A 490,459-nucleotide genomic window follows, 5' to 3' on the forward strand; every position below is an offset into this window, starting at 1 on the left:
CTGTTGTGTGTATGATAAGCTATAAGGATATACTGTACAACACTCGAAATATATCCACTGTTTTATAGTAAGTATAAATTGAATATAACTTTTCTGTATTGTCAATCAGTCTGTTGTCTTCTTGTAAATTATGTGCTATTTTACATAAACTATACTTCAGTTTAAAAAAAATCTGTGGGTCAGTGGGATGGTGGGACATCTGTGCATTCATCTAGATGCCCACTTCCACCAAGAGATCGGCATAGCCTAGGAAGAGTTTGCATTTTAGAAATATTACTCTGTCCATGTGTGGATGACATACTAGATGGAATCAACTCTAGATTCCCAAAGGCCAATTAAGAGGCAATTGTAGGCTTTTAGGCAAACAATGATGGTGAGCTAGATTAGCATTGGGTCAGCAGGGTTCCACATGAAGGGTATGTGGAATTGAAATTTGAGCTGGGTAAGATGCCTAAAGTTCCAACTCTTTTTGCAGAATGCCACATCTGAAAATCCATTTCAATTATCTGGCGACAGCAAAGAGCCTTCTGCAGACCCTAACCTTCAGATTCTTGAGGAAATTAAGAAGTTCCTCCAGGACTTCAATGACACACAGGAGGTAAGAGCTCCAGCTGGGCCAGGTCCACAGCCCTTTGTATCTCTTTCTGCCCATAATGAGCAGGGCCAAAAGAGGTCCAAGTAGAACCTGGGGATGAATCCTTGTGGCCCATAATGATGATATATGCATGTTTTAATATCCCCGGCATGGTTCTTGTCCAGAACTGAGATTACCCCATGTTAAAGTCCTTGATTTACTCCCTGTAAAATAAGCAATTTTTTAAATCCATAGGTGAGCTCCTTCGATGATGGGAAACCTATGGCAGCACGCCAGATGACCAATGTCACCGACACCCTGAAGACGCCGTTACCTGACTGCCAAGACACAGCCATCAGTGCAAACAAGGTGCCCAGCCCCAACAAGGTCAACCAGATGAAGACTCTTAATGATGACAAGACCCTCTCCACGGGTCAGATTATCTTCAGTGGGCTCCAGACCCTCCATGAAGGCTATGTGACCTTGAGCGGGTACCAGCCCTTTTCCGGAGGTCAGATGACGCCCATCGGCAAGTGCCAGATTCTCAATAGAGGCCAGGTCATCTCCAGTGGGGACCAGACCCAACACGGGGATCAGATGAAGACCGTCAGTGAATGCCAGGCCCTCCCTGTAGGTCAAATGATCTTGAGTGGGGAACAGCCCTTTTCCGGAGGTCAAATGAAGATCATCGGCAAGTGCCAGATTCTCAGCGGATGCCCGGTGATCCTCAGTGGGGACCAGACCTTTTATAGGGGTCAGATGAAGACACTCGGTGATGACCACACTCTCCAGGGAGGCCGTATGATGCCACATGCATCGTCATCATTGCCATACCCGGGATTTCTATGTATTTCAAATCCCCATCTGATCCAACAACAACCACTAGAAAAGCAGAAGCAGGGCCTTAAAATCCAGAGACGTCAGGTGCAGAAGAATCCTGACGTTTCGAAGCCCTACACCTGCACACACCAGGACTGTGGGAAATCATATGCAAAGTCTTCCCATCTGCGAGTCCATGAGCGCCTACACACTGGTGAGTGAGGACTGACGGATGAGGGAGGGGGTGTCGGGAAGACGACTCGAGATGTGAGCCTTGACCAAACGTTGGGACCCCTTGAGGTTGTCGCCACCTCCGTCTCAGTCTGGGACTGAAAACATCCTAGAAGAGGTTGGCAGGTTTGAAAGATGACGTAAAGCAGTCCTACAAACAGACTCTCGTTCTAGAGCAGAGGCAGCATGAGCTGCTGCCTTTTTGGGGTGCTGACTCTGCTGGGATGACGGATGGGGACAAGTAGAGGGATTTGTTGGCCTCGTGGGATGCTGGTGACCCTACGTCTACGGGGACTGGCTCTTCATGGACTCTTGCAGGCCCAACAGATAACCCCCGTCCCTCAACTCTCTGTACCCCACGGACCTTCCTCTTACCCTCCAGGTGTTTTCTCTTCCTCGCCTCCTGCCAGTGTTCTTCTCAGCCTTCCAGCCCATGCTGCCCTCCTTCTCTTCCTTTTCTTCGAACCCCCCCGCCCCCGCCCCGGTCTCTTGGCCTCTGTCTCTCCCTGTCCCTCCTCACATTCTCAAGTCCTTTTTCTTCTCCATTCCCTTCCAACCTCCCTGTCCCACGCTACCCAGAAGCATGACAAGTCTCTCTTTCTTTCTTGGGTCCAGGAGAGAAGCCCTACAAATGCCCTGTGAATGGATGCATGTGGGCCTTCTCCCGTTCGGATGAGCTCAACAGGCACAAGAGGAAGCACACCGGGGAGAGGCCCTACCTGTGTACTCAATGCGACAGGAACTTCGCACGAGCTGATCACTTAAAGCAGCATCAGAGAGTCCACAGATAAATTTCACCTGGGATGACAAACCCATCAGCCTTGGAGGAAATGAATTGAACTGAAAGACGCTCCTTGCTAAATCGTTGTTAGCACTTAGCACTGTGCCAGCACTTAGTAGATGCTTAAAATTAGTTGTAAAGTTTTCAGAGTTTCATGTATTGTTTTCTGAAACATGCAAAGAATACAGGTATGATCTCAAAAGGATCAGAAGCCCTCTTTACTCACTCTCCGCTCGGGAGTGACTTTTCGTCAGTGTGCTGAGAATCCCTGTGGATGGCTGCCTGTGTATTGCCTTCTGTGTGCACGTGTGAAGAAGTTTATATGCACACGGTTACAATGCATGCATAGTTCAGGTGTGTAAAGAATGCAGCATTCCAAATCTGAGCTCATGATGCTTAGGAGGTCCCTTTCTTTGGCGTTAAGGGGAGGGGACGCTTGGTCGCTTCCAGTGTCATGTGGTTGCAGATGAAAGGAAACTCATTTGGATGAACTTCACCTATTAAAATGTTGAAAACCGCCTGTCTTGGCTAGTTCTTCCCTCAGGCAAAGTGTCTGCCTTCCCTCTGCCTTCTCAATATGCTGTCGGGACACGGGGGAGGTGGTGTCGGAGGAGAGGTGGGCAAGTGTGGGCTGCCAGAGGAGGGACACATCCTTACCACGGGGCCCTGGGGCTGCCCCACCATGGCTTCTGCTGATACGTCTGCACCTGCAGTGATCTGGGGTCTGTCTTTCTTTTTGTTTCTTTTTATTTTTTCTTTGTATATGGCCATACCTGAAGCATATGGAGATTCCCAGGTTAGGGGTTGAACTGGAGATGCAGCTGCCAGTCTATACCACGGCCACAGCTACACCGGACCCAAGCAGCATCTTGACCTATGCTGCAGCTTGCAGCAACACTGGATCCTTAACCTACTGATTGAAGCCAAGAATTGAACCTGCATCCTCATGGACACTATATTGGGTTCTTAACCCGCTGAGCCAAAACAGGAACTCCAGGTCTGTTTTTCTTGGCCTGGGCATGGCTGGACACCTGCTCCTGAGGTGCCTAGCCAAAATTCCCTGCTGTCTAGGGCTTCCTCCCACCTCTTGCAGGCTGTGTTGTCTTAGGTCTGGCTTGGACTCCCATCCAAGGGCCAGCTTGTTTAATATCCCTTTGGTAAAAAAGTCTGAATAAAGCCAAGGATGTGATCTGTCCTACTGCTCATTTCCAAGGCACTTTCTGCTCAGAGACTTTTAAAAAAACTGACAAGGAATTCGCACTGTGGCTCAGTGGAAATGAACCCAACTAGTATCCATAAGGATGCAGGTTCGATCTCTGGCCTTACTCAATGGGTTAAGGATCCGGTGTTGCTGTGACCTGTGGTGTAGGTCACAGATGCAGCTTGGATATGGCATGGTGTAGCCTGGCAGATGCAGTAGTAGACCACAAATCCCAGGCCTTCCCTTTGCCATACAACATTCAAACTTCTCCTCTGGGGCAAAGGCAGGTGGGAGCACAGAGACCACCGTCTATACCAATAACATCTCCAGTAATGAGAGCCACAGCAAAGGAGGTTTATAGGGACCTGCGAGGAATTACTGTATCTTGACTTGGGCAAGGGTCTCACTGTGAGAAGCCTCAAACCCGAGCGCAGAGAGCTTTATCTGCCCCCCCACCTCCCCATTCTGGATCCAGAGTTTCACAGACCACAGTCACTTTTTTTCAAATTTTTTTTACTGCAAAAACAGAGATAAAGTTTATCGTTAGCGTCACAGGACAGCATGTGGGAGAGCCCACAGAGGCATGGTCTATTTAAGTCAGAAGCAAAGAAGTAACACACACCCTAAAGAGGAGGCAGCTGCAGGTGTCACCCTGAGCGAGGAGCGCAGAAGAGAGGGACTTAAACCACTTACGTGGCACGGTTCTTCCCGGTCTTTCTTTCCCTTTGGCCAATTATCTTGTTTTATTCCTCACGGGACCTTCCCTGACATGCGCGCTCATGTTTTAGCAAGGATGGATTCCAGGGCAATGGGTGCCAGGATGGTATCAGGACTTCTTATGGCCTGGTGCCCCTCCCTTTTTGACCCCCGGGCGTCTTACTGTGCATGTGTAATTGGGGACATCTCCTTGACCCCAGAAATAACTGGAGGGGCCCACAGTCACTTGTGCACCAGCAGCCAAAGGCCCAAGAAGCACAGTTCTCCCCAGCATCAAATCCTGACTGTGGCACATAAGGTCTCTAGTCCTCGGTGAGACCTTGGCACCACCCCAGTCCTGCTTATTTTCGAATGCCAAGAGATGAGGTCACATTGGCAGTGTTCTTCGATTCATCTTCGGGCTCCCTGGGAGCCCCACCAGGTGTCTCATGGCCCAGCATTTGGTCCTGATTTCCTTGGGCTGTCCGTCTCCCTTGAGACTCCGCCAGCCAGGACTCCAATTCAGAGCACTTTCCGGGAAAGCCTTTGCCCAGGTTGCCCAGGAGAGGGCGCCAGGTCATTACTCTAACACCACGCTCTCGAGGTCAGTCTTGGCTCTTCTGCCAAGGGTCGCTTGCTTTTCCCGCATCTAGAAATTTGCCGCTTAAGACTGGAACTGGTGTTTGTGTTGTGGCCCAGTTGACCTGACCTCACAATGGGGTGGCACGTCCCAGTGACCCATGCCAACTCAAGCAGGATGAACAAACCTGGAAATGTGAGTCTGACTAAGTCTTCCCATCTCATCCCCCAACCCCTCATTGAAGGGGTCTTGGTGGTCCCTGGAACCAAACAGGAACTTGTCACAGGTGGGCCAAACCTGAGGGAAGCAAAGAGCAGCCTTCAGAGGAAGGAGGTCTCGGACCCTTGGGCCTTGCCCCTCCCCCTCCCCCTCTTCCTCCCCAGCCAAAGTGGACGCTGTCCGGGTCCACCAGCAGACTTTCCATCATGAAGCTTAACAAGATGATCTTTGTCACCATGGAGGCAAACTAACCGAGACCCTAGGTCCCTTCGAGCTACTAGGCAAAGCAATCCTGAAGGACCCTGCACTCTTTCACTGAAGCCACGGATCTCAGTAACACGTTGTGTTGCAGGACCTCCGTTGGCACCAGGGACCTGTTTGGAACCAGCAATGGTTACTGATGCAATACAGCAGGCAGTGTATCTGACAGTTGTTGGTCCCATGGCCATGGGACCATGAGCCGTGGCCAGGGAACTGCTTCCCCAGCTTTACCAGAGTCCCTCTGTTAGGTTTCTAAATTGACCTACTTGGAGAGCTCAACCAGGGTGTTGAGGACCAATGGTTCCCCCCCAAACTAGAAAGCTTCCATAAATAACCTATTGGTACTCCCAAAGCTCCTTTGCATGGAATACCCAGGCTTTTTATTCTTTCGGAAAGGCTTTGGGCTCCACTGACCATCCTGCTGGCCGCATCACCTGGTTAAGCAGGTGCCAGGATGGTTAATTAAGACAAATAACCCCTCCAAAAACAAACAAACAAAACAAAACACAGTGGGTTAAGGATACAGCATTGCCGTGAGCTATGGCGTAGGTGGCAGACACGGCTCAGATCCCCTGTTGCTGTGGCTGTGGTGTAGGCCACCAGCTGATCCCTAGCCTGGGAACTTCCATATGATGTGGGTGCAGACCTAAAAAAAAAAAAAAAAAAAAAAAGACAAGGATTCAAATTGGAGGTAAAAGTCAAAACGGTTATTCACTTAGTGGGACTGTGCAAGCAAGAGGTGAAACAGAGATGCTGGCTCCCTAAAGCTCCACTTCCCCCTGATGTGAAAGCTTTTCACACACTGGAGCATTGGGGACGTTACTCTGGCTTATATATAATTTGGCCTAAACTTTATGCGACTAGAACAGCCTGGCTTTTGGCCTGTCAAACATCCGTTGCACACCTGCTTTGACAGTGGAAGAGAAGAAGGCTCATCCAGAAGTAAAAGGACGTCGACTTTGAGGATAAGATCGACGTGTCCCGTCCTGTGACGGCAATGCCAGTTCTCCTTGGAAGAGTCCCTTCCCAGATGCCAAGGTCACAGGGACTCGCTGTGTAGGTGCTAAGCTGTCTCTTTTGAAACCTTGAAAGAAGGTACCCCTGTCACATTTGATGTATGGTCTCTGTTCTGAGGAGATCTAAAATGATGCTGAAAACCAGGCATCTCCAGAGCGCTTTCTTCCTTAGTGGAGACCCCACTTCCACACTAGTTTTCAGTGTGGCTAGCAAAACACCCTCTGCATTTTTTTTTCCTGTGCCCGCAGCATGTAGAAATTCCCTAGCCAGGGATTGAACCTGTGCTGCCGTTGTGACCTTTGCCACAGCTGCTGCAACGCGGGATCCTTAACCAACTGTGCAACACAGGAACTTCCTCGAACGACGTTCTCTTCTATTCCTTATTACAGATGATTTATTGCTGTTTTGGGTTGACAGCCCCTCAGCAAGCACTGGGCAAAGGTCAGGTGTTTGCAGGAATAATCTCACCGCCAGGATCCTCAAATAAACACACTTCCGTCATTTCATAGACTTGGGGAGTCTAGGAGAGGAAGGGCTGAGACTGGAAATGCACTCAGAGTGAAGAAAAATGTCTCACCACGGCCCCTGGTAAAGAGGCCTTGGGATGGAGGTGCAGGCAAGATACACAAATATGCACCAGCGTGTCTGTCCTTGCAACTCCCTTCAGGCAACGGCACTGCTCTGGCTGGGCACCAGGTCTGGGGTGGGGAGGGCTGCTTCCTGCAGGAAGCCAGCCAGGCAAAGCCTTATGGTCCTCCTGAAAAATCACACATAGGATTTAGACTGGAGCTAGACTCCCATCCAGTCTAAGAACTGAAATATTATGGGATTCCCATTGTGACTCAGTGGAAACAAACGTGACTAGTATCTATGAGGACGTGGGTTCGATCCCTGGCTCCACTCAGTGGGTTAAGGATCTGGTGTTGCCATGAGTTATGGGGTGTAGGTCGCAGATGTGGCTTGGATCCTGTGCTGCTTTGGCTATGGAGTAGGCCAGCAGCTACAGCTCCAATTTGACCCCTGGCCTGGGAACTTCCATATGTCTCAGGTATGGCCTTAAAAGCAAAAAAAATAAATAAACAAAAATAAAAAAGAAAGAAAAACAATTTGAGGGAGTTCCCATCATAGCTCAGCAGAAAGGAATCTGACTGGCATCCATGAGGACAAAGGTTCGATTCCTGGCCTCGCTCAGTGGGTTAAGGATCTGGTGATACTGTGAGCTGTGGTGTAGACGCAGACACAGCTCGGATCTGGCATTGCTGTAGCTGTGGTGTAGGCTCTGATTGGACCCCTAGCCTTGGAACCTCCATATGCCGCGGATGCAGCCCTAAGAGACAAAAAAAAAGACAAGAAAAAAAAAAGAAGAAAAAATTGAATAATCTGGATAGTTTTGTATTTACTTGTGTGTTTCCCGCATCTCCCCGTCTGTCTAGCCTTTAGAATTAACTACTACTCTGAATTTTAGGTGTATAGATTCCATTAATTTTCCTCATATAAATTTATCACAAATGAATTGTTAAAAATATATAATTTTTCTTACACTGCATATAATACTACATTCTTCATAGTCTTCTGAACTTGGGGTATTTTCAAATTAAAATACTTCTAAGAATCATTTGTGTTGTTGCTTGGACCAAAAAATAAGAAAGAAAAAAAGTCTTAACAACCCCCAAAGAAAATTTCTATATGTTATCAACACACTGGGATAGGGAGGAAACCAAAGAGATATGACATGGCACTTGGGTCTTAGGTCAAGTGCAACAACCATAAAAAGATAATACAGCCATCTCTCATTATCCATACTTAATCTGGACAGTGGATTTTGAGACCTTAAACTAAAAATGAAAAAGGGTAATCCATTCCCAGCCCGTTAAAAAAATCCCAACCACCTTCCCAAAATTTCACTAAAACGCTCATATAATACTCCACTGGGGATTTCACAGTATGTAAAGCATTAACCACCCAATTCGACATTTGTTTATAATGTAATGAACTCATTAGTAGACATGACAGTGGGCAATAGGCAATGATCCCTTACAACATGGGACACTAATTATGTGGTCTTTTTACACCACAAAAAAAACATGCTCTATTCTGCATCACTCTTTTCAGGGCTGCACCTGCAGCATATAGATGTTCCCAGGCTAGGGGGTCTAATCGGAGCTGTAGCTGCCAGCCTACACCACAGCCACAGCAACACCAGATCCTTAACCCACTGAGTGAGGCCAGGGATGGAACTCACAACCTCATCGTTCCTAGTCAGACTTATTTCCGCTGCGCCGTGAAGGGAACTCCTATTCTGCATCCTTCTGAGTCCAATCAGGAGTCAAAACACTGATCTAAACGGGAATTTTAATACACGGAGGGAATAAACTATGATAAAAGAGTGACAACAAGGCAACACTATTACGGATCCCTGGGGTTAAGAGAGAACAAGCTTAACAGTGAGGACAAGCCTGGAAGATGAAGCCTGTTTCTAGTTGGGGCTCAGATCTCACTGAAAGGGTCTAGCTGTAGAAGGCGAATGGCAGAGAAGTTTGCAGGTTTGCAGCCACTGCAGAAGCCGAGCTGGTCCACAGTCACTGACCAAGCAGGAAGGAACCTCCGGGGTGCAGGCGAGCTGTAGACGGGCCGAGTGCATGAGAGGGAATGGAGGTGCTTGTGTGGGCAGGAGGCATAGAACACACAGTGTCCAGGATGGGAGGGCCGTGGTGTCGGGAGAGTCAGAAGAACCTTGGGAGTTACCAGGGGTACTGGTGTGGGTAGGAGGCCTGCAGGGTGCAGTGTCTGCATGGACGGGGCAGCTGCAAGGTGATCCCTAAGCTGTGCTCTGGGGCTGCGAGGTCAGTGAATAGTGACGTGGAGCTGATCAACGAGGAGACAAATGACTGGAATAAAATTAAAAGCCCACAAATAGACATAAGGACATATGTCTCTCTTCTGGAGAGAGACCCTAGAAGAGAGATGAACTTTAAGAAATGGGGCTGGGGAGCTCCCTTCATGGCTCAGCAGGTTGGGAATCGGACTAATATCCATGAGGATGTGGATTCGATCCTTGGCCTTGCTCAGTGAGTCCCGGACCTGGCTCAGTCAGACACAGCTCGGATCCACTGTGGCTGTAGCTGTGGCTGGCAGCGACAGCTCTGATACGACCCCTAGCCCAGGGACCACCATAGGCCTCAGGGGCAGCCTTAAAAAGCCAAAATAAGTAAATAAAAAGTAAAAAAAAAAGTTTCAAAAGCCTTGTTCCCAGAGAACTGTCATTATTTGAACTGACGGAAGGCCCCTGGAAGGCCCCATTTTCAAGACTGACAGTATGTGGCCTGATGTAGCGCTTGCTTGCATACAAACAGCCTTTTTCCCTGGGGGGCATTTATCAGAATGAACTCAGGCAATGGGTGACCATCACACCTGCTTGGGAGCAGTAGACAATAATTGAAAGCAAATGGGAGGCTAACTAAGAAGGTTAAATGGAAAAGCTGGGAGATAAAAGAGCCACAGGAGATGCTGGAAAGCGCCAAAGTATTACTGGGATTCTGGAAGGTCACGCACCTATACAGGGCTGGGCTCATGCCTGGGTCTCGGGGCATATGCTCAGGAAAGATCTGAGACGGCCCTGGGTTCTTATTTCTGGCTAACCTTGAGGTTTTGTGCAAGCAGGAAGTGAAGGCTGAGATAAGAGTCATCAGCTGCCTGCCTGAACGTTGACGAGGTGCCACCCCAATGTGCACACAGAACCACTTGGCAAAGACTGTGACACTTACCGGTTCCAGGCATCTAAGGAAATATCTGTCCAATCATTAGCTGACCATTAAGGGGGCTAAGCAGAAACTCTGGTGGTCGCACACAACAAAGAGTCCAGTCTTTGCAGAATTCCTTCTGAAAAGTCATTCCGCAGATAATAACAATAACAACAACCAGCCCTGGGGAGAAGGAGAAGCAGATTTCTAGAGCTGCCACATTATCAAGTACAATGTCAGGTTTTCAAAAAAATCACCAATCATGCCAAGAAACAAAAAAGAATGGCCAATACATTAGGAAAGAATAGTTGAGAGAAAATGTCGCTAAAGATGCCCAGATAGCAGACTCGCGGAACAAAGAATTCATATCGGCTATTTTATACATGTCCAAAAACTTTAAAAACTATGAACATGATACCTTAGCGAGTAGAGAATATAATACAGAAACAGTGGGATATCCACATGCAAAAGAATGAAGTCACAGCAAAGAAAAAATTAACTCAAAAAAAAAAAAAAAAAGAAAAAGAAAAAATTAACTCAAAGCAATCAAAGACCTGGATATAAGAGCTAAGTCTAGAAAATTCCTAGAAGAAAACATACAGGTGTGTCTTTTAACCATGAATTAGGCAATGATTTCTTGCATATGACAGCAAAAGCCCAAGCAACCAAATTAAAAATAGAAGGACTGAAATTCATCGAAATTTGAAACTGTTGTACTTCCAAGGATCTCATCAGGAATATGAAAATACACAGAGTGGGAGAAAATATTGCAAATCATATATCTGGTAAGAGTCTAGTATCCAGAACATAAAAACCCTTACAATTCACCAATAAAAAGACAAATGACCCAATTAAAAATTGAAAAAGGAATTTGAATAGACATTTCTCCAGAGAAAGAATACAAATGGCCAATTTGCTATATTTGTAAGAAAAATACAAAAGACATACACAAATGGCCAATAAGCACATGAAAAGATACTCAACTAGGGAAATGAAAATTAAAACCATAGTGAGATATGACTTCACACCCACAAGGGTGACTAAAATTAAAAGATGGAAACTGGCAGAGTTCCCGTCGTGGCACAGCAGAAACGAATCCGACTAGGAACCATGAGGTTGTAGGTTCAATCCCTGGCCTGGCTCAGTGGGTTAAGGATCCAGTGTGGCCGTAAGCTGTGGTGTAGTTCGCAGATGCAGCTTGGATCTGGCGTTGCTGTGGCTGTGGTGTAGGCCGGCGGCTGCAGCTCCAACTAAACCCCTAGCCTGGGAACCTCCATATGCTGCAGGTGCAGCCCTAAAAAGACCAAAAAAAAAAAAAAAAAAACGGGCAAATGTTAATCAAATGGAGAAACTGGAACCCTCACATGTTGCCAGTAGCAACGTAAGATGGTGTGATCACTTTAGAAATAGTTTTGGCAGTTCCTCCAAACGTTACACGAGTTCCCCTATGACTCAGCGGTTTCACACTAAGAACTAAAGGCACGTGCCCCCCACAAAAACCCGTACACAGATGTTCACAGAAGCATGATTTATAATATCAGAAAGTGGAAACACCCCAAGGGTCCATCCACTACCTGATGGATAGACCAAGGGTGGTATCCATCCACTGGAATACTCTTCACCCGTAAGAGGAGTGAAGTCGGAATTCAGGCTACAACACGGACGAACTTGGAAAACGTTTAGCTAAGCCAGTCACATAAGAGAACCTACTGCATCGTATTGGTAACATGAAATGCCAAGGCTAGGCAAATCCAGGGGACGGGAGTAAAGGAGTAACTGCCCAGGGGTAGAGGAATCGGGAGGTGGGAAAGCGACTATTAACAGGTACGGGGTTTCTTTTCAGAGTGATGCAAACGTCTTGGAATTAGTGGCAATGATCACACAACTTCGTGAACATATATATATATATATATATATATATATATATATATATATATTTTTTTTTTTTTTTTTTTTGCTATTTTAGGGCCACACCTATGGCATATGGCAGTTCCCAGGCTAGGGGTCAAATTGGAGCTGTAGCTGCCAGCCTATGCCACCACCACAGCAACATAGGATCCGAGCCGCGTTTGTGACCCACACCACAGCTCATGGCAACACCGGACCCTCAACCCACTGAGCGAGGCCAGGGATCGAACCCGCATCCTCATGGATTCTATTCGGGTTCGTTAACCGCTGAACCATAAAGGGAACTCCCTTCATGAACATATTTTTGAAATTTTGAATATACACTTTAAAAGGATGATTTTCTTATGTGAATTATTGCGATACTCTTTGGGTATAAATGATTAAATGAATAGGGAAGACTAGGCAAATCTCCCACGCAGAGGAATTCCTTCACCTTCGGGGAGGCGGAACGCCATTCCCACTCCTCAGCTGTGGGCTGCCCTCCCTTCCCAAGAGCACAGTGTAAGAGAGGGGATGGGAGAGCAACTTTACAGTCGAGAAGCTTAGCAAACACAGCCTCCCCCAAGCAATCGAGGTTAACGCCAACAGCCTAAGTCACACGAATATATACCCATGCTATGATTTCCTGGAAACAGCACTGTTTTGTTGTTGTTGTTGGCTTTTAGGGCCTTACCCATGGAAGTTCCCAGGCTAGGGGTCGAATGGGAGCTACAGCTGCAGGCCTACACCACAGCCACAGCAACACAGGATCCAAGCCACGTCTGTGACCTACACCACAGCTCACGGCAACGCCGGATCCTGAACCCACTGAGTGAGACCAGGGATCAAACCCGAAACCTCATGTTTCCTAGTCGTATTTGTTTCCACTGCGCCACGACAGGAAATCCTGGAAACGGCACTTTATCCCTGTGGGCATCCTCCTAAAAACACAAAACTCCAGACAAATCATGAGGAAAAGTATCAGACAAATGCACTGAGAGACAGTCTACGGAATATCTGACAGGTATGCCTCAAAACTTAAAGGTTATTTAAAAAAAAAAGTGAGAAATTGTCACAGCCAAGAAGAGCCTAAGAAAACTTGATTATTGGAGTTCCCATGTGGCTCAGTGGGTTAAGGATCTGGCATTCTCACTGCAGTGGCTTGGGTTGCTGCTGTGGCATGGGATGCATCCCTGGCCCAGGAAATTTCATAAGCTGCCAGTGTGGCAAAAGAAAGAAAGAAAGAAATTATGATTACTAAACATAATGTGTTTTCAGGATGAAATCCTGGAACAGAAAGAGGATATTTGGTAAAAACTGAGGAAATCTAAAAAGCATAGCCTTTAGTTAATAAAAATGTATCAATATTGGTTTATTAACTGTAACAAATATACTATTCTGTGTAAGATGTTAATAAGAAAGAAAATTGGGTATCGAGTACATGAGATCTCTCTGTACTATGGTCCCAATTTTCCCAAAACTGCTCTAAAATAAAGCTTACCAAACTGTCCCCCCAAAAGGCAATAAAATAAATCCATAAGATTAAATGTTTATAACGCAATGGAAATACACTCATCTATTAAAAGAAAAACAACTTTCCCAAGATCACAGCATTGGGGAGTTCCTGTTGAACTCCACATGTTAAGAACCTGACATAGTATCCGTGAGGATGCAAGTTCAAGTCCCTGGCCTTGCTCAGTGGGCTAAGGATCCCGCGTTGCTATAGCTGTGGCGTAGGTTGGCAGCTGCAGCTCTATTCGACCCCAGCCTGGGAACCTCATTATGCCGCAGATGCGGCCAGAAAAAGAAAATAAAAATTTTAAAAAAGATAAAGCATTGATCATAGCAAATGAACATGCTCCAGTAAAACTTGATGAAATACGGTATATCCATATGATGGAATGATATGCATCAATTTAAAAAATTCTAGCTCTTCTATATTTGTGGACATCAAAGAGCCTTCGAGGTATACTGATAAGTGAAAGCAGCAAGAGACCCAACCGTGTGAATACCGTGCATATATTAGCGATAGGTGTGGAAGGCTCATGGCAAAAAGCAGCATTGTTTCCAAGGAGAGAAGTTCAAGAGTAGCAGGAGGACTTGTCACTGAGCAATATGGGCTGCCTTTGAATTGTGTACTACGTGGACATGTTATCTACTTGAGATGTTTTTAATGAATCAGGCAAAAGAAAAGGAGGAAGGAAAGGAAAGAGAAAGAATAACTGAAAGTTAGAGGCTTATCTTTTATCTCAACACAAACGTAGGGAAGATTCGCAGCCTGAGGTCTGAGCCACTAAGCAAGAACTGAACAAATGAATGGATGAATCAGTACCTGAAAGCCAGAGGAGAGAGAGACTTATTGAAAAGGGGCTTTCTGGAGTGCCCGTCGTGGCGCAGTGGTTAACAAATCCAACTAGGAACCATGAGGTTGCGGGTTCGATCCCTGCCCTTGCTCAGTGGGTTAACGATCCGGCGTTGCCGTGAGCTGCGGTGTAGGTCGCAGACGTGGCTCGGATCCTGTGTGGCTGTGGTGAAGGCCGGCAGCTGCAGCTCCAATTAGACCCCTAGCCTGGGAACCTCCAAATGCCACGGGTGTGGCTCAAGAAAAGACAAAAAGAAAAGAAAAGGGGCTTTCTTTTCTGCATAATACTATGCAAGAGTGGAATACAAGATGGACCAGTGTTTTCTAAGAGCTTGTGTACATGCATTCCTCCTATCCCTTCCCATCTTGTCTTTTCTGCAACCATCCAAGGCTTCATTCAAGGGCAGATTCCATGCCTCGTTTCTCCAGCCCACAGGATTTTCTTTCTCTCCAGTCTGTGGAGGGTGGCTGAATTCTACACGGGTCCAGACAGAGGAGGGGGTGTTGCCTTCAGGAGGGCATTAGCTGCAGCCCCAGGACCCCTGGTCAGGCAGCCACCTCCCGTGCTTCCCTGACAAAGGCAGCATCATCACACACGCATAGCGAGGGGCATGTTGCCAGCACAGCCCCCCCCCCCCCCCCACACCCCCAGCAGGGACCGTGGCTGGGGCCTGGGAAGGGACCTACGGAGTGAAGTCAGGAGAAACGTCTCCGTTCAACTTCCTCATCCCCAACACCGCTACGCATAATCTGCTTGACGGTGCAGGCCCCTACCTGCTGCCTTCCCCTTACGTAGTTGTCTACTCTTCAGCCCAGAATCTTCTATCCATCCTCCGTACGAGGCAATCAAGATGGGCTTCCCAAACGCAACTGAAATCACCTGTCACTTTCTACCCTTAGCTCAGAGCTCCTGTAGAAGCTACGACCCAGTTGACCTCCTGGCCGCTGTATCCCCAGCACCAAGACCCCTGGACACCCAGTACATTTTGATCAGTGAATGAGAATGAATAAAAGGAGAGTTCTAACACTCGGCAGGATGAATGTCTGAAAGATCTTTGGAAAGCCTTCCCCTTTCTAGGTCTTTTTTCCCCCATCCTTTTCCCAAGCCCCTCCCAAACGACCCCCACTGCACCCTCTGGAACTCCTGCCCAGAATCTAGGGACTCCACTACCTCCTCCGTCTCTGCCAAGAAGTCCCCTCTTCCGCTTTGCCTTCAGATCCTGCTATAGCTCTGCCTTATGGAGATCCCTTGTTCTCCCCATTCCACCTACCTCTAGATCTCTCACCACAATGCTACTTAAAAATCACTCTTCTTCCCCATAATGGGGAAGAATCGTGGTTAAAGGATCTGACATTGTCACATTGTCGCTGCTGTGGCTCAGGTCACTGCTGTGGTGCAGGTTCAATCCTTAGATTCCTCACTTACCCTTCTCCTTGTCACTATTCTCCACTCCCCTCCCTGGTCACTTTCACTCACTCCTAGGATTTGTCACCTGCCTCGAGAACACCCCCTCCACCCAAGGCTTAGCCATAGTCCTCAGCACCAGGCAAGGATGACACCCTGAATTCTCGACATTTCCCAAATCTTCACCTCTAGTCTACCCCAGCTGCCTGCTTCTAGGGCCATATCCTGGATGTCATCATCATTCTTCCTTCAAAAATACCTGTTCAACATCTCAGGCTCCACCGCCATTTCTCTTGCCAGCCTCCCTCCACTACTGCTAATCTACCAGTTATCTGACCTCCTAAGAACCTATGGGTGGCTCTACTGTGTCGGTTCCTCAGCCTCCTCTGGACTTCACATCTCCCTATCCCACCCTGCTTTAGATTCCGGGGTCCCTTGATTCTCCCGCCGTTGTCCTAAATGCCTCTGTTCCTTTGTCCTGCTGTGGCACCCACCTGACAAAACCTCAACCCCTGCTGACTCTAACCACCTCCTTCGCAAATACACAAGCCACTCACGCCACAGGAGAAAGTCCCGAAACAGGACAGACGGATGCTTCAATAAATTGTCACCAAGCTCAGCCCCTGCCAACCTTGCCCTACAACTGCTGTGTTTCCCCAGTCAGCTCACAACCCACTAACGGGTTAACAACCACCCTTTGGAAATGCCTCAAAGAGAAATTTGTCATAAAGGCAAGTGGGACTTTCAGCAGGAATATTCAAAGCAGCCCTGTTTTTAATAACAACAAAAACTGGAAGTGACCCAGTAGGATAGATAAATTGCATATCCAGATAATAGAATACTACACAATGGTGAAAATAAACACACTCCTTCAGCACGCACGTCCCTGATAAATCTCAAAAACGTAAGCAAATGGGAGCAAAAATACACATTCAGATTTCGTTACACTGTGATTCCCCTGGAATGTGTTTTAAAGGTGGTGTGCCAGACGCTGGGTTTGCATTCTCACCTTGAACTCCCAGAGAACCAGACAAAAGACGACGCCGTGGTTTTCAGCAAGGGACCATGGATGGCACAGGTCGTGAGGAAACAGAGACTCAAGTTTGCGAAGCCCAAGGCAGCTGGAATTTGTCAGGCAGAGTGGTTGAGAGGATGGTTTTGCAGAGAGAGTAGAGAGAGAGTGTGTGTGTGTGTGTGTGTGTGTGTGTGTGTGTGTGTGCGCGAGCGCGCGCGCGCGCTTGAGACCCGGACACACGGCTCCCCGTCTTTGAGTGCTGACCATCCTGAGAAGAAATTACTCAAGACTAAGAAAAAGATCACTGAAAAGAAGTAAGCCGGACAATTCCTGCAGCCCACACAGGGCTGGAAACATTTTGTTTCCAATAGCCAGAATGCAAGGACAGAGCACACAGATAAGGCAGAACCCTCGGGATATTTTGCCAAAGGAGGGGGCAAATTAGTCCTGGGTGGGGGAGGCAGCTCTGAGCCTATCCTAAAAAAACCTTAAAGGTAAAGCCTCATCTAAATAAAAATTCCCTAAGGCCGGCGGCTACAGCTCCGATTTGACCCCTAGCCTGGGAACCTCCATAAGTCGAGGGAGCAGCCCAAGAAATGGCAAAAAGACAAAAATAAATAAATTAAATAAATAAATAAAAATTCCCTGGGGTGGGGTGGGGGGAGTAAGCCTCAAAGAAATCCAACTGATTTCAAGTACAATACATGCTGGAAATAAAAACCAAGAAACACCATTGAAAGGAATAAAACAAAATCCAAAATCCAGGAGTTCCCTTTGTGGCTCAGTGATAACGAATCGACTAGAATCCATGAGGAAGGATGAGGTTTGATCCCTGGCCTTGCTCTGTGGGTCAAGAATCCAGCACTGTTGAGGCTGTGGTGTAGGCTGCAAGACGAGGCTTGGATCTGGCGTTACTGGGGCTGTGGCGCAGGCCAGCAGCAGCAGCTCCAATTTGACCCCTAGCCTGGGAACTTCCATATGCACAAGAGTGGCCCAATAAAGCAAAAACAAACAAACAAAACCAAAATCCAGCAACCAACCATGTAAAGTCACAACAGTCTGGCATCCAGTAAAAAAAGTTATCAGCCAAAGAAGCAGAAAAATAAGGAAAATTACCATGAGAAAAATAAGGGCAATTACCAGTCTACTGATAGAGACTCAGAAATAACAAACACAATGGAAATTAGCATCTGAGGACATTAAAATAGCTATTATATCTATGCTTCGTATGTTAAAGAAAGTAAAAACATCATCATGCATGATAAGGAGAGAAATGAAGAGATTCAAAAAGATCCAGATAGAATTTCTAGAAATGAAAAAAAAAAACCAAAAACAACAGTATCTGAAAAACACAATAGTTGGAATTGATAGCAGGTGCAAATCACAGAAGATCTCCAGGTTAGATTGAAGACATCTAAGATGAAGCAGAGGGGAAAAAAAACACTGGAAATATTTGTTGGTGATCTGTGGGACAATATCACGTGGGTAGATTGTGTGTCAGAAGAAGGGGTGGGGAAAAAAATTGACAAAACAATGGCCAAATTTTTCCAAATTTTATTGACTCTAAAACCTCAGATTGAAGCATTTCAATAAACCCCAAATAAAATAAACACAAAATTCAAAGCCACATAAACCCCATCATTACATTGCTTAAGAAGAAGATACATATATGGTAAAAACAAAGAAAATCAAAGGCAAGATTAACCAAAATGCTTGACCGCAGTTACTGCTGCTGAGGACAAGGCATGTGATCAGAGAGGGAAGCTCAGAGTCTTCAAGTGTATTCTTAAATTTTCTCAAGTGACATAAAAGGTAAGTGTTTTTATTATTCTTTAAATTGTACATATACAAAAGATGTTTTGCACACGTTAGGTATCACAATAAAAATAAATTCAATGAATGTGCTCCAATTCTCCTTCTGTGTTACCTATAAAAAAAGGCAGAAACCTGGGCATCATCCTTGACCACTCCCTAACCAACCAAGTCCAGGTACCACCAGGGTTAATTTTCTCTCCTAAATCTACTACTCTCCACCTCCACGCTCACAGCGTGGTTCAAGCCACCTCCCTCTCTCACCTGGAGCCCCGAAAACCCCTCCCTCTCTCTTAAACCAATCAAAGAAACCATTTCTTTTTCTTTCTTCCTTTTTTTTTTCTTCTTTTTTTTTTGGTCTTTATAAGTCTGCACTCACAGCATATGGAGGTTTCCAGGCTAGGGGTCCAATCGGAGCTGTAGCTGCTGGCCTACACCACAGCTCATGGCTCATGGCAACGCTGGATCCTTAACCCGCTGAGCGAGGCCAGGGATGGAACCTGCATCCTCATGGGTGCAAGTCAGATTCGTAAAGAAACCATTTCTGAATACGACTGGTTTTATCTCTCTTGAGCTTGAATTTACTAATCTGGCCCAATTGCTGTCTAAAGCAGAGATAACAGGAGTTCCGGTCATGGCTCAGTGGTTAACGAATCCGACTAGCAACCATGAGGTTGCGGGTTCAATCCCTGGCCTCGCTCAGTGGATTAAGGATCTGTCGTTGCTGTGAGCTGTGGTGTAGGTCACAGATGAGGCTCGAATCTGGCGTGGCTGTGGCTGTGGCTGTGGTGTGGGCTATAGCTCCGACTAGACTCCTAGCCTGGGAACCTCCATATACCACAGGTGGGGCCCTAAAAGGACCAAAAATAAATAAATAAATAAATAAATAAAGCAGAGATAACAATTTACCCAAGGCCACACAGCCAGGCTGGATGAAAATTTTCTAGCCTTACTTGAGAGCCCACAAGGTCTTACCTACCCATTATCCTGCCTTGTGTGGGGCAAGACCATACCGGGAAAGGATTAGCCTTGCCGGCCACAGGATAATCAGCAGACAATAAAAGGAGAGATTGATTTTTTTTCCAATCATCCCCTTACTTTCTTAATCTGCCTAACTCCTAGTTAATCTGTAACCCTGAAGTCAAACTTCACTTCCCAAGGAATGCCTTCCTGACCTGCTGGCCGACCGCGGCGCACTCCAGGTAGCTGTCCTCACAACAGGTTGTACCATCCTAAGTCCCTCCTCCACCAGGTTGAGAGGCCCCGAGGGATGGGGGCCTGTTTTGCCCACCACTGTAGCAAGCATGGCGTGCTCTTGTCACAAAAGGGCACCCTCTGTCGCCAGGTTTTAAATCACATCTACTTCCTTCATTTGGAATTTGGGTGAAGCCACCGGCGTGTCAGGCCCAGGTATGCTGGGGCTACGACACGAAAGAAACAGACCAAGGTGGCCATGCAAGACAGGATTGGGGTGGAGGAGGGAGGGGCAGGCACGGCCAAGGCCAGGGACACCCCCAGATGCCCAGGATAAGTTTCAAGTCCACAGAGCTTTGGCTCTTCTGCTTGGTGATATTGAGCGCTTTCAGCCCCTAGCCCGGAGATGGCCCCTGGGCCACAGGAACCAAACCTGATTCATTTTATTGTGCCATCACCTGGCAGTGCCGGGCACCAGCCTGGATGCTGAGACACCTGTGGTAAGACATCATCTCTAAGGGAAGAGATCTACCTCTGGAAGTGGACAGACCCCAGCTGGGACCCCAGCTCTGCCACTTGAGAACTTTAGGCAAGTTCCTCTCCATTCACTTGCGGGTCAGTAAAACAGATGGCTAACAAGTCCAAAAATGAGATGCTGAACTACGTGGCTGGGTCGGGGTAAGAGAGGAAGTTACAGAGGGATTCATCCTTCTCTGCCCCAGTCCGATTCCCTCCACCCTTGAGTCACCTAGAAAAGAGAGCCCAGAACAAGGACTAAGTACTGGATCTTTTTTATTTGGGTGGTGCAAATCCAGGGCATTGAGAATAAGAGATGCGAGTTGAGGAAAAACAGGAGGTAACACAAGGTGATAGCAGGTTAAACCTCGTTCATGACAAACCTAGAAGAGACCCAGAAGGTGTGTCCACTGGCTACTTGGGAGGTCCTCCCACTGGCCGTACTGTTGGGAGAAATGGTGTCTTGCACCAATTCCGGGAAGGGATGGAAGAAGAGGGAGATTTATCTGCGTGGCTTTCTCCCATCTCCCACTAGTCAAATGTAACCCTACGAGCATCAGCTCCTCCACACTCCTGGGTTGCTGGTAGCTAACCGAGATGCCAGGTCTGTTCTACAGGAAGTATCCACCCACGTCTGGAAATGAGGGGAGAGACACACTCTGGACCTGTGGCTGGGGAGCGCCAGAGAGAATCGGATTGTTTTTCTTTTTGGTTTTTAGGGTCACACCCACAGTATATGGAAGTTCCCAGGCTAGAGGCTGAATCAGAGCTGTAGCTGCCAGCCTACGCCAGAGCCACAGCAACTCGGGATCCAGTTCGAGCTGCGTCTGTGACCTACACCACAGCTCAGGGCACCACTCGACCTCCAACCCATGGAGCGGAGGCCAGGGAGCGAACCCACATCCTCATGGATACTCGTCAGATTCATTTCTGCTGCACCGCAACGGGAACTCAGAGAGAATCTGATTTGGGGCATAAAATGTGTTCAAAACAGTCTTTCTTATTTATCGGAGGAGGGAACTGGGCATAATGACCTTTCCTGGGGTCACATGGCTGGTGAGTGGTAAATTCAGGATTTGAATATAGCCGGGCTCCGGAAAACTGTCAAAGACCAAGATGAGGAACTTGGATTTTATGTAGTAAGCACAGGAGAGTCACTACAGTGTTTCAAGCTGGGAATCACCTAAGATAAAAGCGCTTCTTCGTATTGCTCTGGATCTCAACGTTGCTCCACCTTCCTACGCGGCTACACTTGACAGACGTAGGGAGCCCAGAGACGGGAGGGCCTCCAAGACAGTTTTGGAGGAGCCCCGCTGGGTCCAGAGCTCACAAGGGCTTCCACACTGCCTCGTAATCTTTCTGTCTTCATCTAAGCCTACACCTATGAGAGACAGGCTGGTCAGAGGCAGGCAGCATCTGGGTGGAGCAGCCAACAGGAGGGGAAGACGAGATTGATCTAAAGATGAGGCGCAGGAAGAGGACCGGCCCTACATCCACTGTCTGCCTGCGGGTCTGGGGATCTTGGCATCCGCATGTGAGTCCTCTGGTGTTGCCTGAGATGGTCAGATCTCATGAACTGTCGGCCGCACTGGTCACACTTATGTGGTCGATATCTGGTGTGTATTCGAGTGTGCCTTCCAAGTTCATCGGAACGGAAGAAGGACCAGGTACAGGCTTCCCACGTGCATTTATAGGGTCTCTCACCTGGGGGAGGACAAGCGAGAGAAGGAATTCAGTGGAGGAACAGGCTACCAGATAGGAAGGAAGGAGTCTGACTTTGTGAGCGGAGCAGTTGACGATGAGGAATCAAAAGGGCAAATACAGGAACGCAGGGAGGAGACAGCATCATCAGTAGTCCCCAGCATCTCGGCAGTCATTCTGGACCACGGGGAGGCGAGGCAGTGCGGCCAGCAGAGTTTGATCTCGAGCTTGAAGGATGACGGGCTAAGCGCAAACCATTACAAACCAGGGGTCCCCCACAAAGCTAAAGCCCAGAGCTTCCTCCAGCCACCCTACCCGTCTGACCCCCATTTACCTGTGTGTTTGCGTTGGTGACTCACGAGGTGGGAGCGCTTCGTATAAGCTTTGCCACAGTTCTCATACTCACAGTAGTAAGGCCTTGAAACGGGAGAGCTCCTCCCGGAAGCCCTTTCTTGAGCCCTGGAATTCTGCGCCTCTCTCCGTGGCTCACATAAGTGGTGCTTAGGAAAGTCTTCCTGGGAGACTGGCTGGCTCACAAGAGAGCCCTGGGATTCCAAAGGCAGCAGTGATGGAGACCCAGCGGGGAGCATTCCAAAATCCTGGGGATCTCTAGAGGGCAACATCTGAGCCAAAGAGGGGAGCACTGCCTGAACCTCAGTGGGAGGCATGGTTGGATCCAAAAACATGTTAGGTGTTAAAGCGTCTCCGTTGAAAGGATAAGGCATTGTTGGCATTCCAATGTGGGACATCAATGGGATTCCACTGGGAGGTGAGACCGGCAGCCCACTGGGGGGCATCCTTAGATTCCCACTGAAGGTCACAGCCACACTTGAAATACTGGGCTCTCCTAAGGGCATGGCCTGGGAGCCCTTGAAAACCCCCATTCCTGGCTGGGAAGGAGACATTCCTTGACTGTAAATCATCTGGGAAGCAGTGAACGTCATCTGAGGGCAGTAGCTCACACCATGCTCAGGCGGTGACATACTGAACTGCTGCCCCATTTCACAGGCATTCTGCCTGGGTGCCTGAGCAGAGGCCAAGGACATCCTCTCCAGCTCTGTGCACTGAGGGACATGCCGAATGCCTGATGGGCCAAGGTTCCAAGAGGTGTGCACTCCACCGCTTCCTGGAGATGAAGACATGTCCAAAAAGGACAGTGACTTCTCAGTGTCCTTGGAGAAAGAGAGTCAGGTGAAATTCACCATAGCTCAAATTCCTGTTCCGCAAGCCTCTTCTCCCCATTTCCAGACCTCACCCTAATCCAGGCCTCCGTCATTTCCCTGCCTGAATTAGCCTACCTCCAGGCCTTTTCCCAGCTTGGGCTGTCTAAAATGCAAGTCTGGCTGACAGAAGCATGGTGGAAGCCTAGCTGTGACTCATGCCACCATTCCTGCTTGGCATGGTTTTGCTTTTATTTCATAAAAAGCACAAAGAGCAAATGAATATTCGACAATCCATACCCTCAGCAACAATCTGAGAACACCCTCAAACTTCAGATTATGTTTAAGTGTGAAAGTGAGAGACCATCCCAAACCAGCAGAACAGGTTCAAAAAGCCATAAAGGTAACAAGAATGAATGGAGAGAGTTCAGATAGGTCTTGGCTTTAGCAAAACTTGGAACATTCACAGATATTTACCTACAGAAGAGGCTCTCACCTGAGTGGGAACAGTGTGGGCAGGTCTGAGATCAAGCATTAGAGGAGGCATATCTTCACAAGCACTTTTAAAAAAGATGAGGGAGAGTTCCTGCGGTGGCTCGTCAGAAATGAACCCGATTAGTATCCAAGAGGACGCAGGTTCGATCCCCGGCCTTGCTCAGCAGTGGGTTAAGGATCCAGCATTGCAATGAACTGTGGCGTAGACTGACAGCTGCAGCTCCCATTGGCCCCCTAGCCTGGGAACTTCCATACGCCGCAGGGGCAGCCATAAAAAATAATAATGAGGCATTCCCGTCGTGGCGCAGTGGTTAACGAATCCGACTAGGAACCATGAGGTTGCGGGTTCGGTCCCTGCCCTTGCTCAGTGGGTTAACGATCCGGCGTTGCCGTGAGCTGTGGTGTAGGTCGCAGACGCGGCTCGGATCCCGAGTTGCTGTGGCTCTGGTGTAGGCCGGTGGCTACAGCTCCGATTCGACCCTAGCCTGGGAACCTCCATATGCCGAGGGAGTGGCCTAAAGAAATAGCAAAAAGACAAAAACAAACAAACAAACAAAAAATAATAATGAGATGAAAAAGGTGAGGTATTGTCCTGGAAGTTAAGAATGGTATTCCTCGATGACCGACCAGCATAGGCGTGAAGGGAAAAAAGGAGAGATTGGCAATAGAACCTCTTGAAACAAGACAAGATTCAAGAATCATATATATATATATATATTTTTTTTTTTTTTGTCTTTTTGCCTTTTCTAGGGCCGCTCCCATAGCACATGGCGGTTCCCAGGCTAGGGGTCGAATCGGAGCTATGGCTGCTGGCCTACACCACAGCCACAGCAACGCCAGATCCTTAACTCACTGAGCAAGGCCAGGGATCGAACCCGCAACCTCACGGTTCCTAGTCGGATTCCTTAACCATGATGGGAAGGCCAAGAATCATATTTTTTAAAGTTGTCAGTTGCTGTAGCAGTAGAGAGCTCTGGAACTGAGAAACCGGAAATGTTATCCCACCGTCTCCCACCTACTCCTCCATTGGGAGGGTCCAGAAAAGACCAGTCCATTCAAATACGAAAACCAAAATATGAGGGGGGGGGGGACCAGAATCCTTTAGAAGACACTAAATCATCAAAACAGAAACTGAAGATTGTTACTTCTCAAAAGAAAAAGAAAATTCACCAGAAAAGTGCTGTCACAGATCCAGGAAAAATTTACATTCAAATACAAATTGGAAAAGGAAAAAGAAAAGAAAAGAAAGAAAGCAAAATTTAAAGCAATTGCAGTTTTCACATCAATTATAGACACACCACAGGGAAGAAATTGAGGAATTCAAAGAAGTTATGACCGGACAGTAGGTTATGAGTAATATTAGATGGAAGAGAGGGGGCAATGATAAGGGGAACTGTAGGGGCCTCTGCAGTGCTAACAATGCTTCAAAGGTCATTATTTTCTAATAATCCATTACGCCGTGTACTCATTCACTTTTCTGTTTGAGTGCTATTTTTCGCAATAAAGTACTTTTAAAATAATACTGTTAAGAAATCAAGATTTTCAGCATAAGGGCAATTATAAAAGTCAGAAATAAGTATAATGCTGTATTTAAACAAGAACTATTCTATGCAAACACAAAACCCTCATGCTCAGATTCTGGCCTTCAATTCCAGTCCTAACTAAAAGGAAGAGTCATCCTTGGAGAATTTCCTGACTCCAAGTCTGGAACAAGGAAAGAATAAGTGAGCCTGGTGCATCTTATTGTGCTAGAAAATAAGGGAACTTCCAAAGATTATTAGGATTGTGTCAAAAGGACACAGGAAGTGACACCAGGGAAGATAGTAGGGTAGGAAGCCCCAGGAATCCACAGCCCCACCAAGATAACAATTACACAGGCAGAATTTGCTGGATATAATGACTCTGGAACAATGGAGTCCTTTAAATGCTTGTAACTTCCAAGAGAAGTCTTGGGAAGTAAATTGCAGTTAATTTCCGTCAATTTCAGCCCTTAGGTAGGCGGTGCCTATCCCAAAACACCCCTGGGGGGTTCCATGCCAGGAAGCAGAGCTCAGGGTTCTGGAGCAGCTTGCCTCAGCTGTGGGACCGAACTGGGCAATAAAAACCTTGTGCTACAAATATTGGGGAATCTGTGTTCTGATCACTAATTGCTGCTTGGGGTAATGAGGTGCAAAGAGGTGGGAGGCCATTGTGGGGACTCCCACTACCCTTGTTACCAACCCCTCCTCCCCCAACTGACGGGACTTCCAGGCTATTTAAAAGGATTTGTTTTTTTCACCCTTCATTTTTTCCCCTTTTTTCACCTGTGGGGAACCAGATATTTAAGAACTATTATCTTAAATTATTATATATAATATTATCAAATATTACATATCGTATTCAAAAGCAACCACATATACCAGGAAATTTGGAAAATTTGGAAAATACCCAAGAAAAGATGCAGGCTCAGAAAAGATCTGAGAAAACCTTAAGTTTACATACATTTCAGACTGATCCTGGCACAGAGACAATACACATCAATGAAGAAATCGACAGAACCCTGTAAACCTGCGATAATGGAAAAAACAAAAATCATTATTTAAAAAAAAAACTATAGGGAAAAAAAAACCCAGCAAACTCTGAGGAAGAGGAAGACTCTGATTTCCAGAGTTTGTACATTATACAATTCACAGGTCCGGTTTTCAACAACAAAAAAACACAAGTCATAAAATGACACAGGAAGAAAACAAAACAAAACAAAAATGTCTCTGGGAAAGACCAGATAGTGAACTTACTACACAAAGAAATTAAAACTGTCTTAAAGATGCTCAAAGAGCTACAAGAAGACGTGGAGAGAGTCACATAGATGATGTATGAACACGATGGAAATTTCAATAAAGAGATAGAGAACCCAAGGAGAAATTCTACAAAGAAATTCTGGTGCTGGAGTTCCCATCGTGGCTCAGCAGAAATGAATCTGACTAGTATCCACGAGGACACAGGTTCAATCCCTGGCCTCGCTCAGTGGGTTGGGGATCTCACGTTGCTGTGGTATAGGCTGGCAGCTGTAGCTCTGATTTGACCCCTGGCCTGGGAACCTCCATATGCCAAGAGTGTGGTCCTAAAAAGAAAAAAAAAAGGCAAAAAAAAAAGAATAAGAAATTCTGGTGCTGGAAAATATAACCAAAATGAAAAACTGACTAGCAGGATTCAATAGCAGATTTGAGCAGGCAGAAGAATCAGCTAATCTGAAAACAATAATTGAAATTGTTGAGTTGAGGAAAAGGAAGAAATATTGAAGGACACTGAGCAGAGGGTCTAAGTGGCCTGTGGGACATCAAACAGACCAACATATGCTTGTGGGAGTCCTAGAAGAGAGAAAAGGGATAGAGAGATTGCTTGGGGAAAAAAAAAAATAATGGCTGAAAACATCTCAAATTTGATGAAAGACATGAATACAAACATTTAAGGAGCTCAATGAGCTTCAAATAGGATAAACTCAAAGAGATCCACACTGGAAAAAAAAAAATAGATACTGAGACACATGATATAATCAAACTGTCCAAAGATAGAGACTCTTGGGAATAACAAGGGAGAAGTAACTCATTACATAAAGGATCCCAATAAGATTTTCAGTAGATTTCTCATCAGAAACATTGGATGCCAAAAGGCCTGGGTTGATATATTCAAAATGCTGAAACTGTCTAACCAAGAATCTTTCTTTTTTTTTTTTTCTTTTTTTTTAGGGCCACACCTGCAGCCCATGGAGGTTCCCAGCACAGGGGTCCAATCAGAGCTACAGCTGCCAGCCTACACCACAGCCACAGCCACAGCCACAGCCACAGCCAGGCCAGATTAGCAACACCAGGTCTTCAACCCACTGAGCGAGGCCAGGGATTGAACCCACAATCCCTAGTCATATTCATTTCTGCTGCACCACGGTAGGAACTCCTAACCAAGAATCTTATACCTGGCACACGTGACCTTCAAATACGAAGGAGAAATTAATTTTGTTTACTCACAAATAAACAAAAGCTGGAGGAGTTCATTACCATTAGATCTGAATTGCCCTGCAAGAAGTGGTGATAGAGTCCTGCAGGTTGAAATGAAAGAACACTGGACATTAACTCAAAGCTATATGAAAAAAAAGATTTCTAGCCAGGACAGATACATGGAAACTATAAAAGCTGGTCCTATTGTGCTTGATGTGTAACTCCAAGACTCATGATAGAATAAGAAATGTGTATATCAGTTTTTGCCTCAGTTCCTGATACAGAGCTCCTAAATCCCTTGGAATTTCCTGAACAAGCACATCTTTTGTTCCAATGGGGCAACTCTCAGTGGGCAATGATTAGAACCTTGGAATTTTTGGCCCCATCCCTCATTCTCCAGAAAGGGGGGAGGGGCTAGAAAGTGAGTTAATAAATTGATTATGTCTACATGATAAAGCCTCCATAAAAATCCCCACAGTAGAGTTCAGAGAGCTTCTGGGTTGTTGAACATATGGAGGTGCTAGGAGGGTGGTGTGCCTGGAAAATGGACGCTCTCTGCCCCTTCCTTCCCCATACCTCACACCCTGTGCACTTTATCTGACTGTTCCAGTGTATTCTTTAAAATATCATTTGTAATAAATCAGCAATAGTGAGTAAACTGTTTCCCTGTAGAAAATCCTAAGGATTACATACATTATATCAGTGCTAGCCAAAGCAATACACAGTTTCAATACAAGTCCTATCAAAATTCATCTTTAACAAAAATAGAAAAATCTACTCTAAAATTCAGATGGAATCCCAAATAGCCAAAACAATCTTGAAACAGAAGAACAAACCTGGAAAATTCACACTTCCTGATTCAAAAGTTATGACAAAGCCACAGTAATCAAAACAGGTTAGTGCTGGTGTTAAGGATATAGACCCATTCACCAACAGAAAGGAAGAAAGCCCAGGAATAAACTCTCACACAGATGGAGCAATGATTATCGAAAGATGCCAAGACCATTCAGCAGGGAAAGAACAGTCTTTTCAATAAATGGTGCCGGTGTAATTGGATATCCACAAGCAAAAGAATGAAGTTGGACCCTTAACAGCAAATACAAAAAAAAAATTAACTCAAAATGGATCAAAACCCTACATGTAAGAGCCAAAGTATAAAACTTGGAAGAAAAAATATAGGGGAAAGCGTCACGACATTGGATTTGGTAAAGATTTCTGCAATAGGACACCAAAGGCACAACAACAAGAGAAAAATAGACAAAATCAGACGACACCAAAATTTAAAACTTTTGTGCATCAAGACACTACCAACAGAGTATAAAGGCAACCCACAGAACAGGAAAAAACATTTGCAAATCACAAAGCTGACAAGGGGTTAATATCTAGAATATATACAGAACCCCCCCTAACTTAGCATTAAAACTCAATTCAAAAATGCGGGCAAAGAACTTTTCTCCAAAGACATACAAATAGACAACAAGCACATAAAAAAATGTTGAAAAAAAAAAGGATGCTCAACATCACTAATCACTAGGGGAACAGCAAGTCAAAACCACAATGAAACGCCACTCCACACCCACTAAAATGGTTACAATTAAAAAAAAAAATCATTGGCAAGATATGGAGCTATTAGAACTGATAGGTCTGGTGGGAATGATACAATGGCACAGCTGTTATAGAAACAGCGTGATGCTTGCTTCCTCATTAGGTTAAAAATAGAATGACTGCAGGACCCAGGAAGTCTACTTCTGGGTATACACCTACAAGAATTGAAAGCAGGGACTGGAATGGATATTTGTACACCTGTGTTCAGAGCAGCATTATTCACAAGAGCCAAAATGTGGAAGCAATTCAAGTGCCCATCAACAGCTGAAAAGAGACACAAAATGTGGTCTATACCTCCAAGCACATATCATTCAGCCTTAAAATGGAAGGAAATTCTGACACGTGCTTCAGCATTAGGACATTACATGAAATAAGCCAGTCACACACACAAAATAATAATAATAACGTATGATTCTATGTATGAAGTACTTAAGGAAATCAAATTCAAAAAAAGCAGAATGATGATGGCCAGGGACTGAGTGGAAGGTGGGGGAAGGAAGAATTGGGAAGTTACTGTTTTAATAGTTAAGGGTTTCAATTTGAGAAAATGAGAAAAATTCTGGAGATAGGTGGTGGCAACAATTGCATAATAATGTAAATATGTTTAATGCCACTGAACTGTACACTTAAACATCATTATAATCATATCCTTATATTATACAGACTTTACTGCAATTTAAATGTTTTAAAAAGGGCCTGAAGGGGTTCCCACTGGCCAAATTTGTGAAAATTTGAGAATCCAAAGGAATGATTGTTGATTTGAATAGACTGAATTTATGAAAATTCATGAGCCACAAGTGACAAAGGATCAGCTTTTATCCCAGCTTTGAACATTGTGAATTGAAGTAAAAGCCTTAAGCATTTATTCTGTCCAGTAGGAAACTGTTACTTCAAACTCACGAAATGATCCCAGTTGTTTAAGAAAAATCCTATTTTACAGAGGAATCGAAGCTAATACATGGAGAAAGCATGATGGAAAATCATTACACAACCTCTAAGGAGATTTTCAATCAAGGAAAATTTAATATAAATCAGGAATCCAATTAGCTTTCGGAGCTAACCTCACTTTAGAGGGAATACAAAAAATAGGTAACCTAAATCGTACCAACGCAGTATGAGAAATCCACAAGGAGGAACTTTCTCCAAGAGAGACTTCAGGATGATGAAAGATGGGAAGTCATTCAGGAAAAAAAAAAAAAAAAAAAAAAGCAAACCAAAAAATGAATCTAATTGCAAAGAGACTCAAGAAATGTAATAACCAGGAACAACCAGATACATGTGTGATCTTAAATTGGATTCTGGTTTGGACACATTAGCTGGAAGAGTCATTTTAGGGATAACTAGGGGAATTTGAATAAGAATTACATCTAAAAGGATATTAAGAAATTATCATTAATTCTGATAGCAGTATAATGTTTTGATCCTGGAAGAAAAGAAATCACCCCATCTCTTTTATCAGAACCCCCATCTATTTTATTCACCACTTGCACCAGGTTGGCACCTAACAGGGGCCAGGTAACTGTCTACTGTTGGGGTATTTCTGGGGTACTCAGCCCCCTTTCCCTCCCTTTTACGTTCCTGATGCTTCACAAGCAAACTTCTTTGGAGACGTCTAAATACATGCGTCCCACTATCTCACTTTATTGTCACTCCTCCAAGTTCCGTCTGGCCCGCATCTCTCCATAGATTAAACAGCTCTCATAAAGTCACCTGATGATGCTCTCCGAGTTACTAGGTCCAAACACGCGTCAGACTCTTCCTTGCTTGACCTTTCCTGAGGCTGAGACTACTGGCCATCTTCTGGAAATGGTTCCTTCTCTTGGCCTTGGAACACAAGGACACACTTGCCTGGTTTTCCTCCTTCCCTTCCTCTTTCTCAGTCCTCTCTGTATTATGCTACTCTCTGGGCAATCTTTCTCATGCTAATGGGTCCATTTCTGTTTATAGTCAATTATTCTAAAATCGGTAGCTCCAGGGCAGACCTCTTCGGAATCTTCCAGCTGCCATTTAATGCTCAGTCCTTTTGGATAGCCCAAAGGCACATCATCGGACTTTGCCCCAAAACTCTTGATTGACGTTACCCCCCACACACACCCCCAACTCATCCCCAGGGGAAAAAACTATTAATTCCGTTCCTTTGCATCCTTTGGTCTTACCACTGTGAGAAATGTCACCACTATTCTTACCCAACTGTGTAAGTCAGAAATCTGCTAAGCTGCCCTGAAAGCCTCCTTCACCACCTAGATGCGAGTAATTACCAACCCTTGTGGTGTCTTCCTCCAAGATGTCTCCATGGTTTATTCTGTTTTCTCCAGCTCCACTCTTACCTCTCTAGTTAGGCCACCAATTTTGATTTTCGATTGGATTTTCAAGATAAGGAGCCTAGAGTTCATGCCCCCAGGGCACTCTTTTCAAAACACAAATCTAATTACCCTGTTGATCACGTTTAAACTCATCAATGGCTTCCCCACCACTCTTGGAATAACCATCTCAAGCCTGGGATGACCTCCCGGATGCCCAAGGCCCCCGCCTCCCCTCCCCTCGCCTTGGCCACTCGCCCATCCCTCTCTTAGCCTTGGTCTCAAAGTCCATCTTTCACCGCCTCCGAAGTGGAAGCAATCTGTTTGTGGTCTCAGCATCTGCTAACCCTTCGCCTAACCAGTTCTCTCTGGTCCCAGACCAAATTCTCAGCTGTCTTCTCAACCTCCTAAACCAGATCAAACACCTCTCTACTACTCATTTCTATGGCCCCTGTAATTCTCCTTTACTATAATCTTATGGTAAACTCATCATTGCATTCCTAGAATCTAGCAAAGGCCTGCCCCTCAGTCATTTTTTCCTCCCTGTCTGCTCACCGCTGACTTTCTAACTTTGCCTTCTTTCCTGAGTACTCAAAAGCCTCCATCAAAAGTTACCTGGAACCTCTTCGCCACCCACCCCCACCCAATGCTGATGCTCGGAGAATATTAATTGAATAAAGGATAGGTGATTTCTATTCTCCGTCTCCCCAAATTTCCCTACCCAACGAGTTCCTCGGACTCCTCATCCTCCAGATCTCGGCTTCCCTCCACTCCCTCAGCCCCGAGGCGGGTCCCCAGGGCTCCGACTCCCGGACTCACCTCTGTAAACTGGTGCGGAGCCACAGGCCACTGGCTCAGGCCCTCGGCCCCCTGCTCCATCTCAGCCTGGGATCCGCTGCACATCGGGACTCCGTGAGGGTCCAGATCAGCCAAGCTGAGACCCGCCACGCGTCCCAGGGCCGGTGCTCGGCCGCGACGCCACAATCACGGAATCCCTTGCTCAGCGTCTACTTCTCACCGGGCAAGGGGGCGGAGCCAAGGGCCACACCCACGGACCCACCCAGCAGCCCCTGCCCCACCCCGCAGGGCTCCAGCCCCTCGGTGATCCTGCGCAAACGCAGCAGGGTCACTAACAGGAGAAGTCAGGCTTTCATCACGTCTCACGACTTCCCCACCCCAACCTACCCCATCCACCCTTCAGTCTGAGCATCTCAATTTCTCCCAAGCAAGGGGCGGGGGGGGGACACGAGGATGGGGACACAGAGGTTTCAGACGTTGGCCCTGTCTTGTTGATCTCCCCGTGGAGGGAAAGAAGCTGGAGAGAGCAGCAGGCCTCCGTAGGGCCTCTGCAGACCGGAGAGCTTTTAGCACCACCCCACCAGGTCAGGGTTCTTGCCCTAAGTCGGATCTCCTCCTCCCTAGGCCAGGTACCAATGTCCCTTGTGTGCACAGACCAAAGCCTGGGTGCTCCGGGAAACAAAATCTTTTTTCTGTGCTACTTGCGGAGTGCCCCTACCGTGTGTTGGGCACTCTTTTTTGGAACTAGGGAGACAATGGCAAAGGAGACACCACGAAGTCCTCGCTCTCAAGAAATATTCATCCTCAGTGGGCAGACGAGAAATGAATGTAATAAGGTCAATAGTTCATATCGTTTTAGGTGGTGGTGAGTCCTGTGGGGAAAACAAAACAGGAAAATGTGAGCTGAGAACCAAGGGCCTAGAGGCCCCAGCCGTAGGAAGACGGGTGGACCACGAGGCAAGAAAGAGCTTGTCTGGCAAGAGGGAGGGCCAGTGAGGTGGGTCAAGGAGGAAGCGCGGAATGGCCTGAGGACAGAGATGGCCGAGGTCTCGGAGACGGTGGAAAGCAGCCTGGACCTTATTCTAAGTGTGACGGGAAGCCATGGAGGATTTTAAGCAGGAAATTGATCCGATCTGAAGTTCTTAAAATCATCATTGGGCTCTTTTGAGGCTTATGGACAAGGTGGAAGCAGGAACATCAGTTAGAAAGCTAAAGCAGGCCCCCACGAAAGAGAAGTCAGTGTTTGGTGATGGTGATTAGAGAATATTTTAGAATTAAAAAGGTCAGGAATTCCCTGGTGGCTCAGCGGGTTAAGGATCCAGGATTGTCAGTACTGTGGCTCAAGTCACTGCTGTGGCCTGGGTTTGCTCCCTGGCTCCAGAATTTCCACATACAAAAAAAAAAAAAAAAAAAAAGAAAGAAAGAAAGAAAGAAAAAGAAAAGAAAAAAGAATTCAGAACTCTATATTTTGGAATGGTAAAGGGCTGTGAGGAAAAGAGGAATCAAGATGACCCCTAGTTGCTCAAGGGAGCAACTGAGTGATGACAACTTAATATCTCCAGCTACTAGCAAGGGGTGGGGCTGAGAGCAGACCCTTGAGAAATAGTAGTGATGATTCCGTGATTAACACCTGCGTAGCTATCAGTTCAGCTGCCACCTCTTCCAGGGTCGTCTCTGACTCCTATTGATGCCTCTTCCAGTCACTATATACCTAATGTCTCTTCCAACATGGCACTTAGAAAACATTTTTGGAACAAATCATATTTGCCAGAGTAGATCATTTTATAGTATTTCATTCCCTTATAGGGTAAAATTATTTTCATAAATCAAATTTTGTATTAATTTCATGTAAATTTTGTATCATTCTAGTTTTGAGATTTTGGAATCTGCAATTTAATCTCTCTGATTATTAGCAACCAGCACTTGAGAGGATTAGCTTTGGGATTTACGAATGATCCACTAAGGACACTTTTCACTGAACTAGAACAAAATATTTTAAAGTTTGTATGGAACCACAAAAGACCCAGAATAGCCAAAGCCATCCTGAGAAAGAAAAATGGAGGTGGAGGAATGAGTCGCCCTAACTTAAGACTATACTGCAAAGCTATAGTCATCAAAACTGTATGGTACTGCCACAAAAACAGAAATCTAGTTCCCTGGAACAGAATAGGGAGACCAGAATTAAAGCCACGCACTACAATCAACTAATCTATGAAAAAAGAGGCAAGAATATACAATGGAGAAAAGACAGTCCCTTCAATAAGTGGTGCTGGGAAGGGTTCCCGTCATGGCTTAGTGGAAAAAGATCTGACTGGCATCCATGGGGACTCAGGTTTGATCCCTGGCCTTGCTTAGTGGGTTAAGGATCAGGCATTGCTGTGAGCTGTGGTGTAGGTCACATTTGAGGCTTAGATCTGGCCTTGCTGTGGCTGTGGTATAGGCCAGTGACTACAGCTCTAATTTGACCCCTAGCCTGGGAACCTCCATATGCCATGGGGGCAGCCCTAAAAAGACAAAAAAAAAAAGAAAAAAAAAGTGGTGCTGGGAAAACTGGACAGCTACATGTAAAAGAATGAAATCAGAACACTTCCTAATACCTTACACAAAAATAAACTCAAAACAGATTAAAGAGCTAAATATAAGACTGGATACTATGATCTGCTAATGTCTTTATTTCATCAAACCCCCCAGGGAAAGAGAGAACCACCCCCAGCCTTCAACCTTTTAATTTAGAGCTTAATTTTCTTTTATTTTTATTTTTTATTTATTTATTTTTTTCTCTTTAGGGCCTCATCCACATCGCATGGAAATTTCCATGCTAAGGCTCAGATGTGAGCTATAGCTGCCAGTTTATGCCACAGCCACAGCCACAGCCATGCAGGATCTGAGCTGCATCTGTGACCTACACCACAGCTCACAGCAACGCCGGATCCTTAACCCACTGAGCAAGGCCAGGGATCGAAGCTGTAACCTCATTGCTCCCAGTTGGATTTGTTAACCACTGAGCCACGATAGGAACTCCGAGAGCCTAGTTTTACTGTGGACATCTGGAACACCAGGAACTAGAGGAAAGAGATTACTCTGGGGTCCTGCCTCCTTCCCAAACCTAAAAAAGCCATGATCTGCTGGCTCTCCTAGAGAAACATGCCTGAGGCCTGGGGATGAGTCAGGGCAAACATGTCCCCCTGCATTCCTTATCAACCCCCGCCCCCAGAGCCCAGGTCATCCTTGGCTCTAGTCCTGTCCCTCCACCCCCTCTACCCCACCATCCGAGGTAGCTTTGATTTCTGTATCGCTTACATGCAAAAAAAGCAATGGTACCAAGCACCAGGTTCTGTTAAAGGCACATGCTTCTCTTCTTTCATCATTTAAAGAGAGGATTATCACATCCATTTATGCATGTGGGAACTGATGGCTAAGATTCTGAGAAACACAGTCAGTCCATCCAATCAGGAAAGATGATTCCCCAAGCTACTTAAGGTCTCCAGAATTTGTTTCTATGCTAAAAATATCCTTTCCAGGGTTCCTGTCGTGGCTCAGCAGTTAATGAACCAAACTGGCATCCATGAGGATTCAGGTTTGATCCATGGTCTCACTCAGTGGATTAAGGATCCGGGGTTTCGGTGACCTGTGGTGCAGGTTGCAGATGCGGCTCGGATCCCTCATTGCTGCGGGCTGGGGCATAGGCCGATTAGACCCCTAGCCAGGGAACCTCCATGTGCTGTGGGCGTGGCCCTAAAAAGACAAAAAAGATAAAAAAAAAAAAGAAAGAAAGAAAAAGTCCATCTCACTCATTATTAGAGCATTTCCAGCCTGACTAACTCCTGTCTGTCTTGCACCTCCTATAAGGCGAACTTCCCTGGTATCAGGCTGGGTTAGGTGCTTCCTCTGTGCTCCCACCGCCTTAGGTTACCCACGTCTTGGCACAGGTAACTAATTGCTTTTGGTTTTGATGAGGCGCTTATTATTTGTTTGCTTAAGAATCTTCTTTTTCCGCTTTCTCCCTCCCCACGCCGAGACCCACATACACATAGCCTGTTCTGTGTTTGCCTCTCTCTCCTCTATGCCACTTAGAGTGTGGTCCACGGATGACCCCAAGTTTGCGACCAGATAGGCACAGAAACTGAGAGACACGTTTAGAAATGTTTATAGCAATTTGGCAAGTAATTTTTGTTTCATGAATTTAATAATGAAAGCTTGGGGCTTGTATTTTGTATGTCCTGTTTTTCATTTTGTTTTTCTAGTAATTGATTTTCATGGTGTTTTACAAAAGCATCTATCCTTGACTGATGGGGAAAAATAAAAAAGAAATGGCCCTTCACCAAGACAGTTTGAGAAGCATGGGCTTATTTCTGTTTCCCACAACCCAGAACAGGTTCAGGCATAAAAAGATATTGAGTAAATGCAAAAATGAATACAAAGTGAATACAACTGACAAAAGTGTCTGACCCAAGATAATAGAATAGACACAATTGGTGCTGCATTGGATTGATGCTGGGGAAGAGAAGGGGGGCAAGGGAAGCTCCCAGGTGTTTACCTTGAGTTCTGGGAGGATGTTGATGCCGTTCCCTACGATGTAGGGAACCCCAGAAGAGGAACAGAATCAGGGCATGTTACAGATGATTAATTCATTTTTGTTTTGGTTTGGTTTGGGTTTTGGCCTGGCTTGAGACATGCAGAAGTTCCCGGGCCAGGGATCAGATCAAACCCACACCATAGCAGTGACCTGAGCTGCAGCAGTGGCAATGCTTGCTCCTTAACCCACTGAGCCACCAGGGAACTCTTAAGATGATGAATTCATGTTTGAACAGTTGGGCTTTGAGATTACCTACATCTACCTGCTCCCTAGGGATGTCCAGGAAGCAGTTAAATTTATGAGTGCGAAGCATGGGACGCAAAGTCTAGGCTGGAAGTATAGCTTTCAGAGGTGAACCCTTTAGGATGTTTGAGATCACCAGGGTAGGGTAGTCTTCATATTTTCCCGCTCATCAGCCCCACCATCTGTGAGCTCCCTGCCCAGGAGACCAGGTACTCTAGGGTGATGAGGCTGGTTCCTGCCACAAGTTCCCCTACTTGTCCTCTCCTGGCTGTGTCCTAGTGACATTCACACACAGCAGTGAAATCCCCTCACTCTTTTTGCTGCGTACTTCACCCTGACCCTCATAAAGGCACGCCCACCATCTTCGGTCTTTCTAGGCTACCCACCTACTGGGTTGAGCCAGCTTCCTTAGTGGTCTTCCGTTTAGCCCCCTCTGTGGCATGCCTGACTCCCTCACCTACAGCCTGTGAGTTTGATAAAGCTCTTTCGCTCTCTTACGCCTCTAGGTGGTCTCATTCCATATCCATGCTCATAAATATTCATATCCATGATCATAAAAATAAAGTTTTACATAGCAATTGTTTCTGGAGTTCCCGTCGTGGCTCAGTGGAAACGAGTCTGACTAGCACCCATGAGGATGCAGGTTCGATCCCTGACCTCACTCAGTGGGTTAAGGATCCAGCGTTGCCGTGAGCTGTGGTGTAGGTCACAGACACAGCCTGGATCTCTCGTTGCTGTGGCTGTGGTGCTGTGGCTGTGGTGTAGGTTGCAGATGCAGCTCAGATCCTGTGTTGCTGTGGCTGTGGCATAGGTCAGTGGCTATAGCTCTGATTTGACCCCTAGCCGGGGAACCTTCCTATGCTGTGGGTGTGGCCCTAAAATGACAAAAACAGAAAACAATAAACCACCACCAAAAACAAAACAATTATTTCTTACAATATACTCACTAATCCTATTCTGCTCTTAATCTGCAGGGCATTGTAACGGAGACTGCTGGAACTCCTGGCAGGGTGAGGAAGATAACCAGAGGCAAGTCTGGAAACTAGGAGAGCCCTGGGCAGCATTAGAAAACATTAGAGGGCTGAAGAAGTCAGTAGTGAGCTTGGAAGATTGGCTGGGAGTGAAGATGAAGCAAAACAGAAAGTCAGGGAGTTCCCATCGTGGCGCAGTGGTTAACGGATCTGACTAGGAACCATGGGGTTGCGGGTTCAGTCCCTCCCCTTGCTCAGTGGGTTAAGGATCCGGCGTTGCCGTGAGCTGTGGTGTAGGTTGCAGACGCGGCTCAGATCCCGCGTTGCTGTGGCTCTGGCGTAGGCCAGGGGCTACAGCTCCGATTGGACCCCTAGCCTGGGAACCTCCATATGCCGCGGGAGCGGCCCAAGAAATAGCAAAAAAAAAAAAAAAAAAGACACAAAACAGAAAGTCAGAGCCAGGTTTCAAAGGTTACGGGCTGAGACGTCATCATAAATGACAGACAGCAGCTCTCTCTCTGCCTCCTGACAGTGTAAAGAAGCTAAGGACAGAAATCCCCTGGTGGCCTCGTGGTGAAGGACCGGCATTGTCCCTGCTGTGGCTCAGGTCACTGCTGTGGCGTGGTTTTGACCCCTGGCCCGGGAGCCTCCGCGTGAGGACAAAGGTACTAGGATTATGGTTTGTAATAGTAAAGGAAATTTGGAAATAACCTAAATACCTACCAAAAGGAGAATACATACCTTGGTTGCAGTCACACAATGGAATTCCATCTTCAGTCAGAAGGAATAAATAAGAATGCCATGTGGAGTCCCCTGGGGGCACAATGGATTAAGGATCTGGCATTGTCCCTGCAGCAGCTTGGGTCGTTGCTGTGGCCCAGGTTCGATCCCTGGCCTGTGAACTTTCACATGCTGTAGATGTGGCCAACAAACAAAGAATGCCATGTATCTTCATAAATCTCAGAAGTGCAATCTGATAAATATAACTCAGTATCCTGGGTTGAATCCTAGAACAGGAAAAGGACATCAGTGGAAAAATTGGTGAAATCCGAATAAAGTCAATGGTTAAACTTGTAGTTTTGTACCAATATTTATTTTGTTTTGTTTATGGCCATACCTGCAGCATATGGAAGTTTCTGGGCTAGGGGTCAAATTGGAGCCACAGCTGCTGGCCTATATCACAGCAGTGCAGATTCGGAGCCACATCTGCAACCTACACTGCAGCCTATGGTAACGCCTTAACCCACGGAGTGAGGCCAGGGGTCAAACCCACATCCTCATCGGTGCTAAGTCAGATTCTTAACCTGCTCAGCCACAACAGAAACTCCCAGTATTTGTTTCTTGGTTTTTCGTTTTTGTTGTTTTTTATCTTTTTGGGTTTTTTTTTTTGTTTTTGCTAGGGCTGCACCCATGACACATGGAGGGTCCCAGGCCAGGGTTCTAATCAGAGCTGTAGCCGCTGGCCTACACCTCAGCTGCAGCAATTCAGGATCCGAGCCGCATCTTCCATCTACAGCACAGCTGAGGGCAACGCCGGATCCTTAACCCACTGAGCAAGGCCAGGATGGAACCTGAAACCTCCTGGTTCCTAGTCGGATTCGTTAACCACTGAGCCACGACGGGAACTCCGGTTTCTTGGTTTTGACAAATGTCCCACCGCTATGTGTGACATCGACATTACGAGAAGCTGAGTGAGGGGTACACAGTAACTCTCTGAACTACCTTTGTAACTCTTCTGTAAACCTAAAGTTAGTTCTAAATAGTTTATTTATAAAAATATTACCTCAAAGAAAAAAAGGAGTTCATGCAATATAACATTTATAAATAGTTTGGGGTTTTTTTTTTTTTTTTTTTGGTCATTTGTCCTTTTAGGGCTGCACCTGCGGCATATGGAGGTTCCCAGGCTAGGGGTGGAATCGGAGCTGTAGCTGCTGGCCTACACCACAGCCACAGCAACGCAGGATCCGAGCCGCACCTGTGACTTATAGGACAGCTCACGGCAACGCCGGATCCCTGACCCACTGGGCAAGGCCAGGGATCGAACCCGCAACCTCACAGTTCCTAGTTGGATTCGTTAACCACTGAGCCACGACAGGAACTCCATAACTATAGTGCAGATCTTAATCGCTCAGTAATGTCGTCTCAACCCTCAACCCCAGGTTCACCCTAACTCTGTCAAAGTAGAATTTTTCAAAGCTTAACTCAGAAGGTTGAGAAAACTGATTCAAGGAACATTTAAAGAACAGAAATTTACATAATTACATGAAAAGGCAATGCTTAAATAAGTTTGCCAAATTGAAGGTTTATGGACGAAATGATTGTGTTCCTCAAAATTCCTATCATGACATGCGATGTGAGTTTCCACTGTGGTTCAGTGGGATCAGTGGTGTCTCTGCAGTGCCAGGACCCAAGTTCGATCCCTGGCCTGGCACCGTGGGTTGAAGGATCCAGGTTGCCAGCAGGGCACTCCATATGCCGCAGGGCAGCCAAAACAAGAATTTTAAAACATATTTATTTAAAAAAAAAAAGAACTACGATGATAGGAGGTGGAATGTTGGGGAGATAATTATACAATAAGGCTGGAACCCTCATACATGGTCCCCAGTGCCCTCATGAAAGAGACCCCAGAGAGCTCCGTCACTTTCTTTCCGTCGTGTAAGGATATGAGGAGAAGACAGACGCAGAAGAGGGCGCTTTCCAGAGCCTGACCATGCTGGCATCCCGGTCTTGGACTTTCAGCCTCCAGAACTGCGAAAAATAGATTTCTATTATTTATAAGCCACCCAGTCTGTGGTACTTGGTTATAGCAGCCTGAACCAAGACCAGATGAAACTAGTAGGACAGGGCATGAAACCCGTAATCTTTGGAATTATATTTTCCACTGGAGAGACATCATTGATATCTGTACTAGGCAAAAATCCACAAGTCAACATGCGACTTCAGAGAATCGAGGCCCTAAGTAGTAGTAATAGCATCAAACAAAGGCACATTGCCTGAGAGAAGTAAATAACAAAGCCCATTGGACCATCCTCCCCGCGACACTGAAAGGAGGTGCAGTCAGGAGAGTGACGCCATCACCAGCGCAGAGTAAGAGCGTCCTACCACCTTCCTCCCCGCAGCAGCGACTTAGGCAGCTTGAGAGTGGACAAATTAAATAACACAAGAGGAACCATTTCCCTTCTCCTGAATCGTCCCTCCCCTCAGCAGGCACAGCTCGGTGCCAAGAGACCATGATGGCCCATGATGTCTCCCATGGGGAGAAGCGAGCTTGAGATAAATGCCCAGCATCCCCAGTTGTGCCAAAGACTCCCACGGCTCTGTCACCCCACGCAGAATACTGAGATGTCCGGCACAACAAGAAAGTGGGGGCAGAAGGTAGAGCTCAAAGAGGGCATCAAAGGGACGAAGATCTATTCACTGTGGCACAGACTCCCCCAGGAAGCCTGCCCGTGAGCCACTGGGCATGAGCCGTCTCACCTGCAAACCCCCCCAGCTGACCCACAGTACCGCCGGCACTCCACATGCCTCATCCACACACTCCACCTCGTGGCTGGCTCCCCGTGTGTGCTCCCAGTGGTGTGGAAGGTGCGCCTTTGTAGAGGGTTCGTGGGTACACGGAGAAGGCCAGCCCAACTCTGCAGACCTGGTAGAAAATCACAAACTAGAGCATTCAGTACTGTCACATGGGAAAGCAAAAGGGGGGCTGCCGGCACTTGGTCTAGCTTTGCAGGATCAAGAGAAAACATGCAAAAAGCTGAAGAATTCTGCCACTGGGGCGTTCCTGTTGCGGCTCAGCAGAGACAAATCTGACATGCATGAAGACGCAGGTTCAATCCCTGGCCTTGCTCAGTGGGTTAAGGATCCCATGTTGCTGTGGCTGTGGCGTAGGCCAGCAGATACAGTTCCGATTTGACCCCTAGCCTGGGAACCTCCATGTGCCGTGAGTGTGGCTCTAAAAAGACGGGGGAAAAAAAAAAAAAAGAATTCTGCCACAAGAGAGGACAAGAAGTGTGCGTATGGAGCAGCATACCCTTAGGAAAAGTCTGAGAAAGCCTCAGAAGCCCTAGAAAGAGGAGAGAAAGTATTTCTCTCCCCAAGCCAGTCGGTAAGGAACTAAAGAGGTAATTGCTACTTCAAATGGGAAAGTAGCCATGCAAGTCTTCGAAGTACATGACAAATCAGGAAACAAAATAATTTTTCAGTACCCAACCCCAAAGAAGTGGAGACTGCAATTTGCCCAAAACAAGGAATTCAAAATAACTGTCTTATAGAGGCTCAGTGAGCCACGAGGAAACACAAAGAGACAATTCAATGAAATTGGGAAACAATACATGAACAAAGTGAATTCAACAGAGAGAGAGGAATTTAAAAGCAACAAAAACAAAAAACAGAAATTCTTGGAGCTGAAGACACAATGGGTGAAACGAAAAATGCGGTAGGGAGCATAAACAGCAGACTGCTTCTGCTTAAAGCAGAAGAATCTTGAAGTAGAGGGCAAGTCTTTTGAAATTAATCAATCAGAGGAGAACAAAGAACATTCTCGAACATTGCTACTGAATGAAAAAGTGAAGAAAGTCTGCATGAATTCCATAACACGACCCAGCAAACAATATTTGCATTATGAGAGTTCTAGAAAGAGAAGAGTGAAAAGGGCTGAAAGCTTATTTAAAGAAATAAGGGCTAAAAACTTCCCAAATCTGGGAGGAGATTAGATATCCAAATACATGAAGCTCATAGGTCCCCATACGGATTCAACTCAAAGAAGACTTGACTGAGACATAATATAATAAAACTGTCAAAAAAAACAGACAGGCGTTTCTGTCGTGGCACAGTGGTTAATGAATCCGACTAGGAACCATGAGGTTGCAGGTTCGATCCCTGGCCTTGCTCAGTGGGTTAAGGATCCAGTGTTGCCATGAGCTGTGATGTAGGTTGCAGATGCAGCTCGGATCCTGAGTTGCTGTGCCTGTGGTGTAGGTTGGCGGCTACAGCTCTGATTAGACCCCTAGCCTGGGAACCTCCATGTGCCGTGTGTGTGGTCCTAGAAAAGGCAAAAAGACAAGAACAAACAAACAAACAAAAAACAAAGACGAATTTAAAAGCAGAAAAATGAGAAAATTCATCTCATTCAAAGGAATCCCCATAAGGCTATCAGTGACTTTGTCAGCAGAAACCTTGCAGGCAAGGAGATAGTGGGATGATATATATACAAAGTGCTGCAGGAAAAACTACCCCTCAAGAACACTTCAGCTGGCCAAGTTGTCCTAGAGAAATGAAAGAGAGCTAAGGAATTTCCTAGACAAACAAAAGCTGAGGGAGTTCATCACCACTAGACCTACTTGTTCTAAGGATTAGGAGCTCTTCAAGCTGAAACGAAAGGATGCTAATTAGTTACATGATAAAACTCACTGATAAAGGTAAGTGTACAGTCAAATTCAGAATGCTCTAATACTCTAATATGGTGATGTGTTAACTACTTAACTCTCGTATAAAGGTTAAAGGACAAAAGTACCACATATAACTATGCCTACAATAATTTTTAATACACGACATAAAAATATATCCATTATGACATCAAACCATAAAATATGGGAGGGGCAGTAAGAGAGTAGAGGTTTTGTATGCAATCACAGTTATTGGCTTAAATAAAACTATTATAACTGTATGATGTTTTTTGTAAGCTCCATGGTAACCACGAAGCAAAAACCTATCATAGATACGCAAAAGAGAAAGAGAAAGAAGTCAAAGCATATGCCACTATGGAAGGTCATCAAAGCACAAAAGAAGACATCAGGAGAGGAAGAAAGGAAGAAGGGAAGTATGAAACGGCTAAGAAGCAGTTAACAACATGGCAATAGTAAGTCCTTACCTGTAAATAATTACTTTAAATGTAAATGTATTAAATTCTCCAAGCAAAAGACAGAGAGTGGCTGAATAGATTTAAAAAAAAAAATAACAAGACCCAACCATATGCTGCCTAAAAGAGGCTCACTTCAGCTTTAAGGACACACGTAGGATGAAAGAAAATAATTGAAAAATACATCCCATGGGAATGGAAACCAAAAGAGAGCAAGGTAGCTATAACTTATCAGAAAAATAGACTAAGTCAAAAATTGTTACAAAAGACAAAGAAGGTAATTATATAATGATAAAGGGACCAACTGGTCAAGAGGATATAACAATCATAGGTAAATGCACCGAATAAGAGCATCTAAATGTATTAAGCAAATATAGGATCCTTATTAAGCAAATAAGGATCTGGCATTGCCGTGAGCTATGATGTAGGCCAGCAGCTGCAGCTTGGATTCGACCCCTAGCTTGGGGACTTCCATAGGCTGCAGGTGTGGCCCTAAAAAGCAAAAGAAAAAAAGAAAAGAAAATCAATAAGAAAACATTGGACTTGAACTACACTTTATATCAAAAAGAACTAATGGACATACACAGAACATTCCGTGCAGCAGAACAGAAAACGCATTCTTCTCAAACACGCACACAGAAACTTCTCCAGAATAGATTGTATGTTAGATCACAAAACAGAATTAGCAAAGTCAAATAGACTGAAATCATAACAAGTATCTTCTCCAACCACAATGGTATGAAAATAGAAATAAATAAAAGGAGGAAAACTGGAAATTTCACAAGTATGTGGAAAATAAACAACACCCTTCTGAACAATCAGTAGGTCACCGAGGAGGATACAGAGGGAAAAACTCCTTGACGTTGGTCTAGGTAACATTTTTTTGGATATGACAACAATAGCATAAGCAACAAAAGCAAAAAGAAATAAGTGGATTTTTTTTCAAACTGAAAAGCTTCTGCACAGCAAAAGAAACAATCAACAAGATGAAAAGGCAACCTCTGAAATGGGAGAAAATATTTGCAAACCATCTGTAATTGATAAAGGGTTACTATCTAAAATATATTCAGAACTCATGCAACTCAATAGCAAAAAAATCAAATAATCCAAAAAAAAAAATGGTCAGAGGACCTGAGTAGACATTTTTCTAAAGAAGATATACGAATGGCCAACAGATAGATGAAAAGATGCTCAATATGACTAAACATCACAGAAATGAAAATCAAAACCCCAACGAAATACCACTTCATTCCTGTTAAAATGGCACCTGACGAGAGGCAACAGGTGTCGCTGGGCACTGTTGATGGGAATGTAAGTGGGCGCAGCCAATGGAAAACAGCGTGAAAATTCCTCAAAAATTCAGAATAGAGGAGTTCCTGTTGTGGCCCAATAGTAACAAATGCAACTAGTGGGGGTTCCCGTCGTGGCGCAGTGGTTAACGAATCTGGCTAGGAACCATGAGGCTGCGGGTTCCATCCCTGGCCTCGCTCAGTGGGTTAAGGATCCGGCGTTGCCGTGAGCTGTGGTGTGGGTCGCAGACGTTACTCGGATCCCACATTGCTGTAGCTCTGGCATAGGCCAGTGGTTACAGCTCCGATTGGACCCCTAGCCTGGGAACCTCCATATGTGTCACGGGAGTGGCCCTAGAAAAGGCAAAAAGGCAAAAAGGCAAAAGGCAAAAAAAAAAAAATTCCAACTAGTATCCATGAGGGCGCAGTTTCAATCCCTGCTCTCACTCATTGGGTTAAGAACCCTGCGTTGCCATGAGCTGCAATGCAGGTCACAGACGAGGGTGGGATCCGGTGTTTCTGTGGCTGTGGGAACTGCAGCTCCAATTGGATCCCTAGCCTGGAAACGTCCATATTCTGCAGGTGCGACCCTAAAAAAAAAGAGGACCAAAAAGAAAAAAGAAAAAAAATTAAAAGTAGAATTACCCTATGGTCAGCAGGTCCATTTCTAGGTGTATATCTGAAGGAAATGAAATCAATGTCTTAAAGGGTGTACAGCAGAAATTGGCACTACATTGTAAATCAGTTTTAATTTTTAAAAAGTAAAAAAAGAAATCTTAAAGGGATACCTGCAATCCCATGTTCATTGCACCATTATTCACTATAGCCAAGACATGGAAGCCACATTATGGAAGCTGTGAAAATAAGGAAACCCTTGAAGTTCCTGGCATGGCTCAGCAGAAACAAATCTGACTAGCATCCATGAGGATGTCGGTTCGATCTCCGGCCTCACTCAGTGGGTTAAGGATCTGGCATAGCCATGAGCTGTGGTGTAGGTCGCAGACATGGCTCTGGATCTGGTGTTTCTTAGCTGTGGTATAGGCCAGCAGCTACAGCTATGATTCAGCCCCTAGGTTGGGAACTTCCTTATGCCACGGGTGTGGCCCTAAAAAGACAAATAAATAATTAAAAATAAAAATGAAGGAAATCCTGCCACTTGCAACAAAATGGGTGGAACTAGAGGGTATTTATGCTAAGTGAAAAAAATGAGACAGAGAAAGACGAATACGATATGATCTCGCTTATATGTGAAATCTGAAGAAGCCCAACACGGAGTTCCCCTTGTGGCTCAGCGGCGTAAAAACCTGACTAGTGCCCATGAGGATGTGGGTTCTATCCTTGGCGTCACTCAGTGGGTCAAGGATCTGGTGTGGCTGCAAGCTGCGGTGTAGGTCGAAGATGCAGCTTGGATCCGGCTTTGCTGTGGCCTAGGCTGGCCGCTAAGGCTCTGATTGGAACTTCATGTGCCTCGGGAATGTCTTTCTTGAGGCAAAGACATTCCCCAAAAAAGACAAAAAAAGAATGAAAAGGCTGAACTCTCAGAAATAGAGAGTAGAAGCGTAGTTGCCAAGGGCTAGGGCATGAGGAAAAACGGAAGATCTGGTCAAACGGTACGAAGATTCAGCTATGAGATGAAAAATTCCTGGGGCTTTGATGTGAGGCTCGGTGACTATCTTTGAAAGTTGCTTCGAGTGTGAACCTTACCGGTTTCACAACATGCACACAAACACACAGAAAGGTGATGGTGTGACGTGATGTTAACTAACCTTGTTGTGGGATATTTCATAATATTTCACAATATATAAACGTGCGTCAAGTCATCGTGTTGTACGGACCTTAAACTCACGCAACGTTACATGTCAATTACATCTTAATAAACCCGGGGGGGGGGGGGCGGGGGGGGCAGAGAAAGTAGAAAAAAGGAAATGCTGGTACAGGAGAAATAATGACACAGAAAACAAGCATAGAATAAAGAAAAGCCACAAGCCCAAATGGATGTTTTTAAATGATTAATAAAATTGTAAGCCCTTAGAAAAACCCATCAGGAATATGTTACTTTAGATATGCAATTAAAACTTAGGGAAATGTAGGAGTTCCCGTCGTGGCGCAGTGGAAACGAATCCGACCAGGAACCATGAGATTGCGGGTTCGATCCCTGGCCTTGCTCAGTGGGTTAAGGATCAGGCGTGGCCGTGAGCTGCAGCGTAGGTTGCATACTCGGCTTGGATCTGGTGTCGCTGCGGCTGTGGTATAGGCTGGTGGCTGCAGCTCTGATTAGACCCCTAGCCTGGGAACCTCCATTTGCCGCAGGTGCAGCCCTAAAAAGACCAAAAAAAAAAAAAGATGGAAACTGGCAAATGTTAATCAAATGGAGAAATTGGAACCCTCACACATTGCTACTGGCGACGTAAGATGGTGTGATCACTTTAGGGAAAAAAAAGGCAAAAAGACAAAAAACCTTAAGGAAATGTAAAAGAATTATATAAGCCACCCTAAAGTGACATTTTCTGGATATAAAAATAGAATAATATGACATGTTAGAATTGTATGAATTTTTATATGAAAATTTATATTAAATTATATTATTATTTAAAGAATAATATGATCAGCATATGAAATAAAAGCTTAAGGAAGAACTGGGTTTTTTACCATTATTGTTTTAATGAATAAAATATTAACTCTGAAAAACTGGGAAAAAAAAGTACACACTTATATAAGATGTGAGATGGTGACTGACAGATAATATGGAACACTCTGTACTGGCACTGAAACTCTCCTGAAAATTGAATATTATTTCAAAATAAGTTTTTTCCCAAAAAACTTCAAAAAAAGCATATGTAGTCGTCCATTTGCCTTATTACCAATTTTATGTTATTTTTCTAAATAGTCCTCCATTGTGAATTGTGATCATAAATATTCTCCAAAAATTATTCTTCCTTTCTTTTTTTTTTTTTTGGCTTTTTAGGGCTGCAGCTGTGGCATATGGAAGTTCGAAAGTTAGGGGTCCAATCAGAGCTGTAGCTGCCAGCCTACATCACAGCCACAGCAACGAGGGATGCAAGCCAAGTATGCAAACTACACTGCAGCTCATGGCAAGGCTGGATCCTTAACCCCCTGAGCGAGGCCAGGGATCGAACCTGCGTCCTCATGGATACGAGTTGGGTTCGTAATCTGCTGAGCCACAGTGGGGACTCTCTCCAAAGACTACTCTTGATCATGAAGTAAGTCTGGCCTGATTCATTTACACCAAGCGGCAGTAAGTCATCTTCTAGCCTGGTCAGCAGACCTAGAGGGACATGGTGCTGAGCCTCTGCTAAGGCCAGAGAAGTAATCTTTGTCCAGAGATTTCACGAAGAAGCTAGGATTAAACTTTCAAAGACTTTGATTATTTGCCTTCAGTCCCATGGCTAGGAAACCCCCACAACTGTGTCCTCCATGCTTCCTTACAGTAGCTCTAAAGGCGGTTAAGCATTTCTTCTTAAGATTCCCGCAATCTGCTGAGGTCTGGCTTGCCAGGGAGCACCTTCCTTACTACCAGAAGGGCTGCAAGACTATAGACCTTAGTACAGATAAGATGCCATTTCAGGTTCCGGGGGTGGGAGGGCTTTGTGGGGTTTGATTCCACATATGAAATGAAACCCTTGCTCCTTAACCAGTGTTGTTGGACAGAATGAGATGCGTGAGATGAGCAATCTCAAATAGGATATTTCAGAGATGGGCATGACTGCAGAATAGATTTCTTCCAACTGCCTGCTGCTAAAAAAAGAGGATGGATACTTCTTGAACCCATGCTAACATCGCTTCCATGCAGTGTTTAGGATTAAGAAAAACACGACGGTACATCAGTGTTCACGGCAGCGTCACTGACAACAGCCACAAGACGGAAACAGCACAAGTGCCCATCAGCGGAGGAGTGGAGAAGCAATGCGATGCACCAAACAGTGGACTACTACTCAGCCACGAAAAGGAATGAAGTTCTGATTCCTGCTACGACATGAATGAACTTTAAAAACATTATAAGTAAAAGAAGCCAGGTACAAAAGGACAAGCATGGTAAGATCCCACCTACATAAATTATCTAGAATAGGCAAATTCACATAGACAAAAATTAGACAAGAGGTTACCTGCGGCTGGAACAAGGGTTGATTGGGGGGTTATTGCTTAGTGATTACAGAGTTTTTATTTGTGGTAATGAAAAATTTTGGAAATAATTAGTGCTAATGATTGAACAACACTGTGGATGCAATTAAGGCTACTGAATTGCACACTTTATTGTTTTTATTTATTTTTTGGCCACGAAGTGCAGCCGCTTGATGTGGGATCTCAGGTCCCAGACTAGAGATTGAACCCAGGCCCCAGCAGTGAAAGTGCTGAATCCTAACCACCAGACCACCCGGTACACTTTAAAAAGGTTAAAATGGCAAGTTTTGCATTACATATATTTTAGTGCAATTTTTTTTTTCTGATTAGGGAAACTTTTTAACATTTATTTTTTATTCTGGCAGCATTACTTTATAACATTATATAAGCTTCGTGTGTACAGCATTACACTTCCGCTTCTATCTACACTGCCAGGGGCTCACCACCAAAAATTTAGTTTTCATCCATCGACTCAGAGTTGATCCCCCTTACCCACTTCTCCTTCCCCCATCACTGCCCTCTCTCGCTCTCTCTCCCCCACCACCCCCTGGTAGCTCCTGCTCTGTTCTCTGTATCTACATATTTGCTTTTGCTTGGTTTGCTCATCTATTTTGTTTGTTTGTTTTTTATATTCCACATATGAGCGAAATTGTACAGTATTTTTCTTCCTCCGTCTGACCTATTTCACTGAGCATAACACCCTCAAAGATCCATCCATGTTGTCACAAATGGCAAACAAATTTCATCTTTTTATGGCTAAGTAATATTCCACTGTATACACCGCATCTTTTTTATCCATTCATCTGTTGATGGGCACCTAGATTGTTTCCATATCTTGGCTGTTGTAAATAAAGCTGCAGGGAACATAGGGGTGCCTGCTTCTTTTCAAACTATTGCTTTTGTGTTCTTTTACTTTGCTGCAATTTTAAAAAATTAATACTGCAATATACCAAAACCATTGAATCATGTAGCTTAAATGCGGGAGGAGTTGTATGGTATCAACAAAGCCGTTTTGAAAAAAAAAAAAAAAGATTAAGAAAAATATAGAATTATGTTTTCAATTAAACAGAAGTGTAATTCTGACAGACTTTTTGAGAGCAAGTAATAATTATGTTCTATAATACGTCAGCTTAAATATAGTTTCCAAGATCTTTAGTTAATGTCAAAGTCTAGTATAAATATTAAGTATAATTTTGGATATCTGGGTAATTTCTTTTCTTTTTCTTTCTTTCTTTTTTTTTTTTTTTTGCTTTTTAAGGCTGCACCTGCAGCATATGGGAGTTCCCGGGCTAGGGGTCAAATCACAGCTGCAGCTGCCAGCCACAGCCACAGCCACAGCAACACTGGATCCTTAACCCACTGAGCAAGGCCAGGGATGGAACCCACATCTTCATGGATACTAGTGGGTTTCGTTACCACTGAGCCACAAAGGGAACTCCTGGGTAATTTCTAAGGAAGGCAGGTATAGTCTCTATCTAGCTTTGTTTCTTATTTTTATATGTTATGAAAGGGTTAGGCCTTAATTCAAATTGCCATTTAAGAGCCTGTAAAAGGGATGTGTATGGCAGTGGGAGTTATCACATATGTTCTTATAAATTATTGGTTTGCGTGATACTGTGATTTATGATGAGAAACATACAGCTTTGCACTTGTTTATGGCAAGAGCTCCCCAAACCCTTGGAATTTCCTGAGGGCAGAGAGTAATCACGGTGTCTTTGTTATGCAAATCAGGGGGCTTTTGGAATGCCTTTGATCATCCAAGGAGGGGAGCTGGTCCCCCAGAGGAACCAACCAGGTGATTAGAGGGTTAGAACTTTCTGTCTCAGGGCCCTGATGTCTGGGGACCCGGAGAGGAGCTGGAGATTGAATTGATCGGCAATGGCCAATGAGTCAATCGTGGCCATTGTAATGAAAGAGCTATAAAATCTGAACAGATGGGGTTCAGAGCGCTCCCAGGTCCCACAGAGGATCAGGAGAGTGGAGCACCTGGAGAGGAAATGGCAGCCCCGTGCCCTGACCCCAGCCGTGTCCTACCCGCTCTTCCCTCTGGCTGTCCCTGAGCTCCGTCCTTTGGATGATGAACCAGTGAGCCAGTGAGCAAAACGCTTCTCTGCGTTCTGGGAGCCACTCTAGCAAATTAACCGATCCCAAAGGAGTGGGTGGTGAAAACCCCCAAATCTGCGCCAGTCGGTCAGAAGCATCAGGTAACAACCCCTAGAGAAGGGCAGGGGGGGGTGTAGTTCTGAGCCCTTCTCTGTGGGTTCTGAATCTGTCACGAGGTAGACAGCGTCAGAACAAAATTGCAGGACACCCTGCTGGTGCCTGAGAATCGCTTGTTGTTGTGGGGAAGTCTACACACACACACGCAATTGGGTCCAGGGACCTAGAAGTTCGATAAAATATTTGTTCACCTTAAACAGTTCTCATTGTCCTACCTCCCTGTTCTCCCTCTGAAACAGAACCTGGTTACTTTGGTAAAAGTTAAAATGAAGGTGATTGAGGCTGTACCAGGAACAGCAGCGTCAGAGGAGGACATTGTGTGTTAGGATATTCATAGGGACTCTTCTCTTCATGAGAAAACTAACTTCAAAAATCAAATAAACTGAAAGGTATATTTGTATGACTCTGCACTGGTAAAACATGGGAAAAGACATGATTCTTCTTTTTCTTTTTTCTTTATTTTCTTTTATTTTATTTTTTGGTGTGTCCTTTTAGGGCCGAACCTGTGGCATATGGAAGTTCCCAAGCTAGGGGTCTGATCAGAGCTGCAGCTGCCACCCTACACCACAGCCGCCACAACGCCAGATCTGAGCCAAGTCTGCGACTACATTGCAGCTTGCAGCAATGCCGGACCCCTAACCAGCATCCTCATGGGTCCTATTTGGGTTCTCAACCTGCTGAGCCACAACAGGAATTCGCTCTTTCTTCCTTCCTTTCGTCCTTCCTTTCTCTCTCTCCCTTTCCTTCTTTCTTTTTTCTTTTTCTTTTTCTGACATCATTCTTTCCAAAGCAAAGTTTCAGATCCGTTTGACGTGTCCAAGGATTACTTGCTTTGTCACATGAACTTGGAATTTTTAATAAAATTGCCTCTCAGCTAGTAGTTTCTATGCAAAAGTGGTTTTTGTTTTGTGTAACCCATTTAAAGTATTAGAAGTTCAGCTTCTTTGTTTTCTGGACGTTTGGACAATATTGGATTTATGTAAGCGCTTGTTAGTCTCTATAAGCCAATCAGAACAAGTCTCCTTTAATTTGAGTCTTTTAAATCTAATTTGCTACACCCTTAAGGAGGTAGGAAAATATTCCACTGCTGGAATAATGAGATTTAAGGATTTTCTCACTTATAGGCCTCCACACTGCCTGGAGTTTGCAGCTTCAGTTTTACAATATCAGTCACTAGTCAGAGGAGACACAGAATCACAAAAACTCGCCAATCCAGATCTCAAAGGGCCTTTCTCCTTTCCATTGGGCACAGAGTATTTTAAGGGACGTGGTCACACAAGTAAATAAGAAGACCCAACCAAAAGAACCGACAAACCAGATTGTCTGTCATCTCTCACTCAACAGAGGGAGCTCATCATCCACTTGGCAGAGCTCTCAGCAAAGGGCAAGTCACAAAACCGGATTCCTGACCATCGCTGTCAGCCGTGGGGAAACTCGTCAGCCCACCCCATTCACGTCTGTGTACACAGCCAGCCTGCAACCAGCTACGGAAAAGGAGCACAGACCAAAAGACAAGTTAGACAAATCGCAGACAAACAGACCCAACCCACAACCAGAAACGAAACCAAAGAATCAAAAGGAAAAAGGAAAAAACAGAGTTAGCAAAAACAGCGTTCCCGCGCCCCTTGAGGTTCATTCCAGGAGTCCAGAAAAGACATGACTTAAACAGCCTTGGGGTTCTTCTGGTAATCTTATCAGAAAGTAACCGGATCAACTATAATGCATTTTTTTGGTAATTTCTAAAAAGTGAAAGAAAAAAAGAAAGAAAGAAAGAAAGAAAGAAAGAAAGAACGTTACTAGGCAGAGCTTCCATTACTGAGTTCCCCACTCTAACACAAGGGAAGAACCCTTCAGAAGGTCTCTAAACAAGGCTTTCTTGGTAGGTTGGTCTGTCTTTTGAATCTTCCAAGCTCACTATCATCAGGTAAGGCCAGAAGAACTCACAGGAAGATTTGGGGAAAGGAAGGGACTCTACCCAGCAGGTTACTGGCCCGCTGAACGGTCTGAAACTCGGATGGGATTCAAACGTGGAGCTGTCATTTTTCTCTAACCCCTGCCTTCCCCTTCCAGCGAGGCTGCGTCTCTCCGGCAGGCTCCTCAGCCTTCAGGTCATTCGGTACAAAGAAAACTCTAGTCTCGTATTCGCCCCGCGTCAACCGCACATCAGGTCCCCATTTCTCTTGCTCTCCAGCCCATCTCCCACCTTCTCCATCCTACACTGGATCTTCCCTGCAACCAGATAAGTCCGAGATACTTGTCCATTTCCCGCTTCCTTCAGATTCGTTTGAATAAGAAAGCAGTGCTGGACAAAGGACTGAAGGCAAAGGCAGACCACACATTTTCCCTGCGCTCAATTCCCGTGTCAGAAGCCCGGCCTGTGGGAGAGAGCGGGAGGGAATGGAAAGAGGCTCAGATCAAACTGCACTTGAGATCTGTTACTCCATAAATTGCTGTCTCTTTGGCCTCTCCTGGTCTCTGACCTCGAGTTTCTCTCTTTGTGTCTTCAGCTTTGTGTCTCTCTCAGGCTGCCTTACCTCCCTTCTCCCTCCTACTTCCAATGCTGATCCCTGCTCTGCCCTAGACTCGCCAAGAACGGTGGAGAAGTTCTATCTGAAATCTAACTTGAGGAGTTCCCATCATGGCACAGTGGAAATGAAACTGACTGGGAACCATGAGGTTTCGGGTTCGATCCCTGGCCTCGCTCTGTGGATTAAGGATCCGGCGTTGCCATGAGCTGTGGGTTAGGTCAGAGACAGGGCTGGGATCTGGTGTTGCTGTGGCTGTTTCGTAGGCCGGTGGCTACAGCTCTGATTCTGATTTGACCCCTAGCCTGAGAACATCCATTTGCCACAGGTGCGGCCCTAAAAAGCAAAAAAAAAAAAAGAAAGAAAGAAAAAAGAAATCTAACCTGAGTGATTTCTTTGGAAGCTCCCCAGTTCCTCACTTGGAATCTGGGGAGGAAATTTTGAATGAAGGGACCGTCAACCGTCATAGTCCCCAGCATTCCTCCAGACTCAAACTTCTTGATGACTCTTCCTCAATTTTCAGCTTGGAAGAGTTAGGCTAGAAAGGACGTGTATGAGAAGAGGAATGGGGTGCGTAGGCGACAGGATGGAGAAAGCAGTGAAGACTGAGACTCACCAGGGATGGGGATTGGAACAGGGTAGGGATGAACCCTGGAAGAAGCAGGAGCTGATGATAAAGACAGAAGAAACTGGAGATAAAAATGAAGATGGAGATGAGGATGGAACAGAGACCAGATAGCAGTGGGGGTAGGGATGGTGTAGAAGCTGAGGATAAAAAGAGGAGAGAAGAGGAGATGGGTGGGAATGAAGATGGGAAGATGGACCTGTAGGGATAGGGGATTGCGGATAAGGAGAAGGGTATGGAGATGGGGATAGGAGTGGAGGTGGAAGGGGGGTGGAAATGGGAGTAGCAGGGAATCAGGAAGCGTGTGACAGCAGGTTGGAAATGATGATTCGTATGAAGTCAGGATGGGAGAAGGATGGGGAGTCAGGATGGGTGATTAGCCCCTAATTATTGGGATACTTTATGCTGCTTTGTCCTCAGCTTTGATCCTGACAGACCCTCTGGAATAAACAGGAGAAAGTCCCTTTCAACATCTTTTAGAGTCTTTGAAGGCACGCAAGCAACATCAACATGTTGTCCGAGTTTGTGGTTCTGGGTTACTGGGATATTTGCTGGCTGGCACATGACATCCACGTGCTCCTGGAGTTCCTGGAGACGTCCCACGCAGAGAAATGGTGTGCGTGTGGGAGCGCCTGACCGTGGTAAAAGCCAGAGGCTGGATGTGAAATTTAGACCAGACCTGGATTTTTCTAAGCTGCCCCATCCCGTGGGGCAAGAACGAGATTGACTCAGAGTAATGCCATCTCGCTCACCTGCAGGCACAATGTGTGTGGTGGGACTGAAGAGGAAAAGATTCCAGCGGACCTGATGGAGAACCAAATGATGCAGTCTCACATGCAGCTGATAACGACTCTGCTACAACCTTGACCACGAAAAACGGAAGCCTTGGCCCTTGGAAGAGCTCCCCGGTCATGCTCTTTGTTTCTGGGGAAATACTCACATTTTGCAGGGGGGAAGCTCACCTTGGTGGATTTCCTCATTGATGATGTCCTAGATCAGAACCACTTCTTTGAGCCCAAGAGCCTGGATGGATTTTCAAATCCAAAGGCTTTCATGGGCTGTTTGGAGGCTTTGGAGAAAATAGCAGCCTACATACGGTTGGACAGCTTCCTCTAGATGCCCCACAAAACCAAAATGACCTGGTGAGGCAACAAAAGAGCACACTGAGTAGGAGACAGACTTATACTGCTTGTTTTGTCCCATCCTGTCCCCTGGGGACCTCTCTTCTCTCTTCTCTGCTCTTTTCAATAAATAGCACTTAGTGTACTGAGGGACTTCTCTTGGGAGTAAAGGCCAAAGAAGATTAAGGATACGTGAATTCTATCACTGCAATGTTGGCATCCCCCCAACCCCAATACCTGGATTCAAGGGCTAGAGGTTCTTGCCTCGAGAGTGGGTTCTAGAAATAAAGGTGAGATTGGATAGCTGTCGAGAGCAGGTGTGTTAAATGAGGCTGGAGCCCCTGTAAAGACCTGGTGAAGATATTAAGTAAAATCGCATGGTACTGTGGACTCAGCAGAACCGGAGTTCAGAAACAGACTCTTGTATATGTATAAAGATGATGTTTCCAACTGGTGGACTAACCAGTATGTAGGACTGGGACAGCCACTTAGCAATTAAAAATAATAAGCCCATTCCTCACACCATGCACTGAAATGAATTCATCTGAAGTTTAAGGCCCAATATTAAACACAAAGCTGAAGGAGTATGTATATAAATGTATGAATTTTTGTGATTGTAGGGTAGGAAAAGTTTCTCTAAATGAGACATTTTTAAAACCTGTTTGGAGGAGGGGAGAATTCAGAGGGTGGGAATACATATACACACGACTATATATGCAATAGATGATCAGGAGATCCCTTCGAGGCTCAGTGGAAACGTATCTGACTAGTTTCCATGAGGACACAGTTCGATCCCTGGCCTCACTCCGTGGGTTAAGGATCTGGCGTGCGTAAGCAGTGGTATAGGTCACAGATGCAGCTCGGACCCCCCGTTGCTCTGGCTGTGGCGTAGGCCAGCAGCTATATCTCTGGTTTGACCCCTGGCCTGGGAACCTCCATATGCCTCGGGTGTGGCCCTAAAAAGACAGAAAAATAGAAAACAAAAGTTTTGAAAAAATTTAAATTAAAATAGATGATTAAGGGAACCTACTATGTAGCACAGAGAAATCTACTCAAGGGTTTGTAATACTCTATATGGGAAAAAGAATGGATATATTTATATGTATAACTGACTCACTTTGCTGATACACCTGAAACTAATACAACATGTAAATCAACTCTACGCCAATAAAATTAAATTAAAATAAAATGCCATGACAGGAAAGATTTACAAATTGAGCATTATTTCAAATTCTAAAAAATGCTTCAACAAGGACAACTAAGCAAAATTAACCGGCAGGTGAGATTAAAGACCGGTATAGAGGCTATTAAAGAACTCTTGTGGAGTTCTCTGCGTGGTTCAGCAGGTTAAGAATCTGGTATTGCCATGGCTATGGCTCAGGTGGATGCTTTGGCACAGGTTCAGTCCCTGATCTGGGAATCTCCACATGCCTTGGGTATAACAAAAAAAAGAAAAAAGAAAAGAAAGAATTCTTGTAAATCATTTAGGGCAACTCAGGTTGTTGGGTTTTTTAATTGAATATAGTTCCTTGTGCTATAGAGTAGGTCCATATTGTTTCTCTATTTTATATATAGCAGTGTATATCTGCTGGTCCCCAAATTCCCACTTTATCCCTACCCCCCTTTCTCCTTTGGTAACCACACCTGAGAAGTAGTTCTCTCCTCAGGTACAGATGTGAGTGGTTTTTCCTGGTACGAACTGGGAATTCTCAGAACAAGGTGTATTCTCATGTGTGCGGTCATGGGTGGTAGAGGCTCTAGACTTGCTCTATTTGAACGTGCTCTTCTTATCGAGTTCCAAAATCTCCTAGGAGAATGTCCCCCAGATTCTTATAGCCCGAGGCGGTCTCCCTGCTCTCATTATGGGCAATTATTCCAGCCCTGGATATATTTCTGGAAGGAGATTCTGGCTGGAGACCTTAGAGAACCAATATTTCCAAGGGCCATAGAGGTGTATGAGGAGGGGCCCATGGCTGGCTAGTCCTCTTGGGCAGTGGGTAGGTAGGGGCGTCCTTTGTCCAAATCCATACTTTTCCATCAGCCAGTTCCTCTACTAATAGCATAGTGTCTTTAAATTTTTTATTTTTTATACTTTTTTTTTGGGACAAATCTGCATTTATTAATCCTATTTCCTTTAAGAACAAGTGGCCGCACCTGCAGCACATGGAAGTTCCCGGGCTAGGGGTCGAGCCACAGCCACTGTGGTTATGTTGTGAGCCACACGGCGAGTCCTATTTTTACACATTTGTTAGAGGTGACACTGCATTTACAGTTGTTGCAAAATATTGACTCTATTTCCTGTGCCGTATAATCACCCTATCTTGCACCCAATAGTTTGTAACTTCCACTCCCCCACGCCCAAGTGTTGCCCCTCTCCCCTCCTCGCTAGTAATCACTCTTTTGTTCTCTGTATCTGTGAGTCTGCTGCTTCTTTGTGGGAGGGGTGTTGTTTTTTTTTTGTTTGTTTTCTTTTTAGGGCCACACCTGCTGCACATGGAAGTTCCCAGCCTAGGGGTCCAACTGGAGCTGCAGCTGCTGGCCTACACCACAGCCGCAGCAATTCCAGATCCGAGCCGGCTGTGACCTACACTGCAGCTCAAGGCAATGCCGGACCCCAACCCACTGATCGAAGCAAGGGATCAAACCCACATCCTCATGGATACTAGTCAGGTTCTTAACCGGCTGAGCTACAGCAGAACTCCTGTAGTGTCTTTCATTAGAGTTTCATCATTTTCCATGAAGAGGCCTTGCACATAGATTGGTAGACTTATTCTGAAGACGTCATTTTTTTAACGCTGTGGTGAATTTTTTTTAAATCTCGATTGCGTTTTTACAAAATGCAGACATGAAATTGGTTTTTTAATGTTGATTTTGCGTTTAGCAACCATGCTAAACTGTAATTATTTAACTTTAGATTATTCGAGGTTTTGTAAATTCATATAATCATAAGATCTTCAAATAATGTCCTTCCGATCCTTTATCTTTTGTCTCATAGTTTAAGTTTTTACTTTTCATACTTCATAGGCTATGACCTCAAGGATAACATTGAATAGAAGCAATGACCGCGGGCATTCACGTCTTGTTCCAGTCTCAAAAGGAAGGCTTTGTTGCTTGCTACAGGGTTTTTATAAACAGCTTTTATCAGATGAAGGAAACGTCATTCTATTCTTAGGCGTTTTCCTAAGTAGGTATTGAATGTTATCGAATACTTTTTCTACATCTATTGAAACGGTCATATGCTTTTTCTCTTATAATTTGTGAGTGTGGTGAATCAAATTGATTGATATTTTGAATGCTCGAACTTTAAAGGTGTTCTATGAGTTGGAGTTACACATTTGAAATTCTATCTTGATTACTATTGGAAAAGCTTCCACAAGTTTCAGATTAATTTTTTTTAATGTGTAGGCTAGAGGAAGGACTCTCTTACGCTTTACCGAACCTCCAGCCAATCTTCTTCTACGGTTACCTGAACAAAAGGGCGTAGGTCAATGCTCCACTGCTTTAACTAACAATTAAATCCACTTTAGGTGTTTCCTTTAAAAGGAGGCGGTAAAATTGCAAATCAAAAGAGAAAACTGGAACCGTTTAGGGTTTGGTTGGAAATAGAGCTTATTTCACCGTGATTCAATATGTTTAACACCTATTTGGCAGATTAAATCTCAGCGAGTTAATTCCACTTCCTAATATTTCACCGGAAAATCCAGTTTTTGAGCCTAAAGGGCAATCTTTCCTTTTCTGAATTGGTTAGTAGCACTTTTAATTTTCTAAAAGGATAATTATGAATAATATCTAGCAATAATAGTTTTTCCCCCCCTCTCATTAAAAAAAAATAAATTAAAAAAAACCCTCAAGTGCACATTGTTTCTTTAGCTTAAGTAAACAGACATTTTGAAAGCAGAGATTGCACCATCTGGCTGTTTAGGTGAATTGGCAGATATCCCGACCTCTCCTCTTATCCAGCAACCACACCCAGCAGCTGTTCGAGCGCCACTGAAACAAGCGGTCCCTCTTCAGCTCTTGGGCAACTTTGTGTATTTCAAAAGCTTTGTGTCTGAAGGCAGAGACAAAACGGGGTACCTACATACTGTGGACTATCGTTCAGCCTTCAAAAGAAGGAAAGGGGGCGTGGGGGGATTGAATGAAGGTGGTCAAAGGTACACCCTTCCAATTAGAAGGTCGGTGAGTACTGGCGCTCTGTTGGGGATGATAGCTAACACCGCCGTGTGCCATCGTCCGAGGTGGCTAAGAGCATACACCCTTCAAGTTCTCATCCCAAGGAAACAACATTTTTTTAACTATAGGACGTGGCGGATTTTTGTTTTTGTTTGCCTTTTTTGGAGTTCCCAGGTCAGGGATCAGATCCGAGCCAATGTAAACTACACTGCAGCTGTGGCAACGCCAGATCCTTAACCCACTGGGCCAGGCCAGGGATGGAACCCGCGTCCCAGCGCTCCCACAACACCGCCCGATCCTGTTGAGCCACAGCAGGAACTCAAGGTGGTGGCTGTTAACTGGAGCTCTTGTGGTCGTCATTTCCCAGGATACGGAGGTCGGTGGTTACACGGCACACCTCAAACATATTCAGTGCGCTCTTCCACGGCATCTCAACAAAGCCAAAAACATTGAATGAACTTTTAAGAGGAAGTCTGACATGTGTTAGAACACAGGTGAACCTTGGAGGTGTTATGCTAAGCGCAGTAAACCAGTCACGAAAAGACAAATACGAGGTGTCTAGAGCAGCCAGATTTATAGAGAGAGAAAGTAGAATGGTGGCTGCCAGGGCCTGGGTGGGGAGAGGAAATGGGGAGTGGTGGTTTGACGAGACAGAGTTTCAGTTTCGCAAGATGAAAAAGATCTGGAGATTGGTTATCCGACAGTTGCGAATACACGAGACACAGCTAAACTGTACACTTAAAAATAGTTAAGACGGTAAATTTTATGTTATGCATGTTTTATCATAATTAACAATAAAACAAAATAAAATGCTTGGTATCTATATCTGTATCAACACGTCAGGCTGTTAAACCAAGGCGCTGTTTGGTTTTTGTTTTGTTTTTTCCTTTGTGGCATCATTCGTATTTTTTAAATACGGTGTAACAGCACAGGAAATTCGTTAGTGGCAGGAGTTTCACTACTAAAGATGAGTATCTGAACTCTGCTGAGTGCAAGCTCCAGTGGACTCTTTGGGGCAGTTGGAGCTGAGTTTCTTTAAGAGATGAATCAAGCAGTCAAGACCCATTTTCAAACTCCTTTCCTGCTGGTGTCTACATCTCAGCTACCTCAGCCTAGACAGCGCCTCTAATTATTTGTGGGGTGAAATAATTATGCCCTGGAGTGTCCACTAATTAGTTATTTGATTTTCTACTTTATCATCTCAATGTCCACCCTTACTTCCTTTTCCCTGTCTTCGCTGGTGTCATCTGAGACTCTCAGCACGTGAACGAAAATTTGCCAGCCTTTTTAGACGGCTATTCATACTTGTGCGTACTTCTTTTTGGTTATATTACCCAGAAGAAGCATTACCCACCAGTCACATCTCCACCCAGACCAACAACCACCGGGCAGAGCAGCTGGTGTAGGAGCAGAACTTTCTCTAGTTCTGCAGGAAGAAGCAACACCCGGACCTCAGTGGTTTGGAGCAACAGGGTTTATCCCGTGCTCAGGTTAAATTTGGGCTGCAGTATTCACCTTTTCTTCGTTCTGCAACCCCGACAGGTAGACCAGACCTCGTCTAGGACAATCTGTCCAGGGCACAGAAGCATTAAGGGCAGAACCACACAATGGTTCCTAAATCCTCCACTTAAAAAGGAGGTGGGTCACTTTTGCTCACGTTTTATTGGTTTAAGCAAGTCCTTTAACCATGCCTGATACCCAGAGAGTAGAAGTATCGTTCTCCCATAGGATGGGGCAACAAATCATTGAGACCGAGGATATCCTGCACCAAAGCTGTGTGTAAAACTTTTGCATTTATATTTGTGTGTGAGATTGGCCTATAATTTTCCCTTCCTTGTGTCCTTGTCAGGTTTTGGCATCAAGGTTATGACGGCCTCATCAAATGACATGGACAGGGTCTCCTCTTCATTGGTTCTCTGGAAAGACTTGTCTAAGGTTAGGATCGGGTCTTGCTTGGATGTTGGGTGGCACTCACTGGTGGCAGTCGGTCTGCCATCTTGCCAGAGGGAAGGGGTGTGTGTGGAGGGGAAATAGGTGAAAGGGATTAAGTACAAACCTCCAGTTAGAAAATAAATAAGCCCTGGGGATGTAACACACAGTGCAGGGAGTGTGGTCAATGACATTGCAATAACTTTACCTGGGGACAGGTGGTAACTAAACTTTTTTTTTTTTTTGGTCTTTTTAGGGCTGACCCATGGCATATGGAGGTTCCCAGGCTAGTGGTCTAATGGGAGCTACAGCTGCTGGCCTACACCACAGCTCACGACAACGCCAGATCCTTAACCCACTGAGCAAGGCCGGGGATCGAACCCGAAACCTCATGGTTCCTCGTTGGGTTTGTTGACCACCGAGCCACCATGGGAACTCCGTAACTAAACTTTTCATGCTGACCACGAACTAATGTATGAAAATTTCAAATCCCTATGTCATTCATCTGAGACAAATACAATACTGTATGTCAACTGTATCTCAATTAAAAAAAAGAAGGATGCTGAAAGTGGTAAGTGTTCGGGGAGCCTCCCTCCCTCAGCAGCTCTTTCGCCTCCTGAGACAACGCTCCTGAAAGCGAAGATAATGTGCATTAGAACATAATGTCTGCAAAGCAGACGCGACACATCAGTTCTTCCAGCCCATGTCCCCTTCCAGCAGCGAGAGACGCTCATGACAGCTCTGCAGTTGTGACCAATCTCATGACATCCTCTGATATAACCCTTCCCCCCACGACAGGTCAGTGAGATTTTCAAGACAATTTCCCCGCAGGAAGCCCTGGTTTCAGCAGGAGGTTCCTTCTGCTTTTCAGATACTGTGCACAGAGAATGAACATACAGCCCTTCCTCCCGCTTATTCCTTTACTGCTCATGGATCTGTTACAATTTATATTTATTCCTTGTTCTCCTCAGAGTGATGCATAATAGTAGACCATTGTGGCAAAATAGGGATTGTTCACCTCTGAAGGAGTAAAGTTTTCTAATGGTCCTTATGCTCTGTATAGGCCTTGTTTTCTGCTGTAGCTGTCCCCCCTGAAAAAAGAAAAAAAAAAAAAAAGTTTATTATTCTTCAAAAATCTTGTATTGACTTTCCATTCAAAATGCTGCTCAGTTTATGAAACCAGCAGCATGGGCATTACCCAGGAGCTTGTTAAAAACGCAGAATCCTGGAGGTCCTACTGTGGTGCAGTGGAAGCAAATCCGGCTAGGAACCATGAGGTTGCAGGTTCGATCCCTGACTTTGCTCAGTGGGTGAAGGATCTGGCGTTGCCATGAGCTGTGGTGTAGGTCAAAGACTTGGTTTGCATCCTGCATTGCTTTGGCTGTGGCGTAGGCCGGTGGTTATGGCTCCAATTGGACCCCTAGCCTGGGAACCTCCATATGCCACAGGCACAGCCCTAAAAGACCAAAAAAAAAAAAAAAAAAAAATGCAGAATCCCAGGCCCCTGCCTGGACTTATAGAATTAAAGCGTGTATTTTAGTAAGATCCCCAGAGGTCTGTGGACACACTAGAGTGTAAGTGCTCTAGCTGGTGCCATGGCCATTTGCCTCTGCCAGGTCACACCACTGCTTTTGCCCCCTTTCATCAGTGCATTTCCTTTGGTGATCCTGTCTGCCAAATTCAGGATCTTTCCACCAGAAAACTGCTACTGTGAAAATTTAACATTGTCCTTTGTGTTGTTTTTTTTTTATTTATTTACAAAAGTGCTATTTATTTATTTAGCTTTTTAGGATCGCACCCACAGCATATGGATGTTCCCAGGCTGGCGGTTTAATTGGAGCTGCAGCTGCCAGTCTATACCACAGCAACACAGGATCTGAGCGGAGTCTGCGACCTACACCTCATGGTTCCTAGTCGGATTCGTTTCCCCTGCGCCACGACGGGGACTCCATAAAAGTACCATTTATTTTTAAATCTTTTATTGTGAAATATAATACACACATGAACTTTCATAAAATATAAATATCGAGTACAACTAATTCTTTTTTATAATGGAAATGCATGTTTTGTAGTCTTTCAGCATCCTTCTTTTTTTTAATTGAGATACAGTTGACATACAGTATTGTATTTGTCTCAGATGAATGACATAGGGATTTGAAATTTTCATACATTAGTTCGTGGTCAGCATGAAAAGTTTAGTTACGGAGTTCCCATGGTGGCTCGGTGGTCAACAAACCCAACGAGGAACCATGAGGTTTCGGGTTCGATCCCTGGCCTTGCTCAGTGGGTTAAGGATCCAGCGTTGCCGTGAGCTGTGGTGTAGGCCAGAAGCTGTAGCTCCCATTAGACCACTAGCCTGGGAACCTCCATATGCCATGGGTCAGCCCTAAAAAGACCAAAAAAAAAAAAAAAAGTTTAGTTACCACCTGTCCCCAGGTAAAGTTATTGCAATGTCATTGACCACACTCCCTGCACTGTGTGTTACATCCCCAGGGCTTATTTATTTTCTAACTGGAGGTTTGTACTTAATCCCTTTCACCTATTTCCCCTCCACACACACCCCTTCCCTCTGGCAACCACTCATTTGTTCTTTCTATCTGTGAGTCTACATTCATTTCGTTTTGTTTGCTTTTTACATTCCACGTATAAGTAAGATCCTGTGTAATCTGTCCTTCTCAGTTTGACTTCTTCCACTGATCATAACCCTCTCTAGACCCATCCATGTCATAAATGGCAAAACTTTACTTTTTATGACTAATATTCCATTACGCACGCACACACACACACAATTATGTATATATACACATGGGTGGTGGTTAAATGAATGTTCACAGTAGAATTAGCAATTGTACATCAAAAAGACAACAACCGGGACTTCCCGTTGTGGCGCCGTGGTTAACGAATCCGACTGGGAACCATGAGGTTGCGGGTTCGGTCCCTGCCCTTGCTCAGTGGGTTAACGATCTGGCGTTGCCGTGAGCTGTGGTGTAGGTTGCAGACGCGGCTCGGATCCCGAGTTGCTGTGGCTCTGGCGTAGGCCGATTAGGCCCCTAGCCTGGGAACCTCCATATGCCGCGGGAGCGGCCCAAGAAAAGGCAAAAGGACAAAAAAAAAAAAAAGACAACAACGGTACAGGACATCATCTTTTGACGGGTGTTTGCGTTGCTTCCGTATCTTGGCTGTTGTAAATGATGTTGCGGGAACACCGGTGCACATGTATCTTTTAGAACCCGTGTTTCTGTTTTCTTTGGGTAAAAACACCGCGGAATTTCTGGAACATACGGTCATTCTCTTTTTCATTTTCTCGGGAACCCCCCGGACCGTTTTCCACAGTGCGGCCACCCGTTTACATTCCCACCAACAGCGCCTGAGGGTTGCCTTTTCTCCACATCCTTACCGACCCTTGGTACTTGTCTTTTTGATGTGCAACAGCTAGTTCTACTGTCAACATTCATTTAACTACCACCCGGATCCAAAAACAGAACTTGGCTAGCACCCCAAAGGCAGGCTCTCACCCATACAAAACTAACCTCCAGATCACAAGCCACTTTTTTTTTTTCCTTCGCTTTTTAGGGCTGCACATACGGCATATGGAAGTTCCCAGGCTAGGGATCAAATTGGAGCTGTAGCCGCCGGCCTACACCACAGCCACAGCAGTGCGGGATCCGGGATCCGAGCTGCGTCTGCAACCTACACCGCAGCTCACAGCAATGCAGGATCCTTCGCCCACTGAGCAAGGGCAGGAGTCGAACCCACAACCTCACGGTTCCTAGTCGGATTCACTTCCCCTGTGCCGCAACAGGAACTCCCCGTGATCTCAGTTTTTTTTGCTCACTTATTTCTAAATATTGAAAAAGTATGTATTCTCTCACACATTACTTTTAAATACATTTCACATTTTAGAGCAGCGTTAGGTTCGCAGCACAACTGCACAGAAAGTACAGAGTTCCCATATACCTCTAGACTCGGACGCATGCACAACCTCTCCCACACCCAACATCCCAAACCACGGAGGTAAATTTTTGGCAATAGATCAATCTACGCTGACATCATTATCTCCCAAAGTCCACAGTTTACCTCCGGATTCACTCCTGATGTTGCAGCTCTGGGTTTGGACAATGTGTTCACCATTGCAGTACACAGAATAGTTCCACTCGCCTAAAAACTGTTTTCCACATTTAAGTTGACATCTAAAATTTTCTTTGGGGGAGTTACCATCACGGCTCAGCGGAAAGGAATCTGACTAGTAACCATGCGGATGCAGGTTCAATCCCTGGCCTCGCTCAGTGGGTTAAGGATCCGGTGTAGCCATGAGCTGTGGGGCAGGTCACAGATGCGGCTCGGATTTCGCGTTGCTGTGACGGTGGTGTAAGCTTCGATTGGACCCCTAGCTTGGGAACCTCCATATGCTGTGGGTGCGGCCCTAATAAGATTTTAAAAAATAATAATAAGAGGACAGGGATTTCCCATCCAGCATCGTCACTTCTGTGGCTCTTGTTACAGCTGTGGCACAGGTTTGATCCCTGCCCAGGGAACTTCCACATGCTGCATTGTAGCCAAAAATAATTGAATAAACTAATTAAGCAAAAGGATAGATGAAGATATACCATGCTAACACTACTCAAAAGAAAGTTGGAATAGCTGTATTAATTTCCGACATAGCAGACTTCAAAGCAAGGAAAATTATCAGGCATAAAGAGGGCATTACATAATGATAAAAGGGACAATTTTCCAGGAAGACTTAACAGTCCTTTGTGGGTATGCACCTAACACCAGAACATCAAAAGACGTGAGGCAAAAACCGATAGAACCACAATGTGAAATAAATGAATCCACTCTTATAGTTGGCAACTTCAATACTTCTCTATTAGAAATGGACAGGTCCAGCAGGCAAATCAGTAAGGATAGAGTTGAACTCAACAGCACCATCAATCAACTGCATGTAATTGACATCTATAGACCAGTTCATCCAACAATAGCACAAAACACATTTTTCTCAAGTTCACGTGGAACAAGATAGACCACATTCTGGGCCATAAAACACACCTTAACAAACATAAGAGACTAGAAATCATACCATGTCTGCTCTCAGACAACGAAGCAATTAAACTGGAAATCAATAACAGAAAGATAGCTGGAAATCCCAAAATACTTGGAGGTTAAAGTTGCTATTTTTCCTTTCACTATCAATCAGTACGTTGTGGGGAGGAATCTTTGACACTATATTCATGTCACCCATGGGTTTTAGTATTCCCTAAGGATGCTTGCCTGAGTCAATTATAACTGCTATGGTTGCCAGACAGTAATTTCCTGATTCCGTCACCTTCTGCACTTCCTAGTTGGCATCTACTGTGAAGAAGAGTCTTCCTTTTTCCCTGTTTCTGTGTTTATGTATAACAGTATCGACTCACGGATTTCTATTCTATTCAATGCATTCTAATCCATACTCTTATTTATTTTGATGCTCAGATTGCCCCAGATTTGGCTGTGGGAAACACTTTCATCTTATGCCTGTATCCTTTTGACACGTCACCGTCATTCTTTGGGTCCTTTTAAAATTTCTGCCACAACAAGATTTTCCAGTTTCATGTGTATTTTCAGCCCCCAGCCTTCAAGCACTGGTCTCTTTTAATGTGGATTTAAAAACCCAGATCTGGACTCTAGATGACCTCACTGCTGCTAAGGTGTTACTGTACCTTCTCACTGGACCAAGCTAGGAAATATGTATATACATAAATAACACACACATGTCCAAACCATGACTCCATTTTAACACTTCCAACTTTAGTCCAACTACCCAAGGTTCATGCTGGCCTTTCCTCTTTTTGCATTTGTAGTTTTCTTCTCCATCCGTGAGAAATCTGGCTTAGATATTCGATCCTAGAATACACAGAAAAAGCAATTTCAAAATCTCTACCCCATGTCATTGCAACAAACAAACCAGATCTCCATGTTAAACAAAACTCTGTATTTTTCTTTTTCTTTTTTTTTGTCTTTTTGTCTTTGTTGTTGTTGTTGTTGTTGTTGTTGTTGTTGCTATTTCTTGGGCCGCTCCTGCGGCATATGGAGGTTCCCAGGCTAGGGGTTGAATCGGAGCTGTAGCCACCGGCCTACGCCAGAGCCACAGCAACACAGGATCCGAGCCGCGTCTGCAACCTACACCACAGCTCACGGCAACGCCAGATCGTTAACCCACTGAGCAAGGGCAGGGACCGAACCCGCAACCTCATGGTTCCTAGTCGGATTGGTTAACCACTGTGCCACGACGGGAACTCCTTATTTTTCTTTGATTGGAAAGTGTGAACACAAAATTCTGTGTCCAAAAGCTATGTGAATAAGCTCTTCTTTTTTCTTCTTCAGTGTAGTTTTTTTTTTTTTTTGTCTTTTGGTCTTTTCTAGGGCCGCTCCCGCAGCATATGGAGGTTCCCAGGCTAGGAGTCCAATCGGAGCCATAGCCACCGGCCTACACCACAGCCACGGCAACACCAGATCCCAGCTGCATCTGCGACCTATCCCACAGCTCACGGCAACGCCGGATCCTTAACCCACCGAGCAAGGCCAGGAATTGAACCCTCAACCTCATGGTTCCTAGTCGGATTCGTTAACCACTGAGCCACGACGGGAACTCCTTCGGTGTGGTTGTGTTCTCATTTGGAATACATATAGTTTCATTTGTTTCTTTGTATTCCATTGTAGGCTTCCCCTACATTTTTCTTATAAAATTAAAATACAAATTTCCAACTTAAATCTATCAAATATTTCATTATTGAAAAACCAGTTTTAAATGGTTGGGGGAAATGGCTGGAAAGGAGTAGCCACTTGAAAAACTCATTCAGTGCAGTGACAAAAGTTCTTCAGCCAAACTCATTATTGCTTCAAATAGTGGCATATCTTTATAGATATAGATGATAGATAGAGAAATATTTTAAAAAAATACACATACATGTACACACACTGCCTTAATAGCAATTTTCAATTTTTCATTTTGATTACAAAATCTTCAAAAAAAAAAACCTCGTAGACTTTACCCAATCATGTTTGTTTGCTAGTTTGTCTTTACAAACTGACTTGCTAAATTCTCCCAACATTGTGAGTGCCCTCTGGCCCACTTTACTGTCAGTCCTGGGCGGGCTGTAGTTTTTAAGAATTTTGATACTTTAGCAAAGAATAGTTAGTACAAATGACATAATACAAGGGCTTGCTCATGGCTACTGAGGCAATTGGAAGTTTTTATAACATGATTTTTGTTCTTTTAAAGAATTATGCTTGAACTTCCCATTGTGGCACAGCGGAAACGAATCCAACTAGAGACCATGAGCTTGTGGGTTCAATCCCTGGCCTTGCTCAGTGGGTTAAGGATCCTGCATTGCCATGAGCTGTGGTGTAGGTCACAGATGCAACTCGGATCTGGCATTGCTGTGGCTGTGGTGTAGGCCCATAGCGGTAGCTCCGATTAGACCCCTAGCCTGGGAACCTCCATATGCTTAGAGTGTGGCACCGCCCTAAAAAAAAAAAAAATTATTATTCTTGGCACGCACAGGCTAAAACCATGACTACCTCGATAATCTACTGGAGTTTGTATTAATTTTATCCATATGTGGTATAGCGATACCACTGGATGCTATAGCATTTCACTTAACATTCTGGTTTATCTATCACAGCTAAAATTCAGAAATGATTTGCTCAAATAAATAAAATACATAAAGTAAAGCTATCTTGTCAGATTCTCAAGCCCAAATTTTGAAATAAGAGGAATGTTACTAGGAAAGACACATGCAAAATAAATCAAAGAATTACATATCTTATTGATTTTAAAAATTGCTTGGGAGTTCCCGTCGTGGTGCAGTAGAAGTGAATCCAACTAGGAATCATGAGGTTTTGGGTTCAATCCCCGGCCTTGCTCAGTGGGTTGGGGATCTGACGTTGCCGTGAGCTCTGGTGTAGGTCACAGACATGGCTTGGATCTGGCGTTGCTATGGCTCTGGTGTAGGCCAGCAGGTGTAATTCTGATGAGACCCCTAGCCTGGGAACCTCCGTATGCCACGGGAGCGGCCCAAGAAATGGCAAAAAGACAAAAAAAAAAAAAAGGCAGAAGTTAGGGAGTTCCCTTCATGGCTCAGCGGTTAACGAACCTGACTAGGATCCATGAGGATGCAGGTTCAACCCCTGGCCTCCCTCACCATTTTAATTCTTGTTTTCCAGTTGTTTTTGTAGTTCTTTATTCATTTCTTCTTCTTTTTGTTTTTCCTTTTATGGTTTGATAATTTCCTTTTGTAGCATTCCTGAGTTCCTTTCTTTTCGGTTTTTGTGACTCTTTTGCTTGTTTTTGACTTGTGCTTACCATGGAGTTCAAACAGGCACAGAACTATAGCTCCGTCCTTTAAGCTGACAGTGATTCAAGTTCAAACACATTCTAAAAGATCTGCGTTTCATGCTCCCTTCCCCAAACTTCACAATTTTGATGTCCTGTTTTACATCTTCATGCTTATCATTTTACTGTTTATTGCAGTTATGACCACTTTTCTTTTTACAAAGTTTTGTGTTTTTAAAACTATGTACTGGCTCATTTAACTGATCTTCAATCCTTTTATCGATTTGCCTTTCCTACTGTGATTTTTCCCTTTCGCTATGCTGTACATCTGAAACCGACACAGTATTCTAAGTCAAGTTTACTTCAATTGAACAACAAAAAAGGAGTTCCCGTCGTGGCTCAGTGGTTAAGGAATCCGACTAGGAACCATGAGGTTGCGGGTTCAGTCCCTGCCCTTGCTCAGTGGGTTAAGGATCCGGCGTTGCCGTGAGCTGTGGTGTAGGTTGCAGACGCGGGTCGGATCCCGCATTGCTGTGGCTCTGGTGTAGGCCGGTGGCTACAGCTCTGATTCAACCCCTAGCCTGGGAACCTCCATATGCCGAGGGAGCGGCCCAAGAAATAGCAAAAAGACAAAAAAAAAAAAAAAACCAGCAAAAAAGAACGCCTCCATCAGAACGTCCACTACCGACGCTAACAGACTAATGGTAACTGGATAGGGCTCTCTTTCCACAAACAACTAGAAAACCGGAGAAAATGTATTTTGCGAAAGTTTTCCATCCTTGACACAGGCAGCATAGATGGCAACCCCCAAGAGAAAGAAAACAAACCCAGCACTGTAACTGTTCCAGTTTTTCCCCTTCAAGCAGCGTAAACCCAAGCAAAGCATGATGGTCTTGCTGAGCTGAAAAGAAAAAAAAAATGAAGTAGATGAAATTTATGGAACAAAGTAATGAAGAGGAGGAAACTGCTCAAAAAGAGCTCTAGAGGAACGTGGTGGAACCACTTTTTACTATCAGCCCCTCCCCCACCAAAAGAGACTTTTTCCTAATTGTCTTCATGAAATAGACGTTTCTCCTAAATGCCCCCCATGACATTTTAAAAGCACAGGTATACTGTATAGCTGCCATATACTGTATGTATATCTGAAATTTATACATAAAAAAGAGTGAGATTTTTTCACCACCCTCCAAACCAATTCTTGTCCCTTTGGGGGCAATATTATCCCTGTGATGAATGCACACCCTAGAATAAAGTTGGCTCTAGACCTGCCCTAAAATAGCTTAAAATAAGCCTCAGAACCATGGCGGTGTCCCACAGATCATTTTTCTACTTGCCAGAACAAAACTCCAGCCTCTTTAAGGGAATATAACAAAATCCAGTTACTCAACCACGCAAAAATCACACTAATCAAATTTAGGCATATGAAGAAACAGGAAAATGTGGGCCATAGCCAGGAGAAAAGTCAGTCCATAGAAATAAATCCAGAAATGGCAGCGATGATGGAATTAACACACAAAGACTGTAGAAAGAGTTAGTGTACACACGAAGATGCTCAAGAAAAATATGAAACAATGAGGAAGAAAATCCTTGCTTTGCAATTTATTTCCTTAGCTTTGCCTCTTTGTTTCTAATCAAACTCTATTGGCACGAATGTTAGTTGATCTTTTTGCTTAGAGGCCTTGGAGGTTTTTCATCTTTAAAGCACGATAGTTTTACTAGGATATGCCTTAGAGTTGATCATTCCAAGTCAATTTTCCCTGGTCTATACAGTTTGTAGACTCACACCTTCTTTTCTTCCCCGAAATTTTTCTTAGATTGTAATTTTAAACACTAATTCTTTTCAATTTTTTCATTTACCCTTTTCAGGGGTCCAATTATATGTGCATTGTTTCCTCCTTCCCTGTTTTCCTTTTCATCAACTTTCTCTCTGACCCTTTATATTTCTAAAGAGACCAACCGCCCACCAAACTGGTATAGAGATTACCAGCTCAGTGAAAACATTTGAGCTTCGGCAGATGCAGAGATAAATCTTATCTGAGCTCCCCTTATTTGATTAAAGCAGGGCTATAAGAGAGACAGCTACCACACAACCCCCCTACCGGGAGAACTCCAATCAAAAGAGCACTGACCTTGGGCACAGGACATTCCTAAAAAAATCTTGTGTAAATGAGACTTATTAGAACCTTTCAACCTTTCAAGTCCTTACCCCCTCTCTCATTCCCTTATTAGGCGGGTCTGTAAACCTCCATCCCTAGCTGCTCAGGGAACCAGTCCCTCTACAAGGTGCACATGCAAGCATAGTAACGCTTCCCCTACTTCTTCCGTCTATTGCCAGCTTGTTTGCATGCCCTTGACGAGTCAGGCACAAGTTGATAGAGGGGAAGTTTTTCCTTTCCATCTTCTCTCTTTATTTTCATCCGTGTGCTTTTTCCTGTTTTTCTTCAATGACATTATTACATTTCCATTTGAGCTTATTCTGTCTCGGGCCCCTTATAATTCCGTCTTCACTTCTGAGGTGATTTTGTCTTTTGCTTTTTCCTTTTTATAGCCACGCCCGAGGCATATGGAAATTCCCAGGCTAGGGGTTGAATTGAAGCTGCAGCTGCCCACCTACACCACAGCCACAGCAAGGCAGGATCTGAGCTGCATCTGCGAGCTGCACCACAGATCACGGCCATGTCAGATCCTTAACCCACTGAGCGAGGCTAGGGATCAAACCCATATCCTCATGGACACTATGTCAGGTTTTTAACTCAACGAGCCCCAACGGGAACTCAATTTGGCCTTTTTCTTATTTCCTGTGTTCAATCATTTTCATGTATATCTTTGGAGAGGTATGTGTCCGTTTCTGGTTTTTTTGTTTGTTTGTTTGTCTTTTGTCCTTTTAGGGCCGCACTCGCTGCATATGGAGGTTCCCAGGCTAGGGGTTTAGTCGGAGCTGTTGCTGCTGACCTACGCCAGAGCCACAGCAAGGCCAGATCCAAGCCTCATCTGTGACCTACACCACAGTTCACAGCAATGCAGGATCCTTAACCCACTGAGCCAGGCCAGGGATCGAACCTGCAACCCCATGGTTCCTAGTCGGGTTCATTTCCACTGCACCATGACGGGAACTCCTCCATTTCTGTTTTTAACTTTTATGTTTTGTATTTCAGAGTGATTTTTCATATCCTCAAATGCTTCTTTGAAGACAATTGAGTCTGCTTGGTTTGTGTTACCTTTTTCTTCTGCCTCATGGTTGTTTTTCTTTGGAGGGTGAGGAGGGAAGGGAATGGAAATCAGCGGAGCTATTTTGATGATTCTTTTTTATTTTCTGATAGATACCTTGATCAATTTAATCTAGCTTCACCTCTTCATTTTTCTGGAGGGAGGGTGGTGTAAGATTCTTAGTTCAAGGGTACCCCCTTCTGTCGGAGCACTGAAATACACTGTTTTACATGCAGCAGTTCTCAAACTCTGGTTCAGGGATGCCTGAGGGGTCCTCAAAACCTTCAGCTACAAAATCAAAACTATTTTCATAATAGTACAAATATGTTATTTGCCCCTTTGATTCTCTCACTAGGCAGAGGTTTCTAGAAGCTACATGATGTGGTATTGCAACAGATTGCAACAGATTGAAAGCCGATATACAGATAAGAAAATGAGCTACATTTTCTTAAGCCAGACATTAAGGAGATATTGTAAAATGTAAAATACATCAGAGTTCCCTCTGTGGCTCAGTGGAAACGAAGCCGACTAGGAACCATGAGGATGCAGGTTCGGTCCCTGGCCTTGCTCAGTGGGTTAAGGAGCTGATGTGGCTGTGAGCTGTGGTGTGGGTTGAAGACAAGGCTTGGATCTGGAGTGGCTGTGGCTGTGGCTAGGCCGACAGCCGTAGCTCCAATTCAACCCCCTAGCCCGGGAACCTCCATACGCCCACTGGTACAGCCCTAAAAAAAAAAGGTAAAAAATCCACTATGCTCATGACATTTTTTGTTTTGAAAAATACAGTTGTTTTTCATAAAAATATTAGTTGTGTTAATACGCATCAAGCTTATTATTGTTGTTGCTTTTAAATTAATTTCTAAAAGATTTTTTTCAGCGACATCAATGGTTTAGTGGACAGGGGGAGCTTACACTTTTGAAATAACGTCTCGGAGCAACACCCCACCTTTGAGGCAGACGGCAGGCGAGCCATGGCGAATATCTTCACTCCAAGGGGAAAGGGGAGATTGCCAGTTATTGGGGGGAATTCTAAAATGCTTTCTGGAGTTCCCGTCGTGGCGCAGTGGTTAACGAATCCGACTAGGAACCATGAGGTTGCGGGTTCGGTCCCTGCCCTTGCTCAGTGGGTTAACGATCTGGCGTTGCCGTGAGCTGTGGTGTAGGTTGCAGACGCGGCTCGGATCCTGTGTTGCTGTGGCTCTGGCTACAGCTCCGATTCAACCCCTAGCCTGGGAACCTCCATATGCCACGGGAGCGGCCCAAGAAATAGCAACAACAACAACAAAAAAGACAAAAGACAAAAAAAATGCTTTCTAAAATTCTCAGTGTTAATATCAAATATAGTAAATAGTGGTGGACCTAACCCACAAATGCAAAATGTCCTCAGGATATGCAAATTTTAAGAGCGTAACAAAATCCTGAGACCAAAAAGTTTGAGAACAACCTTGAATGGACGGCTCTGTGTCCGTGTGGTGTGTGTGTGACAGAGACAGAGGCAGAGACAGGCAGAATGAGAGAGATGATATTTTTTCAGTCTGCAAAATTTTTCTTGTTTTGTTTTGTGTTGCATGGCCTGACATTTTTCTCTCTTGATGATTTTCCTTTCCACTAGCTAATCTCCAAAGCGTGCCCCTCCCTTCCTTTTCTGCATCCTGCCCCCCCAGAAGCCATCCTTTTCCGAGCTCACCTCCCTAGTCCTGCAATGCCTTTTTTCATCCCTTCGCTTGGTCAGCGCTCTGATCTACAGGCGTCTTTTTCAGTATGTTTTCCCCTTAATACTCTTTCCATCCATCTTGGACCTCCCGTTAGCTACCTCCTCTTCTCTTCAGCCCTTCTTCCTGGGCTGCCCTTGCTCTCCACAAAGATTTGCAGTGGGACCATGAACGATTTCATCAGGGTAGGGGTTTGGTTTTCTACTTACAGGTAATTTGGAGGTTGGTCCTTCTCTGTCAGTTGGTTATGCTGAGAGTGTAGGGGTTTTTTTTCTTATTTTTTTTCTGTTCTATCTTAGGAGTCAGGAGACTTAGTCTTAAAGGTTCAGAAAATAAATATTTTAAGCTTGTAAGCCGTACTGGCTCTGTCACAACGAAACTGTACCATTGTAGCATGACAATAGCGCATGTCTAAATGAGTGGCTAGAGCTGTGTTCCGGTAAATCTTTACTTCCAAAGACAGCTGCCCATCTCTGAGGACATTGTGTGTCAGCCCCTCTTCTGTACCATTATTTGGAATGTGAAGAGATTCAGATTTAGGGAACCACTACCCACTACTAATTGTGAACACGCGCGTACACCATTCTTGGCAACTTAGATGCTCATATTGATTTGCATGGTTCTTTACATATGTAAAGTAAAATCTGCGGCTCTTTGTGGTTGCCCGCAGAGACCCACTGCCTAGATACCCCTTTAGGCAGAACCTGTTTTCCAGCGGCAGGGTGTGCCCGAAGCAGACGGCCTCCAGCTGTCCGCTATGTCAGGATCTGCCACGTCTGCGGGGGATCCTGGGGCAATCCACATCTGGTGACCGAGAGGGGCCGTGGGATCGAAAGACCCCGAGATTTGGGCCTCACATTGAACACCTGGATGGCGCCATTTAGTCCAGAGCTCCCTGCTGGCTTCGGAGCACCTGCATCAGAGGGCACGTTCTTCCTCTGCCCCATCCTGCTTCCTCGCTTTTCCTTTCACAAGGGTTGATCCCTAGTAAACGTCTTGCACCTCAAATTCCAACTCAACATCTCCTTCCAGAAAACACAATCTGGGACACCCTTGTTGGTTGCATGGGTCGCACACCTCTTCCTCTGTGACTCAGGATTGGTGCTGCTACGTTTTCCCCCAATATAGTCCCACGCGACTTCTATTTACCTTAAGTTATTCTCTCCCCTTTCTTAAAGATTTATCGTCTGGCTGGCTGGCTCTCTCTGCAGTGCCACTCCTGCGATAATGCCTGTTAATTTCCGAACACACAGAGATGGCCCTTCTCGTGCCCTGGCCTCTCGACTCCTTCACTCCACTCTGCCCGTGGTCTTTCCATCTACCTTAGCCATTCACTGCCACGGTCATGCCCTAGCTTTTGCCACTGCAGACAATGGCGACCCCTCTATACACACATCTGGTATAGTAATATATAATACATATATGATATATGTAATATATGTCTGTGTGTGTGCACCCCCACTTTCATATACCCTACTCTCCAGTCAACTCCTGCCTGCACTTCCAGCTCACACCTTCTAATCCGCCTACTCAAGTGATCCTTTGGTCTCATCCTTACCTACAATCCATTAATCCTACCACATTTTCCCTGTCCTAGAGCCCCTCACACACCTCCTTCCTTCCCGTTACAGACGAATTGTGTGTCTCCACAACTCATCCGCTGAGACCCAACCTCCAATGGGACTGTATTTGGAGACAGGTCTTTTAAGGAGATAATTAAGATCAAATGAGGTCGTAAGGCCAGCGTCTTTATAAGAAGAGGAAGAGACATGAGATCTCCCTCTCCCCCCCCCCATCCCTTCCCCACACACCCCACAAACATAAGAAAAGCCACGTGATGACAGAGCAAGAAGGCAACCGCCTACAAGCCAAGAAGGGAGGCTTCACGGGAAACCAGATCTGCCCACACCTTGATCTTGGCCTTCCAGCCTCTGGAACTGTGAGAAAATAAATTGTTGTTTAAGCCCTTACTCTGCGGTATCTTGTTATGGCAGCCTGAGCTGACTAAGATACTTCCTTATCCCATTTAAATGCCATGATCAATCAAAATCAACCACTGCACACACCCTCAACTCCCTTGGCCAGATCTCAATTTGTATTCCCTGTTCAGCAAAACCTAAACCTTGGTGAAATCCAATTCTCCCAGCTACCCCACGTCTGTGCCAACGCTGCCAAACATGGCTAAAGAAAAGCAATTATGTTGACTCGACTACTTTCAATTCATGACCACGTATGTCCAGTGGGCACTTAACTTCCTAGCAATTACTCCACATTTTTCTAGTCCATTAACTCTCTCAGTTAATTATTTCACATCCTTTCCTCCCTCTTCGTACAGGTTCCATTCTCACTCCCTGCCGATGCTCTTGCGTCTTATTTCACTAATAGAGGCCACCCTTGCGTCTTATTTCACTAATAGAGGCCACCGGGAGAGAATTTCCACAGCTATGAAGTCCACCAGTCTACCAGCGCCTCTCCACAGGCCTCTGCCTTCTCTCCTGGGCCATCTGTGCCCTGCCTTTGCCCCTGGATGTTCTCTAACTTGCCGATGGCATGGATAGGCCCTCTCTGGCCCATAACTGCCACCAGCATTCAAAGATGCTCTTTGATCTCCCAACCCCCCAAAACAGAACACAAAAAGGCAAAGACTTCCCCTTTATCTCTGTGCTTCCAGCTACTGGACTGTTTCTCTGCTCCCCCTTAAAGCAAAATCCTTCAAAATAATGGTCCATGCTGACTGTCTCCAGTCTCTCTCCACTATTCTCGCTGAAGCCGCTTTGGTCAGGGTCTCACCCGTGCTGCTCCTCCGCTCACTCAGCTGGCGGCAGCATTTGGCAGTCTGGGTCACTTTATCCTCCTTAACGTCTTTCCTCCACTGAGTTTCCAGAACACCGTAATCTCCTGTGTACCTTTCTATTTCCATGAAATTTGTGCTGGTTTGTCCTCATGTCCCAGACCTCCAATAGCAGGAAACACCAGACCGTTTCTCTTTTCAGGTGGAACTTAGGTGTATAAAATTTACTACTTAGAGTCTTGGAGTGCCCACCCCTCAGCTAGCCACAGGGCTTCCTTTCACTTCCTTCTGGCTTTATTCAAACCTTCCCCTCCCCCAGAGAAGCCTTGCCCTGACCATCCTATCTAAAACTGCAATCCTCCTAGCATAGACACACTGCCATAGATTAAAATAGATAACCAGGAGTTCCCGTTGTGGCTCCACGGTAACGAACTCGACTAGTATCCTCGATGATGCAGGTTCAGTCCCTGGCCTTGCTCAGTGGGTCGGATCCGGTTTTGCCGTGAGCTGTGATATAGGCCACAGATGTGGTTCAGATTCCGAGTTGCTCTGGCTGTGGTGTAGGCTGGCAGGTGCAGCTCTTATGCAACCCCCTAGTCTGGGAACTTCCAGCAGCCCTAAAAAAAAAAAAAAAAAAAAAAAAAGATAACCAACAAAGACCTACTGTATAGCACAGGAACTATACTGTATATTGTGAAATAACCTAGAAGGAAAAAAATCTAAAAAAAAAATAGGTAGATAGGTATGTATAACTGAATCACTTTTAGGAGTTCCCTTGGTGGCATAGTGGGTTAAGGATCCAGTGTTGTCTGTGCAGTGGTGTGGGCTCCGTCTCTGGCCCCAGACCTTCTGCATGCCTCGGGTGCAGCCAAAGAAAAAATGAATGAATGAATCCCTCTGCTGTATATCTGATACTAACACAAATTTAGCTGTAATGAACTACACGTCCATTAAAAAATGAACTCTACTTCTGGAGTTCCCTGGTGGCCTCACGGTTAAGGATTTGGTGCTATTGCTGCTTTGACTCGGTTCACTGCTGTGGCAAGGGCTCCATCCCCAGTCTGGTAACTTCCACATGCCGCAGGTGCAGCCAAGACAAACCAAACCCAAAAACCCATGCTTCAATAAAAAAAATAAAATAAAAAAATAAAACCACAATCCTCTCACCACCTATTACAAAGACCTTCTGTCTGCTTTCCTCGCTTTATTTTCTCATTAGCACTAAGTGCCCCCTGACCTAATGTACATTTACATCTGTACCTTGTTTATTTTCTGTCTTGCTCAGTAGAATGTGAGCTCTGTGCGGGAAGGAATCTTTGTCTTCTTTGGTCACTGCTCTATCCCAGCGTCTAGAATAATGTCTGGTATATAGCAGGTGCTCAATACATATGAATACACAGTAGCACCAACTTCCCGTAATTATGGGTAGCCCATCCTCTACCACAAAGACATTTGTAAATATTGAGATTTTCCTACTCAGGCAGAAAAAAAAATGTAACTCATTTGATTATGAACTTGGTAATTCATGTGTGTATTTAGAATAGAGAGAAATGTAGCCATGAGCAAAGGCGGACACAGGCACTGTTCATCAAAGAGTTCTAAAGAGCTTCACTCCCTGGTGTCGGCAACTTTATCCCCCAACAGTGATCGGGGCCCTCGGGTTTTGAGTGAATTGTAAAGGAAATGTGTAAAGCTTATCGACACTACTACTTCCACTGTTCGCATCACCCATAATTGGTGCAGAATGGGAGAAAGCCAAAAGATTTCAAAAGCAAGTGGCCAAAATATATAGACCAAAAAACGATTAGCTATTTTGCCTGTAATGCTCCAGACGATGAGATCTTTAACCAAGAGAAGGAGTGAGTCGGCTCAGGAAACTTCCTGCGGTCCCTCCAGTGGCCATGCCCGTAAATATTCAAGAGTTAAGTGGCATTTTGCTCCTCGATTACGAAATGTTACTGAAGCGTGTGTCAAAACTTCCCCTTCACACTAGCATGAGCCAAACAACCACCCTGGTAAACCTGAGCAGTAATCTGCAAACTGAAGATTGAGCACATATTCAGATTCATCGGAGGAAAGAGGCATCCTTTGAACTCCCCTGGAGCTCCACAGGCACAGGAGCAGCAAAAACAAAAACAAAACAAAACAAAACAAACACAAAACAAACACCGGCTTCACTTACACCCACGTATCCTGGTCCAGGCTTTCTACCTCAAAAAGATGGGTGCCCCCAGGGGCATGGCAGCTTCTTGTACCTATTTCATGGACTTTTAACTCTAAGAATAACTTGGTGGCTATTTTATTTTAGCTCCTTAGTTGCTCTGTGGGTGCCAAGTGACACGTATCCCATCAAGGAAATGGGCCAGTTACTGGAAGTGGGCCAGTTTGTGAGCAACGTAAGAGGTTGCAACTTTAAAGAGAATAATTTTGTCACTAACCTCTCTTCTGCAAGAAAAAAAGCTTAAGGAGTTCCCGTCGTGGCTCAGTGGTTAACGAATCCATCTTGGAACCATGAGGTTGCGGGTTCGGTCCCTGGCCTCGCTCAGTGGGTTACGGATCTGGCGTTGCCATGAGCTGTGGTGTTAGGTCGCAGACGTGGCTCGGATCCCCCATTGCTGTGTCTGTGGTGTAGGCCGGCGGCTACAGCTCCGATGCGACCCCTAGCCTGGGAACCTTCATATGCCACGGGAGCAGCCCTAGAAAAGGAAAAAAAGACAAAAAAAAAAAAACTTAAGCAAATTGGCTATGTTTCCCCATTGGGCCAAGGAAAAAAAAGCCTGCCTCACTTCTTACCTCAAAAATTTAAAGACACAGTGTGTGTGCTGGTCCCTTCTCCTCCAGCAAAGAGACCAAGGATGAGGTGGGCTCCACCAGTCAGTCTCCAAGCAGGGGTCCCACCGTCCCTTCCAATGCACCAGTTTGGCTGTGGGCCTTCTTCTGAGGTACAGCAAACGTGCCATTCCAAAGTGAAAAGGATCTGCCAGTTTTCAGAGACAAAAGGACAAACCAAAAGTCTGCCCGAAAAATCCAGAATAATTGTTGGGCGTTTGTCTGATTACTGTTGTATAACTTTCGAGGGTCAAAAACCCAGGGATAGGTGCTCCCGCTGTGCAGCAGTGGGATGGGTGGAGTCTTGGGAGTGCTGGGACCCGGGTTCGATCCCCCGCTGCTGATTAAAGATCCATCTTTGTACAGGCTTAGATGGAAACTACGGCTCAGATCGGATCCCTGGCCTGGGAGCTCCACATGCCTCAGGGTGGCCAAAAATGAAAACAAAACAAAACGAACAAACAAAAAAACAGGGATAGGAGTTCCTACTGTGGCTCAGCGGCTAAGAACCTGACTAGTATCCATGAGGATGCAGGTTCAATCCCTGGCCTTGCTCAGTGCGTTAAGGATCCAGTGTTCCCACAAGCTGTGGCAGAGATCACAGGTGCAGCTTGGATCCTGTGTCACTGTGGCTGTGGTGTAGGGTGGCAGTTGCAGCTCCGATTCGCCCCCTAGCCTGGGAACTTCCACATACTGCAGGTGTGGCCCTAAAAAGGAAAAAGAAATCTGGGGATAAAGATATAACTCTTTCCTTAATCTGTTCGCTTCTGTTCATGAAGAAACTTCCCATCTTTGAGCGGTCGCCTCTGTTCTCACGGGACACCCATGATGCAAGTGTTGCTCTCTAGGAAGATTCCTGAAGCCTGGGGATGAAAAAAAAAAAAAAAAAAGTTGTTCTGATTGCTGCTGGAATAAGACCAATAAAACCCTCCAAATGCACCCTGTGCCCAGTGTAATTTCCAATGGAAAATGCCATCATCTTTCCACAAACAGCCAGCACCGTTACAGTGTTTTAATGTTTCATCAAAATGGATTGGACCTTGTGGCCAGGAGCCGATGCCATTAGAACGAGGGTTCTATTAACCCTTATGGTGTTTCCCTGAATTCAGCACATCTCTGTGTCTTAATCTTTAGCTACTCAGCTGCTCAACTGCCCGGTTCGACTATTGGTGATCATTTCTTAGGACTTACTTCATCTCATGGCACACGAGCTCACGCATGGCACCCAAGGCATCGGTCTGGCTTTGTGACTCTGGGGTGGGAACCTGCTCGTGCACTTCCGCCACTCTCCTCCCGGAGGGAAATCACAGGATCTCGGAGAAGGCGAAACAGAAAGTTTTCAGACACTCACCTCCCCAACAAGTGGTGTTACCCGGTCCATTAGGAAAAATTACCTCGCATTTTAGAACTTGTTGGTAATGCTACATATAAGCACACCCTAGAAGATTCTGTGACGAAAAGACGTCTCCTACCAGCGGGATGGCTCCGAGCGAAAAGCCCTCCTGGAGTTCCCGTTGGGGTTCAGTGGGTTAAGAACAGGACTAGTATTCATGAGGCTGCGGGTTTCGCCCCTGGCCTTGCTCAGTGGGCTAAGGATCCGGTGTTGCCGTGAGCTGTGGTGCAGGTAGGTCACAGATGCAGCTCAGGTCTGGCGTGGCTGTGGCTGTGGGGTAGGCCAGCAGCTGTGGCTCCACCTGACCTAGGGTGCAGCCCTAAAAAGCAAAAAAAAAAAGTTGCTACTGGATACAAATACACAAATATACACTTTGCTAGGACTTCAAGACACTAGGGGAAATTTCCAGGGTTTAAGACAGATAAATATTGCTGGAATTAGTGAAATGCCAACATGGAAACTGGGCTCTCACCAGGGTAAATGCCAATACCAGAAACTGAGAGCTCCGGGGGCAAGGAGACATTGTGGGAAATGGGAGGTGAGTCTTGGGCCTATGAGAGACAGGCAATAACAAGAAAAACCTGCTTGTCTCAGAGGCAACTTCAGTGAAAATAATAATAATAATAGCCTCCCCAGAGAAATTTTCACTATGAACTTGCTGCCCTCTCCTGAGCCTGGGGTTCAAATTTGTATAATCTTAATCTTACAGATTGTTTAGCCAAAAATGGGGGGAAAAAGAAAAAAAGGAAATCTGTCACATGAGAAAATAAACTACTCTGAGAGGGACACAAACAAAACAAAATGAAACAAACAAAGACAGATTTAGAGTTTACCATTTAAAAATCAATATGAGGAGTTCCCTTGTGGCATAGTGGGTTAAGGATCTGGTGTTGTTGCTGCAGTGCTTGGGTCGCTGCTGTGGCACTGGTATGATCCCTGGCCTGGGAACTTCCACATGCTGTGGGAATGGCCAAAAAATTAAAAAATAAAAAATAAATTAAAAGCTATTTATTCATCACCGATTAAAGAAAATAGAAGGTCTATAAGATCATCTCATAAAAAGTAGAAAAAAAATTTGATAAAAATTCAACATAATTTTGAAGACAATGAAAATGGCAAAAGGGTATATGCATCACTAGATAGCAAAACTTATTATAATATATGCTATTTAAGACATAGAGGCATTAGTGCAGGCGCAGACGAATGGGAAAATGTAGAAAGATATACATCCAAGAAATAGCTTCAAGCACATGTGGACAGTTGGTAATGACAGAGCTGTCACGGAAGAGCAGTGGGGGCAGATGATCTTTTCAGTAAAGGGTGCCCAGACGATCAGCCAGCTGTTTGGAAAAGGTGAGGTCGGACTCCTGTTTCATACACACGCAAATTCCTTTCCAGGGAAACTAAACCCTTCCTCCATCAGGTCCAGTCCAGGCAAAAGAAGACACACAAGTCATTGGAACCAGGAACCTTTAAAATAAAGGATGACTCATTATGAGACAGGCTGGGACCTTGGACCCGGGACTCTTTGCTACAGTGCTTGCACCTAGACAAACGTCTCCTCTAGCAAAGAAATACAAAGAAATGATAAGGGACTAAAAATAACTTAGTCCCAGTTGGCACCCTTGGGGCAAGTTATGGGCAGCAAGACAGAAAAAGGCTGAAGAATCAACTACCGCTTCTGCCCAGCCAAGAGCAGAAGCAGGGTACTACGTACGTGCCCTGCATACAATACCACTGACGATGTGGGCAAACCACCCAAGCCACCACGCTGGCCCAACACCTGGACCTGCCCCTACCCTCACCCCATATAAGGAACCAGCTCACCCTCCCTCAGGGAGCAAGGGAGCAAGAGGACCTGCAACTTGTTTTCACTTCCCTCTGCTGCAGCAGGGGCCCTGAATAAAGCCTTACCTGGATTTCCTGTCTGGCCTCTAATCAATGTCGATTGATTGATTGTTTGTTCTTTTTTGTCTTTTGTCCTTTTAGGGCCGCTCCCGCAGCATATGGAGGTTCCCACGCTAGGGGTCTAATTGGAGCTGTAGCCGCCAGCCCACACCACAGCCACAGCAATGCCAGATCCGAGCCTCGTCTGCGACCTACACCACAGCTCTTGGCAACGCCTGAGCCTTAACCCACTGAGCGAGGCCAGGGATCGAACCTGCAACCTCATGGTTCCTAGTCGGATTCGTTTCCGCTGGGCAGTGCTGGGAACTCATCTATGTCTATTGATTAAGGAGATCAAGACCCCAGGTCAGCAGGCCTTACAAGGGGATTAACTACTTAGAGGAGCGGAGAACTGTAAGTAATACATGTGTCACAGGTGCAAGGAGCAGCCACCACTTCTATGGCCAAAACAGAGGGCCCAGGACAGGAACTAACTCGGGAGAGAGCCTCTCAGCCTTGGGATGACCTGGTTGGAGAGGGTGTAGGTGGGCTCCCCTGGTTGAGACAAAAGATCCCACAGACGTTCTGGGCAGGAAGCTGCCCACTGAGGTGCTGGTGAAACTTGCTAGGAAACCACCCATCCTAGAGTGCCAGCAAACCTCTCCAGGGAGCCACTTGATGGCATGGAAGCCTCTTGGCAGTCAAGCCGTTGAGAAGGAGAAGCTTCAAACCAGGAAAAGTACCCTCCTCTGGCATGCCCCTCTATCGCCCTCTTATGGCAAGACTTAGCATTGTACCCGTTTATGGGGAGAACAGGTGACATGTCCAGCTTCAGTATTAAAACATGACGAAGGAAGGAGGATTTGGAGCTGAGCAGTAATCAATTGATAACCGAATAAACACGTCAATGTGAATGGCAAAATCATAAAGCTTTTGGAAGGTACTACAAAAGAACAGCTTCAGGGTCTTGGTGTTCCTGCAACATCTACAGCGTCACTCATACAGGAAAAGACCGGGGAGTTCCCTGGTGGGCTAGGTGAGGACCCGCTAGGTTAGGATTCTGCACTTGCAACACTGCAGCCTGGATTTAATGCCTGGTCTGGGAATTTAGATCCAACATCAAGTCGCTGTGTGCGAGGCCAAAAAAAAAGTGGGGGGGAAGATTGATCGTTTGACTAAATTGAAATAAACTTCTTTTCAACAAAAGTTGTCATTAAGATAGTTAAAAAAATGAATCCTCAGAAGGGCAGAAGATGTCTGCAGCATACCTCATCAGTTAAGGACTAGCATCCAGAAAATATAAAGAACTCCACTATGTGGCAGATGTATTTTCTGAAGATAACGTTAATATCTCCCATCCTGTGTGTTTCTATACAACCTGACTTTGTACTTGTCCAGTCGTTAACTGGAACATCTCCTCTGTCAATGAGAAAAACAAAAAAAGACAGACAATCCAATAGGAAATTGAGTAAAAAAAAAATTTAAGCAGGCAATTTATGACTGAGGAAATCCATTGGCCAATAAATGTATGAAAAGTTGATCAACCTCATGAGTAAATCAGGAAATGCAAATTAAACCCACAATGAGATACACCTTATAGAACGACAAAATAAAGTATAACAATCTCATAAGTTATTGAGAAAGTGGAGTAATGAGCCTTTTCTTTGCCTGCACCCTGTCGAAAGCAGAACTTGAGACAAGGATAAGGTGCTAATACTTTATTTGGGATATGCCGGCTGAAGCAATAATGTGAGGGAGGAGAGAAGCAGGGCTAGGAAAGCGAGAAGCCAGTGTCATGCCATTGACTGCTATAAATAACGCTGCTATAAACATCTTTGTTCCTGTGCTCTGGGGCACAGATTTCTGATTACTGCTTTGCAACGAGCTTCAAAGAGACGCAGCAGACACTGGTCATTAAACATGGTCATTCTTCATGTGGGAAGGGTTGCCAGAAGGAGCTACGTCTCAGAAGAGAGAAAGGAAGCTCCTGGCTCCTTCCCTTCTCCTGTTTCCATTAGTCAAGCTTTGCATCACATTGAAGCTACCCATGGGGCCCTCTGGCAGATCTCCGTGGTGTAGATTTCATTCAAATCTGGAAGTGGCCGGGTGACCAGGTGAGGATCAGATACTCAGAAAGAGAAAGAGAAAAGGAGGAGGTTGAGGGACTCTAAGAAGGCACCTGAGGTTGATGTCACAATAAAAGACACCCACACGGGGTTCCCATTGTGGCGCAGTGGAAATGGATCCGACTAGAAGCCACGAGGTTGCGGGTTTGATCCCTGGCGTGGCTCAGTGGGTTAAGGATCCGGCATTGCTGTGAGCTGTGGTGTGGGCTGCAGATGCGGCTCAGCTCTGGTGTTGGTGTGGCTGTGGCTGTGGCGTAGGCCAGCAGCTGGAGCTCCAGTTGGACCCCTAGCTTGGGAACCTCCATATGCCGTGAGTGCAGCCCTGAAAAAAAAGACACCCACATACACTGCTGATGGAATACTGAATTGGCACCAGCACTTCAGAAAAAAAGCTTGGCAGGATCTGGTGAAGCTGAAGATGTAGATAGCCCACAACCTAGCAATCCTGCTCGTAGGTCCATACCTTTTGGAAATCTGTGCACATGGGAGCCAGGTGGCAGGAACAAAAATGTTTGCAGCAGCATTATTTGTAGCGGACAAAAGCTGGCAGTAACCCAAGAGCTCATCAACTGGAAAATGAACACATAAATTGCTGCTTGTTCTCACTGTGTTACACGGCACACACTGAAAGTAAACAAAGTGCAATCACACATTTGAATAAACTCAGGAACCAAATATTAACTGAACAAAGCAAATTGCTAAAATATAACATATATTGTGATACCCTTGACATAGTACTCAAGGATACACAAAATGGAACAATGTATTTTTAAGGCCATGTACATAATCTATAATAAAATTTAGACTCACAAAATTTAGAGTAGTCATCATTCTTGCTGAAGAGGGAGAGAAATGCGATTGGGAAGGATTTTCCAAAAGGCTTCAAAAATACTGGTGAAGCTACTTCCCAAGCTGGATGGTGGGTACGTGTTGGGTTCGTTTACGCCTTACACATCATTATTCTCTATAGTATTATTATTTGTCATATCACTCTTTGGGATGCAAAAGTAATTGGTGTCATAATTTATAAGAAAATAGAAAACAGGAGTTCCCGTCGTGGCACAGTGGTTAACGAATCCGACTAGGAACCATGAGGTTGCGGGTTCGGTCCCTGCCCTTGCTCAGTGGGTTAAGGATCCGTCGTTGCCATGAGCTGTGGTGTAGGTTGCAGACAAGGCTCAGATCCCTCACTGCTGTGGCTCTGGCGTAGGCCGGTGGCTACAGCTCTGGTTGGACCCCTAGCCTGGGAACCTCCATATGGTGCGGGAGCGGCCCAAGAAATAGCTAAAAAGACAAAAAAAAAAAAAAAAGAAAATAGAAAACAGAGTGCCAGTCTGCAGGATTTTGGTTAGTATGTACCCTGAACAAGACAGGATTCCCACAAGTTCCTGCTGTGGTGCAGCAGGTTAAGAATCTGACTGCAGGAGTTCCCGTTGTGGCTCAGTGGTAACAAATCTGACTAGTATCCATGAGGATGCAGGTTCAATCCATGGCCTTGCTCAGTGGGTTAAGGATCTGGCGTTGCCCTTTGATGTAGGCCAAAGATGTGGCTTGGATCTGGCATTGTGTGGCTCTGGCGTAAGCCGGCAGCTACAGCTCCAATTCAACCCCTGGCCTGGGAACTTCCGTATGCTGTGGGTGTAGTCCTGAAAAGACCAAAAAAAAAAAAAAAACCTCAGAGTTGATGGTTAACTTGGCAAAACTCACCCAAACATCGTGTAGAAGTCAAAGCGACTCAGGCTAAGTTTTCTGTACGCCTGGTCTCAAGGATAATATATCCCTAATTTAGAAACACTTACTAGATCCTGATTCAAATAAACATTCTTACAAGTCAAATTTATGTACCGCAATAATGGTAGCAAATTTAACTATGGTTTTTACAAAATCACATGTCCTATGATTTTAGCCCCCTGCAAAAAAAAAAAAAAAAAAAGAGTTTGTACCCTTCCTTGGTAAAGGACACCACTATACAATCCAGAAAAATCAGAAGAAAAAGGTCAAACACCAGATCAAGAATTGAGGCCTATGGCAGCCTATGGAAACAAATCTGGCTAGAATCCATGAGGATGCAGGTTCGAGCCCTGGCTTTGCTCAGTGGGTTGGGAATTCAGCATTGCAGTGAGCTGTGGTGTAGGTCACAGACGTGGCTCGGATCCCTCATGGCTGTGGCTGTGGTGTAGGCCGGCAGCAGTAGCTCTGATTCAACCCCTAGCCTGGGAACTTCCATATGCCAAGAGTGTAGGCCTAAAAAACAAAAAACAAAAAACAAACAAAAAAAGAATTGAGGTCTATGATCTTGGGTTAGCCTCTTGCTAAGCTAATTAATAAAATAAAATTACACAAGGAATCAGAGTCATATAGAGAGTAAAAATATTATTAGTATGTGACAGTAACTATATGTTAAGTATAATAATAATATAATCATAGTAATATACAGGATCATTCATTCATTAGAACATATACACTTTTTTTTTTGTCTTTTTGCCTTTTCTAGGGCCACTCCCGAGGCATATGGAGGTTCCCAGGCTAGGGGTCAAATCAGAGCCATAGCCGCTGGCCTACACCACAGCCACGGCAACGCGGGATCCAAGCCACATCTGCAAATACACCACAGCTCACGGCAACGCCGGATCCTTAACCCACTGAGTGAGGCCAGGGACCGAACCCGCAACCTCATGGTTCCTAGTCGGGTTGGTTAACCACTGAGCCACGCGGGAACTCCAGAACATATGCACATTTTTGTCCAGCCTTTACTGGAAGAGAATTCTCAGTCACAAATTGCTATGGGGGAAAAACTGACACAGAGAAGACAAAAATCTCAAGGGCATGAAAACACTTTATCTATTCAGGTCCTGGGCCGATAATCCCTCTTGAAGATAAAATAAAGAAGGATACAGAGAACTTACAACCTTGTGAGAAACACAAAATCCTTGTTAGCTGACGAGTCAGTCTGGGACAAAGACTGGAGTTCCCGAGTGAGATTCAGTTTGAAATGGTGTGTGTTTTTCTATCACAACTTACAGATGCTGTCCCAGTGCTTCCTCACATTGGAAATTAAGAAGAAAGGACCCTCTGAGAAGGCAGATTGCTTTGTCACAAAGATTGTCTTAATCTCGCAAGCTTGGAACCCCCAGTCCCAGGACCTGTGATAATGGCAACCTTTGTAAAAGACATTTTAGAAAATTTCAGGAAATCATTTATTATATCTAATGCAGGGAAGAGTGCTAGTTCATAAAATATGCTTGTTAATATTCACTTAAGTCAGCCGCATGTATCAGCCATGGCCCCGGCAATTTCAAACCAACACACAGAGCAGTCATTTCTCCTCCAAGGTGATGAGGCGGATGAGGGGTGATGCAGGTGGCAGAAGGGAATGGGGACGCGACGGTGATGGAGATGGGACTGCAGGTTGATGGCAAGAGGATGGAAAGGGCGAGGGGTGGAACCGAGGCCATGTTGGCAGCGGGGGCAGGGGTGACGCTGGCCATGATGGTGCGGTCAGGGGCGGAGACAGGAGGTGCGAGGAGAGCGCTGGGGCCGAAGTTAGACGGGGAATTTACATGGGGGGTGGAGGAGATAAGACACGGCTGAGGATGGATACCCGTAGGATAAGGATGGTGTGGGGAGGGTGGTATGGGATTGGTGGGGATGCCCGCGGAGATGAGACAGAGTGTTTTCCTGGGTGAATGGGGAAGGAGAATGGGTAGAGATGTGGGCTACAGAAGAATGGAATAAAAAAAGAGAGAGACGTGAGAATCGAGTGTGTGGCCATGGGCATGGAGGAAAGGTTCGCTCCTTCCTTCTTCCCCAAATATTTATTGGGCAGCTACTATGTGAGGCCCTGTGCTGGGTGCTGGCAGTACACCCTGCAGTACAGGGTGAATAAGATCAAGAGTCTCACATGCACCCGCATGTTCATTGCAGCACTAGTCACAAGAGCCAAGACATGGAAACAACCCAAATGTCCATTGACAGATGAATGGATTAGGGAGATGTGGTATGTATACACAATGGAATACTACTCAGCCATAAAAAAGAATGACATAATGCCATTTGCAGCAACATGGATGGAACTAGAGACTCTCATCCTGAGTGAAGTAAGTCACAAATACCATATGATATCACTTATATCTGGAATTTAATATACAGCACAAATGAACCTTTCCACAGAAAAGAAAATCATGGACTTGGAGAACAGACTTGTGGTTGCCAAGGGGGAGGGGGAGGGACTGGGAGGGACTGGGAATCTGGGGTAAATAGATGCAGACTATTGCCATTGAGTGGATAAGCAATGAGATCCTGCTGTATAGCACTGGAACTATGCACAGTCACTTAGGATGGAGCCTGATGGAGGATAATGTGAGAAAAAGAATGTATATATGTATGAGTGACTGGGTCACTTTGCTGTACAGTAGAAAATTGACAGAACACTGTAAACCAGCTATAATGAAAAAAATTAAAATCGTTAAAAAAAAAAAGATCGAGTCTCTCCGCATGGAATTTATGTTCTAATGATGAATGCAGATAATACCCATATGTGTCCTGTCACATCATTGTGCGAAGTGCCACACATGAAAGTAAAGCAGGATAAAAGGCTAGGGAGATTTGGGTGGCACCATTCTAGAGGGTGGACAGGAAAGAGCAGACACTGGAACAGAATAAAGGGAGAGAGGAAGCCACACAGAGAGCTCAGAGGCGTGCCTGTCTAAAGCCAACCTCCCAGCTCGGCGAATAGGTCCTTTCCTCTCTCAACCCCTCACGAATTCTGTTCTTCAAATATTTCTTCTCTCTTGTTTCATCAGTCTTTTCCTCTCTACTGGATCAATCCCATAAGTATACAGAAATAATCTGGTGTTATTTATCTCATTTAAAAAAAATAACACTACCAAGACCCTAACTTGCCCTCCAGCTAGCATCCTCTTTACTATACCTTTTTTTTACAGAAAAAAAATCCTTTAAAATTCCCTACTTCTATCAAACTCCAATCCCTTTCTGTCATTTCTCTCTTGGATGTCATCCCACAAGCCTCCGCCTACACCACTTCCGGAACTGCTCTTGTCAACATCATCGATCTTCCTGTTATTAAATCTAGTGGTCAATTCTCCGACCGCAGTTGACTGGGCCTTTGGCAGAGCTGACTGCTTCCTCCTCCAGTGGATCCCTTCTCCACTAGGCTGTCAGGATGCTGCATGTTCCTGTATTTCCTCCTTCCTACTATCTTTCCCTTCTGAGGCTCAGCTCTCCAACCTCTTCATGTCGGAGGCTCTTGGGTCTCCTTTATTTTTTATGACTATACCCTCAGTGCTCTCATCCAGTCTCGTGGCTTTAAATATCACCTTTGCACTGATGATGTACAGCCAGCTCAGATCAGTCCCCTGAATCCAGACTTACGTACCTAACTGGAATTCTAAAAGCCATTTCTGCTAACACATCCCAAACCACCTAAATCCACTATTCTCCCTATCTTCCAAACTCCGTTAGTGAAATTAACCTTCTTCTAGCTATTCAGGCAAAAAAATAAAAACAAACAAGCAAACCTGAGGAGTTATCCTGGACTTCTTCCTTTTTCTCTTCCCTCGTTTCCAAACCCAGTAAGTCCTAGTGAATCTTCCTTCAGAGTTATGTCCAGGATCTCATCAGTTCTCATGCCATCCGTGTCACCACCCTAGTTCAAGCCTCCAGCATCTCTGGCCTGGCTATTTTTGTCTCCGAAAGGAATAGTCAGAGGAAGAGGGCGAGAGGAGAAAAGGCAACCTCCGCAGGAGAGGGGAGAGTGTGATGGGGCAGAGGGGAAGGTCCAGGTAGTTAAATACTGTTGGAGCAGAGAGCAGGTGGACAATAAATAGCAGGGAGAGCTAACGCTCTCCTCGGCACACACACCTGAGGTCTGGAACCAGAAGATGGACAGTTTGAAAGGCCACCTTAGGAAGCTTGGATGAGCTAGGATGAGCTAATGAGGTGTCATCAAAACCTCATCAGTCTGGTTTCAGCGTGGAAAGCACATTGAGGAAACAGAGACGGGGAGATCCGTTCAGAGGCTGCTGCAACAGGGTTAAGCCAAAGACAGTGGCAACCTGGACGAGGATGGTAGCCATAAAATAAAGAGAAATGAGTAAATTTCAGATATTTAGGAGATAGAATCAACAGAACAGACCTGGCAGATTGTAGCGGGGTGGGGGGTGGAGGATGTGGAAGAGAAAGGCTCTGAGCTGGGGGGCTGAATGGACGATGAGGCTACGCCAGTATCTGAGATGGGGGATGCTGGGGAAGGAAGGTTTGTGGGGGACGTGAGAATTCAAGTTCAGACGTGGTGAATTCTGGCGCCACTGTGGGATACACACATCTGCAGGTCGGGAGCCGTGGCAAAGCTGGAGAAAGCTGTTGAGAAGTCATCTGAGTGCTCTAGAAACAGAAACCAGAGAACTGGCGGAGCAACCCCAGGAAAGATGCGTAGAAAGACAGAGGTGATGAAATCCAGCTCTGGACTCCGAGGAACACAGACATTCCAGGGGGAAGAAGAACCGTGAGGACGTCAGGAAGGGAGGGGTTTCCGAAGCAGAGGGGAGACCAGCCAGGAGGGCTGTTGTCACCGAACCCACAGGGGAGCTTTTCAAGGCTAGAGGTGGCTTGGGCTTGAGAGGGTCACAGCCAAGAAGGAAACGCGTCCATCACATTTGTTGACATGAAGGTCACTGGTGCCCTTGGCAGGAGCAGTTGGCACCTCGATGGTGTCTGAAGACATGGGATTGAAATGCAAGAGGTGAGAAAAAGAGAACTAACGCCTTCAAAAGAACAGGGCTGGCGGTGGAGAGGATCAGGGGAATCAGGTTCCAACCCAGTCCAGCACAGTGGGCTAAGGATCCCTTGTCGTGGGTTGTAACCGTGGCTCGGATCTGACCCCTGGCCCAGGAAACTCCATATGCTGCTAGGTGGTCAAAGAAGAAAAGAAAAAAAAAAGGAAGAAGAAAAGGAAAGCTCAAGACTCGTGCAAATGCAAATGACATTTTCAATTTTCAAAATAATGTAAAACTTGCATGTACGCTAAAATTCAAATAAGACCTTTCTCAATTACCCAAAGTACTACGTTAATTTATTGCCACTTTTCACTGAAAATGACTTTCCCTGGTCCTGCTACACTGCTTATTCGTTGTGTGGCCCCTCTCGGGTGGCGCCCGAAGTGTGTCCTTGGTTTGTCCATTGAGTAATCCAGCAGGGGCTGATGGAGACGGGGGACCAGGGAGAACACTGGGTGGGATGTTTGGCCTTTTGGGGTTTTTTTAATGAGGGAGGTTTTTGCAAGTTTACAAGCCGTAGATAGAAACTCATAAACTTAGATGCTAAAAATGCAAGCTGATAAGGACTAATCAATAAAATAAGTGGATGGGGAGTTCCTGTCATGGCTTAGCAGAAGAAAACCCGATTAGTATCCGTGAGGATGCGGTTCGATCCCTGGCTTTGCTCAGTGGGTTAAGGATCTGGCATTGCCCAGAGCTGTGGTGCAGGTCACAGACCAGGCTCGGATCTGGCATTGCTGTGGCTCTGGTGTAGGCTGGCAGCTGTAACTCCAATGAGACCCCTACCCTGGGGACCTCCATATGCCACAGGTATGGTCCTAAAAAGAAAAGAAAAAAGAAAAAATATATATATAATGAGCTCCTAGGAGTTCACTACTCATTCCCCCTGTATCTACATGTCTGAAGAAAAGAAAACTGCAGATTAAAAGCAGAGTGTTATTCGAATCTGACTAGCATCCGTGAGGACGCAGGTTCAATCCCTGGCCTTGCTCAGCGGGTTAAGGATCCGGCGTTGCCGTGAGCTGTGGTATAGGTCGAAGACGTGGCTCGGATCTGGCGTTGCTGGGGCTGTGGTGTAGGCCAGTAGCAATAGCTCCAATTAGATCCCTAGCCTGGGAACCTCCATATGCCTAGAGTGAGGCCCTAAAAAAATAAAATAAAATAAAAGCAGAGTATTATTATTCTCAGGCTGTGTCTAAACCTCATAAACAGAGAGAGTACACCCAAGTGATTTCTTAAAAAAAAAAAAGTCAGGTGACAGCTGCCAGATTTTATGATTGATGATTTCTGGAGCAGCCGAAATGAAAAGCACTCACAACCATTAAGAAGAAGCAGCTTCGTTCTTTCCTTTCTTACAATATACCTATGAAAAGGGGTATTTTGGAGTTCCCGCTGTGGTGCAAAGGGATTGGTGACATCTCTGGAGCACTGGGACTCAGGTTTAATCCCTGGCCCAGCACAGTGGGTTGAGGATCCAGCATTGCCACGGCTGCCATAGGTTGCAAAAAAAATTTTTTTAATTTTAAAAACCCAGTGTGTGTGTGTGGGGGGGGTGCTGGTGGTATTTTGCTGTCACACTGCAACGTCAACTAAATATAGCTGAGGACTTAGGTTGCACCTGGCATAAAGATCTGACCTAGGACATCACTCTTAATAACAGGCAGCTATACGACTTTTTCTGTTTTATTGGCATACAATTTAGATACAGTAATGTGTACAGATCAATTTTAAATACATATACCCCATGTAATCTCCACCGAAATCAACCTTCCAGAAGGCTCTCTCGAGTCTGCTATAAGTTAGTAACAGGCTCATGGGTGACCTCTACACGGCCTTTACCATTGTCGATTTGTTGTGCCAGTTTTTAACGTCATAGAACTGTTAACCATCCAGGATGAACTTGTGCATCTGATTTCTTTCAGTCAAAATTACATGAGGCTCACCCCTGTGGCTATCTTATCCTTACGTTGTTCCTTTTTACTGCTGTATAATATTCCATTGCATGGCCACAGCACAATGTATTTCTCCTTTTCTACTCCTGATGGACATTGAGGTTGTTTCCAGAGTGGGTAATCATGAAGAAAGCTGCTACAAACTCTCATCCATGCCTTCTGGTGGACAGAAGCCTTTATTCCATGGGGTGTATATCCAAGAGTAGAATAGCTGGTCAGGGGTGTATGTTTAGTTTTAGCAAATATTGTGGGAATTTTCCAAAGTGGTTGTGCCAGTTTATGCTCTCACCATCAATGTACGATTGTCCTGGTTTTTCCTCATCCTTGACATGAAGGTAGATGATGTTGAAAGGACTGAAACACAATGCTTTATAAACTCGAGGGATGTATGTGTGTAGAAAATAAGAGATGTCCAACCGCTTGCATATTTGATCTTTAATAAAACAAAACCAATCTCTCTAAATTCTCTCGGAGTTAAAAATATAGTCAATCAAATTGGTGTTTGTTTTATTTTTAAATAAATTTTTGAACAAAAAAAAAAGCTTTTTATTATTTCTTTCGGGAAGAGAAAAAGACGGCCAATACCAAATATTGAAAAGCATATGAAGTTTTTGCAAGAATGGGTACTGGCTGGTTTCTAGTGTGCTGGTGAGTCTTTAACAACTGGCTCTCTGAGAAAGAAATCCTGATTTGTAGAAGGTGCCAGTTTCTGTGGGGTAAATAGTTTCACTGTGGCTGAACTCTCACACATAGCTGGTAGGAGCATAAATCGGTATAACCACTTTATAAAACCATTTGATGGTTATCTACTAAAATTGAAGATAGACACGTGCTGGAAGACAGTGATCTCAATTCTAGGTATGTGCCCCAAAATATACATATTATTTATAATAGTCAAAAACTGAAAAGCTGGAATGGACAAACTGTGTGTTCATGCTATGGAAATGAATGAGCTGCCACCACACATAACAGCATGAATGAAGCTCACAAATACAAAAGCGTGTATACTGCGTAATTCTAACAACACAAGATTCGAAAACGAACAAAACTACTCTGGAGGGTTCAAAGACAGGACAGTGGTTACTTTGGGGAGGACAGAGAAGGCAGTGACTGGGAGGCATCTTTACTGGATGGTTATGGCACAGACTGAGCGTGTCTCCCCAAATTCACATGTCGAAGCCCCAAGTCGAAGCCAGTATGATGATACTATTGTTACCAAGTCCGAGCTCGTACTGCTGACTGCATGACAGGTGTCCCCAAGAACCATCTTACTCGAGGCAGATTCTGGTTTCTTTTATACTAAAAGCTTAGGGGATGTGGCTGGTTGGTCTCTGTGCTGGCCAGACCCAGGCAAGGATGTGATAATCCTTTGTTCTCACAACGGTCCAGGTAGGACCAGGTAGGACCGTAAACCACCTGTAAACCTCCAACAAGACCATGTTATTCTCTGTTCTGCAACTTTTTATCTCTATATGAATGAAAACTGTTATCCTTTAAAGGTAGGTCAAGCCTGGGAGGCAGAACTTTGAGAAAGGGCTATTATGCATATTTCGGGCTATAGGCAACATTCTTCTCCAAGGTGCAGAGCCAGGATGACTAAGCACAAGTAACAGAGCACAGAGGTTAGAGCCAAAGTAATAGATCCAATATGGAGTCAGGTTTACTCTTGTCTGTTATATTATGAAGTGGGACTTGGGGCAGGTAATTCGGTTGAGTGAGGTCATCAGGGTGGAGCCCCCATAATAATGGGATTAGTGTCTGTGAGAAGAAACCAAAAAGCTTAATCTGACCATCTCGCTCTCACACTTCCTCCCTTCCTCCCTCCCCACCACAGGACAAAAAGGGGAGTTTCTGCAAGCCGGGAAGCCAGGAAGAGGGCTTTCACCAAGAACTGAATCTGCCAGCGCCCTGCTCTTGGACTTCCCAGCCTGTAGCAATGTGAGATATTGATGTGTTTGGAGTCTGAACCTCCCAGTGTATAGTATTTTATCATAGCAACCTGAACAGATTAAAACAGTTATGTTTGCACAGATATGTTCAAGTTGTAACGATGCACCAATGAGTGCTTCCAATGGAATTTTATCAGACTAATGTATTCACGGATTATTTGCGCGCCCACAACCAAAAACCATAAAACAAAAAACTTAACATCATTATAAGAATAAGTCAACTTCTTCAGTGTCTCTAATTCAGAGATAAAACGTACTGTGCTCATAAATTAAACAAATTACACCTTGGCCAGTTAAACACAGAAAGACAATTTTTCCAAGAGCAATTTAGGCTCACAATAAAGTGATTCATTTGCATCCTTAAGAGAAGCCGTTCAAGCAAAGAAAATATTTTCTAAATCCCCAGATGCTAATTTTGAACCAACTAACTTTAAATCCAATCGTATCAAAGATGGTTTCTGGCTGGAAATACAAAGAATGTGGTACCTTTCCAGAGGAGAAAAAGTTAAATACACGTTTAAAGACAAAACATTCCCCATTAAGAAGAAACCTCTAACTCATCTGCTCTTATCTGCCCTCCGCCCATCCTGACAAAAATGTTCCTTAATTTCACTGTGGGCACGCTATCTCTTGGGAATCATTGGAATCCGAATATTTCTCAGTTTAACTGACATCTAGGATTACCCCAGGCAGGCATCCAATTCTGCTTGGAAAATTACTGGCTGTGCCTTCTTATTTAAATCACCTTAATCTACATCAAGAGAGGGGAAAAGGTCCTATCTCCACAGCCTTTGCTTTTCTCACATTTTAAATAAAATCCTTGGGTTACTGCCATTCAGCTACTTCTATATCTTGCCTCTCCAACCGTTTCCTGACTTCTGCACGGTGAAGTCAGGAGAAGCCAGACAGCTCTCAAGACATGCACACACACACACACGCACGCACGCACGCACGCACGCACACATGCATGCCTGCACACACAGTGTCTCTTACGAGTTTGCTTTCCACTCTGGAAGCCAACCCACTGGTAAAAATCTTGCCCTGGAGGATTTAGCCTACCGTCATCTGCCACATCCCAAATCTGATCAGGTATAAATTCATAGTGTCCACTAGAGGGAGCTCCAACCCCGCCGCCAACATCAATTTGTTGCAGAAGGGGGGGCTGGGAATTCCCAGGGGAAACAACGTTTTCTAATCAACCCATTCACACGTTTCCATCTGATTATTCCTTATACTCAGCACCAAATAAGGAAATAGGTGACATGAATAAGGCCGAAAGTAGCATCCCTATCCCTGCCCCTATTCTCTCAACGCTGGTCCCAGAGCAAGATACTCTCACAATCCAGGCATTCTTTCCCACAAGATGTAGGTGACTGATGGCAGATGTATTATTAGTGACGTTGATTAGACTGTGCTGGATCCCAGTCAGTCCTCCAGGAAAAGTCAGAACGTTTAGTCCCGTCATCATCTGAGCATAAAGGATTTGTCAACACGGCAGCCCCGTCTCAGGACCCGCTAGGTCCCATTTGGACCTAGTTCTTCCCCAGCTCACCACCACGGCCCCTTCCTCCCTCAATTCCACCCTTTGCTGCAGTGGCAGCTCTTATTTTTTCTCTCCCCAAAGTTGCTGAAATCACAGCTAATCTCTCATTAGCCCACTCAAAGGAATGGATGGCTTAATGCTGTTAGCACAACTGCTTTATCTTAGTTTATTTATTTTTTTAACCTTTTTAAGGCCACACCCACGTGGCATATGGAGGTTCCCAGGCTAGGGATCTAATTGGAGCTATAGCTGCTGGCCTACACCACAGCCACAGCAACGCCAGATCCGAGCTGCATCTGCGACCTACACCACAGCTCACGGCAATGCCAGATCTTTAACCCACCGAGCGACACTAGGGATTGAACCTGCGTCCTCATGGATGCTAGTCAGATTCATTTCTGCTGAGCCACAACGGGAACTCCTGCTTTATCTTAAAAAAATTAAAATGAGCCACTTTCTGCAATGAAAACATTTCCATGACTGAGTCTTGCTAACAAATACAACGTTGCGTCTTATTGCACGTAAAACCTGACATACCTACACATAAACATTCCGAATGGTGGCTGAAGAGAGTGCATGTGTTTAAGCCAGACTGTCTTGGATCAAATCCTGGGCTTGCTATTTACCAGCATGTTACTCAACATTTGTGCTTCTGTTTCCGGAGCTGTTAAAAGGGGGAAGAAAGGGTATATACTCCAAAGGGCTGTCTGTCAAGATTAGAAGAGTTAATCTATTTATACAGTGCCCTGCAAAATGTGGGCAATCATGCAACCTGGGCTAAGCCAATCAGAGCCATTATTTGTGATTTATAAATACCTGTCTCTTTTCCTCTGATATCCCTAAGCACGCATGACTGTAAGACTGGAGCTGCTTTAGGACTATTCACAATAGCCAAGATGTGGAAACAACCTAAATGTCCACTGACAGATGAATAAAGGAGATGTGGTATATACCTGTGGGCAAAGGAATATTACTCAGCCATAAAAAAGAGTGAAGTCATGCCATTTGCAGCAACATGGAGGGACCTCAAGATGATCATTGTAAGCAGTCAGAAAGAGAAAGACAAATACCTGATGATATCACGTGTGTGTGGAACCTAAAATATGACACCAATCAACATATCTAGGAGTTCCCTCTGTCGCGCAACGGGATTGGTGGCATCTCTGCAGCACCAGTATGCAGGTTCCATTCCTGGCCCAGCACGGCGGAATCCGGCATTGCTGCAGCTGTGGTGTAGGTCGCAACTGTGGCTCAGAGCTGATCCCTGGCCTGGGAACTCCGTATGCTGTGAGACGGCCAAAAAACCAAACCAAACAAACAAAAAATCCCACAGCGTATCTACAGAAACAAACTCACAGATACACAGAACAGACTTGTGGTTGCCCTGGGGGTGTGGGCGGAGGGTGGTGGAGGATCGGGAGCTTGGGATTCACAGAGGCAAATCTTTATATAGGAAGGATAAACGACGTGCTCCTACTGTATAGCACAGGAGCTATATTCAATATCCTAAGACAAACCTTAGTGGAACAGAATATAAAAAATAATATGTATGTATATGTATCACTGAATCACTTTGATGTACAGAAGAAATTAACATTGTAAAGCAACTGTACGTCAATAAAAATTAAAAAAAAAAAACAAAAAAAAAACTGGAGCTGCTTTTGGCCATGTGGTTTCCTGAAATGAAAGAAGTCTGTCTGAAGTAGAAGCGGTAGGGAGTTCCCATCATGGCTCAGCGGAAACGAATCTGACTAGTATCCATGAGGACGCAGGTTCGATCCCTGACCTTGCTCGGTGAGTAAAGGATCTGGTGTTGCCATGAACTGTGGTGTAGGTCACAGACACGGCTCGGATCCCGCATTGCTGTGGCTGTGGTGTAGGCTGGCAGCTGCGGCTCAGATGCCACAGGTGCAGCCCTAAAAAGCAAAACAAACAAACAAAAAGAATGAAGCAAAAGTTGTGATGAGAAAGGGAGAGAGCATTTGAGTCCCTGAATCTACACCTACTCTTGTTCTCTCCAGGCAGGAGTCAGCAAATCACCTACTATGTGCTGGGGGTACTTTTCTAAACACTGGCATGTCCGATCAGCAATCTCAAAACCTCAGAAGGCTACAGCCTGGGTACTCCCCGTTAGGAGGGAAGGTGCCCAAGGTCGCAGAGGGCCAGGGCTGGGGTTTCCAGCAGGGCATGGGCTCCTGGTATCAGTGGGCTGCATGTGGGCCTGACAGGTCTTTGCTGCGGGGCTGCCCTGTGCGCGTGGTGTGTGGAGCAGCATCCCCGGCCTCCCCGTGCGACCTGCTAGTAGCACACTTCTCCCCCGTTGTGACAACCAGAAGTGTCTCCAGACATGGCCAAATGTCCTCGGGGGAGGGCAAAACTGCCCCGGGTGAGAGCCACCAGCGCCACACTCCTGCCTCCAAATTCGCGTTGAATCGCTGTCGCCGAGTCACCCAGATCCTGTGTTAGCCACAACTCAACCCCATCTGTTTCACGTACAAAGAACCCCACATCCCTCAAACCTGGGCCACCCACAATGCATTGCCACCGAGGCCTTCTGTTGTCTAAAACCTCGTGTCACCTACCAGTCTGTGTCCCCAAGACTTCCTGTCAGCCACAGTCCCACCACTGAGATCTGTGAGCCCATGACCCAGGGGTGGCCCTGTCCTCTGTCGCCAGCCTCAGTTTCATAGAGCCAGGGCCACAGAGCTCTTCACAGAGAGAAGGCACAGGACACACGTGGAGACAGGGAGATCAAAACAGAGACACAACACAAGGCAGGGAGGGGCAGAGAGACCCACAGAGACGGGGCCGGAGAGAGGCCGGACCCCCACAAGGCCACAGCTGCTTATGCGAAATGGGTCACTGGAGACCCACTGAGGCCCCTCCCCGGCTCTGGATTAGACCTGGGGGTGGCAAGGCTGGATTCTGAGGGTAAGGAGCTTAGACCCAGCGTGACAGCTAATCGCCCACACAAGGCCTCCGTCTAGGTCACCAAGCCCTGAGCAGCCCCCACCGCCACGGTCACTGCCCTACGCCTCCCATCAGGTGCTCCGTCGACAAGCTCTCATCCCTAATACACCACAGCCCAGGGGGGGCCGAGGCAAGAGGCCTTCCTCCTAGCTCTGCCACCAGAATGCCAGGAGGAGACGTTCGCCAACAGTGCCAGTGTGGCTGGGGACCAGGGGCCCCCGGACGGAGAGCTTGAATTTCCCACTCGTGTCAAGAGGGATCTGGCGGCGACAACAGAAACATCCTTCCTGAGCTGAGAGACGGCGGGCGCGGGGGGAGCAGATGGTCCCTGCGCTTCTGGACCCCCCAGTCCACGGGGCCCCTGACGAAGACAAAGATGAGCGGTCAAGCCAATGTTTTGAGGCCGTAAAAGACGTTAAAGCAGCCCCACCCCACCCCCACTCTGGCCTGGTTGCCATGGTGATGCCCCAGTTGCTCCAGAGGCGGCTGCTGGTCCTTGAAGTTCGGGGGGTCGGGGGGTGGACAGTGGGTCCTGAGCTGAAGCGGGTTGAGGTGAGAGGTCAGTGCGGTCTGGGAACATTCCTGAGCGTGGCTGGAGACCAAGAGCCCACGGTCCCTCTCGGCTCCGGCTTCTCTCCGCTCACATTCCATCCCTACCCACTCCCCTTTCCTCCGCCTCTGCTCCCCCCCCTTGTTCCCTGAATCTGAATCCACCTGTATTTCAACACCAAGGGTGGGTTCTGGCGTGAGGGCTGATCAAAGGGCTCCGGTATGTAGGCTCAGGTGAGGCTCAAGCATGTTGCCCCAGGTAAGGGCTCAGAGAGGTGAGGGTGGAAAGAATGGGGGAGAGGGTGAAGGCTCGGCGTAAAGCTTCTAGAAACAATCCAGGCAAGACCTCAGTACCAGGGCTCAGACATGCCCTCAACAGGACATGGGCTTGGGTGGGGTCCCATGGAGCCCCAGGGGCTCAGGTGTGGGTCTGGGCCAGTGTGTCCCTTGGGTGGTAATCTGTTAACCAGGAATGACTGTTAAAGTCCTAAGCGTTAGATGCGTAACTTCTGAATGTGTGAATGAAAAGGACTTTAAGGTCAAGTACATCCCTAGAGGCTTCTCCTAACCTTTCTGAAGTTGAGTTTTCTTACCTACAAAGTGAGTAGCCTAGATTCTGGCCTGCAGACTCATCCTGAGGATGCAATGAGGAAATGAGTATAAAGGTCTTAACCAGAACGTCCTCCACGAATACGAGCTTTTTTATAAAGTGTGCTCGGAAACGGGAGAGGTAGGATGGAGCAGGGGCTCCTGGAGGCAGTAGCTACTGCGGGATTGATTTTTCTTCTCATTAAGGAAGACCAGGAGTTCCCTCTCGATGCAGTGGTTTCAGGATCTGGCATTGCCACTACTGTGCCTCTGGTCCCTGCCGTGGCGTGGGTTCAATCCCTGGCCCAGGAACTTCCGCATGCTATAGGCGCAGCACCCCACCACCACCAAAAAAAAAAAAAAAAGAAAAAAAAAGGAAATCCCAGCTGTGTGGGGAGAAGGTGGCAAAATACACTTTCCATAGAGAGAGAAAATGCCACCCACCACACAGGGAATATTCTGGAAATCTGTGACATATGCATTTTTTTTTTTGTCTATTTACTATTTCTTGGGCCGCTCCCGTGGCATATGGAGGTTCCCAGGCTAGGGGTCTAATCGGAGCTGTAGCCTCTGGCCTATGCCAGAGTCACAGCAACACGGGATCCGAGCCGCGTCTGCGACCTACACCACAGCTCACGGCAACACCGGATCCTTAACCCACTGAGCAAGTGCAGGGACCAAACCCGCAACCTCATGGTTCCCAGTCGGATTTGTTAACCACTGCGCCACGACGGGAACTCCAACATATGCAGTTTGATGGAAGTAGTAAACTAAGCTTATTCTCTGACAGTTCATTAACAACTAGGTTAAGAAAAGACTTTTTTTTTCTTTTTTTCTTTTTTTTTAAGGCCAAACCCACAGCATAAGGAAATTCCCAATCCAAGGATCAAAACCCTCACCAGAGCCACTGCAGTCAGATTCTTAACCCACTGCGCCACAGAAGGAACTTTAAAAAAAAATAAAAAATTAAAAAAAACAAAGGCTTCTTTTAAAAAATTGAGACATAGGAGTTCCCGTTGTGGCCCAGCAGGTTAAGAACCCAACTGGCATCCGTGAGAATGTGGGTTCGATCCCCAGCCTTGCTCAGTGGGTTAAGGGTCCGGTGTTGCTGCAACCTGAAGCATAGGTTGCAGATGTGGCTCAGATCCGGCATTGCCATGGCTGTAGCATAGGCTGGCAACTGCAGCTCTGATTTGACCCCTAGCCTGGGAACTTCTATACCCTACAGGTGCGGCCCTAAAAGAAAAAGAAAAAAAAATTGAGAGACAGAGTACAATATTGCGTAAGTTTAAAGTGAACCATATACTAATTTGATACATTGTATATTTTCAATAAGATCACCTTTGCAGCATTAGCTATACCTCTACCATGTCACATAATTATCATTTCTTCTAGGGTCAAAGAAGATCTAGTTTTGTAGCAAGTTTTTTTGCAATTTTGTCTTTTTTTTTTTAAGTAAAACTGTAATTCAGAGGTTCTCACGCTTTTTGGTTGCAGGACCCTTTACACTTAAAAATAGTTCAAGACCCAAAGAGTTTTGCGTTTTACCTATTAATATTCATTGTATTTCAAGTTGGCACGGAGAGAAATTTAAGGTATAGATTTAATTCAAAATAACAATAATAGGGAGTTCCCATCGTGGCGCAGTGGTTAATGAATCCGACTAGGAACCATGAGGTTGCGGGTTCGATCCCTGCCCTTGCTCAGTGGGTTAACAATCCAGCGTTGCCGTGAGCTGTGGTGTAGGTTACAGATGCGGCTCAGATCCTGCGTTGCTGTGGCTCTGGCATAGGCTGGCGGCTACAGCTCCGATTAGACCCCTAGCCTGGGAACCTCCATATGCCGCGGGAGCGGCCCAAGAAATAGCAAAAAGCCAAAAAGCCCCAAAAAAAAAAACAATAATAGGAGTTCCCTATTATTCCCTGGCTCAGCAGGTTAAGAACCTGATACAGTGTCCGTGAGAATGCAAGTTCAATGAAGGTCGAAGTTGCAGCTGGAATCCCAGGGTCGCTGTGGCTGTGGAGTAGGCCTGCAGCTGCAGCTCCATTCCATGCCTAGCCTGGGAACTTCCATATGCTGCAGGTGCAGCTGTTAAAAAAAAAAAAAGCATAACACCAAAAACTCATCAGGTACAGTTTCCTAAAGTTTAGTGTCAGTGTGGAATCTGAAACTGTATCAGTAAATTTTTGTACTCTGTTACATTAAAATCCAGTGGTCTGACTTGTATTTTGAATGGTTCGTTGATCCATCATGATTCTGTGACATCATACACTGGACATTTGGAAAATACTGGCTCACTGAGTTATCAGATCTTCCAAATGTTGACACATTTCATTATATACGACAACCAACCACCCGAACTATATTCGATTCCTGTGATAAACTGCAATGGAAAAGACTATGAAAAAAGAATATGCATATAAAGAATGTACATGTGTATAACCGAATGTACATGTGTATAACCGAATGTACATGTGTATAACCGAATGTACATGTGTATAACCGAATCACAATGTGTACGGTGGAAATGGTCACATCGTAAATCAACTATACTTCAATAAAATAAAAATTTTAAAAGACAGCAACCAACCAGCCAACAAGACAAAAAACAACAACAACAGACATTTACTGGTGTCATTTACCAATCTCATCAAACTTGGGAAGTTTTCAAACTCACGGTAGCAAATGCAAGTTTTCCAAATTCTAACATTCACTTGAAAGTTCTAATTTTGTCACTGGCAACAAACACGGATAGTTTGTTTTTTTTTTTTTTCTTTCCTGGAAGTGACAGGCTCACTGTTTGCTTTCAAGAAAATATAGGCCAAATACCCAAGTTGGAATAACTTTTGGGGGCATGTGTTCCTTTAAGGGAAAGCAGTGGTTCAGTGAGAAAAGGGACTTTCAGCTCACAACTCAATCGTTTAAGTGCTTTTCGGTGAGATGACCATAAGACTTCAGGATGGATGCAGCAAGTGTGATTTATATACACTCCCCCCTTTGCCCCACAAAATATCAAAAAGACATGCACTCAAAAGTTAATAAAATTAATCATTTAGTTGCTCTACCAAGGACACTTTAAAGCGAAACTGCTCCCCACCCCCTCTGCCTTGTTTTTTGTGCTGTGCATGTATAGCGGCAGAGAAAAACACAGAGACTTCTAGTACAGTTGGAAACCACGCCTTTATTCCTACTTGGATGCCAGCAGTCCTACCCACGGCTGCTCTTGCATCATCAGTACAAACATCAATGAAGCGAGACTGGAAAGTAACAATATAGCAGTGTGATGGTTTTTGCCTGTGGATCCCCTGGAAACGTCTTGGAGAACCCCCACCCCCACCCCCCGTTACACACACCCGCCAAGGGATCTGTGAACAAGCCCAGGAGATGGATAATGGATGCTCCAATTCAAATAGCCATATTCACTTTTCTTTTTAAATGACTTTTTTTTTTTGAGATATCATTTAAAGGTTTGTAAAATCTTCTCACAAATATCCCATGGGAAAAAAAAAAGAAAGAAAGAAAACCAACTCCATTTGTGATACTATTTGCTTTACTTCCTCCAAAAGAAGGGGGTGGAGGGAGGATTAAGAACCAGGGGGCCCATGGGAGCGCATCGGGCATATGCAGAGTCATCCATCATGTGTGTCTTGCCGAGGAGACACAGTCCTGGGACCGCAAAGGCAAGTGGGGCTGGGAACTCAGGGCCCTCGGTCACCTTCCCCCACACGATCTCCCTAGCTGGTCACCCAGCCCCTCTACGACACGGTCACACACACACACACACACACACACACACACACACAGAGCTGGACTTGGCCATGGCTAATCTCACACAGCACAAATGACCAGCCTAACCACGGTTGCATTCACACAATACAATCACACACCCACACCAAAGCCACACAGAAAGGCTCCATAGTCAAACACCCAACCTCATTGTGCTCCAGGCTCATTCACACAATTTTGTATTCACAGTTGAAGAATTTCACTGAGCACACGCCCCATCCCAGCAGCGCTCAAATTATCAGTATGGCACCCAAAACAGCCACTGGGTCGCGACCATGTGGGCAGATTGTTCACCAGGGAAGAACACAGGTTTTGGCCAACCTGGCTTCACGTTCAGGTTCTACCACTCACTGGTTCTGTCTAGAAAATGGGGCTACCTCCTACCTTGGAAACGTGATGTGAAGAAGACATAAAATAACCAGACAAGCGACAGATGCGCCCTGGGGAGAGGGCTGTAACTGCCATGTATGGCTTTTACCACCAGAGGGCACCAGGGCTCCAAGATGTCAGTGGGGGGGTTGCTGGAAGACACCCTACCAGAAAGTCCAGGACTCCTGGGGAGTCTGGAGGCGAGCACAGACTGGGAAGGCGGGGGGATGTCTATGGGGCTGCCCAGACTCTGGAATCCCCAGCAAGGCCCAGGCCAGCTGGGTACCTCCTAGGTAGGATCCGGTCTCACCCGGGAATGGGGAGCAGCTCTTCCTAGGTACCAGGCCCTCCTCTGTGTCGACGTCGCCCTTAGCCCATCCTCCCAGTGGTATCAGGACTGATGGCCTCCACTGACGCTCTTCCTGATGAGGAAGATTGAGGAAACTGAGGTGCGAGTGGACCCGGCTGTTCAGTGGAAGACCTGGGGTAAGAATGCAGAGAGCCCGACTTCGGAACCCCAGGTTCCTAAGCACGACGCCACCCGCTCTCCCAGGGACCCCTCCCGCCCCCTTCCTGGGATTCCGCCAGGACTCTCTGACCCCGGCTGTCTTCCCTGGAGCTCGGCCAGCCCCAGCTGACCCTTTCCCTCTTCCAGCCTGCTCCCTGAGCTAGCCCCTGGTAAGCGGCTTATCAGGCACGTGGGGGAGACTGATAAGGCAGGGCCCCCCAGCATAGGCTTATCCAGCCTCACCATCCTCAGCAGCTGGGAGTCGAGGGGTGCTGCCAGCAGATGGAGCCCCACCCACTCAAGTCGCCATAGACCAGCCACGGGGGCGGGGGGGGGGGTTGTCCCTCCCCATAAGGTCAGGGCTCCCTATGATGTCATCACTTGCAGTCACATCTTGGCTTTGTCCCTTATTCAAGTCTGAAGGGGTTACTCAGACCGGAGTCTTACCCAGGCTCCAGGTCAGCAAGCCGGGTTGGGCTGGACTGGGAAGCGGGGGGTGTCACAGGATCCTCCCCAGGGTGGACGGCTATTTTTGGTGTTGGCTGCTCCACTTATAGCCACTCCTCTGAATCCAAAGAGGCTCTGGGTTCAGCGGGGCAGGGGCAGTGGGAGGCATCTCCAGTCCCTCGACGGCTTCAGCCTCCAGCTCTGAACCGGCCCCCTGCTTCCCACAGGGAGGCCTGATCCTGGGGCAGAGGCCCTTCCATCCCGCCCCTTAGGAAAGCAGGGAGCCGGGAGGGATGATAAGGGTGGCCAGACGGAGACTCAGGCCGGCCCGCTCTGACGGTCAGGCATGTCCACTTGCAGACAGTCTGTGCTCACGGCCTCACGTCGACCCTATCACATGCCCGCAACCCTTCATTCTCAAGGCTAAGCCCTTGGCCACACACTGGCTACAGACAGAGATGGGCTGCCCCACACTGGGGTGTGACATGGTCTCACATTCCACAAAGGAGAGCAGGAATTCCTTTTCTCTCGAGGCTGAGTTCCTCGAAATGGGCTCAATTCCCAGCACAGGGTGGATGCACACTCATACGGGGTGAGTAAGTGGACATTCACTTACATGGGGTCACGTGACTGGGGGGCGGGGCTGGAGGACGGCGGGAGCGTCCATCGAGGAAGTAATCGCCACCACTTCCAGCACCACCCGTCCCAGCTTCCTCGAGGGCCACTCCTCAGATAATGCCTGCCCTGAAGCGACCGGGTCATCAGGGCCACCGCTCCCTCCGCTCCAGCTTCCTTTCCGGTGAAGTGGGACATGGGCCCCCTGTGAGCTGGACGTTAGGGACATCAGGTGGTCAAGTTGTCAGGCCCCCTGGGCACTAGGCCCCCTGGGTGGTAGACACGGGGGCTCTGGGTGCGGAGAACTCTGGATTTCAGGTTCTCGGCAGGGTTGGGGGCTCTGGCAATGGGAATTCTGGACTTTGGGATTTCTAAGATATGTAAGAATTGGAACATTGAAATGCTCTGGAAATCAGGGCTGCACCCCAGGCAGGGCCAAAGTCAGTGTTTCTGAGCTGTATGCCTAATTTTACCTGTAGCTGCTGGGATCCAGCCGGGACCCTGCTCCGATTCCCATAATTGGCTCATGCTGTTCCCGTGGACCAGGGCCAAAGAAAGCACAACAGGATGGCCTGAAGGGCACGTGGTGCCCCAGAGACAGCTCTTGGGTCTGGAACCGATCTATCCCACTCCTTTGCATTGTGACAGGGCGGGGAAGGTGCCAGGCACTGACCACTACAAGTTCAAGGGAGGAAGAATCTGAGAGCAGAGCCCAGCTGCTGAGGCTGGGGCTCCACGCCGTCAGGCCAGGCTGCAACTCAAAGCCACATCCAGCCTCCCCCACCATCTCCGCAGGGCCCCTCAGCACCCCTCCACCAAGGTGCCCAGCGCTGCCAGCTGCCACAGTGCCTTCCAGAAGCGGCGCGAGTCTGGTCTTATCCTAGTCCCACCAGACATACACCTAAGCATGCTCCCCCAGGGCCCAGCAGAGGCCTTGATCTTGCAGGCTGAGGATGACAAGCGAAACCAGTCAGCATTAGGGGATCTGACCCTGGGCCCAGCCCTCCCAGGAAATAGCGCTGCAACTGGAGCTCCTGAGACCCGCCCTGGCCCGCAGTGGGTGGGGCCCAGCCGCCGAGCTGCCCTGCCCTGCCCCAGGAAGAAGCTCACCAGCCAGCGAAGATGTCTCACCCCATCAGTCCTCCTCTCGGTCCTCTGGCCCAATGCCCCTCCTCTCCCCACAGTGGTCCAGGCTGCCGGTGCCCTTCCCACCCCGTGGGCCAGCTGCCCAGGGCCGGGAGCTCACAGCTGGGGATGGAGGCCATCCCAGCTCTGACCTGGGCTAGGCCCAAACCTACCTCCCTTGGGGCCTCCTTCTGGTTGGAAAAAAACAGCTACTTTAGTCCCTGCCTCGTGGAGACGGCTTTTCAAACCAGAACCTTTTCACATAAGCTTCTCCCCGGGACTCAACTCACTGTGTGGCTGCCTGAAGCCCTTTCTAGATCAAGGTGGGTAACATACACACATCTGTAAATCTCTCCAGATGAACGCAAACATGCTTTGTGTTACATCAGCTCCCTAGCACAGCCCACGCGGGCAACATCTCCAACTTGCCCAGACACCCCAGGGAAAATCTCTTTTACCCACTGCATGGGTTAAAGCGTGAGGCTGCCTCCCTGTCCCCAGATTAATCCCCAAACTCTTTCTCCCGAATAGAGGCTCAGGGGACTGAATTCTGAGCACCCCCTCCCCCTCTCTTCTTCCACCCCCACCTCCCCCCGACCCCCAGCCACAGGTCTTGAGAGCCTCTGGGAGACTGGCAGTGAGCATCTGGCAGTCTGTCTGTCTCCCTTCATATGGAGTCCGAAGCGTGAGGGGGGATGCCCCACTGTCCCTGGCCATGGCAGTCCCAGAAGCTTCACTGATCTTCGGTGCCCTCTTCGCAGCCCCCAGCCCACCCCCAGTCTACTGGGGGAAAGTTGGCCATTTGCCATTGTCTCAGCCTCTTCCTCATCCCCATTCCACTACCTGGGGACTCTTTCAACAGCCTCCGTCCCGCCTTCCCCGTGTGGCAGCCCTTTTTGACAAGCCCCAGGGGGAGGGAGGGAAGGAGGGAGAGACCAGCAATTAAATTTACGTCCTATGCGGTAGGGTGGGGCTTGGATCACCCGTGCCGGCCCCCACCCAGAGCCAGGCACGCACACCCATACATACCACTACACAGAGCTGCTGCAGTGCCCACTGTCACTCCTCCACAAACAGGTCCACCTACACAAATCCACCGGGGCAGGGGGCACAGGCTCCACAGCCTGCTCAGGGAGCGGCGAGTGCGCGCACACAAGACACCTGCAACTCGTTCACGGGAGAATAAAAATCACAAACATGCTATACCTGCCAGGTTTGGGAACAAAGTAACAATGAAAATAATCTTGCTGATGAGAATAATGTCTCCAGACCTCCCCAGATCTGATTACACCCCTAATGTGAACAGGTTATAAGTTCTGAGTTGGCAGAGCCCGGGGGGGAAGCCTTGTGCAATGGACGGCGTGTGTAGCCTGAGAACTGCCTTGGCAAGAAGTGTCTGTGCCTGACACCTGTTATATTGCCCAGTGCCTCTGACAGTAAATTAATAACGTGGAATCTCACTCTTCAATTGATCTTGTGGGAGTTTCGCACGTGTGAATCAGCTTCTTAGAGGCTGACTATCCCCAGGGAACAAATAAAACTGGTTTCCTGGCCAGATGACAATGAGGCTAGAATCAGGGTGCAGAGAAGAGACCATCTCTCCAGGTTGGTGCCCTCCCTGAGCAGAGGGCACTCTGCTGGGGGGCAACAGTGGTTCCCTGACAGCCAGTACGAAAGGCCCCTTCTTCTTGAAAGCTGGTGGCTCTTAAGGTAAGCAAATATGGGAGCTCCTTTCCACCAACCGCCAAGTATTGCTGCCCAAAGGCAGCCTGGAGCAATATGTTTTGTGTATTTTACAGGCCAGGAGACTGAGGCTCCGCAAAGCTCCCTCTGCCAAAGTCTCTGCTTTAGCTGGAACTGGAACCCAGGTCTGTCTCCCTGGAGAGGTAAGTGGGGGTCGAGGTTGGTATCTGCAGCCCCTGTAACAATATGGCCAGCATAGAGCTGACCAAACCAATGGTTAGGGGAGGGTCAGTGGAGAAAGGACCCCCAGGCCTCGCGTTCCAAGGAGTAGGACCCAGGCCTTACCCAGCTGTGCCCACAGTCCCTAGCGGCGCTGCTCCAAAGGGAATGGAATTTGCTCTGACTTCTCTCTAGGGGGAACGCAGGCGCAGAAGGCCGGGGGCCTGGCAGGCTAACTCCAGCCTCAGCCCCCCCCCCCCCAAGTGCCCCCGGCCTCCTGGCTTCATTCCAGCCCTACCCGAAGGGGACGACATCTGCTTCCTCCAAGGGCCCCAGCTGGTGGGCAGCGAGGCAAAGGTGGAGAAGGGGGCTCTTTGGCAGTGCGCACTTCCAGGGGTTCGCGGGGATCAATCATCTGAAAGCTAGAGAGACTGCAATTTTATTCTGTGGGAGGAGGAGCCTGAGAAGTCGGACGGGGGTGGGGATGAGATGGGGGCGGAGGGGGATGGCAGAGCGGCCAGGGGTGCAGTTCAGAGAGGGGAGGGACTTGGCTAGGTCTCCCAAGCCTTCTCCACTCTCCAAACTTTCACCAAACTCTTTGCCCCCGCCTCCCCGAAACCAAAACACAACAAGCTCAGGAGGAGCGGCGAGCGGCGCGGCGGGGCGGGCAGACTTGCGGCGGCACTGAGCCTCGGGAGGCTGATGCAACTTTCCCTTTAAGAAAGCCACCTGGGCGCACCGCGGTGCGGACCCGGCACGCCTGGGCCGGGGGCTGCAGCATGGTAAGGGGGCTGAGGGAAGGGGGCGCTGCGGCCCCAGCCTCTGACTGTCCTGCCTTGGGTCTGGATGTTTGGTGGCTCAGCGAGGCTGAGCCCCAGAACCAGCGAGAGAGAGCGTGTGTGTGTGTGTGTGTGTGTGTGTGTGTGTGTGATCGCGCATGCATGCGGGCATCTGTAGGCAAGAGTATGGGTGCACGCACGGGGATGTCTGTCTCGCCAGAGAGGTCGGGGTAGGTGCGCGCGTCTGGGTGTCACCACTGTCACCAAGGAGCTGAAGCGGGAGGGAACGGCGGCGCGGGGCGAGTGGCGGGGGGGGAGGCTCTCGGGTGATGGGGAGCTGCGCGCCGACGCCGGCTCGGTCCCGGGCGGCGGGCGCTGGGATGTGAAGGCAGCGCCGGAACCAGAGCGTCTGTCCAAGGCGCCAGTGGGTCTGCGCGCCGGGGGCCGGCAGGCTGGGTCTGCGCACCGCATGCGGGCTCCTGCTCTCCATCTCCTCGCCCGGCCGGCCGGCCTGGCTGCCTATCTGGCTCCTCAAGCCGGCCTGCCTCCCTATCTGCCCGCCCACTCGCCGGCCGAGTGCGGGTTCCCGCGCGCCCGCAGATCCGAGGAAGCCGCGCCCGGGAGTTCCGGAGCCCTAGAACTGTCTTTGTCCGCGGCTCCCAGCCCCGGCTTTGGGAAAAGGCTGCGGCCGCCTTGTTCTTTGGGGACTGCTACCCGGGGAGAATCCACGCCCTCCCCACCCCAACCTTCATTCCGGGTGCGCGGAGGGCGGGCCCGGGCGGCCGCAGGTGAGGGCAGGGGCCTAGCCGACCCGGGTGCCCACCCCCAGCCGGCGCCCCGCACCCCACAGTTACGGCCGGCGGGAGCTGCCGCCGGGGCCGGGGCCGGGCGGGAGGGGGGTGCTTCCCCCGAGGGCCGGAGCCGGCCTGGGGGCGGGGCAAATGGGCGGGGACCTGGGCACCCCGGTACTTTTCCACGGCGGGGACCAGGGGCGGGGCTCCCGCCCCCACACCAGCTGAGAGGCCCACACGTGGCGGCTGATGTAACGCCCGCCCCCGCCACCTCGCACCCCGATTAAGGCGGACGCGCCTCGCTTCGAGGAATCGGGGCGCTCCAGGCGGTGCTGCAGCTCGGAAAGCGACCTCGCCTCTTCCTGCGGTTCAGGGCCTCCTCCTGGCCGGCCGGCCTCTTCTTAAAGAAGCCGCGCCCCTTTGGGGCCTGCTCTGCAGGCCACGCCCCCTTGGTGCACTCTTAAAGGAGCCGTGTCCCCGGCTCTCGGACAGCTCCCGCACCAAGCCCGGTGTTCCTCTGCTGAAACAAGCCTGATGCTTCGGCCACTAGAAGATAAAAACTGGGGGCGAGGAGTGGAGAAGGAGAGAAGGAACCGGAGAGGTTCAAGACTCCCAAAGTGAGGGAGTGTCAGAAGATTGGTAGGTGAGGGGACTGGTTCTAGGAAGGGACTGATGGGTGACACTGAGCATGCCCAAGTGTTTCTGAGGGCCGCAGAGAAGACGCCCCCTTACTCGGCCTGCACTGCGTCTGCGGCTTCATGCCCAGCTCTGGGGACACAGAAGAATCACACCTGTGTCCTGGATGGTCTCTCCAGCTGGTGGGGAAGGCGGATTTGGACACAAGTTGCCGCGCTGCCACGGCTGCGTCGGGGGAGCATGTTAATGAGATGTACACATCGTGTTTTGGGGGTAACCGGGGCGCATTGTGGAAAGATTAACTGCACTCAGGAGGACGAAGGAGAGCTTCTTGATGATAATGGCACTGGGACAGATTTTGAAGAAGGGTATATATAGGTGGAAATGGGAACAAGGGCGCTCAAGTAAAAGGGAAGCACCTAAGCAGAGGCGAGAAGGCGAGAACCCTCTGGGGAGGCTGGAGAGTCCCATCTGGCCACAGATGGCCACAAGTGTCTGCAGGTAGCAGACCTTGGCTCTAGGCAGAACTAAGGGCCCTCTCCTACTTCCACGGCCCCTCCACTCCCTCCATCTCAGTGAAACTGTGAGGTCCTTGAAGGCAGAGAAAGAACCTGTCACCTTTCCATCCCCAGGGCTTGGCCCAGAGGGCCCCTTAAAACTGTCTGAACTGACAGTCTTGTTTGGAGGAGAAGACTGAGCAGTGCGACTCTAGAGGTGGCCTGGGTCCTAGGACTGCCCTCTCGCCGTCTGCCCTTGGGTCGCTCACAGGCAACTCAGACTCAGCTCACCCAGCCCATTTCCCTCCTCTCCGGACGCCAAACCTACAGCAAGCCCTGCATTCCTGTCTCTGGGTCTGGCACTGGCTTCTTCCTGTTACGCCAAGAGAAACGAGAGCCCCCTTCTCATGCCTCACCCCACCCCCAGGCCGATTCATCACCAAGTCCTACCAAAGTCACCATCTATATTGCTCTCAAATCTGTGCACCTCTCTGCACCCCATCGTCACCTTCCTGAGCCAAGCCCCCTATCCTTGGTCCGGCAGATTCCTAATTGATTTGCTCGCTCCCACGCTCGCCTCCCTCCTGTCCTTTCTCCCCATTCATCTCAGGGTGATGTTTTCAGAATGCACACTCCATCAGTTTCTCCTCCTTGAACTGAGCCCAGCCTCATGGCCTTTCTACCTACTTCATTTGCTTGCATCTCTCTTCCTCTTCTCTTGCTCATTCTTGCCCAATTGAGTCCCTCTGCCTCTTAAACATCACTTCCTCAGGAAAGTCCTCGGTGACTCTTGGTCAAGGCAGGCTCCCCTGGTGTAGACTCTCATAAAGAGGATCTTTCACTTTCACACTCTTTATTGGAGGCTTTAGTTATATCTATTTGAGTCACGAGTTTCACTTGGTCCCCCAGCCTGTAAGCTGCAGGAGGAGAGAAACGGGGGAGTTCTCGGTGCCCGGCACAGGTGTGGCCCAGAGAAACCTGAAATAAATATTTGTGGAGTAAACGAGTTGAATTGGGGCCAGCTGGGAATGCCTGCTGAATAGTTGAAGCCATATCCTGCTGGCTGTGAAGAACTCTTGGAGGGAGTCCGGGCTTCGGGACTTTGGGGAGATCAGCAGACTGGAGGAGAGGAAAGGTGGAGAACTTGTAGAGTCAGAAAGGAAGCAGGAACTTCAGAACATACAAAGGAAGTATGAGTAGCCCCATCTTCCAGACTGAGAAAACTGAGGCTCAGAGAGGTTAAGTAACTTGCGTGAAGTCACATACCCAGGGAGGGGCAGAGCCAGGTCCTGGCCTCCTAGGTCCCAGAGCCCAAGCCCTTCGTCACATGCCAAGCTGACGCTGATCCACTGCTTGTCAGGGGTGGCCCATGTGTGGGTTAGGGGCAGGTGGGTGATGTGGATGCCCCAGCCCTAGAAGAGGGCCTGGCCTGCAGGAGGCATTCAGATGGTACTTTTTGAATGGATGGATGGCCATTTCACAGAAATGGCAGGTGCAGGAGAAGCAGCAAAGCTTTACACCCACCTCATTGTCCTGGAAGCCACCACCAAGCAATCTTTCCCCGACTAAAATCTGTAAGCATCCTGAACACCGGGGCTGAGTCGGCGGTGCTCAGGGTTAACGCCCTGTAGGCTGAGTTCTAGACCGAGTGTCCTCAGTTCACTTGATCAGAGGGCATAATTTCCGACCTGTGAGGTGGCTCTTAATGATGCCACCTACTGTCATCATTGTCATGATTTGCGTGTTGGCCGAAGGGGGACACCTTTAGAGTTGACCGCGTGGCGACGGGGTGGGGAGGTGTGGCGAGCGAGGAGGGCAAGGGGGTGATCGCCCACGGGAGCACGACCCCCGCTTCTCCTGACGGTCCCCAGAAGACCAAAGCCATGTGCAGAGACCTCTTCAGGAGACACTTTCAGAGACAGGAAGGCCAGCCTGGGTGACTAATCAAAAGGAAGTAGTTACTCGTGCCATCCCCGCCTGGCCCTGCCCTGGGGACAAGGCTGTGCGGGACACTTGGTGGCCAGGACAAAGGCCCAAGGTGGCTAAGGGGTGATTTGCATGGGCAAAGACAGGCCTTTCCTCCTCTTTTCTAGCCTTCCATTGACTTCCTGGGCTTGTGGGTGAGCAGTGGCCTCCGAGGAGGCTGCGGGTGGGGCACAGTGGCCCAGACCAGCCTTTGGAGCAGAGTCCACGCCATGGGAGGAGCCCGAGAAGGCCCCCATCCTTCCTGGGACCAGGCCCTATGGATCAGGCCTAGAGTTTTCTTCCTATGAGAGAATTCTTTTTTTTGAGATTTTTATTTTTTTATTATCGTTCATTTACAATGTTCTGTCAATTTGTGCTGTACAGCGAAGTGACCCAGTCGTACTGATGTGCATGCACATTCTTCTCACATTATCCTCCATCATGTTCCATCACAAGTGACTAGATATCGTTCTGTGTGCTGTACCGGAGGATCTTCCAGGAGAGCCATCCTTTGAGGCTCCCTGAAGGTTGATTCCTCTCCTGTGATTCCCCCGCCTTCCATCTGCGGCCATCCAGCATTAACCCGCGAACACCAGCATCCTGTCTTTTTGCTGCCCCCCTCCCACTCCCCAGCCCCTCGTCATCTTTCAGAGACTTCTTAACGAGATCTCAAGCTGACCTGGCCCCTCATTCCAAGGCCTCAGCCTTACCTGTTTGCCCTTCCACTCAATTCCACCAATACTTCCTTCGTGCTGAGCACCGTGCCAGGTGCTATAGGCACAGAGACGCCTTCGAAACACATGCAGCCCTCGGGGAACATTCAACTCCTGGTCGACAGACCGAAGCCAATAGGTCTAATGTGAGTGGATTAGAACATTGTCTAGAAGTCTGCACAAAACACGAACTAGGAAGCAATTTGCTCATTCTGGAGTGCAGGGAGGGGAGTGTCAGGAAAAGCTGCGGAGGAGAAGGGACACTTGAGCAGGGTCCAAAAGGATGTGTGGGATTTTACCTGGTGAACAGGAGGGCAGGTGTTGGGCAGGGGCCAGCCTGAGCGCGGGCAGGGAGGCGTGCCCGCACTTGCTGTGTTTGGTGTGCCCAGAGCTTCTGGTCTAGGTTAGTGACAAAACAACAGCCCCAGCTGCCCTGGAGCCCAAGCGGAGTGGCAACCAGGAAAGGGAAACGCCAGCCTGACTGCTTGGCTGGGGTGAGGCTGGGGAGCATGTACGGATGGATCCAAGCTGACTCCCTTCAGGGGAGAGGTTGAAGCCATTCACACGGACCATGAAGGGATTGGCCCCTGTCCCAGTTCTGTGTTCATTTTTTATCTTTTATAGAATTGGGCATCTGGAGAGTCAAAAATAGACCCTTGCCCATTGGGACAGGAAGCCTGGAGACCGAGGGATCCAGGGAAGGATTGGGGGGAGAGAGAGGTAGGGGCTGGACTGAGGGTGCTTCAGACACAGGAGCAGGACGGGAACTGGCCTGGCAGAGGGGCGGGCCAGGGCGGGAGGGGAGGCAGGGCCTGGCAGCGGGTGGTCTGGGCCCTGCCCTACCTGTCTGGGGGAGCCCTGAGGGCCACACACGCCTGCCCTGTCCTCGCCTCACTCTCTGCTCTCTCTCCCCAGCTCTTGAGGCCTGTGCTCTAAAGGTGCTAAAAGCAGAGCCTGTGAGTGTGGTCTGGGACTCCAGAGCCCCCAGCCCCCCGCCACCATGGTAGGAAAAGGTGCCAAAGGGATGCTGGTGAGTACAGGGCCCAGACTTCGGGGGTGGGGGGAACATGCTCGTCGTCCGCGCTGGGGCCCGCTGCCGCCTGATGGGAGGGCCTAGGAGGCTCCACGGGGCCCCAAGTCTGGCTCTGCCAAGGCTCCTGAGGGCTAGGGCTGTCCCAGGCCCACGCAGGCAGCCCCCACCCAGCAGGTTGGGTGGTGCCACCGCTCCGAACCCGTAGCAGGGCAGACCCTGCCATAGGGCTCGCAAGGCATGTCGGGAGGCAGGAGACACACTCCCCACCGTCATCACAAGATACCCGGGAGAGAAGGCTGCAGGTGGTCCTGCTAGGAGGACAGCCGCTCCCCTCCCCCAGGGGGGGCTGTCCCATGGCTGGTGGCTGACACCCCGGCCCCTCCACCCTGTGCTCTGCCTGTCGTGGGGAGCATCCAGCATATGGCTCATTCAGGGGGTCCTCAGACCCTGGCTGATTTTTCTCTTCTTCCACTTTGAAAGGTAGCAAAGAGCATTGCCCTTTGAATCTGCTCCTGAGGCCTCTCAGAAAACCCCCTTCTTGGCGTTCCCATCGTGGCTCAGCAGTCACGAACCCGAGTAGTATCCATGAGGTTGCAGGTTTGATCCCTGGCCTCGCCCCGTGGGTTAAGGACCTGGCATTGCCGTGAGCTGTGGTGTAGGTCGCAGACACAGCTCGGATCTGGCGTTGCTGTGGCTGTGGCACAGGCCGATAGCTGCAGCTCTGATTCAGCCCCTAGCCTGGAAACTTCCACATGCCCATCTGCCATGGGTGCGGCCATAAAAAGACAAAAAGAAAAGAAGAGAAAAACTCCTTCTCGCCCTTCCCCAAGCAACAGCCCTTCCTTGCCAGCTGCCTCAGAGCCCAGGAGGGGTGGTGAGAAGCGGCTGGCAAGGGCAGGGCCTGGGTGAGGGCTCCAGGGAGGACTGGGGGTGAGGCTGTGGGGTTGAAGTTGACCCAGTGGGGGCTCCAGGACAGGAGAGGCGCCTGGGTGAGGGGAGGATGGCTCACCCATAAACCAGACAGGCCAGCACTGGAATCGGGAGCCAGGAAGCCACCCTCAGGGCAGGGACTGCATTTCTTCTCTGGGGATCTTGCCTTGGGAAGAAGTGAGCCTGGGCAGCTGTCAGAGGAGGAGGCAGTGACTGGGCCTGGCCCCTCCCTCGGCTCCTCCCTTCCCCACTTCCATTCTTCTATTGCTGTTCTCACTTGGTGAAAGATGGATTGGCCGAGCCCTCCCCAAACAATCCCTGTCTCTCACCGAGGCCTTCTGAGATGCAAGAGTCTGTGGTCCTAAGGCATGGTCTGGGGGAGGAAGCTGCCCGCGGTGCTCCAGGACCCTCTCTCCTGCCCTGGTCTGACCTTCTAGCACCCAGCCCCTCAGGCCTGCTCTGGTCTGGCCCCCTCCTGATGAGAACAAGTCTGGGTGAACCAAGCTTCTCAAAGTATTCCTGAGCCACCCTGAACTCTGAGTGCTCAGGTGTGGGCAGAGAGAGGGGTCTCCTGGAGCTGAATGCTTGCTAGGGGGAGAGGCTGTGATGGGCGTCGGAAATGGCCTCGCCCTTCCCGGAAGTGTTGGGATGGCCAAGGGCCCGTTGCCGGAAGTGGGCTATGGCCTTGCCCCTCTCCTGCATGGAGATTCTCTGAGTCCCACGGAACTTAAGAAGTCCTCTGAGTACTTGCTGGCTGCTCTACTTTCTCTGGAGTGACCCTGCAAGGACTGGGGCGGGGGGACAGAAGAGATGTGGGCCCCACGTGGCAGCACAGGGAGCATGAATCACGATGTCCCAGAATCCCTGCTGGAGCTGAGCTTCCCGGACCCGGGGCTCTGCCGGCCAGCAGGCCAGCCTGCCTCTGGAAGGGAATGCTGCCTTGGGACGCCTGTTCCCAGCACCAGGATGTGCCTAAAGATAGCTGGGGTTTGGCTTCCTCTGTGCCCTCTGACCTTTGACTTCTGCCCGCCAATGCTGCGTCCGAGGCTCACAGCATGTCCCCTGGGCACCCCCAGTGGTTGCTCGGGATTCTGTTCCAGCCTCTTTCTCAGTTCTGCCAATGACCTTGGGCTACGCTGTTCTTGGGTCCTAGACCGGAACCAAAGCCGCCTCCATTCGGGGCTAGTCACTAGCATATGCGCCCAGGCAGCTGCCCCTGGCCTTTATCAGGTGCTAGTGGTGCCCTCAAGGCAAATGACTGAGGATGCGCTGTCTCCCGACGCCGTGGTGGGGCAGCGCGGAGGGTACTGGGGGCCATGCGTGTAAGCCACTGGCATTTAGACCATCCCAGGTCTGTGGCTTCTGTTGCTGTTGTGCCCTGGGATGCTGGGAATAGGCAGCTGGCCCCTGCCATGGGTTCCTCACTTCCGTCCCCCTTGGCCTCAGGTTTAGGGGTGAGGGCATGGGTCCCCAGGGGTCTTCGTTGTCCACCCCGTGTCACCATTGGAGCCTCTGCTGGGCTCTTCGTGTGGCAGGTGTCCCGTGGAGGACAGTCCACTTCCCAGCACGTGCCCAGGCCCACATGCCTGCCGCACGTGTCTCTCCCGCACTCCCAGCCCAGATGGTCTCTGCCAGACCAGCTCAGCTGCCTCCCTCACGCCTCAGCAGCTCCTAGGACAGGGTCGTGCAGGAACCCAGCTGGCCAGGGTGCCTCCAAGCTTGGGAGCAGCTGGGATGCTTGGGGGCACCGGAGGTGGAGCACGCGGCGGGGGGGCTCTTTCATGGAGACCTAGTGCCACTATACACATGTCGGGCTGGGCTGCCTGGGGCTCAGCGGAGACAGAGCTGGAGGAGAGGAGCCTAGGACGGGAGAGCCCCACGGGGTCAGCTTCAACCCAAGTCCACAAGCTGGCTGACTCAGTCCCTCCTGTGTGCCCGTTCCCCACTCGCATGGCATCTTGGGCAGAAAGGCCTCAGTGAGCCTCACTGGCCTCGCCCCCCCATCTTTGAGGACTTAGTTGCTTCTGCCACTGGGAAGCCTCGTGATGAATAAGAGCAGAGTCACCCGGGCTAGAGGCCTGAGTGCCAGGGCATCTAAATCATGCTAGGAGGCTTTGAAAACACACGGGCCGCCTGGGACTGCCCCACCCTGACCTGTTCTGTGATGCTTTGACAAGAGGGCTTGGCTGCTTCTTGTTTGCAGCAGCCATCACAGGGCCTGGAGCACAGTGGGTGCTCACCTAGCCCAGGTCCTGGCATGTGGCAGGTGCTCAACTAGTATGGGCTTGACACATTGGGAGCTCATCTAGCACAGGCCTTGGCACACGCTGGGCCCTCCCTTGGTAGAGGGCCTGTCACATTCTGGGAACTCACCTAGCACGAGTCCTGGCATTGGACAAGTGCTCAACTAGTACAGACGTGGCATACATTGGGCATTCACCTACACAGTGCCAGGTCTACAGTGGGTGATCACCCCGCTAGGGTCTGGGCATATATTGGGTCCTTGGCTGGCACAGAACGTGGCATACATGGAGCACCCATCTAGTTCGAGACCTAGAACCCCCAGGGTGCTCTCTTAACACAGAGCCTGGCACACAGTGGCAGCTCTCCCAGCACTGGACCTGGCATATATTAGGTGCTTTGCTAGGATGGGTTTGACACACACTAGGTCCTCTTCAGCTCAGGCACTGGCACACAGTGGGCCCACTCCTTATACGAGGCCTAGCGCAAAGGAGGTGCTCTCCTAGCCAGGACAGCCTGAGTAATGACTTAGTTAATCAGCTCGATGATCCGAGATGATCCTAGCTGAACAGCTACCCCCCTCCCCAGCAAAATGGACAACATTTAGATCCAGGGGAAGAGGCCCAACCCTCCTCAGGCTTCCTCTCTGGACCCAGGACCTGCTCTCCACTCCCCTTGGTCTCATTCCGCTCCTCAGCCTCCCCGGGACCCATCTACCCGGGCCTGAGCCTTCCTCTCCTCTCACACAGCTTCCCTACAGCCCTGCCACCCCCAGCCCTTTTCAGTCCGGGCTCAGCAGGACCTTCCCTCGGAGTCACAGGGCACAACCAACCTCCTAGGCTCCCTGGCCCTCTGGAAGAATGCCCACTCTTATTAAGAAAAGTCAGAGGCGGGCTTGGGGGAGCCGGCCTCCCTGAGTGGGGCTGGAGCAGCTGGATCCCACTAATGAGGCCTCATTACGGCCAGGACCCAGCTGGGCTGCTGCCGCCTCCTGTCCCCCTGGCCAGAGCCAGAGAAAGCTGTCCAGCCAGGGCTGCCTGTTCCGGGCACCCGGCCCAGGCCAGGGCAGCCAAAGCCCGGAGCCCACCCTGGGTGGAAGCGAGCATTTGGGCATCATGGGTGACTGGGCCTTCCTGGAGCCAGTGGGCCAGCCAGGGCCTTGGCCCTCAGTCTGGGCTCTCACAGGAAGTCAGGGGAGCGTGTCTGGAGACCTGCGTGAGTCTGGCCCAGGGAGCGGCTCAGTCAGTGGGGTCTGAGGCCTTTCCTAGCAGACTTGCCTGAGCCAAGGTCAGTCCCCACCCTCTCCCCGCAAATGGACATAATAACACATCTACCTCAAGGAGCTGTTAGGAAGAGTCGATGAATTGAGGTAGATTTATGCACACGAAGAGTTTAGCACCGTGTCTGTTTCAGTGGGCCCTTCCCGTTACTATCTATGGCCGTTATTAACAAGGCTGAGTAGCTTCACTGCTGGGTGGATGTTATTCCCATTTTAGAGATGAAGAAACTAAGACCAGATATGTTAAAGTGACTTGCCTAAGGAGATTCACATAGTGAGAACGACCAGAGCTGGGGTTTGAACCCAAGCCTGTCTGAGTCTAAAGCCTTTTCCCCTTAAAAAAAAAAAAAAAAAAAAAAAAAAAGATCAGGGGTTCCCTTTGTAGCTCAGCAGGTTAAGAACCCGACATAGTGTCTGTGAGGACGCAGGTTCCATCCCTGGCCCCGCTCGTTGGGGTAAGGATCCAGTGTTGGCTGTGAGCTGTGGTGTAGGTTGTGGATGCGGCTTGGATCCTGCATTGCTGTGGCTGTGGTGTAGGCCGGCAGCTGTAGCTCTGATTAGACCCCTAGCCTGGGACCTTCCATATGCTGTGGATGCGGCCCTAAAAAGAGAAAAAAAGTATGCTCATGCTGCCCTGCTCCCATTGGGGTGACCACACGGACCAAACCCCAGGAAGGCTTCCTTTGCATCAGAACTCAGCGTGCTTGCCTCTGACGGATGTTTACCAAGGTCCTACCGCATTCCCTTCTCTCGTGAGGTCACTCCATCCTCTTGGCTGGGTGGGGTCCCCAGCTCCCCGGGGGACTGCTCTAGGGCCCGTCACCCCCCAGCCCACAGCATGCCAAGAAATGCGAGATGCTCTGGTGGTGGCTGGCGGGCCGCGCCTCCTTCCTCCTGCCGCCTCACTGTCTCTGGTGCCCAGTGGCACCCAACCACCCTACCGGGAGCCCACCAAGTGCCAGGCCTCTGTGCTCCGAAGTATCTGGACGCCAGACCCCGAGCTAGGATGGGAGCGAGCCGTGCACGTTCTCTCTCTCTCTCTCTCTCTCCCCTGTGCCTGCTCTGCCTCACCCTGCGTTAGAGAGTGTGTGTATGTGTTTTTTGTTCCAATAACTTGCTGGGAACAAGGGAGAAGCACAACAAACCCCACGCCCCACTCTAGCTGTGGAGCACCCGCACAGGGCTGGCCGGAAAGGGAGGGCCAGGGAGGGGGAGGCAGAGCTTCGGGAGGAGATGAGGTGAAAGTAATTGATGCTGCCCAGCCGGCAGTGGAAGAGGCAGGGGATGCGTCAGTGTCGCCCAGAGCTGGCAGAGGTGTGAATGAGCGGAGGAGACACGCGGCGCTCCGCTCCAAGTGCTCACCCTGGGATGGCCGCGGCACAGGGGCCTGCGGCCCCCTCCTCCCCAGAACAGGTCAGTTACCTTCCAGAAGGTCGAGCCCCCTCTCTGGTGCCAGACAGCCTGGGAGACAGGGCTGGAAGTGGGGAGAGGGGCTGAGTGGTCTGTGCCAGGGAGGGGCAGGCACAGCCAGCCAGAGAGACAGACACCAGCAAAAGTGACCCAGAAAGTTGCCACTGTGCAAAGGAGCAGCAAGAGTTAGCTGTGTGGCGGGGGGCGTGGGGGAGGAGAATGGGGGTGTGAGGGCTCCCCCCAGCCCAAGGACCTGCTGAGAATCTGCTCTGTGTATCAAAGCTGCATTGTCCCAGCTCCCGGGGAGACGGGCCGGAGGTGCCCAGGAATTGTACTGATCAATACAGCGCCATTGTCTGTGCCACGGCAGTTACTCCTATGGGGAGAGTGGGTGAGGGGGCAGGAGGACTTGGTACATGGACTCCGTGGTGAGGGTGGGGGAGGGGGACGGGGCGAGAGTCTCGACGGGGAGGAGAGAGACCCCACGGGATGTGTGCCACTGTCCGGGACAAGTGCCCGGGTGGGGTGGGCACCGGTGTGCCCTCATCCCTGGAGGCTGGGCATGGGCAGGGCTGTCAGGCACAATGGGGCTGATGGCAGGGAGGGAGAGGGAACTAGGGAAGCCACCTTCCTTCCCTGTAGGGATCCTGACTTGACCTTCGGAAGGGAAGAGAGGGAACTTCCCCTGGAAAGGCGCGGGTTGAGTTTGAGAGAAGCATTAGGCAGGGCTGCCCTCCACTCGCAGGACTGCCAGGGTCAGAAACCAAAGCCGCTTCCCAGAATGCCAGCCTGCTGCCAGCCGATGGGGGCAGGGACTGCTCATGGCTGCCATGGTGCGGGCAGGACTGCTGGGCTTCGAGGCAGAGACAGAGCCCACCCGACAGCCCCATCACTGTTCCCGGGGCCTGGAGTGGAGCCTGGCATGTCTGGGTGCATCTTCTGTCTGCCACCCACAGGCTGGGCAGGTCACACTGTGCCAGTCTGAGGCTCTGGGACAAAAGAGCACAGGCCATGTCCCTGCCTCTCTCACCTCCTCAACAAGGGCCTGGTCTCCTGACAGGTGCACCGAGGTGTTTCTCGAGGCAAGAGGCGTCCTGCATATGGCTGGGGCCTGGGCTACATTTTCCCATGGTCCGCTCCTCCAGCTCCGGCCCTTAACTCTGTCCCATGTCCAGATAAGCAAGGCCAGATGAAATACGCAAGGCTCTGCCACTGCAGGGCAGGTGCTGCCTAAGGGCCAGCCTGGCCCCTGGACCGACGGGACTGATGGGAGAGAAACTTGGGATGTGCGAGCCAAGGGGTGTGAGGCGGTTCGCCGGGTCTCCTGAGGCAGCCACCGTTGCCTGTCACGGCTGTTCTGCCTGAATTCCCCACGGGGGCTCAGAGAAAGTTGCCAGTGATCTGGATTTGGCGCGGGGTCAGTCTGGGATGTAGGGTCTTGCCCGCTCTCCTCCACAAAGTTTGTCTTGGATGGGCTTCCTCCCTTGAGCAAACCCCGGGGCTGGCGAGTCCCGAACAAGAAGCCTGCTGGATCCCGCCAGGGCCCGCCCAGCCAGCGCTGCTCCAGGAGGGCTCGGGGTCCACCGAGAGCAGAGCAGAGAGCTCACAATTCACAAAAATACCCAGGGAACCCTCCCTCAGAGGCCGGGAGGCGGGAGCCAGAGCACAGCCGTCGGCCAGGGTAGAAACCGGGGCTGTGTCTGAGTCTGAGCATGAAGAAAGGGGGCCACCCCTGCTGTGGTGGTGGCAGCGGCAGCGGTGGTGGCCTCTGGGAGCAGACTCTGCAGCACCATTTCCTCTTTACGAGGTGCTGTAGTTTCCAGCTTTTTTTAATGATAAGCTTATACTTGTCATTACAATGAGAAAGAAAGGAATAACAACGTTTTAAAAAGTTGTGTCGAAAGCCCATGAGACCTAATGGGAACTACAGGAAAGAGTGAGAAATGGCAAATCCCAGGCAAGGCAGAGCCACAGACGGTTAGGAGAAGGAGCGGAGTTGTCTGTCTGTCCCCGACTTTATAGGTAAGGAGGCCAAATGCTGAGAGAGGAAGTGGTTGCTCAGGCTGCTGGGGGAGCAGGCTCTAGAATGCTAGGGTTCTAACCCCCAGTGCAGGTTCCTCTCCTGCCAAGTTCAAGGTGTAGTGGGAGATCTGGATTCTGCGCTCCGAGCTGAACGGCCAGAATTCCATGAGGTCACCCAGAACCGCGATTGAGCCTGGCACAGGGCTGTGTAAGGGGCTTATGTAAGTGACTGCTCGGGGTGGCTCACCCCGCTCGGCAGGGACGGGGGTGGCAGGTTGTGAACCCAAGACAGGTCAGGTCACCGATCCTTGGGCAGAGGCAGACACTGCTGCCTTGGTGACTGCTTCCAAGGGTAAAGGGTCTGTGCGTCTGTGCATGGTGGGCATCGTGGAGGATGAGCAGCCAGCCCACCCACTCAGCTGTGGAAGAAACGCCCTGTAGCCTGCGTGCTGCCCAGCCTGGGGATGCTCAGGCACAGGGCAGGGCAGTCCCCATCCCACCCGGCCGGTGGTGGGCGCGTCAGAGATGGGGGGGGGCTATCCGGGGAGCCCAGGAGGAGGTGCCAACCCAGAGGGGCAGCAGACCACTGTGGTTCAAGTTATCACCCAGGTGTGAGCACGGGAGGAAGCTTGGGAGTGCAGCGAGGGGCAGACAGTGGGAGATGGGTGATGGGCAGGAGGAGCCTGGGATCCTGGCCAGTCGGTGAGGCTGAGCTGAGTTAGGCAGACGGGCCACCAGTCTGGGTCAAACCCTGAGCCCAAAGAGATTCTTTCGTGGATACCTAAGAGCCAACACCCTCTGCAGGGACAGTTATTATCAGTGACACACCATCCACCCAGCAGATCAAGAAAATGGGAGGTTAAGAATAGGGAAGATGATGCAAAGGAGAAAAAAAGTCATGCGGTATATTGAAAAAGGTTTGCCAGCCTCGCTGCCGGGAAAGGAAGTGGAGGGGAGTCCCCAGAGGAGGGCTGGGGAAGGAAGGAACCTGAGTCCCTAGGACCCCCCCCCCCGAGGGCCCCTTCCCTCCTGTGTGCTTGGAGGAAGGTGGGCTTTCTCCATCCTCCACTGAGCCCTCGGCCCTCAGCAGCCAGAGGCCTGGCTGTGGACCCGGCTCCTGCGGCAGCATCCTAACCGCGGCTCCCACTCGGGGCACCCAGGGCACCGCAGGGCTGGGGAGCCATGGACGGTGCTGCTTCTGCTGAGGGCGCCTCCCACCACGTGTCGGGTGTCATCTCGGCCTCTTCTCCACAGCGGACCCCCCTGTGTTATCACTCACTTCTCCCCACAGCCCAAGCCCCCACTCCCAGGTCCAGGCCCCTGTCCCGAGGCTCCCCCCTCCCCAGCCAGCAGGGCTGAACTGGTTAGCGCCAGGCTCGGAGGTGGGCTGCTCATCAACGGAGCCACCCCTGGCTCCCGAGGGCTCCATCAGGCGGCTGCCTGTGGCACGTGGCTGGGGGCGTCACCCTCCTCGCTGTCCCCTCATGCCAGGGAAGGAGCCCATCTCCGCAGTCCAAGTCTGGTCCCACTGCACCTGCTCGGGGAGGCGGGGGGCCAGGAGAGAGGCCTTGGCCTTCCAGCCTTGGGGACCTCGGTCTCTGCGAGAGGCCTGGCCCTTGCCTTGCCCACGAGGCCATCCTGGACCCTCCGTTGCCTCTTTTACAGCTGTAACGGCCGCGGCGCGACCCCACCCATGTCCTCTGCTGCTGCCACAATCCCCCATTGTGCCCCTGAGTAAACAAGCCTCGGCCGGAATAGAACTGTTATTGTAGGCCGAACATATAGGAGGCCTCTTGGGCTGCGCTTTGTTTGGGAGAAACCACCCCAGCAGGCCTCGCGCCCTCCGAAAAAATGCCCCTCCCCCTGGCACGGGGTTGCGAGGCCTGTCCCGAAAACGGCCCTGGGAGGTGGTGACAGGCGTGGGCAGGATTCTGGAGGGACCTGCCACGCGGCCGAGGTGGCCTTAGCCTCTTCATCAGGGTGGCCCGTGACCTCATCCTGCCCCCACCCTGCCCCCACCCCCACGTCTTGTCCTTCTTCCCTGCACTTGTCACTTGAGAAATTCCCCTTTGTGGTCACGCTGAAGTTGCGTATAAAGACTCTGCATTTGTTTATCTCACTGATGCCTTACTTCCCCAGCAGCCTTCCACCTCTGAGTGGGCAGGGGCGAGTGTTTTTCATTGCCAAATTCCCCGAGCCCGGTGCAGGGCCGGGCACCCAGGAGGTGCTCCTCAAGCTCCGTGGCCGTTGGAATGAAAGTACCCAGGCTCTGCCAGTCAGCTCTGGGTGCTCCTTGATGGGAAAGCCACAGTTCTGGGTACTGTGTCCCCGAACCTCCCAGGAGGGTGCGGGGCTCAGCATCTCCTCTGGGGGCAAGGCTGGATTGGGTGACAGTGCCATAGTGCCCCCGTGGTGGGCAAGCCCAGAGGGGCCCCCCACACGTGGTGCCCACTGGGGGAGCAAGGGGCGCACGGCTGGAGCTCCTGCCGGGCGCCAGGCCCTTCCCAAATGGGCCTTTCCTCCTCTCCGGGTTTGTCCATCAGTGTCAGGGTGTTTATTGGCCAGGGTGCCGTTGTCCTTGAACCTGTCTCTTTCAAGCTGAGGCCCAGCGGCACTGCTGTGCCGTCCCTCAGAGGCCGTGCTGCTCTGTCTCTGATCCTGGGGGTCCTCCAGGGCCACCTGCCCATTTCTGTCAGGAGAACAGCCCACCTCTGGGAGGCGGTCTCTGTCCCTCAAGGACCCTCTGGGCTCCTCTGCTGGTGACCCGTGGGGTCCCTGTCTCCTCGTGAGACCCTGCCGACCCCTCACTGTCTGACTCAAGGTGGCTTGATGTCCGGCTCACCTGGGAGGGGGCGGAAGGGCATGGCATGGGGGAGGGGTGCGCCCCCACTTAGAAAGGGACTTAACTGGGTTCGTTCCGGGTGTCGGCTGGGGTCCTTCGTGGGGCTTCAGGCCGCCCGGTCCAGCCCCACAGCTCCCCCAGGCCAGTCTGGCATCCTTCCCTTAGGGCAGACCCTCTTCTCGGCCCCCCTCTTCTGCAGCCCCCGCCCCCCGCCCCGCTCAGAGACCCTTTTCCGGAGTCACCCCCTCTGTTTCCCCTGGCAGAGTCTGTCCTCCAAGTCTGGCGTGGTGCCTTCAGCTCTGGTCTCCTCCCCCAACTCATGGCCAGCACCCCCCAGCCCAGGTCAGCTTCCCCGGGGGCCCCTCCCCAGGTGTAGGCAGTAGAGATGACTCCCCTGGGCCCTCCCGTCCTGAGTCCCAGAAGGCCCCCCGAAGGTCTGGCTCAGCTCAGCCGCCTCCCCCCTCCCTCACCCTATAGCCCTGCCCAATGTGTGCCCCAGGAGAAAGCCTTCAGCTGGGAGAAGGGTCCGGCATCCCCTCCCCAGCAGCCGCCTGTCGTGGGCAGCGTGCTCAGCCTGGTGATGTGGTGGCGGCGGGTGGAGGGGGCTGTCTGGACACAGGCCCCTTTGTGCCCAGCCCGACTTGGCTGCTTGCTATGAGGCTCAGCTGCTCCCAGATCCTCACCCAGAGGGGAGAGGGGAAGCTTTGCGGGGGGGGCAGGGGGGGTGGAGGGTTCTCAGCTCAAGCTCCCTCTCAGGGTCCCACCTCTCAGCTCTTGGCAGCAGCTCCTCAGGTGGGCTGGTGCCCCTGGCATGGGTGCCGGGGGGCTGGTGAGGGAGGCGCTGCTCGGCACCCTTTGGCAGCCACTCCTCCCCCTTCCCCTCCGCTGCCAGGCCCGCCTGCAGCTCCTGCCAGCAGAGGGGAAGCCCAGGGTGGGGGGTGTGGGCTTGGAGGGTCCGTGGTGTCCCCACTGGGGGAGGCCCAAAGGGACAGGCACCACACGCAAATGCCTTGCTGATGGTAGCTTCTCTCCTGTCCCCCACAGAATGGTGCTGTGCCCAGCGAGGCCACCAAGAGGGACCAGAACCTCAAACGGGGCAACTGGGGCAACCAGATCGAGTTTGTACTGACGAGCGTGGGCTATGCCGTGGGCCTGGGCAATGTCTGGCGCTTCCCATACCTCTGCTATCGCAACGGGGGAGGTACCCAGTGGGCACAGGGCAGGGACCTCCCACGTGGATAGAGCCCAGCCACCAGGCCCCGCCACCCCCTCCCTGGTACAAGACCCCACACCAGGCAGGCTGGCCTCTGGCCCGGATTTCCTGTGCCCCCGTCCCCAGCTTACCTACCCTTTACCTAAGGCACAGACCACCCCTGCCCCTGGCAGCCTGCTCCCTGGAGGTGAGGAGAGGTGGAGAAAAGCACCCCGCCCTCCCCGAGCTCCCCATTTCAGCAGCTCTGCTACATGATTCAGGGACATTCTGGGGTCCCAACCACCAATGTTGTGAAATTGCTTGGTTAAGCCATCAAATCCCACCCAGACATGGCGGCTCTGGGGCGTGGGTTCAGCTCAGAGCAGACGTCCTTGGGCGCCTCTGCCAAGTTCAAAGCCAGGCCATGAGCAGTGGGCTGCAGACCTAGGCTCTGGCTTCATGCGAGGCACACCCTCCTGGGGCTCAGCCAGTCGCAAAGGTTTTGCAGTCAGTTCCGTGCAGGAAGAGGGTGGGATCCCCCGGAGCCACCCCTGAGCCCGCCCTCTCCCTCCCGCCAGGCGCCTTCATGTTCCCCTACTTTATCATGCTCATCTTCTGCGGGATCCCCCTCTTCTTCATGGAGCTCTCCTTCGGCCAGTTTGCAAGTCAGGGGTGCCTGGGGGTCTGGAGGATCAGCCCCATGTTCAAAGGTGAGGCCTGGGTGGGGTGTGCACGCACGCGTGCGCGCACACACACATACACACACGCACCCCGCCTCCAGGGACCGTGCTGACTCACCCATCTGTATAAACACCGCCAGCCCCGGTGGAACCGTGGTGCTGACCCTGAGCCCCACATCAATGGCCAAGGCCATGGACACACGCTGGGATCCCTGTTTGCTTGGCCTCCACCCGTTCCTCTGACCGCGTGCTTATACACAAAGCCCTTGCCCCCCTTCCCCGCCCCGCCCAGGCCTTGACCTGGGCCCCAGGCCCCTCGGGAGGCCCCATGCCGCCTCCCGCCAGGTGTGTGAGGCTGCCCCCCGCCTCTCCTCCCGCAGGTGTGGGCTACGGCATGATGGTGGTGTCCACGTACATCGGCATCTACTACAACGTGGTCATCTGCATCGCCTTCTACTACTTCTTCTCGTCCATGACGCCCGTCCTGCCCTGGGCCTACTGCACCAACCCCTGGAACACGCCTGACTGCGCCGGCGTGCTGGACGCCTCCAACGCCACCAACGGCTCCCGGCCCCCCGGCGCGCCCGGCAACCTCTCCCACGTGCTCAACCACACCCTGCAGAGGACCAGCCCCAGCGAGGAGTACTGGAGGTGAGCCCCCCCCGCCCCCGCCCTCCCCAGCATAGGACCTGGGCTTCTGGGGAGTTCCCCTGGCACCAACCCTCAGCCCTGCCTCTCCCCAGCAGGCCACGGCTACGGCTACAGCCTGGGGAGGGTGCCAGGAACGGAGCAGGGCGGAAGGGCAGGGAGAGGTGCAAGGAGTCGGCGGCCTGGTTCAGGGATGAGGTGGACCCTCCAGAGAGCGATGGAAGCCGGGGCTGTTGAGCTGGGGCGTTGTTACGGAGGAGCAGGCGTGATCAGAGGAGGGCTGCAGCCATCAGGCCAGCGTGCAGAGGAGAGTCAGGGAACAGAGGGGTGGCGTTTTGGTGAGAAGAGCCCCATGAGTGAGGCCCTGGCTCCAGGTCCCCAGCCTGAGGGGAACCTGCTGAGATGAGAGTAACAGGTGGGGGGGTGGACTCCTGGGCTGTGAGGAGCCTAGGACAGAGCACTGGCCTCTTGTTGGAGCTCTTACAAGCATGAAGCTTAGACTTAATGCTGCAGAACAAAAGAGGCCATGCAAGGTTCCTGGCCCCAAGGTTGTCATCGAGCTGTGCTCAGGCAAAGACGGCCTGGAACCCCTGTGCCCCGTGGTGACAGAGAACAGGGTCTCGGGGCTGGCTGAAGGGAAGCTGCTGCTGGAGGTGTCTGGAACGTCTCGTCCCAGCGGGGTGGGTGTGAGGGCACAGCGGGACATCGTGGAGGAAATGCCCCATGTCCTATTGGGGAGCTCATGGGAAGGGGGCTTTGTGGGCTGGTGGGCAGGCCTCATTCATTCATTCCATCAGCATTTGCGGCGTGTGGGGTATGAATGGCCCTGAGCCTGAGGAGTTCACAGTCCCGTGGGGAGATGGGTAGCTAATGATCTTCGGGGCAGGTGCCTCGGTGCAGGTCACGTGCAGGGGTGTGGCGGGGGCGAAACGAGGTGATCAAGAAGGCGTCCCAGAGGAGGGAGGGAGGGCGATGTGGAAGGGGCGGGGAGAGACGTGATCAGGTGGGCTGAGGCCAGGAGGTGGCAAACTGGAGCTGGGGTCAGGGGCAGGTGGGACACCGAGTAATGGGGCAGAAGAGGCCAGAGGCGTCATAAAGTGCCAGCTGCCCCTGCCAGGCTAAGCGCTTAGGCTTCCTCTGCTATATGATGGAGAGCCATATACCCGAGTGGCCAAGGCCCCAGCGACACCTGAAGTCCCAGCAAGTCCATGTCCTCTCAGCCCAGGCCCAGCTCTCAGACCCTGTTCCCTGTGCCAGCCTCTCTGCTGTGCTGTAGATATTCAGAGACGGTTAAGATGTGGTCACCACCCATGGGGGTTGTGGTGGAGACGACAGAGCTGTTGCCTCCCAGTGAGGGGCGGGCAGAAGTACCTCTGGGCAGACTCAGCCCCTCGGTCATTGGGCAGATCGTTTCTTGGGCACCTGGTTGGTACCAGGCACTGGACTCAGCGTGGGGACAGAGCAGGGAGTAAGAAAGCAGACTCTGCCCTCTTGGAGCTCACATCTAATGGGAGAACTAAGCAAATAACTGCCCGGTTAGGTATTACGCTACACTTGAGGCATGGTGCGGACTGGGCCACCTGGTCTAGACTGGGAGCAAACTTTCTGGAAGCTCCCAGAAGCACAAAGCCCCACCAACACCCCTGGAGTTGCTCTAGAAGCTCTCACCCCAGGGGCTTTCTGCCAGGGATTCCCAGCCCAGTGGGGCCATTGCAGGGCAAAGCTCAGGAGATTTTATCCAGGGCAATTAGAGGGGAATTGCCCTCTAAGAAAACTGGCTTTGGGTTGGGAGACCGGCTGAACTCTGCCCCTCAGCGGAGGCTGGAGCCAGGCCTCCCAACAAGCTGCTGTCCCAGGCAGGACTCCTTCCCTGCTGGATGGCTCCCTGCTGCCCCCTCCTGGGAAGCGTGGGGAAATGAGCCTTGAGAGGGCTGCCCGGGCCGACCAACAAGGTGAGGTGAGCAAGCACCTCCATTTCTTGGGCACCTGTTTTTGTGCCAGGCACATGATCTTATATTACCCCTATTTTTCAGATTCGGAGACTGAAGCTCAGGGTTAAGGCACAGGGAGGCAATGCCGCGTCAGGATGTACGCGCCCCACTGTGCCCGCAGCCTGGTGTAAAGTAGGCCAGTGGTGGTACCCTGCAGGCGTTCCGGGCCCACACACTCCGAAGCCCCCTTTGGAAAAAGCTGCGGGATCCCATTTGAGCCGCACACAACCCTGCGAGGCTGCAAGGGAGTGTGTGCAGGTTTTACAAATATTCCCACTTTGCAAGTGAGGAAAGCAAGTCACAGCAAAGATCGATAGAGTTCCCACTGTGGCTCAGTGGGTTAAGGACCCACCCTTGTCTCTGTGAGGGTGCAGGTTTGATCCCTGGCCTCACTCAGCGGGTTAGGGAACTGGCATTGCTGCAAGCTGCAGTGTAAGTCACAGCTGTGGCTCAGATCCAGTGTGGCCCCCACTGTGACATAGGCCTCAGCGGCAGCTCTGATTCAACCCCTGGCCCAGAAACTTCTGTCTAGGGCAGGTGTGGCTGTAAAAAGAAAAGAAAAAGAAAGAAGGAAGGAAAACCTAAAGTAAAAAAAAGCTCCCAGGGTAGCTTTCTGAGCCCATGTCTGCCCTCTCAATCCTGTTTCACAGTCCTCTGTCTGACTCCAGCTAGATGGGCCCTAAGCTCAGGGCCCACCTCTTACCTCCCCAGCAGAACACCTGCTACTCGATGGGACGTGAATCCCAGCACCCATCTCCTGGTATCATCATGGTAGTTCTGGAGCCACACAGACCCCGCTCAAACCCTGCTGCTGCCACTTACCAGCTGTGTGGCCTTGGGAGGTCGCCCAAACGCTCTAAGTCTCAGCTGTTCATCCTTTAAATGGAGGTGGTTACGACATCACCCTTGTAGTCAAGATACAGCATAAATCACTAAGAACAGTGACAGGTGCTCCGTAAGCGCAGTGAGAGCCGCTGCCGTAGATGCAATGACATAGATTAGGGTGTCCTGTCCGCAAGGCGTTCACCTTTGGGGAAATGGAAAAATAATGCAGAATAATTGCAGAGATGTTCCCGGAGAGCCAACGTGTAAATGTGTGGGGCTCCAAAAGCTCTCAGCTCAGTGGTTTGGTCGCAGAAGCTCATGGTTCAAAATCCAAACACCAAATATGATGCCACAAAAGGAAAGGCAGCGAGTTCATGACTAGTTAGTCCCAGACGAGCCGCCTAAACTCTTTAAGCCCGCGTATTGTAATGCTGGACTCTTGCAATCAAAACAAATATGAAGCACTACAAGGTCCATGAATATGATTAGACAACATTTTTACACGTCTTTTGAACAAGAAATAAGACTGCTGCGAATTTACCGTGAATGCGGGTGCTTGAAAGTCAAGTGGCTCTCAGCTGTAGCAGTAGGACTCAGCGGCATCCTGGAAGGCAGAGCCTCCCAACGCGGTGTGCCCCAAATCGTATGCCAACCGGGTGGAGCCTGGGCAGCTCAGAATCCCCAGCCCAGCTACCTTCAGCTTTTCGTGACCTTGTCTCTTTGCCCCTAGGAGCCAAAAATAGTTTTTGTCTGTGTGCGGTGAGAAGGGAAAAAGATTAGAAAGCCAAGCCCTGCGTCAGGGGTCCAGGAGCCTCTCCTCGGGGTCCTCCCAGCTCCTGATGTTCTCTCTCGCTTTATCTTTGGCTCCTCCGTGGGCTCAGAGCCTGGAAATGCTCTAGCCCGGGGCCTGGCCCTGATGCCTGTTGAGGGACTCGAAGCAGTGGCAGGAGTTGAGTAGGAGCGGGATGTGTTGGACCGCGCCCTCTGCAGGTCACCATGTGAAAGGCAGCCTGGGGGACGCCCTGGAGCAGAGGAAACAGCGTGCTTGCAAGTCGAGCCGTCAGACAGGCTGGCCAAGCAAACACCAAAGCCCAGGCCTGGCACCATGGTCCCATGAGGGGTCGGAGAGACAACTCATCACCAGGTATTAAACATGTTATCATGAGGTTCAAGAACTGATTTGAAAAAAAAGGTGAGAATAGCTAAGAATGGTAAAGGACAGTCTGTAAACTCTGCTGAAGGAAGGGAGCCTGTATTTGCCCAAAGTTATCTACGAATTGTCCTGGGTCGGTGTTATGATGCCCATTTGACGGATGAGGAAACTGAGCTTGTCTCCTGCTCATCCCTCCCGCCCTGGACAATTCCAGCAACCAAACTAGCTCCCTCCAAGTTCTTCCCTTTAGACTTCCCCGTCGGCTTTCCACAACATTTATTTGTCCGTTCATTCATTCGACAACTCTTGAGCACTGCTCTGTGCCAGGCACTGGGCAACAGTGAGCAAATCAGGCAGAGACCCTGTGGCACCACGGGATCGGCAGCGTCTTGGCAGCCGCTGCGACTCAGGTTCGATCCCTGGCCTGGGACAGTGGGTTAGGGATGCAGTGTTGCCGCAGCTGTGGCTTAGGTTGTGACTGTAGCTCCGATCTGATTCCTGGCCTGGGAACTCTGAATGCTGTGGGACAGCCCAAAATGACAGCAAACAAACAAATCCTTCCTTCCTAGAGGACAGATGACAAACTAAATAGTAAAATGTACGGGAAGACAGAGGGAGGCGTGTGCTGTGGAGGAAAATTCAGCAAAGAAGGGGAAAGGCATGCCGGGCTGTGGCCGAGGCTGCAGTTTTTTTTTTTGTCTTTTTTTTGTTGTTGTTGTTGTTGTTGTTGCTATTTCTTGGGCCGCTCCCGAGGCATATGGAGGTTCCCAGGCTAGGGGTCGAATCAGAGCTGCAGCCACCGGCCTACGCCAGAGCCACAGCAACTCGGGATCTGAGCCTCGTCTGCAACCTACACCACAGCTCACGGCAACGCCGGATTGTTAACCCACTGAGCGAGGGCAGGGACCGAACCCGCAACCTCATGGTTCCTAGTCGGATTCGTTAACCACTCGGGGCTGCAGTTTTAATCAGGGTAACCAGGGGGTCCTGTTATGGCTCAGCAGGTTAAGAACCCCACATAGTGTCTGTGAGGACGCGGGTTCGATCCCTGGGCTCGTTCAGTGGATGAAGGATCTGTCATTGGCGCAAGCTGCGGGGTAGGTCACAGACACGTCTTGGACCTGGTATTGCTGTGGCTGTGGTATAGGCCTCAGCTGCAGTTCCAATTTGACCCCTAGTCCAGAAACTTCCATATGCCACAGGTGCAGCCCTAGGGGGAAAAAAAAGAGGATAGCCAGAGAAGGCCCCTTTGCCAGAGGACACGTGAGAGAAGACCCGAAGGAAGCGAGGAGGGAGGGAGCCATGTTGACAAGCCAGCTGTGTAACCCGCGGGGCCCAGTGCAAAGTGAAAAGATGGGCCCCCTTGTTCAAATGTATTAAGAATTTCAGAAAGGAGTTCCTGTCGTGGTGCAGTGGTTAATGAATCCGACTAGGAACCATGAGGTTGCGGGTTCCATCCCTGGCCTTGCTCAGTGGGTTAAGGATCCGGCGTTGCCGTAAGCTATGGTGTAGGTCGCAGACGCAGCTCGGATCCTGTGTTGCTGTGGCTCTAGCATAGGCCGGTGGCTACAGCTCCGATTCGACCCCTAGCCTGGGAACCTCCATATGCCATAGGTGCGGCCCTAGAAAAGACAAAAAAAAAAAAAAAAGAATTTCGAGACGGCAATGGCAGGGCATTAAATCAAGCATGAGGCTCTTCTAAGCGTGGGGCCCTGTGTGTCTGCACAGGTCTCACACCCATGTGGACAGGTAGATATTCAGGGAAAGAGTGCTCCAGACAGGGCCTTGGCCCATTCTGTCTCCAGTCAGGAGCCCGGCGCAGCTGGAGTAGTGAGCAAGCGGGTGGTGGGGGGGAACAGGAGGAGAGAAGATTCGAGAGATGGCAGGTAGGCAGGTAGAGGGTTCATGGATCTCAGAGGGCTTTATAGCCACTGCACACATTTTGGTTTTTCCATGGCAAGAGATGGGAGCCCCTGCAAGGTTTTGAGCAGAGGAGAGACCCTGAGAGTGCTCTTATAAACACCTTCTAGGAGTTCCTGTTGTAGCTCAACAGGTTACAAACCTGACTAGCATCCATGAGGATTCAGGTTCGATCCCTGGCCTCGCCCAGTGAGTTAGGGATCTGGCGTTACCACAAGCTGCGGTGTAGCTTGCAGACATGGCTCAGATCTGGTGTGGCTGTATCTGTGGCGTAGGCTGGCAGCTGCAGCTCCAATTTGACCCGTAGCCTGGGAGCCTCCGTAGGCCATGGGTGCAGCCCTAAAATGACCAAAAAAAAAAAAAAGAAAAAACCCCTTCCAGAAGTTTCTCAGGATAAAATGCAAATTTCTCAGCTGTGACATCGCAGCCTCGCAGCTTCGCTTGGTCTGGTCCCTTCCCATCCTCCGCCTCTATTCTCCTCCCCTTCGCCTGCAGTTTTGCAGCTGGGCTTGTCAACAAGGCTCCCTCCCCTTCCTGAGCTACCAACATGCCCAGGTGCTGGGTGTGCTGGTTCCTGACCCCTGTCCTGCTGCCTGCTGTTCCCTCAGCTTGGCATCTGCTTCCACTCCTCTTCACCCACGCCTCTTCCACTCCTCTTCCACTCCACTTCTTGCCCACGCCTCAAACGTTGGCTCAAGCTGCACATCTTCCAGGAAGGCTTCCGGGGTGTTGATCCCCATGGGGTTGAGACATTCTTCCTGGCAGTGCCCGCGATGCCTGATCCAGGTCTATGTGCCCAGCATCTAGCAAAGGCCTGGCGCATAAATGTCCATTGATTGAAATAACACAGCTGGCATGGCAAAGGGCACCAGATAGAGGCCTTCATACGTAGGGGAGGAATTCAGGTTGAAGTCTAGGCCCGTGTGCTCCGGCGGCTCTATCCTTCCTCGGTGCTCCGCTGCCTCCCACTGTGCACTAGAACTGGGGGCCTAGTGCGGGTGAAAAGGTCACAGAGGGCTTCCTGGAGGAGGTGACACCATACAGGGAGCGTCTGGTCTGCAGGAGAGATACGCACCCGCAAGGGCCTGCGCTGGGTCTGAGAAGCCGCAGGGAAACCTCCACCCCCAGGCGCTGAGGAGGCTGGTCCAGGCCCTGGGTGTGGCCTCCAGGCGTCCGCGGCAAGGGGCGGGCTCCCCCGGGGGCAGCTGGGCAGATCCGGGTGGGGGCCTCTCACGCTGCTGGCCCCTCGTGAGGAAGGAGGGCGCTCCAGGCTGGGCCCCGGGCCTTGGGAGTCGTTGCCGGGTGGCGGGGCCGGCCCTCCCTGAGGTGTCCCCTTCCCCAGGCTCTATGTGCTGAAGCTGTCCGATGACATCGGGAACTTCGGGGAGGTGCGACTGCCCCTCCTTGGCTGCCTGGCTGTCTCCTGGGTGGTCGTCTTCCTCTGCCTCATCCGAGGGGTCAAGTCTTCAGGGAAAGTAAGTACCCCTCCCCCAGCAGGGTCTCTGCCCACCCAGAAGGGTCCTGCCTGTCCTCCCTGGGTTTCGGGCTGGGGGGTGTGACGAAAGTCCTGGAAGGGGCAGAGGACCAGAGGGCCAGCGGTGGCTGGGGAAGCAGGTGGGTGGCGGGGGGGGGGGGGGGGGGGGGGGGGGGAGGCGGAGGGGCGGGGCGGGGGGCGGGACCCGTGAGCGGGGGAGCCCAGAGGATCGCAGCGGGGCCCCTCCCGCACTAGGTGGTGTATTTCACGGCCACGTTTCCCTACGTGGTGCTGACCATCCTGTTCGTCCGCGGGGTGACCCTGGAAGGAGCCTTCACGGGCATCATGTACTACCTGACCCCACAGTGGGACAAGATCTTGGAGGCCAAGGTGGGATGCGGATGGAGGCTGACCCAGGAGGGCCGGGCCGGGCCGGGCCGGGGCGGGGCGGGGCGGGGAGGCGCCGGCCTCTGACCACAGCTCCGGGCCGCCCCATCCCTCCGGCAGGTGTGGGGAGATGCCGCCTCCCAGATCTTTTACTCGCTGGGCTGCGCCTGGGGCGGCCTCATCACCATGGCTTCGTACAACAAGTTCCACAACAACTGTTACCGGTGAGACCCTCTCCGCCCGCCCCCCCGGGGCGGTCCCCTGTTCCTGCCCGCCCCCGACCCATCAGGACCCTCCCTCTGCAGCGCTGAGTCTGGATCCACTCATTGGAGAAACAGAGAGAGACGCTTTGGCGAAAGGGAGACGGGGTGGGGGCAGTGATGGCCCAGGGGTCTGTAGGACTCAGGAGCCTTGGGGCCACTGAAAGAGGCCCAGAGCAGACCAGAAAAGAGACTGGGGTCAGTGCTTACCGAGGGGCAGAGGGTTAAGGATCTGGCGTCGCTGTAGCTGTAGCTCGGATGTGATCCTTGGCCCGGGAGCTTTCTTATGCCATGGGTGCAGCCAAAAAAAAAGAAAAAGAAAAAAGAGCGTTTGGAGGCACCTGTGTTCCTAGGACTTTCTGCCTCCAAGTCTTTGGGCCCAAATAAGGCAGCGAGAAGGAAGCTGTGTGTCCTGAAGGCTGCCTGTCACCTCCCCATCAGGGACAGTGTCATCATTAGCATCACTAACTGCGCCACCAGCGTCTACGCGGGCTTCGTCATCTTCTCCATCCTGGGCTTCATGGCCAATCACCTGGGAGTGGACGTGTCCCGTGTGGCAGACCACGGCCCTGGCCTGGCCTTCGTTGCGTACCCTGAGGCCCTCACACTGTTGCCCATCTCGCCGCTCTGGTCCCTGCTCTTCTTCTTCATGCTCATCCTGCTGGGGCTGGGCACGCAGGTACGAGGTGCGGGACGGGGGGCTGGGGCTGGGGGAGGACGGGGGGCAGGGGCCAAGGTCAGGCCCCTGCTCTGACGGCCGCATCCTGCAGTTCTGCCTCCTGGAGACGCTGGTCACGGCCATTGTGGATGAAGTAGGGAATGAGTGGATCCTGCAGAAAAAGACTTACGTGACCTTGGGCGTGGCTGTGGCTGGCTTCCTGCTGGGCATCCCCCTCACGAGCCAGGTAAGGACGGAGTTGCCAGGATGTGGGGGGGATCACAGGTGGGGGAGCGTCGTCTCGGGCGCCCCCACCTCAGCTGCGCGCTGGCCCGTAGGCAGGTATCTACTGGCTGCTGCTGATGGACAACTACGCGGCCAGCTTCTCCTTGGTCGTCATCTCCTGCATCATGTGTGTGTCCATCATGTACATTTACGGTAAGTGCCCAACGCTTCCGGGGCCGCCTGTGTCCCAGCCCCTGGCCACCCCTGCTGCCCAGCAGGCCTGCTGACCTCCTTCTCCCCAGGGCACCGGAACTACTTCCACGACATCCAGATGATGCTGGGATTCCCGCCACCCCTCTTCTTCCAGATCTGCTGGCGCTTCGTCTCTCCAGCCATCATCTTTGTAAGTCGCTTGGCGCTCCCTCCACTCCCCTGCAGCCCCACGGCAAGGGCCCTTCTCTTGGGAACCAGGGAAGGGAGAGCAGGAGCCCTCTCTGGCCAGAACGCCCCGTGGGGGCTTCACACCCAAAACCCTGGCCATTGGGGGTCTGAGCCGAGTTACGTAGAGTCAGATAGCTATGTGAGGACTCGGAGCCACCCCGGCGCCCTGGCCTCAGGTTAGGAAGGGAGCACGGGCCCCCTGCTTGACTGAAGACAGTGCCCAGCCTCGGAAGGGAACGGCAGGCTGGCAGCAGCTGAGAGCCAGCCTCCCTCCCTGGTGTTCCCGCCCGGCGTCCCCAGAGGAGCCTCAGGAACCATCACGAGTGTTGGTGTCCGGCTCTGTCGGCTTCACTGAGCTCCTGTCTCCCTTCCCTCGTAGCCGAGGTGCTTGGAGCGCTCGGGGTATGCGGTGTGAACGCATGTTCCAGAAGCAGGTTGTACAAGTTGGACGATAGCTCAGTATCAGGGGCACCCTGCTCAGCCTTCAGGCACTGGGGTGGGCTGGCTTGGGAGGGGGAAGCTCTGGGTTTCCACCAACATTCCACACCTGGGAGACCCCCATGAGGGAGCTGGATTGGTAGAGGGAACCCCCACCTTGGCCAGGAACCGTGTATTAACCCGCGTCATGGAATGCTCCAAGGTATTGTCATTAGCCCCACTTTACAGATGAGGAAACTGAGGCACAGAGGTGTAAAGTAATTGACCCGAGGTTACATGGCTGCTAAGAGGCAGGGCCCTTGTGCAAAGCAGGTAGACTGATCTGGAGCCTGCGTGCTGGGCCTGTGCTACTAGAAACAAGAGCAGGAGGACTGGTCCACGGACTACAACCTCTCTGATTTTGCCCCTTTTTGCTCAGGGTGAGAATTGGGGTGGGAGGGGTAGGGGGCAAAAGGGGCTCGTTAGTGCAACGGTCCCTCCACAGAGAAGAGACAGGGCCTCTCCAAGTGACAGAGGGGTCAGCCCGTCGCCAGGGCAGTGTCCAGAGTCTTGCCCCCGCCATGCCAGCTCCTCTCTGGCACAGGGAGCTCAGCACCGGATTTCCACTTTGGCTCATGTTTCTGAAAAAAAGTCCCCTGCGGGCTGAGGCTTCCATCACATGGGGTGTGGGATCTTCCCGAGCCTGGAACGGGCACCAGCTCTGGCCACTGGCCCAGCTTTGAAACAGGAGGAGCGGAAGTCTCCTGTAAGTGGTGGGAGGCGGGGGAGGGCAGGCGCTGTGCCCACCGAGGGTTGTGGCTCTGGCCCAGGACCCGCCCCACGGGAGCTCATCTTCCACGGCTCCCAGGAGGCTGCCGCCCTTGAGGGGAAACCCAGGGCACCGCCGAGGCAGGGCAGGAGGCAGGAAGGGGACTGGGTCCAGTGTTTCCACCAGATTCAGGCAAATCGGGCAGCACCCTCTCTGTGCTCAGAAAGCCAGGCTGGAGTCACCTTCAGGTAAGAATGCCAGGCTCTGTGGACACGTGTTTCTGGGCTGTTCTGTCTTCCTTGGGGGCCTTACTTCTTGATATTTCTGAAAAGGTCTTTTTGATCAACTCCGTCCCTCTATCAGCTCAAATAAGAAATTTGTCCACACCTTAGGTCAGGACCTAGTTCCATGCAGGAAACGTGCTATAAACTCCTCTATGTGCAGCATCCCAGAAGGGCTCCCCTCTCTTCCCGGGGCGGATGTGGGTCTTGCCTTCCAGAATTTGGTCCCTGGGAAGGCTGGGGGGGCCTGAACTCCAGAACGCAGCTGAGGGCTCCGGAGGTGGATGCTGAGCCTGCCGCTGGCTTCCTCAGGCTCTCCAGGTGGCCCACGAACCACCCGCCCATCTTTTCTTTCTTTTTACGGCCGCATCTATGGCACAGGGATGTTCCCAGGCTAGGGGTCGAATTGGAGCTGCAGGTGAGACCTACGCCACAGCCACAGCAACGCCGGATCCTTAACCCACCGAAAGAAGCCAGGGATCAAACCCACATCCTCACAGAGATAACGTTGGCCCCTTAACCCGCTGAGCCCCAGTGGGAACTCTGCACCTGCCCGTCCTTCTGCTTCCTTTAGTTTTTGTTTTCGTGGTTGCCACCCCAGGCTTTGTTCTCCATCTCCCTGTCTCTTTCCAAAGTGGTCCTAGAGCGTCTGCAGCCTGACACTCACCATGTCCAGCCTCTGGAGCCTCCACGGCCGGAGGCCCGGCAGGACTCTGCCCTTCCCTCTCCCCCATCCCTCCCCCCACCCCTTCCCCCACGTAGCGTCAGTTCAGATCAGCAAACGAGATTGTGCCAGGATCCGTGCTGCAGACCCAGAGTGGATGCAGTGCCAGGAGCTCCAGGTCTGTGGGAAGCCTTCAAAACATGCTTAGTCGATGGCAAATGCCACTGAAGGCCTTTCAGGAAGAGGAGACAGGACGTCAGGAGAGGCTTCTTGAGGGAGGTGGCCTTGGCGTAGGGCTCGACAGAGGGAGATGCCGGGGAGGACCCTCCGTAGTAAAAGGGAACAGGGGGGAAACGCTGAGTGTGGTTGAGGAGTTGAGACAGGGTGACGTGGCCGGAAAGAGAAGCGGAGGTCTCAGCGTGAGGCGGAGAAGGCCCCCAAGGCCAGGGGGCCACTTCGGCAGGCAGTGGGCGGCCACTGTGAGTCTTGGAGCAGAACCGACGGTCCCAAGGCCGCAGCCGCCCAACGCTTTCCTGGCTGGTTCGGGATTGTGCAGAAGACAGACCCCTCCCCTTCCACGGCGCCCCCTGCCCGCCATACCCCGGACTCAGTCCCGTCGGGCTGCTTCTGCTCCCCACGCAGAGGGGCTGATGGCTCTTACGTGGCCTCTGCCCTCCCCCAGATGCCTCTTTCTAGTTTGGAGGGAAAGGGAGGGGTGCCGCTGGGAAGCCGGAGGTCTGGGTGGGGCTGGGCAGGACTCACGCCCACTCCCGTCCCGCCCGCTCCGCAGTTCATTCTCATCTTCTCGGTGATCCAGTACCGGCCAATCACCTACAACCACTACGAGTATCCAGGCTGGGCCGTGACCATCGGCTTCCTCATGGCCCTGTCCTCGGTCCTCTGCATCCCACTCTACGCCCTGTTCCAGCTCTGCCGCACAGATGGGGACACCCTCCTCCAGGTGAGGGTGGGGCAGGGGCTGCCCGGTGGAAGAGGAGGGGGCGGGTGGCCGGGGCTTCAGGGCTCCCATCGCCTGCCGAGCCCCGCCCACCCCCACCCACGCCTCCCTCTCCTGCAGCGTTTGAAAAATGCCACAAAGCCAAGCCGAGACTGGGGCCCCGCCCTCCTGGAGCACCGAATTGGGCGCTATGCCCCCGCCCTCCCGCCCTCTCCTGAAGACGGCCTAGAGGTCCAGCCGCTGCACCCGGACAAGGCCCAGATCCCCATGGTGGGCAGTAATGGCTCGAGCCGTCTGCAGGACTCCCGGATATGAGTGCAGCCGCGGGGGGGAGTGCCCCACCCCCGCCCCGAGCTCCCACCACAGAGACTGGGGAGCGGTGGACAGGTGTCACCGCCTGCCCCCACCACGCCCTGGCCAGGGCGGCTCCCGTCACCTTGGCCACCACTGCTCGCGCGGTCACTCGTGCTCGTGTCCCTAGTGTTTACAGGTCCTATGGATGCCAAGATGGCAGCTGGGGGATGTGGGTGATGGAGGGGTCTGCTGCGGGGCCCAAAGCACTTTGGAGGCGGGGGGGGGGGGGGGGGGGGGGGCCGGGGGGGGGGGCGGCCTCAGGCCAGGTCCCCAGAGGCCTGCTGGGCTTTTCATGGCCTCCGATGCCCCCACACTTTGCCCTGAGCTGAGGTTCTGGGAGGGCCCCCTACCTGTCCCTCACCCTGGGCCTGCGGCCACCTGACCAGTGTTCCTGCCCTCGGAACAGACCCCAGCCTCTGCCCAGGCACATTTGGATTTTCCCACCTGGAGGCAGGGTGAGGGGCTAGGGGGCTGTGCAGTGTTACATGTCAGGCTGTGCTGCCAGCCCTGTTTGTCTGCGTAATTATTTTTGTAAAACTCGTATTATCTGTGGTTGCCACCTCCTCGCCCCTGGCCTCGGACCCAGTCTGTCTTCCAGGCCTGCCTGCACCTCACTCGGCTGCTCTGGGGTCTCCGTGTCCCCTCCTAGCACTGGCTGGCGGAGGCCTGTGACCCAACAGCCTGCCCAAAGAACTAGTTTCTGGGGAGCGGGGGTGCGGGTAGGGTGATGCTCGGCAGGAGGTTTAAGCCCAGAGCCCTGGGGAAGGGGACACCCTACACGACAACCCCTTGCCCTCCCTCCACCAGGCTGGAGGCCCAGTCTTCCCAAACTGGGCTGCCCTTGTTCATGTGCCAAATGGCCCCGGCCCGCGTGCCCCGCCCCCGTCTCTGGAGCCACAGCTCCTTCCCCTGAGCCCTGCCGTGTCCGTTCAGCCATCCTCTGTGCCCCTCCGTGCAGTGACAGCCCCAGAAGAGCCGCCTCTAATCCTCCGTAGCAATAACGGTGCGCTGCCCACCCCTGCCCATCCGTGCACCACTAGGATTTTAAAGTCCATAGATTTTAATGAAATTTCTATTCCTGTCTCCGAGCTGCTGCTGTGCTTTGTCTGGGTCCCCTGTGGGGACAAGAGGCAGGGCAGGGATGAGACCTCTTCCTGCCAGGCCTTTGAGGGAAGCCTGGGAGGCCAGAGGCCAGAGGCTGTGAGGAGCAGGAACCAGACACCAGGAACCAGCGAGGGGCTGGAGTGAGGGCCAGATGGACAGACAGCCATGGAATCCAAGGCGAGATCTGACGTAGGCTGGGCCACGGCAGCTGGGAGGTGGCGGGAGCAGACGGGGTGCGCGCCCGCGGAAGCTGTGGCCTACGTCATGACCGGCCCTTCAGGTTGGGGCCTGGGGCGCCCCACTGGACACTGGAGTGGAAGCGGGCCTTTTCCTAGGGCTGCACCGCAGCTTCCGTCCCCAGCGGCAGGTGGCGGCCGGGCCTCGAGGTTTGGGGCAGCGCTCCAGAGGAGGAGCAGGCCAGCAGCCCTGGAGAGGCCTGGCCCAGACTTCAGCAGCCCCATGGAGGCAAGTCAGGGGTCTGAGCCCCTGGCTGGAGGACCCCAAGGGCCACCGCCTGAACAGGAGGGAGGAGCTGTGAGGGGGCTGTGGCCTGACCCTTTGCCGGCCCCGTGCGGCCACCCGTCTGCTCTGGTTTACCTGTGGCTGGGGGAGACCCAGCAAGGCTGCAGAGGTGCCTGCAGCTCCTGTTGCATGGCGGCCTTGTGTTCCTTTAGCTCTGGGGGAGAGGTCTGTCTGAGACCCAGGGCCCAGCTCTTCCAGGATGTGTGTACAGGGGTGGGGCGGGGACAGGAGGCTGGGCGCTCTGGGGTCTGCTCAGGGGCCTCACCTGCCAGGGTGGGCTGTAGGGTTGCCTCGGAGGGCTGGGGTGCCCCTGTGTACTCCTCTTCCAGGCAGCGCTGCGGAGAGAGCTGGTTCAGGACCCGGCCTCACCTCAGGGATGGGATGGGGCAGGAGGCCCAGGTCAAGATGCTGAGCATGGAGCCCAGAAGCCAGTTCATGCTGCCTCCTCATCCTGACCACAGGAGGGCACCCCTGAGGGGAGTGCCAGCCTTCCCGAAGAGCTGAGCTTGGCAAGGTGGTGGCAGGCCTGAACCCAGCCTTGGGGAAAGGAAGGAGGCAGAACACCAGGGGCAGATCCTTGCAGGTGAATCTAAAAGGGCTGACCCCGCCCTCCCGGGTTCAACCAGAATCCTGGCCTTCCGGATTCACACACACAGCAAGTGCGCATCCGTGAGAAAGGGACACAGGGCTCACACGACCTTTGCATGCACACGCGCCCACACACAGACACACGTGTCTGCAGCTCTCACGCACCAGGTGAGAGATGGGTGTGTCTACCTTCAGCAGAAAGGCTGTGGGAGCGGGGAGGCCCGGGGCTGCCACTCACCTGCAGGGTGGGAATCTCCCTCTCCAACGTGCGACACTCCTCCTCCAGGAGGGCCCTGGGACACGGCGGTGTGGCACCCAAAGCAGCGCTGTAGGCCTGGGTCTCAGCGGAGTCCTCCCCAAGTCCCTACCTCCAGCCTCACCAGGAGCCCCCTGCAGGCCCTCCTTTCTCAGTCCACCTCACCCTCTGCTGCCCGAGAGTGGCCCCAGCCCAGCCTGGCACCTGCCAGCCTCCTCTTGGGCAGGATGCGTCCTCTTCTTGCCTCCCTCCCAGCGCCCACCCCAGGGTCACCATTCTCTCTTCTGCATGACTGTATCGGACCTGGAGGTCCTCCTGCTCCATTCTCTCTTCATCACGGCCCTTCCCCTGCTTAAAAACTCTTCTGCGGTCCAGCTCTCCCCCACCCCCCAGAACAAAAGTCCTCAGGCCAAGGCCCCAGCTGGCACCCATACTTGGCTACTTCCTGGCAGCAAGCCTCCCCAGCCCCGCAGCAACCTGGCCTTTGGGCCTCTCAGCCCTACACACCTGGGTCTCCCCAGCGGGTTTGCTGCCTCCCTTCTTCTCTCACCGGCCCAGCCCAGCGCGGGCCCCCATCCTCAGTCCCACCCTCCCTGTGTCCGCCCCCACCACACACGCTCAGGGCCCTCACCGCAGGTGGCCGGCAACCTCGTCGATGTGGGACACGTCGAGTTGGTCCTTAATGATGCTGAGGTCCCTGTGACAGCTGCCGGCAGGTGAAGTCAACGTCACCCTTCCATGTTGCTTCACCTCAGGCTTTTAGGACACAAAGGCCGTTTCTCCTAGACAGTTGTGCGCCTTTTCTCACAAAAGCAAAAGTAACATTGCACGAGAAGGAGGCATTCTGGAGCCTGGGTTGCGAATGGGCTCTGCTCTGCCGCCCTTCACTCCGTGTGAGCTTGGGCAAATCAATCATGCTTTCTGAGTTTTAGTTTCCTCATCTGCAAAATGGGGGCATCACCTCCTTCGTAGAGATGTGTAAGAATTAGAAATAAGTTGCTGCCGTTTACGGATGAACATGCTCCCGCCTGTCTATCTCATTCAATCTCTAGCCCAGCCGCCTGCTTCTATTCTCCAGGCCTGAGAAACAACCCATGACTGGATGCAGGTTTTCTTTCCATCCATATCTGTGTAGAGTGCTCCCTCTTCCTGCAAAGCGCTTCTCTCTGCTCCTCATACTCTAAGACCCAGATCAAACCAAGCTTCCAGGCCTGGCACGTGTCTCCTGGGCTTCTGCAGCCCTCGTGTGCTGATCCCTGCCACAAGTGCCTGTAGAAGTGTCCAGCCCCAGACCAGGAGCCAGGTGCGACCCTCCATGTGGCCAGGGGAGACCCACCCGTTAGCTGGGGTCCTCTGCCAGCAGGGACAGGTCCCTCCTTCCCAAGCACCTTACCCGGGTTCGCCAGCTTTCATCTGCAATCTCTTCTGTTCTGGCACATCACACCTGGGCTCCTCCAAAGCAAAGCGCAGGACCCTGGGGCTATACTGGACCCAGGCCTGGGTCTGGTCCCTGCAGAAGGTGCACACGAAGTAGAGTCAGGGACTCCTTCCAGGGAATCGCAGGAAAGGCGACCCCCGCTGGCCCATGTGAGTTTTAGGGACAGGGCCCCGCCCCAGGCCTCAGGCTCCTACCTGCCCTCACAGATGGCCTTCTGGCGGAGACCCTGGAGCAGCTGCCGTAGTTCCTGGCGCACGAGGTCTCTTAGGAGGGGCGGTGGTGCCAGGAGGGAGGAGGGGTCAGAGGTGGGGCAGGAGCCAGGCGCTTGGGAGGACCGAGCCTCTAGGAGCAGTGATCGTAGCATCACCACCTGCAAGAAGAGCCGGGACACCTTGCAACTGAGGAGGGAAAGGAGGGGAGTAACGGGAGCTGGGGGAGTGAGGGGCAGCGCAGCGTTAAACTGGAGAGGGGGATGGGCGGACGGTGAGATCCGACAAGCTCTCGAGAGTTACCAGGCAGGACCAGGCACCCAGAGGAGGTGGGGAAATCATCCCAGTGGTGGAACAGGACTGGAGCGGGGCCCACCTTCCCACGCCCCACCTCTGCCCGCAGCTCCAGGCTCAGGTCCACCGTCGTCTCCCCTAGAATCCTCTTCACTTCGGGCCGCTCCGGGAGCGGAACGTGCTCCTCCACCAGCTCCCAGAGCGACAGGTAGTTCCCAGGCATGGCCCGCCCGCGCCCCGGTGCGCCCCGATGCGGGTCAGCAGGTCGGAGCGCCGGGGGCGGGTGGACCTGGGTCGCCCCAGGTCGGGCACTCCCGCTCACGCCCAGCCCCTTCCGGGTTTCACAGGCCACGCCCCCAGCCTGGCGCTCGGGCCGGCCTCCCTCAAGCCCCACCGCGTTCCGCCGCCCGTCCCCACGGCTAGAACTGGCCAGCCCAGAAGCCACCGGCCTCTGGCTCTGTCTCGTCCCCCCGGCTCTTGGCTGACGCTCAGGGTCCGCAGTTTCTGGTCGCGGCCCGAGGAGCCAGGCGGCCGGACCGGGGCCCTAGCCCCGCCCCTCCCGCGCGGCCGTCACCCGGGAAACGGGGCCCTGCTCCGCCCCCAAGTCCCGCCCCCGCCCCTTTCAGGGCGGTGCCGGCTCTTCAAGCCCAACCCACCGCGGTGGTAGGTGGTTTTGGAGTCAACCAGCCGCCCCGCCCTGACCCCGCGTTCCTTCCATCCCTGGGCGCCTTTCGCTTTCAGGGCAGGTGAAAGCACTGAGAAATCTGAGCCCACGGGGTGATTACTTCTTTGGCTCTTCTGGCCGCGAGGCAGCGACAGCGTAAACTTTCCCCCTTCCAGCTGGCGGACTAGCGAAGCGCTGTTCTTGGAGGAACAGGACGGCCCGGCCGGACCGCTAGGTTGAGCCAGGCCTCCTCCCACCACACACGCAGGGCCTGGGTTTAGGGATCCAGATCCCCATCCCCCAAGAGACAAAGGGACTGCTCCATTCACGTTTTTTTACTAAAGCACCCACACAAGTTTCTGTGCAATGTACAAACACGAGCCGGCCCTGGGGCTACTGCCTTCTTTCTGAGGGGCGGGGGGCAGGAACCCACCTGATCCAAGCCCCACCCACCCCCCATGCAAAGCCCATCCCCAAGATCCCAGGCAGCCACACAGCACCCTCTCTGGTCCCCTCCTGGGGCTGCTCCTCAGCAGGGGGCGCACCAGAGTTTGCCCCCCACAATGTTGAATGTAAAAGGTTTCCCCTCCCCTGGAAGCATGGGGGATCCCCAGGTCTGAGACGTCCCCCTGGAAGCGACACTGCCCCCTAGTCATACCTCCCGCTCTTCCAGGCCCTAGGGGACTCAAGGAGGGGGGAAACTGAGGCACAGAGAGGTGGAGTGACCTGGCCCAGGCCACTCGGTGAGGCAGTGCAGGGGCTGGCCCAGCCCTGACAGTGAAGGGGGCTGGCCTGGGGAAGGAGGAGCAGGAAGAAGGGGTGACCCCAGGGAGGGCCACACTTGAGGGGCCTGCCCAGGATGGAAGCCCCCCAGAGTAGGTTCTGCAATTTCCAGGTGTAGCTGGGGGGGCCTATTGAAGACCCTCAGAAAACAGAGCCCACAGTCTCAGTCCTGGGGGATCCGCCACAGAGCAGCCGCCAGCCAGGCTGTAGGTCAGTCCTCTGGCAGGCAATCCTTGGCACTGGGAGCCTTTGTCCATTGGTGTCAGCCCCGAGGGGGCCATGAGGGGGGCCGCCCAATGTCCACTGTGATATTGGTGAAGAGCGGCTGCCGAGACACCTCCAAGACCTGGTACCTCACTGACCTGATGCCGTCCCGCTTCATGGTCAGCTTCGTGTTTTGAATCTTGGTAAACCTAGATAGGATGGAAGTGGGTCCAGGTCAGGGCTCACCCCCAGACCCAGCAGGGATCACGGGAGCCAAGGTTCATGCCATCCTGGCTTCTCCCAGGGGTACCTCAGTTTCCCCTGCCGTCCCCTCCACCCTCCACCTGCCCGGAGCCCCTTGGCTCTTGCGTCTACCCTCAAAACAGAGAGCTCTTACCCCCTTGAGGCCAGAATCATGACACCCTCACAAATCTCTCATCCCAGACCCAGACCCCAAGGGGCACCCCACAGGCACCTCAAATGCAACAGGTCCTATACCGGGAGCATCATCGTCAGTCCCCGTGCCCATCACCTCTGTGCCACCTTCTTTGCTCCTCATCCTGTATCACTCCATCATCTATTTATTGAGCAATCCCCATGTGCCAGGCCTGCTCGAAGCACCAGACACAGCCACGAATAGGACAGGAAGGTCCCTCCCCTCCCGGCAAGTCTATTCCACTAAGGGAGACAAGCAACAGACAAGGACAATGTCAGCCGTCAGAGTGCTGAGGGACACCGCCTGCCGAGGCAGGGGTGAGCAGGGGACATCAAAGTGACGGCAGGGGACGAGCATCCCCGGCAGAGGTAACGGCACATGCTGACCCCACACTGGAAATGAGAAGCGGCACGGCTGAGCAGCTAGGGCTCGGGGGGCCAAGGGGCGAACCGAGAGTAAGATGAGCTGGGAGGTGAGAGCATGTGTGGGCAGAGGCCTCTCTAAGTCAGAGGAAGCCGTTTTTTTATTCTGTGAGTGAGAAGACACAGGGATTTTTAGCCCAGTTTGGGACGAGGCAGGCACCGGGGACACGAACAATGGAAGGTGGAAGACGGGGGACCCGCTGGGCAGGAGGACAGAGGCTGCGCTGGGGCAGAAGTAAAGGGAAAACCGGACCGGCTCAGATAGGCCTCGGGGTGCCAATGACAGGACCTGCTGATGGTCTGGACATGGAGGGTGAAGGAAGAAGACTCCAGAAGTCCTAGGCCTGAGGCGAAAGCAACGAGGGGGATGAAACTACTGTCCAGAGTTCCTTAAGCCGGAAACATCCTGCCCCCCTGCCGCGTCCCTCCTCCCCCCGCCAAGGCTGACAACACTCCGTGGGGGAGGCATCCAGTCACGTTTTTCCTGAAACAGGACCAGGCCCCTGGCATGTGCTGCCAGAGCTCCGCTCCCACCCCCACCCCAACCATTTTGATCCCCCCTGTCCTTCCGAGCTCAGCTCAGATCCCGGCCCAGGGCCTTCCCGACACTGAGCGCCGCCCCCTCTCGCATGTCCTGAAGCCCCTCTTTGGCCAGCCTGCAGTCCTTCCCCGCTCGCCACGGTTTTGGTTTGATCTGAACTGTGTTTTCGCCAGCTCCCTGGACGCCTGGTGCTCCGTGCTTCAGCCAAACATCAACCACATCAGTGCTGCCACCCCTCTCCCAGCTCGGACACCCTGGCTCCCAGGTCCCTACTGTTCTGGTGGGGGCACCGCGGCCTCACACCCAGCACAGCCCCTGGAGTCCGTGGATCCCTTCGGGCCTGGTCTGCGTCCTCCCGCTCCACCTGCAGCTCTGCCAGCCCTTCACCTGATTCAGACTCAAAGAGTGATCCTTCCAAACCCACACCTGGTCCTTCCATGACTCCCCAGCGCCTCTGGAACAAAAGTGAAACTTCCAATCTGGGATCGGCAGATTCCCCCCTTTCCTTCACTCCCAGGTTTCAGACTGTGACCGCGAGGGGTGTCAGACGCTCGGCATGTACAATGGACGTTCGCATTCCAGACTCCCACGCGAACTACTTCTTTCATCCAGACTGGCCTCCTCCATCAGCCTGGTGAATAGAGCACTGTGCCCAAAGTAGGTGTGCGACAAATATCTGTAGCGTGAGTAACTCTTTTCAAACTCCAGTTTGCCATCGCTTCCTCCAGGAAGCCTCCCACCACCACTCCCTCTTCTGCCAGGACAGCACTTTGTCCTGATCCCCCTGTGCTGTCACTACCTGTCTCCCCCCCAGGATGAACGTCCTGAGGGCTATTGGGACAGGACTGCACTGGGCCCCCTCCCCGCCCTGCCTCTCATACGCCCCCCCCCCCCACCTCGGCCAGCGCCAGACATCCAGCGCTGCTTCCTCCTCCGAGACCGGCCGCCTACTCCCATCGCAGAGGCTCAGCAGTGTCTTTCCACCCCTGCCCCACAGGGCTCAGGCCGCCTTTGTTGGGTCTGCAGGCCCCGGAGGTGTGCCCGAGGCCCGCCATCACTCCTCCTAGCTGCTCTGGCACGAGCCAGGTCTGTGAGGGCACCAAGAGGAATGCCAGCTACCCAGCGATGATTTTGAGCCCTGCCTTTACGTTTCAGCTGCTTCTAGGAATCAGGCCAGGGTGAGAGTCGTCTGGGGGTGAGGCTGAGCTGGGGACTGGGGAACAGGGATCAGGGTGCCAGGAGCATCTCTAGGAGTCGAGGGTCGGGGGCCTGGGGGATCCCCTCTGGGGACCTCTACAGAATAAGGGGCTGGGGTGATTGGGGTCGGGGGGCGCTGGGGGGGTCACCTCTGCGGGTTGGGCTCGTTATGCTTGTCCCGGTCGTGCTTGATCATGCGGTAGCGGCCTATGCGGATGTCTGGGCGCGAGATCTTCATCCCGGTCAGGGAGATCCTGGGGACGGGGACAGCGGGGCTGGAGCGGACACCAGAGAGGGCGAGGCACCCCGGCCAGCGCGTCGGCCGCCCCCCTCCCCCCACCCCCGCACCCGGTCCACTCCCCGCCCTGCTCACCGGTTGAAAATGTCGTCATCCTCGCCACCCCAGCCCCAGTATTCGTTGGGGAAGCCATTGATCCTCAGGAACTGGGCTTTACTCAGGCCCGACACACCTCCAAAGTAGCCGGTATAGGGCAGCCTGGGACATGGAAGAAGGCAGGCGTCGGGGGCCGGGGGGCGGGGGGGGGCCCCGGGGTGAGTCCCGAGGGAGGACCAGAGACAGGGAGGGGGGGCCCCCGGGGCTGGGAGCCGGCGCCTGGGTCCGGCTGCGATGGGAGCCCTCACCGGAAGCCGAACTTGTCCATGGCAATGGCGAAGTGGCGGGGCTGGTCGCCACAGCGGTACAGGTTGCGGTCATCCATGGGGACCAGGTCCACGTCACTGAAGATGAAGCAGTTGTAGGTGGCGTCCTCCTTCAGCGCCTCTAGGAAACCCACGTTGAGCAGCTTGGCCCGGTTGAAGGTGTCCTCCCCATGCTGGGGTTGGTGGAGGCGACAGGTCAGCTCTGGCCTGAGCTGGGAGGCACCTGCCGCTTTGCTGCTGTTCAGAGCGGACCCTGCGGCCCTGGGACTACCCCTGCCCGCCCCATCGTGGCTCTCCCGGACTCCTGAGGTCAGGTCCAGCTCCTTATCTTGGTCCTAGCCTTCCAAGGCCTTTCGCGATTTGGCTCCCGCCTCCTCTCTGGCCACTGCCCCCAGGCCCCAAAGCCCAGCTCTTCTCCATTCCTCCACAAGCCCAAAACAGGCCGCACTCTTTCCTTCTCTTCTTTTTTCTTTTCACAGCCACACCCACAGCATACGGAAGTTCCCAGGTTAGGGGTTGAATCGAGGCTGCAGCCACAGCCACACCGGATTCGAGCTGCTTTCACAAACTATGCTGCAGCTCACGGCAACGCCAAATCCTTAACCCACTGAGCGAGGCCGGGGATCAAACCTGTGGCCTCATGGATACCAGCTGGATTCTTAACCTGCTGAGCCGCAGTGGGAACTCCGCCACCTTCTTTCTTGCCTCCAGACCTTGGTGTCAGCAGTACCCCCTGCTTGGAATGCTCTCCTTCTCCAGTCAAACTCATGTCTGGGAAGGCCTCCCTGGCCAAGCCTCCCCGTCCAGTTTACTTACTCACCCCCAACCCCCACTCCCACCCTGTGCTTCCCTTATGCCAGGGTCCTTTCAAACTGCTGCCTTCCGAGCTCTCCTTTCATTCACTCATTCAAACATGCCCCGGGGCCCTGTACTTGGTGCCAGGCATCTTCTCTGTGCCCGTGAGGACCCCAGAGATGAGCAGCCCTGAGCACACCATTTCCCTACTGAGCGTGTCACGAAGTGAGGTGAACAAAGAACGCCCCCAAATGGCTAAGGTCTAAGACACAGAGACCCCACAGGGACCGAGCCTCCGAGCCTCAGTCACCTGCCCCCTCCGGTTCAGACAGATCCACATTCAAGGCTCCGGGCAGCCTCCGGGACTAGGACGGGACCAGGCTCAATCCACCTGTCTCCCCAACAAAATGACGAGCATGGTGAGCCTGTGGTCCCCAGAGAAATGGGGCTGCGGGGCCATGTCTCCTTGAGGCCGGCCTCCTAGCTCCAAGTTCTGGCCAGAGCAAGGAGGCTTCCATGGAAGAAGCCGGCCCCCGAACCCCTGCTGCAACCCACAGTCTCCAGGATGGAGCCAGAGAGGCTTCTGGAGAAGGGGTCGTCACGTGGGCCCTCTGGAAGGAGAGGAGGAGGAGGTGCCCTGCCCTCCACCAGCCAGGCTGCTCCCCTGGACCCTGAATGGCCCGGCCCCACCTGCTCTTTCCTTCTTCTGGAGCCTTCTCTCCTGCCAGGCCTTGCAGCAACGGTCCATTTTCCCCTGGTTCACCGCCCCTCCCTCCTAACCTCTCTCACCACCGGGGAGCCCTGGGTTCCTCCCACAGGGCTCACACACACGCTCGGTTCTCTCCCATCCAAGGCAAACCGGTCCGCTAGCCACCGCCCCACCTTCTGCCTTCCCTCCTCGGCAGAGGTTTTTGGGTTTTTTATAGAGTTATCTCCAAGTGGCTACCTCCATTTTGTCTAATCTGATTCCTTCTGCAAACCCACTGCAATCTGCCTCCGCCCCCACCATGCCCCTGAAACGGCTCTCGCTGGGCCCACCTTGTTGCTAAATCCACTGGACGCTTCTTGGGCCGCATCCCCGCTCCTCCCCCGGCGGTGCCCGCGCAGCCGCCGCGCCGCCTTCCCGACACTCACTCCCGGGCTTCTGGGACACGGCGCTCTCCTGGGGCTCCTCGAACCTTTCTGGCCAATGCTTGCGGCCTCTGGGGCCGTCTCCTTTCTCCGCCCGTCCCTGGCTTGCTCGCTCTTTCCTCTCCGCTCCCAGCCCACTGGGCAGGCTGGATGAGGCTGGTTTTAGGGACCCCGTCCATACCAGTGCCTTCCAGGCCCCTCTCCCGCTGAGACCTAGCTCCTGGGTCGCATCATCCGTTAACCGCCCGCTCAAGGTCCCTCTGGCATGTCCCCCAGGCACTCAGATCCATCACATGCAGAAAAGAACTCAGAGCGGCACTCCCCAGCCCAGACCTGGCCCGGATCCTGTGTTCCCGTCTCATGCACAGGTGCAGCCATCCCCACCGCGAACAGCCAAGACAGGAACCCTCGTGGTGTCCCGGCGTCTCCCTTTGCTTCCTCTCCGCCTCTTGTGTCACATCTCCCCCTCATCTGCACGACTCCTGCCTGACTCACAGGCACGTTCACCATCTTCCTCCTGAGCATCGGAGCCTTTTCCCAACCGGTCCCTCTGCCTCCAGGCTCCCCCCGCCCCATCCTCCACGTGCCGTCAAAGCAATCTTTCTAACAAGCCAACACACACCGTATTCCCTCCTTGCAACCTCACAAGGGTGCCCCGTCACCCTCAGGCTGGACTCCACCCCATCAGGCTGGAACTCAACTGCTTCTGCCGCCTCCTGAGATCCTGCTGGAGTTGGCCTCCGCCAGCACCTCCAGCCTCGACTTTGCCACCCTCCCTGCCTGTTGCACCTCGCCCCTCTGCTGACAGCTCCTGGACTCGAGACCAGGTCTCCGGGTCCCTGTGACTACAATGCGTCCCTCCCCTGGTCCCTCCGCCGGCTCGTGCCTGTGCCTCCCTCAAGACCCATCTCGATCATTGCTTCCCCACCCGGGGCTGAACGAGACCGCCTGGCCGTGCCAGAGCCCCCTGCTCCCGCTCCAGTCACACGCCATCGTCCTGAGGACTAAAGATATTCCAGCTCAAGTCTGCGAATTCTCTATGGGAAAGAGGGCCTGTATCAGATCCTTTCCAAGCCCCAGCAGCCAGGCTGGGCCCATGGCAGGGCTTAGAGGCTAAGCGGGCTGCCTGGACCTCAGCCATGCTCAGCACGCGGCCCTCGGGCAGACGTGATCCCTCGCTCAGCGTCTGACTCTCCCTCTGCTCGGGGGCCCCCAGCAGCTCAGAGCCAGCATAGCCTAAGCCGCCGCCACCAAGGGGCAGGGCCCGCCAAGGCTAGGCAGTGGCGCTCCTTCCCATCGAGGCTCTGCACACACCTCGGCACACCAGTGTTCACACACGCACTCCTCTGAACACACACGCAAACGTGTCTGGGCACACGCTGACCTACGTGTACACCACACAACCAGAGGGGCACAAGCACCCACAAATGGCCCAAGCCCATGGGTGCATCAAGACCTCGGGCCCCTCACCCGCAGGTGCTCAGGGGTTCTCTGGCGGCCACGGGCCACGCACCTGGTTGATGACGTAGATGCCGTAGCGGAGCCGCTGCCGTCTGAGGATGGGGTGCAGGTAGTGGAGCCAGTAGCGCAGGTGATGCTCCCGGTGCCGAAAGGGGATGATGACGGCCACCGTCTGGGCTGGCGTGCAGTCGGGTGGGGTGTAGCGACCGCCCAGGAGCACGCTTGGGTTCTCCCTCTGCACCCGCTCCAGGGGCATGGGCGAGGTGAACTCGATCAGCAGTCGGCCCACTGCAGGCAGGAATCAGGCCTTCCTCAAACCGGGGACACCCGCCCTCTCCCTCCACCTGGGGTGGGCAAGCGAACCCCGGGACACACCCAGACCCTCCCCGAGTCCCCAGTCCTCCGCCCGCCCCGAGAGGCAAGCCCTCCCACGCCGGCTCACCCAGGCCAGGAGGTGAGTCAGGGCAGGGCGGCAGAACAGGAGCCGTGGGGCCAGGCCGGCCGCTGGGAGCCTCGGGGAGCCCGGAGCTGGGGGCAGTGGCGTTGGGCCGAGAATAGTTGGTGCTGCTGCTGGCCGTCGGGTGGAGCGCCCGGGCGGGGCCGCGCGCACTGAAGCGGCTGAAGAAGGCCAAGTGCTGGGCGTAGACGTCAAAGTAGAGGATGACGGCCACGAGGAAGTGCAGCAGGCAGAGAAGGAGCACGGCCTTGCAGACGCGCTCCAGCGTCACCCCCAGCAGCCTGCTCATCACGCAGGCGGCCGCCGGCCCATCCAGTGGGCCCGGGCATCCGGCTGCCGGCCTGAGCAGGGGCGGGAGAGAAAGAGACCCAGCAGTCAGGGCCGGGGGCGCAAAGCCACCCACCCCCGTCCTGCCCACTGCTCATGCTCTTCGACGGGCACCTTCACACTTACCTGCTCACACCTTTGCACACTCACCAAGTTGCATCCGACCTGCAACCAGCCACACAGACACAGCCCTTGGCAACTCACGACTCAAGCATCTTCACACCACTGAGTGCTTACCCACACACGCTTTCCTCCTCATCCTCATCGACACACACACACACACACACACACACACACACGCACACACAGCCTTACCCGCCCTCACGCTCAGGCACATGCCCTTGTTGCACGACTTTAAACCCTCCCACCAAGGATTCCCTGGAACTGGACATGTGACCTCTGCTCGCCGCGGTTCCTACCTGAACACGGAAACACACTTACATACAGACTCACGTGTGTTCTCTCTGCCCCAGAGAACGAAAGCCCCACAGGCCAGCATCCTCAGCCCGGGATTCACGGACTGGGGGTGGGGGACCATTGACTGAGCACCTACCATGAGCACTTTCACTCAAGACACAGAGTACGTTCGTTTAGTCCTCCCAGGACCACGGTGGGCAGGGGTTTGGTTGGACAGGTCCGGGTGGCAAGCAGGCCGGGCCATCTGGGACCCAGCCGGGAGGGGCCCTCAGCATCTAGGTGGCCCGAATTTGCACAAGACCTTTACGGATCCTTCCCCTCTGGAGCAAGAGGTCAAAATACAAGGTGGGGCATGGGGGTACCCCTTCCCTAAGACCTCAAGGATTGAGATGAACTTTCTGGGGCCTGCCTAGCACTTCTGGTTCTGATTCCCATAAGGGCGAACGCGTGGACCCTGGAGGCACTATGTTAAGCGGGGGTCTTGCCTGGGCCATGGCTCTAACTGTGGTTCCAACACAGCAGCAACACTTCTGGGGGCACTTCTGGCAGTGCTGCAGAGAGCGGGGTGCATCTCACGCACGGTTCCACAGCAGCACACAACCACAGACACCCTGGGTCCCAGCTAGAGTCACCGGCACTCAGACACACAGAGAACTACATAGAGAGCCACAGACACGCCCGGGTGACAATAACAGTAAGGCACAAACAAAGCCGCCGCTCCTGGCTTTTACAGTCATCCAGACAGGCTCCCAGGCAGCTCTCAACACCACGTGCAAACACTCCCACCCCTCCCTCGGGGGGGGGGGCGGGGGGGCCGGGGTTCTGGGTCAGGCTGCCCGCTAGGCTTCGAGGTGCGTCTGGGCGGGGCTGGAAGGCTGAGTGGCCAGAACACGTGGCACCCTGGGACCGGGAGGCAGCAAAGACCCGGTGGGTGTGGAGCCTGGGGGTGGGGGGCGTGGATGGCGGAGAGGATGTGTGTGGGGGGGGCGAGGCAAAGGGGCAACGTGAGTGGGGCACCTCCCCATGCCAGGAGGCTGGGGAGAGCGAGGACAACAAGGGAGGCTGGCTGGGGGTGGGCAGAGGAGCCCGGTGGTTGGGGGCGGGGTGGGGGGGGGGAGGAAGAGCCGAGGGATGGGGGGTAGGGTGGGGTGAGGCCAGGCCAGGGTCTGGCCGCCAGCGCCTCTCGCTCGGTCCTGGGCGGGGACCTCGGGGTCGCGGTCCGGGCGCCCCTCGCGGGGCGGGGTCTGGAATCCCGGGGCCCGGGGTCCGGGGCTGGGGGCCGCGCGCGTCCCCTTCTCACCCGGCAATCGGGGCTCAGCAGGGGGCGCCGCTCCGGCTTGGGCTGGGTTCCGGGATCCGGCGGCTGCGGACGGCTCCGTCCCCCATGGCCCGGCCCCGCCGCCTCCCGCCGCCCGGTCAGCGGCCCCCGCGGCCCCGGGGCCGCCTCCCGCCGCCGCCGCCGCCGCCGCGGGCCATGGAGCCGAGCCGCCCCGGGGGGCAGGGCGGGGGCCGGGCGGCCGGGCAGACCAACGGACCGGCGGACCGATGGACCACAGCGCCGCCGCCTCCCTCCCGCGCTACGGCGCCTCGGAGGGGCAGGCCCGGCCGGCGCGCCCGCGCGCGCGTCCCCGCGGCCCCCGCCTCCAGCGCGCCCGCACCCGCGGCGCGCCCCCGACGCCTGCCCCTGCCCGCGGCGGAGCGAGGCGGAGCGAAGGCACCGCGGGGACCGGGGACCGGAGAGGGGCGGGAGGAACTGATCGGGCTCATCCAAGGGACTGGATTCGAGCTCCGAAGCGGAGAGGGTGCGGATGGGCCAAACCCATTCGGAGGAAGGGGGCGGCGGGTCTGGTCCGGGTTGGAGCGCGAACTCGGCCAAAGAAGGGCAGCTGCAAGTTCGGCAGAGCCGCCTCGCGCAGGGAGGTCGGGGATCTGTCAACTCATGGCAAGGGCACGATGAAAGGTCCGCCCGCGGCGAGGGCGGCTAGTTGGACAAGACACTTCAGTGGTGTGGACCGAGTGTGCGGCAGGGGCTTCCAGGGTAACAGGAGGTCGGGGAAAAGGTTGGACAGGAGCCGGCGGGGCTGGACAGGGCCCTAGGAACAAGGGGCCAAACTCGTCCCTGGCAGCTTGGATGTGGCTGGGCTGGGTGGAAGCAAATGACTGTGTTCCAAGCCCCACAGGGCAGAAGTATGGATGCCTGAGGGGAGCCAGCTAATAGATGGGGCCAACTGGGGCTGAGCTGACAAGAGCCCTGAGGGCATGGGGCTCGGAAGACACCTACTTCCCGCACCCATCACCTGAGCCCACATCCCCCGACTCCCTCCTTCCCTTCAAAAAGATGTTCAGAGCTAGAGTCCTCAGCCCAGAAGCCCTCCCTCCCCGCCCAGGAGCCTGCTCTGTCCTGAGCAGAGACAGTGTCTCTGAGGTGCTGAGTTGGCAAGAGGCTGGCCTGAAGTTGAGGCCTACAGGCCTGTTTACCCTTCCTCTGTGAGAGGTGGCGAAGGAGGACCACAGACCAGCAGTGACCCAGACAAATGCCACGTTTATTTCACAAACACTGGGAAGACGGGGTGGAGGTGGAGGCGGGACACAGGTACCAAGCTGCACATGGTCATGGGCGGCCCACTCCCCACACTGAGGATCCAGCCAGGCATTGCCTCCAAGTCGACAGGCAGCAAGAAGTGAGTGCAGGGAGGGCCCTGGACCCCAAGCCCCCTGAAAGCCTGAGGGGCACAGCTCCAGCTGTCTCAGGAGAACCACAAATAAATAAGAGTGAGGCACGGCCCCACCCACACAGGCCATCTAATCGCCCATCTTCACTCTGGAGGTCTGCAAAAGAGGAACAGGAAAAATCAGGCAGGGACAGAAAAACAGATTAGACAATGACAAATGACCAAAGATCAGACAATGCAAACCCATGGCAGGAAAGGACAGATACTGCAGATGGATAACTGTCACAAATACAGAGAAACAGGGACACTCAAGCAACTACAGAGTTTGGCTGCAGGACAGACAGACGGAGAGAAGGGGCACATGGACACTGCTTGTCACCAAAAGTCAACCCAGGCAGCATCCAGAGTCACACTCAGACCCTTCGTCTGGTCCTCAGCTACATCCACACACTGTTGAACAAGTAAGACACACAACACCTCAGACATGCTGTCTCACCGACAGCGGAGTCACACACACCGAAACAGACAGACCCAGACCAGATCCCGACCTGGTCTAGACTGCAGGGAGACAGGGAAAATAGCAAAACAGGAAAAGAGCGGCTAAATCTTTCATTTACGGACACAACACAGCGGAGGAAAAAAGCTGTCGGCGACAGCAAGTTGGAGACAGAAACAAAAGGAAAGCTTCAAACGGGAAAAGCAGACGATGGGACGGAGAGGAGCAGCTCTTCGAGTGCTGTGGTCACAGATGGAGGAGGGAAGAAGGGTGGGGTTGGGCTGGGGAGGGGGCAGAGGCTCCCCGGGGGGCTCAGCACCTGAAGGATTGCGACGATGACCCCGAAGAGGCCAATGGCACTGCCAAAGATCTCCACGATGAGAATCTTCACGAAGAGGCTGGGGTTCTGCGCATCAGCCAGGGCAGCTCCACTGCCCACGATGCCCACACAGACGCCGCAGAAGAGGTTGGACAGGCCCACTGTGAGGCCAGCCCCAAACATGGAGTATCCTGGAGGCATGAGAAGGGAGCACTGAGGCCCGGTCAGACACACAAGGAGAGACGGGGGCAAAGACCCCACAAGGACTAATGGGGCCAGCCACCAGCCCAACTCTGCAAAGCAGGCCAGAGGAGGTGAGAGAAGATCAAAGGGAGGCGTCTCAGCTGGGGCGTGTATGGGAGGAGGAAGCATCTGTGAAGCCCCAGCTTTGTGTCTTCACCCACACCCACCTACCTGCGTGGTAGTTTCGATGGCCGATGGCCTTGGGGTCAGTAGCACTGAAAGGCTGAGGAAGGCAGAGAAGACATCAGAAACCAACCCCTACTCCACTCCTCCTGCCCCACCATCATTTGGCAACACACAGAACACACTGGAACGGACGCCCCCCCCCAACTGGTCCTCCATACCTCAGCCATGTTGCTGATGACAATTGCCATGATGATGCCGTAGATGGCCACAGCCTCACAGAAGATGATGCTGGTGGTTGGACCGGGTGGTTCAGGGGGTGTGAAGGAGAAAGAGATGAGAAAGAAACCAAGCTTCCTCCCTGGAGGCTCCAGCCACCTCTCTCCCGCGGACATCCCACCCCATCACGAGGCTGGTCAGGAGCAGTATTCATGCAGGTCAAACACACAGGTAGCTCCCAACGCACTTGCTGCTGACCAAGTTACGAGGGTCCTGCACTTACCTGACCAGGTTCTTGGTCTTGATCCTGGGGGCCTTCACCCCTCCCCCAATGATGGAAGAGCCAGTAATATAAATGCCCCTGGCGGATGGATAAGAAACCAATGTGCAAAGCCCAAACGTGTCATTGCCCCCAAGATGACTAAGAACCCAATGACACCACCTGCTGTGATTCAGCCCCTCCCCTCATCCCACAGCTCCAACACTCACCACGCTGCCCCAACCACAGACAGGGAGATAGCCAGGCCGATGCCTAGGTTTGACCACATGAAGGGGGAAGTCTCGGTCAAGAACCTGGGGTGCAGACAGAGGGGGAAGGCAATTCAGTGCTGGTGGAAAAGCGGCACAAAATCCACCCCTGCCCCCTCTTCCAACCCCCTCAGTCCTAGAAGTGGAGACAAAACACTTCATATCTCCCAAAAGTCCACATCCCAGGCAGCTGGGGGGTGGGGTGGGGTGGAGGAGGCGGGTAGGGGCTCAGATCAGAGAAGGCAGGCTGCCAAGAAGCTCCGAGGGGAATCATCTCCCTTACCATGCCACGTCGAAGCGGAAGCCCAAGTCAAAAATGGTGTAGCAGATTCCTGGAGCAGTGAGAAAAAAGGGGTTAGGGGCTGCTCTCTAGAGAGAAGATCCCCAACTTAGGCACGAAGTTGCTGCCCGGCTCATGGGCTACCTCCCCCCAGGTCTGCCCACACCAACGTCAAGGGAGAGTCCTCTGGCTGGCCCCACGGGGCAGCACGGCGGTCTCCAAAGCTCCTCTGCTCAGGCTTCCCTTTTCTGCCCCTCCCCTTCTAACCTATCTCTGTGACACCACCTCCTAGACCCTTCAAGGGCAGCCACCGGCAGGTCTGAATACCCTAGAGGAGGGGAGGGACCACGAGCTCTGGCCAGGCCCCACCAGATCCAGCCAGCCTAGTCCCAGCCGCCGTTTACCCAACAAGCTGCGGGTGGAGCGGAGGGCAAGACGACCGGAAAAAGAGGAACTGGAGCAGCCGGCTCGCGACCCAAGCCGGCCGGTCAGGAGCAAGATAAGGACGACCGACGGCAGGGAGCCGGGGAGAAGGGCGGCAGCGACAGAAAGGAACCAGGGCTGCGCGCGGTCCCCACCGAGCCCCGCCCGCGCCCCTCCTCAAGCAGCTGGAGATCCGGGCCTCCCCGGCCGGGGTCAGAGGCCCGGACAGGCGCGAGACAAGTCCCGGAGCCTGGGGTACAGAGCCCGCGCCCGGGCCCAACATTCCAGGACTCCACCTCTCCACTGGGCTCCAGCCGGGCCCGGCTCGGCCCGAGGCCGGCCCCGCCCGCCGGGACCCGGCCTCACCCACAACGAGCAGGCAGGCCCAGAAGGCCACGAAGACCCCGGAGTAGAGCAGCACCAGCCCCGTCATGGCGGCAACGACGGCGGGGCTCGGCTCGAGGGGGCCGGAGATAGAACGGCGTCCCGGCGTCCACCGTCCGCCCCGCAGTCCGTCGGCCCGCCCCGCACAGTCACCTGAGTCGCCCACGTGACGGGCCGGAGCCACGTGACCCCACGCCGGGCCCAGCGCCTTGGTGACGCCGGAAATTCGGGCGCAGAGGATTGTGGTGGTTGTAGTCTCACGGCCCTCAGGGGGTGGACGCCCTGCCTCCTGAGGACCTCGACCTCGGCCTGGCCGTTCCGTCTCGCATGTCTGCACACCTCCTCCTTCTCCGCCCCGACTCTCGCTGGTCTACACCACAGCCACAGCAACGTGGGATCCCAGTCGCGTCTGCGACCTACACCACAGCTCACGGCAACGGCCGGATCCTTAACCCACTGAGCAAGGCCAGGGTTCGAACCCACAACCTCATCGTTCCTAGTCGGATTCGTTAACCACTACTGAGCCACGATGGGAACTCCCCCAGTTGTTTTGTTTGTTTGTTTGTTTTCTTTTTGGCCGTCCTACAGGCATGTGAAATTCCCAGATCGGGGATCAGATCCTAGCCACAGTTGCAAGGTCAGACCCCTTTAACCCGACTCTGCTGGTCGGGGGGGATAGAACCTGTGTCCTGACACCGCAGAGACGCTGCTGACCCCATTGCACCACAGTGGGAACTCAAGGCCAACACCAGTTGGTCCTCAGATACCATTCTAACAGGAAGCCTTCCCCAGCCAGAGGCAGGGTCCCGCGCCTGCTCTGGGTTCCCCTGCCACCCTGGCAAGCCTTATGAAACTTCAGGAAGATCATATCACTCTCTTTAAAATACCTCCGTGAATCCCATTTCCCCCGGAATAAAAGCCACAGTCCTTAATGGTGGCCTTCTAGGCCTCTGCCAATGGGGCTTCTTACCGGACTTCGTCTCCTAATGCTTCCCTACTAATTGTCTCCTCTGGCTGCAGGCTGTCTCCAGGCTGTTCTTTGAACCTGCCAGTCAGACCCTTGTGGCATTGCACTTGTTCCGTCTGCTTCCCCTCATCATCCGTGTGGCTCACTCTTCGCTTGCCGTCAGAAGGCCTTCTCTGACCATCTCGTTTAATACTGCAGCCCCTTCTCCCTCACACTCCTTCCCAGCTTCCGGTTTCTCCATAGCCCTTATCACCATTCTGCCCACTAAGTGTTTGTTAGTGTCTGTCTCCTGCACCATGAGACTGGAGAACGTAAACACCACAAAAGGATTCCTGAGCTCGCTGCTGGGCTTCCAGTGCTTGGCACACAGTGTGTGCTCGATACCTATGTGAAGACCCCATGACTGATGCCCACCTTGTCCCAGTTACCGTGGTCAGTGTACAGAACTGCCTCTACTAGCAGGCTGGGCAGTCCCAGCGGCCCAAGAGCACACCTCCCAGTTCACCTACAACACCCTGGACAACAGAAACATGCCGGGATTTTCAGCAAATGCCGGGAGTGCGGAGACGAGTCATTTCACTTCCCACCTCTGAACCCTTGGGGTCCAGCCACTCCACTCTGGTGAATGCCTGTGTGGTTAAGTATGGTGTACCCCTTGCCCAAACATCCTTTTCACTCCATTTTTTCTGATAATTTTTTTTTTCTCCACGAGATCCCGCTTACGTCACAACTCCCCCCCCCCCCAAGAAGCCTCTTCTGGGCTCCAGCTGCCCCGGGGGCATCCCTCCTCACAAAGAAGACTGCTTCCAAGTGTGGTAATTGCCTGTTTCACTGCCTCTCTTCCCAGCTACACAGTGAGGACAAGATCCCAGTCAAATACCATTCAGATCTCAACACACAGGACCTGCAGCATTTGATGAATCAAAGGAAACAAGGAGAAAAAACATCTGGCTTAGTCTCGTTTCTGTTGTTTCCCTGAGAAACAAACTGGAGTGGGTATAGCCCAGCACCAGCTGACAGCTTTCGGGGTGATGGAAATGTCCTATGGCCGCACCCTCCTCTCGTGTGGCTGCCCGCGCACTGAAATGAGATTCGTGCGACTAAGAAACTGAGTTTTTAACCTTGATGAATTCAGACATATGTTTGAACAGCCACATGTAGCTACTGTGTTGGACAGCATAGGTGTAGACCAGCGCTTCTCGACTGGGGGCAGTTTTGCCCCCATAGGGGACATCTGTCAATATCTGGAGACATTTCTGGTCATCGCAGGCGGGGAGGGGTATACTGCTGGCATCTACTGGGCAGAAACCAGAGATGGTGCTAAACGTCCTGCCTCCACAGGACAGCCCCTCACAGTAGGCACCCATGTCACCCGAGATGTCAACAGCGCAGAGGCAGAGAAGGCCTGCTCCAAACCATCCAGCACCTGCCTTTGACCAGGACACACCCTCAACTGCACAGCAGGATCCTGGATTGGCCAGAGGTCTTGGGCTGCTCCCAGGGGTGCAAGAAGGATTCCGGGAAGACCCACAGCTCTTCCTCCATCAGTCAAACAAGAGGCATGCCCTAAGCCAGCATGTGCCAGTGCCAGGACAGGAGAGAACAGAGCCGGATCCTATCCGCAGTGAAGGCCCCCCCGGAGGATCCTGGCCGAAGAGTGAGGCTGGTGCAGAGAGAGCACTGAAGCTCTCAGCAGTGATTCCTGAGTCCACCTGGGGCCCTGGCCCCACACGGTATCAGCTGCTTCCCTCATCCTCATAGGCGATGGCAATCCCTCGTCTTCCACTCACAGCTCCCGTCACTGGCGTCTGACCCAAGCGCGGCTGCAGCCCCTGCCAGCTCCGGGAACTAAGGAATGAGGCTGCAGAGGGAAGGGGTTGAGGCTGAGTGGGCTGAACCTGCGGGAAGAGGTCAGCTGGGAGTGGAGGTGGGCCACACTCACCGGCAGGGCTGCTCTCAACCAGCTCCTGCTGGGGCCTCAGGGTTAGGGCTGAGCATCCAGAATCATTTGATGGCGTCCAGGCAGGTGGGGGTCGGAGGCCGCCAGTAATGAGTGACACATCGGGGGTGTCCCACAGCTCTGAGTCGGGCGGCGGGAGGGGCACGTGGAAGGGAGAGCCTGTTAGGAGGGAGAGACAGGATGTCTGCTGGCCCCAACCCCATGCCTCAAGTGTCTTCCGCTTAGGGAGTGCCCCTGCCACTCACCAGGCAATAAGTCCGCATAATGCGTGAGGTGGGGAGCCAGGCCTGGAGGTGGCCACGCAGGGTTGCAGGCAGCCTCCAGCTCACATGGTGCCAAGACGGGACGGAAGAAGTTGCCGGAAGACTGGGGGGCTAGGGCACCCAGAGGACAGGCCAACAGCACAAAGACATCCACCTCAGGGAAGTTGGCAAGCTTGGCAGGTGTGGGTCGCCCCAGGGCCAACACATAACTACGCTTGCCAGCAGCCTGCGTCAGGCTCCGCAAGTGTGCCAGTGCCTCACGGTGTCGGGCCACGCCCAGGGTACCGGCCAGCAGCCCCACTACAACGGGCATCTCTGGCCCTCTCGACCAGATAGCGTCTACGTGCCCTAAGTCGCCCAGCCCGGGCACCTTCATCCTGAGTTCGCCCTGTGTCTGGGCAGCAGGAGGAGAAGGGCCGCCCTGGTGCCCAGCCCAAGAGCAGCCGGCTCAGGTCTGGGTCAAGGTCAGGGTCAGAGATAGCCTCAGAGCCCCCCACATAGAAGGCACCATACTCCTCCAGACGCCTCCCTGGAGCCAGGGGGAAGCGGCGTCCGAAACGCTCCAGGGGCTCGGGATCTGGACTGCGGGAGCCCCCTGGCAGGGGAAGAGCCGGGCTGGAGACAAGCAGGTCCAGGTACCGTGGGCGCAGAAGGGTGGCCAAGGCCTCTGAAAGAAGGAGGTGGTGTCGGGGTTGGGGCCTGGTTAAAGCTGGATCCCCCCCTCATCCCCAGGATAATGAATAGGACCCAAAAGCAGAAGCGGGGGTCAGACTCACACTGAGGCCTCCAGGGGAGCACAGCGGGGTCAGACTCACACTGAGAACTCCAGGGGCGCATTATGAAGTGGGGAGATTAAGGCACAGACCGGGGGGCCCACTCTTCCCACACTCCCAAGAAAAACCCTCACCCAAGGCGTGGGCACAGGCTGGCTCACTCAGCAGCACCACAGGCGCGGCGGGGTCTGGGTTCTGGGCCTCAAAGGCCTTGGCACAGAGCTCCAGGGCCACAGAACGCTGACCGAGGACGAAGGCCACTGGCAGTGGGCGGGCAGGAGGGCTTAAGCAGGCAGGGCCAAAATGCACAAGGGCCTGAGCTCCCGCTTGTTCAGCACCCAGTACATCCACGCAGCAGCTGCAGAGGAGATACCATCAGTGAGAGGCGGTCTCATCACGAAGAGTGGCTGTCATCAATGGAAACATGGTCAGTCGGGACAGTGAGGTTACGAAAAAAAGACACTGTCACTGAGATGAGCTAGTGTCAGGAGAGGGGTCCTCCCCATCCCGGAGAAACACAGCCACTGGGGACAGACACTGTCGCACGGGGGAAACGCCAGGAACCCTGGATCCCTAGACCTACCCACCCCGCGCCCAATCCTTAAGCAAGTTCCCACCTGCCATAGGCCGTGTCCCCCAAAATGAACATCTTCGACCCCGTGACCTCCTCCAGTCGCGCAGCCACGGCCCCAGCATCTCCCAAGAGCTGGTCCGGGAACTGCAAGGCCACCTGCAACGCATAAACCATGGGGTCAGGAACGGCCGCTCCCGAATCGAGGGCCTCTTCAAGGAAAACCTTCCGGGAGCGCCCACCTAACCTTCGAAGTCCCGACTCCCTGAGGGGCACCTCCCCTCGACCGCCATCCTCATGACAGCACCCCAAGACCCCATCCTCTGGGCGACCCGTCCGTTCCTCAACCGGCCCTCACCCGCTGACACCCGAGGTCGCTGACAAATCCGACGACTCGATCCAGCTCATACACTCGGTCCAGGTCCCCGAGAAGAGTGCGCCGCCCCGCAGCTCCCGCCTCTCGCTGCAGCGCCGCCTCCGCGGGGCTGCTGAACGTGGACTCCATGAGGCAGTCTGGGTGGCAGGAGACAACCGGGAGCTCTCCCAGTCAGCTCCGGGCCCCGCGTCCTCCCAAACAGCCCTCACAGCGTCAGAGCCGCTTGGTGCGAGCGGGGCTGAGGAGCCAGCCCGCCCGCGGTCCTTGGGCCAGTCCCCCTCCCATCCAAACCCCTGCTTCTCGGCCGCACAGGGGCCCCCGGGGAGATCACTTCCGGGTGTCTGAGGCGGGCTCATGGCAACGTTAAATCAGCAAGGCTCCCGCCTTCCGGTCTTCGCCAAGCCTCCCACGGAGAACCAATGAGTGCCCTCCGAGCCCGAAGCCGAGCGGAAGTACCGCGGCGGGAGGCGCGGGGCATTGTGGGTGCTGTAGTTCTCCTGGCCGCAGGCCCTTGCAATGGTCTTCCGGTTCAGCCCGCCACGCACCCTCAGAAACACCGACCCTCCGGAAAATGACTACCCTAGTTTAAGCAGTTCCTGTCCGCCTACAGTGTGAAGCACTGCCTGTGCACTCTATCATCTGGGAGGTGGCATTATGTGGTTTTTAATTTAAGTGTCCAACTGTCCAGGTTTGAATATTGTGCTCTGCCACTTACTACTGAGACTCTTAGGACACTTATCCTACGTCTTTATAGCTGTTTTCTCATCTGCAGAATGGGCATTGTAGCGATAGCACTCCTAAAAGAATTGCTAGGTACAGTTAATTTAGACATAAAATTTCTTAAAAGTAGTCCTTCACACAGCACATATACTAAGCATTCGCTATTATCCTCACAGCAGTCTGTCAACCAGCCAAACCCTGGTTCACCAACTGCTACATTCTGAGAGTTTCCGGTCTTTGGAGTAAGAGCTGTCCCATTTACAGATGAGGAAACTGAGGTTCAAAGACGTTAACTGCCAGTGTAACAAGACACAGCAGTCAGCGGCATCACTGATACCAAGCCCAGGTCTGATTTTAGAAGCTGTTCTTTAGACCCCCTCATCCTTCCAAGTTATAGACGCTACACTTGATCCCCGCAGGGCGGAGGAAGACACCTGGGTGCTACGTCATGGGAGAAAAGGACAGAAAGTATGTGAAACATCTCCACATACCTCAGGAGAAGTGAAAAATCAAGAGTAAGGTAAGAATGGGTCTGAGGAGGGGTAAACGGGAAAGACGGACCTCAGGATGACATGAAAGAGGGGCTGATGCTGGCTGGTGAGGGAAGAGACTGAATGAGGATGCAGAACAGGGGACAGAGCATGGGTGCAGAAGTTGGGAAAAGAACAGGAAAGGGAGACAAATGTGGGAATAACCAGTTCTCCCATCACCTGCAAGGAGGCTCATGGCTCAAGGCTGGGAGTGAGGAGAACCAGTCCTGCTCTTGAGATCTTACTTAAGAGAAGGCTCGGTGCCTGAGCTGAGAGGCAGCCAGCAAGGAACTATGGCTGCGGGCACAAAGGGAGGGAGCCCTGCTAAGGGAGCAGGGCAGCAGCTGGACAGGAGCTGTCCTTGGTCCTGACCAGGCCCTGCCCATCATGTGCTCGTCAGGTATCAGGGGTGGGGAGCTACCGCCGCTTTGCAGACAACGCTTAAGGCCTGCCTTCCTTTTCCTCGGGGGGCCGCCGTGCATCCTCCCCCACATGCTCAGTCCCACTTTCTCTGTTCCTCCTCAACCAAGGGCAAGTTTGGGTGTTTCCCTAACCCCACACAAGAAACCCAGCCTGGAATTCAAAGCTACTCTGCATTTCTTCCCTCCCAAGTGGACCTGCCCATCTCACTTCCAGCCCAAAGCCCCAAGTCCTCCACCTAGGAAATGCCTATTCCCTTCAGAAATGAAACTTGCTCCATGCAGCCTCCTCACGGGTCCCATTCCCCCAGCTTAGCTTGAGACTAGGTCAGCCTTTGTTGAGACAGAAGGAGAGGCTTGGTACTCAGCATTGTTGATTACATAAATGTGCGCATGCGTGAACAATGGGACGAACTTTTTTTTTTTCTTTGCTATTTCTAGGGCCGCTCCCTTGGCATATGGAGGTTCCCAGGCTAGGGGTCGAATCGGAGCTGTAGCCACCAGCCTATGCCAGAGCCACAGCAACGCAGGATCCGAGCCGCGTCTGCGACCTACACCACAGCTCACGGCAACGCCGGATCGTTAACCCACGGAGCAAGGGCAGGGGCTGAACCCGCAACCTCATGGTTCCTAGTCGGATTCGTTAACCACTGCGCCACGATGGGAACTCCATACAATGGGACGAACTTAACTGGACACCACTGCAGTCCCCACCTGCCGGAAGGGCAGGGGCAGTTCTCGGAATGGTTCCCGCCTAGGCAGCTTGACTAGAGCAGTGCCCCTTCCACCCTAGGAGCTACAGGTTGGCCCCACCACTCCCTACCAAGGCCTGGGTTCCAGCATCCCCCCATCCTTCCCCCAGGTCTTCCAAGGTCACCCCATTAGGGGGTAGTGGCAGTGGAAAGGAAGCGGAGACAGCAGTGCGGTGAGGACTCAGGTTTACTCTTTGGGGGCTGGGAGCGGTAAAGGAGGAAGTGTGGGCGGGACGGGGGCGCCCCTCAGTAGTCAGCTGTGTAATCTGTACCATGCAGCCCCCGGCACAGAAGTGTGAATTCTTTCACCATCTCCTTCACTCGCCTCTTGTTTACCCGCTCACTGAAGGAGCAAAGGGAGAGCAAGTTAGCACATCCACCCTGGCCTCCTCCGCCCCCCCTCCCCCGGCTCAAGCCCAGGCCCTGCCAGCTCTGCTCACCGAAGAATCTGTTGGCTGAAGGTGTCCTTCTGTTCAGGGCTGAGGCGGGCAGAGGGAAAGCCAGGTGACTGAAGTGCCTCCTTGATCCACACACTCAGGAGGCTGAAGCAGTGTTTGTTCAGAGCAAAGAGGATGTCGGCAAAGCAGTCCATGAGGCTTCGGGAGGCCTGGCCCCCGATGGCCTGAGGGAGATGGGCTCTCAGCACACCAGGGCCTTGGCCTTTCTGCAGGAAGGATGCCCAGCCACAGGCACCCACTCCCCTGACAGGTTCTCAGCCCAAGTGCACCTAACAGTGAGTGCTTTTTAAGAGCCCGCTGATCCTCACAGCAGCCTAACAGCTCTCAGCCATTTGCGTGATGAACCAACAGGACCGGAGAGTTTAGGGAGCCGGAGGCTCAAGCTCCCCAGGAGGGCAGCCGCCTCCGCAGTGAAGGCCGCCCCACCCCGCTCCGTGCCCCGCTTGCTCCCTCTCACCTCCAGCACTGCTATGAGCAGCATGCGGCCGTCCTCCTGTACCACCTTCCCCACAGGTTCTACCTCCCCGCAGCGAGGCAGCAGCTCTGTCTACAGAGGGTGGAGAGGCCCGTCAGCCCCCGCTCTTTCCCCCTGTCTCCCTGGAGACGACACCAGCACACCACACCCTGACCTTCTGGAGTCCTGGGCAGGGCAGGCTGGGTAGAGGGGTGGCGGGGGGTTAAGGGTTGGCGTGGGACTCACAAAGAAGCCACAGGAGGCCTTGACAGTAGGTGCTTCGGGGAACTTGAGGGCCAGCACAGCTGCGAGAGAGGCAGAGACACATGAGATGGGGCCCAAGCGTCCTCCCAAGGGGGCCCCAGGCCCCCCTGGCCCCTGGCCCCACTTACCACACTGGAACACAGCTTTGACATCCAGGCGTTCACACAGGAACAAGTCGGGCTTCCGCTTCAGAGCCTGCAGGATGTGGAGCTGGTAAGCCCAGCCCCGGCCAGCTCCAAGGACCATCCCCCCCACTCACCTGCCACCCAGGCCCCAACTTTACACACCACGAGGAGAGGCTGCCAAAACCAGCCACCCGGCCGTCTCTGGGGGACCAGAGTTCAGCAGGTCCGGAGGGGAGTGGCCGAGGGATGCTACGCACGTGTATGTGTACATGAATGCACAGGCGTATGGGAGGTTGGGGTCACAATGCAGGAAGTCTGGGTCCCGAGTCACCCCTGAGCAAACACCTCCCCACCCCACCCCCACTATCAGGGCCAGACCTCCTGCAGGCTCCAGGTTGCCAGCAGTAGCTTCGCTTTGATTCACAAGGGCAGTGTTGGCCCCCATGGGTTTGTTAACAGGGCAGCAGGAAGAAGTGGCAGCTGGACCAACAGCCCCACTCCTGTGTCCCACCTGCATTCCTGAGACACCCTTCAGCTCAGGAAGAGGAAAAGCAGGGCAGGACTCTGGAGGCCAGGCCCCCCCTTTTCCTCAAGAGGCCCTGTGCCCAGGCCCTTCTCCACTGGACCCAGCCCGGAAGCCAGGGCTGCCAGGCTGCGGGGGGTGGATGGAGTACGGGGCAGAGAGCCCACCCCAAGTGGTACCAGGACTGGCACATCCTCAGGCCACAGGAGATGCTCTGCACAGCTCCCACAGTCCTCAAGCACTGCTGTTCTCCAGCAGCCCCCAGCGCACGCCACACGGACCCCTAACCCGCCAGCCCTCACACCCCTGCATGTTCACTCCCCCGGGTTCACGCGTGTGCACACAGCCCCCCATGCACCCTCACGTCACACACCCTACTTACCCTCTTCCACACACCTCTGCCACATCCCTTGTACGCACCACTCTCCCAGATGTGCAACACACGCTCGCTATGTATTCACAACCCAGCTCCCCCAACCACGTGTCCCCAAACCACGTCCACACACCTGTACCCTCAACCTCCTCAGGTCTCCAGCAGCTGCACTCTCCCCATACACACTCACAGATACACACACAGATGCCTTCTCCCAGAGATGGCACCCTCACGGATACCCACACACACACACACACACACACACACACGTCCACCCGGACCCAGGACACACTGCCCGTTCCCACTCCTCTCCTCCTCTCCCACTGGACGGTGGGTTCGTTCCAGGAGAGTAAGGGCTGTGCCCGCTTCTGCTCACCATTCTCAGCACCCAGCAGACTATCCAGCATGTGCTTCACACTCAAAAAGCATTTGTGGAGTGAGTAGGCAAAGAAACACCAGGTACCCCAGCCCGCAGGAAATTCCTAACTCACAGAAACCCCCGTCACACCAGCCCCTCATCCCCACAGCCCGACACATATATCTTCCCAAACACACATCCCCTGATACAGACAGCCAGCACCACAGCGTCTCTGCCTGCGCCCCGTAACACGCCCTCCCACAGCCCAGCACGCACGCCTCCAACACACATCGACGGTCCAAACCCGTCAGTCTGCTGTAGAGCACAGGGAACCGCATCTGTCGCTTGGGATGGAACGCGAGGGAGGAGCACGCGAGCGAAAGAGTGTGTGTGTACACACGTACGGCTGGGTCACTCTGCTGTACAGCAGAAACTGACAGGACACCTTAAATCAACGGTGATAGAGAAAATGCAACACACCTCAGAAGACCACCCACCAGGGCCTAACACACACCAACACACGACACACACGCCCACACGTCAACGACACATTTATCCTGACACCCAACGGCAACATGTGACTTCTGATCCCTTCCCAAGCCGAACTCAAGACATACACATAAAGCCCAACACACGGCAGACGCATCTCACAAAGGAGCCAGCACCCCGCCTCCCAGCAGCAGCACGACCTGTCTGACGGCCCAGCTCTGGGCTCCACCGCAGCGCACTCAGCACGGTCCCTCCCTCGGAGCTCCTGGCGGCCTACCTCTCCAGAGCGGGCGGGGGGCACGGAGGCAGGCAGTTCCCGGCAGGAGCACGGGGACGATGGCCCCCAGGCCCTTCAACTCTGGTCCTGCCCTTGACCTTCTTGGGCACCCCAGCCGCACAGGAGCTGCTGGGCACAGTTACCACTCCCTCCCTGCCCCACCGCCCCCGAGGCCGGCCCAGCTCCCTCCCTTGGGGATCAGCCTCTCCCTGGTCTGTGGAAGCCTGAGCTAGTTGAGGCAAAGGGACACTAAGGGAGGATGCTGTGTTGTCAACTTCCACGGAAACAGATGAAGAAACTCTATTCAACTGAACAGAAAAAAAAATTTGTCAACAGAAAGCTAAAAATAGGCTTAAATTGAATTTCAACATAAGAGAAAGAGAAAGAGAGAGAACAGAACGTGAATGAATAAAACTAAAACACACCTGTGCCAGGAGTTGCATAAATGAATCAACAATATCAGGATGATCCCTGGGCCCTAAAATATAATAAAGATGGAACTTAAGAAAAAATTATACAAACAGCAACTCAACCTCATATAGTTATGTGGGACTGAGAGCCTGCAGGGAGACAGCGTGGGGGCACATGAGCAGCAGGAAGCAAGATAAAGAAACAAAACATACAAAAACCATGAACTGGGAGAAGCCCAACAGAAAGAGACGGCAAAGTGAAGGACAGTCTGCCCCCGCTCCCTCCCAAGGGGCCCTCCGCCTACTCCCCGCTCCTCAGGCCAGAACCCAAGTGACCCTGTGGTGCTCGAGCAACGCTGGCCACCTTGTAGCTGGACAAGCAGCCCCACACCCGTGCTGTGGCCTCTGGCCGCTGGCGTGGCCCTACACTGCTTCCTAGCACCTACCGCCCATCACCAGCCATCGGAGAGGAAGGCAGGGCTGGTCCCTGGTGTCACCCTGGGACCCCGGAAAGGCCAGGGCATCGTGGTCTGAGCAGGTGCCCCCAGACCTCCATGGCCTTAGGGCTCTCGGTCTAGCCAAGAAAAGGAATCTGTTGGGTTTTCTTAAACCAGAAGACTCCTTCTTGGGTATGGCAGTGCCCAAAATGCTATGGGGATGGCCGGGCAAGCCCCTGGCAAGGCCCAGGGAAGGGCACTGCATCATGGGAGGCCAAAAATGAGAGCCCCACCCACCAAGCCCCTCCACGTGGACACGGACTCGGCAGAGAGCCAGGCTCAGGGCTGGCTCACATGAAGAAACGGTCAACGCGTCCCCCACAGTGCGGTGGGGGGGGGGGCAGAGCCTGAGGCAGGTACGGCAAGACTGGGACAGCGTAACAGCTAAGGGGCCATCCTGTTCTGTAAGACAACCAACAAGCCCAGCACACAGGATGCTGGACACCATTCTGCCTCCAGCTGGGATGACGCCTGAGGCAGGGACAAGGCGTGCACCTGGAGCTCCACTCCCGGGAGGAGGTGCTGCAGGAGCCCCGCCGAGACACCACGAAGGAGCTGTGTGATCTTGCGCAAGCCACAAACGCTCAGTTTCCCCGACTGGCAAGGAGGTAGCAAGCTCTCCCTCGCTTCCTTCTCCAGGGTGGGAGGAGTCACTGATAAAGCCCGTCCCGTTCACGTCTGCACCTCAAGTGACCCGAGTCCTGGCAAGGGAGGCCCAACGTGCCCCAGCCCGGGCCCTCGTGCAGATGGCAGGTCTGACGTTCCGCAGCCACCCTGCTAGCTAGCGGTGGGGCCATACGGTGAGCAGGAAAGGCTCCGAGGGCAACAGCCCTCGCCCTCCTCTCTTCAACAGAGTCTGGTGCCTACTCTGTGCTGGCCTTGTTCCGAGGGATGCAGAGGGAAGAGACCCAAGCCTGCCCTCGAGGGGCTCCGTCGAGGAGGAGAGACAGACCCGGACACGGCCTGCTGGGTGTGCTGAATGAGCAGTGCGTGCAGGATGCAGTTTCGCCGTGAGGTCTGAAGCACCCGATGCTGCCTCAGAGAAGCTTCTGAGGACTGATGCACAGGTGAGGCACGGAGGCGTGAGCGCTCACCCAGGCGTGGGCATGGCACAACCCAGACAGAGGAGCAAGGCACAGGGTCAAATGGGACCCAGGGAGGGAAAAACCAGGGTGGCTGAACTGCTGGAGCCACGGGGCCGCCAGCAGGAACGGACGCTGAGAAGTAGGCGGGAGCCACGTCACACAGGTGGGAGGGGCCGGCCCCCAGGGAGATGGGGGCAGTGGCAGGGCTTTGAGCCAGGGAAGGGGGATGCTCCGATTTGTCTTAAAAAACACTCTAGCTGCAGGGTGCAGAATGGACTGGAGAAGGGGAGGCATCAGGGATATGGGTTAGAAGGTTGCTGAGGTGATTCAGGTGGCACCCAACACGGGAGCCGTGGCCGTGGAGGGTGAGGAGACGTGGGCCGACTGAAGGACCCCCAGAACGGGTTCCCAGCTGGATAGGAGGAGGGGCGAGGAGGGGCTGAGGATGAGCTCCACGTTGGTCCTGGCTCAGGTTCCTCCCCACTTTGGGAACCACCCGTGGCCCAGCGGAGCAGAGGCCAGCATCACGGGAGCAGACACCGAGGACGGAGGCAGAGAGCACTCTCACTCCGGCAGAGATCCCCAGTGAGCCCCAAACCTGCCACCAGGAATCTAGCCAAGACTCAGCAGGCTGGCAGAAGGACGCAGTTCCTTTCCCAGGTGAGAAGCCCGGGCTAGCAGGCAGCAGGGGCGGCCTGGAGCCTCCTGCCCCCCGACTCCTCTCAAGGAGAAGGCTGCAGTCAATGGGGGGCTGGGACCACAGCCAAAGGCTTTGAGCCTAGAAAGAAATAAGCCTCAATGCAGGCAAAGGAACCAGCACTTGCTGAGTGCATCATATGTAAAAACCCCAAGCCAAGGGCCCCAAAGAGGCTACTTTAACTCCTGTAGCAATTGTGTATAAATCTCCATTTCCCAGATATGGAAACAAAGGCTCTGAAAAAGTCAGTGACTTGCCCAAGGTCACACAACTAGTTGGTGGTGCTGAGCTTCGACTCTAGGTCTCTCTGACTTCCAAGCCCGTGGTCTTTCCACTCCGCCTTCTATCCCAAAGGAAGTGGAGCCAGCCCGGTGCCCCCACGGCCCTCAGAGCTGCCAGCCCCACCTTCCCCCACGTCCAGACTGGCCCTGAGCCCCGCAGGCCAGCAGAAGACATCATTCACTCTCTTGTCCATTTCAACCTCAGGTGTCAGCTCTCTGTAAGGTGACAGCTGTGCTGTGCTCGATCCCGTTCGTTTCCCATCAAGTCCCACGTGCGACTCAGGGGAGAGAGGAGAACAGAGTGGGCAGCTCTGGCCACCCCGTCGGGGAAGCAGAGGCAGGGGCAGTGGCGGCAGCAGCAGAGACGCCGGTCGGGACCTACCTTGTTGGAAGAGGGTGAGCGTAACCGAGGTGACGAGCAGGAAGAGGGCCTCGATCGGGGGGAAGTGAGCAGGCTCGTGAGCAAAGATGTGCACCAGCTACAAGAGAGCAGAGAAGGCCGGTCCGCTGAGGCCCTGGCCCACACTCCCGGGGCACAGGCGAGGACCCCTGCCAGAGCGGCCGCCCCGCCCCCCCCCGCCCCCAACCCCGCCACCTGCTCCATCCCTGGGTCGGATCTCCGCCGAGGATGACACAGGAGGCCCACCTGTCGCGTGAGGTCCAGAGCAGAGGCCTGGGGGATGGTGCTGTACATCCGACCCAGCATCTCACACAGCTGCGGCACCATGGGGGCGAAGTCGTCCAGCAGCGTCTTGACGGACTTCTCAAAGATGGCGCACACCGCCTGCGAAGAGAGCGGACGGCTCCTGGTCAGCAGGTCGCCGTCGGCTGGGACAGACCTGAGGGCCTGCACGGACAAGGCCTAAAAAGGGGGCCCTGACCTATCAGCCTAGCCTGGCTCTGCACACCAAGGCGGGTGGGCCAGTCTGACCCTCACCCTGGAGGGAGGGGGCTCAGAGGCCCTTCTCAGGGGAGCTGAGGATGGAGCTTTGTAAGCCAACTCTTGCCAGTGGAATCTCCACCCCTGCTTCTCAGGAAGCAACAAGAGCGAGAAACGCCTGAACTGTAAAGAGCTGCGGCAGGTCTCCGCCACTCAGGAGGACCCCGACCGTCACTCAGCCCCAGCAGCACAGCCCTTGGCTCCAGCGCTCCCCGCAATACCGCGACATTCTGAATGTCATCCCCAGAGCGTCCTTGCGTCTGCGGGGCAGGAGTCACCCCCTTAGTTTCCTCCACGTCATCACAAGCTGGGGGGGGGGCAGCGGCACCTTCCTCCTGCTCCACCTCTGAGCAAGGTCGCCATGGGGGCCCATGGCAACGGTCGGGACGCACCTCCACCACCTGGGCATCATTCAGCCATTTGCTCAGCACCTTCTGGATCAGCTGGAAGACCTGCTGCAGCACCACCACCACCTGGAGACACGGGAAGAAGTGAGGGGCCCCCACCACCACTCTGACCCACCTGAGCAGGACGATGTGGTAGCTGGAAGTAGGCCAGGGGGGCAAACCTATTCCCCCCGACTGCACGCTGAGCACTTGGTGCAGGGCACCCTGGGGGAAGGAGGGCTTTGCCGACCCCCCAAGAATGGAAGAAGACATCCCAAATTCTAGGGATCATCTTAGATGCAGCCTCAAACTGCAAAGCAGGGGTATTATGAGGGCTTCAGAAGATTATTAAAACTCTGTCAGCTTTTTCCAAGTGTCGCCCCCTCAGTAAAACCGTTTTAGTCCCAGAGGCCTGTGGACCAACCCCTGAAGCAGAGATGTTGTCTCACCCAGACAGGCTTAGGGTGGACAGCCCCAAGGACTGCGGGGATACGGGCAGCTCAGGGGGAGCAGAGAGCAGCCTGTGACCCTAGGAGGGGAGGAAAGGCAGGCTGACGACCACCACAGAAGGAGAAGGGGCTCTGAGGCAGGAGAGTGGCCTTGAGGTGGCCAGGAGCCAAAGGGGTCACTGCAGCTGGGGTCGGGAGCCGAGGAGAGGGGCCAGGACCCTGCGGCTTCCTTTTTCCAGGAGAAACCCTGGAGGGGCACTTGGAACAATGAGCGAAGCAGCCCCTCACATGGGCACAGAGCTAACAGTACGCCAAGTGCTTTCAACCAGGACCCCCCTGCTGTCCTGCACAGGACGAGGCAACGAGCACCCGACATCCTGCAGTCATGGTGCCCAACGGGAGGCTGAGACTTACCCCAGATCAAACAGCTCGCAAGTGGGCACCCCAGGCCCCTGTGCCCGAGCTCACCCCGGCTCTCATCACACTGCTTTGTGTGTGACACCCTGTTTACGTGCATTTCCTCTAGACTGGGGACAGCCCAAAGGCACGAACTATGACGGGGCGCGTGAGAGCACCCCGTGCCCACAGAGGACATGAGCGCTGAAGCAGACGACCCGCAGGGCTGGGGGCCAAGCAGGAGCCCACCATTACATCACTTGCGGGTGGAAGGACGATGCCACTGCCTGCCCCCCACGGGGCGGAGGAAAGACGGCTAACACCCCCCGAGCGGGGCTGGGAACAAAGACGTCCTGTCCACAGGGCTGTGGGACGATGACATCACTCCTCGCAGAGCAGGGGCCACGGAGGCCATGCCCAGGGTCAGAGGGACAAACGCGTCATGCCCCACAGCGCCAGGGAAACGGCGCCAGCATTACCCAGAGAGCTGGGGGGTGGCTGTGACATTCCTACGGGGCAGTGGGGGCAACGGCAAGGACAACATCACCCACGGGGTTGGGTCCCTGCGGCACTGGCAGCTTCCGGAGCTCAGGGCCTTCGTGCTCATCGTCGTGGTGACTGACGTCCAGGGTGGTGAAGAGGTTCGAGAGGAGCCCCAGGATGTGCACAATGGCCAGCTTGTTGGAGGGGTTGGGCTGTGGAGAGAAGGGGCCCCAGCCCCGACGCCAGCTCCAGCGCCGGCCCTTGGCAGCCCCAGCCCACACAACGGGAAGCCCCAGCGTCCCGCCGCCGCCGCCGCACCCCGGCCACGCACACCCGCGCACGTGAGGCCACACCAGCTCACTCACTATCTCCTCTGCCAGCTTCTCCAGCTGCTGGATATACGGCGAGATGAGCGAGTGCAGGTTCTTAAGGATCTCCTCCACTTGCAGGGCTGACAGCAGGAAGCCCAGGGCCTGCATCAGCCACATGCACTGGCTCGTCTGTGGGAGAGAACAGGAGGGTCAAACCCGGACACATGTGGTTGTGGGTGGAAAGAATGGACCTCTTGGGGGAAAGCTCCAAGAACGGAGAATGAGGGACAGAGGAGCGGGAAAGGCAGGACAGAGGACTTCTACAGATCCCACAATACCCCGAGGAGCCCCGCAGAAACCTCTGAGCTCACCTTATGGATCTGTTTCATCAGAACATCCTGGGAGAAAAAGGAGGAACATGCTGTCAGCGCCGTGCAGAGCGTGCCCTGAGGCCCAGCCGCACCCGGGACCCCCACACACCTGGGAGACGGCCACGATGTTGGCAGCGTAGGGTGGCAGGTCATACTTGCATTCTCGGCAGATCTTCTTGAGGGTGGACACGGAAGAGATAGAGAGCTCAGGGTTGCCCAGGGCGTGCAGTACAAGGGGCAGAACGCTGTTGATCATGACGGGATGGTCAGCCAGCCATTCGGACAGAGCTCCTGGGGGAAGAAGGGAGAAGAGACGTCATCGGAGGAGGGCCAGGCTGGCTCTGTACCATGTCCCTGAGAGGCAGCTAGAGCTCCCGGCAGGGCCGAGCGGCAGCCCCGGCACAGCGCACTGCTCATTCAGAGGACAGAACGGGCGTACATGCGTGCACACGCTCCAACACGAGCCTTACAGCTGAGGAGGGGTCCAGGGCTGCTGTCTCACCGACAGTGAAGCAGCCTCACTGAGTTGCAGCTCAGTGCGCGGTGACAAGGACCCCTAGATGTGCCAGGCCAGTCCGCTAGCTGCACTGCTGATTCGGGGCGGCAGGCAGGGAGGTCTCCCACTTTGCACAGGACCCAGGAGGCCAGCTGAGGCTGCGGGGGGGCGGCGGGGGGGTGTGCCTTGGCTCTGGGAAAGTGGGTGTGAGCCAGGTCTCACCAATGGTGAACATGACAGTGTCCGCCAGCTGCACGTTGCTGATGCTGATCCGTGGGATGAGGCCAATGAGCCCGGGCACCACGTCAGAGTAGTTGACGTCGATGGTCTCGGCGATGGACTGGAAGCCATAGAGCAGGGCCTCTGTGTGCTGGGGAAAGAGGACGCCACTGGCTCGGCTGAAGGGGGGGGGTGTGGCGGGTCTGGGAGGGCGGAGGGACTCGGGCTTGGGAGGTACCTGCCAGGAGTAGGGCTCCTCTGAGCTGGTGAGCAGACGGCCCAGCTTGTCATAGAGGCTGCTGAGGAGCTCGGCCCCCAGCATCTCGTAGACGTACATCAGCGTGTCTGAGATGTCCACCCTGAGCAGCAGACGAGGGCCTCACACGCCGCCCGGACGCTGCCCCCAGGCCCGGGAGCCCGCCCCAGGCCCCCTACCACCCCGCCACAGCGCCGAGACGGTAAGGAGAGGAGTTCTCGGATTCGGGAAGCCTGGCCTCGGGCGTCTCCCCTCACTGCCTCTATCGGGCCAGGACTCCCTTTAGAGCCGGGACCGGCCTACCACCATCACCTGTAAATCCGGAACTGCTCCTTCTCATCTGAGGACCAGAACCCGTACTCTTCATCAGAAGGGAACTGGGCCTTGTGCAGAAGCACATCCACCAGCTGGAAGTAGACCGGCCGGTACACCTGCTGGTACACAGCCTGCTTCTCCGCCTCGAAGGACAGAATGTCATCCTGAGAGGGAAGGGGCGCGTCAGCCCGGCCCCGCCGCCCCCCGCGCCCGCCCGCCCGCCCGCCCGGCCCTCCGGAGGCTCCCACGACACACCTGCAGCGTGTACCAGAAAGTGAGCGTCAGGGAGCTGGTGGTCTCGTTGACGGGGAAGTGGCCGGGGATGCCCGTGCAGAACATGATCATGTTGACGAGGGCCAGGAAGCTCTGCCAGTGCTCCACCTGGTCCAGCAGGGCCCTGGCGGGACGGGCGCACGGGGAGGTCGTGCCAGCAGCCCCCCCCCCCGGGGGGGGGCCCTGCTGCCCCACCCCAGCGGCCCCTCTCCTCACCGGGAGTGGTTCTCGCCCAGGGCCACGGCAATGCGACAGATGCCGTGGGAGGTCTCCATGTCCCCGTTCTGCACGGCCTGTCGCAGTTGACCCTGCAGTCCCAGCACCAGCGGGATGAGTTTCAGGAGTGTGTTCACGTACCTGGGGGCATGAGATGAGGAGACCCAGCCCCACCAGCTTGGGGAGAATGGCACAACTGTCTTCTTTTTTTTTTCCCTTAGGGCCACGCCTGAGGCATATGGAAGTTTCCAGGCTCGGGGCTGAACTGGAACTGCAGCTGCTGGCCTACACCACAGCCACAGCAATGCCAGCTCCAAGCCCTACACCACAGCTCGTGGCCACGCTGGATCCTCAACCCACTGAGCGGGGCCAGGGAATGAGCCCACAGCCTCATGGATACTAGTTGGGTTTACTACCACGGAACCACAGCGGGAACTCCGAAGGGCACAATCTTCCAGCAAAGCCCCCCGTCCCACATCAAATCCAAAGCAAAAAAGAGGTCGGGGCCTACACGGCAGGCGTGATGCTGCCCAGTTTGGGAGGAACCTTAGGTCAGAGACTTCCGGGAGACCTCTGGGAAGACGTATGAGAAGGTCAGGGTTATGGGTTGACTTGTATCCTTCCACTGGACTTAGTGTTGATGCGGAGATGGGCCAGGACTGTTGGGGGGGGGGTGAGATAAGGGCAATGTGCTCCGCACACGGGAAGGACATTACTTCGGAGGCCAGAGGGCAGACCGTTAGGGATGGAACCGTGTCCCTCCCAAAAAGTTGCGTTGAAGTCCTAACCTCCATATCTCAGAATGTAACTGATGAGGAAAGAGTCACTGCAGATGAGGTCAGAGAGTGGGGGGTGGCCCTGATGGGACACAACCAGTATTCTCAACAGAAGACATTCATGTGAAGACAGAGACCTACAGGGAGAATGCCACGCGACGACAAAGGGAGAGGCTGGCATTAGGCAGCCAAAGATTGCCAGCAAGCAAGCAGGAGCCAGGAGCCAGCGAGGAAGGAGTCTCCTACCGGTTCCACAGAAAGCTGACCCCCTGATATCAGACCCCAAGCCCCACAACCGTGAGACAGTATACTTCTGTGGTGGGTGCCAGCGTGTGGCACTTTATTCTGGCAGCTCTAGGAAACTAACATAGTCAGGGTTGGGGGAGACTGAACAAGCATGGGAGACAGAAGAGGCAACCCAGGCTGAGGAGTCCTGTTAGAGCCTCTGGAGCATCCGCCTCCACCTTGCACTCCACCTCCTACCACCGCGTCCCAGCTCCTAAGGGGGCTCTGGTGGCAGAAAGGAGAGACGCAGATGATTGAGTCACAAGGCGCTGGGAGGCAAAACAGACAGGCCTTGAGGACTGACTGGATTATGAGGATGGGAAGAGCCAAGGACAATTCTCAGGTTTCTGGCTAGACAGCTAAGTAGCTGGGGGAGGTGCTGGCCGAGACCTGGAGGGGTGGGTAGAGGGGACAGTCACAAAGTTAACGGGAGGCCAGAAGGTGACAAATTCAGGGTCAGCCGTGTTGAATCAGAGGTACCTGGTGAGAGAGGCAGGTAGACATGTCCAGAAAGCTGGATATAAAACCCTGAAGCCCAGTGGAGAGGTGAGAGCAAGAGAGAGAGATTTTGGAGTCATCAGCAAACAGCTATGGGCATAGAGGAGAACTGCCCATGAGGAAAGTGTTGAATGAGAGGAAAGATGAGATCCCTGAGGTACAGTGACTCCTAAAGCAGGAGCAGAGGAAGCCAAGAATACAAAGAAGACTGTGAGAAGGCTGCCTCCCTCCCACTGGACCCCTCCCCAGCAGCCTGATCTGTGGCGGTGAGACTAAGCAGAGGAAGTGGTACTCTCAGCAAAGGGGAGCAAAGGCTTGGGACAACTCTGCTGTCAATCACAGCAGCACCACAGCAATCTATGGAGAGAGGCGGGTACTGAGGGTCCAGAAGGAGCTCTATCTGGACTTGCCCCAAGCCGGTTGCCAGGCAGGTGGCCTCATAACGTTAGGTGGCGGATAAGTGGAGCAAGAGGCAACCCGTCTGGGATGCTGGACTTCTCCACATCCCCATTCCAGTGGGACAAGGCTTCTATACCAGGATACCCCCCAGCCCAGAGACAGCTCCAGACGGTGCGGCCTGGAGTCAGCTGGGATAGCTTCAGTCTCATGGCCCTGACACAGGCTGCACCACAAGACAATAGGCACCTTCAGGCCAGACTCTGGCAGAAAGAGGAGGGGCAGGGCCAAGGCCATGGCCTGCAAGCTCCCCAGTAGCTGAGATGGGGCAGGAGGTCGTGCCCTACCCCCACAGCATCCCCACTGTAGTCCAAGCCTCCCTTGCATCTTCGAAATTAATGTATACAGTAGGTACTCAACAACCGTTCCACTTTGTCCCATCTGAGCCACATCATAGGATAAATCAAGGACAATATACCCCAGTAGAGCTCAGACTATTACTCAAGGTCACAGAGCAAGTCAGAGACAGATTTCAGGCTGTCCCCTTATACGAAACAGTCCCTTCTATGGCTATAGGTCTGCTTCTGTTTCAAGCCCCAACCTGAATTTCCTCAAAGGATCAAGGCAGATCTCAGCCCACAGCTCAGTTTCCAACTGACGGGAGCCCCCAAGAGCCTCTCTAATTCACCTTCTTCCCTTCCCCAGCCCCCCAATGAAAAGCTTTTCCAGGATTAAAAACAAATCTCAGGAAAAAAAAAAAAAAAAAGATTTCAAAGAACAGAGAGAGCCCGGCAAGCAGCAGCAGCTGTGGAGGGTGGGAAACAGGGACTTGAGCGCAAGCTCAGCCAAGGAGAGAGCCGATGTCAGGACACAGGAGAGGCAGTGGCACGATGGCCCAGGAGTAAGAGCCACAGAAGGTGATTTTTCCTCACGCCAAAGCCAGGAAACAGACTAGACAGAGCAAGGCCCAAACACCGACCCCGGGCAGCGTGCAGACCACCCACAGGAACGCTCTTCCACAGACTTCCTACCACCTGGGCACCTGTGCCTGAGACCTGTGAGCAGACAGGAGAACAGGCCTGAGGCCTCGAGGCTTCTAGGTTTGGGGGAGAGAGATGGAGAGGGTGTCTTTAAGGCTCATAGCTGAGAAGAGGTTCAAGAGGCCTGGCTCCTGTGGGTCAGCTCAAGCTGCCAGGGCAGGGCTGCTGGGACTCCTTGGCTGCCACTCACACTGAGCTTAGCCCAGACCTGCAATTAGAGCTCCGGGAGCAGAGCTGAGAAAATGGGGAGAGTTGCTAAGCAACCAAGGGGGCTGCAGCCAATGGGCGCTCAGGAGGCTATAGGTTCCCTCACTGGCTCCTTGCTCGCTCATTCGTTCAGAGGAAGAGAAGCATCAATTACCTGCCAAACCCCTCGAGACTGGCTGGGTGGGTAAACCTGAGTGTATCCAAGGACACCCCACATCACCCACCCACTGGCCCTGCCAGTTCCCCTTAGCCACCAACTGTCCCAGCCCAGAGCCAAGAAAGGCCTTGAGCTGGGACTTGGTACCCACCTTAAGTTGGAAACCCTGAGAAGCCATGGGAAAGGGCTCCTACTAACCGCCAACACAATGACGATACTAAACATTAGCAACCGCCGTTGACGGCATGTCCAGGAACCAGGCTGAGCCTCTCACAGACATTCTCTTATTTAACCCTCACACCCAAACAGTCTCCACAGAATGCCAAGGGCAGGCCCTGGGCACATTATCCTGCTTCAACTCTGTGATGTGAGCACACTCGTTTTACTGATGAGAGAAATTGAGGCTTAAAAGTGGCCTTTACCCAAGGTCTCAGATCTAGGAAGTGGACCATCTGGGATTCGAACTTAAACGGGACTAATGCCAAGGCTAGAGCCATCAACCACTCCCCTATGCCACCTCTTTCAGTGGTATGTCCCCCAGGGCTCTGCCAAGCATTCCCAGGACCTTGGCTCTGAAATGTTAAGTGTCAGGCCTCCAGCCTTGCCCTGGTCGATCCAATTTAAACCAAAAAAATCTCATCATGCCATTTTCTGTCCTTAAAATCCTCTAATATCTTTACATCACCCTCGGGAAGGCGGCCAAAATCTGAAGCCCGGCCGACAAGGCCTCGCGTGATCTGGACCTGGATCTCCTTCCGCTGGCCCTTACACTCTGCTGTCTCATCTCACACACGCACCCTCGAGGCTCTCTCGCATCCATCCCTGGCTTGGGCTCTTCCACCTGTCTGGAGCATCCTCCCCACATCCATCGCCTCCTCCTGGCTACAGGGTACACAGCCCTCAAAGCACAGTGCAACTGCCACCTCCTCCAGGAAGCCCCTCGTAACCCGCAGACTGGGTTAAACGCCTCCTTTGGGTTCTGATAGCTGCCTGCTCCCTCCGTTAGAGCACTCGTCATGTAGACTCTTACTTGCCAAGCCGTGCATCTCTGAGATCGTAAGCTCCTGACTTGCAGAAATCAGCCCATCCATCTTTATGCTCCCTGGGCTCAGCCTAGGCCGCCCCCCCCCCCATAAAGAGCCGCTCAAGAAACACTTGCTGCAGGAGCATCTCACTACGCTCACCTTGTTTCAGGTCCCCGACTGTGTGGTGGCTCGGCCCACAACAGGCCTCTGCACCTGCCGTGGCTCCTGACGCCTGGCTCACTCCTTCCTCTTCTCCCCTCCCCACTCAGGCAGCTCCCACTTTTCATCCGTTCAAAAAATAATGCGTGCTACCCAGTGCTGCCAGGCTTGGTGTGACACAATAAAATGACAGCATGCCTGTCCTCACACTGCTGAGAGACTAATGGGGAGAAATACATTAATTCATAATGAAACCGTGTTGCAGGCTAAGAAGGAAAAACACTGGGAGCTCTGAGATGCCATCACAGAGAAGACCGACCTGTGTCTCAAACATCGTGAGGGCGTCCCCAAGGAAGTGACGCTTACACTGAGGCGGGGGGAGGCGTCAAGCGCACGTGATGCTTCAGGGGCTGGAAGGAGCCTGGGAAACGCAAGGAACTGAAAAGACCGGGTGCGAGTGAAGAGAGCAAGGAGCACAGCACGGGATGAGGCCGGAGACGCCCCGCCACGCGGCATCCCTGCGGGTCACACTCGGGATTCTGAACGTAATCCTAAGAGCCATGAGGAGCCTCTGGAGGGTTCTGAGCAGAACAGTCAGGCCCTCGTTTTTTAAAAGACCAATGCTGGCCACTGGGTGGACAATGAAAGGTCTAAGGGTGAAAACCAGGGGGCTGGCGGGGAAGCCCCTCAGGCACCCGGGGAGAGAGATGGGGACAGAGGCTGGACGAGAGCGGAGGCAGAGGAAAGGGAAGAAAGAGATTCGCAGTGTGGTCAGAGCAGAACAGCCAGGACTCGATGACTGACTGACCGGGAGGCAGGGAGGAGAGAGCCGCACGTTTTCATCGAGCGATGTGTGGGATGGTGAGCGGCTTAAAGTCTGTCTCCCTCTCTGAACCCTAAGGACAGGATCCATGTCTCGTCTGGCTCCTTGCTGTCGTTCCAGCACAGGACCAGGCACGCAGTAGGCACTCAATTACGGCTTACGGAGCAGACGGATGGACGGATGGGTGGCTGGCCAAGCAGACTGCCTGTCTGGGACGCGGGGACCGGCTCACCTCTGGGCATCGGGCTGTGAGATGGCGTTGACGATGGCCTCCACGCTGCTGTCGAAGAGCTCCGAGTCCTGCAGAGCCGAGAACGCGGCCTGAATGAGCGCCTCGCAGTCCTGCAGCGGCACCTCCAGCTGCACCCAGCTGGAGAAGCACTTGAGCACCTTCTGACGCACACAGCTAGGTGAGCTGGGCTGCTGGAGCAGCTGCTCCAGCAGCGGGAAGACAGCCCCACACTCCACCGCCAGGCTGGCCCGCACCAGGCTTTTGCGGTACTGGGGCAGGCGGCTGGTCTGGAACTCCTCAGGCAGCACTGTCAGCAGCTCTAGCAGGGCCAGGCAACGGCCCTGGCCATCCACCGGTGAGTCTTCAGCCTGGAAGAGCCGTACCATATCTGCCACAGCACATGGCCAAGCGTCAGGCATCATGCTGAGCGCCAGCGAGGCCAGGGCCACGCACAGCCGAGTCAGCACAATCTTGGAGCCGCTGGCAAAGCGGGTGATCTGGGTGAAGAGCTGTGCCTTTAGACTCTCATACTGGTCAGTGGGGATGTCACTCCAATAGCGAGAGATCTTGATGTGCAGGGCACTGGCCCCAAAGTACTGGATCTCAGGCACCTTGTCGGGCTGCAGTAGCTGCCAGCTGAAGTGCCAGGCCTGTGGGGAGACCTGGGCCTGCATCAGCCACTTCTGTGCCAGGTTCTTGTTCTCAATGTTGGGGTCGTAGTAGAGCTGGTGCAGCGCCTGCAGGACGGCATAGGACTGAGCAGGTGCTCGCCACTCTGGACCCTGCCAGAGCCCAGAACGCAGGGCACGACTTGGCCCTGCAAGACTGCTCTCTCTTTCTGACTGGGGGCTGAGCAGGAGGGGAGAGCTCAGGGCTCTGCAGTGTCTCTCGGACCTGGGGTCCCGCCGGTGTCTTGAGAGCCTGAACTTTGCCCATGCTCTCCCACAGCCTCTTCTCCTTACAGCAAAACATCATGGGTTCAGGGCGTGAACTGCCACAGGAGAGCAGTAAAAAGGAGGCCGCGTTCCCCAAAGGGGAAGCCCCTGAGGTCATGGGCAAGGCCCAGGTGGAAGGAAGGGCTCCAGAGGGACGGAGCTGAGCCTGAAAAGAGCGTGGAACAGCCCGAGAGGCCCGGACTCTCCCAGGCACAGCTGCTCCCATCCACTCCATCGGCTCCATTTAGCATCCCCCAGAATCACCCCTAGGTCACTCCAGATGCCGGCACCAAAGCGACTGTGAAATCTGAGCAGGACTAAGACTTTGCTAGGCAGCTCTAGGCAGAGACAAACTGGAGGGGAGGGTGAGAACACGCCTCAGACAGCACAGGAGAGGGTCCAAGAAGCTGGCCAGAGCAGTCTTGGCCTGCAGCCCTGGCAAATGCCTCGCCTAGAGCTCTCAATTAGACAAACCCCCAGGGTCCCCATTCCACTGGGACTTCACACAGTAAGAAAACAGCCGTTTATCTCCCTGGTAGCACATGGAACAGTGCGCCACCATGCCAACACTGCCCAGCCCCGGGGGGGTGGAAGAGGGAGACCAGACCTCTCCCCCTCAACGCAGGCTCCATTCAAGGAGGCTCAGCCCCGTCTGGACCTCTGACAGTCCGTTATGGCCACTGTCCCTTGTCTGGCTCCCTGGGGATGCTGAGGCAGGCGGAGAACAGAAGCAGAGAGACGCATCCTCACCATTTGGTATGGCGCACAGGGCTCGAGAATGACAAATGAATATCTGCAACCGTTTCTCTTTTTCTCTCTTTCCAGCAAGAGAGCCCCATCTCCCCATTCATCCCAGGGGACATTGCATTTCTGCACAGCAAGCCTCTGGGGGCAGAGCCCAGGAAAAAAGAAGTTCAAAAAAAAAAAAAAAAAAAGATGGACTGGGCAGTGGGGAGAGCCTGGGAGTGCCATGGCAGGAAGCCATGTGGGCAGGTGAGCAGGGAAGGCCCCTGGAGCTGCCAGCAGGACCAGGCCCCTTGGACAAAATAAAGGGGACCAACCAGGAGTGGTCTGGCTTCGGTCCAATAAACAAAGGCCCCTTCCCCAAGGAAGAGTGAGAGCATCATCCAGATTGTTTTAGCTCCAGATTATTCTCCGAGCCCTTGGCTCAACAGAACAGGTCCAGGGGGGTTCAGCATCGCCATGGTTTCTGAGGACTGAGCTGCAGGTCTCCTGGGTTCCTGATTTCTTACTGCACTGCTCCTGCAGTTCCCATGGAGCTGGAGGAGAGCCAGTCTGGCTGGAGATCTACACCGTGAGCACCCTGGGGGGACCATTCCCAGACCCTAGAGTATCCACAGAGGACCCATGTCAAAGAAAGGCCAAAAATAGCCTATTGAGAGGCTACTGCTGCCCAGAAAGACAGCAAATGCCAGGTGCTCTGGAGGCACCCTCCCAGCGGGCACCCAGCCCAGGCCTAGGCTCTGGCATTAGTGTCCGTGCCCAGAACTTCTGCTCTGTCACTGGAGTGCCCACCCCAGGGCCCTCATACCTTCTCCACGTTCTCCACAGTGAAGTCCAAGGCTGGTGCCGCTCCAGCCCCTGCAGCCCCCGGCTGCTCCTCCCGCCGCTCCATCTTTGCTCCCTCCCCAGCAGGGAGGTGGACCGTGACCTGTCTCCTGCCCCAGCCTCTTGGCTGCTGGCCCCCCTGCTAGACCCCGGCTTGGGTGCCCAGGGAGAGCTGGGGTGACAGGGGACCCAGGGCGAGCATGGCTGCCGAGGCCTCCCCACCTCGGTGGGGGCGGGGGGCTTGCCAAAGGCCAAAAGGGGTGCCCTTAGGAGAAGACCCACGGAGGGGCACTCCTAGGAGAAAGCCACCGGTGCGGAGTTCGCAAGCGAGGGGTCCTAGTGGTAGGTCAAGGCTCTGTCCCCGGAATCTATGAGGAGAGAGTCACAGGGGAGGGAGGCCTGGGAGAAACCGAGGCCCCGGCCCGCCAAGGGTCACAGGGTCGATGGCCTGTACCCACAACACCCTCTTCTGAGTGAGCTCTCGGGTCCTAAGAGGAGGTCAAGGGGCTGCGGGGTCACGGGGGAAAGAGCCCTTCGCAGGTTACGGAGGCGTCCAACGAAGCGCGGGGCTGCAGCTTCGCAGGTCTGGGGCGAAGAGTCCAGAGAGTTGAGGGGCTGCGGCAGGTTCCCTCCGCTCGGCCCGGCCCGCGCTCTTCTCACCGCCGAGCTCCGGCCCCGCTACCGCCGCTGCCTCCGCCCCAGTGACTGACAGGCGAGCCGGCCCGGCCGGGACGGGGCGGGGACCTCAGAGAGGTGAGGGCTGCCCCGAGCGCCTGTCCTCGGCACCGCCGACACAGACGCCGTCCCCCCGACCCGGCTCGCCTGCCCTGACCCGACCCGGCCCGGCACAACCCGGCACGGCCCGGCGGAACTGCGCGGCAACTCATTCCGGGTCTCCGCTCCCGTCCTCGCGCCAACACGCGCGCCCCCGAGCAGGCGACGGAGCGGCGCGCCGCTCTAGGCCCCCGCCGAGCCAAAGGCCCCGCAGCTTTGCACCCTGGGAAATGTAGTCCGTATTGCGCCCTGCGAGAGGGCGGCGCCTGGCGGCCGAGGCCGGGAGCACGTGGGCTTGGGGCTGGCGGAGCCCAGCCAACCCCAGTTTTACCGCGGCTTCCAGCGCTCCCGGTCAGACCGGCGGGCGGCGCTGCGGGAGAGCTCCCTAGACGGCTGTGACTCACAGGGTTGATGGATGGCGCTGGGAACCCAGGCTGGAGGATAAGGTGTGTGTTGGGGAGAGGAGTACAGGGGACCCCGGTCACTCCGGTGCTCCGCCGCGGGCACCGCCTGGGGCCCGGAGAGGGGCCGTCTGGGAAGACGGCTTCCGCACCACCCTGAGAAGAAACGAAACTTGGCACGCCTCCGTAATAAAAAAGGGTGGCTCTCGGGGCCACCCATCGAGCAACTGGGAAACCACGTACCATGGACAGTGCTCGGAGAATTTCCTAGGGTTCTTGGGAGCAACTTCTATTTCTGAGTGATTAAAATAAGAATAGTTCCCATTGAAGTGCTAGCATCAGTGCTTTGCATATCTAAGGTCCAGCTCTCTCAGCACCTCCGTGGTGGGTAATTTTCATTCACCGTTTTCCGGTGAGGAAGCCAAAGTTGGAGAGGGTCGCGCTTACCTCGTCCCTGGGCACACAACTCGGGTAGCCGAGACCAGCCCCAGATCTGACTGGCTGCAGGCAGACCCAGCAGTCCCTGCCCCTTACCCTCCGCCTGACCTTTTCTTAACGCTTGCCAGGGAAAGGAAGTAATCGAACGGGAAAAGACCTCTCTCGGCACTTGCGTTCAGTGGAGGAAGCGGGCCATAGGACTGAGGCCTGAGAAGGTGGGTGAAGGCCTCCCTGAGAAAGTTCAGAAACTGGCTCTGAGTTTGAAGAACAGCAAGACTGGGGAGGAGGGAGGCTTGATGAGCTGTTAAGCAGAGTCCGGCGGGGATCTAGTCATTCGACAAATCTTTAACAAGAAAATACTTGACGTACTGATAGTCGTTTGTGTTCCCTTTAAGGGGGAATGGGGGCGGGGAGGAAGGAGGGGGATGAGTAACAGAGACGAGGTTGGAAAGACAAGTTGGGAACAGTAGTCTCTTGAAGGAATTTAGACCTTATCCTCAGTGCAGTATGAAACCACGATGGGGTTTCAAGTGGGCAGTGATGACTGGATTTGCATTTTAGCCTCTATCTGTCCTACGTAGGATACATTGAAGGAGGAAAGGGTAGAGGCTGGGGTGTTTGGAAGGATGAAGCAGGAAGCCAGCATGAGGGAGCTGACTCCAGGTCTGTGCACAGGGCTGTGAAATGCCTTGGTCCCGAGCCTGAGATTTATTTCATTGTGGAAGGTGTGCAAGGGGGGAAGGATCAAGAGCACAAATTCTGGACTTAGGTCTGTGTTCAAAACCTGTCTCTGCCGCTTTCTAGCCATAAGACCTTGACTTTTTTGGAACTCACTTTAAAAAAAAAAAAATGAGGACAGTAATTCCTCCAGGGAAGGACAAACTGAGAGAGTATATGACTAGGGTTCAGTCTAGAGGCTGCGTCTTGGTCAGTGTGAATTTTCTTCTTGCTTCCAATCCATGGCTTCTTTCTGGTGCCTGGGGGTCCCCATGGCAGAGAAAGAAGCCAAGTCTCACTAACAATGGCTCCAGAACAGACTTTGTAAAACCACCTGGGACAGACGGATGGAGTGAGCCTGGGGCAGAGTTGGGGGCATTTCTGGGTACCAGTCCAAAGGGGCTTCCAGGAGATGTGGGTGGAAAAATCCAGGAGAGCTTAGAGCCAATTGGGAAATGAATCTTTTTGAGCTAGTTACAGATGGGTTTGTCTCTCCTCTGAAGGATAAGAGTAGGACATATAGGGGCCGGAACCCGTGGCAACACTGGGAGGGGTCCCCAAATTGAAGAGAGAACCTTTCAGGAGAGGGAGCTTCTCTGTTGGTCACCTGAAACCACAATCCATGACCATGACAAATGAACTTCTCAGTGTGACATTTTTCAGCCTTCCAAAATAGTGTGCACTTGGCACAAAACAAAACAAGGACCTGCCTATAGTCAAGAATTCTCTGGGGAGGTTTTCTCTGCTTCTACTTAGCGGGCATCTTTGATTGTAGCCCCCTGGTTTCAGGGAAGAGGTTGGGTAAAGGGAGAGAAGGAATAGTCCCAGTTCACCCCTAGGGGTGAGAATAGTCCTCTGGGGGCCTGGCTTTATGGAGAACATTCCAAGTAGACTCCCCACCGTAAGTCCAGGGAGTTCTTACAAACCAATGCCCAGCTGCAACAGCTAAGGAAAATGCCCTCGAGATGAGTGCCAGCTACTCAGCTTTGCTTACCTCTGTTGTTTCCTGCGTTTATTTATTTACATATTTATCATTTATTCATTTCCGAATATTTCACAAGTGTTTGCCAGCTCGTGGATGCATTAATTTTTTAAACTATATGTTTCGTCTAGTATTTTTAGTTGTTTTCAGCAAGAAGCTTAGCCTGAGCCCTTGGGCCACCACGTTGCCAGAAAACCCAGTGGGCAGTTCCCGTCCTCCTGTGATTTGATTTTTTCTGCTGCTGTTTGGCCCCACTGACCCCTCCTTCCCTTCATTCTGTTTTCTTTTTTCCGCCACGGTGGTCACTCCCTCTTGGGCTCCTTCCCGGTCACTCCCTCTTGGGCTCCTTCCCGGGCTTGCCCCTCTTCCTCCCCCTTTTCCTTAAATGCTGGTTCTCCAGCTCTTAGCCTCTGCTTCTCCTCTTACTCCTCTGTAGCTCACCACTCCCTCGGCTTTGCGTTGCGACTCCTGGATCTCTCTGGCCCAGACCGGCCTGAGTTCCCGACCTTCAGATCCAGCTGCTGTCAGCCTCCTTGCCCCTGCCCATGGCACAGGCCCCTCACGTTGAACGTGTACAAACCTGAACTCACAGCTTCCTCCACGCCTCACCCCCATCATGGGCTGAAAGCACTACCGCCCCCGTGTTCCTTACCAGTCACCCACGCCAGACTCCCGGAAACCCTCCCTTGCAAGCTCTCACAACCTCCAGTCCTCCTGAGTTCATCACCAGGTCCTATGGGTTGAGCCTTCTACCTCTGTCCTTCCACACTGCCTCTGCCCTAAGTCAGGGTGCTAGCCAGCACTTATTGCCTGAACAACCCTAACTGCACCAGCTCTAACTGGTGCCCCCTCTGCCTTCCTCCTTCTAGTCAAAACCAGACACAGCAGCCAGGGCTCCATCTGTAACACATTTCTAGATAATCCCACCTAAGACCCCTCAGTGGCTCCTCTGAAGACCAAGTCCAAGCTCCTTGGTATAGCCTTCAAGGACTTTTATGACCTCTCTGGACTTTTTTTTTTTTTTTTTAAGTATAGTTAGAGTTTCCTTTGTGCTTCAGTGGGTTAAGAACCTGGCATAGTGTCTGTGAGGTTGTGGGTTCAATCCCTGGCTTCACTCAATGGGTTAAGGATCTGGCATTGCCACAAGCTGTGGCATAGGTCACAGATGTGTCTCCAATCTGGCATTTCTGTGGCCGTGGTATAGGCCTCAGCTACAACTCTGATTCGACCCCTAGCCTGGGAACTTCCACGTGCCAAGGTTTGGCCTTAAAAGAAAAGAAAGTATTGTTGATTTACCATGTGGTGCCAATGTCTGCTGCACAGCAAAGTGACTCAGTCGTGCACATATATCCCAGGAGTGATTGGCTGCAGTTCCCTGTGCTGAACAACAAGACTTTGCTGTTTATCCTTTCTGAATGTATAGCTGGCATCTAACTCCGAACTCCCAGTGCATCCCCCTCCCTCCCCTTCCCCCTTGGCAACCACAAGTCTTTTCCAGACTTTTGTCTTGATGAGAACCCTCCCCCAACTTCTCCATGAACTTGCTGGCTCTCCAGGCTCTTCTCCACTTCCCTGCCTTTGTTCATGTTACTGCCTCTGCTGAGAAGGCTCTGAGTCCAGCTAGGGCCCATCAGCGGAAACCACACAGGGACAGTTCAATATAAAAATTTGAAACGGTAAAGGGGCATTGAAGTGACGAGGGATTGGCTAGTAAGGGGCAGCCAAAAAAAGAGGAACAAAAAAGAAGTGAAGAGAACCCTAAAGAATATGGGGATATCGGAGCCCTAGGGTGGAGACAGAGGCCCTCGCCCCTCGCTCCTGCCCAAGGCTGAACACCAGACCTTGCTGGAAAGGACGTGCTCAGGGCAAAGGGGAAATTTACTTATTTATTTATTTTGCTTTTTAGGGCCGCACCTGTGGCATGTGGAGGTTCCCAGGGTAGGGGTCCAACTGGAGCTACAGCTGCCAGCCTATGCCACAGCCACAGTGACGCAGGATCCGAGCCGTGTCTTCAACCTACACCACAGCTCACTGCACTGCTGGTCCTTAACCCGCTGAGCAAGGCCAGGGATCGAACCCGCAACCCCATGGTTCCTAGTCGGATTTGTTTCCACTGTGCCACAATGGGAACTCCTAAGGGGAATTTAGAGCTGAGCAGCAGTGAGGGCAATACAGGGTAACCACCATAAGCCCAATGCCCCTCACCCAACCTCGTCAAATATTTCATTTGTCAAGGCTCAGTTCAAGTGCCACCTCCTTCACAAAGACTTTCCTGGCTCTTCTTCCCCTTCCATCCAGGCAGAGGTGATGCCTCCCTTTAGTGAGTGTAGGATCCTCCCCAGTCAGACTTTAAAGGGGGGACTTAGCATAGTCTTTGTTGTTGTTGTTGTTTTTTGTCTTTTTAGGGCCGCCCCCTCTGCCATATGGAGGTTCCCAGGCTAGGGGTCCAATTGGAGCTGTAGCCACCGGCCTACGCCAGAGCCGCAGTGACGCCAGATCTGAGCCGCATCTGCAACCTACACCACAGCTCATGGCAACACCGGATTGTTAACCCCCTGAGCAAGGGCAGGGACTGAACCCGCAACCTCATGGTTCCTAGTCGGATTCGTTAACCACTGCGCCACGACAGGAACTCCCCAAGGACTTAGGATCGTTGACTCTGCGTTTTTTTGTTTACTCGTTTAACCCACCTAAGATTGCCAGAAAAAATACAGGGACACCCAGTTCAGTTTGATTAACAGATACACAATTTTTTTTGGATAAGTAGGTCCCAATTATTGCATGAAACATACTTACTAAAAAAAAAACAAGTATTGCTTCTCTGAAATTCCAGTTTAACTGGATGTCCTATATTTTTATTTGCTAAACCAGGCAGCCCTTCCCCCAAGTCCACTCCAGCTGTGGTCTCCTTGATGGCAGCACACGTTTCTAGCTGACCCCGGACTCCCCATCCTTAGCCGAAGGTATGATTGTTGGTGCTCCGTGGTCGAAGGGCACAGGGCTGAGAATGACTGGAGGGAGCTGAGACTGGAGACAGGGACCGGTTAGGAGGATGAGCAAGAACCCAGTCCACGAAGTCGGACGACTCCAACCGAGTGGCATTGGGGAGAGAGGGCGGGGCGCGGACTTGCACGGTCTGAGGATCTGAGGACCCACGGAAAAGGGACGTGACAAAGCTCCAGGAGTCTAGGCTGTTGCCCACGTTTTTGGCCACTAGAAGGAGGGTCATGCCATTCACTCAGGAGGGACCCCGGGAGGAGGTGTGGAGACTGGGGAGCAGGGAAACTCATTGATGTGGGCTCGCGGCGGCGGGGGCGGGGGGGAGTCCAAAGGAACGAACGGAAGATGTCCAGGACACACGTGTTACGTCTCAGGTGTCTGAGGCTCTGCAGACAGAAGCACCGGAGACACAGACCTGAGCTTAGGGCTGGAGCTGCTACGGGAGCACCATCCGCTTGGAGGTGGTAACTGGAACCGTGGGAGTTGATAACATGCTCAGGGAGAGTAAAATGGGGAGAGAAGGCCTGTATTGGAACCTTGATGAGAGCGTAAGGGGCAGGGAGAGGAAAAGGAACCCAAAAGGCATCTGAGAATGAGCAGCCGGAGGGATGCGAGAAAATCCCAGCGGGTGCAGGATGGAGACGCAAGGGAAGACAAGTGTTCCAGACGCAAGGGGTGACAACGCCGAGGGCCTCGGAGCGTCCACAGGGCTCAGGGCGGGAGGTGGCCTCTGGGTCTAGCAATGATGTGGCCCCTGGGGACTGCAGCATGAGCTCTTTTAGTGGAAGAGGAGAGGCAGAAACCGATCATATATTTATATATTTATAATCACAGTGTCATTCTTTTATGCCGTGATATAGTCAAGCAAGGTTAAATGCAGAGAGAAAGGAGCTGTTCAGTAGGAAAAGGCTGAAGAATAGGGAGCCTTGTAAAGAATGGAGACAGAGAGCCTGCTGGGGCTGGGGGGGAGCTGACCACTGACGGAGGAATTCATCTAGCTACAGGAGGTCATGAATAATAGTATCTAGAGCCGAGCAGGATACCTCAATGGCCAGGGACGCCTACAGGATCTCCAAATGGGAAAGCCTGTGGACTCCCTAAAATGGTTCACCGGATTGGTGGTTTTTTCGGCATCGAGGTGGGGTGGGGAGCATCCTTGGCGTCCTTCGTTTCTCTAAGGACTCTACAGGTCTAAAGCAGGTTAAGAACCACCCCTGTGAATAAGAAACATGACCTCCCATGGCACAAATTCTCCTGGGTCCTTCCGCTGATCCCGCAGCTTTCTCTCCCACCTCCCCTCTTCAAGGCGAGCCCTCGGTTAGGCACCCGGTCCTCAGGCACTTGGTAGCAAGGATCTCTAGCCCGGGGAAACGAGGCAGCTCCTGGACAAGAGAGGAGGAAGGCCACTGGGCGGCGCAGGGGGAGCGTGCGGGTCCCCACCCCTTGATGCCTGGATGGAACTAATCTACAGGGGTGTTCGGGGTTCCCCCAGAAGCTGGAAGAACTGTCACTGCAAAGCTACCTGTAGTTTTCTGTCTTGCAAGAGGCAGTGACTTGGCACCCCTTGGAGGAGACGGTACCTTAGTTCTGGGACGATCATTCAAGTAGGTAACGTCGTTTTGCAAACGTGAAACCAGACTGCACTCAAAAATGGAGACACAAGAGCCAGCTGTGGCCCCCTAGGAGCCAAAAGTGCTCTGCCTGGTGAGGTCAGGTGCCAGGAGACCTCTGCTGTTGTTGGCAGAGAAGTGGAGCTCTGCAGCTCGTTTCCTTTGGGGAAAATAGCTTCGTGTGTTTCATTTTTTAAGAAAAGCAGGATTAGGCATGTTGTGAGTTGCAAACTGAGACTGGTTCCTCTTGGAGAAGTTGCTGTTTCATCCAAGATTTTGTGAGATGTCGGGCACCACCTCTCTGGGGCCCAGAGCACAGCTGTGATTTGCGGGGCGGGGGGGAGCCTACTCCCCCAAGGACTCACCATTTCGGGAGGGTTGAGAGCCAGTGCCTTTGGCTGGGTTCTGACCAGGCTCTCTATCTGAGCATCTCCTATCTGAGCCTCCTGTAAGTGGCTCTGAAAGGACACGTCCACAGAGGGGCAGGGCCTGGAGGGTCTGTGGACCAGGCTAGGTGGTCCAGTCTTTCTAGGAGGGGTTCCCTGGTCCCAGTGACCTTGGAATTGACAGGATCTCCCCCTTTACCCACAGCCAGGGGCCAGGGCCAAGGCCTTCAAGAAGTATCTCCAAAGTGTACGGCCCTGCGGCTATACAGTGGCCATACAGTGCCACCTCTGTGGTTAGCGGTGGGGGTTGGTGACTGAAGATGCTAAATCCGTTTAGAGGCAGAGAGGGGAGCCAAGGGGGTGTTGGAGGGCAGCACGAGAGCACCAGAGTTTGACCGTACCTAGAGCAGGGGCAGTGGAAACAAAAGAATGGACACACAGACTTGATTCTCCTTCATGACCCGGGATGCACACAGCCCTCGAGCGCTCTTTGCCAGCTCCTCACTCTAGCCTGGGAGAAGGGGCCACCTGTGCCCTAGCAGGCGGGCACTGAGGCAGTTTGGAAGGGATTTTGGTTAACGGTGTCAAGTGCCTGAGGGATCCCAGCCTCAACCTGCCTCGCTCTCCTGATGGCTTGTGCACCCCCGGCTGCAGCTACCGCCTCTGTGCTTGCATCTGCCAAGTCAGTCTCCAGCTGGGGGACCAGCATATCTGGCCGCCTCCTGGGAACCCCACCGGATGTCGGCATATGCTTTCCAAACGTAGGTCCTGCTCTTATTTTCAAAGAAAAAAAGTATATAGCATGAATTCTTGGTACTCAGAACACAAGGTTTCACAGGACATACACAGAAGCTTAGAGGGAGGGAGTTGCACTGGCTCTTTTATTTTTATTTATTTATTTTTTGTTTTATTTTTGTCTGGTTTTTTTTTTTTTTTTTTTTAGGCCCGCACCTGCAGCACATGGAGGTTCCCAGGCTAGGGGTATAACTGGAGCTGTAGCCACTGGCCTACGCCACAGCCACAGCAATGAGGGATCCGAGCCTCATCTGCAACCTACACCACAGCTCACGGCAACGCCGGATCCTTCACCCACTGAGCGAGGCCAGGGGTTGAACCCGCAACCTCATGGTTCCTAGTCAGATTCGTTTCTGCTGCACCGTGGCGGGAACTCCGCTCTGACTTTTTTAGAGATGACTTCCGGACAGGGTGGAAGACCCCAGGGTCAGCATTAACCTCTCCTCCCTTCCAGACGAGCGCGTGTACCTCTTAGCTTCTCGCCCTTTTTCATAGTCTTTACCAAACTGAATTTAAATGATTCTGGAATTATTTATGGTTGTGCCTCCTGGTTTAAGCTTCGGGCAGAGATCGTGGGTTCACCTCTGTACCTACCCCCTGGTGTCTCCCCAGCATCTGACATAAAATAGGTACTTGAGAAATACCCAAGATGCAGGTCCCTCGAGGCACCCTCAGGCTTTTCCTGCTTTCTTAGCTCTGGGCTTCATCCCCCCCAAGCCAGCTTCCCATTGCACCCTCTTCCCCACCCTCAGTCTTTTCAGCTGTTCCCTCGACCTTGGTTGCTTCATGGAATGTGGGTCGCGAGCTCTCTGTGCTGAGCCATCTGCGAGCACAGGCAGTATTTACTGCAGGGTAGGACACCGATCCGGGCCAGTGGGGTGAGGCGACGCGGGGTTCTCTGCATCTCTGCCGTTAAACAAGGCCCCCAGGATGCCTGAGGTCTCAGAGGGAGGGCGTTCGCCACCAGCAACCCCAGGCTCCGACTGCTGGGCACCTGCAGGGGGTTGTGAGCTGGCCTGTTGCGACGGGTGTCCTCACCTTGGCCGCCCACTCTGCCTGTGGACCCTGTCCCCTCGTGGCCCAGAACTCCAGGGTGGGGACGAGCAGTCCCAGGCCGGGCTTGCGATTGCTGGGAGTGGTCTCCATCCAGCTGCTTCTCCCCAGGCGCCGCCCCCGCCCCCAGCCCCAGCCCCAGCCCCAGCCCAATAAAGGATCTGACAAAGCAGAGAGGTAAATAAATAACTTAGAAATAATAAATAGGGGTCCCGCTCCCGCAGATGCGTCCGTCCAAGGCCCGCTCCGGCACAGCCACTTCAGCAGGGCGCCTGCCTCGGGTCTCCTCCAAGTCCGTCCCCAGAGGCTGAGACCCGACCCCGCTGGGCTCCTCTCCGGAGGAGTCCCGCGTCCCCGGCCGGCTCAGGGCCAGAGCCTGGGGCAGGTGCGTCCGCGGGCCTCCGCAGCCGAGGCCTCTGGGGCTTGCGGGGCTGAGACGGGCAGGGCGGAGGGCCGGGGGGCCGCCGCTCGGCCGTGCCTCCCTCCGCCTCGGCTGGGCCCGCGGCCCCGGCCCCGGCGGCCGAGCAGACGCCGCGCGGCCGCGGAGCCCGCCGTCAGCCCAGGCAGCCGCAGGCGGTGGCCGAGAGGCGCTCCACGGTCCTCCAGGTGCTGTTCACGTCCATGAACGAGACGGCCTCGTAGCGCGTGGGGCGGCAGCAGGGCTGGCTGACGGGCCGCGCGCCGGGGGGCGGCCGCAGGGCCCCGGCGCCCAGCAGGCGGGCCAGGCTGAGGTCGTGCGGGGAGCGCGCGCGGCGGCAGGAGCCGCTGCAGAAGCGGAAGCGCACCAGCTCGTCGGAGCGGTGGCCCAGGCCGAGCGCGCGCACCGGCACCAGCTGCGAGCGCAGGCGGCAGCCCCGCGCCCCCGCCGCCCGCGCGCGGCTCCCGCGGCGCCCGCGGCCGCCCTGGCCCCCCGCGCGCGCCGCGCGGGCCCCGCGAGGGGGCGCGGGCGCGGGCGGCGGCGGGGGCGGCGGCGGCGGCGGCCGCCGGGCTCTTCCGCCGCACGGACGGGCCGCGCGGCCCCCTGGAACGAGACGCAGTCACGCGCGGGTCCCGGCCTGCCCGCGCCGCCCCGCGCCCGCGCCCGCGCACCTACCCGGCAGGGGGCCGGCGGGGGGCGCCGGGGCGGGCGCGGGGCCTTCGCGGGGCGGCGCCGGGCTGTGGGGCGCGGGGCCCAGGGGGGCCTCGCCCTCGGCGACGCTGCTCAGGAGGGCCAGGGCGGCCAGGGCGGGCCACAGGGCGGGCTGCGCGGAGAGAGGTGGTCGCGGAGCCTCAGGGGAGAGGGCGCAGCCCGGCGGGCTCCAGGCGGCGCTCGCGGAGGGGGCCGGGGCCGGCGGGAGGGCTCCGCGCGCTCGAGGAATCCGCCCGCCGCCCTCCTCTTGCTCCCTCCCCGCCCGTTTCCCCGTCCTCCTCTGCCCCCTGCCCGGGGAGCCTGGCTGGCTGTCCCTCCCCCGCCGAGCCACCGCTCCTCGGTGCCAGGTGGGCGTCCCCGTCCCCGGGAGAGCCACTCACCTGCCGCCTAGGCCGGGGCCCGAGGGGCAGCACAGAAGGGCCAGGGCGTCCGGGCTCCATCTCTGTCGACACCAGGAACTCCCGTCAGCCCCCGTGGACCTGTTCCCCTGCCCCTCTCGAGGCAGCGGGGACCACTGACGGGTGAGCTGTCCTTTGAGCAGGTCATCCCTCCACTTCGGCTTCTCCAGAGGAGGAACGAGGGCCTTGGGCAGCCGGACTCAACCCGAGAGGAGAACCCAGCACCTGTCCTCTCTTTCGGACCTCACAGCTCCATGAGGTACCTGGGGTAGTGCCCATTTCCCAGACGGATGAGCAGACAAGGCTCAGAGTAGCTCAGGGATGAGCTCGGGTCATCCGCTGGACCCACACAGCGGTGGGGGGAGCAGGGGACCTTTCTGCTCTGTGCTGCGGGGCTGGAGCTGCCAGAACCAGCTGGAGAAAGAAAGGAGCAGCTGGACACCCTTGATCGCACAGAGCCCTCTCTCCCTGCCGAAGAGGAAGCTGTGGCCTGGAGAAGAATTAAGGTGCTTGCTGGTTTCTCTTTTTTGCTTTTTAGGGCCACATCCGCAGCATACGAAGGTTCCCAGGCTAGGGGTCGAATGCGAGCTATTGCTGCTGGCCTACGCCGCAACCACAGCAACGCAGGGTCCAAGCCGTGTCTGCGACCTTCGCCACAGCTCACGGCAATGCCGGATCCTTAACCTATTGGGCGAGGCCAGGGAGCGAACCTGCAACCTCATGGTTCCTAGTCGGGTTCGTTAACCACTGCACCACGATGGGAACTGCAGGATGCTTGCGGGTTGATGTAAGTTATCCAGCGACGGTGAGGCCCAAGCCTCAGCCTGTGCTGCCCACCCGGCACTGCCGCACCTTGTTGCGCTGTGATCCCTGTCTGGATGCAGAACCGCCTGACCACACAGATGTCCTCTCTTGTGACCACAGATGTCCCTCAAGGGCCGGCAGATGGTGGGGGGTTGATGAGCCCCCTAGGAACCTGGGGGCCCAGGGGCCGTGGCTCCCTATGGCCACCAGGGGGCAGCATCTGCCAAGCCTGCGGACTCAAAGCCGGGTGGGCTTTTCCCTTTACCCTCCGCCGGACTCAGGCCTGAGCAGCTCCCAGGAGGGTCAGCCAGGCTTCTACACCAGCCTGGTCTCTGAGAACTGAGCCACACCGAGAGCTGACCCGGATTTGTTTCCCTTCCAGCTTCCCCTGGACCTGACAGCCTGGCCCTGCTCCTAGAAGTTTGCCCCATGAACCATCCTTCCTGGGCCCAGCCAGCCTTCCTGAGCCCCAGCAGCTTTTGTGAGCGTGCACCATCTAGCACCCCCAGTCACCTCTCTGGAGCCCTCATGAACCCTCACCAGCGGGCCTGCTCTTGGGTCCTAGTGGGCGCTCCACCCCCCCACCCCCAGCACACGGAATGTCTGCATACCTGTGGGCCAGACCACCCCGGCGTGGTCCCCCAGGGCCAAGGGTGCTTGGCTAACGGAACACGGGCCTGAGGAGCCAGGTTAGTGACTGTTCTCACTGACGGGGGGAAAGCTTGGCGAGGCCGGCGCAAGGGCCCCTGCGCTAGGGGGCGCCCAGGAGCAGGTCTCTGGAGGGCAGCTCAGGCCCTAGGTCTCCCTCCCCACGATCTGGGGCCACCTGGTCCTCCAGTGCAGGCCTGGCCTCCCCATCCACCAGCCCCACACTCACCCCGGCGGCTGTGTCGTGTTCCTCCAGGCACCTTTTCTGGGACCAGAGCTGGGCTTTCCCCCGCGGCTCCAAAGGCTCACGCCCAGAGCTCTGCACCTGGCAGCGCCTCTTTTAGCCAAAAGCGTGGTCTTGGCAGCCCGTCTGAGCCCTGCAGCGGCAGCCGGGGCCTCACATTACAGCGGGCCGCCCGGGCTGGCGGGCTAGCGCAGTCCAACAAGCGACAAGAGGGACTGGGGGGGGGCTGGGAGGGCCGGAGAGCCGCGCGGCGGGCCCAGGAGAGGGAGGACGCGAGAAGGGAGTGGAGGGGGACGACGCTGCCCACTCGCCCCGGCCCCAGGGCTGGGACGAGGGGGGGGGCACACAGGTCGGCTTACCGTGCGTGGAGGGCTCTGGGTCCGGGACACAGTGAGGGCTGGGACCCGAGGGACCTGCTGCTGGCAGAGCCCGCGGGCCGTGTCTGGGGGCCGGGCCCAACTCCATCCCTCCGCAGCCTCATGCCTGCTGCCGTCCGGTGTCAAATTCCAGCCCTGGCGTCACCGGATCCTGGGGTGGGGCCCTGAGCGCCCCCGCCCCGCCCCACCTTTCAGGGCTCACCTGGCTGCTCCACCCTCCGGAATCCGGTCCCCCCAGCTCCACTAGGTCCCCCGAGGTGGTGGGGGAGGAGCCCCTGGGAAGGGCTCCCAGGAAAGAGCAGGGAACCCAGGCAGCGCAGGGGCGCGGACGCTGGGTGTTCAGAGTTTGCCGACACTTGGAGTCGGGAGTCGGGAGGCTGGACTGAGGGCGGGAGAGGGAGGGGACAGGCCGATCCTGCCTCGGGCCACCGGCCTTGGGGTTCTCCCCGTCTCTGCGGTCCCGGCGGGCCACTCTGCACGAGCTGCTCTCTGCTCCCGGCTAGTTTCTTCTCTCAGCAGACCCACGGGGCTCCTTGAGTCTGCGAGGCACTGCGCTGGGGCTTCCAAGGTCGGAGCCGGCTCCAGCCGTCCCGCCGCTCCCCTCCCTGCTGCCCGGGGGCTCGGCGTCCAGACGCACCTGCAAACACCGCCGCTCAGCCCGGCACGGCACAGCGAGGGCAGCGTGGTAGGTTGGGGCGCTGGGGGCTGAAGAAGGGGAGGGTCCTGGACGAGGAACTTTTTCGCTGAGGTTTGAGGGATGAGCTGCAGGGCAGTAGTTCAGAAGCCTAACTGTGGCCACTCGGCCGGCGGGATGGAGGTTGGGCGAGTAAGGAGCACAGAGGGATGGAAAGGCCAGACACTCTATGTCATGGCAGGGTGTCTGAAGTTTATCCCGGTGACAATGGGGACAGCTGAAGGGTTTCAGGCAGGAGAACGGTGGCATCCGATGTGCCTTTCAGCGACTGGCTCTGGGTGCAGCGGGGAGGATGCTTTGGAGGCAAGGCTGCTAAAGCTGAAATGCAGGAGAGCATGGGCTTCCTGGGCTCCTTTTGCAAACCCAGCTGGTGCCTGATCAGATGGGGTGAGGAAGCAGGACAGACAAAGGCATACCTTTGGCCTGGGTGACGAGGCAGAGGGGTTGCCTTCTGGTAGCTGGGGCTCCCGGAGGAGGGGCAGGTTGGGGGCAGGAGCTCATGAGCTCAGTGTTGGACAGGTCGGGCTGGAGGGCCCGTGGATCATCCTAGTGGGATCATTCAGAAAGTGGCTGAATGTGTAGCCTGGAGCGAAGTCAAGAGAGCTGGGCGGGAGACGGCGGTTCGGGAATTGTCGGCCAGTTTGCAATCAGAAGCCGTGGGCGGGGACGAACGTGCTCAGGGAACGTGTGTGTGGACCAGCCCTACCCTGGCTCTGCAGCAGAACCCCCTGTGGACCTCTTAAAACTAACCCAATGCGGGCCCCGCCCCAGACCTGAATCAGAATGGCAGGGAGGGCGTGAGCCGCTTTCCACACCTGGACAGGTGCTTCTCAGCCAGGTTGAGAACCACGGCTTCGAAGGGAGCAGTTTCTGGGCAGCGGTGGGGACTAGAAGCCTGACTGTCCCCAGGCTTGGCAGGAAACCTGTGGGACAGGAGGCCGGGCAGTGAGCCGCTCTGCTCTCTGCTGCCTCCCCCAGCCAGCTGCCCAGGTGGTTGTGTGTGTTGGGGGGCTTCTTCCCCGGCTCTTTGTCAGCCAGGGCAGCTGCTTGCAGGCCTGCAGCCTGTGCCCGAGACCACTCAGGGGGCACCATTCACGTAGGACACAGTATGCCCTGGCGTTTGCATCCTCAAGGCTTGTTTCCAGCAGAATCAAAAGGAGTTTCTGGGCCCGGCTGTCCTTCAGTCAGGGCCCTGGCTTCCCCTCAGATGAGAAGGCCTCTGGCTGAGGACAAAGCGCAGCAGTAAAGGGGCCTGTGGGAAATTGGGATGGCACCTGGACTGGGTGGCAGATGAGAGGTGACAGGGCCAGCCAGCCCCACCTGTTGCTGCACAGCAGCTCTGGCAGGAGGCTCCCTCCAAGGCCTGTGGCCTTGGGGCAGGTGTGTGTTGGCTTCTTCTCAGGCCTGCCTGGGGATGCTGGGACAGGGAGAAAGCGGATTCCAGGGCTCCAGGGGGTGAGGTTGGGGGCAGGGACTAATGTTTGCCAGAGGGGGCCTAGAGCTGGGCAGTGCCTTCTTGCTGTGCACGGAAAGAGGGGTGCTGAGAGGGACCGGGTGCCTGTATGCTAAGGAGGAGTCTTTCTGGGGCTCAGACAGGGCTGCCAGGCCTGGGGCAGGTCTGTGGGCCGCTCTGTGTCAGAGGGTCAGCAGTGCGACTTTCTTGTGCTTGCAGGAATCTCTGTCCTGTCGAGCTGGGGACACTGTCCTAGGGCTGTGGGCTTCCATCCCCTGCCCTTTGGGTCCTTCAGGAGGCACCAGGGTCAATTTGGGGTTATGCCCTGATGCCCCAGTCTGCCTCTCTTAAGGCAAAGCGGGTGGAGGACACCCTGGGACGGGAGAGGCTCCAGAAGCCCCCTAGGTGACTACCCAGGTCCTGCAGCTGATACGAGAAGTGACAGAGACCCAGGAAGGCTGGAGAGATGGCCCTTGGGCTTAGCATAGCTACTGAGGCCCCAGGCTTCTGTGTCTTCCAGGCAAGTCAGAGAAAGCAAGAGGAGCCCAGGTTCAGGGAAAAGCTTTATTGCTTCCACGATGGCTGCCCAGGACGACTGCCATAGCCTGGGAGAGGCCCTCGGGCCTCTCGTCCCCGTGGTCCAGGCAAAAGGCAGCCCCCAAGGACCTGGCGGTCTCATTGCTGATATCCAGAAGAGCTGCCAGATGGGTCACTCCAGGCCCGGGACACTGTCCTAGGGGTCAGCTGCAGCTGCATCAGGCTGGGCCAGGCCTCACCCCCTGAACTCTGACGTTCTGGCCGCTCCAGCCCGGGGGCATCTTGTGGGCTTAAAGGATGGCTCCAGGGTTTCCCTCTGGGACAGCTAGGGGCTGCTGAGTGGGAATATCCCATCTGCTCCCCAAGAAAGGCCAAACAGGGTCATGAGCTGGACGGGGCTGGCCTGAGAGGCTGCCCACCTCCCGGTGCCCCCCCCCCCCGCCCCCGAGCAGGACACAGGCCAGTCATGGCACTCCCGCTCTACGGGGAGCCCAGGGGACCACTGCCCGAGGGGCCCTTCGGTGGGTCCCTTTCTGCACGGCAAGTGGACCAAACTTGACATCTCCAACCGTCTTCAAAAATAAATTATCCCTCCCTCCCCCCCACCCCCAATTCACAAAATGAAAATACACCGAACACTGACTGGAGAAAGGATTCCGGCAGCCGGCCTGCTGCCCGATGTCCGCCTCGCGCATGCTGGGCCTGCCAGGCACGGCCAGTGGCCTCCTGGCCCTCTGGCTTCAAGGACCCAGGCTGAGAGGGAGGCCGAGGGCTGGTCTCTGGGGCTGGCCTCTGAGCAGACACCGCTCTGACGGCCCTGCCAAGGCCTTGCCACCCCTGGGGACACTTGGCACTGTCCTTCCCTGGGCCCGAAGGCTCCCACGCCTCTCAGGCAGAGCCCGACCGGGGCCAATGCCGTGGGCAGGTGGCGGTGTGCTGGGTCCGCCTCAGATGCCGCTGGTCAGGTCAGTGATGACACGTGCTTTGACCAGCTTCTGCAGAAACTCTTTCTCTCGCTGGATGTTGTGCGTCCAGGACTAGAAGGAAGAGGTGGAGCCGCGGTCAGTCGGGCAGCCCGGGGGCGGCTGGGACGGGGCCCGCTGGAAGGCGCGCTCCCAGGCCCCCTTCCGACCACTGCCCTCCGGCACTCTTTGAATGTGGGAGGTCTGTTCTCGAAGGAACAGCTCACCCTCCGCCCCTCCCGGAACCTGGAGGAAGCACCCCTCCAACCCCTCTCCCCAGCCCAAGAAAAACGAGACCTCTCCCTTCATCCATCCAAGCCTCAGGACACGCAGGCTTCCCACCTTGTCCCCACTCCTCCAGCCCCTCCTCGCCCAGCAGCAGGGCCTAGGCACCCTGAGATCAGGCAAAACGTGAGTCACCGAGGTCCGGCCCAGGCCCAGGCCCTGGGGGGTGGGCCCTGCTGGAAAGGGAACCGCGTGGAGCCGCTTAGTCACTCTCCAGCCTGATGCAATCCACTCTCCAGGCCTGGGGGCAGCGGATGAAATCCTGCCTCTCGGATCAGAGGAGCCAGGGGGCCGGCGGCTCATCTTACTGTTAATTGGAAATTGCAGGGAAGACGCTGCCTTCCAGGGCACCCGGGCTCAGGTTCTTTCCTGCCCCCAGGGCTCTTGCCAGGAAGCTGTGAGGGCTGAGTCTCCCGGAGACTGAAGGAATGAAAGAGCCATGAAAGCCAGTAGCCTCGCCTTGGTCTGACACAGCCCACCGCCCTGGTGGCCCTCGTGCATCTGAAGCCCTGGGAGGTTTCTGGTGAAGAACTTAGTGGCTCTTGTCCGGGCCTTATCTGATCCAGTCACCCTCGTCCAACCTTCCAAATCTCTGCAGACTGAAACTTGGGCAGAGCTCCCTGCATCCGTCTTCTCTGAACACTCCCGTCAACTCCCTGCGCTAACCTGGCTGCCCCCCAGACACCCCCCTTCCCTCTCAGCCGCATTCCTGGGTGCCTGGAGGTGGCAGGTCTTCCTCACCCTTTGTGACTGCGTCCTCACAACTGTCCCTCAGACGCCCGCGACCCCCTGCTCCTTTGGCCCCCGGCGTTCTCCCCAGCTGTCTGCCACATGCCCCCTCCTTGCTGCAGCCCCGTGGCCATTCGCCCTCCTTCCCGGGAGATTCAAACATCTGGCTCCCTGTCTGTCTCTGAAGGCAGGACCTGTCCAGCAGAGATGATGCGCCATACGAATGGGTTGGATGCAGTCAGTTTCCAGGTAAGAAGATGCAGGCGGGGAGGAAGGGCGGGGGCGGGAGCCAGGCACGCGCGGAAACTCACACAGCTCCTTGCTCAGCCCCCGCCTCCATCATGCCCTGGGAAGAAGGAACCCCGCAGACAGGTGGGCTTCAAAAACACCCACTGGGAGCCACGGAGGGCCGGAAGGCCAGCAGAGGACTGGCGATCTGATTAAGGAGCTGCTGTCCAACATCCAAGTGTAATAATGGCGTAATTTTGAAAATGATCATCTTTATCTTTTAGAGAAATTTAATGAAAGGTTTATGGCTGGAATATGATGCCTGAGACTTGTTTCCCAATAACCAGCGGGGACCGGGAGGCACGGGAGGAAGGACAGGCTGAACACCGCTGGCCGTGTGGTGATAACGGGGCGGGGACAGTGTCTGGGAGCTGGATTTTACTCTCTATGCTGTGAACATGTTTGACGAAGTTCGTAATAAAAGAGTAACCAAAACGTCTGCCCGGGCGGCTCTCCCTCCCACTGGGGCCACGCCGCCTCTCTGCACCCTTGCCCCGGTTCCTCCTTCGCGCACCCAGCACAGGGGCTCACAGAGTGGCCTGTGCCAAGCTGCCTGCACTGCCCACGGGCCGGGGCAGGGTTCTGCCAGCCTCCCCAGGGGCCCCGACTCTGGACACAGATGTCTATCCCGCTCACAGCCCCGCTGCAGGCGGGCTTTCCTTCTCACAGCGCTCTGCCCATCCTCTCTGTGCTCAGGGCTCTGCTCTGACCTCCGCACTGCATCCCGGCATCTCCCCTGCGCCTGCACCAGCAGCTGGGCTTACAGCTCACCAGTCCACATCTCCAGCCCCGAGGGCCCTGCTGCGCCAGGCTCCTGTGGGAACCCACTTCTCCTCCGCCTCCTGCCCAGTCCCTCTCCTCCAGGCTTCCCCTGAGAGCGCCCACTGTGCGCCGCACGCACTGTCCAGCTGCTGCAACCTGGCTCCAAAGTCCCCCATTCTCCCTCCTTTATATTTATTTTTTTGGCCGCCCTCAGGGCACACAGAAGTTCCCAGGCCAAGGAGCCAATCCGAGCCGCGGCTGTGACCTACACCACAGCTTCGGTACACCGGATCCTTGACCCACTGTGCCAGGCTGGGGATGGAACCCGTGCCTCCGGAGCGACCCGAGCGGCTGCAGAGACAATACCAGGTCCTTAACCCACCATGCTGCAGTGGGAACTCCATCCCCACTCCTTTGAAACCGCTCAGCACAGCCCCCGGGACCTCCTCACAGGCACATCCCATGGCCACTTCTCAGCCGGCGTCTCCCTGCTTCCCTGCGGCACTGGACACTCCCTCCTTTTGTCTCCAGGACCCTGCATCTCCTAACCCTCCTCTCCTCTCTCTCCGCCTTCGGGAATGCCTCTGACATCCCCCACACCCCCCCGGCATTCAGTCCTGGCCCCGCTGTCTTCACATCCCACTGGCTCCCCCTGGGCCCAGAGAATGGGCGGAGCGGGGAGTGGAAGTGAAGCAGTGGCGGGGCCAGGGCGCTGCGTGGTTCACTTGACTGCTGAGGACACCCCTAGGTGACAGCAGGGATCCTACACCCAGGCACCAGCATGTCAGGGACTCCTCCAGGATGCTGAGCGGTAATAGCAACAAGCAGGGGTAAAAACACCAATGTTAAGAATAACGGCGAGCAAGAATGGGCGCTTACTACGGCCAGGGCTTTTCTTGTCTTTAGGGCCGCACCCGCGGCATGTGGAGGTTCCCGGGCTAGGGGTCCACAGCCACAGCCACAGCCACGCAGGATCCGAGCTATGTCTGTGACCCACACCGTAGCTCTCAGCAATGCTGGATCCTTAACCTACTGAGTGAGGCCAGGAATTGAACCCACATCCTCATGGATACTAGTTGGGTTCATTTCTGCTGAGCCACGACGGAACTCTTTTTTTTTCTTGGAGGTTCCCAGACTAGGGGTCAAATCAGAGCTGCAGCTGCCAGCCACAGCCACAGCCACAGCCACTTGGGATCCGAGCCGCGTCTGCGACCTACACCACAGCTCACAGCAATACCAGATCCTTAACCCACTTAGTGTGGCTAGGGATTGAACCCACATCCTCATGGATCCTAGTCGGGTTCATTAACCACTGAGCCTCGAAGGGAACTCCCCCCCCCCTTTAAAAGTATAAATGATTTACAACGTTGGGTTAGTTTCAGGTGTACAGCACAGCAATTCAGTTACATATCGATATTTTTTTTTAGATTCTTTTCTTTTATAGGTTATTATAGAATATTGAGTATAGTTCCCTGTGCCATACGGTAGGTCCTTATAGGTTATCTATTTTATATACAGTACTGTGTATGCTAATCTCACACCCCTCACTTGTCCCTCCCCCCTTAGTAATCGCAAGTTTCTTTTCTATGTCTGTGGGTCTATTTCTGTCTTAGAAATAAGTTCATTTGTATCTCTGGCCTTTTTTACACGTCATCGCATTGAATCTTTCCCCAACCCAAGGGTCGGTGCTGGCATGACCCCTTGTATTGATCAGGAAAGGAAGGTACAGAGCCAGGCTTGGAGCCCAGGCCGTTGGGTTTCACAGGCAGCACTCTGCGGCACCCTGTGTGGAAGTGATGCCACAGATGCCGTGAGCCTCAGAGCCCGATGGTGCTACAGGATGAGGAAGGGGGCGGGGGTAGCCTGACCACTGAGACCAGGCAGGCGGAAGAAAGGGAAGAGCCTCCACTGCAGGGCTTTGGGGAAGGTGGTGGGTGTCCTTCCACTGCCTTCCTGCAGGGAGGCAATCTCCAGGCTTTGCTGGTTTAAAATCCCAACCATTTCTTGCCTGTGTCTTCCCATGATGACTGAGCAGTTCTGGGGCAGAAGCCTCGCCTCTTGGAGGGACTACTGTGACAGCACTCCAACCAGTTTCTGTCCCTGCCCGTACCCTCTGTTTCATGCTGCAGAACAGTGACCTGACGACATGCTAATCTACAGCCTAAAACGGGTCCACAGCTCCCTGCTGCCCTCAGAGCAAGGTCCAAACTCCTTACCGTGGCAGAGAAAAGCCATCCTGATCCGGCAACTGCCTGTGTCTACAGCCTCTCACCTTCTGCCTTAAACTGCTGCATAAACGTTACGGAAAAGGAGTGTGTAAGAGACCCCACATTTCAGTAAACAGAAGCCAGGAGGCAGGGACAGTGGGCAGAGCAACTTGGAGGGGGTGGGTGCTCCTACGGGACAAAGCAGCCCGGAGATACATGAAGAGGGGCAGGGATGGAGAGACAGCGGCTCATGGTGAAAACGAGGCAGGGCTGGGACCATGCTGGGGGCGGGGATGAGCCAGTTCAGGGGCTCCAGGATGAGCCAGGATGAGCTTCCCATCCTGAACCCCATGCCACGCAACAGCTGTAAGGCTGTTTCTGGTTCCCCGCAAGATTCCCAGTCTCCTACGTCCTCGAAATAACTCCCAGTTACTTGAGGCAGCCTGAGTGGACCAACAAAACAAAACAAAGCAAAAAACAAGCCTAAAATACGGATGGGACCCAAAGCCATGGATGGGGATATACATCTGGGGGACGTGGAGAGTGAGAAGAAAGAGGAGGAGTTCCCATCGTGGCGCAGCGGAAATGAACCCGACCAGGAACCATGAGGTCGCAGGTTTGATCCCTGGCCTCGCTCAGTGGGTCAAGGATCTGGTGTTGCTGTGAGCTGTGGTGTAGGCCCCAGACGCTGCTCGGATCCCACGTTGCTATGGCTGTGGCGCAGGCTGGCAGCTGTAGCTCTGATCAGACCCCTATATAGCCTGGGAACCTCCAAATGCTGTGGGTGCGGCCCTGAAAGAAGAAGCAAAAAACCCCCCAAACAAACAAAACCCCAGAGAGGGAAGACTGTCTAGGATGGAGCTCAAGCTAATGCCGACTCTTCAGGGGCGGACTGGAATCCAGGACCCTGAAGAAGAGCGTGAGAGCCTGGCCAGCGGAACAGGACAAGCACGCTGGAAACGACGGCCTCCCTCTAAGCGGGAGAGCGTTTCAAAGAGGAAGGGCCAGTCAATCCTGAAAGTGTTTCCCAGAGATGAGGAAAGGGAGCGGCTCAAAACACGAGCCCAAGATGCCCGGGCCCAGGCTGGGAGCAGCGGGAGGCAGGTGGTAGACGCAAAGGGTGTCGTTCGAGGTGTTTGGATTTTCCACGTGGGCTCCTGCAGTGACGCGAGAGCTGCCTGGAGGGCTGACCACCTGCACAACTCCTCATGCTTCTCGAACCTGAAGGTCCCTGGATGTGTGGTGGATCAACTGGGAAGCAACTCTGGGTGATGAAAGAGCTTCAGTGTTTGGCCATGGGGAAGGGAGGAGGCGGTACGGGGCTTCCCAGGGCCGACAGGAACTGTCTCGGGGTTGTTCTAGCGGGTGAGGAAGTCCTCCCGGGGAAGAGAACTGCAGTAGAGACGACGGCTCTGAACTTCTGCCGAGATGGCATGTGCCAGCTGGGCAGCAGCAGGGGCCGGCTAGGACCGGGAGAGGGCCAGGGAGAAGGGGGGACAGGGGCGCACAGGATGCTGGGTGGCCCCAGCTCAGTGAGGGTGGGGCAGGGCCCCTCGGAGCTCCGGGCAGCCAGACCCCCTGCTGGCTCGCCCCTTTACCATCCATTCGGCCCTTCGTGCTGGCACCGCCCTCCCCCTTGCCCAGCGCGGGGACTGCCCCCTCCCCGCCCAGCCCCGCACCTCTTTGATGGCTGCCATGCGCACGGTCTCGTAGTAGTGCAGGGGTGCGTTGGGTGTGCTCATGTCGTAGCCGAAGCCCGCGACGGCCACCTCGTCGCAGCCGTGCAGTGCCATGGTCACGGCCACACTGCCGAGGGTCGGGATGTTCTGGAGGGCGGGGCAGGGGGAGGGCTGCAGAGCGAGGCTGAGACCCTTCGCGAAGCTCCCCAGGGCTGAGCTCTGCGTCTGAGGTCCGAGCCCTCTGTCCCCCCACGGCCGCCCCGTCCTTCCTTCCCAAGGCACCTCTGGTCCCGGTCCCTTCCTCCCTCTCCCAGGGTCCAGACGTCTCACCCCTCGGCCCATGAGGCCATTGTTGAAAGGCAGTCCGATGAGGGTGAAGGCGGCTTCCTGGATGAAATATGGATTGAGGATGCGAATCTCTGGGGGTTCCTTGGGCACGCGAGTGGCCACTGATTTCCAGAAGCCGTCCGATGCACTCTGCAGACACAGCACACAGCACAAGTGAGAGTGAGCGGGCGCACAGAGTGTGATGCGTGGCGGACCCAAAGTGTGCGCAGGCAAATGGGAAACAAGGTACGGCGGGGGGAGGAGGTGTGTACGGGGAGCCCGGGGCATGGGGGACAGACACAGGTGGGGGAAGAGGACCTGGTATATGGCCGGGTCACGGGTCTGTGGCAGAGACGAGGTGTGTGGTGGGGATCGGTGGGCACACAGTGGGGCCGCAGTGCAGATGGAGGAGACACGGGGAGCTGCTGCAGAGGGGGCGCAGCAGGTGGGACTCTGGGTGCACTGCTCTGGCCTGGGGGTGGTTCTTGAGCCAACGGGAAGCCCCAGTGGCCCACCGGTGCCCCTCCCCTTCACCGCTACTGGGGGGCCCAGGAGGAGCCCGCCCTCTCTCTCCTATCTGCTCTGCTGGGCTCGCCTCCTTTCCCTTCTGCTGAATTTCCTCGCTCTCTCAGTCAACTGTTCTAAAGTGAACCTGAAAAATAAAGACAGAACGTGAGCCACCATGGCCCAGCCAGACAACACGCCAATCCCAGTTGTGCCACCGACGGAGCTGGGTGCCTTTGGGCAAGTGACATGCTCCGTAGGCTTCAGTTGCTTTAACTGCAAAACGGGATGATTCTTTCTTTGCTCAGAGATCTCAGGACCAGACGGGAAAGGCGGCCGCTCTGAAGCCTGATACCCCAGGGTCCATTCCAAGGCCAGATTCCTCTCTCCCCTCTTCTAGTTCCCAGCCCTGCCTTTCTGTTCAGCGCACAAGCCCTTGCGGGTCTAGTCCCTCGAGTACAGCAGCTCAGCCACCCTCAGGTGGGTGCCCTCAACCCCTCGCCCTTTGCCCTTCTATTGTCCTGGCCTTGGACCCACCCAGCCATCCGCCTTTCCCACCCTCACAGCTGGGCTTCAGTACCGCTGGGGAAAGTCACGGGCCAGCCTTGCGACCGGAAGGGTGTCCCATAAGCTATGGAAGTGATTCTCTGTTGTTGGACATCTCGTCCTCCAGGGTCCCCCAACCTCTGTTCCCCACCCCGTCTTCCAAACCAGAGGCCTGGGGACCGACTTTGCACCCCTCTTCATCTCCCCAGCCCATTCTGTCCTGCTGGTGCTCGGGTTCTTTTGATGCTATCTTCTGCAGAATCCCACAGATCCATCCTTTCCTCCCTAACTTACCGCCACCACCTAAAGTCCAGGTCTCAGCATCTTTCAAATGGGTATCACAATGCCCACTCATTTACAATGTCTGTCTTGTTGACTGCTTACCCCCCAACCCCATCAGAACACAGCCGAGTGACCAGAACATAAATGATACATGATAATTGCTCAATGCCTCATTTACTCAACACACACATAATGAGTGCCCAGAATGGGCCACCTCTGCCTCCCAAACCACTTTCTGCTCTGCCAGGATGATCTGTGTACAGACTGGATCACACCGCCACTGCCCTCAGGCGATCTGCCTGCTGCTCCACTTTCCATTCGGCACATCTGAAGTCCCCTGCGGATCGAGCCTTCCCTCAGACCTGAACCTATGGACCCCTAGCCTGGGAACTTCCATATGCTGCACCTACGGCCCTAAAGCGAGGCCAGGGATCGAACCATCATTCTCATGGATACTAGACAGACTCGCTTCTGCTGAGCCACAACGGGAACTCCCTACTCATTTCTTTCTTCTTCTTCTTCTTCTTCTTTTTTCTTTTTAGAGCTGCACCTGCGGCATATGGAGGTTCCCAGGCTAGGGGTCAAATCGGAGCTGCAGCCGCGTCTGTAACCTATACCACAGCTCACAGCAATGCCGGATCCTTAACTCACTGAGCAAGGCCAGGAATCGAATCTGCGTCCTCGTGGATGTTCGTCAGATTTTTAACCACCGAGCCACAATGGGAACTCCCTTACTCATTTCTTAAGACTCAGCATCTGCCCCTTCCTCCTGAAAGGCTTCATTCCAAGGTAGAAATGACCTCTAAGCTTTGGGAGGTGATAAAACAGGGAGTTAAGGGAGTTCCCGTCGTGGCGCAGTGGAAACGATTCCGACGAGGAACCATGAGGTGGCGGGTTCGCTCCCTGGCCTCGCTCAGTGGGTTAATTAAGGATCTGGCATTGCCGTGAGCTGTGGTGTAGGTCACGGACACGGCTCCGATCCTGCGCTGCTGTGCCTGTGGTGCAGGCCGGCAGCTGTAGCTCCCTTTGGATCCCTAGCCTGGGAACCTACATGTGCTTCGGGTGTGGCCCTAAAAGAAAAATCAAAAAAGAAACAAAAAAACAAACAAAAAAAAGGGAGGTAAGGTCCGCCCTGGTTTGAGAGTCTCCCTGCCTGCTCCGCCCCATTCATTCACATTGAAGGCATGATGCGAGGTGACAGTACTGGGAGGTGGCCTCTGGGAGGCAATTAGGTCCCAAGGGTGCAGCCCTCGAGAATGGGATGAGGGCCCTGGCCCCGTCCGCCAAGCGAGGACGCAGAGATCTATGAACCAGGAACCGTCTGTGGCCTGGAAGCCCTCACCAAGCATCAGGTCTGCCAGCACTGTGGTCCCAGACTTCCAGCCTCCAGAACGGTGAGAAACAAATGTCTGTTGTTGATGAGCCACCCAGTCTGTGGCGTTTTGTTATAGCAACAAGAGCTGACTAAGACAGAAGACCCAAACGCAGCTCTGGCCACGCCACTCCGTGGAGACCTCGGGCACGAAACGTAACCATTTCCTTATGGATAAACCAGGGATTCTAAGGGTATTTGTCTCGTGCTGTGAGAACTCAATGAGACAATGCAGGCTGAGTGCCCAGCTCCCAGTCATTGGCCAGCTGTTATCATCCCGAGCATTAGCCCCAGGGCAGCGGCTCACGTCTGATTCAGCTCTGTGGTCCAGCGCAGCACTGCCCGCGAGTGGGAAGGGGGACACGACGTCCATCTGGGCTCCTCCACCGCCCTCAGCACCTCTTCAGGCACGTCTTCCACCGCCTTCGAAGGACTGTCTGCTCCCGCCACCCCTTCCTGTGTCTCCCCACCTCTGTCAACTCCTCTCTCTTGGGCAAATTCTATCTGTGCCCCCCACCCACCGGGGTCAGCTCACAGGGCAAACTTCTTGGGGTCTCAGCCCCAGTAAGACGAGGAACCCAGACAGGCTTCCCTGTGTCTCCCTCTGTGTCCAAGAGAAGTGTGTGTGTGTGTGTGTGTGTGTGTGTGTGTGTGTGTGTGTGTGTGTGTGTGTGTGTGTGTGTGTTTGTAGGGGGATAAAATTTAGGAGAGAGGACCCAGTAGGAAAGGGAAGGGTGGAGAAGTGTGTGTGTGTGTGTGTGTGTGTGTGTGTGTGTGTGTGTTTGTAGGGGGGTAAAATTTAGGAGAGAGGACCCAGTAGGAAAGGGAAGGGTGGAGAAATGGCCAAGATGCCTGCAGAACGGGGAGAAGCCCCTCCGGGAGGGCCAGATGTGCATTGAAAGGGCTGGGACATGCCAGCCTGTGCCAAGCAAAGCACAGGCCCTGTCCCCTCTCCAGAGCCCGTCAGGCCCCAACAGCCTGGCCCCTGCCCATGCACCTAGAGGGAGTGCAGGTGCTGCTTGGAATGGCACAGCTGGGGCTATGGAGGCGCCAGGCTGGTCTTCACAGACATTCTATCGCCTCACCTTTCACCCACTTCACAAGATGCAGCAACGTGCTCGGGGTCAGGCAAGTAGCTGTGCCAAGATGCGAACGTGGGTGTCGTGACCCCAAGATGGGTGTTCTCCCCGCTACACTCTTTATTGTCATCACCGCTGTTCCCACCTCAGGAAGTCTGGGGGCCTGGGGTCAGGGACAAACGGGGCCTCCTGTCCACCCGCCAGGAGCTCTGAGGTGAGTTAGGGGTCACTTGCTCCGGCTGGTGCCCTAATTCCCATGTCACAGAGGGGACTAAAGCCCAGAGAGGTGCGGGGACTGGCCGGAGGCACACCCGGCTGCGGGGAATCTGAGAGGGATTCAACTTCAGGGCCTGGGCCTTTGTGTGACACGAGGGTCCCTCTCTGAAATACCTCACGTGTTGAGGGTCCCACCTGCAACCGCCGTGAAGCGGTAGGGAATTCGCTTATGATCTCAAGCCCCCTTTGAGAATCTGACAAAAGCTCCGGGCTGGAGGGGGCAGCATCCGCCTCTTTCCCCGCCTGAGCTCCTTCCTGGGGGAGGGAAACGACTTGGATTTGGGGACACATGTGTCAGCTTAACCGGTAGGAGATGAAAAGTCACAGGCAGCCGCACTGTTCTCTCTGGCTCTCCGCTCCCCTGCCGCGGCCACACCCTGGTCCCCGAGCCACAGCCCTGGTCCCCGCTCTGCTCACCTGTGCCGAGAGCACTGATGCTCCCCCTGCCCCAGCAGAGTAAGGCTGGCATCCTGTGCTTGGGTCTCAAGCCTCAGAGAGCCTGCGTTAGGGTGGTGGCCACTGGCGCTGCTATTTTATTTTTCCCACCTGTCACTGTCCCCGGGCAGAGCCTCCGCAGGGAGTCCAGGAGGAACAATAAGGACAAGATCTGGCCGGGGCATGGCCGTGTCCCCAGGTGCACGGTCACGCGGACCAACACAACCACAGTCTCTTCAGAGGAAAGCTACGGCTCCCCGTCCAAGAAAAATCACACACATGACATCCCCCTGCACTGCCCAGGGCACGGGGCCCTGAAGGCGAGGGGCTGTGGGAACCTGAGGCTGAGACTCTCCGTGGGGGCAGAGAAGGGGGTGAGCCCTGAGTAGAACCCCCGTGAACACTGACCCCGACGGGGTGGGTGGACGCAGAGCAGCGCGGAGGAGACGGGACACCCATGGGAAGAGCGACAAGGAGAAGCAGGGAGGGTGTGATGCCCGGGAGGACCCACGGCCATGCCTGGACTCATCATCGCTGTGCCCCAGGGCACGTGATCTTGTCCAGCTCCCTCCCCCATGCGTAACGGGGGCGTCAAGACTACGTCCCGGACCGTTGTGACAGCGAATGAGGAGCCGTGCGTCCGACAGCAGCTGGACACACATGATGAGATTTCCATAGACTTTGTCTATTATGACTACGCGTGAGCAGCGCAGAAGCCCAGGGAGTGAAGCCGAGGGTGTGGCTGGCGACGTGGAGGCCGCAGAGGGGCCAGAAGGCAGACCTTCACACCTTCCATCGGGAGCCAGCTTCGCCCTCCGGTTCCCCGCAGGAGAGCAGTGGGCGCTGGAGGCCTTCCTGCTACTGCAGGGCACTGCCCAGCCTGCTGCCAGCACACAGCCCCGAAGGCCTATCCAAGCATGGCCCAAGGCCTCTCACATCTCATGTTTCTGGCCCACATGTCCTGCATTGTGCCTCCCTTCAATTCTGGCCGCTCCTGACCCTGACACTCAGCGTAGAGGCCTAGGAAGCCAGCCAGTGACGCTGGCCCTGGGATGGTCAAACCTCTCCTCAAGGCCCCTTGTGAGCTGCAGGCCTGGTCGAATCCCTCCTCCATTAACGTCCCTGCCTCAGTCAAGTCTGGACCCAGCTCATCTGTGTGGACCTGCCAGCTTCCTGCTGATGTAACTTGTTCTGCTCTTATCCGAAGGGGGAAGAGTACGGGGAAGAAAACACCTCCCCACCGGGCTCCGGGGCCTTTCCCGGCGCCCCTTCCCCTCTCCCAGCCCCACCCCACCTCTGCTAGGAAGGAAGCAGGCTGCAGCCAGAGGTCTGCGAGTGGCGAGAATGACCACGGGCTGGCTTTCTGCAGCCAGGAGTAGGGCAGGTGGTTCACTCCTGACCCCTGCTGCTACTGCCTGAGGACAGGTCCCCCGCTGTCACTGGGGTGACTCCAGGAGACACTGCCTGCATTGTGCCTCCCTTCAACTCTGCCCGCTCCTGGCCCTGACACGCAGAGGCTTTCCACTGCCCGCTGCCATAGCTTGGCAGGATAATTAAGGGCACGGGTCTGTTAGATGTTTGTTCATTTGTTTGTTTTTCTTACTCAAAAGGAGTTTATAAGCCAGTGGGAAAGACAGGCCTGTGTACACATATCTCCATACAGGTATAAGTACGATGTGAGAAAGAGCCCCAAAGAGGTTTATAACATCTGCTGTACTTGTTTAAAATACATACACCGAAGACATGGCCCTGAAATGTTCAGATGCATAAAGCGGGAGGTGGAGCAAGGTGACATATGCTAAGAAAACTCAGTAAACGGAGGACGAGCTGGAAACGAGGGCTCTTTACAGATGCAACCATTTCAGAACTGATGATTAACCTGGGTCAACCAACCAACAAGAGCGTGAGCGAATGTCATCTATAAGCCTTTCACATTTGTGCAGATACAGTCTCTAAGATTTCAGGCAACAACCCTCAGAACACTGACGCCCATCACTCAAAAGGACACCTCGAAGAACACCTGGTCTACCTCCCAAAGACACCACAGCCCCAAGAGGCTGGATTCCTGTCCAACAGCTTCCCCCGACGGAGCCCCTTCCTCCCCAGCGCTCAGCCCTGCATCCTCAGTCGCCCTTGACCTTTTCCTCCCCGTCATCCCCAGGAACCAACCACCGAGTCGCTGGCTTCTGCGCAGATCCAGCCCACAACTGCCTCCTTCCCGACGGCGTGCTCACACACCTGCTTGAGGACTGGGCTGCCCCAGTAATTCTGCGGGTCTGTTTCCGAACCCCAACGACTAACGCTGGATCCCTAGGAAAGTTCTTTACCCTTTCTAAGTCCCATTATCCTCTACAAAATATACAAAATATATCCTCTACAAAATATAGGAAATAAGATCAGTTCCTTCTTCATGGTGTTTCTGTGCTGTGACAATTAAGAGGCACACACACGATATGTTTGGCACACAGTCAGCTCATTAGCTTCTGCTGTTATCCGTCCACAGGACGAAGCCCAAGCTCCTTGATGTGACTTTGGCTTACAGACCCTTTTGCCGTCTGTCCCTTGTCTACCCAGCCTCACCTCCACCACATCTGTGAGGGCTCAGCCCTGAAATCTGTGGGGCCAGGGACGAAATTGCAAATGGATGACCACATACTTCGAGTCTGAATTTGAGAGTCTGAATATGGGACAGTTGCTAATCAAGGTATCAAGCTGCTAAATAAAACATATTCCATCTTCCCTTGAAAAATGACCTGGAAGAGGCCAAATCTGAATTAATTCTGATCCCGGGATATCTGTGCTGGACCACGGAGTGGTGAGAGCTACCCCAGCCTGCCTTGCCGTCGTCCCCTTCCCACCCTGGTCCCCTCTCACACCACGAGAAGTATTGCACACATGTGTGCAGGCCGCCCAGGCTGCACACCCAAGTTCGGCTCCACAGCCTCTGCAAACAGCCCTCCTTGGGCTCAGAAGTATGCACAGGGAGGTGTGTCCTACCCGAGAGAGGACAGAGGTGGACCGGGCACGGCTAGGTCCCGGCAGGGAGGGTGGGCCTGCGGTGGACCTTTCCCTTGGAGCCTGAAGAGAGCCTCAGCACAGCAGACAGTGGCCTCCTCAGAAGGGGACTGCCACCTGCTGCCAGCAAACCGCGTCAGGCCTCGTCCGTGCCCTGTCCCGCTTGCTACTTCTAGCTGTGTGGCCAGGAGCCGCACTGAGAATCTTCCGCCAGCCGCGTGTTACCGAGAAGGAAAAGGAAGCTCAGAGATGGGTGCTGAGGCAGAGGAAGAGACTGGCTTCCATTCCTGATACTGAATCCAGTGCTGTTTCACCGACCTCCGCCACCCGCGGGGAGCAAGGCGACAGCGGCTGTGCTGGCTGGTCCAGGAGCCCGCAGCCCCTGCAGTCACGGGGCTGCTCCCTTATACTCCGTCTGGGAGCTGAACCCCGCTTTTCCTGATAAAGCCCTGGGGCTGCATTTGGGTTTGGCCATGACAAAGAACACTACAGCAAAAATCTCTGCAGGCGGAGTTTTCCTGCCTTTGGCTGACGGTGGCTCCTGGTGCCGTGTGTCACTTCCTTTCCAGAGAGCTTGTCCCCATCTACACCCCGACTGGACGCCCTTGAGAGCACCTGTCCCGGCTCTCTTGCCAGAACCATGCATTATAATTTGAACACAGTCACGAAAGACGTGATAGGTGATAAGTAGCATCCTGTTGCCTTCACGTGACTTTTCTGCCGGGAAGGTTAGACACAGCTCTCGTGTTTACTAGTTATATTTCCTTCTCTGTGATCTGTTCAGGCTCCTGCCCATTTTCTGCTGGGGTCCTAATGGGTTTCTTGTCAACTTGCATGGGTTTCTTTGTCTTATTTCTGAAATACACTTAAAAAAAACATTAATTTTTCTTTTTTCTTTTTTTTTATCTTTTTAGGGCCACCCCTGCGGCGTATAGAAGTTCCCAGGCTAGCAGTTGAATCAGAGATGCAGCTGCCAGTCTACACCGCAGCCACCGCAGCCACAGCAACACAGGATCCAAGCCGCGTCTGTGACCTACATCACAGCTCACGGCAATGCCAAATCCTTAACCCGCTGAGCGAGGCCAGGGATCAAACCTGTGACCTCATAGATACTAGTCAGGTTCGTTACTGCTGGGCCATGATTGGAAGTCCTCTAAATATACTTTTCAAAGTTTTGTGCTATCTAGTCTTTTGGGGTGGTTGTTGTTTAAATTAAATTAAATTTTCATATATTATCAAATCGGATTTCTCCTAGCACTCTCACCCCTCGAAAGTTCGCTTCCCTCCAGAGATGTGCTTTCCATCTCACTTCCTTCAAAACCCCCTTTGGTTGTATTTTCACATCTTACTTTTTAGTCCATTTGGGATTTGTTTTGATGCGTGCTATGAGGAGAGGGTCAAAAGCCTTTTTGGAAGCTATATTTGGAAAAAGCAATGAAGAAAAAGAGGAGTCGGCTTGGGGCCGGCGGCAGTGTGATGCCGCCAGACAAGTGAACGCGGCAGGGGCCAGGGACTGTTTGGTTCTCATTTCTTTATCAAGGAGAATGATCTTGGAACCGCAGCAAGAGGATCAAACGTGGCTAAGAGGAGAGCGAGGCCCAAGAGAGGCGAGAGAAGAGCAAAGGGACACGAGGGGAGGGTCCGAGTCTAAAGGAATGATCTGGGTGGGGGGCGGCCTACTTGCGAGGAAAGAGCCCCGACTGAGAGTCAGAAGACCTGGGTTGGAATCCTGACTCTGCCTCAAGTCCCTGCCGTCCTCTGGGCCTCGTGTCCACATTCACTTGTGGGTTCATGCCAGCTCTGTTCCAAACACTGCTGGAGGCGATGGGCTTACAGAGATAAACAGGAGAGTTTCTGGCCTCCAGGGGCTAGACAGCTAAGAAAACCGTTAAGTATAACAGAGTGATGAGTGTTGCTATTGGGGTTCAAAAGAGGTGCATCTAATACATCCGGGAAAGAGAGAGACAAGACCTGGAGCTCTGACACCAGGCACACCCTCTAGCCCAGATCATGCAGTGCTGTGTGGTAGAGTCGGAGTTTTATCCTGCAGGCAGCGGTTCTCACACTTGAGCCTGTATCCAAATTACCTGGAGGGCTCATTAAAACAGACTGCTGGTGGAGTTCCTGTCGAGGCGCAGTGGTTAACGAATCCGACTAGGAACTATTGAGGTTGCAGGTTCGATCCCTGGCCTCGCTCAGTGGGTCAAGGATCCGGCATTGCTGTGGCTGTGGTGTAGGCCGGCGGCTACAGCTCTGATCAGACCCCTAGCCTGGAAACCTCCATATGCCGTGGGTGCGGTCCTAGAAAAAACAAAAAGACAAAAAAAAAAAAAAAAACCCAAACCAAAACAGACTGCCGGGGCCCGCTCCCAGGGTTTCTCACTCCGTGTCTACAGTGGGGCCCTAAAATGCATTTCTGAGACCTTTCCAGGCGATGCCACCTTTTCCAGGCGATGCCACTGAAGCGAGAAGGCCTTCTGAGAACTGCTGCGTGTGAGCAACAGGGACCCATCAAGGGGGAGTGAACCAACCAGATGGGCACTTCCGGATGATTCTCTCGGGTACAGATGTCGGGAATGGATGGGAGGGAGGCCTGACTGGATGCAGGGAGATAGGAAGCTGCTGAAATAATCCAAGGAAGACATTTTTCAAAGGAAGAACCACAGGCTGGAGACTGAATGACGGATACAGAAGGCAGAGGAGGTAGGGGAATCGAGCAGCCTGCCCGAGACCTTGGCCATGAGTTTGTGCAAATCAAAGACTACCCCGAGAATGTACCAGTGTGCCCAGAACACAGCAAATGCTCACTGAACAGCTGTTGACAAGTTCACCTTGAAGGGAGGTGGGGTTGAGCCCATTGGATCTAGCATCAGAAGGTCGCTGCCGCCGCCGCAGAGGGCTAGGTTTGGAGGACAGACTGGAGAGTTGAGACACAGAAGGGAGAACCTTGGAGATGTATCATGGCCAGGGGATGGCTCGTCCCAGAAACTTGGACAAGAAGGGAGAGCACCAGCCAAAGAGGGGGATTTCAGTTTGAGGTGCGAGAGACCTGGGTAAATGCACAGATGTAGGAGGAGGAGGTAAGGTAAGAGATGGGTGGAAAAAGACAGCTCCTGATAAAGGTGGCAGGAGGTGGCATCCAGAGCGAGGAGAAAAGTGACCGTGAACAGGAGAGGCGCAGAAGGGCTGGTGGAGGATGGATGGAGGAATGGATGGCGTGCAGGTGGGTTTTCGGGTTGTGGGGGGAAGTTGAGAGTTCTTGACTAGGGATGACCCCGGTTTTCCCTGCAGAGCTGGATATGAGAGCTCTGGGGACGGAAGGTTCTGAGAAGAACCGTGACCAGGGACAGGACAGGGGAGTGGCACCGCCACCAAGGCGCCATCAAGGTAACACCACCAGGCGTTGCCATCTCTCCATGTGGGACCCCTGGTACTGGACCGGCTGGATACAGAGGAAGTGAGGGAGAGAAGGGGTTGCCAAGTGAGAGACAGTATTGGAAACACAGGGCTCCAGTGACTTTGGTGATTGCTTGGGATTTGCTGAATGAATGAATTCATGAGTGAACGGGAGGTGTTACAGTGTGAGGGTTAAGGCGAGACACCGTTGGTCCCAAACGCTGCTCTGCCACTCACTGTCGCTCCCAGCGCTGGCCTCCCAGCGGTGTCGAGATGGCTGCCTGAGATGGTGCACGTAAATCGTGCAGCCCAGGGCCTGGCATGGGGACAAACTCGGGGAAAGGGAGCCCTTCTCTTTCCCACAGACCACAGCAGGTGGGCTGATGGACAGCGACTTCTAAGCGGGAGGCTGATGTGGTCAGATTCATTTCCCAGGGAGATTCCTTGGGCCGTCAGAGCTGGGTCTGAATTCAGCTCTGTCACTGACCCGGTTGTGTGAACTTGAGCAAGTGACTCATCTTCTTTGAGCCTCTGTTTCCGAAACCCCGAGATGAATAGGGTCATGATGAGACCTGAAGGAAGGAGTCCCAAGAAAGCTCGCGAGCACCTGAAATTCACACAGAGCTCGCTTAATAAATGATGGCTGCGGTGAGGACGGAGGAAGCGGGACGAGGAGGACGAGGAAGAGGAGAAGCAGTGCTCACGATGAGTAGGGGGCAAGGAACCAAGAGGCTGCGGATGGCAGGGAGGAAGAGGAGCACAGGCGGTGACGGCGTGAGCTCCAGTCCCCGAGCATCTTCTACGGGGCGGAGGAGCAGTGGGCAGGATGCGGGGATGCGGACTGCGCAGGGAGTCTCCCTGGTCCTCGCAGGGGATGAGGGGTGGGTAAGAAAGAGCTGTGTCCACTGGAAATGGCAGCAAGGGACACGGTACCCGAGGGAGCTTGTCTCAGACTTGGAAACGAGACCGTGGCGTGAGGACCATGGAGCTGGCTCAGCGGAGGCCTCGCCAAGCAGTAGGAGGCCACAGTGTGTGCCAGCCTCACCATGCTTTTTAGGTGCCTGCACCACCCCAGAAGCAAGGTGGCATCCACACTGAGCTTCTTCTGGACAGAGCCCGACCCAAGGCGCCACAGCCCTCTCAGGCCTGGAACGGAGTGCAGGTTTAGGTGCAGAGGGACCTTCCACCCCCGTCTCAGGCCTGGTCCCATAAGGCCTCAGAGGCAGGGAGCTGCTGGCCATTTGCCCTGTGGATTCCCAGACTGTGAGCGCACAGGCGAATGCTTCGCTCCCTGCTGCGCCTGGGCTTAATTCCTAACAGCAGCAGCCACCAGCAGTGGTAATAAAATGCTAACTAGTATTAATAATGGCCATAGACAGACCTTACTAAGGGTCAAGTACTATGCCAGGTGCTTCGATGTTTCATCTTGTTTAATTTTAATTTTTTTTTTGGTCTTTTTGCTTTTCTTTGGGCTGCTCCCGCGGCATATGGAGGTTCCCAGGCTAGGGGTCCAATCGGAGCTGCAGCCGCCAGCCTCCGCCAGAGCCACAGCAACGCGGGATCCGAGCCGCGTCTGCAACCTACACCACAGCTCACGGCAACGCCGGATCGTTAACCCACTGAGCAAGGGCAGGGACCGAACCCGCAACCTCATGGTTCCTAGTCGGATTCGTTAACCACTGCGCCACGACGGGTACTCCTAATTTTAATTTTTATATGTTTTATTTCTTGTCTTTTTAGGGCTGCACCTGCGGCACATGCAGGTTCCCAGGCTAGGGGTGGAATCAGAGCTGCACCTGCCGAAGCCACAGCAACGTGAGATCTGAGCTACATCTGTGACCTACACCACAGCTCACAGCAAGGCTGGATCCTTAATCCACTGAGCGAGGCCACGGATCGAACCCGCGTCCTCATGGATACTAGTCGGGGTCGTTAACCACTGAGCCACGACGGGAACTCCGTGGTGTTTAATTTTTAAACCAACATTGAAAGACGGGTAGTACAACTCGGGTTTTAGAGACGAGACCAAGTCTAAGGGGCCTCGGTGATTTACCTAAGGCAACCCAGCTGACAAGTGACAGAGTCTAAACTAAAAACCAAGACCGCATGACTCCAAGGCCCGAGATGCTTTCTTCGCTTCATCCACAATGTCTCTCAACGCTGGGGGCCTCTTCCCCATGTGCATGGATGCAGGGCCCTGGCCAGCCTCTTAGACCGCCCCCCCTCCTTCCCCCAGGACTGAACTACAGCTGGAAGGTCAGGCTTGGGCCAAGGCTGTCCAGGGGCCAACCCCCTAGCCCTCTCCCCTCCCTCTGCTGGGCTGGAAACACACCCACACCAGCGCAGCCCAGGCCTCCGGCTTTGGTGGCAGGAAGACCAGTCAGAGGCTGCTCATAGTAGGGCCAGCTTTCCAGTTTCACAAGTCAGGATGAAGAGGGGGAGGCGGCAGCCAAGGAGATTGGGAAGGCAGCTCCCCGGGGCCTCTGAACTGCTGGGTTACCAGCATCCTGGGGCGAGGTGGGGGAGGCTGGCAGAGGGTGGGGACACAGCATGCGACTCCGCCTCTCATGCATCCTATCCTCTCCAGACCCAGCGCTCCTTCCTCGGGACAAGGGATAGAGCGGGGACCACGCAGAGGGCATCTCCAGCCTTCATCACGTGCCTGGAGGAGGATGCTCAGGGCATGGCACTGCATTAGGACTCCAGTTTGGGGACCGTCTCTCCCATTCGACTAAGTGACTGTGGATCAGAATTAGTGTTTAATTCATCTTTCTGTTTCCAGGGAGCCGCATAGGGCCAGCACAGAGAACACCCACTGATGCCTGGCGAGGAGTGTGTGTGTGTGGAGGGTGGCACCAGATGTACCTCTGAGAAGGATGTCACGTGAGCTGGAGGCTCCCCCTCTCTCCAAGCACCTACACTCCTGTGCACCTCCACATCGCTGGCCCCTCCCTCCCTCCTGACCTCAGCTCCCCAGCTTAACATCCACGGGTGCTCTTCTGAGCTGCCCCGCGCACACGAGGCCCGCTTGATGGCTTGGTCCCCTGGGACATGAGAGATTGAGGGCCTCGAGAGGTAACTTGTTGGAGTTGCCTGTGCTATTGCCTAGTGAATCGGGAAGTCAAATAGCCACACATGGTGAAGAGGAGAGCGGCCGCATGGCTGACTCTAGCAAGGCTGTTCTGGGGTGGTCAGCCTCCCTTTCCTCTCTCTCTCTCCTTCTCTTACCCTCTCAGGACTCCTGGGCACCCGGAAGTTACACATGCGGTGAGCAACTGCTCACATGGCAAGAGGCGGGCCGCCACTGCAACTGAGGCCAAATACCTGTTCCAGTCCTGCCCAGCCAGTCCTTGGCCCCACACAGAGCTGCCTCCTGCCAGAATTCTGCAGGTGAGGCTCAGACAGGTGCCGAGCACTCTCCAGGAGCCTGGGGCGGCAGGGTTAGAAACATCCCTGCTGGAGCAGAGCGAGCCTGCAGCTGGGCGCCAGACAGGAGGGCACGGGAGAAGCAGCCTCTCCCGCACTTCCCTGGGTCTCAGATGCCAGAAAGGTGCAATCCTGTGTGGGAGCGGTCCTGATGGCACCAGCCCTGGGACGGGGGTGGAGAGGGCACCGGAGGCACTAGGGCACTAGAGGGAACAGAAGGGCCTGGGAGGGCCCACTCTGCGTGCCGGGAGTGGTGAGGCCATGGGTACCACTGGCTCTCCTCTGGCAGCTCACTCTAAAGGCCCCAAATAATTTTTGGGGGGGCAGGGATCTTTTTAGGACTGCACCTGGGGCATATGGAAGTTCCCAGGCTAGGGGTTGAATCGGAGCTGCAGCTGCCGGCCTACGCCACAGCCACAGCAATATGGGATCCATGCCTCATCTGCGACCTACACCGTGGCTCACGGCAACACCAGATCCTTAACCCACTGCGCAAGGCCAGGGATTGAATCCTAGTCCTCATGGATTCTAGTCGGGTTCACTACCGCTGAGCCACAACGGGAACTCCTAGGCCCAAACCACCTTTACCCCTGGAGCCGGGGATGGAAGTCAGAAGACCCCTCCCCAGCCCCCTCCCCTTCCCACTCACACCCTGAACCCCAGGAAGGGGACCTCACCAAGGACCACAGGGCTGGTCCTAGATCCCAGGCCTGGCCAGGGCAGGCCACAGACTTGGGCACGGTGAGCGTGTGCCCGAGCCCAGCCCACACCTCCTCACCCCAACCGCCCAGTCGATTCCTCGGGCAGGCCTGCCCCCAAGGCCAAGGCCAGGCAGTGCGCTCCTGGGTCCTGCTGGGAAGAGTGAGGCCCTGCTGCCCGCTCCCTGAGCGGCCCGAGTATCCTGAGTCTTGGGACCCTACCTGGCTTTTCTTCTTTCGTTCTTTACTCCCTCGGATAAATTCTAAGAGTCCTGAATCATCTGACCTTGGCATCCTTGGAAGGAACACGTGGCAACACCCACCTGGCTGACCCTGACCCACCCTTTGGCCTCCTGGTTTGGGCGGCCTGTCCCATCCCCATCTGCCCTGCGGGAAGCAGGAGATGGTGTCTCAGCCAACTGCAGACCGTTCCTGGTGGCGGCTGGGCACTGGGGGGTAGGAAGAGCAAATGAGCTCTGGGCCCTGACCTCTGGGAGTTCCCTTGACAGGTGTCCACGCGCAGAGCAAAGGATATGCCAGGAGGAGGTGGGCACGTGGGCAGATGGGCAGAAGGCTGGGGGAGGAAGCAGCCCCCAGGCTCTCCGGGGTTCACCAGCACAGACCCAATTTCCTCCCATTTCTCCCTTAAACGTGCCTACCTGTGACCCCAATTCTATTGCCTTCAAGAAGGGTGCTGAGGACAGTAATGTCTCAGGAAACAGAGGGGGGGCCCCCTCAACCCCCGTGGTGCCTGCTGAGCGTGGGCAGCGGGTCTGCTTGCAGCCGGGGACGGGCTGAAGCCAAAGTCTCCTCCCCTCTGGGGAGCCCGGCTGCCACATTCGGCCTGGCTCTGAGCTGGGCTCCCCTGTCCCACTGTCCCGCATACCTGAATTTCTGGACCTGACTTCTGTCTTCTCTCTCGCCTGCTACCTACTTGACACTGCCTGTCCCTGGCCTTGCTTGGGAAAAGGCTGTGGAGTTAAACCAAATTGCACTGAGACTTCCGTAGGCGGGAGAAGTTATTCCAGCCCCCCGGCTCTCTCTAAGCCTCCAGGAAGAACTGGCTTCTTACTGTAGGTGGAGGGCTGTCTGTCATCGGTCCCCTCTGGCAAGAGGCTTGGGTGCTGGAAGATGAATGGCCTGAACTCTGCAGAGCCCCTCCTCTGGGGTGGCTGGTGACAGCTGATTGAGGGGAGGTGGGGAAATGAGCCTGGACATGTTGGCCCAGAGTTGAGAGACAGAGGACTCAGAGGAGACTCGGGGAGGCCCGCTGGGCAGCGGTCAGATCCCACCTGGCCATGGGCACTCTCCAAAGACTTGGGCGCTGGCCCTTGTCTGCCTAGCATGGTGAAGATGGAATCGGACTGTTCCCAGAGCGGAACCAGCCTCCCTGGGAGGTTGGGGGCCCAACCGCAAGTCAGCGGTAAGAGCATAAAGCGGAGGGAGGCAGGACTTATGGGTTTGGGACCTGGCACCCTCAGGTCAAGGGGCCTGCTGTCCCTGTGGAATGGCCCCAGGGTCCAAACAAGGCTGGGAACGACTGGGGACCCACATGACCAGAGGCAGAGAGACCTCGCAGAGGGTAAGTGGGCTTGCGGGGCAAAGGCAACGTGAGGGCGGGAGGTTGTGAAGCTCAGTGGTAACACTGGCCTAGCCAGGGGAGAGCTTCCCCTACCCAGGAGCTAAGGGACGGTCCCACAGGGGCTGCTGAGGGGCTGAGGAAGGACCTGCAGCCTGCGGAACTGAAGGCAGGTAGCAGACACATCAGCTCCAGGCGTCTGGGCCGGTGACCTTCCCGTCTCCCGCTTTCTGGGAATTCTCAATGCTTCCTTTTGTGTGTTTTAATTCTTTTGGCCGCGCCTGCAGCAAGTGGAAGTTCCTGGGCCAGGAACTGAGCCGGAGCTGCAGCTGCAACCGACGCCACAGCTGCAGCAACACCGGATCCTCAACCCACGGCCCCCAAGGGAACTCCCTCTCAGGGCTTCTTCTGAAAGGCTCCCACTTGTTCTTTGCCCGCTTCGGGGGAAGGGGCTGCCTTGGAAGCCGAGCAGGGCCAGGGCGAGAGGGCACGGGGCGGGCGCACAGGGAGCTCACCACTCGCTCCTTGTAGACGATGTACTTCAGCCACTTGAAGTCCTGCCACTTGAAGCCAGCGAGGACGAAGAGAGAATCGCGTTCGTATTGCTCGGGCCGCTGCATGGCGCCCTCGGGGTAGGTGATGCGTAGTGTGGTTTTGCTGCCCACGTCCTTCTCGAAGCCTTTCACTGGCGCCGAGTTCAGTCTGCGGAGAGCAGACCCCGTCAGAGCCCGCCTCGGGGGCACCGCGTGTGGTCTGGAGGCCTCTGCGGCGGGGAGGCGGCAGGACCCCAGGATACGCCAGGTGCAGAAGGTAGGGGAGCCCAGGCCACCTGGCGGCACCTGGCTTTCTGTTCCAAAGGCCTCCCACCCAGGCTTCTTCTGGAAGTTTCTACCGAGCTCCAGCCTGATGGGCCAGAGGGAGAGTTCTCAGCGGGCTCAGGGACCAGAGTTTGGGCCCTGCCTGGGGGGGCTCACCTGACCACAATGTCATAGTCATCAATTCGTGACCCCAGGGACTTGTTGGCGAGGACACCTCCGTTGCCCACGATGATGCAGCGGCGGCAGCTGAGGCTGAGGGGACAGAGGCAGAGACGTCTGGCGAGGCACAGGCTGGGCTGAAGGAAGACCAGTGGCCTTCCGGCAGCATATCTGAGCGCCCAGAACCACGCTGCAGAGGGCTGAGCAGCTCGGGCTCTCAGATGCCCCTGCGCCCTGACGCTTCTCCGGGAAAATCTGGGTGTGGAAGGGGCCTGGGCACCAGGTCTCAGGTGGTGAGGAAGGGAGGAAAGCTGGCATTCTGGGTTAAAGACTCCCCAAGGTTTAGGCAGCTTCAGGGGAGAGGGAAAAGTGGGCTGAGCTCGAGGGCTACGCCAGAAAAGCGAGAACAGAACGGGCCTGGAGGCTCCAGGACTCAAGGCTGGACTTGATTTTAACTCAGAAGCCCCCATGCAGCCGGGAGTGATCTGTTCATCTATTCGTTTTGCTTCTCCCCCCTCTGAGGCTCGGGCTCTCCCCGTCCAGGATCTGTTGCTTGAGCGCTGTGTCACCGCGTCTTGGACTGAAGCCCCTCCAGCTGCCCCAGCACCCAGCCCCGCTGCCCCAACACTGAGCTCATCCTGGCCCGGGAAGTCCAGTCCGAGGGGAGATGTCCTGCCAACTGCTTCCAGCCCACGGGTGTGGCCGGCCCGGCGCAACGGCCCCACTCATCTGCTCACCCAGGCGGGGTGTATGCACATGCATGCAGACGTGTGGGTGCGCTAGACAAGGTGCCCAGGTCCAGGCAAGGCCAGCGGGGCCTCTGCATCTCTGCACATGCCAGGCAGCCAAGGGCCAGGAGGCTGGGCGGCGAGGGGCTCACCTGTCCAAGGCCGGGGTCAGGCGGTACTCTTTGGTGACAGACAGGATGGCTTTGATCAGATTGTCTGTGGACAGAGAAGGGCGGTCACGGTTAGAGGGTCACTTAAGTCCCCATAAGATGTTCGCTGAGGAGCCGATTTCAAGGCACCTGCTTGGGGGGCTAAGCGGGATGGGAAGGTGGAGGAGGGAACTCCGGGCACAGGGCTGGGCCACTTTCTCCCTGAGAAAGGAGACGGAGGCGGCAGAGGCGGGCACGCACACCTGTGCCTGGCCCCGGGCCCGAGCCCCAGCACACAGCTCACTCCTTAGGCTTCCCTGGCCCTTTCTTGGACCTCCCACCTGGCTTTTGGAGGCTCTGCCGTCAGGCCCCAGGGACGTGCATCCCAGGTGTGGGCCTTGCCTGGAAGCTGGGGCATCTCGGTCTCCCCCAGAGACCCCACGCTCCCTTCTGTGCCCCCGCCGAGCAGATAGCTGGGGGCAAGTGAGGAGACAACCAGTGGAAGAGCCAGCGTGGTCCCCACCAGCTGCCCAGGTCAGGCCACCCCGCCTCCTTTTCTGATACCTTCCTCCCTCCGACCGGCTGATCTCTAATCCTGTTCTTGCCAGGCTGTCTCTACCTCCTTACCTCTTCGAGCCCTGGGGCCCGGCATCTGCCCACCTGCTCTCCGCTCTCAGGCTGCCCTCAGCAAGGGCCCCGGGACCTCTGCGCCCTCCGACCTTGTGACCATAACCAGACCCCATTCTCCCAGCCTCTGTCTGGCTTTGGCCACTCCATTCTCCCAGCCTCTGTCTGGCTTTGACTGCTCTCTTTTCAAACGCTGGTATAATGCGAGCATTATAATAGAACGGATTATGCTATCAGCTTTGGACTCAAAATTCTGGCTCTGTTGCTTATGAGCTCTGGGACCTTCGATCAACCACTCACTTTCTTTGAGATTTAGTTTCCTTGTCTTTGTTGTCTTTCTTTCTCTTCCTTTTTGGGGCCGCACCCGTGGCAGAGGGAGGTGCCCAGGCGAGGGGTCACATTGGAGCTAGAGCTGCCGGCCTGTGCCACAGCCGCAGTAACACAGCATCTGGTTGCCTTTGCGACCTACACCACCGCTCCTGGCCACGCCGGATCCTTAGCCCACTGAGTGAGGGATCGAACCCGTGTCCTCATGGATAACAGTTGGGTTTGTTACCACTGAGCCCCAAGGGGAACGCCTAGCGTCCCCATCTTTCAAACAAAGATCGTAGTTCCTACTGTGCAGAGTGCTTAGGAAGATAAAAGATAAGGTCCACAAAGACCTACAGCCAAGGCGAGATGGCACGACCACAGTGGGGAGCGTCTTAACATCCAGGAAAGGCGGAGCTGCGCATGACTCTACTCTTAGCTGGAGAGCATCAGAAAACGCCCATGCCTGTTTAAGAAGCCTTGGGCAAGAATGTTCACTGCAGAACCGTTTGTCAGAGCAAAGTGTTGGAGGCAAAACCTAAATGTCTCCCCAAGTCAAACAGATGAAATGCGCTCTGTGGATACTACAAAGCGGCTACAAAATCAGGGACCCGGAGTTACATGTACGAATACAGATACATTCGCAAAGCATAAGCCAAAAACATCAATTTGAAAAATACACACATGCATATATACAATACTGCTGGTAAAGTTCAAAACCGTGCCCAAACCATGCCCCATTTTAATGGATCTATAAATATGCTGTAGAAATACATAAACTGGCGCAGAGGGATAACACTGATACCAGGATACGGGTCTCCTGGGGAAGAAGGGGAATGGAGTGGGAAGGGGGCCGTGGAACTCGGATCGTGTCTCAAGTTTTCTGAAGCTGGGTAGGGAGTACATGGGTGCTCATTAGATTGGTCTTTATGCCTTTTTATATGCTTGAAATATTTCATGTAATAAACGGATGCCTCCGAAATGAAACAACAACCTCGTGATGGTTTTAAAAGACGAGGTGGACAAGACGGTCAGGTGCAGCCAAGAGGTCAAGTTCGGACTGGAAAGTGCCCTCTGGATCTCTTGGGGGCACCGCAAAGCGGCACTGAAGGGGTGAGGGGAGGAGAGAGTCCTCAGGAGTAAATGGGGAGGGAGAGGAGACGGAGGCTACAGGCCATCTTCCCAGAGGTCAAATGAGAGAAGGGTAAGGAAACAAGCTTTTAAGGGACAGTCTATACTAAGTGTCTTCAGACACACTTTATGGTGCCTTCGGGGGAAGGCCACAGATCCCCTCCTTTCCCACGTCCAATTCCACCTCTGAGGAAAAGCAGATTGCTACTAACTGGCCAAGGTCAAGGATATGGATTGGGGTTTGTTATCTAGGAGGGAACCTGAACAGAAGCGCCATAAATCATTGGGTGCTCTTTCTTGCTGGCCAGGGGGCTGTGTATTGGCCCTTCCTGCCCCTTGTAGCTTAGTAGGATCAGAATCTCAAGTGAGGATTTAGGAGAAAAGTTAGGCTGCTTGGCTACCGGCACCCAGGATAAAGGAGTTCTTTGTAGGGTTCAACCCAATCTGCTAGATGTGTCCTTGGAGGTTTAATGGCAAAGCTCCAGCTCAAGAGCGTCCCTTTGCTGGTGGCTGTCTTTTCAGGGAGGGGTGGGCTGGCTGAGTAGAGGGCTTGGACATTCTTGAGTCTTCTGGTCAAATGCTATCACATGCAACAGTTATCTAATCCTGACCACACCTAAACCAATGGTATTCTTCTTTCAATTTAACTGATGAAAAAAACTAGAGCACAGAGAGACGAGTAACTTATCCACAGTAACAGTTAGCAAAGAGATAACACTGGGATCTGATCCTTCTGTCTGACCCTAAAGCCCAAACTCTACCCTGCCATGAAATAGCACGGGTGAGGTCCCTAAGGCAATGGAAGGGGACATTTCTGAGAGTACAAGGGGAAAGGCCAGCCCGAGGACAGGATGAGAAAGGACTGGAGGGGAGGCAAGGTTAAGGTAAGAAACACCAGGAGGGCATGAGGGAGGGGCCTGGGGGTGGTCGTAGGGCACGGAGGGCCTTTATTTTCCCTGGGACTCCCCCGTCAGACCTAGTCCTCTGGCGCCTATGCCTCTGGCACCCTCTTCTGTGACCTCACAGCACTGTGTCCTTCCCTCATCAGAATCGGTACTGTCCTGCCCTCGAGGCACCTGTGTCTGCATTAGACGGGAGCTTTCTGAGGATGGGGACCACGTTGGCTTACTTCCTTGTTGTGTGCCTGGCCCCTGGCAACGTGGTGGGCTTTGAACATTCCACTAAAGTTAGCAAAAAGGCAGGGCAGGGAAGAGGGGAGAGGCTGATGAGAGGGGTGGATCCCCAGCAGAGACACTTCTGAGGGTATAGCCCTGGCCTGAAGTGCAGGGGCATGGTCCAGGGCATGCGATGTTCATGCAGAGTGGGGCAGGGGTCCCAACATACCTTGACCTTTGATCCCAAAAGGCGGCACAAATTCCCGGATCCTGGCCCACTTTCGGAAGGAGTCATCCAGGAACATGGGTGCTGGTTTGGAGAACCTGGAATGTAATGGGGCTGGTGAGAGGTCCCCAGGTGCACTGGGCTGCAGTGCTGGTTGGCTCTTCTGTCCATCCGTCTTGGCTGTGCATCTGCCAGAAGCCACCCTCCACGTTCTGGCACCCCCTTCCCCACCCCGCCTGCTCATTGGGTGGCTGCTGTGTGGGGTCTGCCAGGTCTTATTCAGCGGAGCCTGGTTTCGGAGCAGCAGGCCTGCCTAGTCCTTATGTGGCCAGTGGGGGGCGGGGGGGGGGGAGAGACAAGATGCACTTAGCAGGGATTACGACGTAGAGCGGGAGGCTCTCTGGCAGGTTATCCAGGCGTGCATCCATCAAACAGTCACTGCTGTCTGCGAACACGGAGAGACCCTGTTCAGCTGAGCAGAAAAACACCCCAAATACAGTCAGGGCAGAGAAGCAGAACTGGGGAGATGGACCACCCAGGGTGAGCAGGAAAGAGAACCCATGGCGAGAGGGCGAAGCAGATGGAACAGCCATAGGAGCTAGAGGGTTATTTTTTTTTTTATGTTTTATTGTAGCATAGTTAATTTACAAGGTTGTGTAATTTCTGCCGTACAACAAAGTGACCCGGTCATACACGTACACAGAAGAGAAAAACCACAGTATCCTGTGGCTGGGAGGAATGGCCTTGGGGAGGCTTCAGACAAGCAGCAGCCTGAGCACTTTTGCTGGCAGAGAGCGGGGGACAGAGGGGACACTGAGCTCCCCAGGAGGTGGGGGAGGGACATGGGCTTATGGGAGAGGGAATTTTGGCAGAGAAAGATGGGAGGGAAAGGGGGAGAGATGAAAGCAAGAGGTGATGCTGAGCTGTGAGGAGAAGAGGCAAGCCTCGCTCCTCCTGGGAAGCTGAGGAGCGGGCAGGGCAGCGGGCACTGCGGGGGATGTGTGCATCGGAGGGATGCCGAAGGAAGCAGGTGCAGAGAGGCAGGAGGAACCGAGCTCTTCGGAGATGCTTGGACAACATGACTTCACTTGGAACCTAGCACCTTGCTTTTGAGGCCTTTCAGCGCACCCGGCAGCCTGGGCCAAGGCCAGCACCTGGTCACTTCCTATAGCAAGTTCGCCTTGCTGTGGGGTCTGCCTGGGGCCTCCCTGGCCGAGAATGAATGTGCGGAGGCCCAGACCTGGGTGGCTGTCTCTGTGTCTCTTCTTTTCTTTTTTTCTTTTGGTGGCGGGAGTCAGGGATCGAAGCCGCACCACCTCCGCGACAATGCCGGCTCCTCAACCTGCTGAGCTGCCGGGGAGCTCCTGTCTCTGTTTTTACCAGCCTGAATCAGCCCCACGGACAAACTGACGACTGGAGGAGAGGCCCGTCCAGCCCAGAAGTCAGAACTCCCCGCCTCCCGACGAAACTCAGGCCTCAGCGTCCGGTTCTCATCCCCATCACCACTAGCCAGTGTGAGTACCAGACCCGGGGGGGTGACACCGGTAACGACTCAGAGGTCCAGCATAGGAAAGGTTTTGAAGCGAACTTGAAAGAGGCAGGAAACCTTCATGCTGCTCCCTCCCCATCCCCTGCTGCTTGGGAAGACGCTGTCAGCAGCGAAAGCATGGAAGACCATTCCCGAAGGGCGGCTTTTGCTTCCAGGCTCCAGGGTCGGCCCACCTCTCGGCTGTGTACGGGGGTCACGCACATGCCTCACACCTGGGACACGCTTTCCAAATGCATACATTTGATGTTTTACCAGAGTCCCCAAGTGTCCTGGCCAGAGTCCACAAGGCCCCCGGATAAGCCTCAGGCAAGAACCCCTCCTATGTCAGGACTGAGTTTATGAAAGTTTCGGTTCTCGGTCAGGCTTGGACAGGATTTTTACCTGCTTCTCAATAGGCCCTGGATGTCACGTGCCAGCTAAATCTCCTAGAATCTAGCTACATGGTCCCAACGTATTTTTTTCTTTGTCCTCTCCCTTCCCCCGCAGTTGATTGGAAAGTTCATTATGTTAATTTTTACTTAAAACACTTATTTTTAGTGTTGTTTGTAATATGTGTTAATTTTGGAAAAAAGACAGATAGGCACACACACATGCCCGCACGCGCGCGCACACACACACACAAATACCCATAATCCTACAACACAGAGACAGTTAACCTGTTGGTGTATATATCCATGCCAACAGGTTAATTGTCCCACATTATTTTTTAAATATTTTCCTTTCCCAGAGTTCCCGTCGTGGCTCAGTGGTTAATGAATCCGACTAGGAACCATGAGGTTGCGGGTTCGGTCCCTGGCCTTGCTCAGTGGTTGAAGGATCTGGTGTTGCCGTGAGCTGTGGTGTAGGTTGCAGACGTGGCTTGGATCCCTCGTTGCTGTGGCTATGGTGTAGGCCGGTGGCTAAACTCCGATTCGACCCCTAGCCTGGGAACCTCCATGTGCCATGGGAGCGGCCCAAGAAATGGCAAAAAGACCCCCCAAAAAAAAAATTTTTTTTCCTTTCCCATAGTATTTTTTAAATTGTTCCGTAGGCCATGTTTTTCACCTTATAATACTATGAATACATTGCTGTGCAAATGGACAGAGGAAAAGCCATAAGCTGCTGGTAACATGACAAAAACTGCCCCCTCAAAATCAAATGTATGAGGACACACAAATGAAAAAATCTGTTGAGACCATTTGATTTTACATTTATCCCTCTTTGAAGCTGATACCCTTGTTCACAGCGATATTAACATAATCATTTGCTTTACCCCAATACAGCCTCGCGTAGAGGTACCTATGGAAAATACACAGAAGAGTCTCAGAATAAGGACACCAGTGTTATCACTATAACACGATCGTTACTGAAAACAATTTGAAGTTTCTTTGCTGTTCTTTTTTGCGTTGGGGTATATACCCCATTGGAGAAGTACAGACAAGTGACCTTGCTATTGCAAAATTATTTTGAAATAATCCTGCTGAGTTTACCTGATAGTCAGATTCATTTGTTTCATTTTGGTTTTGCTTCTTGGACATGGCTTATCTCTCATTTTAATTAATTCTGTCTTATGCTGATATAAAACTACAGAATTCCAAAATTAAATCCACAAAGCAAGATATATTCAGAGAAGTCAAACCTTCATTTCTGTTTCTGACTCTTGTTACTTTAATTCCCACATGGGATGCATTTTCATTAGTTTTTATTTTTCCTTCTTTGTTGTTTTTTTGATAGAAAGAAATATATAATATGTATGTGAATTCCTATTCCCTTCTTCTTCTTTTTTTTTTGCTTTTTAGGGTTGCACCTGCAGAATATGGAGGTTCCCAGGCTAGGGGTTGAATCAGACCTGCAACCGCCAGCCTACACCACAGCCACAGCAACATCAGATCCGAGCCTCATCTGCAACCTACACCACAGCTCACAGCAACGGCCGATCCTTAACCCACTGAGCGAGGCCAGGGATAGACGCTGCAACCTCATGGTTCCTAATTAGTTTCCTCTGCATCACAACGGGAACTCCCCTATTCCCTTCTATATTCTATAAATAGGTAACATATGCACGGTTTCACCTTTTGATTTTTTTCACCCTATAATATATCCTGGTGAGATCACTGCAAAGCAGTTGATAGAATTAGATCCTGGATAACAGCCCATCACAGTTGTGTACATTTATTATTCAGTCAGTCCCCTGGGGTAGTTCCAGTCTTTTGTAGAGCAGGTTCCACCAACAGTGGTTACAACGAATAACTTCATGCTTAGGTCTTATCTATTTGCCAGTCTTTGGGATAGATTCCTAGAAGTGGGTTTGCTGGATCAAAGGGAAAATGCATATATAATTTTGCCCCATGATGCCAAACTCCCCTCCAACAGGGTCATACGATTTCATAATTCCCACCAGACTCACAAACATGTCCATTTTGCCAGTGGGACAGGAGAGACTCTCCGTGGGGCTTTCACGTGTGTCTCTTTACCAGGAGTGGAACTGAACAGTCTTATACACGGAAGGGCCATTTGCAGTTCTGCTTCTGTGAACTTTGTTCAGACCTCGTGCCCATTTTTCCAAAGGGTTCTTGGTCTTTTTCTTCTTCCCTCTCAGCTCTATTAAGATACGCTTGACGGTAGTTGACACAAACAGTGTAAGTTCGAGGTGTCGACACAACTGACCTCATACACACGTACTGCAACTCGACCACCAGCACAGCACTAGCCAACCATCTCCTCTCTCTCCCTTTGGAAGCTCTTTATGTATTAACTATATTAACCCTCTGTGGTACAGTTACAAACGTCTCTGTGGGTTTGTTCCCTTGGCTTGTGGTGCTTTCTCCTCACCCCCCTTTTACAAGAGGTGTGTTTTATTTTTTTTTAAGTGTAGTCAAATGAATCAATCTTTCCCCTTACTGCTTGTGGCTTCTGAGTTTTAGTTAGAGTTATAGCTCTTTCCTGGCTAGAATCCCATCCATCTTTTAGGTCTCTCTCACCAGGAAGCTGTACCTTCTTGTTCCATGATCTTTTTCTCTCATTCTTAAGGCTCAACCCAATCAGAGATTAATCTAATCCTACATTCATACTTTATATATTCAAAGTGCTGCTGGAACACTCTCTCTCTCTCTCTCTCCCTCACATGGGCTGGTTCTACTACGAATTCATGGACTCGAGCCTTGGCTGGATCCTCACCTTTGCTCAGGAGCTATCCCAAACCTTCTCCACTCTCCATAAGCTCTCTATCCTTTTCCAAGTTTGAGCCGCTATCTCTTCTTTTCTCTCACTTCACAGACAAAACCAAGCCAAAACCAAGCCTCGGTGTCTTGCACCTCCCCCGCCCCACACCCCAACGCGGGTCTCTCCATCATGCCATGCAGCCCACCCCTGTTTCCCCCTAAGCATCCAGCAAGCTCAGGACTCCCCTATGTGAAAGCGAACTCTGCAAGCTTCCCTGACCACGTACTCATGCTATCAATCTCTCTATCCCTTCATGGCAACACTTTGAGAAAGAGCTGTGGGTATTCTGTCTCGATGTCTGCGTCTCCCCTTCACGTGTCGATCTACTGCAATCTGGATTTTACTCCTCTGAGACGAGCCGTGTCCACCGACCACGCACTGCATGCCGCTCCCTGCACAAGCCAGTCCTCATGCACTCACGCGTGAGGTCCCCGGCCGGAAATGCATGCACCGCCTCGCCCTTCCCCGTATTCCTCAACCCTTTCCCTCTCCACGGCTGGGAAATCCAGCCCCCTCCCCTTTTTATGGCCACGCCCACAGCTCGGAAGTTCCCAGGCGAGGGGTTGAATCCGAGCTGCAGCCAAGGCCCATGCCACAGCCACAGCCACACTGGATCGGAGCCCCATCTGCGACAAATGCCGCAACTTGCAGCAACGCCAGGTCCTGAACCCATTGAGCAAGGTCAGGGATTGACCCTGCATCCTCACGGACACAATGTTGGTTTCTTAACCTGCTGAGCCACAATGGGAACTCCGGAAAATCCCTTCTTAGTCTTTAAGTTCAGATGCTCTTTCCTCCGGACAGCGCTCCTGCCTCCCCCAGGTAGATTTGGGCTCTTCCTCTGGTATTTCCACTATGCTTGGTTCAGCCCCCCCCCCCCCCCGTAGGTGGCTCAGTGCCTGCAGAAGCCTCGGAAGCTGAGCCGAGGGCAATACACAACAGGAAATGGGGTGGGGTGACAGTAGAGGTGGTGCATGTGTGTGTTTGTGTTAAGTCTGCAGGCGGTCCAGGCGAAGCCCCACGCTACACCTGGCAGAGAGTTTGGGGGCTTCTGTCCAGAGACCAGTATGCCCATTTGGGGGCATGCCCAGGGCGGAGATGGCCCTTGAGGTGCAGATAACTGGCCAGACCAGCAGGGGTGTGGGATGCCTGACCTGCCTGCCCTGGCCCAGGGGGCAGTGGGGCAGGGTGGGGCAGGCTCCAGCAGACAGGCCCCAACCCGCTGCCAGCTCTGCCGAGAGCCCCAGCACGCGAAGCAGTCTTGGGATCAGGTTTCAGGAGGGTGTGTGTGAGTGCGTGAGAAGGAACTGGGGAAGGAGGAGGCGGAAGTTGCAGGGGATCATAGAGGAGGGCAGCGTGGGGACTCTGGGCTCTAGGGGGGCACATGCTGAGGGTGGGTCTGACCCCCGTGCCTCTCATAGCAAGGCTGGGGCCCCAGGACCCATGAGGCTGCCCTGCCCACAGACCTAGAAACTAAGAGAGGACGATGACTTGGCATGATGCCAGTCTGCCAGCCAGGTTGGGCAATCAAGGACCCCCCACCCTGGCCCCAATGGGACCTCCCAGCTCAGTGAATGCCCAGCAGCGTGGCTGAGGTGCAGCATAGAAGGCGAATGTCCCCAGTTCTGGTTCCTCCACTCAAACCACGTCCTGAGACCCGCCCGGAACATCAAGCCTGCACCCAGAGGCCAGCAAGAAAGCTAACTGGGAGGGGAGCAGGTCTTTGTGGGCACCCACAGACCCCGAGCAGGGTCTTCCTCCCAGCTCCCACCGACCCAGCTGCACAAAGAGCCTCCAGATGTGGGTGTGTGGCACTGGGGCAACACGCAGCTTCAGCTCTCCACCTGTGCCTGTTTGGTTGGATGGCCAGCCTTCTAGGCACTTTTTGTAACACGTGCGAAGAGCCAAGCAGCCCCGGAGGCAAAGAGAAGGCAGAGCCCAGTCGTGGATCCAGAGACCGGGGCCAGAGCACACGGCCTGCCAGATTCAGCCAGAGGCTTTGGCCCAGAAAGAGGGACTGTCATTTGATGGGGTGAAAGCCAAATGCCACAGACTTCCTGGAACCAGCTCTGGGAAGTGGGGGGGGGGGGGTGGACAAAGCCGAGGGACACCCATTTCCCAAATAATACCCGGTCTTGTCTGGGATCTCGCTGAGGCGGCTCCCCCCATAAATGGCCTTACACAGCAGGGCCTTGCTATACGTCCAAGCAGGCGAGGTGGACGCTTCGTCAGTGCTTTGCCCGGCTGACGTCTTGCTGCCACTTCTCTGGCTGACCCACCTGCATGGCTCCCACGGGAGAGAGGAGTCTGAGGAGAAAGGGGGGCCTATGTCCTGAGAGAAGCGGCAAAGGGGACAAACAGCAGGTACCAGCAACAAGTGCAGTTCCAAGCACGAGCACCCAGCGCCCGCCTCCGATCCGGTGCAGGACCCGATGGAGCTGGAGCACGCGGCCCAGTGACGGGCCCACTGGGCGCCAGGTCCCGCGCTGAGTGCTGGCTGGGGACCTGACATCAGCCAGCTGTGGTCCTGTCCTTCAGGAGCTTGTGGTAGACACAGGTAAACAAATAACCGTAAGAAAATAAGTCTTCGCATCTTGTGTTTTGGAACAGCGAGGGGTGTAAAGCTCTCAGGCCGACCGAGGGGTATGGCAAAATCTTGAAGGAGGTGATGACAACACCAAGCTGAGGAGTTCCCATGGTGGCACAGGGGAGATGAACCCGACTAGGAACCATGAGGTTGCAAGTTCGATCCCTGGCCTCGCTCAGTGGGTTACAGATTTGGCGTTGCATTGAGCTGTGGTGTAGGTCGCAGGCGTGACTCGGATCCTGCGTTGCTGTGGCTCTGGTGTAGGCTGGCAGCTGCAGCTCCGATTCGACCCCTGGCCTGAGACCCTCCATGTGCCGCAGGTGTGGCCCTAAAAAAAGCCAAAAAAAAAAAAAAAAGTCAAGGAGAGAGACTGCTGAGGCTGCCAAGGGAAGGGGGCTTCTGCCTGGCCCCTCACCCAGGGACCTGCCCTCTAGTCCCACCCAGGCAGGTGCAACAAGGGGCAAGGAGTGGGTGAGAGGGCCAGTGCATTCTGACGGGGTGTAAACGTAAGGCAGCTGAGCTGCGAGCTCTGCTCAGAGGGAAAAGGCCAGGGCAGGGCACGCAGCAGCACCGCCACGGTTGGCCTGGTGCCCTGGGGCTGTGTCATGACCAATTTCAAGCTGGATCATCACCGGTAACTTGGGGCACTCAGTTCATGCTTCTTCTTGTTGGCACCGTGCACCGGATATCTACATGCCTTTTCCTCTTCTTCTGAAAGGCAGCCCACTTTGCATTCCATATGGTCCCAGCCGAGCTGACCCCGCCACTGCTGCCAGGATGGGCACATGGCCCAGGCTGGCCAGTCCAGATACTTCACTCCTCTGATCCGCCGTAACTGGCTCAACAGTGGGCACCGGACCCAAGTGGGATGAATCAACTTCTTCTCGGGGATTTAATAGGAGGCCCCTGCGGGATACGGGAGTCTGGCTTTTTCCTCTGAGACAGGGAGCTGTAGAGACCACGTAAGCCTTGGAGTTCCCTCACGGTGCAGCAGGTGAAGGGTCCGGCGTTGTCAGGAATGTCCATGTGCCATGGGGCAGCTCCCCTGACCCTCCAAAAAAAGACCAGGTAAGCCTAGAACAGGGCGTGTGCCAACTGTGCCCAGGAGCTTGCTGCCTGTTTTTATAAATCAAGGTTTATTAAAACACAGCCACACGCATTCATTTGCCTAATGTGTGCGGTTGTTTGCATGCGACCACAGAGAACGTATGGCCTGCAAAGCTGAAAATATTTATTATATGGACCTTAAAAAAATAAAATAAAATCTGCCGCTTCTGGGCCTGGAGCTGCTGGAGCCGTCTTCTTCTGTGGTTATGCAGAGAAGCTGTCTTAGAACAAACCCAGAGGGAAGCAGAGCCAGGATGCGGGGAGAGAGATGCCGAGTGAGTCCTGGTTCAGGCGGCTCCCGAGCGTTCAGCCCTGCGCTGGACGGTTACTGAAACCACTCCATTTCCTTTCGGCTTCAACTAGTTTGATGGGAGTTTCTACAACTACAACAGCTACCAGAGGATACATTTAAGCTCTTAATCTGGTTCACGAAGCCCCATGACCTGACGCCCCTGGGCTGCCCTCCCCACCTCAGACCCCTCCAGCATCTCCTCCCTTTCCCTAAGTTCCAGCCCCATCCAGCTACTCACAGATTCTAGAACCTGCCAGGCTCTTTAATGCCTCCACGCCTTTGCACTTGCTGTCCCCTTCGCCTCAAACGCTCTCCCCCTCCTCACTCAGGCTGAATTTCTGCTCCTTCTTCAGCCCGTCTCCAGCATCTCTGCCTTCCCTGAGCCACATGGGCTGAGGGAGCCTCTCCAGGCCCCCACTGCTCTTGGTGCACCCTCCTGGCACCGGCTGCCCACTCCTGTGCCTGTTCCACCCCAGCACAAGGCAGGATGCGGTGGGTGCTCAGGGGAGGGCCGCTGGTGGGACGTGGGAGACATGCGCGGGGTGGCAGGCTTTACGGCGCGGCTCTTCCTGGACCCAGCTGTCCTCACCTGGGGAGGTCCGAGGGCTGCCCTGGGTGGCTCCTTGAGACACTCGGATCTCCTTGCTCCAAAGGCTCCCAGGGACGTCGCCACTGATTCCCAGCAAACCCTCCTGGCCTGAATCACTGCCAGCTGCCGCCCCTCTGCCTGCTGAGGGGCTCTGGCCCCGTCTGCGTCCAGACAGGCTGGAGCCACACGCATGACATATATGACAGGCAGGGGGGCCTGCGCTGAAGGAGGCGAGGAGCGGCTGAGCTGGAGGCCCTCAAGGGGGCAGTGCCCGGGCTGCTGCTGACAGGGCTCCCTCGGACTCTGCTGACAGCCTCTACCCGTGTGGACAAAGGAGGAAGGGAAGGGGCCCGACGTCCTGGGAAGGGGAGGGAAGGGTGTGGAGGTGAGGACAGGAGCTGCTAGAGAGGCCTGTGCGCCTGCCCCAGGGAGAGCCTGGACGACGATGGCCAGACTGCCTACAGAGGCCACTTAAGCCAGAGCCCAGGGACACCATCCCATCCCCAGGGCCCGCCCGCCCCCTCGCCAATACGGCCAATACGTGCTGAGCCCCAGCGTATCCCAGGTACCACACTAGTTACGGGGAATATGACGATAAACAGCTCAGAGTCCTCGGCACGGACGCTGGGTAAGGCGGGTGGGTGCACACAGAGGCAACTGGGACACCCATGGCAACCCTCTGACAGCAGCAGTGAGAGAGGAGTGGGCAGTTTCTGAGCTCTTGCCATCTTCTAGATGCGGCTCTAGGTGCTCCGCGCACGTCGTCTTCTTTCACCCTCACCCCACAAGAGCCTCGTGGATCGGCGCGGTATGGCACTGCCTTCGGGACACGCGAAAGTCCCGGGACCCTGCGGGAAGCGCGGTATCAGCAGGGGAGAGGGGGCAGAACCAGAGGGCAGGGGCTTGCCCTGGGACGGAGGTGAGAAAGGGCTCCAGGGAGAGGAGACCATTTCTACAGAAACGCGGTCGTGGCGGAGAGGACAGAAGTGGACCTGTAGCTGGGGTGCGAGGCGGGAGGGGAAGAACTGAGCACATGCTGGCATTCCAGGAAGGAGAAGGCAGAGACGACGGAGGGGGAGCAGTGGAACGAGGCTCCGAGGAGGTGAAGGGCACGACAGGATCGGAGAGCAAGGGCAGGACACCGAGGGCAGGCAGCCTTTTCCCTGGGAAGGGGGGGGGGGCACGTGAGGACGGCTACTCTGAGAGGGGTGCTGGGCGCTGGGGGAGCCTGATGGAGAGCTCAACGCAGAGACCCGTTTCTCTGGGGACTCGCTGGGGTTGGGGACTGTGGGTGCCCAGGTGTGGGCTGTGCTGACCGATGAAGAGTCGAGGCTGGAACAGTCACGGTGGTGAGCCAGCCAGGGATGGGCCTACTGAGGAGCCCAGGGCGCCGGCAGAGGCTGGAGACCAGGACACCGTGGTGGGGCCAACACGTGTGTTCCTGTGTCTCTCTCAACCGTCCAGCAGCCCAGGGGCACAAGCAGAAGAGGTGGCCAGGGCGATGTCACCATGTGTGGGCACTGCTGTGGGAGGCGACGTGGAAGGCCAGGAGCGGCCCGAACTCAAAGAAAGGGTGGGGATGAGCACGATGCCTCAGACCACGATGGAGGGGTGGCGGTTCTGGCTCGGGTGGTGAGAAAGGCAAGGCCCGGCTAAGGCGGTTGATCGAGCAAGACTTCAGAGTCCTCCTGCTCCTTCTCAGTCCCGCTTCCCCGGATCCTCACCTTCTACAAAGAGAACACCTGTTCTGGAAACAACCCTCTGTCTTGCCAGTTGGACAGAGTCCTTCCTGACTCACTTCTTTTCCTTGGCGCTCTCTCACCCAATTCATCCGCAAATCCTGCTAATCCCTAAATAGACGGTAAATCCCTCCACTAATGTCTGTGTCCACAGCCACCGTCCAGGCCCACTTCACCACCGCTGACTGCTGCCGGGGGCAGGGGCCAGCTCCCGCTCGTGCCCCTCAGTCGGTTCTCTAGCGAGGCCAGCCTGCTTGTCCTAAATCGTCGACCGCCCTCTGAATAAAACCAAACAGCAGGTCACCAGGACGCATCCTCACCTCCCTCGCACCGATTTCGGCCCTCCCCCGACCCCCCCTGCTGCAGTTCACACTGGCTTTCTGTGCAGTCCCTGAGTAAACACACACCTTTCTGCCCCAGCCCTTTCCCGAACCCCTCTGGACCTTCCCGAGCTGGCTCTTCATGGCCATCTGGACCTCGGTTCACCTGTCACCTCTTTGGAGAGGTTTTCCCTGAGCCCTCTGTTTTAGGTGGGCTTCCTCCTCCTCCTGTGTCTCTATCTCCCACCCTTGGTTTCTCTTCTTCATAAACACTGAGCACCATTTAAAATTATCTCGTCCTTCTGCTTACTCCGTCTCACGTGGACTCTCTGTTATCACTGGAGAAGGCAAGCTCTGTGTGACTAGACCTCTACCTATTTTGTTCCCTGTCATTCCCCCAGCACCTGGACTGGTGCCTGGCATAGCAGGTGGCTGCGCAATAAATATTTAGGAGGTGAGATCAGAGATCTGCCTCCCACCCGACCTACGAAACCTCTCCACTTCGTCTTCCTTCCCTCTTGATGAAATGAAGGCTGCGTCCATCCATTTACTGATGACCAACCTTTGCTCATGGGCAGGGTCGTCCTATCTCCATCAGAGGGACGTCCTTACAACAGCCTCCAAGGCCACCCATGATCCCAGACACCCCGCCCCACTTCCTACTTTCACCTCCTACAGCCTCCTCCTATGCACGGTATCCCACACACGCCTTTGCTGCCTTGGGGCCTTGACTCGAGCAGTTTCCTCCAGAACATTCTCCTCCAGACACTCGTCTGGCTTACCCCCTAACCTCTGTCCAGTCTTTATTCAAATTTCGCCTTTCCCGTGAGGTGAACCCTGACCTCCACCTGCCCCTATCACCTTGTCAGACTTACTTTTCTTTTTTCCCCACGGTATTTATCTTCTTCTAATTTACTAAATGATGCGTGTCTGAGTTGTTTATTGCCGGTGTTTCCCTGTTCGCCTATAAACTTCATTAAGGTAAGAACCCGGCTTGAGGAGATTTTCCTGGATCACCCCGTGGGGCCCTAAACGCAGTCACAAGTGTCCTGATAAGAGGGAGGCAGAGGGAGATTTCACCGCCTATGAGGGAAAAGGCAAGTGTGGCCTCAGGGACAGAGACTGAAGCGCCGTGGCGCCAAGCCAGGGAGTGCCAGCAGCCACCAGAAGCTGGAAGAGGCGAGGAAACGGGGAACTCCCCCCAAGGCATCTGGAGGGAGTGCAGCCCTGCTGACCCCCTGATTTCAGCCCAGGGATGCTGGTTTTGGACTTCCGGCTTCCAGAGCCAGGAGAGAAAAATTTGTTACAGCAGCCACCGGAAACTGATACAGGTAGAGTATCTTCGGAGCCCCAGGGGAAAATGGACTTTCCAGAAGAAGGGGTCAGCCGTTTTTTTCTCTGCTCAGAAATGAGACAGCAGGACAGTGAGTGAGCAGCAGCTGTCCACTCTGCGAGCCCCTCCTGCCTTCAGAGGAGGGGCCGAGGAGGGCAGCCCGGAGGAGGGCCCAAGGGCAGGCCTTGTTGGCCACCACCTGCCCTGCATCCTCCCCGCTGCTTACCGTCTCAGGAAGGACTGCAAAGAAAAGGCTGTTGCAGGAGGGTTCGAGTTCCAAACCTCCAGATGCCTAGGTCCAACTGGGGGCTGCTGGGCCCCCGCCTCACACTCAGACCTACTCCCTGAGCTCAAGACATACCAACTGCTTCTGGGGTCTTGCCCTAGATATGCTGCTGGCACCCAGGCTCCATGTATTTTAAAAAGGAGTCTGTTAGCTTTCCTTAAACCCAGTCCTCCTCTTCCTCTTTCTGTTTTTTCCAGTGAAAAGCACTCAAGTCACAGACTGAGGGGCAACCTATCAGGCTCTCCGCTGCCTCTGAGGCCTGAGCATGACCTAAGTGCTTCCCTCTGCAGGGCAGAGTGAAGGGTGTGCCATCTGTCCTGACCAGGAAAGTCTGGAGCCCCTGAACTCATGTGGCTGGATTTCGTCACCCTTCTCTTCACTGCCCCAGGTGGGCAATGCATTAATGCAGAATGCTCTTGGAATTCTCCATGAAGCCCTCCTTGGCCCTGGCTAGGGGCTCCGTTCCTATAAGGAACAGCCTTGCTACCTTCTTTGGTCCAGAGGCTTCATCATTACTCTGGACTTGGGAGACCTTGGGTGAAACTTCAGGGGCAGAATCCCCTCTCTCCCCAAACACCAGCTCAATTGCCACATGGAGTGGATCAAGCCAGTGATAGACGGGAACAGTCCATGGTCAAGATGCACGGGGAGAGCTGTCCTACGATCAGAATTCCAGCCCCTGTACAAACACGGACGCTCCTATTCCCACTACTGCTGCCATTTCTCACCTCTTCACAGACGTCTTGGTCCCTGCAAACCCAAGAGGTCCTACTTCTACGCCCATAACAAGCTAAGGGGTACTCTGAGAGAGAAATCGTCTTATTCCTGTGTATTATCTTTACCATTGCGTGCCTGCCACTTAGAACAGCACAGGGCACGTTGTAGATAATGAATGAGCAAATGAACAAACAGCCACACAGTGGGCCCCGCACTTGGGACAGAGATTCGTCACAGCCAAACCCACCGAGCTGCAGCCTTCAGTTTCCTCTTTCACATCATCCATCCTGAGCTCCCCTACTCCCTGCCGCACTCAGCACCCCAGGGCCATGACGCCAACCATCAGGAAGAGAACCAGAGACCTGCTGGGGGTCATTCTGAGGACCTTTCCATGCATGGCCAGTGCCTGGCAGAGTAAGGGTCCTGGAGACAAGCAAGCCCAGCCCACCTTGTCCCCCCTCGGAAGATCTGCAGAAGCTCTGTGCTGTTGGTAGGTTCGCTTGGGCTCAAGTCCCTAGCCTTTCCCGCCCTCCACCATCTGAGGGCCTCTATGACTTAATCTCTTACATCTGATAACCAAGACCCTCAAATCTGATGCTTGACTGGCCCTCTTCCCCCAGGCTCTGACTTCAGTTGCCCTTCTGGCCCCTGGTAGCCTTGACCATGGACTACGCATAGCTATAGACCGTGCATGACCCTGGAGTTTGGTAAAGTCTAGGACTACCTTCCTCGGAAAGTCCCTTCGCCTTACTGCAGGCTCAGCCAAAGACAAAGCGACAAAGAGAAACTCTGAAGCAACGACCATCCGTCTCAATACTGACCGTGGATTCCTTCCTCAAAAGGCAGGAAATAGGAGAGGTGAGCTTCCCCCTAACCCTAAACTGGTAAAACTCCAAAGCAGACCTGCCTCGACTCCTCCTGCTCCTCCAGTGGTCTGATTTTCTAGCCCACCTCAGCTGTTTCTTTCTAACTTGTATCCTAGGCCAGGCCATTACGAACTAAAGTCCTCTCTAATCTCCATCACAGACTCCTCCTCTCTGTCTCGACCTGCGCCTATAGCTCACCTGCTCTTGTAGTTAAACTCCAGCCCTTCAGCACCCTGGGATCCTTGAGCCATTGGTTCTACCGTCTTTTCACCACCCTTCACCTCCTTACATTCTTACTGCTACTCTCAACCAGCTTAAATTCCAAAACCAATCATTAGAATCATCTCCCTGTATTCCTCCTCAACGTCTTTGCTCCTCTCTCCCTCTCTCAGCTAAAACACAACTCTGCTTAGATTTGACTTCCTACCTACTCTGGGCATGGACCTGCCCAGAAGAGTGCAGCTGGCTGGAGAAAAACACGTGCTGGTTCGTCTCACCTTAAACCCAAGTGAGTGAAAGATATGGAAACAGCCTAAGTGTCCACTGATGGACAGTGGATAAAGAAAATGTGATTACACACACACACACACACACACAGAGGCATGTTATTCAGCTACGAAAGAATTACGTCTTGCCATTTGTGACTGCATGGACAGACCTTGAGGGCACTGTGCTAAGTAAAATAAGTGAGACAGAGAAAGACAAATACCATAGGATCTCACTTACAGGTGGAATATAAAACAAACATACAAACAAAAAACCCCAAGCACATAGATTCAGAGAACACACTGGTGTTTGTCAGAGGCGGTGGGGGGTATGGGTGGGATAGAGGTTGAGGGCTTACAAAATGGGTGAAAGGCTCAAAAGGTACAAAAGTCCAGTTATGAAATTGAATGCCCACCATGAGGACTTTAGCTAATAAAACTGTGCTGCGTACCGAAAGTTGCTAGAGCGTAAACTTTAAAAGTTCTCATTACGAGGAAAAAATCACGTGATTGTATGGCGACGGACGTTAGACTTACTGCAGTGGTCATTTTGCAATATATACAAATATGGAATCGCTATGCTCTAAGCTGGACGTAATACAATGTTGTATATCAGCTGCACCTCAATAAAAAGAATCTCAATACCGTGAGAAAAAATTCTTCAAAAAATTCAAGGGATTGAGGCCCTTAAACTGCCTGCCAACTAGACTATGTGTCACTAGCCCTGTTAGTCTTCCATCACCCTAGATAACTATTCATGCTTTCTTCTGACTTCACCTCCTCTTTCCTTCTTCTTCTCCACAGAAGATCTTGCTCACCACCGCACTGAAATATTTGAAATAATCAGAACGGAACTTCTGCAGACTCTACGTCACCACTGTCTGCATTTATGCCTACGTTCTCTTTCTTTTCTATCCGAAGCGTCCATACCCATAACTAAGGCCAATTTGGGTTTCCTAGAACTTATCCCTTCCTATTATCGTACGAATGCTATTCATCCGCTATTTAAAAATATTCTTAAAAGCTTTAACACTTTCACAGAGTTCCCTTCATGCGGCAGTGGTCAACGAGCCCAACTAGGAACCATGAGGATGCGGATTCCATTCCTGGCCTCGCTCAGTGGGTGAAGGATCTGGTGTTGCTGTGAGTTGCGGTGTAGGTTGCAGACATGGCTTGAATCCTGCGTTGCTGTGGCTGTGGTCTAGGCTGGCAGCTGTGGCTCCGATTCGACCCTGAGCCTGGGAACTTCCATATGCCATGGGTGCAGCTCTAAAAAAGCAAAAAAAGCAAAACCTTTAACGCTATCACTTTTCCAACTCTATATTAGGAAAAAATTCAAACATACAGAAGAGTTGAAAGACTCCAGTAACGAGCACTTGATTCAGTTTCCACGAGTTTGCATTTCTTTCTTTTCACTGAGACACGCCTTGAGAAGGAGCCACCTACACGCGTGACTTCTGACCTCTTGCCTCTCACTTCTCTTGACTCTGTTCTAATGGCTCCTCCACTGCTCTGTCACGGTCACCGGTTGCTTGCACCTTGCTCCTTCTCCTGGGCAGTTCTTAGAGACCTATCAGTAGAGGGACCATACATTCTGATTTGCTCGGGACCATCCTGGTGTACAGGTCTTATCCTGGAGTAACCACGACGAAGAGCCACTCTCACCCTCAGAAGTACCCTAGTGCGGACAATGAGTCACACCAGCTCCCCGCTCCCCGGCTGCACGGATCACAGGTGGTGTGTACTGTGACTCTGGCTTCCAGAATACCACACTTTCCAGGCTCTCCTACCACCCCGCTGGCCGTTCCTCTGTTGCAGTTTCTTCCTCATCTCCAGCAGCGCTACGTGTTGCTGTGACCGGGGGCTCAGTCCTTGCTTCTCTCCTCCACTCACTTATGCGCCAGTCACGTCCATGGTCACAGCCTGGACCCTCTCCCTTGAGTGCCAGACTCGTATATCCCCCTGCTGCCATGATGCCCCTGTTTGGATGTCCAAGAGGCATCTCAAGCCGGGCGTGTCGAATCCGGAGCTCCTGACACCCGGCCTAAAGCCTGCTCTCCTTACAATGATTTCCCCATCTCGGTAAATGGCACCTTCATTCTTCTAGTTGCTCAGGTGAAATATCTGAAGTCAGCCCAGACGCTTCTTCCTCTCACAGCCACACCTGAGCTGTCAGCACACCTGCCAGCTCTTCCTCCAGAACATACGCCGAATGCGACAGCTCTTCCCACCTCCGCTGCTTCCCCTGTGGTGGGGTCACCGTTGTCACGCATGGATCATTACAACAGCCCCCTCGTCGGACTCCCTGCCTCCCAACAGTCCCTTCTCATCCAGGCAGCCAGAGCGGCCCTTTAAGACCCGACTAACTCCCTGCTCGGGATCCGCCGTCCTTGTCATGACCTCCAGGGTCCCCGTGCCCTAGAGGTCACATCCCGACTTCGCCTCCTTTTATTCCCCACTCCAGCAACACAGGCCTCTTTCCTGTTTTGGATCCCTGCTCGGAACTTTCGCACAGGCGGGTTCTTCTGCCGGGAAGGTCCTTCCCCAGAGGATCGGCAACGGCCCTCCCTAACTTCTGCCGGGCCTTTCCCGGGCACCCCCCGCCCCTCCCCGCTGTCTAACATACCACGCACTTTATCGCCAGACCTGGGGCTCGGGGCCGCGTCCCCACTGGAACATGAGCTTTGAAAGGCAGGAATATTTGCCGGCTTTGCCCCCTGCTGCATCTCCAGCATTTGGAGCAGCCCCTACCCCTCAGCAGCCACCAATAAACATGTGAATGAACGCAAACCGGGGCTGGTAATAGCCTGCGTCGCAGACTTTCAGGAAGATGAAACGACATCAGGCCTGCAAAGTTGCCGGCACATCGGTTCTCAGTAACTGGCAGCTTCCTTGGCCTCGTCTCTCCCAGTTTTGGTATCAGCCATGCCCTCCTTCTCCCCAGGGCATGCCAGGTCAGAGGCAGGGCTGATGGCAGTAGCTGCCCTACCCGTAGCCACCAAGGCCCCCCGCCCCCAGGACTTCCTCAGCCCTGGGCCAGGCTTGGCCCTGGTCCCAGATGCCAATGTCTCCGTTGAGCCCTGAGCTGCCCTGCTTGAACTCAGGAAGCGGAAGCCTGCAGCATCCCTGAGAGCGGTGTTCAGAAGCCCTGTGCTCAGAAACACATCTCTGTATCAAGGGCCCGGGGGCTGTTGCACCTCATACTCCAGCCTCTCACACGCCCCCCCCAAACGCCGACAGCCCTCATCCATAAGCTACTTCCCAGTTGCATGTGGCCTTGGCTGTCTCCCTAGCCCCCTTCTCCAGACTTCCTACCGAACCCTCCCGGGTCCCTCCCCGCTCAGGGTACAACCTGCCAGGACTCTGGCCATCGTGTCCCAGGAAGGCTGGAGGCTCGGTCCAGCAGGGACACTGCCGTCTCCACAGGCAGCGAGGCGCCCGGGAATGACCTGTGTTCGGCCAGCTGCTCACCTGGCCCAGCCCCTTCTGGCCGTGGCTGCTCCTTGCTGGAGTGGCCGGAACCCTGTCCCTACCCCAATCCCAGCACCTTTCCTCGCACTTTGGGAACTGAGGTTGCTCTCTACAGATGAGGCCCCGGGGAAGCAATCAGCCTGAGGCCAAGACGTCTGGGCTGGGATTCCTTCTTTTGGAATCCTTGTCCCTGCACTGGGGCAACTAGGCCTGCTGGGGCCACGACAGAGTCGGGGCCTCCCCGCTGGCCTGCTCTGCTGGGGACAGTTTCTGGGCTCCCCTGGTGAGCCGTCTCTTCCCTTCCGCACAGGGGCCTCCCAGACTCTCCACTCTTCCCAACCTGCTGTCCTAGCACCCCGCCCTCCTTGGTCAGGACAGGGTCCCGTCCCTGCTTCCCAGAGGAAACAAACGCCCCGGCACCTTGATTCTGCACTTCCCAGCCATCTCGGTTTCCCTGCGCTGCCCTCTGAAGAGCAGAAGTCACCCTCTTAGAGCAACGGCCAGTCCCTCCCCTTCACTGTTCTAGGGTCCTTGCTGTATCATTCGCCCCATCCTTCTTCCTCGACTTTCCACGTCTCTTCTTGGCGTGAGGACTCTTCCCATTGGCGGTCCATGCACCCAGATCGCCCTCTTGGCATCACGCGCCCCAGCTTCAAGCCTGGCGCCTCCCTTCCACCGCCCGCACAGGTGACTCCCTCCTGGGAGCAGCCCCCGGGCAGTGGCCACAGATCCTCGCCTCTGAACTCAGCTTGATGTCAGCTGGCTGCCAAGCCAGCCCTCCAGCCACACGGCTCTCCCGGAGGGCTTCTCTGGCTCTCCTTCCCGCCGCTGGGCTCCCCTTCCTGACGCGTCTCTGCAGCTTCAAACGCTTCTCGACGTGTGTCTGGACACTGGACCAACTAGCGAAGGCCGACTGTTCTCAGCCTGATCTCACACCCTCCTGGGAAACCCTTCCTCTGCCTTGTCCTGGGTCCCTGGGCCCTGACTCCCCTGCCCCCCGGGCTCCAGCTCCCTTGGTCCTGGCATGGCCTGGGGTTGCTGACGGCTGGGGCACGTCGACAGCAGCAGGGCTTGTGCGATTCCTATTTGTGTCCCTCACGGTGCTTCCACGTCAGCAGGTTTTCAACAAACATTTACGAAATAATTATCATCACTTTACTCTTACCTATGGTTTCTCATTATACTCCAATTCTTTCGTCTTCTTCACAAAAGCCATGTGAAATAGCGGGGGCCACGTTTCCCCTAATTTACAGATGGAAAAACTGAGGTTCAAAGGGTTTAAGTGATTTGTCCAAGAAGAGAAGGTGCCGAGCCAGGTCCGAAATCTGAGATTTTTGATTTCAAGGTCGGTGCTCCTTCTAGGATTCTGCAGTCTTTTTTTTTTTTTTGTCTTTTTCTAGGGCCGCACCCACGGCATGTGGAGGTTCCCAGGCTAGGGGTTGAACTGGAATTTCAGCTGCAGGCCTACACCACAGCCACAGCAACGTGGGATTTGAGCCTCGTCTGCGACCTACACCACAGCTCACGGCCACGCCAGATCCTTAACCCACTGAGCGAGGCCAGGGGTCGAACCCGCAACCTCACGGCTCCTCGTCGGATTCATTAACCACTGAGCCGCGATGGGAAGTCTGGGTTCTGCAGACTTAAAGGATGAGTCGGGCACCTGGAGCTCTCAGACACCACAAGCGACTGGGACAAGGTCCCAGAAGAACATGTGACACGTGCCCTCTCTGGTGGATTCAGCAAGTATGAGAGATGGCGAGCCACATGCGTGAGACGGCAGGATGATTTGAGAGGCTGGTAGCTGGTGAATTGTTTTGCTCACACCCACCAGGTCCGTGGAAGATTCTGTTCTGGGCTTGTCTTGGTCACCGTTTTTATGGAGACCGTTTGGACAAGGACAGAGTGCCCTAGTCATCAAGCCTACAGGAGACAGAGAGAGAGGGGAAAGCAAGAGCTTAGCTGGAGCTCCAAGCAGAGCCAAAACACTCCAAAGAGGCAGCTACAGGGCCAAGCCTGGTGGATTCCACCACACAGGCTGAGCAGGAAAGGGGTGGGGACTTGGCGGCAGCATGTCAAGAACAGGCTGAGGGTCAAGGTGACAGGACCCCTCAAGTGGTGTCTCTGGGCTGTTGGTCGCTATGAGGAGCATGAGAAATGGGGAGACGTTTGCCCTGCATCCTTTCTGCCTGGCGGGCCACCTCTGAGCAAGCATGAGCTCCACCCTGGGTGCCTCACGAAGGGAAGAGCAATAAGGTGGAACCGACCCCGAGAAGAGACCCACCGTGGTAGGAGGGGCCTTACCATACCTGGTTAGACAGGCCCGGAAGACACATGACCACCAGCTTCAAATCTCCGGCCACGTGACAGAGAAGAGGGAGTGGGACCGCTCTGCGTAGCTCTGGGAGGCAGAACCAGGACCACAGGCGGAAGTGGCAGAAAGGCAAATTTGGGCCATAAAGTTAAAACTCTCCAATTACGGAGTGCCTTGAAGTGGATGGGATGCTTCTCAAGATGAGAGCCTCTGCCTCTACTGGGCATGGAGGGTGGAGGAGGTGGTTTCCATGATTCTGAGACGGGTTCTAGACCCATCAAGCCTGGAAAAGTGGCAAGACCCAGCTCCCCCTAGACTCCTCTGGGCTGAGGTAGACCCAAAGGGGCAGCAGGTCCAGCCTCTGGTCCGACAACTCTGTGCCAGCGTCCAGGGACTTTCTTGGTAGGCCATCTACAGCTTAGACGACTTGTTTTCTCTCTTTAAAAGGCAAAACGCTAGAAACAGGGGAGGTTGTGGGAGACTATTTCCATCTCGCTGTCTCTTCCAAAGTTCTGGGGTTTTGCCAGGATTTAAGCCTGGTATACACAACGCTGTTAAAAATAACCCCCTGATTGAACAGAAGGCGTGGGAGAGAGGGGAGAGCCAGGCAATTCTGCTAGAGGGTGGGGGAGGTGGGGACAGAGAGGGACCTTGTACCCAGGGACCCTGGGAAGGGTTATATTCCAGAGAGTTAAGCAGACTCAAAGGGACAGGGAAATACCGTCCCTCGTGGCTCCTCTTCAGAGAACTGCCCAGTAAGTGCCCCGCCTTGGGCGTGTCTCATACATAAACAAGCCACCCGTTTCAGAGGGTTCTCCCAGGATGGAGTCTGCCACGTTTCAGCCCCGAGTGCCAGCCTACGGGGCAAAGGTCAGGGAATGACGAGAAGGAGCAGAAGCCAAGAAAGGGGGACCACGTCAAAACCCACATAGAAGTCGAAGACGCAGAGGCCAGAGCAAGGCCTGCTAGATTTAGCTACTGGGAGGCCTCGTGATGTGTGTGTGAAGGCTCCCAGACACGTCCTCCTCCAGCTAGACATCTGATAGAAGTGGAATGATCTCACATGGACGGCGCCATAAATTGCTTTTGAGAAAGTTTAACAGTAAGCGGGGGGGTCATGTCAGGAAATAAAGTCTGATATCATTTTTCACGGTAACGATTGCTTCCTCACACGGACACGCTATATTTCCTTAATGATTCTCAACGAAGAGACACGGTGTTTCCCATTTCGAGGTGTCATAAACAGGCTGCAACAAGCATCACAGTAAAAAAAAAAAACACTTGCGTGCACAGATATAATTATTTCCATAGGGTGACTCTCGAGAAGCAGACCTGCCGCATGAAATGAAATTCGCATTTTATACTTTATTACACTTTGCGTCTCAAAATTTTTTTTTTTTTGTCTTTTTGCCATTTCTAGGGCTGCTCCCGCGGCATATGGAGGTTCCCAGGCTAGGGGTCGAGTCGGAGCTGCAGCCGCCGGCCGACACCAGAGCCACAGCAACGCGGGATCCGAGCCGCGTCTGTGACCTACACCACAGCTCACGGCAACGCCGGATCGTTAACCCACTGAGCAAGGGCAGGGACCCAACCCGCAACCTCATGGTTCCTAGTCGGATTCGTTAACCACTGCGCCACGACGGGAACTCCGCGTCTCATAATTTTTGAGAGAACAAAACTTTGTTCTCATGCTTTCCTCTCCTGTCTCTTGGCCGCTCTTTCCCGCTGTTTCATGAGTCCTCCCTCCTGTCCATCCCTCATGAGTTGGTGTTCCTTAGAATCGTGTCCTTCTGTTTTGCCGCTTCTTCCTCCAAACATGATAAGCCCAAATGCCCACCAGAGCCAAGAAGTGACCATGAGTAAGTTAATCGGGCCAGATGTAAGGCAATGAGAAGGGGCAGGGTTACGGCACGTTAGCGTGGACACACTTCCTAAGAGGAGTCCATTACGCGAAAACACGGTGCCAGCCACTCAAAACATGTCTACTTCGGCTTGTCAGCTGCCAGGTGGGGGCCCAGTCCACACACTTGCCCTGCACGCTCTCATCCACTGCCCAAACGCCGTCCGCAGGCTGAGATTCCCACTGCATCATCTCTGGCTCTGACCTCTCCTCCTAGACTCCGGACTCACACATGTCAGTGGTTACTTTACACTTTTTCTTACGTGTCCTGGAGGCATCTCAGATGCCACATGCCTGCCACAACCAAACCTGGGATCTCTGCCCTTTTCTCTTCTCCCAACGAGAGCCAGAATTCTAAAATCAGAAATAAGAGCCCTTCTTCTTGGGTTCCCTATCGCAATGAATGGCACTCCCATTTTTCTTATCTTTGAAGACAGAAACCTGGGAGTTATTCCAGATTCTCCCCTCTCCCCTGCCGTCCATCCTCAGTTAATCATCAGATCAATTCAGCAGGCATAATGGGCACTTAACTGAGCACCTACGCAGTGCCAGGTGCTGTCGGGTGCTAGCGCTGGCTGCCAAGAGGCATGATGCACTCCCATCCCGGAAGGGGAGAGAGCCAGCAATGTCACCGTCAGATGTGGTGGTGGGAGGAGGGCCACCCAAGACGTGCTGGGAGGAGAGAGGGATCTTCGATTCTACTTTCTCAGTGTCCCTCGAATGGCTGCTAACCTCTATCCCCATGGGACTGCCTTCGGCAGCTCCTACAGCAGCCTCCGAACTGATTTTCACACTCCCCAGTTCCCGCCTCTAGTTCATCTTCCATATTGGGTTAGAGCAGCCTTCCTTCCCAAGAAACAAATCTGATCACACAGTCTCTCCATTTGTTTTCCCCCTCAGCCATGGCAGGTGGAAGTTCAGGAGCCAGGGATGGAACCTGAGCCAGAGCAGTGACCACACCGAATCCTTAACTGCTAGGCCACCAGGGAGCTCCTGATCACGCAGTCTCTTATCTTCTGTCTAAAACATGTTGCTCATTTCCACGTGTCCTTCAGGATGGAGTCGAAATCTTTTTCCAGTGATGTGTAAGGTCTCCCTGGGTCTGACCCTGCATGACCTCTAGTTTTCCAGCATCCTAGGATGTAACACGATATCCCAAACACGCCGGAGCCCTTGCAGGTGCCTGAATATCCCTGGGTATCGCACGCTCTAGCTTATGTATTTCCTGTCTACAACACCTGCCCTGCTATTTTTCAATTGCCTGACTCCTATGTAATCTTTAAGACTCAGATAAAACATCATGTCCTTCAAAAAGCCTTGGGGACTTCGCCCCCAAAAGATGGCTTCTCTGGGTATTCTTCTAGCCACCCTCTCCGTGCTGCAGGCTTCCAGTGGAGGAGGGAAAGGCACTCCCAAGGCATTTTGCCCAGGCTGCCGAAGGGGACCATGACATGTCCTTGCCTGATGCCTCTGAGAACAAGCAGCGTTGAAAAAAACATGCGGGTGTAGAGGCAACCGTGAGTGATTACAGAAGAGATCAGGGGGCAGGAAAAGGCACAGCTCTTGGGCTCTGGAAGGGCATGGCCTTGAAGGGGCCCGTGAACCTTCCCGTCCACAGGCCACATACTTTCAGGAGCTGCTGACACGCTCTCTTCCAACCACTGACCCCTGCCAAATGCAAAACCAAAACCAACCAAAGGAAAGGAAAATTTTCAACTGAATGACGGTGAGTCAACCGTCACCACTGAACCAACGAGAGGATCATCGCCGGCTTTCAAGCGCTAGCAGCAAATTATGAGAATGAAGGTCAAGAGGTGCCGCAAACAAAAACGATGAAGAGGAGTGAACCCCGAAATCCACGTTAGGAAAAAAGAGGCATCCTGCACTTTCATCCACCACGGCATCAATGCTCTCGTGACATTTTGCGTCCGTGTCTGACTCCCCATTTAGCTCAGGTTCTGGGGTAGGGACTATGCGTTCCTGTGCATCCTTGGTACCCGGCAGAGTATCCAGGAGGTGGAGATGCTTGTAAGATAAATAATGGGGAAAGACTGGGAAAGGAGGTTAAGCAAATAGTTTTCAGGCTGAGAAATCTGGCGAAGAAGAGGGATAAATAACAATGAATGAGTGAAATATCAAGAAAAAACTTCTTCCATTGCATCAGAGACATGAGGAAACCATCAAGGAGCAGTATCAAGACTTACTCATAAGAATATCATTCAGGGAGGTCCCGTCGTGGTGCAGTGGTTAGCGAATCCGACTAGGAACCATGAGGTTGCAGGTTCAATCCCTGGCCTTGCTCAGTGGGTTAAGGAGCTGTGGTGAAGGTTGCAGACGCAGCTCAGATCCCGTGTTGCTGTGGCTCTGGTGTAGGCTGGTGGCTACAGCTCCGATTGGACCCCTAGCCTGGGAACCTCCATATACCGTGGGAGCGGCCCAAAAAAGAATATCATTCAGGAGTTCCCGCCACGGCACAGTGGTTAGTGAATCTGACTAGGAACCACGAGGTTGTGGGTTCGATCCCTGGCCTTGCTCAGTGGGTTGACGATCCGACGTTGCCGTGAGCTGTGGTCTAGGCCGGCAGCGACAGCTCCGACGAGACCCCTAGCCTGGGAGCCTCCATATGCCACAGGTGGGGCCCTAGAAAAAGGCAAAAAGACAAAAAAAAAAAAGAATGTCATTCATAGCAATGTTGTTTATAATAGAAAGAAACAGGGAAAAACGAGAAACGGGAAGGAGATGGGTGTTTCGCCTCCACTCTGGATGCTTCACGGGCCCTTCGAGGGCGGCGTCTCCCCAGATGAACAGCTGCCCCCTTGCCCTTCCCCTGTGTTCTCTGGGTGAGCAAGTGGCGCCGCCATCTCCCCAGCTGATTCTCCGAAACAGGATCTGGGGACCGTTTTCACTCTGTCCTCTCGCACACCTACCCCAGCCCTCTTGTGTCACGTCTCCTCCCGACGCCAGGCCACCCCTCCCGGGGGCTCCCTCCTCAGCGTCACCGCCTCTAAATCCTTTCCCCACAGTGGAGGTAATGACCTTCGAAAGCACAAACCCGATGCTGTTGCTCCCTCAAAACCGTTGCTGGCCTCTGATGAAGGGCCAACGCTTCGGCATGGCTTTCCAGGCCCTTCCGCTCGGTCTGTGCTCCAGACGTGCTCCTGCCTGTGCATCGCCTTCCCTCAGTGTGAGCGCGTCTCCTGATTCTTTGCCGGGTCGGTTTCTAACTGCCCTCCAACAGTCAGCACAGGTGGCACCTCCTCCAGGAAGCCCTACCCGCCTGCTCAGTGCCCTCCTCTGGGTGTGCACGGCTCCTTGGCTAGCTCTGTCTCTCCCACCCACCCAGGTCCTGGCGAGCAGTGACTGCTTCCTACTTACCCCTGCCCCCTAAAGTGCTGCACAGGGCTTGGCAGAGAGAGGGTGTCCAGGGACTGGGGAAGGGGCGGTATCTGCCTGGGACCCTGGGGGTCAAGAGCGGGGCAAGCAGTCGCCAAGGGGAGGGCCCGGATCTGTAAGGTCCAGTCCTGGCCCCCCCAGAGGTGAGGACATGGGAGGCATGCTCCCTGCCCGGGGCGCTCTCTGCCACACTGGAGCCTCCGCAGGGTGGGGGATTAAGACCGCACAGACCACCCAATGCTAGGGCAGGCGCTGGCCGAATGACAGAGCCGCAGCTCCTCCTGGCCAGTCCTCGTTCTTTACGGCCTCTGAACTGCAGGAAGAGAAACTGCTCACCCGCAGTCTGAAGCGTTTCGTGACTTGTGCGGAAGAAACAGCATCAACAGCCTTTTGTTTGGGCTTGTTGACTTGGGTGAACATGCCAAGAAGACTGGCTCAGAAGTCTTTTCAGATGTCATTTCTGTCTCTTTAGAACTCTGCTCCATGAAAGCCATTCACAGGCCAGTTTTTCTGCGGCTACAAAGCTGTCGGTCCCACCACAGCTCTCAGAGCTACTGTGTGACACATGCCTGGGAGGTGATGCTGTGACCAGACCAGGGCCAGGGCGGGGGCTCTCAGCTGTTGCTCACCTTTCAACCTGGCCTGGATGCCCCCAGAGCCCTACGGCTCTGACGTATGTCCCCCAGATGGTGACCTGGCACCATGCCTGCATTTTTCAAAGCCATTTCCCCAGTGTCCAACATAGGCATTCAACAAAAATGCATTAAATGAGTCAACAAACAGACATGCAATGACCAATTATTTGAGCTTATTCGGGGAGCCCATCCAAGTCAATGTTTTGATGGAAGAACTATCTAGAATTTAATATTTCCTTGGAATAAATTTATCAGGCTCTTCCCATTGCGACTGTGGGCGGTGTGGCTGCTGGAAGGAAGCGCAGAGGCCTGGGTTTGGGGGACCGTGCACTTGGATGTGGCATGAGAAGGTCAGCAGGAGGCCCACGTCCACGTCCTGCTGCAAGCCACAGTCGGCTGGGACAAGTGTGCTGATGGAACAGACAGAGGCGAGGAAAACGGGAGCTGTCCCCAGTTCATTCCCAGTATGGAGGACACGGGGTAAATTAAAGGTGAAAGTTAGACAAGGATTAGTGGAGGATGCAGGAGGGAAGTGCGGTGTGATGTGTGAAGGGTTTACAGAGAGAGATGCACGAGGAGCCTTGGGAGTCCCGGGTTGACCTCTGCCCTGAGACCCAGGGCAAAGCCCGCAGAGGGGTCGCCATCTGGGCTGGAGTTTGAGAGGTGGACAATGAGAGGCGGGACGTCCCAAACAGCGTGCCAGAGACTGCCCTGCTCTGCGGCAGGTGACACAAATTCGAGCTGCCTGTTGTCATCAAAGTAGCGGTTTGCAAGCAGAGACGTGCGGGGAGAGCGTGCCAGGCTGTGGAACCAGTGTGTGCAAAGGCCGAGAGGCACACAAGGCAACGGTCTGCAGGGCACGGCCACCAGGGGTTAGGGCACCCTTGGGCACCTGTTCCCTGGTGCTCTGACTGGCTCTGTCAGGGGATCAGAGACTTTTTTTTTCTTAAACTAAATTATCAGTTGCATCCTGTGTGGCTGAAGTTGCCAAAAGCCACACTTCCTGATGTGGGGAGGCATTCCTGTATCAACAAATGCCCATCACCTGGGTCTGTGTGCACAGTCTGTGCAGGTCCTGACGGCTCCCAGCGAGACACATCACCGCAAGGCCCCGATGGGCGCTGCGGTGGTCGGGCGCTGAGGCCAGAAAGGCGACAGCGATCACCACCGCGCCCGCGCACTCCCTGCGGCCGGCACCAGGCCCCCCCGCCCCGCGCAGGGACATCCGCTGGTGGAATCCTCGTAACCGCCCCCGAGGCAGGGACCGTGCAGGTGAGGATGCTGAAGGGGGCCCTGGCGAAGGCTCGTGTCCAAGGCCACTCAGCTGGCTCAGTAGCGAAGCTGGGATTCAAAGCCAGGTTCATCCGACTCCCAAACCCAAGCTCTTGTCACCTGTCCAGACATCGGAAGGGGAGCCCCGCCTCATTCAGTCTTTGTGAAGAGAGCAGGACCGAGATGCCGTGAACGTGGCAGGGGTCCCTGCAAGGCTCCAACCTCCAGGGATCACTGACCTGGGGGTGACGTCAGCGGGCACAGGTGCCCCCTCCCCACTTGCCCTGACCATCCTCAGCCCAGTGCCAAGCAAAGAGAGTCTGAGTGTGATCGGACCGCTTCTGCCTCAGCTACAAAGTTCTCTACTTCCTGAGATCCAGGGCAACCTTCAGAAAAGGGCTGAGAGGGAGGCAGTAATGGGGCCACTGACAGCCCGGGAAGATGAGCAAAAGCTCCAGCTGGAGGGACCATGGGGCCGCGCCCCGCACTCCCTGCACCCAGCTCCCGAGCCCCGTCTGCAAGGGGCTCCAGACTGGACGAGGACGAGACCTGCTGTCACAGAGGCTGGCCCTGCGGATCCAGAGGCAGGACAGGGCATGGCTCGCCCTTCCCTTCTCCCTTCAGCAAACACGCCTCCAGAGAGTCCCTGAGCCAGTACAGGAGCAGAGACGGATAGAGCCAGGCTCACCGCTCAGCCTGCAGCCTGCAGCCTGCAGCCTGCAGCCTGCAAGGCAGCCGTGCCTGCGCCGACGGCTCCTCTTGGCCAGCCTGCAGCCCCTGAACCCTTTGAGGCCTGCCTACAATTTGCACGGCAGCAAAGGAACGCATCTCCGCCAGGGTCAGTGACTTGGCTGGAGCCTGCTGGAGACGGGGCTGGGTCAAGGGCCCCAGTCTCCCAGAGGAACAGTCATTCCGCCAGCCTCGAACACAGGGCGGAGGGGAGGTGGGGGCGGGGGGGGCTGCCTCTGGCACCGCCTCAGGAACACTAGGCTACCAGCAGAACTGGCTACAGGGGCAGCTGCTGACCGTAGTTTACAAAGGCCGTTGCCCCATCACGGAACCTAATTCCCTCAATGTCCCCCTCATTGCATCCTCCCTCAGAGGCAGGGGAGGAGCGGAGACAAGCCCACCGTGGGGGAAGGGCCCTGGATGTCAGGGGCACCTGTGCACGCGACAGCCTCTGAGCAGGAAGAGAACGGCGCGGGTGCAGGGCAGCCGCTTAGTGAGGGTGAAAAGGTCCTGAGGGCGTGCACACAGCTGAGCCGAGTCCTGCCTCCATCCCGGTGGCTGGTCCTCGGGCTGTGCAGGCAGGTGAGTGGGGGAGCTGGGGGATGCGCTGGAGACAGCCCTCCACCTGGCCAAACCCGGCTGGTGACAGCCGCCGCCGGATGCAAGGGTGCAGGCAAGTGGGGATGGCAGGCACCAAGCCAGCCCCAGGCACCAAACCCACAGAGCTGGTTCCTGAGCCCAGGCCTCCCGTACCTGCCTTGCCCAATTAGGGGTACACTTGGGGAGCCTTGCTCCATTTAGGGGTATGCTTCTTGGGGCAGCTGATCTCTGGCCAGACACTCTTTCTTGAGGGACTGAGCAACAGACTACAAGATGCTCTGCTTTCAAACCGAGGGCCCTCCCGTTGTCCTGCTGCAGGGAACGCCCCTGAACTAAGCCCTAGGAACATACGGAGGGAAGCAAGACGAGAGGCACAGAGATGTCGGGGCCCAGCTGTCAACAGGCCCGCCGTTGGGACGCTGTGAGCAGACAGGCTGGTGTTTCACCCACGAGGGTCTCCCAAGGGCAGAGACCGCGTAGCCCAGTCCTGTCCACAGCACCCTGGACAACCTCATCCGCCTTCCCTGTGAGACGCGTACGGCGATTCTCTCCATTCTGCTTTCTCCAGCCCAGACCTCCCTCCAGAGTGATTCACTGAACTCAAGCTCCAGGGTGGGGTGGTGGCTTCCCTCTGGCTGCCTCCCTTGCCTCGGCCTGGGCTCCGTGCACAGCACGGGGGCAGAGAGCTCACGTGACAGGAGGCAGGCGTGGCCTGGTGTCCTGCCTCCACCCGGGAGAGGTGAGGCTTCAGCCCTGCTTCTCCCCTCCAGCTCTAGCTATTCACCTGGGGAGGCCAGTCACCCAGGGATGCCCCCGCCCCCATCCCCGGGGTCCAGACAGAGCAGGGACAGCAGGACCAGGTCGTGAAGCCACCAGCATCCTCCTCTCTGCAGAGCCTCTGCTCTGCCCCCAGACCTGTCTGGGTGGCGCGCTGACCCGGGCCCTCCCTCTGGCTGAGCAGCCGTGGCTGGGCTGCCGTTCCTGGCCTGGAGCCCCGCATGGCACGCAGCTCAGGAGAAGGGCCAGGGTCACGTTCTGTGCTTTCAGCAGCTCTTGCTCCTCACAGGCAGCAGAGCTCCCCACGTGGGGATCTTGTACCTGAACCAAGAAAAGCAAAGCTGCTAAGCTGACAGGATCAATCTCCAAGTACCGCAGGAATGCAGCCCGCCAGCCTGCTCTCACCAGGCGCTGAGCTTCTAAGCGCATCTCGGGTTCCTGCTCTCTGGCAGAGCCTGGAGCTGGGTCCGCGAGCGGAGAAGCTGCTCCCACCAGAGGGTCTGATGCTGCTCCTGAAGCCCCAGGATCCCCTGCCCCAGGAATTCCGCCAGTCAACCTCTCATCGCCCCTCCCCGCTGCGGGGCCTCTAGAGTCCTCTGGCCTCACCCTTCCGGAGCACCCACACCTGGCTATGTGTGTGCCTCTGAGTGCTGCCCCCTCAGCCCCGAGGTCAGTAGGTACAGATGAGGAAAGGGAGGTTTAGAGAGGTTAAGCCGACCGGCCCTACTCCCTTCCAAAGCCCGCGCTCTGATCGCTAGAGTCTATGCTTCTCAAACCACCTGTGAAAGACCAGAATTTGGTTTATTTTTTTTTCTTTTTCTTCTTTTTGGAGCAGGGGGCAGGGGTTGAACTTGAGCCACAGCAGTGACAACAATCCCTAAGTGGAAGGCCACCAGGGAACTCCTGTTTGGACTTTTAAATTTCAGTTCTGTGACAGAGAATGGATACTTTTTATTTTTTCTTATAATTTTATGATTTCTATTTTTAGAATGATTCTTTTATAAAGTATCATAAAAGTAAAACACTAGAAAAATCAAAACATATATAAAATATAAGCTTCATTTACAAATGATCAGATTCGACTGACAAAAACGTACTCTACTTGCTACAGACGGCTCTAAAACTTTATTTTCAGTCTCTCAAAACTCCTGTTGTAGAGCAGTTCACACCACTTTTGCTTCTGCACGTAACAGGCTCCCAGCTGACTGATGCCTGCCGGGGCATTCTGCCAAGGATTCTCGGTAGAGAAGTTAGAGGCAGGATGCGACACAGCTTCTCCGGTGCTGAACTGGAGCAGGAGAAGAGACACGCTCTGACGGCATCAGGAGCAGCGAGCAGACTGAGATCTAGCACCTCAACTACAGCCCAAGAACCCCACCAGGGGCACCTGCAACAGTCCCCTGTGCGAAGAGGTGTGGGTCCCTAGCCACCTAGGCAAGGAGATCTTCCCAAAGAAAACACAACTCTGGCCCTGCACTGTGGGCCCGCCTGAGGTGCGAAGGCAGAGCAGAGAGGAAGGAGAGGGAGAGCATAACTAGAGGATCTCGGGGGGCTGGGTTCCTGCCAAGGTTGAGGACGCAGCAGGCGCAGGCTGAGACAAGAAGTGGGAATTAACTTCAAAGCAGACCACGGATTGGTTCCCAGGGGAGGTCAGAACAGCTGCCACTTAGAAACATGTGAAAATAAAAAAAAAAAGGATGGCAGAGAAACCAACAGGACACAGATGGCAATTCCTCCAGCTTCAAGCAGGAGTCCAGGTCGGGGACAGGCGTGGGGTCTGCCTGGCCCAGGCCGGGCTGTCAGCCCCTGGGCACTCCGCAGAGGAGCTTTGCTTATTGAGCGCGCCGCCCTTCTCAGGAAGGCCCAGCACCCGAGGGCTCCACTGCAGGGGCGACCTCCTGAAAATACTTGAGACACTCGCCAGTCGAAAGATGCCTGTCATCCCCTATTGGCTCCCGGTTCAGAGCCATGATTCAGGACACAAGGTGGGTGGATTCCTGGCTCTGTGCTACGGTGACCTCGGTAAGCCGCGGCGTTTTCATCTGCAGAGTGGGTGTAACACTTACTCGCAGGGCTATTCTAAAGACTCTGTGAGGGGCTGAATACGCAGTGTTAGCACAGTGGCTAAACACACAGAGCGCACAAGGGCTTTGCAAAACGGTGTGACATTTATCCGCACAGGCTGTCTGCATCTGCCAATGGAGTGCTGGCTGTTGAGGGAGAGACTACACATCTCACCCGACGCTAAAGCTTTGTAGAAAACTGTCTGGTACATACAGGCGGCTCCAGAAAGAGTTACAGCACAAAGGATGCGGTAGCTGTCATCACCGGGTCTACGGCAGGATAGCAGCGCTAATAAGGCAGCTTCTGGAGGGATGAAGAAACCTGAGTTTCTGCGTCCAAGGTCTAGAAGAGGTTGGGGAATCAGAGTTCAGGCGGAAGGGACAGGCTTCCCCGTAGAAGGTGGACTCAGGTCCACCTGGGTATTTGGTTGAGAAAGGAAGGAGAAAGAATAGCACCCAGATTTCTGGTTCAGGTGACAGAGCAAACAGTGGGGTCATTCACGGAAATAGGCAACGTGGACCGATTAGAATTTAGGTGGAAATTAGGTGAGCGGGATACATTGAGTTTGAGATGCTCGAGAGTCATCCACGTGGAGCTGTCCAGCGGGAAGTGGGATATTCGGGTCTGGAGATCAGAGAGATTTGCGTGCCAAACAGATTTGAGAGTCATCAACACACATGTGTTAACTGAAGCAGTGGCACAGAAGAGGGGAAGGGAGGGGGAAGGGCGGGGGAGGGAGGGGGAGGGGGGGGAGGGAGGGGGAGGGGAGGGGAAGAAAAGAGAAGAGAAAAGGGGGGGCGCCTAACTGAACCTTGGCAGAAATTAACACCTTTTTACCTCACCATTTAAGAGGCTGCTTGTAAAAGAGACTGAGGAGGAATAACAGAGAAAGAGGAGAACCGGAAAGGAATTTCCACGAGGAGCTCAGGAAAAGGGTTACAAAATGGTCCAGAGGGAGGAAGAGGTCGATGCTGCCGGATGCTCCAGAGAGGTCAGAAAAAGAGTCCGCCCAACTGGATTTGTCAGGCATCCTTTCGGGGGATCTGGACAAGAGCATTTCTAGGAGGGAGGCATGTGAGAGGGAGCGAGACTCTGCAGGGATTGGGAGTCAGGGGACACGAGGGAGGGGAGAGAGCAATAGTGACAGGTCCCCTGCACACTCCTGGGCAGGGGCAACCGTCAGCCTGCTCCCGTCTCGGGCAATGATTCTGCTCTGGACGCCTCTGTAATTTACAGTCAAGTATGCCTCTTGATCGCACCACTCCTCCCTGGTGCTGTAGCGATAAAAGTCCCAGAATCCATGGAGGGCAGAGAGGGAGGGGCTTTGGAATGGGGGGATACCAGACACCCAGCTACCCTGGCCAGGAAGCCCATAAACTTTCAAGCCCCCAGGGCAGTGCACTAGGCCTTCTGCACCTTCTCAGGCAAAAGGGTCCCAGGACAGGCCGCAGGGATTCTGTCAACACTCCAGATTTCCTGCCTCAGAGAGCTCAGCAAGGTTTCAAAGTGCACCCCTCTGCACTCTGGGGAACTCGGCCAGCCTGGACCACGGCAGGGATTCCTAAGCAGTGTGAGAACCACAGACGCATGCCATGCACCCTAGGCTTCCCAAAGCAAGGAGCGTCTCAAAAGAAGAGAGGTTTTCCTCTCTAGAGCTGGGCCAGAGGGCAGCTTCCACACCCGTGCCTCCTGAGCCCCTACCAGGCATCTGGTAGACCTCTGTGCTCTGGCCCCTCGCCACCCTGTCCGTGAGGCAGCAGCTGTAAGAGGCAGCAGAATGTGGCAGCGAAGCCTGTGGGCTGTGGCCAGAGCGCTCGGGTTCACAATTGGGCTTCATCACTTCGCAGGCGTGTGACCTCAGGCAAACCGCATGACTTCCCTAGGCCTCCGCGTCCTCGGAGTTACAGCTGCACTAGCACGAAGGATTGTTGGGAGGATTAAAACAGAAAAAAGTAGGAAAAGGCCCTGGCGGAGGACGTGACACGTCAATACCGAGACCTCAGCGGGTGTTGGCCACCCGTGTCGCTGCTGCCGGTGCTGGTCTGCAGCTTGGGCACGGCCTGGATGCGGGACCCGCTCTCCACTGAAACTGCCCCAGGCTTGGCGGATGGATGCCATGCTCGCTCCCGATGCGGAGGGCCTCCGCCGGTCACCACCCAAGAGAAAGGATTCTCCATCTTTCACCAAAGCACACGAAGCCGCTCAAATGCATACAGCAGAGCGTCGCTAGGAAAATGGGGAGTGTCAATTCAGATTTTATGAGTTACTTTTTTTTCCTTTAAACCTACATTTTAAATGCTTACCATGACATTCTGGGATCTTCATTTCTTCCTGAAAAAACTTACCTGCTTTAACGAGTCATTGAGAAAAGAGAATTCACGTAGTGTCTAACATTACATTTTGCTGGAATGGTCGAGCATTTATAGCCCAAAATACACCATCTCATTTCATTCTCTTGACTAATGAGTGACATAAGGCTCTGACTCCTCCAAGATCACACACAGCCTGTTTAGTGAGAAAGCTGTGAGAGAACGTTCTGTCTCCAAATCTCTCTCGTTCCAACCTACCATGTATTGGTACATGTCAAGATAATTATTTTTCTTCAGTGACCCTCTCCACTGAAAGGGTGCTTTATTAAGATTCCTCACACGCTCACAATTTCCATCTCCCAAGGGGAGAAATTAATATCTATTCACAAAACAAGCATTACGTGCCTACTAAGTGCTAAAGCCTCTGCTAAGTTTGGCAGCCACGAACAAGATTGTGTCTCTATGCTAAGAAGCGCAGCGCCTACCACGGGGAAGGAAGAGCGGCACACAATGACAGTACAGTGACAGAGCCGTGGGTGGGGCACGGCAGGGGTACAGGTCAAGAGCAACTGGGCGTGCGCCGCGGGGCGGAAGTCAGAGAAGATGTTCCATATTCCAGGGGACCAATGGACGAAAAGCCCCAATCCCGTGTTTCGCTCAGGGCAGATGCCCGACACAGTTGAGTTCCTTTGGATCGCATGCCCCCTCTTCCCCGCCTCCCTCATTAGAGGAAGATGTATCAGGCAGGCAAGTCTTGAGGAAGGAGAGGAGAATTTCCCAACAGTCAGCACAAAAGCGTGAGATGGAGCAAGCTGGCTTCCCAGAGCAGCAGGACCCCGCAGCATGGACCGGTCAGTCCGTCAGTATCCCCTCCATCACCATGGCCCGTCCCCAGCCTGGGCCCAGGGGTGGGAGTCCGTGACTGGGCAGGCTCAAGGAGGAGCGAGGCTTAGGAAGTGAGTGAGAATATGCTTCACACAGCACTTGGCAATAATACAAAAAATAACAGAGAAAAATGGAATGGTTTGTTTTTATTAGAGGGTGTCAAAACGTCCATGTCAAAAGAGCTGCGTTAAGACCCTTTGTGTCAAAATACTGTGGCTATAAAATCAAAATCCTGAATTACTTAGACCTTTTTTGATCAAAATCCGAAGAAACATCAGCTACCCCCAAGGAAAAAAAATTAAATGAACCTAGATTTCCAACACCAAGGATCATGCCTAACACCAAAACCAAGACTTTATCAGACAGATCAGAGCTTCCTCATAAGAAATGTTAAAAGAAGTCCTTCCAGCAGAAGAAAAACAACCCCAACAGGAACACGTATCTACACAAAGGAAGAAAGACCAACCACAAGCTGGAGTTTATAGACTTTATACATAAACTTAGTAAAACTGAGTAGTTTGTGGGTAACTATAAAAGACTGTTTTGTTTCAGTTTTTTGTCTTTTTTGCCTTTTGTACGGCCGCTCCCGCGGCATGTGGAGGTTCCCAGGCTAGGGGTCGAATCGGAGCTGTAGCCACCGGCCCACGCCAGAGCCACAGCCACACAGGATCCGAGCCGTGTCTGCAACCTACACCACAGCTCACGGCAACGCCGGATTGTTAACCCACTGAGCAAGGGCAGGGACCAAACCCACAACCTCATGGTTCCTAGTCGGATTCGTTAACCACTGCGCCACGACGGGGACTCCTATAAAAGACCTCTTCATCCTAACATGGAAAAACCTCTAAAATTTAAACTATGGTAAAGTGCACATAACATGAAGTGTACCATGTTCAGCAGTTTTAAGTGTACGGTTCAGTAGCGCTAAGTACTTTCACTCAGTCTCCAGAACTCTTTATATAATCGTGAAATGGAACCTCTATTAAATATCCATTAAACACCAGCTCCACACTTCCCCCGTCCCAGATTCAGGTAACCACCATTCTATTTTCTACCGCTATGAATCTGACCATTCCAGGTAATTCACATACGGGGAATAATCCGCCACAGAAAAGAACAAAATAATGCCATTTGCAGCCACGTGGATGCAACCAGACAGTCTCATACTAAATGAAGTAACGCAGAAAGAGAGAGAGAGATACCACGTGATATCACTGGCATGTGGAATCTAAAACACGGCACAGATGAACCTATATCCACAAAACAGAAACAGACTCACAGACACAGAGAACAGACCTGCTGTTGCCAAGGGGGCGGGGGAGGAGAGGTGCAGATACCACATTTAGGACAGATAAGCCGTGAGGTCCTGCTGTACAGCACAAGGAACTCTATGCAATCGCTCGTGATGGAACACAACATATGGACGATAGCATGAGAAAAAGGATGTACACCCTTGGATGACTGGGCCACCCTGCTGTACAGCAGAGAGGGACGCAGCACTATAAATCAACTACACGCTGCCAAAATAAAAAACATCGGGGAGCACAAGCAGCCTTGTCTTCCTTCTATTTCACTTAGCATAATGTCCTCAAGTTTCATCCACACAGTAGCACGTGTCCTAATTTCCTCTCTGTTTAAGGCTGAATAATATTCCATATCTCCACACACACACACACACACACACACACACGCCACAATTTCTCTTTCATCTGTTGATGGACACTTGGGTTGCTTTGTCTAGTGTAAATAATGCTGCTATGAATATGGGTGTGCAAATATCTCTTTGAGACCCTGCTTTCGTTTCTTTTGGGTACATACCCAAAAGTGGAAATGCTGGGTCATAGAGTAATTCAATTTTCAGTTTTTTGAGAAGCCACCGCAGTGTTTTCAATAGTGGCTGCATCACTACTTTACCATGCTACCAAGAGTGCACAGAGGTTTCCACTGCTCCACACCCTTGTCAGCACTTGCTATTTTCTGCTTTTTTTTTTTTTTTTGGATAGCGGCCACCCTCAGGCGCGTGAGGCAGTATCTCACTGTGGTTTGATCTGCGTCTCCCCAGTGACCAAGGATGTTGGTCATCTCCTCATGTGCTTATCAGCCATTTGCACATCTTCTCTGGAGAAACGTCCACTTGAGTCCCTTGCCCATTTCTTGTTGTTGTTGCGTTTTTAGGAGTTCTTTATATATTCTGGACAATAACACCACATCAGATATATGATTGGCAAATATTTTCTCCCATTCCATAGGTTGCCTTTTCCTGGTCATTTTCAATTGGCTTTAAATTATTAACTATTTAAAACAAAAATAAAAAAGACAGTGTTGTGAGTTATAATATAGACGTCAAACACATGACAAAAATAGCACAAAGGCCAGGGAGGTATACTGTTCTGAAGTTCGTAAGCTCTACGTGAAGAGCTACAATATTATTTGAGAATAGACTATAAATTACAGATGTAAGTTGTGAACTCTAGGATAATCATGAAAAACATAAAACAAAGAGGCATACCTATTAAACCCAGAGTGACAATAAAATGAAACTGTAAAATGCACTCAATTAATCCAAGAGGAGTTAGGAAAAGAAAGAGCAGAAAGAAAGAAAGGGAAAACTAATAGCAGATGGTAGATTTAAACCCAGCTACGATGATGATTCCATTAAATATAAACGTTATAAACACGTGGGTAAAAGGCGGCCACTGTCAGACTGGAGAAAAAAGGAAGTCTCACCTGTATGCTCGTCAAGAAACCCATTCTAAGTATAAAAGGACAGATATGTTAATTGTAAAATGAGGGGCAGCTGCCAACTACACGCCTACGGCCCAGCTTCTCTGATGCTCAAGGGTATAAACACACATACTCCTTCCCCACCGAAGAAGGTAAAAGGGTCGATTTCAGAACAAGAAGTATTGCCAGCAAAAAAGGGACATTTCGGAACAATGGACGAAGCAATTCAGCAAGGGGATACGACAACCCTAAGGGCACATGCACTAAATGGCAGAGCTTCCAAATACACTGAAGCAAAACCTGAGAGAGACTTCAACATCCTTCTGCCAGTAACTGACAGAAAATCAGCAGAGACATAGACTTGAGATACACTCTCAACCAACCCAGTCTAATTACAATTTGAGAATACCCCAAAACATCAGAGTATTTTCAAGTGCACCTAGAAGACCCACAGAGAGAGACCATATTTTATCCCATAACTCGAGTCTCAACCAATTTAAAAGTATTCAAATCATACAAAGCATACTCTCTGACTGCAACAAAAATAAACCAGAAATCTATAATATATCTGGAACATCCTCAGATATTTCCAAATAAAGCAAAAAAAAAAAAAAAAAAACTTCAGAAAAATATAGAGGGAAATTAAATGATTACAAAGGAATTAAATCTATGGTCTAACCTTTTATCTTAAGGCACAAACAAAAAAGAATGAAACCTAAAATAAATGGAAGGAGTTCCCATTGTGGCTCAGAGACAACACACCTGACTGGTATCCATGAGGACAGAGGTCTGATCCCTGGCCGTGCTCAGTGGGTTAAGGATCCGCTGTTGCCATGGCTTCGGGGTAGGTGACAGATGTGGCTTGGATCTGACATTGCTGTGGCTGTGGTGTAGGCCAGCAGCCACAGTTCTGATTTGACCTCTAGCCTGGAAACTTCCATGAGTCACAGTGTGGCCCTAAAAAAAAAAAAAGACAAAAAATAACAATAAAATAAAAGAATGGAAGGAAATAATAAAGGTAAGAGCAGAAATCAATAATATAGAGAAAAAAATACCAATAGGAAAAAAAGTCAATGAAATCAAAAGCTAGTTCTTTGAAAAGATTACTAAGGAATTCTCCTTGAGGCTCAGCCGTAATGAACCTGACTAGTATTCATGAGGACAAGAGTCTGATCCCTGGCCTCGCTCAGTGGGTTAAGAATCAGGCATTGCCGTGAGCCGTGGTGTAGGAGGCAGACAAAGCTCTGATCTGCCGATCTGCCGTTGCTGTGCCTGTGGGGTAGGCCGGCAGCTACAGCTCCGGTTTGACCCCTAGTCTGGGAACCTCCATATGCCATGGGTGTGGCCCTAAAGAGACCAAAAACAAAAACAAACAAACAAAAAACCAATAAAATGATAAACCTCTAATCAAGTAGATTAGGAAAAACAGAGAACAACACAAATTTTAATATCAGGCGTGAAAGAGAAGAACTCTCTAGAGATTCTAGCCATTAAAAGAGTAATGAGGGCGTTCTCTTGTGGCACAGTGGGTTAAGGATCCAGCACTGTCACTGCAGTGGCTTGGGTCGCTGCTATGGCGCGGGTTTGATCCCTGGCCCAGGAACTTCCACATGCAGAACAACAACAAAAAGAGTAATAAGGGACTATTATGAACAATTCTATGCCAATAAATTCAACAACTTAGATGAAATGTGCAAATTCCTCGAAAGCCAGACTATCAAAGAAGAAACAGGAAAATCTGACTGGAAATTAGAAAGCCTTAGATCTATTAAAGAAATTTAATTCTTAATTAAAAATATCTTTCCATAAGGAAAACTTCATGCCTAGATGTCTTTGCTGATGAATCCTATCAAATATTTAAGGAAAACGTATCAATTCTACACAAAACTTTCAGAAAACTGCAGATGAAGGAACAATTTTCCACTTACTCTATCAGGTCAGTTTTACCCTCATGCCAAAACTAAAGATATTACAAGAAAAGAAAACTACAGAACAGTATCTTTCATGAACAGAAAAATAAAAATCCTTATCAAACCCTGAGCAAACTGAATCTATCAATACGTGAAAATAACAATACACCAGGACCAAAGGAAGTTTATCCTAGAAGTGAAAGATTAGTTTAATATTCAAAAATCAGTGCTCTCAAGCCTTTTGAGATGGACTGCATTCTGCCTATGGAATAGTTATCTTTATAAATAAATGCACTTCTTACCTATTCAAAAAATAAATAAATAAAAGTCAATCAATGTGATTCACCATATCAATAGATGAAAAAAGCTATGCGGTCATCTCAAAAGATGCAGAAAAACCAGTTGGCAAAATTCAACATCTATTCATGATAAAAAAAGAACCTCAACAAGCTAGGAAAAGAAGAGCACTTCCTTTACCTGAAAAAGGTATACATGAAAAACCTTCCGCTACCACCGTAATGGTGGAAAACCATGGCAAGTACCTCCATTCTCACCTCACCTACTCAACCCTGTACTGACGAGTCCAGCCAGTGCAATGAGGTAAGAAAGAGGCATAAGAGGCATCCAGGTTGGAAAGGAAGAAGTAAAACTGTCTTCCGAAGACAGGACTAGCATCAAAACACACATACTAGTGCCAAAACACACACAGAGATCAAAGGAACAGAAGAAGGAATTAAAAAAAAAAAAAAAAGAACCACACATACATGTTTAACTGATTGTCAACAAACACGCCAAGGTAATTCCCTGGAGAAGGGAGAGTCTTTAACAAATAGGTCTGGAACAACTGCATTTCCATGTGTAAAAAATAAATCTCAGCCCTTACCTCTTTCTCTGTGTAAAAAACAACTTGAAATGGGCCCTTGACCTACGTATAAGAGCTAAATCTACAAAAATTCTAGAAGAGAACAATCCTTTTGACCTTGGATAGGGAAAGATTTTTTTTTTTTGGCCATGCCTGCATAGAAGGAAGTTCTGGGATTGAACCCACGCCACAGCCATAACCAGAGCCACAGCAGTGACAATGCTGGATCCTCAATCCACTGAGCCACCAGGGAACTCCAGGGAAAGACTCTTTAGATAAAAAACCAACAGCAAAATGCATAAAAGGAAAAAATTAATGAAGTGGACATGATCAAGTTAAAAACTGCTGCTCTGTGAAAGACATCGCTACGAGAATGAAAGGACAAGCTGCAGACTGGAAGAAAATATTTGCCTATCACCTCCCTGACAAAGGGCTTCTACCCAGAATATGTAAAGAAACCTTCTTACAATTCAATGGGATAAACAACCCACTGAAAAAAAAGCAAGAGAGTTGGACGTTTCCCCAAAGATAAAAGAATGGCAAATAAGCACATGAAAATGATACTCCACACCATTAGTCATTAGTAAAACCCACATTAAAATCACAGCGAGAAAGCACTCTAAACCTACGAGAACAGCTAAAATGAAAAAGATTGATATCAGGGATATAAAACAACCTAAACTTTCCTACTCTGCTGGCAGGAAAGCAAAATAGAATAGTCACTTTGGAAAACAGTTTGGCAAATTCTTATGAAGTGAAGCATACATCCCATACACAAATGTTTACATTGGCCTTATTTGTAAGAGCTAAAAGCTGGAATTAACCCAAACGTCCTCTGACGGTTAAGTAGATAAACAACACACAATGTTATGCCCATATAATGGAATACTATTCACCAATAAAAAGAACAAGCACTGCTGTACCATGTATGAGTCTCAAATGCATCATGCTAAACAAAAGAGGCAGACTAGAAAGGCCACTACGTGATCCATTTATATGACATTCCAGAAAAACCACAGGGGCAGTGGTTACCAGGGCCTGGGGATCAAGGGAAGGGCAACTGCAGAGGAGCGCGAGGGACCTTCCGGGGTGCTGGCGGAAAAATGTTCTCTTGGTTGTTGTGGTGGCTGCACAAGGGTGTTACCCAAACTCATACAACTCGGCGTTCCCTTCGTGGCTCCGTGGTTAACGAACCCAACTAGGATCCATGAGGATGCAGGTTCGATCCCTGGCCTTGCTCAGTGGGCTAAGGATTCAGCATTGCCATGGGTTGTGCTGTAGGTCGCAGACACGGCTTGGATCTGACATTTGCTGTGGCTGTGGTGGAGGCCAACAGCTACAGCTCCAACTGGACCCCTAACCTGGGAACCTCCATATGTCTCGGGTGCAGCCCTAACATAGCAAAAAACAAAACAAAACAAAACAAAAACCCTCATACAACTGTACTAATAAGTAAATTACTGTTTCCTACTTTAATAAAATTACGATACTTCTAAACAGTCATAATTTTATATTATGCAATCATTTAAAAAAGAAGATGGCTCCATTTATGCTGGTAATAGGATAATCTCTAAGATATACTGTTAGGAGTAAAAAAAATGAAGAAAAAAGAAAATAAAAAGATATATTGTTAGGAGTAAAAAACAAGATACAGAGTAATAAATACATTATGTTCCTGTTTATGGTAATACCGTGCTGTCTCAGGGACAGCCCTGGAGTGGGAGTATACACCCTTTGGCACCGTTCGAGTTTTTTCCGCCCCGCATGCTTATATTACTTTCAATTAGAAAGCCCATTTACCTATAAAATTGGATTGTGATGATCATTGTACAACTATAAATGTAATAAATTCACTGAGAAAAAAAAAAAAAAGAAAAAAGAAAGCCCATTTATACAGGTCAAGGAAAACTCACAAGTGTCTGGCCCAGGGGACTGAGCCATGTAGGTCTGAGAAAGCCATGTAAGAATATAGAGCATAGGGAGTTCCCGTTGTGGCACAGTGGAAACAGTGGAAATGAATCTGACCAGGAACCATGAGGTTGTGGGTTTGATCCCTGGCCTCGCTCAGTGGGTTAAGGATCCGGTGTTGCCGTGAGCTATAGTGCAAGTGGCAGACGCGGCTCGGATCTGGCGTGGCTGTGGCTGTGGTGTAGGCCAGCAGCTGTAGCTCCGATTCGACCCCTAGCCTGGGAACCTCCGTATTCGGTGGGTGTGGCCCTGAAAGAAACGAGAATGCGGAACACAGCGCCAGACACTTAGGTCGTGCTCAGTAAATAGCTGGGGGGAGTGAAGTACTGGAATCAAGTCAGAAGGCAGACCCTTGGATAGAGAGATCTCTATCTGAGCAGCCGATACTCAGGCAGCGGAGCCCCTGCTTGACAAGAGCAGCTAAGCTTGGACTGCTTACATTAGAAGACGAAAGGGAGCATAAAATCCAAACACCCTGGGTTTGCTCTGGGGCAAGCTGTTTGTCCGCATTCCTTTGCAAGCACATCGTGTGCCCTAACCTCGGCCTCCTAAGGGATGGGGTGCACACCCTTCCCCCCGAACAGCGCCCACCCCAAGAGGCCACCCCTGGGGCTCCTCTGGTGGTCTGAGGGCTATAACCTGATTCCGAGGGTCCCCAGCAGCCCCTCCTACATCCCCGCCACGTCAGACACTCCTCTAACTTTTAGAAGGAACAAAACGACCCCAAGGGTCTCGCTGCAGCTGAACTGCAGACAAGACGAGGGTGGCTCGTCAGGCCCTCTTCCACCAAGGCTTCAGGAAATAAGACCCGAAGGAACAGGCAGATAAGCAAGCAAGGCCCCTTAGTGGAATCTGGTGAAAGGAACTCCCAGGGTTTGGCAGACTCTTTCAGCAAGCCTGCCATCAAGGAAATCAGGAGCTGGAGAACGCCAAATGGACAAGGCGGGAAGGTGCCAAAACAGCCAGGCTCAGAAGGTCCTCTTTATTCTCTGCTTTATTTGGATAGGCCTCCCCAGAGCCAGGTAGCTGGTCCCAGCTTCTCACGAGACCGGACCATGAGCTTCTGCGCTGTGCAGCCCCCTCTGGCTGCCGCTGGATACTGGCTTCCAGGGTGCAATCTCGCAGGTTCGACCTCCTCTTTCCCCTCCCCAGAAGCCAGCCATACCGGCAGGCGCAAGCTCCAAGAGCAGGACAGGGGCAAGGTGTAGCAAGGGCCTACGGAGGGACTGGGGCAGGAACCAACCAAGGGCAGAGTCCTCTCCAGGCGCCCACTGACTCGAGGTCACGGAGAGAAAGTACGGCACAGTCTCCCTCTCGCAGGAGCACACCACTTGCCGCAAGGGGCAGGGCGCCTGAGGCCCGGGCCGGGCACCGGGCTGTCGAGGCGGCGGGCAGAAACAGGAGCACTTACCGGGGGAAGATGGCAGTCATCACGGCTGACGCGTAGCCGGGCTTGCAAGCTCCTTCTGAAAAGTTTGCGTACTTGGTGGCCAACTCAGCAGGCCTATGGGAAGAGAAGGAGAGTCACAGCTTGCCAGGCACTGGGCAGTGGGCGACTAGCTCCTGAACTGCTGCACGCGTTTAAACCTCGAAGAGAACTGCATGGCCTACAATCAGCACTCCGGCCGCTCTTCCACGCCAGGGCTCCGGAGGTGGGGGCCGGGGAGGCGCCAAGAGACCCTAAAGGAACAGGTAGATGCATAGCAAGGCCCTTCAATGGCACTCGGTAAAAGGAGCTCGCGGGGTCCCACTCAGATCCTCTGCAGTAAGCCTGGTACCAAGGAAATCTCCGCCCAGGCGCCCAGAACGGGAGAGTGGAGCCTGGAGAACCAAGGAGAGCCGTCGGCACTGCCCTTTCGACCTTCCTGGCTGCTCCTACACGTCCGGCCTCATCTACCTCTACTCGCTCCATCCCCACTACGGTCCAGCCGGTGGGAACCACTCCCAGGCCCTGGACACGGATCAGATACGTGTTGGGGCCATGACCGTAGTCATGAGACATCTGGATAAAGATGGGCTTGTGCTCGCCCACTCTCTCTGCCTGGAACCCTCTTCCTCGTCCTTCTCCACCTGCCTATGCCTTCTGGTCCCTCACAGCTCAGCTCAGGTGTCACCTGAGAGACACCTGGGAGAAAGTTCCTGACCCCCAGATGGGGCCACGTGCCTCGTCGGCGGTCATGGCCCACCCTCCCTGCCACCACAGGACATGCGCGTCCCATTGGCACGCGCCATACTGAGCTGCCACCGTTAGGGGCATGTCTCCCTTATTGGATGGTAAATTCCCCAGGGCAGGGTCCGATTTAACCCTGCACCCCCACTTCCTTGCACGGGGACGGGCACAGAGAAGATGCCTAGGATTTTCTGAAGGATCAAAATGGCCCTGACGACCTCACTGCACTTGGACTGGAAACAAGACACTCTGAAGAGCCCGCTAGTCAGAGAGCGCTATTTTTCAGAAGACTTGTGTGTTCTAGCCCTGGCTCTGATGCTGTGTGACTGCAGTCAAGTCACCTCACATCTCTGGGCCTCAGTGTCTTTATGTGTTCAATGTGGAGCTGGAGCCATTGCCTTGCCACCAAAACCTCTGCCCAGGACAGTGGAGAGAAAACCACGGCAGAGGAAAGGACACATTCAGTGCTGGCTGGGGCTGGAGGCCCTGCCTGCTGGGGCACCTGAGGGAGCCCTGGCTGCTGGCCAGGTCCCAGGCCCACCGTCCCCCTCCTCCAGCCTTGCGCCCCCTTGCGAACCCTCTGATGCCCAGCTGCTCTGCTGTGCTGGGGCCCTGGGGCGAGTCTTCCCTCAGGGCCGCCTTCCGCAGGGGCTGGGGGAAGGCTGGCACCTCTACTGGGCAGCCAGATACCACGATGCCTCTGCCTATGATGTGTCACGTGTGAGTCCCTCATGGGCCTTGTGGGCCTAGCCCGGGGCCTTGCAGAGTCATCGCTCACTGACTTCACACAAACTCGTCTGTATCCTCGTGCGATTTCTTCGAGACGTTGACATGTTTGAAGCCTTCCCCACCAATGGCATCTAAAGGCTGAAATGCAAATGCGAATGCGGGTGACAAGCAGGACCCGGGCCTTTATTTGGTAGGCAAAAGAAAGTCAAGTGCTTAACAAGCGAATTTACATAACAACATTTTCTTATGTAAACAGCCATATTTCCGAAATGAAACATCAACTTCGGTGAAATGACTGGAGCCGCCTTCTGGACGATGCACAGTGAATAGACGTGATCGGCTTTTTCAGCGACTCCTCTCGACAGCCCCGTGAGTAGGTGCTGTTCATTATTAATTTACGTACAAGCTCAGAAAGACGAAGAGACCTTCAAGATCCTACAGCTGGGAAGTGGGGGACACTCTATTTGAACCTATGTCTTCTGAAGGCCAGTGCAGGAGCTCTTACCATGGCACCCCCGCGGGCACGGGCCACAGTGAGTGTCAGCACAAGGGCAGCAGAGGGATCCGTGCAGCTGGAGATGGGGCAGAGCAAAGCTCTGGAAGGGTGTTGCCAAGCGGTGGGGGGTCGTGGGTCCCTCATAGCTTTGCCTCCGTCCCCCCCATCGTGAGCTCGCCTGCCCCCGTGCTACGGTCTGGCTGAATTCCAGAGAGAGTCACAAAGAAAGGGAACGGTGGATGGCAGCCGTCCCTTCAGCGCAGCGCCGTGCAGAAGGGCTATGCCACAGACAAACCTTCGGCCACCTGTTTCCCCCTCTAGTGTTAACTAGACACACGGCTGCCTCTGGCCAGGCGCTTCAAGAATCAGGGCCGCGGATCTGCAGCAGCATGGATGGACTCTGGAGGGCGTTTATGCTCAGCGAAATCAGTCAGACAGAGAAAGACAAGTCCTGCATGATGTTCCTTACCCGCGGAATCTAAAAATTACAACAAACCACAACAAAAAAGAAGCAGACTCACAGATATAGAAAACAAGCTAGCGGTTACCAGGGGAGGGCGGGGGGCAGAATAGGGGTGGGAGGGTGGGAGAGGGGCAGGCATAAACTATTGGCTGTAAGACAGACTCAAGGATGTACTGGACAACCCAGGGAATGAGGCCAATATTTTGTAATAACTGTAAATGGAAAGTAACCTCTAAAAATTGTACAAAACTCTTTTTTTTTTTAATGGCCGTGTCTACAACATATGAAGTTCCTAGGCTAGGGGTCCGATTGGAGCTACTGCTGCTAGCTTACACCATAGCCACAGTAACGCAGGATCCGAGCTGCGACCTACACCACAGCTCACAGCAATGCTGGATCCCCAACCCACTGAGCGAGACCAGGGATCGAACCCGCATCCTCAAGGATACTAGTTAGTCAGATTCGTTTCTGCTGCACCACAACAGAACTCCCTCCAATTTTTTTTTTTTCTGCTGTGGTCTTTTTAGGGCCCATTTGTGGCACATGGAGGTTCCCAGGCAAGGGGCTGAATCGGAACTATACCTGCCGGCCTACACCACAGCCACAGCAATGTGGGATCCTTAACCCACTGAGCGAGGCCAGGGATCGAACCTTTGTCCTCATGGATACTAGTCTGGTTTGTTAACATCGGAGCCACGACAGGAACTCCCCCCAATTTTTTAAAAATTAAAAAAAAGGATTGCCCCCCAAAATCTTTGAAAATTAAAAAAAAAAAAAAGATTCGGCTACGGGATAGTTCAGGGTCTGTGAACTTCAGTAAATCCATGATGGAGACGAGAGGACGGGCAGGAAAGGCGCTTCCTTCCCTGGCAGTGCAGGCTCGTCAGATACCAAGGATGAGCAGCTCTAAATCAATCCCCTTTTAGAAAGCAAGAGTAACCTCTAAGACACACAGCTCTGGGCAGAGGGAGCCCTGTCGCGTTATTACCGAATTAAAATGCCTTAGAGAGGGCCTGCGGACCATCCCAGTGAGAGATGAATGGGGGGAGTGTTGCGGATTCTGAGTCACACAGCAGGCTGGGACCTCTGGGGCAGTGAGCCGTCAAAACCACCAAGATTAACAGTCTCCAACTCCCTGGGGCCAGAAGAGTGAGTTTCTCCAAGTCGCTCATGCTCCAAATGCCAGGAGGCCCCACAGACGTCCCATCGGATCAGGCAGCCCTTGTTCTTCTCCCCCCTCTGCAGCTGGCCTTTCATTTGGGGGAGATTTAGCATTTCAGCCAGTAAGAGCACCCATTGTCCTGCAAACGTGACTACCCAGTGCCTGGGGTGAGGAGTCTGAACCACTGCAGTCTCAAGAGGAACTCCAGATGGGGAGCCGGGAACCCAAAGGACGGAACCAGCCGTCCACTCTCGTGCTTCTCTCAGAAGCACCGCTGGAAGGAATCGGGCCACAAGCGACGGCTTGTAAATGGGAGGCGCGGAGGACCTGGACTCAGAAACGTTCGAGAAGCACACTGCAAGCCGTGTGACCTCGGACGAGAGAAGGACAAGCTGTTTCTCAGCTTCTCCATCTGCCAATGAGAACCCCTTGATTCCCAGGGACACAGGAGGACGCGGCGAGAAAGCACATCTGGAAGGGCTGGCGGTCCTCCAGGGTGCCACACAGATACTACAGGAATGAGGCGAGGTGGCAGAGGCTGGCAGCCAGATGGCGGAGGCTTTGGACACCTGGCTCGCGTTGGGATCCCGCTGGGGGAGCGTTCCTGAATGGTTTCCAGGGGGAGAGTGCCCTGATGGCCACGTGCATTTCAAGGACCAGTGTTTGGGAGGTGAGCAGTAGCCCTGCAGAAGGCTGAAAGGAGCAGTCGGTGCCACTGACAATGAATCAGGAGAGAAAGTGCCATTCCAGGGGCCAAAAGAAGAACGTGTCTCAAGAGGGACGCAGGGACCGAGCGCATCAAGCCCTGCGCTGGGCCTGGAAGGTGTGGCCACAGGCTTGACCGCTGGATGTGCAAACACAGAGGTGACTCTGGACTTTCAGTGGAGCTGTTTCCCCTGGAGTGTGGGAGCGAAATGCTGGTTTCATCGGGTTTAAGCAGAAAACAGAAGAACTGGAGCCAGGCACTACAGACGCCTATATTTAGAAGTTTTGCTATAAAGGGAGACAGAGAGATGGGGCTACAGCTAAAGGGGAGAAGAAGGGAAAGTTGGTTTTTTTTTTTGAGGTCAGGGACATTTTCAGCACGCTGATAAGCTGGTTGGAGTGAGAGGAAAACCCACGCATAATGCAGTAGACATGGGACAGTCGGAGAAATATCCTTGAGAAGGTGAGACGGGAAAGGAGCTACCACGGAAATGGAAGGATTGGTCTCGGCTCCGTTCGTCCTGCCCTGGCCAGCGGCCACCTCTTCATCGTGCACCATCCAGCTGAAGCCCCATCTCCTTGCGAAGCTTTCCGTGACCGCTTCACCTGCCAAGTAGAACCAACCTATCCTGCCTGGGGACCCCCCTTGACCTGGAGCTGACATTCACCTGACCTTGCTCGATTGTCCCCACCCTCCCTCCCCCTCCCACCGCCTTCCCTTTCTGCCTCCACAGATTCACTCAATATCTAGTCACTCAACAGGTGCTCGGAGGCATCAGAGACACTTCTTGGATCTGTACCCTGGCTGTATCGCTTATTAGCTGGGCATGTGTTATTTCATTGCTCTGTGTCTGAATTACATGAGTACTTATTCGTCAAATCGTTGTGAGGATTATGCTGAGAAGAAAGTTCTTCATGCCAGGCCTTGCACACCGCTCTCGCTCGGTACATGCGAACTGAAACCATCCTGTGGCTATGTGCCAGGTGCTGGGCTGGGATCAGGGGCACAGCAAGGACTAGGACACAGGTATGCCCAGGGTTTGCTGCACTGAGGAATGACTGTTTAAACGTCTTTCTCTCCCAGGCTCTGAAACCTGAGTATAGCGCTTAGCACAAAGGAGCACGCACAGCATGCAGAACACAAGCTCCCTACACAATGTCTGTTGGACTGAACTCAACGGGTTACCCTGACTTGGAAGGTTAAGTGACAGCAAGTATGGAGGAGGTGGCAATGGCTGGGGGAAAACGAAGGGACTCTGAGTGCTAGGGCTCTATAGACTAGTGATGGGCATCTCACGACCAATGGCTAATTTCTAGAACCTCTCAGAAAGGACTGACCTCAGATCAGCCGCCTACTCTGCCCCCTCCCTCATTCAGTTCAAGGACCTGGTTGGAGCATGACATGAGACCATGCGTGTAACACCTAGCACACTGCCTGACAAACCATGATTAGCAAATACTGGCTTCTTTTCGAGCAAATACAGCACCTCAGTCAAGGCAGCCAGCATGACTGTGCCAGGAGGGCCCGCGTGATGAGCACACAGGTGAGACTCCTCAGCACAGAGCCCACCGCATCTCAGCTTCTTCAAGTCCGTCCTCGCTAACCTTCCTGGTAAAGAGGCACCTCTCCAGTTATGAGGGGGACGATTTGGGAACAAGGACGTGACTGGGGACATGGCCGAAGCCGTTTAGATTCGTTTCAGTGAGATCCTGTCCTGTTCGTAAACATTTTCATGTATTTCTGAAACAGGCTTTTTATGTAAGAAAGGTTACTGAACACTGTCACAGACACTTTCGAGCTCCAAGACGGAAATGTTTCTTTTTAAGGACCCCTTCTATCTCCTCCGAGTGCCTCTCCCCTCTAGCCCCAAGACTGCAGGTCTGCTGGCTCTTCCTGCAACACCAGCAGTCTCTTGGTTCACCCACATTGGGGGGGCTACCTATCTGTCCTGCCCTGGGTACCACTGACCCTTTGCTCTTCTGAACTTAACAGACTTGGGCCTCTCTACAGGTTTTGCCCCACTTGCAGTGATGTCTGATAAACCCGGCAGCACTGTCTCATGTCTCTTGCATCCCGTTAAGAGAAGAAGGACTGCTTGATCTGCGCCGTCTGGGCCAGGGGGCATTTTCCAGCTCTTCAGCTCTTGCTACTGGGCACTGCGAAGCCTTCTCCACAAATCAGGTCGCTCTGCTCTCTGATCAGTGATTCTGGAGCTGATGCTACTGCCGTTTATCTCTGGCTCCAGAGCCTTCTAATTTTTTTTTTTTTTTTTTTTGCCACACCCAGGGCATGCAGAAGTCCCAGGCCAGGGATTGACTCAAGCCACATCACTGACAATGCCGGGTGCTTAGCCTGCTCAGCTACCAGGAAACTCCATCCAGGGCCTTGTAATTTACTTCGTTTTGGTTGGGAGGATGCTCTCTAGCGAGTACTTGCAAAGGCTTTAGCCTGAGCTGTATAGGCAAATCTCACAAAGACTTTCCACTTGGAATCTCTTCCAACTGCTCCAATTCAATTTTGTTTCTACATTTCATTAAAAAGTAACAAACCTGACCAGTATCCATGAGAACACAGGTTTGATCCCTGGCCTTGCTCAGTTGGATCTGGCATTACCGTGAGCTGCGGTATGGCTCACAGAGGTGGCTCGGATCTGGCATTGCTGTGGCTATGATGTAGGCCAGCAGCTATAACTCCAATTCGACCCCTGGTCCGGGAACTTCCATATGTTGTGGGTGTCGCCCGCCCCCAAAAAAAGACCGAAAAAAAAAAACCCCAAAACCAAAAAAACCCCACATCTTCTTTCTGGGTGGTAGTGAAATGAACAGAGAAACTAATATTTATTGAACATAAATTATGTGCCAGACAGACTTAATTATCTAATTTAGCTTTATAATAATCCTTGAAGGCAGTACAGCCTTTAGTCCCAAGCATGAGGGGCTAAAAAAGTCCAAGAGAAGATATGGTTGGAAGATGTGCTATTCCACGTTTAAACCACAAAATTTCAAATGATAAAATTTTGATAGAGATTGCAATGAATCTGTAGGTTGCTTCGGATACTATCGACATTTTTACAATAGTAATTCTTCTAATCAAACGTACAAAATATCATTCCATTTATTTGTGTCTTCAATTTCTTTCATCCGTGTCTTATGGTCTCCAGTGTACACGTCTTTCATCTCCTTGGTTAAACGGACTCCAAAGTATTTTATTCTTTTTGATACAACTGTAAGTGGGATTGTTTTCTTTTTTCTTTTTTCTTTTTGTCTTTTTGCCGTTTCTTGGACCGCTCCCGCGGCATATGGAGGTTCCCAGGCTAGGGGTCTAATCGCAGCTGTAGCTGCTGGCCTAGACCAGAGCCACAGCAACGCGGGATCTGAGCTGCATCTACGACCTACACCACAGCTCACGGCAACGCCGGATCCTTAACCCACTGAGCAAGGGCAGGGATCGAACCCGCAACCTCATGGTTCCTAGTCGTATTCGTTAACCACTGCGCCATGACGGGAACTCCGGACTGTTTTCTTAATTTCTCTTTCTCATAGTTCATTATTAGTGTATAGAAACATAACTGATTTTTGTACACTGATTTTTTTTTATCCTGCAACTTTACCGAATTTAATAGTTCTCACAGCTTTTTGGTGGAGTCCTTAGGACTTTCTATACACAATATCATGTTATCTGCAGATACAGATGGTCTTACTTTTTCCTTTCCAGTTTGGATACCTTTTATTTCCTTTTCTTCTCTAACTGCTTTGGTTAGGACTTCTGGTACCACGGTGAATAAAAGTGGCGAGGACAGGCAGCCTTGTCTTGTTGCTGATCTTGGGGAAACACCTGCAGCTTTTCATCATTGAGGATGATGTTATCTGCGGGCTTATCATACATGGCCTTTATCATGTTGAGGTACATTCCCTTTATACCCACTTTGTCGAGAGTTTTTTCATGAATGGATGTTGAGTTTTTTCATAGGCTTCCTCTGCATTGATTGAAACGATCATATAATTTTCTCCTCCATGTTTTAATGTGGTGTCACACTGTGTCAGGTTGACGGACCGATGGGTGCTGAGCCCATCCTTGCATTCCTGGAATCAATCCCACTTGATCACAGTGTATTATCCTTCTACTGCATTGCTGAATTTCAGTTTGCTCAGTTTTTCTTGAGGATTTCTGCATCTATATTCACCAGAGATCATTTTCTTTCCTTGCAGCGTCTTGTAATTTTCTTTTCTTGTAGTGTCTTTGTCTTTTAGGAACAGGGTCATGCTGGCCTCATCAAGTGAGTTTAGAAGTGTTCCTTCCTCTTCCATTTTTTGGAAAAGTTTGAAAAGGATTGGTATTAATTCTTCTTTAAACGTTTGGTAGAATTTAGCAGTGAAGCAATCTGGTCCTGGACTTTTGCTTGTAGAGGTTTCTGCCTACGAATTCCATCTCCGAACTAGTAAGGAGTCTGGATTTTCTATTTCTCCATGGCTCAGCATGGGCAGTTTCAAATGGTAAATTTAACATGACCATAAAACTAATTACAATTCACATTTCCCCTGCATGAGCTGGGTAAGACTTGCATTTGTGGTCACTGTCAACAAAGCACAGTCATAACCTTTGTGAGTCACTGGAAGACATAATTTGTGGTCAGCATGACAGATAAGGATAATATGGTGTCGTGAGTAATGATGTAAGCAGCATGTATGAAGAGAACCGAAGAGACAAGAAGACCTATACTGTTCCTATAAAACAGGTTCCAGAAAGCCATGGCACTGTAAATAATAACAGCATTGCTACTTTTTTCTTGTGGTGGGAGATGAGAATTTGGCCAGGAATGATGCACCTGACAATAAAAAAAAAAAAAAATGATGAGATGGTTCCCAAACCTGAATAGAAAGAGAGGGAGTCTGAGAACCTTCACGAACACTGATTGGATAACAAACACACATATAAGCATCGCTTCCTTCCTTGTTCTAAATCCTCATCAATAAATCATTACATCTCACACGGACCCTTCAACTTATTTATATAGCAAAGGCCTTACAAAAAACATTTAGCCAGGGCTCTGCACACCCTTAGAGTAGCCCTACTCTAGGGTAAGGATGAGTCTCTCGTTCGACAAGAGAAACGGACTCCAAAACTCATCCTTTTTTTTTTTTTTTTTTTTAACCAAAGCTCTTGCTTTCCTTGGTAGAAAGAACAGTGGGCTGAAAGGTAGAAAGGCTTGAGTTTAAGTAACTAGCTCTTCCACTTACTAGTTGTGTAAGGCACGAGATAATCGGTTCCCTTTAACTCTTAAAAAGGCTATAACAAATACAGGACGGACGGGAAGATCAAATGACTTCCTCCACCAAGGTAGGTCGGGACATTCTTTGAAAGGTTATACATACGGCAGTAACTCTTCCTACTGTTTTAATGTTTGGCTTCTGCTTTTATTACTTCTAGATCACCTGAACTACTGTCATCATTTTACCAGTTTAATGAGGAAAAACACAGTTCCTTCCATTTTTCTTACTTGGATCAGGATCTCCAACTTACTGGCTGTCTCCAAACTTCTGCCCTACAGGCAGAGAGATCAGGAGACTCCTGGGTGCAGAGAAGGAGGGCCGCTGAAACGAGGCCGACATGTCATACCCAGGGACTTATCGTCACCTGGCATGCCAGCGCATATCTGAGCTCAATGGAAGGGCGAAATCTCCTAAGATCCGAAGCACAGTATTCACTGACCTCAACGGTCGCCATGGTTTTTCCTTTGCCAGAATGTCATACAGCCGAAACCATACAGGACGTAGACTTTTCAGACTGGCTTCTTTCACGTATCAATATGCATTTATGGCTCCTCCATGTCTTTTTGTGGCTCGACAGAGTGTTTCTTTCTTTCTTTTTTTTTTCTTTTGTCTTTTTGCCATTTCTTGGGCCGCTCCCACGGCATATGGAAGTTCCCAGGCTAGAGGTCTAATTGGAGCTGAAGCCGCTGGCCTACACCAGGGCCACAGCAACGCGGGATCCGAGCCACGTCTGCAACCTAGACCACAGCTCACGGCAACGCCGGATCCTTAACCCACTGAGCAAGGCCAGGGATCGAACCCGCAACCTCATGGTTCCTAGTTGGATTCGTTAACGACGAGAACTCCACGACAGTGCGTTTCTTTTAGCACCAAATACTATTTTATTGTCTGGATACTACAGTTTGTTTATCCATTCATCTAATGAAGGACATCTTGGTTGCTTCCAGTTGTTAGTGATTGTGCGTTTTTTAAAGGTAATAAACAAAAAGGACTTTGTTACTGTATAAAGGAGAGCAATATGCGACATTTGTGCCATACTGCAATTTTTGTGTGCAGTTTGCATATAGACATAAATTTTTAACTCTGTTGGGGAAATACCTACAAAAGGAATTGCTGAATCATGGTGGACTATGTTTAGCTTTGTAATACGTTTTCAAAGTGGCTGAACCATCTTGTGTTCCTGCCAGCAATGAATAAGACTTTCAGTTGCTCCACATCCTTGCCAGCATTTGATGTCAGCGTTTTGGATTTTAGCTCCTCCGGCAGGTGAGCGGTGATATTTTGTTGTTGTTTTAATGTGTACTTCCCCTAATGTCAAATGATAAGAGCATCTTTTCGTGTGCTTGTTTGCCATCTGTATATCGTGTCGGGTGAGGTGTCTGTTAAGGTCTTTGGCCCATTTTTAAGTTGATTTGGTTCTTTTCTTTTTGCCACACTCTTAGCGTGCAGAAGTTCCTGGGTCAAGGATTGATCCTGAGCCAAAGCACTGATGACGCCAGATCCTTCACCCATTGGACCACCAGGGAACTCCTGGTTGATTGTTTTCTTATTGTTGAGTTTTAAGAGTCTTTTGTATATTTTGAATAAAAGTCTTTTATCAAATGTGTTTTGCAAGTAATTTTTCCAGTTTGTGGCTTGTTATTTCATTCTTTTATCAGTGTCTTTTACAAAACAAAAATTAATTTTAGTAAGTCATTACTGATTTTTTTTTTCTTTCATGAATTGTACTTTTGCTTTTGTACCTAAAACCTCATTGGCAAATCCTAGATCACATAGATCTTCTCCTGTGTTACCTTCTAGAAGTTTTGTGTTTTACCTCAGGTCTCTTGATTCCACTTTGAGTTAATTTTTGCGAACAGTATGACGTGAAAGATTCAGTTTCTGCATACGGACGTCCGATTGTTCTAGCATCATTTGTTGAAAAGATTATTCTTTTTTTCTACTGAATTGGCTTTGCTCCTTTGTCAAACATCAACTGACTGTATTTGTGTGTTTCTATTTTTAGACTTTCTATTCTGTTCCTTTGCTCTACTTGACTGTTCCTTTGACAATACGGTGCCATCCTGACTCCTGTAACTTCACTGTCAGTCTAAAGGTATGTGGCATCAGTCTTTCAGCTTTGTTCTTCTTCAACAGTATCACATGGCTTATTCTCAGCTGTTTGCCTTTCCGTATAAACTGTAAAATAAGTTTGTTGATGTCCATAAAATAACCTGCTGGGATTTAACTGAGATTACTTTGGATCTAAAGACCAAGCTAAGAGAAAGTGACATTTAAACAATATTGAATCTTTCTATCCATGAACATGGAATAGCTCTCCACTTATCTAGATTTCTCTGATAAGAGTTTTATGGTTATTCCTATATTTAGATTTTTACCTCAGTATTTCTTTTTGTTTGTTATAATATAAATTATATGGTGTTTTTAATTTCAAATTCCGATTGTTCATTGATGGTATATAGGAAAGGAACTGCCTTTTGTACATTAACCTTGTATCTTGCAACTCTGCTATAACTGCTAGTTAGTTCCAGGAGTTTTTTGCCAATTCTCTGAGATTTTCTACATAGTCAACCATGTCATCTGTGAACAAAGACAGTTTTATTTCTTCCTTCCCTTATCTGTGCCTTTAATATCCTCTACTTTTCTTACTGGATTAGCTAGACCTTTCAGTATAAGGCTGAACTAGAGTAACGAAAAGGGACATTCTTGTCTTTTTCCAAATTTAGGGGGAAGACGTCTAGTTTCTCATCATTAAGCATGAGGTTAGGTAGAGACCTTTGTAGATGTTCTTTATTAAGTTGAGGACATTTCTTTCTCTTCTTAGTACGCTGAGAGTTTTTCCTAAAATCATGGATTGTATCAAATGCTGTTCTGCATCTTAGAGATACGATCCTATGACTTTTCTTCTTTAGCCTGTTGATGTGATACAATACAGTCACTGGTTTTCTTATGTTGAACCAACCTTCCACACTTGGAATAAATTCCACTTTGTTTAGGTGTGTAGTTCTTTTTAGACACTGATGGATTCAATATGCTAATATTTTGTTGAGAATCTTTGCATTATGTTCATGAGAGATACTGGTCTGGAGTTTTCTTATAATGTCTAATCTGGTTGTGGTTTTAGAGTAATGCTAGCTTCACAGAACAAGTTAGGAAGTGTTCCCTCCGCTTCTAGTTTCTAAAAGAGATTATAGAGAATTGCTATCATCTTTTCCTTAAATGGTTGATAGAAGTCAGCAGTGAAACCATCTAAGTGTTCGGAAGGTTATTAATTATTGATTAAGACGATCTGTTTCTTCTTGTGTGAGTTTTGGTGGTTTGTGTCTTCCAAGGAATTGGTCTTCTGCCTCTAAGTTATCAAATTTGTGGGCACAGAGTTGCTCATAATATTCCTTTATTACCTTTTTAATATCCATTTCTGATATTAGTAATTTGCGACTTCTCTTTTTTCTTGGTTAGTCTGGCTAGAAGTTTATCAATTTTATTAATAATGTCCATGGATCAGCTTTTGGTTTTATTGATTTTTTTTCCTACTGGTTTCTGCTCTTTGTTCCTGTGATAGCCTCCCAAGTATTATTTCCCCTTCTGCTTCTGCTCCTCGCCAACCCATCTACCTTCCCACAGCCCAAATCATCTTCTGTAAGTCAAAACTCTTTTTCAACTGCTTAAAATACTTCCATGGCATCTTTCACCTTCAAGATGAAGTCCAAACTTCCTACTGTTATCTCTAAAGCCGTGCGTGATTTGGTCTGCCCATTCCTACAGATTTATTGAGTCTCATCCTCAGACCTCTTGGAGTTTTGACAGCATAGAAAAAGACAGATATTAAGTCTTTTATTCCAATTATAGATAATGAAGAGCTGGGTTTTTTGTTTGTTTGTTTGTTTGTTTTTGTCTTTCCTAGGGCTGCACCGCAGCATATGGAGGTTCCCCAGGCTAGGGGTCCAATCGGAGCTGTAGCTGCTGGCCTACGCCAGAGCCACAGCAACATGGGATCCGAGCCACGTCTGCAACCTACACCACAGCTCACAGCAATGCTAGATCCCCAACCCGTTAAGCGAGGCCAGGGATTCAACCCGCAACTTCATGGTTCCTAGAAGGATTTGTTAACCGCTGAGCCACCACAGGAACTCATGAAGAGCTATTTAAATAGGCCAATAGAATGTGTACAGGGAACTCTTAAATTGATTCAGATTTTAGAAGACTAAGAAGGAAAAAAAATAGAAAAAAGCCTGGTAACCAACATTAGTATAAAATGGATTTTTGAAAATAGTATTTAGAAGAAATCAGTTGCTTTCCTGTATACTAACAATGAAACATTAGAAAAGGAATATAAAAATACGGTACCTTTTAAAATTGTGCCCCCCAAAATTAAATACCTGGGAATAAACCTGACCAAGGAGATGAAAGACGTATATGCTGAGAACTAGAAAACATTAATCAAGGAAATTTAAGAGAATTCAAAGAAATGGAAAGCTAGTCTATGCTCCTGGATTGGAAAAATTAATGCCATTAAAATGGCCATCCTACCCAAAGCGATCTACAGATTCGATGCAATCCCTATCAAATTACCCATGACGTTTTTCACAGAACTAGAACAAACAATCCAAAAATTTGTATGGAACCATAAAAGACCCAGAATTGCCAAAGCAACCCTGAGGAACAAAAAACAAGCAGGAGACATTAGTGCCCCAGATTTCAGACAAAATTACAAGGAAAAACAACAACAACAACAGCAAAACAAAGCCACAGTCATCAAGACAGCGTGGTACTGGTACGAAAACAAACATACGGACCAGTGGAAATAAATCCAGACACCTATGGTCAACTAATCTTTGACAAAGGAGGCAAGAACATAAAATGCGAAAAAGTCTCTTTAGCAAATGGTTCTGGGGGAACTGGACAGCTGCATGTAAATCAATGAAGCTAGAACACACCCTCACGACATGCACAAAAATAAAATTCAAGTGGCTTAAAGACTAAGCCTAAGACAAGACTCCATCACACGCCTGGAAGAGAACACAGGCAAAACAGTCTCTGACATCAACTGCACAAATGTTTTCTTCGGTCAGCCTCCTAAAGCAACAGAAATCAAAACAAAAATAAACCAGTGGGACCTAATCAAACTTACAAGTTCTGCACAGCAAAGGAAACCATGAAAAAAGAAAAAAAGACAACCCGGAATGGGAGAAAATAGTTTCAAACAATGCAACCGACGAGGGCTTAATCTCTAAAATATACAAACAAGTTAGACAATTCAACAGCAAAAAAAAAAAAAAAAAAAAAAAACCTGCAACAATCCAATTGAAAAATGGGCAGAAGACCTGAAAAGACATTTCTCCAAAGAAGTCATGTGGATGGCCAACAGGCACATGAAAAAATGCTCAACATCACTAATTATTGGAGAAACGTAAATCAAAACTACAACGAGGTAGCACCTCACACCAGTCGGAATGCCCATCATTAACAAGTCAACAAATAACAAATGCCAGAGAGGGTGTAGAAAAAAGGGTACCTTCCTTCACGGTTGGTGGGAATGTAAATTGGTACAACCACTATGGAAAACAGTATGGAGGCACCTTGAAAACTAAATGTAGAACTACCCTAAGATGCAGCAATCTCACTCCTGGGCATATATCCAGAAAAAGCTTTCACTGAAAAAAAATATATGTACCCCTATGTTCACTGCAGGATGGTTCACAAGAGCCAAGACATGGAAACAACCCAAATGTCCATTGACAGATGACTGGATTAAGAGGATGTGGTATGGATACACAATGGAATACTACTCAGCCATAAAAAGAACAAAATAATGCCATTTGCAGCAACATGGATAGAACGAGAGACTCTCATACTAAGTGAAGTAAGTCAGAAAGAGAAAGACACATACCATATATTATGGTATAAAGAACTAGAGTCTATAAAGAACAAGAGAGGAGGAGTTCCCGCTGTGAAGCAGTGGAAACAAACCTGACTAGTATCCAGGAGGATGCAGGTTTGATCCATGGCCTCACTCAGTGGGTTAAGGATCCTGTGTTGCCGTGAGCTGTGGTATATGTGGCAGATGTGGCTCAGATCCCGCATTGCTGTGGCTGTGATGTAGGCTGGTGGCTACAGTTCTAATTCAACCCCTGGCCTGGGAACCTCCATAAGCTGTGAGAAAAAGAAAAAAAAAAGTAGAGAAAAAAGAAAAATACTTGCTAAATGAATGAGTGAAGAAATGAAATCTGGGACATGACGCAGCAGGTACTCGGTACGCCGCCGAGGTTCAGGTCTCATTTGGAGGCGACATCCTTCCCAGTTTATCAGACACCAATAAGAAGACAGGATAGGTTACTAGTACCCCCACTTTACAGTGGGAGACAGGCTTAGCCGATAAATAGCTCACTAAAGATTATAGCTAGTAAGATGTGGAACTAGGATTTAAAAATCTGAGAGTTCCCATTGTGGCTCAGCCTGTTAAAAACCCGACTAGTATCCATGAGGATGCAGGTTCGATCGCTGGCCTTGCTCAGTGGGTTAAGGATCCTGCGCTGTTGCAAAGCTGCAGCAACGGTTGCAGATGCGGCTCGGATCTGGCGTAGCCGAAGCTGTAGGCCAGCAGGTGCAGTTCCGATTAGACTCCTAGCCCAGGAACTTCCATAGGCTGTGGACACGGCCCCAAAAAGAAAAAAAAAAATCTATGTCTGACTCCGCAACCCACGTTTCTAACCTCCAAAAAACACTGTCCACCTGCACAACAGAACTTGCAGTTAAAAGACAAGACTGTACAGCTCACTGCATGTGAGTACTCCGAATAATTTTCATAGCACTGACAAGTGATTTTGTCACGTAGATACAAATAGCAGGGAATTCGCAAAGGAAACAGAAAACTACTTCTTCCACAAAGACGTAATTAAAAGAATATAGTGAAGAGAAAAAAATCCAAAACATCTATTTCTAGATGTCTTCAGTATCACTGGATCTAGAGATAGAGTATTTCTAAATACCACGGACCCCTGAACACCACGGTGGTTCGGGTGCTGACCCTCCATGCAGCTAAATCTGCCCCAAACTTACCGTCAGCCCTCTGGATATACAGTTCCTCCATATCCATGATTCCACGTGCCCAGAGTCAACCAATCACAGGTCGTGGGTACCACAGTACTTCTTGTTGAAAAAAAAATGTGTGCATAAATAAGAGGCGCTGCAGTTCAAACCTGTGTAACTCAAGGGTCAACTGTAATAGGATTTCAAGAAAACGCCTGGGGTGGGGAGGCAATTCTTGTGCAGATAAATCTATGCTGCACTCTCAATAAAGGACCAGCCAAGTATGATCTGTGGGCGAAAGTGGACCCACTATCCGTTTTTTGCACGGTCTGTGAGTTAAGAATGTCTTCTCCATTCTTAATGCTTGGTTAAAAATTAGAAGGTAATAGTTAATGACTAAAACATTACATGAATTATAATTCCAGTATCCAGAAATAAAGCTTTAGTAGAATACACCTACGGCCAGACTCATTTGTCCGTGGGTTTACTGTGGCTGCTTTCATGTTACGGCAGCAGACGTAAGTAGTTGTGACAAAGACAAAAAGGTCCCCCAAGCCCTGACATACTGACCATCAGGCTCTTTACGAAAAAGCTGGCCAACTCCTTTTACAGGTCATTTCCTCGTCTTAGCTTTCAGTTCACTAATTCTGCCTTCAGTTGTACCTAATCTGCTGCTGAATATTTACACCGGGTTTTAAATTTTGCTCACTGTGGGCACGACATTATAAATCAACTATGCTTTATTCGTCAAAGATACTGGCCTAGAGTTCTCTTTTTTGGTGGTATCTCTGTCTGGCTTTGGTAGTAGGGCGATGGTGGCGTCACAGAATGTCTTTGGGAGCGTTCCTTCTTTTTCAACATTTTGGAAAAGTTTAAGGAGGATGGGTCTAAGTTCCTCTTTGTATGTTTGGTAGAATTCACCTGTGAAGCCATCTGGATCTGGACTTTTATTTGTAGGGAGTGTTTTTATTACACGTTCAATTTCATTTCTAGTGATCCGTCTGTTCAGTTGATCTACTTCTTCTTGATTCAGTTTTGGTGGGCTGTACGTCTCTGGAAAGTTGTCCATTTCTTCTAGGTTGTCAAATTTGTTGACAAACAGTTGTTCATAGTGTTCTCTTATTTTTATTTTTTTGTATTTCTGCAGTATCCATTGTAATTTCTCCTTTTTCATTTCTTATTTTGTTTATTTGGGTTTCTTCTCTCCTTTTGTTGTTGATTCTGGCCAGAGGTTGGTCAATTTTGTTTACCTTTTCAAAGAACCAGCTCTTGGTTTTATTGATTTTTTTCTAAATCAACTATACTTTAATTTAAAAAAAAGATTAATTCTAATTTTGGTCACTATGTTTTTCAATTCTAGAAGTTTTATTTCCTCAATGTAATATTTTGCTTTTTATAATTCCCTATTACATGTATTTAGTTCAATTGTATCTTTATTCCCTTAAATGCAATATATCTAGTTGCTTTGCAAACTGTGTCTGATAATCCCAAGTTCAGAAGTCTCTGTGGGTCCCCCTTTGTTGCCTATTACTGTTCATGGTTCCCATTAACAGAATCTTGTTTTCTTCCGCATTTAGTTATTTTTTACAGTGAGCCAGTTATTTGTGCGGAATTCACATCTTCCTCCAGAGAGGGATTGCGTTTGCTTCTGCCAGGAGCTTGGAGGCACTGACAGTCTGGTACACAGTATGACTGAGCTCATGGCTTGAGGTTCCATGGATCACCTGAGTGACGAGAGCCCTGGCTGTGAATACCAGGTGTTTCTTTTTTGTCTTTTGTCTTTTTGTTGTTGTTGTTGTTGTTGTTGTTGCTATTTCTTGGGCCGCTCCCGCTGCATATGGAAGTTCCCAGGCCAGGGGTCGAATCGGAGCTGTAGCCACCGGCCTACGCCAGAGCCACAGCAACGCAGGATCCGAGCCGCGTCTGCAACCTAGACCACAGCTCACGGCAATGCCAGATCCTTAACCCACTGAGCAAGGGCAGGGACCGAACCCGCAACCTCATGGTTCCTAGTCGGATTCGTTAACCACTGCGCCACAACGGGAACTCCCAGGTGTTTCTTTTTTGTTGACTTACTGTCCTGAGCCACTCAGAGCTCTGGCAACCTTTCCTGCAGTCCTGGTTTAAGGACTACTTTGCCTTTTTTTTTTTTTTTTTTTTTTGGTCTTTTTAGGGCCGCACCCATGGCATATGGAGGTTCCCAGGCTAGGAGGTGAATTGGAGCTACAGCTGCCGGTCTATACCACAGCCACAGAAACTCAGGATCTAAGCCTTGTCTGAGACCTACACCACGGCTCACGGCAATGCAGGATCCTTTAACCCACTGAGTGAGGCCGGGGATGGAACCCACATCCTCACGGATACTAGTCAGGCTCATTACAGCTGAGCCACAATGGGAACTTCCAGGACTAATTTATTCTTAACAGATTTAATTCGAGTTTGTTCTTATGCTGAGCCCTTTGGGGTTCCAGTTCAGTTCAGAAAAAATCAGAAGATGGAAAATAGGAAATTAGTAGGCCTGGAGGCTAGAATGATAAGTCTAACACTTCATCAGAGTTTCAGAAGAGGAGGAGAAAGGGAGAGTGGGGCAAAGGCAAAATTTTAAAAGATGGCTGAAAAATTTTCAGAATATGTCAATTCTTATACTACAGAAGCTAAACAAATCAATCAAGGTAAATAAGAAGAAATTCCTACATTTGTATATTTATTTATACTTTTTAGAACTCCTTTTCCTCTTTATAAAAACCTTAGGAAGTGTGGACAGTGACCTGCATTTTTCATAAGGAAAATTGTGATTCAGAGAACTACAAGGCATGATCCAAGATCAGGCACTTGTAAACAGCAGGGCAGGATTTAAACCCCTTGGGATCCAAGTTCAAGTCCTCTCCTATACATCAGAACAGCACACAGCACAGCAGAGGAAGAGCTGGTAAGGGGATAGCCAAGCACTGCTAAGGAATTCCTTCCCCAAACCAGAAACCTGCACCTGAAAACTTCTCCCTGGAAGCAGGTAAAAACCTTTCCCACACATCTGTGCTTTGTTCTTAAGATAGGACTGGGTCGGAAAAGCTTCTGCAGCCAGAGGCAGGGAAGTTCTAGCTTGTATCCTAACTTGTGAGTTTAATCTAATGAGGTCAAGCCAGTTCCCTGGGCTAAAGACCAAGTTGACTCAAAAGGTTTATAGAACCGGCCTGGTACACAAAAGAAAGCTATACAACAGCCTACTGTGTACGCCAACTGTCAGGGCAGCAGGCGGAGCGCCCGTCTCATTCCCCTCGTTACACTGCTGAAGACAGTTTAAATACCATAGTTAACCTGTCCTGGATAAGATGTCTTTTTTTCATCAGTGTGACTCGACTTGCTAAATTACCGCATCTCCTCCGTTCTGGTGGCACTGCACTTGCTTACAGCTTATGCTTGATTGGCTTTTTGCCCAGAGCACTAAATTGAGAGTTTTCTAAGGGCGAAGCCTATGGATTTCTAGCATAATCGAGCCCCATGCCCTAGACATTAACGTACGGCTAATATCTCTCGTTAGCTTGGTACAAAGAACTGACCGTTCTTCTCTTGTGGCTGCCTCCTTGATGGGTAAAAGCTGGGAGAATTGCAACACATGAAATCACAGACTGAGGTACCAAAAGAAAGAAGCCAGGCGCCAGGGAAGGTGGCTCGATGCCAGACATTTCGGTGGGAACACGAAACAACCCAGGGTCTGATTTCTGTACGCAGGGGTCGCCGTCACCATCAGAAGCGGCTGTGGTCAAGGCCACGGGCAAGAGAGGAAAGAGAGGGGACACAATTCTCATCTGTCTGGTACGTGACAGGGCAGAGCTGCACGACGGTGTCCAACCGCAGACAAGAGCCACAGGCAGTTCTGTAACCATTTACCGCACGTCCACCAGGTGAAGGGGTCTGTGAAGGGCACAGACACAGAGTGGACAGAGCCCAGTGTCGAGGCAGCCCCGTCTAATGGATGTGCACAGGCATCCACCTGGCATCCGTGCAGCCGTGCAGCCATGCAACCGTGCACGCAGCCACGTGTTTCAGTGTTTATGGAGCACCTATCAAACACATGCCGGCACTGGCCAAGTGCTAGGGAGACCAAGAGGGCCCGATGGGGAGGGGTTCGGAAAGGATTAGACACCTATAGGAAAGCCCTTGTGAATTCATCACTCCAATTCAATTCTTACAACGACTTTAGGTTGAGGTCCTCGTGTTACAGGTGAAACCGAGGCTCAGAGAGGTGAAGGGGCCCGCCCCACATCACAAAGAAAGTAAACGGCCATCTGGCCACAGAACCAAGCTGGCCCCAAGCCTGTGTTCTTAATACATTAATAAATATTAAACCGTTAATTATAGTATAATGAGATAAGGAGTGTCAGATATGGAAAAGTCCCAGGAAGCAGAGCAAGAGAAAATTTTGTGTGGGAAAGAGGTGGTCTTTGAGTTTTCCTGGAGGACAAGCAAGGAAAAGGGACTTCAGACACAGATAAGCATGCAGAGGGACAGTGACGGGGTGAAAGCATGGAGGAAGCCTGATCGTGGAAGGCTCTGCATGCCGGCAGCCGAGCATCTTTGAAAGGCTGAGCACGGCCTCCTGCTGCGACGCGGTCACCCCTCCTCTGCAGCAGGGGCCTTTCCTCCCTGTCCCTCAGGCTCCCAGTGGTGGCTCCTGCTGCAGAGGAGGGGTGACCGCGTCACAGCAGGAGGCCACGGAAAGCCTTTCAAAGATGCTCGGCTGCCTGGGCCAGCCAAATGTTTGCACTCCCAATCCCAGCCTCCCCGGGCCTCGCAGACTGTAATGTGCTCCAAGATTCTGCTGACAGACTGCAGACAGAGGCCTCAGGGATTCGCCCCCGCAAGCACAGGGTGATGAGAGCTGACCCTTCAAGGTGGGCCCCAGCTTGCCAAGGCCTCTCTACAACAGTCAAGGAACCCTCTCAATTTACTCACAGTTTAGAGTCCAGCTTCAGGAGAAAGCCCAACCGGTCATACTCTGAAAAAGCCAAGAAAAGCAGAGCATGTCACTGATGTCAGGCCACGGGTGACACTAGCAGATTGCATTCCCCAGACCCAGACCCAGACCCTGGCGGCAGACAACTGCTTCAAAGAGCAGATCCGAACGCATAAGCCATAGTCGATTTAAGTCGCCAAACTCTTGCCGAACACCTGTCTTGGGAAGAGCCAGGTTCAGGGCCAGGTATCTCCCAGGCCTTGTAGGCCAACTCGTCCGATGCTGGCACATAACTGCCTTCTTGTTTTAGATGTGGTCCTTGAAACTGAAATTTAGGAAGCTGCAAAACTGGACCCCTGGGGAAGTAAGAGGGTCAGATGCAACCTCTGCTTCTTCTAAGCAACACGATTCATGTCGAATCAGCCATGTTAACTACGGGGTGAAGGTATGACAGCCAAGGGGGGGTCCTCAAATCCACGCCAAGGATGCTCTTCAGGATGATTGCAAAGAAGTGACAGATCTGAGGTCATAACGGCGAGGAGACTTCAAGTGAAATCTAAACACATTGGTAAGATGTGTGCAACAAACGATAAACCGTTAATATTTTACTTCATTTCTTTATATCCTGCCTCATCTGAAAGTCGGAGCAGTTTTACAAAACTGTACAAAGTACAAGATTTTCAAAAAGACGAAATCGGGGCCAAAGGGGAAATAAGCATAGGAAAAATAATAAAAAGCGACCAGGATAAGAATACCAAAAGTGGATATCCTAAGGTTTTATGTGCTTGCTGGGAGAGGATTACAAATCCATCCCCAAGATTTTTCACAAACTAAACACAAAGCACTGTTGTAATGGTTTACAGTGTCCATAAAATAAACCAGGAGAACCCCAGCTCTTCCTGATACTAAGACTTTAGGGAAGTTTGCTCTGTGTCCTCAAAAATATTTGTTTAAATAAATGATAGGGGAGTTCCCACTGTGGCTCAGTGGTTAACGAATCCGACTAGGAACTATGAGGTTGCGGGTTCCATCCCTGGCCTTGCTCAGTGAGTTAAGGATCTGGTGTTGCCGTGAGCTGTGGTGCAGGTCACAGAGGCAACTCGGATCTGGCATGGCTGTGGCTGTGGCGTAGGCCAGTGACTACAGCTCCGATTCGACCCCTAGCCTGGGAACCTCCATATGCTGAGGGAGCGGCCCAAGAAATGGCAAAAAGACAAAAATAAATAGATAAATAAATTAATTACTTAATTTAATTAAATAAATGATAGGAAGTGTCAGAAAATTTTTTCACATAGCTTTGCTTAATGATTGCAAGATTGTGACAGTGTGTGTGTGTGTGTGTGTGTGTGTGTGTGTGTGTGTGTGTGTAGTGGCTACATCAGAATAAGGTGGTCTAGGTACGCAGTTCTCAGCTGCCCTGGCTCAATCTGAGGATAAAACAGAACACTGAGACCGAACAGCTGTTTGGAGAAGGCCACACAGCACAGCTTCAAGGAACTCAGTCTTTAATGAGCAATGAATGGCCGAAAGAGGGAAGTTACACACCTTGACAAGAACCTCCCAGGAGCCACTCTGCAAGGCCAATGAAAGCCAGACCATTGCTTTCAGAAGCAGCTGAGCTGCAGGAAGAGGATGATTCCTTTTCTTGAAACTGAAGACGAGGAATTCCTGCTGTGGGGCAGTGGGTTAAGAACCTGATGGTAGCAGCTTGAGCCTCTGCAGAGGTGAGGGTTCGATTCCCAGCCCAGCACAGTGGGTTAAGGGATCCAGTGTTTAGGTCACAGCTGTGGCTCAGATTCAAATTTCCACTTGCTGTGGTGTGGCCATAAAAAAAAAATACTGAAGAAGAAAACAAGGACACACAACTCAACAGCAAGGCTTGCGTCCCAAGAGAAGATGCTTGGGCAAATGAAAACCTTTCCTCAGAATAATCTGCTTTTGCTCTAATTCAAATAAATGGATAAGACACTTTGCTTAATATATCAGGAACTTATAACAATCAATAAGGTTTTAATGTAAAATATAAACTGAAAATAAAATTTGCCAAAGGAGTCAGTTTCAAGTGGATACTCTCTCAGCAATCCTGTTTTACTCCCCCTTTTTTTTGGCCACGCCCATGGCATATGGAAGTTCCCAAGCCAGGGACTGAACCCACACCACAGCAGTGGCCTGATCCACAGTCGTGGCAACACCAGGTTCTTAACCCCCTAGGCCACCAGGGAACTCCCCTATTTTATTACTTTATGAAAAAGAAAACCTCGTTAACACGCCAACACCTGTTGCCTTTTCCCCATGTAGCCATAACTTTGGGAAAAACTATCCCGCTACTCCTTCTCAGACCCCGCTAAGACTCACTTGGACACCCAATGAATGCCAGCTTTGACTGACTCCCTCTAGAAAGCCCCAGGAATGCTTTCCCCTCGTTACAAACGTCAGGGGCCAAGTAAGAACACAACAGAAACCAGGCAAGTGGGAGAATGCAGTGCCCTCTTCCAGCAGCTCACATCACTTATTTTAGTGGCACTTAAAACAAACCCTGTTGAAATGTCTTTCTTTCACCATATATATATATATATATATATATATATATATATTATATATATACCACACACACACACACACACACACGCACGCACACACCGTGGCCATAATTATATGTATGGGTGCTAGACTAAGATGCAAGATTTGTTTTACACACACAAACACTAATTGAACATCAAACAGGTAAGACCACTTGTATTTCTTTCTCTTTTTTTCTTTTGTGTTTTTAGGGCCGCACCTGCCGCATATGGAGGTTCCCAGGCTAAGGGTCTAATCGGAGCTACAGCTGCCAGCCTGCGCCACAGCCACAGACAGCAACTTGGGATCCGAGCCACGTCTGCCACCTATACCACAGCTCACGGCAACGTCAGATCCTTAACCCCCTGAGTGAGGTCAGGGATCGAACCCGAAACCTCAAGGTTCCTAGTCGGATTCGTTTCCTGTATTTCTTTCTTTTTTTGGCTGCCCCATAGCAAATGGAGTTCCCAGGCCAGGGATCAGATCCGAGCCAGCGTCTTGACCTAAGTGCCAGACAGGGGATCGAACGTGCATCCCAGCGCTTCCAAGATGCCATCAATCCCACTGTGGCACAGCGGGAACTCCACACTTCGTATTTCTAAATAAACTATGTCCCTTCCTTCCACGGCTCTCCCGGATGGTTGTTTTCTCTCATTAAGAACCCAGGAAGACCGGAACTATTTGACTCCTCCATGTAAGAAAAGGTAACTACGGGAGACCAGTGATGATAAATGGCATCTGACCTTGACTTCAGGTCTCAGAGCCAAGAGGGAATGGGGTCCCGCTGGAGACTCCACGTCCCGCTGAACAGCAGCAGCCTCCACCACCTCCAGCTAACTAGGCCAGGCAGCAGCACAGACCGGGTGTTGCCACAGCTTCTGATTTTTTTAAAGCCAAGAATCTGGACCTTTTAAGGCAAATTTCTCCATTTGTAAATACTGGAAATAGATTCAAGACAAGATTAAAGATGATGAGAAGCAACCAAAGCTTGTCCTTGGCAGGAGTCAGCCAGCAGGCTGACAGTTCATAAGCTCTGTCCTGGACCGGCAGCTCAGGAGGGCTGGAAGCACTTCTCTTTTGTGGCTGCACATAATACAGGAGTAATAAATATTTGTCGACTGTTCTTATCAGCATTATTTGCTTACGATGGGCATAAATCCAAGTCATAATCTAACAGGATGCTAAGACAGTTTCAGCCACGTCTCCAGGATGACAAATTTCAGACACCGAAGTGAGATGCTAGAGACGGTGATACAAATTGTCAAGGGAAAGATCTGGAAACGTGTTACATAATATCCTAAAGTTCCCCGACACCAAATATAAAGGTAACTGGCGGTGACTGTATGCAACAGCCAAGACATGGAAACAACCTAAATGTCCATCGACAGAGGAGTAGATAAAGAAGATGTGGTACCTATACACAATGGAATATCACTCAGCCATTAGAAAGAATGAAATACCAGCGTTTTTAGCAACATGGGTGGACCTAGAAATTATCGTGCTGAGTGAAGTCAGTCTGACAATGAGACACCAACATCAAATGCTCTCACTGACATGTGGACTCTAAAAAAAGGACACAACGAACTTCTTTGCAGAACAGATACTGACCCACAGACTTTGAAAACCTTATGGTTTCCAAAGGAGACAGGTTGGGCGGGTGGGGGATGCACTGAGGGTTTGGGATGGAAATGCTATAAAACTGGGTTGTGATGATTGTTGTACAACTATGAAAGTAATACAATTCATTGAGTAATTTTTTAAAAAGTAACTGGTGGTAAGAGATTAAGGAAGAAAGGACTTGAAGAATTTCTTCGGGGACAGCAGTGCTACGAACTCAACTTCTCTTAAGGGGCAGAATGGGTAGTACTTTTGTCTCCCACTCAAGCCTGGTGAGGGAAGCTCAACAGAGGACCCCTAAAGAATAGGGAGCTTAGTGGACTGCCAGGTGCCTGAGTTCTACCTGGGAGGTACACAGGACAAGGAGTGGGCTGGCTGTGAAGGGTAGAGCTGCGTGGGAACCTGCCTGTACTCCCAGAATTTGTTGCAGAAAAGGATGCATAAATAAGCCCGTATTCTAGTTATTCTAGGCTTTTTCCTAAAAATTTGCCCAGCAGGCTGGTGGGTCCTCAGCAGATTGAAGTAAGAGCAGACACTGGGTGTCCCAGGAGCTATAGAAGGAGTGACAAGGCTTTGGCAAGTGCATTACCCACATCGGGGGACCTGCAGAGGGGAGGTCTCCAAAACAGCTACAAGAGCACCCCCCAAGAGAGCTTAACACACTTGCCAGCTTGGAGAGTGCTGACTCTCCCGGCTTCTCTGCTCACTCTCTTTCTCCCCACCAATTCCTGAAAAGTCAGAAGCTGCAGCCAGCAACCCAGGGATGAGTGGAAGGAGCAAGATAAGCAGGGCCCATCCCCTCTCCTGGGTCAGCACCACTGGTTCTAAGCCCTGGTGCAGGGAAGGGAAGTCACCACAGCACTGAATGGACTGAAAGCTATGACGGGACACTCTGGCTTTGTAACCTATGACTCAGTGTGACCAAGGTTCTAAGCCCTGGTGTGACCAAGGTTCTAAGCCACTGGCTCTAAGCCCTGGTTCAGGGAAGGGAAGTCACCACAGCTCTGAATGGACTGAAAGCTACGACTCTTTCAGAAGGCGGGACACTCTGGCTTTGTAACTGATGACTCAGTGTGACCAAGGGTTTTTTTTTTTTTTTTTTTTAATTATTATTACCTCAGAGGTACCAAAAAATTCTCCAGACCTCCCACACTGGAGAAACATCTTAAAGGGACAGAGAAAGACCAGTAAACATGGCTGTGCTTATCCCCGATGTTTCCTGCACATGCAACATACTGGTTGCACAAACTTAGGCAAATAGGGTGATTCAGCAGTTCACATAACCCAAGCATGGGAAGGGCCAGGTCGCGGAGGACTTCGGGGATGGCTGAAAGGGACTGGGGTGCCAGCAGGCCTCCCGTGGAAAGCTATACTCTCCCTGACTAGTTTTCTCCCTAAGTCAGGACTCACAGCTGGCAGCAACTTACAGGGAAGGAGACCCAGTCTCTCTGCTCCTCATGGCACGACTCCTGGGGGAGGGCTACAAGCAGTCAGCTTGCCTCAGCACCTCACCCCCTGTCCTATTCACAGCGATGACGGATATGGGGTTTGTAACAAGTTATGATGCTGACGTGACACAGCTGGTTAGAAGCAGAATTTACCGGAGGTCCCACTGTGGCTCAGTGGAAACAAATCTGACCAGTATCCATGAGGACGCAGGTTTGATCCCCGGCCTCGCTCAGTGGATTAAGCATCTGGCGTGGCCGTGGCTGTGGTGCAGGCCGGCAGCTACAGCTCCGATTGGACCCCTAGCCTGGGAACCTCCATATGCCGTGGGTGGGGCCCTAGAAAAAGACAAAAAAAAAAAAAAAAAAGCAGCAGCATTTATCAGAAGGAGGACTGTAATGTCCAGAACAAATAAAAGCTCCCAGGAACAGCAAGAAGTCCTTAGAAAACTTAGAGTGAGCCCAATCTCCCAGGTGTAATAGGTATAACCTGTGTTAAATTTTTAAATTATTTGTTCTAATTCTGTGAAAAATGCCATTTTGACAGGAATTGCATCGAACCTGTAGATTGCCTGGGACGTACGGTCATTTTAACAATATTAATTCTTCCAATCCAGCAACACATTGTATCTTTCCATCCGTCTGTATTGTCTGCAGTTTCTTTCATCAGCGTCTTAGAGTTTTCTGAGTACAGGTCTTTTATTTCCTTAAGTAGCTCTGTTCCTGGGTATTTTATTCTTTTTTCTTAGGTATTTACTTCTCTTGATGTGATGGTAAATAGGATTGTTTCCTTAATTTCTCTCTTGCTTTCTCTTTTTTTTTCTCTCTTTTTTTTTTTTAGGGCCACACTCATGGCATATGGAGGTTTCCAGGCTAGGGGTTGAATTGGAGCTGCAGCTGCTGGCCTACACCACAGCTCCAGGCAACGCCGGATCCTTAACCCACTGAGCAAGGTCAGGGATTGGATCTGAGTCATTTGTTAACTGCTGAGCCACGACGGGAACTCCAACCCTCTCTCTCGAACTAGGGACCTGTGTATCCAGCTGCCTTGCAGACAGCTCCACTTGGCTGTCCCAGGAAACTTGGATGTGACCTGAAACGCAGGCTGCCTCCCACAGCGTTCATCTTCAGCACCTCACACACACATGACCTCCTTCTGTGTCCCGGCCTCAGTGAACGGCACCACTTCTCATCAGCCGCCCAAGCTGGAACCCTGAGAAGGTTCCTTCATTACTGCTCTCTCCTATTTGAATTAACAACCATGTCCTTTTAATCTCACCTTCTAAATGGATCTCAAACCCACTTACTTTTCTCCACTTCTACCCTCCTTGACTGAGTCAGCATCGTTTCTCACCTGGATTTACTATCAACAGCCTCCGACCGGCTTTCCCCGTGTCCTGTCGTGTCCCTTTGTCATGGATTCTCCACAAGGTAACCAGAGCCATTCTTTCTATAAGATAAACACTATTATGTCATAACTTTGCTTAAAACATCTGAATAGCCTCCATTCAGATAAACCTGTCTCAGAATAACCTCTATCTCAGAATAAGCCTCGGTCTCTTAGTGTACAAGGATATTCATGATCTGGCCTAGAGCGTCCATCCCAAGTTCACTTTCGACTCCCTGCACTGCCCCAACCTGCCCCTGCTGCTTTCTGAGGTCCAGCCAGGCTGAACTGGTTTATATTCTCCAAAGTGTCTTCACCACCTTCAGCCCTTTGTGCCTGCTTTTCCCTTTCACAAAAATATCCTTCCTGGAGTTCCCTTTGTGGCTCAGTGGTTAACGAACCCGACTAGGATCCCTGAGGATGCGGCCTTGATCACTGGGTTAAGGAGCCGGGGTTGCCCTGAGCTGTGGTGTAGGTCACAGACGAGGCTCGGATCCCGAGTCACTGTGGCTATGGTGTAGGCTGGCAGCTGTAGCTCCGATTAGACCGTAGCCTGGGAACTTCCATATATTGCAGGGGCGGCCCTAAAAAAGCCCAAAGAAAAACAAAAAAACCTTCCCAACACTTTTGCGCCTTGGTTATTTCCTACACACTGCCCCCAGGTGACCCACAGTCGCTTCAAACTCAAAATGCTGCAAATCGGGCTTATCTTCCCCCGTTGCCCCCCAGCCCCGTTCTGTTTCCTTGGTAATGGTATCACCACTCAGTCCTCCAAGAATGAAATTTTGGTGTGTGCCCTATTTCTCTCATTTCTAAATACAGATCCTCCTCCCTCAACGATGGCTGCTGCTTTCGCTGGCGTCTTCACCGTTGCTTAGGCCATGCGCAACCACGTGATCTGCCTCTACCTGTCTTGGCGGCCTTGTCTCCTGCCACCCCCTTCAGGCAGCCTTCACGCCTGGGACCTACTGCAGCTGCTGTTGCCTCAACCTGTCAGGCCCCCAGTCACCTGGCTGACTTAGTAAACTGCCCTCATCCTTCAACTTTCGGCTGCCACCAAAGCTAAAGCTAATAGGCTTTTTTTGTAGCACCACAGAGACCTTCATGATTTGGCCTTTAACTAGCTTTCCGGCCCTGTCTTGTTCTGTCTTCGCCCCTGTGCACTGTGCTTTGGCCATTTGGGCCTTCTTTCGGTTCTTTGAAATGAGCCATGAGTTCTCTTAACATAGGCCTTTTTCTTTTTTCTTAAAATATATATATATATATAGATATAGATATAGATATAGATATAGATATAGATATAGATATAGATATAGATATAGTCTTTTGTCTTTTTAGGGCCGCACCCGCAGCATATGGAGGTTCCCAGACTAGGGGTCCAATCGGAGCTGTAGCTGCCAGCCTACGCCACAGCCACAGCAACACCAGATCTGAGCCACATCTGCAACCCCTACCACAGCTCATGGCAACGCTGGATCCTTAACCCACTGAGCGAGGCCAGGGATCGAACCTGCATCCTCATGGAGACTACCAGATTCATTTCTGCTGAGCCACAATGGGAACTTCCAGGCCTTTTTCCTGGAAGCACTTTTTCCACCTGAAATATGTCCTCATCTCTTTATTTGGTTAATTCCTGCTCGTCTTTCAGACCCTAGTTCAAATGCACTTCTAGAAAAGCATCCCTTGATCTCCCTGTCTGAGCTGTACCCCTCCTGCATGCTCCTTTCACATAGTGTAATTGCTCACCCTCACAGCAGTTATATAAATGTAATTATACGTGATGAGACTAGTGGACCAGTGGACTCGCCTCCGCTAGACCGGATGCTCTGCTAAGGCTTCACCACCTAACGCTGTGCTTGGCATGTTAAATGAGTGATGAGTGATGCCTCCGGGTCCCCCTTATCTGTACTCTCCACCACACTGACCGGACTTAGTGCAGTGCTGCCAATTTGCCCCTGAGTCTGCAGGGCACGTCTGGTGCCTTGTCCTCTTTGAGGAACAAGCCCCTTGATTTCCCTTCAGGGAACTGCCGTCCTCCTGTTGCAAGCAAAGCAGGAGGACTCCCAGCGGAATGTAAAAAGCTAGGTGGGTTGGACTTGCTCTCTTGCAAGCTGAGTGACACCAGGGAGAAAGACACTATGCTGAAAAGATGCACCACTTGCTCTCATCTAAAGTCCCATCACTGCCCTTCACGTTCTTTCTGAGGGCCGGCCGTTTGGTTTTTGATTCTGTGGGTACCAATATCCTTCTGGTAAATTCCTTTTTCTTTCAAGTTAGCCAGGGTCAGCTTCTGTTGCTTACAATAAACAATCCTAACTGCAGGTATCTGGATTTCTAGCACCTAATATAGGGTCTGGCATGGTCGGGGCTCCATATGTACGCTGAAAGAGTGAAAGAATGAATGGGGTGGCCACGAAATTGTAGTGCACAGCCCCAAGACTGGATGCTTTGTCTTCCTCCACCTCTTGCAGCCTCTCGCAGCCCATCCAGCTGATTACATCAAAGCCACCAGCCTGTGGAGAGCCTGCCTTGGCTCCTCTTAGACACTCTTCCCTAATTTCAGTTTCTGGCTTTTACTTTGGGGTTCCCTTTTGATAACTCCAAAGTGGCCAGGGTAATTCCCTCCTGTCATACATAAAAGTCTAACATTTAACCTTCTCATCTAAAACATATATGGCACAAAAGAACCTATCTACAAGGCAGAAACAAACTCGCAGACACAGAGAACAGTCCGTGGGAGCAGGGAGGGAGGGGGACGGACTGGGAGTTTGCGGCTAGAAGATGCAAACTATTACATTTAAAATGGATAAGCAATGGGGTCCTACTGTGCAGCACAGGGAACTCAATCCAGTCTCTTGATGGAAGATAATATAAAAAAGGAAATGTGCATATATATATATGTATGTATATATGACTGGGTCACTTTGCTGTACTGCAGAAACGGGTACAACATTGCAAATCAACTATAATTTAATACATATATATATTTTTTTTTTAAGTAAATAAAATAAAAATAAAATTTAACCTTCTCCACAAAGACTTCTTGAAGCTCCTGAGTAACCGGCTACTGCCCCATCCCTAACCCAGCCAGGGATCTTATCGGACAAGCACTTTATTCTCATATTCATAAGCTGGGAGTTTCCGTCGTGGCGCAGCGGAAACAAATCCGACCAGTAAGCATGGGGTTGCGGGTTCCATCCCTGGCCTCCCTCGGTGGGTTAAGGATCGGGCATTGCCGTGGGCTGTGGTGTAGGCCAGCAGCTGTAGTTCCAACTCCTAGCCCAGGAACCTTCATGTGCCATGAGTGCGGCCCTAAAAAGCAAAAAAATAAAAAAAAACAAGCTGGTACTGAATATGTCACACATTCCCAAGCTGTTACTGATGGTCTAATCTGTGCAAAGTCCCTCACAGGCTTCCCTGACTAGCAGGAAAACTTAAGAATAATCTTTAGGGAATATAAACTAGCACAGAAAGTGGTCGGGAAGCCACAGGCAAAATGCCCTGGGAATAATACAGCGACAGTGCCTCTTACTGTTGGGATGGTACAAGGCTGCAGATGGTAGAGCATCTTGTGGTGCACAAATGCCTTCCTGAAACTGCATGGGAATCAGCTTAGACAATGGAAATGCTATTTCAAGTGTCCCAACTCTTCAGGGACAAGTTCCCTCTGGGGAAATGGGCAGTAAGACCCTGGTCTCACTGGCGGTCCACTGATCCCACATCTGTACTAAGAATGGAAGGGCCTGGTGCTCTCAGGTGGCCAGACACAGCATGGCTGATGTGCATGAACAGCTGTCTTGGCATCTGGAGGTACTTTCCTCTCAGGTGTCAAAGCAACAAGACCACGGCTGCTCAGTGAGGGAGGGAGAGATGTTTAGTCTGGCGGCTGAGGCGTCCTACCTCAGCCAGGCTGGAAAGCCCAGCATTATTAAAACCCCTGACCAAGGAGCACAGGTGCTCCAGGTGGGAGGTGGCATGGCTGATGCAAATCCCTGCTCGTCTCCTCCTGCACCTGCGCCAAGAGAGACCTGGGAACGCGTCACGTGCGTGTTCAGATGCTTCACATCTTCGAAGTTAACCATTACCTCTTCCGTTGCCATTTCAAAGGGCTATGTCGGTGTTCTGGACTCATAGAAACGCGTAGAAGGTTCCAAAACCGGACATAAACAAAAGGAGGCCATGCACTAAAGGGTGTATATTTACTGCAACCTCTCTCTGCATCAGCAAAGTTCACAGAACCACAAGGAGAAATACACAGCGGGTCTCCTGTCATCCTAGCAGGATGATGGATGATCCCATTTGAGGATCTCAGCCCATTTCATGTGCCTGATCCCCAAAGTGAGCTCATAAAATCAAAGAGAAATCTGAAAAATTGAACAGAACAAGAATAAATGGAACTAGGTGATATGCGGATTATCTGTCTGTCTCTGACAAGTGGAGAACATGCACTCTTCTCAAGTGTACAGGGAACCTTTATGAACACTGACCACCTGAGAGGCACGAACCCTAAGATAAGAATGAATGAACATTGAGACAAGCTCCCATGTTTAACTTGAGAACTACAGCAATCCAACATTGACTATATTCTGTAATACTCTGTATGTCATTCTATTCATCATAATTCTACAATATAACGGAAAGCATAAATGTTTTCACAGTGGGGTTCCCTTCACGGCTCAGTGGTTCATGAACCTGACTAGGATCCATGAGGATGTGGGTTTGATCCCTGGCCTTGCCCAGTGGGTTAAGGATCCAGCGTTGCTGTGAGCTGTGGTGTAGGTCGCAGATGAGGCTTGGATCCCGTGTTGCAGTGGCTGTGGTGTAGGCCAGCCGCTGTAGCTCTGATTCAGCCCCTAGCCCGGGAACCTCCATATGCCGTGGGTGCGGCCCTAAAAAGCAAAAGCAAAAAAATAAATAAATAAATAAGAAAAGTTGTCACCATGCCCTGCTTAGCCAACCCCAAGTCCCCTCCTATTTATCTCAGCAGGTGTACAAACATTATCACTCCCTTCTCATGCTCGCATGTATAAATACTCGGGGGCACTGACTACTCAGTAGGACCCTATTCTAGGATGAAGGGCGCCCCTCCTTGAAAGAAAGTGTCCTACTCGAGCCCCTCTCTCAGGCCACTGAGCCCCGAAACGGACCTTCGGGGAATACAGGTAGGCCTCGTGAGTCACCTGTGCCACTGGTCTTTCAGTTTCCGGGGATCGACGTCCTTTGGTCACTCAAAAGAGCTGCCCCAAATTCCCATGGGCTGTCACTGTGCTTTGCACAAAGCAGATGCTTATAAAATAACTGCTGCCTGTGACAATGAATACCTCTCAGGAAGCCCAGTCTGGGGAACGACACTGAAGCAGATAAAGTCTAGCATGGGGAATAAAAACATGGACTTCACTTTATCAGGAAACTTGGGTGCTTCACATTAGAATGCACAAAAGCCAGAAAAGCAGGACAGGCCATCAAGCCAGAAACCCCAACCACATCTTTAGAGAGGCTCTGCCGCCAGATCCTCCTTCGAGGGTCTTTCACTCCAACTTCTGAGCGATGATGAATTGCTAAGTGCAAAGGGCCCAGGGGTAAATGGAATGAGGACCTATTCTGGCCAAAGCAGATTCCTCGTTTCTGAAGAAAAGGCACTGTACAGCTTCCAATAAAAGTCATGGGCTGTATGAAACATAAGTCATATATGTTATGGCTTTTGGGTGGAGGAGGAAGTTGGCAATGGTTGCAAATGGACTGTCAGACACGCCAGACAGAGGGGAAAATGCAAGGGAACTATTTATTGAGCATCTATGTGAACTGGTGCTGCTCTGAGTACTTTCACCTACACTCTCCGTGTAGCCCGTACAACCCCTAGAAGGTGGGTATTCTCTCCATTACACAGGGCAGCAAACCGTTTGAGAGAGGAGATAACATGTTCAAGACCCCCAAGCAGGGAGCTCCTGCTGTGGCTCAGCGGGTTAAGACCACAACATAGTATCTATCCATGAGGATGCGGGTTGGATCCCTGGCCTTCCTCAGTGGGTTAAGGATCTGGCACTGCCGCAAGCTACAGCGTAGGTCACAGGTACGGCTCAGAACCTGTTCTGCTGTGACTATGGTGCAGATTGGCAGCTGCAGCTCCAATACCGCCCCTGGCCTAGGAACGTCCATAAGCCAGTACATGGACAAGCTGGGGTGTTACTGAACCAAGCCAGGTTTGACTCCCCAGCTTCTTTTCTTTACTGTAGGCCACACTGACTCTCAGAGGAAACAAGAGCAGACTCTCATGTTAGGAGAGCTGCCATGAGAGCAATTATCTGCTGTTACCTCCCACCGCCTGCCCCAGCGTAATGTCAAAAGGCCTGGCCATGCCCACACACGCACATGGGAGTCCACAGAGGCCCAGGAGGGGCTGGCCCAGAGTGCAAACAGCTCCCACAGCATCTCGAGTCAGGAAGATAAATCACAGCATAGGATCAATTAATCAAAGACAAACTAAAATAGGAAAAGCAGTTTTATAAAATAAACACAGAAGACTTCACTGACCTGGACTAAATTAACTGACCCAGTAAAACAAGTTAGATGTTCACAAACTGAAGTCCAGTCTCAAATGGGTGTAGACGGGTGTGGGGAGGAGAAAGGCCTAGCAAGGAGCTCCTGATGAGACGTGGTCCCCTGTGACCATGAGCCCGCCAACCTCAGCACAGCTGGGACGGCACCGGGAGCCAACGGAGCGTGGAACCTCCGGTGGCAGATGAAGCCCCCTCCCGACGCAGGCAAAGAGGCCATGCGCCGTCTCCCCTCCGTCCTGGGAAAAAAGCGGCTGTCTGGAGCTGGACGTGTAGTAAATTCAGTTCTATTCATGACAGCCAGTGGGTCCAGACCATGCCAGTGCATCTCGTGCTAAACAGCAGGAGGGTTATCGGGGAAGGCATGTCGGAAGGGCAGCTGGGCCAGGAAACAGAAAAAACGGCTCACTCTGCAGCTGGCATCTGAAACTTCGTGGAGCTTAGATCAGTACACAATCACCACGCAAAGACAGAGTCCTTCTCTCCAAACAAAAAATAAGTAACTAACACAAGCTTACTGTAAAAATTTGAATGTAAAAAGCTTGAAAAGAATGAAGTAAGAATCATTCAAAACTCCCATCACCTAAAGTCAGTTGCTGCAGGAGTTCCTGGTGGGTTAAGAATCCGACTGCAGTGGCTCGGGTCACCACGGAGGGGTGGGTTTGATCCCCAGCCCGGCACAGTGGGTTAAAGGATCCAGCGTTGCCACAGCTGCGGCTCAGATTCAATTCCTGGCCCAGAAACTTCCATATACCGCAGGGGGCAGCCATTAAAAAAAAAAAAAAAAAGTTAATTGCTGCAAACATTTTGGTGACCATCTTCCCAGAAATCTCTTTCCACAAATACATGTGTGAACATGCGGCCTCAACGTACGTGCGGCATGTTCCTATTTTGTTCACTCAGCAATACCCTTGACGTCTTCTGTGTCAATAAAAATAAAATCATTAGGAGCTCCCGTTGTGACTCAGTGGCTAACGAATCCCACTAGGAACCATGAGGTGCGGGTTCAATCCTCGGCCTTGCTCAGTGGGTTGAGGATCCGGCGTTGCCGTGAGCTGTGGTGTAGGTTGCAGACGCGGCTCGGATCCCGCGTTGCTGTGGCTCTGGCGTAGGCCGGCGGCTACAGCTCTGATTGGACCCCTAGCCTGGGAACCTTCATATACTGTGGGTGCGGCCCTAAAAAGACAAAAAGACAAAAAATAAAAATAAAATAAAATAATAATAATTATCATTGGTGCAACCGACAAGGGCTTAATCTCTAGAATATATAAACAACTTATACAACCCAACAGCAAAAAAGTCAATCAATCAATGGAAAAATGGGCAAAAGACCTGAATAGACTGTTCTCCAAGGAAGATATACAGATGGCCAACAAACACATGAAAAATGCTCAACATCGCTGATTATAAGAGAAATGCAAAGCAAAACTACCATGAGATACCACCTCACACCAGTCAGAATGGCCATCATTAATAAATCCACAAATAACAAGTGCTAGAGGGGCTGTGGAGAAAAGGGAACCCTCCTGCACTGTTGGTGGGAATGTAAACTGGTACAGCCACTATGGAGAACAGTTTGGAGATACCTTAGAAATCTATACATAGAACTTCCATATGACCCTGCAATCCCACTCTTGGGCATCTATCCGGACAAAACTCTACTTAAAAGAGACACATGCACCCGCATGTTCATTGCAGCACTATTCACAATAGCCAGGACATGGAAACAACCCAAATGACCATCGACAGATGATTGGATTCGGAAAAAATTTGAATGTAAAAAGCTTGAAAAGAATGGTATATATACACAATGGAATACTACTCAGCCATAAAAAAGAATGACATAATGCCATTTGCAGCAACATGGATGGAGCTAGAGAATCTCATACTGAGTGAAATGAGCCAGAAAGACAAAGACAAATACCATATGATATCACTTATAACTGGAATCTAATATCCAGCACAAATGAACATCTCCTCAGAAAAGAAAATCATGGACTTGGAGAAGAGACTTGTGGCTGCCTGATGGGAGGGAGAGGGGGTGGGAGGGATCGGGAGCTTGGGCTGATCAGACACAACTGAGAATAGATTTACAAGGAGATCCTGCTGAATAGCATTGAGAACTTTCTCTAGATACTCATGTTGCAACAGAACAAAGGGTGGGGGAAAAAATGTAATTGTAATGTATACATGTAAGGATAACCTGACCCCCTTGATGTACAGTGGGAAAATAAAAAAATTATAATAAAAAAAGAATAAAATTGGGACAATAGATAAAATTTCAATAGGTCTATCAATTAAGTATAATATGGAATAAATATTAATTTCCTGGTAAAAAAAAATAATTATCATTGGCTCTTTAGGGCCACACCTACAGCATATGGCAGTTCCCAGGCTAGGGGTCCAATCAGAGCTGCAGCTGCCGGCCTACACCACAGCCACAGCTACACAGGGTCCGAGCCATGACTTTGACCTACACCACAGCTCATGGCAACACCGGATGCTTAACCCACTGAGTGAGGTCAGGGATCAAACCTGCATCCTCATGGATGTGAGTCAGGTTCATAACTCTCTGAGCCACAACGGGAACTCCTGTAGCATCGTTTTTAAAGGCTGCACAGTATGCCACCATGTGGGTGTGCCGTTATTTACGTAATCCTCAAGCATACCTTAAGTGACGGACACTATTGCTTCTGTTTCTCTACGCTTCACGCAGTAAATACTTGCTGAGCACCTACAATGTGCCAGGTACTGCTCTACATGATGACTGTGCCCAGGGGCACGGAGAGGAACGAGGTAGGCAAGGTCCTCGGTCAGACGACGCCTACATTCTAGTTGCGGGGGGCAGGGGCTGGGGGGGGGGGACCGACAGTCTGCAGGTAAACAAGCAGATATTTGAAGGAAGGATGAGCGCCGAGAAGAAAGACAGACACACCTTCTTAGAGATGGGCCGACGCTCAGGAGAGTAGACTACCTTAGATACAGTGTCTGGGAAGACCTTCCTGCAGAGGTGACCTTTGAACAGAGACCTGAGACAGCCATGCAGGGCAAAGGGTACGAGCAGTCAAGGTAGAAGAAAAGGCGAGTACAAAGGCCCTGGGGCAGGAAAGGACCTGGGATATTCATGGAATGTCAAGGATGCCCAGGTGGCTTGAGGAAAAGCAACGGTTAGGATCCCACATCTGTCTGAGCCTTAGAGCCCCGTTCCCACCCAGAGCCAGAGCTAGAGGTCTTCTGGAATTCTCTCCATGTGTGCCCTAGTGTCTGTTCTGCTTGTGCCTGGGTTTTGGATGGCCTAGGGTCCAGAATGTGGGACACCAGGGGAAAACTGAGAAACTCACTTGCCAGTGTGGTAGTACTTTCAATTCTAGTCCCCCCCCCCGCCCCCCGATCTGTGTGCTACTATTTATATTTCAGAATCCTCAGCTGGCTGCTACATGCATTCTGCCCAGGCCTTTAGCTATATTCAGTGACAGAGACAGATTCTTATACGTGTATCTTGTACAGATATCATGGCATATATAGTATCTATTTCTGCAGGGAATATACCTAGGGGGAGGATATGCAGGTCATGAATATGCATATATTCAAATGTAGCTAGGCACCACTGTAGTTTTTCCCAAAGTGGCTGTAACCAACTTACCCACTGACCAACAGAGACTCAGAGTTTCCTCTGTGCCGCCTCCTCGCCAACCCTGGAATGTCAAGCTTTTCAAGTTTTCCTGTGTCCCTCGATGTGCAGTGGTGTCTCACTGAAATGCTAATTTGCATCTCCCCAGGTACTAACGCAATCGAACACCTTTTCATAGAGTTACTGGCCATTTGGACTCCGCTTTTGTGAAGTGCCTGTTTGGTTCTTTTGTTTGTTTCTTTACTCATATTGATTTTTGGAGTGCTTTATTCTGGAAACAAGCCCTTTGGTGGTTATTTGTGTTATAGACAGCTTTTTTTAACTCTGAATTGTCTTTGCAGTCTATTAATGACTATCTTTTGATGAAAAGATGTTCTTAACTCGAATGTAATAGAACTGACCCATCTTTTCCTATATAAACAGACATAACCTTGTGTCTATGTCAAAACGCTTTCTGTGTCTCCATTCTGTCTTAGAGTGACCTCTCCTGTGTCAGCATTTCAGTGGGGGCACTTCGAGCTTCAAGGAACAAGAAAGTAAGATGCCGAGGCACGGAGTGCAGGCAGGCTCTGGGGTTGGACAGACACGAGTGGCCCTGGACAGGTTACTTCGTCTCTTTGAGTATTAGCTTCTTTACCTATAATTAAAGATGAACCGCCCACCTTGAAAGAGTGTATAAAGCACTTAGCAGAGTGCTGACACATAGTAGGCCCTCAGGAAACAGTGGCAGCTGTGATCCTATTCTCTGAACCTCCTTCCCCTTGTCCATCTTGCTACAACCACCTCGACCTCATGGCTGCTTCGCGAAAACATCAATCTACTACATCCAAGGACAGTAAAATAGGTTAACTGCCCACAATAGGCCAGCAAAGCTCCCTGTTATTCACAGAGAGGTGTGTACTGGAGCATGTGGGGTGTGCGGGTGAATATGCGACAGGGTGTGTGTCCTCAGGAAGCAGGGATGCTCTCTCGAGCCTGGCATGCTGCTGGAAAGCCCTGCCGGTTCACTGCTCCAACGTGCCCAGACCCTGGGGTTTCTCAATGCCTTCCGGCTCCCTCTCCGAGACAGGATATGGGCACAGGAAACAGACACCTTTTCCATGAGCCTGGACCACGCTGAATAAGGAAGAAGCATCTACGGCAAACCCCTGGCTGCACACTTATAAAGCAACTGGCAAAGTCTTCTGAATGTTGCACCCCACTGGTGCTTCCCAGACTTGGGTGCCTCGAAAAGCTTCTTGAGATTTTCTTACAATACTGAGATATTCCCACTGTCCTCCCAGACACCCCCCTTCCCAACCTCATTAGGCGCGACTTCAAATGTGGCCAGTGCTGAGTGCTGGAAGGGTGATAAAACAGGAGGGACTGGTACCTGAGCCTAGCGTTTGTCCAGCGGAGTCAAAGGAAAGAACCACTGAATCTGCAACACAAGAGGATAAGTTCATTTCTTTTTCCTTTTTACAGTTTTTAAAACAACCACCAGCTCCCCCACCAGCTCCCACTGGCTCTGCCCAAACACTCCCCAAGGACAAGTCAACTGGAATGGGACTCAGCTGCGCAGACAGCTCCCACAGGTCCGTGCCACCCGCCCCCTGGGCCGGGAGGCCTGGCTGAGCCCAGCCCCAAGGCTCAGGCCCCTGCGAGGAACACCCCAGGGCAGAGACATGCCCCAAATTCTTCAGAGGCATTTCCTGCCAAATGAGGGGACACAGTTACTTCTTTTTTCTTCTCTTAGTGAAAATAAAATTCAAACAAAGCAAAAGAAAATTTCTCTCCTACAGCTGGTTAAAGGCCCTGGCATTTCTCTTTGACGTCTCCCTTTCTTTTCCTATTCATATACCCAATTGCCTCTTACATTTTCCCCCCGAAATATGAAGTGACCTATTAGAATTTACAGGACACACTGGAACTTTTAAAATGAAGACGTCAAAGGGTAGAAAAATAGTCCAGAGTCAGGAGAATGCTGTGCACAAAACGCATGCCGTGAGGACCTGGGCACATGCTAAAGGGAGAATCAAAGTGGCCCGAGTCCAAAACAGCGAAAGAAAAGGAGCAAATGAACAAGGTTTAGTGCCCACAATGCACGCATTCATTCCTTTGTTCACTGTTGAGTAAATATTTACTGGGCATCTATTATGTATAAGATGCCACACTCTGACTTGGAGATACAGGAATAGACAAAAAAGTCCTGGTCTCTGCCCTCATGGATCCGTCATCAGCCTGAGAGAGACAAAGGTTACCTAACAACACGTTATTCAACTAAAAGCCGCTTAGTTAAAAAAGACAAGAGCGCTGAGAGTTTCCCTCGGGAGCCAGACCGACTCGGGACAGCGGGTGGGCGTGGGCGAGGGACACCCCCTCGCTGAAGTGACGCCTCAACTAGGAGCTGATGGCCAAGCGAGGGTTAAAGCCGACAAGAAGGGCAGAGAATGTGTGCGGACCTGAGGCACACAGGGGTCAGCAAGAAATCTCTCCTGGGGTCTTAATGAAGGGGCGCCGCGCGATGCTGCCGGCGGTAACGTCACCGCATCTCTGGAGGGAGTCATTGCGACTCCTGTGCGGCTGCTTAGGAGCTGGTACGGATGATGGCATGGAGCCAGCGCACAGCCCAACAAGGGCAATGATAAGGGACCCCAAGATTATTGATTATTTGTTTATTTATTTATTTGGTCTTCTTGCCTTTTTTTTCCTGGGGCCGCTCCCGCGGCACATGGAGGTTCCCAGGCTAGGGGTTGAATCTGAGCTGCAGCTGCCGGCCTACGCCAGAGCCACAGCAACGCCAGATCCGAGCCGCGTCTGCGACCCACACCACAGCTCATGGTGACGCCAGAGCGAAGCCAAGGATGGAAGCTGCAACCTCATGGTTCCTAGTCGGATTCGTTAACCACTGAGCCCCAACGGGAACTCCGACACCAAGATAATTTAAGGCCCCGGGTAATCCCAGAGACCCCAGACTCAAAAGGGATCCCATTCAAAAGGCTCACTCACTACAAAGGGACGCGGGTTGGCTGCAGGGAGGACCCAGCGTGAGCCTTCAGATCTCAGGTGTGTGTCATTTTCTCGTATTACGCATGGAAATCTGACACAAGAGTTACCATAAGTGTAAGTAACATCTCTCCCCACTGCTAGACGATACGCTCCACAAAGGCAGACGCTCTATCTGCTTTACTCACTGCGATGCTACCAGCATAACACCTGGCAGGCAGTAACTATTTGCTGGACAACAGTGCCTAGAAAAATGGACGGGCCTCAACTCCTTCAGGCAATCCTTCATAAACTTTTTCTCATAACCAAGTATTTGCTCAGAACTGGGGAGCAGAACGCTGAAGGATATGGTTTTTGATAAGGATCCAGTGGTAGCTACTCCAGCCCAATATTTAAGGGCAGATCAATACGCTTTGAAACCTACCAACTAAAAGCTAAGGTTGACACTTTTTTTTTTACAAAAATGTAGAGGCACAATTAGGACACTTGGCTAATCAGGTAAGGTGAGATGAGATATGACTAACGTCTCCTATAAATTCTACTTCTATATATATATATATATTTTGTCTTTTTTAGGGCTGCACCTGCAGCATATGAAAGTTTCTAGGCTAGGGTTGAATCAGAGCTACAGCTGCCCCCCCCCCCAAAAAAAAATAGTATTTACCAGAAGGACTGTACTGTCCTGAATAAATAAAAGCTCCCAGGAACAGCAGGAAGTCCTTCGAAAGCTTAAAGCCAGCCCAATCTCCCAGGTGTAACAGTATACGTACAACCACTGTTAAATTTTAAAAGTATTTGCTCTACTCCTCCTTCTGGTAAATGCTGCTTTTTTTTTTTTTTTTTTCTTTTAGGGCCGTACCTGTGGCATACGAAGGTTCCCAGGCTAGGGATCCAGTCGGAGCTATAGATGCCAGCCTACGCCACAGCCACAGCCACACGGGATCCGAGCTGCGTCTGCAACCTACACCACAGCTCATGGCAACGCCGGATCCTTAACCCATGGAGCGAGGCCAGGGATCGAACCTGTCTCCTCCCAATGCTACTGTGCCCTTTCAGAAGAGAAGCCCCGATCTCTTTCTCTCTCTTTTTAAAAGACCTTTACTGAGGTACAACTTAGGTGCTATAACACACACTCACTTTAAGTGTACAGGTCAGTGATTTTAGAAAGTTGACAGAGACGTGTGACCATCGGCACGTGCAGTCGTGGAAATCTCCAGCTCCCTCAGTGGCTCCCTTGTGCTCACGCACCGTCACGTCCTACGCCCACCTCCAGCCCCAGGTAACCACCACTTGACTTTCTGTCTCTGCAGACCACCCTTTTCTGGACATCTGCCTGTTCTTCTTTTTGGCTGAGGCTGTTCTCACAGCCCCTTCACCATGCCCCTGCCTCCAACTGAGCCCGCTTCCACCATCCTGATGCCGCTGCATGATTTCCCTAACAAAGCATGCCTGGCCATGGCTTTGCTCTTGATTAAAATGCTCCCACGGCTGCCGGCAGCCATGGGACCAAGCCCAAGCTCTGCTGTGCAAGCTCTTGGCCCTTTGGGCTCATGCACGGCCTCTAACACACGCCTCATATTCCAGACGCGCTAAACTACGTTCACTTCCGCACAGAGATGTGCGCCTTTGTGTCTTCGGACACCAGACACACTATTTTCTCTGCCTGTTTATTGCGTTAAAAACAAAAAAAACCAACCCTCCCACCCAATGCAACCATCCCTCTTCCTGAAGCCGTCTCGGATCAATTCGGCCCCGTCCCTTTAGGCCACCACTGCACTGCTAAAACGGCATTTATTCTACCGCAGTACAGTGATTTTTCACTCCTCTTCTCTCATTAAACTGCAAGTTCTCTGAGGACAAGGGCTCATCTTGAAGCTCCGACGCCGAGCGCAGCACGGGACACTCAGAAAGTGGACAATATGTTCATTAAACAAAGGAATAACCTACAAAGGGTTTTGCTTTCTTTCAAAGGTGACGTTATTGGAGTGATATTTCACAAATTAGGACGGGGAGAGAGCATTCTGCATACAGATTCTCATTCAATTCAAGTCAACCTTGAAATGTCCTTGAACCATGAAGCTTCCTTGGAAGATAAAAGCATTTCCACAAAGCAGTGCCGGGGGAACAAAAAAAGGGGCCCCGGGCGCTTTCTAGGTGAGAGATCAGTCACCTGGAGAAGATTAGGAGTCTTTCTAAGGAGCTGACTGCCCAGATCGGCAACAATAAAAACAGCGTCTCAAATTTTTATTGCGCTTGACAAGTATTTTTCCAAATGTAATTTACCTTCTTTATACTCACAAGCAGTCCTGAAATAATCTTTTTTAAACTTTTCAATCTAAATGTAAAGAAAGAGGGCTAGACGTTAACTAAAAGACTAAAACATAACTAAGCATCAAAGAAAAAAAAAACAACCTAAATATTAACAATGATTAATAATCTCTGGGTGAAAGAATTATATAGGCGATGTTTAAGTCACAGAAGCAAAGCTTCTATAGTCAACATGTGTTACTTACATGGTCAGAAAAAGAAAAGTTAAACAGGAACTCTCATACAGTTTTAGGATTTTCATCGCCAACTCACTGGTACAGGACAAAAGGGTGGAAGGTGGTCCATCACCATCGTTATTCACTGTACGTGCTGAAAAGTGATCTGGCTTTTCCTCTTAGCTACCGAGGTCATCCTTATATTTCATGACAGTTAAATATACCTCAGCAACATCAATTCCTAAATAGATAGGCTCTTTTCTTAAAATTACATTCCCCCCCCCTTTTCTTTTCAATTTCAAGTTCTTTCATTTGCAGCACTAAAAGACAAACAGACCGGCTTTTTAAAAATTTTTTTTCTTCTTTCTTCCTTCCCACAAATATTATCAAGTGCCTATTATGTGCCAGATACTAGAGATATGGAGGCTGAATAGGAGACAAGCTTTGCCTTCCAGGCAAGGAAGCAGAGAGGCTAATAGGCACTTAAAGTGAAAATAAAGTGTGATAAGGGCGTGCAAGGGGTAAGCACCAAACAGACGACAGTCTTACTGGAAAGAAAAAGTCAGAGTTTTTGCAAATACTATTTCCAGTGGTAGTGGAATGCTCGTAAGAACATGTGTCTCTCAACTGCGGAGGATACAAGTGAAAGAAACCTCAGGAAGAAGTTAGAGACAGAGATCAGGTTTTGTGTAAGTCTGGATGGATGCTGCTTTGAGCCTTTAAGGCAGAGATTTGAGCATCAGTTTGGTCATTCATTTTTTTGTGTTTATGCTAAAGGATGGGAGATCATTTTCGTTATAAACCACTTTGACAGCTAAAGGGAAAAGTCAGTATTCAACAAATTGAAAAGTTTGTTTTGCAAGAAATGGAGCAAGAATATCCAGACTTCTCCCTCTCAGGCTAACAAATATGTCATTTTTAGTTCAAACGGCCCTGGCTCCAGCTGTTCCTGGCTCCCAGGCCAGGGGCGGCCATGTGGTGTGTTATACAAGTGACCAAACAGAATTCCAGACCAAAGCGCAACAGAGCCTTGCTGCACGTGACTCTGTTCAGTGAGGAAACCTAGAATTTACTGGAAATCTTTTATTATAGTCAGATGTTTCCTGTGTCTGGTTTCCGAAGTGATAAAAAAGAATATAATGGAAGGATGAAGAATGGGGCTCAGTCTTTCCAGCCATTGGAAAGGCTTCCAAAATTCAAATTATGCAATAAACGAGCTACACTTTGGGGGCTCCCATCGTGGTACATGGTCAGCACACACATCCTGCAGCCACCACGTGTGAGGCCCAGCAGTGTCAGCATGAATGGGAGAAAACTGTTCCTTCAAATAGCTTGCGACCTAACAAGAAAAGTAAAAACACACAGAGCTAAGCATCTGAGGGTGACCAATGCTGCTGTGTACTCCGAAGTCGCTAAGAAAGAGGATCTTAAATGCTCTCGCCACACACACACACACACACACACACACACAAAGGTAACTCTGTGAGTGACAGAAATCATTTCACAACATAGGAGTTGTTCAAGTGATCGTGTTGCACACTTGAAACATACACAATGTTCCCTGCCTATCATGTCTCAATAAAGTGGACGGAGCAAAACCAAGTGCAAGGTACCCGTATGGACATCGGCGTAACGAGGGAGAGAGTTCGTTGTTCATTCACTTAGCATGTTTATTAAGCAACCACCAGACATGGGATTTAGGGGTACACTGTTCAAGAAGGAAAAGAAGTTCTGTTCTCAAGGAATTCATACATTCGCCAGGGGATTAAAAAAAAACCAAGTAAACAAATACCTGAACAAAACCATTTCTGACAGTGATGAGGGGTCCGGTGAATACCTAACGATGTCTAGTGACCAAGGGTGGGAGTACAGCAATGCCACATAAGGCTCCTCCTCCGAGGGGACACATGGCTGAGACCTGAAGGTGGGAGCCCACCAAGGAATGACGCCAGGGAAAAGGAAAGTAAGTCAGTGATGTTGGTACATTTAAGACAAGAAAGAGGGAGTTCCCGTCATGGCGCAGCGGAAACGCATCCAACTGGGAACCATGAGGTTGCGGGTTCGATCCCTGGCCTTGCCCTGTGAGTTGGGGATGTGGCGTTGCCGTGAGCTGTGGTGTAGGTCGCAGACGCGGCTCAGATCTCACATTGCTGTGGCTCTGGTGTGGGCCGGCAGCTGTAGTTCCAATTAGACCCCTTGCCTGGGAACCTCCATATGCTGCAGGTGTGGCCCTAGAAAAGACAAAAGACAAAAAAAAAGGGAAAAAGAAGACAAGAAAGAAGGCCTGTGGTGCTGTAACACACAGCACGAAACAGGAGGCAGGTGGGAGATGAGGTCAGGGAGGAAGACAGAAGCCAGATCTGTAAGAAGCCATAGAAAGACATCCGTATTGTATTTCAGTAGCAGGGAGAAGCCCCTGCTTAAGACCAAGGCAGTAACACGATCTGATTCATATTCTTTTTTTTTTCTTTTTTTTGTCTTTTCTTGGGCCGCTCCCACGGCATATGGAAGTTCCCAGGCTAGGGGTCAAATCAGAGCTGTACCTGGCGGCCTACACCACAGCCACAGCAACGCGGGATCTGAGCCGCATCTGCAACTTACATCACAGCTCGCGGCAACGCTGGATCCTCAACCCACTAAGTGAGGCCAGGGATTGAACCCACAATCTCAGGGCTCCCAGTCGGATTCGTTAAACACTGAGTCACGACGGAAACTCCTATATTCTTTTTTTTTCTTTCTATTTTTTAATGGCTGCATCTGTGCATATGGTAGTTCCTGCGCCAGGGACTGAATCCGATTCACAGCTGCAGCAACGCTAGATGCTTTAACCCACTGCGCTGGGCTGGGGATTGAACTCACATCTCCAAAGCAACCTGAGTTACTGCAGTTGGATTTGTAACCCACTGCACCATGGTGGGAACTTCCTGGTTTATATTATCTATTTTTTCTTTGTTGGCCGCCCTGCAGTAAATGGAGTTCCCGGGCTGGGGATCAGATCCAAGCCGCAGCTGTGACCACCACAGCCGGAGCAACACCAGATCCTTAACCAACCGTGCCGGGCCAGGGATCGAACCTACATCCCAGTGCTCCAGAGACGCCACGATCCCATTGGGCCACAGCGGGAACTCCTATATTCTTAAATATAAACTTTCACTGCCATGTGGGAACGAAGCTGACTGTTCTAGCATCAGAGTAAAAGGCAAATTAGTTGAGAGAGACCGAAGGCCAGGAGACTGGTAGAAGAGAATGCAACATTCCAGGCGAAAAGCCATGGTGGCCCGGACCAAGGCCATGGCAACGGGAATCAAGAAAGAGAAGAAAGGGGAGGGGGAAGGATGCCAAAAATGTTTAAAAGGGAACATTTCAGGACTAGTGACTCGTGGGACACGAGTAAGAGACAAGGAAGAGGGAGGATTCTATCTACTCGTTGAGCCTGGCTGTACATGTAGATGCTGACTATGGCTTGACTTAGGGTGGCCTTCGTCTAAACCTCATGGCCCTGCCTCTCTTCTGGTCCGACTCCTGGACCACGGATGAGCACCTGACCCAAGAGAAGGCAATCCACAGACTGGTCACCCATCTAAAAGGCAGACAAGTTCTACCCTTTGGAGACCTGCCCTGGACAGCACAGAGAGATGGGGCTGTTGGTGGGAGATACAAGCAGACAAGCAAAGAAGAGGAGAAGCTGGAGGCTCTGGGCCGGACTCGACACGGGGCCTTGAGGCCCATGTGAGTGGCGGAGCATCAGAGTGAAGAGACAACACCCTGCCCTTGAGGGCAACACGATACTTTACAGGGCTGCCCCAGATCCCGAAGGTTCTTGCACTTCTTCTCTGCAGCAGTCAGCTAACCCATGGATCATCTTTCCACGGGACCTTAGGGTTCAGCTCTTCCTCAGTTCCCTTGAGGCCCGGCCTACAACTGAGATTCAGCTTTTCCAGTCTCCTGCTAACTCAGAGCTGCGTATGGTGTGGGTGCCTCTACCTTCCAGGCTCCATGCTTTAACGCCCTGGAGCACTTTCTGCCTCCCTGATGACCTGCTCCAAGCACCACTCACCCCGTAGGGTCTAAATCTCAGGAGAGGTACAAGGCCCTGCTTGGACCTTGCGTATAAACTGTGTTTTCCAATCTAGTTTCAGGAAAGAGCTCTCAACTTTAGGGACTTACTGGTCCATGAGCAAAACCGACACTTGAATGGCCACATGGCTACCTGTGTCTTGTTCTACTTTTTCCACTGCTCAGATCCGGGGGGCAATCTAACCTCTAGTCTGAGGACATCCGTTTCTTCTCTATCAACCCTAATTCCAAACATGCAAAATGAGAGTAAACAAGATTCCTGAAGACAGAGGGAAGAAAAAGCCTGAGGACAGAAAATAAAACACACCTACTGACTGATGCAGGAGAGTAGAGTAGGTACATGCAAGAGACATCAGTGAAATAACCGAAGATGGGCACAGCAGGACAGAGAACGTCAGAAGAGGCGAGAACTGTTTGTAAAAAGGAGTATCTGGAGTTCCCGTCGTGGCTCAGTGGTTAACGAATCCGACTAGGAACCATGGGGTTTCGGGTTCAATCCCTGGCCTTGCTCAATGGGTTAAGGACCCAGCGTTGCCGTGAGCTGTGGTGTAGGCTGTTGGCTACAGCTCCGATTCCACCCTTAGCCTGGGAACCTCCATGTGCCCTGGGAGCGGCCCAAGAAAAGACAAAAAAAAAAAAGGCGTACCCAAATGTGGCAAAGAGGTGGAAGAAGCTGATGGATGAAGAGATACTGCAGGATCACTGACTGGAGGGCACGTGTCACTCTGGGGGGGCCAATTTCTGTACCATGAGCAGACTGCAGGGACCCAGCTGCGAATGAGTTACACGGATGCCCCTGATTTAGTGGACGTGTTTCAAGAAGTCTCTCCTTAGATCGATGCCATTCGTTTAACCTACCAAACACATACAGAGTTTTCACTAAGCTCAAGAGACTGTATGAAAAGGTCAGACATGGTCCCAGCCACGAAAGAGTTTATGAACCATCAGGAGGAGAACGCAGAGGTACACAGAGCCATATTTCCTGCCTCTAGAGAAGGTGCTACTGGAGTTCAGAGGCAAGAGGGAGAGTGTTTCTGGGCGAAGCTGGGAAGACATGCTGGAGATGGTATTTGAGCTGGTATGACATAACCTGACGGGACGGACTGGGCCGGCACGGTGGGAACATGGAACCAGAGGCACCGAAGCGTGGAAAGTGAGGGGTGTGGGGTTTCAGGAAGGTAAAATCATACCTAATTAATATATTAGGGTTTCTTTCAGGAGGTAAGAATGCAGGTGACTAAAAGAGAACTAGTCAATACAACCTGTTTGGACTTTCAGAAAAGGCTCTGACACATCAAAGACTCTATTTTTAAAAAGTGAGTCACCATGAGATTGAGGAAGAAGTTGCTGTGTCATCCAGGACACAAACGGCACCTGGCTGAGGCTCAGGGGCACGACACCCCCTGGGGCATCAGCACCTACAGGAAGACCAGAAGTCTGGAAATAGCTGGATTTCTACTACCAGCTGCCCTTCGGGAGGGTGGGGGAAGGGAAAAGGGTGGCACTGCTTACAAACACCTGCTGTGCAACAGAAAAAGCTGGAGTGAACATGGTACAGGCCCTCGCTGAAACGGAGCGGGAGATGGCAGGATGAAGTTTAGGACGTCAGGGGCCCGGGAAAGGTTTAGTGCCCTAGAAATAGGGAAGGGCTGGGTTTGGTGCAAGAACCATAGTTTGCTCAAGCCTGATTTAGATTACACACATATATCGCTCCCTTTCAAACTCCTCAAAATGACAGAAAAGACCGTTGCTTGTTTGTGTGTAAATCAGAAGTGCACAGGAATTAAAAAAAAAAAAAAAAAAAAAAAGGAGAAAAGATACCAGCAACAAAAGTTTTGGAAAGTCGATGAACAAGTGGAACTTAGAGAAACCAAGAAAGGTGAATGCTACACTAGCAGCGGGGAAAGCTGAAACATGACCTGAAATATGTCGACGGAACTCCTCGAAGGCTCCATCTCTGGCAGCCCCAGGTACCACAAGAAGTAGGAGAAAAGACAATACTGAAAACAAGACACCACACTCTTAAGCATGGGCTGCCGGCCAAGATCACAAGGCACTGGGGGAAAGTATCGAATACAAAGACGGAGAACAAAACTAATGAAAAATAAATGCAAAGTGGAAAAACAGGAAACACTTATGAAGGTGAGAACTTAGAAAAAATCATTAAAATCCTCAGAGAGAAGATATTTTATTCACGAAACGTCATTTTTTTGGCCACACCCATGGCACACAGAAGTTCCCAGACCCGGGGTGGAACCACCCCACAACCATGCCAACACCAGATCCTTAACCTGATAAGCCACCAGGGAACTCCCCAGATGTCATTTTTTTAAAGGTACATTTAGTGAATACAAACAAAAAATAGGAGCTCCTGCTGTGGCTCAGTGGGTTAAGAACTCGACATTGTCTCTGCGAGGATGCACGTTCACTCCCTGGCCTCGTTCAGTGGGTTAAGGATCCAACATTGCCATAAGCTGCTGCACAGGTTGCAGATGTGGCTCAGATCTGTTTTTGCTGTGGCTGTGACCCCAGCTGCAGCTCTGATTCTACCCCTGGCCCAGAAACTTCCATATGCTGCAGGTGCCGTCAAAACATGAAAAAAAAAAAAACCTCTTAAAAATTAAAAATGTAATAGCAGAAATAAAAAGGATTTAAAATAAGTTGAGAAAATCTCAGAATGTAGCCACAAATGACAAAGACAGTAAGTAGGAGACAAGAGATTATTTTTTTAATTAGAGGACCAGTCTAGGAAACATGACAATTGAATTATGGAAGTTCCAGGAAAGAGAAAAAAAAAATTATTTAAGGAAGAGAGAAAATACTCACGGAAATAATTAAATTACATTTCCCCATAACTAAAGAATTTGAGTTTTTTGGTTCATTTGTTTGGCTGTGCCAGTGATGGATTCTTAACTCACTGCACCACACAAGAACTCCCAAGAACTTGAGTTTGTTTTGTTTGTTTGTTTGTTTTTGTCTTTTTGCCTTTTCTAGGGCCAATCCCATGAAGGTTCCCAGGCTAGGGGTCTAATCAGAACCGCAGCTGCTGGCCTACACCACAGCCACTGCAATGCTGGACCCAAGTCACGTCTGCGACCTACATTGTAGCTCACGGCAATGCCAGATCCTTAACACACTGAGCGAGGCCAGAGATCAAACCCGAAACCTCATCATTCCTAGTCAGATTTGCCAATACTGAGCCACAACGGGAACTCCAGAACTCGAGTTTTTGAGCCTGAAAGCATTCTCTGAGTGTACATGAAAATAGCCCTCCAGCAAGGTATGGCATCATGAAATTTCAGAACACTCAAATTTCCAGAGAGAACATTGACACACGTTTTATACAAATAACTAAAAAATCAGAGTCGTGTTAAGACCTCTCAACAGGAACACTGAGGAGTTCCTGTCGTGGCTCAGTGGAAACAAATCTGACTAGCATCCATGAGGACGCAGGTTCCATCCTTGGCCTCACTCAGTGCGTTAAGGATCTGGCATTGCCATGAGCTGTGGTGTAGGTCACAGAAGCGGCTTGGATCTGGTGTTGCTATGGCTGTAGCATAGGCTGGTGGCTACAGTTCTGATTTGACCCCTAGCCTGAGAACCTCCATATGCTGCAGGTGTGGCACTAAAAAGACAAAAAAAAAAAAAAAACAGGTACACTGAAAGCCTAAAATACAGTGTGTGTGTGTGTTGGGGGGGGGGGGGGGAGTATCTTCAAAATTCTGAGGGAAAATAATTTCCAACCAAGAATTCTATACCCAGCCAGACTATCAATTAAATGAGATTAGAATGAAGACTCTTTTGTGCAGGCAAGGTCTCAAAAATGTATCTCTCATGCATCCTTTCTCAGGAAATTATTAGAGGATGTGTACCAGTAAATGAAGAAAAGAAAAAACTATGGGATCCAGGAAATGAGATATACGAGAAGAAGAGAATGGAGAAGGGAAACTCCAAGGCCAGGCAGCAGGGATAGAGAGCAAATAAATAGTTCAGAGCAGCACATTCAAAAGGCTCCTAGAGACATTTCAAGAAAATGAAACTGATAGACTACCTAATGTGTTTGAACATATGAAGAACAGATTTATACCACTGAGGAAGAGTGCAGGGTTGAATAAGTAACCAATACATAAAAAAAACTAAGCAAAATATTGTATCAACTTCAGGAAAAATAAAATGTGCAGTGAAAAAAAAAACAGGAATCACAGTACCTAAGAATAGCATTTTCATGGTCATAATATATGGACTGAATGCTATTCCAACTGTATTAGCAGAATGGGAAGATGAACTTGATATCTGTGCTGGAGGAATAGTGAGTGTGATGGAATACTGAATCTTCATCTTCCGTGACAGAAAGTCAATAGACAGATAATACTCAAAACGGAAATATCAAGGCATTCCCTGGTGCCACAGTGGGTTAAGAACCTGGCATTGTCAATGTTGTGGCTCAGGTCACATGGAACTTACCCATGCCACAGGCATGACCAAAGAAAAACCACCCATAAGTAGCAAAAATGGCAATATCAAGAATGGCGGTGTAAGTGTGTTATTTGGAGATTTGAAGGTAAATACCAAACAAATGAGTTGAAAACAAATGCTTCGTGGAGGTAGGAGATCAGGTAGCGGTGGTAACAGCGGAGCACGTTTCTTCATTTTTGTTGGTACCAAATCTTGCAGAATTGTCTTTTGAACTATGCACATGTATAACTTTAAAAAGAACAAACACTAAACTGACTTGCACAAGATTACACAGCCTACAGCGGTGGGGCTGGAGCTTCAAATTTAGTTGATCTGGTTCTCTAACCTATATATCGTGTATCTACCAACAGGGCCCATGAAGATTGTGTTAGAAATCTAGATGCCTCATATTTGATCATATTCTACCTAATGCCTTACTAAATACTGTCTTACATTATTTTGTGGTTATTTTACTTATCTAAATATGGTCTATCAAAAATAGTCTAGGAAGTGCCATGGTGGTGCAGAGGGTTGAGGATCTGGTGCTGCCATGACTGTGGCTCTGGCTGCTCTAGCGGTAGGTTTGATCCCTCCCCAGGAACTTCTGCATGCTGTAGGCACAGATGAAAAAAAAATTAGTCTAGAATAAAAGATAATTAAAAGATAAAACAACCAAATGTGTGGACCTTGTTTGGACCCAGATTAAAAAAATAAATAAAAAAAAAAACCAACTGTGGAAATATATAGTTAAGATAATTAGGGACACTTAAATATAGATTGGGTATTAGAAAATAGTAAGGAATTATAGTTAATATGAGATAATAACATAATGGCTATTTTTCTTGAAAATTAGCTGTTAAAGATGCACACTGAAATACTTATAGATAAAGTGATATGATGTCTGGGATTTGCTTTCAAATCCAGTATAATTTTTTAAATCCAAATAATAAAAAAAGATATGACTCTCCATGAGAACAGGGCCCGCCATGTTCACATGTGCCAGAGACCTCTGGCTAGGATGAGACTCTTAGGTCATTTGCCATGTGACATTCTCTCCTTCATCTGGAAAAAAGACGGAGAAGACGGGCTGTCATCAGGAGTTTGGTACCGCTGCCCTCTCAAGAGATGACTTAGTTAAGACAAAGGGAAGGAATAAGATGAAAGGCTGCTCAATAAAGCTTTCACATTGTGTCATGAAAAAATGTGCATACCTACTACTTGGTATTATTTATATTTAAAAAGAAAGGATATGTACCCCTCAGTACCACAACTGAGCAATGAAAAGCTGCCACTGGTTGGCATCACTGGCATTCATCTTTAAGTCCTAAGAGGGGGAGACACGGGGAGAAACAGAATAGGAAACGGGAAAGCGACTTTAGAAAACGGCCTGGGAGCCCCTTGGTAGGTCAAATGCAGAGTCACCACATGACTCAGCAATTCTGCCACTAGCTATACACATACTCGAGAGAAACGAAAATTTCATGTACCCACAAAAACTCGAACATGAATGCATGACTGTTTACCGAAGCATTATTCACAGTAGCCCCAAAGTGGAAGCAACGTAAATGTCCATCAGCTGATGAATGGATGGTGGAGTTCCCATCATGGCTCAGCAGAAGCAAACCCGACCAGTATCCATGAGGACAACACAGGTTCCATCCCGGGCCTCGCTCCATGGGTTAAGGATCTGGCATTGCTGTGAGCTGTGGTGTAGGTCACGGATGTGGCTCAGATCTGACGTTGCTGTGGCTGTGGCTGTGGTGTAGGCCAGCGGCTGCAGCTCGCATTCAACCCCTAGCCTGGGAACCTCCACATGCCAAGGGCATGGCCCTCAAAAGACATAAATAAATAAATAAATTGAATAAATCTCAGCTAAAACTGGAGTCAAGACAGGCCTGTAGGGAGCGCTCCCACCCCCTGCCATCCTCAGTTATTACAAATGAGCACAGACTACCCCATCTCCAACAGAAAGGTCCAGATGGAAGAGAGAACTTCTCTCCACCCCTTGACAGCCCAGCTCATCAGAGGCTGTAGCAGCCCAAGCAGTGAGCCGCCTCTATCTCAGCTTCCCTCCGTGGACTCTTGTTATCACAGCCCCTCCCGTCAACTCCCCCATTTCCTATAAAAGCAACTTCTCCGTCCAGGTTCTCTGGATGTGCCTAGAGTTGGCCATAGCTCGCATCTGTGAAATAGCGATTTCTCTGGTACTTACAAATAAATTCACTTTTGCTGGTAAAATAATCGGCTATTATATCAAAGTTGACATATTTGGTGTCACAAGGAGAGTCCAAAGGAAACCAACCCTGAGAGATTCTAGGAGGCTCCTGGAATCAAGCGGGGTACCTGCACTGGGCCCCTGGGCTTCTCGCTTCTGTGAGTTGCTGCCTCCTTTCAATTTGAGAGGGTTCCTCTCCAATTCTGAGCTCTGCTCTTTTGTGTTTTCAGTTCCCCAACTTTATTCAGGATCTGGCAAGTCTTGGTCCTTTCAGGGGAATGTTTTCATTCTTTCTGGTTCAAGGCCCTGTCCTTGGTAGGCCATTTTCTGGAACACGCACGAGGAAGGGAAAGCTCTTTTCTGGAGACGGAACTAACTGGGAACTAAGAGTCTGTTTTCTCGCTTTGGGAATCTGGGCTCAGACTCTTGGATCTCTGGAAGAACTTAGGGAAATGGCATCCCAGTCATCTAAATCCTCTGAGGGCAGCCCTCTTTTGCAGACTCTGGCCTATTCTTGTTTAAAAACTGTGGGAGGAGTTCCCGTAGTGGCTCAGCGGTAATGAACCTGACTAGGATCCTTGAGGATGCGGGTTCGATCCCTGGCCGAGCTCAGTGGGTTAAGGGTTAAGGATCTGGCGTTGCTGTGAGCTGTGGTGCAGGTTGCAGATGCAGCTTGGATCCTGAGGTGCTGTGGCTGTGGTGTAGGCCAGCAGCCGTAGCTCTGACTTGACCCCTAGCCCAGGAACTTCCCTGTGCCTCGGGTGCGGTCCTAAAGACAAATACAATACTTATATAAATGAATAAATAAATGAAAACTGCGGACCCCCCCTGAATGTGCATGTTTAACAAAGTGGGCCAGACAAACGAAAAGGAATCAGAAATTAGAGGGGCCATGACGGGGAACTTTCAGTCTCCCCAAGTTCACTTTTCTTAAGATAAAATCAGAGGAGCACATTTCTAAAACTAAACAAGTGATATATTTATTTTCACTAGTACCTGGAAGCTTCCAAACACGCACAAAACTCTAACATCGTCCCTTTTCAAGATTCTGTTTCTCTAAATTGACCGAAACAACAACAACAAAACTTGGCTTCCAAAGTCTCAAGCTCCCCGTGTCCCCCTCCCCCAGCTTCTCTGTCGTGGGCACCGCCTGGGGTGTCTTCTCCGCCCCTTCGCCTCAGACTCCACCCTGGCCTTGATCTTGTGCTCAGGCCCTGCCCCTAATGTCAGTGTCCTCTCTCCTCTGCAAAACCTGCCCCTTTAAAGTCAGACCCTCTGAGGATTCAAATACCAAACCCTCACTGCTGCCTCCAAGTCAACTGCAGCAAATAAACCACGGAAAGGAAAGATTTAAACAGCAACTGCCCTGGTTTGGTTTTGTTTTTTCTTTTTACAGCCCCACCTGTGGCCTATGGAAGTTTCCAGGCTGGCGGTCAACTTGGAGCTGCAGCTAAGGCCTGCCCCAAAGCCGCAGCAACACGGGACCCAGCATGCATCTGCTATCTATGCTGCAGCTGGCAGGTTGGCCCCTTAAGCCAGTGAGCAAGGCCAGGGATCAAACGCACATCCTCACAGAAACATCAGGTCCCTAACCTGCTGAGCCGCAATGGGAACTCCTTGCCCTAGAGTTCTGATAATAGACTCCAGAACTCCAAGGGGAAAACTTGCTTTCTGTTTCTGTCTGTTTGGTGAAGCTTTTTGGTCAGTCATCCATCCTGTTCGAAAAGTCCATCTTAGGAGTTCCCATTGTGGCTCAGTGGTTAACAAACCCAATTAGCATCCATGAGGACGGAGGTTCAATCCCCGGCCTCGCTCAGTGGTTTAAGGATCCGCATTGCTGTGAGCTGTGTTGTTGCAGACACAGCTCGGATTCGATCTCTAGCCTGGAAATCTCCACAGGCCACTCGCGCGGGAGTAGCCCTAAAAGGCCAAAAAAAAAAAAAAAAAAAATTTCCATCTTAAGGGGCATCCTTAAAAGAGAATTCTAGGGAGAAAACACTGAATTGTTCTACTGATATGCAGAAGTTTCTAAAAGACAATTTTATTCTGGAAACAGCTCTAAAAGGACTTATCAGTTTGCCAAAAACACAACTGGATCAAACTATTCTTTTGAGTTTTGTATTATTGTACCTGAGACATGGCTAACATTTTAAGTAAAACTATAAGGCCTCTATACACATCCATCTATGTGTTCATTTGTACCTATATATGCATATGGTATTTTTTTTCTTTTCTTCCTCTGGGTGGAATTGCTAAAATTAATTTATTAAAAAAAAAAAGCTTTATTTAATTGGTTTAAAGACAAACAAGCACTTACATACATTGAAACATAATGGACCCTTGGCTCAGGTGACCTAATTTTGAAAGCTAGCTTGGAGGTATTGGTTGAATTAAAATAGGCATGTTTTTGGATTTATCAGTGCTGAAAACAATGCCGGTATACAATTTTTATTCTACCTGGGTTTATTGGTCAGATGTGTTCATGTGATGTTTGTCACAAAATTTGTCATCAAGAAAAATACTTGGTACGATAAAATTTCTCATGAGTGATTGAAACATAACTGTGGAAAATAAGTGAATTGAAAGGATGTAGAGATATAAGTTTCTAGGTAAACTTTTTAGATACTTGTCCAGATTTTTTTTGGTATCATGAAACCTTACAGTTTTAATTTAAGGTTTAATTAAATTTAATTTAAAGTTAAATTAAATAATAGGTAAGTATTAAATATTTAGATCAAATAAGATAAAGAACATTACTCAAAATAGGTTTATTTACTTTTGGTTCCCTTTACAAGGGAACTAAAGATATTTGGGTCTATTGTAAACATGCCACATTGGAAAATTTCCTATGAGGAAAATACGCCTTCAGAAATTGTGAAATGTATTAAATTTGTAACAGGCCACTCACAATCGTTTAAAGCAAGCAGAAATAATAAGGGGAAACAGCTACGTATGTAAGAAAAGTAAGATATACGTTTTTGGTAAAGAAAGGTAGACTGAGGCAAATGCATTTTATTGAGGAAAAGAAAGTAATTTTGTCCTGAAGTGAGGCTGACTGTTTCAGAATAGGAAAGAGGAAAAACAGGACAAAAGCTGAATGGAAATAGTAAGCTGGAGAAGATTCATGGAAAAGGAATTTTTTTGGGGAAAAAAAAAAGGAACTTTATGTGCAGTCAAGCTGGCTAAAGTTAAAATGAATTTATTTAAGAGTGAGTTTAATGTCAAAAATACACTGGTCCAAAACAAATCTGGCTTTTGCTCTCTTAAAAGGGCAAAGTTTTATTGGACTATTGGCCTGTACCTAATAAGAGATAATGATACACTTAGAAAACAAAGATTTTCTTTTCTTTCTTTTTTCTTTCTTTTTTTTTTGTCTTTTTGCCATTTCTTGGGCCGCTCCCTCGGCATATGGAGGTTCCCAGGCTAGGGGTCTAATTGGAGCTGTAGCCACCAGCCTACACCACAGCTCACAGCAACGCCGGATCCTTAACACACTGAGCAAGGCCAGGGATCGAACCCACAACCTCAGGGCTCCCAGTTGGATTCGTTAACCACTGCGCCACGACGGGAACTCCAAAAGATTTGTGTTTTAACGAAATACTTTCTTGTGCTTCATATTGTCTTAATCTGGTCTCTGATTACTTAAGAAAATAAAATCTTCTCAATGTTCAAAGAGTTAAGTTTTGCTTACAACTATCTGACTTTTCGTATTTGCCTTTGAAATACATGACTTATTGTTACTTTAAGCAAATAAAGATAATTAAATATCATTTCATAATAGTCTATGATCCTATTTGATCAAATGTCCAAAACCTTTGGATATTTTTTACAAACTTTCCCAAAATCAAGTTCTAAGTGAAGCCTTTGTGACCTTGCACCAACCTAGGATTTTCCACAGGGCCCCTGGAAAATCTCAAAGAATCTGTCTCTCACTGTGAAAAACTTTAAACTAATCAGGCTTATTTGTTAAATTACATCAGACACTTGTCAGGTAAGGAGTACGAAACCTTTTTACCTTATATTTGCTATATAGGTATATGTTAATAAAAATGTTCTGAAAAGCATTTTAAAAAGTGTATGAAATTCCTGAAATGCTAAGATGTCCCGATTGTAATGTCATCAGTCATAATTTTAAGATGCGTGGCATAGGAGTCAATAGAACCCCTTGTCAATTCCATTATAATGAACTCTCATTGGATTTTTAATAACAGGCATTTTCAAATCTTTTTGTCACTTATAGGCAGTTATTGCTTTACATTGATGCTTCAATGACGCTTCATTTTTAAAGAGATTCATGTAAAAAGCTCTGACAGTTACTCTGGAGTACAGGTTTTTGATAATTTTAAGATTTCTAAAACTAATGGAACTGGGTAAGGATTTCTAAAACTAATGGAAAACCAATTTCTTTAATGTTTCTTTTCCAGGGGTAAAGGAACCCTCTTCCCCCTCTCCTTTAATCTCTCTAAAACTCACAGCAATTTGGTAAAGTGTACGTTTGCAACAGAGATTGAAGCACTTATCTTCTTCCCCCGCTTGGTTCTCCCAGAGCTCTGAAACCCTTATTAAACACGCTGTTTTTCCAGACAATGTCTATATTTGCAAAGGTTCGATGGGAGTCCGCTCTTGGAAGAGGATGCCCTTGGCTCCTGCTCCTTTCAACCCACAACTGATACAAAAGGGAGACACAACCCTACACTGCAAAGGCTTACCTGGATCTACTAAAAATTACCAGGCTCTAGTAGAGCCCCCGTCACAGCATGTTTCCAGGAGACAAAGACCCCAAACATTACACTCTACAACCTGGAGCTGTTGTGTCCTAACCGGAAGAGGCATTTCAAAAGAACTCTCCTCAGCCTCACTGGAAGGGCCCCTATTAGGTACTGTTAACTAATCCTTGCGCCACCAAACTCCAAAGAGCCGACTCCTGAATCCTCACGCCGGGCTTAAAGAAGCCACCGAACCCCAACTGGCCTCTGTGGGGACCCAGAGACAAAGCTCACCAGGCTCTGAGGCAGACAGCATCTGAGGCTGACAGCTTTCCCAAGATGTGTGGGCCAAGCCTGGGTACCTTTCTTTCAATACTGTTCTCACCCGGTCCCCCCCCCCGCCCCCCGCCTTCCATGGAAGGACAATGCCTTTGTCTTTATTTCCCAATCCCTTGTGAAAGGGGAAAGCTCTCCAATAGCGGGACTCATCAGCAGAAATATCAGTCTGTCCAAGATAGCAATGACCCTTCGGTTCACCCCATACGTAATTTCATCCCAAACACTGTTGACGTCCAAACGGTTTCATGGGCCCATTTGATGGAGGCGGTGTGCGAAGCCTGCGTAAACTTACTCCCTGCTTCAATTTGACCCAAACTCTGGGATGGGAAGACAAGATCTTTCAGTGGAGCTAGCAGTGTCAGTCACACCATTTGTAAAAGTGCTGACATACGTTTATATGATGACGTGAGCCTTCAGTGTGTAACATCCTAACGTGTGAGCCTTGGTTAAGTAATGCCAATGCCTCAATGCCAATGAATGACTCCATGTACTGCTATGGATGCGAGGGCCTCACTGCACCCCTCATACCTTCCTAGATGAAAGTTTGGGGACTGCCTTTATGCTCGGTAGCTAGAGAAGGGAAGGACGGTGCACCCTTGCCACACTCCCTGCCTCGTTCTCCATAAACGACCAAGCAAGAGCCTCTCAAAGGTCCATCTCATTGAACCTTTACAACCACCTTAAGCGAGAACTTCCAGGAAGCATACAAGATTCTGGTTTTGACTCTTTAGGGAGAGCTTTCTTCCCATGGATCAGAGTGAGTGCCAATGAACAAATAATCAGGAATCTCTCCCTGACATTAGGAGTTAGCGGATTCCATTGCCAATGCAGTTTCAGCTCAGCAATGTTCACCTCTCTCACTGGCCAAGGTCGTTTGGGATTACCTCAGAGTCCTTGCTTACTTACTCTCTGAACAAATCAGCATCTGTGCAACAGCAAACACATCTTGCTGCATGTGGATAAATGCCTCTGGGGAAGGAGAGACCCAAATGCATAAAATTAAAGAGCAAGCACACGAGTTACAGCAAATTGCACCTGACAATCTACTGTCTTTTATTTATCCACTGGCTGCCTTCAGGTCTAGACTCCTGGTTAAAAACCATCCTGCAAAGTGGATTTCTTATGCTGTTTTTCACTTTGTTCTGCATACCTGTTAAGCTCTGCACCTATTGCTTGTCAAACCTTTATCAAAGTGACATTCCTAATAAGATGGTGCTGGCCCAGTGCTTCAAGATGATTTATAAGCACTTATGACCTTGACTAAATATGGACTTTTAGCAAGAAACTCCTGAGAGTTCTCTACACTACCTTTCTTTGTTACTCAAATGTGACCTCGTGAGGTTTCGAATTTGTGTATTTTCCCTCTGGCAAGGAACATGACAACCAAGGAAGGGAAGGGCTGAGGGACAAACTGCTACATGGAGACATCCTGATGTGATCACAAAGCTTTCATTGCTGGATGCAGCTGAAGCAAAAGGTGGAAATGTGGAATTAACTAAAGACACCTCAGCTACAACTGGAGTCAAGACAGGCCTGTAGGAAGTGCTCTTACACCCTGCCATGAATCCTCAATTCCTCTAAACAGGAAGGGATGCGCCAGATCCCCAATAAAAGCTGCCTCTGAAACTGACACATTGCAAATCAACTATAATTTAAAAACCCCTTTTTCTTTTTTTAAAGACAGTTACATTATCTATGTTAAAAAAAAAAGAAAAAGAAAAAAAGGTGCCTCGCTTATACTACCCAGATGGAAGAAGAAAACCGTTCCCCCTGTGATGGCCCAGCCAATCACAGGCTGCAGCAGTCCCAGCAGTGAAGAGCCTCTATGCTCTGGACTCGGCTTCCTTCAAAGGACTCTCTGGTTATCACAGCTCCTCCCAATTCCCCTCATTCTTCCTATAAAAACAAGTTCTCCTCCCCTTCTTCTGGATTTGCCTGTGGTTTGCCACAGCTTACATTTTCTGAATTGCGATCCCTCCATTATTTCCAAGTAAACTCACTTTTGCTAGTAAAAGAACTGGCTGTTAAAGTTGACAAGATACATAAAGTGTGGTATATCCACAAGATTATTTCATCATAAAAATGAAGTCTAGACCAAAGCCGGTAACCAAAGATCACAGAATGTATGAGATTCCATTTACATGAAATGCCCAGGACATGCAAATCTACGGGGGTAGATCTCTAGGGCTAGAGGTGGTTGGAGGAAATGGAGTCTGCCTACAAATGGGTACAGGCTTTCTCTCTGGGGTAATACACATTTCTAAATTGATTGTGATGTCTGCATGCTCTGTGAATATGCCAAGAACCACAGAACGGCACCGTTCAGTGGGAGAATTATACGGTATATAAGTTTTATTTTAAGAAAGCTCTTATCGTGGGGGTTTGGGATACAAATGCTGTAAAATTGGGTTGTGATGATGGTTGTATAACTACAAATATAATAAAACTCCCTGAGTTAAAAAAAAAGAAAGCTGTTATCTTTTTTAATTTTTTCTTTCTTCTTTTTTTTTTTTTTCCACATCCACAGCATATAGAAGTTCCTAGGCCAGGGAATCAAATTCAAGCCACAGCTGTGACCTATGCCACAGTTGTGGCAGCACTAGATCCTTAACCCATGGTGCCAGGCCGGGGATTGAACCCGTGCCTTAGCAGCGACCCAAGCTGCTGCAGAGACAATGCCAGATCTTTAACCCACTGTGCCATAGCAGGAACGCCTCTTAAAAAAAAAAAAAAAAAAAAAAAAAGGAGGAGTTCTCCTTGTGGCTCAGTGGTTAATGAATCCGACTAGGAACAATGAGGTTGCGGGTTCGATCCCTGGCCTTGCTCAGTGGGTTAAGGATCCAGTGTTGCCACGAGCTGTGGTGTAGGTCACAGACTCAGCTCAGATCTAGCTCTAGCATTGACATGGCTGTGGTGTAGGCCGGTGGCTACAGCTCCAATTCGACCCCTAGCCTGGCAACCTCCATATGCCACGGGAGCGGCCCTAGAAATGGCAAAAAGACAAAAAAAAAAAAAAAAAAGGAGTAGAAGGCAGGTCCCTTCATCTCTAGGGAACCACAGATCCCTGTGGTCCCTGAGGCTGACCGAGGACAATTTTCCTTTCTCTGCCCCTCACAAAACAAAAAGAACCTTACTGTATGGATTTTTCTTTCTTTTTTTTTTGTCTTTTGTTGTTGTTGTTGTTGTTGTTATTGTTGTTGTTGCTGCTATTTCTTGGGCCGCTCCCGCGGCATATGGAGGTTCCCAGGCTAGGGGTCCAGTCAGAGCTGTAGCCACCAGCCTACGCCAGAGCCACAGCAACGCGGTATTTGAGCCTCGTCTGCGACCTACACCACAGCTCACGGCAACGCCGGATCCTTAACCCACTGAGCAAGGGCAGGGACCGAACCCGCAACCTCATGGTTCCTAGTCGGATTCGTTAACCACTGCGCCACGACGGGAACTCCGATTTTTCTTTTTTTTAATGAAAGCAAGGAAGAAACTTCACCACCAGCCAAGGGCTAAGAAATCAGTGAAAGTAATAATTACTCAGCACTTCATATTTTATTGAGGAGAAAATAAAAAGGACTTTTTAAAAAACAAACAAACAAAAAACCTCTTCCAGTTTCTGTTTAGAGTTCTGAGTCTTTAGTAACTTTTTATTTGTTTTAATTTAGAGCTGGACAAGAAGGGAGTGCTGCCTAACCTTCAACTTCGAATTCTCCTGTACTGAGGCTTCTGTGTCCCCTCAGGCAGATGGTGCAAACTGGAGGCTCGCAGATGGGTTGTGTTTAGTCCAGAGAGTGAATAAAAAGTTTTGAATTTTTCTAACCTTCATAAATAAGGAGATTTTACAAACAAATACAGCTTTCCAGTTTCTCTTGAGAAACAGGTAGGTTCTGGCACCAGAAAAGAGTGCTTCTTTAACCCAGCAAGGGTAACGAATTATCTTGAACCCTTAATATCCAAAGTGCTCAAGGAATACGTCCGCTGGTTCTCACTCTGAAACCAGGGGAGAAAATGTAAAAGAAGCAGGCGGACAGGGACTGAGCGCATCAGAGGCAGAGGATGGAGATACGGGCTAAGCGCCTTCGGAGCTTACACTTCAGGTAACTTCTCCGTCTCCCTATTATTCTGTCCAACAGCACTTTTAACTACAGATTTTTAGGAGTCTGTATTTTAGAATATCTGCAGGATGCTTGGCTCCAACTCCCTCAAAGCGATGAGTCATGTATTCCTTCATTTAGAGCTTATCCCATATTTATCCTTGACTGCTCTTGTCCATTCTCTGACCCCATCCTAAAAACAAACAAACAAACAGTTCCTCATCAGCAACGCCAAGGTTCTGAATCTGACAGAAAGAGGAGTCCACTCAGTGGCCAACATAGCACCTGCGCGCTCGTGTGTGTGTGTGTGTGTGTGTGTGTGTGTGTGTGTGTGCGCGCGCGCGTGTGTAGGGGGGCAGGTCTGGGCCTTCCGGAACATTTACTATAAAACTCCCCACAAGGGAGTGGGACAGAAAACAGCTTTTTAAAAAATTAAAACATATTATAGGGTCCACAATCCCATGTGCTCAGTGACACAAGAATAAAATATCAAAAGAAAGAAACAACTTAGAATCAGAACCACCACAACTTGTTCTATAAGAATAAAATAAAAAGGATTCAATATTATCATATACAGTACATATTAAAATTGACCCAACTGGAGTTCCTGTTGTGGCACAGTGGAAACGAATCCGACTAGGAACCACGAAGTTGCGGGTTCGATCCCCGGCCTCGCTCAGTGGGTTAAGGATCCAGTGTTGCCGTGAGCTATGGTGTGGGTCACAGATGGCGCTGCTGTGGTGTAGGCCGGCAGCGGTAGCTCTGATTGAACCCCTAGACTGGGAATCTCCATATGCTGCACAGGGGAGGCCCCAAAAAGCAAATAAACAAATAAATAAAATAAAGTAAAATTGACCCAACTGTCTCCCAAATGTCTTTATGGCTTTTCTCCCTCATATCTGGGTTCCAGACAAAGTTTGCCCTTGGCATTTGGCTATTCAGCCTCTTTTAATCAGGAAGAGCCCACCTCCTCTTTGTTTACTCATAGAACTGAGTTTTTTTGTTTTAAGAGTCCAGGTCAGCTGTACAGCAAAAATTTACAGAACACTGTAAATCAACTCTAACAAAAATAAATAAATTTACAAGAAAGTGTCCGGGTCAGCTGGCCTGTAGAATGTCCTACATGTTGTATTTGTCTGATTATTTCCTCACAATTAGATTCAGGTTAGACATTTTGGGTACAAACAATGTGAGGGTGATGTGTGTTTCTCACTGCATCACATTAGAAGGCATATAATGTCAGACTACCATATCAGTAATGTCACATTTGATCATCTGGTTAAGGCGCTGACTCTCAGAATGTTTTCTTCTCTTGTGACTAGTAAGTTACTTATTAAGTAATTAATATGAGAATTAATATGTCCATTTTCTTAGAAAGTGTGATAATGGAACCGTGGCTACGCAAGAGAATATCCTTGTTTTTCGGAGATGTAAGCTGAAGTATTCCAGAGAAAGTATCAAAAACTCTGCAACTTAACTTTCAAATAAAGGAATATACTATAAATAACTCTATGCCCACAAATATGAAAACCCAGATGAGGTGACTAAATTCCTTGAAGACACATACTACCAAAACTCACACAAGAAGAAACTGACAGTCTGAACAGACCAATATCTACTAAATAAATTGAATCAATAATCGATACCCTCCAAAACAGAAAGCTCTAGGCCCAGATGAGTTCACTGGTAAATTCTAACAACATTTACAAAAGGCATCCGGCCCATTCTCTACCATCTCCTTCAGAGGACAGAAGCAGAGGGAATATTTCCTAACTCATTCTATGATGCCAGAATTATCCTAGTACCAAAACCCGGTGAAGACATTACAAAAAAGAAAAACTATAGAGCAATATCTCTCATGAACATAGATGCAGAAATCCTCAACCAAATATGAGCAAATCAAATCCAGCAATCTATAAAAAAGAATTAGACACCATGGTTGTGGGATTCATCTCAGGTATGCAAGGCTGGTTTGACATTCGAAAGCAATTAATGCAATACATCACATCAACAGGCTGAAAAAAAATCACATGATCATATCAGTAACTGTAGAAAAGGTATTTGACAAAATCCAACACCAAGTCATGATAAAAAAAATACTCAGAAAACTAGGAACAGAGGAAAATTTCCTCTGCTTGATAAAGTGTATCCATAAAAACCTACAGCTGACATCACAGCATCAGGAGCTAGGTGAGGACGTCCCTCTCACCACTTCTTTTCAACACTGTACTGGAAGTCTTAGCTAAGGCAGGAAAACAGGAAAGGAAATAAAAGCTATACGGGCACGGAAGGAAGAAATGAAACTGTCTTTGTTCACATGTGACACAACTGTCTGTGTAGAAAATCCAAAAAAATTGACCAAAAAAATCTCCTGGAACTAGTAAGTGATTATAGGAAGGTTGCAGAATACAAGGTAAATATATATACAAAAGTCAATCACTTTCCTACAAACCAGCAATGAAAAAGTAGAATTTGAAATTAAAAACACAATACCACTTACAGTCATACCTCCAATATGAAACACTTAGGTATAAATCTAACAAAATGCATACAAGACCCATATGAGCAAAGGTACAAAACTCGGATGAATGAAATTCAAGAACTAAATAAATGGAGAGATACCCCAGGTTCCACAGAAAGACTCAATTTTGTCAAGGTCCTAGTTCTTCTCAATGTGATGGACAGATTCAAGGCAATTCCAACCGAAATCCCAGCAAGCTATGTTGTGCATATCAACCAACTGATCCTAATGTTTGGATGGAGAGGAAAAGCCCCGGAACAACCAACACGGCAAAGCGGGAAGACCGGCAAAGCGGGAAGACCGGCATTACTGGACATCAAGATTTACAGTAAAAACTGCAGTAATCAAGACAATGTGGTACTGGCAAAAGACTAGAAAAACAGACCGATGGGACTGAACAGAGGGCCCAGAAACAGACTGACAAAAAAGCAGTCAACAGATCTTTGACTTGGGAGCAAAGGCAATACAATGAGCAAAGACAAGTCTTTTCAACAGGCGGGCTAGAACAACTGGACATCCACAGGCAAAAAGAAAAAAATCAAGGCACAGACCTTACACCTCCTGGATACATTCAGTCTCAAGTCAGCACACTTCCAATATTCCCCCTTTGCTTAACTTTTCTTTTAACTTCTGTGCTCCTAGAGGAAAGAAAAATGATGGCCCAAATCCAGGAACACACACCCCCTCTTTGAAAGAAACAATTTTCTCTAAGACAAGGAGAAGTGCCCATTTGTCTAAGAAATTTGCTTTCCTGAATTTCGGAATTTAATAGAATTTCATAGTATAATCATCACGACTCTAACCCCCATAGCCTGGATGGTACAACCACTGCCACACATACACAAAACACACTTCCATGAAAATGACCTAAAAAAGTACACATCAAACCTTTAAGAATGGGCTTGTGTGATGGATAACTCATTCTTTACTCTGTATACTTGTTTACTGAAGGTATTTAAATGAGCATGTATTCATTTTTAACATGTGTGACTATAACTGAATTACATAATGCTCTGTCATAACTTCAGACTATCAATGCTCTACCATTACACAATTAAAAATTTTTAAAAATATATTATATCAACCCACTGAAGTAATTACTTGCATACAACAAAGAAAAAGCTAGGAAAACGTTCAGAAGAAAATAAAAATTACTTCAGATTGCCTCTGAATGACAGAATTGTTGATGTTTATTCTATAAAAACCTGATTTTATAATGATACAAACACATATAAAATGTTATCAAAAACTACAATTTCTGAGTGCTGGTCTGATTTTTATTTTGTTAAATTTATTTTTCTTTGCTCTTTTGCACCTGCAGCATATGGAGGGTCCCAGGCTAGGGGTCTCATCAGAGCTACAGCTGCCAGCCTACACCACAAATACAGCAACATGGGATCCGAGCTGAGTCTGCAGCCTACACCACAGCTCACGCCAACACCAGTTCCTTAACCCACTGAGCGAGGCCAGGGAGCGAACCTGAAACCTCAGGTTCCTATTCGGATTTGTTAACCACTGCGCCACGATGGGAACTTCTGGTTTGACTTTTATTTTTATTTTTTTAAATTTTTTTGTCTTTTTTTTTTTTTGCCTTTTCCAGGGCCACTTCCCGCAGCATATGGAGGTTCCCAGGCTAGGGGTCTAATCGGAGCTGTAGCTGCCAAGCCTACGCCAGAGCTACAGCAATGAGGGATCCGAGCTGCGTCTGTGACCTACAACGCAGCTCACGGCAACGCTGGATCCTTAACCCACTGAGCAAGGGCAGGGATCGAACCCAGAGCCTCATGGGTTCCTAGTCGGATTCGTTAACCACTGCGCCAGGACGGGAACTCCTGGTCTGATTTTTGGATCAAAAGTGGTTTCCCCAAAAGATGTCAACCAACAGTCTCACTTATGTAAATACAAATAATAATGTCAAAGAACCTATTTTATAGCACATGGAAAAGAGATCCCTAATTCATATGAATTCCCGTCAATTTATTAGACAGACTCAAGCACGTGTTTTGCATATAAAATATACGCACGATTTTTATGTACGTGTAAGAGCAAATTGTTGCCCAAAGGGAAAGAGCCAGGAAAACGTGAAAGAGGGACATGTCCGCGAGAGGAAGATAACGAATGGTAAGAGACAACTGATGAGGGACCAAAGAATCCCACTGGACTTGGCAACTGGAAATAACTGGAAGAGTGAAGATCTGATTAAGGCAGAACCAGATGTGGAGCCCTGAAGCGCAAGAGATGCTGACTCACGCTGTCCCCCCGGCAGACGGGGCTGCGGGGACGGCTGGAGATGGAAACACGCAGGGCTCTGTGTGCCATGAGGGGAAGTTTTGGACACATTCTGCCAGAGATCAGGGCTCAGAGCTTCCTTCCAGCTCAGAGATCAAACCTGGTTAAGCATCCTAGGCACTTGGCCAATTATCTGGCAGGCAGCAGGAAGTCAGAGATGTTGGCTAAACGGAATCATTCCTCCTTCTTCCTAAGCAACGTGAAGCAAGATTTTATCATACGCTTTTTTTTTTGTCTTTTTGTTGTTGTTGTTGTTGCTATTTCTTGGGCCGCTCCCGCGGCATATGGAGGTTCCCAGGCTAGGGGTTGAATCGGAGCTGTAGCTGCCAAGCCTACGCCAGAGCTACAGCAATGAGGGATCCGAGCTGCGTCTGTGACCTACAACGCAGCTCACGGCAACGCCGGATCCTTAACCCACTGAGCAAGGGCAGGGACCGAACCCGCAACCTCATGGTTCCTAGTCGGATTCGTTAACCACTGCGCCACGACGGGAACTCCTATCATACGCTTTGAGTGTTACCAGTCAATCAATAAACTATCCCAGTCATTTTCATCTCTTGCCTCACTTCTAGGATGGCTTCTTTTTGTCCAATACATGTGGTCTTTCAACAGGATGTTTCCTTTCGCTGTGCTGTGTCACCGGCGTGACCTCAGCAAATCACAATAAGGTTACACCTCCCTTCTGTGTCAATACTTTTAAAACACGCTCTGTTTGTGTTGGTTAATCTTTGCATAAAGCTGTGGACTTGAGGCCTGTCACTGGCAAGGAGGAGGTCTCTCTCTCTCTCTCACCCCACTCACTCCTCCATCCACTTCCTACCTGGCACCTGTCTTGCACAGTCTCATACAGACTCTAACCAGAGACATTCTGTGTGACGGCCCAGACCATGCTTCCAGGACCCCCCACGTTTCCACTTCAAAACTTTTTTTTTTTTCCCTTTTTAGGGCTGCTCCTGCGGCATATGGAGCTTCCCAGGCTAGGGGTGGAATCGGAGCCATAGCTGCCGGCCTACGCCACAGCCACAGCAACGCAATATCCGAGCTGCATCTGTGACCTACACCACAGCTCACGGCACTGCAGGATCCTTAACCCACAGAGCGAGGCCAGGGATTGAACCCAAAACCTCATGGTTACGAGTTGTATTCATTTCTGCTGCGCCACAATGGGAACTCCTCCGTTTCAAAAACTTCTGATTATGTGTGTTCGAGTTGTAGTTTATGTGCTCCCTGGAGTGAAAGATTAACGTCTTGGTCCCATATTGACACTGAGCTCATTAGTATAATTTTATATTTGCTTCTTCATCTATAAAGTTAGGGAAAGGCTGTTTGACATGCTTCATTCTTCCTCAAACATACTCTCGACTCCTCGGTGTGAGCTTGAACTAGTATTGAACAATGGGGGTGAATTTATCCAAATACATTTCCTTTTTCTCACGGAGCTTCCCTAATCACCAACTGCGTGAGTCTGCAAGATAGTAAAGAGAATTTATGCATTAAATAAATATATGAAAGTATCTTTTCTAGAATTTTCAGAGTAAGAACTGATATTAGACCCCTTTCCTTTGCTTCAATTTCTTCCTATTTTTCCATTTCTGTAACAGAAAGAACAAACCTGACTCCATATTAGAGCTATTCCTTTAGCTCTAATCTTTGTGCTCTGTTGCCTGTGCTTAGTCAAGCTGGCTTTGCACCTTTTGTAAGAGAATGTTGCCTAGAGCCTGAAACATACAGGACAGCTCACTCTCAAGGCTCTCACCTTTAAAAGTATAACACTTTTCCATTTGCATGGAGATAAAAAGTTGCAGAAGAGAAAATAAATCTGTCATGTTTGCGGGTCATAGGAACACTGTAACCAGACCTTCCTGGACGCGACAGGAACCAAGTGTCCTCCTGCAGAGAAGATGGCCACACCCAGCCACGTGCCCTCCCCTTTCAGCATAAAAGAAGCTGCATTCTAACTCAAGCAAGACGACTCTTCCCGACACTAATCCACTGTCTTCTCGGCCTGCTGGTTTTCTGAATAGAGTCCCCATTCCTTTGCCCTGACAACTCATCTCTCCATTTATTGGCTTGTTGTGAAGCAAGCAGTACGAGCTTGCACTCGGTAGCATTACCAGGCAATATATTTAATCAACGACAAAATATGAATCCATGAATCAAGTCAGGCAAGGCTTCCCAAATTTCTCTCAAACCCAGGCCCTCACCCCCATCCTACTACTTGCTCAGATGAGCTTCCATCATTTTTTCCCCTTGCCTCAGGGCATTAGGAACCCAGCTCAATGCGCAAAGAGTCATGTGTGGTCCTTGTCTTCTTTTCTGATCTTGAAAGCAAAACCTTCAAAATTTCACTATTAAACACGATGTTTTATGTAGAGCTTTCATGGGGAGATACTCTTTTTATTTTTTTTTTAATTTTTTAAATTTTTGTTACTATTATTTTTTTAATTGTTATTTCCCCAATACAATTTTTTTTCTACTGTACAGCATAGTCACCCAGTTACACACACGTACACATTCTATTTTCTCACACTATCAGGCTCCATCATAAGTTGACTAGACATATTTCCCAGTGCTACACAGCAGGATCTCATTGCTAATCCATTCCAGAGGCAACGGTCTGTACCTATTAACCCCAAGCTCCCAAACCACCCTACTCCCTCCCCCTCTCCCTTGGCAACCACAAGTCTATTCTCCAAGTCCATGATTTTCTTTTCTGTGGAAAAGCTCATTTGTGCCGTAGATTAGATTCCAGATATAAGTGCTATCATATGGTATTTGTCTTTCTCTTTCTGACTTACTTCACCCAGTATGAGAGTCTCTCGTTCCATCCATGTTGCTGCAAATGGCATTATTTCATTCTTTTTTATGGCCGAGTAGTATTCCATTGTGTATATATACCACATCTTCCTAATCCAATCATCTATCAATGGACATTTGGGTTGTTTCCATGTCTTGGCTGTTGTGAATAGAGCTGCAAGGAACATGCGGGTGCATGTGTCCTTTTTAGGGAAAGTTTTGTCCAGATATATGCCCGAGAGTGGGAGTGCTGGGTCACATGGTAGTTTTATGTATAGATTTCTAAGAGATGCCCTTTTTAGGTTAAAGTTCTCTGCTACCTAGTTTGCTAAGCAGTCCTAGCATGAGCAAATGCTGAATTTTATTAAATGTTTTTTCTATGTGTACTGAAATAAATCTTCCTTTTTAACCTATTTAAAGATATTTAACCTACTAAAATCTATTCAACTAACATGATTAGTTACATTGATGGATTTTTCTAAAGTTAAATCGTGTATATTTTTAGGATAAATCCACCCAGATTTTTTTGTTTTTTGTTTTTCTGTTCTTTTAATGTTGTGGGATTTGCTAAAATTTTGTTCAGAATTTTTACATCCATATTGCTAAGGAGTTTGGCCTGTCATTTTCCTGTCTTGATTGGTCTTTATTGCATTTTGGTATCAAGGATGTGCTAGTTTCAGAAAAAGGATGTCCCTTTTTTCTGTTATCTGGAAGAGTTTGTACAAGACTGGAATTACTTATTTCTTCCTTTCAATCTCTTTAAGAAATCTCGGGTAAAGCCATCTGAGCCTGAGGTTTTCTTCATGGATAGACTTTTGATTATTGATTTCACTGGTTTAATGTTTATACGATTTTAAGTTCCATTACGTTTTGAGTTAGCTTTGAGTCAGTGATATTCTAGAAATTGATCCATTTTCACAAAATCCTCAAAACTTTTGATATCCAATTGCTCACAATACCCTCTTTTTATCTTGTGAAGGTTTGTAGCGTCTCCAGTGTGGTCCTTCTTCCTATTCCTGGACTTGCTCATCTGGCACTGCTGCTTCCCCACTCTGCCCAGACTCCTTGGCCATCAGTCTTGCCAGAAGTTTGTCAATATTATTAACCTTTTGAAAGAACAAGCTGTGGGCTTTGTTAATCCCTTAAATTGTAATTGTTTTCATCAAACTCTGCCCTTTATTATTTTGCTTTCCTCCCTCGGGATTAATTTGCTGTAGTATATATTCTAATTTCTTGAAATAGATGTTTAGCGTTCCAGCCTTTGGCTTTTTCCCCTAACATGTGCCTGTAAGTCTATAAATTTCCCTCCAGGCTTGAGTTTAGAAGCATTATACAGGTTCTGACATGCAGGGTTTTCAATACCACTCAGCTCACACTCTTTTCCAACTTCCATTCTGATTGTTTTCTTTGACCCAGTGATTATTCATAAGTTCATGTCTTAATTTCTAAACATACAAGCACCTTCTAGCTACCTTTCTGTGACCGGTTTCTAGCTTAATTCCACTGTGGCCAGAGACGTTGTTCTGTATGCTTTTGACCCTGGAAACCTTGTTGGGACTTGCTTCATGGGTGGTCGAGGGCTGCTTCTTCATTCACCTGGAGAAGTCTAACTTCTTTAATGTCGCCTGAATCATCACCTACCCACCAGTGAGTATCATCCCGTTTATACCCTAACATACCAGCCACACGAGACTTCCCAGTTTTTCAAACATGCCGTGCTCGTCCATGCTTTGTGCCTTCACCCGCAATCTTCTCTTGGCCACTCTCTGTGCCTCCTTTTCCTCCTCTGTTCAGCTCAGGCAACCCCTCCACCACCCAGCCTTTCCAGACACTGTTCCCATCCCTGAACCTCCCCACTTGGTGAAGAGCTCAGGCAGCTGGTATCCCAAGCTCTGGCCTTTCTGTCTCAATCTATCCTCCATGCTGCTGCCAGAATTATCCTCCTAAAATGCAAATCCCAGATTTCTTTCCTGCTAAAATCTCTATGTCAGCGGCTTCCCTGTAACAGAGTCTAAAATCAGCGTTCTTTTTTTTTTTTTTTGGTCTTTTTAGGACTGCACCTGCAGCATACGGAGGTCCCCAGGCTAGGGGTCGACTGGAGCTACAGCAGCCGGCCTACACCACAGCCACAGCAACGCCAGATCCTTAACCCACTGAGTGAGGCCAGGGATCGAACCCGCAACCTCATGGTTCCTCAGCAGATTCGTTTCCGCTGCGCCACAAGAGGAACTCCAAACTCAGCGTTCTTTACAAGACACTCTCCTAGCCCTTTTCCAGGTCCCTACCCCTTTACCCATGCCTTTCTCACCGCCTAAGACGCACGTCTAACCTTATTCATCTTTCCAGTCCAGGCTCGAAAGTCACTTCCTCTTTGAAGGCTTTCCTGCCCCCATCCCCTAGCACCGCACTTCCTTCCCAGTCTAACGGTAAATCATCAGGAGAATCTCCCAGAACTGATTTTAATTATGAGATTTATTTTATGGTTCAATCTCAATTAAGAGAGGCTGCGAGTTCCGTGTTTTCACAGGTGGATGTGGGCTTTGAAAAAGGCTGGCAAGAACTGCAAGGCACAGCTATATGTTCTTCTGTCTTCACATATGTAACACCGAGGGAACCTAAGTTTTAAAAAGTCTATCTTAACCTAACCAGACTATAATTCCCTCCAAAGTAGAGACCTGGGCTTAATTTTGATCTTTAGAGACTCTGGTACAGGAATGAGCTTGATAAGTACAATTCAATGGCTGTGGAAGGAACTGTGCTGAGGAACAAAGGAAGACAATTACACATTCTAGATGCTCCAACAGAAGTTCTGCAAGAAACCTCTTCTCCGTCCCACAAAGTCCAGAACGCCGCACTTCCAGACCCTTGTATTAAGTGTAAGAACCTTTCATGGCCCTGCTGCATCAAGCCTAAGTCGCGCACCTGATACCAAAGTCCCCTGTGATCTAACTCTGCCCTGCCTCCCCAGTCTGACTTCGGAGGTCCGGCTAACGTTCCACTTACCTCGAGCATTTTCCCAGGTCCCCAGATGTCCTTCGCCACCTATCAGGGTCCCTGCTTCAGGGGCCATCTCCTTCTCAAAGCCCTTGTCAACTTCACGTCTTCCTTCTCATCTCTGAAACACTTAATCTGGCCCTGTCTTGTCCTTGGTTCCTTTCCGTGGCCTCAGTTTTCAGTCTGCACACTTCTCAGCCCCAGCTGCCTCTCTTCCTGTGCGCCCACACTGCCCACAACAAAGCCCAACAAGTAACCAACTGCATCTCAGCAGTCACCCTTCTGTTGACAGAAAGAAAGAGTCGCTGCTATCTCCACTTTGGCTTCACCCCTTCCCACTCAGGGGCTGCTTGGGTGGCATTTACAAGAAACTCTGCAAGGCGCTATTGTGCAATTTGCATGAATATTTCCTTGTAATCCTGTATCTCCCAACTATCTCCACGTTACCTCGCTGAAGACACTCCTGCTTTAGCTAAGGGAAAGAGAAGGGCTTGTGTTCATAGCTATATGTCAGGATCAAAGACTTTTCAGGTCTCTTCCGTACCACTGCGTGTACACACACACACACACACACACCCCTGGAGTTATACTGTGTCTTTCAGAGCAAGGAATCCTCACATTCTCAACACTCTGTGCTACTCTGTTCTATCTTCTCTCCCTGGTAAAATTTTGTCTCCCTGGGTCTTTTAAAACACCCCTGGGTAAATAAGACCAGAATATTATGATAATGGCAAATTAAATACGTAACTCTGGGGAAATTAAAAACGAAGTTTGGACGTGTCTTTTTTGACTCACCAATAGTAACTACATCCAGCCACCACAAGGATGTGAGCAAGATAACCCTGCAGCAGTGAGGGTTATACATCCATCCGATTCCTCCTGTGTGCCCCACTGCCCGAGCTTCCAGCAGCCCCCAGGAGGTGGGACCACGTGACTGGGGTCTGTCCGGTCAATGGAGTGGGGGTTGTAGAAACATGTCACTGCCAGGCCTGGCCCTTCGAGATCTTCTGCACATTCTCCGTATTCCTGCCTGTTTCTGCCCTGTGAGCTGGACCAGAGGACGCAGGGGAAAACTCCGCAGCCCTTGGGGGCTGGCAGGGACACTGGATGGAAGACACCCAGTGTCCCTGAAGCATTAAGAACAGAATTCCTCCCCCGGCCCTCACAGATCTGCAGGAGATCGTCTCTGAGAGAGAAGTCAAACTTTCACTGCTAAGCCTCGGAACTTTGGGATCAGCTATAATAGCAAAGGGTCCACCTTGACTAAAATGATATTATCCTGAATTCTTTTTTTTTCCCCTTTTTAGGGCCACACCTGTGATATATGGAGGTTCCCAGGCTAGGGATCTAATTGGAGCTACAGCTGCCAGCCTACACCACAGCCACAGCAATACCAGATCTGAGCCGCATCTGCGACCCACAACACAGCTAATGCCAGATCCTTAACCCACTGAGGAAGATCAGGGATCGAACCCACAACCTCATGGTTCCCAGTTGGATACATTTCCACTGCACCACGAGAACCCCCTATCCTGAATTCCTAAAGTTATAAGTAACTATTATTCTTGAGTATTACTTAACAAGCAAATCTGTCTCAAGCCATCTTTGGTTAAACTTCACTAGCCGCATTACTGTTTTTCCTTTTGGGGTGACTTCGGCCTTGATGAAAGCTACAGTATATGCTCCTCAAATGCCCCCAAAGTAATGAAGATCAGTCCGACTGCTGGGATCCCGTGGGCGGGAAGCCCCCAGCTCTCAGCCCTCTTCAGGAACTGCCTTGGCAGAAGAGGGCTGTCTTGCCCACCATCGTGGCCCTCCCAGGGTGACCTCATCCAATGACCAGGGGCATCCCACTAGCCAAGGTTAAACTACACAGGCGTGGCGCCCCCTGCCCCCTCGCCCAACTCAGAAGGACCATCCCAGCTCCACAGACCCCGTGGGGTCGCCTGAGGCCTTTCTTGGGACTCATCGCAGCCCAGCTTTTCCCTCTGGACAATCCTGCTCTTTCCTCTTTTTCAGGTCCTCTCCTTCCAGGGGTGTTGCTCCCAAAAGCACTCCCCAGTAAGCTTTCCGCACACTGATCTTTATCTTAGAGACGCTTCCCTGTGATCCCAACCCAGGACAGGCCCTGCATCCTCGATGCAACACTGTGTACCCGACTCTGCCTCTGGACACCCGCATAGGGCACGAATATCACATTTTCTTTTCTTCTTCTTTCTTTTTGGCTGCCCTGTGACCTATGGAGTTCCCAGGCCAGGGATTAGAGCCAAGCCACAGCTGCGACCTAAACTGCAGCTGCGGCAGTGCCAGGTCCCTAACCCAGGATCTGGGCCAGGGACTGAACCTGCGTCCCAGCGCCCCCACGATGCCGCCAATCCCACTGAGTCACAGCAGGAGCGCCGACAGACGTCATCTTTTCCGATCAAAACAAGAACACAGGAGTTCCCACCTTGGTTCAGCAGAAATAAACCTGACCGGCAACCACGAGGACGCACGTTCCATCCCTGGCCCTGCCCAGTGGGTTAAGGATCCGGTGCTGCCTGAGCTGTGGTGTAGGTCCCAGACGCCGCTCGGATCCGGCGTTGCTGTGGCCGTGGCGAAGGCCAGTGGCTGTAGCTCCGATGTGACCCCTAGCCTGGGAACCTCCATATGCCGCAGGTGTGGCCCTAAAAAGACCAAAAATAAATAAATAAATACGCAAAATCACAATGGGACGGAAGTTCTAAAATTGAGACTCTACAGAAACTCAGGACGTGCTACGGTATTAAAAGACTAACTCTTGCAAGAAAGTAAGAGACCACAACCACCCTGAGAGCCCCTCTAAGAAAAGCATCTCTGAAGTCATCTTAAAGGAAGTACCACTGCCTTGCTGGTAATCAAGTGAAAAATTAGTAAATATGTAACAAAGCGCCACCGAACAAAAATTATGGAGGGCCTAGCATCCCTGTGTACTGTTATCTGGTCATCAGAGCCGTCACTTCCGTGCTTGTCACGACACAGTGCCAAGAGCTTTAAATGAACCATCTCACTGCATCTCCTTAACTAGTACTGCAGGTGATAAAACTCAGGGTCACTCAGGGTAAATAAATTAGCCAAGGTCACAGAGCTGGAGTCAAAGTGAGGTCCTGTTTACTCTGAAGCCTCTCGGCCCTCTAGGAAGTCTAGCATATTCTGGCCTACTGCATATACATCTAGTGCATTGAAGCTCTGAGACGGGTTAAGCAGACAACCAGTTCAGTAAATAATTTGGGGGTGGGGGGGAGCAAAAGGCCAGGTATTTGTGATTCCAAAATCCCTTTCTCTTTTCTCATCCCTCTACTGCCTCCACTGGTAACAGGCACAAGCCCTGCCTTTAGGTGTACACAGCCTAGCGACTGAATTAGTGGAAGACCAATGCCAGGCACAATTATGCCAGAAAGATCGAAGCACAAAGCCTGCAGAGGCAACCAAAAGGTTCTTCTGCCCTCTTGTGGCTCAGGGAGATGGCTACATACAAAGGTCCTTTAAAAAGCTAAAACACCATATAAAGGCACTTGGCAGTCAGACAGAACAGCAGGAGGCAACGGTGATTGGCTCAAAATGGAGAGATTTAATATCTCAGAAATTTGATTATGCCAATTACAGCTTGCAATAAGAAAGCTCATAATAACAGAACACTGGAGTTCAGAGAAAACCAACACAGAGTACTCTGCCGTGAGAACACAGTAGGCAGCCACATCCTTTGGGAAGGGTGGTAAAAGTTGAAGGCATTCTAAAGCTCCTGATCCTTGCTTTTCACACTTAACAATGTATTTTCGAGCTCCTTTCGTATCAGCACATTCAGAGCCTCCTCACATTATTCAGATGCAAAGCACCCCACTGGACGGCTCAACTGGCTCCTGCTGCTGTCCGAAGCTGCTTCCAAACTCCTGCTATTAAAAACAATGCTGCAGAGTTCCGGGGTGGCTCAGCGGTAACAAACCTGACTCGTACCCATGAGGACTCGGGTTTAATCCCTGGCCCCGCTCGGAGGGTTGAGGATCCGGCCTTGCCGTGAGCTGTGGTGTAGATCGCAGACGCGGCTTGGATCTGGCATGGCTGTGGCTGTGGTGTAGACCAGCAGCTGCAGCTCCCCTTCGACCCCTATCCTGGGAACCTCCATACGCCGCAGATGTGGCCCTAAAAATAAAACCAAACAAACAAATAAATAAAAACAGTGACGCAAAAAGCGAACCAACAGTGCTCATGTGGATAATCCGACACACGGATCATTTTGCCAACGTGCCAGTGTACTTCATGCCTGCGAGTGAATCTCTGGAAGTGGAGAGGCCGGGTCAAAGGGCACGTGCAAGCCTGGGCACCACTTCCTTTTTGAAACTCCTTCCTCTGACTTTCCCTCCTGTCTCTCTGGCTGTCCCTTCTTAGGCGTCTTCCCATGCTTTCTTTTTTGCTTTTTTTTTTTTGCTTTTTTTTCAGGGCCGCTGCTGCGGCATATGGCGGTTCCCAGGATAGGGGTCGAATCGGAACTACAGCTGCTGGCCTACACCACAGCCACAGCAGCGCAGCATCCAAGTCGCGTCTGCGACCTACACCACGGCTCATGACAATGCCAGATCCTTCACCCACTGAGTGAGGCCAGGGATCGAACCCGAAACCTCATGGTACCTAGTTGGATATGTTCCCGTTGCACCATGACAGGAACTCCCCATGATTTCTTAAAAGTGTAAGAAACACCGTTTATTCCGGGTGACTTTCTAAGAGGTGACCACCTGTCACTCACCCTTTAGATGCTGCTTCCCCCGGGATTTGGTCCTTTGTCTCTTTTATCCTACATGCTCTCCTAGCTGCCACTTTCCCTCCCTCAAGGCAGCCAAAGTTATCGTCATCAGGTTTTATGCTTTGTTATTTTACACATATTTATGCAAATCTATATGTACTATATGTGCCTGTGTATGTATCAACATGAATATACATGCACAAGACTCCCCCCTTGCTATATAAATACATTTTATATTGGTATATAAATGGTACTGACCCAAATCGAAACAATTTTAAGGGGATGCTGCCAAGCAGCAATTTTCACAGGAGAAAACTGTGGCCCGCAAACCTTCTTCAACCTATAATCACCTGCCAGACAACTGGCGTGAACCCACAGGGGAGGACCAGATCAGAGCAGTATGGTCTTGCACCCTAGCCTACTGTTTCAAATGGTCTCACAAAGTAGCCACAAACTAATTCAAGGGCTAGAGAAAGGACAGAGCAGAGGCCAGCAAATAAAAGATCAGAGTCTTCGGCAGCTGTGGCTACTCGCCAATGAAAGGTTTTTGTTTGATTTTTTTTTCAACGCAAGTTGTCTAACCACACAGAAGTGGAAAGAATATAATGAGCCCCACCCCACAGATGAAACAACTACACACCTGGTTTCCCGGTGTGGTTCTCCTTCCCTACCCTTCCGCACCCTCTTTATTTCTCCTTCTCCCTTTTTGGGCCGCATTATTTCAAAACACGCCCCTGACATCACGCTACTTCATCCCTGAATACTTTGTGCAGACAAGATTCTAACACACAGAGACATTTCCCCCCTGACCACAGTATCATCGCATCTAACAAAGTTAATAGCTTCTCAATGCCATCCAGTGCTCAGTACACGTTCATCTTTCCTAAGCCATCTCCAAGAAAATCTTTTTATACTTGGCTCCTTAGGTTTTGAGGGAACTGTGCTGCTAAAGAAATTCCAAGCCCAGCCTGCAACAGCCTGTGGTTATGAAGTCTTAAAAGAATTCCCAGCCTCCCAAACGCCCTCCAACAGGAAATGAACTGCCAGAGCTATACAGCTCCCAGGAGGGCCTTCGTCCCACTGCCCATCCCGATGTGGCCTTGACAGATGATGGTCAAGGAAGAACCATTCTATACCCTTCAGCCTTTCCCTCAGTCCTAAGCAAGCACTAACCTACTTTCTACAAGTTTGCCTCTTTACAATATTTCATACAATACGTGCTCCTTGGCAACTGGTTTCTTTCACTTAGTATAATGTTTCAAAATTCATTCATATTGTAGGATACATCAGAACCTCATTCCCTCTTAAAACTGGTGACTAGGAGTTCCCGTCATGGCGCAGCCAATGACGAACCCAACTGGGAACCATGAGGGTGCGGGCTCAATCCCTGACCCCACTCAGTGGGTTAAGGATCGGTGTTGCCGTGAGCTGTGGTGTAGGTCGAAGACGCAGCTCAGATCCTGCGCTGCTGTGGCTGTGGCTGTGGTGCAGGCCGGCAGCTGTAGCTCTGATTAGACCCCTAGCCTGGGAACCTCCATGTGCAGCAGGTGCAGGCCTAAAAAAAATAAGCGAACAAACAAAACCTGGTGAATAATATTGCACTGTATGGATAAGACATATTTTATCTATATGTGCACCAGTTAGTGGATATTTAGGTTGTTTCTGCTGCGGGGCTCTTGTGACTAATGCTCCCGTGGATGTTGGTGTGCAAGTTTTAACCAGGACACACGTTTCACTTCTCTTGAGTTTGCGCCTAGAAGTCCAACTGCTGGGTCAAACGGTAACCGTAACCTTTCAAAGAACTGCAGCCTCTTTTGCAAAGTGGCTGTATCATTGTATATTCCCGCCAGCAGTGAGGGAGGGTTTCAGCTGCTGCACGTCATCACCAACACTGTCGTTCTGATTACAGCCCTCCTCGTGGGTGTTGGGCAGTATCTTGTGATTGTGACTTACACTGCCCTAGTGACTAACGACACACACGCATCATTCGTCATTTATATATTACCATCCCTGGAAAACCTGTTCAGATACGTTGTCCATTTTTACGGTGGAATTCTTTTTATATTTTTATTGAGCTATGAGCGATGGGTTTCTATCTCCCCCCATCTTTTCCACCGAGAATAAAAGGTTCCTACTGCCTAAAAGAGTATTGATTATTCTTTTTCCATAGCAGGAACCAACCGCCAGAAGTAGTTTGAAACCCATCCAAATGAATCAATGATAACTTCACACCATTCATTACACAAGCTTTTGAAAGCCAGACAACAACAGCAGTTTCACTTCAACGCCTGTGCCTCCGAAAGTCAACGAGCCTCACTCAGAAAACTGGGAACCCAGAGCTAAAGGCCAACCGGTCCCTAAATGCGCTTCCTCCTGGAAGCCCACCATTCCCCGAGCGCCCCTGTTCTCAAGGCTGCCATTGGCAGCAGCACGGACCGATGGACGGACCTGAGATCAGCACACTAAGTGAGGAGGATCAGACAACCGCAAACGTCACACGCCACCTCTGACAGGTGGAAGCGAATTTCACAAGGACACAAGGGAACTTATTTACAAAACAGGAACGACCTCACAGATTTCAAGATCAAATTTATGGTCAGCAAAGGGGAAACCTGGAGAGGGGAGGCGATAAATTAGTTGAGGATTGACGTATACTCACTACTGTGTGTCAAACAGATGAGTAACAAGGACCTACTGTACGGAGCAGGGAGATCTGCGCAATATTCGGTAATAACCTATGTGGGAAAAGAATCTGAAAAAGAATGGAGATACAGAGGTAGATACAGGTTTAGAATTGATTCACTCTGCTGTACACTTGAAACTATTACCACAATAAATTTTTTCTGTCTTTTTGCCTTTCCATAGGCCACTCCCATGGCATATGGAGGTTCCCAGGCTAGGGCTCTAATTGGAGCTGTAGCCACCGGCCTACGCCAGAGCCACAGCAACGCCGGATCCTCAACCCACTGAGCAAGGCCAGGGATCGAACCCGCAACCTCATGGCTCCTAGTGGGATTCGTTAGCCACGGAGCCACGACGGCCACTCCAAGAGTGGCATCCTTTTACATTCTGCAAATCTCTTTAATTTACGACTTAATTAGAGAAAATTGGATTCCTACCACTTTCTACATTCAGTCTGTTGTGAAACATTTTCAATGAAATATATATGTAAAAAAAAAAAATCTGGCCCCTCACAAAATATAGTTAAAAGAAGAAGGAGTATTATAATAACCTTTTCAGAGGATTATAGGTATTCCTCACTGATACGACACCAAAACTCAAAAAGTGGTTAAGTTTCTTAAAAATTGATGGCAACGTTGAAACTGAAGTGATATGAATGAACATTTTCACACTCTGTCACATTAAAATCCACTGGTCTATCCTACACTTGAAAGAATCTTTTACCCATGCATGATTTGGTAACATCCCAACAGTGGTCATTTGGGCATTACCGGTTTGCTGAGTTCTGTCGAGTTTCCAGTGTTTTCACATTCATTAAACCATATTTTAAAAAATCACATCGGGCAACGTCACCGCAATCTCACCAGAAAAGCGTTTGAAAACTGAGAGAGCTGGTTTCACGGCAGCAGAGAAAACTTTTTCAGAATTCTAATTTTCACTTGAAAGCTCAAATTTTGTTTTTTTGATTTTTTTGGGGGGAGGGGGTGCTGCTGTGCCTACAGTCTGCAGAAATTCCTGAGCCAGGGGTCAAACTTGCACCACAGCAGCGACCCAAGCCACAGCAGTGACAACACCAGATCCTAAATGGAAGTGCTAGAACTATAAATCTCATAGAACAAAATATGAGAGTTTGGGTAAAGATTTCTTAAGGAGGGCAACGAACACTAAAAAAATTAATAGATTGTACTTCATCAAAAGTAAAAATTTTTGCTCTTTGAAAAACATCACAAAAATTTAAAGGCACGCCACAGACTAGGAGACAACTTTGCAAAACATGTAAATGGCAAGGAACTTGTATTTTGAATTTATAAAGAATTTGTACAACTTAGCAATAAGATAAAGAACCGATTAAAAGTGAGCAGAGGGAGGAGTTACCGCTGTGGTACAGTGGGTTAAGAATCTAGCTGCAGCGGCAGGGGTTGCTGCCGAGGTGTGGGTTCAATCCCTTGCCCGGTGCAGGGGGTTAAAGATCTGGCATTGCTGCAGCTGTTGTGTAGGTCACAGCTGTGGCCTGGATTCAGCCACTAGCCTGGGAACATCCATGTGCTGTAGGTGTGACCATAAAATTAAAAAAAAAAAAAAAAAGTGGGCATGGGCAGAGATACGAATAGACACTTTACCAAAGGATATATGTAGATGGCAAGTAAGCACATGAATAGATTCTCAACATTATTAATCATTATGAGAAAATAGAAAATGAAACCACAATAAGATATTACTCTAAACTCTTTAGAAGGGCTAAAATTAAAAAAGGTGAACGGTAGCAGGTGTTGTCCAGGATGCAGAACAACTGTAATACTTAAACATGGCTGGTTTTTGAATGCAAAATAGTACAGCTACTTTGGAAAACAGTTTGGCAGTTTTTAAAAAAATTAAACATTCGCCTTACCTTACCTCCAGCATTCTACTCCCAGAGAGTAAAGACTTGTACATGAATGGTCACTGCAGCTTTATTTGTAATGGCCAAAAGATGGGTAAATGGATAAACAAGTTGTGGTATAGCCATACAACGGAAAGCTACGCTGTATTAAAATGGAGTGAATTACTTTTTTCCAGTTTTATTGAGATATAATTGACATACGGCATTGCACTGGTTTCAAGGGTACAGTCTGAAGATTTGACAAATGTGTATAGTGCAAAACGATTACCGTAATAAGTTTAGTCAACATTCATCACCTCCCATAGTTAGAAAAAAAGGAATTCGCTACTGGTATGCAAATAGTATAGATGAATCTCAAAATAATTGTGCTGCGTGAAAGAAGCCAGACACAAATGAGTATATAAAATATGATTCCAGGAGTTCCCGTCGTAGCTCAGTGGTTAACGAATCCAACAAGGAACCATGAGGTTGCGGGTTCGGTCTCTGCCTTTGCTCAGTGGGTTAAGGATCCGGCGTTGCCGTGAGCTGTGGTGTAGGTTGCAGACTCGGCTCGGATCCCACGTTGCTGTCGCTGTGGCGGAGGCCGGTGGCTACAGCTCCTATTAGACCCCTGGCCTGGGAACTTCCATATGCCGTGGGAGCGGCCCAAGAAAAGACAAAAACACACACACACACACAAAAAAAATCCATTTATAAAACACAAACTTACAGTGACAAAAAGCAGATCAGGGTAGCATGAAATGGGGAGAATGATGGTGGATTAAAAGGGACAGGAGGTTGGAGTTCCTGTTGTGGTGCAGTGGTTAATGAACCTGACTAGGAACCATGAGGTTGCGGGTTTGATCTCTGGCCTTGCTCAGTGGGTCAAGTATCTAGCATTGCCCTGAGCTGTGGGATATTAGTTGGGCTCAGTTACCACTGAGCCACAACGGGAAGTCCGTGGTTATATATTTTTTAATGGCAATGTGGTCTGACATTTGACATTCTAAAAACAAGGGGATAGAATCATACTAATAGTCAATAATAGCATACAAATTGAAAGATGTTAAAGTATTTTTCTTGCATTGTTTGGTGAGAGGGTTAAATATTTTGATACATTTAGATTTTAAATTAAATAGTAAGATTTATGGGTTGAACACTACACAAACAGAAAGAGCGCATAACTGAAAAACTAACAAAGGAAAAAATATAGTGAGGTAAAAAATAAGGCAGGAAAGTCAAACAAAAAAGTAATTTGAAGAAAGAGGCCAACACCTAACATCTGAAACAAAAAGCCAAATAGTTGATAGTTTAAGCAGGAACGGTTGTTCTTGTAAGACAGTCTCTCGAAGAAAAGCAGAGAGCTGTCCTTTGTAGCAGTGGTTTTCAAAGTCTGCTCAAGAGTGTTTTTTTTGTTGTTTTTTTTTTTTTTTGTCTTTTTGTCTGTTGTTGTTGTTGCTATTTCTTGGGCCGCTCCCGAGGCATATGGAGATTCCCAGGCTAGGGGTCTAATCGGAGCTGTAGCCACCGGCCGACACCAGAGCCACAGCAACTCGGGATCCGAGCCGCGTCTGCAACCTACACCACAGCTCACGGCAACGCCGGATCCTTAACCCACGGAGCAAGGGCAGGGACCGAACCCGCAACCTCATGGTTCCTAGTCGGATTCGTTAACCACTGCGCCACGACGGGAACTCCTCAAGAGTGTTTTTATATGTGTAATGAGATACGGATTGCCCACTGCAGTGTGTTGACATCTGCACTGACACTGCAAAGCAGTGGTGGGTAAAACTGCTCGCACCTCTGTGCACATCAGAACAGCCCTGGCAGGCGTTGTGTTTTTCACTGCGACACACAGTTAAAACAAACAACAAACCCAACCAGTTCCACTTAATGTTCTTGATGAAGCATTTAATTTCATTACATCTTGACTTTGGAGTATGTATCATTTTACTAAAAAACAGATGTGAAGATGAAATGTGAAATATACCTAAGGATGCATAAATCACTACTCCTGCATCCTGAAGTTCTATTATCTTGAAGAAAATCACTAGTGTGATTGAATTACAAGCTGACCAGCTGCTCCTTCGGTGAAACGCCATTTTTACTTGAAAAAATGACTGACAGGCAAACTGTGGTTATCCAGGCTTGAGTATTTGGCAGTCCTTTTCCCAAAAATGAATGAAGTAATAAGCCTGTCACTTGAAGGGAAACCACTTTTTTTTTCTTTCTTTTTTTTTTTTGCTATGGTAAAACTTGAGCTTTCAGGAATTCCCTGGTAGCTCAGTGGGTTGAGGATCTGGTAGTGTCCCTGCTGTGGCTTGACAGACACATTTCAGGTTAATTTTGTATATGGTAAGAAATGAGAATTGAGATTTGTTTGCTACTATTTTTTGAAAAGCTTATACTTTTCCACTGAGGTGCCTGAGCCCTTTTATCAAAAATCAGTTGGCTAGCCACGTGTCGTCTGTTTCTGGACTGTTTTCTGTTTCACTGATCTAATGTCCATCTCAACGCCAGTACCGCTCTGTCTTGATTACTGCAGCTTTAGAGTAAGCTTTGAAAGCAGGTAATATAAACCCTTCAACTTTATTTACTTTTTTATGTTTTTAAGGAAAAACAAGATTCATTACATTTGTATTGTTTCTGTAAAAATTACCATAAACTTAGCGGCTGAAAGCCACAAAAATTTATTTCTCTTACAATTCTGGAGGCCAGAAGTCTGGAGTCAGTTTCACTAGGATAAAGACAAGGTGTCTGCAAGCTGGATCCTTCTGAGTCAACTTTATTATTTTTTAAACTGTTTCGATTATTCTAAATTCTCTGTTTCCACATAAATTTTTAGAATCAGTTGTCAATTTCTATCCTCCCCTCCCCCAGAAAAATCACCAAACTTTCTTGGATTTTAACTGGGAATTCATTGACGACTCTTCTTCTTCTTTTTTTTTTTTTTTGGTCATGCCCATAGCATGTGGAAGCTCCTGGACCAGGGATCAAACCTGTACCACAGCAGTGACAATACCAGATCCTTCACCCCCTGAGCCACGAGGGAACCCCAGGAATTCACTGACTCTTAAATTGGGAACAACCATGTCTTCTGATCAATGAACACAGTGTGTCTGCATTTCAATTTTCTTCCATTTCTCACAGCAATATTTCGCAGTTTTCAAGGTACAAAATGGCCATTCTGCTCCCTAGAGAGCCTTCTGCTTTACGCTCAGATAGACCATCCTATCATGAAACACGCAGGCATGCGGAAAATCACCCAACCACACCAAGCCAACTGCAAGGAACGCTGTGGACAATAATGTAACTTGAGTCGTACTTTTTATTTCCCCCTTTTCCCATTTCCTTTCACGTACAAAGAAGGCCTTATGCTCTTTTAATATAACTTTCATGTGCGTTTACTTTTTCTTATCACCTTTGTCCGGGAGTAAGTTACATAAAACAAATTGCTTCAATTTAAAGTGTGCGGTTTGAAGAGTTTTAACAGTTACACGCGTTCAAGAAACCACCCCAAGCAAGACACAGCATTTCTCGCAATCTCAAGAAATTCCTTGAACCCTTTTGCAAACCCATCACTCTCTTTTCACCCCAGTAGAGTATTAATCCTTCAGTTACTCAAGAGTGGTTTGCATTTTATATAAATGCTCTTTTGTGTCTGGTTTCTTTTGCTCAAAGTGACGAGGTTAACATTCGTCCGTGATGCTGGGTGAATCAAGCTTGATCCTTTTCACAGATGACAGAGCACATTTTGTTTATCTATCCACCTGTGGACAGACATTTGGGTTGTTTCCAGTTTGGGAATCCTGGGAATAAAGCTGCTATGAACATTTATGTACAAGTGTTCAAGTGGTCATCCGTTTCTATTTTTCTTGGGTAAATACATCAGAGTGGAATGACTGTGTGTCTGTACAACTTGTTAAGAGACTGCCAAAACGGCTGCACAATTTTACAATCACAGCAGCAACCTAAGATGATTCCATTTGCTTCATCATTCTTGCCAATGCTTTGCTGCCATTTTTTAAAAACGTGAGTCCTTCTAATCGGTATGTAATCAGTATGTACTGTTATCTCACTGTGCTTGTAATTTGTATCTCCATGATGAATAACACTGGTGAGAATCTTTTCAGGTGCTTATCGGCCATTCATAGCTTTTCTTTTGTAAAGTGTCTCTTCAAATCTTTTGCCCGTTTTTTGTTTTTGTCTTTTTAGGGCTGCCATAAGGAAGTTCCTAGGCTGGGGTTGAACTGGAGCTGTAGCTACTGGCCTACACCACAGCCATAGCAGTGCTCAGATCTGAGCTGAGTCTGCGACCTGCACCACAGCTCACAGCAACGCCAGATCCTTGACCCACTGAGCAAGGCCAGGGATTGAACTCGAGTCTTCATGGATACCAGTCGGGTTTGTTACTGCCGAGCCACAATGGGAACTCCTACCCATTTTCAATTAGGCTATTTACGCTCTTATCATTAATGTATACAAATTGCTTATGTATTTTTTTCTGTCTGCTTTTTTGGCTGCCCTGTGGCATATGGAGTTCCCGGGCCAAGGATCAGATCCCAGCTGCAGTCTTGAGCAAATAGTTTTAATTTTGGTAAAGTTTATCAAATTTTAATTTTATAGCTCATCCTTTTTATATCTTAAGAAATCTTTGTATACCTACACTTTTAATTTACATAAGTGACATTGTTATTCTTTTTCTTTCTTTCTTTTTTGGTCTTTTTAGGGCCTTACCCGCAGCACATGGAGGTTCCCAGGCTAGGGATCGGTCGAATCGGAGCTGGAGCTGCCAGCCTACACCACAGCCAGGGCAATGTGGGATCCAAGCCGTGTCTGCGACCTAACCACAGCTCAACGCTGGATCCTTAACTCACTAAGCAAGGACAGGGATCGAACCTGCATCCTCATGGATACCAGTCAGATTCATCTCACTGAGCCATGACGGGAGCTCCTATTTTTTTTCATTTCTGACTCAAACTATGTTTTCTAAGTTCCATCCATGTTGTTTTGTTTACACATGATCTCCTTCTAACAACTGCGTATCATTTCATGTATAAATAACCTACTTTTTACCTAGGCATCCCCACGCACTCCTCCTCCAACACCCGGAGCCCACAAACGACGACTGCCTCGGCTAAGTTCCACGGAAAAAGCACAAAGGAGCAAACTTGCTGAGCATGTGCATATGCTTCCGCTGATTAATTACGGCTAGATTGTTCCAGGACGGTTTTACCAGCTTACTTGGCCACCAGCAAAAAATACCGTTTACCATATTCTCACATTCCTGCCAATATTTGACATGATCCAGCTTCTCAGAGATAGAAAGTGATATCTTGTTTTAATTTTAACACTTCTCGAAGCCCCTCAGTTTGAATATCATTTCCTATGCTCAGACTTATGAATTTCCTAGTCTATAAATTCCTTCTCCCAATTCTTTGCCCGTTTTCTACTGGATTTGCTACATTTTTCTCTCCTTCCTGAACGTCAGGAGTTTCTTGCATAGTCTAGACATCAATCCTGCACATTTTCAATCCTGAAAAGTTCTTCTCCTCATACATCATCTGTTTGTTCACTTTGTCTACCGTGTCCTTAACAGCACAGAAATCCTTAAATTTTATTTAGAGAAATTCACTTTCTTTGCTGTTTTAGGAGCTGTGCTTTTAAGGTTTTTGTCCAGTCCTTCCCCTCGACAGCCAAGTCACAAAGAAAATCTTTCATGGTCTCTTATAACTTTCTAATCTTATCATTCACATTTAAACCTGCTTAGTTTATCTAAAGTCTACAGATGGAGTGAGGTACGGATTCAGCTTTCTTCAGCGCCATCTAGTGGGCCAGTATGTCCTTTCTGCTTTGATTTGCGGCGCCACTGTTCTGCTCTATTACGTTCCTATTTGCATGGGTTTTGCATCTGAGCTCTTTTTTCAACCGGTCACCTCATCTGCTCTGCAGCAACATGATCATGTCTAACAGTATGGCTTTCAGAAGGTCTTCATATCTGGGAGGGCAGGTCCCTCCTGCTCTTTACAGAGATAAATAAAGCTAGCTCATAGTTTGGGTTTTAAGTACGTACAGACTTCTGTAATGAACTGTGGTTCTCTGAAGGTGACTGAACAGACACATATGCACACAGAGCATGGGTGTGAGGCAGTGCTGGAAGCACAGCACAGGCTGAGGCCGTGCCTGAGCATCCTCCAAACTGCTGCGGCCCTCCTAAAGCTGGGGCCCTTGTGAATTCTAAGAAGACTGTGTACAGGAAAGAACTGGGTTATCAGAGCCCCAACGGGGGGAAATCCCTTCAGAAAGAGCAGTTCATCAAAAGCAGGAAGAGCTGTCATCAAGCCCAAGAAGCAGAAAGACACTGACCACGGTCAGCAGTCTAGAAGAGTGGCTGCAACACGACTCGAACACGAAATCAGCAAGGACGGCAAACACGAGGACCGCAGGAGAGCCCCCCACCGTCACATACACGCCTAGCGCAAGGCGTGATGCCCAAACTGTGATCTGTGGTTTACTAACAGGTTCTTCTGATGGTCTAGAAACTGATCCACATACACCTCCCTCTCTCTGTGATACGTGGAAGTCCACAAACTTTCATTTTTATTCACAGTTAGGCTTTACCTGAGAAACTCACAAATAACTGAGTTTTAAAAGAGAGGTATGGAGTTCCCGTCAGCGGTTAACAACCCCGACTAGCATCCGTGAGGCACGGTTCCATCCTTGGCTTCGCTCAGTGGCTTAAGGATCCGGCAGGGCCGTGATCTGCGGTGTGGGTCACAGACGAGTCTCGGATCTGGCGTTGCTGTGACTCTGGTGTAGGCCGGCGGCTACAGCTCTGATTCGACCCCTAGCCTGGGAACCTCCATGTGCCCTGGGTGTGGCCCTGAAAAAAAAAAAAGACAAAAAAATAATTAAAAAGAATAAAAGAGCAGTACGAGTAAAACCGAAATTAGCATTACACTAAAGTTTACAGTGAACTCTATAAGAGTATTCCATTAAAAATGTGGACACCCTGCAATATTCACCTCTACTGCACAGCTATCACCACCCATGCTCCTATGAAGACAGAATTCCTATAATTATCTGAAATACACTCTAGCACAGGCACACCTCATTTCATCGCTGAATTTCACAGACACGGCATTTTTTACATACGGAAGGTTTGCGGCAAGTCTGCATCATCAAGCAAGTCTATCAACCGCTCCACTTGCTCACTTCATGTCTCTGTGTCACGTTCCGGTGGTTCTCACGCCACTTCACACTTCTCTCCGCTCGGATTACACTTGCTACGGTGACTTGCGATGAGGGATCTTCGGTGTCACTCCTGTGACTGTTCAGGGTGTCACAAACCACACACGCATAAGATGGTGGACTTGGCGGATAAACATGGGTGTGTCCTGACTGCCCTACCGGTGGGCTGGTCTTTGGGCTCCTCCGAGACACAACACTATTAAAATCAGGCCAGTTAATAACCCTGCAAGGGCCTCTGAGTGTTCAAGTGAAAGGAAAAATTACACATTTGTCAATTTAAATCAAAAATCCAGAACTGATTAGTGAGGAAGGCGTGTCAAAAGCCAAGACACAGGGTTCCCACTGTGGCCCAACAGGATCGGTGGCATCTCTGGAGCACTGGGACACAGGTTCGAGCCCTGGCCCGGACCATGGGTTGAGGATCTGGTGTTCCCGCAGCTGCAGGGTAGGTCCCAACTGCAGCCCAGATCTGATCCCTGGCTTGGGAACTCTGTACACCATGGGGTGGCCAAACACCACCACCACCAAAGCCAAGAAGGCCAAAGGCGAGGCCTCTTGCCCGGTTTAGCCAAGTTGTGGATGCAGAGAAAGAGCTGTTGAAGGAAATTAAAAGCACTACTCCAGTGAACACACAGAAGGATCCGAAGGCAAAAGAGCCTTACTGCTGATATGGAGAAAGTTTCAGGGGTCTCGATAGAAGATCAAAGAGCGACACACATTATCTTAAACAAAAATCTAATCCCTAACGCTCTTGGAGTCTATGAGGGCTGAGAGGGGTGGGGAAGCTGCCGAAGAAAGGGTTGCAGCCAGCAGAGACTGGTTCATGAGGTTTAAGGAAAGAAGCCTCTTCATAAATAAAAGTGCAAAGCGAAGCAGGAAGTGCTGAAGTAGCAGCAGGCAAACGTTATCCAGGAGCTCTAGAGAAGATCATTCAGGAAGGCGGCTGTACTAAACGACAGTGGTTCAGTGTACCTGCACCTGCTTTGTATCGGAAGATGCCATGCCGGACGTCCATAGCTGGAGAGGAGAAGTCAATGCCTGCTTTCAAAGCTTCAGAGGACAGGCTGGCTCTCTTGTTAGGGGCTGATGCACCTGGCTACTTTAAGTCAAAGTCACTGCCCTTTTCTCGTTCTGAAAACCCAGGGCTCTTAAGAACCACACTCAGTCTACTGCCTGTGCTCCGTCAATGCAGCAACAAAGCCTTGATGACAGCACATCTGTTCACAACATGCTCGACTGAATATCTTGTGCCCACTGTTGAGAACTACTGCTCAGAGAGAGAGAGAAAACAAAGAGTCCTTTCAAAATGCTATGGCTCGATGACAAGGCACTTGGTCACCCAAGAGCTCTGATGGAAATGTCCAAAGAGGGCGTTCCCGTCATGGTTCAGCGGTAAAGAACCCGACTAACATCCATGAGGACGTGAGTTCGACCCCTGGCCTCGCTCACTCGCTCAGTGGGTCAAGAATCTGGCATTGCCGTGAGCTGTGGTTTTGGTGGCAGAGGTGGCTTGGATCCCGAGTTGCTGTGGACATGGTGTGGGCCAGCAGCCACAGCTCCAATTCAACCCCTAGCCTGGGAACTTCCATATGCCACAGGTGCAGCCCTAAAAAGACAAATAATAATAATAAAGGAAATGTACAATGAGATTAATGTTGTTTTCATGCCTGCTAACACAACATCCATTCCACGGCCCATGAGCAGGGAGTAATTTCGATTTTCACGTTTTATTACTTATTTATTTTATTTTTGTTTTTTTTCTTATTATTTAAGAAATACATTTCATAAGCCTATATAGTTGCCACAGACAGTGATTCCTCTGATGGGTTTGGGCAAAATAAATTGAGAAGCTGCTGGAAAGGACTCACTATTCTAGATGCCATTAAGAGCATTTACGGGCAGAGGTCAAAATATCCATATACACAGGAGTCTGGAAGGAGCTGACTTCAGCTGTCGTGGATGACTTTAAGGGGTCCCAGGCTTCAGCGGAGGAAGTAACTGCAGGTGGGGAGTAGGAAGAACGAAAGAACTAGAATGAGAAGCGGAGTCTCAAGATGTGACTGGATCGCCCCAACCTCTTGATAAAGCTGGTGAATGAAGAGTTGATTCTTACGGATGAGCAAAGACAGTGGTTTCCTGGGATGGAATCTACTCCTGGTGGAGCAGAAATGACAACAAAGGATTCAGAGTATTAAACTTGGTTGATGAAGCAGCGGTAGGTTCGAGAGGACCGACTCCAATTTTGAAAGGAGTTCTACTGTGGGTAAACGGCCATCGAACAGCATGTTACAGAGAAACTGCAAACTTCATCGCTGTCTTGTTTTAAGACATTGCCACAGCCGCCCCACCCTTCAGCAACCACTACCCAGATGAGTCAGCAACCACCGACACGGAGGCAAGACCCTCTCCCAGCGAACAGAGAACCACCTGATGAAAGCTCAGAGGCTGGTTAGCACTTTTCAGCAACAGAGCATTTTTTAATCAAGGTATATACATTGTTTTTTAGACATAATGCTAGTGTACACCTTACACAGACTACAGTAGAGTGTAAATATAACTTTTATACATACCAGGAAACCAAAAAATGTATGTGACTTGCTTATCGCAATGGTCAGGCATGTCCGGCTAAGAGCACAGACTTTGAAGACAGGAAGTCTTTAGTTCGAGCTGTCTCCACTGGTCACCAACTCCCTAGACACTTTGTGTTCCCATCTGTAAAATGGGACAACAATAGCCCAGACTCCACCCTTCCATCTCTGTGATCTCAAGGCATTAGCTTACTGAGCCTTAATAATCTAACCTGTCAATTGTGCAAGTCCCACCAAATATACCCAGGAGGGGATTCAATCAGATGATGCACACAAAGCCCTTTAGAAAGTGCAGCTCCAAGTACACAGCGGAGTGTTCCAAAGATGCTACCTATCACCACCTCACAGCGTTGCCAGAAGACACGCATCCCGAGAGCAGGACAGCGCCACAGTCATCCCTCCCCCCAAAGACCTGGCACAGTGCCGCAGTGCCAGGCATCGTCTGACTGCCCACACATGTTTACGTGTGGATGATTTTGAGCTTCCTGCAAATGAGGCCTAAGACTGACCTGTATGTTTGTGCGCATTTGAGGGTGAGTGTGTGTGTGTGTGTGTGTGTGTGTGTCAGTGAAAAAGATCATCTCCTCACGTCAGGACATAACGGTCTTCCCAGCCATTTCAAGACCTACACGGTGTCATCAGAATGCATACGCCAGATGTTACGGACCCGTCCTCAATGAGCTGTTCAGGTTGTCTCCTTTCTTCTCCCTAATACAAATGTGGCAATGTCGTGCACACACACACACACACACATCTGCGTGCTTGTTCTGTATCGCATAGGGAGTAAAAACTACAAGTATGCATGTTTGAACTTTTGCATACACATTGTTACATTGCCATCCAGAAACCCACTTACCGGGCGCAAGAATAATGGCTTACTCACACCGGTACAGGGCATAATCAGTCTAAAAATCTGCCAATACGGAAGGTAAAAATAATACAACTGTCGTTTTACACTCTGCATTTCTTTAAAAATTAGTGAAGCCATTTTAAAATATAATCACTAGCATTTTAAAATTTGCCTTCTGTACAACTATCTAGTCACGAATTTGTCATTTTTCCATTAAAACATTCCTTTTTTTCAAACAACTTACATGAGCGCTTTACATATATTAAGAATATCATCTCTATCCTATATACTAAAAATATTTTTCTTGGCTTGTTATCTATCACGTAGCTTTGCTTAAAGTTTCTTTCCCTAGAGTTCCCGCGTAGCCTAGCAGCTAAGAATCTGCCGTCGTCACTGCCGTGGCCTGGGTTACTGCTGCGGTGCGGGGCCGATTCCCTGGCCTGGGAACTTCTGCCCGAAACGGTGCAGGGCCCCCCCCCCCCCAATTTCTCTCTCCACAAAGAAGTTTTATATTAAAAAAATAAAACTTCTCATTTTTTACTGTGTTGTCTCTGACCGTGGTGTCGTGCTGATAAAGTCTGCCTCAACCCCAATGTTATACTCTTTACTCTCTTCTGTGATTTCAGTTTTTTACAATTAAATCTTTAATCTACCCAGAGTCTATTTTTGTATAAGATGTACAAAAGCGACCTCACTTGAATTCTTCTAAATAAAATGGGTAATAGTCTCACGACCAAACAAAGCGCCCAGCCTTCCCCTTAGATGGGGAAGACCACACACAGCACGTACTAAATTTCCACACACTCACAGGCTTGTGTTCGCGCATCCAAACATCCACACAGGTCGGTCCGTTTCTGCCTGGGCCAGTGTGACAGTGTGCATTGCTACAGCTTTGTAACAGATTCTGATTCTGGTCAAGTACTTTTTCTGCAACTACTAAGACATGGTTCTTCCTCATTCTGTTGATGTGGTCATCACATTATTTTTAAATGGCGAACCAACCTGGAAGTCCGCGGTCTTTCTGTCCTATCCTTGTTATACACCGACGGACCTCTTCTGCGAACATTTTACTGAGGATTTTTGTATCTGTGTCGATGAAGGATACTGACCCGTGCCCCTGGTTTTTTCTGTGATGTATTTGTCACGTTTTGGTCAAGATTATGCGGGCCTCATAAAGTGAATTTGTAAGTATTTCTTCCTATATTTTCAGAGCGTTTATGTAAAACTAGTATTAACTCCTTCCTTGAATGTTTATAGAATTTATCAGGGAAACTAGCTGGGCCTGAAGCCTTCTGATTATGAATTCAAGTTTTTAAGAGATACAAAGCCATTCAAATTTTCTATTTCTTCTTGAGTCAGTTTTGGGAAGCTACGTTTATGAAGGAATTTGCCCATTTCACCTAAAACTGTCAGTTTTATTAGCATAAAACTGGCCATAATATTTCCTTATTACCTTTTTTTTTTTTTTTTTGGTCTTTTTAGGGCGGCACCCATGGCATATGGAAGTTCCCAGGCTAGGGCTTGAACTGGAGCTGGAGCTGCCAGTTTATATCACAGCCATGGCAACACCAGATCCAGTCGTGTCTGCAACCTACACTGCAGCTCACGGCAATGCTGGATCCTTAACCCACTGAGCAAGGCCAGGGATCAAACCCGCATCCTCATGGATACCAGTCAGGTTCATTACCACTGAGCCACCTTGGGAACTCCCTTACTACCCTTTTACTGTGTGTAGGAGTATAATAATATGCCATGTCTCTTCCCGTATTACATTTCTGTGGTGGGGGGGCACACCCATTACATATGGAAGTTCCTGGGCCAGGGATCAAATCTGAGCTGCAGCTGCAACCTATGCCACTACAGGCAGCAGGCTGGATTTGGCATAACTGGATCCTTAACTATGCCACAGTGGGAATTTCTGATTTTTAAAAATTTATTTATTGCAATAAAACACACACAAAACTTACGACTTCAACCACTTTTAAGTGTGCAGTTCTGTGATGAGAAGTACGTTCACACTGCTGTGCCTCTGCCACTACCATCCATCTAGAGAACTTTCTCGTCTTTCCCCAGGGAAGCTCTGTACCGATTAAAAGCTAACTCCCTTCCCCGGCTCCCCCCCAAAACTCTGGCAACCACCACTCTACTTTCTGTCTCTAGGAATTTAACTACTTTAGGAAAACTACGTAATGGAATCATACAATATTGGTCCTTTAGTGGGTGGCTTATTTAATTTAGCACAATGAATTCAAAGTTCATCCATACAGCATGTGTCAAAACCTTCTTTCCTTTTTAAGGCAAATTATGGCCCATTGTATGTATGTACCACATTTTGTTTATCCACTGAGGGGCACCTGGGTTCTTTCTACCTTTTAGTAAATATGAATGATGCTGTCATGAACAAATATCTGTTCAAATTCCTGCTTTCACTTCTTCGGGGTACGTATCCAGAAACAGAATTGCTGGACTATACAGTAATTTTATTTTTAATTTTTTCAGAAACCATCATACCATTTTCCACTGCAAGAAATGCACGTGAGAACGCACTTTACATTCCCACCAGCAATGCAACAAGGGTTCCAATTTCTCCACATCCATGTCAATACTGGTTCTTTTCTGCTTTTTAAGAGTAACTATCCTGGAGTTCCTGCTGTGGCTCAACAGGACTGATGCCACCCGGGAACACTGGGTCATGGGTGCAATCCCTGCCCAGCAGTGGGTTAAGGATCCAGTGTTGCCTTAGCTGCAGCTTGTGTTGTGATGGCAGCTCGGATCTGATCTCTGGCCTGGGAACTCCATATGCTGTGGGGCAGCCAAAAATGAAAAAATGTAACTATCCTAACGAGTGCAAGTTTCACTGTGGCTTGGGTTTGCACTTCCCTAATGATTAGTGATGTTTTCATGCATTTACTGACCATTTATAGATCTCCCTTGGAGAAGTGTTTATGCAACCCCTTTGGCCGTTTTTGAATCAGGTTGTTGCTGAGTTGTAGGAGTTCTTTATATATTCTGAATAGCAACACTTTATCAGATACATGATTTGTAAACACTTTCTCCCGACAGTGTCCTTTGATGTAAAAGTTTCAATTTGATGAAGTCAAATTTGTTTTGTTTTGTTTTGTTTTGTTTTTTGATGTTTGTGCTTTTGGTGTCATCCATGATTTTTCCTGTTAGGAGTTCATCAATTTATTTTAAAAAAATTTTTTTTATTTTTAGGGTCACATGTGCAGCATATGGAAGTTCCTGGGCTGGGGACTGAACCCACGCCACCGTAGCAACCTGAGCGGTGCAGTGACAACACTGGATCCTTAAGCCACTGAGCCACAAGAGAACTCCCCTGAGACTTTCTTTCTTTTTTTTTCTTCATATAGTCTCACCTGCGGCATGTGGAAGTTCCCAGGCTAGGGGTCAAATGGGAGCTGCACCTGCATAGCAACACTGGGTCCCAGCCACATCTGTGACCTACGTCACGGCTTGTGGCAACACCAGATCCTTAACCCACTGAGCAAGGCCAGGGATCAAACCCACATTCTCACGGATACTATGTCAGGATCTTAACCCACAACAGGAACTCCAAGACTTTTTTATTTTCTAGTGTAGTCATTTAAAGCTATAAATTTCCTTCTAAGAATTGTTCTTGCTGTAACCAACAGATTTTAATATACTGTATTTTCGTAATCATTCAGTTTGAAATATTTTCTATTCTCTCTTAAGGTTTTTTCCTTAATCTGTAGGTTACTTAAGAGCTTGTGTAACAGGTAAATATTGGAAGAGTCATCAACCTTTTCCTGTAAAGGCCAGATAATAAATACTTCAGGCTTTGCAGGTCAGATACTCTCTTTCACAACCATTCAGTGCTGCCACTGTTGCCATTCAGTGTTGCACAAAAGCAGCAACAGACAATATGTAAATGAACCGACATATCTGTGGTCTGATAGACCCTTATTTATAAAAAACAGGCAGCAGGCTAGATTTAGCCTGCAAGCTTTAGTTTACCTATACCTGTAATTACCATCCTACTGCTAACTGATTTCTAATTTAATTCCATCATAGCCACAAAATATATTCTGTAAGGTTTTAACCTTCTAAAATGTACTGAGACTTCTTTTATGGGTTAGGATTGAGCTCAACGAACATTCTGTTTACGCTTGAAAAGAATGTATATTCTTCCATCACTAAGTAAAGGGTTCTGTAAATGTCAATTAGACGATCTTCCAATTCCTTATAGATTTTTTTTTTTTTGTCTTTTTGCTATTTCTTTGGGCCGCTCCCGCGGCATATGGAGGTTCCCAGGCTAGGGGTCCAATCGGAGCTGTAGCCACCGGCCTACGCCAGAGCCACAGCAACGCGGGATCCGAGCCGCATCTGCAACCTACACCACAGCTCATGGCAACGCCGGATCCTTAACCCACTGAGCAGGGGCAGGGACCGAACCCGCAACCTCATGGTTCCTAGTCGGATTTGTTAACCACTGCGCCACGACGGGAACTCCCCCTTATAGATTTTTTGACTTGCTTTATTAATTACTAAGAGAGAGGGGTATTAATATACTTGAAAATGATTCGTGGACTTGTTCTTTGCTCCCTTTAGTCTTCTTAGTTTCTTCTTAATGAAGTGTAATACTCTCCTACCAGCACATGCCTATTTATATGTGTCTTAATGGTGAATTGCTCCTTTTATCATTGTGTAATGACCCTCTCTGGTCTCTTGCAAACTCTGTCTTGAAGTATAATTTGCGGAAATTAATAAAGCTGTGCCAACTTTCTTATGCTTATTGTTCATGTATTTTCCATCCTTTACTTTGGACCCATGTCTTTTTTTTTTTTTTTTGGAACCTATGTCTTTAAATTTAAAATATATGTCTCGTATCAGGACACAGATTATGCTTCATTAACTATTCTGACAGTTTCTTCTACCCTTAACTGGGATTTTGTGTGTGTGTGTGTGTGTGTGTGTGTGTGTGTGTGTGTCTTTTTGTCCTTTTAGGGCTGCACTGGTGGCATATGGAGGTTCCCAGGCTAGGGGTCAAATCAGAGCTGTAGACGCCAGCCTACACCACAGCCACAACAACGTGGGATCCGAGCCGTGTCTGCAACCTACACCACAGCTCACGGCAACGCCGGATCGTTAACCGACTGAGCAAGGGCAGGGACCGAACCCGCAACCTCATGGTTCCTAGTCAGATTCGTTAACCACTGCACCACGACAGGAACTCCTTAACTGGGGTTTTAATTCATTCACATTTAAATGTAATTATTTACACAGGAAGGATGAAGCCAACCATCTTACCATTTGTCTTCCTTTTTTCCTTCTGTTTTTTTCTTCTTGTATTGCTGTTTTGGGGGGTTAACTGAATATTTTTTAGTGCTCCATTTCATGTCCTCTATTGATTTCTTAGATAATACCTCATTTTATCATGTTCTTAGTATTCGTCATTATTTTGTTCTACTAAGGAGCAGTATAACGGAACGCATGCCCTTCACTGATGAGCGTCTACACAGCGTCAGTATACCACCTCTTTACGTCTGACGATTCATACTTCCTCCTTTACTCACTTTATACACAACATCCCTACTTCCCACTTACTTCCTTTTCACAAACATAATAATCTTACGACAGCAAAATTCCATTTACTCACCCGCCCATCCTTGTGCAAATGTTGTCATATTTTTAATTTTACGCATGTTCCAAATCTCACCTTACAGGGTTGTTATTTTCCCTTTAAGCAATTAGCTACCTTTTAAGCAAGTTACAAGAAGAAAGGAAAGCGTCTCTTCTATTTCCCTGTTATTTATCATGTCCGGTGATCTTCTTTTTTTCCTATAGATCCCAGTTTCCATCTGGCATCACTTCCCATTGGCCCGAGGGATATCCCTTAGCAAATTCTTTTGTAATACAGTTCTGCGAGCAACAAAGCCTCTTAACTTTTCTTTATTTGAAAATGTCTTTATTTCATCCTCAGTTTTGAAGGCTATCTTCCTTAGATAAAGAATTCTGGAATGACAGGTTTAGGTATTCTTCTTTCAACACTTTAAAGATCTCTCATTGTGTAATAATCTTTACTGTTTATGGGGAAGAGTCAGTGGAATTTCTTACTCCCATGTGTAATGCTTCCTTTTCTCTGTCTGCTTTCAAGATTTTCGCTTTATGTTTAGATTTCAGAAGTTGGACTGTGATATACCCAGGTTTCCCCTATCCCCCAATATTTATCCTTCTTAGAGTGTGCTCAGCGTCTTAGATCTGGAAGTCAATTTGTCTCCACCAAATTTAACACGTTTTCAGCCATTATTTCTTCAAAGGTGTTTCTGCCCAATTATCACACATGGAAGAAAATGTTATATTCTCCCACAGGTCCCTGAGGATCGGTTTCTTCCACATTCTTTCTGTGGTTCAGATTGGATAATTTCTACTGCACGCTCTTCAAGTTCATCGACCTGCGTTTTATTCAGCCCACTACTGACTGAAATGTTCTTTTCTGTTCCTATACTTTTCAGTTCTAGAACCTGCACTTGGCTCTTTTTATGGTTTCTATTTATCGGCTAAGACTACTTGCGGTTCACTGTGCTGACGTTAATTCTTTACATTGTCCGTAACAGGCATTTTGTCTGCTGAGTCTGGCATCTGGGCCATTTTACCAGGGGACTTGGGGGTTTCTCCTTGAGGATGGATCACATCTTCCTGTTCGTTTGTGCGTCTGGTGACTTCTTGTTGAACAGGGGACACCATGGCTCTTCCGCACAGAAACTCTGAGTACCTTTACCTTCTTCTGAAGAGTACTGATTTGTATGTTAAGAGGCAGTCCGACTGCCGCCTGACCACTTCATGCTATGTTTAGTGTGGATGTGAGGAAAATCCCGGCGTTTCAGAGTTTCTCTAAGTTGCGAGGACCCCATCTTTAAACTCTGCTCTGCTGAGGCTTGGTGTGGGGCTCGTTTGGGTGAGTCTTGAGTAGATCCCACTCGAGGGTGAGGTCTTTATTCCCAAGGCACGGCTTTACTGGCATCTTAGCTGCATGCCAGGGGTGCTAATGAGATCTTGCCACTCTGGCCGGGCTGCGACTTCAACGTCCCTGGCACATCACTACCCCCGACACAGCCAGGCCTTTACTCCTAGAGCTGCGGCCGTTTACATGCTGAAGGCGCCGGTGGTTGCGCCCTGTGCACACTGTCCCCCCCCCCCCCAAGTCTACAGACGCTGAGATCCGCTCTCTGAACAACCCCCTACTCAGGGAGGGCCCATCCCGCAGATTTCAGCCACTTCAGCCGCCCTGATCACTGCCTCCTCAGCTTAGTGGAATCACCACAGACTGTTCAGATTCCAGCCCAAGAAACAGGGTTGGGAAACTGTCTCCCAAAAGAGCACCAGGCAACGGCGGGACTCACCGCACACGCTTTCTTTCTCCCAGGGACTGAAATTTCACCCTGCCTGTTATCCACGGCCTGACAGGAGCTGCTCTGCTTACTCTGTCCCGTTTTACAGCCGTTTAAAGAGGGAGGACCAGTCTTACAGCGACCGCCGTTATCATCAGAAGGAGCGTGCCACCATAAGCCACCACAAGGACAGAAATGCCAGCCTCCATGTCATTTTTGAGATGAAAAATGAGGAGTTAATGCAATGCTTATGTTTATTAAGCTAAGTTCAGAGCGTCCTTGTCCCAACACCAGATTCAGATCCTCACGTGCCAGATGGTCTTCTCCGTCCCATCGGGTCACTAAGGCACCGTTCGCCGTCGCTCCGTGAATGTGGGCAAGGACAGAACCGGAGTGCTGCGCTGATAAATGGGGACGTGCAGATGTTCAAAGTATTAAATGGAAATAAAAATTAAAATAATTAAACTATGTTAAGCATCCATAAAATGGACCAGAGGAATCAAGTCGATTGATAAGAGGCAACGACCCAACACTTATATAAGGCACTGCCCTGAATAAAAGCATCAGAGCCAAGAGATACGACATATAAGGACGGTAGCTCCATTTTGGAGAGGAAGAAAGAGAAGCACATTCAAGTCTTTCCAGCTCCAAGACTGGGTTGACTTGTTTGTTAATTTAAATACATGTACATATTTTATCTGTGTGTGTGTGTGCGCGCGCTTATTTTATTAGGACCTTGTTTTTCCGCAGCAGTATTAGGTTCACAGCAAATCGAAGGGAGTGCAGAGACGTCCCATAAACCACCCGCCCTCACACGTGTATCCTCTCCATTATCCGTACCCCACATCGGAGTGGTACACGTACAAAACTGACGGACCTACACGGACACATCGTCACCACCCGAGGTCCACGGTTTACGGTTTATGCTTTGTGTTGTCCACACTCTGTGTGTGGACAAAAGCACAATGGCTATGCCCACCCTTATGATGTGCAGATTGACTACCCCCCCAAATTTTCTGTGCCTGGACCATCTGTTCCCCTCGCCCTCAACCCTGGGCAACTGTTCGCCTTTTCACGACCTCTACAGTTACCCCTTTTCCAGAATGTCGTGCAGTTGGAATTGGTAGCATACTGCCCACAGCCTTTGCACAGCCTTTCCAATTAGCTTCTTTCACTAATCATATGCATTTACAACTATGCCAAGTCTTCTCATGCTTTGATAACGCCTTCGTTTCCTGTTAGCACTACATAATAGTCCGCTGTCTGGATGTACTACGATTTAGTTATGCACTCAACTACTGAAAGACATCTTGGGTGCTTTCAAATTTGGCAACAATGAGTAAAACATCATAAACAGGGGTATAGGCTTGGGGCACAGTTTTCGGTTCACGTGCATAAACACCAAAGACGGTGACTGCTGGAGGAACCACACTGCTAAGCTTTGTAAGACGCCGGCCAAAACGGACTTCCGAGAGAGGTGTACCACGTGCATGCCCACCGGCAATGAATGAGAGTTGCTGTTGCTCTAAGAGTTCCAGTGTTGGCCATTCTCACAGGCATGTAGTGATGGCGCCTTGTTATTTTATTTTGTGCGGAGCACCTTTTAATTTGCTTATTTTATATCTGCATAATTTCTTGGGTGAGGTCTTTGGCCTATTTTTAAATTGAATAACCTACGCTCTCACTGCTGTGTTAGTTCTTCGTATATTTTGAATAACAATCCTTTATCAGATGCGTCTTTTACACTTTTTCTTCTCTCAAACTGTGGCTTGTTTCTTCATACTCTTCACAGAGCAGGTTCTAATTTTAATGAAGTCCAGTTTTTCAGTTCTTCCTTTCATGAACTGTATCTTTGGTGCTGTATCACCAAATCCAAGGTCTTCTAGATTTTCTCCTCTATCTTCTAAAAATTTTATAGTTTTAAGTTTTACATTTAGGTCTGTGACCCATTTAGAGTTAACATTTGGGAAAGGTGTAAGGCCTGTCTGGATTTTTTCTTTTCTTTCTTTCCTTTTTTTTTTTTTTTTTTGGGACATGGATGTCCAGTTGTCCCAGCATCACTATGTCAAAAAGACTATCTTTTTGGAGTTCCCACTGTGGCGCAACGGGATTGGCTGTGTCTTGGGAGTGCTAGGATACAAATTCGATACCAGGTCTGGCACAGTGGAGCCACAGCTGCAGCCTCGGTCAAAACTGTGGCTCAGATCTGATCACTGGCCGTGGGGACCCCCATCCCGTGGGGTGGCCAAAAAAGAGTATCTTTTCTCCACTGCCTTACTTTGGCCCCTTCGCCAGCGACCGTTGACTTTATTTGTGTGGGTCTATTTCTGGACTCTCTATCAATGTTCCATTGATCTGCGTGTCTATTCATTGCCAATACCACACCGTCTTGATGACTGCGGCTTTATGGTAAGTCAGGTGACGCCAATCCTCCAACTTTGCTGTTCTGGCACAGTACTGTGGTGGCTATTCTGGCTCTTTGCTTCTCCATATAAACTTCAGGGTCCGTTTGTTGGTATCCACCAAATAACTCGCTGGGATTTTAACTGGAATTGCCTTACATCTATAAATCAAGTTGGGAAAAACTGATACCCACAGCATATGGAGGTTCCCAGGCTAGGGATCGAATTGGAGCTGCAGCCTCTGGCCTACACCGCAGCCACAGCAATGCCAGATCTGAACCGTGTCAGCAACCCACACCACAGCTCATGGCAACCTCAGATCCTTAGCCTACTGATGGAGGCCAGGGATCGAAGCTGCGTCCTTATGATACTAGTCAGACTCGTTTCCACTGAGCTTTGATGGGAACTCGGAGAAGAACTGACATCTTAAAGGTATTTAGTCTCCCTACCCATGAAAATGATATACCTCTCCATTTACTTAGTATTTTTGTTATTTTATTCATCAAAGTTTTGTAGTTTTCCTCATACAGGTCTTGTACATGTTTTGTTAGGTTTATGCCCAAGCATTTTACTGGCGCAGGGTGGGGGGGGGGGATGCTACTTTAAGTGGTACTGGGTGGTGTTGTTGTTCTACTGTGTTTTTAATTTCAAATTCTACTGGTTCTTTGCTCATTTATAGGAAAGTGATTAACTTCTGCACACTCACCTTGTTTCCCTCGACCTTCCGGCGGTCGCTTACTAGTTCCAGGAGGTTTCTGACCATTCTTTTAGACTTTCCACATGGACAACTGTGTCACATGGGAACAAAGACAGTTTTATTTCTTGCTTCTCTGTCTGTATAGCTTTTACTTCCTTTTCTTGTCTTATTGCATTAGCTAAGCCTTCCAGCACAATGTTGAAAGGAAATGGCAAGAGGGCACACCCTCGTCTTGTTCCTCATCTTAGAGGAAGGACTTCCATTTCCCCCCTTTAAGCACGGTGTTAGCTGTAGGTTTGGTAGATAGGCTTTATCGAGTTGAGGACATTTCCTTTTATTCCTAGTTTACTGAAAGTTTTTATCATGACTTGGTGTTGGATTTTGTCAAATACCGTTTCTACATCCGACGATATGATCATGTGATATCTCCTCTTTAGTCTGTGGATGTGACGTATTACATTGATTGATTTTTGAATGCTGAACCAGCCTTGCATACCGGGGGTTAATCTCACAACCGTGATGTGTAATTCCTTTTACGGACTGCTGGTTTTTGATTTGTTACTATTTGGTTGAGGACTTCTGCATCTATGCTCATGAGCGATATTAGTCCATAGATTTCTTTTCTTGTAATGTCTTCATCCGGTTTTGGTATTAGAGTAATTCTGGCCTTCATAGACTTAGAAAGTATTCCCTCTGCTTCTGAAAGAGGTGGTAGAGATATGGCTAAATTTCTTTCTTAAAATTTGGTAGAATTTTGGAGTTCTCATCATGGCTCAGTGGAAACGAATCCGACTAGTCTTCATGAGGAAACGGGTTTGATCCCTGGCCTCACGCAGTGGGTCAGGATTCTGGCGTTGCTGTGAGCTGTGGTGTAAGTTGTCACAAACACAGCTCAGACCTGGCATTGCTATGGCTGTGGTATAGGCTGGCAGCTGCAGCTCTGATTTGACCCCTACCCTGGGAACTTCCATATAAAAAGAATCTTTATATCTTCTTGGAGAATCGACTTCTTTAATCATTATATAATGCCTTCTAATTTTCTTTGCTTTGAACCTTGCTTTGTCTAAAATTAATACAGTGGAGTTCCCATCATGGCACAGTGGAAACGAATCTAACTAGAAACCATGAGGTTGGGGGTTCGATCCCAGGCCTTGCTCAGTGGGCTAAGGATTGCCGTGGGCTGTGGTGTAGGTTGCAGATGTGGCTCAGATCTGGCATTGCTGTGGCTGTGGCATAGGCCAGCAGCTACAGCTCCGATTAGACCCCTAACCTGGGAATGTCCACATGTCGTGGGTGCAGCCCTAAGGAAAGGACAAAGACAAAAAAATAAATAAATAAAATAAAATAAATACAGCCAGCCTTAGTTTCTTTGGTTAGCATTGTATAGTTTCTTAGCGTTAGCATTGTATATTTTTCTCCATTTACTTTTTTCTTACAATGTTTTATTTTTTAACCATTTTTAAAAATTGAAATATAGCTATTTTATGATGTATTAGTTTCAACTAAAGCAAGGTGATTCAGATATATATATGTATATATTATATGTATTATATATTATGTGTGTATATAATATATATAACATATATCTTCTTTTTCAGGTTATTTTCCATTACAGGTTGTTACAAAGAATATAGTTCTCTGTAGGTTCTTATTGTTTGTCTATTTTTATATAGTAGTGTGCATATGTTAATTCCAAGCTCCTAATTTATCTCCCCATCCCTACTATCCCCTTTGGTAACTACTGGTTAGTGGGTTATGTCTGTGAGTCTGTTTCTGTTTTGCAAATAATTTGTTCATTTGTATCATTTTTTTCAGATTCCACATATAAGTGATACCATACACTATTTGTCTTTGTCTGATTTCCTACATTTAATATGCTTCTCTCTAGATCCACCCGTGTGTTGCTGTAAACGGCATTACTTCATTCTTTTTATTTTTGCGTAATATTCCATTTTATATATCTGTGTGTGTGTGTGTGTGTATGTGTGCATGTATATTGCTGTGATTTATGTCAAAGAGTGTCCTGCCTATGTTTTCCCCTGGATTTTTATAGTATCTGGTGTTACATTTAGGTCTTTAATCCATTTTGAGTTTATTTGTGTTTATGGAGTTAGGGGGTAGTCTAATTTCATCCTTTTACAATGTAGTTGTCCAGTATTCCCAGTACACTTGTTGAAGAGACTGTCTTTTCTCCCTTGTGTATCCTTGCCTTCTTTGTTGTGTATTAATTGACAATAAGTGTGTGGCCTCACTTCGGGGCTTTCTATCCTGTTCTGTTGATCTACATTTCTGTTTTTATGCCAATACCATATTATTTTGATTACTATAGTTTTATAACATAGTCTGAGGCCAGGGAGCCTGATCCCTCCAGCTCTGTCCTTTCTCAAGATTCCTTTGGCTATCCTGGGTCTTTTGTTTCCCTACAAATTTTAAACCTTTTGTTCTAGTTCTGTGAAACCTGCCCTTGGTAATTTGATAGGGATTGCACTGAGTCTGTAGACTGCTTTGAGTAGCACAGTCATTTTGACAGTACTGATTCTCTCAATCCAAGAACACAGTATATTTTCCATCTGTTTCTGTCATCTGTAATTTCTTTAATCAGCATCTTATAGCTTTGGAGTATAGGTCTTTTGCCACTTATTTCTAGGTATTTTATTCTTTTTGATGCAATGGCAAATGGGGTTGGTTTTTAAATTTTTCTGATATTTCGCTATTAGTATATAGAAATGCAACAGACGTCTGCACACTAATTTTGTATCCAGCAACTTTACCAAATTCATTGATGAGGCCTAAGAGTTTTCCAGTAGGTAGCATCTTCAGGATTTTCCATGTATAGCATCATGTCAGCTGCAAACAGTGACTTTTTTTTTTCCCTTTTTTGGCCACCTCATAGCATATGGAGCTCTCAGGCCAGAGATCAGATCCAAACCACAGCTGCAACCTACTGCTGCAGCTGTGGCACAGCTGGATCCTTAATCCACTGTGCTGGGCTGGAAATCAAACCTGGATCCCAGTGCTGCAGAGACACTGGTGATGCCAACAGCGAAAGTTTTAATTCTTCTTTTCCAATCTGGATTCCTTTTATTTCCTTTCCTTCTCTGATTGCTGTGGCTGGAATCCAAAATTATGTTGAACAAAAGTGGCGAGAAAGAACATCCTTGTCTTGTTCTTGATCTTAGAGGAGATGTGTTCAGTTTTCATTGCTGAACTTGAAGTTAGCTGTGAGTTTGTCATTGATGGCCTTTAATATGTCGAGGTAGGTTCCCTCTGTGCCCACTTCCTGAAGAGTTTTGATCATAAATGGATGCTGAATTTTATAAAAAGGTTTTTATGCATTTATTGAGATGATCATGTGGTCTTTAATCTTCAGTTTGCAATGCAATGTATCACAATTGATTTGTGAATATTGAAAAATCCTTGCATCTGTGACAGAAATCTCACTTGATCATGGTGTATGATCCTTTTAATGTATTGTTGGAGTCACTGTGCTAGTATTTTGTTGAGAATCTTTGCATTTATGCTCATCAGTGATATTGACCTACAATTTTCCTTTTGTGTGATATCTTTGGTTTGGGGAGCAAGGGGATCGTGGCCTCATAGAATGAGTTTGAAAGTGTTCCTTCCTCTGCAATTTTCTGGAATAGTTTCAGAAGGATAGGTGTTATTCTTCATAAATGTTTGGTAAACTTCACCTGTGAAACTATCTGGTCCTGGACTTATGTTTGTTGGGAGTTTTTTAATTACTGATTCAATTTATGTACTGGTAACTGGTCTGTTTGTATTTTCTATTGTTTCCTAGTTCAGTCTTGGGAAATAGTACCTAAGAATTAGTCCATTTCTTCTAGGTTGTCCATTTTATTGACGTATAGTTGCTTATAGTAGTCTCTTACGGTCCTTTGTATTTCTGTGGTGTCAGATGTAACTTCTTTTCATTGCTAATTTTATTGATTTGGGGCCTCTCCATTTTTTTTTTTTTTCCTTGATGAGTCTGGCTGAAAGTTTATCAATTTTGTTTATCTTTTCAAAGAACCAACTTTTAGTGTTATTCATCTTTTCCATTTTTTTAAAGTTTCTATTTCATTTATTTCTGCTCTGGTCTTTATGATTTCTTTCTTTCTACTAACTTTGTTCTTCTTTCTCTAGTTGCTCTAGGCATAAGGTTAGGTTGTTTGAGATTTTCTTGTTTCTTGCTACAAACTTTCCTCTTAGAACTGCTTTTGCTGCATCCCACAGATTTTGGATTGTAACATTTTCATATTTGTCTCTAGGTATTTTTTAATTTCCCCTTTTTAAAATCTAATCTTTTTAATGGCTGCACCCATGGCATATGGAAGTCCCCAGGCCAAGGACTGAATCTAAGCCACAGGAGTTAGATTCTTAATCCACTGCACCACTGCAGGAACTTCCTTATTTATTCTTTGATTTCTTCAGTGATCCATTGGTTAGCATACTGTTTAGCCTCCACTATATTTTTTGCAGTTTCTTCCTAGTAGTTGATTTCTAGCCTCATAGCATTGTGGTCAGAAAAAAATGCTTGGTATAATTTCAGTTTTCTTAAATTTTCCAAGGTTTGCTTTGTGGCCCAGCATGTGATCTATCCTGGAGAATTTACTTTTAATCTGTATGTGTCTTTATAATTAAAATGGGGTTCTTGTAGACAACAGATAGTTAGGTCTTGGTTTTTTTGGAGTTTTTTTGTTTTTGTTTTTGTCTTCTTTAGGGCTGCAGGTGCAGCATATGGAAGTTCCTAGGCTAGGGATTAACTGGAGCTGTAGCTGCTGGCCTTCTCCACAGCCACAGCAATGCCAGATCCAAGCTGCATCTGTGACCTACACCACAGCTCGTAGCAATGCCAGATCCTTAACCCACTGAGTGAGGCCAGAGATTGAACCCACGTCCTCATGGATACCACTTACTGCTGAGTCACGACAGGAACTCCAGTTGATCTTGCCTTTTGATCTACTCTGACAATCTGTCTTTTAGTTGGTGCATTTAGGCCATTAATATTCAAGTGATTATTGATGTATCTGGAGTAATATTTACCATATTCATTACTGTTTTCTATTTGCTATCCTTATTCTTTGTTCCTATTTTTATCTTCCACGCTTTTTATGCCTTGTGTGGTTTTAAGTGAGCATTTTATGATTCCATTTTCTTTCCTTTTTAGCATACTGATTATACTTTTTTTAAAACTTTTTAAAGTGGTTGCCCTAAAGTTTGCAATAGACATTTTCAACCAATCTAAGTCCACTTTCAAATAACACTATACCTCTTCACAGGCAGCGTGAGTACTTTACAATAATGAAATAATCCTAATTCCTACCTCTCATGCCTTGCATCATTGCTATCACTCATTTTGCTTATATCTAAATGCACATAACACATACACATGATATATACATAAGCACACAAAATCAAATACATTATTGGTATTATTATTTTGAGCAAACTGTTATCTATTAGATTAATTTTTCATTTTTAAAAATGAAAGTGGGAGTTCCCAATGTGGTATAGGTCACAGACACAGCTCAGATCTAGTGTTGCTGTGGCTGTGGCGTAGGCCGGCAGGTATGGTTCTGATTTGACTCCTAGCCTGGGAACTTCCGTGTGCTATTATTGTGGCCCTAAAAAGCAGATAGATAGATAGATAGATAGATAGATAGATAGATAGATAGATAGATAGTAGATAGATATTTTATTTATTTATTTATTTATTTATTTATTTATTTATTTTTGTCTTTTTGTGCCATTTTTTGGGCAGCTCCTGCGGCATATGGAGGTTCCCAGGCTAGGGGTCTAATCGGAGCTGTAGCCGCCAGCCTACGCCAGAGCCACAGCAACGTGGGATTCGAGCCGCATCTGTGACCCACACCACAGCTCACGGCAACGCCAGATAGTTAACCCACTGAGCAAGGGCAGGGATCGAACCCGAAACCTCATGGTTCCTAGTCAGATTCATTAACCACTGAGCCACGACGGGAACTCTGATAGATAGATTTTAAAAATTAAAAAATTAAAAAGGAAAGTTTCTAATTTACCCTCATTCTTTCTCCAATGCTCTTCTTTATTTAGAAGTGAGTTTCTGATCTACATTATTTTCCTTTTATCTAAAGAATTTTTCACATTTTTTGCAAGGTAGATCTACTGCAACAAATTCCCTCGATTTTTGTTTGTCTGAGAAAGTCTGTATTTCTCCTTCACTCTTGAATAATAATCTCACAGAGTACAGAATTCTAGGTTGGTGGGGTTTTCCTCTCAACACGCTAAATATTTCACTTCAGTCTGGTCTTGCTTGCCTGGTTTCTGAGGTAAGTCAGACGTAATTCTTATCTGAGTTCCTCTATGGGTAAAGTATTTTTTCTTCTGGCTTCTTTTAGGATTTTCTCTTTATCTAGATTTTCTGTAGTTTGAAGATGATATGCCTCAGTATAGTTTTAGGCATTTTCCTGCCTGGCATTCTCTGGGCTTCCTGAATCTGTGGCTTGGTGTCGGACATTTACTTTGGGAAAGTTCTCCGTCGTTATTGTTTCAAATATCTCTTGTTCTTTTCCTCTTTTCCTTCTGATACGTCCATTTCACATATGTCATACTTTCTGTCGTTGTCCCACAGCCCTTGAATATCCTGTTTTTTGGTTGGTTGGTTTGTTTTTTCAGTCCTTGTTCTCTTTGCTTTTCAGTTTTTGAGGATTCTATTGATATACCCTCCAGTTCAGAGATTCTTTCCTCAGCCAGGTCCAGTCTACTAATAAGCCCATCAAAGGCATTTCTGTTACAGTATTTTTTTTTTATCTCTAGCATTTATTTTTGGTTCTTTCATAGGATTTCCATCTCTCTGCTTACATTGGCCATCTGTCCATGTATGCTATCTACTTTACCCACTAAATCCCTTAGCCTATTAATCTTAGCTGTTTAAATTCATGGCCTGATCATTCCAATATTCCTGTCACATCTGGTTCTGATGCTCGCTCTGTCTCTTCAAACTGCATTCCTGCCTTTTGTTATACGCCTTGTTCATTTTTCTTGATAGCCATGCATGATGTACCAAGTAAAAGGAACTGCTATAAATAGGCCTTTAGTAATGTGGGGTGAGATTAGGGGGAGAGGAAACTTCCCACAGCCCTACGACTAGGTCTCAGCCTTTTAGCGAGCCTGTGCCTCTGGACTGAGAACTGCGCAAGTATTTCTCAGGTTTCCTCTCCCGCCTTAGGTGGGACCAAATGGCGAGAGTGGGTTGGAGTTGAATATCTCCTTTCTCCCACACAGAAGGCTCGAGATGGCTAGAGCTGGCTACTTCCCTTCGCCCAAGTCACTTAGGCTCTGGTAATACTCCAACAGGTTAGGCTCTAATTCACTAGTCTCCCTTGAGGGCAGGCCTTGTTAAGAAAAACAAAGTATTTAGGTATATTTCACAATGGCTCCTTTCCTTCTTCTGCTGCCAGATGTAGCAGTTACTGTGGGACTCTGGTCGAACTCCTGCAGGTAAATCTCACAACACTCCTGGGGGGTCCTCCTGGAGTTTCTACCTCTTGGACTTGTCTCCACTGAGCCTCCAGCAATTTGTCAATTATACCTCAGGTTTTTCCACTCTGGTGCTGGTTTCTCTGACAGTTTCCGCATGAGACTCTCCTCTAGGCCCCATTTCTCCAGTCTTGCGGCAGCGGATTGCCCCATGTCCTCGCCGCTGTCACAGCGCCAGCAAGAGTCGAATTTTCAGTCCATTCAGTTTTCCCCTTGTTATTAGGTCAGAGTGGCAACCACCAAGCCCCTTAACATGCAGAACAGGAAACCTCAAGCTACAGAACTCTTAAAAACCAACTAGACTGGTCTCGGACAGGAAGCCTTCAGCTTAAGCGTCTGACCCCAGTGCTGGCACCCTGACCAAGCCAAGGCCACATGTCGCTCTAAACTGCTCAAACAGAACAGTGTGCATCTTTCTACGTATGCCGTGGGATTACCTACATCTTAAAACTTTCTAGCTAGAAGGCATTCATGCTCTAACATGGCATTTCACGTAGACTTCTTTTAGAACATGACACGTGATATTAGTTTTTTTATTTCTTTCTCATGTTACACGCTGAGAGCATAAAGCCTACGTTCATCTTACATCCAGTTTACAATGAACATACTGCTTTTGCTAAATGAACAATAAAAACTCTGGACTCCTCTCCTTCCCCCCTTCCATGAAGGAATTCCAGTACATAATCTTGATTAAGTCATAAACAGGATAAAAAATTAAGGAAAAATAATGCTCTAGACATCTATTTTTCAATCTTGGAAATGCCCTTTGAGTTCCACAGGTAAAGACACACAAACTCTTTCTTACTGAGCCTCTCTGAAGCCTCCACTTCTCCATCTGTAAAAGAGGATGATAATAATAACCAGTATAAACTACGAGGAGCAAAAGAGGTTATGAACATAAAGCTCCCATTACGGTACAGAGGTAGAGTAGACACTCCATAAATTATGACGTTCATCTCATTAGCAGCAGCAGCAGCAGCAACATCACTAAACCATCACCCAAATCTCAGTGCACAGCAGGCATCTACTCTGAGGAGCTCCTCTGCTGTGACCTTGTTTACGGAATGAAGGGCCCTTCTCTGCCTTGGTGAGCTACTGGGATGGGTCGTACTAGTCTCTTCTCTGATATTATAGCACAGAAATAATATGCTATAGTAAGAAGCTCTAAACAACCTACTCAAAGTCAAATATCTGAAAGGCTTGAGAGTAAGAATAACAGAAAATGTGTAGCTAGTGGCTACAGCTAACAGCTAACGCAAAGGTCAGCAGTAACTACTAACAAATACGGAAGCCTATAGCCCACGAAGGGTACCTGTCACCTCTGACCTCATAAACCCCTGTGTCGCCAGGAGGACTTTCTCTCTTCACCTAATTTCCTTTCCTTTTCTCTCTCCACCCCCGTCCTGACACTACCTACTATCTCCGCTCTGAGCCCCTTCCTCGCTCTTCTCACCAGTTCGAATACAGAATTAAATCCTGTTCTTAGTATTTATCATACGTTCTGGTAAAATAATGAACACAGGTCTTAAAGAAAGAAAATCAGAATTCAACTCCAGTCCTCACAGCTATGTAACATGGGTAAATTAATTAAACGAAATACTCCCGTTTGCTCAAGTGCAAAACAGGGATAATAATAGCATCTTCACATGGTTACAGTGAGAGGTCAATTAAACTTGTGAGTTATCTAGCTTGAAGCCTGAGCCACGATCGCTCCTCCACAAAGGCAACGTGCTTCTCAGTGTCTCCAGGAAAAAATTTATCTAAGCCGTGGTTGTGTCTTCCACAGGCCAGTGGCTCTTCACAGAATCGGAGCCCTCCCTCCAGTCCTTTGCACAGACTTCCATCACTGGATGGATCCAGAGGGATCTCTCCGTTACGGATCCTGTCCACGTCTCTAACGACAGAATGCTGCACTGCACTGATACAAACACTCCTTACTCCGGCCCGTCTCCTCGATTTTAAAAATACGTCGGAACAGACAAATGTAAATGAAATCTGGAAACACAAAGCAATTCCTGATAACTATAAGCTACACACTTAAAAGGCACTTAAACATTTCATATAAAACAATAAATGAAAGATACAGTATGATACTTTTAAAGTTGGCTTGAAGCGTCTTTGGTAGTTTGGGCCACGTGAAAGAATAAGGACCTAGGAGTTCCTGCTGTGCTGCAACAGGATTGGCAGCATCTCTGCAGTGCCAGGAGGCAGGTTTGATCCCTGGCCCAGCACAGTGGGTTAAAAGCATCTGGCCCTGCCACAGCTGGGGCATAGGTCACAACTGTGGCTCGGATCTGATCCTTGACCTGGGAACTCCATATGCCGCAGGGTGGCCAAAAAAAAAAACAAAACAAGAAAAAGAAAGAAGGAAAATAATGAACTACTTCAGAGGAACAGTTCCTGTGTTAAGGAGTCAATACAGTAGTGGACTGGAGTTCCCATTGTGGCTCAGTGGAAACGAATCTGACTAGTATCCACGAGGATGCAGGTTCAATCCCTGGCTTCGCTCAGTGGGTTAAGGATCCAGTGTTGCTGTGCGCTGTGGTGTAGGTCACAGATACGGCTTGGATCTGGCATTGCTGTGCCTGTGATGTAGGCCAGCAGCTACAGCTCCAATTCAACCCCTAGCCTAGGAACCTCCATATGCTGCAGGTGTGGCCCGAAAAAAAGACAAAAAAAAAAATACTACTACTACAGTAGTAGAGCAAATGCCAGATGCCTCTTCCAACTCATTCTATTTCATTTTAACCTCCTGTGTAGAGACTGACTCTACTCTCAGGTGAATTCCACACTGGTATCCAGTAGGTGTTTGCAGACATAAAAACTATTTTAGAAAAGAGACATTCACTAGGAATCAGAACAGACTACCCAGACTTTTTCGTAGCCAGCTCAGACAGCCGTCAGACAAAGGAACCAGAAGAAGAGCTGTGTGTGGCCACCATGGGACACTGGAAGCTACAGCCAAGAAAAGCTCGTTGCGGCACAGTGCAAGCCCTTCCACCGCAAAGCCCAGACCACAGCACAGTCAACGCTGGGTGAGCCGGAAAAGGTGGGAGAGGGGGCGAGGGGGGTTGGTGGGGAGGGGGTGTTTCAGGCAGCCTCACAGAAAACAGTGTGACACATGAGAATGGCTGCAGGGGCAGAATGAAGACATTATTCTACTCAGGTCCAAGTTCAGCACCAGTAAGAGCTACAACGATTCAGTAGACACAATTTCTTTGGGGAAAGTAAAACAAAGACAGGATTAAATTAAAAACGGAAAATCCAAGGACGAGATGAAGATGAATGTCCTAAGGGCGTTGGAAAACCTACTTCGACAGCAAGCCCAAGGCAGTAACTGGCAAAGGGGAGCAGCAATAAACTCTCATAATTAAAAAAGGACATTCGAGAACCCGAAGCACCGGCACGGTTTGCGTTTTTATTGTAGCACAGCACGCTTTCCCTGAGTACACAAAAGGATTTGCCATGGCATGCAGTTGTTTTCAAAACCAGCAAAGTTCTCCAACAAGAGCAACAAAAGTGGTGGGCAGTTTCTAAGCCCAAGTCCCGGAAATGCCCAGTGCCCCTCTCTGAAGAATTTGAGATGACTGCAGCCACAGGAAAACCCGATAACTAATCAGCAGAGGCTGTTCCCGGGGGCGGGGTAGGCTAGAGTCACCATACTTACTGGAGTCCTCCCACTGGAGTAAATGCAGCTTCCACGCAGAATAATACAAAAATCCCAATACCAGAAAAAGGCAGAGGGCTAGCAGCAGATTGCGTACAAAGACCAAGAGTCCCATCTTCACATGATTTACAGTTTCCTACATGACCTAAAGAAAAAAAAACAAAAAAAACCAAAAGAACAATTTAGGTCTTCAATAATAAGCAATCCTCTTACGGATACACTCAACCTTAACATAAGTATTTATGCGAGAATTTCCAAATGAAGAACAGCCTAGAATTACCCCTTAGTTGGGCATCCTCCAACCTGCTCAAGCCCGTCTCAGCCTCACCATCATTCAGCATCCAAGCCGGAAATCAGCCGTGATCCTCAGGTCCCTCCCTCCCTCATTCCCGACAATCGCTGGTCAAACTCTGGCAGTTGCATCCTCCTGGATAAATCTCAAATCACATCCCCTTCCCGCCATCACTCCCCTCGTCCGCGCCAGCACTGTATGCCCACTGCACAAGCTGCCCTGCCTCCAAACCCACGCTCGCTGGATCTACTTTCCACCCAGCACGAGGAGGCACAAAACGGGGCATTCCTTCCCTGCTTGAACCCCTTTCTATTAGTATTTCACTGCCGCTCTGACAAAGCACCACAACCCCAGCAGCCTGAAACCACACACGGTTACTGCCTCGCAGTTCTGAAGGCCAAATGTCAAGGTACAGTGTGGCTCAGCAGGGTCCCCTGCACGAGGTAGCACAAGGGCAAACCCAGGCGCCCGGCATGCTGCCTTCCATTCTGGAGACTCTGGAGAGGAACCTACTTCCAAGGTGTTTCAGGCTGTAGGCTGACTTCAGCTCCTGCAGCTGCAGGGCCCAAGGGCCCGATGCCTTGCTGGTTATCAGCCAGCCTTTGCTCCTGTGCTCCTGCTTTCCATGCAGTCCCCCTGCAGCCGCAGCAGGGTCAGCCCCTCTCACGCTGATCTTTCCAACTTTCCTTCTACCTCATCTTGCCTCCGTTGCCAGCCAGAGAAACTGCCTCGCTTTTCAGGCTCATGTGATTAGACTGGGCCCCGCTTGAATAACCTAGAGTCACTTCCCTATTTTAAGATCGGAAGCCTTAATTTCGTGTGCGAAGTCCCTTTTGCCATGTAAAGCAACATATTTGGAGTCCAGCGATTAGGGTGTGGGCATCTTTGAGGGGCCACTCAGCCTAACACGCCTTTCCTTCAAGCTTCCGTTCCTTCAGAAGAAAGGAATGGCTCCTTAGGATCCAGTAGCTTCTCGTCACACCCCATCTGACCCCTAAACCACCTCTTGTTTCTCCCACTCTCCCCTGTGTGCTGTGCTCCAGCCCCCCTTCTTTCTACGCACTGAACATTTCTTGCTGCTTCTCGCCTCAAGGTCTGTCTGTGGTATTTTCTCCACTACCTGGCGGCACAGGCTCTGATACTCACTTAAATCAGCGTCAGCCAAGAAGAGCTCTCCTTCTCCCCTTTTTTTTCTTTTGTCTTTTTAAGGCTGTACCCTCAGCAGCATATGAAGGTTCCTAGGCCAGGGAATCGGAGCTACAGCTGCTGGCCCCTCCAGAGCCACAGCAACGTCAGATTCGAGCCACGTCTGCGACCTACACCACAGCTCACAGCAACACGGGACTCCCAACCTCTGAGCGAGGCCAGGGACAGACCCACAACCTCATGAACACTACCCAGGTTTGTTTATCGCTGAGCCACAACGGGAACTCCCCAAGAAGACTGCTTAAGATCACCCTTCCCCACCCCACTCAGGTATCTTAGTCATGAAATAACATTTGAGAAATTATGTATAAATATTGTAAGTGAAGTGAGAAAAATTTATCACTTGCAGATTATATAACTGTCCACCTCGAAAAGCCAGGAGAATCAACTGAAAAACCATTAGAACTAATAGAAAATTCAATAAAGTAGGTGATTATATGATTTGCCTACAAAAATCAATAGTTTTTTAAAACCTATACCAGCGATAATCAATTAGAAAATGTAAGGGGGAAAAAATTCCATTCATGATGACAACGAAATCTATAAAATACCTAAAAATAAACTTTGGAAGAAATGAACAAGATTTTCACCAAAGGACATAAAAGAGCCAAATAAATAAACAGACATAACAAGCTCCTAAGTGAGAAGATTCAATATTGGAAACACGTCAGTTCTCCTGAAATGTCAGTTGTCTATAAATATGTAGCCTCACTCCAGTCAAAATCCATGATTTTTTTTGAACTCAGATCTAATCTTAATCTGAAGAGTTCATACCCAGAATGAGTGAAGAACTTTTTGATGAAAAATAATGAAGCGAGAATCTGCTTTATCATATTAAAACCAATTCCAAGCTATAATTATTAAGCTGGATGGGTACTGGCACAGGAAAAGACAAACAGACGACTGCAACAGAATAGAGTCTAAAAATGAGATCTCTCAATAACAGATACAGATATGGATATATACACGTACACACACATACATAAATGAATTTACTTCCTCTACATTTTTGAATACATGATAAGCATGAAAGTTTTCTTTTTTTAAAGACACAGCTAACTGCTGCTGATATGGTTACCTCTAAGAAATAGGATAGGACAATGAGAAGCACTTTTCCCTTTATACATTTTGGATTAAATTTGTTCTGAGTCACAGGTATTGCCTCTATAATTTTGAATATTTAAAAAGTCACACATAAACAAATGGGACCTAATCAAACTTACAAGCTTTTGCACAGCCAATGAAACCATAAATAAAATAAGACAACTTACTAAATGAGAGAAAATATTGGCAAACAATGTGACTGATAAGGGATTAATTTTCAAAACACGCAAACAGCTCAGACATCTCAATAACGAAACAAAATAAACCACCCCGTCAAAAATGGGCAGAAGATGGGAGTTCCCGTCGTGGCGCAGTGGTTAACGAATCCGACTAGGAACCACGAGGTTTCGGGTTCGGTCCCTGCCCTTGCTCAGTGGGTTAACGATCCGGAGCTGCCGTGAGCTGTGGTGTAGGTTGCAGACGCGGCTCGGATCCCGCGTTGCTGTGACTCTGGCGTAGGCCGGTGGCTACAGCTCCGATTCAACCCCTAGCCTGGGAACCTCCATATGCCTCGGGAGCAGCCCAAGAAATAGCAATAACAACAACGACAAAAAAAAAAGGGGGGGGGGGCAGAAGAACTAAACAGACCTTTCTCCAAAGAAGGCCTACAGTCGGCACAGGCACATGAAAAGATGCTCATCATTGCTGATGGTGATGAAATGCAAATTCCGACAACAACAAGGCATCACCTCACACCCGCCAGAATGGCCATCATTTAAAAACTGACAAATCATAAACGCAGGCGAGGGTGTGGAGGAAAGGGAGCCCCCCACGCTGCTGGTGGGAATGTCAACTGCGCAGCCCCTCTGGAGCACAGCATGGAGGTTCCTCAAAACACTCCAAATAAAGCTGCTGTATGATCCAGCCGTCTCACGCCTGGATACACACCGGAAAAGATGAAACCTCTGATTCCGAAAGAGACGTGCACCCCAGTGTTCAAAGACACGGAAGCAACCTGAATGTCCAATGACAGATGAATGGATAAAGACAGTGTCACACACACACACACATACAGACACCATGCAGCCATAAAACGTGAAAGAAAGTCATCTGTGGCAACCCAGACGGACCGAGAGACGATCGCGTTCCGTGAGGTGAAGGCGTATAAAACACCACATGATATCACCTATGTGGAATCTAAGATACGACAGACACAAATGAACTTATGCACAAAGCAGAAACATTCACAAAACAGAGAAAACAAACCTACGGTGGGGGGTGGGGGGATGTGCTTGGGCTGTGGGATGGGAATCCTGTGAAACTGAATGGTTATGATCATTATACAACTACAGATATGATAAATTCACTTGAGTTATTAAAAAAAAACCACCTTTTCCAGGGGGAAAGACGGGGCGGGGGGTGGGAAAGGACTGGGGGTTTGGGATAAGCACCTATAAACTGTTGCGTATAAAACAGACCAACAACAAGGTCCTACGGTGCAGAACTGTAGTCAACGCCCTTTAACAACCCCAATGGAAAAGAAAACGCAAAAAATATCTATGGATAAAGAATCCCTTTGCTGTACATCGGAAACGCACAGAAACGTCAAATCAGAAACTTTAAATCAACGCCCTTTCAATGTGACCTCTCAAACAAATCGCACATTGTAGAAACAGAAATTGGTAGACTTTGGGGAGCAATTTGGAAGTACAGGTACGCCCTGCTTTTTGAACGTTCGCTTTCCGCCCCTTTGCTCCTATGAAAGACCTAGGCGAGAACCTGTTGTCACTAAGTGGAAGAAATCCAAAGAAGATTTTCACTTTGATGAAAAGAGACGAAAAGAGCCTTTAGCATCTCTTCTGCGCCAGCCGTTACTGGCAGTGGGCACCCAGAGCAGTGAGAGGAGCACCGCCAGCCTCCCTTCCCAGCAACCACACTCACCCTCTCTGCACCAAGCCCCAGAGCTCTGAATTCTGTCTGTGAGCATCTGCACTTAATCTTGATTTATTCTGTGCATCTGTTAGCAGAGGTACCCCCAGGTACCACAAAAGCCCAAGAGAACTTGGAAGAGGGTGACCACGCTCGGCGTAAGGATGGATGTGATGAAGCATTTATTTATTTATTTTTGTCTTTTTTGCCATTTCTTGGGCCGCTCCCGCGGCATATGGAGGTTCCTAGGCTAGGGGTCTCATCGGAGCTGTAGCTGCCAGCTTACGCCAGAGCCACAGCAACGCGGGATCCGAGCCGCGTCTGCGACCTACACCACAGCTTTCAGCAACGCCAGGATCGTTAACCCACTGAGCAGGGGCAGGGACCGAACCCGCAACCTCATGGTTCCTAGTCGGATTCGTTAACCACTGCGCCACGACGGGGAGCTCCTAATGAAGCATTTAGATCATGGTGAACAAGACAGAGATGGGCTGAACCTGCCTGCATCCACCACTATCTACAATAGTGCATGCACACCACGCACACTCAGAGAGAAGGAACACGGGCAGCTGCCAAAGCACTGCTGGTTCTGCTGGTAGCAAAGTGGTCTCTTTCAACTGGCATCTAGTAATAGAGACACTGGAAAGTCTACTGCTTGAGTAGACTGATGGGTGTACACAGCATGGTGTCTCTATTAAGGCATCTTACACACGTAAGCCCAAATCAGTCCTTGAAAAGCTGACACAGAAAGCACTGAATGATGAAAATGTAGAGGCAATCATGGGTAGTTTGATCAGTTTTTGAGGGGAGGGCAGCTTGACAGCTTAAAGGTTACTGGACAGAGTGCTCGACTGATGCTGAAGCTGCTGAAACGCTCCCTGAAGAACTGAAGAAAGTAGTTACAGAGGGTGGCTATTCATATAAGCAAGTGTTTAACTATGATAAAAATGGCAATTTATTGGGGAAAAACTGCTGAGCAAAACACTTATCTTGATAGAAGACAAGCAGGCTAAGGGTACAAGATCTCAAAGGCCAGGTTTGGCAGGCCAGGCCTGCTGTTAACACCACCGGTCATGCTATCCTAAGACCTCTACTAGTTACCATGCAGAAAACCCAAGGGTACTGAAAGGCACTGATACAAACACACTGCCTATTACGCTTTTTTTCACATCCATGCGGTTGGAATAATCAAGTGATATTTTTTCTGAGTACATGACTGAATCTGTTGAAAAACACTGTGAGAATGAATGGATTAAGAAGATGCGGGGAGTTCCCGTCCTGGCGCAGTAGTTAACGAATCTGACCAGGAACCATGAAGCTGTGGGTTCGATCCCTGGTCTCGCTCAGTGGGTTAAGGATCTGGTGGTGTCGTGAGCTGTGGTGTACGTTCTAGACGAGGCTCGGATCCCACATTGCTGTGGCTGTGGTGTAGGCCAGCAGCTACAGCTCCGATTAGACCCCTAGCCTGGGAACCTCCATATGCTACGGGAGCGGCCCCAGAAAAGACAAAAAAAAAAAAAAAAAGAAGAAGAAGAAGATGTGGTATATATACATAATGGAACACTACTCAGCCATTAAAAGGAACAAAATAATGCCATTTGTAGCAACATGGATGGAACTAGAGAAACTCATACAAAGTGAAGTAATTCAGAAAGAGAAAGCCAAATACCATATGATATCACTTTTATCTGGAATCTAATATAAGGGACAAATGAACCTTTCCACAGAAAAGAAACACACAGACTTGGAAAATAGTCTTGTTGCCAAGGGGGAGGGGAGCGAATGGGAGTCTGGGGTTAGTAGATGCAAACTATTGCATCTGGAGTGGATAAGCCATGAGATCCTGCTGTACAGCACAGGGAACTTTATCTAGTCACTTGTAATGGAACATGATGGAGGAGAATGCGAGAAAAAGTATGTGTATGTATGTGTGTTTGAGTGTGTGGGTGAGAGAGAGAGAGACTGGGTCACTTTGCTGTACAGCAGAAAATTTACAGAACACTGTAAACTAACTATAATGGAAAAAATTTCAATCATTAAAATAAAAAAATTTTAAATTACAAATAAAAATTAAAAGTGAATGCAAAAAGAAAAGAAAAACACCGTGAGAAAACAAGCTACGTAAAAACTGTCCTGGGACTGCCAACGACTACACTGCCCACCTGCCGGGCATCACCAAGTACAGCAGCAATATCTGTGTTGTGTTCTTACCACCAAGTAGGACGTTGATGCTGCAACTGCGCCTAAAGGCCACAAGCAAGGCTTGCTACACACAAAAATGCAATGCATTTTACTTTAAGTGCCACTGACAGAGAGGGTAACTGTAACGCATCTTTATGAGAGATCTCGAAAGACTGCAACATAGGCTGGAACTAGAGAAACCCCTTATGGCAAAGTGGGGTAAGGATCCGGTGTTGCTGCAGAAGGGGTGCAGGCTACAACCGTGGCATGGGTTCAATCCCTGGCTCCGGAACCTCCACAGATGAGATAAAGTTGGCAACCGCTAGACTCACAGACATAGAGAATAAACCAGGGGCTCCAGTGGGGAGAGGGGGAGGGGCAATACAGGGGTTGTGGGATCATGTGAAATCATGTGCGCGAAATCTCTGAAAATTGTAAAGTGCTATAGAATTTAAAGAAGCATTCAATAAAAAATAAATAAAAACATACAAAAACTAAATAAATAAAATCGGCACTGGCTAACCCTGGAGATGCCCTCAAGAGGCTAAAAGTCTTGGTAAGAAATGGCATTTGGAAGAAACAGCGTCTTGAAGTAGTGAGCAATTTTAAAGGCTTCAAATCAACCATAAATATGGCACTAGTGACTGTGGCTAAGGAGCCTAGGTTTGTGGAAGCTGATGAAGATGAGGAGGTACTGAAAGAGTGAAGGATACAGACGGAAATGGAATGCAGGGGAGTTCCCGTTGTGGCCACAGGGGAAGCGAATCTGACTCGCATCCATGAGGATGCAGGTTCAATCCTGGCCGCACTCAGTGGGTCGGGGATCTGGCATTGCCGTGAGCGTGGCTGTGGCATAGGCCAACAACTGCAGCTCCGATTCGCCCCTTAGCCTGGTAACTTCCATATGCTGTGAGTGCAACCCTAAAAAGCACACACACAAAAAAAAGGAGGAAAAAAGAAACTGGATGCAGTAGCAAACGGCCCCAAAGTGAAGTCGTCCAGGAACTGAAAGTAAAGCATTTGACATGAGATTTTCACTATGACTGATTGCCCTACAATGACTGCAGAGAAGTATGACTTTAATTTTGAAAGGACACACAGGTTCAAGGGCAGGTTTGCAAGATGTTCCGAGGGTCTGTAAAGAATGAAGGAGTTCCCTTGTGGCGCAGTGGGTTAAGGATCCAGCCTTGTCACTGTCGTGGCTCGGATAGCTGCTGTGGCTCCGGTTGGATCCCTGGCCTGGAAACTTTCACATGTTGCAGGCATGGCCAAAAAACAGAAAGAAAAAGAAGAACAAAACAAACCCAAAAAAAGATGGTAGGCTAAGCAGTCAAGCCTTCCATCCTTTTCGAGCCTGTCAGAAAAAGAACCGCAATCTTTGACGTCAAGGCAGACAGACACAGAGAGTGCAGACATCAGCGCCCTGCCTGATCTGATGGAATCAGACGAGGATGGATGTTGATAAATAATCCTCTTCCCTGTAATGACTACAGTTTAATTTAAAAAAAAAATTTTAAGGCGTTCCCATTGTGGCTCAGCAGGTTAAGAACCTGACATGGTGTCTCTGAGGATGCAGGTTCAATCCTTGGCCTTTCTCAGTGGGTTAAGGATCCAGTGTTGCTGCAAGCTGTGTAGGTCACAGATCCAGCCTGGATCTGGTGTTGCTGTGGCTGCAGTGTAGGCTTGCAGCTGCAGCTCTGATTCACCCCCCCTAGCCTGGGAACTTCCATATGCCGCATGTGTGGCTGTAAAAAGGAAAAAAATGTTTTAAAAAATGACCCTCTCGGAGTTCCCATGGTGGCTCAGCAGTTAACAAATCTGGCTAGTATCCTTGGCCTCGCTCAGTGGGTTAAAGATCCGTTGCGGCTTGGATCCTGCGTTGCTATGGCTGCGGCATAGGCCGGCGGCTACAGCTCCGATTCGACCCCTAGCCTGGGAACCTCCATATGCTGCAGGTGTGGCCCTACAAAGCAAAAAAATAAAATAAAATAAATTAAAAAATAAAAATGACCCTCTCTCCTATATCCTAGCCTCCTCTACCTCTCACCATCCCAACCTCTGGCGACTCAGGCTCACACACGACCACCACCACCTCTTAGCCCTCCAGTGCCCTTGCTGTCTTCCCAATTCCGGTATGCGAATACTGTACCTACATTCTGTCTATTGTATTCAAGCTGCATATTTATCATATCATGCCTACTCTTACCTATGTTACTTTAGGTTTTAAGTGTTATTTTCTATGATTTGCTAGGTTATTTTGGGGGCCTGGGAACGCTCAGAAAGCTTTCCACGTAAACTGCTGGTAACTGCTTCGTCGCGTTCCACCACTCTGGCTTAGCAAAGGTTTCAAAGGAATGGCTCTATTTTCAGATGGCAGGGGGAACCTGTATCTACCGAAATTTACAACATTCATGTACCTTGACTTAGCATTTCTATTGCTATGACTTTTTCCCTAAAATCACACTGCAAAATATGTGTGTGTGTGTGTGCGTGTGTGTGTTTAGGGCATGTGGAAGTTCCCAGGCTAGGGGTCAAACCGGAGCTGCGGCCGGCCTACGCCACAGCCACAGCAACATGGGATCTGAGCTACATCTGCGATCTACACCATAGCTCACGGCAATCAGTGCCGGATCCTTAACCCACTGAGCAAGGCCAGGGTACAAACCTGCATCCTCACGGGTACCAGTGGGGTTTGTTACCGTTGAGCCACACCGGGAAGTCCCCAGTAAATATTTTTAAAGATATGCGTATGGGTGTTTATTAGCAACATGTATTATAAGAATGAAACATAGAAACAACTCAAACGTCCGTCAATAGGGAACCAAATACATCAGGGTGCAGGTACACAATGATGTCTACACCAGCTGAGGTCTTGCAGGAAACAGCACACAAAGAGGAGTGAACCAAAGAAGAAATGACAGGATTTTGGGCAGCTGTGTGAGCAGGATGAGAGGAGCCACCCGCGGGCAGGGACGCATCCAGGAAGTGGGAACAACAGGAAGCTATCTCTGCCTGGGAGCTGAAAAGGAAAGAGAAAGAAGGGGGTTACTGGAGCCCAGCCAGAGCGGGCTGGGGAGGGGAGGCCAGCCAACAGGAGCAGTGGCCACAGAGGAGCACAGCGGCTCCTACGGCCAGGGCAAGGGACAGCAGGGGACAGTAAACACTGTGACTTCTCTCGCCACTTGTCCTCTGATCCCTGTCAGTGCCTTTCATCAGCTGATCCGGATGGAAGCCGGAAGGCAAGGAACCCCAGAGGGTGGGCAGAGGTCCGCTACCCGCACACAGAGGAAAGAAGGTGGACGATGGACAGCGGAGGGCAGGAGAGTGACAGGTAAGGAGTACGGTGTAGGGGTAACAGAACGAGGCGCACGTGCCTGTCCTGACGGCTCCCATCCTGGTGGTGACAAGCAAGAGCGACAGGAATATTTTCAATTAGGGTTAAGTGGTAAGGACAGAGACACAAGAACATACGCCAAGCTGTGGACAACAATTATCTCTGTAAAGTGGGCCCGGGGAGGGCATTTTTCACAACATATTCATGTGTTTAAATTTCGCATTCATGCAAGTAATACATGTACAAAGTTTTCAAAGTAAAATAAAAACTTGGAGACTTGCATTTCCAGCAGCATAAAGGACATGTACTCTGTCCAATCCTCCCCCCAACACACACACATAAACCAATGAAAAATTTAAAGTATAAGCAGCCTGCCTACAAAAGGCAGGAAGTTCTTGGAAAGATTTTTTTTTCCTTTTATTTTATTTTGCTTTTTAGTGTCACACCTGTGGCATATGGAAGTTCCCAGGCAGGCTAGGGATCGGAGCTACAGCTGCTGGCCTACACCACAGCCACAGCAACTCAGGATCCAAGCCATGTCTGCGACCTACACCACAGCTCATGGCAACGCCAGATCCTTAACCCACTGAGCAAGGCCCGGGATCAAACCCATGTCTTCATGGATACTAGTCGGATTCCTTTTCGCTGCACCACAACGGGAACTCCTTCCCTTTTAAAAGGGGACTCAAGTGGCTGGTACTAGCCCTTCCCCTTCTTTCTGTCCTGAATGCAGAGGTTATTTCTAAGCTGTGCCAGCCATACAGTGACTTCAGCCGAGGGCTCTGGCAGACGCACAACTGCCAGTCAGTCAAAAGATTCACCCATCTGTCCAACAGATACGACACTGAGAATGAACTAATCACCTATTTTACTTCTGTCTTTTTCATTAAGGAAAAGGATCTTCAAATACAGAGGTAGAACAAACAAGCTAAAGAAAGAGAAACGTGATTTCCAGAAGTAGCTGACATACAAAGAAGCCAGGAAGAGCGTAAAATAAGCCAAAGCCTCCAAGGTGTGGAGAACAACATCTCAAGATCCTGCAAGAGATGAAATTTCAAACCTGCTGCTACAGCACAGACGGTTCACAACACGTCCCAGCGGTGGGGCTGCAGGGAGACCCTCACACACTGCGGGTGGCGGGAAGAACTGAGCACCATCGAACGAAACCACACGTGCTTCCACCCCTTCAACCCAGTAATCTCACTTCGAAGAAACCATCCCAAAGACACACCGACACAAACACCAAACAACTTACGCGCGTGGCTCTTCAGTGCAGCACTATTCATACAAGTCCTTCAGCAGGGGTGGAATTAACTATGGTGTATCCACAAAACGGAGGATTCTGCAGCCATAAAAAGGAATGAGCTCTCTCACTCTCTTCCTTTCTGAATAATTTAATCTAGAAGCCGTCAGGCTTTAGGAGCCAGGCGAGGTAGACAGATACACCTGGACGAAGAGGGGAAGGGACATCAGGGCCTCGAGAGACGTCTGGGGGTATAGCAACAGGTCATACGAGATCTGATCAAGAAAGTAAACATACTGAGGCAACAGGAGTTAATTTCTCAATGACGGAGAAGTGAATTGCAAATACGGAAAAGGAAAAACTGGAGTAAATCATTTAGGCTGTGTTGGAAGTGAAGCTATCAGTGTGAACTGATGGTTTTCAGGACGTATACATAAAAATAACTACCGATGTGGATAGTGTGTGGGCGCTCTTGCGTGGGTGACACGCAGGTGAGCCCGGCTGGGTGCACTGAAAGGGCCCAGCAGCAGGGCTCATGACAACGAGCACATCTAGCACCTGGACCTTGGACTTTAAATACCGTCCTCCACCACGTAACGGGAACCAGGGGTCCTTGAAAGGACGGCTGATGCCAGGGCGAGGCAGAGAAGGCACAAGATAAGCCTGAAAGTAGGAAAATGCTCAGAGACAGGGCAAAAGGAAAAAGCAGCTCCTAATGGCCAGATCCAGAGCAATTCAGACTGATCATAACAGACGACGACCCACTAAACGAATTCAATAAATGAGGAGAAGACAAAGCTCTCCCTTAGAGTGGAATAATGCAGAAGGAATAATGTAATGAGAAGGTGAAGGGCGTTCCTGTTGTGGCTCATGGGTAAGGAACTGGATTAGCATCGGTGAGGACGAGGGTTCGATCCCTGGCCTCCCTCAGTGGGTTAAAGGCTCCTGCACTGCCGTGAACTGTGGTGTAGGTGGCAGACGTGGCTCAGATTCTGTGTTGCTGTGGCTGTGGCGGAGGCCGGTGGCTACAGCTCCAATTCAGCCCCTAGCCTGGGAACTCCTATATGCCATGTGTGCAGCCCTAAAGAGACCAAAAAAAGAAAAAAAGATTTAGCATTTAGAACCACTTTAGTAATAATTCAGCTAAGAAACGTCAAAGGATGCTAAAGTTAATGAACAAAAATCTTGAGAAATGGGCTATTACATAATCTTAAAGTATCTCCCCACAAGATGCTTATTAATTACAGATAGGAAAAGAGTAATTTGACAATGCAGAGATCTGACAGACACCACCACAAACTCCTTAAGAATATAGGAGAGTTTGTTTTGTTTTGTTTTGTTTTTGTCTTTTTGCCTTTTCTTGAGCCACTCCCGCGGCATGTGGAGGTTCCCAGGCTAGGGGTCCAATCGGAGCTACAGCTGCCAGCCTTCCCCACAGCCAGAGCAATGTGGGATCCGAGCCATGTCTGCGACCCACACCACAGCTCATGGCAACACCGGATCCTTAACCCACTGAGCGAGGCCAGGGATTGAACTCGAAACCTCATGGTTCCTAGTCGGATTCATAAACCACTGCACCACAACGGGAACTCCTAGGAGAGTTTTCTGAAATATTTTTGCAATGTATTTGTAAGTCTAAAATTATTTCAAAATTAAGTTAAAAAAGAAAAATTAAACTAAATGTGCAAATAAATGTTCAAGTAAACATCAAATGAGGGATTATGCAGCCAATTAAAATGTTATTTGTGAAAAAATTTTGAATGACATGGGGAAATGTTTATGATATAGTACAGAATAAAAGAAGTTAAGATACAAGCAGCAGGGATTCAACCATAAAAAAAGAAAAGAGACTTCCCACTGTGGCTCGGTGTGTTAAGAACCTGACAGAGTCTCCGTGCAGATGTGGGTTTGATCCCTGGCCTCACTCAGTGGGTTAAGGATCTGGCATTGCCACGAGGTGCAGCACAGGTCACAGATGTGGCTCAAATCCAGCACTGCTGGGGCAACTGCTATATGTGACAAAGGAGTGGCCTTAAAAAGGAAAAAAAAAAAAAAGACAAGAACAAAACATAAGAACACAGAGTCCCTGCTGCGGTGCAGCGGGATTAGCAGTGTCTCTCAGCACCAGGACACAGGTCTGATCCCCAGCCCAGCACAGTCGGTTAAAAGATCTGGCACAGGTCACGGCTGTGGCTCAGACCTGATCCCTGGCCCAGGAACTCCAAGTGCCTGGGGGCGGCCAGAAAGAAAAGAAGAACAGTAGCAGATGAATGCTGAGAATCCTTCTGGCCGCAGGAGTGCGCCTGGCCTCCCTGTACCGCCATTCGAAAAGCACGCAGGTGAAAGAGCTGCAGGTGTTCCCCGCAGACTCTCTTCAGCAGGTAGAGGAGAGGCAGCAATCTGGGCTCATCCCCTCCTCCTGCATTCGTCTTATCTCAGAGGAGGTGTCTGTCTTCTGTACAAACCAGTGCAACAAACACCAAGTGCCAGGGATCATGCAAGGCACAGAGGACACTTAAGAATTTAGACTCTAACTCATGTTGCAACAGAAGAAAGGCTGGGGGAAAAATGTAATTGTAATGTATACATGTAAGGATAACCTGACCCCCTTGCTGTACAGTGGGAAAATAAAAAAAAAAAAAAGAATTTAGACTCTGCCCTAGAGGAGCTTGTCTGACTGCCCATCCCCCCCAGTCATTATACCCCCCACCCCCACAATGTGATCGGGCTTCCCATCCTACCTATCCCCCAGTAAGTTTACCACTGACCTCTTTTTGTTTTTTTCAGGGCTGCACCCATTGCACATGGGGTTGAATCAGAGCCAGCCTACACCACAGCCACAGCAGCGCCAGATCCGAGCCACGTCTGCGACCAACACCATAGCTCCCAGCAATGCCATATCCTTTCCCCACCAAGCAAGGCCTGGGATCGAACCTGCGTCCTCATGGATACTAGTCAGGTTCTTTCCCACCCAGCCACAAACGAAGAGGCAGTACCGTGTGGCAGGAAGCTTCTTCTCCTTCTGCGCCTAGCAATGCCTGCGAATCTTCCAGGACTCTGTCCAAGTCTGACTTCCTTCAGAAAGTCTTCCTTAAACACTGCCCTACACTACAGGAATCTGTGCTCCCTCACAGCCCACGCTCACCTCTACCACTTGTAAAATATCTTGTCCATTTGTCTGTCTAAGGAATTAGCACCAACTCGAGAGCATAATCTATAACTTGGTCAGCGAATTACCTACATTTAATAGCAGAGCACCTAGTATACAGCACATTCAAGAAGTGTTTAAGATCAAATTAATATACTTCTTGTAAACCAACTCTAACGGAAAAAATAAAAATCCTCAATAAAAAGAAAATCAGAAAAGATACAAAATAGGAGTTCCCGTCATGGCACAGTGGTTAACGAATCCGGCTAGGAACCATGACGTTGTGGGTTCAATCCCTGCCCTCGCTCAGTGGGTTAACGATCCGGTGTTGCCGTGAGCGGTGGTGTGGGTTGCAGACACGGCTCGGATCCCGCGTTGCTGTGGCTGTGGCGTAGGCCGGTGGCTACAGCTCCGATTCAACCCCTAGCCTGGGAACCTCCATGTGCCACGGGTGCGGCCCTAAAAAAAGACAAAAGACAAAAAAGAAAACCTCAGACCACAGATATTCCCATGGCAATCTCATTCTACTTCTGCGACTCCATTTACCGTCCTTATACTGTCTACCGCAAACTTTATCTATTCCATCCAGCTATCTCTGCCAAGGTGCACGTCCATTCATTTAATTTCTGCATCATGAGCTGGGTGTTTCACAGATGTCCCTCCTCTTTCTCGGGGTTCATTATCTCAGGGAAAGGCAACACCTTCACAGGTGCTGCTGTCAGAAACCTGGAATGTATTCTTGTCACCACCTCCTTCTGTCACCCTCCTATGCAATCAATCACCAAGTCCTATGAATTTTTTCCCTCTTTTATGGCTGCACCTGCAACATATGCAAGTTCGGGGCTAGGGGCTGAGTCAAGTCTCAAGCCCTAGCAACACCAGATCTGAGCCATATCTGTGACTTACACCACAGCTTTAGGCAACACTGGAGCCTTAACCCACGGATTGAGACCAGGGATGAAATCCGCATCCTCACAGAGATAACGTCAGGTCCTTAACCCACTGAGCCACAACGGGAACTCCAAGTCCTATGAATGTTTTTACCTCTTAAACAATTCTTTTTTTTTTTTTTGCCATTTTCTTGGGCCGCTCCCCACGGCATATGGATATTCCCAGGCTAGGGGTCGAATCGGAGCTGTAGCTGCCAGCCTAGGCCAGAGCCACAGCAATGTGGGATCCGAACCGCGTCTGCAACCTACACCACAGCTCACAACAACACCGGATCCTTAACCCACTGAGTGAGGCCAGGGATTGAACCTGCAACCTCATGGTTCCTAGTTGGATTCGTTAACCACTGCGCCACGACGGGAACTCCTTAAACAATTCTTGAATCCACCCATCCCTCTGTCTTCACTGCCACCATCATGGTTTTTCTAACTTGACTACCACAGCCTCCCAACAAACCTCCCACGTCCAGTCTTTCGTATGTCTGTGTGTGTGATAAATGTGACACGTTCCTTACATTTTGTAAGGGATAAAACAATTAATATTCTTAATATTCATACAGTATTGACAGTGGACTAACCATAGCTCTAGAAGTTTTGTATGATTTAACTCACGGAATCTTCTCAACAATCCTATGAAGTTATCATTCTCATTATACAGAGAAGAAACTGGGGCACAGAGGGGTAAAATTATCTTGTCTAAGCACAGAGCTAGGATTCAAATGATCTGACTCCAGTCGTATAACTATGATTTGAAGAGGCTATACGATACATCGGAACAAAAATAAAACAAAGCCCAGTACAGAATCTAAACAAACAGGAGTTCCCGTCCTGCTGCAGTGGAATCGAATCTGGCTAGGAACCATGAGGTTGCAGGTTCGACCCCTGGCCTCGCTCAGTAGGTTAAGGATCCGGCATGGCTGTGGCTGCGGCGTAGGCCGGCAGCCACAGCTCCGATTCGACCTCTAGCCTGGAAACTTCCATACGCCGCCGCCGGCGTGGCCCTAAAAAAGCAAAGCAAACAAACAAACAAAAAGCGGAAGAAAGGTAGGGCGGAGGGTCGTGGGAAGCCTGGTACGTGAAGACCGCAGGACAGAAAACTGCTCACAGAACTGAGAGAGGTCTCTGACAAAAAGGTTCTTCCAGCCCTGCCCACTCCCCCAAGGCTCTGTGAAGCAAAAGCTACGAGCAGAGATTGAAGGGAACGCTCAGGGAAAATACAGTAAAGCATTTTGTAAATAAAATAAAATGAGCCCTCAGGAAAAGTGAAGAAAGAAAAAGAACACCACCACAAAAACAAAAGCCTCAATGAAACAGAACAAAGCAGCATTGCTGAAAACACAGTAAGACTCCTGAAGGCTGTGGTAGATTAAAAATGAGTAAAATGGAGTTCCTGTCATGGCTCAGTGGTGAATGAATCCGGCTAGGAACCATGAGGTTGCGGGTTCGATCCCTGGCCTTGCTCAGTGGGTTAAGGATCCGGCACTGCCGTGAGCTGTGGTGTAGGTTGCAGACGCGGCTCGGATCCCGAGTTGCCGTGGCTCTCGTGTAGGCGGGTGGCTACAGATCCGATTCGACCCTTAGCCTGGGAACCTCCATATGCCGAGGGAGTGGCCCTAAAAAGACAAAAGACAAAAAAAATAAAAAACTTAAAATAAATAAATAAATAAAAGTCAGTAAGATAAGGAGTTCCTGTTATGGCCCAGAGGAAACAAATCTGACCAGTATCCATTAGGATGTGGGTTGGATCCCTGGCCTCGATCAATGGGTCAGGGATCCAGCACTGCCATGAGCTGTGGTGTAGGTCACAGACGCGGCTCGGATCCCATGTTGCTGTGGCTGTGGTGTAGGACAGCAGCTGCAGCTCTGATTCGACCCCTAGCCTGGGAATTTCCACATGCCACAGGTGTGGCCCTACAAAGCAAAAAAAAAAAAAAAAAAAAAAAAGTAAGATAAAATGAAAATGAATAAAAAGTTTAAAGGGACTACTGAAACAACCCCCCCCACCACCACCCCAGAAAAATAACAACAAAAACAGAGTTCCTGCTATAGGGCAGTGGGTTAATGATACAGCTCATCTCCGGGGCCTTTGCCACTTTGATCCCTGGCTCAGGGGATCCAGTGTTTCCACAGCCATGCCGTAGATCAACATGCAAGATGAATTCGATTCCTGGCCCAAGAATTTCCCTATGCCTTGGGTGCAGCTGAAAAAGGAAAAAACCAAACACACAATAGCAGCCATAGGAGATCCAGCCTAAGCGTGATTGGTGTGTGAAAGAGAACCATGCCAATGGAAACAGCAAACAAACCTGGGTCACTGGAGCTGCTGGGCTGAGGGCAAGTCGACCCAAGAGACAGTGCCCTGGCTTCTCCAAACCACAACAGCCCAGGCGGCAGATAACCTGAGGCTCTCCACAGGGGCCTAAAAAGCTAAGGGTAAGCTGCAGTGCCAACTCCCCACCATGTGACCTACAGACCTCGTGCCCTTCAGCAACAAGGTCGTCCCTTTCGCCTGCTCTGTGAAAATGGATCTGGGCCCTTAAAACACTTTTTTTTTTTTTTTGGCCAGTTGGCATGGTGTCAGGGTTTGTCATTAGAGGGTACTGGAAAGCCATGGCTGCTATGTTCCAGTGTGTTCCTCTTGGTAGGCTCCCGTAGCACACGTGGCTTTCCCGGACACAGCACTCAGCAGTGAGCAGCAGCCAACAGCTTCCCTCAGCACTTCTCTGGGGCAGTTTGGCGGCAGAGGGGCTCCAGTGAGACACCCCTCTATAATCAGCCTTCCCCAGCGCCCTAGATGAAGATTTCTGGCAAGCTCCACCATGTGCTACATACACTACATGCTATTAACCCGCTGAGCTACGGGCAGCACCAGTGTGGCTCATCTGCGACCCAGGGAGCCAAGGTCATGCCCACGACACCAAGGTCTGGATCTCAGCCTGCCGTGGCTGTGTGCCAGGGTGGGGGGCTCCCTGCTGAGCTCTCTAGCTCAGCCCTGGGGTGGCGGCTGCTCCTGAGATTGCTTCTGTGGTCTTCAGAGTTCTCTCTAACTCTTTTTGACAGCGTTATTGACGTATCATTCACATGCCATACAATCCACCCATTCGAAGGCTTTTAGTATTTGCCAAGTTGTGCAAACATGACCACAATCAATTTTAGAATACTTCCTACTCCAAAATGATACCCTGGCACCCTTTCATCCTCTACAAACCTCCAGCAATAAGCAACCACTAAACTACTTTCTATTCTTTTTTTTTTTTTTTTTTGTCTTAAGCTGCACTGGCGGCATGTGGAGGTTCCCAGGCTAGGGGTCGAACTAGAGCTACAGCGGCCAACCTATGCCACACAGCCACAGCCACACTGAGATCTGAGCCACATCTGTGACCCACACCACAGCTCCCGGCAAGGCTGGATCCTTAACCCACTGAGCAAGGCCTGGGATCGAACCCGACTCCTCATGGATCCTAGTGAGGTTCATTAACTGCTGAGCCATGAAGGGAACTCCAAACCTACTTTCTGTCCTACAGACTAGGCCAGTCCGTAGGATAGGAATTAAAAGTGAAATATCTTTAAATTTAAACTTTTAAAGGTATTTCATACAAATGGAATCACAATACGTGGTCCTTTGTGACAGGCTTCTTCCACTTCGCACCTTGTCAAGGTTCGCTTATGTTGCAGTAAGTCAGCACTTCTTTTCATTGCCAAATACATTCCATCATATGGATGGAATTCCTTATCCTTTGTCAGCTGACAAACATTTGGGTCGTTTCCATCTTTTGGCTGAATAATGCTGCAGTGCATATGCACGTACATATTTTTACACGGACCTAAGTTCTAATTTCTCTCGGGTATATATGTAAGCGTGAAATATACCCAGGTTATATGGTAACTCTATGTTTAACTGCTTGCGGGAATGGCAGATGGGTTTCCAAAGCTGCTGTACCATTTTATACGCCCATCAGCTGTGGATGAGAGATCTGATTTCTCAGCACCAATACCAACGTTCCGCATTATCTGCCTTTTTTTTTTTTTTTTTGGTCTTTTTAGGGTCACACCCATGGCACATGGAGGTTCCCAGGCTAGGGGTCCAATTGGAGCCATAGCCGCCGTACTATAACCACAGCAACACCAGATCCTGTGGTGTAGGTCACAGATCCTCGTCTGTGACCTACACCACAGCTCATGGCAATGCCGGATCCTTAACCCACTGAGCAAGGCCAGGGATCGAACCTGTGTCTCCACGGATATCAGATTTGTTTCCACTGAGCCACGATGACAGGAAGTCTGTCTTTTTGATTATTGCCATCCTGGTGGGTGTGAACTGTGGTTTTGATTTGCATTTCCCTGCTGGCTAGAGGTGTTGAGCATCTTTTATGTGTTCATTTCTTTACTTCTCACTAGCTAATCTCATGCTACTCCAACTCACTGTTAAAATGAATCATTCTTACATTAAACTTGACGTGCTCAAAGCACCATCTCCTTACTGGACCCAGACTCACCTAACGCAGGCAGTCACTGACTTTCTGAGTAGAAATTAGATATCTACACCAAGGCTTAAAAACAGAAGACTGAAGAGTAAAGCTGAAAACTAGTTTGTCCATGGTCAGATGGTCCCCTTTACAAGTAGCTGAGAAAAAAGGAGGGGATGGGGTAGAAATCCAAGGAAACTCAACTTTCAGTTTTGCATGTTTTAGCTCATTTTTGTTTTGACAAACAAAAAAAGTCTTTCTGAATAGGAGCTGTTAGTGTTTGGTTTTCTTTGGCCTTTGCTTATTCAAAAGTGTTCAAAGAACAAGGTTCTAGACTTTTTTTTTTTTTTTTTTTTTGCTTTTTAGGGCCACACCCGAGGCATATGGAGGTTTCCAGGTTAGGGGCCGAATCAGAGCCACAGCAACGCCAGATCCAAGCCGCGTCTGCAACCTACACCACAGCTCAAGGCAACGCCGGATCCTTAATCCAGAGAACGAGGCCAGCGATCAAACCCGCAATCTCATGGTTCCTAGTGGGATTCATTTCTGCTGCGCCATGACAGGAACTCCAAACACAGTTCTTGTTTTTTTTTTTTAAATTGACTCCAATCAGTCTTAAGAAAATTCAACTGGAATATTTGAAAAGACAACCGTGCTTTGCCCGGGGCCACCTGAGATAAAAGGGTGGGGGCTGGTGTTGAAGGGGTTGGGAGACGGCGACATGTCCAGAAAAACGGAAAGAGAAGACTGCAGCAGGAGAGCAGTCGATTACAACTCTTAAACAAGGGCATGGCTGTGTTCCAATAAAGCCTGCAGGCCTGTTCACTGACCCCTGCTGTGTACGCTATATGGACGGCTATACAGCATATAGCGAAAGCATAACAGCATAAAAACATGCACGGGCATTTTAAAACTTTAAATGCAAAGTAGTGTTTTCTCTGATGATGGAGGGAGGAGATCAGGGAAAAATACACAGGAGGCTCTTACTAGAATTGTAATGCTCTGCTTCTTTAAAAAAAAAAATCTAAAGTATATTAAGACCCAGTGATGGTATCGTTATACTGCTCTGTTTTGTTTTGTTTTGTTTCATGGCTGTGCCTGAGGCAGTGGACGTTTCCAGGCCAGAGATGGAACCTGCAATAGCAGTGACCAGAGCCACAGTAGTGACAATGCCAAATCCTTAACCCGCTGCGCCACAAGAGAACTCCACTGTTCTGCTCCTGTATGTGTAAAACGCATCATCAGAAAATACGAGGTAAATGCTCTCTTCCACTGCCACCACGCCTCTGGAACTGTGGCTATTGTAACCCACCCAGTAGCTCCATACTGTTTACCTGCTCACGTCTCTCTCCAAAAAAGGCAAGGAAAGAAATATAATGGTACAGAAAAATTGTGCTGGAGCCATGCTGGGAGCTATGACGTCTTACCGGTCCAGGCAGAAGCCATGATGACACACAGAGGACAGCAGCAGGAAAACGGTGTGGTACCTGCCTTCAAGAACAGTGTGATGCAGGGAGTTTAAACAGACACAAACTTCACGAGGTGGTGGAAATTAACAGCTGTCTGGAGAGTTTCAGAAAAGCGTCAGGGAAGAAGCTAAAGCAGTAAAAACAGAGAGACCTTAGATGCCACATTACGGAGTCTGAAATTTATCCCGCTGGCGGTGAAGACCCACTGAAGGGATTAAGTAGAGAAACGACGTAGTCAAATCTATATTTTACTTTATTTTATTTTTTGTCTTTTTGCCTTTTCTAGGGCCGCTCCTGCGGCACATGGAGGTTCCCAGGCTAGGGGTCGAATCAGAGCTGTAGCCGCCGGCCTACACCACAGCCACAGTCACGCCAGATCTGAACCTCGTCTGCGACCCACACCACAACTCACAGCAACGCTGGATCCTTAACCCACTGAGCAAGGCCAGGGGTCTCACCTGCAAGTTCATGGCTCCTAGTCGGATTCGTTAACCACTGTGCCATGACGGGAACTCTTCAAATCTATCTTTTAGAGCGCGCACTCGAGCAGCAGCACGGAGGACAACCTAGAGATGCTGGAGCTGTGCCAGATATGCAGGTGCACAGGCCACAGAGATGCGAAGAAACGAGACGGCGCTTGAAGAATGACGCTACTCTAGGCTTGCAAAATATAGAAGACTTTCCCAGACCCCTGGGGGAAAGGGAGCCAGACGGGAAATGTACGTCCTACGAGGGGCTGCTTGAAAGCCCGTGGCCAAATACTCCACAAGTCGTCCACGCAAAGCCATCGACATTCTTGTTCTCATGACCAGAACCCCAAGGGAGTTGGAGGAAAGGGCGTAAGAGCCTCAAGCATAAACAATATAATCTGGAGTTCCCGTTGTGGCGCAGTGGTTAGCGAATCCAACTAGGAGCCGTGAGGTTGCGGGTTCGATCCCTGGCCTCGCTCAGTGGGTTAAGGATCCAGCGTTGCCGTGAGCTGTGGTGCAGGTCGCAGACGAGGCTCGGATCCCGCATTGCTGTGGCTGTGGGGTAGGCCGGCAGCTACTGCTCTGATGAGACCCCTAGCCTGGGAACCTCCATGTGCCGCAGGAGCGGCCCTAGAAAAGGCAAAAAGACAAAAAACAAAACAAAACAAACAAACAAAAAAACAACATCATCTTTCTCTGGAGGGTTAATCATTTATACATCTAGGAACACAAAGGGTCTGCGCCTTGCCTATCTGTAGCCTTGATCAGTAACACTGTAAATGACATATGTGATTCCGAACGTACAAGGAAGTAGAAAATAGCAAATAAAAATCATACCTTGGCTCAGAGGGTGGCCATTGCCTCTCGAAGGCGGTGGCCCCCTGATCCCCACTCTATTTCTTTGTCTCTTCTTTCTTAAATCTGCGGCACCGCTGACTTTGGGACCTGAGTTGACGAGCAGGTTGCGTCAAGTGGCGCCTGAACAGGGACCTGAAGCAGCTCACAGCCTACGAGACTAATGGACAGGTGCTGACAGACGCGGGGGATCCCGGCTGAAAAAGCGACGGACCGGAACGTACCAAGAGGTGGGTACACCCCGTGGATCTGAAAATCACGGTAACCATGGGGCAGTGTTCTTCTAAACATGCTGATTATAGTCTTTTGTTGAAAACTTTACTCCGAAGCTCAGGCGTGAAAGTGAAAGATGAAAGTTTTCGAGAATTACTTGATGTCATGTACATAAACAGCGTTACTGGTTCGACCCTGAGGAAGGCACACTGCGTTCAGAGGAATGGAAGGAGGTCCTGCGTTGCTTGCGCCGCGCTTATCATAGTGGGGAGGCGATACCTCTGAGTGTTTGGTCTCTATGTAATTTCATTTATACTACCTTGGCTCCTTTACAATCCGAAAATTCTGATTCTTCGGACTCAGAAAAGGAGGATGTGCAGGAACATTTGTTAGCACATCAAGAGCAGGGTGAAGGTTTTAAACCCCCACATACTTGTGAAAACTTGGATATAGGGAATTTAAGGAAGAGCCCCCTTTTGCTCCCAGGCTCCAATCTACGTGTGGCCCTCACGCCTCTCCAGCTCAGCCTCTTCCTTTTTCTCCAGTATCTCAGCCGTCTGCTCCATGGCCTGATCCTGCTGATTTACAATCAGAACCTCCTCCTGCAGACCCTGAGGTGCCGTGGGACGATGGAGCTTTTGGAGCTGTTAAGCCAGTCACTCAACATACAGCTCTGGCTGCTAGGTCTAGCTTTCGAAAGGCAGTATGACAAGCTAGACAGGAAAGTGACCGAGATGCCTTAGTTCTCCCAGCACAGGCGCAGAGAGTACAAGCCAGTGCACAGCTCCCTCAAGGGGGCATTCGGCGTGATTATAAACCTTTATCATTTAAAGTCATAAAAGAAATTAAACAAGCTTGTCCTCAATATGCAAGTAATTCGCCTTATACTGTGGGATCAGCCCAAGCTCTGGCACAGTCAGAACGTTTGATTCCCTGTGACTGGGACACGACTGCTACAACCAGCTTGACGACTTCTGAGTTCCTCCAATTTAAAACCTGGTGGCAAGATGAGGCATCTCAGATGGCTCGGTGCAATGCTGCCAGTAATCCTCCTGCCAATACAGTTTGTGAACAATCAATGGGAATTCAAAATCAGTTACAGTTTGGTGGTAACGTGACAGCCCCAGTTCATGATGGGTGTCAAAGAGCTTGGGAAAGGTTAGCCCACCAGGACAAGGAACTCCTTCCGTTATTAATATCAAGCAATCAAATGGAGAACCTTATACTGATTTCATTGCCAGGTTGACTAATAATTTACCAAAAAAAGTGGCTAATCCAAAATTACATGAGCTATTAATGAGGATACTTGCTTTTAACAATACAAAATATAAAAAGAAGCGCTCAAATTCTATCATATGTGGGACCAGAGGAACAAACTGCAACGCTGCAACCCTAACCTCTGATACACCAGCAAATTTACGGAGAAGAGATCTCTTGATGCAATGGAGAGCTTATTACCATTCCCACACTGTCTTCTCAAGCTAAGAATATCATGGCTAATACGGGATATAATCCTTGCAAGTTACAAACACATTTGGGTTTTTTGTAGGGGCCACTGTTCCAATGACAGCCTTACCTTTAAAACGGAAATCTGATGAGCCAATATGGGTAGAACAGTGGCCCCTTCCAAAGGTTAAACTAGAGGCTCTGACTGAGTTGATACAAGAACAACCACAGTTAGGACATCTTGAAAAAACGACTAGCCCTTGGAATTCTCCTGTTTTTGTAAGAAAAAAGAAATCTGGAAAACGGAGAATGTTAACAGATTTAAGGAAAGTTAATAGCAGCATGGAACCTACGGGGGCCTACAGCCAGGACTCCCGTCGCCTGCTGTGATACGTGAACAATGGCCAATTCTTATTACTGATCTTAAAGATTGTCTTTATACTGCACCACTACATGAAAAGGATAGTCCTAGATTTGCATGTACAGTTCCATCCCTAAATAATAAAAACCTGTTAAAAGATACACCTGGAAAGTTCTACCTCAAGGGATGATAAACAGCCCTACTTTATGCCCAACTTTTGTAGCAACGCCTTTACAGAATATTCGACGACAATTTCCAGATGCATATGTCACTCATTACACGGATGATATTTTGCTGGCTCATAAAGATCCTTTAAAGAAAATATATTTACAAATAGAGGTTGAATTTACTAAATTTGGATTAAAGATAGCACCTGATAAAACACAAGATGCTGAGCCTTTTACTCACTTAGGGTATCTTATGGCCAAAGGGTGTTTTAAACCACAAAAGGTACAAATTCGTACAGAACATCTTAAAACCTGAAACGACTTTCAGAAATTATTGGGAGGTATTAATTGGCGAAAACCTACTTAGGGAATACCAAATTATCAGTCAACTGAATTATTTCAAGTATTAATGGGAATCCTGACCTCAACAGTCCTAGACAATTGTCTGAGTCAGCTAAAGAGCAGTTATAGGTTGCAAACAAAGCTATGCAAGAAGAACAGCTTATTCGCATTGACCCTGGTACGCCAATACCGTTAATTACATTACCTACAAAAAACGCCCCCACATCCGTTTTACGGCAAAATCAAAAGGGCCTCTAGAATGGACACGTCTGTCTCCTGCTCCCACAAAGATCAGACTACTTACGTTGACTTCTCAGATTATTGCCAAGGCCAGGATTAGAAGTAAACAATTGAGTGGATCTGATCCTACAGAAACCATAGTTCCTCTTACAAAAAATCAGATTATCGCAGCTGTTTGTAGAAGATATGAACTGGCAATAGGCCTTGACAGAGTATGTAGGGAATATACATCCTCAGTTCCCTCAACGTCCTGTTTTACGGTTTTTCACTAAACACTCTTGGGTTAAGCCTGAAGTTACAAAAGCAGAGCCCATTTCTTCGGCAGACACATATTTTACAGATGCTAATAAAGACTTAATGGCAGGGTATACAGGACCCTCTACCAAAACGTGGAGACCCAGAACTCGTTCTGTACAACAAGCTAAACTAGATGCTGTTATTCAACTTTTAAAAGATGTTCCTGTTCCTTCAAATACTGTCTCTGATTCACAATACACTGTTCGGGTGACTTCTATAATTGAAACAATTTCACTGTCGGGGCACAGAAACTCTCCTGTGGAGCAACTGTTTATTACTTTACAAGCTATTGTAAGGGCCAGGGACAACCCATTTTTTATTGGTCATCTTAGATCTCAATCCCAATTGCCTGGTCCTATATCTGAAGGAAATACAAAAGTTGATCAATGGATTATGTTTGCAAGCCCATTCCAATATCATCAATTGGCACACACTGCCACCAAAGGACTTACGCATAAATGTCATATTTCACGACAAGAAGCCAGAAGTACTGTAAAAGCATGCCCTGAGTGTGTTTTAACACACCCGCCGTCTGCTCCAGACACTGCTACTAATCAGGTACTCAACCTCAGGATCTCTGGCAAACGGAGGTTGCTCACATCCCTTCCTTTGGTCACCGGGGTATGTACACGTAGCTGTGGACACTCATTCAGGAATGCTGTATACATACCCTCATACTGGAGAGACAGCTAAGGATGTTAAGTCACACTTACGACAAGCGTTTTCTTACACAGATACACCTAAAACCATTAAAACGGACAACGGCCCTGCATGTATTAGTTTTACGTTAAAAATGCTTTTCAGGGATTGAAACGTTAAACATCTTACAAGGATTCCTCATAACCCCAAGGTCAGACTATTACTGAGAGAACATATTTTACGTTCAACAAATACTATTTTCAAACAAAAAAGGGGGAGTATAGGGTTATCGCCAAGAGGCACAATAGCTCAAGCTTTATTTACCCTAAATTTTTTGGACGTTAGGGGGTTTAATACTCAACCTGCAGCCTTTATTCATTTCAATAAGAAAGAAAGGAATGAAAAACCATGTTATCCCCCAAAAGAAATGTTGGATGATTATACGCCAATATTACGGAGGGATAATTATAGGAATTGGCATCAGGGATTTAGGGTTAAAAAGGGACGAGGTTTTGCTCTTATCGTTACAGAAAATGGACAATATCACTGGGTTACCCAAAGAAATATCCGAGAATACAAGAACGAGACCATGGATCAGTCTGGCCCCCCTGGGAGAGCGCCCAGTCCAGGCAACGAAGAGAATGGTGATCCAGGACCCACCGGAAAAGAAAACTAAACCAACCAATAAAACACCTAACAGTAAAATACCGACGTGGGGTCAAATGAAGAGGTTGAGTGGGGAAGGGGAAAAACTGGTGCGAGACCAACATTATCCTGTCAGTCCTACTACTCTTTCTGTTGCTATGATGGCACTACCTACAGGAACGGTGTGTGCTAATGACACATGTTGGGCCTGTGCGCCTAATCCTCCGTTACCACGTCCCATAACTTGGGAGGATTATTCAGTCCCTACACTTGCTAAGGATTCATCACGGACTCCAGGAGCACATGATCCGTCTTTGCCCTTGAGGAAACAGGAAGAAGGAAGACAACTGAGTAATTCTTCTTTGAATCATACTGTGGCTGCTGATCTAACTCCTATGTGTCTGGACAGGAGGCCCATCGCCTGAAGAGAGGAATACAGCGTTGGCTATCTAAAGTACGGGATCCCTCTAGTATGGGGGAGCAAACTTTCTTTTTACTTCAGGCATTTTCTTTTGCCCACACAGAGAATAATGTCACCATTAGTTCACCTCCTTTACCCACTGTGCTCAAATACTGTCAGGAACTGAAAGCTGGATACAATGGAAATGATGCAGAGGTATAACATGGGCTGTACTGCGCCTAACGCTGCGGATGGAGTCGTTACTGACCGGAGTCCTACGCACATAATCTGAATACTGATGCGGATCTGGGATTACCAAAAGCCTGCAATGATACATTAAAAGACTTCAAAACCTTAGTTAATCATTCTACATCAAGGAATACAGAGCACTCATTGTGTTCACGAGTGGCACACAGATGCCGAGGTGCTATGATCTACGCAAAGACAAGTAGATGGAAAACTGGCCGCACAAGCGGCAGATTTACAACACGGCGTTATTCTACCAGGAGGTCAAGCGAATAGTCTGCAAAAACAAATTCGTTTAAAATGTGATGGGCACATAACTTCATTTCGGGTCACCCCACATCCTCATGATGAGACTGCCTTTGAAGGGGATGAGGCCAGACGGCATCTACTTAAGCACGGGCTTATCTGCGGGCATTAATAATCCACAAAGGGAACATACTAGACACCTCTTCGCAAAAAATCGCACGTCCTTCAAGGACCTGATTGGCTTGAAGCTGCTGCGGGGAGCCTATCTCCATTAAATCCTACTCCTCATCTCAAAACTACAGGAGGCACCAGGGGAGGCACATTGGTAGTACCTGTGGGTTTGTTTCTGTGTTTCTATGCAGTCAAGAGCCACTGAACAACCACCACCACCACAACAACGAGCCACAACTGCCCTCGCCACAGTGATTAACAGAAATACTTCTGAAAGTAACTGAAAAGGGGGAGATGCTGGAGCTGTGCCAGATATGCAGGTGCACAGGCCACAGAGATGTGAAGAAACGAGATGGCGCTTGAAGAATGACGCTACTCTAGGCTTGCAAAATATAGAAGACTTTCCCAGACCCCTGGGGGAAAGGGAGCCAGACGGGAAATGTACGTCCTACGAGGGGCTGCTTGAAAGCCCGTGGCCAAATACTCCACAAGTCGTCCACGCAAAGCCATCGACATTCTTGTTCTCATGACCAGAACCCCAAGGGAGTTGGAGGAAAGGGCGTAAGAGCCTCAAGCATAAACAATATAATCTGGAGTTCCCGTTGTGGCGCAGTGGTTAGCGAATCCAACTAGGAGCCGTGAGGTTGCGGGTTCGATCCCTGGCCTCGCTCAGTGGGTTAAGGATCCAGCGTTGCCGTGAGCTGTGGTGCAGGTCGCAGACGAGGCTCGGATCCCGCATTGCTGTGGCTGTGGGGTAGGCCGGCAGCTACTGCTCTGATGAGACCCCTAGCCTGGGAACCTCCATGTGCCGCAGGAGCGGCCCTAGAAAAGGCAAAAAGACAAAAAACAAAACAAAACAAACAAACAAAAAAACAACATCATCTTTCTCTGGAGGGTTAATCATTTATACATCTAGGAACACAAAGGGTCTGCGCCTTGCCTATCTGTAGCCTTGATCAGTAACACTGTAAATGACATATGTGATTCCGAACGTACAAGGAAGTAGAAAATAGCAAATAAAAATCATACCTTGGCTCAGAGGGTGGCCATTGCCTCTCGAAGGCGGTGGCCCCCTGATCCCCACTCTATTTCTTTGTCTCTTCTTTCTTAAATCTGCGGCACCGCTGACTTTGGGACCTGAGTTGACGAGCAGGTCGCGTCAGGAGAAGGCCAGGCAAGAGCAGGACGAGACTGTTGTAACGGCCCAGGCCATTCACCATCAGAGAGAACGGGCATCTCAGGGGTACTCAGAATGATTCACCAAGGTATCAAAAGAAAATACCTGAATTCCCGTTTATCGGCATCTCTGATACTTAATTTCAGTGGACCTTCTCACGCAATCCCTATGTCAGATACGTTGTGGCACAAGAGCATCAGGAAAAAATCCCCCAAACGAGCGAGCTCCACAGCCTGGGAGGACGGGGTGGGGGGGTGATGGTCCCATCACTTACCACCGGCTTCACGATGCAATGCAGTTTAAGCACTACAAAATGACACCAATGAAGTTAATTTCATAAAAATCAGATCTTATTTTTTTGTCTTTTTAGGGCTGCACATGTGGCATATGGAAGTTCCCAGGCTAGGTGTCAAATTGGAGCTGTAGCTGCTGGCCTACACCACAGCCACAGCAACACCAGATCCAAGCCGTGTCTACAACCTACACTACAGCTCACGGCAACGCCAGATCCTTAACCTACTGAGTGAGGCCAAGGATCAAACCCAAGTCCTCATGGATGCTAGTTGGGTTCATTACCACTGAACCACAACAGGAGCTCCTGGATCTTATTTTAAATAGGGTCATAATTAAACTTGACAATGTGGAGTTCCCATCATTGCGCAGCAGAAACGAATCTGACTAGGAACCATGAGGTTGCGGGTTCGATCCCTGGCCACACTCAGCAGGTCAAGGAGCTGGCATTGCTGTAAGCTGTGGTGTAGGTCGCAGACTTGGCTCGGATCTGTGGTGACATTGCTGTGGCTGTGGCGTAGGCCAACGGCTACAGCTCGGATTAAACCCCTAGCCTTCGAACCTCCATATGCCGCAGATGCGGCCCTAAAAAGACAAAAATAAATAAATAAATAAATAATACACTTGACAATGAGCTAAAGAGAAACCATGAAACTCTTGTGCCTCAAAGGAGTTCTCTGGTTATCATCTGGCCAAGTGTGTATAAGATTTCTAGAACTTAAAGAGCAGTTGTATACATATATATATATATATATATATATATATTTTTTTTTTACAAAAATACTGGTGTTACAAGTTTGCTGACCTTTTCTGGGATGGCAAACGTCTGTTAACAGTATGGCACCTAGAAGATTTTCCAAAAATACACACATTTGTCCTTTCAAAGTGAAGAACACATCTTAACAAAAGCTAGAAACTTGTTTACTAAAAAAAAAAAAAAAGAAAAGAAAAGAACTACGTTGAGTGCATTTTGAAAACAGATGTTTGGCAAGGCTTCCATCCTTAGGTTATTTATTTATTTGTTTATTTATTTATTTTTAGGGCCACACCAGAATGGCATGGCAGTCCCCAGGCTAGGGGTCCAATCTGAGCTGCAGCTCCAGCCTACACCCCAGCCACAACAATGTGGGATCGGAGCCATGTTTGCAACCGCAGCTCTGGGCAATGCCGGATGCCAGACCCACTGAGCAAGGCCAGGGGATCGAACCTGCAACCTCATGGATACTAGTCGAATTCGTTTTCACTACGCCACAACAGGAACTCCCAAAAAACTATTATTTTGATTATAAGAGGTCCCTTGCGTATCTAATAATAACAGGACCACAATTTTTACATCTATGTGCTCAAATTCTTGGAACAACCTTTCAAGGTAGCGATTTTTATCTGCATTTTTACAAATGTGAAAACCAAGGTAGGAAAATCTAGGGGAATCCTTCTACCTCCCTCCCTGGGATTTCCTTACCCGATTTCTAAAGTTTCTTCAAATCCTGCTGCTGTTGCTGCTGCTGCTGATCAGGAGGGATTACTCTGAACCAGGTCCTGTGCAACGCACTTCACATAAAGTGAACTCACAACCACCCCACGCCTTTCACTGATGAGGAAACGTGGACTCAAGAATAACACACTTAAGGCTGGGGGAAAAATGTAATTGTAATGTATACATGTAAGGATAACCTGACCCCCTTGCTGTAGTGGGGAAAAAAAAAAAGTGCAAAAAAAAAAGAATAACACACTTGCCGATGTCAGACAATCAGTGGCAGAAGCAGTTTTTAACCCATTCTTTCACTTTCTTTGCTGAAAGTGCAATCTCCTCCTCAAATATCAAAATTTGAGAGACTCATTTAAACTCAATTAAACCAATGAGGTTGAAGTGGGAGCCTTTTTATTTTAACCATTCAAGCAAAAATATAATCTGTGTAACTACACACTTCCTGGCTTCTTAAATTGAGTATCTTGGCTACGCTTTAGCTTTTTGTGGACACCTAGCACACCGCCTGTGTTCGTCACTGAGGGCGCTGGAAAACAGTGAGGCCCTCGGGGACGACTGTGCTAGGACCGGAAAATCATTGACTGTCTTTTTATTTTTATTTGTTTTAGGGCTGCACCTGCAGCATATGAAAGTTCCCAGGCTAAGGGTCGAATCGGAGCTGCAGCTGCCAGCCACAGCCACGCCAGATCCAAGCCGTGTCTATAACCCACACCACAGCTCACGGCAACGCCAGATCCCCGACCCACGGAGTGAGGCCAGGGATCACACCCACATCCTCATGGATACCAGTCGGATTCGTTTCTGCTTCGGCACAACAGGAACTCCCCAAATGTCCTTGTATCAACAGACCTGGTCTGTTACACCGCGAGCATTACAGTGCCTGTAGTGGAATTCCCAACCCACACTCATTTCATGACTAGTTAGAGCTACTGCTTTTTGTTACTGTCAATATGCTTTTCTCTAGTAGCCAATCTGATTTTGCTATCTCATCTTCCACAGGCGATGAGACTCAGAGAGGATACAGCCGTCATTAGAGCTGTCCAACAGTTACTCCTGCCCCTATGCTTTCCAGGCACATGCTAAAACTGCAATTCCCTGCCCGTCTTTAGAATTAGGCATGGCCATGTGACTCACGTTAGCCAATGATGTGCTGATGAGAGTGGTATGTGCCACTTCGGGACGAAAACTTTAAAATCCAGGGCCCTTTGATCACCATCTTCCACTTAGCCAAAATGATCACAGAGGGAGTTCTCTGGTGGCCTAGCGGTTAAGGATGTGGCCTTGCCACTGCTGTGGCTTGGTTTCAATCCCTGGCCCAGGAATTTCTGCATTGCCTTGGGTGCAGCCAAAAAAAAAAAAAAAAAGTGATCACAGAAACACCACGTCTACATGGAGTTTCCGGAGTTCCCACCATGGCTCAGCAGAACCAAACCCAACTAGTATCCATGAGGATGCAGGTTCGATCCTGTCCCTGCTCAGTGGGTTAAGGATCTGGTGCTGCTGTGAGCTGTGCTGTAGGTTAAAGATGTGGCTCAGATCTGGCATTGCTGGCAGGTGCAGCAGGTGCAGCTCCAGTTCAACCCCTAGCTGAGAACTTGCATATGCCGAGGGTGCACCCCCAAGAAAAAAAAAAAAAAAGACGGAGTTTCCATCAGCCTGGGTCCCTGAGTGGTGGTTACCTGTGCAGTCATGCTGGAAATGTGACATGAATGAGAAGTCAACTTTTGTTCTGCTGAGGCACCGAAGTCTTGAGAGTTTTGTTGACGCAGGCTAATCCAAGCTATCCAGACCACTGTACCAGCTCTCTCGATAAGGAGTTCTCTCACGTAAGTAACTCTATTTACAGATTTTTAAGACAAATGTTTTGTTGAACAAAGGATTTTCTTTGTACCCATCCTGTTCAAAGTCACGTTCAATATAAAATATATTCACCACGTACCCACCACGTACAAGACACTGTGCGCGATCATGAAGAAGAGAGTCCGTGGCCTGAAAACGCTTCGATCTTATGCTGGCAAGTGCAGCAAAAAAGCAGACTCTAGTATTCAAGGGCGAGACAAGCCCCATCTAGACCAGGAGAAAAGCACAGGAAAAAAGAAAGTTCCACACAAAATGGCCCCCAAAACACATGTAAGAAGCAACAATTAGAGATTCACAGGGTCATTTACGACAGAAAAAGCAACATGAGCAAAGACAGGGAGCACAAACATCAACACACAAAGAGCAAATAGTTCCACAGACTTGAAAAATATAATAAAGTCGAGAGGAATAGCAAGGAATGCGCCGCCCCATACTGCCCAGGCCAGGCCTTCTGTGCTTAATTCAACAGACGGTGGGAAGCCATTAAACGTCTAGGCTGGGAAGTGAGTTATCTGGAAGTGATGACACTACAAACGAGAGAAGGGAAGGGGGAAAAAAAAGCTAGGCAGTTTCTGCAGTAATTCAAGGGAATGGTATCAATGGCCCCAAATCAGCGTGATGACTGTAGGAACAGAAAGAAGCAAAGGCTAGAAAGAGTGTAGAAGCAGTAGCATCAAGACCTGGCAACCAACTTAATACAAGGGAGAAACAAAAAAAAGCCAAAAATGATTTTTTTTTTTTTTTTGGTCTGTTTTAGGGCCGCATCTGAGGCATATGGAAGTTCCCAGGCTAGAGATGGAATTGGAGCTGTAGCCGTTTGGCCTGTGCCACAGCCACGTCAGATCTGAGCCTCGTCTGTGACCTACACCACAGCCTACAGCAATGCCGGATCCTTAACTCACTGAGCAAGGCCAGGGACTGAACCTGCAACCTCATGGATGCTCATCAGATTCGTTTCTGCTGAGCCACAACAGAAACTCCCCAAGAGTAAATCTTGAGGTGTAGATCCTGGGTGGCTGAAAGAACCCCTATTCTAAGTAGCCGAGGTTACCAGAAAAAAGTGACCAGGGCAAATAAAGTGCTGCTGTCTGTTTCCTAACGGCTCTCGATCCAGCTTCATCTGCAGCATCCCTTGCTCCACCCAAGGTGATGCATCGACCTGCCTTTTTTGTACGATGTTATCTCCTCCTTTTCAATGTGAAGCCCCTGGAACCATTCATGAGCCTTTGGAAGTCTTTCCCTGCCGCTTCTCCCAGCCTCGCTCTCTCGTTTCCTCACTTATCTTCATCACCCAGGACGCTACTCAAGCTTCAGCTCCCCTGTGAAACTCTCCTCAAACACATGGATTTCTCCTGTCCCCAAGTTCTCACCGCACCTACCACCCAGGAATTCTAGAGACCATATTATTAGTGATCATTTTTCCAGTGTGTACTTTATCCCCACGACTATCTCCTAAGCCCATCAGAACAAGTCTCACACACCACAGAGCTTCCCCCCCCCGTTACACTGCCTTGCACACAGATGTACTCAGCAGACACTTTATTGATGATCCAAAATTGACTGTCTCGAAGAATACACACATCTCTTTTCTCCATCAATAATTTACTTTTATTAAACCATGGTTATAAATTTAGACATGTGAAATAGGGAGATTCATCACTTAATACTTCAAAATAGCCTTGAGTTAAGAATCTTTAATCGTAGAAGCTGCTATTGCTTTAAGAGGCTCTTTGAAAATACCATTTCGGTCAGAAATTTTTGTGCCAGCCTTCTTTCAATCCTTTTGACTTGAAGCCATACCCAGCAGTTCAACAGTCATCATTCCAAGGTGATCCTGACTTAGAAATACACGAATTTTCCAGGAGGACTGTTTGCTTTCAGGAATCAAATAAGTGCTTTTTGTCTACTTTCCTGCTCAACTAGCTATAGTATAGATAACTCAAAATGTATTCGCAGAAAAGTTTGTATGTCTTTTCTTAAAAAAACAAAACACCAAATAACATCTGCCTTCATTGGTCCCTCTCTCAATCAATTACCATGTTCACTTGACAGCCTCACTCCTTCCTCCCACGTTCGGGCAACACAAACATGAATAAGGTCTATTGAGGAATCGCAGGAACGGGCACTGCTGTAAAAAGCAATTCAAAATACTTATGGGACGATATCCTAATCAAACCTGCTCTCTCTCATCACTGAGGCATCTCCTGCGCAAGGAAAATCACAGAGGAAACAATGGGAAGCAGTGCCAGAGGAAAGGAAGCAAGGGGCGCACTTAGACGGACCCGGGTCCCCGGAACCTTTGGAAGAGCAATGACAACCGCTGCCCGGACGCGGCGGACTCCCACTCAGGCTTTCCACTTTTCCCCCCTCTCCCCAAGACCAAGGCCCGCCGGACCCCGTCCCCGCTCTGCGCCAAGGTGCGCAGCGCTGCGAGGACTCCGTGCGGATGACCTCAGACCGCTCGGCCCGGGTCCGGCCGTCCTCTCCCCCGAGGCCTGGCGGCCCCTGGCCAAGCGAGGTCTTCCAGCGAGCGGACTCCCGGCGCGAGCCCCCAGTCCGAGCCGGACTGCCTCCCTCGGAGACCGCGGGGCCGCGCCCGAGCCCTCCTCCGCCAGCGCCGGCGCGCGTGGGCTCCGCGCCCCCTCTGACCCGGGGCCTGCGGGCGGCGGGGGAGGGGAGGGGCGGGGCGGCGGCGACCGTTAGCTCCGGGGACCGTCCCCCCGACGCGCGCAGGACCGGCCCTTACCGCAGCGCAGAGGGACGCAGGGGGGAGGCGGCGCCCGGCCTGACACGGGCGACGAGGCGGGGGCGACGGCGTAGGCGGCTGCGGCAGCCGCGGGGGACCCCGGCGGGCGCCCACGACGCGGCGGGCCGCCTGGGCGCAGCCATAGTGGGGACGCAGCGGCGGGCGGAGCGCGTGGCCGCGACCGGGGACGGCGGGACCACCAATCCCGCGCTCCGCCTCGGCGCCCTCGCCGGGGGTCGGGCACCTGCGGCCAATCGGCGCGCGGGAGCCGGGCGGGGCGCCGGACTGACCAATGCGGGCTTGCGCTGCAAGCAGCGGGCGGGCCCTGGCTCAGAGCGGCCCAGTAGGCACCCGGGCCCCGAGGTTTCCAACCCGCCCACCCGTGCGCCTCCCGCAGCCCTCCCCGCAGCCCCCGGGACTGGGGCGGCTGGCGGTCCGGACGCTGGGTTGAGGGCCAGCCAATCCCGCCGCCTTGAGGAATCCCCCTTCACCTGGCTTCACGACCCCGAGGGCGCGCGTTCGGGTGCGGACCTCAGACGGCCGTGGGGCTCGCTCTCCGCCGGGACTATCCCTCGAGAGCCTGTTTCCTCGCCCTCGCGGTGGGGGCGTCATTTTACGCCGAGGAACGCAGGCACCCAGCTCAGCCAGGCTGAGGACCGAGGCCGTGAGCCCCCGTGGCCTGGGCGACCCAGTCCAATCCCGTGGAGTAAGGGGGCACGGCAGGGGTCACCGGCTGCCCTTCCTCAGTACTGGAGAACCTCGCAGCAATCTTGTAATCTGAGCCCAGGACCACCCCGCCCGATCTCGACCTCCACCCTCTGCATCTCGGGAGGTCCCAGCTCTCTCCCACCTACTGGGCACAATTTTAAACGTAATTCTTCCGAGGGGATTTAGGGGAGAGAAGAGCAACTGTCAGGCGGCTATCCCTGGTAGTCAACCCAAAGACGCTACCTTACCAGAGAGCAGTTTGCCCAGGAAAAAGGCTTCTGCGAGGGGGGCCTGCCCAGGACAGGCTGGCGCGAGCTTCCCGAGGCCTGGGCCTGACTTCAGGCAGGAGGGCCTGTTCTGTGCGACCTGAGAGTCTCATCACCTCTTTAAACCTCAAGTTTCCCCGGGGGTTATTACAGCTGACCAAAGATAAAGTGCGTTTCTAGAAAAACAGCAGTTGAGCAAGAAACTCTGCTGGGATTACAACAGGCCCTACCCTGCCTGTCCTTCAGCAGGGCTGGGGATGGTGGGTCAGACGTGGGCCCCTGCCAAGCCTGGGGAAATGTTGCTTCCTTCCAAAAATGTGTGCTCAGAGGACCTGTCAACCCATTAAGGGTTGGCTGTCTACCGTCCCTTAGGAATCCTTGGATGCTGGGAAAAGAAGAGAGTCAACCCCCTTTCTTGGCCCCAGGAGGGAATTGGCATAAAGAGTAACTTTGGGGAGTTCCCTGGTGGCTCACTGGGTTAAAGATCTGGTTTTGTCCCTGCTGTCCCTTCGGGTTCAATCCCTGGTCCAGGAACGTCCCCATGCCACAGGCATAGCCGAAAATATATGTCTATCTTTAGGATCTCCTGCTCCTCCCTTTCTACACAATCAGACACCAGAGATGGCAGCCACCTCCCAGCCCGAGGACACAAAGCAGCATTGAGTGGCTGAACTGACCTACTCTCCCGCACCCGGCCAGAGGCAAGCAACAGGACCTAGTGCCTGCCTGTCCAAGACCAATTGGGAAGCTCTGCTGTGCCCAAGCCACTGGCCCCTCCCTGCCCTGCTACTGCTCTAGCCTTGTCCACCTGGACCTTAGGAACTCACTGGGGGGAGAGGGGGCAAAGAGACTGGGTCTTCCTCCAGGAAAGCATCTCACCAACTACAGGCAGCTCAGCACAGCTCAGGACCCAACAGGTGTTGATCGCTCGTTCTTCAAGCCTTCTTTCGAGCTGGTTCCACAATGTTTGTGGAACAGACGCTGGCACACACATCTGCTCAATTGTTAGGTGGGACCGAGGTGAGAGTGATCACACTCAGCACAGCTCAGGACCCAACAGGTGTTGATCGCTCGTTCTTCAAGCCTTCTTTCGAGCTGGTTCCACAATGTTTGTGGAACAGACGCTGGCACACACATCTGCTCAACTGTTAGGTGGGACCGAGGTGAGAGTGATCACACTCAGTTCTAAAGATTGTGCGAATGGTCTGGTCCTTCCTCTGTTACCTCGTCCACCTCCAGGGGCAAGAGGAGCAAAAGGGGGGACTCACAGCCAGAGGTGCCTCTGCTCCCTGGGTCCCACTACACACGGCCTTCTGACAAGGACCTCCCTGAGCAGGAGAACTTCCTAGATCCCGCCTCACTGAGTCTTCTTAAAATGCATGGCCCTGCTCCAGAGCCTATGACTAGATACACTCCCGGCCTGACCCTGGGCCGCTCAGGCTCCTTGGGGCAGACACGACCAGTTCTCTGCTCAGCACATTTTATTGCTAAGGACAAGGTGATGCACCAGTTTTCAAAATAATTTGGTTTATAGCGTTCATACGTAACAAAAAAAACAAGGAAGTATTATAAATCTGATTCTTGTATACACAGGGTACAAGTGTGAAGCCCTCCAATCCTGGGCCCAGGCAAACAAATTCATGAGGAGCAAAAGCCTGTTTAACCCCTTCAGTGTTGCCCTCCAGTCCCCCCACCCCCCACCCCGAATCGGCCCCTCCCACTCCCAGACCAGGGGGCGTATCTAAACCTGTCCCTGGCCTCCAGTGGCCCCAGTTCATCCTAACCCTCCCAGCCCTGCATGATTGCAATTTTCTGTTGAGAGAATCACCCACCAGGCTCTGCCTGCTTCCATCATTAGATGCCCCTTCAGGGGTCTTCCCCACCCATACCCTCTACCACACCCTCTAATACTGTCCACAAGGCTTCTGTGCCTAGAGCTGTATGGGCCCACGCCCACGTCACCCCATCTTCTCCTTCAAGAGAGGGCAGAGAGGTGGCGTCAACTCACGAGCATCTCATCACTGCAGCTTTGCCAGCACTCCCTTGAGGAGGGGCCATGGACAGACAGATGCCACAGCCATCTCCAGCCAGCCCCAGGGGCCCTTACTCAGCTTAGCTGAGGGCAGAATTTCACATTTTTGTTGCCCTGGATAGGCAAGGAAGAAAGTAAAGGCCAGGGGCTGGGAGGAGCTGGTCCAGACCAGACACACATTCGTGTGTACACACACACACGCACACGCACGCACGCACGCACGCACGCATAAATACAAAAGGGGAGGGGCGAGCACCAGCACCTCTGCCTGGTTGGTGCAGGTGACCATTAGGAAGCGAAGTCCTGGGCCAGAAGCAGGGCATCTGGCCCAGCTGGCACAGTCGACCCCGTTACAGACGGGGGCCAGTGCAGCCACAGAGTTCCAGTGCTCAGCCCGTCGGCTGGGAGATCAGCGGCTGCTGCCAACATGTCCAAGAATGGCTTGTCCTTTCACTGCAGCGGAATGCGATGAGGGTGGGGTGAGAAGATGACGGGTTGGTTGGTTCATTCCTTTTCACTTCACAATCCACACGTCTAGGGACGTCAGAGTTCCAAGTGTCTGCTGTGCTGTGGAACCCGCGTGCTGGCGCCCGGACGGCTGGGGTGGCGTGGCCGTGGAAGCACCTACTCCATGATGGCCCGGTACAGCGCAGGCTCGATGTAATCCTCCCGGTATCTTGAGTTGATGACTCGTTGCCGTTTCTTTTCCTGCTTAACCTCCTTCTCCGTGAAAATCTCGTTGAAGCGCATGTCTGAGGCTACCGACTACAGAAGAAGAGGCAGAGCCACATGAGCGCTTTGTGGCCAATCCCCCCAAAGGGAGGAAAAAAAGGCCGCATCCTTGCTTTGTTCTTTCCCTCCCAGACGGGAACCGAGGGCATATGCGGAGCGCACTCACCAGTCTAGACTTGACTCTCTTGGGAAGCTCTTCGTCCAGTGTGTACACATCATCTCTTTTAACCACAAGCTGTGAGCCATCCTCAAACTCCACCTACCAAGGAAGCGAAGGCCTCTGGCTAAGACATCCCTGCCTCTCCCCCTGGTCCACCACCGACCATGGCCCTTGCCCGCGGCCGCAGCAACTGAGCTAAGGCTACCACGTGTAAAGCCAGACCTGGCAGACGGAGCACAGGGGAGCCTCTAGCTCTGAAAAGGGTGGTTACGGATCCTGCAGCTCCCCCGAGGGCAAACAGGGAATTAATCAAGCACCACCACCCCTTCCCACCCCCAGCGAAAACCCTGGGGTACCTGGTACATCTGGATGGGGTGGGAGGCCACAAACTTGGCTCCATAGACTCGGCCGTCTGTCCATCTCACCTGGACTACTTCTCCTTCAGCAGGAGGACCCAACTGGAGACAGTCCTGACTCTGAGGGAACAGGAAGGGCGAAGAGTGAAAGGAAGGTCCCCCCGAGAGGCCTGTTAGGTCCAAGTGGGCCGCGCATCTCGCCAGCTGCTGCTTGGAGGTGACAATGAAAAGCAGCTATGCTAAACGTGGTCCACTTAGCCAACGGAGACCCGAGGGCCATCACCAAGAGTCCTTCTCCTGCTCCTTCAGCTGTCTCCCTGAGAGGCGGTGGGCAGGGCTGTACCCGGAAGAAATATTCAAACTGTACTCAATTGTTTTAGGCAAGTGGTTTACAGGAAAAGTTAAAAACAAGGAGAGACCACGTGCCATACGACTTGGCAAAGAGAAACTTTAGGACTTTGCCTGCCTGCTGAAGGGGGTACAGCAAAGGCAGGCGCAGTCTCGGCTGCATTCCTGGCAGAGGGCTTGGGGATCTAGTGGGAAGAAGCCAGCCTGCGAGCGTATTCGTGGCCCCTGAGTCAAAGGGCTGAGGGGCAGACCTGGGAGAAGGTCCCTGGGGACACACAGAAAGCGGAGCAGGACAGCGAGTCTAAACTGATGGGGTGCCCCAGCTGCTCTCACCAATGCTGCTGCACGACAAGAATTCAGAAGGTTCTACATTCCAGTTCATTCATTGAGTAGAAATGGTTCCACGCTGTACTGCCGACTCACTACGGACTAGGTTATTCAGTAATTACACTGGGCACCAACGCAACAGTTAAGAAGAGAGTTCTGCCTCCCCCGAGCCCAAAAGAATCTGAGGTGGGAGTTTTTAACTAGTCAAATACGTGACCTTTGATGAATCACTTAAATTCTCAAGAGACTCGGGTTCACCTCCCGTAAGAGCAGTTCTCAAGCTGTGGTCTGCAGACCTCAGGAGGGTTCCTGAGATGCTCACAGGAAGCCTGTCAGGGCATGGTGGTTCCTACACTGATATGAAGGCATTTTTAGCTTTTCACTGTGTTGACATTTGCGGTGATGGGGGGGTAAGATCTATCACGGGTACAACTGCTGGCACCTCAGCACAAACCAAGGCGACGGCCCTAAGCGCTCCTGCTTGTTGCTGCATCCTCAACTACTCGTTCATATTGAACTTTACTTTATTCCCTTTCCATGGCCACGCCTGCGACACACGGAAGTTCCCGGGCTGCGGGGGTCGAATCAGAGCTGCAGTTGTTGGTCTATACGCCACAGTCACAGCAACACCAGATCCGAGCAGCATCAGCCACCTGTGCCACAGCTTACGCCCACGCCAGATCTGTAACCCAGTAAGCGGGGCCAAGGACTGAACCTGCACCCTCAGAGAGACAACGTGGGGTCCTTAACCTTGCTGACCCCAACGGGAACTCCAGGGTGCACTCATAAATTAGGAAAAAAAGAAAAAAGCCTGGCCCTCACATAAGGGTGAAGCTCCCTAAAATGGAAAGATTCTTATGAGATTAGTGCTACAAATGAAAGTGATTTTTCTGACACTGTAGCATAAAATGCCACATTTGGCAGAGCTGCGCTGGCACGGATGACGGTGAAAAGTCAAGCGGCGGTGAGAGAGCCCCTCTCAGGGCCAGACCAGCGGACGTGGTGTCAGTGTTTGCCCGGCTGCCCTCAGAGTCCACGCGGCAACGAACTGCGACAGATCCACCACGCACTGGGTTTCGGCGTCATGCGAAAGCAGAAAGGCCACAACCGTCCGAAAGGCTATTTCAATACTCGTACTTTTCCAATTACCCATCAGATACTCTAACCAAAACAGTATATTGCAACAAAACTGAAGATATGACATTAGATTTGCAAAGCTATAGCAAAATGGCACTTTTAGTATTTTTGCTTTATTTAAAATGAAATTATTTTTCATTAAAGAATGGATTATTTCAAATCAATGTCCCTTTTAATTTCTAATGAGTAAATATTGACAGGCATAACCCACAGAAAACACAGCCCTCTAGAGCCCTCAGTAACTTTTTTTCGCTTTGGAAGGCTGCACCCGTGGCACATGGACATTCCCAGGCTAGGGGCTGAATTAGAGCTACAGCTGTTGGCCTATGCCATAGCCATGCAGGATCTGAGCCGAGTCTGTGACCTACACCACAGGTCACGACAACACCAGATCCTTAACCCACTGAGTGAGGCCAGGGATTGAACCCACAATCTCATGGTTACCAGTCGGATTCGTTACTGCTGAGCCACGACGGGACCTCCCCTCAATAACTTCTTGAAGAGTCCTGAGGTCAGTGTTTTCTACGTTAGAGACACCATCTACTTCTCAGAGTTGCATGACAAGCGACAGGAGGAATTCCTACCATGGCTCAGTGGAAATGAATGACTAGCATCCATGAGGATGCGGGTTCCATCCCTGGCCTTGCCCAGTGGGTGGCGGATCTGGCGTTGCTGTGAGCTGTGGTGGAGGCTGCAGATGCGGCTTGGTTCCTGCATGGCTGTGGCTGTGGCACTGGCCGGCAGCTGTGGCTCCGATTTGATCCTTAGCCTGGGAACGTCCGTCCATGTGCTGCTGGTGACGCCCTAAGAGGAAAAAGAAAAAGTGGCAGAGACGTAAAGGACTCAGCACAGTGCCTGGCAACTGGGAGAGCTTAACAAAGCACAGCTACTCTGCTGCCACAGACGCTGCGGCGGCATCGTCTTTACGAAACGGAGGTCTGCCTCACAAGTGATGAACGTGCTTTTAGCAGCTAAGGCGCCAAAGTGGCATAAACGTGTGAAACACCTGTCCTTAAAAGGCTTCATTCCCCTAAACGGTGCTCCGTCCAAGGTGAACAGGCGGGGCCGTGGGGGATGCGGAAGGGGGAAACGTGAACGGAGTCCTGAGTCCTGAGCCAGGAAACCCAGGACTGAGTCCAGGCAGGGCCCCAGGGTCTCAGCGGTGGATACCTGGACAGGCGGCGGGTATCGGCGAGCAGTTTCGATTCCGCCCCAACGCCTTCGACTGTAAAGAACCAAAAGCAAGTCCCGCGCGTCTGCTCCGCGCGCACGCGGCACAAGAGCCCCCATCGCCGGCTACTCAGCGAAGGAGCTGGTGCGGGTGCACTGGTGTGATCTAAAGCCTGCGCCCCGACTGCAGCAGGGTGTCCTCGAGGGAGGTCTAAACCACAAGCTTGTCTCAGAGACCTACAGAAGGCACTGACGCCTGCGAGCTTCTAGAGCAAACAGGGTACCCTCGCGGCTCGCGACCTCCTCTGCAGGGAAAGAGTAGGACGAACTCTGTCGAGGGACCGACGGAGGGACCACGGGCCGGGCTAGGAAAGGTCAGTCTGCCCGCCAGACCTAGACACGCCCCCGTCCCCAAGTGCCCACGAAGCCCCTGCAGACATACCACTATGTCCTCGGGATAGAGATTGTCACTGAAGGAGCCATCGTCGAAGTTGACCTCGTAGAAGGTCTCGGTGGTGAGCCGGACCACCTCGCACTGGTAGAAGCGCCCGTTCTTGTGCTTGCTGATGACCTTCTGGCCTGCGGTGATGCTCTGCAAGGCCCCCTTGGCGCGCTGGGCGGGGAGAGGGGCTTGGGTTACGGCCACGGTGGGTGGGCGGGCTGGCAGAGGGGGAGCGCGGTCCGTCGGTGCGGTCCCTCTTCGCCAGGAAACGATCCGCGAGCGCAGAAAAGGGAGAAAGCGGGAGGAAACACGCCCTTCCTTCTGACACCCACGTCCCAGCGGGAAGGGGAAGAGCCTCGGGTCGTCCTTTCCCCGTAGCTGTGGCCCCTTCCTCATTCCTAGTCCACAACTGGGCCTTCGCACATACGGTCTCACCCCAAACTCCCAGAACAGACCCTAGTGACCCCCCACTGTTGTGAGGAACGGACCAAACAGCCCCTGCTAATGCACACGGCTTAGACACACAGCAAAGTGGACACGCCACAGGCGCTCTGAGGCCTGGGGCCCCACAGAGCGCCCCACACAGATGCTAGCACCAGCCCACCCTCAGGGCCAGTGGGTGAAGACTGAGCTTCCCTGGAGGTCCTCAGCTGCCCCTGACAAACACGTGCCCGTGACAAGAGCCCTGCCATCTCTGGGGCCATCACATGGCCCCCCTTCTCATTCCGATCTTGCCCTGGATGCGAATGCCATCCCAGAGGCTCTGGTGGCCTCCAACTGCCCTGCCTCAAGCTGACCAAGCACTGTGCTCCCGCCGTGCTGGCCCCCGTGCTGCTCCGAGCACGCGTGTTCGCACACGGGGCCTTTGCCCTGCTGGCCCCTCTGCCTGGAAGGCTAGCCCCCAGCCAGGTGCCCACTGGCCCCGACATCCAGTCACCTCCTCCTCCTCTCCTGCACCCAGCTTTACTTGTGCGCCCGTGCTTCTCGCCGTCTGAGACACTACTGACTTATTCCTGTAAATCTACATACTTGATTTTATACACTTACAAGTAAGTAAGTACATTTACTTATTTCTCTAAGTCGACTTATTCTACGAACTATACCAAATGCAGCAGGAGCGCAGGGGCTGTTTTGTCTTACTCACTGGTGTGTCCTCAGCCTTTAAAACTGTGCCTGACATGTCGCTGATGCCCAGTAAACACGTGAACAGTGAAACAATTCTCAAGACCCGCTCCCCGCATCTCCTCACAGCACCAGCAGCCCGCGGCTGCCAATGGGAGGGTGTGGGGGACCAACGGCAACAACCACCTCGCTACCCGGGCGCCACAAAACTCCCTTCCTCCCCGGAGCCGGGACACAGTGGTACCTCCAGCTTTTGAGCCTCAAATTCTCGTAGCGACTGTTTTTCCCTCTGCCTACCGAGCTCCTCCGCCACCTGGCCACCTCTTTTGCTCAGTAGAACATCTTTATGAAAGAGAAGGACCTAGCCTTTTCCATGATCCAAGCGGTGGGTCTAGAGTTTGTCCTCTGGCCTGCGGCCCTCCCTTTTGTGACTGATTTTAGTGCACTCCTGACAAGTCCTTATCCGCACCTCTTCTGCTAGACTGTGACTCACCGACGGCAGGCTGGCTTCTGACCAGACTACCCCAAGGGACCGCCCCGGTTTGGGGCAGAGGGACCATCTCACCAGTCCTGCCTTCCCAAGGGCACATGGCCCTCTGGAGCCCCCTGCTGGCCCCCTGGCTGCAGTGCTCCGCTTCCCTCCACAACTGCCTTGTGCCCTGCCATTTGCTCCTTATATGAAGAATCTCCAGAGTTCAGTTTCGTTTTTTTTTTGCTGCTTAGGGCTGCACCTGCAGCATATGGAGGTCCCCAGGCTAGGGGTCAAATCAGAGCCACAGCAACACGGGATCCAAGCTGCGTCTGCAACCTTCACAACAGCTCATGGCAACACTGGATCCTTAACCCACTGAGCAAAGCCAGGGACGGAACCCGCATCTTCAAGGATGCTAGTCGGATGCGTTAACCACTGAGCCATGACGAGAACCCCGAGAGTTCAGTTTCTAATGGCAATTAGATTTAACCATCCTGTTAAATGCTGACAATATCCAAATCTCAGTCCAGTTAATCCAGCTGCCTCCTGGGAGCTCGGTCAGAATGTTGTAGCCCCTCAAATCCACAGGTCCTTGCTCACTTTCCTCCCCCGCTCTCCCCCGCACACAGCCCCCGTCTCAGTCCCGGTCACAGTTGTAACAGCAGCACGTGAGCTTCCCTCCCACCCTGCCACCTGCCCAGGGAGCAGCCCGAGTCGTTGTAAACTCACCGGTCCTCACTCCAGCCTCTTCCTCTTCCTGCGTCCTCTCCCCATGGCAGCCAACGAGCCCTATCAGTTCCACCCTCTGTAGGATCCCAGTGTCGGCTGTGACCCGAAGGCTCTGCCTCTGTGTCCCCACTGCAGACCCTACCTCTCTTCTCACCAGGCGGACTGCCCTCCCTGCCACCAGCTCTCACTCCTTCAACCCTTTCTTCAAACAGCTATCCGCGTAACTGTTCCAAAGGACAGCTCCAAATCACCACAGTGGAGACATTCTCCCCACCGAATGGAAGAAGGGTCCGACGCCTAAGGATGGCAGCCCAGGGCCTCCATCCCCTGGCACCGCTTGCCTTTCTGGTACCATCCCCCGATAGGCTCCCAAGCCAGTCTCACAGTTCCTTCTTCTGAAACCTACTCACTTTCTGCAGACTTGGCTGCCCTCGCACTCACCACTCCTACTTAGTGTTTAAGACCCACTTCGAAGGCCGCCTTCGACCCCAACTCTTCCCCTGAGCCTGACTGTCTAGACAAGTGCAAAAATGTCCACGCAGGTTCATGGTTAGGTGCTCTTCCACCAGTGCTTCTGCTGTGTCCCTGCCACTGTGCTAAGTACAGGGACGCCCAGGTTAACGAGACCTGCTCCCTCCACGAGGAGAGGCAAACAAGCAAACAGATCATGAAAAGGCATCGCCCGCGAGCAGCTGGCACCACTGGATTAGGAGGAACGAGGCAGGAAGGAGCGATGGAGCCCAGGCTCACGAGCACTTTCCACGAAGCACGGCGCCGGAGGAAACACTGCCGACACAATGTATGGACAGCCTGCAGAGAAGGTGACCCCGGAAACCGTCAGGAGGGGTCCAGAACGGCCCCTCTCTCACCTCCAAATTAGGAATCTTGTGCCGAAAACAGGTAATGAAGACCACAAAAGGCCAGTCATCGGGCTGCATCATCACACCTGCAGCCTGGGCGCAGCTCACGTGGAAGGCGGTCGGGCAGCGGCCGTGCGAACACTGCACACAGCAGCCAGCCGCTCTTTTCCTCCGCTTCTTACAGAAGACACATTTCTGCAACACAGGGGAAGCAGGCCACTGAGTCCAGGAACGAACGGTGGTCTTCTCTCTTGCTGCCCTGCCTGAACGCAGAGTCCGTGCAAAAGCCCACTCCCTGACCAAAACACAAGGGCACACCTACCTTTTTTTTTTTTTTTTTGTAATTTTTACTTTCTGGCTGCACCCACAGCATGCAGAAGTTCCTGGACCAGGGATGGATCCAGCATCACAGCAGTGACCTGAGCCGCAGCAGTGAAAATGCAGATCCCTAACCTGCTAGGCCACCAGGGAACTCCACACACACACTTTTCTAATCCGCTGTCCGATCACAGGCACCCGAGTTAAGCAGTTTTAACCAGAGGGTGAGAAATGGAAACCAAGGGGCAAAAGACGGCCTCGGGGCCAACCAGGGATGCTTCCCTCTACCCTCGAGCCCTAGAAAGGCACGAGCCCATCTCCTTACCAGTTTGAAGCGGGGCAGGGGGATTTTGCTCACATCCACGGGACTTCTTTCTGCAATGTTGACAAATCTTGCTTCCAGAATCGCTACTGCACATGAGACATGGACCCACCTGCCGAAAGGCAAAGGCCTCTTCAGTTCCCCTCTGGCCCCAGGCCCGGTGGCCTTCCAACGCGGGCCTGCCTCTGGTACTTCCCCTCCACCCCCCCGCCACCCAAGCAGACCACTGGACTTCCGGGTGAGCTCAGACCCAGAAGAGTCTCCACACAGAGCAGGTGTTAACAGGTCCCCACCACACTGCCCCAGGTCAGCACAGAGTCACCCTTCTCACACCACCCACTCACAATCTGTCGCACAGGAGCAAAGCCACAGCTAATTGGGAGTGGCAGGTTTCAGGGAGCGAGAATAAATCAGACCTCTTTCAGAGTTCCCACTGTTGCTCAGGGGATTAAGAACCTGACCAGTACCCATGAGGACATGGGTTTGATCCCTGGCTTTGCTCAGTGTGTTAAGGATCCACCGTTGCCATTGCCGTGAGCCGTGGTGTAGGTCGCAGACACGGCTTGGATCCCGCGTTGCTGTGGCTGTGGTGTAGGCCGGCGGCTGCAGCTCCGATTCGACCCCAAGCCTAGGAATTCTCATATGCTGTGAGTGGGGCCCTAAAAAGAAAAAAAAAAAAAAAAAAAAAACCACTAGACCCCTTTCACTAGAGGACCTGGGTGCTTCCTCGAATTATCTCCAACTGCGCCCCAGGCTGCCCAGCCCTGTCTCCAGGCCTTTGCCCAAACTTTCTCGGGGCTGAAATGTTCTTTCCTTTCCTCTCCTTTCATCCACCTCAGGCTCATTCTTTCAGGTCTGGCCGAGCCCCAACTTGGAAGGTCTGTTTAGTAGACATCCTTAGAGAATTAAAGTAAGCTCTGGGCTGGAGTTCCCGTCGTGGCACAGCGGAAACAAATCGCGCTAGGAACCGTGAGATGGCAGGTTCGATTCCTGGCCTTGCGCAGTGGGTTAAGGATCCGGCACTGCCATGAGCTGTGGTGTAGGTCACAGACGTGGCTTGGATCCCGCATTGCTCTGGCTCTGGTGTAGGCCGGCGGCTACAGCTCCGATTCGACCCCTAGCCTGGGAACCTCCATGTGCCCTAAAAAGCAAAATAAAATAAAATAAAATAAAAGCCCTGGGCATTTGGAAAAACAAACATGCACCAAGATGAGCTCAATGAACAGGGTTGAGAACTCCTAGAATCAGGTCAGGTGGAAACGCCAGAGTTGGGGCCGCGCGGAGGCCACCTGCAGGGCTGGCGGGGTGGTCACGTGGCAGTGGAAACAGATTTGCTGTGCGGAGCCCTGGAGGGTAGACCAAGGATTACAAGGTGCAAGCAGAGCCCTTTCCACTCCCAGTAAAGGAGCACTTCAACCGCGCCATCCTGCAATCATGAGGAACACCGTGGCCTCGAGCCATGGCAGCTGGTGCCTTTCAAGGAGCGGAAGCTGGAGTTCCCGTCGTGGCGCAGTGGTTAACGAATCCGACTAGGAACCATGAGGTTGCAGGTTCGATCCCTGGCCTTGCTCAGTGGGTTCGATCCCTGGCGTTGCCGTGAGCTGTGGTGTAGGTCGTGGACGTGGCTTGGATCCCATGTTGCTATGGCTGTGGTGTGTGATGTAGGCTGTTGGCTACAGCTCCAATTCAACCCCCCTAGCCTGGGACCCTCCACATGCCACCGGAGCGGCCCTAAGAAAGGCAAAAAGACAAAAAAAAGAGTGGAAGCAGCAAAAGCACAATAGCCATCTATCTGGAACAGCACGAAGGGGATTCCTGTGATTCGGGAGGCCAGGCATAGGTGGGCTCCAAATTCCCACAGGTTTTTAGCTGGAAGCAGAGTCTTCACGGCTGGGTGCCCGTCGACCCGTGCGTACCAGCCCCTCAGCAGCCTGAGCAAAACTGCATTCATCTGACATTCCTCTCGGAACCACGGAGTCACGACCCAGCACAGAAATTCAGCTTGGTGAGTCAGGGCAAGCTGCCTGACAGCCGAGAAGCCCATGGGCTAAGTGGCACCCAGACTCCTCTGCAGATTTTTTTTGCTTTTCGTGGCGGCACCTGTGGCATGTGGAAGTTCCTAGGCTAGGGGTCAAATCGGAGTTGTAGCTGCCAACCTACACCACAGACACAGCCATGCCAGACCTGAGCCATGTCTGAGACCTACACCACAGCTCGAGGTGATGCCAGATCCCCAACCCACTGAGCGAGGCCAAGAATCGAACCCGCATCCACAACAGGAACACCACCTCTGCAGATCTGACGCAGGAGCGGGTAGGCATGGCTGGGCGCTCCTCCCTGCCCCACTGTCCTCACTCACACAGCCAGGGCGCCTGCCTGCAGAAGAGCTCACGAGCCCCCAGCCACAGCCCCTGCGCACCAGGCCCAGCTCGAACAAGGTAACTGTCCTGTCCTCGTTTCCGGCCGCGAAGCCTCTTCGGCCCCTCGCGAGCCCGTCGGAACTCCTCCAAAGGGGGAGGGGCAGGTCTGGCTCAGAGGGGAAGCGCGAGCTGGAAAGCTCTGGGCCCGCGAGGCTCCCCATCTTTCAGGCTAGTTTTGGAGATGCTATTTCAGCCCCAAACAACGTGCTTCCCACGTCCTCATCAGCCACGTGGATGAAGAGCCACCGCCCTTGCGGTGACCCTGCACATGGGTCCAGAGCTCCGAAAACTCACCTGTCATCGTTGGCTCTCTGCAGGGCTCCTCCTCGTAAGGAGCATAAACAGCAGTCCTGCCAAGGATGTGGAGAGAAGCATGGTCACCACCGAGTCACCAGCAGCTCACCTGCCCTCCCCGTGACTCCTTTTGGAAGCCGCAGCCTCCACGTGAGAACGCAGCCCTCAGCGTGTGGGGCCTCGCCTGCGTGGCCCCTGTAACCAGGCGCCCCGAAGGAAGACAGGGAGGCCACTGAGGGCTGCTGGCACCACTTACTCGCCAGACAGAACACACTCCTCTTTGCTGGTGTGTTAACAACAACTACAGATAAGCTGCTCGAGCCGGAGGCATGGCACAGCTCCGACCGCCTCTTCGGTCGGTAGCGCCAGGTCCCAGAGAAAGGGGAGGAATAAAGAGAAAGCTACAAAAGGAACCTTCGGAGCCCCACCGCAATGCTCCGACCAGATGGCTCAGTCCTGTCCAAGGCGGGCGTTCTGGCCCATCCACAGGAGGGCCTCCCCTGGCACAGCAGGGCAAAGGCAGCTTCCAGGCTCCGCGGTGCCCTGCCACAGGTAGGCAGCCAACACCCTCACTGCCGTGAGCACGGATCGGACATCACTGTGTGCCAGGCCCCCGACGGACGGCTGGGACGGAACGCCCACGTCAAAGGGCCTGGCCCTGAGCGAACTCCGGTCTCACAGGGAGACAGCCGGAGTGTGGGAACGCTCACCTCTTCCAGGGCACTGGCCGCACACCGAGAACACATCCAGTCTTCCGAAGCCTTTGCAGGGGGGACGCCGTAGCAACCTAACAGGGACACCGAGGTGAGCAGGTTGAACCCAGAGGCCGGAGTCAGAGTGGACACCTGCAACTCTTTTCCGAAGACTTCCTCCCAAAGCCACAAGTTAAACTCACAGAAACTCCTGAGCTTTAGCATCAGGGTCCCACAACTCAGCCGTACAGTATGGCCCAAAGTCTTGAAAAGTCGGAAACTAGATTCACTGCTACAGACACCTAGTGGGCAGCAGGGACTCATGACCTCCTGGTATCTGCATGGACCCCAGAGCCACGTGACCCTCAGACTCCATCAGCACCCAGCTCCCCAAGAACACTTAAGCAATCTCTGCACTGGGGGACTGCCTAGGGAGGCCAAGAGGTGGCAGGAGCTCCAGGAAAGACGCCCATGCCCGCTGGGACAGGACCCGGAGACGAGGAGAGGTGCGAGGCACTCACTGGCGTGGACGCGGACGCTGCACTTCTTGCAGGAAACCAGCATGCTGGTGCCGTCCTCCTCCAGGTAAGGAGTGGACAGGTTGATGTCGGTGCTGCAGCCCGTCGAGGTGAAGCACATCTCTGGAATCAACGGCTTGGTCCTCTGCTTCTGGGGGGCTAAATCCGGAGCGCCTCCACAGCTCTGACTGAGGCCTCCAAACTCAACCTGAAGACGGAGCAGGTGCACACCTCGGTGGGCAGGCCCGCGCCCTCAGCTCTCCACCTGCTCCATCAGCAGAAAGCCGCGCTCTCCCTGACAGGGCGCCGGCTATGGCTCCCGGGTGCACAGCCATTATCCCAGAGCTGCTAATTGAAGTTCCCTCTAATGACTCAAATTCAATTTCTCACAGCAGCATCAAACAAAGGCCCCCAGGGAAGAACAGAGAAAAGGGAGCGAGGTAAGAGGCCTTTGGGGTTTCACTCTTCCCAAGTCGAGTGGCAATAAGACGCACTCGGAGGCTGGCTGGGCTGCTCTCGGCGGCTCCCCTATGCACTGCGCAGGGGGGTGTGCCGGCCCCACCCGGAGGGCGCTCCCTCGAGCCAGCACCGATTTCCTCTCGGGGGCTGTGTCAGCAGTCACCTGAGCTGGAGCCCTGTCACATGGCTGGAGCCCCACGTGCTGTTTCTGGCTTGGGGCCCCTGCAGGAAGAACATTATGTCCCTGCACTTCCCTTGGCAGATGCCTGACGGCAAGAATCTGCTGGCTCTGCCGCTGGATGGCACCACCATCCCTGTTCCAAAGACACATGTCAACCCCCGAGCCTACGCCATTCGTGAAACTCTGAGGCCCGCTCAGTCGATCTGCCGACAGCAGAGCCCGGCCATCTGCTGCTTTCCTCACCAGCAAGGGCACAGAGACACCTGCTGCTTTTGCTTTGGGTCAATGGAAAGAAGTAGCGAGTTACTAACTCAAAGTGTGATGGGCTGGTTTCCTTCTTTGGCAAACATGAACGCCCTGGCATGGCCAGGGGCAGCCACGCCACTTTAAGCACCATCAGGGGACTGGTTATCTCCATGCCACCCTGTGCGGGTCCCAGCTGAGACTAAGCTGGTCAGCTGGCAAGTGCTGCTACGGTGCCTTCCTGGCTTCCCAGAGCTGGACCCAGAGAGACCCGTGATGCCAGAGCCATCAGATGCCCCAGGAGCGGGAGCGGCACGGCTGAGCTCAGCCAGGGCGCTTTCCCATCCTGCTCCCCCCTGCCAGCCCTCTGCTCCTGCCCCCACCCCGACCCAAGCTCCTTTCCACAGCCGCCCATGGCCCACATCCACGGTGGCAACGGGAAAGGAAATAAGACACCACGCTGGTGGGGGAGGGGGCAGTCTGGCTTTTCATCTGAAGTTCAGACTGAAATCCTCAGTTCTCCAGCCTGATCATCCAGGACTGCAAGCCACCCAGAGGGAGTCATCGCTGTCTAGAGCAACAAAAGGGCAGATGCCTCAGCAAAGGGTGCGTGTGCCAAGGGGAGCCGGGAATCCCCCAGAGCCCGAGCCACACCCGCGGCTCTTCCCCAAAGCACCCCCATGTGAAAACCTGCAGTGCCGCATGGTCATCTGCCATGGATGGGACAGAAGACACTGGAAACACGCCTCTCCCGAGCTATGACCCCACCATGAAACCCCGCTTCCCTCTGACTGCTGGTCCTGGGTAAACAGAGGGGACAGAGAGGGCTTACCTGATGGTAAGTCTGAAAGATCATACAGACGGCACAATGGGGGGCCTGCTGGGCCATGGCCTCATTGAATTCCTTTTCCGCCTCAAAGTTGGCAGGTCGGTTCTGCCACAGCTGGCTCAGGGGCTTGGCCCAGGCCTCTGTCTCCTCGGCCTCCTCCTCGGGGGTCAGCTGTTCTGACATCTCTAGAAGGGGAAGCAGAGGCCTGAGTCGGTCACCACCTGCCCTGCACGCCTGCGGCTCTGCCTGGAGAGCAGATGAGCTCCGCCAAGGCTTCTGGCCCCAGCTTTGGACCAACCCGAGGTCTTCTACATTTCGCATGTGAACAAGCAGTGAGGTCCTGCTGCAGAGCACAGGGAACTGTATCCAACCACTTGTGGCAGAACACGATGGAAGAACACATGAGGAAAAGAAGGGGCGCACACGTGTGACTGGGTCACTCTGCTATAGGGCAGAGACTGACGCACTGTCAATCAACTGTCCTTCGATTTAAAAAGAAATTAAGGGAGGCGTTCCCGCGGGGGCACAGTGGAGATGAACCCAACTGGTATCCACGAGGACGCGGGTTTGATTCCTGGCCTCCATCAGTGGGTTAAGGATCCAGCGCTGCCGTGAGCTATGGTGTAGGTCACAGATGTGGCTTGGATCCCACGTTGCTGTGGCTGTGGAGCAGGCCAGTGGCCATAGCCCCAATTCAACCCCTAGCCTGGGAACTTCCATATGCCATGGGTGCGGCCCTAAAACAAACAAACAAAAACAAAACAAAACAAAAAATTAAGGGAGCTCCCCTAGCGGCTCAGCAGGAATGTACTTGACTAGTATCCATGAGGACTCGGGTTCAGTCCCTGGCCTCACTCAGTGTTGCCGTGAGCTGTGGTATAGGTCGTCACACATGCGGCTCAGGTCTGGCATTGCTGTGGCTCTGGCGCAGGCCGGCAGCTACAGCTCTGATTCAACCCATAGCCTGGGAATTCTCATACACTGCAGGTGCATGCAGCCCTAAAAAGACAAAAAATAAAAATTTTTAAAACTTAAAAAAAAAAAGAAGGAGTTCCTGTCGTGGTGCAGTGGAAATGAATCCAACTAGGAACCATTAGGTTGTGGGCTCAATCCCTGGCCTCACTTAGTGGGTCGAGGATCTGGCGTTGCCACAAGCTGTGGTGTAGGTCGCAGACGCGGCTCGGATCCCGCGTTGCTGTGGCTGTGGTGTAGGCTGGCAGCTACAGCTCCAATTCGACCCCTAGCCTGGGAACCTCCATATGCCCCAGGAGCAGCCCTAAAAAAGGCAAAAAGACAAAAAAATAAAAAATAAATTTACAAATTTTTTTAAAAAAAGCTCCTACGCACGACAGAGGCAAAGGGCAGAGGAAATTTTCAGGAGGCCTTCAGGATTTGGATGATGTTGTAGGGAGCCCTGCCACCCACAGCTACGCCCACTCCACCCACCTTCTCACTCCCTACCAGACAGGAACGCTCTCCAAGCGACCCCAGAGCCCTATGCAGAACAGCCCAAGGAAAGCTCTGGAACCTCCTTACAGGAAGTAGCTATCTATGCATTTACTTCTTACAACCTAAGCACAGTGCCCAGAATCGGTTATCGCCTCCACCTTCAGTCGCGTGGAATCCAAAGGGATCCGGCGGCCGCCCCCCCGCGGCCTCAGAGGAAGGCGCTGGGGCAGATTCAGGCCAGTGCAGACAACTCGCATCAATCCCCGCGAGCCCCATCGACCAGGCCCAGCTGGCAGACGTGATGCCCACACGCACGCGAGATGTTTTCCGCATCCCGGCAGACACGAGAGTGCGCGGGACAGGAGGGGAGACGCAGAAACAGACCGCTCGCGAGTGCAAGAGGAAAACTAACACGCCGACACCTGCTCGGCTTACACCACCCAAAGTGGCCAAAAATCACGCTACTGGTGAGTATGGAACGAGCGGCGCGGGGGACGTTCACACGCGCAGTGAAAACTGCCGGAACCGCACCTTCTCAGGCTCAGCGGGAAAGACGAACAGGACCCAGGATGAGGGGGTGATATGGACGTGCTGCCCGCTCCCCCAGGCTCGGGGGCAGAGAGGCTGATGAGACCGGCGCCCGCCACCCAGCCCTGGGCGTGAGCAAGGACCGCACAGCGAGGGCAGGGGCCGGGCAGGACACGCTCGCTGGGTGGATCGTCCTGGTCTGCAGGCTCCGGGCAGCAGCGGAGCCCACGCTGAGCCCGTGGTGACCACTCCCCAAGCTCCGGCGACACGTGCCCCGGTTCCCTCCCCAGCCGGCAAGCCCCGTCTCCTGCACAGGCTCTCCTTCCTTAGGCCTCCTAAGCCCGGCCTCCTCGCCCTCCCCGAGGGGCAGACCGCCTCTGCAGCCCAAGTCGATGGCCTCTGAATACGGGCTGCTAAAACCCAACAGGGAGACTCTCCACTGAGGCTTCCCGGCTCCCACCACCCTCAGCACTCCGTGCCCCTCGGCCCATCCCCACACCCGGCAGGTGGGACCCACCCCCCCCCAGTTCAGACCCTCATGTCTCATCAGCTAGGACAAAAGCCCCACTCCCTCTCAAGATGCAACGCTAGGAACATGCCAACGCTTTTTTTTTTTTTTGTCTTTTTAGAGCCGCACCAGGGGCACACAGAGGTTCCCAGACTTCCACATGGGGTCGCATCAGAGCAGCTGCAGCTGCCAGCCTACACCACAGTCACAGCAACGTGGGATCTGAGCCACACCTGCGACCTGCACCACAGCTCACAGCAAAGCCGGATCCTTAACCCACTGAACGAGGCCAGGGATGGAGCCCACGTCTTCGTGGCTGCTCGTCGGGTTCACTACCGCTGAGCCACGACGGGAACTCCTCTCCCGTAGATCCGACCGGGTCGCTCCTCTGCTCCTAGAACACTTGGCCAGAGCCTGGAGCGCCCACGCGCAGGCAGAGGCCGCCCTCCCTGGCTCACAGCCACCTCTCCTCTCCCTCTCATCCTCACTCCCTGGCCTGGCCCTGTAACTCTAGCCGCACCAGCGGGTTCCGGTTCCGCGGAATATACCTCCCCGCTTGTCTTCTTCACCCCCGTGGCCTTTCTGCCTGGGCTACCATCTCCTCTCCAGACAGCTCTTCCCCTGGCGGTCTGCCCTGCTGTCCTGGGAGCGTCTTGAGGCCACCGACATATCTTCGTTATCTTTGTAGCCACATATTCAGCACAGGGCTTGGCATTTGCTGTCCTAAAATAAATCAGCCTTCTACCTCCTGAGAGAAGAGAGGAAGGAAGCTGCAGGCAATTATCGCCTATGAAGTACCTTCCAGGATACTCCAGACCCATCATGACATCTGACGATGAAAGAACTATCCTGAAACCCTGCCCTCTGTGGAGTACCTGGGAGAAGAGCTAAGCCCCAGGCCCGCCCCTGGCCCCGAGCTTGGTCTCCTGAGCACTTTTCAGAGGAGGCCCTAACGCCGCGAGACCTGGTTCCTCTGGAGAAGAGTGAAACCACGGCTTACCGTCGTCACTGACGCAATCCTGCAACACGAGTGGGTGATGGCGGGGGAGCTTGCTTAAGGGCTGACGGCGGCCCTTGGACTTCTTACTCTCCTCCAAGGAGAACATGTCGTCATCCGCAACCTGGGCAAACCACAAGAAGGAGTCAGATCGGTCTCGCCGCCACCTGGGGACATGGCAGACGTCCGCCTTCCAAGGAAAATCAAAGGAAAGAACGAGGCAGAGACACACAAAGACACACGAAACCAGGGAGTTCCCTCCTGGCTCGGCGGGTTAACAATCTGGCACTGTCACTGCTGAGGCTCTGGTTACAGCTGTGGTGTGGGTGTCAACCTCTCTAACCTGGGAACTTCCATGTGCTATGAGTGTGGCCAAAAAAAAAAAAAAAGGGGGGGGGGGGAAGAAAGAAATACAAAACCAAACACAGGAGTTCCCGCTGTGGCTCAATGGGTTAAGAACCAAACAGTCTTCTTGAGGATGTTGGTTCAATCCCTGGCCTTGCTCAGTGGGGTAAGGATCCTGCTTTGCTGCAAGCTGCAGCACAAGTGACAGATGCGGCTCGGATCCAGTGATGCTGTGGCTGTGAGGCAGACCCCGGCGACATCCATATGCCACAGGTGAGCCTGTAAAAGGAAACACTAACACACACACAGAAAAGCCCTGTCTCAGAAAAAGCCAAAATGACAGTGCCACGCAAAGCAGTCTAAACTAGGAACACGCAAACATTTTAGAGCAAACCCTGCTCCTCATAAGCAGGTCCTGACCTTCTCGGCAGCAGGCTGAGACAAATGCAGCAAAAATAAACCCACTGAAGCCCTGACGAGCCATGCCTCCTCCCCTAAGCGCATGGTCAGGAGCCTGTGCCTGAGAGCCCCCGAGAAGCACCAGGGGCCAGCAGCACCTGTTACAAAGTGCCAGGCAGCTGGGCCATCCAGGTTGGAAAGGCTAGAGAACATTCAAAGGAGTCTGGAGTGGCTGACCCACTAAAAAGAAAATAGGCCAACTTCTCCTCCACTGTGGAGACCTCAGCTCTAGCTGATGCTATTCACGCCTCTTCTCCAGGGGAGAACACCAGCCAGGACGGAGCGTCTACACCCCGGTCCAGCTGCAGCAAGAGAGGCTGGGCCAACGCCACATTTACAAATGTCAGAGCAAGGGCACCTGGGTTTGAGGTGTACAGCACTGGAGCAGATACACCACATCAGAGTCTCTTTCCTTCTTTTTAGGGCCACACCTACAGCACACGGAAGTGCCCAAGCGAGGGGTCGAACAGAACTGCAGCTGCCGGCCACAGCCACAGCCACAGCCACGCAGGGTCCAAGCCACATCTGCCGCCTACATCACAGCTCACAGCAATGCCAGATCCTTAACCCACTGAGGGAGGCCAAGGCTTGAACCCGCATCCTCGTGGGTACTAGTCAGGCTCGTTACCACTGTGCCACAACGGGAACTGCCAACTTCTTTCTAATTGACATATTTAAAACTTGGTTATACTGACATTAGGGTTAGAGCAAAACTCATCAAGAGAGGAAATGAGGCCTGGAAGACGGCCACTTCTCGACTGTGACAAAAGCCAACGCCTTAGAGCACTGCAGAGAAGTGGCAGCACTGCAGTGCCACCACGGTGAAGGGACACCGGGCCTGCAGGCTCCACGTGCAACGACACAGAAGCCCAGGGCTGAAAGCCCACACTTGGAATGTCCGAAAAACCCAAACGCTGAGCAGACCACCTCCAGGCAGAACAGAGCCTGATCCTCCCAACACAAATCAAGTGTCTATTTGCCCATTCACTCAACAAACATTTACCCAGACGCTACCGAGGCCAAAGGGCTGCCCAGGGAAGGGAGGTGTGGAGAAATGGGACCGTGGGATGCGAGCCTGGCTGACGGAGTGAGGACGCCCGCAGCAGTGCAGGGAGCTTCACTCCTGAGATTCGGGGAGACTAAAAAGACCACAGACTTTCGACCAGGTCCGAACAACACCGACCCTCTAAAGCAGTGGTTTCCCACATGCTCATCAAGAGGGCCCCTCAAAAGCCTCCGTGGGCATGAACAGGTGGGGCTCTGAGCCCATTTCCACTCTAACCACGAAAGCCTTGCTTTTGATTGACAGTTTTCAAATGAGTAAGATGTCACCTAAAGAAGGGGTTCCTGGGAAGTTCCCGTTGTGGCTCAATGGGTTACGAACCTGACTATCCATGAGGATGCATGTTCGATCCCTGGCCTCCCTCAGTGGGTTAAGTAGCTGGCGTTGCTATGAGCTGTGGTGCAGGTTGCACACGAGGCTCGGATCTGGTGTGGCTGTGGCTGTGGCTGTGGCTGTGGCTGGCAGCTGCAGGTCTGATTTGACCCCTCGTTTAGGAACTTCCTGTGCCCCAAGTGCGGCTCTTAAAAAAAGGGGTGGGGAGTTCCTTGCCTAAAACAAACTGGAAATAACAAATTTATTTGTTTGGTTTTTGTCTTTTTGCCTTTTCTAGAGCCGCTTCCGTGGCATATGGAGATTCCCAGGCTAGGGGTCAAATCGGAGCTATGACCACCGGCCTACGCCAGAGCCAAAGCAACGCAGGATCCGAGCCGCGTCTGTTACCTACACCACAGCTCACGGCAATGCCGGATCCTTAACCCACTGAGCAAGGCCAGGGATCGAACCCGCAACCTCATGGTTCCTAGTTGGATTCGTTAACCACTGCGCCACGACGGGAACTCCCAAATTTGTTTGTGTTACCATGGAAATTAAAAATGTAGGGACATGCACCCCAATACATGTGTACTTACTGATGAATTCTATACACTAATGTACTTATCCACACTTTAAAACAAAAACAGACTGTAAAAGGATTAAAATAAAAATAAGGTTCCGTTACTTGATTCCTGTACCCCTATCATCTTGCCTCCCCTACTTGGAAGACTGACTAGACAACAGGTGTGAGGTGAGGCCACCTCAACGTGAGACGTGGCAGAGACCAGGAAGCATAAAAGCCTGTGAAGAAAGGAAGCCGAGAGGGTGGAGACTTCGAGCCTGGGTCTCCAAGGTGAGAGAGACGAAGAGGACCGGGGGAGCAGCAACGAGCCAAGTTAGGTACATGCTGCGTATGGGCCACCGGAGCCCATCTTGGGTCCTTCATCTGGAAACACCCAAGGGGCAGGAAGAAATTGGGACTGGGAGTTCAGAAAGGAGTCAGGGCGAGAGCGGTGCGGCTGGGAATCCTCAGTGTCAAGCTCAGACTTCAAACTGTAGAACGGAGAGGGTCAATGGAGGGTAAGCTGACCGGAGCCCACGCCTTCCAGCGCAGGAGGGAGAGGAAGGAAGGAGATTCGCAAGAAACCCTAAAAGCAAGACGGAGCGCCTTGGACGGGAAAATTCAGTCTAAAGAGCACGCAAGAGGAGCTCCCATCGTGGCGCAGCGGAAACGATTCCGACTCGGAACCATGAGGTTGCGGGTTTGATCCCTGGCCTCGTTCAGTGGGTTAAGGATTCCGCGTTGCCGTGAGCTGTGGTGAAGGTCACAGACACAGCTCAGATCTGGAGTTGCTGTGGCTGTGGTGTAGGCCGGCGGTCACAGCTCCGATTGGACCCCTGGCCTGGGAACCTCACATGCCACAGGTGCGGCCCTAAAAAATACAAAAGGACCAAAAAAAAAAAAAAAAAGACTACGCACGAGCTGAGCAGACAGTGACCACAGGGCTCAGCAACTGAAAGGTGCCGGGTTTTGAGAGCTAAGTTCTAGGAGACGCACAGAAAGAAACCAGGGAGTGAATGCATCACGCCGACCATTTCTGAGAAGACCGCGGGAGGGAGCGGATAACCTGAGAAGGAAACTTCCTCCCACTGTATTTTAGGATTCGGGCTTTGTGAGTATGGTTTTGCGGGTGGGGAAGAAGCCTGTGAAGGGAGAGATGCCAGGGAGATAAGACCGCAGTGAAATAACGGTCCCTCAAAGAGGGACTCGCCTAATCCCTGTGCGTAGGGTCGGATTAACAGGACAAAGAACTGAAAACACCAGCATCCTGACGTCTGGGGTCTGGTCGGCCGAGCACTCAAACAGTGCTGAGCAAAGGGGAAGGGAGTCCCCGGCCAGGCGCTACTGCTGCTGGCGAAGGTGTGAAGAAAAGGCAGAGACGTGGACTCCCTTCCAACCCGCCCCTGGGCCTCCGGGAAGGAACACAGCCCTGCCCTTGGCACCAGGCTTCAGCCTTCCGAAGAGCCAGAAGACAGCCAATCTGTGTTGTTTTAAAATGCTAAGTTTGTGCAACTTGTCTTTAGCAACGGAAAATGAATGTGGGGGGAAGAGGTGAGAACGAACCAGTCTGTAGGCAGATACTGGAAGAGGCGGGGGGCCGGGATCACGGCACCAGAACTCCGCCCCCTCTGTCCACATCTGTTTAAGCCAAATGCCAGCGTGCCCTGACTGGCGCTGCGGCAGCAGAGACAAGGGGACACGATCTCTGACCTCGAGGAGCTTACAACCCAGCCAGAAGGGGTCTGTCTGCCCTTCCTGCGACCACCACGCTGCCTCTGACCAAATCTATTCAAACATGTGGACATCCTCCGGCTAAACACTCCCCCTGCCATTCCTCACGGTGCTACCGTTCCCCGCAATGTACTCCCCTTTCTAAATTCCCACGGGATTTCACATAAAGAGTTGGGTTCAAACCCCGATTCAACCAATTAGCCACGAGCGCCTGGGCAAGAAGCAACCCAGCAGTGAACCGAGATAAACGGAGGGCACTTGCAGCACATCGGGAAGGATCGAGCATCGTCACCGAAGCAGTTCTTGTGGCTGCTGTGGTGCAGATTCGATCCCTGGCCCGCACCTTTCACATGCTGTGGACACAGCCCAAAAAACAGAAACAAACAAAAAAGAGGTAATGGGCACTGCCCTCCAGAGCCTGGAGACTCTCCCAGGCCCCTGCCGGCCAGAGAGCTGGCGCGCAAAGCTCCGAGCTCTTTGCTGCCCCTCTAACGTAGCGCAGCCAGGTCAAGGCCAATGTTCCCGGTGGCGTTTGTTCTGCACAGAGAGGAACCAGTGTCCTCTCTCCTTTGGGGACCTCACTTTTGCAAAGGGGCCTAAACTACCACGACCTTCCGCAGCAGACGTTCAGGAGTCAGCCACCCAGGCCCCTTCAGCAGGGCCCTTGACACAAGGCGGTGGCACACACTGAACGGCGAGAAGCCGAAAGTACACCTTGGGGGACGCTTAAAGTTGGAGGGAGAGCCACGAAGGTGCTCTCCAAAACCCGGCTGTTTCCAAATACGGACATGGTGCTGTCACACCTCTCCAGGGACCAGCAGGGCATCTCAGCTTCTGCAGAAGCCTCGACTGTCAGTCTGCCATCCCCCCGGCCCCGTCAATCCTGATGCCAGCGTCCTACCGAAGCCAACCTTCCATTCACTCCACCCACGTTTCCAGAGGCTCCTGAGCCTCGCCCTGGGAACCTTGCCGGTGCCCCAAGAAGCAAGGCTGAACGCGGCCCAGGACCTGACTCCCACAAGTGCGTCTTCACCAGCGTGTGACAACCACACTGGGACCAAGACTGTCCCAGAAAAGGAGCCAAGTGCAGTGGGGCCTGGAAGGAGAAAGGAAGTAGCAGGGAAGCAATGAAGGGTCTCTAGGAGTGGTGGCTTTGAGACGGGCTGGGCCCCAACAAGCTGAGGACTCTTCCCCAAGAGACAACTGTCTCTTCCCACCCCAAAACCGTCGCGGCCTGGTGACAGCCACACCAGACCCCCGAGCTGTACACTAAAAAACCGGTGCAAGTATGAGCTTCTGTCCTATCTATGTGACCACATTAAAGGACCGCCCCCCCAGCCCAGAGCCCCAAGATCGGGCGCTACCTGCGCCCCACTACCTCCCCCTTCCCCTTCCAACACAGGCCCAGGGGGCTGTGGCTGCCTTCCATCCCTCCTCCCCTGGCTCTGGACACACCACCCTCTCCTGGGGCCCCAGACCTCTCTCTGGCTGCCCCTCTCCCACTGCCCTTCTCCTTCCCGGGCGCTCTACCTGCACGCGCCCCACAGGCCAGCCCGGCTGCACCCCCGATTCCCGCAGGCGAACGTCACTCCCAAGCCTACAGACCCTTCTGGGCGTCAGGTTGAACACGGAGGTCTTCACAGCCTGCCTCACGAGCAGGTCACACTCCGCACGCCCCAAAGTGAACTCCCGTCCTGAGCCACACCCGACACCTTCACCTCTCCTGCCACCTCCAGTCTCCACTGATACACCTCTGTCCTCCAGGAAGGACCTCGAGCCTGGATCCCAAGCCACCCCGACACTGCCACCCACTCACCCCACACGAGCCCCCAGCCCGCAGCTCCTACCTTCCAAGCAGCACCCCTGCCGCCACCACCCAGCTCTGGCCCTCGCGCCTCTCAGACTAAAGGAGCAGAGTCTGAAACCATTCCCCTAGGGCGAATCTTTTGTTCCTCCTTTCCTGAAGTATTTGATTATAAAAATAACACGCTATTCATAAAAAGCATTCAAACAACTTATAAATGTAGGAAGTAAAAAATCATCCCTAATTCCACCCTCCAGGGAAACTTTGCTATTTCTAATTTTGCCCTGCTTTCAAAATAATCTTCCAAAACACCAATGCAGAGCTTAAAACACTCTTCACTAGGCAATCTAAAGAACTAACATGGTTTTTTTGTTTTGTTTTGTCTTTTTCAGGGCCGAACCTGCGGCATATGGAGGTTCCCAGGCTAGGGGTCGAATCGGAGCTACAGGTGTCGGCCTACACCACAGCCACAGAGCGCCTGATCCTTAAGCCACTGAGTGAGGCCAGGGAGCAAACCCGCAACCTCATGGTTCCTAGTCGGGTTCGTTAACCCCTGAGCCACGACGGGATCTCCAAGAACTGACACGGTTTCTTCAGTGAGTCTGTGGAGGGTGGATAGAGGGGCACTGCCCTAGATTTAGGCTGATTTAAGACACATAATAAACATTAAGGTGTAAGATGGACTAAATCTTGACTCAGACAAACCTACTCTAAAATAAATTGTGTTTGGAGTAGTGGGGAAATGGGACTGTGAACTGGGTTATTAGATGAGGCAGAGAATTCCTGTGATTTGTTAGGTCTAATAATGACACTGGTGCATGTGGAACACGGATGAACCTGGCCATCACCACACTCCGGGAAATAACTCAGAGAGAGAGAGACACACCGTGTATGTTATCACTCGAAGGTGGAATCCGGAAGAACGATGGCAATGAACTTACTTACCAACAGGAACAGACTCGGACACAAAACCCTAACTTAGGGCCACCAAAGGGCAAAAGACAGGAGGGATGAATTAAGAGTTTGAGGTGAACACACACAACACCAGACAAATAAGGAGGACCTGCTGTATCGCACAGGGAAATACATTCAGTATCTTGCAATCAACTAAAAGTGGTTTTTAAATAATGGCACAGGGTGATTAAGAAAACTCCCATCACTTTTCAGAGATGCACACCGAGAAGGGAAAATCCACCGACACCTGGAGCTGTCATCAGATACTTCGGTAAACTCCCAAAGAAGGGCAGGGGGAGATGGGCGTTCCCTGGGGGCCTCGGGGATCCGGCACTTTCACTGCAGGGGCCCGGACTTGATCCTTGGCCCAGGACCTTCCCCACGCCATGGTTACAGCTCCCCACCACACCCCCCGAAAAGCAAATGTGGCAGAATATCGACAGCTATTAAACCCTGGTGATGAGTATCTGTGGTTCATTGTATTATTCCGTATGCATCTTTGTGTGTTAAAAAAAAAAAAAGTGTCGTGGAAATCTTCAATTTCCAAAAACACACAGCAGGGAACTGTCCACTGTCTGTTCTCCAGGCCATGACCCTCACGTCAAAGGGCCTCAGAGCACAGGCAGGGCTCCAGGACCCGGCTCCGGACACCCCCACCTTCACCTCCCAAGGTGCTCGCGTGCCGTCCGCCCGAGACCAACAAAACCACGGCGGCCGTCCGCGTGCTCGGACCTTGACATCAGCCGTCATCGCCAAAGAGAGCCCCTCCTCCCCAGACTCCCTCCCCAACGTCCCGCCCGCCAACCACCCCCTTCCCCCGCAGTCTCTCTGAACGCCTCAGCCCAGCGCCAGGCCAAGCTACCGCTTCCACCTCTGCGGCAGTGCCCACCATGAAGCACGAGAATGCCCTGCTCACACCGGTCTGCTCGCCGGGACTACGACCTCCCCGGAGGCACAGTCCTAGCCCAGAGGAGCCGCAGGAACCACTGCAGAGCAAGTCGAAGGGGCCGAGCAGCCAGGATGTCAGTGAACCTCAGGGACTTCAGAGCTGCCGGCACACCAAGGGGAGGTAGGAGAGACGGCCCGTGGCAGAGCCGAGAGGACAGAGCCGCGACGACGTCACCGTGACGTGTCTTGTGCAGTCCGTGCGTCCTGGTTTGTGCACAGCTCGCAGAGGTGAGCGTGAGAGGGGCCTGCCCGGGAGGCTGAACTGAGGGAAAATGAGCAGCAGGGCCATCTGGTCACAGGTTAGAAGCCACTTTCTAAAGTGACAATAAAGTGACCTTCTGAACTCCGTATGCCTGCCTCTCGTATCCGTTACCTAACTGGTTCCTGATTTGGGAGGAAAAGAGACGTCTGCTACCAAAACCCCACAAAAACTTGACTTTGTGGTAAGATGAACTTAGCAGTTACAGTCTGAACAACACGTATAAAGTGCTTGCTGTTGTCAGCTGCTTTTGTGGTTGTGCCTGCACCTGGAAGCAAAAAAGTCAGAAGGGGGGACTCCTGACGGCCTAGCAGCGAAGGATTGGAGCGGTCACGGCTGCGGCTCAGGTCTGATCCCTGGCCTGGGACTTCCGCGCGCTGCAGGCACAGCCAAAAAAAAAGAGAGGTCCGTCGGGAGGACGCGGTCAAAGAAGGCCAGCGTGGCCTGCAGGGCGACGGCAGGATGAACAAGAGGGCACAGAGCTTTGTGAAGGAGAGCTGGCATGTGGCCACGGGGCACATCAGGGGATCTGCCGTGGTGCCCGGCCCGCGGAGAAGGGGACTCTACAGAAATTGAGCCCTGAGATTCAGAGGAGGCGCAAAGAAAATTACACGGGTGTTGATGACAGGGGACAAACCCACCACGGAAAGGCCCTGCGAAAACCTAGAGGACCTGTAACCTGGACAAAGCGCCAGTGCTCCGACCAGACACAAAGCCAACAAGCCAGATGTTAACATGTAAAGACAACGGGTACACACGGGGGCTGCGAAGAGTGTTGTGTTCACAGACACTTTCAAAATGCTTCCTAAGAGAAAACTTTCAGAAGATAAACTCTTCAAGGAAAAAGAAAGAGAATGCGGAATAAAGGAGACCGTCTCAAGTTCCCCTCGTGCCCAGCGGAAACAAATCCAACCAGAACTACGAGGTGGCGGGTTCGATCCCCGGCCTTGCTCGGTGGGGTGAGGATCCGGCGTTGCCGTGAGCTGGGGTGCAGGTCGCAGACAGCTCAGATCTGGCATGGCTATGGCTGTGGTGTGGGCTGGCAGCTACAGCTCCGATTCGACCCCTAACCTGGGAACCTCCACATGCCACGAGTGTGGCTCTAAAAAGACCTTCTGCTCTGACTTCTACCATCCGCCAGGGACCCCAGCCCATCCCCGACCTCAGCTGCAACCTCTCCCACGCGCTGTGAGGCTGGGGAGAGGGGTCACCTGGTTCGCCTGAGTCACCTGCACCCATGGCGGCCCTGTGCCTTTCTACACAGAACAAACAGAAAACACAGCTTTTGGTGAAGTGTGTCCTAGGAGGAAGCCTGAACAAACACACCCACATCTAGGGCTCTGGAACTCCAAAGGGACACTGCCAGCAGTGTTATGCGGCGGCGAGATGACCCCACGGGGGGAGTGGAGGGAGAACTCCCACGAGGGCCTAGCGTTGAGAAAGGCCACCTCGCTCCCAACCCTCAACCACCTGGGCTGCAACCACAGCCACTCCAACCCTTGTGCCGCAAAGGCAAGGAGGGTCAGAGGAGGCGCCCAACTCGGCTGAAGATCTGCTGAGGCCGCTGAGGCTTAAAACAATTCTTAGGAACAACAGTCACATGGGGACACATGGGGAACGGAGCCAATGCCACCTGGCTTTTTTTTGCGCGACACGGCTGCAGACTGGAGGTCCACCCCGAGGGTCTCTCCTGCCATCTGAGACCCTGCAGCAGCCCAGCCCCAGAACCAGCTCCCGCCAGGACAGCCCCCTCCCCGTCCCCGTCCCCTGAGCCCAGACCTCGGCCAGCTCCCGCTCGCTGATGCCCCTGCTGGCGCTGCCTTTCTTCCTCGTGCACGGCTCTCCCACGGTGACCCTGCCGTCCCCTCTGGCGTAGCTGTGCACGGTGAGAACTCCTGTTTGCCCCTGGGCTTGGCAGGACAGAGGCTCACTGGCTTCTGAATCGGAAGAAACAGAATCCCGTGAGGAACCGGAGCCCAGGCTGGAAGACGACTTCTTGGAGCCTGAGAAGACGAGGCGTCCCCCGAGAGAAGCTGGATTCACAGAAAGATCCAGGGCGGCCGCTTCCTGCTCCTCCTCCTCCTCCTCCTCCTCCTCCTCTTCCAGCTTGACATTTTTAAGCTCCTCAAACTTGACTTCGGTGGAGTCGGAATAATCTGAAACACACAGACTCGTTGGACAGAGCCCACTTCCTCCTCCTGCGCATCCCAACCCCGAGGAAGGCGGAGGGACACAGCGCCAGGAGAGCGGGAGGCGCGCGGGGCCTGGCTGCGGAACTCTGCTTCCTCACCCACGGGCCACGGGGTGATCTGGGCAGAGCTGCTCAGCCTCTCTGGGCCTCCAGTCTCGTCCCCTCTTAACGCAAGGATACCTCCCCCTATCTCCCGGGCTTGTCGATAAGACCGCGGAGCACACACGGGAGCACAGCCTGGCACAAGGCAGACAGTAGGCACCAGCTGCCACCTCCTCAGACGTCTCCTGCAGCTCAGCAGCTCAGAAGAGACCTGGCGAACCCAGACTAGAAAGTCTGCTCAACAGAAGGCCGCCGGGCCTGGGTCTGAGTCCACAGTGCCGACTGCTCTCAGCAGACACACCGAGATGCTGACAACGCAGAGATTCACCCTGAGCCGAGACTGACACGAGCCCTCTCCTGATACGTCCAGGCTCAGTAAACCATCCCTCTCCTGGCACGTCCAGGCTCAGTAACCATCCGAGGGACGCTTTGCGACACTGTGTGGACCCCGCCATCCCTTCCTAAGACGCGTGCCTTCCTAAACACAAGCCCTCAAGCGTCTCCAAGCAAACCCGGGCGGCCGGCGGTCCCCAGCCCCCAGCCTCAGTCCTTCTTAGGCTGCCCCCTCCCCTCCCCCCCCGTAACACACCTGTCTGGACCCTTCTCGACCCTGTGCTCAAATCACTGGCAATCACGACCGGCTCCTCCGGGCCTGTGCCCACCGCCACTCCCCTCGGGGATCCCCCTCCCGTGTCCCCCAAGTCTGTCGGGGAGGATCTGGTTCGTGGTCCCTCCACCAGGCAAAGGGAGAGGAGCACGGGGGCCATTCCCCCTGTTCCCTGGCCACCTGGGGCCCTAACCTCCATGCGGCCCGTGCTCCCACCAGGCCCCTGACCCCGTCTCCCCGTCTCCTCGTCTGGGACCCTGCGCTCTCGCAGAACAGAACGGTTAGGGCTGCGCGAAAACCCCCGTAACCACTGACCTGGGCCGCTGAGACCGTCCTCCACGGGGCGCACGGAGCTGTGGGTGGGCCTCACGGGAGCCAGGGCGGCCTGGCACGCCACCAAGTCGTACTGTCCGGAGCCCAGCTCCTCCTTGGGGAAGAGCTCACTCTGACTCACCTCCTGCGGTATCTCGAGGCAGACTCGGTGCCTCTTTGTCCCGATTCGGTGCTTGGCCAGGCTGAAAGGAGCAGGCCTTGTGAGGAGCCCTGCACACACCGCTGATAAACGCAGCCGCCCTCCACCCGAAGCAAACGGCCCAGGCCTGATGGGCCTGCTTCGCCCCTGGTGCTGCCCGAGACGAGGGACTCCACCCCCCGGGGCCTGTTCCATCAAGGCAGGGAGGGATGTCACCACCCACCTCCCAGGTGTGTTGGGAGGCTTAAAAAAGGTGCCCTGAGCACCTGGCATGAGGCAGGTGCCCTGTAAACGTCCCTCCTTTTGTCCCCACGTGGCCCAGGGTAAACTCTGCTCAGAGGACAGGTCCTCTAGCTCAGACCCCAATGACACCAACCTCTGCCTACCCCTGCCCTTGTGAGGCTCATTCTCTACCACTCTTTTTTGCTTTTTTTTAATTTTCAGGGCTGCACCTGTGCCATATGGGGATTCCAGGCTGGGGGTCGAATCGGAGCTGCAGCTGCCAGCCTACGCCACAGCCACAGCAATGCCAGATCCAAGCTGTGTCCGCGACCTACACCACAGCTCACAGCAACGCTGGATCCTTAACCTACTGAGCGAGGCCAGGGATCGAACCTGCAACCTCACGGATGCTAGTCGGATTCATCTCTGCTGAGCCACAACAGGAACTCCCACCCTCTCCTTTTTAAAGAGGCTCTCACATGACAATGAAAAACTAGCTTTGATAGCTGAGGGAGCCAGGCTCTCGCATGACGGCACCCTCACATCACGTGACCCTCATGCGCCAGACTAAGGCCCACACAGCGAGGCTCTATCACGGCCGGATGGCAGCCCTAGGATGGGCCTGGATGCCACACGGAGATCCTGGGGGCTCTACCAAGAAAACCCCTCAGCTGTGCTCAAACACCCTCCTCAGAAGGAGCCTCCCGCAGGTTACAAAAACCACCCGGACGCCCTCCCTCAGGCAGCGGGGCCCCGAGGGCTGCGGGGTTACCTTCTCTTCAGGTCGCCCTCCTCTCCGTCCTCCACCCCCTCCATGTCGGCCTCCTCCAGGCAGTCCTCCTCGTTCTGGGCTCTCGGGGGCAGCTCACTCTCCTTGAGAAACTCGGCCGCTTCTGGCGTGGGCAGAGTGTGGTCGATAACCGCGCTGTCCTTGCCCGCTTTCCAGAGCTTGTACCTCTCCGGCTGGAACTTCCTCACAAACACGTCCATGGAGATCTTCACCATGTCCTTCCTGCAGGAGCACTGCCGCGGGCGCCACAAGAGCTGCAGGTGAGGCGCGCCCTCCACCCGACCCACCCCCGCCCTGCCCTCCCAGCGGCAAAGACCCAAACCACGTGGCTTCCCAGGCTGAGGGCCTAAGGTCCCTGCAGAGCCGTCAAACATGGAGGGGGGCAAAAAAAGAAAAAAAGGGGGGGGGGGGGACGTGTGGCACCAGGGTGAGTCCTCCCAGACACCAACTAGGGCGTGTGGAGAACAGTTAGCTCTGAAGCCGGGCATCAGACCCTGGACAATCACCGCCCACCTTCCCTGTGACGCCCAGCCAAGCCGGGACCACGTGTGCATGCCCACTCCCGGCCAAGCCTCCGTCCTGCTGCCTCCTCCAAGTAAAAGGGAGCCCCCGGCAGAGAAACCCCGGTGGCTACAGCAAGAAAGAGCACTGTGTGTGCGTGTGGTGGGAAGGGTCAGTGGACTCAAGCAGGGAAACCTCTCTTTCTCCAACCCCAGTGTGAACGACTTTCTTGTTGTTGTCGTTGTTGCTATTTCTTGGGCTGCTCCCACGGCATATGGAGGGTCCCAGGCTAGGGGTTGAATCGGAGCTGTAGCCACCGGCCTACGCCAGAGCCACAGCAACGCGGGATCTGAGCCGCATCTGCAACCTACACCACAGCTCACGGCAACGCCGGATCGTCAACCCACTGAGCAAGGGCAGGGACCGAACCCGCAACCTCATGGTTCCTAGTCGGATTCGTTAACCACTGCGCCACGACGGGAACTCCATGAACGACTTTCTTAAAAGCCTCCACGACACAAGACGCTGGCACTGCTACACATCCCCTGCCGCTCTGCTTCCCAAGTCCAGCAGCCCAGAGCTGTGTTCCAGACACCGGGCAGCGAGCTGAGAAGAGCGGCTGGCCCAGTCATTTTCAGACAGGGGGACTGCAGCAAGAAACCCAGCCGACTTACCAGCACAGCCTGTTTGCCATACTCGATCCAGCGGCGGGTCGCAAAATTGGTGGACTCGGCACAGTTGAAGCCGTGGTTGAAGCCGGCGTGGTAGCCGTAAGGGAACGTGATCATGAATTCGCCCGCTTCCTGAGTCACCTGTTAGGAGAGAGGACGCGAAGCAGCTGCAACAAAGGGCAGATGTCCACGGACCTGGGACTCTGGGCTCCAGCTCGGCCACAGCCTCTTTTGGACAGGTCACAAACCACGGGGGACCTGGCGTCTTCCGTGACACGCGAAGCCCTCCTCCCACATCAGACGGTACAGAGTGACTCCTACAGATGAACACTGCTGAAAGGGGCTGGCCCTCCTCAGGCACCAGGAAGGCGGCAGCCCACCTTTAAGGCACTGAGATGGGTGTTTAAAGACGGGCTCTGGCCCCACCTGGCACAGAGGCGCAACACAGAACACAAGGGGTGGTTTCCGTGTGCGGCTACAGCCCGCGGTGTGCAGACCCACTCACCTTGTCAAAGGGAATCCCGTATTTCTTCAGCATCAGAGGGGAAATCAAGGTCATCTTATGGCGGAGAAAGGCCTCGCAGCTTTGAGCGCTGCCTGGGAAAAAGCCTGTTTAATCGGAAAGGGGCGCCGTTAGCACATGGCTCCACACTGGCTCCATCAGCGCATCTCATCAGAACGGCCAGGAGGACAGGTCGCCCGCATGAGCCCCCCGGCTCCCCGTCGCTTCAGGCCAATCCTGAGATTCAGCAACGAGCCTCTGGGCCGTCTCCCGGGGCGGCTGCTACAGGGTAACCACGTTCTGTTTGGGAGATGGCCCAGCTGCCTCTGCTCTTCTCCCGAGCTCTGTGTCCTCAAGCCTCTGTTAGGACAGAGCTACAGCACACACGACCCGTGGGGCGGCTTCTCTAGAGCCACACATGTACCGCTAAAGTTCACGTCAGCGAAGAACAAAGCATAATTCTGACTTGACCATTTGGGTTTTAGACTAAAGAACGAGACGCACCACCACTGGCACACGACCCCGCGTCGAAGGCGCTCACGCGTGACGAATCGAGGCAAAGGGCGGCTGAGAATTACGACGTCCCTTCCCAGGACGTCACAAGTGGATGTGAGGGGCTCCGGTGTTTAACCTGGCAGCCTAGCTCCCCCCCTGACCCCCACGCGGGCCTGAGGAAGGAGCACACCCGCACGTACCTTTGGCCAGGCGCTCCAGACGCTTTCCGTGCTCGGGCGGGACGGAGTACCTGCAAGCACACAAAAGCATGGGCCGCTGAGCAGAGGACGGCCCAGGGAGCAGCCAAGGGGCTCGTTCCCGCACTCAGAACAGCTCTGAAGAGCAGAGCTTGACACTTCCCAACCGTAAGAACGAGAAAGGAATCTGGAGAAAGGAAATATTAGACGTTTAGGCTGAGGAGTGGAGAGCCCAGAGACGCATGACTCTGACTCTTCGCCGTGAACAGGACTTATGGCACACATTCAATCTTGCTCTCCTTTACAACGCTGTCCATGCAATAAACTCCAAAAAAAAAAAAAAAAAAGAAGAAGATTGGCATTAAAGTTCCTGGCAGAGCCGAAGAGGACTAACTGGGATGGTGGAGGAAGAGTGGAAAATGGAAAACAAGGTGAAAATGCACTGGTCACCCGAGACCTGGCCCTCCGTCTGCCGAGCAGCCTGCTTCCCTTCCTCTCCACAACACCTGTATGGGTCCCCCTCTAACTACCCACCCTGCCACCCCCTTGGGTATCTAGACACCACAGGAATTGCCCCTCATTAAAAAGAAGGAAGGAGGAGTTCCCATGGTGGCTCAGTGGTTAACGAATCCGACTAGGCACCATGAGGTTGTGGGTTCGATCCCTGGGTGGGTTAAGGATCCAGCGTTGCCGTGAGCTCAGGTGTAGGTTGCAGACGCGGCTCGGATCCCGCGCTGCTGTGGCTCTGGCGTAGGCCGACGGCTATGGCTCCGATTTGACCCCTAGCCTGGGAACCTCCATATGCCGCGGGAGCGGCCCAAGAAATAGCAAAAAGACAAAAATAAATAAATAAATAAAAGAAGGAAGGAGTTCCTGTCATGGCTCAGTGGTAATAAACCCGATGAGCATCCATGAGGACGCAGGTTTGATCCCTGGCCTCGCTCAGTGGGTTAAGGATCTGGCATTGCCGTGAGCTATGGTGAAGGTCACAGATGCAGCTTGGATCTGGCATTGCTGTGGCTGTGGTGTAGACCGGCAGCTACAGCTCCGATTCAACCCCTAGCCTGGGCACCTCTGTAGGCTGCGGGTGTGGCCCTGAAAAAAAGACAAGACAGGGAAGGGAAAAAAATGCATGTAGACTCAAACTTTTCGAAATGGTTACACTTTACGTTCTAGACTTCACAGTAAGTCTATTTTACCTTTAAAATCCATTCTAAACAGAACTCCACGACAACAAAGCCTTCCCACCCCAAACAGCTTTATCACGCAGGAGCTGAGGAAAACGTTTGTCACCTAAAGGACTCTGGGATCTATCGAGCAACCTCGCACAGAAGCCTCTGGAGGAACCACTTCAGACGACCTAAAAAGTATACATAGTAACTAGAAAAACCTCTCCCACCAGCAAAAGACAATCCAATTTCAGATCAGAGCTCGCTGGAGTCAACACGGCGACCAACAAGAGCTAGAGTCCAGAGGTCCAGCCATCGAAGGAAGGAACTAACCAGACAGTGGTTCGGGGGTGAACAGGCTCAAAAGGGCCCCCCCACCGAGATGGGAAACTGGAAAGCATTTGACAGGAGAAAAGAAAACCCGTGGGGAAGGATGCGGCTGAAGATGCTAGAATGGAAATGGATGCAGTTTCCTCGACTCTCCCCGACGCGGCCACGGCAGCCCCTCCGGCCTCCTGGCCCCTCCATCCTTACACTCGGCACCCAAACCACAAGGGGCCTCCTTCCTCTAGGTACTCACGACACGGTGCGCTCTCGATGCAGTCTTTGCACACGCTGTTGCCACCACCCAGACGCACTTCCCTCGGTCTCCCTCGTGACCGCCCCCCCCCCCAGCACCCAGCATGTCCCCAGCTGCCAGGTCTCAGCTCAGCAGTCACCTCCTCCGCCCACGCTCACGCATCTTCCTGTGTGGCCCCATCACACCCACGGTTCCCCATCAGGGCGGCCGTGCCACTCCACCTCCTGGCCAGCCTCCTATCTGTGAGTGCGGCACCTCCCGCCTCACGCTCGCTGCTGAAGGCGGCACCTTGGCTAACACGCTGAGACAGACGGATGGGCCCAGGCAGGGCCGGAGAACATGTCTGTCTCCCCAGCCAGACTGCGGCCACAGTGGAGAGCAAGGCGTGGCTGCCCAGTGGCCTTGCGTCCCCTCTTGGGTTAAGCACACACTGCTGCTCACCAAGTATTTTTTCCATGAGGAAAAGAAAGCTTTCTATCAGCTGAAGGAGCGACTCCAGTCTTGGAAGTCTGCCTCTAAGAAATGCCTCAGGCCTGTTCAGAAAGAGAAATCAGAAAACAGTGGGAGAGCCTGGCGGAGCCTTGGTGGCTCTCCGGAACTCTGCCACCTTCCAATGCCAGGCGGTGGTGTGAAGTGCCCTGGCCTCTAACGCCTGCCACGCGGAGGGCAGCAAGAGTACTGGAGCTCCGACAGCACCAAAACGCCAAACGCCAGTCCCGCCCCAAGCCGGCCGGAACCAGAACCTGCTCTCGTCTGCGAGCCCAAGGTGTGTCCCGTGCCCGAGGAAGCGGAGCAGCCCCAGCGCCCAGCACAGGCCCACTTTACCAGGACTTGGGCTCCCCGAAGTGGAGGTAGTTGATGCTGTACAGGTCCATGTCCTCGGTGTGCCAGGCGAAGGACGTCTTCCACATGCCGAAGTACAGGTAGGGCGTGTTCACGCCCTCGATGGTGATGCCGCTCTCCTTCTCCACCAGGTCCAGGATGGTCCTGAGCCGGCCAATGTTCCACTCGTCGACGTGCTGCAAGGAAAGCACAGGCCGGGGCGCGTGAGGCTCCACACAAACGGCAGCTCGGAACCGTCCATCAAGGAGCCCCCGTGCAGCAGCTGCAGCTCCGATGAGACCCCCAGCCCCGGAACTTCCATGCGCCACAGGGGCAGCTCTAAAAACATCAAAAATTTCTAAAAATGCTGCTCACCAATGAAGCCGGACCCTAAAATAAATATATGAATTAATTAGATAAAAGCCTTCTTTCCGTTAATTACCAAAACACTACATTAATCCAAGTCATAATCTCTGACATCCCATGGATTTTTGGCCACGCCCACAGCACGTGGACATTATCAGGACAGGAATCAAACCCGTGCCACTGCAGACACCACCAGATCCTTAACCCACTGTACCACAAGGGAACTCCTACCCTACAGCTTTTTCCTTCTTTTTTTTTTTTCCTTTTTTGGCTACACCATGGCATATGGAGTTCCCAGGCCAGGGATCAGACCTGAGCCACAGGTGCAACCTAAGCCAGATCCCTAACCCACTGTGCCCCGCCAGGGAACAAACCTGCGTCCCAGTACTCCCATGATGCGGGAACACAGAGTTCTTTCTTTCTTTCTTTGGCCTTTTTTAGGGCCACACCCATGCCTAGGAGTTGAATCGAAGCTGTAGCTGCTGGCCTACGCCACAGCCACAGCCAGGCCAGATCCAAGCCACATCTGCACCTACACTGCAGCTCACAGCAATGCTGGATCCTTAACCCACTGAGCGAGGCCAGGGATCAAACTCCTGTCCTCATGCATACTAGCCAAGTTTATTACCACTAGGCCGCAATGGGAACGCTGAGATTTTTGAATAAAAAAACAGCTCCTTCCTTGTACCATATCTAAGACTGTTCTTTATGCCAACAGCACCATATCCTAAGCCAACGCAATTCGTTTAAAACAGCTTTTGCTAAAGAATCCTGTTTGAGGATTTGGAAAATTTAAGTAAGTTTCCCTTCTTAAACACACACCCCTTTCATTGTATTAGTCAGCTGATCTATTTTTTGCAGAAAACCACACCGCCCCCCACTGACGTCTCATTCACTGAGATCCCACCCTGCCCTTTCTAGAACTCGTTAGCTACCACCCACGGCCTATTCCAAAAGCCCTGACAAAGAGCACACATCATCCAATTCACATGTAGAGCGGGAGAAAGAAAACTCAGTCACAGGCAAAAATATCCACAATTAAGCGAGCACAGCCCATCGGCTGACGGTGGATCCTTCCTCTATCCAAGCACCCATTCCACAAACCGGCTTTCAGGTGCCCAGCACAGGCTGGGCCGAGGAAAGTGGGAGGACATTAGAAAATGGCGACAAGGCCGCGTGGCGTCTCCAGTGAGTCTCACCTTTTCATAGAGAGTGCCATTCACATCCGCACCGTAGATTGGGGGGTTAAACGTGAGATTTTTCCAGTACTTCCGTTCAAGTTCTTCAAACTCACTATAGCGTGGGGTACAGTACCTTTCAAGAGAACAACAAAAAGTTAGCTACTTATAAGGGACTAGACTCATTAGGCATTAAACAGCACCGCGTGTTCCCGGGATAGTAAGACACTTCAGATGAATAAGACACAACCTTGGCCTTCAAGTTACCCAGTAACTCTCTTAAAATCCCTCCCGAGAGTTCTGGGCCCAAGGAAGGTAATGTACACAAAGATGTTAGCCCATCTTCCTTAAGATGTACATCCCTGTGAGTTCCCATCATGGCACAGCGGAAACAAATCCGACTAGGAACCATGAGGTTGCAGGTTCGATCCCTGGCCTTGCTCAGTGCGTTAATGATCCGGCGCTGCCATGAGCTGAGGTGTAGGGTGCAGACAGGGTTTGGATCCCGCGTTGCTGTGGCTCTGGCGTAGGCCGGTGGCTACAGCTCTGATTGGACCCCTAGCCTGGGAACCTCCATATGCCGTGCGTGTGGCCCTAAAAAGCAAAAAGAATGATATCCTCAACCCTTTCAGGAGACTCTACTAAAACTACACCCTCCTCAAGTCAGGAGTGGCCACGCCACCCAGGGAGAAAATAGGCTTATAAACCTGTGCAAACCAAGAAGTGCAAATCCCTATGTACACACAGACAACCACGAGCCCATGACACGTGGCGAGCGGAGGCCCTGGAGCTGTGTTTACCTCCCTGCACTCAAAGGAAGGGGCTCCGAAAGAGTTCACTTGTGTGTCTCTGACACTGCCCCAGCATCCTAAGCAGTGGCTAACATTGGGCAAACAATTGTGCCTGCAATCAAAATGTTTTAATAAAAATATAAAATAGAACTAAAAACATAAAAACAGGCTTTAGTTCATCAGATGTTCATTTAATGAAACTCACATGTGTATACATACACACACACAAACACACATAAAGCCATTAAAAATATCTACTCTCGGAGTTCCCGTCGTGGCGCAGTGGTTAACGAATCCGACTAGGAACCATGAGGTTGCGGGTTCGGCCCCTGCCCTTGCTCCGTGGGTTAACGATCCGGCGTTGCCGTGAGCTGTGGTGTAGGTTGCAGACGCGGCTCGGATCCCGAGTTGCTGTGGCTCTGGCGTAGGCCGGTGGCTACAGCTCCGATTCAACCCCTAGCCTGGGAACCTCCACATGCCGCGGGAGCGGCCGAAGAAATAGCAACAACAACAACAGCAAAAAAAAAAAAAAAAAAGACAAAAAAAATATATACATCTACTCTCTTTTGTTGTGCTTTGTCTTTTAGGGCCACACCCCATGGCATAAGGAAGTTTCCAAGGCTAGGGATCCAAGTGGAGCCAACCTATTTGACCCCTAGCCTAGGAACTTCCACATGCCACAGGATTTAAAAAAAAAAGAAAAAAAAAAGAGGCACCCCCGAGTTCTCTGGGGGCTCAGCAGGTTTAGGCTCTGGCATTGTACTACTGTGGCTCTGGTTACGGCTGTGGCGGCACTCGTCCCCCAGCCTGAGAACATACATGTGCCACGGGTGTGGCCCAAAAAATAAACAGAGGTATCCTGAAAGAAGGTAAGACCCATGGCACAGTGATGAAAAGGGAAGGCGGCCACGAGGGCTGAGCAAGGCCTCTGATGGAAAGAACCCCAGGTAAAACAGGGCAGTGCAGAGAGTGGGGGAGGACGGCCCAGCCTCTCACCCGCAGAGCCCGGCACTCTCCTTCGCCAGCCGTTTACAGATTCTCTCCTTAGAGAGCAGGTTGGCCGGCACTAGAGACGCTGTAAGAGTGAAGCTGCCAATAAAACTGGAGGCCCACATTTAGAACCGTGATGCGTCAAAGGCAAACAAGGGGGAGCACAGATGTAGGAAGAGCGAGATTTGATGGGAGATGATAAAGCACACCAAGTGTGAAGCCTGGCAAGCGGAAACTCTAGCTGGGGGCTCCTCCGCGGCGGAGCTGCAAAACCTGACGGCTGAAAGCAAGACAAGCAGGGACCAAAAAGGCTTGGGAGAGAAGGCAAGAGGAAGGGAGAAATCCCCTGTGGAGGCTCAAAATGAAGAAGTAACGTGGGAAGGGAGATCTGAGAGAGGATTAGGAAGCACTAAGTCAGGAGTTCCCCGGTGGCCCAGTGGGTCTAGGATCTGGCACTGTCACTGCTGTGACGCAGATCTGATTTCTGGCCCAGGAACTTCCTTCCACAAGCTGCAGGCGCATGGGTCCCCCCCACAAAAAAAGGCCAATAAGAGCCAAATGAGGGGAACACACAGTTCCTTCTCTGTAAATCTGAAGTTAAATGAGAGTGAAATACTAAAAAGTACGGAGAGCGAGTTCTCGTTGTGGCTCAGCAGTAACAACCCCAACTAGTATGCATGAGGTTGCGGGTTCAATCCCTGGCCTCGCTCAGTGGGTTAAGGATCCAGTGTTGGCGTGAGCTGTGGTGTAGGGTGCAGACAAGGCTCAGATTTGGTATTGCTGTGGCTGGCAGCTGCAGCTCCAATTCAACCCCTGGCCTGGGAACTTCCGTAGGCTGAGGGTGAGGCCCTAAAAAAGACAAAAAAAGAAGTTGATCCTAGGAGTTCTCAATGTGGTGCAACGGTTTGGGAATCCAACTGCAGCAGCTCAGGTCACTGTGGAGGTAAGCCTTCAATCCTTAGCCTAGCTCCATGGGTTAAAGAATCCGGCGTTGCCACAGCCGTGACTCGGATTTAACCCCGGCCCAGGAACTTCTGTATGCCCAAGTGCAGCCGTAAAATTAAAAACGATAAAAATTTTTAAAAAGAACAAGAAAACTGGCACATTGCAAATCAGCTATGCTTTAATAATAAAAGAAAAAAGAAGATGATCCCACTTTTGAAAGAAAAACATGGAATTACTTTATGTAAAAACACAGATGGGTTTAGGCAGTTCCCATGGTGGTTCAGTGGGTTATGAACCCAACTAGAATCCATGAGGTGTGGTTTCAATCCCTGGCCCCACCCAGTGGGTTAAGGACCTGGTGTTGCCGTGAGCTACATGTCGGGTACAGAAGCAGCCTGGATCTGGCAACGCTGTGGCTGTGGTGTAGGCCGGCAGCTGCAGCTCCAATTTGACCCCTAGCCTGGCAACTTCCACAGGCCGCAGGTGTGGCCCCAAGAAGCAAACGAAAAAATAAAAACACAGATGAGACTGCAGCAGGGCACTGAGAGAGGAATGCTTCCGTGTAAAGAGAAGAAAAGGAGACAGAAGCTAGAGCTCCGCAAACAGTGCTTCCGTGAGATGGCAGCCGTCGCGGGGACAGCGGCGAGCACGAGGTGCGAGGACAGGCGGGAAGGAACGCGTTTACTCACTTATCGCTATTGGCTATCTTGCGGAACTCTCGGACGGTCATGGCTTTCTTCTGTATGTTGTACTGAGTGAAGAGGCCAGACTGCCCAGTCACCAGCTGCTGGATGGGGGCAGGAATGACCAGATCATCGATATCGTCATAGGATGCCCGTGGCTTCCACTCCTTTGGAGGAACAACCTGGATGAAACACAAGAGGCGAGGAGGTCAGAAAAACCCGGCACGCTGGTCAGAGGGCAGGAGGCGTGCCGGCTGCTTTCCAAACCCAACAGCCGATTTTACCACGGCATCACCTGGCTGTATTTAACCACGCTCACCCGAACATGGCAAGTCACTCTGCCATGCTAGCCCTGATCCAGTTCTGCCGCCAACTAGCTGGGTAAGGAATGCCTTAGGTGAGGAATATTCACTCTCAGCCTCAAACTCTGAGATTTGAGAGACGAGGTTGAAGACCCTCTTTCAACTTAAAAGTCCACTTGGAACCCAAATTACCATGGATGAGAAGGAAAGGCGAACAAGAGAATCTGGACGGCATGAGCCCTCAGAGATGGATGACACCACCAAAGCACCACGTGGGCGGGACCCAGGGCCCTGGCTCCCTACCTCCCTCTCAAAGACTCCAAGCAGCTCTCTCCCACCTTAAGAGATGCTTCAGATGTTAATGAAAGGAATTAACTTGCAAATGGAACCGCATACAATCAACTATCACCCCGCCCTGCCTTTCAGTAAACCTGGCAGTTCTCCCACCTTCCTTTAGGGAGAACCAAGGCTTTGCTAGATCACAGAAGCCCCGCCCTTCACCTTGGCCAGCCCAGCGCGATGGGCTCCTTGGGACTCGATGTATGCAATGTAGCGACTGAAGTTCCGGAACTCCTCCACAGTCGGGTAGAAGGTCATTATCCGGGCACTGGGGTTCAAGGTTTCAGATTCAGAAGCCATTTTCCCTCCTTTCTGAGGCCACTTTGGCAAGGCAGGAATCTGAAGAAATACATTAAAGCCGTAAAATTACATAAAATGCAGTTAAAGTTAAATGCTGGGAGTGTCAGTGCTTAAAACAGGAAAAGATGTAGAAATTCTGAGGAAGCATGAAGACGTCACACCTGGAATTCGCCCCTAGGCAAATTATTTAAATGAGTAAGAAATACTCAGAGATAGAAAAAGTTCTGTTTAAAACAAATCTAATGTATCCAAATCAGGTATTTAAATCCCACTTAAAGGGAAACATTGTTTCAGCTAAAAAGAGCAACTGTTAATTATTTGGTTGCCGTCCAATTTAACAATCCAGCTGCCCCGCCCACATTTTACCCTTACCTTTTCCGGCTGCTCCCCTTTTCACACCTTGCTAACTGCCTCTCTAAATACTAAACTTATATTTAATGTTATACTACAGCCTGATTTTTTTTTTTAAATAAACATCAATCTATGGGCTCGGGCTCCCTACTAGGGCACAGCTTTCAAACAAATTCTAGATTCCTAAGAAAAGTGACTTGACTACAAGTTTTCAAAGTTTAAGGGTTAAAAAGTACCCTGATATATGAGCAGCCTGAACTACGATTTTTTAAAACTCTCAAGTGAAAATGTTATCCAAAATGTGATTTCAACACCGCTAGGTGCAGTCAAGCTGGAGACTAGTTCAACTGCACTGTACCCAGAACTCAGAGGACAAAATTTAAACAGGCAATAATCCGGCAACACAAGGGCAAACTTCCTAACTGACTGGAGGTGAAATAAATACTTTCTTTTTAGATGAGGACTTCAGCTAAGTGGGTGCATCCCCACTGCCTGATAACACAATAGACTATTTCAACTGAGTGAGAGCCAGGCATACCAGCTATGAGGAGCAAGCTTAGATGCGAAACCCTTATGTTCTCTTCGCTCCTTGATCTCCCCCAAATCTGGGCCCCAAAGCCACGGCAGTTCAGCTCCAAGAGTCCCCTTGAGAGCTGAAGAGGTCAGAAGGGAGAAAACTGCCTCCAACCTACCAAGCACCCAGTAAAAGACCGGGTAGATGGCATGGAGCAAAACTGACTGAGGCTGGAGAGAAGACCAGCCCTGGAGCCCGCATCTCTCTGGCTTCCAACTAACCAAAAATAAAGTGTGCTCCTGGCCTGGCACTTTCATGCACCTCACCAAAACTTTGCATGGTAGGTATGCTGTAAGCCCTGTTTTACATACCGGGAAATTTGCCCACAGTCATGTAATATGCTCCCAGTACTCCTTCCATTACTCTATGCTGCCTACATCATAATCTCCACTTAGTCTAAACCCTTTGCAAGGGCAAATTCAAGTGTAGAGCAACCTGAAGTCTTACTCCATTTTGAAGACCCTCTTTTTTAAAAAACACAAGTTATCTTCCTTTTGCAAATTTTACAAAAACATATATTCATGTGAACACAGTGACGGGGCCCTGCCCCAAGCCTTGGAAGCCCCTAATGGGGCTTCATCTGCCCCCACGGCCTTACATATCTTTATAAGCCTACAACTCCAGAACAATGCAGGGTACAGAGTAGGCACTCAGAGTAACTGCTGAATAACTGATTTCTTCGGCCGTACCTCAATTGCTCATTCCCTTTCTTTTACCCTAGGATTCCCTTCCCCCAATCTTCTCCCTGGGGAAAGCTCCTGTTCCCTGACACCCACCTTCCCCCATCCAGCAACAAAGCCTAGTGGTTGAAGAGAGCACTGGCCCCGGAGTTAAAACTCTGACTACAGATCTGGTCTCTGCCAGTTATTAGCAGTGTGACCTCGGCTGTGTAAGCTGCCCGAGTCTCAGTTTCCCCTCCAGTAAAATGGGGATCCCAACCTCCTTGCCCTGCAGGGTTGCCGTGATTAACTCAGATGATGCAAGCGAAACGTTTAGCACCAGGCCTGGCACTTATCAACTCAATAAAGGGAGCTGTTGCTAACAACCACCTCAAGCTCCCGCCCCCTCCCTTCGCAGCGGTTCCCGCGAGTATCGCTCCCAATGCAGTCCCCCGCTCCCAAGGTCCCCAAAGCTCACCTCGCAGACGCCCAGCCCCTCCCGGCCCCGCCGCCTAGGCGAGTGAGGCCCGGCCGCAGGAAGAAGAAAATAAGGCCCAGTAGACCCGCCCACCCTTCCCGAAGTCCATTGGCCGTGAGAGATTGGAAAGAGCCAATCTCAGGACCCATTTCAGAAGCTCCTGCTGCCATTGGCCGAGAACCATGCCTATCACTCGCCGCTGAAGGCCACCCTCCGCCCCTCCCCCACCGAAGCTCACGGTCACGGCTACAGCAGCAACAGACCGAAAGAATTCAAAAACCCTGTGGTTCTTACTTAAAGCCCGCCGCCCCGGCAGGGCTAAGGCCCGGCCTCTGCTGTCGCCACTAGCCGATCCCACTGCTTTTCCAGCCGGCGAACGACGAAGCTCCGCCTTCTCTAAAGGCGGCCTCTGCGCAGCCGCATAGCGCTCCACAGAGTCAACCAATCCGAGGGCCTCTATAAGCCTTCAAACAGCCAATGAGCGCGCGCCGTAGCCGCCCCAAAGTCCGGGCAAATCAATCTGCTCAGCCTATGAGCGCTGGCTAGCGCTGTTGCCAGGAGGAAACGCTGTACCACTCGGGACCGCGGCCACTGAGCATCTCGGCTGAATTGGCGAGCTGGCCAATCGTAGGCAGGCTTCTGGCCGCCCGTAGCTAATCTCGATTGCAAGAGGCGAGTGCCTAGAAATGAGATGGTCGCCCAGGGTAAAGGCGATGATGAAGCTATTGTAGGCAAGGGTGGGGACAGTCTTTTGGGGGTGAGTAGAACCCTTGTCTGAGGGGAACGTGCACTGAGGACCCGGAGGGGCAGCTTCCAAGGTCAAGGAGTTTCTGATACAGTGACCGACCTGCCCCGGTTTGCCTGGTACTCAGTTTTAAAACGCAAAGTCCCGTGTCTTGGGAACCCCCTCGTTTGCCCACAAACCGGGACATTCGTTGAAAAGAGCAGTCCGTTCCTAAAGGGAAAGGAACTCTGAGGGTCATTAGGACGAGTCCTGAGGGGGGATGTCCTTAGGGTCATTAAAAAGCAGCTCCTCGGGGAGCGGGGGTTTGGGGCCATTAGGAGCAGCTCTTGGGGTGGGAGAAGATCCTGGGAGTCATTAGATACACTTCTGGAGGGTGAGGGGGTTCTTGGAAGTCATTAGCAACTGTTCCTGAGGGGTAGTGAGGCACCCTAAGGAGCCCCCAGATTGTCACGGGTGATGGAAGGAGGCATAACTCTGAAAAGTAGAAGACCCACAACCAGAGTCATAAAAGATGTGCAAAATTACTTGCTAGTGCTGTAGTGCACTAGGAAGAGCTGTGGAGTCAGATCTTGGAGTTCTCTTGCGGCACAGTGTATTAAGGATCCAGCATTATCACTGCAGTGGCTTGAGCTGCGGCTGATACGGCAGGGGTTCAATCCCTGGCCCAGGAAATTCTGCATGCCATGGGCGTGGCCAAAAAAATTAAATTAAAATTGTTTTGAAAAGAGCTATGGAGTCAGATTTGTGTTCAAAATCAGTCACTCCCTGGAGTTCCTGTCGTGATTCAGGGGTAATGAACCTGACTAGTATCCATGAGGACGTGGGTTCCATCCCTGGCCTTGCTCCGTGGGTTAAAGATCCAGGGCTGCCGTGAGCTGTGGTGTAGGTCACAGACAGGGCTCAGATGTGGTGTTGCTGTGCCTGTGGCCGGCAGCTGCAGCTCCAATTTGACCCCTGGCCTGGGAACGTCCATATGCCTCGGGTGTGGCCCTAAAAAGACAAAACAAAAACAAACACAAAACAAAAATCAATCATTCCTCAGAGCGTGGGTTTCCCATCAGTAAAAAGAAAAAGATAATAATACTTGGCAGGATTGTTGTGAAGGACGAGAGTTAATATGTGTTGGCAAAAAGTGTGGTATTATATAGAACAAAATGGATGAGATGGACATCAATGAATTGTGATTTTTTTAATTGGATACCCCGATCATTTTGATTTAGACCTTGGGGCTGGGCACACGCGCTCCTTAAAAAAAAACAAACTTGTTCTGTTTCAAGAAAGAAAAGGGAGAGGTTCCCTGATGGCTCAGCGGGCTAAGGATCCGTCATGGCCATTGCTGTGGCTCACGTTTGACCCCTGGCCCCCGGACGTGCACATGCTGTGGGGCAGCCAAAGACCACCTAGTAAGGTGATATATTTGATAAAAGATTATATTGGGTAGCTCAGAAAATTGCGAAGAGTCTGAAGAATCCAACCTGGCGTATATGGACCCAGGAAAACCACCCCAAGTCATACCATAGAATTCATCCACTACGCTCCCCAAACATGAGAGGCTGTAGCTTGCCTCTCAAGACTCCACTGTCCTGTGCATGGACACAGCTGCTGGCACTGCTGTGGCTACCAACTGCTTCCTGAATTTGATCATGTTACATTTCTCACCTCTGCCAAAAAGAGTTTTCCAGGATCACTGTTACTTTGTGTCAGTAGCTTCCAGTTGGTGTGTGCACATGATAGGTGGAACTAGATCGAGTTCTCTTGACATCCTCCCAGGTCTCTGACCAGTTTATCTCAGCCACCCTTTTAAGCTCATCTCTCGTTTCCCACCCCTTAAATTTTCATATTTGAAGCAAAGTTAATCTATGGTGAAAGAAGTCCAAGTTGGGGTTATCTTTGGTGGGGTCAGGGTGGCATAAAGAATACTTTCAGGGTGTTATCGACATTCTATTTATTGATCTAGACAGTGGTCATTACACTGGTATTTCACATTTTTTGTTGAGTTGTATACTTTTTTTTTGTTTTTGTCTTTTTAGGACCATACCTGTGGCATATGGAGGTTCCCAGGCTAGTCGAATCGGAGCTGTAGCTGCTGGCCTATGCCACAGCCATAGCAATGCCAGATCCGAGCTTCGTCTGTGACCTACACCACAGCTCACAGCAATGCCAGATCCTTAACCCACGGAGCCAGGCCAGGGATCAAACCTGCATCCTCATGGAGCCTGGTCAGATTCATTTCCGCTGAGCCATGACGGGAACCCCGGGAGCTGTATACTTTTAGGTTGTGCATCACATTCTATGTATATGACACCTTAATTTTCAAAATGGCATTACACAATTCATTTTAAAAAGCAAATTATTTGGAGGACTTCCCTCACATCTCAACAGGTTTAGGGATCCGGCATGGTCACTGCTGCGGCTCTAGTTACAGCTGTGGCATGGGTTCAGTGCCTGGCCTGGGAGCTTCCACAAGTCTCCGGCATGGGGAAAAAAAAGCAAATTATTTTGGAGTTCCTGTCATGGCGCAGTGGTTAACAAATCCGACTAGGAGCAATGAGATTGCGGGTTCGATCCCTGGCCTCACTCAGTGGGTTAAGGATCTGGCGTTGCCGTGAGCTGTGGTATAGGCCAGTGGCTACAACTCCGATTGAACCCCTAGCCTGGGAACCTCCATATGCCGTGGGAGCGGCTCAAGAAAAGGAAAAAAGACAAAAAAAAAAGCAAATTATTTTTTAAAAGGAAAAAAAAACCCATGTTGATATCTTCATGGCTCTCTGCCCTTTATCCTCTCATTCTACAAATTCTCATACATGTTTCACAACTCGAGCCATGTGACCTGGGCAAGTTACTTAATTTCTGTAATCCTCAGCTATAGCTAAAACTGGAATAGCACTCCCCTTTCTTGGTTGTGGGACATGAATGAGATAATGCAGGTAAAGCACTTAGAAGTCAAGGCGGCAGGTAGGAAGTGCTCCGTAAATGTTGGCTGTGAGACAAATGGCAAAGTGCTCAGCATAGAGCCTGACAGAAGGGCACAACACACTTGCCATCTCAGGCTTTAGCGGTGTGTGCATACGGATGACGCCCGTTCTGTGCTCCAGGAAAACGTTCTCCCCCGAGTTCAGATCCATCCTTTCTCCTACCTCTGGACCACTCGCTCTCCATCCTCATGTGCGCACACAGCCTGGGCGTCCCACATGTACCTGAACCCCACATGCCCAATAAAGAACTAATCTCTTCACTCCATACGTGAGCTCCACCTCCTAGGGCTCTTATCTCAGGGGAGCAGCCACCTACCCAACTGAAAACAGCAAAAGCCAGAAACCAGTATGCAACTAGGGATTCCTTGGGGTGCTCCATCGCCTCACCCAAACAGAATGCCACAAAGCAAGGGCTTTACAAATGCCTGGATTTGCGTGCATGCCCATCTTTCTCCATGAGTCAAAAGTCTCTCAAGAGTATCTCTTCCGTCTTATGGTTAGTATCATTTTGGAATGTGTTCCATTGCCAGAAATAGAAAACTCTGGAATTCCCTTGAGGTGCAGTGGGTTAAGAATCCAGCATTGGCATTCCCATTGTGGCACAGCAGAAACAAATCCGACTAGGAACCATGAGGTTGCAGGTTTGATCCCTGGCCTCGCTCAATGGTTTAAGGATCTGGCGTTGCCGTGAGCTGTGGTGTAGGTCGCAGATGCGGCTCGGATCTGGCATGGTTGTGGCTGTGGTGTAGACTGGCAGCTGTAGCTCCAATTAGACCCCTAGCCTGGGAACCTCATATACCAGGAGTGTGGCCCTGAAAGAACAAAAAAAGACAAAAAAAAAAATCCAGCGTTGTTGCTGCAGCAGCTCCGGTCACTGCTGGGGGGCAGATTGAATCCCTGCCCCCAGGGACTTCTACATGCTGCAGGCACAGCCAAAGGGGGGGGAAACCTAGCAACAGTGGCTTAAACAAATACAAAGTTATTTTTCCCAAGTGTAATAAAAAATCTGAAGTGGGCGTTTATTGGCATTGGACCATCGTTCCACAGAGTCACCGAAGATACAGGCTTCTTCCGTCTCTCTCTACTGTGCTTCACAGCCTGGCTTTGGCCCTCGTGTGTGCACCTCATGGTCATAAAGTGACTGCTGCAGCTCCAAACATCCGATCCACACTCATGGGGGATATGGAGGAAAGGGACAGTATCAGAGCACCTATTCCTCCTATCAGCACCCCCAGCAAAAAGTCTCCCCGCATCCGTCCATCTACCAATCATGAGTAGAACAGATCTTTCCCTGCTTTCATGGTGTCTACAATTTAGTAATGGAGACAGACGTAAAACAAGTGTTCGCATAAATAAATAAAACCACAGGAGTTGTGCTTGCTTCACAAAAGAGAGGGGAGAGCAACTCCTAGAGTGACTTGCTGGCAATGGCAGTGGGATCCAGACATTCTGCTGCCATGATGGCATAAAGTTCATGGCCCACTCCTAGCTCAAGAGTTCTTTCCTGCATCACCCCACACCCAGCACAATTCCTAGGACACAGTAAGCATGACATCAGCAATAATAGTGGCAATAGCTTAGCTTTAAAAGTTGACTACAGGAGTTCCCGTCGTGGCGCAGTGGTTAACGAATCCGACTAGGAACCCTGAGGTGGCGGGTTCGGTCCCTGCCCTTGCTCAGTGGGTTAAGGATCCGGCGTTGCCATGAGCTGTGGTGTAGGTTGCAGACGCGGCTCGGATCCCGCGTTGCTGTGGCTCTGGTGTAGGCTGGTGGCTACAGCTCCAATTCGACCCCTAGCCTGGGAACCTCCATATGCCGCGGGAGCGGCCCAAAGAAATAGCAAAAAAAAAAAAAAAAAAAGTTGACTACATTTATTGAGCAGTTATTACGTTCCAAATACTATGCTGAACGCTTTATATTCACAAACGTCGCTTAGCGTGTCCTTAACATTTTTTTTTTTTCCTTTTGCCATTTGTCTTTAAGGGCCACACCCACAGCATACGGAGGTTCGTTCCCAGGCTAGGGGTCGAATCGGAGCTGTAGCCCCACTGTAGGATCCACGCTGCGTCTGCGACCTACACCGCAGCTCACGGCAAGGCCAAATCCTTAACCCACTGAGCAAGGCCAGGGATCGAACCTGTGTCCTCATGGATACTAGTCGGATTTGTTAACCACCGAGCCACGATGGGAACTCCAAACATTTTTCTTTTTATAAAAACAACTTTTTAAAATTTTTTGATATCCAGAAAATTTTTCAATTAAAGCTTTCAAAAGTATATTTATTGATTATATCTAGTATTTCTATATACACATTCGGGGAGAGGGAGGACGTCTTACATTTGTTTAGTTATCTTGTCCAGAAATTTAAATTTTTTATTTTTTGAAGTTTTATTGAGGTACAGTTGATTTCCAAGGTTGTGATAATTAATTTCTGCTGTACAACAAAGTGATTCAGTTATACACATACACACACCCATTCTCTTTCAGATTCTTTCCTAAAAACAAGTCTTTTTTTTTTTTTTTGGTTGGTTTTAGGCCACACCTGCAGCATATGGAGGTTCCCAGGCTAGGGGGCGAATTGGACCTGCAGTTGCCGGCCTACACCACAGCCACAGCAACACCAGATCTAAGTCACATCCATGACCCATGCTGCAGCTTGCAGCAGTGCTGGATCTTTCCCACTGAGCGAGGCCAGGGATCGAACCCGCAACCTCATGGTTCCTAGTCGGATACGTTAACCACTGAGCCACGATAGGAACTCCCAAAACAAGTTTTTATTGATGTTTAATTTACTCACCATAAAATATGCCCACTTTCAGCGTACGACTTAAGGGTTTTTAATAGATTTACCAAATCATGCAACCATCAACCCATCCAGTTTTAGAATAGTTCTGTCACCTCAATAAAATTGATCACCTCAATAAGATCCCTGGTATCCAGCTCTGGTCCCCCTCTGTCCCTATTCCCAGTCCTAGGCAACCGTCCATCTCTCTCTCTCTGTATAGAGCTGCCTTTTCTGGACATTCCCTATAAATAGAACCATACCGTAGATGGTATTTTGTAAATAGAATCATACAGTAGGTGGTGTTTTGCGTCTGGCTTTTTTCACCCAGTGTAATTTTTTTGAGATTTGTCCATGCTGTGGCATGTATCAGCCATTTCATTCCTTTTTAACGTTGAATAGTATCCTCTTGTAGTATTGATTGACATTTGGGTTATTTCCCATTTTTGGCTGCTATAAATAAAGAGTCTGTCACATTTATGTGTGAGCCTGCGTGTGAACGTATGCTTTCATTTCTCTTGGCTAGATAACTAGCAGTGGAATTTCTGTGCCTTAGAGTAAATGTATGGTTATCTTTTTAAGAAACTGCCAAACCATTTTCCAAAGTGGTTGTAACTAGAGTTCCCTGGTGGCTCAGTAGGTTAAGGATCCAGCAAGGTAACTGCTATGGGGCAGGTTCAATCCCTGGCCTGGGAACTTGCTCAGGCATGGCCAAAACAAAAACAAAAACAGAAACAAAACACCCCACAAAGAAGCGATACCATTTTACATTCTGATTATCCTTTTCTCTACATCCTTGCCAACATTTGCTACCATTTTTCTGAGTGTAGCGGGTATGAAGTGGTATCTCATTGGGATTTTATTTATTTATTTCTTGTCTTTTTAGAGCCACATCCATAGGATATGGAAATTCCCAGGCTAGGGGTCGAATTCAGCTACAGCTGCTGGCCTACGCCACAACCACAGCAACGCCACATCTGAGCCATGCCTGTGACCTACACCACAACGCACGGTAACGCTGGATCCCTAACCCACTGAGCAAGGCCAGGGATCGAACCTGTGTCCTCAGGGACACCAGTTGGGTTCGTTACCGCTGAGCGGGAACTCCTTGTCTTTTCATTTTGGCAGGGTCTTCTGAAGCATGAGAATTTTTCCTTTTGATAAAGTCTAGTTTATCAACTTTTTTTTTCTTATAGGAACTGTGCTCTTGGTACTCTGACATTTGCAGTTATACAGTTCTGCCCTGCCTCCAAAATTTACCCAGAACCCAGCCCTTCCCTCCTCCTCCACTGCTACCACCCTGTCCAAGCCACCCTCTTCAATAACCTGATCAGGGTAATTCTTCCTGCTTCTGCCAGGGCCCCCTGCAGTCTGCTCAACACAGCAGACAGAGTGATTCTTTAATACTAGAAGCTAGATTAGGTTCCATCTCCTCTTAAAACCATCAAATGAGTTCCCGACTCAGTCTGCAGAGAAGCCAAGTTCTCATAAAGGCCTCCAGTCTTCCCCCGACCCCGGCCTTATATATCTCCTCCCCTGCTCACTGCTCCAATTCCCTACTCCCCGTCTGCATGGTTTGCGCCCTCACCTCCTTCAGGGCGTTGCTGACATGTCACCTCCTCAGTGAAGCCTTCCGGGACCACCACTACGTGCTTTATTTATTTTTCTATTGTTTCTCTCTCCCCATTGGCATATTTGCTCCATGGGAGTTCCCGCTGTGGTGCAGCAGAAACAGATCCAGCTAGTAACCATGAGGTTGCGGGTTTGATTCCTGGCCTTGCTCAGTGGGTCCAGGATCAGGTGTTGCCGTGAGCGGTGGTGTAGGCCAGCGGCTGTAGCTCCAATTGGACCCCTATCCTGGAAGCTCTATATGCCGTGGGTGTGGCCCTAAATACCAAAAAAAAAAAAAAGAAAAAAAGAAAAAAGAGAAAGAGTATCTGCCCCATGGGGGCAGGGATCTGTGTTTTGATCACCAAGACTCTCAGCAGTTAGGGAGCCCCGGCTCTTTGCATGTGCTTACTAAATGTTTGTTGAGTGAACAAACGACAGTTCTGGATTTTACCCTCAGAATGAACTTTTGAAGAAGGTATTATTACTGGCCCATTTTACAGCTGAGGAAACTGGGATGGATGCAGGGAGGTTAAATAACCTGAAAAGAATAGTCCGCCTGAGGGTATTTGTTGAACACATGAATGAATGATCCACAGGAATCATGTTTGTGTCTTAATGATGCCTCTGCCCTTTACCCCGGGATCAGTCACATCCCAATTCTTGCCTGTGGATACTGGCTGCAGAAGGTAAATATTTTTCTCTGGAGCTTTGGGAGGCTCTGGGCAAAGGGCTGACACTAGCTGCTCAGGAAGAAGCCGTGATCTGTAAGCACCAGAAATATGTGGACACAGCCTCACCCGCTCAGCTTGGATCACTGGCGGGGCTTCTGCAGCCAGGTCAGTCCATGTAAACAGGGAATTCTGGGAGTTCCCGTTGTCGTTCCACGGAAGCGAACCTGACTAGTATCCACGAGGATGCAGGTTCCACCCCTGGCCTCGCTCAGTGGGTTAAGGATCAGGTATTGCTGTGAGCTGTGGTGTAGGTTGCAGACACAGCTCAGATCCTGTGTTGCTGTGGCTCTGGTGTAGGCTGGTGGCTGCAGCTCCGATTCAACCCCTAGCCTGGGAACCTCCATATGCCGTGGGAGCGGCCCAAGAAATGGCAAAAAGCCAAAAAAAAAAAAAAAAAGCAAAAAGAATAAAAATGAAGATTCTAAGGAGTTCTTTTGCGGTGCAGCAGGTTAAGGGTCTGACATTGTCACTGCAGCGGCTCAGGTCCCTTCTGTGGCGGGGGTTTAGTCCCTGGCCTAGAAATTTCCACATGCCATGGGCATGGCCAAGAAAAAGGGGGGGGGGGTAAATAAGCACCTATTTTGCACCAACGCTGGACACAAAGACGAGGGCTCTCACCCTCTACCTGGACAACTGCGGGCCCCTCAAACCCAGCAAATCAAACTCTCGCTTCTCCCCTAGGCCTGCTCCTTGCCTGGTGGTCCCTATCTCACAAAGGCACGAGATTCACCCAGGTGTCCAGAGTCTGGGTGGATGGTTCTCTCTTGCAGCCCACATCCAATCCTATTAACCTGCTTCCCAAACTCTCCTGAAACCTACTCTTCTCACCTCCCCGGCACTGTCTGGACCCCACAACCACTGCCACGTCCAGCCTCTCAACAGCAGCCCGGGTGACCCTTCTAAAAAGCCAATCTGAATTCATAATGCTCTACAGAAAACGCTTTATTTTTATTTATTTATTTTTTGTCTTTTTAGGGCCCACGGCATATGGAGGTTCCTAGGCTAGGGGTCGAATCAGTGCTATAGCCACTGGCCTACACCACGGCCACAGCTATGCCAGATCTGAGCCACATCTGCAACCTACACCACAGCTCACGGCAACACCGGATCCTTAACCCACCAAGCAAGGCCAGGGATCGAACCCGCAACCTCATGTTTCCTAGTTGGATTGTTTCCGCTGCACCATGACGGGAACGCCCAGAAAACCCTTTAAAAGCTTCACCATGAACTCCAAGCCCCCTTTCCTGGCCTATCAGGCCCTGAGCAATTTGCCATCTGGGTAGGCCAGTCTCCACCCCATCCTGCCCCCCAGCCCTTGCTCTCTTGGGCTTCAGCCTTGCTGACCTTTGTTCTGGTTTTCTAAAAAGCTCCGTAGGAGTTCCCTAGTGCCTCAGTGGGTTACAGACCCAGCATTGTCACCGATGTGGTTCTGGTCACTGTTTCGGCAGGGGTTTGATCCCTGGCCCTGGAACTTCCGCGTTCCATGGCTGTGGCCAAAAAACAAAACAAACAAGCAAAAAGCTCCTTAAAGGAGCTCTGCTCCCTCCTGCCTCAAGGCTTTTACCAAAGACCACTTCCTTGGAGTTCCAGGCGTGGCTCAGCTGTAAGGAACCCTACTCACATCCATGAAGACGCAGGTTCGATCCCTGGCCTTGATCAGTGGTTATGGGTCCCGCGTTGCTGTGAACTGTAGTGTAGGTCTCAGACGTGGCTCCGATCCTGAGTTGCTGTGGCTGTGGAGCAGGCTGGCAGCTGTAGCTCCAATTTGACTCCTCGCCTGGGAACTTCCACATGCCGCATGTGCAGCCCCAAAAAGAAAAAGAAAAAAAAAAGGAGTTCCCTTCATGGATCAGTGGTTAACGAACCTGACCAGGATCCATGAGGATGCGGGTTCAATCCCTGGCCTTGTTCAGTGGCTTAAGGATCCCGCGTTGCCGTGAGCTGTGGTGTAGGTCACAGACACAGCTCGGCTCTGGTGTTGCTGTGGCTGTGGCGTAGGCCAAGGGCTACAGCTCTGATTGGACCCCTATCCTGGGAACTTCCATATGCCACAAGTGCGGCCTTAAAAAGACAAAACCAAAAAACCCCCAAAAACCCAAAAAACCCACCACTTCCTTGCAGAAGCCTCTCTGACTCCCACACCCGTTCTGTGCTGTTCTCCTTGCTTGAGGCATCTTTTTTCTTCCCATAGAGAAGTGTTTGTAATTTGCTCTGCCTCGAAGATTTTTGTGGCTGATGTCTGTTCCCACCAGACCAAGCCTCTAAGGGAGGGGCTTGGTCTGTCCACTATCACATGTCAAGGTCTCGTACGATGCCTGGTTCAGAGTAAGGGCTCAGTAAACCCTCCTGGAACATTGTTTGCGGAGAGTACAGATGCAGGAAGCCACACAGATTGCAGTGTTTATAATAGTTAAGCCCTCAGGCTCTGGAGCCACACAGATCCAGGTTCAAGTCTAGACGCTGCTTTCTCTCTAGCTGTGTGAGTTGCTTGATCTGAGGCTTAGTCCTCAGCTGCAAAAGGACACAGTGATGCCAGCAGACTATGCAGGGCTGTTGGGGAATTAGGTGGGAACAATGCAAGTCAAGGGCTTGGCACACTTAAGCGGTCAGTCTGCTCGCAGGCATTATCACAGCGGGCCTTAGGTGTATGCCGCGTGTTCGCTGGATTTAAATCTGAGCCACAGCTGCAGCAATGCTGGATCCTTAACCCACTGCACTGGGCCGGGGACCTCACACCTCCATAGAGACAAACCGGATCCTTAACTCACTGTGCCAGAGTGGGCACTCTTGTTTCTTTTCTAGAAAAGTATTGTTGCTCGAGTTCCCGTCCTAGCGCAGCGGAAACGAATCCGACTGGGAACCATGAAGTTGTGGGTTCGGTCCCTGACCTGGCTCAGTGGGTTAAGGATCCAGCATTGCCGTGAGCTGTAGGATAGGTCCCAGAGGTGGCTCGGATCCCGTGTTGCTGTGGCTGTGGTGTCAGCCAGCAGCTGTAGCTCTGATTTGACCCTTAGCCTGGGAACTTCCATTTACCTCGGGTGCGGCCCTAAAAAGCAAAAAAAAAAAAAAAAAAGGCAAAGGAGGAAAAGAAAGAAAGAAAACTACGGTGGCCTGGTAAATGTCCACCTGAGCCCTTGGTGTAGTGGGGGGGGGGGCTCCTGAGGGCGTGGGTGGAGCTTGGTGTGCGGGATGCAGACCCCTCCCTAGAGGAGGGGGTGGGGGTGGGAGCTGATTAGGGTGTGTTCTCGGGGTGAGAGGGAAAGGAAGGCCTCAGAAGAGCTGGGAGTGGAGATTCTGAGGACGGAGTATTA

At 50.8% G+C, this 490,459-nt stretch overlaps 10 protein-coding genes, 2 long non-coding RNA genes and 1 pseudogene across 49 annotated transcripts; 3 read left to right on the forward strand and 10 right to left on the reverse strand.

The window, feature by feature from the left end:
• Positions 1–21,054: 21,054 nt before the first annotated feature.
• On the reverse strand, positions 21,055–32,496 carry KLF17 (KLF transcription factor 17). Its single transcript, XM_047793992.1, has 3 exons — positions 32,362–32,496; positions 22,346–23,183; positions 21,055–22,014 (listed from the first exon to the last, which is right to left on the reverse strand). The coding sequence occupies exons 1-3, from the start codon at positions 32,443–32,445 to the stop codon at positions 21,767–21,769; spliced, it is 1,170 nt and encodes a 389-aa protein (XP_047649948.1). The 5' UTR covers positions 32,446–32,496; the 3' UTR covers positions 21,055–21,766.
• A 22,800-nt stretch (positions 32,497–55,296) lies between these two features.
• Positions 55,297–101,766, forward strand: LOC125133411 (glutathione S-transferase Mu 3-like; annotated as a pseudogene).
• Positions 101,767–111,898: 10,132 nt separating this feature from the next.
• Positions 111,899–144,005, forward strand: SLC6A9 (solute carrier family 6 member 9). Of its 15 annotated transcripts, none has more exons than XM_047789339.1 (15): positions 116,490–116,886; positions 117,656–117,770; positions 128,761–128,839; positions 129,542–129,615; positions 130,268–130,399; positions 130,750–131,020; positions 138,249–138,381; positions 138,636–138,770; positions 138,888–138,991; positions 139,469–139,706; positions 139,798–139,932; positions 140,024–140,123; positions 140,213–140,313; positions 143,273–143,443; positions 143,561–144,005. In XM_047789339.1, exons 3-15 carry the CDS (start codon positions 128,817–128,819, stop codon positions 143,753–143,755), a joined length of 1,812 nt encoding a protein of 603 aa, XP_047645295.1. In that variant the 5' UTR covers positions 116,490–116,886; positions 117,656–117,770; positions 128,761–128,816; the 3' UTR covers positions 143,756–144,005. The 15 variants fall into 15 exon arrangements, with proteins under 15 accessions (XP_047645290.1, XP_047645292.1, XP_047645291.1 ...); XM_047789345.1 differs by lacking the exons at positions 116,490–116,886; positions 117,656–117,770; positions 128,761–128,839 and adding exons at positions 123,577–123,638; positions 126,040–126,173; positions 126,530–126,555 and having other exon boundaries at positions 129,542–129,698; XM_047789334.1 differs by lacking the exons at positions 116,490–116,886; positions 128,761–128,839 and adding an exon at positions 111,899–112,141 and having other exon boundaries at positions 129,542–129,698.
• An 831-nt stretch (positions 144,006–144,836) lies between these two features.
• Positions 144,837–148,760, reverse strand: CCDC24 (coiled-coil domain containing 24). 3 transcript variants are annotated; one of them, XM_047789348.1, is made up of 8 exons: positions 148,303–148,758; positions 147,897–148,072; positions 147,658–147,774; positions 146,896–146,970; positions 146,247–146,301; positions 145,686–145,755; positions 145,496–145,574; positions 144,837–145,412 (listed from the first exon to the last, which is right to left on the reverse strand). In XM_047789348.1, the coding sequence occupies exons 1-8, from the start codon at positions 148,426–148,428 to the stop codon at positions 145,175–145,177; spliced, it is 936 nt and encodes a 311-aa protein (XP_047645304.1). In that variant the 5' UTR covers positions 148,429–148,758; the 3' UTR covers positions 144,837–145,174. The 3 variants fall into 3 exon arrangements, with proteins under 3 accessions (XP_047645304.1, XP_047645303.1, XP_047645302.1); XM_047789347.1 differs by having other exon boundaries at positions 146,247–146,334; XM_047789346.1 differs by having other exon boundaries at positions 145,207–145,412; positions 145,686–145,957; positions 146,247–146,334; positions 148,303–148,760.
• A 429-nt stretch (positions 148,761–149,189) lies between these two features.
• Positions 149,190–159,297, reverse strand: B4GALT2 (beta-1,4-galactosyltransferase 2). 4 transcript variants are annotated; one of them, XR_007136191.1, is made up of 8 exons: positions 159,001–159,150; positions 156,942–157,297; positions 156,552–156,787; positions 153,095–153,285; positions 152,826–152,948; positions 152,602–152,706; positions 151,682–151,931; positions 150,026–150,065 (listed from the first exon to the last, which is right to left on the reverse strand). XR_007136191.1 is itself a non-coding variant. In XM_047789349.1 (7 exons), the coding sequence occupies exons 2-7, from the start codon at positions 157,243–157,245 to the stop codon at positions 149,915–149,917; spliced, it is 1,110 nt and encodes a 369-aa protein (XP_047645305.1). In that variant the 5' UTR covers positions 157,246–157,297; positions 159,001–159,297; the 3' UTR covers positions 149,190–149,914. The 4 variants fall into 4 exon arrangements, 2 of the variants coding, with proteins under 2 accessions (XP_047645305.1, XP_047645307.1); XR_007136190.1 differs by lacking the exon at positions 150,026–150,065 and adding an exon at positions 150,776–151,058; XM_047789349.1 differs by lacking the exon at positions 151,682–151,931 and having other exon boundaries at positions 149,190–150,065; positions 159,001–159,297.
• A 925-nt stretch (positions 159,298–160,222) lies between these two features.
• On the reverse strand, positions 160,223–163,551 carry ATP6V0B (ATPase H+ transporting V0 subunit b). The gene is made up of 8 exons (XM_047789352.1): positions 163,370–163,551; positions 162,584–162,632; positions 162,262–162,345; positions 162,056–162,133; positions 161,775–161,844; positions 161,602–161,653; positions 161,188–161,378; positions 160,223–160,529 (listed from the first exon to the last, which is right to left on the reverse strand). Exons 1-8 carry the CDS (start codon positions 163,434–163,436, stop codon positions 160,503–160,505), a joined length of 618 nt encoding a protein of 205 aa, XP_047645308.1. The 5' UTR covers positions 163,437–163,551; the 3' UTR covers positions 160,223–160,502.
• Positions 163,552–165,300: 1,749 nt separating this feature from the next.
• DPH2 (diphthamide biosynthesis 2) lies at positions 165,301–168,645 on the reverse strand. Its single transcript, XM_047789353.1, is given in 7 exon segments — positions 165,301–166,215; positions 166,297–166,473; positions 166,560–166,881; positions 166,883–167,244; positions 167,485–167,708; positions 167,968–168,080; positions 168,280–168,645. Coding segments are annotated over 7 exon segments (1,470 nt in total). The 5' UTR covers positions 168,427–168,645; the 3' UTR covers positions 165,301–166,090.
• Positions 168,646–170,887: 2,242 nt separating this feature from the next.
• Positions 170,888–190,947, reverse strand: IPO13 (importin 13). Of its 3 annotated transcripts, XM_047789354.1 has the most exons (20): positions 190,206–190,946; positions 187,719–188,455; positions 182,121–182,261; positions 181,887–182,028; positions 181,629–181,795; positions 181,299–181,419; positions 181,064–181,211; positions 180,455–180,636; positions 180,346–180,372; positions 180,029–180,163; positions 179,732–179,875; positions 178,342–178,422; positions 177,656–177,793; positions 177,392–177,488; positions 174,465–174,517; positions 172,023–172,089; positions 171,877–171,935; positions 171,634–171,723; positions 171,159–171,340; positions 170,888–171,061 (listed from the first exon to the last, which is right to left on the reverse strand). In XM_047789354.1, exons 1-20 carry the CDS (start codon positions 190,287–190,289, stop codon positions 170,965–170,967), a joined length of 2,892 nt encoding a protein of 963 aa, XP_047645310.1. In that variant the 5' UTR covers positions 190,290–190,946; the 3' UTR covers positions 170,888–170,964. The 3 variants fall into 3 exon arrangements, 2 of the variants coding, with proteins under 2 accessions (XP_047645310.1, XP_047645311.1); XM_047789355.1 differs by lacking the exon at positions 171,634–171,723; XR_007136192.1 differs by lacking the exons at positions 170,888–171,061; positions 171,159–171,340; positions 174,465–174,517 and having other exon boundaries at positions 171,640–171,723; positions 190,206–190,947.
• Positions 190,948–191,291: 344 nt separating this feature from the next.
• LOC125132307 (uncharacterized) lies at positions 191,292–209,621 on the forward strand. Of its 6 annotated transcripts, XR_007136194.1 has the most exons (6): positions 191,292–191,442; positions 191,964–192,050; positions 202,049–202,411; positions 203,092–204,663; positions 208,289–208,887; positions 208,966–209,018. It is a non-coding gene; the product is annotated as an uncharacterized LOC125132307 (long non-coding RNA). The 6 variants fall into 6 exon arrangements; XR_007136198.1 differs by lacking the exons at positions 191,292–191,442; positions 191,964–192,050 and adding an exon at positions 209,151–209,621 and having other exon boundaries at positions 201,544–202,411; positions 208,966–209,010; XR_007136195.1 differs by lacking the exons at positions 191,292–191,442; positions 191,964–192,050 and having other exon boundaries at positions 201,545–202,411; positions 208,289–208,432; positions 208,826–208,887.
• Positions 200,909–201,963, reverse strand: ARTN (artemin). Its single transcript, XM_047789365.1, has 3 exons — positions 201,888–201,963; positions 201,472–201,619; positions 200,909–201,399 (listed from the first exon to the last, which is right to left on the reverse strand). Exons 1-3 carry the CDS (start codon positions 201,945–201,947, stop codon positions 200,933–200,935), a joined length of 675 nt encoding a protein of 224 aa, XP_047645321.1. The 5' UTR covers positions 201,948–201,963; the 3' UTR covers positions 200,909–200,932.
• LOC125132308 (uncharacterized) lies at positions 203,599–205,574 on the reverse strand. Its single transcript, XR_007136199.1, has 3 exons — positions 205,089–205,574; positions 203,961–204,615; positions 203,599–203,734 (listed from the first exon to the last, which is right to left on the reverse strand). It is a non-coding gene; the product is annotated as an uncharacterized LOC125132308 (long non-coding RNA).
• Positions 206,676–432,113, reverse strand: ST3GAL3 (ST3 beta-galactoside alpha-2,3-sialyltransferase 3). Of its 8 annotated transcripts, none has more exons than XM_047789361.1 (13): positions 431,972–432,112; positions 396,412–396,556; positions 320,200–320,247; positions 308,610–308,705; positions 301,634–301,676; positions 280,067–280,159; positions 235,775–235,869; positions 232,367–232,430; positions 231,484–231,579; positions 231,025–231,211; positions 213,905–214,051; positions 213,575–213,721; positions 206,676–207,699 (listed from the first exon to the last, which is right to left on the reverse strand). In XM_047789361.1, the coding sequence occupies exons 2-13, from the start codon at positions 396,524–396,526 to the stop codon at positions 207,610–207,612; spliced, it is 1,221 nt and encodes a 406-aa protein (XP_047645317.1). In that variant the 5' UTR covers positions 396,527–396,556; positions 431,972–432,112; the 3' UTR covers positions 206,676–207,609. The 8 variants fall into 8 exon arrangements, with proteins under 8 accessions (XP_047645317.1, XP_047645319.1, XP_047645320.1 ...); XM_047789356.1 differs by lacking the exon at positions 206,676–207,699 and adding an exon at positions 212,682–213,287 and having other exon boundaries at positions 431,972–432,113; XM_047789359.1 differs by lacking the exons at positions 206,676–207,699; positions 431,972–432,112 and adding exons at positions 212,682–213,287; positions 418,978–419,000.
• Positions 432,114–434,408: 2,295 nt separating this feature from the next.
• On the reverse strand, positions 434,409–478,723 carry KDM4A (lysine demethylase 4A). 5 transcript variants are annotated; one of them, XM_047789367.1, is made up of 22 exons: positions 478,599–478,723; positions 476,105–476,281; positions 475,308–475,483; positions 471,914–472,028; positions 470,352–470,545; positions 467,781–467,830; positions 467,089–467,192; positions 466,587–466,724; positions 465,394–465,644; positions 464,243–464,442; positions 462,807–463,183; positions 452,594–452,714; positions 449,112–449,293; positions 447,400–447,604; positions 446,897–446,973; positions 446,187–446,242; positions 443,476–443,584; positions 442,842–443,027; positions 439,650–439,820; positions 436,226–436,345; positions 435,876–435,968; positions 434,409–435,742 (listed from the first exon to the last, which is right to left on the reverse strand). In XM_047789367.1, exons 2-22 carry the CDS (start codon positions 476,240–476,242, stop codon positions 435,602–435,604), a joined length of 3,204 nt encoding a protein of 1,067 aa, XP_047645323.1. In that variant the 5' UTR covers positions 476,243–476,281; positions 478,599–478,723; the 3' UTR covers positions 434,409–435,601. The 5 variants fall into 5 exon arrangements, 4 of the variants coding, with proteins under 4 accessions (XP_047645323.1, XP_047645324.1, XP_047645325.1 ...); XM_047789368.1 differs by lacking the exon at positions 478,599–478,723 and adding an exon at positions 478,305–478,367; XR_007136200.1 differs by lacking the exon at positions 434,409–435,742 and adding an exon at positions 439,208–439,262.
• Positions 478,724–490,459: the final 11,736 nt, after the last annotated feature.

This window comes from Phacochoerus africanus, chromosome 8 (genome assembly GCF_016906955.1).
Source record: "Phacochoerus africanus isolate WHEZ1 chromosome 8, ROS_Pafr_v1, whole genome shotgun sequence".
In the NCBI taxonomy this organism is placed as follows: domain Eukaryota; kingdom Metazoa; phylum Chordata; class Mammalia; order Artiodactyla; family Suidae; genus Phacochoerus; species Phacochoerus africanus.

Coding starts and splice junctions, on each gene's coding strand:
- KLF17 (XM_047793992.1), bottom strand. CDS start 32,445: ATGTGCAGCGGATCCCAGGCTGAGATGGAGCAGGGGGCCGAGGGCCTG. Junction 23,184..32,361: donor CTCCGCACCAGTTTACAGAG/GTGAGTCCGGGA, acceptor TCTTTCTCCAAG/GACACTGAGAAGTCACTGTC. Junction 22,015..22,345: donor TCACCAACGCAAACACACAG/GTAAATGGGGGT, acceptor GTCCTCCCCCAG/GTGAGAGACCCTATAAATGC.
- SLC6A9 (XM_047789330.1), top strand. CDS start 122,844: ATGCTCATGCTGCCCTGCTCCCATTGGGGTGACCACACGGACCAAACC. Junction 123,637..128,760: donor CCCCCTCCTCCCCAGAACAG/GTCAGTTACCTT, acceptor TTCCCCTGGCAG/AGTCTGTCCTCCAAGTCTGG. Junction 140,314..143,272: donor TCTCTCCAGCCATCATCTTT/GTAAGTCGCTTG, acceptor CCCGCTCCGCAG/TTCATTCTCATCTTCTCGGT.
- CCDC24 (XM_047789346.1), bottom strand. CDS start 148,428: ATGCCTGGGAACTACCTGTCGCTCTGGGAGCTGGTGGAGGAGCACGTT. Junction 147,775..147,896: donor AAGGCCATCTGTGAGGGCAG/GTAGGAGCCTGA, acceptor CACCTTCTGCAG/GGACCAGACCCAGGCCTGGG. Junction 145,413..145,495: donor TGGGTCTCCCCCAGCCACAG/GTAAACCAGAGC, acceptor CCTCCTGTTCAG/GCGGTGGCCCTTGGGGTCCT.
- B4GALT2 (XM_047789349.1), bottom strand. CDS start 157,245: ATGAGCAGGCTGCTGGGGGTGACGCTGGAGCGCGTCTGCAAGGCCGTG. Junction 152,949..153,094: donor ATGGACAAGTTCGGCTTCCG/GTGAGGGCTCCC, acceptor TCCATGTCCCAG/GCTGCCCTATACCGGCTACT. Junction 150,066..152,601: donor AACGAGCCCAACCCGCAGAG/GTGACCCCCCCA, acceptor CATCCTATCTAG/GTTTACCAAGATTCAAAACA.
- ATP6V0B (XM_047789352.1), bottom strand. CDS start 163,436: ATGACGGGGCTGGTGCTGCTCTACTCCGGGGTCTTCGTGGCCTTCTGG. Junction 162,134..162,261: donor TCTGTGGTTGGGGCAGCGTG/GTGAGTGTTGGA, acceptor TCCATCCGCCAG/GGGCATTTATATTACTGGCT. Junction 161,845..162,055: donor AAGACCAAGAACCTGGTCAG/GTAAGTGCAGGA, acceptor TCCAACCACCAG/CATCATCTTCTGTGAGGCTG.
- IPO13 (XM_047789354.1), bottom strand. CDS start 190,289: ATGGAGCGGCGGGAGGAGCAGCCGGGGGCTGCAGGGGCTGGAGCGGCA. Junction 182,029..182,120: donor CTGGGCGAGAACCACTCCCG/GTGAGGAGAGGG, acceptor CCGTCCCGCCAG/GGCCCTGCTGGACCAGGTGG. Junction 177,489..177,655: donor CTCTGGACCTCACGCGACAG/GTGGGCCTCCTG, acceptor GCTCTCTTGTAG/CTGGTGCACATCTTTGCTCA.
- ARTN (XM_047789365.1), bottom strand. CDS start 201,947: ATGGAGCCCGGACGCCCTGGCCCTTCTGTGCTGCCCCTCGGGCCCCGG. Junction 201,620..201,887: donor GGCCCCGGCCTAGGCGGCAG/GTGAGTGGCTCT, acceptor CTCTCCGCGCAG/CCCGCCCTGTGGCCCGCCCT. Junction 201,400..201,471: donor CCCCGCCGGCCCCCTGCCGG/GTAGGTGCGCGG, acceptor GTCTCGTTCCAG/GGGGCCGCGCGGCCCGTCCG.
- ST3GAL3 (XM_047789356.1), bottom strand. CDS start 396,526: ATGGGACTCTTGGTCTTTGTACGCAATCTGCTGCTAGCCCTCTGCCTT. Junction 308,706..320,199: donor TGGACAAACGCTAGGCTCAG/GTACCAGTCCCT, acceptor TTTATCTTATAG/AAAGAATGGCTCTGGTTACC. Junction 213,288..213,574: donor GCATGGCAGCCATCAAAGAG/GTGCGGGGCTGG, acceptor TCTCTACTGCAG/TTCTCTTCCCCGGGAGGACT.
- KDM4A (XM_047789367.1), bottom strand. CDS start 476,242: ATGGCTTCTGAATCTGAAACCTTGAACCCCAGTGCCCGGATAATGACC. Junction 464,443..465,393: donor GAGGGCGACCTGAAGAGAAG/GTAACCCCGCAG, acceptor TGCTCCTTTCAG/CCTGGCCAAGCACCGAATCG. Junction 443,585..446,186: donor CAGAGAGCCAACGATGACAG/GTGAGTTTTCGG, acceptor GCCTTTCGGCAG/GTGGGTCCATGTCTCATGTG.